Source organism: Cuculus canorus, chromosome 1 (genome assembly GCF_017976375.1).
Source record: "Cuculus canorus isolate bCucCan1 chromosome 1, bCucCan1.pri, whole genome shotgun sequence".
NCBI lineage: Eukaryota > Metazoa > Chordata > Aves > Cuculiformes > Cuculidae > Cuculus > Cuculus canorus.
The window spans coordinates 138,738,938-139,253,196 of record NC_071401.1 but is presented as its reverse complement, the minus strand read 5'-3'; the positions used below and the strand labels follow the sequence as shown (position 1 = coordinate 139,253,196).

At 37.9% G+C, this 514,259-nt stretch overlaps 2 protein-coding genes and 2 long non-coding RNA genes across 29 annotated transcripts; all 4 read left to right on the top strand.

Annotated features, from left to right (window-relative positions):
- Positions 1 to 82,701: 82,701 nt before the first annotated feature.
- On the top strand, positions 82,702 to 253,463 carry PLEKHA5 (pleckstrin homology domain containing A5). 25 transcript variants are annotated; one of them, XM_054057441.1, is made up of 30 exons: positions 82,704 to 82,860; positions 82,984 to 83,060; positions 86,473 to 86,530; positions 183,217 to 183,300; positions 184,258 to 184,378; positions 190,646 to 190,750; positions 195,153 to 195,225; positions 198,899 to 198,999; positions 199,893 to 200,008; positions 206,269 to 206,733; positions 211,414 to 211,882; positions 213,441 to 213,524; positions 216,185 to 216,304; positions 216,979 to 217,032; positions 222,983 to 223,063; positions 228,415 to 228,477; positions 229,611 to 229,691; positions 229,824 to 229,973; positions 231,351 to 231,452; positions 232,542 to 232,653; positions 232,893 to 232,939; positions 233,811 to 233,999; positions 234,555 to 234,672; positions 237,877 to 237,992; positions 239,668 to 239,877; positions 242,548 to 242,706; positions 243,838 to 243,965; positions 244,681 to 244,826; positions 245,980 to 246,064; positions 249,087 to 253,463. In XM_054057441.1, exons 1-30 carry the CDS (start codon positions 82,763 to 82,765, stop codon positions 249,103 to 249,105), a joined length of 3,831 nt encoding a protein of 1,276 aa, XP_053913416.1. In that variant the 5' UTR covers positions 82,704 to 82,762; the 3' UTR covers positions 249,106 to 253,463. The 25 variants fall into 25 exon arrangements, 24 of the variants coding, with proteins under 24 accessions (XP_053913544.1, XP_053913416.1, XP_053913426.1 ...); XM_054057451.1 differs by having other exon boundaries at positions 245,980 to 246,084; positions 249,087 to 253,462; XM_054057467.1 differs by lacking the exon at positions 222,983 to 223,063.
- A 15,536-nt stretch (positions 253,464 to 268,999) lies between these two features.
- On the top strand, positions 269,000 to 318,535 carry AEBP2 (AE binding protein 2). 2 transcript variants are annotated; one of them, XM_054073136.1, is made up of 8 exons: positions 269,000 to 269,676; positions 288,215 to 288,422; positions 290,880 to 290,987; positions 298,874 to 299,060; positions 305,421 to 305,545; positions 309,185 to 309,252; positions 313,131 to 313,244; positions 313,503 to 313,569. In XM_054073136.1, exons 1-8 carry the CDS (start codon positions 269,090 to 269,092, stop codon positions 313,555 to 313,557), a joined length of 1,452 nt encoding a protein of 483 aa, XP_053929111.1. In that variant the 5' UTR covers positions 269,000 to 269,089; the 3' UTR covers positions 313,558 to 313,569. The 2 variants fall into 2 exon arrangements, with proteins under 2 accessions (XP_053929111.1, XP_053929117.1); XM_054073142.1 differs by lacking the exon at positions 313,503 to 313,569 and adding an exon at positions 314,850 to 318,535 and having other exon boundaries at positions 269,001 to 269,676.
- Positions 318,536 to 373,410: 54,875 nt separating this feature from the next.
- On the top strand, positions 373,411 to 375,576 carry LOC128850995 (uncharacterized). Its single transcript, XR_008448275.1, has 3 exons — positions 373,411 to 373,830; positions 374,054 to 374,327; positions 375,294 to 375,576. It is a non-coding gene; the product is annotated as an uncharacterized LOC128850995 (long non-coding RNA).
- Positions 375,577 to 391,935: 16,359 nt separating this feature from the next.
- On the top strand, positions 391,936 to 398,975 carry LOC128850996 (uncharacterized). Its single transcript, XR_008448276.1, has 3 exons — positions 391,936 to 392,256; positions 392,484 to 392,572; positions 392,887 to 398,975. It is a non-coding gene; the product is annotated as an uncharacterized LOC128850996 (long non-coding RNA).
- Positions 398,976 to 514,259: the final 115,284 nt, after the last annotated feature.

Here is a 514,259-nt window from a genome sequence, read left to right as displayed (position 1 = left end):
AAAACAAAGAAATAAAATGCCTTACAAAATCCAAGATCACATTGTGGGAAATATAAACAACATAAGCAAAAGGAACAAAATCATAATTCTTACCCAGGAATAAATATGCAACCATCAGTAGCATCTTACAGTTTTCAGTATTTGTGATACTTACTGAATACCTTTCCCTCTGCCATTTCAAATTGTTTTCTTTACATCAGGTTTCAGAGTAGCCTCGTGCAATAATAGTATCCTCATTCAGGTGACAGAAATGCAAAGGTAACAGCAACTGATATCTAAAGTGTGGTGCCACACTCAGAATATGACTAACTCTACCTTCTTGCACCACCTCTTATACACATAGTTCTGGAAGCGTTGATTCAAACACTGGAGTTTTTTTGCTTTATTCTGAATTGTTTTAAATACATTCTGTTTCTGAACAAAACCCTTATGATCACCAAGTTTTCTCTGTCGATTCCAGTATGAAGCAGTGCATAAATTCTACACCTACCAAAGGACACACTTAAATATACAAGAAAATGGCTTTTTATTTAGCAAAGTATGCCAGATACCTGGATGTATTTTTCATTTATTTTGGCTGTTGTAACACTTGGAATGGTTTGCAATACAATAATTTGCAGTCTTTGTGATCTGTATAAAGATGTCACCACAAGCCCAATTTGAAAGTCATGGTATGATCATTTCCTTTCTCAGAAAATTCACAGCAAGGTGGAGATACTTAACATATTGAAAGCATAGCTTTATGTAGAACTCACTGAAGAATGAGCATGCTCCTACAATCCCCTGTGACATCTAAAACTTCCTTGGAAACCTCTCCCGATGTTGCTCTGAAGTATTTGCCTAACATGATCCTGTTCTGCTTGCAAGATCACAGCTCACAAATAAACAAGATACAGTAGCTTTAAGCATTGATCCTATTACTCCAGTACTTTATAAGAGGGCACTATATAATTACTCTTGAAATGCTGGGCTGAAGTGTATATTGCTACCAATATATCCTACAAAGCTGAAAAATATCAGAGAGAGTACAAAGCACAATTTCACTAGCAGATTGTGTTGATGCTTTCCATCACTACATCATCTAATTAGCAACTCATGACATCACCAGACTTTAAGTATTTTGGCTGACATTTACTACAGTACTTGCCACAGGCAGATGTTGCTGTATCTCACTTCCCCTTTGCAAACAGGAAGCCATAAGGCCATTTAGCTCACTAGTTAGGAACTAGTTTAATTAACATTGGTTAGGCACTTAGATATTGTAATGTAAGTCAAAAAGTCTATGCGGAAATTAAAAACTTTTTTTCAGAATATGGTTTGAATCTATGTGAAACCTCACATTGAACCAAAGGTTGAAAAATCCTTAGCAAGCAACATCCATTCCACTCCACAAATGAGTCTGTAGTCTAGAGAGAAAAATTAGTATGTAATAATGTAATTAGACTGGAGAATAATTAATATACACAAGGGAAGGATAACTTCAAATAAAGGTAACCTAAATTCCTTTTTCTTCCTGTAGTAAATTTTGCAGCCTTTATTTTCTTTCACTGTAGATTTTCTCTATGCTATGTATGGTATACAGGAAAACAGAAAAGCCGTACTATTAACTGATTTTATTCCCCTTCATGAAATGTTAATGTAAAATCTGCAAAAAAGAAAGCAGCTGCCCATTTGCTATTCTACAACAGTTCAGCAGACTTTCAATCAAAAAGAACTTCTTGGTCACTTAACAAAGAAAAGCAAAGTTAGACTCCTTCACCTTATCTGCCAGGTTTCTAACTCTCTTAAGAATATTCTTGAACTTTCAAATTCCTAACACTGAGTGCAGAAGTCATGAGTTATTTCTGGTTCACCAGGAAGGACACATCTCTATTGTAAATGTAGGTATGTTAGGTTATTACCTTACAATACTGTTACTCCTTAACCTGCTTTCAATAGAATTAAAATCTGTAGCAGGCTAGGAATTATGTGTGTTGTGACTGGACTAGAGGGTATTATTTTAACTCCATTATTAGTTATATTGATCTCCCATCTGAAAGTCGCATCCAGGCTCAGGACTTTATTTATGATATGAGGGTATCATTCAATTTTGAAGTGCCATTCATAGTTTGCTTTCCCTAGGATATACTGCAACAAATAGTTCATCCCACTGAGAAAGTAGAGTCATGAATATACCTTTGCTGATAAAAAAAGCAAGCACACACATACAGGTATATTCATAGGGAAGACTGCACCTATAGTGGTATCAAAAATTAGTACATTTTCCTTGTCTTCTACTAGGCTTTTGTTCAATGAAATTGCATTGTGAAATACCCCAGAGCTAAGTATTCAGTAAGGAACAAGCACTTGTTGCTTCTTGATCATTAACTCTCATTTTATGCATGGTTCTCAGGCAGTTTCATGCTTTCCTGTATTTCCTAGAGCTCTGATCCTGCTTTTCATGCCTATGTGCAAGCCTCGTTAACATTTCTTTTCAAAGACTTCTGAGACAAAGCATCTGTGCTTATACTACATAGTGTAAATTCAACAAACAGGCTTAACAGTAAAAGTAAATGTTCCAAAATACCCAAGGTACTATCATTAAGTCAACACAATATGTACGGCCGTCCTGGTGAAGTAGGGGCAGTGGATTCAAGTCTACAGAAGTGAAATGCAGAACAGGCAAAAAGATGTTTGTTCACACGATCATTATTACAGACAAAGCTCTAATTTTAAAGATATTTTTTTTTTTCTGATGGCTTTAAACATAGAGATCGGTGATTGTGGTTGCTCTCATTTTCCTGGTCACCTTTTTCTCTTCTTACAGGACTGGAAATAAGACTCCACTGAAGCTGTAATTTCAGCTTCCAGACCTGGCTAGCTCATTTCAGAAAGAGAACAATTTGGGGTTTACTTTTCATTAAAGACATCAGCACATCTCTCAGAAATCAACAGCAAATCTCTAGTTGAATTCAGTTATGTAAGATCTAGTTCTAAATTGGAAAATTTAGCAGATATACACCAGTAACCGAGAGAAGAATCAGACTGCTTAGGCAGTTAAGAGTAAGCACTGTGTTAATTTGTGCTTCTGTCTGAGAAAGCATTTGTTCAGTAGTCTCAAAAACTTTGGCAATGTCCTTCTATAAGAGGTGATAGACAAGATCTAGAATGTACTGTTACGAAAAGAGCAAGAAATAGTCCTAATGATTTAGAAGGGATTTGCTCTCTAATGAGTAAAACCTTTGATAAACACAGAGAACACTTTTTAAAATTCCAATCCTTTGTTCAATAAATTCAGACAAATATTTTTTACTCAGATTTAAACTTTAACTGTGTATAATCCAGACTCAACTACGAAGTTAAATAAGTCCATAAATAAGTCCATAATTTCACAGCAGTTTTTTTAAATATTTATTCAGAGTGGTTGTTAATAATTGAGCTATTTTGGTTGTTACTGTACACGAAGGTTACTTAAATGATCCTACTTCTGCTCCTTCTTCTCAATTTTGCATGAGCTTCCTGAACTACAAACTAAATAATTACTGTAACAATTCAAAAAGTGAAGCCATTCATTAAGGATTAAGGTCAGGAAAGTATATGTTCATGTGATATAACTGTTCACGTTCTTAGTGTCTTTTTGCCTCATGATCCTCACCATTTGTGTCATTTGCTTCAGAAGATCTTTATACTTTTGCAGCAGACTATAATGTCATCTTAAATAAGACCTATAGGATTCTCAAACATAGACATAATCATTGGGAAAATACAACCGAAGGGAACTCTCATAAAAAAATAAGATAAATATTGATAGAAAAAGTATTATTCTATCTGCCAAGCTATCGTGGCACTATAAAATCAGCATTCTGTAATCACCCAAATTTTTCTCTACATGTAATGCAAGCTCTATATTTCATGCAAACCTCCTTGAAAATTCCGGTCAAGCTTAAGAAAATTAATATGCTTTTAATTTGGGGACTGTAACAAAATCTGAACTCAAGTAAGTTTCTTATTAGTTAGGAATTTATAAAGAAAGAATGGAACAGAACTAAATAGGATTCAATTTTTATCTAGAGTAGAAAAGTAAAAAACTTGGACCATTTCACTTACAGTGGCTGAGATAATCTTTCTCATTGTGTATTGCTATGCAAGAATACCTGACCAAAGAAGAGACCAAGACAGTTTTCAGCCTCATTTAGAATTACAAATGTGTATTGTCATTATTTATTACCATGAAATTATTGAAAGGAACCTGCAATGACATGGCCACAATCTGTGTTAGGACCACAGCCTAAGTTAGCAGCTAGTCCCTATTGATGTTATCCCAGACACACACTAACACAACTCATTGGACACACTCGATTTTTCTGGTGAAACTTACAGCTCTAAAAGTGACAGCAACTGATCATCAGGCAAGTATTAAACAGTTAGAAAGAAAAACTTAATTCATGCAATAAAATTTCAGATTATTACTTTTTCATGTCAATGAGACTTTGTTTAACAAAGGTTTATTCCTGTTCTCAGCCACGTGACTGAATTTGCACATAGGGTTTTTGTTAATTTCTTTAAAACATCATTCTTGTTTATACATCTTCTGCAATTCCATTTTTTAAATGTAATTGCTTCTAAATCTCGAAGGATATTAATAGCTGCCTGAACTGATATGTTTTAATACTAAGAACTGTGATTTAAACTACTAAAGCAAAAAATGAACAAAGCAAACTAGATGCAATTCTAACAATGTTCTGCCAGCTGATTCTTCATATTCTCTATCTGTACACTTATTTTAGTGTTTGAGATTCAGTTGTAGGTTTACAGTTCATTAGGCCACACTGACTGAGTTTACCAGAACGATGTGAAAACTTAAGCCATTCCTGCATTAGAAACCACCTTTTCTTTGCTTTTGCTTGTGGTGACAACGCTTTCTGTTAACCCGTACTATTGGAAATTGGATTGCATATTCCTGGTCATCTTGCATACTTTTTTGGAGTACTTGTCTGACTGGGGAAGCTACCACTGAGCTTGTAGTTATATCTGCAAACAGCTCTGCACAACAGGAATTTAAGCAACAGATTTTTTCAGTGTCTGCTGTTAGAGTAAAGGACGCCTCTGTTGTGCAGATACTCTAAAATGGCAGTGGAAGGCTTTCCTCCTTCACTGAGAAGCCCAATTTTCTGTTTTCCTCTCAGGTACATGGTGGAAATTACAGTCCTTAACTTAGAGAATGCCTGTAATATATTTCAGAAACTGATGAGAAAAAATTCTTATTACAGAGAAATAGAGAAATTACACCCTCTCAAGATTTTTTTTTTCCCACTTCCTTTCTGGCTGAATGAATGGCAGGCAGGAATGAACTCCATTTGTATGTGCTTGTTGTTTCCAGCCACAACATTTCTTAGAGCACAGTTCCTGCTCTATTTAAAGACACCCACGACACCTACAATCTGTACCACTGTACTACCATAACCTCCAGAGAATGAACCTTGATACTGGCAAAGATATATCATCAATGCCACTTTAATAGCAGGATGACCCAATCAATCTTTTTCATACTCTAACTACTGAAAGTTATAGATTATGAGGAGTTTCAGCAGTGCACCTCATTGCATCCTCTCCTCAGTGCCTTGAAGTCACTAAGCAAAAAACTCTGGAGATTTTATTTCTTATAGAGAGTCCTGATATTTCTTGATTGACTTTTTCCTCCTTTTACTGTTCCATACAAAATACTGTTTGGTGTTCTCTTCTATATGTACATGTGTATGTACAACATATGATGAAATTATTTTAATAGGGATGTTGTTCAAAGTTCCTAATGAAGTATTCTGATACCACTAACATTTTCCGATAGAGTATGTAAGTTCAAAAGCATTTTGCAAATTGGTTTCACCTATTCTACAATGAAGACTTTGCTGCTGTCTGAATGATCAGATGAAAAGGCCTTTTCTGTGTTTTCTGCCTTTACCAAATTTCCCTGAAGAGTAGTTGCACTTGTCCAATTTCAGTGAGCATCTTATACTCATTGAGGAACACAACTACGCCAAACAAGAGTTGCATGTAGATTCATAGAATCATAGAATAGTTAGGGTTGGAAGGGACCTTAAAGATCATCTAGTTCCAACCCCCCCACACCGCCATGGGCAGGGACATCTCACTAGATTAGGCTGCCCAAGGCCCCATCCAGACTGGCCTTGAACACTTCCAGGGATGGGACATCCACAACTTCCCCTGGTAACCTGTTCCATTTTCTCACCACTCTCATGGTGAAGAAATCCTTTATAATGTGTAGTCTAAATCTGTCCCTCTCCAGTTTATACCCATTCCCCCTTGCCCTGTCACCACAAGCCTTTATGAATAGCTCCTCTCCACCTTTCCTGTAGCCCCTTCAAGTACTGGAAGGTCACTATAAGATCTCCTCTGAGCTTTCTCTTCTCCAGGCTGAACAACCCCAACTGTCTCAGCCTGTCCTAGTATGGAAGGTGCTACAGCCCTCCGATCACTTTGTAGCTTTCCTCTGGACCCGTTCCAACAGCTCTATCTCCTTCTTAAGTTCAGGATTCCAGAAGTGGACACAGTATTCCAGATGAGGTCTCAAAAGAGAGGAACAGATGGGCAGAATCACCTCCCTCACCCTGCTGGCCACGCTTCTTTTGATGAAGCCCAGGATATTGTTGGCCTTCTAGGCTTCAAGCGCATATTGCCGTCTCATATCGAGCTTCTCATCAAACAACACCCCCAAGTCCTTCTCTGCAGGGCTGCTCTAAACCACTTCATCTCCCATCATGTATTGAAAATGGGGATTGTCCCGACCCAGGTGCAGGACTGTACACTTAGCCTTGTTGAACCTCATGAGGTTCTCAGAGGCCCACTTCTCCAGTCTGTCCAGGTCCCCCTGGATGACATCTCGTCCTTCCGGTGAGGCAACTACACCACTCAGCTTGGTGTCATCTGCAAACTTGCTAAGGCTGCACTCAATCTCGCTGTCAATATCATTGATAAAGGTATTAAACAGCACCGGTCCCAGTACGGAACCCTGAGGGACACCACTTGTCACAGATCTCCATCTGGACTTTGAGCCATTGACCACTACTCTTTGAATGTGACCATCCAACCAGTTTCTTATCCACCATACCGTCCACCCATCAAATCCATATGTCTCCAATTTAGAGAGAAGGATGTTGTGGGAAACTGTGTCAAAGGCTTTGAAGAAGTCTAGATAGATCACATCCGTTGGTTTACCCGTGTCCACTGCAGCAGTTACCCCATCATAGAAAGCCACTAAGTTGGTCAGACAGGACTTGGCCCTGGTGAACCCATGCTGGCTGCCATTAATCACCTCCTGATCCTCCATGTGCTGTAGCAGATCTCCTAGGAAGATCTGTTCCATGATCTTCCCAGGTACAGAGGTGAGGCTGACAGGTCAGTAGTTCTCAGGGTCATCTTTTCTACCCTTTTTAAAGATGGGCACAACGTTACCCTTCTTCCAGTCACTTGGGACTTCTCCTGACCACCATGACTTTTCAAATATCATGGAGAGTGGCTTGGCAACCACACCTGTCAATTCCCTCAGGACTCTGGGACACATCTCTTCAGGTCCCATAGACATATATGTTTAGGTTCCTCAGAACAGCTCTAGGGAAAGTGGAGAGGTAGCAAACAGCTGAAGACTCTCTGATGACCAGATTAAAGCAGTTTCAGTTACCCTTGATTATATGGAACTGCCTGTGGCTTGAATGAGTCATCTCAGCAACTGGAGGTCAGCTCTGGAGTGCTTCACCTGCTGCCCTTTCCATGAGACAAATCCTCTTTTTCAGACTCCAAACCCCATAAAATGCTTTCATCATCTGTCCAGCACCTATGACTTTACACAAAGAGTTTGTGCAATAGCTGAGTCATAAGTTCTGCCCTTTCTTTCAATAGCTTTGCTTTTCTTTACCACTCCTTCTCTTTCAGTCTACAGATATTTTCAGTCTTGTATCTGTCCTGTCACTGACTCTTTACTTGTCATATAAGTTCTATTCCATGGCATTGCATTTTTATGCTTCCTGTTCCTTTACAAACATATTCCATACAGCCCTTGAGAGATCTGTCTCTTAAAGTTCCATCAAACAATGTGCTCACTTCCTTTATCCTTGAGTGATGCTTTTCTTCTGCTTGGTCATTTTCTGATGCCTTCCTGCATCCTGACTATGTTTTCAGAATATAAATATTTTCCTTGTAGTAGTCTTTCTGTTCTTTTTATATTTCAGGTTTTTCATAGCTTTCCGCACTTAAGGACCTGACTCACTGACTTACACCACACGCCTACTGTCCAGCAGTCCTTCCAATTATGCCACGCTTCGGACTGTGTTATGAAGCCTAGACTAATTAACAAAGTTTTGTAAGATGTATCTATGTAGTCTAAACGGAGCTGCTCCAGTGAATTACACCAGTGAAACTTTTCGGGGTGGAGACACCACTGCCTTCTCCACACGAGCTCAGGCATAAAACTGCGTGAGGAATGCTGTAGTTCTCAAGTCAATCAGATCCTTCATTAGCCACACAGGGATACATTTAAGACATTCCTGTTTTTCCTTTGATTATATCTGCCCTGGGAATTTTGTCCAGGCCAGCTCTTAACAAGTTAGCCTGGGAACAGAAGAAGTCCAACTGTGACAGAATGGAGTTACATTTAGACTGATTTTTCAATTTGCTGTTCACAACTACATGGGATGTTTGTAACCAACAGTGTGAACACATCACTTTCCTTTCCAGGACTGATAATCAAGTCATGCAAAAAGAGTTCTAAATCCTGAGTGCGTGTAAGCCCCCAGGTTATATACCCACCTCCGTTTTCCATAGATGCATTATTCCCTCCACAGGATTTCACTGAGATGTTGTAGCCAGTCTTGCTGTTAGAAACCTTTATTAACAACACTTGCATTAGCAGAGGCTTTAGAAAAGGGAAACAACTGAGATACAAACTAAGTTTTGCAAAACTGGTGACATATATTACGTATAATTAGCATGTAACAATGATAGCAGTTTTGAAGACCTACAGCAGCTTATGAAATTTTCAATCGAAATTTAGTATAATTAGTTTGCTAGTACTTGCAGAGTTGATTTGAGGATTATGGTTAGAAAAGTCTTATTTCCCAGTATGAATAACATTTTCGATGTAAAAGAAAAAGATCTTTTAAAAAAAAAAGTGTCTTCCAGTTATAACAACAGAAATAATAAGGTCGTAGTTTTTCTGTATGATTTATTTGCAAAAAAAAATACCTTTTATAGGATCCAGTTTAGCTTTACATTAAATACTTTAAATAGATCTCAGCATGACAATAAATGAAAATGAAATAAAGTGTGGGTAAAAAAGGGCAAATTGATAAGCAGTCCAGTGGTTTTCAGCACCATTCTGAGTAGAAAAAAAAACATAAACAACTGGAAATCTGTGTTTCTGGTGACATTCATCAATATCCTCTGTGATTCATGATCTGTTATAACTTGAACAGCCGGTGATCCTTTTGATTTAGACAAAATTCCTATTCGTTTATCAAGAAAGCTAAGATGCTCTCAGAAGTTTAAGTATTTCTTTGTCTTTTTCCTTTTCTGCCTTCACTCCCAACTCACTTTTCAGTGTATCTTTTTTCTTACAGACTAGTGTATGATTACTTGGAAAGCTTAGAAAGAAAACACTTACCCAGTTATCTTCTCTTCTTAGTAGTGTAGTGCTAAGAATGATGGCCAAAGCATCATTTACACAGAGGACAGCTGACAAAGTGTTGCAGGATGAGGGGAAGAAAACTAAATTTAAAAAAAAAAGAAATTGTGACAAATTGTGAAAGGAAAAATCAGAGAAATGGAAAATACTACAAAAACACCAGGTTACTTAAATAGCAAATATAGTTTTGATGTATCATTTTGCTTCAAAACAGTTGTATTCTATTATTTTCTTGCATTGTTTTCTTTTTCCGTTTGGAAACTCCTCTTACTGTAAATATGCATTGCTATTTTCTGAGTCCCTTTCAGCTAGAAAACATTGCTCCAACCTTCCATCCAGCGCACTGCTAATTTATTCTGTGGAATTCATCTTACTTCAAGTGTTCTAATTCAGCAAATATACTTTTATAGCAAGGGAAAAAAGTTTTTTTCATTTTCTCTAGCCTTCTAACTTCAGTTGAGGTTGTTCACAGAATTAATTTAGCAATTAATTTAAGTGCATTTGAGGTCTTCAGACAGAACTCACGTTTGTTAGAATCTCAAGAGCTAGAGACAGTAAAATCCTTTTCTTTTCCTATAAGCTCATAACTTCAATAGCAAATGTTGTTTCTTCCTCTACTATAAAAATCTGCCCTGTTTGAGCCAACTTTAGTCACTCTGTCCCACATCTACAGTCTCTCCCTAAAGCTATAATGCTGACACTTCTCTTTCAATGACATTTTTCCTCCTGAGATAGTTCCTTCTTCAGGAGAGTGGTCAGAGCACTAACATTAGCTTGATAGTTTTTTAAAAAATTGTCATAGTTTCCAGGATAATTATCCCAGAGTGCACTGTGCCTCATAAGTGGCAGCATAGAATACGCAATGTGGCCATGCAGTTCCTCTACTCTCAGGCTGAGTCATGTGCAAGTACCAGAGGGATTATTTCTGCTATCTAATTCAGACCACTTGCTGGACATACAAGAAGAGAGATACACAATGCACCCAGAGATAAAAATGAGTCAGAATTGGATGTTGCCATCAGAAAACTCATTTAGTCCCTGTGCATATGTTACACCTGCCAGGTCCCTTCTTTCCAGAAGCCATTTGTGCAGTCATGGAAAGCAGTATCATGCATATAGCCAGTTCATTATTTAAGGAAGCACCAGGACTGCTGCTGACATACAGCTGGAATATCCTCATGGGTAAGTAGCAGGAGGGACAGCATATACAGTATTCCCCCATCTCTGCAATAGCTTGTGCAGCTGAACCTGGAGGGTTGGGCATTGCTGGTGAAGCACGTGAAACAGTTACTACACGTCAGCTATAAATGTGCCACAGAGAAACACAGGCAAATACTCGACCAGACCAGGGTACATCAGCCTTTAAAAAGATATACGACATTTCAACAGCTGAAGAGCTGGAACACTAGCGACATGAAGGACACAATACTTGTTTCCATCAGCATCTCAATTATCTTGTAGAAATGAATATTTTTAATTTTGCTGTTCTTCTCTCCTCCTTTTCTGACCTATATATCCTCTAATTGTTTGTCAGGGGATCATCTTTTGGCCACATGGCTTCTTGTTTGTTTTCCTTTTCCAACCTCCAGAGGGATCTGTCAGATAGGGATTCTTAACTTCATCCCATAATCTCTTTAAAGTCTTTCCCAGCTTATGGCACTCTAGTGTACTCTATTCAAAAGAACCTAATAACTGTATCAGGTTATTGGCTTTATTATTTTTATATGGCTATTCATTAACTTCCTATGAGATTTTAAAAAACATCATAGGAAAAAACATCCTTATACGAAATTGCACACGTATTCTGTTCTATGCAAGTCAAATTCTGCTCTATACCATGTGTCTAGAATAATAAATTCTAAGTACATATAAAAGACAAAGACTTATCTCTGTATTTCAGAGTTTGATTGTACTTTTCAGTAATTACAAACTACTCTATCACTTTTTTCCTAGATAAAGGCCTTCAGAAAGGCCTGAACACAAATCTAGAGCCTGTTTAAGCTCAATTTTAGTAAAGATCATAAATAACGATGACTTTTAGCTTTACGATGACTTGGAAATCTGGCCAACATTTAAATACTGGAGAGGAGGTTGTCCCCTCTGAGTGGATTCTGCAGTTATGCGTTCTGTCTGTGAGATGTGGGTTGCACTTCCGTTTTGCAAGCTATTGTGCTTTCTCAGGAATATTTATGTCCAAATAAGTTACTCTAAAGCTAGAACAAAGTTTGCCAACTCACTCCCCTTGCAAAGGGGGAAAAATTCACTCCTGGAAAGAATGAAACATTTGAGTGCTTTATCATGCCTGGACATAACTATACAGAGCAGTGAATTGTTCAACTGTGTTAGGCTTGAAAGATAAGCCAAGAACAACAATACAAATCAAATGTAGATGTTAGTTGATGCTGCTATTGCGATTGCGCAGTTCAATAAGTCAGAAATATTCCATAGCTTACAAATAGAATTTCACACTACTTCCAACACTAATAAACAAATAGCTGTTAGTTTGATCAGCAAAGCCAGTGGTGGACAAAATACCATAATGCAGAGATGCTTGCCAGATGCTATTTGGACAATAACCATAGTTCATGCAATTCTTCTATCATTTTTTGTTCAATGAGAACTGACCCACTGTTATTACAAACAATCAAATATTTACCAAACAACAAACAGAATACACAGTGGCAGCATTCCTCTTGGCACTGGGGAAGAGTCAAAACCAGTCCTAAAGAACTTGTTGCCTCTCTCAGACTGCAGTGAAATTGTGTGTAGACTTTGTCATCTGCCCTTTTTTAGAACATTTTCAGAGGGCACGGGCTTCTGTCAATGGATGAGGATACTACGGAACGTGTGATTCCTACTGAGCATCCTGTGAAGACAGGTTTCCAAATGAAACTTCCCAGAACAGACATTCTTGTAAGGAAACAGAGCTAATGAATTAGCTTATTTTTTGCATTGTATTAACTATAAATGTAAAAAGATGACAAGAGCAACACACTGCAATGTCACGGAAATGATACTTGTATGTGTAGAAAGATACAGAAAGTTCAGCTTTATTGGTCTCATCACCTTTCACTCCTTTAAGAATGTGTGATGAAAACCAGAAAAAAAGAAGATTGGAGTAGCTTTTGCAGTAAAGCAATTCTCTACTGCATCAAACAATAGTCATGAAAGTTTAAAAACCCTTACATCTATTTAATAAATAAGCCTATGATGTATATAATGGTACAGTAATAAAAATGCTAATTACTAAATATTGGAAATAATAGATCTACTTGCAGTACCCCCATGTTAATTACCAGGGCTATTTTTTTTTCCTCCAATGCAGTTTTATTTTCATGAATATGCTGTTTCAACAGAGAACGGTTCCTTTTTAGGATTTCACAACTCTCCAGGGCACACTAGAGTGAATCAGTTATGCCCAACATGCAAACATTAAGCAAACAGGAGATTCATTGAAATTATTTTGATACCTTGCCTTTGATTTACATGGAGTAATTTCAGCAAAATATCCTATAAGATGAGCGCAGATTTTTTCTGCAAATTATGTGTTAAATTAGACTTTGGGAAAATATGTCTTGCTCAGTATTACTGTGGGGTATTAATTTGATCTGGGAAGCTATATAAAAGCTTTTATGACTAAAAACGTCTGAAGTAAAGAAAGGAAAATCATTACAGGATTTGGCATTTATTCTCAAAGGTTTTGATTACACATTACTAAAGCTTTATAATACATCTGTTATGCACATATTTTTGCCAACATCTATATACCTTGTAGGTAAAGTGAAGACAAAAAAATTTCATATTTAAATTATACTTCTAGTTTTGAAGCTATCTTTATATCTCTTCCAGTAATTTAACAATGGAGTACTTAATAGTGTAAACACAGTCTCTAAATTCCTGCACACTTCTGGGAAACTGTCTCCTAAATTGTAAGAAATATTGAAAATTATTACCTCTACATTAATATCCTGGAATACACAAAAACATTTTTCTGGTCAGTCCCCTAAAAATATAAAGCCAAAATCCACATATATTTTATTTCAGTAGTAAATGCAGCAGCCATTTTTTAATTTTACATTCTGTCTTCACCTTTTTCTCTGAGATGATGAATAGCAGATGCAAACTCTCCTCTACTAATCTCTGTTAGACCTGGAAAGGCAAGGGACAGAGAGAAGAGATGTTGGTCGAAACAGAACATTTAAGAATATAATGAAGATCTTTAAACAAAGCTATGGCATACAGCTCTAATAAGTCTCTCAACGGTAGACCAAATTTGCTTGTTCCTCTGTAATCTCACTGACCTTGAAAGACAAACTACATGATCTTTTCTATTGTGAAGGTTCTGTCCCATAATGTGATCTGAATAAAAACAGCCTTTAAAAATGTAATGTCACGGTGCTATTCTGAAATGATAAATTGTAGTGTCAGTTATAATTTACTCACAGAGAGAAAAGATAATACAATTTCAAAAGACTATTACAGGGAAATCTTCCATAACAGTCAAGGAAAAGATATATATTATGAGTGACTGCTGGTGGTATTATTGTTATTAAAGTTATTATGCTTAATATTAAGATTGCCAGACACCATCCGTTATAGTACAAGGGGTTTTAATCTGGCAAATTTTACTGAAAGGGCTAAAATTTGCCACACCAGATATCTGCCTTGATCCTTAACATTAAGTACAACCTGAGCCACATGGTTCAAGCACATCAGTAAATAAGGATAATGAAAAATACTGTTTTCAAGTTATGCTCATTGGGGAAGTGAAATATATTAGTGTAACTGTCAGTGAAGGGTAGTTCTGCCATATGGAAAGATTCGCTGAATGAGGGAACTGAAAAGTGACGCAGAGACAGGGAGCTGCATTGAGTTATTTCAACCTGAAGTACCACTGGATCCCACAGAATATTTACTGGAGACAAGAGAAACGTCATAGGGCAGAGAATGAGGAAGGAGACTCCTGAGCAAATCGTAAGAGAGAGCTTATGTGGCTGGCAACAGTGTAGTGTAGAGAACATAGGAATAAGGGAGAAACAAGCTGTACTAGAAGCTGGGGGCAATGGACTGGAGGTGGCCAGGCAAGGATCCCAGAAGAAGAGCTGGGAAAGAGCTGCAACTGGCTAGGAACTTTTATGAGTCTTCCTACTTTTCTGCTATTAGCAGGCAAAACCCAAAGACAAAGTGACCCATCCCTGTATAAAGTAGCTCTGTGGAAAGTGCTGAAATACATTACTGCTGTTGACTGCGATGAGAGTATTACATTAAGTGGAGTTCCCTTTTTTTTTCAGTTTATTTAAACAAAAAAAGGAAAAGAGGAAGGCAAATTTCATAGAGTTTCTTTCCTTTCTTTGGTATTCACTTAGCCACTGCGTCCTTTACTCACATATTATGGTCCTTTGTATTCTTATCCTTTAGTTCAGCATTCATGAATACTATGGCATCCACAGCCCTAAAACTATGCTTCTTGTCAGCAAAGCAAACTGATTTCCCCCTTGCCCCAAAGAACTCTGATAAGCTCCATGCATGAATAGAAGCAGAAATAAAGAGATTAAAAAATTAAGGTGACAGGAAGCAGGTTGCCTAATATGAGAGACAGAGAAGTTGGAGTCAGTGAGGGTTAGACAGGAAGTCAGTGGCTCAGAAGAGCAGAAAAATTGAAAAGAATTTGAAAGGCCAAAGCATCTAAGGAAAAGCAAGGCAAAAGAATGACCACAGTTATATGCATGAGTCATCAGAAATGGCATTTAACAGACCATGCTCAGCATTGCCAGAAGGTATATTAGTGTAAAAATTCTATCATTGTAGTACTTTCTAACATGAAAATATAAACACATCTTCATGTCCCGTTAAAATTGATGGCGCTAAAGAAGGATTAATTACACAGAAGGAAAAGATTTACAAAGGTGTTGTGGTGGGTTGACCTTGCCTGGATGCCACATGCCCACCAAAGCCACTGTATCCCTCTCCTCCTCAACTGGACAAGGGAGAGAAAATACAATGAAAGGCTCATGGGTCAAAATAAAGGCAAGGAGAGATCATTCAACAATTACCATCACAGGTAAAACAGGTCTGACTTGGGGAAAATTTAATTTCAGTTATTATGCTTCAAATCAGAGTAGGATGATGAGAAATAAAACCGAATTTTAAAGCACATTCCCTCCACGTCTCCCTTCTTCCCAGGATTAACTTTACTCATGATTTTCTCTACCTTCTCCCCTCGCGGTGGTACAGGGGGATGAGGAATGGGGGTTGGGATCAGTTCATCACACATTGCCTCTGCTGCTCCTTCCTCCTCAGAGAATTCCTCGCACTCTTCCTCTAGTCCAGCGTGGGGTCCCTCCCACAGGAGACAGTTCTGCTCAGTCTTCTCCGATATGAGTCCTTTGCATGGGCTGCAATTCTTCACAAAGTGTTCCAGTGTGGGTCCTTTCCACAGGGTGTAGTCCTTCAGGAAGAGATTGATCCAGCATGGGTCCTCCATAGGGTCACAAGTCCTGTCAGTAAACCGGCTCCAGCATGGGCTCCTCTTTCCATGGGTCCACAGCTCCTGCCATGTGCTTGCTCCAGCACAGGCTATTGACACGCACATAGCCTTCTTCAAGCATCCACTTGGTCTGGTGTGGGTTCCCTTACGGGCTGCAGGTGGGTATTTCTTCCCCTGTTAACCTCCACGGGCTGCAGGGGAACAGCCTGTTTCACACTATGGGCTACAGGGGAGTCTCTGCTCTGATGCTTGGAGCACCTCCTCCCCCTCCACTGAACTTGATGTCTGCAGAGTAGTTGCTCTCACATATTCTCATTCGTCTCTCTGACTAGAACTGCTGATGCACAGGTTTTTTTTCCCTCCTTCTTATATATGTGCTATTCCAGAGGCGCTACCACCAATGCTGCTGGGCTTCAACTTGGCCAACAGCAGATCTACCTCGGAGCCAGCTGGCATTTACACTATCAGACGCTAGGGAAGCTTCTAATGGTTTCTCACAGAAGCCACCACTGTAGCCTCCCAAAACCTTGCATCAAAAAAAAAGCCCAATATAAGTGTTGTGGTGCCTAGCTCAAACTAAATAGGTGCACTATCGTGTTAGACATCTTTGAGTATCTTATCCTACATGCTTTGTTTCCAAAGCAGGGAGAACCAAGGACAATCTGCAGCCTCTATAATGAAAATTGTAATTGTATTTTCGCATTTTCAAGCCCAAACACCAATCATACAAATATTTGTGGCATTTCAACTGACTAGATATTTTTAAATGAAATTATTTACACAATAGGGATCTAAATAGTTTACACAAAAGGATTTGAACAATTCTTTAGAAACATTATAGCCTATAGTAGAGAAGTGTACCTTTTCCAAAGTGAAATTTTAGCACAATGGCTTTCAGCAGCTGCTCTCAAGTCTCCGTGGTGCATTGTATGAACTCTGCCTGCAGTACTTCATGCCTCATTTCCTCTAAGTTGACGTTGAGTATATTTGTTGAATAATCAGTGAAAACATATCATCATTAGAAATGTTTACCACTCCATTGTAATGGGAATAGCAGTGAAAGTGTAAGGGCAAAAATATGCCATTTTAAATGAAAAGAAGCACAATTGCACCCTTCAAAGAGGCCTCACAAGGAACTATGAAAATCATGCTGTTGAGAAACTAGTTGGCTTCTCTCATATTTTCTTACTGCTTCTTTTTTTATTTCATGTGGTGGATGTTTGCATGAAAACAAGAGGTCAAGTTTTACTCTCAAATCAGCATAAATTTGAAATTCAACAGTTACCGTAAACAAATAACAGTGCAAGCAAGAGAAATCCCACACTGATATTCTGAGCATGTTTTATGGCCAATGACCTAGATGTTGGAATTATTTTTTTACCCAAGTTGCTCTGCAGTCAGACCTCTGGAATTATTCTGCTTCACCCTGATTTTTAAAGGAAAATCTCTCAGATTTTTTCTTTTCCTTTCTTTTTAGTTTTTTTTCTGCTTTGGGTCTAGAGGATACCTCATTGCTTAGCTGATGAACAGATGAGCAGTGAGTGTTTTCCCTGGAAGTATAGAAAATGTGTGCTGGTGCCTCTTTTTTGCCCATACGTTCTGTCTGAGAGCAGGCAAGTCAGCTAATACATTTATCCCTTACTTTCCTCTCTTCACTGGGAATGCAGACTGGCTTTAATAAAAAAAAAGACCACTTAGTGATATATGAAAAGCATTTTGGTTAGAAGGGGCTACCAAATTGCAGAGTATCATTTTTGGAGCAGCAGCAGAATAGTTTCCATCTTTTTTTACCAAAAGCATCAGAGTAAACAATACAAGTTGGAACAATGCACCGTTTCTAGAATGTGGTTTTAAAGAATGTGTTATGAGATGATGATGCTGTTGCTATGGTTACAGATCCATCCAAAGAAGTGAATGTACTAAATACTGTTATGAAAATTAAGTAAATATTAAGCAACAGTTTTAAAAACGGGTATGTAGGAGTCAGTGTTTTTCTTTTTGTCATTTTAATTACTCTTAATATTTGTGAAAGCAGCAGGCTGAAAGAGCTATCCATAAAAGGGTATGGTGACTGGTTATCTCTTGGGGGGCACATCTCTAGGGAGCACTTGAATGTTGATAGGGACTTTGTGGAGGTGCAGTACCCTTCTCCACTTTTTCTCCATTTTCTCCTGAACTTATTTTAAATGTAATGGAAAATGCTCTAGGAAGGAATGTGAACACAATGTGCTTCAATAAGAATCATATTAAACCCATGATCTTACATAGCAGGTGACAAAAACTTGTTCTTTGCAACTTACAGATGAGGATAAGAAGATCTACAAGCTTGTATAGTCAGGGAAATTGTGGCATGGTTGATATTTAACTATGTATTTGACTGTGGCAGCACTCAGAGCCCTTCATCAATATAGCGAGACCACATGATATCCTAACGGGCTTCTAAACTGTTAAGTAGGTGAGCTCCCCAACCCTGGTTGCCGTTTGTTCATGGTGCAGGTATCCCAGGGTCTTTCCAGGCTCCTTTCTGAACGAGTAAACTTGTTTCCTCCAGGAGGAGACCAACGCACAGTTGGCACAGTATTCTGTTTCAGTGTTCACTCCAGGCGGAAAACACAAAATAGATGGTGCCAAGACAGGCTCCTTCAGCCCAAGGCAGACTTCTGACATGATGCCAGCAGGCCCTATGCCCATGAAGACAAGCACATACCCTCAGGACAGGCTGCGGGGCAAGCAAGCCACACATGGTTTTGGCATTGTGCTCTGCAGACAGTGCTCTCGTAGACTGCAGTACAGATTTCACTTTATTGTCAGATTATGTCACTTTATTATCACTTTGAAAACACAAAATATTCTAGTTACGTCTCAGAGCTGCAGAGACAGGAAATGCTTCCTGAGGCAGATGAGTTTATTAATGTAGATATAGCCAGACATACATTGCGCTTGTCTTGAACACAGCCATGAATGTATTCCCTCTTATCTGAATACCAAAATTTCAGGAAAAGATGCAGCTATTAATTATTAATTAACCTTGAATGTTTATTATGAGTGTTCACTTTCTGTAATCACAAAATTTATAAAGCACACACTCAAATACATGACAGGTGGTTGTCTGTCAAAAATTTGCACATTTTCTAAGAGTTTGTACCTAAAAAAGTTGAGCTTTGAGAGAGACTTGGCATATGGTAGTTAAAGAAAAGATGTTTTTAAAATCGTGCTGCCAGTATATCTAAATATAATCCTAAAAAGAGAGGAAAAAACATCGTAAAACAGAACTGTAATTACGCTTACCGACCTACTTAATTTATCAAAGCACATTATAAAATGAGCAGAGAATTTAACTCGGGGAACCTGCACCACTTTCAATTATCAGCCCTATAAATTACACAACCAGTGAAACGCAATGAGATCAAAGACTCTGAACCATTTGATTTTCTTACACATGAGTGAGTGGCTAGTGGGCACAGTGCTGAGTAACTAGGACAATATTGAATTCTATACATGTGGCACCACTGACACTGGTGGAGAAATGAACCAGGGGATACTCTGGAGGTTTGTTCAGCAACAGAAGGCTGGTGTACAGATAAGCAAATGTCTTATGACTGCACTAATGAGTTTGCCTTCTAACCCCATCAACCAAAAACACTGGGGCTGATTTATTTTTCTTTGTCTCTTTAGAATATGTATCACCTCTATAAACTGAAATGCTGTCTCTTGAGTACATTAAGAACAATTTCTAATTTCTATTCTATTCAAGGCATCCTTAAAAATTTTTATTACACCTGTATTGGGTGCCCTATGTTATTTCAATACATATTTCTTTCAGACTGTTCAACTTCATGCTTTCTTCATCTCTCTGGACAGAGAGAGTAGATGATTTGCCAATATTTATGAAATTAATTTCATAAAATTTTTAGGAGAAATGGTAGAAAATAATGCCTTTAATTATGAGGTTGATCCAAGCCGATTAGTCTTTCTGTGTTCTTCCAACAGATTTTACTCCAGCTTTAGTTCTATAATTCTGCATTTGCTTTTTCATGTACAGTTCTGAATAACTTCTATGCATAGAGTGAGAAAGAAGGCAGAAAGAAAGGAAGCAGAAAAAATGCCATGCCTTTTCTCTCCTGTCCCTCTGAAGTGTTTTGGCACATATTTCATGTGCTAAGTAATCTGTAAATATTTCCAGCAGTGATGGTGGTGCTTCTTCCTATTCAGGAATGGAGATGAGCATTGTAGGGATATGGGCTCTGCACCAGCCAGTTTCACTGAGTCAACTGTCAGGGTTTCAACTGGTACCAGCTCAGCAGTCAAATCCTTCCTCCTCCTTCTCCTCCTTCTCCTTCTCCTCCTTCTCCTTCTCCTCCTCCTTCTCCTTCTCCTCCGTCTCCTTCTCCTCCTTCTCCTTCTCCTCCTCCTTCTCCTCCTCCTTCTCCTCCTCCTTCTCCTCCTTCTCCTTCTCCTTCTCCTTCTCCTTCTCCTTCTCCTTCTCCTTCTCCTTCTCCTTCTCCTTCTCCTTCTCCTCCTCCTTCTCCTCCTCCTTCTTCCTTCTCCTTCTCCTTCTTCCTTCTCCTTCTCCTTCTCCTTCTCCTTCTCCTTCTCCTTCTCCTTCTCCTTCTTCATTCAGTAATAAGGACAGTAAAAGAAAAATTGCAAGTCCATCCCTAGGCTTATCACAACAACTGTGCATAATTCCTAATTTATAGTGTACTATAAGCCTTGTGATTTTACGTCAGACTTTAACCTCGTTTCTTTCTATGTATCTGCTTTTACACATAAAGACAGAGATTTTGCTAGTAGCACAGCCAGTCTGTGTGAAATCTATGTGCCAAACTAAGTTTTTTACTAAGAAGAATTTTAAAGCAAATAGTAGACAAGGAGAAGCAGTTCAACTTAATTAACGTCAGTTTGTACAATCCACAGAATGTGTAAAGCACTACATAATTGCTAGGTATTACTGCTAGTCTTAAGTGAGTAATTCATGTTGAATTATCTGTTTGCCGAATGTCATCTCTCTGTTTGTGAACTGTCATCGAAAGATTATGATTTTTTTTCTCCCTGGGTTTGTTCAAAACTCCTCTCCAAATAGCTTCTGTCAGTAATTCTTATCCTGCTGCTTATTCATGAGCAATTCATTGCAAGTGTCTGATAGTTGCAATTTGAGATGTTTTAACTGACCAGTTAGATATTTGATATACTTTCTTTCAGACATTTGATGACTGTAACTTTGAACTGTGTGATGTAGATACTCACCCAAGCCAGTATTAAATTGGCTTCCCACGAGTACTGGCTAATATCTGCCTTGATATGAAACTTCGCCCTGTTTTAAGATTCATATTGTGGTAGTGACTAGAAGTCAATCAATTTGAGTACACATTATTTTGAGAATGATGCAGATATTGAGTAAATGACAGTCCCTGTTCCAAATTATTTACTGTGTAGGAGAAAGGACTGATCTGTCTAACATTCTTGTCTGTAGGAGAATAAATAGAGTCCCAGCAAGGTGATCTAAAATTGGAAATAAAAGTGAAACGTTTACACAAGAAAGCATCCAGACCTATTTATCAAATAGCTACAAATTGCTATATTTCAGCAAAAATTCTGCACATATAAAATACACCCTAGCACGTTATGCTAACTGTTCAAAAACACATGGAAATATATTTAACTTTCTGAATGGAGTGGAAATTAAGATATAAATCTGGAATGTCAAAGGGATGTGCACTAATTTATAGTGCATTTGCATAATTGCATCTCGATGCTGCCCCATGCTGAGAGTGCACCCAAGGCTGAATCAACCACTATTGTCTGCAAAGCAAAAGCAGTTGAAAACTGGGAACAAGTCTAATTATAAATATTATTTAATCTCTGAAGTCCCTAAAGATTCAAAAGTAATATGTCTATGAAGATCACATTTATTATTAAAGTATTTTCTTTAAGAAAATAAAATTGTATATGTTTGCTACTTGCTGATGTCTAAGCAGTTAACACAAGGATATTATGAGTGATGTGAAAGAATTGGATGCACTACGTGCCTTTCACCAGTTAAACTGCAGTTGGTGTAATATAATGAAAAATATCAGAAATTTTCTGTGGGAATGGGGATTCATTTTCAAAGACAAGAAACCACTTTAAAACACAAGTAAAAGTGACTTTGTCAATACTTTACAGCATACCTATGGAACAGAACAGTCCCATCAGTCTCAGTGTAGTTGTGGTTGTTTCCACCTAATGATTTTTTAAATAGTGCACATTCTTCACTGTTTTTATTTAATCACTCTTTCAATGTGAATAATTTAATTTTTCTGTTTCTTGAATTTGAGGTAACAGAGCATTTTGGAAAAACAGTGTGTTTACCTGTTACAATTCACACCTGATGTTATCATGTATCATTTCTGCAAAGCATACAAATACTCTGGGTATTGGTATGACTCACCTGGGTTGGGGTAATCCCTGTTTTCAGTACACAATAGGGGGTGATGTGCTTGACAGCAGCCCTGCAGAGAAGGACTTGGCAGTGCAGGTCAATGAGAAACTCGACATGAGCGGCAATGTGCGCTCGCAGCCCAGAAGGCCAACTGTATCCTGCACTGCATCAAAAGAAGCGTGGGCAGCAGGTAAGGGAAGTGATTCTGCCCCTCTATTCCTCTCTTGTGAGACCCCGTCTGCAGTATAGTGTCCAGTTCTGGAATCCTCAACATAAGAATGATACGGAGCTGTTGGAATGGGTTCAGATGAGGGCTACAAAGACGATCAGAGGGCTGGATCACCTTCCACACAAGGACAGGCTGAGAGAATTGGGGTTGTTGGGTCTGGAGAAGAGAAGGCTCTCAGGAGATCTTATAGTGACCTTCCAGTACCTGAGGGGGTTTACAGGAAAGCTGGGGAGGGGCTATTCGTAAAGGCTTGTGGGGATATGACTGGGGGGGTGGGTATAAACTGGAGAGGAGCAGATTTAGACTGGACATTTCTTCACAATGAAGGTGGTCAGGCACTGGCACAGGTTGCCCAGGGAGGTTGTGGCTGCCCCGTGCCTGGAGGTGTTCAAGGCCAGGTTGGATGTGGCCTTGACAGCTGAACCTAGTGGGAGGTGTTCCTGCCCATGGCAGAGGGTGGAACTGGATGATCTTTAAGGTCCCTTCCAACCCTAACTACACTATGATACTCTGTTCACTGCAGTTATTTGTACAAAAGAGGTACAGAAGGCTGAAAAACTCTTACTGTAATGACCATAAAAAAAAAACCCAAACAAATGCTAATATCATCGGGAACAAGGAAAAAGCTACTGCTTTAATTTTACTGCAATTATTTGCAAGAGCTGCCATTTGAATGGGAGAACTGGAAGGACTTTGTGTGTTGGCAGAACTTTCAGATTATGGAGGAACTCCACATTTCTGAGTACAGTTTATTTACAGGCAATGGGATTTAAAAATTCCTGGAGTGTTTGTGCACCTGAAAAAGAGATAGATAGGACTGATAGGAATTCTAGCTACACGGACCTGATCTTGCACTCTTGCAAAAGAGTGGCAAAACACCTACTGACTTCAGCAGAAATAAAACCAGGAGCTGTTGAATGAGCTGCTGGGTGGCTCATTTCACTCCCCTTGAATAAGAATGTAAAGAAGGCATTTATAAATATTATGCCATCTGCTTAGAAAAATGTACTGATTTTTCATCTTAAAAATCCATTTCTCTTAGGTACTTGAAGTTTCAAGAAAGTAAAAGAATACAAAATACCAAACTAAAGGAGTTCATGGCCTTACTCTATCATGATTTCTATCTAGTGCATATTACTTGAGTTTATTGAGGTTGCCCAGACATATGTTAGGATAATTACGGGGAAAGAACCTAATTGTAGTGTACAGTGCTGGTTTAAGCTGACAGATAACAGGTTGTTATGTATAAAACATGTGTGTACATAGACTAACAACATGTTAAATATCACATTACATCTTGATAGATAGATAGTGTTGGGAGAATATAAATTACAGTACCAATTATTCTGTTGTAGTGATAATGAAGCACTAGAGCCTTTATTCGCATGCATCTCTATTTGTGCAGCTAACAATGGCCCTCCTTAGGGAAGCAGATTGAACGACTTGATGTTGACCTTGAAGCTATTGCTCCTGCTTTTAAAATTCTGGGTGCTAAAGATGCATACATGTGGGAGGGAGGACACTAGTGACAGTATAAGAAAACAGAACTATATAAGCAGTATATTTTAGAGTGCTTTATTATATAAGAAAACTGGGGAAGAGGGGACTTGAGGTAAAGAAAAACAAGCTATGGGAAATGACAAACAGAACAATGTTTCAGACAGGAGAAATACCGTAGAGGGCCAGGAGATTGTCATTATATGTAACATCAGTCTCAAACACTGGTGCACTGCGTTCTTTAAAAAGGTTTCCTTATGCATCTGCATTCCACAGTTATTTGTCAATTTAACAAATACAAGAACAAAGATGAAATGTCAGCAAATATATCAAGCTCTTGCCTTCTTCTGTATGTTGTACTTTCACAAACTGCCAGTCCAATATACCAGTTTTCCAGCTTGAAAGACACAGCTTCTTTCAGGTCTTGAAGGAGCAGACGTCGACAGTAGAAATGAAAGGCTTGTATTATGGCAAAAGCATGTTCAAGTTAGATAGAAGACCAGAATCATTCTTCCTAAAATTTCCTTTGAAAGTCGGATGGCTATTTTCCACAGACTTTAAAACTTTTTCTTTTTTACCTCTTATCTGAATAACTATTAAATCACGAAAATTAATCCCCCTTTGTATTGCAATAAATAGCTCAGATTACATTTCGAAACAGTAGAAAATACCTCATGCCCTTTGGGACTTAGGAGACAGTCTCACAGGCAACAAAGCCTAGTGAAAGCTGGAAAGTATCTGAAGGAGTGCACTGCTTGTCTGTTGGATTTACACCACAAATGACAGAGGCCTAGAAAAGAGAAGAAGGACAGAAGAAGAAAGTTTAGTAAAGGAATTTCAAGGAGAAAAAAAGGAAATGTTTTCAGCAAAATTAACTGAAACTGATGGAAGAGCATATGCTGCCCACCTAGGTCAGAGACACAGACAAGATAAAGAGAGAGGCCACCCAGCGCCCAGCAACTTTCAGTAGGACCAGAGGCAGAGCTCTACTGTAGGGAGGATGAGCCCTGGCAGCCACACAGGCTGGGACCTGCCTGCTTGCCTGGGGAGCAGCCTGGCCAAATGGCCCCAGGACCTGCTGGACAGCAAGCTGGGAAAAGGGCGGCAGTGTCCTGGCAGTGGAGATGGCTAGCAGCCTCCCAGATTTTACAGATGGGGACAGAGCCAGTAGCTCGAGGGGAGCAAGGGATGAAGCATGACCTCCAATCTGCTCAGCACTTGTTAGGTCATATCTAGAAGACTCTGTTCAGTTTTTGTTTGCCACCAAAACAGTCAGGGGCTGGAGCACCCTACCTGCAAGGAGAGGCTGAAAGCCTGGGTAAGAGACGGCATCAGGGATTTTGAGAGCTGAGCCTGTGCACTCTCCATCCTTAGGGGTTTTCAAAATACAGCTGAACTCAAAACCTAACTCTGAGCAACCTGTTTAATCCAAAAGCTGTCCCTGTTTTGAGCAGGAGGTTGGACAAGACGATCTTCTTGTGCCCATTCCAACATGAACTGTCCTTTGCTCCTTTGACTTATGTATGTCCCATTTAGATAATAATTGAGAAGTTCTTATTTTTACTATATTTTAAAAACATCCCTGCATAATTTGCCCTGTACCTGACAAACTGTCACAGAGATGATTCAATTCTTCTAAATTAACTTACACTACTTATCTAACTTTTGGGTAGTATGTGCTAATTGTCAGCACTCTTTCCTCATGACGGAGACATATCGGGGAACACCATATGCCAGGGATTGTTCTGAACAGGATTTTGGATGTAATCACACTGTTTGGGGCAGAAGAAACCTTAGGAATGTCTATGCCAACTGGCCACATCACCTTATGTGGGGCCAGGCAGCAGACTCTGGTCTCTGTTACGAACAAGAACAGATTTAGACTATTAGAACCTTACAACAGGGTCCCTAAAGGATCTCTGCTAGTAAAATTTGCTTCTCTGATTTATATAGATATAGGTTTCATATCTGAATTATACTAAGTTGCACAAGTTCAAGAACCTGCAAGTGGCTTGCTGCAGCACCCTTGTTCTCTGAACAAGAGGACAGATTAGAGAGGGTGCTGAGGTGCCTGCTGCATCCATGGGGTTTTTGATGGAATTGATTTCTATTCCAGACAGACTTTGTACATCTTCTCTGAATTCAGTCCCCTCTCAGCTTACCCAGTACTTAGAGAACATGAAGTCTAGCTTCGTACTTGGCCATAATTCTGTGCAGGAAATAAAACATTTCAAGTCCAGATGTAATAAATGCTGAGGTCCTTTCTGAAGGATGAAGTCTGGTATGTTATTGTGGAACCCATCATCACATAGAATGAAGAGAGGTAGGAGATAATTCTCAGATATGTGGTGAATTTTGGCATTGATAAAGAAGCCAACACCTTGAAAGACTCTGTAGGATATGCTGAGAATTTCAACAAAACTAAGGCAATAACAGGCATTTCAAGGAAAGTAGGACATTCAAGTTCCTGCCATTCTTTCAGAAATCAGACCTAAAGAGTGTATCAATCAAGAATTAAAGAGATGAACACTGGGAAAGGAGACATGCATCTCAGATGTATTGGTTTCTTTCTTTCTTTAAATAACATTTTAAAAATAAAAATAGTCAGTGTTTAAAATATGTCTAGCAATGTGCAGGAGTTACACAATAAAATGATAATGATAAAATTTGACACTAATTGATGTCTCAGAGTCCTTGTATGACATTAAGAGAGGGTTATAAGAAAAGGCAAGGTGCAATGGAGTTTAATACTACAGACACATTGCACATTTGCTCCCTTTAATTTGGTTTTTTAATACTCCTTAGCATTATTTTATCTATAATTATCAAGTAGGAGACTTCAAAGGGATGAGTGTATTGCAGTGGATTTGTCTGGTCGTCCTTGGTTATTAAAAGAAATAAAATAAGGGAAATCATAGACAGATCATTAAATGCAATAACAAAGCAAAGGAAAAGATAAAGAGAAAGACATCTGTTTCATGCAGGATTTATATTTAGTGCTGAACAGCGGGGGGGTTTCCCCTGTAGTTCTGCAGATCGGGTCACTAGAGAAGGAAAGGATTATAGGAACATTTGCAGTGGGATATAGTATTATTCAGGTTTGAAACTGATGAATTGTGAAACTGATGAAAATGAAGAGTGCTACAAATTACTGCTGTTGAACCTTTTTTGATCATAGTGAGAAGCTGACAATTGAAAAGAAACAAACTACTTTCTAGAAATATATTGCTACAGTTTGGCTTGAAAGCTCTTTTTGTGAGTCACTCCAATTCTTCTGTAAATAGTCATTACTAGAATGGCTTGAACCAACACTGTTGGTTCTGACAACCCTGAACTTTGTAGAAGTCCATATTTTAAATCAAAACTTCTCTGCCACTTGAGATTGTTCCAAATAAAAAGTACATTAAGATTTCTTCGTGTGTTAATGTTTTACAGATTCAGTCTTAAATCTATTAAATGTTAGCATGACCTTATGAAATGCACATAAATTAATCTACTATGGAGTAAAACAAAACACTGTTATATGTTTTATTTCAGAATAGGTTACTCTAGAGTAGTTCCATCTCTGGTTAGTAACAAAGCAGAAAATCTTAAATATTTAATTGTTAATCAGTCAATTCCAGGAAAAGCCTTACCACAATCTACGTATGTAAGTATGGGCTACAAATGGAGAACATATTCATTTTAAATACCTGAGTGCCTAGATTAAGACAACATCATGCAAAAAAAAAAAAAAAAAAAAAAAAGGATTTCTGCTCACAATCCCAAATCAAAAAGATTGTAAAACAGATCAAGTAGGAGGGCCAGAGACACTATCCCAAGGATCTACTTGTTGCTTTCCAGCTCAAGCCTCTCCACCTCCCAGGAGCTGTGGCCATTTCTTTGAAAAATAAAATTATGGGCTGATTAGTGGATCTCCAGAATATTTACTGGCCATCTCTGCACAGCATGGAGGCTTGTGCAGGTCCTCCATGTGTCCACAGTATCTCCAAGTTCTCCAGGAGAAACCACAGCAGTCTTGGTGCAAACATCCTCAAAGCCTTTTCTGGCTTCTGGCTTCTTGTGCAGTCATCAGGAGGGTCCAACTGCTTCTGCATCTCCTTCAGTGTGTCTGTGAAGGTAAAGCAGCAAAGAAAAAAGATTGGCCCTGTATAACATCTGAAGATACATTTATATACCAAAACATTTACTGTAGCCATCCTTTGTACAGTCAAAGGCTACAGCAGTGTTTGCCTGTCACTGGGAACAATGGTCTTCGTTGCAGACTATCTTGCAGCAAGGCTGGCTGTAGGACATCTGGACAGGAGGGACTCTGCATGGGCCCACAGGACAAAGGAGGGTGTTCTGCAGTGGGTGCATGTGTAGCCTTGTGTCCATGGCTAGGGCCAGGCTTCTTGAAGGAGGTGTATCCTCTGGAGCGTGTGTTTGCTGTGATAAGTCTATATAATGAGAGAACAGTGTTACCTCTGGGACATTAGTGGGTTCCTCTGCAGGTAATACCCTCAACAATGCTGCTTTCCTGGCTTAAGTTGCCATGTGAGACTGGCAGACAAGATAACATGTTGCCCTTCCCCGAGCCGAAGAGGTTGGTACTAACAAGGAGTTAGGTAGTATGGTTATCACTTTGCATGGTGAAAATTAGATGCTGATCCAAATAGTGAAAACAAGATGAAAGCAAGAAATAATACTCTTTACCATATGATCAGCACATTGAAGCTAATACATATTTTTAAATAGTTTCTAAAACACCATTGTTCTTTAGTTATGTACATTAAAAGTTGGCATGTATTTTTAACTTTATTTTCATTGATGACTTAATGTATATTGGATAAAATTGTCTTTAATCCACTCATTGATTACCTAGATTTGACATGGAGCTTCTGGATCTATTCCATCTACTAATGTCTCCTTCAGTAACACAAACATCCAACTTCTTGCAGTCATATTGGTGAAAGAAATTATAATAGGGCTGATATTGGCAAAGATGTGAAAAAGAAAATGTATGTGGAGCTCAGAAGTGATTATATCTGTCTAAAATAAAGTATCTTTAATGGGATGCTTAGATAAATTGGAAACTCTGATTAATCCATTTACATTTCAGAAGTTTTCTAGTTTACAAGAGCTTTTGAAATACCCTACATAATTATTCTAATTATTTATTAATGTACAAGAAAAAGGCTTAGAAGATTAAGTAATACCTTTATATACAGTGATACAGCTGGTTATACCAGTTCTAAGTGGTTCACGTTGTCATTTAGAAGCCACTGACCTCAATCCAAGCATGGTTCAAGAACTGTTACTGTGAGTTAAAATGATTCTATTAGTCAGACTGAGTCTTGAGTCTAACTTGAGAGAAAAAGGTGTCTGGAATATAAGGAATAAGAGGAAATGCTAGAAGTGAACAGATGAAAAGGGTGATAGTTCCAGTAAATCAAAAGGATGGGCAGGTAATTCTTGCTGATGAGAGGATTTAGCAAGAGGTAAGGGCCATATGTGCCATCAGACTAATAATGCTATAGAATCCGTGATTTTTTTGGACCAGGGACCTCTTCCTTTCTTAGTAAATGAGATTTCCTAATATAATCTTTGATAAGTAACAATCATGAGCAGCACAAATACTTTATTTATTTCCTTGCTTTCTTAATATTTTTTGTAATACCATACAACTATAGATTAGAGATAGAGATTAATAGACAGATATAGATAGAAATAGACATATAATCTCTACCTATCTAGGCATAGTGTATTATCTGTAGTAACCATGCTACATGAAAAAAAGGTTTGCTAGTGTGACATTTCAAAAGCTTTGGTTTTCTTTCTGTAACTCAATTGCCTACAATTTGTTTGTACAAGCTTCTGCAGAAAAATACTCTGCTTTCTATCAGACTGAATTTTCACTTGGTATGAGATGCTGCAGATTTTTGAACTTTATAAAACAACAATGCACACTGGTCCATAAAAGCGAAGCGGGGAACGACCAAAAGAACGCAGTGACAGAATGAAAGGTGGCCATTCACAGGAGCAATAGGGTTTGCCTCAGAGCACTGAGATGTCTGCTGCTCATCGTTTGAAAGGGGCAATACATTAAGAATATTTTCAAAGACTGTGATATGATTCTGCCAACAGTCAGATATGAATTTGGATTCTACTTACTTTAATCAATAAGAAGCTCTTGTCACATATTGGCAGATACTGAAAGAATAGTCTGGAGGTATAAACTGCATATTTATCATATCTTTAAATCTTCTCTGGGCATCCACTGGGAGCTGTGGTTAGAGAGCATAGCCCCTTGCTGAGAGCTGTTGTGGCTCTCCTTACTCTTCCTAGCTACTTGTCTGATTGATTTTGCAGTTGAGTTGATAGAGGATGCAGATTTAGAGGGTGAGAGGTTAATAGATGCACATGGTAATGGATTTTTTAACTGAGAAAAGTACAGTGTTGATTTCCAAATATTCTGACTCTTTGTATAGCTGTTACAGAGCATCTTGATTTATACAAGCTTTCTGACAGATGAAACAGCCACAGCATTGTTAGTTCAGGGCTTGCTGTGCTATGTGAACTGCATCACAGAATCACTTGTTAAGGATGTGAAAGAGCTAGTGTTATGTTAACTCATTCTATCAAGCAATCTAATACTAATTAAAATTGTTTGTTATTGTTTCACAGTATTAAATTTTAATTAGAGTACATAGATCTCCCTCTTGACTACTGTAAAGTTAAATAATCAAATAATACTTTAATTCCAAATATTAACTTCCATGTCACTGTATTTTCATTAACTTCAGCAAGCTTTGAAATACACTGTAGAATGATACCAAAAATCTATAATGAAATGTAAACATAACAGTCTTCATGTTAGAGTTAATTCCTTTCATGTTCCTTGTACTTTAAGCTTGCTTTTGTAATCTATCCTGTTCAATTATTTATAAGTTCATAATCAGGGTTACCTATCTCCTGTGATGTATTAAATCACCTAGGAAATTGTCCATTGTTTAACAATTAACCCAGCTGTTTTCTACTTCTAGCAATAGACATTTAAAGACCTCTGAACTGATATTTGCCACTAAGCTTTTAAAAATGCAAATTTGTATAGCAAATATGTCAGCTACCAGAAAAATCAGATTTCATGCAGTTATTTAGACAAGAGTGAAGAAATCACTTTCTTTCACAGGTGTTTGGAAAAAAAAAAAAGCAAGGTATTTCTTCGCCTTAAGGGCTTATCACTCTAAATCGACTCTAAAAATTAAATAATGTTTTATTCAGAATGGAGGATTTATCAATACACACATGGAAATTTACTGAAAGCTTCCAAATGTGGCCATTTGGCAAAGCAACACCTTTTGGCATTTTATTCTCTCTATACATATGTTTCACTCACTTAAATGTCATTGACAATTAAGATGCACATTCATCAAGAGAGTCTACCACTTTAGGACTGGATTTGTCATCCTTTATCTAACAAGTGGTCTCATTGAAGATAGTGGGTGTAATCCTGATTCTGAAATAGTTAAGAGGAGTGAGAAATTGCGTATTTTCAGTATGGACTGTGGGTTTATATCACACACTTTCCTAGCAAAAGAAAGCATTTTAGTAATCTGATGCTGTAGCTCCATCTTGATTTCTTGAGTTTATTTACCTAAATTCCTTTGGAGTTTCACTTGGACAGTCCTGTATTTCTTTTTGCTGTTCCATTAGCCCAAGCAGTTTATACCATCACCTCTGAGAACTCACTGATTGCTTGGGCTTATTTTCAATTATAAGAGGGGGGGAAAAAAGAGAACAACGAGTTTCTTTCCCTGCTTCCCTGCCCCTGTGAGCATATAACATTTTAATTAACCCCAAACTAGAAATGCTGCAATTTGCAACTGCCATGCATGCTTTCTTCTACTAAAAAGCAAAATGAATTTGTCTTTAGCATGAAAATGTAAATAATAAAATACTCGAAGTATTTATCTCCTTAAAAAATTGTTTTGTCAACTTTTTTCATAAATAGCAACACTTCTGCTCCCCATATTTAAATAAGCAAACTTGTTCAAAGCCAGACAGTATAGTAATATATCTCAACCTGACAGCACAGATTATGCAGTAGCATACAGACTGTTAGCAGCTACTGAAGAGCGATCGGCTGCTTTGTTCTGCAGCAGCAGACTGGTCCTTTAAACTATATGAAATACTAATACATAGTGGGAACCTTGCATTTAGAAAGTGCTTAAATGAAAAATAGGATGTTTCTGACTTTCATTCCAACAGCACAACTTGAGGCCATTTCCTCTCGAATTGTACAGATATTGGGCCTAATTCATAGTTGTGAATGTGAGTCTAGCAAGCTGTTTTAAAATGTCTCAGGAAAACTTAATAATCTGGCCCAAATGCATCCATTTTTATTTGTCGGTCTCCCTTGAACATTTATAATGAAATTTCTTATTAATCTGTGTTAGTATTATACTTTTTATTACAGAAGATAACACAAAACTGAGTGTACAAGAGTTTTTACTGGCATTGATTTTTAATGCAATGAAATATTCTAATTTTTTCAATATCATCTATCCATCCATTTTAATGCACTAAGTTAAGAAATGCTTTATTTTTCCCTCTCTGTTGCAAACACGTAAATAGAAATGATAAGTCACTATTTGCTATTGGGTTATCAAGAAAAAAATACTGAAGAGTATTGTTGATTCTAGTCAGTGTACTTGTACAAACTATTTCCAATTTTCTCTCTAAATATTTTATCCATGGCCTAGTAAAAGTACATTTTCATGATACAATAATGTTATGATCACTGAATAGCTGATCACTCTTCAATGGAAACAGCTCACATCTAAACTAGTTAGACTATACTGCTCGTCAGGCTTATAGAATCATAGAATCACTAAATTGGAAGGGACCCACTGGATCATTGAGCCCAACCATTCCTAACAATCCCTAAACCATGCCCCTTAGCAACTCATCCACCCATCCCTTAAACAGCTCCAGGGAAGGTGACTCAACCCCCTTCCTGTGCAGCCTCTGCCAGTGCCCAATGACCCTTCCAGTGAAAAATTTTTTCTGATATCCAGCCTGAACCTACCCTGGTGGAGCTTGAGGCCATTCCCCCTTGTCCTGTCCTCTGTCACTTGGGAGAAGAGTCCAGCTCCCTCCTCTCCACAACCTCCTTTCAGGTAGCTGTAGATAGCAATAAGGTCTCCCCTCAGCATATCATTATTTATACAACGTAAGGTTTTCAGGTAAACAGTAAGTTTAATTTCTTCCACATTTTGGATTCTTCTCCTTACACAATGTAAAGCTGACTTAATTGCCAGAAAGCACTGATTGCCTTTCTTTATTTATTGTACTTCAAGGGTAAGTAGACATCAGAAACAGATGTTAAGGATCTAGTTGATTTTGATATTGCAGTGTATATGTCGTATGAAGGTAGCCTGGACACTGTGATGGCCAAACTGTGATGGCCACACTGTTCTTTGGCAACCCCAGAGTGAATAGTTCCTGTAGGAACCAAGAGGAGGGACTCCATATAGTAACACAATGTCCACGGGAGCACAGTGCTTCACAAAAACATGTATAAAAGTATTCCTATAAGGTGATAAATTGGTACTTCCTGATTTCTAGAATGATAATATTGGTGAAACTCTTCTGAACTGACAGAAACAACTCTGACTTTAAGCTCCTTCTCCTTTAGATGTTACTGTAGGTAGTATGTGACCTTTCAGGATATTTGTGATGTGAACTGAACTGCCTTTAAAATTATAATCTTTCGACTGTCAGCACATCCTTGCAAAGTTCAATAGATTCATAAATAATGGAAGTTAATATTCCACTACAATACTTATGTAAATTATAAAGGCAGATACATATGGGCTGGAAATGAAAACACAATACTTTTTTTCTATTAGTATTACTTCAGGTTCAGAAGTGAAAAAAATCCAAGAGTCATATTCAGAATAAAATTTGTACTCCTGGTGCTGGTAACTTATCTTTTTCTTTTAAGAGAGTTCATTCTTGCATTTTACGGTATGCTGATTTAGTCCTTTTGGCACTTACCCAGATTCAAAAGTAAAATAAAGCCTTGATGCTGCAGTAACATTTCCAGCCTCCTCTTTATCTCCATTGTATTGCAAATATTTATCCTTTGCTCTCATGCAGCCTCCCACTCAGAAAAGTCTGCCAATCTTTTTAAAAGCTTAGGTCAGGAGATTCTTCTTAGCACAGGAAAGCTTTCTTGGAAACATAGGAAAGGTCATACAACAATAAGAGTAGCATCAACATTTTGGCTACAGGCCTTCATACCTAAATGGTTATGACTATTACTAGCATAATCATTGTTTCAGTAATAGATGCTTACTGTGAAGGCTGTAATTTAACCTTCCAAACGCAATGGTGATTTTTCCTACGGGAGCTTTGTCTCAAGTAGGATTCAAAAAGGTATTATTTGCATATATTAGCCTGTATGTATTAACATGCTAGTTTTATCCTTTTTTTACAGAGCTGGGAATGTAAGTCCAGTGACATTAAGGGTCCCTATCAAAAGAAAGACCTGGTTATCCAGTGGGGTCTATAACTTCTAAGCACCTGTCCCTCCCTAAATTGTGTTAGGCACACCAGTTGCCAATATGTTGCACAGAGAACATGAGGCATTGCATAATAAGATTTAGAACAATTAGTATGCAAAAAAAATTAGCAGCATGTCTAAACCCAGCACATTTGACAAGCCACAAGCTAGTGTCAAGCAGTAGGAAAGCAATAGTCATGTCTTCACCCTTGGAGGTGCTGGAAAGTAGATTCTTTCCTTTCAAGGACTATCTTTTTTTCATTTTTTTTTCTCTTTTTCATTCTGAAACACTGCCCAAAGAGAAGGCAATTTTGATCCACTTTTCAGAGTCTACTGTGGATTTTCAAGGGAGGCTTCACTCCACAGCTGCTCATCTGCAGTCTTCCCATAGTTCCTGAAGAAAGAGAGAGGAGAGGGAAGCAGGTATGTCTGTGAGCAGATGCATCCTATTGTGCGATAGAAGACTAAGACAGACAGAAAACATTGTCACTGGAGTTGTCACCTGAGAAAAGGTTGCACACAGTCATTGCCCAGTCAGAAGTGGACAAGTTGTATTCATCTATACTCAGCCCTGCCCACATTACTCCTCTGTCCTTTTACTCAGGAGGGAGAAGTATATGGTATTTATCCACTCCAAACACAGGTACTTGGAAGTCAGCAAAGGTTTGATTAGGAAATATGTATATGTTTACCTGGTTTCAGAATTCACTTGTCACAACAGAATCTTCCTGCACTGCCAAAAGTTGTGAGCCCGCAAGTCACACTGGCAACATGACTTCTCCATAAACTCTCAAATAAGTTATGAGAAGCAGTCATTTACAATTGCCTCAGTATCTTAAATATTGGGCACTCATATTCTCCTCTGTTGTTTCTAAAAGAAGTTGTGAGCTCAAGTAAAAGAAAGAAAGGTCCGAAAGAAAAATAAATGAGCATAATTGGCTGTAGACAGAGGAAATTATTTAGCTTTCATGGCCTGTTTATCAGAGGGCAACTGTATTTACACCACTTCACCAATAGTTATAACTAGCCTTGGTTTGGGGATGGACTAGTAAGCTTTCAAGGTGTCTAAAATCTTGAGGAATCCTCTTTTAAGGACTAGCTAGACACATGCAATTTTTAGCTTTTCATTTTAAAACACCCACTAAAGATAGTTTTAACTAAGCTTAGAGTAGTCTTGAGCACCACTCAAAAATGCTTTTAGACAATGACTTCATTGCTCAGTTACATTCTCGGACAGTACTTATTTCAGACAAATCACATTTCAAAAAACCAGTCATTTCCTATGCTAGCCTCAATCAAGTGCAATTTAAAACTTCTTTGGGCTTTAAATATCCAATTTTATACACAGTGAAAATTTCTTCTCCTTTTGACCTTGCACACTATTCAGACAGGGACAAGATTTCCTGCTTGAAGGTTTTCCAGGAACTGCCATACCTTTTCACCCTCCAAAGTTTAACTAAAGTCTGTTTCGTGTACTTTAAAGAAATTTTCTGCTTTCTGAATTTAGTCATGAACCTGGAGCCTGCTCCATGAGGACAATTATTTAAAAATCAAATTTTAACATTTGTAAAATAACCCAAGACTGGCAAAAGGGAAAAAAAAGAGTACAACTGAATACACCTGTGTATTTGTTTTCCAAAGCAAACAATAACCCTGGTTAGCCCTGCACTATTTTAGCACACAACACTAAAACTATCAGGTGTTTGCTTCATGCAGGGGATATCCATCTCAGTCTCAAAGCTCACATTTGAGAACATTTACTAGTCAAAGAGGTATAAAAAAAAACCCCAACCCTGCAATAATAATTATATGTACATAAGGGACATAAGCAAAAAAAAAAAAGTGAGGAATACAAAATATTATGTCTCTATTCCAAATAGAATATAATTCTTTTCTTTCTTTTTACTAAACTTTTTACTTCATTTACACACTTTTCACTGCCTCAAGTTCACTAAGGGCAGAATACCAAAGGGTGCAACCAAAATTTTAAAAAGCTTTTGGATTTCTACTAATGCAGAACTTTTCGCTATATTTCACATCACTACATTTACTAAGAATTGTGCCAAAATAGATCTTTCTATTTTCTGTCTCTGATGTCTTCTAGCAGTTTGGGCAGGAGTATTTTCATCCCAATTTTTTGGGTGCTCTTGACATACTTCGTGCTTGCTTGCTTTGAATATCTAGCTTTATGGATACATCTGCATTGCTGCGCATAATGCCCCAGGAATGCTGCCAAAGCCAAAATTGGTACCTGGCCACAGTAGATGAGATCTAGAGTTCTCCCAGGGCCAGCTCCGGAGAGGATTTCCTATAATTATTGGGGGAAAACTTGACATATACAACACTTCAGCAATATCCAAAATACAAAGTAGTCACATGCAGTGTGAAAGGGCTCTGAACCTCAAGCTGTCCCGTCTACCCTCTGAACTCTGTTTTTCTTTGTGAAAGAGCCCTAATGGCACCTGCCACAAAGACAGATGGGATTCCTGAGTCCTGGGAAAGGCAAGTTTCAAGGCAAGCTTCCCAGAAGCACTTTGGGAGGACTGGTATAGACATATAAAGAGTGTCACAAGTTCAAACCATTCCACAATCCAGCGTGTAAGTGCTTGCCACAATTTTTTTATACACTTTGTATAATACTGCCTGCCTCCATTGAGTCATGTGAGAGTTAATGATTGTAAAGCTCTTTGGACCTTTAGAAACTTTAAAAGCTTTTAGGAAAAAAAAAAAAAAAAAGAACTTTCTCTTCACAGAAGGGAAAACTTAAAAACTTAACCCACTTTTTGAGGGGTGTCTGGATGGATGCATGTCTTCAAGCAGATGTACTGGAACTAATACATAATGACTGACTGACATTCAGCCCGTGACTCTTCAATGTTAGTTAGCCTAGATTGCCTAAGCCTTTGATTTCACTTAACTCCAGGGGTAATTGCATGAATTCTGTAAGCTTTTGCTTTTGCTTTTAACAATGGTTGGTGATTTTTTTTTATTTGTTCTTCTAATGTGGCCACAGACTGTTGTATTTGCAAGTTCATTGTACGATAAAGAGATCTGTCATTCTACCTCACACTTTCTTCCAGTGGCTTCTGGATACTCTTTTATTAGCTTTGCTGTTTTATTAGCATAATAAATTTTCTGATTTGGTTCACCAAACTCTTTGCAGCTAAAGCCCAAACTTTTTAGGAAGAAAGAAAAATAGTCATCAGAGCTTCATTTGCTGTGCTACCTCAAATACTGTGTTCAGTTTTGGACTCCTCACTCCAAGAAGGACATTGAGGGGCTGGAGAGTGTCCAGAGTAGGGAACAGAGATGGGGAAGGGGTTGGAGACCTGTAGATATTTAGCCTGGAGAAAAGGAGGCTGAGGGGAGACCTCATCCCTGTCTATAACTGCCTGAAAGGAGGTTGTGGTGAGGTGGGTGTTGGGTCTCCCAGGGAAGAGAGGAAATGGCCTCAAGTTGCACCAGGGCAGGTTCAGACTGGACACCAGGAAACATTTCTTCATGGAAAGGGTTCTCAGAGGCTGCCCGGGGGGTGGTGGGGTCCCCATCCCTGGAGGGGTTTGGAGGCTGGGCAGACGGGGTGCTCGGGTATCTGGTTTGGTGGTGGGCAGGTACAGTTGGACTCGGTGGTCTGGGAGGTCTTTTCCAACCAAGCAATTCTGTAATTCTGTAATTCTGTAATTCAAACTGAAGTAGAGACATTGTGAAAAGATAATCAGTATGAACAACTTAAAATGCACGAGCTTTCGTGGATTAAGTTAGTATCTTACAAACAATCTACTCATTTTTCAAATCCAAACAGCACGAGCAATTTGTTAGGATTTTCTTGTGGTTTTGAGTATCTTTAGGTATACAAGAAGGACAAAGAATAATGAAGAATACAAAAAAAATAAAAATAATTCAATAACTGGATATGGAAAGTTTTCTCAATTTCTCAAACAATTTTTTTCTCCTTTCTTCCTCTGAAGAAGGATCAATCAGGAGTTCATTTTTGCTGACAGTTAAAAAAAGGCAGTGTCCCCTACCACTTGCTGCTGTGCTTTAGTACAAGAAGGAGAGCCTATTTCTTTTGTTCTTCATTACATTCATTCTGTATCATTTTCAGATGCAGTTGAACTGTCATAAGATTCTGATGGAAACAGAAGAATTGCTGTCTCAAGATGGGCACTGCATATGTTTTATTTAGAGCCTGCCTTGTATGGCCCTAATCGTTCCACAATAACTGAGCTGTGGTTTATGTTCTTCTATGAGCTAATCTGAGGGTAGAAATTCAATATGGTCATTCTCCAAAATCCTACAGCTCCAGAATATGCATCTGTTCATAAGTAACAATTGTAGTGACTTAGATGCCCACATGTTCATTCTTTGCTATCTGTAATCCCACATGGTATATCAAAACCTCCTTTGCAAAGCGAAAAGTCAGGTTCAAAAGTTGCTTTGATGAAGAGAAAAGGTTCATTTTCTGGACTAGTTTAACGTAAGTCCGTTAAAGACTGCACTTGAATTGCACACAATAAGCTAGCTTAGTTTCACACAGATTTTATATCATTTACTTTTACTTAGTGTCACAATTTATATTACATTTGGGTAAATGGTACAAATCAAATAAACAGCTGCCACAGTACTTCCCTCAAGAAATTACTTCCTTCTAGAAACAACTTTCAAGTTTGCATTAATTTTATGCAATTATTTATTCTTAAACCCACATATTTAAATATAATTATCTGCTGAGAACCTCACAGCACAATCAACATTAGTCACTAAAAGCTGTTTCGTTTTTTTTTTTTTTGCAATGAATAAGTTACAGAAATTGTTATTTTGAGTGAAGGCAAAGATAACTTAATTCATTTAAATAATTTCAAATAAAGGAGAAATTCTTTATCCTGCAAAATCTTATGTTAAAAAATAAACTGTTTAGTTTCTCTGCAGATTGACAGATCATCTGATGATATGTAGAGAAACAGAGTTAGAGGTAGGGTCTATTCCTCCTGTACTATGATTGACACAAGACTAGAGCGCTGAAAGGGCAACATGGTTTCAAATCACTGCTATGATTATGACATGCTTATTACTCCCCGTTATTTACTAACCCCTGAAATGAACAGACAGTCTGCATTGCACACCACTCAGCCACCATTTCACAGCCACACTTCCCTGGTCAGGAGCCTACAATAACTTTGTCCGGCACACGGGCTGACCTAACACCTTTCCTTTAAAAAGTAAGACTTTTCTGTACTCTGTGTGGAACCCTTCCCCTTACACTACCTTTGCACTACGATTATATTTGCCTTAAGGAGCTGACCTACCAAGAATCTCTCCTATGTAGACAAATATATATTTTTGTAATCGCAAGGAAAAAAAAATTATAGCAAGGAGAGAAAAGTAGGTGAAAGATACAAGAGAAGATAATAGAAAAAGTTAAACTTTCATTAGAGTGTAATAATCACATATGCAAAGTGAATCGTTCAGCAAGTGTAGCAACAGGCATCATTTGTGGGTATGGACTTGCTAATAATTTGTGAAGAAAAAGAAGTAATTCTGCACAAAGATAGGAGAATAGTCTCAGGGAGGGGAAAGCTGTTGGTATGTAACCAATGCTTCTGGACTTTCCATAACACACTTGACTCAGAAAGGCAAAGACCATTTAGGATGCTTCTACAGAGTTTACATGCAAATCCCATAAAGCAGAGAACCTGCTCTATACATTTAGGGGATTTTCCAACTGTGCTTCTTGAAGCAAAATGAAGAGAACAAAAAAATGTACTTATTAGAAAAACAAGCTACAGGCATATGCAAAATCAAACAAGCTGCCACAAAGTTTGAATTCTGCCTTTCTTCTTCACTCACCAAAGATCACACACTTTCTGTGAAACACAGAGATTTTGAATGCCTGAAAACTACAGTCAAAGCAAGCCTACCCTTGCAAAATCAGATTACCTTCTTGTTTGGTGCTGGTTGGGAAATCCAAAATTTCCTCTCAGAATGCCTATACATTTATGTGAACAGAATTTTATTCTTGTCATCTCAGATTAAAATTTGGGGTTGGTTTTTTTTTCTCCCTTTCCAAAAAAAAAGGCTAGAAGTTTTTTTGGTTTTTTTTTCTTGGTAAAATCAACAGCAAGCCAGGAGAGACTGTGAAAAAATTCCATAGGGATTCTCCAGTTTTGGTAACTCAGTGTCATCTAGACTATGAAGTGAAACGACTCAACTGTTGAAACTGCTGTATAACACATCTTCAAACAAAGGAATGTTTTGGAGTAGTTGAAAATGCTTTTTAATTTAATCAAAACAAATCATAAGGAAGAATAAGATTTCTACCTGATGTCATAGGGTCTATTTCCCAACCTGTTAAGGAACAAAAGCAAATCCGAGCATAAAATCAGTGTTTTCTGCACAGCCATACACTCTTAAAATCAAAGAAAATACTGCAAATACAGGGGGAAAAGTCATGATAGCCACAAGCAGCTCAAGTTTAAACCTCAAGTTTAAACCTATGGAAGGCAGGTTCATTAGCAGACCACAGCATAATCTAATGAATTTCCTTTCTCAATATAATTATCAACATGATCCTCCAAAATGTCTACACATAGTAAAAGTTCTTGTATGAGTGCTATGTGGAAAGGGCATTGCAGACTGTTACATATGAGTAAATATTTTTATGAATACCAGTGACATTTCATCCTGAGTGTCCGGTACATGTTAAGCAGTACCCATCTTAGGGAATAACTGTTATAAAGGACGACAATATAGTTAAGGCTAAATTGAGATCAGATGACTGGTACTTTTTTCCTTTTTCTTTTTGCTGAAAAGCTTGTAAATATTCAATCTTGATAAAATACCTGAATGAAAGAGATGACTAAGAGTGTGCTACCTCTTAGATAACAAAAAAGACTTGTTATGACATGCCTGAACATTTTGTTTCACTGACAACCTTAGAGAATCTATTGCAAAATCCAAAAAGAACATGAGTGAATTTTATTAAAGCTTAGAATAAACTTAACTTATTTTTCTACGTGTCTTAGAAAAGTAGTTACTGCCACTTCAACCTGAGCAGGAGAGTGCATCTGTAGCCTGGTTCCAGTGGCTAAGTAGCAAAATGTGGTTTTCTTTCACAGAAGAGAAGACTTGATTATTGTAAAGTTCTGTATTTCTCAGAAGGTAAGTACCTGAATTACAGGCCAGCGGTGCTCTAAGAGTATAACAACTCAGTGTTTCACAAACAAGTTTAACTTTTATTGACTCGTAATAGAGTTACATCAACAAGCAGCTGAGGCTGCATAGATTGGTTAACTGCCTCGTGTTGACACAGCCTATCCTCTTCTGCTACAGAAAATTCACTTATGCCAAGGACAGCCAAAATGATCCTTTAGCATCTAGTGCCATTAGCCTGAAATGGCACTTGTTTTCAGGTCAGAATAAATGACGGTATCTTAAACTTGAAAGGAAAAATGGTTTTGAACTGCTTTTTTTTTTTTTTTTACCGCATTTGGATATGTGTTTAAAAATGTGTAAGAGACAGCAGTACCTCATGTGGATGCATCAGTTGACATTATTACCCCCGTCTTGCATTTGAAGTTTTGAGGGGAGGGGAAAGACTTGGTTGTGACTCACCAGCAAGAATAGTTACTGTGATTAAATATTTTTTTTTATAATGAATTGTCAGAATTCTGCCTACCCCTAACATTAACGTTATATTGGATGAAGTGCCTTGGTACTCCCATTAGTTGATTACTGTATGCAACTTGATTAGACAAGGCCCTGCACTGAAAGAATTATAATCTTGCGCTGTATCAAATAACTTCCATCAGCAAAATTAGAACACAGATTTCTGTATGACTAGTGAATTGATCAGTTGTATTGCTTGTGGATGCTAACTACAACAGATGACACTGAAAAACTCTAACCTCTACTGAAAATGCTCACCAGGCCATTTTTATTTTGCTTTCTGTAATGCCTCAGGTTCTTGTAATGTAGACGGTCAAGTTTGTAGCACTGTGAGCAGCAGTCACAAAGATGACAAGAAACATGAAGTTGGCATCTGGTTGACTGGAGAGAGTGGATGGAAAGAAGAGGAAAAATGTATTTAAACTTAATTAAAAATCATTTACACTACTAAGTCAAGAATTTGAAAGTCAATTTACCTGTCATTCATTTGCAAATCCTAGGGATTTTTTTCTTCTGAGCTAGTAGGTGGCATTTTAACTCCCAGAATAGCACCCATTGAAAGACAGAGACATTGAAGTGTAACCTGACAGAAATGAGTCAGTAGTTACACAAATACATTTGGCTACTAGTGGCAATGTGACAGAAGTAAAAAAAAAAAGATTGGAGAAGCAAAAGATAATTTTTCAAAACATCTGAAAATAGAAAAGGCTCTATATTATACAGGGCTTTGCGTCCCTAGAGCTTCAGTCTGTCACATGGATTCTTGATGTCACAGGTCTTCTCTTTGTAAAAAAATTTGCAGCATAGCCACATCTCAACCTTTGCAGTGAGTCTATGTAATGAGATCTGCTTACCATGAATGTATCAATAAACCAGTTAAAGGGCCCTGGAGGAGGAGGTGGAGATGGGAGGCAGTCATTGATTCAGCAAGCTAAAAACCATGGAGTTAAAACTTTTCAACTTTCACGCACTCAGACATGTTAGTAATGATTTGCACAACCCTATGTCAGAAAGGAAATCACTGATCAGTACTCCGGAGGGCTGGTAAGTCTGCCAGGAATACTCACATTTGCACCTGAAATTCAAACTCCAAAGATATTCCAGTAGAGCATGAAGGAAGTCTTTCAGATTGCACAGTCTCTGGGTAGTGTTAGACTCCAGTTTAAAAGGCTGGAGAGCCCCTTAGGTATTCTACCTAACAGACACAGGGCAATTAGAAAGGTATCCAATTATCAAGCAAACCTAGGATTGCACTTATTTTTGCTCTGCTTGTTTACCTACTTTTAGTAGTCTGGCTGATATCCTGGCAAGAAACCTTGCTCAAAAAATGCAAATGTGGTGGTTTTGTATGATTGTAAGTGGGGAGTTATTCTACCTATTACCCTTGCCTAGCCTTTTGAGTGCAAACTGCAGAGAGGTGCAATAGGTTACCCAGGTTACTCTGCCTCCATAAAGGTAGCAAGCTGAAATAAAGTCAAAACTGTGGAGCCTTTTGTAGGTTCTGTGTTTCCAGAAGTATCACAGACATAAGCTGGTAATATCTCTGCCAAGATGCCTAGGGCCAATGTGAGGGCTGGCACACACAAACATTGAGTGTTAGGGATATTTCCTCTCTGGCAAACAGAAGCTGGAACAACAAGCAGAGGAGTTATTTAGTCCTCCTGCTTCAAGCAAGTCCAAACAAAACTCCCAATTTGTTGAGCACAGAAAGTGAAACTAAAATGTAGTTCCACGCTTCTCAAGTGAAATACATATTATCTTCACTGTATTTCCTTACACAAACATCACTCCTTGAAATCAAGCCAGTATAGAACAGAGCAACGCTTGTGTCTAAGCCTCCAGTTCTCTAGCCAGCATAAGGCAGAAGGTTTTGGTAGTCTTCCAGAACATAAAACGCAATGCAGTGTTCAGTATTATGTGTGCTAATAGGCAAAAAAAATGAGTAGAAACTCACGTAACCTCATGCAGCAACAACAGCTTTCCAGAGCCGTTTGCTGAGGGTCAGTGTGCCGGATACAAGTATTGAACATGAACAACTCGGTGGAATGTTTAGTCTTCTTGGAGAGCAGGAGCACACTACGTTTGCACTAAGTCTAATTAAAGGCTTAGAGGTGCTACGTGCCAGTGACAAACCTGTTGACACAGTTAGTTCTATATAATCAGACTGATATGCTCTATTTTACACAAAAATAACTCTCTGTACAGTGGGCTACCTGGAAAAGGGACATGGGAAGACAAGATGGAAAAAAAAGGGAGGTACAGTTAAGGGGCACAATTTTCTCTGTTTTGTCACGGAGTGGTGCTCTACATTTCAGCATCAGGCACGGGTGACTGAGTTGCACAAAGAGCTCTCAGAACAATGCAACAAATCATCAACTCACCTGCAGCAGTGATAGCTGGTAATTATGCACTTGCTTGTGGTAAATATTAGTGGTGGATAATGGAAAAAAAAAAACATATTAGGAACAAATGGCAGTAGAAGGTTTTCAACATACTCGTGTGTGTGAAATCGAAGTTATAACAGCTTGAAGTGGACAGTTAGGGGATTGAAGGAAAGGCAAAAATCCCCAAATGTGTACACTTGGACTTTAAGTTTCAATGGGAATATTGTCTGGCTGCAAACTGCAGGAGAAAGAATTCTTTGTCTTATTTATTAGCATGAAGTTTTCCTTTTTTTTTTTTTTTTTGATGTTTGTTTTTCTATTCAGTGTGGAATAAGAGCCTTAAATTATGATATTAAACCTTTGAAATGGCCTTGAATGCACTGGGATTCAACAGTGCTCGCAGGGCAATATGCATCTGCCAAACTTTCTATTTTTGCCTCTTTCAAGCTATTTTAATATCACTTCACTTGGGAAAGAAAACAGAGTCCCTTTTATTGTTAATAATATATTATTCTGCTCTTTTGATCCTTATGTTTTGCTTTCTAATTACCTAAATGTCATGCAGGCCTAGTAAATTGGATAAATGGTATTGATTGCACCTCTGCTTTTTCTAATTAGACCATAGGTTTAATTAATCTGCATTGTATATATAGGACGATAATCGGTTATTAAAATTGAAAGGAGGCAGGCAAAATTAAACTGAAGAGTATTTCAGCAAATGAGTCCATATCTAGTATATAGTCACAAGATTCTCATATGGTTGTGTTTCAAAACGGTAAGTACTGGAAATTACTGGAGACCTGGAGGAAATGCTGGTTTCATGTTTTATCTGCCTTGCCAAGCAGGCAAAGAAATGGTTTATCAAGCTTCCCAGGGTTTTGCCACCTATTTAAAATAAAACAACAACAAAAAACCACAACACTTGAAGCTATCATTACAAATGTATATATACTTAATTTTCTCAAATGCAATCTGAAATCTGAAATGAAAGGGAAGGGGGAGATATAGGCAGGTGTAATGTTTGACCGCTGTCTTTGGTATCTAAATACCACATGATCGTGACAATGTGCAAATAGATGGTGTTAGTCTGGTTGAGCCATCAGCACTGCTGCTGGTATTACGGCTGCTCCAGCCCTGCCGTGGCCAGTGCCCAGGGCCAGAGACAGAGATCCTAGCAGAATTCCTCCTCCTCATACCTAGAGGAAAGGCGCTGATGGGGTTATCTGGAGTCAAAACATTTCACCATGTGGTGTCATACAGAGGTTTTCCCTCTAGCAGGTGGGCTTGGAGCTCCCGGACACCCTCAGCACCCTGTGGGGCTGTGACAAAGAGGGGAGGGAGGGCATCTGCCTAGAGTGTTCCTCCAAGGGTGGAGTACCCCAACCGAGCTAAGTATGTGAACGCTGTGTTAAATGAGGCTAATGCTTTCCTATCCCAGGGAGGGAGAGTGAAGATAAACATATTAAAGATGTTCACTTACTGCAGCGCTGGCAGCTATATAAGCCAAGGATGGCTGCATAGATTAAATGCCAAAAAGCCCTTCAGCAATGATTAGTCTGCGGCTGCACTGACTGCTGCTTCAGCTGTGATCATAATCACCTCCCTCCGACCGTGTACCACCTCTTGTCTGCTCTTCTGTTGTTTCTCATATTCGGCTCAGCTATTGCTTTAGAAGAGTTTTACAATGAGCTCTTCAATGTGTTTGTACAGCACATACACAATAGGGTCCAGTCCCTGACTGAGACCTCCAGGCACTAGAAGAGTACAAATGGGAGTAGTAATTGCATACACGTTGAGGACTCGAGCCTCTCACTGGAAAAAATGTGGATGATGGCAGGCCAAGAATGTAAAAGATTCCTGTCTGTTTTCTGTCTTTCTATTGAACTTCTCTTTAATGGCAGCATTTGCCTCTTTTCCGAGGAACATGAATATTAGTGTATAATTTTTGTTTTTCTTTTTACTCTCATGTTTTCTAATCCTCTAAAATAATCTGAAGGAACTGGGAACTCTTTAATCTCTAACAGAAAAATGTTATAATTTCAGGTATAATTTAAAAGGTATATTTTCAGAGCCAAATAGCATTCTTAACTTTCAGTCTGAGAAAGTTGGTAGGACATAAAACAAAATATTTGCATTATTCTCATCTTTAATATACGCAATAGTTCTGAGCAAAATCTTCCTTCTGGTCTTAAAGATTTCTAAAATAATATGCTAGAAAAGGAATTTTTCTTCAGACTAGTTTAAAAACTGTAATATTTTTTCTTCAGTTCAGGGACTATGTCTAGAATCCTTTTAAATATTAGCAAATTCTACATGCAGGAAGGATTGCATTTTCTAACTGAAAGTAAATGAAAAACAGCAGTAAAGGTCATTTTTTTTCTTCAGGTTTTATTTAAGCAAATAGGTAAAAGGGAAAGGTGATTAAGAAACTGTGAAGTTTTGTTTCAAACTTACTTTTCAGTTTCCTGACTCAAGTATAAACACACAGCCAATTGCAGACGCATTAGTAATATGAAATGCTGCCTAAGGGATTCCACTTCCCTTTGGAGGAACTGAATCCAGATTCAGAATACACGCAGTAGTCCCGGTTCCACAAAGTAAACCCACTGAACAACATACGTTGGAGAGGTGCTCTTGAGGTCCTATATTCCTACTTCCCACTCAAAGCAGGGTCAACTTCTTGAAAGTAAGTGAGGTTGCTGGAGCCCTTGGGTAAGGTGAATTTTGAAGGCCTCCAAGGATGGAGACTCCATAGTCTCACTGGGCACCTACTTTACTCCTGCACTGTCATCCTGGTATGGTCTTCATTCACTAGAAAATGTAAACCACTTTGTTACCCAGCATAAATTTCATCAGCCAGCTAGTATATAGGTATGCAAAATCAACATAATTAACAATTTAAGCAGGTAACGAAAGTTTTGTAGAAGGTATCTACTTTTTTTTTTTCATATTGCTAGTGGTTTTTTTCTTCTATAACATTGTCTTTTACATTTGGACTAAGTTAAACATTAAGAAAAAGAAAAAAAAAGACTCGGCCACAGTCATGCAATTCAAACTCCTTATGATTTATTTCTGTGATTAGTCTTTTTCTAACTCACCCAAAATAACTTGGTTTTAATCACTGTTGCAGTCTCATTTCCATTGTTAATATGAATGGAAGTGCTGAAAGGGTAAGAGCCAGTAAGGCCTGAAAGGTAGTGTCTTGGGTTTTAAGCATCAGAACAGCTGCATCATATTCCTGTCTCTCCTGCCTACTCCACTTGTGAAGTACTCTCAAGCTGTTTCATCTTCTTAAGCTTTTCATCATTTCCTCTTTTTTGGGCATGAGTCAGCAAAAAGCACAGAGACTGTGACTTCTTTGAAATCTCTCTTAGGGAGTTATTGTCTCTCTCCACAGTTCTCCACAACGCCTCTGCCACTACCAAGAACGTCACTGAATTTCTGAAGGCTCTCCCCTAAAACTAATAATTAAAGAAGAAATGGAGGGGTTCAAAACAGATACTTCCAAGAATCAGTTTAATTTCATTAATGCACACTGCACCCCTCCTACTTCAATTAGGATTTTTGCTACATATATTAAAATGCCTTAATTAGCATAATTTAGGATCCTGGCAGGCAGTTTGAAAATAATCATAAAGCCTTCAGAACTTTGGTTTCAGAGGATTAGTTCATTATTCTCTGAGACTGCTGTATAACTATCATACCTGTGATGTTTGACAACAACAACAAAATAAGAGAGAAGGAAGGCATTTAAACCAGATTTTTTTTCATTTTGTTGTTTAAGCATATTTTCATTGTCACTGTGCTGTGAAGCCAGGCAGCCAAACATCAAAACTTTGCCAATTACAAAATGCAGATGTTGTGAAAGCTTAACTAGCTATATTAATTTCTTCGCGATATACACCCATACTGTTAAAATCAAGATTCTGGAAGGCATTGCTCTGTTCTCTCCTAATTGATGTGTTAAAGGTATCTAGAAAATAAATAAATCATCCTTTCTATACATGCCAGAATACTGTAAAAAGTTGGAGGAAAAGGAGACATAGCACATACAGCACAAGATGAGCTTTCCTCTTGTGAGACTGAAGAATTACGGCAAATTCCAGGCTGCTTCTGAAAAACACAGATGACACTCTCCAAGTGGCATTATTTAGTGGTTTACATCTCTTATGGCCAGTCAGGCTCAATTCTGACACTATTAATTTCTATCTGTAGATTGCAGGTTATATGTTATAAAAAGAAAGTCTAAGAAAGGAGATCATGACAGCTGGGCTATGAAGACAAGGAGGGAATCATAGGTAAAACCAGTAGGTGAAACAAAAACTGAGATGAAAAACCACATTTTTTGATGTTGTTTTTTGTTTGGTTTGAAGTTATATGGTTAAAAATGGAATATAGACATTTTGTCTGAGTTCAGTACACAGAGATCCACATGAGAAGAGTTGTTGTTGTCTGGCAGAATATCAGATACCTTTGTGCAGCTCTTTTTACTTCTCCCCAACAGCCCCTGTGATCTATGATTCATCCTCCTAGGAAGAAAGAGTGGAAAGCATATAGCAAGGCTTGGTAACTAGTATGGACTACACCAGAAAAGAGATATGCTCAGGAAAAAGGCCCTTAACTAACTAACATCACTGTAAAGGAGGTGTATTAGGAGAAAGTGGGAAAACCCAGTAGGCGCTGTGCCTTCCAGCAGCTCTCCAGGATTCCTAGTAAGCAGAGATGGAAGCCTTAGCTTTCCAAAGCTAGGCACACAGCTCTGGCTTTAGCCTCTCTCTGCAAGGATTTAAAGGCATCTCTAAGAATATTACTTCCTATGGTTTTGTCAAGAAAGCCACAATCTGGCCATTAAATCAAAATTTAAATCGCATATTTCCTCCCATTACGACTGTCTTGGCTTCTAAGCTGCCTTTATTCCTTTCTAACCAAGCAACAGTGTGATCAATGAAGATACTGTGGCATGGGAATACAGAGAGGTTGCTATCTGTCTGATGTTAGGTATAAGAATCTGGTGATCTTTTGGAAGCAGCACCCTTATTTATCTTATAGTATTGACAGTCATCTGTGAGAGAAAGGGCTTGCCCTATTTAGTTGAGTGAGGTTTTGGAATGCAAAACTTCACAAACAAAACAATGCCATAGACCATGATGCACTCAACTATTATAAACTTTAGAAAAGCCAGTTTTGAAAGGCATGCCATAGGATATCACAGCATATTTAACACTCAAATCCTCATCTGGAACAGGTCTCAAGCCAACAGAAGCATTCTGAGCGTCTGGCTCATGATATCATAAATATTACATTTTTCCTTCCAAAGACTTACAAATTACTTTACAAATTATATACACAGCTTGCTTAGCCACTTAAAAGCAACTGCTGATGGGGACAAGTTCAACCAATGTCAAGAGCTGGGACAAGAAATATAGCTGGTGGAAAACTGAGATTGTATCTTCATTGACCAAGGTTCAGTTTGCTACTCAAAGTAACACTGATAGGTTGCCACGTAAAAAGCAGTTATCGTTGCATGTTGTGATCAAATAAACAGTGTGAAAGTGACCAGAGAAAATAAGGATCGGAATTTTTAAAGTTCTTTTTCTGTATAGCTGAAAAGGAGAAAACTTTACTCAAAAATTACTACAAGGTGCATTATTTGGTTTTCAAGATTTCATGTGAAAAGGAAGCATACCAACTAAATCATATGAAAATCTGTATGTGTATCTCAGAATACTTAATGGCTCAGTGGATCTTGCAAGACTGAAAGTGTCTGAGTACCTTAAATGTGATGCTTAGACGACTAAACTATCCCCTCTGGGAACTGAGTTAATGTTTCAATTCCAATTCAGTTAAAAAATGTCTTACCGGCATGACAAGCTAGAGGAGTGCTGCCAGAGTCTAAGGAAGGTATTCCAAGTGTTTGTCAGGGACAGATGATGCACTACATTGTTGTTGTTTCATGTTTCAACACAACGAGGAAGTGCTCTCTTCCAAACCTACTACTACAGCCGCTGGAGACCACAGAAACAGTCAGACAATCCCTCAGCTCTTGGTGTGTGACCAGGATGGCCATGGTGAGATGGCTGTAAGGTAACTCCACAGTGAGATACAGGACACCTGAAGCTGGGAAAAACAGAAGATAAACAGCATTCAGTAATCAGGATAGACTCTAAAGCTGTAAAAGACTATGAAGGAGAAACCACCTTGGATAAAATCGGCTACTACTTTTCTAAAGGGGAGGAAACGACAGAAGTACTGAAATATTGTTGTAATAGTAGAGACTTCTTTCAAATCCATCTGTTGTCGCTCAGGGGAAAAATCAGAATGCTGCACTGTATGAGAGAAAATTAAGTCGTTTTCTGAGAGAGGGAGGAAAAGGGAGGGCTGTGTTTCAAAGTTTTTGCCTACTGAACAAAATGTGCTCTGGTCCCTGTGTCTTTCCTACTTCTTCTGGCCAAAGGGGTTTGTTGCTCCGGGTGACCTGTGCAGAACTGGAATCTGTTTTTTGCTCTGGCAAAGTCTACAGCAACTACCACATTTTCTGAAAATACTAATTACAATTCCCTAGTTAAAATTAGACATATGCTAATTCGTCCTTTAAAAATTAGCAGCTTCATGCAAATTAAAAACAGACGTCTGTGTCTTCAGTCAATGCTAGTTAGTTTATGCACTTCACACAGCCTGTTTTACCATCTCCCCAGAGCCACAACCTCCTATCACACAGCTCCACCAGTGATCACAGAGCATGCAGCACAGCTCCCCTCATCACTAGAGCCTTACACACGCACCACTTCTGTGCAGGGAGTTCTGTAGCTCAGCAGTGACCATTTCTGTCATTTTGTTATTGTTTTCTTTAGTGGGATGTCAACCTCTGACAATTTGGAATTCTGGGCCTGCAGACAATCCTCTTGGCTCTTTGAAATTTACTTGTCACCAGTGTAAACCTCAGGACACTATCGTGGACAGGTGACAAATTCTCCCTATTTCAGGTTGTAACCAGCTCCTAGTGTATGTATTGTAAGTACAGAGTATGCATGTAATTCAAACTCCTAGCATTGAGCATAAACATGGACACTGCTTGAGGATATTTGTGGGTGTGGGGTCAATGATGCAGACAGAACAAACCTTTTCTGAGTTACTTTACCACTGAAAATCCACAACCCACACGTTTTTGTTTTAATTCCTTTTTAAAGTCCTACACTGATTTTAGATAATGAATTTTAAATGGTTTTACAAACATTCTTGCTTAGCAGTATCTGCAGTGCTGCTTCATTATCAGCCATAACACTCCAATGAATTACAGATACTGCAGAAAGATGACAACAATTCTGCCTGTGTAGGATATCTGGGGCGGGGGTGGGAAATAAGCTTAGTGGGAATATAAATACTAGATTCTAATAGTCAGAGCTGTTCATAAATAAGAAGATATACAGAGACCAACATGATTTAGTGAAACAGGTACATTTTTCTCTTAGACTGACTTGCTGGATGATTTTGAAGGAATCGCTTTGTCACTTTTTGGCTCAGCTTCCAAACATGAAATATAAAGTGATAGGATTCTTACCACTCAATGTAAATAAAATTCTTGAAGCATATGAATAACAATAAGTGTAGAAACACTAATATATTATTTTATTGCTACATCCACATTCTGCACATGCAACCAGAGAATAAAGCTTGATTTTTGCTTGTTACACATCTGTGCCGCTAGTGGAAGTTTTGCAAGCCAGATTAGGTCCTTGGGGACATAAGTGCATTCCTACTTCTCACCGTGTGTTTGTACAGTTGCATAGTGGCTTAAACTACTAAGCAATTCTGATCACGTGAGTACAAAAAAATAACAGCCGTCATCTTACCCTGTTAGCTGTACTGGTTCTTCAGTGCTAACCAAAGGAAAAGATGCAACCATAGTATGAGAAACTGGGAGATAAAAGATTGGTAAAACACAGAAGGTGTTTACAGTCTTATCAGGGTGGGAAGAGAACCATTCTGCCTGGAGAAGCTATTGGCTTGTGCTATCAGAATATTTCTCCTGATCCTGTTTGCTAAGAAACTGTTCTCAAAATAGCAAGAGGCTTCACTTAATTAAATGTTAGCGAGTTCGTGCATAATTTATATTTCGTTTTGGACAAAAGTCATCTGAGTACCCCAAAATACTTTGACAGAGCTGCGTACTAAATTCTGCCTTCATTTATATGGCTGCTGCTCCACTGAGGTCTACAGAATACTGTGCGATGATTAGATCGTGTTAAATTCATTTTACACAGAAGATGAAATATTGGAAAGCTGAATAACTTGCCCAAGGTCAGTGACACAATGGGGAGCTGAATTACCAGGAAACGATGAGTTCTATTTGCTTGCTGAACTCACTAGACTCATTGAAAATTTAATTTCTGCTCTGCTGACTCATGTGTAGCCACATAGGTGTGGCTTCTGTAGAGGTCATAAAAGTCTTCCTAAGGACGCTGCTGAATCACATCTTCTTGTTTGGGCCTATTCTGTGTGTATATGCAAAAAGGATTGCCAGGTCTGGTCGTGGTGATAGCAGCTGTTCAAACTGAAATATGATTCTGAAATATGATTCCTGCTGCCATCAAACACTACAGTTTTTTCTGTTAGTTAATAAATAGATATTCTCCTTCAAGGTTAACCACAAAAATGCCTTTAACCGAAGCAACAATACTTTTCAATGAAGACAGGAAAACAAAGTTAGAGGTGTATATTTACACACACTCTATTAAAACAAATAATTCAAAAGTTTTACAGAACTCTTTAATTTTGAAGTGTACAGCCTTTAAAATATTTTTAGAGTCTATATGACTCAGGAGAATAGTAGCAGCATCCATATACTTCTTTTTTTTTTATTCCTGCTAGTAGTCCAATCCAGACTGGGGTGATTATCCTGCCAAGAGTCAGACAGCAGAGGACTTGGCATCAGCTCTCACGAAGATTTTTACACATGCTTATACCAAATGACTGGTCCTAATCAAAGCTAACAGGAATACTCATATTGTAAAAACTTAAGCATATGTTAAATCTCTAACAGATCAGGGACTATATCAGCACTGATTACTGCCGACTACATACAGGAAAAACATGTAAGTATTAGAAGTAATCTGACAATTTAAAAATAACTGTGCAAATAAAATCAGACTATCTTTTCATAGTGTTGTAACCCCTTCCGTATAACTGATCTATTGATACATAAATGATTGAAACATGTTGTTCACAAACAAATTACCTATTTGCAACCACGCTAATAAGAGATCTGTGCTACATGGTTTTCTATCCACACCTTAACAGTTCTCTAGGCTTTTATCATGGCACTGAAATTAAATGTTTGAATTAGGAAGAACAGCTTTAAGATCTTATCTTGTTTTCATTAAAGAGAACAAAATTACTTCCATCTGTAAAGTCAAACTTTCAACTGTGAATCAAATGACAGCTAAACATCCTAAATGAGAGCCTCTTGCTTACTCCAGAGGACAGAAATGACTCACTTTACAATACTGTAATCTTTTAGGTGGTCTTTGAATACGGTTGTCATTCTGTGTTCTCTTTCCCACGTGCACTCTTGGACTGCAGACACTGAGTAGCAGCCAGGTTCTTTCCACCCATCATACTTTTCAGGAAGGGATCACATTTCAAAGGTTGTGTCATCAGATTAAAAGAAGTTGCTGCTGAAAGTACTTCAATATCTCTGAAGAAGCTGTGTCTATAACATGAATGAAAGTCCCCCATAGAGAATGTCTTGAGGAATAAAAGTAGCTTTAGGTAATCTTTCTTTATCCATATCTGGGATGGGCAATGCTGTAACGTAGCTCAGGTGAGGACCAAGGCGAAGGACCCCAGACAGATTTCTCAGGGCTCTTGTTTACCTAGCTCTTTGCCCAATAGTCTCACCCAAAGTCATGGCTGCACCATAACAGTGCTGGCTTTGAACATGGACAGCCAAAGCGCTCTGTGGGAGTGGAAGAGGTGATAGAACCTCTGCACTTCACTCAGAGACTAGATGGCAGACATACTAGACAGTTTAGGACAATTTCTTCCTTGAAACGACTATTCAATCTTATCAGCATTTTGGATAGATATTTTGGCCCAAAACTTTGGAATGTGGCATAGCCAGTGGCTTGATGAGATTGTACACCCATTTCGTTACAAGATGGTTTTGAACATGTTAGGATGAACCCATGCCCTCCGTGGAACTTGCAATTTTTACTTTTGGACTTACACCTTAGAGGCTTAGTGCACATAAATTGATTAAAGTCTATTAAGTATAAAATGATAAGGGTAGTATTGCAACCTGTGTAAGTACATGAGACCATCTTGTTTGATTCCACTACTTTAGTATGCAATATGTATTGACAAAAAGGGCTAACTGGTGTCCCAGCAGTAGTCCTGACTGGGAATGGGTAGCCACACTTTCTTCTAGGCAGGCCTGCGGAAACATCTCCTTATCCTGTCTAGAAAGAAGTGTGTAACTTCTTTCAGGATTGCAGAGCAGCAATCTTTCTGACATGAATCTCACCTCACTTGAGAGCAAAATGGCATTTTCTGCAAAACTGAAAACCAGCATTGGTAAAGGTCATTTGTTGCAAAAAAAATACATTTTTTGTAAAGATGACCTATACCTGAAAAAAACCCTAAACAGTTAATGAAGCAGTGATCATCACAGCAAAACCAAAATCTGAACGTGTACTTAAATACAGGGTTGGCAGTTGTAATTTTTTAAATTTCTGTGGCCGCTTAGCATTTTGGAGAAAAGGCTGTCATAAGAGTAGAACAGCTCTTCACAAAGTGTCAGAGTAAACGTTGCTTGTAACTCCCAAGGAAAAATCTTCACGTTACTAATATGCATTCAAAATTCAACACTACCAGAAAAAAAAAATTCTGTAAGAACTTTCTACTTTTATATTTCATGATTCAGAAAGGTCACAAGCCCAATTTAAAAAAAAACATGCTTTGCAGACATGAAGAGTAAAATGCTGAACATGAGATGTAGTTTATGAGAAAATATTGCACATCACTTGTCACAGGGATGTATTAAGATAATAAAGCAAGTTCAGGATAGAACTGCCACCTGATTTTACCCTTTCTTACTTGACCATTAGATGCTCGTTCTTCCATTTCTCACTGGACGATTTTAAAAGCACCTCCTTGTCACTGCCATGTGGTTCTCCTGGTCTTCTGTGGTGAGCTGATCTATCTACTGAACTTGAAGAAGCAGAACTGCCTCCTCTAAGTTACTGAATACATATACCAGTGTCAGTAAGAGACAGGCAGATAGAACAGTAGGGTTTTTAGGAGGGTGGGCAGGAGGTTTGCAGTTAGTAATGTACAGGAAGGAGAACATTTAACAAGCTTTTGACGTAAATTTAAAAGAAAGTTAATAACTAGACATCAAAAAGGAAAAAAAAAATTGTGGATAGAGAAGGTCATTGGGTAGACAGCTAAGGTTTGAACACGTTGGGGCCAAGTAGAAAAAGGAACTGGAAACAACGGGCATGAATGGAGATCTAAGAAGCATAAAGTGCAGTGCTTAGGCATTCACAGCTGTGCATTAAAGGTCAAATTCCACAGAGTGAATTTAGACTTTGATTCTTCTTTCATTTATAATTGCTTAACATTGATGTAACTCTACTGACTTAACTCATCATCTGACCTTGATTTTATTTTTTTCTTATAGAGTCGGTGATTCCTGTTTTAAACCATCAGATCTACTGATGTTCTACATTGGATTTTAGCCATAAGCTGGAAGTCAGGAAGTGTAAAAGAGCATTTCTTTTAACAACAACAAAAGATATTTTGGGCAAAAGATATTGGACATCTGTTAATCTTGAACACTCTGACTAAAGACAGAGAGGTTTCTCTGAAGAAATACATTCCTGTCCTGTTAGTTTCGTAGCATTTTCTCAGCTCTAGTATGATAGCGATAGCTGAGCATAACCATTCTTACTCATATGTGGACAGAGCCCGTAAACAGTAATTCCCCCTTACAGATAATGACTAAACCCTACTTTCAGTGAAACTGGAGTAAAATTTCAATAGTTCTACTGGATCAAAGAGGTAATCTGACCCCAATTATTACAAGGGCAGCAGATTGTAGCCTATTGAATATATAAAAGCAGAAAATTAGCAGCTTAATAAGTAACCAAGCAACAGAGGAAAGACATTATTGCTATGAAAACCTTAGCTTTAATATTCACTGATTTTCACCCTAAGATTACAGAGCTAATGTGACATTACCCTAATCTTTCGCCAAGAAAGGTCCTGTATCACTATCATCTTTTGTGATTTTCACGCCAGTCAGCAGCTTTCTCACCACGACTCCACCAGAGCCCCTTAGTCTTTCCTTTCTTAGCTGACTAACAGAGCTGAGCTCATTTAACATCTGTCACAGATACCATGCTTACACTTCTTACTTGCAGTGAAAAGACACCCAAGCTAGTTTCTTTACAGAGCAAATTATTCTGTGCAGAGAACACCAGCAGATGCTGCTTCCGGCACCCTACCTAATCTGTTAGAAGTATCTTGAGTATCTCAGCTTGGTACTGCACTCTGTGGTGCAGACATACTCCTGCTTCCTTACCAACTTATGCAAATGCACTGGGTTTTACTTCCCATATCTTTAAGTGGAGTTATTCTGCTTCCTTACATGAGTATTATAGGGATAAAGTCACGCATACTAATGAAGCACTCTGCGTGGTGAAAGAAGCCACACAAAACTCCACTGTCATCCTTAGAATCATAGAATCATAGAATAGTTTAGGTTGGAAGGGACCTTGAAGATCATCTAGTTCGAACCCCCCTGCCATGGGCAGGGATATCCCACTAAATCAGGCTGCCCAAGGCCCCATCCAACCTGTGGCTGATACAAGCTGAGCTGGCCCCTCAGTGAATGCGCACATTCCTCTGGCCTCCCAATGCCCTACATGACTTTCTCCCTTCCTTCGAAGCACGAGTCAAGCAGTGGATCAAACATGGAGAAACAAGAGAAAGAAAGATTTCTCCACATCCCCAGTCAGAGTAGAGGCCATTCAAGCATATAGTTTTAGAGGAATATGTAAAGTAAGAAAAGAGAGAAATTACTAGGTTGTGAAAGGGCAAAAAAGGAGCAGCTTAATTAAATTAACTGAGGGAATATTTACACTTCCCGTTCCTCAGATTTGCAATTCTGTAGAATAATCTCCCAGAGGAAGTCACGAAAACCTCATCACGGAGACATTTTAAATGAGCTGGAATAGCTCTACAGTGAGCAACAGTATGGGGGCCTGACTTATGGTTCCTCTCTCTTTTGTAATCAAGCACGCTCCCCTTGTATCTCCATGGCATGAACTGTGGGATAATCCATATCAACACATTAATGTATTTGACTTTTAAAACCTGTACAGATACTTATCCCAAATAAATTAATAGGATTAGCAGCAGGATTAACGTACTGTTGTTTGTCATTCTTCTGTTTCCTGTGATCATACAATATAAATGTTAATTTAAAACTTTTGGCTGACTCTTGAAAGCATTTCATGATGTGGATTCCCCATGCACACATATATCTGTTGAGAGCTTTCCCTATAACTTTGCATAGTACTAAATATTACGTCTCTTGTCTGACCCTAGGAAACCTTAGGTAAAACCAGACCTTTATGGGTCAAGATTCTTTATATTCTCTTGTTGTGCATATTAGCATAGACATTTCTAGCATGAAAAATTAATTTTTCAGAAGATTTGAGTTGACACCGCACAACCCTAGGGAAAAAGCCCGTCTTGGGAATACCCCAAAAGGATTCACCGCTGAAGTGGTGAGAACTTCTGCATCAGAGGTCACAATTTCTAGTGTGGCATTTCTGTGTTTTTGCCAATTATTTAGGCTTATATTTGACAAATATCTAAATTGTGCACTGTTGTTTTGCCCCTAATACCCAGTGCTGCAATTGTGGATTAGCTTTTTCAGGTGTTTTTCCTTCCATGTATGTACAAACTGAGATCAGTAACGAGGTCTAAATGTGTAGGCTTTGCATAGTACACAAGCTTACTCAACTCAGACTAGCCAATTCTGTTGCTGCTCTGCAGAATTAATTCCACTTCAGCTTACTATGACAGTTTGTTTACGTTGTTCATAAATATCTTGATTCTTTTGAAGAAAATTAATAAAAACTGAAACAAGAAAGAAGGCTATAAATTATATTACTACTAGAAAGACAGTAGTTACTGGACCCACTGAAGTTTTTCCTACTGTTTCAATTAGAGACAATATTATGCCTCACTTTCTATTGGAAAATTATGTTTAAAGTTTCCATGAAAAACATCTGCTATATTCCACCCCAGCATTGGCAGTTATTCAGCAATAGATTAAATCACTGCTTCCAAATATACTAGTAAATTTAGTCTCCCTTCTGCTAAAGTTGTTATTGACTATGGCTTATTAAAGGACTCATTTTGTAAAAGTTAGAAATCAACTTTTCCCCAATTTGGCTACTCTTTCAAGTAAATACCTTACTTTTATCTTTCCCTATCATTTGTACCTTGAACACAAATGTTGCTTCCAGACACACAGCGTTTTGGAAAATCAGGCCATCAGACTTTCCCAAACATAACTGAACATCTATTTTAATCTTGGCTTTTGATGATGTTGCAGATGCTATTGTTCAGAACTTTTTGTTTTATCACAAAGGTCTTATTATATCATGGGCAAAGGTAATCAGGATCCCAACTGATTAGATTTTACATTTTCTGTCTTGAACTACAAGAACAGCTCATTATAACAGGGTTGCAATACAACAAGCACCAGTTATCCCCTGAGCAATGGGGCACATTTGTGCATCTCACACAGCAGTAGTGTTTTACATATTTGAATGTTCTGGATAAAAGTCATTCAACTATGTTAAAATTAATTATTAATTTTGCAAGCAGGTTCCTTTTTGCAATAAGATAAACTGAGTTTTAAAGATCCTAAGCAAAGACAACATAGATAAATGCCACCAGAAACAAAACTAAAAAAAACCCTGAAATCTGTCTTTTCCTTCTTCTAGCCATCAGCAAAGGAATTTCAAAGGGAAATAGAGAAGCTAAGCACTTACGTTTTAATGACATTGTCTAGGTCACGAGGTAGTTATGCCTCATGGCATGTTTTATGCTCCTGTTCTGCCAGTTACCTTGAACTCTTCCAGAGCTCTGCAGCTATCTGCTATCTAGTTCCCATAGGTATACATCCAGGTCTCATCCTGAAGAGGAATATGGACATGACTAGATATGCAGCTGGATCTTAGATCTGGGGAACATTGATGGAGCCACATTACTGACATAGACTGTCTAAGTAAACAGAAGTTAAGGTAGTACCTTAAAAGTTGTGGTTTGTGATTTTTCACTTCTCCTTCCATACTTCCGTATTTTGAACTATGGCTTAGCCAGAGCTGGAAAGAAGAGTTTCTAAAATGCTGACAAAATTCTTCATGGTTTTCTTGTATTCTCCTCAACATTCGGCTTTAAACTTAGTCCAAGTAGAGTCCAATATTTAAAAACGCATTAAGTTTTTAAACGGAAAATGAATTGATCCTATTTTGTGTTTGACCGGGTCAAGATTCTGAACTTGCTACCATGTCGATTTTCATGGCAATGCACTTTGGAGCCTCAACACATACAGAAGTGTTTGAAAATGTTTACTTGTATACTTGAGCCTTGTAAAATACCTACCATTACTGTACCTCTCTTCACTTTAGTGTGCAAAGAATCAGTTTCAGAACACTACATGGATCGTAAGTGGTAAATTCTTAATATCTCTAGGCCAGTTTTTACACTACAGCAATTGACCCTTATATATAGTTTACAGTTCTCCTACTGATACTTAAAGATTATTACATTTCAGAAACTGAATGATTACTTCTTTCTTACAATGATTCATGTATTTTTACAGATTTTCGTACAGAATATTTTACAGATTTTATATACAGAATATACTAATACTTAGGGTCGCAATTCTTCTATTGTATCCAGTGCAAGTAGAGCACTGTAAAATAAAATGTCTATTTGTAATATTTATTACAGTAAAACCTTGTCTAAACTTCAAGAAGTAGGCTATCTATACCTATCACGATCAAAAGGCATAGACCACAAGTGAGGCCAGTATCTTTCTAAAGCTACTAAGGAAACTTCTTAAGAATCATCAATAAATATGTCGCATGAATGATACCTTGTATGAAGAGAAAGTAATGAGACTTGGATATGCTATGTATGTAAAAGAAGCCTGACTGGAAAGTACAATCCTTATGCCTCTCTTTTGTTTTTAAGGCAAACAGTAGCTTGAGTAAAGTTAAAAAAAAAAAAGTCTGCTTAGAACAAAACCTCTGCAGCATGCAGACTGAGGCTTTCAGTCACCAAAAATGAAAGTAATGAAAACCAGGACGTGAACACTCACTGTGTCACGCTTTGGGGAAATAATAGCTGTCTTTCAAATTAGAAGGTTTTGCAGAGCCTGTTAGAGAGTGCACAGCAGCAACCGATACAACTTTGACTTCATGCTAGGGAATCAAAAACACAATTTCACCAGCAGTGCTGCATATAGGCTTCACAAATATTTGCTTGTATCTCCTCTAAGAGCCTAACAAAATCTAAATGAATATTTGGGAAGGTGACTAATATCTCAACATGAATATTCCAAACCAGCCTTCCTAAGTATTTGTATAAAGCCACTCAAATTAACCTGCCTTTTTTTCATGCGTGTCTGTACATCTAGATCATTGCATTATCATTCCTTTTATTTGTTTCATAACATAGATATAGACCTGCATGCCAGACAAACATTAATTAAACAAAATTAATTGCTACATAAGAATAAGGAATTAATTTACAGTATATTGCATTAACATCCAGTAAAATATTACACCTTAAGAGTAATTTGTTCGCCTTCAGATTTTTTAATTAGCTGGTCCTTTTATCAAGCTTAACTCATCTCCCAGGTTACTCTACCATTTGCTTAACTTTAAGCTCACATTTCTCATTAAGCATATGGTAGACAGTTTGAGGCCCTACAGCATGCCAGTCTTGGAGATATCATTCTTTTCACCCCATGAGAGCAGAGGTAGCTGAAAGACTGCAAAAACAGCTCCAGTGGAAAAAGCTACTAAATTTTATTGACCGGAGCCCTGAACCAGGAATCATTGGTATAACAATGCAAAATGCAGGTAAAATATACCCTCATCAATGCGATAGTATCTTAAAACTCATTTATATTTATGCAAATGATTGCATACGTGAAAGGCAATAATGAATTAATGGACCAGCCACACAGAGGCACCAAAGGTAAAAATACAAATTTATTCAGGATTCATCGGAGTGATGGAGCAAAATTTTAAACTACAGAGAGACTGTTTTCCCTAGAAAAGTTCTCCTTCATATTCACATCACACTTAGGGCTATCATCAAATTCTCATGTGTCTTCAGATAGATGTGAAAAATGTTATAATACACAAAATTTGTAATTGCTACAGGATATGTTAGTTGCTGGGGAGATAGGACGGCAAAACTACAAGGAGTTGACAGTCTTTCAGATAAAAGGTTAAATTTCTGTTCATTAGACTGTAGGAAAGGTAGGGGTTTGATGACAATCTTTCCTGGATGACTGCTAATCCTTTTGTTAGGCACACAGATACACAGTTGCCTATTGTCATGGTAACAGGCAGCTCTACTACACTTTGCTTCTGCATTTTCTTAGGCTGTTGACACCCATGCACTTCTCCCCAGGTATAATCCTGGCATTCTTCCAGTCTTATCCTGAAAGTTTTGCATTGGCCCTTACCTTTCACACTTGATAATCCTCTGCCTCCCCAGGAAGGGACCTTTCTTTGTTCTCAAGGACAGGACACAGTGACACAGTGAGTTATTTTTTATTGTCCTTCCATAGAAGTTACAAGCACCAGCTCATGTTCATGCCCTACCTCACTGTTTGTACAGGTGCAATTGGATGACACTGCTTGGCTCCCAAAGCCAACATTAGAGGATGTATAACACGACACAGGCATACATATACTGACCAGTTACATCTTTTATAGATATAATGAATAATTTTTATTTTGTTGCTGGAATAATGCACTAGAAAGATTCAAAACTAGCAGCTACATTTCAAGCATGTTTAAGCTCATACAGTCTTTCACTTGCCTGCAAAGTCTGCCCACTTGGCTTTCCAAGAAAAGCTTAGGGGTGGACCCAAGCATACATCCCACTAACCAGCCTGCTTGCACCTCCATGCTGCACCTCCCTCCCCTGCATCTCTTTTACTATTTGCTCTGCCTCTGCACCTAAAGACCTTTCTTGTATTCAGATAAAAGGGCAATTTTCTTCTGCCTAGATGCGTAGTTCTGCTAATAGACAGACCTCTCAGAGTGAAATATTTATCCTGCTCATAATGCAAGCGCGGCACGCTAGTGACAGCCTTTTCAAAACTATTACAATTCACCCAGGATCACCCACACACTTGTCACACATACCTATTCTCAAAATGGAACCACACATTGGCAGATTTTGCAGTCAGTTCAGCGGAGGAAAAGTGAATGATAAGAAACCTGAGGGCTGGTCTAAGCTACACCAACAGGCAGTGCTTCCAGAGGGAACTTTATACTCGGTAGAGGCGTATGTGGTCCAGTGGCAAGTCTCATCTCTCTCTCTTTTGGGAACTAAGATGGGGGACAGTGCTGGACACAGAGAAACGAACTGTGACTGCTGAAACTAGTTATCTGCAAGGAGAATCATCAATTTGCCAGACCCAGTACTTTTTTGGCTCCTTTGGATAACTTAAACAGCACAAAGTCTGGAATAGACAAGGGTATCCAGCAAAAGGATTTCAATATAATATTGACTGAAAACCTTTGCCCTCAGTTGCACACCTTCTATTATCATTGTCATTTTTTTCACTGGTCTGGCAGCGTAAAAAGAATCTGAATTTCTGATGTAGAAAGTAGAGCAGACAAGCAAACAAAAAAAAAAAAAAAAAAAAAAGCTGTTTCAGACCCTCCTTTCTTTTCATTAAGGAATAAAGAGGGTGAGAGGGTACTACTTATTTTTGTTTTCTGGCCATCTTTGTAATAAACAGACCAGCACAGCCAAGAAGCATCTCTTGGTGTTCAGTTGGTATTATTAGTAACTTTTACTTACCTTGTTTTTTTACTTAGGGCTAGACTGAATAAAACTTTAGTTAAAACTTGGATGGAGACCTCAGACTTTGGCCCAGTATATTTCTGAGTGCAAAAGGAAGGAAGGAAGGAAGGAAGGAAGGAAGGAAGGAAGGAAGGAAGGAAGGAAGGAAGGAAGGAAGGAAGGAAGGAAAGCAGGCATATTTAGTGCTAAAGGCAATATTTGTTATATTTAAGAATGATGATGTGTCTTTACCTAACACTGTTCATTCGAGGCTCCAAAAGCAGTTAATATTTGCAGTATTCATATAGTATTTTTCTTAATAATTATTGTGTTTACAGATACAAGTTGAGATAATTTACAACTAAATGCCTTCCCAAAGCCATACAAGACAATCGAAATCTGTGGGTTCTCAAGAAAAAAAGATAAGCTTAGTGGTGACCTGCTTTTCACCTCTTCATGAGCTAGACAGTTGGCCTTTCACTTGTTCACTCATATAATTTGTTCATAATTATTAATAGCAGTAGGAAGTCAAAAAACTAGGGAGGTTCAAAGGACTTGCTGCCCATGTAGAAAACTGAAAACAATAGAGAAGGCCACTGGTGCAGTCACCAGAATGTCAAAGGGAAACAGTCTTTCTCAACCATGATAATCTTACAAAGCAATTGGAAGTGACAGCAGGCTTTAAATGCTGAATAAATAATACAGTACTATAAAAAACTAATTCTATGTGTCAATTTTACTTTATTTATATTTTCTACTATAATTTTTCCTTTCTCTGTATTTTTTCTGGCCTGCCTATCTATCTCCCTTATGCGCTTATACGCAGAGTCTTTCTCAATACACAAGAAATCTATTAAATCTTCTTTGGAGAAAATAAACACACATGAGAAAAGATGCTGGTATTATTCTGGTATTATATATCTTACTCAGCTCTCTGAATGCAAGTACAAAATGTGAGTAGCAATGAATGACAGCTAGGGGCAGGTTTCCATATAAGAGCCCACATTTACCCCAAAGCACTGGTATCTCCAGCACAGCACAGTTTTTATGTTAGTGCAGCAACTGGCTAATATATAAAAAGCCTGCTACATATACTGTGGATGGTAAACACAAAAAGGGGAAATTCCTGCCTCTTAAATGCAGCTGGAGAGGGCAGCGGTGTATGCCATACACCCCCTTTATTTTAACTTGTGCTTCACAGAGTCACAGACAAGCTGCCCTCTAATATAAAACCTTTAATAACCTCACTCACATAAACACGTGCACTAAAACAGAGGATTGATTGTAACTTGTTCCCAGATAGATCATAAAGCATTTAATCCCACAGTCTGCAGTGAATTTCCAGACTCTGCAAAGGTGAAGAGAGACCGGAATATTTTTTCTCATTCCTGAATTATTACTGGCTCAAATGTCCTGAATACAGATTAGAAGAATTACCTGATTATATTAACCTAGGTAAAGAGTTGAATAAAAATCCATGATCATATTTCAGGAAAACAGTCTCCATTAGAAAGTAAAATATCTCTCCCTCTCCCCATCTCTTGAGTACTTATATCCAGCCTGTAGTGCCTTTTATAACTCATTTTTGGTGTACTTGGATCTGATTGAATATTATCTACTCTACCTGAAAGACTATGAAGTCACCTAGGACTCATCTCCTAGGACAGCAATCAACCAACCCTCCTGCCAGTCATAAACACATAACATGCCTGCATTTAATGTTTGCTCTGTTCCCTTTGAAATGTTAATCAGCTCTATGTAAATTCTAGCATATTGAAACTCAGTTCATATTCAAGTTACCTGATTTAGATACATAGAGGACAACCATTTATCGGCCTGCTTTTTAAAGATCAAAGAATCTTGTCCCTAAAATACGTCCCATAACATGCAAATGAATCTTAATGTCTTTAATTAGATTATAACTTTAGGGTGCTTTCTGCTGTTGAAATAGAATGTTTCTGTGTCATAGGCTTAATATACTCCAAGGATATGATCTTCCCAGCAAGTCACAACCACACTTCCTACCCCAGTCTATAAGTTGCCTACCCTCACTGGTTTTGTCATAAAAAAATTAAATTCTTTTCCTGACACCTCCTCTTCAGCTCTAACACTGATGACATTGTAGAAAGGCTTCAGGAGACAAGATTCCCTCATGACAGGTGCATGAGTTACCGTGGCTTTGTTGTGCAACATGTTCAGCAACTGTACGTGACAAGGTCTAAAGGCTCTACGTGCTTGCTGGTGAGCAAGAAATTAATTCACACGTCAAGCTTATTCTCCACTGCTGTATCTCATACAGAGAGATAAGCATGTGACCGTGGTTATCTTGCTTTAAAATCCCAGGGGTGAGAAACCCTTATAATTCCACTGAAAGGTAGCAAAGTGAGGTCAAAACTACATCATCTGCCTGTAAGTGACTCCACCTGCTATGTTTCACAGTAAATTAAGAATTTGCTCTCCATGAAGCTTTAAAGCAGCAAACAAAAATACAGGGTAGTCATAATGCAGGAAAGCATTTTGTTTAACTTGGAAAGAAAAGCCTTAGTCACTTGGTGCAAACATTTTTATTTAAAAATTAAAAGGTGTGGCTGTCGACTGGACCAGCACTTGGATTTCCACAGTGAATACTGCAGACTCTCAAACAGAAGCTACTTGGTAAGCAGGAGGTGAGAACAGAAAACGTGCAGAGGTAGCAGAATATTTGTTGCAAATGCAGCCCTTCTTCATGCTCATGAATCATTTCTTAACTGATTCCTGATTTCTTCAAGTACACTTGTTGTTGACATGCTACAGGGTATATCTTTATAGCAACATCACCAAGAAGCAAATATCATTATGAGTTATGTGCACAGGAAATGGGAAATCTGATCCATCTCTCTCTGCTGTCTTATTACATAAAAATATTACACTATAAGATACTGGGGGTTTTATCTGTTTGTTTCTGTGGTTTGGGTGGTTTGTGTGTTGGGTTTTTTTAAATTGTGTCTCTTAAACTATTCCTCAGTAAGTCCTGCTATTTTCATTTGGGCTAATATTAAAATCAATATAAATATTTTTCAACTAATTAGTGCAAATTAACTTAAGCATTAGGATTTTCTGGAGACACTGAGCCTGAACATGCATAAGGTCACTCTTTTGTTTTTGCACAAACACTGGCACAAGAGCAGAGGAAAAATTTGTATCTAACGGAATCAGAATAAGAACCTTAGGATACGTGACTATTTCCAAGAACATTCAAGTCTTGCTCACAGATATCTGGACAACAAATACTGGAGCTGCAATAATAGCAAAATAAAATTAATTACTCCTATTTTTCAGGATGTTTTAAATTCAGTTGTTCCTTAAAATAAAACAAGTGGTGATTCCAAAATCAAGTTTTAGACGCCAGTGGGTTATTTCATTGTATATTTTTCCAAGTATGTTAGAATACTTCTTCGCGCATTCAGCAGTTTTCTAAGAAGAAAAAATGCACAGAACGGATTTGAGGACTTTCCCTGGCAGCCTGCAAGTTTCGTGCTGAAATCGGTGTTGAGCAAATGCTAACATTCTTAACTTGAGTGTTCAAATAAGCACCAAATTACTAGCAAAACATAGAACTTTGGTGTAGGATTTGACCACAGGTTTTTTTAGTAGCTGGACAAGTTGAGAATGGATAATAGGTGATTAGTCCAAAAAGTAGCAAGGCCAGGGTAAGAAAAAGGGTCTTCAGATGAGACTCAGATGAATCCACTCAGTCTATGGAGACACGGAAAAGGACTTGGGCTCTGATAAGCTTTAAGAACGCTGCCGGTGTTCTAAAGAAACTGATGAGAAAGGATGGTGGCATAGTCTTTAAACAAAATAATGGAAATTAGAGAGAGAAGCAGAAGGCAGTGGCTGAGGCTTCCTAGAGAAACAATGAGTTTAGTTTCCTTCATGAGAAGAAGTTGACAGAGAATTAGAGAGCTGAAGTTTTTGAACAAAGGTGTCCTAGTATTTGAGCTGGAATGGTCAGAAGAGGTTGGCTCATACAAGAACTAATGAAGTGGAGCTTCCAAGAAAGGAAACTTTTTTCCATATGAGTCATGTTTTTGCAACAACTAAGAACCTTACAAGTGTCACCACTGAGCAAGGAATGAGAGAGCAGACAGATGAGACTATGCCTGAGTCCTACATACACATATGGAAATTTAAAGAGAAACACCCCCAAAAAATCATAAGCTTATGGTAATAAAGAAGTAGATTTACATGTCAAAATTCTAGGTCAACAGAAAATTTCTCACTGAAGGAACCTTGCATGCTCCTTCATCACTAATTTAAAGCAAAAAATACAGTCGAGTCACGCCAGATATGGTAAGTATTACAAGATCTACAGGTCTAATCCACTTCCCTGTAATATGAGTTGGATAGCATTTAATCTGTATGCTGCAGGTTAGTGTAGGCCCATTTGAGCCTGAGCAGTTTCACTTTTTGTCTTTCTAAAATCAGTCATATTTGTGTCAAAATGAAAAATTATAGTGGGAGAGGAGACCTAAGCTTAATACATAATAAAATGGGATATAATAAGAAACTTTTTTGCCCTTCTACAGAAAGAGATTTACTACATAATTTGCTTATGAATGACCTTCCATGACTCAATCTGACTAACACACAGTTTGCTGTAAAATGCTACATATGTGAATCTAACACTACTTTAAAGCAATCTTGGATCAGATGTAGCTGAAAACAGCAACAATATATTTTTTTCTTTACTAATATGTCAGAATAGAACACTAGATTTATTATTCTGAGGCCTTTTGGTTCTAATGTGGTAAATATTACTGAGGTTATTTCTATTCTAGTAGCATCCGTAGCCTCTAATGAAACTGGGCCCTCACTGACCTCATTATGGTTACACTCTGGGTCCATTTATGTAACTAGTGATATGTGATATAGATGAAACATTTGGGTTTTGCTTTCTGGACGTTCAGTCAGTCATTTCCAACTGGATTTCTTTGAACCAAACTAAAAAACTTTTTCTGCAGCAAACAAGCTTGAATCTATTACCACTTTTTTCTCATTTATGTCTTGAAATATGAAATGTTTGTAGTCTACAGAAGTCTGATGCTTTACCTGTGAATAAATTATTTGTAATGTCCTGATTTATTGTGGTGTTTTGGGGTCATATTCTTCTGCCTGAGTGACACAAATTAGGGTCAATAGCATCTGCCCAAGGTAGACTGATTTAATTTCTGGCCACTTGGAGCTATAAGAAGTAACATGGAGCTCTGACAACATTAGACACTTTTTGAAGACAGACCTTTAATTTTATGCTTGCATCAAGCAGGAGACATTGCAGATAACACATGAATATCAAAACGCTATGCTGCCTTCCACAGAAAGCTGATTGAAATGAGTTTAAGGTCTCTTAAACTGTTCCATGTTAGGTTTCTGGAGATAGTGTTTTAAAATGAATTAAATTATCCTGAGAAGATACTTCAACACATAAGTGATCGTTAGAAACCTGCCCTAAACTCCCTTAACAGGTGTCCAGTTTGTTGACTTTGGTCACCAGCAGGTCATTCTGGAGTTAGTAGCATTCTCGGTGGGTCATGGACTGGACACCTGGAACTGAAAAGCAAAAAAAAGTTCCAAATGGCACTAAAGGCTTAGTTTTCTCTGTAATTTAGCAGAATATGGTCAGTCTGCCTTAGCTTTGATCTTCTATGCAATTGTTCCTTCTCTGTCAGACATGTGCTCCTGGGAGCTTCTGATTCTTGGCAAGCTTGAAAACCAGGCAATTTATTTTGGTAATTAAGTATGGACATACGTACCCAGCTTCGGATAGCTATCTTCCTTGCTGATATATCACTGCTGTGCAGCTTCCCATCAGCAGCACAAATACCATAAAGAGATACACTGGAAATTAAGAGCTTTTAGCCAAATCGGGGCTTCACAAGTATGATGCATTGCCATACTGATTTCTGCTTCTTTATGGATGAGACTCTCTAAGCATTATTGCCTGCTCTGTATATTTAGAGAAGGAAATAACTACAACACTTCCAGAAAAACAGCTTTTTGGCCTACTCACTGCTGAAATCCATTAAGTGACTTTGCAGACTGAGAAAAGAAGTTTTTTTCTCTTTAGGTTATATATTTTACAGCTTTGTGATAGAGTATGAGTCCATCTGTGTGGTCAAGGCTATCCACTTGACTGCTTGTATTTTTGTCCTACATTTGTTTAAATCAGCATCCCTTGTGAATATCATAAAGCACTTACTTTCAAAGCACTGACATTGTAAAAACAGGCTATTCTTTCAGAAGCATTTTGTCAGCAATGGGGAGGTCATTGCCAGGATGAGAGCAAACCTGGCAGAGGCTTGTTCCTTCAACTCCACCCTGTTTTGTGCAAGGTTTCAGCAGGCTTTTTAGCTGTGCATCTCTAACTGGCTCCAGTCAGCTGGCTGATGCTGAAATTGCTGTTGTTGTAAGGTCAGCAAAAGCCTCGGGTTTTGTTTGCTGTTTTTTTTTTCGCTTCATTCTAAGCTCCTTCCTGTTGTGTTATTGCGTAATTGGAGCTCTTGAAAAAACATGTGTCCCTAAGATTAAACTCTCTGGGAAGTACTTAGTTCAAATAGAAAGTTGCCAAGTTGCAGTAACAGCATTTGTATTCTGGGCAAAAATTCGTTTAATTATTTTGAATTCAATTGTGCCACCAAAGGCTTAAAGAGGCATTTTTACAACAGAAAGAAACCATACCAAATGCTCAGAAAGCTGTTCAAATGTCTGTGTCATTACTAAGACTTTCATTTCGAGTGGGACATAATGCCGGGTTGGGTTTGTATGTTTGCAATGTTTGAAATATGTGACACGCTTCTGGTTTTCCTCTTCATTTGTTCTTATTTCTTAAATGCAGTTGTTCAATGTTACAAAGATGCACTGTTTTCTACAGATGCCGAAGCACACAGTGACTGGACTTTTCTTGTGAGCAAATTAGATTCTACGCAGTAACTTAATTTGAGATTCCCTACAGATTTTGGCAAACACAGAATCTGTTAAAAATAAGTTTTTAAAAAATTAATTAAAAATTCTTATGATCCTGTGTAAGAGTTATGTATGTTAAGGCTAGAAACACTTCTCATCTCCTCTTCAGATTTTCTATAGTTTATGTTTTCTTCTAAGCAAGGCAAGGTTGTTTCGTTGGACCTACATGTGGTATGCATTTTGTTCAGCTTTGTGTTCTCTATCAACTTTACCAGTCAGATATTGTGCTAGTAATCTGGTCCCCATAAGCTGATTCTTTTAGACTAACAGAGCACTGCAGAAATGTTTAAGGGAGGTAACCATAAACACAGGGGCTGTAGCTAACATTGATTTTTTCACAGGAATGCATTTGCCAAAAGCTTCTTGTGTCACTTATTTCTAATAGTATTTTGGCTTTGGATAACGTAATAAATATCTGATGTACTGAATTAAGCAAGTATCATTCCGAAACTATACTTGTATTAAGTTCAGTGATGCTTATGGAAGTAATTGGGTTTTTACTTAAAAACTACTTATCCAATACTTCCTGCCTTGGAAATAACTACAGTGCCTTGATACTGAAAAGCAATAAAAAACTATGACACCAGAGGAAGCAGCAAATTATCTCAATCTTATTTTGTTCCTTTTTTATAATCCTGTGAAGACCTGTTATTTATAGATGCTTCACTATCACCAGCGTAACCAAGCTTTCCTTCTACAGGTAACTCTTTCATTCCTGGCAATCACAGTAAAAGTAGCTGATAATTTCTCGTATTTTTCTTGGAACATTTTCTTTCCTTTCTCTAGTTTCCTTAGGAACTGGCTATAAACATTTTGTATATATATCATGAGCATAGTAATACTGCCCGTGTCCCAAAGTGAATCAGGTCTCTACTGGGTCTGCAGCTGGACAGGCTTGGGGTTTGGGGTTTTTTTTTCTGAGTGTCAACTGTTCCCAAACCAATTTTATCTTTATTCCACCTACATTCATTTTTCTGTACTGTGGTTCTAGCAGTTCCCTAGAAATTGTCAATCAATATCTAACACAGCCTTACTAAGTGAACATAGACTCTATAGTCTTTTCAGATATATGGCTGAAAGAGTTGTACACTTTTGGCACAATTGCCCCTTTTTACTCTCAACTATTCCAGAATCAGTTCGAATTCTCATCAATTTAGAGTTAACTTTTGTGTAATACAGTGTTGTCTATCCCATTATGTTATCTACCATGGGAATGTGAAAGCATCTTCTGATCTCAGTCCTCTTTGGGTGGTTTCCAGTATTTTTAGCTATTTGCATGCCACTGCAATGTGGTTACATACTATTGCCTTTCTCCTTTCTTATCACCTGCGCCGAATGCACCCTATAACCATGGCCTCTTCTACAGTTTATTGCTATTCTTTTCTTTTATAAAGGTGTTCTGGTGTGAGCTTTTCTATGGCACTAACATTATTTTACCGAAAACCTGGCCTTCCTACTTCTCTCACATTTCTTTTGTTTGACTTCACAGAGTTACTGACAATGTCGTATAATCTGCTGGTAGCATAAACAGTGCTGCTAGTTTTCATGATCTAATGGTCAACAAAAGGAAATTGTTCTCTGGCATAGCTGAACTGGTAAAACATATTTTTTTTTTCATGATCACATAAACAGCACTGAACAACTCTTGTTAAAAAAAACAGATCTTTTCTCTGCTTGGTTTTTGTTGCAACAGGCAAGCTTTGTAAGTGGCGCTAGAAACAAAATCTGTCATCAGGATAGAATCAAGCATGCCCTTTCCTCTGCAAACTTTCCCCTTTCCTTTCGATATTAGTACAAGAACACACAGATGCATTTCCCATCTCCTACCACAACTATCAGGACCTTTATCTGATACTTTTGTGGCTTCTGTGAATGCCATTTAATACACCCACTAGAGTTTATGTAACTTCTCTAGCACAGTGTCCATGTGGCAGTGAGCTCCGCTGTTCCAGCTTGGAGTGAAACACCAGAAGTCTCCGAGGCCTCTGGCACACTGCTACTTACTCCTGTTTTCTATTGAACAGGGTTGCTTCATTTTTCTATGCTTTTGCAATTCTCTCTGCAGTTGTCTTTGTTACAGGATTTATTTAAATGCCTTTCCCTCTGACCTTACTCAGGAATTCTGATTTTCTTTTTCTGTCATTTCCCAAGATTCAGGATTACTTAATTTCTTCCAGTTTCACAAGAGTTCTCTTTCCTGTCTTTCAAGCCTCTCCCAGCAGCCTGATCTCACTGAGATTTTCTTGTGTTTTTCCTAATTTGAGAATAGTACCCATTTTTTTCCCACAATATTTTAGGAATAATAATACACGGTAGCAAAGCTTCAAGAAGCTAATCTCTTCAATTTGCAAGTCTTTCATATGCCTTCTTGCCCTCTATAAAACCCAAAGCATTAAAAGTTACAGTAGAGTTTAATGTTTTCACTAGTATCATTGATGGAAGGAACAAGAGCATACTGAAAAGGCACGAGGAAAGCAAAATAGAACGCTTATCTGGACAAACAAAGCAGCTGATCTAGACTTACAGAAGAGCACAGATTTCAGTGTAGAAAATGAAATCATCAGCTACAGAAAGAGCAAAATAGAAAGCCAGAAGCTAGTTTAGTACAGAAGTGAGAGAAGAATGCTGTCACATGGACATTAAACATAGAAAACAAATGGACAGGTACAGAAAAGAAGTGATAGCCATAACAGACTGGAGGGAGCGAAGCCTCTTTATTCACACCACCAATCTGACTCCACTGGGGACCAGCTGGAGGTGCAGAGTTTTGCAGACAGTATCACCAGAGAGGGCAGGTGCACAGACAGCACTGGAGAGAATACAAAGCCTTCAGGGACAACAAGGAGCAGAAGAGAGGTCGTTCTGTCACAGCTTTTGCCAGTTTCTGTGCTATACTTCTCCTCTCTAGAAAGAGCAGAAGGGTAAATGGAGGGACACAGAGGTCAAGTTAAAGTGGGATACCAGGAGAGGCAAAGATGATGATGAGGAAGTAGGGTTCGAGTCAGAACAGGCATCAGCCATTTCAAAGACAGAAAAAGGAAGCTGAGAAAGGAAGGAAAAATGAAAAAGTAAATCTAGTGGCAGCAGCGAAGCAGCAAGGCAGAAAGGAAACAGAGCGAAAGAAAATTGATGTGCTAGTGAAAAGCAGTATTTTAAATACTGAACAAACAGAATACAGTGCTATTTTTCTGTAAGAGTCTTCTGGTAGTAACGAAATTGACTGGTGAGGTAACTGAATTACAAGGTATAGAGAACTTGATGCAGGAAACAACAGCAATTCTTAATTAAAAAAGATCTACAGGGACTGCAGGGATGCTAACTCTAAATGAATAAATACTCCAAACAAGGTATTTTAAATATGCAAAAATCTGTAGGAAAAAAAGAGATTAATATTGCTCAATAAAGAAAAGTTAATTTCAGAAATCAAAAAGTATAAAAATACAAGGAAACTGCTATATATCAAGCTCGGTTAACCTCTGCTGCAAGCTGGGACAAATGGAAGTAACTAGGAAAGAAAAGAGGTATATTAACAGCTGTATTTAACCAGGGAGCTACAGGCTGTGTGTGATCCATGGGCTACTAAGTGTTTAATGAAAGATAACCCTTTTTTCATTGAATACAACCCTATCACACAGGGCTTCCGTTTCCCTTGGAAAAGAGAGCTCCACAAATCAAAATAAAGCTGAAAACCATTTGAACAACAATAATATACGAGAATATGTACAGTAGGACAGAACTATACAAGCATAAAACTTGATCCACAGAGAGCAACTGAGATTACACAAGAACTAGCGAGATAAATGACAGTGGGCTTCTGGTTGTAACCAAGTGACCAGTTGCCTTAGAGGAAGGAATGCTTTCCAATACAGCAACTGTTGTCACTCATGTTTGTGGCAGCAACTGGTTTAGTGGAGCATTTTTAGTTTCTCCTTCACAAATTCCTTCCTCTTGTATCTTTATTATGCTTACATACATGCAGGTTACCTTTCTTTTTACTATTAAAGATGCCTTTTTATCACTAATCTAGCATTTCTTTAATGCAACTTAAAAGCCTTACATGTGAGCATACCAGAGGTAAAAACAAAAGGTGGCACGGAGACTAGGAAAAGTGGCAAGTAGATAACACTTTGGAACAGAAACCATAAAAGTTCAAAGCAGCTTAAAATCTCCACAAATGGAGAATACGGTTAGAGGAGATTCAATCAAATTACAGTTTTTCTTTGAAAAGGAGACAGAACTGATGAAAAGAAAAAATAATTAACGTAACTCTCTTTCTGAGTACTGCAAACCAGAAGCACCAGACTTCAAATGAGAAAACTCTTGCTATAGAGATTTGAGAAAATATTGCCCTCTTGGAAAAATTGAGATATTTGAGACACAGCAGTTGTATAGCTGAGACCCAAAAGGAAATCTTTCAAGGTACTTATAATGTTTGAAAGTACTGTCAGTTGTGTAATTTGCAAAATCAGGTCTGAGATGAGAATACTATAGGGATCGAGACCCAAAACTCAGCAAAAGGCTTCTGGAAGATCACAGTTTTAGCTTAGTAAAGACTGTGAGAATTAACTTGGCTGCAGAACAGAGCTAGATCTGATTACGGGCTTTGAAAGGAAAGCCAGCTGATGCTACAGAACCACGCCACAAAATGAAGAAGCAGAACAGATCTGAAGATTTGGAGGTGACGTCTGAATGTTTTATAGAGTCAACCAGGGTGAACTTCCAAGAAATAATGGAAAAAAATGATTGGAAGAAAATGCACAGCTATATTCATAAGGAGAAAAAAAAACATTTTGCAAACGCTCCCTATGAGCAACTACAGGTGACTTTAAAAAAAGTATTCTGCATGGAGCGGCCTTTGTGAGAACTGTTCAAATGATAGCCAGGTTTCAGATGGCATTTGTCTCCTCTGACTGCAGCAGTTCACGATAACAGGTGTCTACTTCTGCCTCAGGAAGAATCCCATTGTTGTTGATGGAGTGCTAGTCAATGTAGTCAGAACAGTTCAAGCTGTGATTCAAGTGCACGGAGATAGGTACCTATACCAGAACAGGAAGGACTGCACCATAGACTATACTGACTACATTGAGTAACCCGCTGCTGCTATAAAAATGGCCTTGGGAGACACTTTTATTTCTTCAGAAAAATCCAACCCCAGTACCTGAAACGCAATGAGTTGAATACAGTTTTGCAACTACGGTTTCAATAACTTTTTTCAATTATAAACTTACCCAGCACAAGCAGGTAAAACTCATGTCATGCAGTGAACAAAACACTCTAATTGTGAGCAGAATGTAAATCAGATGTAAAGGAAACAAATGTAAATGAACAAAACTCTGGCTTACCTCCCTTTGGGAGAGCTGAAACTGTGGAAGAACAGGAGTTCATGAAAATAGAATGAAAAAGATGTGCATAGGAAACTTGAAGTAAACCAAAATACAGCAAAATAAGAACAGAATTCATTGTAAACAGGACAGGCTAGAAAGAAAGTCTTAAAAAGATGAAAGGTGAATGCTGCTAACAACAAAACTAGTGTTGGAAGAATTACTAGCTCATATATAAATATACTTAAGCAAAAATTTAGATCAACAAGTTAAGAGGCGGCCTGGATTTACCTAGGATACTAAGAAAATTATAGACTAAAAATAGATTACTTTTCCTGTTATTCTGCTATAACACTATTAAAGAATATCACTGCTACACAAGTAATCTTATGTCTAGTCCATAAAGACTGACATATGTATTACACCAGCTGTGGTAATTACAGAAAATGGACCATGATTTGATTATGATGTTAAATGTCTTGCAAAAAATAGTATTGCTGAAAGCACTTCAAGGCCAAGGTTTCCACAATAGAATAGTTTTATGGAAAATGTCATCAAGATTGCAACAAGGGTGCCTACAAAAATCTTTAGTGAAACACGCTATTACTTCTCCTTACTCTGAACAGAGTATCAGTTGCTGAAAGTTTAATGGGGATAGCTTAAAATTCATTACATAGTTGGTACTATTAAATAAAAAGATAATGACAGCTCTTACTAGCCCCATTAAGAAAAAAAAAAAAAAGGTGTGGCAGGGTAAAATGCATGTAAAAAAAGATCATATAAGTGAAAGCCCTTGCGAGCCATAGTGCTCTTGTATATCTTATATAACGTAAACCACTGGTCAAGCCCTTCTAGATATTCCAAATGAAGTTTCTCCTTATTTGTTCAAGCAATTACTGAAAAAAGACAATTCTTAGGAGAAACACGGGTCATCACCTGCTTCTCCCAGAATAGAAAGAGCTTTTGCATCTCCTGGAATTTGAAACAAAGCAGTTTTTTGAGGAGTTGGACAGAAGCAATGGAGAGAACTGTGTGAAGAAAAGCAGATGCTGAAGTCTACCAGATCCTGAAGAGATCTGTGAAATAGAGGAGCCAGCTGAGAGACAGAGAATTTACTTGTGTTGCACTGCATATGATTTTCTTCTGAATGATTCAAGTGAGAGGGCTATTTGAAAGATTAAATTTTCTGGCTTCAGCCAAACATGGCTAATGACTGCTACTGTGAGGACAAGTGGGATATTGAGGTCACTGTATTTCCCTCACAAATTCTTTCCTTCCTAATATTATTTTAAACTAATCCTAGTAATAAATGTGATTAAAAAATGTCATTTGACTGTTCAGTAAAAGTCATAGACAACCATTGTTAACGGTAGGCCTGTGGGATTCGTAAAGAAGATGACAGTTAAATGGTGTGAAAAGGAAGAAGGTTCCAGCAAAGCAGCTGTTGATCTTGAGGCCTCGATCTTTTTTGAGATATTGAGTATCATACAATTATTAAAGCAATCTGAAGGTCTTGATTATGGCATCCAGCATTTCAGGCTGAAAGTTGGGGTAAGAACCTCATCATGGTATGGACATGACATGGACAGTTAGGCAAGACAAGTGTCTAAAAAGAGATTTGTTAGAGTGTTCTCTGTTCAAAATTGCACTGAATGGTCATATGATTCTGACAAGATGATGCCAGTTCATAAAGTATAATAATAAGCCCTCTAGCTTTTCTGATGTTGCCTGCCAGGGATAAGAAAATCTCACACTCTAGCTTTGGAGTTTATTTTGTATTAGTCTGACAGGATCTTTAAAAGAAATTAGCCTCATGTAAAGATTCACTGTCCCAAAGGTAACAAAATTTTCACACAACTCAGCTATACCTGGAAATAATTAATTGCAGCTAAAAAAAAAATTTTTGAAATGAACAAACTGCCTTTTCTGTCAAGCACAGACCGCAGAACTTATTAAACTGTAAAATAAATGCTCTGTTTCTACTGCCTAAGTGCAGGCTTTTCACAGCCTGTGAAAACAGTCTGCTAGGATATCTCATGCTGATGACAGGGAGGCTAATGACCCAATGCTTGCTCAGTCAGACTGCTGCTTCACACTAACCCAGGAGAGGCTACTGTGCCACTTGTACCAATGACCCCTAGCAAAACCTGCAGCCTTCAGAGCTACCGGACAGGAGCCCTGACCTGTGATCTGGCTCTTTATTTAGAGCAAAGCAGAGGCTCCAACAGAGCTGTCTGCAGAGGCTGCTAGGCAGCTTTTTTCCTTATTTCCACTGACCTAGGCTAATCATTTCTTTCATCTGCACAGAGATACTCTGACTCCAGAGAACATCAGTCAACGCATTTGTTTGTCTTCTCTCTCTCTCTGTCATAGAGGAATGCAGGCTAAAACAAGGGGTTCTCTTCCCACCCCATGTATTGGGTGTAGTTATCAAGTGACCTCAGGATGAGTTGGACACTTATTGATCTGATGGGAAACGAATTATTGGAGAGAATTTGTGACTTATTTTCTACCAGGTCAGCAAACTATGTAATTCACCGTGAGCTGCAATATTGGTACAGAGGCAAGAAAAAGTCATGTTTAGGGATGAGGTAAAAAGGAAGCCAACATTCAGAAGCAGCTCCCGCATGAGAACATGTAACTGCATCACCAGCAATGGTCTTTTATTGTTACGTTAAACATTACATTGTCTTGCTAGTTAGACAGAACAACACATGTAAAGTCACAGACTCCATGAAACGACCTCATCCAATTTGATTCGTATTGACAGAATACACAAAATCAACCCTGACAAATACAATTCTGTGAAGAGGTTTTAGGTCGAGCATCTGGATTGCAGTCCATTCCCTGCTTCAGAGGCTACTGGCTTTGTCAGATGCTTAGACGTAGTCCTTTTTTTCTTCGCTCATCATATGTTCATTGTCACCTCATACCTGTTGGGAGAGGTGTGGGTAGATTTCTCTGAGTCTTATTCAATTAATGTTCTTCTGGCACTGGTTTTTAATTAATCCCATTTACAGGGATTCATTGTTTGGTGGGCAGGGTTCTTCTGCCTCAGGAATTTTAAATATTTTGATTATGAATACATTATTGAGCCAAAATGATTGTTTTTTTTCAAACATCAATAAACTTACTGCTCCCTTAGTACTACCAGGCCCTGAGGGAGTTGCTAGGAAAGCTACTGTCATGGGGAGATGAAAGAGGAAGAGAAAAAGGTGAGGGCAGAATGGAGAACCACAGGACAAAAATCAGTGGAGCCAGGTTTTTACTTTACCTCAAGCTCACAGTGATAGGTGGCCAATATACTGGTGGGAGGGCTCTGTCTCACAAACAGTGGTGGTCACCACTTCAACAGTTTGTCTTCATCTCCTCTGATGTTGGCCAGATGGGAGAATCCTGATGAATTTCCCTGAATCTTATAAATCAGATTGAACAATTTCACATTTGGAATCATTAGTTCCTTTTTATAGTTAAAAAAAAAAAGTGAAATGTTCAATATGTAGTACCTTAAATTATGCAGAGTTGTTACAGTGACATAAACTGCTTTTCAAAGATATTTTTACTCCCCTTGGTGGTGTGACTTTTTTAAAATCATTCTTGGATCCTCTTTTAAAAGCACTCATGCACTTATCTGGCTGTAGGAAAGATGTACTTTTACTGAACTTTGTGAAAACTTGATGTGTGATTTGTATTTATCAAAATTTTAGACTAACTTTGAAGCACAAGTTTTAACTATGGAAGCAACAGAAGCCTTCAGAAAGCAAAAACTGCTGGTACCAGCCTGCACAAATGATGCAGGTGTGGTTTCATTCATAGCATTTGGAGTTCATGAGCTCTGTTCTACAAAATGGTAAACCCCTGAGCTCCCAGAAATCACCGCGAGTTTGCAGTGCATGGCAGGATTAGTTCCTGTAAATACAGTCATGGCATCCTTCCTGTGCATTTCAGAACTAATATCAGATTTTACTTGATGACCGTTTAACATAAAATATGTAAAAGTCCCAGAACAATGAAGCAGAACCAAGATCTTCCATCACACCCTGGACGAGCTTCCTATTCATGAGACCAGCAACTACTGTCACCACCCTACAGCCCAGTAATTGTACATGCAAAGACTTCAAAGAGGGAGGAGGAGCACCTTCAATATGCTTATAGAACAGCCTCAGCTTCAAAATAGCTCAGAGCTTGGAGCATTTTCCTGGGAAGTTAGTGACGTGGTTTTAAATGCTCTTCATCCTTCAGGCTGGAGAGTTTTTCTGTACTGCTCATGGTGGTGACTTCAACACCAACCTGCTTGCTGCAAGTTATACAGAAACTAATCTTGCAACTCCTTCTTAGGTGTGGCCAGAATGTGGTGGATTTATCAGGTCTCTGCGACACTTGGAGGAATGCCTTGCCTGAGAATTCAGCCAGGCTCAGACATACTTCAGGTACCGCGCTCTTAGATTTACCAAGATGGCAGAAAACCTAAACATATGCAAAGCAGAAATAAGGCTGCAAGGCAAGGTACTGGTGAAATCTACATCCCTAAGTAAGGTGTTCGGCAATGCGCTGGGATTAGGTGGGATTATACACCTAAATCCTACCTAAATATCTAATTTATTGATCTGGGACAAGAGAAGTCTAGCTGTGCTGCATGTCCTCCTCTTCTGGAGAAGAAAATTGATTCTGCATGGTGGAAAGCATCCAGAGTTCTGGAGATCAAGTGCACTTGCTCTCTGCTTTAGTTACGCTGTGCAAGGAAGTATCAGGATATGACCACTACCACCTCAGGAGCACAAAATGCACTTGACTTCCTCCGTGCTGCTGCCAAGTAGCTTTGCATAGCCTTTCAAAGGAAGAGTCATTATTCATTCTTACTCATCATCCAAGGGTTCTTGCTCTTAGGAGAGAAGGGAACTGTGTGTGGAGAAACCTGTATTTTCTCCAGTTTGTCTTTTTTTCTGGTAGACTGAGGTTTTTTTTTTCTGGTAGACAATAAATCGGGAGATGCTGTCAGCGGGGAATGGAAATGAAGGCTACTGTTAGGCAGGGAGGAATTCTTATCTTTAAACCAGTTACTTAAAGATAACTTATGGTCTCCCCACATGTTCACCGTTTTTCAGGACTGGAATATCCCGTGTGGGGCAGCTGGGTTTTAAGGCTTTGACCACACAGCATGGTGAGGACCAAACCACACAGCAACTTCTAACAAGGTTTTCAGAATGGGAGAGGACAAAGCTGCTATGCAGAATACTGCCAGCTGTGGACATAGGAATACCTTTAGCCTTCCCAGCTTTATTCCTCATTCAGAAACTGCTTTTGTAAGGCAGAATTCTCTTGGAAACCTCCTGGCCACAACTCAGTTTTGGTAATTTATATTTGTCACATAGAACTAAAAGGTGTGTGGAGTTATGTTTATACACACATGCTCAGGCTATTCAAGTGAACAGAAGTATACACACACTCCACACTAAAACGTCTGCAGATGTCGTTTTTACCTGAACCACCACCTCCCTAAAACCTGAAAATGCACTATGCACGTCACATCCCAGATCTTCGTTGGAGGGCAGGCACGGAGCTCAGACAGGGCTGTTTACACGAGGAAAAAATACGGTATTGCTTTACTGTTGCTTCTAAAGACTACATCTTCATAAATTAGACAAAAAGGAAAAAAAAAAAAAAGCTGACAGTTAAGGGAATAGAGCAGGGCTTATGCATTCCTGCAACAAATCCAGGAAAAGTTTTGATTTCCCGTAGGAACGCGTCTCCGAAGCCCCGATGAGCGACGGCCCGAGGCGGTGTCTCCTCAGCTCGCAACAGAATCCTCTGGGATGCGCGGAGCCCTCGGCAGCTGCCTGGGAAGCGGGGCTGGGAGCTGGATAGGGAGAAACCGTGCCGGTGGCTGTCGGGGAAACCTCCCGGCCAGACCGAGCGCGTCGTATTTGACTCAGCTCCGTATCTGCCACACGGGGACCGCAACAGCATCGCCGACCCCACCACACACCCTCGTAGCACCCGGACCCCGTCTGCCCACCCCCATCGGGAGAGGCGTCGAACCGGACTGGGAGGGAGGGTCGGGGGGAATCTCGCTCCCCGTGGGCGGGCCCGGGTCACGTGGGTGGGGCCGGGGCGTGACCACGATCGCATGGGCGTGGCTCATCCGGGGCGTGGCCAAAACCACGTAGGCGTGGCCACTCGGGGCGGGGCAGGTCCGGGGCGGAACCACGTGGGCGGGCCCGATCGCTGCCCCCCCCGCCCCCGCGCTGTGCCCTCCCCCCTCCCCCCTCCCCAAGGTGCTGGCGGCGCTTGCAGCGGGAACGCGCTCGCTCGTGCCCGCGTCGCCTTCCCCCCCTTCTCCCCTCCCGCTTCCCCCCCCCCTCCCTCCTTCTCCCCTCCCGCTCTCCCCGGCTGCGCTGTTAGCGGCGTCTCGGCCATGGCGGCCCCGGCGGAGCTGAGCGTGGAGCGTTTGCGGGCGCTGCCTAACAGCTGGAGTTACGGGATCAGCCAGGGCGGCCGCGTCTTCTTCATCAAGTGAGAGAAGGGGACACACACAGAGCACCGGCGAGGAGGGGAGCGGGACGGGGGACGGGAGGGGCGGGCGGCAGGCGGTGGGGTCGCTCCTGCCTGACTCCGTGCGTGTGTCCGTCCCCGCAGCGAGGAGGCGAAGAGTACGACCTGGCTGCACCCGCTCACCGGAGAGGCCGTGGTCACCGGGCACCGCCGCAGCGCAGGTACGAGACCCCCAGCCCTTCCTTCCCCCGGCGCTGCCGCCCCTGCACGGCGAGCGCCGCCCCCGATCCGCGGGGTGTGCCCGGAGCCGCGGCTGCTCCCGGGCTCCCGCAGACCCTGCTTCTCCCCCAGGGCCCCCCGGCGGGCTCGCCTCCGCAGCCCCTTCTCCTCCCTTCTCCCCCGACCCCGCAGCTCCTTCTACTGCCCCAGCCTCCGGGCGGGCTCGGACCCTTCCCCCTTTCTCCCCGAAGCGGTCTCAGCCCCGCAGCCCCCTTTTCTTCCTTCTCCGTCTTCCTCTCCCGCAGCCCCCTTCTCCTCCTCCCTCTCTCCCAGCTCGTGCTCCCCTTCTTCTCCTTCTCCCCCAGCCTCGCTGCCCCCTTCTCCCCGTCTTCCTTCTCCAGCCTCGCAGCCCCCTTTTCCCTCTCCTCCCTCTCCCCCAGCCCCGCAGCCCCCTTCTCCTCCATCTCCCCCAGCTCCTTCTCCCCTTTTTCTCCTCCCCTCCAAGCCTCGCAGCCCCCTTCTCCCCCTTCTCCCCCTTCTCCCCCTTCTCCCCCTTCTCCCCCTTCTCCCCCTTCTCCCCCTTCTCCCCCTTCTCCCCCTTCTCCCCCTTCTCCCCCTTCTCCCCGGCAGAGCCTCTGGCGAAGCCCCCAAGGCGCCGGATGCGAGAAGCTCCGGTGCCGCCGCAGCCACCCGAGGCGACTCCTCATCCCGTGCCTGCCGCGCTCCCCTCACTTCTCGCAGTTGTTTGATTCCCGGGTTGAGCAAGGATGACATTACTGTGCAGCTCTGCGTGTTCAGCTCGCTCCTCATCTTTCTCTTAAAATGCTTTCGTTTGCACCCGTGTTTTCCATCCATGTCTGTGTAATTTCTATTTCTTTGCTTTCTTTCTGTTGCCTTGTGTCACCTTTATAATATTTTGTACGGTTACCATTAGGGACCGTCTTATTCCTTTCCTTCCATGCACAGGCTACCCCGGTTGTTCACTTGCATAGCATCCTTTCTCACTCTGGCATTAAACCACTCATTCTGTTTCCAGCAGTGCCTAGGTATAACCTCGATAGGTACACTAGAAACGTAGAGGATGATTCCGCTAAGTAGTTCCACCTAGAAACCCTTTTCCTCTTATTTCCACCCAGGCTGAGTGTGGGTGGTTTCTAAGTGACTGAGAGAGTTGGAATAGGTGGGAGGAAAAGGGACTGAAATACTAGGAATAACTTGGAGAGGGGAGGATGGAATCGGTCATCTTTGCTACTGCTGTTTGTTCCACTCTGGAGAAGTAGCAGCAGGAGGTGCTGGAGGAGGAGAATTTACAGCAGACACTCTGGAGACTCAGAGCCAAACTCCGACTGTTGGAATTGCACACAGGCTGCATATGCCACTGGGAGGTGGTGGAGTGTAGTAATCGGTGCAGTTGTTTTATATGTATGCGATCACTTGGGTAATCGCAGGGAGATCTGCAAGTGAATTGGACTATATCAGATTATTTGCTTTTTGTGTTTGGTTAATACTTATGCCTTAAGAAATCAGAAACAGCTTTTTAGAAAACTGTGCACAGCCCTTTTTTTTTTTCTTTTTTTTTTCCCCTTGAGCTGGGAATAGTATAAAAAGCAGAGGTTTCTGGCTGTTTTTTCTCTGCAGTTTGATCTGCAATGAAGGGCTGTTGTTTGTAAGAAGTCATTTAACGCTGGGAAATAGAACCCCTCATTGCTATCAGGGTCCTCTTTTCCCCCCAGCTTTCAGTGCTTGGATTACTTGAGAAACTGGCCTTCATCTACAGCAATATGCATGTGAAGTGCTTTGCTTGTCGGACACTTAACATTAGCTGAGTATTAATTCTTCTTTAAAGTGTTGCTGGTGTCTCTTTTGACTGATGGTGATTTCCCAGTAGTTCTTTAAATGACTCATTTGTTTCTGCCCTTAAGTGCCTTCTAAGGGAAATGCAGTTTGCTTTTGAGTATCGGGACTATTGTATTATAAGTAGTAGGAGAGTTATTATCAGATAAATTAAACTTACCTATTTCTGGACACAAGAATGAAACATGACCTTGGGTATTCTGACCACAATTTGTCGATCAGGTATTTAAGTGTCTGCAAAACAAACCTGTTTCTGTAGTTTTCCTCATTCATGTGCATTTTAATGAATCTCCTCATCCATAGATATAATCAAACGGATTAATTCTACACTTTATGTCTTGTTTTGCTCTGACTATTGTTTTGGAACTTCATCAAAATCTATCTTCTCTTAAGAAACAAGTTTTGTGTAAATAACCCTTCTTTTGGGAGTGTATATTATTGTAAAGCTCATTATTAAATAGTACTGTGAGATATTTACTAGACAATGAGGAAGGCTTTGTCCTCCATTATAATTTTTATTCCTTGAGATATTCAGCACTGGAAAGGTATTTTTTACAACGTTTTTATAGCCGGCATAAATACTTCTGCTAGAGAGACTTCCTGTTTGCTGTACTTTGACCTGTGCCGTTATCAAAAGCCACCTTGATTTTTGTTCTGGAGAAGACGGGAGTGAAGAAAAAAAGCTGGCCAGAGCAAATAAGTAAATTGGTGGGGAACCACGTGGCCCAGACTGAATATTTTTTCTTTTTTTTAGGAAATGCAGTTTTGCTTTATAATTCATTGAGTGAGTTCTACTTAATCGATTATTGGTTCTTATTAACTGGCGCAAACTTTTAAGGGTAGTGATGTGTCTAAAGTTACATAGAGGTACCCAGCATCTTCAAGCTTTCATTGTCTTAAGAAGCTGATTATTGAAAATTTGACCATTAGTGGTGGGTTATTTGTTTTTTTTTTTTTTTCAATATGTGGGCTCCTGACTCTTAAGAGTGATAATAGAGAAGGAAAGACATACCTGCTTCCTTCGCTATTTTCATGTAAAATTGAATAGAGTTGTTAACACTGCAGGAACACTTGTTAGTCGAAACAGTGGTGGAATTATGCTAATGTAACGCTAATGCTCTGTGGTGTAGTTGGTATCATGCCTCTTAAGATGCCTGTGACATGTAAGGCAGGCTCAGTAAATTGAATTTTGTTTAGATCTCCACCTGTCAGGTAATTTGATGCTACTGAAGTTCAAGGCAGAAAGAACTAGCAATGACCATTGAGTTCCAGCTAATGGTCAAGAGAAGGAACATTGTTAAATAAGGACACGCTTAAACCCTTACTGTTGTTATTTGAGAAATCCAAATCAGATGTTCATGCATGTAGCTTCTCTTGAATTACAGAATTTCAGCTGAGACAGTATTGTGAGTCAATTCTAAAATATTTGTTTACAGGACTAATGCTTTCAACATATGGAGTCAGACACAGTATTTTAACTACCTTAGTTTTAGGGAGTAGACCAGTATGGCTAGCATAATTTCAAAAGTTAATTGGAGTGTTTTGCTGCTTGTTTTCCAGACTTACCCACAGGTTGGGAGGAAGCTTATACTTTTGAAGGTGCAAGATATTATGTAAAGTAAGTTGAATGTTTATCTATCACAATACTGTAACTTTCAATTAGTTTGTCTAAATGTTGCTGCAATCTTGAATGTATACTAAACTAAATTTAAAAGTTATGCTATAAATCTAAAAGGAGTATTCAAACTTGTCATAGTGTACGTAGTCCTTTGTTTACTGAATTCTGCATGGCTAAAATTTTTTTAGTTTTTTTTTTAATACTTTAATTAAAGCTGCTTAAGGATGCAAATTTAAATTTCTGCTGTGAGTGTGACCATCAAGCAACAAATACCCTTGCAAACTGTGAACACCTTGAGTTTGTCCGTTTGACACTTGTGTGTATATGCTGTCATGCCATAAATGCTTTCATTAAGGCAAGATTTTGCTTTGTGACTGGGAAGAGAGTCTTGATTCAGCCCTGTTCTCTAGTAATTACGTTGTTTAAAGCCACCGTGAAAGCTTAATGTGGCTGTTTTCTTTGCAGATCTCCTGTTTCTGCTTCTAGCATTGATTTCTGTTATTTTCTTATTCAAATTTTGGTATATTTTGAGCAATGTGTCCGCTGTGGTAGACTTGCTGTATTGTGGTTTTGAATGAGAGCCGTGGGAATAGAGCTCTTATGTAGAAGTCCAGAGATTATGTTGATCAGATCTGTACAAGCTGCTTGCCTAAAAAGGCCATCATTATCTGGGAAATGTTAAAATGGCACCTATGCATACTTCTCTGATTAATATGCTTCCTTTTCTGTTGTTCAACAACTTGCAGGCTTGTCTCAATTTTAATTCAGGAGGTTTTACTCACTACACTGTTTGGTTTGCTATCTTTAAGTTAATTGTGTCTTTAGTATAATAAAGGATAACTTGTATCAGTGAAAGTTACCAGTAGCCATAGAGATTAGAGGCTACAGGTAGGTTTTTTTGTGTGTGTTAGTGTTGAGCAAAAGGTAGGCTCTCTGTGTACAAAGTTGCATTGTAGAAATTGCAATATGGATGTTACATATCTGTTGCATGGTTGATTTTATATACCAATAGGAACGTGTTTGATTTGAACCAAAACACAATTTAAAAAATTATGCTGAAGGTTAATGCTCCAAAAATCTGTTCAGAACTGGTGTCGGACTCTCTTGAAGGGGTGGCCTTGTTCATAGGCAATGTGTTTGTTTTACTATTCTGTTCTGCCTTCTTGTAATTTAAATTACATTCATGTTGTATAGCAACTGACAAGAACTACACCAGTTTGAGGATGGGAATGCATTAAGGCTTTCACCTCTGGTGTCCTGTTCAGATTATTAGATGAAGACAAGTGAAAATTAAAGCGAGCTGTGTTTGGTATATACACCATCAAAAGAAATTCTTCTATGCTTTCAGGTGGAACTTGTTCTCATAGTATAAACCTATAAACAATGTGTTAGCTATTGTAACTGGAAAATAGCACTTAAGTTTTCTCGGAGTGAAAAAAAGTTTGTAGATTGCTATTGTCAGAGTGACTGATGCGCTTATGCAGAAACTTACCAAGTAGTAGGTTGTTTGTGTACTATTGGCCTTCTAAGATCTTATGTTCAAGATGTTATCATAACAGTTAGGACGTACGTTAAACTGATTGTTTTGCTGATAGCCAGCACTAAATAATTCTGTTTATATTTAAAAGTTGTGCTTCTTCATCTTTGAAAACATGTTGCACAAACACTTCCCTGTGATTTGATAGATGTAGGAGGACAGCAGGGATAGTGTTGTCAAGCCTGCTGGAGGGTTCACATGGTATGACTGGTTTGGCATGCTTAGTTAGATACGTGCTTGTTGTGTAGCCTGCCAGAATTTAAGCTTCTGTCCAATGATAGCTTCTCCTTTTAAAGCTGTCTAGCATTCAACCCTACCAGTGCGAGAGAAGATGAGAGCTAACAGAGACAGGGTGACAGCATTATAATCACTGTCTTATAATCCTAGGCAATGTAACTCCGGATGATGTGTTGATTATAATAATTCTAGTTGTCTGAGTCTAAACTACTGCACTGCTCCTGCATGAGTGGGAAACTGCGCAGGTAGTTGTGACCTTGTATTGGACAGGCACCTCTATATGTGGATTTTTAGCTGTAACCTGCTCAGTTAGGTGTGCCGATTTTGCTAAATATTAATATTTACTATGTTGATTACAGCATAATAGAAGTACGTTAAAATTGTTGAAAACTTGTTCATGGTCAGGTCTGAAAGAAATCTGTTGTTTTATGTTTTTGTACGTGTTACAAAGTTGCAAGGGAATGAATGCTTATAGTATGACGTTATGCATTCGGCCACGTAAAATATGGCTGTTGGATTCCTATAATGTGTCCGATAAGGGAGTTAGACAAGGAGGATAGTCAGGTTTCCTAATGGCGTAAATAATTTCACCTGTCTTTTGAGGTACAGCTTCAAATATGCGAGTTGAATAAAAATATTTAATTATCTTGCTGTATGGCAAGATCTTACGCTAGACTGTGTTTGAAAATAAAAACCTTTTGAAAGTTATTCTTATGGTTCTTTAATAATAGGTCTTCGCTGTTCCAAGTGGGCGTGTCGCTGAATCTATTACTGTGCTTTTTCTGGCTTTGATGTAGTAAACACTGTATAATCAAATTGGGATAATGTTGAGGAGATAATCGTCAGCTAAATCTTAGCTTTCCTTGGACTGGCATTTCAAACAAATGACTCAGGATACAGACTGCACTGAAATGTGATTATTTCTAAAGGACACTGTATTTTTCTTGGAATATGTACATTATTTTTCAGAGTAAGTAAATACCAAAAGGTGACTATTTTAGACACTTTTTCTTCATGACATTGAATTTGTTATAGCTTTAAAAAGGAAAGATATTCTGAAACAGGTATAGATATGGAGTTGTTTCCATTGCGTAATGTGGTTTTGGTTTTGTATAGGGTTGTGTTAGTAAGTCGATGCTAGCTAGGACTTTGACCTTTTTTGCAGTTTGCTTTTTGTTGTTTGTTTGTTTTGAATAGTAGAAGAATTCTCATACTTTGTAACGACAGAATCCTTCCCCCACGACCTTGCCAACACTTGTAAATGTAAATGACAAAAGAGTTATTTGGACTAAAAAATATATATATTGTATGCATTCCCATGAGATGTGGTTACATTGCTCAAGTGTTTTGTCTCTTTGAGATTGAGAAAATCTGGTTTGTTTACTTAATATTAGAAGTGTGCACAGATAGCCTTTTCTCATTACTGGATTGGAACTCGTATTGGTAAACTTTTCTGAAATAATGCTTGGCTTTGGTGTAGTTTTTATACAATAACTAAACTTTTAGCTGGAATATATGGATGTATGACTGTAGAACCAACATATTCATCTATGACCTTGAAGTAGTTTACTGTCAGTTAACTATTGAATCTTCTGTACTATGAAGTAAAACAAGATATGACAGAACTCCTCATTTTGAAAATGATGGCACAGTATGCTTAAAAATTTGGGATTTTCTTTCGTTCTGCTTAGAATACTTCACTGGACTAGTTATTTATGCTTAATCAATTGAGCACTCATTGATCTCTGAAAAGTTAAGGGCTTTATCCCCAAAATAGGTTTAAGCTGGGTATGGGAAGCTTAAGTTACTTAAGTGAAGCCTTGTGACAATCACAGTATGATGTTTGTCAGTGGAGAAGACATACCTGGTCATGGACTTCAGGCTCCTCGACTATTTAGATCAAGGAGAATTTTCGACTTGATGTTTTTAGTACCTTGTGATAACTGCATAGTCATTAGGCACAAAGGTGCTGGTTTTCAGTGCTATAAAATTACGTAAATATGTCCTTCTGTGTATGTGGATTCATTCTTATGCATGTGTTTAAGAAACCCTTATTGCTGGTTAAAACCACCTGACTATCTAAACTCAGGCATTTGCTTACTTTTTTTTGCCTTTTTTCCTTTTACATTTCAGTGGATCTGAACATATGTTAGAATTTTTTTGTTGATTTTCTTCTTTTTTTTCTTTAAACCAGGTTTATATTATTTAAGTTATTAATTTACCGAATAAAGTTGTTTTAAAAATCAGTCCAAGGATAATATTTGAGGAATTTGATATCAGTCTAATTAGTTTGGCTTCTACAGAAGAACTCTTGGATAAGCTGTTTGAGTGTTAGAATTTGGTATTTCTTATCTCTGCTGTGGGACTGATACTTTTTGGACAGTTGACTGAAAAAGGTTTTAAACTTAGTTTCACTTTTAGGGTTTTGTGTTGAAGTTTTCCTTTTTCTGAATTTAACAGAAGAGCTTTTGCCTGTTGCTTGCTAAAGCAAGGCATTTGCAAACTTGGGAAAAAGCCAAGATGAGTTCACTACTGCATCAAATAGAAGGATTTTTTTTTTGCTTTTATGGAGACTTATCAATGCAGGTTTGCTTATTGTGTGCATGTAGCTTGAAAATTGGAAGGTAGGAAAAATTCATTAAGTTATTAAAAGGGAGATCATCTTTCAGCCTCGAGTTTCTGTTTACTAAAATAAACCTGTCCTCATTGAGAATTCGGCTTTTGTTTGAACCTTTGTCTTTTATGTGCATTCTAAAGATCCTCTCCCATTCAGCTGAGACTTTCTCTAGAAAAATCAAAGAACTAGTCACGTTTGCAGAGAAGCCTTTTCTTGAAAGGAAAAATGAAGTTTGAATAAAATAAGATCAGATGAGACTCTTCCTCCAACAGCAAGAATCACAGCATTCCTTCCAGAAATCTAGTTATTTTCTTGTTACCTCTAACCTTTGTTTTACTAAAATTAAGGAAAAATTATTAGTATTGCTGGTAGTAGTATTGCTGGTAGTAGTATTGCTGGTAGTAGTATTGCTGGTAGTAGTATTGCTGGTAGTAGTATTGCTATTACTGTTATGATAATATTATTAATATTATTATTGTTCTTGGCCTTCGTTTCATTCATTCTTATGTGGTAAGACCCCTGGGTCAAATAGTGGCATGTGGCTACATGGGTCAATCAGAAAATAATATTACAACAAACTAACCTATGTGCTTTACCTTTGGAGTGAGCAAATCTGTTCAGAAAGGGAGAACATTTTAGGGATACCTGCAAATATATTATCTGTTTTAACATTTACTACTTTATTCCATTGAAATATATCAAGAAAGAAAACTACTGCAGTGCTGCAGCTGGGTGTGGAGGTGGAAAGGATTCTAGACAGAGGAAGAAATGCATGTGGGTCAGAGGAGGAGAGGTGGGACTGAATCCAAAAAGCATCTTATGAGGGGGTGGCAGTGGGAAGAGGATAGATATAATGATGTATGGAAGGACAAGGCTAAAAAGATGGGAGTAGTTGCAGAAGGGGAGGAATGGAGACTAAACTACGCAGAAAGGAGCAGTGGCAGTGGGAAGTCAATAAAAGGGGTAAGGATAGGAGCTGTTTTCCTAGGAGCAAAGTGGATGGAATCTCTCCCAGAGGGAAGGGTGGCAAAAGTTCACCCTGTGAAAACATGTTGTCTGACTCGTGTGTAGGTCTGGCAGGACCTATTACCCCTGGCTTACAAACCTGTTTCAAAGTTAGTCCGACAAGTAGAATAGCAAATGTGAATGTTAGGAATTACTGTGCTTATTAAGACTCTTTTTTACTGTGAAGTCTGTGGTTGATATTTTGAGCCGACTCTTTCCTGAAGTGTGTTTCTAAATTGGGTAATACCTTGAATGCTTTAGGTTTACTAAAAGAGACTTGAAATCATGAGGGAATTTACTGGCTTTTTTTTTTTTTCAATCATTACAAAGTTTTTAAACACTTGTAAAAATTGATTAATAATTATTTAAAAATACAAAAAAATCTGTATTTAAGTTGTTAAATGAAATGTTGAAATTCATGAGAATGGCATTGAAGTCAAAATTTTTGATATTTGTTAAGAAATCAGTAAGTTAACTTCCTCAGTTTTGGATCCTTGGTTTTGGAAGTGGTAATATCTCTAACTATCCCTAACTTTGTCCTTCATTGATGAGAGGGTTAATAATAGGAGGTAAAAATAATAAGTATTCTAACATATTATTACTGTGAAATCTTCTGTGGTCTTTCAATTTCATTACCTAAAGTGTGTGTAGGGTGGTGAAAAACAAAGGAAAGGCTGGTCAATCGTAACTTTTTATGTAGGTGGCTGCTGCATTATTTTATAAATACAGTAATATATTTTTTTCCTAACTCCACCCCACTTTAGAAAAAAAAGAACTGAACTGATGTGGACTGCAAGAATTATTTTGGGACCTGTACCAGTGTTTTCTCTTCCTGTTGTGTCAGGGTGTTGCACAGGTTCCTTTTTTTCTTTCCCATCTTGGTACACGTGTCCTGCAGTACCTGAAACTGAGGAGCACTTCCAGAACCACTTGAACTAGCATGCAGATGTAACAGAGGAGTCTGCTTGGTGTAGGCACTATTGTGTGAAACTTTTATAAGGGTCCAAATTTTACCTGATGTGCATTGTTCTGCTTTTACGCAAAGGAATTGCACGCACTGTGGTCTGCAAGTGTTTTGTTGTACTGGATCAAAACTGGCATCTGTTGTGGTGCTGCACCAAGCCTGTTTTTCCTGCATCTGTTTATGTTACGCTGGCTCCTATTATAATGAATTACACTTTCATTAAACCTGAGATACACTTTGGTTGGTAGTTCAGAGTGATCTTCAGAACACTTCTGCATGCGTATGGGAGAGGGAGAAAACTCCTGTGAAGCTCCAGGCAAAGCTCCACAGCCCTGACTGCTGGGATTTCTGTCAATGTAGTGCCTGTATGCGTGTTTTTCTGTGTTTCAGTAAGTAAATACCTGAAGTTAAACATTTCTCCCTTCTCTCTCCATTCTTTCTCCATTCTCTCTCCTTCCCTTGCCTTCTTTCTTTTAGATGTGGAAGATAGCTGTTTCCATCTGTTCACTTCACTTGCTCTTGCAAATGCAAGAGGTTGAAGGGAAGGTATTCTTGCATAGCAATGCTGTTGGGGAAGAAGCTGCGTCAGTAGCCACCTTCAGAAGTAAACATTTGGGAATGGAACTTGATAATACAGGCACTCCAGTGAAATCCTTTGGGAAAGATTTCTACTCGCTAGCACTGGGTAGAACAGGGAGGTCTGCTTAAATAATTGGTTGTGAAGTTGCAGCTTTCTGCTCCAGACCTATAAAACTCCAGCTGAATGTTTGTTCAAAATTTGTGATATGGAAAAAAAGGCTTTTAAGCATCATTTGCAGTGCCTGTGTGGCCTGTGATGGTCGTAGAGATTTATATAAACACTTAAAAAACACTTGCATATTCAGAAGGCTTCAGGAACTTAGTTCCTCATGTCTTTCTCCACAGTGATTTAGTAAGAACAGTTATTTGTAAGGAAAGGTATATTACCAAGCAATTTATCCTTTAAAATTAGCTTCCTGATTTTTCTCTTTTGGAATCTAGATCAAATCATGTTTAGTAGAAACAAATACTTAAAAGAACTAATTTTCTGCTTTATTAACTGGAAACGTTTCTTTGTGTTAGACCAGGTAAGAGGCGTCCTAGTAAACAAAGGTGTTTGAAAGGAGAAGACCTGCTGAAAGTTTTGATTTAAAATACTATCTTTGCTGTCTTTCAGTTCCAAGATGTCATGGAAACCTGTATACTTTTTACTACTCACTGAGTAAGCAGGACTACTGAATTGTATAAATCCTGAAAAGATACAGCTTTTATCTAAGTTACACTACTCGCAAAATTCTGTCATTTTATATTGTTTTTATTCTTTGGGTTTGTGGTGTTATACAAACACACTGACCAGTGTCTAACACTTATTGGTTTTGAGAATATCTTTTGGGATGTTTAAAAGCATGTGATATATCTTTAAGGTTTTTCAATTAACCTTGTTTATCAGAAGGACAGAAAGCTGACTTCAAAATAAAATATTGAAAGCAACAGAATAAATAAGTGGTTTTCCCAAATACCTGTGGGAAAGAAAAAAAATCCTCCTAATCCAAGTGTTGAAAAGCGTGGAAAGACTAAAGCTGGCTAAGGCTGTTTGGTATTTTATTGGTTGGTTGGTTGGTTGTCTTGCATGTCGCCGCACCATTTTGTAAGGCAACTTTCTCTTGCATTTTTTTGTATACAAAGAAAATCATCTAGATTAAATTTAAACTTCGGGTTGAAATCTTAGATAAAATTTGGTGCAGAAGATTGAAAGATAAAAAAAGAAGTGTTTGAGCAGTCAGTGTCTTAACATCAAATGTTTATTTAATCAGAATAGTGATGCTAGTTAAACCAGATTAGAAATTCATGTAATCTGTTCTGATCTTAAATCTTCTTTATGGCACAATATGCTGTGCTTGATGTGGGTATCAGTTGTTTACGTGCTCCTAAATACTGAGATGTTTTCAGCGAATAAAGCACACAAATGTTACACAATTTATTTTCATTTAATAAAATTTTAGGTTTTACTAATTGATCCATCTTTATTGTATCTGGAGAGTTGAAAACATATTTGACTTCTGAACCAATATGTTTTTAGCTGGCTGAACCGAACACCTAGGAATAGTATCTCTCATATAGTGAATTTTTTGAGGGTAGGTCACTAAAATTATCTTTGATCAGGCAGGGGGTAGTTATTAAAACATTTCTACCATGAATTTGAGGACTTTAGGAGCCTAAATACTTACCCTTATGACTGGGAGTCATAAGCCATCTATCTTTAGTTGGTGGTCAGTAAAAAATACTGAGTTAGGGTTTGTTACCTCTTTGTACAAGCATACCTAGGAACAGTATCAGCCTGATGAACCTTGACACGCTAGTATGTCCTGATCTCTGCCTACAGTCTGTCTCCTGCTTCTGTCCCTTCTTTTGCTCAACTTTAGGGAAAAATTAACTAACTGGCAAGGCCGCTTAATAAAGCTTGCCTTGAAGTAGTGTGGAGATAAGACTAGAAGGAAGCAGAGTGTGGATTATGGTAACATTACTAGAAAAGGTGGTTTGACTTTTATATTGCTTTGTACTGAGCTGCGTTGTACTACAGTTGTTTTTCTGCAGTTCCTGTCTGTTTGATAATACAGTTACTAAATTAATGGGGGTTTTTTTTGGTGGATATTGAATTAGAAGCTCTCCCAGGTTAAAACTTCCATGCCAAAAGTAGTGTTCAAGAAAGATTTGGTTCTTAAAAGCAGATTGTTAAATCTGTGTGATTTTCTAGCTGAATGCGATGCATAGTATATAATAGACAGAATAAGAAATGAAGTCTTGGAATTATTTATGTGACTGATACCTGGTATTATGGGTGAAGTGACTTGTGTTTAAATATAAATGAAACGGCAACCTTCTAGCTCTCATGGCCAGTAGTGGGTCTTTATTTTTAAAAATATACATATGTGTGTCTGTATAATATATATGATGCATTGTTCTTTATGCCTTTTTCAAGGGCTCCCCACTCCAAATTCCTTCCATGAAACACTTGGATTTTGCTTAATTTTCAGAATATTAAAAGAATTTCTAGATATTGGGAAAATCTGAGCTTTTTCCCCAAGTGCTTTTTATTCTTGTATCCTAAGCTAAATGCAAAAGAGACTTTGCAATATGCTTCAGAAAAAAGTTCACTCTGTTGTGGGTTTGTTCAACTTCAGATGAGAGTACCAAACCTGTCTAACAAGAAATTCGGGATTTCTGTTGCCTCTGATTGCTGGCTTTGTGGTTTAAAAAAAACAAAAAGTGCTATCAAATTCAGCAGTTAATTCAGATGCAAGGGCTTTATCCTCTTCATTACAGTCTTTTGTTTGGGTGCTTGCTGCTTCAAAACATTTTTTGAGCTCAAATATGTAAGTTATGTGAAGATCTTGCAATTTTTTAAGAACTTGGTGAAGTGAGACATAAGCAGAAAAAAATCTGTTGATGGAAGCAGTGGTATCTGATTAGTGGAGTGGGTTGTGTTTCAAAGCCCTCCGTGATTTAAGCTTGGGCTACCTGCAAGACTGCTTCAAGCTGAGGATTCGGAATTATTAGCATCCTGGTTCTAAATAAGAGGGAGAGAAGGTCAGTTTTTTGCAGTCGTGATTCAATAATGGAGTTACAGGTTTGGGTTTTTTTGTTGTTCAGTGATACTGTTTGTAAGTTAAAGCAAACGGAAACTTTGCAAACTTTTAATGAGGGTTGAAGGTACTGTCATTTTAGACAGATTATTGAAGTTAATGTTAAATTGTACAATAATTGCGTTTCAGCTATTTTATTGCTTTGTTTGAAAATTGCCTTGTACTATTGGAAATGGAGTTTTCAAAGAAATTGATAACCTGCAGTTTTTATTTAATTTCTCAAAGAGATAAAGAAATTAATCGAATTGGTTTATAAACTTGTCCTGTACGGTTTCACCAGGCTTGGCGTGTAGGACATTATGTAGCTGGCAGAGTCTATCTGTAAAGAGCAAACACATTTGTTCACTTCTTTGAAGATGGGATCAGCACTTTTAGGAAAAAATGGGGGTAGGATTTGCTGACTGGCTCTTGTATTCCGGTCTAGTTTCTTTGCAGCAGTAGGGACCTAAATCAAATCCAAAACATATTCATCTCCATTCACTGCAATTTAACTGCTGGAGTTCACTGATATGTCTATTACCGCTATAGTGGGAATGGTCAAAAGCAGAGTTTATGGGGGAGTTTCAGACTTCTGGCTTTTTTTTATGTCCAAGTTTTTACTTGAGTATGCCTACCACTGCAAGAAATCAAATACAATGCAGACAAAGCTGTAGGTGGCAGCTGTTAGTTTGCTTTGAGCAGAGACAAATATTTAAAATCTTCTGATCAGTTTATTTTCCTTGAGTTGCAGTAATTTGTTCTTTATTAGTCAGAAAACCTGTCAGCAATTCTAGTTTGAAAACTTTGAGACTTCTTTGTGTCAGAAAAACAACAATCTCCACCTCTTGTCTCTTCAGTTCTTTTCTTCTGCTGTTTGACCTTCTCTTTCTCTTCTTCCTTTTTATTTTATTTGTATGTATGTGCCCTTATCATTCACCCTACTCTTTTCACTGTTATTCTGCTTGCTTCTGGCACTGGTAGCTCAAGTAGTGTTAGACATGATCTTCCTCAGTTGGACTGCATACCAAATTTTCCTAAGGGGAATGTAAATACTCTGAGGTCACTTCAGTATCAAATGCCTGCAGCCTGAAATGAACTCTCAGGATCTTTGCTATTCAGTCAAAACTGGGACCTCCTTAGGATATGGTGCCAAGTATTGAAAAAACAAGACTTTAAATTATATGGTATGCTTTACAGAATTCTTTTCTCCTTTTAACTTTAAGATTACTTTTTCCCCTTAAACTAAAAGCAAAAGAGTAAGAACCAGGGACTACTTACTATAATAGTGGTAATTAACAGATTAAGTTTAAAAACCTCTCAATGTACACTGATTTATTATTTCATACATCTACTGTACGGTTGTAATCCAGAAGAAGCAGTGAATGCATGTGATGCTCACCTGCAACAATTCTAAACTGGTGATATCTATGCATTGAACTTAGGTACTTTTGATAGCCCATCTAGTCTTCTATTTTTCCCTTCTCTTCCCCTCCAAGAATGGTGGGAAGAGAGAGCTGTGGTAAATTCATGTAGCAGAGAAAAACTTAATTATTTTTTTTATGACTTTGTCATGCAAACGTGCTAGTCATTCTTTTGAGGGAGAAACACTCAGTATTTCCTCTGTATCAGTGATGCTCTTTAACTGGCTGTATAGTAGTTTGGATTACTTTCATTCACCTGCTGCTAAGGGCTTGATGCAGTACCTCTAGTCTTGCACTGAGTGAAAGTGTCGATTAACAATTGACTTTGAATTTTTTTGCTCTTAGCGCTGTCAGTAGATTGGCCTAGTTTAGGTATATTTATCTTTTTAACTGTTGTCTGTGGAAGATTTGTTTTGGCAAAGGAATCCATCTAAGTGACAAAATTAGAAGAAAATAAACTCTGAATGTTAATGGACAAGTTGGGCACTGAATTGTTCTTTGCTGTATTCTGTTGGGCACGCCCTGACAAGACCAATTCATTCTCCGTTTTATCTCTAGGTCTCTTAAGATGTCGTGGCAATGTCACTGTGAAATGACAACAGAAAAATAGCCATTTTTGTGGTTGGGAAATTTTTGCTTTCTTTTTACTTTTGTGAGGAGATAGTGTTGCAGTTATTAGTTAAGGCCAACCTGCTTTGCAGTGCTTTTGTATTGTTTCTGGAAAAGTTTTACCAACACATCTGTGGTTTTGTGTAGGCTTTTGTGATGCTCAGATGAAGAAATGTTTGATTTGATTGCTATGCTTCAGTTTTCTTTGTGGATTGAAGTGGATACTGAAATTAACTGTTAAAGGTATTGATGAAAAAATACAGTGCTGAACTGAGAATAAAACATTTTAAAATGGAAAGTGTTTGTAGCTGTCTGAAGTAAAGTAATGTTAAGTTCAAATGAATGCATTATGAAATGGCTCATTCTGAAGTAAGGATAAATGCATTACAGACTCTAAACCATCTTTGAAGAATGGTATTCAAATACAATTCTTGAACGGATTTATTAATACTTAGTTTTGTGCCACTGAACATTTTTTACTGTACTTGAAATTATTTATTTGAAGATCAAATTACATAACATTTCTCTCTAAAAATGAAAAGCATAAACAGTTATGTGCTGGTAGAACAATGCTTAAAATAGTCAAGTAAAAACTTCAGGTTAATGTTCTGAAGTAGTAGGAACAGCTAATCTGTGCTTTCTTTTGAAATAAACTGAAGAGCTAATTTTGTTACTTAATCAAAAGAATGTATGTTGGTTGTTTATGAGTGATGTAGTAGTAATTTCTATTTGAAAACTAAATCTGGTATGTGACTATCTCTAGGATTTGTGAAGTTTGTTTTTATTGTTTTACAACACTTTGCAACAGCACTGAATTTCTAGGGCATTACTCTGGCAATAAGGATGTTGTAAATAGTAATACATGCATAAATTCACCATATGGATTGAGTCTGGTTTGACTTGTGGAGCTGCCTGAGTGAGTGATACTATGTCCGTTCAACTCATCATCGTGTCAGTGCTTTTCTTGCTTTGATTCTGTAACCCCTGGTTTTATTTTGGGAAATAGCTATAATTGTTGGCTGAGAGGTATACAAGGGAATGTAGATTTGTTTTTGTTGGGTTTTTTTTGCTATAGAATAGAACTGTGGTCTTTCTTAGAAGCTTCTTTTGAAGTATTTAATAAATCCTCTTCATGAGGTGTGATGTTTAAACATAGTTCCCCGTGCATCATTAAAACTTGAAAAGAAAGTGCTGATATTTATTTTTCATTTCAGTAGAAAAGGATGCAGGTCTATTTTCTCAAATTTGGTTTCATTTGCTATCTTTTGCACAGCTACATTCCCATTCAAACACTGCTTCTTGCTGTTTCTGAACAAAAAAAATAGCTATTCAAGGGCCCTAAGGACAGCTGTAGCTTCCTCTGCATCTGAATTGTGTGTCCATGAAGTGTACTTGGTGACTGACATCAGATGTTGGAGTGTAGCCTTTGTAGTTTTGTCTCTCTCAAAACCACTCTCAGCTCTTACATCTGTGTTTAAGTGATTTGGCTATGTCCCCTTTTCTTTAGAATAAATACTACTCTTCTTAGTAAGATGGACTCATGGAGTTCTGTGAATGAGTTCCATACAATACTGAGAAAAGGATGGCTTCAATGCCATCCAGGTGCACTATAAATTGCATCTGTTTGGTTTTGTCATTTTAAATAATTTAATCCAAAGACTTGACTGGCATCCTTAAAAATATGTAGAACTTGTTGGTAAATTCTTTCTTGGTATACAGGTTTCTTTATAACAAATGAGTAAAACTTTTTTTTTTTTAAATGAGGGGATTAAACTGAAACCATCTAATTGTTCCAAATCCTATTCACACTGTAGACAGCAAAATGTTGTATCTGAGCAACTAGTGGAGTATCATCGAGTAAAAATTAAAGTCACAGCAAATTATATTGCTGTGGAAAAAAATTAGTTTGCCTTATTCCCAGAGGCACTAATTAGCATTGTTCTAAATGGAAACATACTTTTCTGCAAAGGATCCTTGTAAGGAGAACATAATCAAGAGCCGCTAAACTCTCTGGTCTTTATTTTTAGAGATAAATTGTGCTATTTCATTGGTTGCATTCCAAGTTGTGTATTGAAATGGTAAAAACAAAAAAAGTTGGTTGACTTAATTTCATAAAATAGTACATATTTAGCACTCAGCACTCAAGAGATGGGAAGGGAGAAGACTCTAATTCATAATACATTTCTATAACTTAGCAATTTGGGTTTCCTCTATGTGTTTAAATGCTTCTCCAACCACTGTTCTTGTTTCTTCAGCAGCTCAGTGTTTCATGCTTTTAGACCATGTTTTGTATTGCACAGAATACCATGGGAATGCTTGTTCTAGTGTTCTCTGGTAATGCTGCTTTGAGCTATTTCTGCATAGTTCTTTAGGCCACCAGAAGGTACACGAAACCATTACTGGTCTGTAAGGTATAGTTAGGTACTTAATATATATTTACTTGGTCTAAGTGTAATGAAGACTATATAAATATTGTGCATATAACAATCTTTGAAGCTGTGACTTTATTCTCAGTAATTAGCTGTACTCATCTTCAGTGTTACTACTCTATGCTATTATGATTCACTTGGTAGCATAATAATGGCCGGGATAATAATTTGGGAGAAACTGACTCACAGAAAGCTGAGGGGATATGACTTCCAAAAAAGATATTGGTTTCAGAACATTAGCTGATGGGTATCAGTATCTGTAAGTAGCCTATTGAGTGGCAGAATTACACCAGTAAATGTACAGGGAGCTGAGTGAGGAGTAGCAGCGGGCTTCTGAATGGGATGCATTTCTTCAGAATAAAAACTTCTCATGGAAAAAAAAATCTAGAAGGAAGATTGCTTTGTGCATCTACAGACACTTTGGAACAGGGCTGGTGCGTAGTCCCAGAAGCTGAGGAGAGAGAAAATGGTTAATACCCTGCATGAAGTTAGAACAGGAGTTTTCATACAATTACTGTTCTTGTGAGCTTAAAAGAAATACATGTTTTCAAGATACAACCTGTCTGGGCAGTAGATGAACTGAGTAGTGTGAATTGATCAAAAGTTTATGTATCTTTATAACCTGTTTTGAGGCAGATGAAGTGGTTCACGTTAAATATTTTACATGGTTCAGCTCTGCCTTTCAAATAATTTTATTTTTTTATCTAACTAGAGTTAACTATCTGCTTGTAGGAGATCTTTTTGCTACAAAAACAGGTGAAAGGTTTTCATTGTCTTTTGAGATTAATAGGTGGAAGAAAATGAAGATAGAGGCCAATTAAAATATTTTCATGTTTACCCTGTGTAAGTAGTTCAGCATTTAAAAAAAAAATTAGATCTGTAATGTTCTATAGAGAACTTATTTTAGTGAATGTTTTATCCTCTTTATAGACTTGTTAATTATGACTACTTAACTTGACTTTCTCTTTTTTTTATTACTTTTTGTTTGTTTGCCTACAGAGAGGGACTTCCCCCCCAAAACCCCAAAAATCACGTCTGTGTAGTATTAATACTAATTTGAGGGAGTGGGGGGTGTTTAGCTGACTTTTAGTGGTCGTTCTTTAGGTAGTGATTTGAAAATGGAAATCCCTTTCATTGCAGATTCTACCACTACATCCTTTAAAAAGAAAGAAGTGTAATAATCTGCTGCTTGTTAAAAGTAACTAGGAAGAAAAATGCCCTCTCCCTCTAAATGTGCCATGTTGAATACTGAATTCACCAGTAACATGCAGTGCAGAGGAGAGTATAAGCTCCGTATTCTTTCACACTGTCGAAGAGTTCCATATAAATCCCAGTTGTTGCAAATATTACTATAGATTTTGTGAAGTAGGGTCAAAAGTTAAGCTACGAGTCTTGTTTCTCAGAAGAAGTTAAATAATAGCATTTTTTTGTTCCTTGATATGATTTTTGACATCTACACAGGCAATCTGCAGGTGATAGATGCTATTTTATCACTTCAGTCTATAGAGCCACCAGGTCCTACAGTCTCAGTGATGTATTTCTAAAGCTAAGTTGTTAGGGTTTTTTTCTCCTCTTTATATCTCCTTTTGAGCCAATATCTTAGTTGAATCTTTTATTTCCCTTTTGTTAAAATAAACTTAGAGCATGTGTCTGTGAATATCCTTGCAATTTTTGTAAGGAAGATTTTAAAAAAAGCTTTGCATACAACTGTAGCAATTTGCTGTCTTACTAGTATTCCTAGAAAGTGAGGGGAACTTAGCAACAAGTGATCAGCATTCCCATTGGATTGTCCAATGAGTGGAAATAGAGAATCTATACATAACTAGCAGTTTATCATGAGCTGTATAGCGAGTACTATCCAGACAACGCAATCATAGCTTGTTTATTGGAGACAAGCAGGGCTTGCTTCTACTTCTTACCTCTTGCAGGATCTCCTGGCAGTGCTGAGACAGTCCTAAGCCTTTCAGTAAAGCGTTTGTTTAAATCATTTGATTTGGAAAGTAAAAAGGAGATATTTCTTTTTGATTCTTAGGTGTGCTGCTTTTTGTCATGATGCCAATGCTTTTGACTGACCTGTTCATGCAAGGATTTCTAGCTCTTTTTAACAGGATTTCCAATTTGGAAGGCAGCAATACCTTCTGAAATTTAATTGACATCTTCATGATGTTAGGCTTATTAATTACATAGAATTGCATGCCCTCAGGATATCTGTTGATATTCAGATAGTATTATATTGCTTTCGTTGGGGGGAAAAAAGTGGAAGCTGTGGCCTTAATCCACAGTGTAGAGAAAACAGACTTCTTAAAATCAGGCTACAGCTGAAAAAGTCATGTGACTGTAAGGGCTTGACATCTGATGTAATATTGTATCTGATGTAATATCATTCCAGTTAAGGGTGTCTGGAAATATGAGCATAGTTTTATAGAACTAGAGAAAGATATAGAGAAGTTTGGCAAGGGTGATCAAAGTTGGAAGATCTTCATTGGAACAATGCCTATAAAACTTCACCAAGGGCTGATGCAGAGAGCGTAAGTATAAAATTATAAACAGTAGAAGGGAGAGTAGAGAACATATTTGCTGTATATTCCAATAAAAGGACTAGCAGGAGGAATTACGAATCAAGAAGAGTTGACCCTAATGCTTGAAAGTTCTGAAAGAAAAGCGTATGTAATTAAGAAAAGTGACTGAGAACATGTAGAAATTATATCTTAGGATGCTGTGGGCTGTAAGTCTGCAGTCATGGAAGAAGTATGTGGTCAGCTCTTTCATTTAGTATCCCACTTCTGAGGTTTATAATTGCTGAAGCAAGACGTGGCTGTGCACCTCTCCTGTTCTGATGGGCTCTCCAAGACACTTGCTACTAATCACAGCTGGGAACAGGGCGCTGTGTAATGTGGGCTTTTGATCTGACCTAGTTGAGCTGCTCTCAAGATCAACACCAATCACCAAGTCATAAATATTCATTTACTAGTAGTAAATGAGAGGAATGTTGTTTTGATTATGGTTGTGCACTCTTGCAAAGTATCTCTGGCTGGTATCTTATCATTAAAGCTTTGATGGATGCTCTGTGTGTGTGCACAGAACATTGCTGTATGGGAAGATGTAATACTTTCCCTATAGTAATGTATTGGTCTCAACTTGTTTTCAAAATAAAGTATGTAAACATGAAAATACTACTGATCTTCCTACTTAAGCTGTACTACACACAGAGATTTAATGAGAGGAATATAAAACTTGTAAAATCATTATAGATACTGCCTGCTGATTGAGTACTGAGTTAGACTGATGTAACTGGCTTAATTTTTTGCACAAAGAAGTTTGTGTGAGTCAGGTGATTTTAAAGCCTAGATGTTTTTTAGGCTGTAAATGGTTTTGGAGTGTTAAACTTGCACCTGTTTTCAGAAATCCTGTGAGATCATTTTAGAGATAGTTGGAGATTAATTTAGATGATACAAGCTTCGGGAGGGTAGCATGTGATATTTGCAACAGTCTAAATGAAGAACAGATTACTTATTTGCTAAAGAAAAAGCTGAAAAAAACCCATACCCTGCTCTTTTATCTCTTTCTTCCCAAAAGACATGGCTGTTCTATCTAAGCACATGGGCATTTGAAGAATGGTTTTTCTTCAATTCTAAGTCAGTATTTGGATTATTAGAAAATAACTATCCTTTCTGTATTATTCTGTCAAGAAATAAATTCAAAACGGATACAAATGTAGTGGAGCCTTAATCAGATTTCGTACAACTTTTTTTCCCTAAAGTTATAGATGTGAGAGCTTTTTTAATTAGTGGAAATGTAAGAATTTGAGTAATGAATCTTGGAGCTTTCTTACATACAGAACTCAATGTTAGTCAACTCTGAAAATTAAATTTTCTTTTCCTGTATGCGGCGCATAATTGATGTCAGAATTTAGAGTTGCAAGGTAACAGGCATACTCATAAAATCTAAAAGACAATGGATTACCTTACTGTTGCTAATACTAAATCACTGTAGGTTGTATGTACAAACTCTGAAAGGCTTTGTACAAGAAATCTGTACTAGAAGGCTCTGGAAATGTTTAGGATATTTTTCGAATCAGTATTATCTTATTAAATAAGAAAAAACTTCTATTATTGTTCATTTTGAGATATTTTGAAGGGTGGAAATACAGACTTCCTGGCTGATACAAATGATTTTTTTTCTGTCAAGCTCTGTTTTTGGGACTAGATATGCACACTGTCTCAATGGATAGGAATCAATTGCTAAATTTGCTGGTTGTGCCTCTGGAATATCTTTAAAATATAAAGAGAATGCTATAAAGAGAATTTAGCTTGTAAAAGCTGCTTACTCTACAACCACCTGTATTCCTATTGTAGGATTTATTTGCATTTAATTATTTCTCATTTGGGCTGGGAGGAGCAAGATTAGGAATAAGTATATAATACCTGAAACATGGGTTCTCTTTTGATTTAGTAAACAAGTAAGAGAACTGAGTAACAAGAAAATTGGAAACTGGTAATGGATAAATCAAGTGTTTTCATTTAAGTTACTTATCACTAGGAACTAGGTTGTGAAGCACTATACTGATTCTGCCTATATTTAATCCTACCAGGAATTCAGCCAAGCTTTTAAAGGCATTTGATGACCTTTTTTTTGCATGAGTTATCCATTTCTGAAGAGAGAATAAAAAAATAACAGAACTAAAGAATAACTGAGTGAGTTTCCAAATGTTGTTAAATATCTTGCCATGCTTTCCTAATTTTCAGACTCTTCAATTTGGACTGTTTTTTGACTACTACTTTAGATAAAAAGATGTCAGTTTAAAACAATGGAAGAATTCTTCGGCAGAGAAGTCAGCTACTAGCGTCTTGGCATTGTCTTTAGCTTCTAAAGCCAGGTTGCTGACAGAAAGAAATGAACTGAACTTTGAAAACAAATAAATAAATAAAAGCCTACAGTCTCCCAGAATTTAGTCCAAATGGGAAATGGACTCCACTTAGAGACTACATCTTCTGTAATTAATTTAAAATTCTTTTGTATAAAATAACAATTGAAAAATACTTCTACCTGAAAGTAGATTCTGGTTTTTTTTTTACAGGTTAATTAGCTCTTGTAATGACGTATGCCTCGTCTTTAATCTATGCAATGGCACTTCCACATAAGAAATGAAAAATTATTGGGATACAACTACATTTTTTTTCTAGTTTTCATTCCCTACAAATAAACTCTTGGGGCCTAATCCTTGCAAAGCTCTTTGTAATAGACGAAAGAATTGCAATACAGGAAGTAATGTGAAGAATTATCTTAGAAGTTAGGTCAAAGGCTGTCACAGTAGCATTTGCTCTCTGACGCTGTTCATATACTTTTGGAGTAGGCTTGAAGCAATGGTGAATTGAGGCTGCTTTAGGTGCTGACAATATAAAGCATGTAAACAAAAAAGAAAACCTAGACAAGTAAATTCTCTAACAAAAATCTCTGTGCTGGAATTGTCAGTGAAAGTTACCGTTGACAAACTGTAACCGTTTTAGGGAGTGGGTTGCACAAAACAATTATTTTATGCTTTGTACATTCTCTCTAAAGCACCTGTGAAATCAGTTACTCTTTCATAACTGTGGTTAAAGAATTGTATAGTATGGACGTAGATTTGCCAAGTCCAAAGGTAATGGTGGTCTCCCAGGAGAAAAGGATTTATTTATTTTTTAGTGTACACTTGGAACACTTTCCCAGGATAGGTTTGTCTCAGTTTAAATTCATTTGAAACTGTCTAGGAAAGATCAGTCCCAAGGATTCCTTTCCCTCTAGTCATGTAGCCCTTCCTGTCTTTCGATGGCTTTTGCAGTCATGCAATCGTAGGGCAAGTCAAAAACTAAAGGTTTTTCTGTTTTTTTCAGGAAAAGGTTTTCAGTCAGATCTGTGAGCTGAGTTGAAGCTATATCACTTTTAAGAAGTGTGTCTGCTAATACCAGTCCATTGGGCGTTATCGGCTATTCAGAGAAAAGACTTTTATGTTGGTGTGGCTCCATCTGTCTTAAGAGGGTTTGTTGGTGCTTAAATGTATCTCACTAAATAGCTTGCTGCATGGTATTGCTATACAGGGAAAAATCTGCTATGTAGATTTGCTTATACTTTTTTTATGTAGTGTTCTTAAATGCATGCTTAAGTAATGCCAGCTCAGTATCTCCCTGCAGTGCACTTCTGTTTCTATTTATACTTAGTTCTCTTTGATTAGCTAAAAAAAGTGAGTGCTATTTCTAGCATAGAAGGCATATTGAAATAGAGATGTAAAAATGTTCTTTGAAGTCTGCCTTTATGGTTAACTCCAAAACCAGCAGAAGCTATAGAATCCAGAATTTGAGAAAACTGTTTATTGAATTGAACAACTTGCCTGTATGTTCACAGAAATTTGAAAAAAGAATGCTGTAGTGTAGAGCAGAAATGGTAGATCAGATCAGTAACTGCACTAAGAGGAATTAATTAAACTAGAAGAATTAACTGTTCTATTTTATCAGTGTATATTGAGGTCTTTGGAACTGTTTGAGATGAGTTTGAAACTTTTGATTACACTTAAGTCTAAACTTCTCTGAACTTTAAAGTCACTTTGTGGATGGAGAAAGCCTACTTCCCCTCCGTGTTTTTTCTGACTATCATGTATATGTGAGCGTGCGCATGTGTCTGTATACACACATGAAACAAGATATGAGATTTGTATCATTTTCTGCTGGTCTCTGCATTAAGAATTCGGGTCCTCTCTCGGACTTATAGAAGACAGCTAGAGGACTATTGAAGTTGACGCAAGAAAATAAATGCCAAGCTGACCGAGCAGGTAAAGATTTCTTTCAATCTCCAGGTTCATAATTTTATTTTAATCACCAATCCCTAATGAATAACTATGAGAAAAAGTAAGGGTGTGGTTAGATAAAATGATTCTATGTTTGAGATCTCTAAAATTGCAGCAAAACCAGAAGAGAATTGATTTAACATTGCTGGTGTTTCTGTGGTAAAGGAGGCCATGGAGGTAGAAAAGAGTATGGAAAGGAAGTACAAATATAAAATAATGGCAAAGGAAATGTTTACCTTAACTACAAATTCCTGGAGGAATTTTAATTTTTAGGTCCATTTGCTCATTACTGTAATTAATTTAAAAAAACAAAACCAAACCCTCACGCAACGAAAGAAGTTGACTTCAGAAGTGCAAGTCGTTCATCACATTGATGAAATAAAGGAAAAGACCAGTCATTTATCTGACTTGTTTGTAAACACTGTTCTTTCTCCACAGGCTATTTGATGTGTCTGTTGTTTTTTTAAGGCAGTGGCATATTTATTTAACCTGTTATCACAGTACAACATTAAAAACATGAACCTATATTCCTGGAAATAAAGGAAGCATTTGTGACTGAATATCAGGAATTTTTAGATGGCTTAAGGAAATGGTTCTGCCTTGAAAAATACTGTTAGAAGCAAGTTTTCAGTGCAGAAATTCTGTTAAAGGGAATAGACAGCTGCTGCTGCTGCTAACTTTCATTGCTACCTGACGTAACCATATCATTTCGTCAGCAATGGTAGGGGCTTTTGCCAGCTCTTGATGATAAGAAAATTTAAGTATCCTTGTGGAATGCACAATCTGTGATTTACCTTGGCTCAATTCTTGTCCAGGGAGGCCATGAGGTCTCTCTCTTTGAAGACGTCAAAACTTGACTGCACAAGGCTCTAATTAACCTGGACTAGGTTGGAACCTGGCTCTGCTTGGAGCAGGGATCAGGCCAAATGAGCTCCAGAAATACTTTCCAGCCTAAATCATTGGATGATTTTTGTGAGTGAAAAAGTGGATCTTCCGTAAAAAGGTGATATTGTAGTAGCTCTTTCTCCATGGGCATCAGCTTTCAGCTGAAGTGTGGAAGAAGAAATGCTAGCAAAAATGTAACTGCTTACACAGATTTCTTTTCTGAGAACTGCTTGATAGCAGGTTCAGTGGAGATTGATCTTTCTGTGCTTCTGTTTACCAATATAGTTGTAGCTTACAGAGAGTTTTAAATGTCTCTGAAATCACATAGTTTGTTCTATAATGATGCAAACTATGCGCCTTCATGGATCCCAGTACCAAAAAGAGGAAAGTATTCAGTTTAGCCCTCCTGAGCTATAAAAATCAAGACAGACTTTGAATGTAGAAATTAAAAGTTTTGTCCGAGTATACCTGAGAGGGAACTGAACCATAACCTGAGGTGTTTGGCTCAGACCTTGTTCCCAACAGAATGATCTGTTGCAGTCTGGATTGAGGTGAATTCTGTAAGCAACCAGGTTTCTAGAAAAGGCTATAGTTTGAATTTGTTTGCAGTTTTGGAGTTTTGTATTGTGTTAGAATATTTAAAATGTGTTTTGTGGGAGAAGACCCCTTCATATCTCAGTGGATATGGTGAAAGGTCTGCAAATAGTAGTTGAAATATAGGTTAAAAGTTAATGAGATGAGCAAAGGCAGCAACTTGTCCTGAATGTAGTGAGTTGAGGAGGAGAGATCTATAGTGTTTTTATATATAGTTTTATGGGTTACTTTTGACTATTTAAATAGTGTTCTCTTATTAGAAATGTTATTTATTTAAAAAATTGCAGCAGTTTAGCAGAGGGCAAGGAAGTGCAAATACTATACATAAAGGCTAGTACATGGCTAGAGGTGTCTTAATGGGCCCAGGACTTTACTTCTGGGCACAAAGCCTGTAAAATGAGACTACGTGCACTCAGAGGAGTGCTGCTCCTGTTCTAAAGGAGTGTTTCAGTTTTGAATGTATTGTTTGGGGTTAGTTTGCGGAGAAGTTAATCTTAATTTTGTAGCTTGATTGCTTAAGAGGGAAATAATCGCCAGAATAGCAGTTCAGAAATATGGGAGAGAATAATTTGAGAATTTAAAACATAGATTGTTTTTTGACTAGTAGAAGCAGAAGATAAACAGAACTTAAGCTTCTTGTTGACATGACCAAAATATTAAACTGTAGCCCTCACCTTTTCTCTCATAAGGCAAAACATAATTAGCACAAAATGGAGTAAACATTTGTATTTTAGACTACTGATGTGCTTCAAAGCATAGAGTGAAACCTTATCATTTTTCATCTGTGGGAGTCAGAATCCTGTTATCTGTGGTGACAATGTACGCAAGTGTCTATTTTTTTGAGCCTCAGATAGCTATCTTGTAATATTTTCATCTCTTTAATACTATTTTTTTTTTTTTATGGCCTGAAAGGTATCTGGATGTTTAATCAGCTTTCCAAATAAAAAACAAATCCCAAGCCAGACTTTGGGAGCAAGAAAAATAGTCAGTTGCTTTTATGCAATTCATTTTACCTGAACTCAGTTGGACAACGGAGAATGTTCATCAGCAGAGTTAGATGTATTGCTTTAAGACCAACAGTATTGTGTAATAGCTGTTATAAATTATGCAATGAAGCTGTGGTGAATGTAAGAATTACTGAGAGTTGTTTGAAGAACTTTAGTATGTCGCACAACTCCATGTACATGTGATTGTAGCTTTCCTCAGCGCTGGTGATGAACTTAGTTTCCAGCAATTAACGAACTGTTAAGGACCTAATCTTTCAAGTCTGTAGCAATGTGTAGCTAAATAGGTAATAATACAATGCTAGGGCATTTTTGTGTTGCTTTGATTCAAACATAGTCTCTCTTAAGCTTTTCAGTGTTTTGTTCCACTTCTCACATAAAACACGTGAGTAATGGTGGAGTGAAGGAGTGTTGGCAATGAATTATCTTACCTCAATCTATAAATGGACAAGGACTGGCACAGAAAGAAAAACTAAACATCCTTTTTGTACACTGCTTAATTGGAGTTTGATCTTCCTTGCTAAACTATGAAACTTTATGGTTGGTGTAGACAGCAGGAAAAACTTGTTTCAGGCCTCAGGGCAAGTTCTGTGAAGGTCTTGTGGGGTTTTCTTTCTCTTCCCCCCCCCCCCACCCCCCTTATAAATAATTTGAGATGAAACAAACTTGAATGCTGGCGTTGACTTTTCTACTTTTTTGAGAAATAATGCATTACGCTGCTGGGAAAGAAGGTGTGAATGAAAATTGCATGAGTTCATAAACACGGCTTGGTATAACTGGGATTTATAACCTTTTCAGACCAAAATATTTAAATAAATTTGGTTTAGTGAGATTAAAATTTATTCTTTTTTGGAAGAAGATACAAGAGAGATCCCTTAAGGCAGGAAGTTTCATGTCTAAGTGTGTTTTCATTTTTAAGTTGAAAAATGGTATATCATATATGCCATCATATATATAAGAAAAATGAGGATAAATGGAACATACAACGTTACAACTGGTATGTTAAAATAAATAAAAACTGCCACAGAAAAAGGTAAAACCAGACAACAAAAAAAAGAGCAAGCGCAGGAGGAATGTTTGATTCAATGTTGTGCTTACAAAAGTTGTTCAGCTTTAAAGATTCTGAGATTTTTTGAATCTTTGTCTGGGTGATGGGAAAGGGTCAAGCATTTTCAAATGGGAGTATGACTCTTGGAAGATGTACATTTTGCATTGGCTTGCACTTTGTAGCTGGATGCTTATCTTAGTAATAATGTTGGTGATGCAATACTTTCTCTTCTGGCGCATACCACAAGGGATGATATGTTTGTATCAGTCTGCTTCAGCTCTCTAAAAGTCTAGATTAATCAAACCATTTGTAAGAAACAAACAGCCCCCAAAAAGCAAACAACAAAAAAAAATGCACACAAAAAACAAACAAACAAAATTAATAATTTTAAAAAACCAACCCCAGCCTAAAAAATGCCAGTCTTTGTCTTAGGAGGTTATTTGCTGGGGATGGAGGTGTAAAGGTAGAAATTTGGGCATTAAAAGTTCGGAAACTTATGTGCAGCATAGTATAACTATAAAACCGGTACAGTTTTCAACTTTTTTGTATTTGGGCTGGCGTCAGACCATCCTCTTTGTGTGCGTCCACTGTCTTCATTTAATTGTTTTTTAAAGTGTTCTACCTGAAGTAGTTAGAATTCACCAGTATCAGTGAAATTAACATTTAAACTTCTGAAGTAATTGTGTAGTTGAACAGCTGTTGAAAGTTTTAGGTAATTCTGAACTCTACTCTTAAGTTGGTCTACTAGGTGAGAAGGTGCTTAAAGAGATGGATGCCATCTAAAATACTTTTTCTGAAGGAAACCTCCAATCTGAATATGACAGAAAATGGACTACAATAATATGTTACATAAATAAGTGTAAAGAACCACTGCATTGGAAACTTGCAGGATAAAGGAAGCCGAGTTGATACTTTAATCAGTTTGAAGATTGCAGATCTTGCAGATCTGCAGTGATAGACTGCAGACATGGTGGTTTAATTTTAGAGGTTACCTCCCCGCTCTCTACCCAAGTTTGGGGTTTTTTTGTGTTATCCTGTTAGGGAAACCAACATAGCAAGAGACGGATCTGTAATTTAGCACAACATAAAGCAACTCAATGGCTTACAGTTCAAATGAACATGTATGTTGATGGAAAAGTTGATAGTAAGCATAGTCTTCTCAAAGGTACATAGCTGACAGGAGGAACACAAATACAAGCTGTAGTGAGGGAAAACTGAACTAAATATTATAGAAAGGAAAATACTTGAGGGTAGTGACATATTGGGACAGGTTGCCCAGGGAGGTTGTTGAAACTCTCTCTAGGATTCAACAGGACAAGATGCTGAGCAACTTGATCCACGTTGGTCCTGTTCTGAGTGAGGAACTGGTCTAAACAATTTCCAGAGGTTGCAATCAAAAGTATTCTGTGGTTTAGGGTTCTGACTCCCCTGCTGTGCAGGCTTGGAAACTGATAGGATGATGTGGGATAGGCAACTGTCTTTAAAAGTGTCTTAAGTCTTGAGTTGCCAGAATGCATCTCTGAGCTGTCAGATTGTAAATTCCTCGTTCAGTGAGGGGGTTGTGTCTATGGAAGTTTATTTGGAAGTCTTCTCATAACCTCAAGTAACCTAATGGAACTAATATTTCCATTATTTCCAAGTACTACTTTAAAAAAAAAAAAAAAAGGCAGACCTCAATTGGGAATATAACATGTGAGGAGATCTTGCTTATTTGCATTTTATCTTTAATAGATATCAACTGGCATCTTAACTAATTAGTTACAGATTCTTATCAACTCTTAATAGTAGTAGCTCTTACATATATAAGTACTGAAGTGTCTCACTTTTTCTTCTCGGAAATGTTGGTGATATAAATTTGCTTCTGCAGTAATTTCAAGTGCTAAAAATATATTTTAAATCCTGGTAATTTCAAGACTGTCTGGTAGCTGCAATATGCACATTGTATGTTATGGATATGACTAACAGCCACCTTCTTATCTTCCGATCTACGTTAAAGAGATGTCTTGAAGGTTTATGTCAGTCAAAAAGTAGTGTATAAATTAAGCCAAAATACTGAAGTTAGCATCTCAGTCTTACTGCAACTTGGGGGCAAGGGGAAGAGCAGTTTTTATTTCAGTCCACACCAAAGAGCTCTTTCACAAATTGTTTGGAGTCAGGATGGTCACTGCTTGACATTTGTACTTGGACCAATGAGTAATTATCAAGATTTCTCATAGAATTAAAGAAAAAGATATGATGTAGTAGTCATCCTCCTTTGGATTTTAGAGGCTTTTAGAACAAAAAACGTTTCACACTTCCTTCCCTTTTTTGCTTTGCATTTATGGTTACACCTTAAGAATGCCTTTTAATAAAGAGGCATGTGTTACTTTGCAGTGTTGCCTTCCCTGTCTGCTGGGTGATAAAACTGCCCCCATCTGATGGTCCCTTATTGACCTGGAAGCAGATCTGCTAATTGGAAAAGATTACAGAATTAGAACTGTAGGCCCTTTAAAACTTCCATTGACTTCCATACATTTGTTTGCTGGAACAAATCACAATCCTCTGCAAGGCTGTTTGAGACAAGCCTAGGGCATGCTTTGCTGGTTTGTGGGCTAAAATGGAACAAGAGAGGATGTAGATTAAAAAAAAAAGATCTCTTTTTGAAGTGTGATTAACATATTCTACTAAAATGTCCCAATAAAACTAAATATCCTGCTACTTACTTGCCTGGAAAGTTTTCTGTAAAATAGTCTGGCATTTTCCAGTTTTCAGATAGCCCGACTGCTGCTGTGTTTAAATTCAGCTTCCTAGAAAAGTGTGAATAAGTTATTCTGTCTGGTTGGTTTGCTGCTTGATTTTATTTTGAGAAACTACCATGAAAGTTTGGCCGGCTCCCTCTGTTGGAAACTCGTAGAATTTCTGTTCTGTGGGGCGCTGAGCATCTCCATAAACTGGAGCATTCTCTCCCTGGTGTGTTTCCTGTGCAGATTGTTACCCCCAGGAAATGTAGACCTTCAGCCCTTCAGCTGTCGACTTTCTCAGCCAGGATGAAGCACCAAAGGAAGTGCAGTTAGTGAATTAAAATTTCCTTCTCCTGTTACTGTGTATCAGATGCTTATTTATGGCACTAATCTACTGTGAATTAGCTGGAAACAAAAGCAAAACAAACTGAAATGTTTATTGTTTCCTCCACGTCCCACCAAAGGTTTTGCTTTGAATATCTGCTCCTGTTTGTTTCCTCTGCCTGCTTGTGTAGTCAGTCACTATTAAATGTGCATGTTATGCTACTTATATTTCATAGAATTATAGAATAGTTTGGGTTGGAAGGGACCTTACAGATCATCTAGTTCCAAATTCCCTGCGATGCGCACTAGAAACCACTAGATCACACAAGGTTTTAAAATATCCTTGTTTCTTACTTATCAGCAGGAAATCTACAGTGGTTGAAATGAAATAAAAAGTTACAGATGTATTTCCCTACTTATTTTCTTTGTATTGAAAAAGGGGTTTTTTGTATTGAGACTGTTCAGGATTCTAAACCTTCTGTGGAGTTACATGCATCTTTTTGTGACTGTCTTAATTAGCATACCTTCCAGCTAATTTGGACTAATTTCCTTTTGTAAAGGTCTGATAGTCTCACTCAGTTGTTCTGTGATTTTGAGAGCCTTCTATCATGCCTTTTTTTGTGATCTCTTGCTGCTGTTTTTTGTTCAGAAATTCCCTCATTTTGAAATGTCCATGCCAGTTAAGGCAGCAAAATAATAATTCTTAATTTGTTAAACATTGTAGGATGTTGACTGTTGAATTTATAATTTTGAATTTATTTTCTCTTCCCTAGTTTTGGTTGGTGGATGCCAGAGGCCTTTTTGGCAAAGATGGCTACAAAGGATGTATTACAGTTACACAAGTATTATATTAAGGACTTATTATCCAGAATCTATAAATTCTCCACAGAATCTGTAAATTCTCCACAGCCTGTAACTGAATGTACATATTTTATTTGAATACTTGATATAGAAATGAAAAAGTCATTACTTTAAATGTAGTTCAAGTACATAAAGACTGCCAACACTAGTTTTACTTCTACGAAAGCTATAGTTAAGTATTGTAGAACACAGCTAAAAAACACAGAACAAAAGTATGAAATATATAGTGTTTTCCTTGTGCCGTTATGGAAGAAACTGATTAAATAGGTCATGTTCTAAATATGAACTATTTTCACAAAACCAACTTCTTTCTAAAGAACTTAATTCGAATAAAGGAAAAGCATTTCAGCAGAGATGCAAACGCAAAGTCTGGCGACTTAGTTCCTTAAGAGATTATAATCTGAGCTCCAAAATACTCTGTACTAGCAGAAGAGGATAGCTGAATTATTGCAAAGAAAGAGGTCTCTTCAAGCATGAAATAAGTCCTTGGCTTAAGTTATAGCTGTCACACAGTTAGGTACCGCCATGAGTTTGCAGTGTCTGCTTTATGCTAAAGTAGAGCCACTGAACTGAAATATGGTTTTGATCCTGGACACAGACTCCTTGGGCAGTTATATGTTACTGGGAGATTGTTAAATGCAAGAGGAATACACAGTTGTATCTTGCAGCAAACATGTTTTACAGTAGAACAATTCATTCATTTACTTGCGCCAATTTTGTAAATGAGCAAGCAGTTCTAGTTTTCTCAACACATAAATTGGAGTGAAATAAATCCAGAGATAAGCTTTTACATTATTAGCCTCCTGAAGTGCCACCATGTGCTTACCCTTTATTTTGTGCTTAAATTTTCTTTTCAAACATTTTATGACTTCTGATATGGGAATAGTACAGTATTTCATGCTCATCAGAAGCCTGAAACATATATGAAAGCTTAAAAATAATCAGGTGTATTTAAGAAAATCTGTTTTGCTAAGAATTTGTTCAGGTGCACAGTCACAAGGGCTGAATCTAAGCCACATTGTTAACTGGAGATATGTCTGTAGTTTTTTCTGCACAGGAATTAGAACAGGTCTTAAATTGCTTAAATATGACGAATTTGTTAGGATGTGTACTCACTTCCACAGATCTCTTAAACAACTTTCTCACCTAAAACATACAAAATATTTTGAAAATCTTTTACTATGATTCTATAAATTTACCGTTTTCCTGAAAAATTGTTCATTTGAAAAAACGGGGGGAAAAAGGTTTTAGTTTATTTTTCAGATGTACTACACTTAACCTTGTGCAGCTTTTAACATTTTATAACTTGGAAGATATTGGAAAACGGAGATGTGAAGACATTCTGCAGCCACTTGAATACAGCTAGAATAATTTGAAGTTTGGATATTCCTGCTAGATATTGTCCTCTATTTGATATCCTCAGTTATCCTACTATGATGTCCCATTCATGTTAGAAGCTTTTCTGACACTCCCTTTCCTCTGTGAGTGCGCTAGCTCCTCTGTGGCCCCCTGCGTTTCCATATGAAAAGGCTGGCAAGAATGTTAATAGTTGTTATGGCAATAAGCAATTCATGAGGGGTGACATCTCCCACAACCCTCCCCCCCAGTATTTCAATATTCATTCTTGCTAATAAAATACTAACACGGGTCTCAACTTTTTGCTTACTCTTTTCTTGTTTTGATTGTTGGTTGATGGGGAATCACGCTTGAAAATGGTATTGTTTTAAAAGGCTGGGCGATCAATGCTTGGGTGTTAAAGAAACAACTCTGGTTTGTTATAAATGGAAATTCAGAAGCGATAAACTTAAAATGCATAGCAACTTCTAGTTGCCATGGTGCTTCAAATTGAAGTAATTTTCTTTGGTATTAAAATACTTCTTGAGTGTCGCCTTTGCTTTTAAGTAGTCACTATTAAGAAAGAAATGGCTCCAGGGGGGAGTAATGAGAAACTACTTTGGAATATCTAATATGACAACCAATGAAGAAATGCCAAGAAAAATCCTTAGTATTCAAGAATACGTTTAGGGGCTGTATATTTTGGCAATGTAGGTAACTGCTTTTATGACAAAACTTCAAAATGCTGAAAAATGGTGGGTTACTGCGGGCTGCCCCACAGCCCTGTGCAATGAGTCAGATCTTACAGGAACAAAGATGAAGTTGTTTGTCAAAACGTTGAGTTAGTAGCCTGGATTGGTCTCCACTGTATGCTTTATGTCAGTCAGCTACTCTCGTTCATGCACTCTTGCTCCTCTCCTCCCCAATTCTGAATTGGCAGTCCTTTTATCAGTTATGTTAATGTACCTGTAATTATTACTTCTGTAGAAATCAAAAAAGTTATTTGTCCGACTGGACATACCACTTTAGAAAGACTTTAGACTTCTTCCAGAGCTTTGATATCTGCTCTCAATAATTTTTGGTGTCTGAGCTGTTAAGTGTTGGGCTTGGGTCCCCCTTGTGGAATTGAGCTGCACTACAGCTCCCTGCTTCCCCATCCAAACTGCTATTTACTCTTTTTTTTTTTTTCTTTTGACTGATTCTATTTACTCTTCTTTTTTTTCAGATGAGCTCCTCCCATATGTTCTCCTTGAATAAGACCTCTGATTTTTACTGAAATAAAAATAATAATTCTACCTTTTAATAACCATTTTATCTTGTCCTTGGAAATAGCAAGGGCTTGCAAAAGCCTCTCAAGTGTTGCATGACTTTGATACAAGTAGTAGTAAACCTAAAATGGAAGACTGGAAGCCAGCTGTAAATTAATTTGTTTTGGATTTAATTTAAAGAGTTTTAATACTGAGCATTTCTCTCTGGCACTTTAGCTGTATGGCATATAAAAATTGACAAAATCATCTCAATTAATAACTTCAGAAAGTTTTTTGTTTCATTAAATACTTTCTATTTTAAAGCAATAACATTTAATTTGTAAAAATTTGAGTTTAAATCTACTCCTTTACTACAGTCCCACAAAGATTGCAGCTGGTGGAGTCGTTATGTACAGTGAACAGGCTAATTAACACAAGTTGCATAATATAAATTTCAGATTGCAGCATTGGCCTTTTTAAAGAGCTTGCATCATGTTTATTGAAATGATCCATGCAGAGTGAACCAAACATGGCAATTAAGTCAACCAGGTTTAGAGTTAGTTTGTACCTCCCTATTTTGACTATCATGTAGCTGCTGAAACTCAGGGTATCTTTGCAGAAAATATTGCAGCTTGAAGGTTAGAAGTCTTACCCCTGTGTTCAGTTAGGGTTAGTGTTCACTGATCATTAGTGAACCACCAGCAAAGAAGTGAAATTCTAATATTTCTAAGAGTAAAAATAAGTTGCCTTAGGTGTTTGGCTTTTTTTTTCAGTTTTAGAAGCAATAATCATCTTATCTTTGTCACTTAATCCTTGAAAACATAACAAGCTACTACTAAATATAGCATATAGATGTCTTGAGTGCCATTATTTCAGGCTTCAAGCTAAAGCATAACAGGACAGTGATCTGTGCTGAAAGATGGCATCTTCAAATCAATGTCCTGTAACTGCTTAAAGTTAGCTAATGTGCAAAGCTGAAGTTAAGTTGCGGCTTTATCCCTGCTTGCAAGTACAGTAGAGCAATGGGTGGTTATGGTGAATTACTGTTGCTCAGAAACTCTGTGCATTCTAGCAAGGTTTTTTACACAATTTTCTTTCAAAATTTCCAGGAGACCACTCGCCTAGATGGAATGCTATAGGCTGTTTACAACTGTCTCAGTGAATGTCTTTTATTAGGTGAAGACATGGCAATACATGTTTGCATATTTGACACTTTGATATTGGGTTATTTAGCTGGGAAATTATTTGGGAAACAATCAGAAAACCAGTAATGAAAACTGCCTTCTAAATGTTTTTTTGACCGTATCACGTTGCTGCAATCAGTTGTGATGAGAACCAGAATGTTCATGTTCTGGCTTGACATCTATTGCTCTACCAGCTCAGGAGGTCTGTCCTCATTTTAGAGCCCAGAATAAATCACGTCACTTCAGACAGCAGGTAGGCTTTTGAAATGTGCCTACAGATTAGTCTTTGTGTCTGTCAGCAGTCAGTACAACTTTAGTTGCGTTTTGCTCAGTTATGATGTAATTGAACAGTATGGTGGACGCAGCTGAGCAATATGTTAAGCTTGAGACAGCGAGCCTGCTATGAAATTCTGCTGGAAACTCCGCATCAACAACACTCAAGTTGTTATTGTAAATGAGGTAGTGTTTTGAGGTAGAATTCTTAAGCAATTTAATCTTGTAGTTTCAAGCACCTCAAAAATTATTTCAGAAGGGATGCCTGTCCTGACACTCAGACCATAGTGTAGAGATTTCTGGGCTGGCTTTTGAAGTGTCGGTTTACACACCTAAAGCAGTTAAACCATGGCAAAAGTTAAAGCTTGGCATGTTTTTGAAGCTTTCTTCACCATGCTTTGGCTCTGCTTGCTCCTTAAAACTCTCTCTGCAGTCCCTCACTGGTTATTCTTATGTTTTCATCATTTCACCTGCATGACTTCAAGTACGTTCTATCATACCAGCTTTCAGAAATGGCATATGTGGCTCTTTTGTGCTCCTGCTGTTATGGTGGAGTTCATCGTTTCAAGCACTTTTGGCAACTCCTTCACTCCTGTAACAGTCTGTAATTATGTATTACTTGCTGCTCAGTTTTAAATGCTTCTGTATCTTTTAACAAGATTACTTTGTGTTTTGTGAAGTAGAACTGTAAATTAGATGATCTCCTTCAGGTAGATTCTGTAGTTTAATACCAGATACTTCCGAAAGACACTGTTACTCAAGGAGCTTCTTGTGATGTGAATTTCTCAGTTTGTTGTTCCTCCTCACCAGCAAGTATCAGTGATGAGAAGCATGAACTACAACTGTAAGATTTCCAGTTGCTACTAGGGTTACACCACCTTATGCAGTGGATTTACTTAAAGAAATGTCAACTAGGATTTCATGTCCCTTGGATTCAACTGTAGCAGCTGTCTAGAAACTGTAGATCTCTGTTAGAAGCTGGGTATGTAATATCCTCATTAAATGGAGTAATACTTACTAAAGTGATTTGCGATGTTAAGTGCAGTGTGTGATTGTGTAGCTGTGTTAAAAATACACTGAACCTCTCAGCTCTGGAGGTAAGGGATCTCTTCGCATCAGAGTCATCATCAGCTTTAGGCTTCTGTTTGCCTCTGCTCTTTAGATCCCTGTGGCCCTCTTGTGTAACTTTGTATGAACAAACTCCTGCACGTTGCCTAAATGTGTTAAAGCTGGCTTTTGAAATAAAAATGATGCCCCGAGGAAGTTGCTACCAGTGCCTTTAGGCTGTCATCTTGGATTCTTTCCACATGAAATGACTTAAGGTTGGGTGTTACTTTTTTTTTGGTTTTGAGGTCCCACGAAAAAAAAGATGCCAAAGCTTCCTTAATGTCAGAAAAGGAGTGTAGGGCAGTTGTAAATTCAGTAGTAATCATGGTCTCTGAAGTAATGTATGAGGAGTAATAGTCTTAATCTGTGTGAAATGAGAGGCAGTTTTGGATGTTATCAAAGAAAGAGACTACCTTGAAAATGCAATATTTCATTCTAACCTTAATTTTTCTCACAAGAAACTTGTAGGGTTTGTCTGGTTTCTTACTTTTTAATATTAGGTTGGTATTAAGGACTGAACCTGATACAGAAGGAAGTAAAATAAGTCTGTCACAGAAAGGGATATCCTAACTCGGAGAAGTTAAGGTAGTTGTGGTTGTGTGAAATAAAGTAAAGCGAAAAGTCAACCTATGAGAAGAGAGAGTAGAGAGAAACAGGAGGGAAATAGGAATACATGTTCTTCTTTTGGAGTGGCTCTTACAGGTTGTCTATGATAAATATTTCATGCCTCATGTAATATTGGAAAAGGAAGCCTGGATAAGGGAGTCTGTAAGTGTGGGAATGGTCTGTGAAGAATAAAATAATTGGTTAGTTTGGCTAGAATAACCCCAAAGTGTTTCAATAGTCCACCACAGGCTGATCTAATCAGTAGCTTATGAGGTTGGTTTTTGTTCCAGAGTTTCTGTATAGCTTTGTAACTTTGAGCTAGGGGATCAGTTATGGTTATTTGAGAGGAAGGACTGGCCTTGACCACTTTCTTCTGCACCTGTATCACTTGGAGTTTCCCTAGATTATGTTCAGTCTATTTCTTTATAAGTACTAGATCATTTCTTACATAGCTTCATACCTGATAATTTTCTCTTTTGATCTCTGTGCATTCTTGTTAGGAGATTTGATCCCTGAACTTGGAGTTTATGGCAAAGCCAGACTTGCTACTGGTACAGTCTTGTACTCAACCCACTTTTCTCTTTTTCAATTAATTTTATTCGCTTCTTGCTCTCACTCCATCACATCTTAGGCAGGAGAAAAGCAATAAAGAGTGCAGATGCAATGGATTGCTTAAATTCCAGTAGAGTCATGTGGTTGTCCATTTGGGAGACTTTTGAGTCTGCTTCCTTGCTGCAGCTCTTCCTCACTCACTCTTAGGAACACCCTGGAGAATGACCTCTGGTCAACCTCGGTTACTGTAGAAGTTGATATCTACTCAACTGATGCTCAAGTCCCATTAAAAACAATCCCCTCTGAAGTGCTTTTGGCAGCAAAGGCTCTCTGAATGCTTCAGGGATTGGTACTGCCAGTAAGATTTCCATGTCTACTTTTGTCCTGGTTTCTGGAATGATGGGGCACTCACATTAAAATACAAATAAAGAAAAAACAGCTCTTCATTTAAGGTAATTGCAATCTTTTATTAATAGTAACGTGTATATTAGTGTATAAATTGATCCTGGATTAGCGCACTCTCCATGGGCAAACTGATTTTTTTGCACACATTGATGTATTGGTAAAATGTGCAAGTTAGATCAGTACCACTGTTGCTCCTTTGGAAAAATGTACATAAAAATTAAATCCTGAAAAAGCTTCATTCTTTTAGTACTTGTTAGAAATGCTTAGTCTAGGGATAACAGTAGTTACAGAGGGGAAGGTATTTGATATTTAAGTCAAACATTTAATCAACATAAGTTCTTAGTAAGAAAATGTACAAGATGACTAAAGTGATTTATATTGTTATATATTGTTAGATATTGTTAGATATTAGATCCAATTAATTTTTGTGATGCCTATTGTTATGAAGCAATATTTCTGTCTGCAAGTCAAAAGCACATTTGTCTATGGGCCATTCTCAACCCATTGTGCCCACTAGTATTACAGTGGTTCATTCGTGGTTCTCCTACTACTCCAGGTTTCTTCTTTCTCGGAAAACAGCAAAGAAAGAACCTTAAAAAGCATCCTGTTTGCCTCTTTCCAGGAAAAAATAGAGCAGTTACCTAAGTGGTGCAGATCAAGAAAATGTTTTGGATATTCATGCAATGAATGTTGCTTTGGAAAACAACTCTGAAGCAGATTTTGGGGGCTTGTAGGGCAGAAGAAGTATTTGTTCACAGAAGGGAAATTATTGACGAGTTGTTTATGTTTTAGTGATAGGTTTGCTTTGTTTGAAAGAAAGTGTTGGTATTCTTCCAAGATCAACAGGAGATTATCCTCCTGTATGCAGTCCAGTAAGCTATCCTTGTTACAAGATCACTTTCAAGTCAGTCTGTAATTAATTGAAATTCAAAGACATCTTGATTTCTTTGTCAGCAGTGCAAAAGTTTTATAGTAATTTTTTGCTAATTCTTATATCCTTACCAGAGGATAATCTTACTAGCATGCTTTCTTGCTAGGAATTTATCATCTTGGACAGAGCTTGTAGCTGACCCTCAGAATTTTCTGTACAGTTGATTTGCCTTATTGTGAGAGCGCTGCAGAAGAGCATCCTTGGCTGTAGAGCCTTTTGTTGGAGGTGCTCTAAAAATAGAGCAGAGTTCCTTTGCATTTAGTAATGTGCGGTGGAAGTTTCCACTGGAAGATTGTTGGTTGAAGTACATAGTAGGTCCAGCGTTATGTAGCTAAGCCTGAATGCTAGTCAGTGTCTCTTTCCACAGTTTATTAGATACCTGTGTTTATATGTGTATCTGTGATTGTATGTAAGTTGTGTAGTATCTGAGGGTCATAACTGTTTAAATCTTGCCTGGCTTAGAAAATTTTTTAACATTTATTTTCTAAGTATATTTGTAACTGGGGAGGGATGGGGGGAAAAAAAGAAAACCTAATATTGAAAACATGGACTGTGCTTATTGAGGATGAGATGTGCCAGTGATTCCATCAGTGCCGGGGAATCTCAGATTGTGAAAGCCAGTTGATTCAAGTGAGATCCTGCATGAAATGGTCAGAGTTAATTAGACCCTTGTTAAAGGCAGTAGTGGATTTCAGAATATGCAGATTTCTTTCTTAATCAATCATCTCAAAATGACTGTAGAAAATAGTGAAATGATTATAAGTTAGTGTGTGTGTACTGTATTTAAGGAGGAATTATCAGATGCATATGTGAAATCACATCCAGTGAGTGCAGACTTTCTGAGACACCAGGAACGGTAGATGCCAATGGGAGAGTCAGGGAAACTCGACCTGCAAGGAGAGATTACTTACCCTACAGAAGAAAGCTGAAAGGGAATATAACCCCAGAAATGCATTGGCAGCTACAGCGAAGTGGGAGTGATTGATTTTCTATGGCTCTGGTAGTTAAGAAATGGTGGTCTGAAGCTGGAGCTGGAAAAACTGCTCTAGATGGAAAAATATCCCTGATTGTTTCATAAGCCTTGATGGGACATCCTGTAATGCCAGTCTGTATTTGTATACATTCATGATACTAACATACCTGCAAATTGTTGTTTGTTTTATTAAACATGTGATGAAAGCATTAAAATATCTAGCTGTAGCCTAGATTTATTAACTAAAAATACAGCGCAAATGAACATCATTGCTCCCACTGTCAAATTAATATGTCACTTCAGGCATATGTTGAACTTTCTAAATAATTTTGTTGAACTCTTGTTTGTTTGTTTTGTGTTGCTCTCTGCATTTTGAATGACTTTATAAATGCGTGTTACTTCCAGTAGATTGATCAGCTGCATACTGTTGCATATTGTTTTCATTTTTGGTCTCTATCTTCTTTCTGTAGCTGAATGTAATCTCTTTGAAGTAAAGAGATTATTCTATGCTTATCTGTAAGGTAAGATACTAGTCCTTGACTAAGAACTTTATTTTATGTATCATGTGTAGTCTACAACTCAATGCTGCTTGGTTTCTGGGACAAGAAAGAGGTCTTCTGTGTAAAAACTGTCATGCTCTTGATAGCCTGCATATATTTGTAATGATATCAGAGTATCAAAGCGGCTGTGTTCTATGGTATCTATTCAGTGGTTATGAAACTCTGGAACCGGACTGTACTTAGTCTGGTATATTTAGAAATCTGGTTTGGTTTGCATGCTGGAGTGAGTGTTGTCAGCATTCTTTTGGGAACTTAATTTTTTATTTTCCCTTGTTCCTCTGGTTACACAGTTTTTATATTTAAATGATCCTTCTGTAGGGAAATTAATTTTTGTCTTTTGCGAATGAATGCTGTCTTTCTTATAAATATGTGGATAGCAACGGTTGAGTAGACTGCCTGTGAAACAAGTAAAGAGTCTTTTAGTGCTCTTTCCTACCCAAATGTTGCTTTCTATGGTTGCTGTTGGCTAAATTATTGATGGAAAGCACAGTCAGTTCACCTGAATTACAGTATTGACCTTGCTTTGATGTAGTGTGGGGATATAAGTCCATGCAGTTTTAAAGCATGTTCTGTAGTATGCATCACAACTTTGCTTTTTTGGAGATTTGGTTTGAAGTCTGAAGTGCTATTAGGAACTAAACTTTTCACTAGGGTGGGGAAATACTCCTGTTGGGAATAATAGATTTTTTTTGTTTATTTGTAAATTGGGAGTGCATGTTCTGTACTATGACATGAATATCTGTTAACATACGGGTTTTTAATAGGTGGAGGGAAGAAAGGCCCCATAAGTATCATTTTGCTTCTATAAAAGATTATAAAGTAGTTTCTAAATAATGCTAGCATGTTCCCTAAATGCATATTCAGGGGTAGGATTTTATTGTGATCTTAAATGTTCTGTTTTATTATTACACTGATACCCATGTTCCGATAGTGGAAAAATCATTAAGACTACCTTAGGGGCATTTAGTCCAAGTGGTGGTTTCTTTATAGCTCAATCTTAATTGTCTGGTAAATGAAGGGTTTGTTGTTTCGTGTTGTTTTTTTGGTTAATTAATGGTCACCCAAAGTCTAACTTCAAAGTGTCTGTACTAGGCAAACCAGAGAGACCTGTGTGTGATGACAGGTAATCATGAAAAGTGTGGGTGCAGCTAAAAACTGCACTGAAGTGTGTTGTGGTATTTGTTGGTACTTTATTCTGCATCCGTGTGTAGTGTTTTGCTCCCCAGAATGGTTCGTGATTGGGAGATCCAGAATTTTTAAATGTTCCATTTGTTTCTTTTACTGTTTACTTTTTAGTAAAATTACTGTTAACATTACTGCTTCTTATGTCTTTGAGAAATGATGAATGCCTCCTATGTAGAACTAATTTTTGGTATCAGTTTTGGGTATCACTTGTGAATTCAGCTTTCTGGTTTATCTGTACCACTTTTCAGATCTCCTCCCTACTCTCTAAGCTCGAGTCCTGCTCAGCTGAGCCTTGCCTCTTCTAGACAATTCCATGTTTCTGATTGTCTCTTAAAGTCCTTCAGTTACACATCCAAAGTCGGGGGCAAGACTGGGTCTGCATGCTCCACAGAGTTCAGTGGTGATGGTGGTGTTTACTGATATTGTGTCCCCGAAGATGTTTGCCTTTTTCGCTTCCACTGAACTGACACTTTTTTAAACGACCAGATAGACCTCCAGACCTTTTCTGAGAGGCGGAACCCAATTGAAGTCTAATCTTTGGCTATGTGCTTCTCTTTTGTGTTAGAATCACTTGGAAATTAATGTTTCGGTTGCTATCTTGTATCTCAGACACAGGCTACTAGAGGTTTTCTCTGCAACCCTCATCAATCTAATTTTGCCTGTCCTGAATAATTTTGTCTGTGTTGCAAATTATTCCTGTGCTATTCACTTGCTTTTTCAGACAGCTCATGAATATCTTGAGTATAATGGGTTCTTGTATTTTGCATCTTCCTACCCATATATACAGAGGGGTCGATTTTGTTTTGTTGCAGTTAGGCTCCTTTAAGACGTCTGAATGAAAGAATTTTTTTTCTGAAGAAAAATTATTATATTTTTTTTTGAGATATACATGTGGATCTGATTAGTGTGGTTCCATTGCAGCGAAGGTGCAAGGTGAGGCTTTCTCCTGCAGAGGTGACAGTGACTCTTTCACAGTATTCTGTATGTATGCAAATATCAGTTAATTCTGTTCTTCATTATAATACCTGATAACTCGCCCAGTACAGAAGCCAAACTTCAAAAAAGTGGAACATTTTATAGCTCACAGGATCAACTTTTGCATCTTCATTCTTCTAATACAAAAGACAGTTTATGTGCGAGGTATGCTGTTATGTCATACTACTCATTGTTTTCCTTATATCCTTAGAATTATTAAATAAATGTTAATTTGACCTGGTGGTTTTATTTCAGCTCACTTGTATCAGCTCTGTAAAATAAGTCTCTTGTACTGATATTGCTTTGAGACAGTTTATAAAACTCTTTTGCCTATAGAGAAACGTTTTAGCACTTTCAGGGAGAACTTGGTTTCTCCTATGAGAAAAATGCAGTTGGCTCTTTTGCTGCAGCTTTGTCTGCTCCTTTTGCATCTTCAGCTCAAATCGCTTCTTCAGATTCTGGAAGATTAATATCTGTTTGGAGAAAATCTCTGTTCAATTTTTGTGCCTTGTGCCAGAGGCCATTTTTCTTGGCGTGCTGAGTCACAGCTTTACATTTTTGCTTTCCCCACTTGGACATGAGTTCCTCTTTCTGAAAGGTCTTTTTTTCTTGTGGGTTTTATTTGGTGACTTTTATGTTTTAAAGATTACAGCTGGATAAGAGTGAGACTGCTGTGTTTACCCAGCAGCTTCTCCCATTCCTCCCCCCTTGCTTGCTGCTGGCTGAAATGGAAAATTCATGACTTTCGGGTAGATGGCAGCATTTACTTCTCGTTTTCCTGCCTGTCCTAGTGCTCTACTGGACGAGCTGGATGGCCAGCTCAGTTAATACCTGCTCATATAGGAGTAACTTAGTGAAGCAAGGGGGAAGATGGGGGCAATTTTTGTCAGCTTTCTATGAAACTCTGGGCAAATACTGCCAAGGGCACCATACAGACTGTAGCAACATGCCTTTCTCTTTTTGGACGCATTAGTGTCGGCTAATTTTCTCGGCTGATTTTCCTTTTTCATATCCTGGTTTATGTGGTAGCTCTTGGAGGAGACCAAGTAGCTCAGCCTCTGCGTCAGAGGTGATGCTGGTCTCTTTAATAAGTCTTAACTACTGACTGCAGTATACATATACTGTAAATACAGTATTTATAAATACTGTATGTTTAAGATTAATGAAACTCAGGCGAGGCTTTGAATTTGAATGTAAAGATTAGGATTCTTCTTGAAAGAAATCTGTCATTAGCATTGCCTTGCTTTAGTAACGGAGATTATCCAGACTGTTTAAAGCAAATGGTATTTTCTGTCTTCATTTGAAGCTCTTGGTACTTTTTCCTTTTCACAAACCTATTACAAGACACCATCAGTGCCCAGTCTATTTTAATTTGGCATAAGCTTACAAGTGACTACAAGGGCAAAGAAGTCACATCAGAGTAGGATGTGGCGTAAAATTTAATGGGATATAAATGTGGATGGCATGGGAAAGGTAGATTTGTCAGGAGTGAAGAGAATTGCAATATTCAGTGTTTTCATCCTTCCTGCAAAAATAAGCTTTCTTGGCTTCACTGGGTAGCTGTGCTTTAAACCAGTTAGTATATGTGAGGAGGAAGAAGTGTCAAAATATTTTTGACTGCTGCTTTTTATGTTCTTCAAGTGATTTAATGTTAGGGAATGAAAATAGTTCATTGCATTATGGAAGTTGCTGACTTCTGTCTTCAAATCAGTTCATGGAAGAGAATGAAAATGTAGTTAAAATATGTTCATTTTTTTTTCCTGTTAACCAAAACATTTGGATATTTTTTGCCAATCGTAACACAGACACTTTAAAATAATCAGAAAATATTTAGAAAATCAAACACCAAGTTGGCTCCTAGATTTACTACTTTAATTAATGGTGATCTGTCATTTTAGAAGCTGTGAACTCGTTTTATTGATGACCTGTCATTGAGTTTGACAGTTGATTATTATTAGTAAGTTGTCTCTGTATTCTGTTTTGTTATCACTGGATAAATCATTTTGGGTTGAAATTTGATTATAACCAAAGCAAAAAATGCTTATTACTCCCTCTTCATATTTTTGAAATTGTTCTAAACAAAATGGCATGAATAGGGTATATTCCCTCATTTCAAATCTGAATATTGCCGAAGAGAAGAAACAAATCAGAATACACTGGAGGGAAGGAAAAATGGGGTGAGTTTCTTTGTGTTTTTGTTAACTGCCACTTGACAGATCTGGGCAGTTTATTATAGCTCTAGACACAGAGTAAAACATTCAGAAATAGTTGTTAAAGTCTCTCTCTAAGAGGGCAAGATGGGACCAGCAGAGAGCACATGGTAATGTGCAAATTCATTGTAGTCTGGACAAATCATGGTAGGTTACTTGTATTTGAATCACTGTGTTCCCATTCCTGTTGCAAAACAGAATTTGTGAATAAGAAACTTGGAGTCTGTTTGATAATTTATGCCTAATGATGGAACAGGTTTCAAATTGGCAGTGGCAGCAGCAATGTTTCTTACATAAGCTGCTTAAATGACATATGGAAAGCATTCCTAGCTTTTAATTTCTTTTCAAAAGCAATGTTGAGGAATTAACTGAAATAGGTATTGATCTTTTATGGATGTGACATGCATGATTAGATACTACTGTTAATTAGTTAAATTAAACGAGTATCGTCTTGCCAAATGTGTTTCATTTCCTGACATGCACACACCCCTGATTTCCTGAGCTTTTAGAAAGCTGCTTTTATTTGTTAGAGCAGTGTTTGACTATTTATAGTAGTGAACCCATATGTTGAGTTTTGAGAAACCCAGAAATTAGGAATGACTAAATGCTTAGTGACTGACTTTTTTTTTTTGTGTGTGTGTGTGTGTGTGGCTGTATTTAATTCTCTATTTTGGAAAGTTGATCTCAATGGTTCGATGGTATGTTATTTTGCATCGTGTGTGCATTTGTATTAATAGATGTAGGTATGTTTATGAGCATATGAAAACACGGACTACAGTCTTACAACAAAAATTTTCATGTAATTATTTCACTTATCTAAAAGGAGAGGAACTGAAGTGATAGCAAATTAGAGGAAAGAATAGGGGAGGCAGCTAGAATGGGCCTTAAGCTCCGCAGCTTCTCCCTAAAATCTTCTGAAGAGTTTTTGATTTACTGACTGGTAAAAGCATTAGACTTTATGGGAGAGCCTTATGATACCTGTGCTGCACATGTTAAATCATGTGTTGCTTTCCTAATCAACATCTCTAACATGTTGTGTTTCCTTTGGTTTATAAATCTACTGGAACTGACCAAGTCCTTATGTGTCTTGAAGGCAAAGGTCACTGGTGGTTTAGGAGTATCTGGGAGGAAAGAAGTATTTTTTCCCAAGAGAGACTTATTCTGATTTTCCATACTCTGAAAGCAAGTTCGGTATGTAAAAAAAAAAAAAAAAAATTGTGTAAGTCCCTTTTCAGTGTCTTTGAAACTTTGGATGAAGTCATGGACAAACAAATGTGAGAATGTTTGGGTTTTTTTCTGAATACGTTTAGCTTGTGTCCATTCTACTACTTAAGGTGTATGTGGTGAGGTCTGTGGCAACCTTCTTGATCTTGCTATTCAAGCTAGGAAGAGCATATGAGTCTTATCTTAATAAATGCAGACTATCTTATGTTTTGAGTTTTGTCTTTTTGTAATAACCTATGTTTGGATGGGACTTAGGTTTTCTTTGGGGATGGGGTTTTTAAGTTAGATTAAAGCTTATATTTTAAGTTTACATATTAATTTACGTACACTGCAGATCAAGTTACCTCATTCAGCTAGTTCTGTGGATGAGTTATGTGTGTTCTGCATTAAAATATTAATGGGTAAGATATTTGATTCCTTGGCACAGGAATAAAAATTTCCAGGTGAAGTGATTTGACGTTGCAAAAGCCATGCCAAATACTGCAGTGCCAAAGAAAAAGACTAGCGTATGCTTAATTACTGAGATGTACTTCCTACAGTTAGTTATTGCATTGCGCTTACTATCATCAGTAACCGTGTGAACAGTTTTTCCAACTCTTTAGGTTGTGCTTATATGAATTACTTAAATATGGATTGTTCCATATGCTAAGAAAGGAAATGGAAGCCTAAGTTGAATCTCTTGATGTTTTCAAGGGCAAAGAAGAATTGGGAGATGATTTTTAGAACGTTTTTGGGACCTGTTGCCACCTTAACCTACGTTCATACATGATCTGTATGTGATTTGAAAGCAGAAAGTTGCCAGACAGGGACACCAGTGTAATAGTCAGTTCAGCTTTCTGAAGTCAATTCTAAACTTTAAATGAATAAAATATTTGAGTTAATGCTGCTTTTGTGTTAATAAAATTGAAAGCTTTACTGTAAAGACATGTTACAGGCAAACAGAAATCCTGACACTTTATTTTTTTCATTGCCAAGGCTTAAAAGAGCAGAAATGCTATATCTTGTCTTTAAAATAAATATCTGGGTTTTAAAATTCATGTCCAGAAGGAATAGATTTAATAATCATCAAAGGTAACTTTTGTCTTCATACTCAGCAGGAAATTCGAATGACTGTCAGTTCTCGAGCACACAGAAGTCTGAAACAGTTTGTCTAATGAGATTAAAAAGAAAAGGAAAAAATAATATGCCACAAAGTAACATTAAAGAATCAAAATGCTCCTGTATCTAAGAAAAACAAGTTTGGTTTGATGTTCTTTATCGTGTTTGAAATGTGAAGTGGTGATATTACTGTACCGTCATTCAAAATTACTGGCACTAAAATATCTGTTTGCATGTAGTTCAGGTATTTGTATTTATAAGAAGTTTTTGATAGCATTTATTCTTTCCATATGCACTCTCTGGATGATCCTTATTTACGGTGGTTGGCAGTGAAATACTAGGTTATTGGTTAGGGAGATAGATTTTTACCTGCTGTTATAAAACCTAAAGTAAACAGCCATTCTAAAATCTGGGGGAAGGTGGGTAACAGATTTATCTGAATATTAGCTTTATAGCAAGCTATTAAAAAAAAAAAAAAAAAAACAAAGAGAAAAGAACCCACAAACATGCCCTGCAGCTCCTGTGTGTTGCTAACAGCAAGTCTTTAGTAATAAAACAAATAGTAGTATGGTAAAGTAATACTTACAGTGACACAAACTTACTTTCAAGAAGCAGTAGTGTGTGTTTAAGTTCACTTATTGGGGAATACATTTTTTTAGCTCATGATAGAATTAACTGTTTTAATGCTGGTTGTATAATATTTTTGTTTGTCTGATAGGCATCTTTGGAGGTTCTTATCTAGGCTAATTTAGATTCTAAAAGCCCAGAAACCCCAAGTCTGACCCATCGTGCATGAGAGAGAAGGAGGGAGGAACGTAATTGCCAACAAAGATCAGGATTGTAGTGTTTTAGCACATTAATTGAAACTTACTTTTTGAAAAGCGTGTTTTCCTTTGTCTGTCTAACTTCTAGTTCTATACAAGTCACTGAGTTTCAGGCCCTGGTTTTGAATGAGCAGTGTTTGGGTGTGTGGGGTATGAATGCAGGTTGTGTTCTATTTGTTTGTTTTAACAGTGAATTAATTATTAAAAATGGGTGGAGAGATGATGCTGAACCTTTAAGCATTTCTGTGCCATCCTGTGTATCCCAGAACACCTTGTTGGGCTGTAATGTGACTTCCAGTAAGATAGAAGCTGTAAATTGTACGCCTTGGGAGCTGCCCTCCTGTAGGTGCGAAAATTAAAAGGCCATCAGTGCTTGATTAATAACCCCTAATTAATATTTGGGGTTTATTTTACACTGCTGTCTCGTTAATCTTTGCAGGTACAGGATATTACCATAAATAAATACCTATAATACACCTTTTTCTGAGGAAATATAACAGTCTTACATTTCACTATTGGCAAACGACTGCCAACCTATTGCAGAGTGGCTGGCATCACTCTTCGTAGTAATGCGTTCTTGTAATACAGTAATATCTATGCATTACAGGCTTAGCAGTCAAGGATTTACCAGTAAAGAATATTAAACAATAATTAGTTGTTTCATAATTATTGTTATAATGCTGAGGGTGTATACACAGTAAATTAGATTGTTGTGTCAAGGGTTTTCAAATGTATGTTTGAGATACAGAATGGGATATTGTATGGAAATCTTTATCTCTACGTAAATTGCTTTTAAAGCACTTCAGACAACTGAGATATTTTAGATGGAGGAATTAATGTGATTGAAGTTTTAAGCTTCTGTTTGTCTGCCGATGGTTTTCTGAGAATTTTGTAGCTGAATGTGACGTAAGGGTGGTCTGGTAGGGCTTGCTCTGTGGATGGTTGAGTTCATGTCAAATGAATGTTGTGAGTTTTGTCTAGAAAATAATTTACTGTAAAACTGCACATTGCAGTGAGAAACTTCTTAGTGTGTAATACATTGTAGTAGACAGAGCTGCTATTGGGAAGATAAGCTTCTAGATAAGTTGAAATAAACACTTTCTCAGGTTTTATCTATTTATGCTGTGTGCACACCAGTAGCGTGCCTGGATTCATACTACACTCTGCCAAGATTTTCAAGGTTCTCAAACACTGAATTACTATGAACAATTAGATCTGGGGTGGTTTTTTTTTGTATTTTCTTTCTTCATTTTAAGACCAACAACAGTTAACCTTTTTTTTTAAAAAATTTGAAGTTACGCAGTTGTTTAGCAGTCTGCTTTGAAATCTTAAGTCACAGGTGCTCAAACATGCAAAATCGGCAGCAGTCTTTAAACACAAGTAAATTTCTACTCGTTCCTTGCATCCTTTCAACAGCGGATTAAAGTGATAATGTTCTCATGTAATCAGTGGAGAATGAAAGACTTAACCTTTTTTTTTATTTTTCTGGTTTTTTTTAAGTTATATGTTAAAACAATTCTGTTTTCACATTCAGTACTGCTTTGTGACTTTGTATATCAGTCTGTGTCTGCATGTGTATATTTTTTTTCCAAGTAATACTTTAACCTTAAAAAAAAAAATAAAACCAACCAAAGTGTCAGAAGCTACTTGAAAGAGAAGTTTGAGTGAATTTGTGAAGGAATTTCCTGTGGCTTGCATTGAAACCATACATATTGGCTTTCTTTCTTCATTAAATTTTCTTTTTTCTTTTTGGGCTAATTAGATTTTTGGAGTTTGTCTTCAGCATATGATATAGGACACACATTGTTTTTTACTTTTTAAGTGCTTTGCATGTGAATGAGTCTTTGACTTATAGGAAGTCAGTTCTCCAGTGTTGACCTTCCTGTTGATATTGTAAATACACACCATTCTCATAACAGTGTGGGTATGTCTTGATTGTAAAGATAATTATTTTAGAAAAATATGAATCACTTGCAGGATGTTCTTGATATTTGCTATCTTAACTAAAATTTGACTGTAGGATTCAAAATTGAAGTTTTTTATAAGTCACGTAAATACAATTTAATTGTTGATTTTCTTGTGTTTGTTTTTAGCATATTGCCTGTGAATTGTGTTTGACTGGTATCCTGAGTAAAAATTGTATACTTTCTGAAAGACTTGAAATATTGGAGTAATAATGAAACTTTATCCCTGCGCTCTTGGCCTGAAAATAAAAGTCAATTAAAAAAGCATTTAAAGTGTTGCTTGTTCTGGTTTTTATTGATGCATGTAGGCATTTTCGTATTGAGGAATATAAAGCTCATTAGATCAGTTAAATTGACTTTAACAAACGGGAAAGACATAATATGATTTTCATCTGTTCTGGTTTTATTTTAACTGTCACTTTGATTAGATTTGCTTTCAGCAGATTTAAGTAGTTTTTATCTGACAGTAGGAGTTCTTGAGGAGGGTAGCTCTGTTGAATTGGTGGCAGCTTGTCTGAAAGGAAAGCCTGTGATATTAGTGGCTAATCCGGCACTGTGCTGGATCTGGTGATTCAGTTAAGAATAAAGTGAAACAGCTACACACTAGCTTGTAAATTTGTTGTCCAAGTATATTAAATACTATCCCTGCTTTAGGTACCTATCTGCTGGAACCCCCTAACAAGGACTCTTATATCAAGTATCTGATTGAAAATTACAGTTGCACACGTGTGTTGCGTAGTAAAGTTCAACTGTAAATTAGCTATGGATCATTCAGAGTTTAATTATCCTGTTCACTGGTTTAATAATCTTCCAGTGTCTGTGGCTTGAGAATTACTCTCCTCTCCCTTCCCCAATCCGTACTATATTTATATCAATTTCCAGGGAAAAGGGAACAGTTTCTATGCTCTGGCCTGCTGGAGGAAGATGTTTATATTTGGCAAGCTGGTGTAATTTGAAGTGAAAGTCAACTCCATGCCACAGATTGGATCATTCCTTATCTTCTTGAAATGGTTACTGGAGAAGCCAGGGGACAAGGAAAAAACTGAAGACATTTATAAATTTGAAAATAAAACCCACCTAGATTTATAATAAACCAATAATGCCTTTCCAACTGGGCTTTACAGTAGCTGAGAAAGGCAGCCAAGTATAGGAGAAATTATCTCTAGTAGCTTGATACATCCTGTCTTCAAGGTTTCTGAAAGAATGTGTTTGTGGTTTCTACAGCCAGAAACTGAGATAGCCAGAGATGAGGATATTTGGTTTGGTTTTTTTGAGAACCTACACAAGAATTCTCAGCCAGCAGCAGTCTGTGGTTTGGTGACTTCTAGAGGCAGGATCTTTGTATTTAGCTGCGCATGATTGATTTTTGTATTCATTTCTGAACCTACACAAACTCTTAACGAGTTGTTTTGGAGGGTAAGCAGCTATCACCTTTTTAGTTTTCAGTTGCTACCTTCTATTATAGTTTTATTTGCTCTCTTCTGCTTTTCATGTAGGTGCAGTGGTACATTGTTTACTGTTAGAAGTGTGAGTGATAAAAATATCTTTATCCCATCCCCAGCCTGAGGACCATCAATCTGGTTTTGTTCCTTACATGTGGGAAGTGTTCTACACCCTTTACTCATGCTTATTGCCATTTTTTGAGACTTCAGTGAGGTTTTTCGTTTTCTATGTGTGTAATGATTAATCTGCACGCAATTTCATGTGAATTCTGTGAGATAACGGGTCTATGAAAAAGTATCTGCTATATTCCTAAGATTTTGTTCCATAGTAGAAATGGTCAGCTCAGAGAATATTGCTGAATATGTAAAATACAGAGGTTTTTTTCATTTGCATGACGGTTAGATTACCACTATTATATCTGACTTGCTACTATTTTACTGCTTGTGTTCCTAATCTTACATAGTTCCTCTGTAATTCTTCAGTAGTTATCCTGAAGAGCAACCTTAGCAAGAGACACTAGCTGGTAATGTTTGGCTTCTGTATTTATCCGCTTTTTGATATCAGAATGAGGAGTATGTGTGAGTTCAAGGCCTTGCAGGTCTTATTAAATCGTGTCTTTTTATTCTTTTGAACCACCATCTATATGACACCCTTCCCTCTTGACAGCTTAGATTCTTTGAGCAGCGTTGGTGACTGACCTTTTTGGATGCTTTTAGGAAAAGCGGGTTCTCTGTGACATGAAAGGCCTATTTACTCATTTTTTTGGTTTCTTTTTTATGTTGTTGTTAGTTTGTTTATTTACTGCTAAGTCAAATAGATCTCTGGTGTATGGCTTTCCATTTCAAAAGCTGCGTTGACTCTCCCCCACAGCAACAGATTTCATACCTGTCAATTTAGTTATACAGAATAGTTCTTAGTGCTTTGCCTGGTACAAACACAGGGATTACCTGGTCTGTAGTCCTCTAGCTGACCCTAGCAGCTATATGAAACTTGATATAGTCGGGGACCTTCCAGTTTTGTGAAACTGAGGTAGTTGGGTTCGTTGGACAATAGATAAGCTCTGTGGTTACAGAACGTCATCCGACTGCTTCACCCTATTCTACCAAGACTTGAATTCATTGGACAGTCTGCCTTGAGTCAAGTAGGTGCCACACTTGGCTCAACTGTGTCTTCCCCAGCTGTGAAAACAAATACAAATATACTGCTTTCTGCAGTGACCTTACCTTCTATCAGACCTTTTAATTTTTTTTTTTTGCTTATTTTTTTTACTTTCTTTTCTGGTTGAAAGGCTTCTTGATTCTGTAGTTCGAATGAGGAGCTATCCTAGGCTTGAGATACAGGGTCTGGCTCTCCCCTTTTACCTGCTCCCTGTTTGCAAGTGGTTCCTCAGAGCCTGCTGTGTATTTCTTTTTTCACCTGCCTGTTTGTGAGTTTTCATTGAACCTAGTATTCTTTTTCCCATTTGAACACTTTCTGAGTTTTCTTTCTTCAGTAAACTTCTCTTACCTTGCTATTTAGTGATGCTGATCTGTCTTTCGCTCTAAATAATTTTGAAATAAATGATACATGTTTTCTTTGCAATATATTATGTTTTCTGTAATGCAGAAGAGTGTGTCGTCCTCTCTTTCACTGCACATGTTTTATCAACTTAATTTTTGCATATTGAGAGACTTGGGAGATGAGGCAGAGATCTTCATGTTCCTTTGGATTTGTTCAGACAGTGCTTTTGCCTGTAATTCTGTTTTGTGTACACAGTCGACAAGTTGTCAGAGTAGCATGTTTTTCTAAATAATTAATTTTAAATTAATTAAATTGTTTATAAATATTGAGAAATCTACAAAAGGATATTTTTACTTCAGAATTCCTTTCATTAGTATAAAGAAGAAGCTTAATGGGTGTACTTGTAGCAAAACTCATTAATTCATTCATAATGAGTTTAAGAACCTTGCAAAGAGCTTTGGCTAGTAAGTTAGAGAGAATTCAGATATTTTCCAGATGGGATCTCAGGAGTTTTAACTGTAGCTTTATCAGTTAATAAAAGGGATTCAAGCTGACAGTTATTGAATAAGGATTTGAAAATGAATGTAGGTCTTGCAGCACAAAAGGTCTGCTGAGCTTCAATGTTTATCGCACAAACTTGTATTTGATGGGTTGTTTTACTTGTGCTCCGTGTTGCATCCAAAACTGAAAAATGTTTTGTGCTGCTTTTGTTGATGCTAAATAGAATGGAAGGATGTGTTATCAGCCAACTAGGTCTGTAGTGATGTTGCCTTAAAAAAATTTCTTGGGCTCTTACGATTTTTGCAGTACAAGAAATTTGCAGAAAAATCAATCACATTGGATGTTAAGAAAAAGTATTCACATTGAATTCCTGAGATTGTTGGTTTTGAATGGAAGTAAACGTATTCATATATGGAATCACTTACTAGGCTTTTATTTTAATGTCAATTCTGGGAATAGACATAAAATATGAAGAGATGGCACTAATGGGCTGAATTAAGGAAACTGTAAAGAATTTGCCTTGCTGAGTACAGTTTCTTTGTCAGGCTGTTGTTCTCTTGCCCACCTTGAATATATTTCTATGAGTAATGACTATTTTTAAAATAACAGCAAGTTTAAGAGAATAATGGGGGGGAGGGTGGATGGATTCTGTCCATTCTGAGGATACATAGTGGCTCATCTGTCTCCATGTAGTGAGAGCTTGTCATCCAGATGGGCACATGTGTAGCTTGTATTTGTGATAGGTGGTTGGTTCAGATCTGGTCTTAGTCTCAGACATGCTGTAATATAAAGAAATAAGTATAAATTTGGAAAGCAACACTCACAATCTGGGCAGCAGTGGCAGTTTTACATGTTCTGGCACACTGTCTGATAAAAGTTTCCAGAAGAATAATCTAAGGTCATATATTAAAGTCCAGCACACAGTCTGCTTTTATAAGATGTGAATCATCATGCAGAAGGAATAACAGTGACAGGGGATAAGGACAAGGCTGAGGTACTTAATGCCTTCTTCGCCTCAGTCTTTAATAGCAAAGAAAGTTGTTCCTTCTGTTTACAAATCCAAGAGTTAGAGGGGCAGATTGAGGCTCCCGGGATCCAAGAGGAGGCGGTTAGAGACTTGCTTGCCCAGCTAGACGTCCACAAGTCTATGGGGCCGGATGGGATCCACCCAAGAGTATTGAAGGAACTGGCGGATGTCCTTTCCAAACTCCTATCCATCATCTTCCAGAGGTCCTGTCTGACTGGGGAAGTTCCACTAGACTGGAGGCTGGCTGATGTTGTGCCCATATACAAGAAGGGTTGCAGAGAGGATCCGGGGAACTACAGGCCTGTCAGTCTCACCTCAGTGCCAGGGAAAGTCATGGAACAGGTAATCTTGAGTGCTATCATGAAGCACACGCAAGAGAACCGGGTGATCAGGCCCAGTCTACATGGGTTTACAAAAGGCAGATCTTGCCAAACTAACCTGATCACCTTCTATGACAAAATCACTCGACTACTGGATGGGGGAAAGGCTGTGGATGTAGTCTTCTTGGACTTCAGTAAAGCCTTTGACACAGTTTCTCACAGCATTCTGCTTCAGAAACTGTCAGCCTCTGGCCTGGACAGGCGCACACTCTCCTGGGTTGAAAACTGGTTGGATGGCCGGGCCCAGAGAGTGGTGGTCAATGGAGTTAACTCCAGCTGGAGGCCAGTCACAAGTGGGGTTCCTCAGGGCTCAGTACTGGGTCCAGCTCTGTTCAATGTCTTTATCAATGACCTGGATGAAGGCATTGAGTGCACCCTCAGCAAGTTTGCAGATGACACTAAGCTGGGAGGAAGTGTCGACCTGCTGGAGGGTAGGGAGGCTCTGCAAAGGGATCTGAACAGGCTGGACTGCTGGGCCGAGACCAATGGGATGAGGTTTAACAAGACCAAATGCCGGGTCCTGCACTTGGGGCACAACAACCCTATGCAGCGCTACAGAAGAATGGGGGAAGAATGGCTGGAGAGCTGCACAGAAGAGAAGGACCTGGGGGTGCTGGTTGACAGCCGACTGAACATGAGCCAGCAGTGTGCCCATGTGGCCAAGAAGGCCAATGGCATCTTGGCTTGTATCAGAAATGGGGTCACCAGCAGGTCCAGGGAGGTTATTCTCCCTCTGTACTCGGCACTGGTGAGACCGCACCTCGAATACTGTGTTCAGTTCTGGGCCCCTCACCACAAGAAGGATGTTGAGGCTCTGGAGCGTGTCCAGAGAAGAGCAACAAAGCTGGTGAGGGGGCTGGAGAACAAGTCTTATGAGGAGCGGCTGAGAGAGCTGGGGTTGTTTAGCCTTGAGAAGAGGAGGCTGAGGGGAGACCTTATTACTCTCTACAACTACCTGAAAGGAGGTTGTGGAGAGGAGGGAGCTGGCCTCTTCTCCCAAGTGACAGGGGACAGGACTAGAGGGAATGGCCTGAAGCTCCGTCAGGGGAGGTTCAGGTTGGATATCAGAAAAAAATTCTTCACAGTAAGAGTCATTGGGTACTGGAACAGGCTGCCCAGGGAGGTGGTCGAGTCGCCTTCCCTGGAGGTGTTTAAGGAACGGGTGGATGAAGTACTTAAGGACATGGTTTAGGGAGTGTTAGGAACGGTTGGACTCGATGATCCAATGGGTCCTTTCCAACCTTGTGATTCTGTGATTCTGTGAATAGCAGATATAAAACTTTTTTTTCCATTAATTCAAGAGCACAAGCACTAACTATTGTACCCATAACATTTAGTATACCTATTTCTAGGAAGGAAATGACAATATAAGTAGTAATGTACAAACTCATAGTTGACTATTCAGTCTACATGGGCATATGAAGAGTGAAAGACTGTAAAAAGACAGATTTACCATGGGCTCGCAATAACTTAATAAGGAGTAGAATACAGATGTCTTCTCAGCTGAGGTAGTAAATGTATTTTGTGGATCCTTCAATGCCTCATTTGCCCTTACATGCCACATCATGTAATCATCAAGTCCTCCATCGCGAAGCCTTCAAACGAAGAGATAAAGTGAGGACATCCTTTGGAGAAGGTTCTTTGAGTCGGTAATGGTAATGCCCTTTTGTTGGATTGTGCAAATCTCACAAGGTACTTGAAGATTTTCTGTTCTTTTTAGGTTTGCTGCAGGTACACTGAGTGTGCTAAACCTCGGTTGGAGTAAGAGACTTGTTGCTTCTCTGAATGTCTGAAGTTAAGTACTTAGAGAAACTGTCAAAACAGTGATAGTTACAGAAGTAAAACAAACATTACGGATAATAAACACTGTCTTTCTGTGGTGGTTTTGTGTTCTGATTTTGGTGTTAAACAGTTCCTGGTGTCTTTAGGCATATGATACGTGCATTCAGAAGATTTGCATGTTCCTTTTTCTGAAATATTTTTATTCATGGTTGTTTGAAACTTCTATCTATGAGTAATATTTGACATTCATTTAACTTGCTTTTGGTATTGAAGGCATTGGATGAGGGGTTAACAACAGGGAAAAGTAAAAGAAGAAAATGGAAGCAGGCGAAAAGAATACAGGGAGGGAAAGGAAAGCTGCAATGAGACAATTTCAAATGAGATGCAAGAAGATCCCAAAATTAAAAACGAGAAATATTGTTAATTAGTATAGGAGAACTTAAATATTACACTGTAGGCACACTGGAAATATGTAGCACAAGCAAAGCTATATATAGAAACAAGAATGTACATATGCAAATAAGAAAAAATTACTTGTCTTTTGAAGTCTGTATATTTAGTTTCTCTCTTACCGTTGTCTAGACCAAGATACACACTTTTTCTTGGTTTTGTTTGAAAAATGTTCTTTTCGCTTGAATAGGTCATCCGATATTTAAGAAGTAAGAACACAATGGCAAACAGACTTCAAAAATGCTACACATTTATGGGGAATGTAACTTTCAAACTGAATAGAAAAGGAAGAAATTTTAGATAACTGTGATGTAACATTTGAGAGAGGCATTTTGAAGTATTATAATAGACCAGATCCAGGAAAGTTGCTTGTGTGATCACGCCAAAGCTGAGAAAAGAGCTGAAAGCTTGTGTATAGAAGACTTAATTGTGGAATTCTTTTTAGCATGTCAGAAAGTCTTACGAAACTCAGCTATACATAATTGACTGAAGAATTTATCATGTTTAGTTAAAAACATCAGTTGCATAAGTAAAAGCTTTTAATAAAATCTACATAAATCCTAGTTATATGCTTTAAAGTTATTCAGATTTCATTCTAAAATAGTGGTGAGTTCAATATTGAGACTTAAAATGAACCTAAACACAACAAAACACCAATCTTATTAAAATGAGCTGTTTTGCTATCAGCAAGTGATCAAAGGTGTTTGTGTGAGAGCTATTGCTGAGAAGCTGTTAGAAAGGCGTAAAGATTTATATATTCTTCACCTAGTTTCTTGATAAATATATTAAAAGGGAAAAAAAAACCCATGAACACTCTGTCATTGAATGTCTTTTATCATGTCCTCTAATTGTGTGCTGAGTTTACTGTAATGAATCTTATTCCTGTAATAATCTCCTAGGGGCTCTTCGAACTCAGTCTTTATAGCAGCATACAGAAGTCTGGCATAGTTTTAGTGTGCTGGCTTTTGGGTTTGGTTTGGATATAAGTGTAGATACTTTAGAAAAATATTTCAGCTTCCAGGTGTGAAGTTTGATATTAATCTAATACCAGCTTTGTCAGATTCAGAAGAATAATTATTTACTGTAAGTCCTATGTGCAGGTTATGTTTTCTTACTTACATATTAATTTCATTTTTTCCTTTCAAGAGGTGATTATTGGAGTTCAAGTTGGTAAATGTATATTTGTTATAAAACTTTCTTATCAAATGTACAGATCTTGAAACTCAAATTTATGTATTTGTAAAGAAAGCCTTTCGAGTTCAGTGAGACTTCTTTGCAAGTAGCATTTTGCATTAGTTTTGGAATCAGTATTTTGGGTTTACGTGCTATTCATAGCTTTTTGCTTTTCATTATTGTAGCTACAATTTGTAGGACACTGAGATAAAATTGAGACTCATCAAAAGAAGGAACAAAAGCTGTCCTGAAACTTCCTTACACTGTGAGAAGTTGAGCAGGTGTGCAAGAAATGCAGAGGGGAGTTTGTCATGAAAATTAGTCTTTTGGGAGAGAACACATCCACAAAAATTTAACTTAAGAGTAGACCATTTGAACTTGTAAACTGTTGTCTAGCATGAAGAAAACGCACAATTTGTGCTTGGCTTGAGAGGATTTTGGGAAGCTGAGGCGAGTAAACTTGAAACAAGAGAATAGTGTTTACTTCAATTATAATGGATTTATTACTGGCTTCTTTTTCCCCTTTATCTTCTATACATGGCAACTACAAACTAGTCATTAGATAGATATAATGTGTACAATTAACCTTTCTTCAATGGCATTTTTTTCTTTTTTAAGAATGAAGCTAGATCAAACCTGCTTGGATGAAAGCGTTCTTGCTCAGGAGGCAACTCTTACGTTAACAGCATCTTGCATTTTTAAAATAAGTTGTATTTCACCAGTCTGAATCTCTGCAGAGGTTTAGAGAGCAGTAACAAAGCAAATGATAAAAGTTAGGTGATGAAAGAAGATAAGCTTAGATAAAAATATGAAATATATTTTAAGAGTAGTTCCTTTTTTCTTTAAAGAGTTCACTAGCTCCCAGGGAAATCCTGAAATTCTTACCAAGAGGCAGGCTTTTCTTCACTTAGTGGTAGACGGATTTAGTGTAAGACAACTAACCACCAAGGTATTATGCGATTAAAAATAAAATGAATGCGGTTAGTGTTACGTGATTATAAAAAACCATCTTATAGTAGTGTAATATTATCTCTGGAATATGAAATGGGATGTTTCAGTTTCTTCATGCAAATCAGGTTTAACTATGCCTTAGCTCTATTGTACATCTTGACTTTGCAGTTTATGCCTGGAAGGAATTTCTGAGGTAAAAGTACTTCCTATCATTTTTTGTGAGTTCAAAGGCAAAAGGCAAGGAGTAATGTTAAAATAATTATCTTAGTAAATACATTGTTTTCCTGCCAAGAGGATTTTCAGGGTGTAGGAGGGCAGCATGTGAGTCTTGGACTTGAGCTCACTGTGGCTGAAGCTGCAGGTTCTCATACTAAATACAGGCATTTTTGCATAGATATGAAAACCTTGGTTTCAGAGTAGTTGTAGAAAGGCTTAAGAATAATTTCTTGCCTCTCTATCTAATGTCATATTAAACTTCATCTGCCGTACTAAAAGCAGAGGATTTGATACATGCCTTCCAAGTAGCAGAGTTTATTCCAAATTCAGTTAAGTATTTTGATGCCCAGCTGTGGCAGAGACCAGGAGGTGTGCTGTCTTGGGTTTTATGTAGCATCTTTTAAAATACAGCTTTTATAAAGTAGCCTGCCTGGCTTCGCTTTCAGCTTGAATGATAAGCAGGAAAGCATTTAAAAAAAAAAAATGAAAAGTGCCTGGGGCATAGCTTTTGTCTTCCCACAAGAGGGGAAAGACGAAGTGTATTCATTTGAAAAAAAATGAATATACAATAAGTATGGAAAGAGGCCTGAGATGGAGAAAACCAAAGCACAGAAGACCTTTATATAACTTGTGTCTGTGTGGTTGAATTAAAAGATGTTAATCTCTGAAAGGAAAGGATTTGACTATCTGTTTTCTTTGACATAGAATTTTTGCATGTGAATAACCTGGCTTTTTATATCCAAATAAATTGTTTCATTAAGAAGCTAAATGGTTTCTTTATGCATAAAGAGATTTTAAGTGGAAGTAAACTGCTTTGGAACATAAATCACTTGCTAGACAGTTCTCTACCCTTTCTTCTGGCCTCCCCCACCCTAAAGAAAAAAAAAATAAAAGCTGCTCAGAAATCACCAAGTAGAATAATTCTTAAATTGATTTGTGGAATATTTAAACAGATTTGTTGTCTTTATCTGATTTATGAATTGTGCTCCTTGGTGTTCAAATCATACACAATCCTGAAAAGATTTTCAATCTATTACAGTGGCATCCTGTAATTACACTGAAGTACATGATGATAGTCTTTCAGCCTTAGTATGCCTTGCAGGGAAGTAGTGCTAATAATTATCTGTGCATCGGTGCAGATTTAAAAAATAAAAAAAAAATCAGTACTGCTTGGTGGCTGAGTTTTGCGCATTCCAATTAATGATTTCAGATTTGACTTAAAGTTCTGAAATTGTTTGGAAGTAGGCCATCTCCTGCTGAGATGAAGCATCAGGCCATTTTAAATTAGATACCGAGCATGCTCATATCAAGTACCCACTCTTAGATTTTGCAGTGTGTGTCTCTGTTCCCTGTTAGTAGAGCTGTCATTCAACTGAAGTAGAGGAGAGCACAGCATGCCCTTTTGTCGTCTTTCTATCAGTGCACATATGATTCCTCTTGGAAATAGAAACTTGAGATGAGAGACAAACCTTGCTGTTAGATCGCCAGTGTTTTTGGTGAGTTGATATTCATCTCTCTCGTCTCTAATGCCTTTAGATATCTCAGATAAAACTCAGCTTCATACTTGTCTCTATTCGCTAATAATGCTGTATATTTGAAATATCTCTGCTCACTTCAATAAAATAATTCTAGTATATACATATTAATTTCTTTATCAAAAAAGAGCAGTTTTTTTTAACAGGAATGATAGGCTGTTTTGCTAAGAATTAAAAAAAGAATGGGTATGTGTCTTTTTTTTTCCCCTTCTGAATTCAAATTAGTTAACTATTCTAAATATAGCAACAGTTCTTCAAACGTCACTTCTCAGTCATTTTTCATTTTCTTTATGTTCTTAGTAGACTGCTTTAAAACCTGGATTGTTTTGTGTGTCTAGTATTTTAGAGGGAGTTTGAATAGCCTTGCAAAAGACAATTTTGTTTGTGTAAGACAATGCTGAAGGATATTTAAAGTATGTGTTTTCACCACTAATTGCTTAACAGTGTTGTATAAGTGTTGTCTTTTTTAGTTTTGTTAATAGATGTGTGCATTTCCGAGTTCTTTCTTATGATTTCAGTAACATGTAGTAGGAATTTCTGAAAAAAAATTGTAGTATTTATGATAGCTAAAGTGATTGCATGATACAGCTTAATATTTAATTAACTTTTAAATAGCAATGGGGAGGCAGGATTTAATGATCCAAAGTATTATCAAATCTTAGTTCTTGCTCTTGATCTGAAAAGCTTATTTTCCTTCAAGAGCATCTGCAAAAGGTAACTTTAAATTCTTTAAGACCATATGTTTCACTTGTGGCAAAAATCAGTTGACAGTAGATTTTGAAACTCAACAACTTGGGTTGTAAAAATCAGTGAGTGACCTGATAAACTCTAACAACTCAGCACAACCCCTCCACCGTCCGGTCCCCTGAATAAAAAAAAAAGTTGGTTCCTAATTGCACTTTTTGCCCAGTGAATAAGCATGAGTTAAGGTCATGATTGAACTTCATATGTGTGTTAAGGTTTCAGTTGTGACACACTAGAGTTACTTCCTAAAACACAGTTCACCACTGCATTGAGGTTGGGGGTCTTAACTGTAAAACATTCACATAAATTTTTGGTTTGGGGAGGGTTGTTTGTTTTTATGAGCAGATACTTTTTATCCTGTTGCGATTGTGCATATATGCTTCAGATAGTCATCTGGATAAAAGATTTGAAGTACAATGGCAAAACCAGCCAGTCAGTGGATTCACTGAGACTAACAAAAGAGATTCTTGCTGAACATAACCCTTGTTATGATTCCGATTGACTTGATTTATAGGAGTAAAACCAATAAACTCATAATCTTCATTGTTGCCTCGACAATCCTGTTTGGAAGGGAGAGAGGACAGAGAATGGTATGTATGAATCTTAAGTAATTGAACGTTAGTTTGCATGACCCTCTGATACAAGGTTTTTGGGGAAATGATCTAGATGAGTGTAATGGTTAAGATTTTTGTTAAAACCTGAGGATAATGCATTCAATTGAGCCCTTGCTGTGGCAAAGGGCTGTCATAACCCATCAGAAAACCTGTACTTTGGCTGCCAAAACAGGACTCTAGTGTGCAGCTCTGACAAAGGATGAAAGAGAGACAGTGAGGGGTAACTGCAAACCTGTGTTGTGCAAAATATATTGCTGTGCTGGCTTGTTATCTTCAAAGCACGTTATTTCTCATACTAAGTTTTTGCTCTTACAACTAGAATATGTTGTTTCATAATGGTGGTGCCTTCAGGTGCCATGAACTGTGTATCTCAAATCTGGAAAATGCTGTGAAACTGTACGGATTTGACATAAGACTGTTTCTTACGAACAGCAAACCTAGAAAACTTAAGACCTTGTAGGAAGGGGACAAAGAAATAAGACAGGTGCATTAATGGCTGGAGAGCAATCAATGGGAATGGCAGTAGAAGTGGAACAGAGTTACAAAAGGTAAATGCATACAAAGAAAGTAGCATTTACCTTTTTTGTCAGTGTGCTGTTATCACTATAAAGATGTAAAAATGTGGGATTTCTGGTTTGGATTGCTGAAGAAGTTTGAACTTAGTGTGATTCTACTCAGATATCCCTTTGAAATAATTAAGATTTAAAGTATAAAATGTCACATTTTATGGATTTTGTAAGGGAACAGGCGTTAGTTGCAAGGACAGCAGAAATTTGAAAGTATTAACCACCTCAAGTTGTTTTATAATTATGATCTTGTCTATTTTACACTTCAGAATAATATTTATCCTTTCCTATATTAGATATATTAGAGGACTAATATATCTAAGGGCTGCTGGTTGTACAAGCTTATTTAGCATGCGCTTAAATTGCACTGAATTGAGAACTAAAATGAAAAAAAAAAAGATAGTTTTACTCCATTTCAAAGAAAGTTATGGTTTAGTCTTTTTAGACATGCCAGTCATCAGGAAGATTTTATTTTATTGTGGATCAATATATTGTAACTTGCAGTAAAATAGCAGAGTGTAAGTTCTAAGTTATTATGACTCCACTATGTAAACTTGTCTTTCAGGCTTTCAGAAACTGTAGGTCTCAAGAAGGATCTTCAAGGTGCCCTTTCACGTGACTGGCAATGTAGGGCATGTAAATCACCTTGTCCAGTTATTTTTTGAAGAAGATGGAAAAAATTATTACGTTGTCCATGTGTGGCCTTTTCATTAAGGGAGCAGTATGTGCTTACTAAAATGGCAGTGACTTTAGTCATTTGAGGTGGCGCACTGCTGAAATAATGTTTAAATGAACTTTGTGCTGCTTGAATTTCTAAAACATAAATGTTTGTATGGAACTAAGAAAAAAATGGAAAAAGATCTGCAAGTTAGGGACATGGGGTGAAGGGGGACTTCTTGTATGTATATCACTTAAGCTGCCTGCCAGCTATTTTTTGAGTGATAAGAATCTTTTGGACAGTGAAAGCTCATTCTTTTTCCATTCAGGTTGTCTTCTAAATGAAAGATTTTACTACTGCTGACACTTGCACATACTCAGTTCATGTGCCAGATGGAGAGCCTGTGACAATTTTAGACTGAAGGTTGTGTCTAAAAAGCTTGTCAGCATTCTGCATCAAATCTTGACCCATTTTAGGCAGCATCCTACAGTCTGATACTTTCAAGAAAATAATGCCATTTTTTAGTTAGCTTCTTTTTTTACAGAGTGGGGGAAGGAGTGGAGTTACGTTTCACAAGCATGATCTAAATTGATTTTTCCAAATTAAAAAGAAACTTCATCTACTCATTTTAAAAGAATTGGCTGTGATGGCAGCATTGTGTCTGTGATTTTATGGAAAACTAAAGGCGGCATTATTAATTCTTTTTATATGTATGTAGTATAAGTTGGGAAACAGAGATGACAAAGTGAAAACCTAAAGTGTTTTACATTTTTATGATTGGGGCTTTTTTTCAGTCTTCCGCTTGTTTGTACCAAGGGAGTGGAAATGGTAAGGAGTTGGCTGTGTCCTTGCTGAACGAGCTGAGAAGTTCCTCTACATTTTCGAGTACATTGAGGTTTAAAATCAGTGTTAGATACAGTCCTGTCAATTTTGGCAGATTTTAGGCATGAATATACTATGTCATTGCAATTCAATAATTCATAGGTATTTAGTGGGAATGTGTATCAATAAAAACTTAGAAAATAGTTTTGTATAAAGGAGTATTGGGAACTGTACATTTCCTATAAGGCAACTAAGAGTAAAAAATTTCTTTCATAGGTCAGACTTTCCAGCCCCCCAAAAAGCATGGGGAGAGAGGGGGGGAAATAAAAGAAAAAAGCATAGGGATATGTCTCAAAACAGTGCATAAGTTTTAAATTTTTCCATGTTTTCGGCCCAGTATGACATCTTTTGCCTTATGGATGTGCAGAGACTTCAGTGCAGTTCGTGTCATGTGATACTTTCTTGTCCCAAACTCTTAAGAACCAAAAGTTTCCAAGTTCAATAGTTTCCTATTTATAGAAATTATTAATCAGTATTTCAGTATTTAAAGTTTATTTACAAATCTGTCCTTCTTTATTTATACTTCAGATCCTTCCTTTGCTTCTTTTGTCTTTACATATAATTATGTGGGCAGTTTTTTTCAAGGGAATGACATAGGCATCATAACTTAACCATGTTGGTAGTTAATGTTTCTTTTATGTGAAGATTAACATATGGTCAATTAAATAAAGACATTTTCAATCAGTGAAAACATCATGTTTGGTGACAAAACTATGTAACACCCTTAGTGGAATGACCTTCAGGGTTTTAATAGAACAATATTTGCCATGGAGTCTTTTTACAGGGGTCTTGTGGAGTTTTGGTTTTTGATTTTTGGGGGGGAATATTCCAAATTAAATGTTGACCCATGATTAGTGTAAAAACAAAAAAAACAAACAGCTGTATTGCACAATTTTAAGTTGTGCTAATTCTCTGTGGCAGGATGTGTTGAGCATATGATGAAGGCTTTTGAGGGAGGAATGTTCTGAGAACCAAGGAATGTGAAAAGTTTTGCAGAACTATCATTAAAAACCAGCAGCTCAGTACAATTTCGAACAATTTCACTAGATGTAAATTTGTCTGATATAAGGCATTGCATCTTACCTGTGAACCCTAAAATAGATTTTTTCTTTATTTCTCAGTACAGTAGAAACTAGTATGAAATTATTTTTTTTTCCTCCTGGAGGAAATAGTCTGAGACATCAAGGTTGTCATAGCCTAGCAGGGAGTGAAAAGGCATGACTTAAACAATGACATTTTCTGTAATGCCATCTGTTTCATCTCCCACTACCCAGTACATTTGTTTTCTCTGTGAGCAAAGAAAAGACAGTTATCTTTAGTAGCCCTCATGTTGAGGCTGTCAAAATAAGTGCTTTAGTACTGCCTTTGAAAGGATCTCAAAGTACAGCATGGTCCTAGCCATAATGTGCTTCCTGCAGGAGCAGCTTCAGGTACCTGCCTGGTAAAGTGGCTGCTGCTCAGTGAATCACAGCAATATTGGCCAGTGGGAGGCAGGATTTGCACAGAGAATGAGGGAGAGAAGAGGTGTCGTGAATCAAGGAAAATAATTCTAAAAGTGATGGAATTTCACCATATCCTTATAATTATATCTTAAAATGTATCTGTCAGAAACATCTGTAAGATGTAGCTGGTTACCGATGGTCACTGATCAAGAGGAAAACTGTCTACTGAATGGCTAACTTGAGCCCCTTGGAATACTCCTGATGCTAAGCAGTTGAGACTTTTCTTAACTTTTCTAGACCTCATGAGTTTGATTTCTAGAGACGTTACTTGTTAGATTTAGGCTGAATTTAATTTCTAACTGCTTCAATGATCAGAATAGATTGAGAACGTTCCCCAGAACCTGCTGTTGCATCATTAGCATCTCACAGTTTCAGTTGCATTTAGTTGCTTTAATGATGGGGAGTATTTTATACCATGATAGTACAAAGTGGAAATGGAAACAGAGATTTACTTAACTGAGGTCATACAGAAAGTCTAAGGAAGCAGAAAGTGAAGCCAAAGGGCATATCCCTTATGCAATTAACTTGATGCTGTGATCCCTGAATGACTGTCAGTGAAATACCTCAGGTACTCAAATGCATGTCAGTGCAAAGCTGCACCTGGCTTCATAGGAAGAAAACCCAGAAAGCCTTTTTGCTCATGAGGCTGAACTGCTTTTTTGAGATTATATCTACCAGCTTTGTGTTCTCATCTAGAAATACCAGATGACTCTCAGCCCATTCATAAGCAGTGTCTTAACACTGCCCTGTAACGTGGTAAATTTGAGGTCCTCACTTCATGAACATGGACCCCTGAACACCAGGATATTCTCCTCAAGTCCTTTAGTGATTCTCATTTGCAGGATATCTTGAGGGTCATAATTTATTCCATTGTATACAGGTTTTTTTGTTAACATGTCTGTGTTGAAGTCAAGTAAGAATGGTTTAGATTTTGTTTCAACAGAGCTTCTAACTGCAATAATCAGAGTTATTAGAGTTATTTGATTTCTTCATTTATTTATTTTTGTTATGGTGACACATGTATTGGAGCAGCAGTGTGTCACCTTTTGACAACTGTGTTGAACCACTGTTGAGAAATTCTGACTGCAATCCCCTCCTCTGTTTTTACATAAATTCTGAAAACTTCTATTGCACCTATATAAAGCTGGGAAAAAGTCTTAGGACTCTGTGAAAGTAATAACGCAGCAGTCAAAGGAATGTAAGCTAAGAAATGTTGGACTCACTGCCGTGTAGATGCATGGAAGTGTGTACGTGTAAGTCTAGACAGTACTTTACATTAACCACCACCACATTTTGGTTTCTCTAACACTTCAAGACTTTCTAGTCCAGAAGGCACTTCAGCTTCCCAGACTGAAGGTTTTCTTCTGTTACTTCTGTAGGTTTATTTAAAAGGTTAAATGAAAATGGTAGAGCCAGATCCTTGAAGGACATTAGATGAAAAATATTCTTATTAGTTTTAAAGTGTTTCCAGCTGGTTCTCTGCAAAGCTTTGATATCCCTGTGGCATTGAGGGAAAGTTTACAGTTGAGAAGATTGGACCCTTTTTTTCAGTGAAAAGCATTTCAGTCTGTCTGCAAGTAGTATACATTTTTTTTTCTCTATTTAACTTGTGGGACCTCTTGCACACACGAATAGCATTCTTACTGCTAAAAATTTAGACATTGTGACTGGCGGATATGCTTCCAGTTCTCTACAGCTTTCTCTAAACATAGAAGTATAATTAAAGATTAACAATAAAAAATAGCAATAATCAGTAAGATCCTGCTGCTCTTCATCTAGAAAGTAAAACAGTTGAAGACAGTAGATTATTTGCTGACACTGTTTACATTTGTTCTTACTCAGGAGGCAAAAATTATAATTTACAGATGTTATGGTTTAAAGTTACTGGCAAATAACTCTAGCATGTCATCTATGTTAGAAACAGAACCTGAATATGTAGAAGAAAGAAGCTTATAGCTTTTAACTAGATGTTGTTTCAGAGTGTGCCAAATCTTTTATGACACTGGAGATGGTTGCCAGTAATTCTGTTTCTGTCAAAGTATTAAATTCAGGTTTTCTGACAGGCAGTGTTCACTTGTATAACCAATAGATATGGATCATCAGATTTTATTCTGCAAAGAGCTTAAGTGTTTGGAATGTGAATCTTCCTATAATTATTGGGGAAAAAAATGCATCCTCTCAGTCTTTTAATACTCAAATATTTGATATCCTGATTATTTTTGAGATAACAATATTTTGTATTTTATTTGATGTTACCTTAGTGGAGCATGCTCACAGAAACCATGCCAGTGAAGCTAAATAACTGCTATGCATTGGTATGAACACTTCCAAAATTATTTAAAAAGTGGGAGAAAAATTCTTGCAAAGCTGCTTCTCACACCGTTGTCCTGATCCTAAAAGAAAGTCTGCAAAGCGCATTTGATAGGCAAGCGGAGGAAAGAAATTCAGAAATCTATCAGGTCTTAAAACTTATTGACTCAATGATTTTATACTACGTAATTTTCTTGTCCACTTCAGCGAATCTCCCACCACTTTAGTACTTTACACTTTAGGGGAAGAAAAAAGGAATTTAGAAAAAATAAAGATTACTAACAGATCTCACTTCCATCTACCAGACTCTTAATGCTTTTTCTGCTCAGCTAGTCTGATAAACACATGTAATTTCAACTTGGTATGATGGTTTCCAGCTTGCCAAAATCGGTGAGCCTTTATTTCAAGTTTGAACAATGGCTTTTGCTTCGTAAGCTTGACTTGTTTCCAGCATTGTTAGTAGAGGTAACAGAAGATGCTGATCCTCATGTAAACTTTGCCTTGCTGGCTTCAGTGGTGCTCACAGTAATGCCAGTATCCATATTTGACATGATTACTCTTTTGTGGATAGCACTTATGTTACTGACAGAACATATTCTTTCTAGGTGGGTTGGTCAGTTCATTGTTTTATTTCTCAGAAAAAAAAGACAGATGTGAAGGCTGGATAGAACCATTTTGTGACAGTCCAAGGGCTTTGACTTAATTGCATATAAGAACCTCAAAGTATGTGAACATAATGACAGATATTATTTATCTCTCTGTTAAAGAGTTTGTCCAGGAAGTCTTGGAAATCAGAGGGAAAACTCCAGTGTAGGAGTTCTTTATATTCAGTTTAAACCCTGTAACATCTTTTGAGGCTACTTTAACCTATTAGATAGCTTTGAGTTTGTGTACATTGTAAACATTAAAGTTTTAAGTATATTTAAAAGAAGTACAGCATATAGATGATTTTCAATATCAATGTAGAATTTTTGTGCATTGCTTAAAACCTCTGGTAAATGTAAGAATTCCATTTTAAGTTAACTTTCTTAACCTGTACTTCGCTATAATAGGTTCAGTTTGGATCAGTGAGATTTGATAATTAGTTTTATGTACAGTGTGTAAAGTCTTGTTTTGGACCTTTGCATGTGGGTTTAGTGCCTCACCTCATTCAGTGCATGAAATAAGAAAAGCCCTAGGGTTCTTTCTTCTCATTCCTCAAGGTTACTGAAGGTGACTGGTAAGCAATTACAGGATTCTTCAGTTCAAAAATGACACAGGATGTCTCTTGCCCAACCTCCTTCCCAAAGCAAGGTGAGCTCTCTGTTCAGTCCAAGCTCCTGTGTGATGTATTCTGTGTGGTTCTGATAACCCCCAAGGATGGAGACTACAGCCTCTCTGGGCAACCTGTTCCACCACCTGACTCTCCAGTAGGAAGTTTTCCTTCATGTCATCTGGTTTTTGTTAACATCTGTTGTCTCTGAATCTCTGGCCATGACACTTGTCATCAGGCTTTCAGTAATATGTCAGTATCCTTGCCTGCAATTTTGAAATTTTAGTGTTAATGTTTGTGGATACTCATGTTGCATTACTCCGTTACACAATTGCTTAGTTTAGTAGGTTTATTAAACAGTTACTGGACTTTACACCTCATGTCCCTAATGCTTTTCCATGGCTTTTGGCTTCCTTGCATTGAATTCAGATTTGTAAGACTCTTAGGTTAAAAGTCATTTTCCATTAGTGGTGTAGAAATTGTAATTAGAGGTCACTTAGTTTTTAGATGAGGCTAAGTGGCATACTAGATACCATGAATATAAGCTAGAAATATTTGAATTGAAGTCTGCTACTTTCATAAGTATTTACTGTATCTAAAGTAATTCATCAAAGTTAGACTGAATGTCAGAATTATTTTTTTAAATACTCATTTGGTTCACCTTTCAGAAAATACTGTTCTTAATATGCTGACATTTTTAATGTTTTTAAGTTTTCTAAAACTTCTTGAAGCTTATGAGAAAGGTTACATCAGGATGCTGATAAGAGTAGGCAAATGATATCTGTGTGACAGCAGCTTTCCATGATTTTTTTTGACAGAAGATTGCTACTAATACTTCTATCAAAGATATATTTAAAAATGGCATTTTTTCTTTATCATAACCTGAGAAAAAGGCTGTGAGCTTGTATTTTAGATAACTTCGAAATCTGTTTTCATTATCAAGGACCTTATCAGTTCTTAAAAACTTTTTTGTATAAATGTCTAAAACTTTGTTGTATAAATGTATGCTCCAGATGAATGTTGATTTAGACTGTCCACTTTTGTAGAACAAAAATGTCCATTAAGTAATAGAATTTTTCGATTTGAAGAACCTTTAAGAACAGTGTTTTATGAGCAAGTGATGCTTCTTTAATGGCCTCCTTCTGGATTAATTTTTTTTTGCCACTGGGGGGAGCAGAAGACTTGTCACAGGCTTCAGGGAATGGAATAAGGATGTTTGTCTTCTCTCTGAAGATTCGGGTCTTAGCGCTGAGCTGTGGGAGACTGTGGGTCTTTCATGTCTGGCACACGCTTGAAATCTGGTTTACATTGAATAAAATTCCTAGACAATCAGGTTTCATGATTGCTTTTTTCCAAAGTGTTACAGTCTGAATTTGGAGTGTGGAAAATGGAGGGGAAAAAATAGCAACTACATTATTAGTAGTAAGAGAAGTAGATTGTGACTGCTGTAGGCTTAGATAAAGTGCTAAAATTCTTCTCTGAAATTTTTGTTGCAGCTGTGCATAACAGCAAGCTGTCTCAGCATTAGTGCAGTGTAAGAGACTACATCACTTGGATTGACATGCAGTTTGCTTTATTTAACAGAAAATGCTGTAGCTGAGCAATGTATATATGTAATTTCCATTTATGTGTGTGTGGCTGTTGCTTTAACAGACTTCTGCTTTAATCCTAGTCTTCCAGAAGTAAATAAAATGCTGTTTCCTTTCTTTCAAAGTGTTGGAAGGGAGGAGACAATTTACTTTTCATTGTTTCTATTAATTTTAAATGCGTAGAATCAAAGGCTCTTTACCTGTAGAAATACTACGAATATGTTATTCTAGAAAGACTAGCAACTGTAAATGCTGTTTATTCCAAAACTTATTTAGGGTTTGCTCTCAAGTGTTTGTATGTCAATGTAATTGAGAAAGTGTCCCATAGGTTGTTAAGGCTTTGCCGTCGCTGCTGAGGTTGCTGGACTGGTAATGTTTGTGCTTCTTGTAGGTTCTATTACATATCTCTAATCCGCTTGAAGTTTGCGGCAGAACAAAACATTCAGTTGCAAAACAAGGTTGGGCTTTCCCTTTGGAAAAACTGGTACTGTCTTTTCTACCAACAGCAAGCAGTCAAAATTCTTCAGAATTCATTAATATTTTTGTTCATGATGTACAGAGCTTAAAGCAAGCAGAGCAAGCTTAAAGAAATGCTAGAGCAACGCGTCAGTGGTTTCAGACACAGATCTATGGCAGTTTTGTGGATATAGCAGAAATAGCAGAAGCCAGCTAGTAGACCCTAGAGCATACCAGCAACCTGGGTTTGGTTGCAGCCAGGACCACTCCCCCACACTTTTATTGTTTTGTTTTTGTTTCTGGTTTTATTTTTTTTTGTTTGGTTTTTGTGTTTTGGTGGGGGGTTGTGTTTGGGGGTTTTTTTTTTTTTTTGTTTTGTTTTGGTTTTTTGTTTTTTGTTTTTTTAAATAGGACGTTCAGTTACAAGTTATTTTCTAACTGGTATTTGAAATAGCTACACATTCTTATCCTAGAAACATAGTTTTATAAAAAAAAACCCAACTTCAGCCTTTTATTCTAGGAATCCTGTAATCTAGGCAATATTTTTCTACTTATTTTACACACATGTAATGAAAAAAAACAAGTGCTGCACTTCACGAAAGCCCAAGATTTAAATAAACCTTGCCCACGTTGCTATGAACAACCAGGCATTTGGAACCCCTTTTTTCAGCTGCGCTTAACTGTCATTTAAAAATAAGTAACTCATGCATGTTAACACTTGTCTATTACTATCCACACAATCCAATCCATGTCATCTGTTACTCAACAATTGCAACAGACTGCTTCTTTAAGAAATTCCTTCAGTAACTGGGAGAGGCTTTTCCTGTTCTGTGTTAAGTGAGCATCATTAAAATCTCTTCTCTTAAGAGTTTCATGGTCTAGTGCAGAGGAGCAGCTTGTAGTTTTCTTTTTCCTCTTGTTCTAGAGCAACACATCAGTGGTTTCAGACACAGATTTACGGCCATTTTGTGGATGTAGCAGAAATAGCAGAAGCCAGCCAGTAGATGGGGAGGACTGAAGGGTAGTTGGAAACAGCCATTGTGGGTGTATCGAGGAAAAGTCTTGCTTGACCAGCCTGCCTGCCTTCTACAATGACTGCCTCTTCAAGTGAGAGGAAAACCAGTAGGAGCCCCTTACTTTTAGCAAGGCTTTAGATGCAGTCTCGTGTAGTATCTTTGTATCCAAATGAGGGGCTACGGATTGGTGATGGACTACAAAACCGATTGCACAATTGGGCCTCATCAGCAGCAATCAATGGTTTCACATTTTAGACAGGTCACTGTTGACAAGAAGTATTTATTGAAGTTGATACTGGGGATGAAAGTATTTTGGCACTCGTCAGCAAGTTGGGCAGTGAGGCAGAATGCACCATCAGCAAGTTCCTGCATAACACCACCCATGTGAGGAGGAATCGGTATGCTGGAGGGCTGGGCGGCCATTCGTAGGGACATCTTCAAACTGGATGAATGAGCAGACTGGAACATGCTGAAGTTTAGCAAGGGTAAATGTGCCAGGTGAAAGAGCAGCATCCTGATAAATGGCCTGTGGATCCTGGTGGGCAGCAAGCTGAATGTTAGTGTTATGCTGTAATGGCTAACCATGTACTGAGCTGCCTTAGCAGGGGTGGTGATTATTCCCCCTCAATTTATCACTTTTGAGGCCATCTCTGGAATAAACGTGTCCAGTTTCAGTTGCATCACTATGAGTGAGCGAAAGAGATGAACATGATTACAGGGCCAGGGCATGTGATGTACAAGAAGAGGCTGAAAGGGATTAGTGTGTTTAGCCTGAAGAAAAAAGGCAAAAGCAGGTCCGTAACTGCAGTCTTACATTACCTATATGACCTTTATAGAGGAGACAGACTCTCTTCAGAAATGCACAAAGAAAGGGTAGGAAGAAACAGTCAAAAATTGCAATGAGAGGTTAATTGCATAATCGCATTTTAAGAGATTAAAATAAAAATAAATAGTAAAAAAAACAAACCACAAAGCTGTTGAGCACAGACAGGCTATGGAATCATAATTCTTGAAGATTTTTGAAAGTCAGCTGGACAAGTGCCTTTGCAACTTGATCTGATATCTGAACATGAAGTTGAATTTGATGACCACCAGAGGTCTTGTCCAACTTGTATTTTTGTAGGAGTCTTGCTTATAAAGAGAATCTTTTTGATTTAAAGTTTTTATATAGCGTAGCTTATAGGTGGGGTTGTCATGTGGCCATCTGTACATGTGTGCCCAGAGCAATTTTATTTTTGCTGCTCCTTTGACCCAGTTATGTTGTTTTCTCTTTATACTGGCTTGACTGAAAAACAAAATAATTCTTCTTCGTACTTGAAAATAGCAAATTAGATTTACTGGAACAGTCCATAACTCTCCAGGATAGTATGCTCCACAGTGACAAATTGTGACCAGTTGTCCTACTCTGATTTAGATTTTCAGGATTAATCTCAACTATCTTACATTTTTATGTTATTAAACTATTTTTATATTGCTTCAGCACTGGGTGCAATCTCAGTTTGCAGGCCATTTAGAAGCGGGGAGTTAAGCTTTTTGCTCTGTAGTGACTATTGTCATTTTTTACAGAAATAAAACTGGAAAATAGCAGGAAGTTGGTCTAATTTAATACTAGGGTTGTTTTCTCATTCGGAATTAGGCCTTACCTCTGAGACGTGATAAGCTACCATGTCTCAAAATTGATAGTTCTCTCTTTCAATGGTTGGTCATGCTTGTCTTTGGACATCATATGCTAATGCGTTATCAGTGAAGTCTGAAGTTACAGATGTAGGCTATTAATGAAACTTAGATTCTTCTGGAAATAGCGCAGCTTTTACAAAGAGAAGCATTAATGCCATGGAGCTAACAAGGGATTGATTACTTCTATAAAGCTTAGCATATGCTAACAAAACAGGAGGAAAAGTTTGCCAACTTAATTTCTAGCAGTGGATCAATTTTGTGTATGAAATGTGCAAACAAGTGAGGAAGGGAAGCATAATCTCTAGTCCTGGCCTCCTAACATGTGACTAATGGTAAAACTCTTCAATTTTCTAAATAATTTCTGGCTTGTTAATTTTTTACTTCAAGTCTTGTATGCCATACCCTTCTGTAAACACCTCTGCTCCAGACTTCTGTCATTCTAAGTGCAACAAGATTGTTTAAAAATAGATCACGTGTCTTAAGGTACATTTTGAAGCTAACCTCTTTCTGACACAGAAATTATATGGTCTCACACATTAACACATTAACATGACCAGCCTCATTTTAAAACTTTATATCAATTTACGTACCTCAGACAACTTTTATGTTTGTTGTAGCCTCGCGCATTATTTACACCCTAGTGTTTTATCTGTACAGCTTAAATCATCTTTATGTACTCTAGTCCTGTCCTGCTTCATAATGCTTGACCAGGTGAGGCTTGTTCCTTTAATCTTCTGTCTTAGAGTGAATGCTCATTCTGGTAAACTTTTATTTTGATTCCAGATTAAATAATTGGTATAATTAACTGACAGTTACATTACTTAATCATTTTCTGATTCTACTGTCTTTTAACCTTTCGTAGATCATGGATCTATTAGAAACAGGACCAAAAAAAATCATTAAGAAGTGCAGACTCTCCATGGTTTATCATAGAAGTAGCCACAAGACACAGAGTTGGAGATATCGGGTTAGAACCATCTGCATACAGGATGCCATTCCCATTCCTGTCCATTTTTTTAGCAGGTATTTTGTTAGTTAGGGGTGTCACATTTGTACTTCTGAGTTTTGTTCCCCCACAGTTACTTTTTCCTCTTAATTTCTTTCTGTATGAAACTCATCTGTTTCTCATATTTTATCAAATATAGCTCATACTTCTGATTCCCCTTGGCTTTGTTGCAAGCAGACTTAATTACGTATGCCTCTCTTTTTAGTTACTAATGAAAACACTCATTTTAAGTCATTCCTCTGAACAGGACTGAATTCTGGCTGTAGTCTTCTGTGCAGTTGGTTCCTGGTTTTGCGTTTGGCTGCTTTTCTTTAACCAGTTTCTTCCCTGCCCCAATGCCAACCTGTTCCCATGCATTTATTTCTGTAAGTTCATTCTGCCTCCCAGCTCCTATGGTTTCACATGGAAAACTGAGAGAGAGTATTACTCAGGTTTTGGTCCCTATCTCTGCTAACTCACTTTTAACCCTTTTCTGACTCCACTCCAGTTCTGTTTCTTTTTCAGTCCTTATTATTTCTATCAGAAGAGTGGTTTTAGTGTCTAGCTTGTGTTGCCATTTCTTTACTTTGAAGGCGTGTGTTTTCTTTGTAGTTTGTTCCTTTACCCTTCTCTTAAAATTTCTCACCTTTGTCATGCTGGATTGTTTGTAAAAAGTAGTGATTTATCTTGTGAATCTAAAACCTTTTGCTGCAAGATTCTTCTCTTTATAGGTCACAGATAATTTCGCAAATCAAAACATCAAAAAATTTCAGGCCTTTTTTGTGCTGTAAGGTTTGTGCTGCCCTCATTGTAGTTGACTGAAGGCAGTACTGTCCTGTACAGTGCCCCCATTGATTACTAACCAGCTCTAAATAAGCACATTGTTTCAGGACTGTTGAAAATGTGGGCTGCCATATTTAAAAATGTGTGACATTAGTGCAAAAACTTTCATTAGGATAATCTTTGAATATCTAATAGGAAACGTACCTGTTCATATTCTAGTTTAAATTTTGGCATTTGTAAAAGACCACAGCTGTCCCTGCAACTGAAAGTCTATTTTTTTACTTTTGCAAAAGTGATTTTTGCTTACCACATAACTTATTCATGCTGTTCATATCATTTTTGCTTTATAGAATTAAAGTAGAATCTTAGTCCATAGTTTTTCTTTCCTGTATAGGAATTTCCTTCACTACTTCTATTATGATCATTCCTTTCCTTTCTGTGGTGTTCTTCACAGTGTGTATAGCTTTGTGTCCTGCATTAGTAGTTTGGATGCATCCATTTTGGTATCAAATTTCCTGATCTTAGCACACAAGGATTACGTTTTTGCTGATTTTTTTTTTCATTTTTTTTTCTTCTTTCAGTTTCCTAGCCTTTTGTTTGCAGATGGAATTAGTCAAATGCTTTCTGAGGACCTTAAAGTACAGTCCAGTGTGCTTACTCCCTGTGACAGGAATAAAGTATGCAGGATGCTAGAAAGGATAGCGGGCAAATGTAGGGGCAGAAGGAGGCCAGAGAGTAAGAAAGGTGGCCTGGCTGAGGGCCGCAATGTGGAGTTGAGAACTTCTGAGCTGGATTAGCTGGAGCTTTGTAAAAAGAAGCCCAGTGCTGTGGTGATCTCTGCTAGACTTTGCTCTTCCCCTCCAGCTCCGGAAGTGTTTTATGAATATTGCTTCAACAAATAAAAGCTTTGCAGGTTGAGGATAATTAGAAGAGCATATTTAGATACCATAGCCAGCATCTGTTCTTTTCCCCTTTCTGACTGTAACATTTTGTCTAACCTCCTGATATGCTCTTAAAAATCTTTACTATTAGCTCCTGTTGAAACTTGAATCCTGTTAAATGTTTTGTCTTCCATCATCTAGAGGTAGAGATTTTATTGGTAGAAGAGGGTCGATAATTTGGAGCTGCAGTAATGATAATTTGGAGCTACAGTAGCATTACAGAAGTATCTGACATCACTCCAGTGTCAGCTTTCTCAGAGGCTGGCAACTCTGACAGCTAAGTTGCTTTTTCTCTTGATCGGGTTGTACAGTACTCATTGGGGAGCAGCTTCCAAGAGAATAGGGTTGTACCTCACATCCTTACTTGTTTTTTTGTTGCTTGTATGTCAAGCTTTTGGTAAAGAATGAATATCCCTGGAGACCGGTGAGTAATTCTCATACATTTTAACTACTGTTTTCCTTCAGACATCATTTTCTCCTTCTTTGGGAAAATGCTTTTAAGAAAAATATAAATCTGGTATTCAGTAATTCACAATAAATCCAAATCAACACACACTGTTTATAGCATTCGAGTTAAGATTTTTAAATACAAACCTAGTTTTAGGTAGGAATTGTTTACTGATTTACTACTTATTGTAACTGTGTGTAAGTTCCAAGATTTTTATTCAGGCATGCTTGTCTGCTAGATCACATGGCTAAGAGATTGAATGTAGCAGGAATTTGAGCTTTTTTAATTAGGTTGCAACAAGCTTGGGAATTACTCTCCAAACAGACATTTGTAAGTTATCTTGTTTTAACATACAGCTCATATGGCAGTGTTAATAGATGACCATCTTTCAAATGCTATTTTTGGGTTTGTATATGCACGTAGAGGGGGGCCAAATAGCAAAACAGATTATTTCCAGTCAATGTGTGTATCTGTATGTGTATCATCTGCCACACTGTATGTTTATTTCTATATGAATGTCATATATGGAGCTGCAAAATCTGTCAGCATAAAAATTATTTTGTGGAAACCAAAAAAACCCACCCACAAAACTGTATCTGGTTGTAGCTTAAGTTTTGAATGCTGAAATACACTTCAGTTTCCACTCTATGGTAACTGTTTTCTCTTTGCAGAAGAAATATAAAATACATGCCTTCTTTCTCCATCCCTAGCACTTAAAGGTCTAATTGTAAAAGTGCTACAATACTGTGACATTCAGAAATCTTGGCAGATTCCAACTTTAAAAGGGTTTTTAGTTTGATATGCTGATAATATTCCATATTAGCTAGAAAATTACAGTACACTTACCCACACAGAGATATTTTGCAAGCGAAGCCAGCGATTTTGCTGTGTCGCTTTGATTTTGGTTTCTTTTGGTGTTTTCTTTAAGGATGACAAGTCTTGATGGATGAATACTTGCGAAAATATTTTATTCATCTGTTTGAAGATTTTGGGGAGTAATGGAGCTCATCTTGGTAAAGGTTCGATACTATTTTCCAGAAGGAAATCATTTCCAGACTGAATTTACATGCTGTCTGAATCAGAGCTGTGGGTAGCTATGTGTATGTTATATCTTAGCTTTCAGAAGCCCGTGCTTAGGATAATTTCATTGATGCATCAAATGACAGTTTTTATGGAAAGGTAGTGTGGTGATCATATATTGCAGTTACAGAATTAATATCATATATTGCAGTTACAGAATTAATATCATATTTATGGTTTATGTGATTTGGCAGATTACTGTTAGCATAAGACTTCCTTTGTAGCTCTGACTTTTCACGTAGGTGGTTGGCTTCCAACCCAGAACTAAAAGCAGTGAGCGGCAGGAAATGTTTTTTAAATTATATTGTTGTGAATAGAACTCTTTTCTGTCATTATAGTTTCCAAATAAATTTTAATGTTGAATATAGATAAATTTTAATGTTTCATTTTAGTGAGATGTTTATCATACCTACTTGGCTTTTTTTTTAAAGCTTGATAAGTTAAATTTTATTACCAGTTCTAGCACTGTTTTTTTTAGTGTAATTTGGGTTTAGCCAAAATAGGGCTTTATAGGCAGTTATATCAGACTGTCTTCAAAGATGTTTAAAGTGGTGTTCTTTCTAATACATGTAAACCCTACTGAATGTACTGGTAAAGGGAAAAGAATAGAGAAATTATAGAAAAAAAATTAGGTGCTGGTAGCAGTTTAGGTTAGAAATCAAATAAGTTGAATGACACATAGCTATTTTCCCGTTCTGTTGACTAATTTAGAATTGTCTGTAAACTGTTCATTTGCCACTTTTCTTTACTGAAAGAAAACATGCAACTGCGCTTTTAAATTGATCAGGATAACTTGCTTAAATCCTTTCCAGGAGGAAAAAAAAAATAAAGGGAGTGGAATGAGAGGACTTTCTTAAATATAGGTCTAAAGATACTTATTACATTGGTTAGCTTTTTGATGTAATTGTTAATAAGAAGCCTTCTGGTTTTGTTGGTTTACTGAACAGTTGGTTTGACTTAGTGTGGATGTGACTGGAATTTTCCAGTTACATTTTCCTACCTATAGGAGTAACAAATCTTGCTCCTAAGTATCCCGTTCCCTTACAGAATTAGGTTTTGTTTAAAGGAGAAGAGGATATAGTTTAAATATGAGAAGTTTTTTTAAACCTTAAAGTATCTTGATTGAAATATGTGGCTACCTAATCTAAGCTAAACGAGGAATACGTTGATGTGTTTGAAGGCAAATACCACCAAATTAGGTGTTTGAGTGTAACTTATGGCTTTGCTTCTAAACTGAGCCGGTTGCATCAGTCTGCCAGTTTTATTTGGGAGGGAGGAGGTGTTAAAGAACTTTCTTCTAGCATTGAAACTCTTAATTGTGTCTAAATAGTACAACTCCCAAAGTAAGACAAACTGTGAACATTCGGTGTGATCTATGTTTTCCCTTATCTGACCCTAGAAACACTTTTTCTTCATGAAAAAAGTGAAAGCTATCATTGTGATAGGAACTTTCAAAAGCTTGCAGTGTGGTGGGTGGAGAGAGGAAGGGGGGAATTTCTGATTTTACTTGCGTGGTTAAATACCTTACAGCAATAATCATTGAACAAGTTCTTTACCTCAAAATACCTTCTGCCTAATGAAGAAAAGTATGAACAACATCCATGGCAAGGCATTACCTCTTGTTCACACTTGCTTTGGTGAAGCTGATGATTTTATTGCTTGGCTGTAACATTTTTTTCTATTTGCCTCATACATTGATCTGTTTTCATCTTCTAGAATGTTCTTTTTTGCAAAATACTGAAAACACTTATTTCTTTAAGACCATATTTGCTTCTATAAAATACATTGTATGGGAAACAACCTTTTAGCTTATGTAGGAGTGCCAATCATTTTAAGATTTGGAACTATCCAAGTAAAACAGAAAATAAATTTTATCTGAAGTTGACCTACCAAATTTCACTTGTGCATTTTCTGCTCATTTAAAGACCATAAGATAGGTTGAATTGTTTTATTTCGATGGTTTTGCCTCAGTTATCATCAGAGAAAGGGCATGAAGAGAGAGGGGACCATGGCACACTTTTTTACTGACTTGTCATTGTCAGAGTTATTTTCAGACTTCTTGCCCAAGGCAACTAGGGAACTGGAGCAATTTGAGTGTTAGCACACCCTGCAGTCAACAGACCTGTGGAAACTTCCCAGACTAAGGCTGATACAGCCAAACCCGCTGTGTTCATATTCCATGGAATTGTTATTCAAGTGGCATTTTGTTTTCCAAGTGTAAGACTGACTTTTGTGCCCATTTTTTCTGTGGAACGTGAACTTACTGGTGAGTTGCCTTTTTCCCTGCCCCAATATTTCAGTTAAAATTCCTGACTGTTGCTTTGTAAGTCAAATGGAAAAGAAAAAGGATAATAATATTCACATACAATACTTTATTCTACCCAGTGAGGACCTGGATTGTGGAATTGTTTTCTTTAAAGTTAGTGTTGCTTTGTGATCTCTTGATTTTTATTGGATTGGTGTTCCTAACCATGATACAGAAAGACTTTGAAAGACTGTGTCTTTAAATGTCTTTTTATTTTAATGTCCACCTTTAAAGAGTAACATTATTGTACACATGGAACTAGGCAGTAGCCTGGTTTATATATTTCATTACTATGTTGATCTGAGCAGGCGTGCACAATAAAAGGCTGATAAAGAGTCAGCTGATCTGCAATACTTGTTCTGAGGTCTGCACTGTGCCCAAGTCTCTGGTGAACACCAAGAATCTGAGTATAAAGAAAACAAAGAAGTGAACGGTGTTCTTTTCTGCCAGGGAGGACCAGGAGTCTCTTAAGTGAAGCATATAGATTTTTTTTTTCCTTTGTAGCAATGATAAGATAATGTACTATTATAAAACTGCTGAATAAATGTATTTCAAAAGCCTCACGCTTCAGAGCAAGAAGAGGAGGTACACCCATCTACAGGCTGGATACCCATAAAGAATGCTAGGAAATTGTGGACAGCAGGAGAAAAACATTCTGCAACAATTTAATGACAGAAGGCACATAATATGTAGAACTGTATTGAGTAGCTGAAAATCTGTAAAAAATTCTATGTAGCATAGTTACTTTATAGATCTGGAATATCTAATATTGCTGATTCTGGGAATGTTATATAAGGTGAGAGATACTGCAAAAACATATTTTTTTTACAAATACTCTGTTTTACAGTCTTGAAATGTAGCCTAAAATCTGCTTTTCTGGTGGAACGTGTAATCCAAAAGAAAAAAATGAGGAAGGAGTTTGCACTTCTGGGTTTCGTATGAAAATTCACTACCTCGCAAATCTCTTCCTTATGTTCATGTTTTCTAGTGATAGATCAAGAAATGAGTAATACTTCATGTGGTAAACTGCAGTTAACTTATCTTGGATATGGTTTTACTAGTCCTCGAATATTCTTTCTAAAGCCAGATTAAACATAACAAAAAATTAAAGAGGTTCCTAAAGAAGTTGATAGAAGATAGTGTCCCCACCCATAGAGCTTGGTATGGATTTTTTTTTGTCATTTCAAAATTACATTGAAATGGCTTTGAGTATGTTGCCTGCCATCCAAGTGTCTCTCTGTCCCTGCCCTCTTGCTCTGACACATGAAATAAACCGATTATCATTTTTACCTAAGGTGCTTCTTCATGAAATGAATCTTCATCAGGAGTTTTTGTTGTTATTTTACCATGTAGTTACACTCTTAAAAGTGTCCAGCGCACATAAACTACTCTGGCATCAAAAAAATCCCCTTTTGCCGGCTTGAGTCTGAGGATGGAGTTAGGCCAATGCAGTAGCCAGCTGTTGTCAAAAAGGCTGGTTCCATCTACCTTTACTGCACCCTATTCTGTGAGCCTGCAGGAAGGTTACTGCCTTGAAAACAGACTCATTTGTAGTTGCATGAACTGGATCACTGAGTGACTGCTTGAGCACTGGTGGGAGCATAAGAACAAAGGATAGATTGAGCTTGTTGTTCTGGAGCAGCTAGCCATTTTCTCAAAGTGGTTCTAAGAGTGTAGCCCCAAGACCTGGCTTTAATCAGAAGCCGTCAATGTGCACGCAGAACATATCTGCACAGGCGACAGCTGTTTCAGTTGTGCAGGCGAGCCAGGCATATGCACTTCCAATGCAACATCCATCTATGTATCTGCCTTACTGAAGCGGAGCTTGATAGTCTGCACTGCTTCTGTCCCAGTTGCAGGCTGTGGGCTGTGTTTTCTATGTAACATCAAAATACTTCAGTGTTACAGCTGCCCCTGCACTGTATGAATTTCAGTGGTCTGTGGCATGTGTGTGAGCGTGTATGCTTTGCATTAGAAAATTCTCGCTCTTGGGATTAAAACTCGAGCTGTCACTGAGACTGCTTAAACATTTTATTACTCGATACGTGAGAGAACAGCCTACCAGAGTTGGCCAAAGATGGCTTGCATGTAGACTTTGAGGAGCATGCCACAATTCTAACTACTTGGAGTCTCACAACAGCTTGAACAAAACACCCATGAGCGTGAAAGCTTCTGGCTTTCACTGAGGTATGAATTTGATGCAAGAAAATGCTGGCAAGGTCATCAGAGTAGTTGTGCTCATTAAAAGAGGAGGTATTCTCCCACGTTTTTTTCTGCTGCTGCAGTTAATGTATAATTGTTATTGGAACACGCAAACTGATGTGCTGGTTTTTTTAAGAGATATTATAGAATGGTTTGGGTTGGAAGGGACCTTAAAGATCATCAATTCCAACCTCCTGCCATGGGCAGTGACACCTTCCACTAGACCAGATCGCTTAAGGCCTCATCCAGCCTGTCCTTGAACACTTCCAGGGACGAGGCATCCACAACTTCTCTGGGCAACCTGTTCCAATGTCTCACCACCCTCACAGTGAAGAAATTTATTGTAATATCTAAACTAAATCTCTCCTCTTTCAGCTTAAAACAGTTACTCCTTGTCATATCACTACAGTCTCCGATAAAAAGTCCTTCCCCATATTCTCTATGGGCCCACTTTAAGTAATAGAAGGCTGCTGTAAGGTCACACTTCTCATGATGCAGCCCAGGATATGGCTCATATTCAGTTTTTGATCCACTAGTAACAGGTGGTACTTCTCCACAGGGCTGCTCCCCATCCACTCAGAGCCCAGCCTGTACCCATGTTTGGGATTGTCCTAACCCAGGTGTAGGACCTTATGTCTGGCCTTGTTGAACTTAATGAAGTATGTGTTGCTAGGTTATGAATAGTTCTTAATAGAAATTAGTCTAGTTGTATTGTGGGATAAGGATACAGTTGTGAGGGTCAGGAGGTAAAACTCAAATACTGAATTGTAGTATCTTTTTGCCTTTTATGTTTCCTGTCAAATCTTCTGACAGTCTATTTTGTAAATAAACTGTAGTTATCCCTTTGCATTTAGGAAAAAAATGGGTAATGCAGAAGAATGTGTTGGTGTTGAAACAGAAGATGTGAAAATGCGAAGGGAAGGAGCCAAGAAACGATTTTGTCAAATGGAAATTTCCAAAGTTCTAGAGCCAATGGTTTGATTATACGAGAACAACAGGCATCCAAGTGATTGACAGTCAGCATGTAGGCACTGGATGGTGAATGTAAACTCTTGATCAGATGGGGTGCTAAAATTTCATCAGGTACATTGAGTAATAATATATCCTACTACTTAAGTGACCTTTGTCTTCGGATAATTATTTTGGCCAGCTCACCTTTTAAAATGCCTGACTCTGTGCATTAAAACACATTCTAAGCAATAAATTTTTTTTTCAATGTAAGTGCAGCCATTTCCTAAAAGAAAATACCTTAAATACTTAATTTGATTTTATTCATCCTCTAGGATTTTCTTTCATTTATTTCAAAAGGCCAAGTTGTTTTAATATACAGACAAGATATATTGTAGTTAGTCTTCATGTATTCCACTTACTTAGTAATAAGTGGCAATGTTGCTGAAGTTGTCATCAGTTGTTGCTTCAGAAGTCTGTTTAAATTTTGATGTTGATTTGTTTTATGAGAAATTCTCATTGAGATGGGAAAAAGTAGCTAAAACACTGTGTAAAGGAAATATTGCTTAATCTTGTGTTCCGATTGATGTGGTTTTTTGCTGTTTGTAGCTAGGCTAGTCCTAAAATAAATGAATCATGTCATAATTTTTACTGTGAATGATCTTTATATGAAAGTATCTTTGTAGCTGGTTTTTCTTTCTTAATTTTTTTTTCAACTAAGCTGGCATTTTGACATCATTTGGGGGAAGATATTTGAAAGATGTAAAAGATTCTATAAAGCTAGAAGTCTTATGTCTCATATGGTGACGTTTGAGAACACTACCATAATGTTACTAATTTCTTCTGTGTGCCTTCTGAACTAATAGAAAGATAGTCAGGTATCTGGTGCACTTGCCAGTTGTGCTGATGCATGTAAAAAGAGATTAAGAGAAGGCAAACCAGAACTATATTTGAAAGCAGGTTCATAAATTTTTAACATTTCTTTCATGTGAATCTGACTAATCGCCTGTTACCATACCTTGAACATTTTCCTTTGACCACTGTCTCTAAATGCTCCCACTCTTCCATTTTGTGCCTGATAACAAAGGGAAGGCACCAGTCTCCATTTCCCAGCTGTAGTTTGGCTGTGCCTGTTTCCATGGCATTTTCCTTAGATCTTTTCGTGTTGCTTTTTGATCATATGCAAAAAGTAAGGAATAGGTGCTGTAGACTAATAGGATTAAACAGCATGGAAGACATTCAAGGCAATAAAAGGCTGGATTTGGTAGTTGCTGGTAGGTATTGTTAGTATCAACAATTAGATGTGGACCATCATTTAACTTCAACATCATTAAATTCAACATTTAACATGAAAGTCAAAGTAGCTGTAGGAGCATAAGAGCTCATAGATCAGACAGTGGATCCATCTGGCCTGGCGTGCTCTCCCTGGTAATGACTTGTCCCTACACTTAAGAGGATGGTGTGAGAGGAGTTAGCAGGTTGAAGTGTAATACTTCGCAACTCTTTGGTATATTTTTTTTGTGGTTAGTAATATCATGGCATTTTTTTCTGAAAAGCAGTATTTGCTGAAGTGTGGAGGCCTGCCTACTTCTTAGAAATACTTGAAGCTAACAAGATGAAGAGTAGTACTGAATGATGAATTTCAAACCAGAGAAAAGAGAGCAAATTTGGCCTCTCTGCAGTTCTCAAGGTTTCTCACAAGCCTAATCAACACCTGCACATCTGGATTAAAACGTTACATCTCCTTCAGGACCTTCAATCTGAAATATAATCATATGAGCAAATGAACATTAAATGTGGACATTGCAAGAAAACTGTGTAGTTTTTTAGAGGATGTGTGCAGAGAAAATCTTGAGATGATTTCTGATCCATTTGCAATTTCAAACAAATTCCAAATGAATTTTATTTGTTGCTAATGTTTCAGTCTTCTAAAACAACTCACTGCAATTCTTCTAAGGCAACAATATTTTTATTTTTCTGATATGGTCAACTCCTGAAGCTGAACTTGAATGGGCTGAAAGAAACAAGACAGCTGAGTGAGGCTGAGCTGCACCCTTAGACCTTGGAGATGATAGCTGACGCATTCAGCTTTCCAGTTCAGTGCCACGCTTTGTACCCTGTGTGTGTCTGTACTTGAACTCTACGTCATAAGCAATGAATATTTTTAATAATAATTTGTACTCTTTTATCTGAGATGAATGCAAGCCCACACACGATGTAAGCGTCAATTAATTATCCTCTGGGGTCTGGTGCACATATTTGCATATGCTCTATCAGTGGACCACCAACACTATTCAATTAAATCCTTACAATAGCTTTAAGAAAACTGGTGATTAAAGTGTTAGTGATGACTGTTCATTTATAAAATAATCATTTTTATAAATTTCAGTGTCTATCCTCATTCCTTGCAAAATAGGATCTGTTGTGAGGGATAGCCTGGAGTACAGGATGTGTGGTATCACAATAAAAATTGATTCACAAGTGAGCACACCTACATTTCAGCTGCTTTCATCTGTCAGATTGTTAAAAGAAGTATTTTTAAGCATTTTGCAGATGATAATGTATTTAATTTGCAGACCAGTTTCCTTTGTCAGCAGACTGAGGAAGTGTCTGGTTATAACCTAGTATATTCTGATATAACTGCTTGATAAGCATGACTTTGTTTTAAAAGTTCTACTGGGCAATTAATAGAAGTGTGTTGTTATTTAATAAAAATGGCTGTGGAAGTACACCAGCTCTTAAGACACTGGGAAAGTGATCAAGAAATCATGTCATCTGCAGGCAGCGTTATGTTGTTACACTTTTGCGTTGTCTTGGCTAACATAAAAAGGATTTGCTTCACAGACAGCTAATGCTGTGATTCACATAAACGTAAAAAAAAGACCAAAACAAAAACAACCTAGAAAACAAATCACCAAAGCACAATCCTCAAGCCTGAAATCATAAACAGTAGCAGATAGGATAAGGGAAAAACATCCCCAGAAATCTGGCCAAAGGTAGAAAAGTCTCAAGACAACTAAGGTAATTTAACTCTTTCTCTTATCAGGATCAAAATTTGATACACGCTGTGCTTAGCTAGATTTGCGAAGCAACAAAATGTGATTTCACCATATGTCTCTTGAAAGTCTGCTGTTGAATTTGAGCTAATAATTTACTGAAAATATAAAATTTATATTTATATATATTGAGTTTGTAACTTCATAAAATTAAACAGCTTCACTTATTTGCAGTTCCACGGCAGGAGTTTAATTGGACAGTTGACTTGTGCTGTAGCTCAGATGATTATTCTTTAAAGGCTGTTGCTTCTGTATGTAGTTTGAGATTAAACTAAACAAGATTCTGAATTTGATAATACAAGAATAAAAAAAATACTAAGTAGTCGTATCAAACAGCAAAAACAGCAAGCAGTTCTGAGTGAAGACAGCTGAGACTTAAGGAGACCAGCAATGGACAAAATTGGGGCTATTTCAGTAATAGGTAATTGCATGCCATTATTCGGGAGTAGAAAGTAGGGCGAGGAAGAAGACATTACAGTGGAAGCATTGGAATTGTTGCAGAAAAGTTGAGGAAGGAACTACACACACAGTTAATAATTCAGTGGTCCTATGGGTTAACTGGGAGAAAGGGAGAGGCACAGACAAGGCTTTTAAGTGCTCAATATTGAAAATGCAGTAGATGATGAATATGTAGTCATAGTGTGTAACACTCAAATCCCATACAACATGGTGTAAATTTTGTACATATTGGACGTGGAGCAAAAGAGGTCATTAGTAAGAGAGCTAAGTGTTCTGAAACACTTGCTGTATTTCAGAGAATGATCCAAACTAGTTGAAAAAACTGAAGTGAGTAAGCGCTTGTAGAATTATTGGTCTTGTAAGCAAATGCACAACTGTTTCTGAATGGAACCCAAAGTTTTCTTTTTTTTCCGTGTCCTCTGATTACTGAATCCATTGAGCTCCCTTTTTAACTTAAAGTGGAGAGACAGCTGGATTAAGTGAGAAGACAGTCATTCTTTCTGAAAACAGAGTTCTTGAAAAACATGTAAAAATCAGTATAGGGAACTGTTTATTCTAAGAGCAGGTTTCTCTTGCAAACTGTCTCCAGATTTCCTACAGTGAAATGGAAGCAAAAGTCAAAATTGCCTTTTGAGTTCGTAATTTTGGTTCTAACAATTGCTCAAGAGTGTGTTTCACTTACTCTTCTAAGATTATAATAAATCACAAAGGCCAAGTTTTGTAGAACTGAGCTTAGTGATAGGGTTTGGAGATAATTTTCTGTCTAGTGAGCTTTGAAGACATTTGAAGTTGTTATGCAGCTATCAAAGCAATTACTGAAAGTTTTTACTGAAAGGGATGCTTAGAGTTGTGAAGAATGACTAAGACAACTGAATTCTCTCTAATTTGGTGTGAAGAGTTGTTTGAGGTCGTGTGATAAAATCGTTATCGTACGGTTACACAGCCTAAGTGCATTTGTCCCTTGTAAGTTCAAGTCAGGTTTGTTTCTGGTTGTGTAAACCTTTAACATCTTATGTGTAAGAAAATATCAATAATTCCTAATGAACTAATTTTATGGAAACTCGGCAACTTATTAGCATGCCAGTCTTAATGGTTTAGCAGCAAAGAGCTTGTTCTTCACAATGGAACAGTTGTTGACCGTGGCTTTTTGTTGCCCTCTCCACAAGTTAGCTCTTACTTCTCCAATCCTCTCTACCTCTTCAGGAGAGATGGCAGTGTTCCTCCTGCATCAGGGAAGTGAGCTTTTGGGCAACATTAGCTGATCAGACATTGGCTGTCGGTCTTCAAGAGGCAGTAGCAGCCAGATTGGAGCATCTAGTGCTGGTTCTGGTCCACAAGCCACCGCTGAACTACACTACTCCAAATCCTATTTTTGTTTAGAAACCAGTTGTGGGCTTTCACTGCAAAAGTGTTATGTTAGTCTAGTTCTTGGAAGCTTTCCAGGCAGTTAACCATTTAAGAATACTTGAATTTCATCTATCAAATCTGAGGCTTACAAATAGTTCTGTCTTCTAACACCCACCTAACTATTTTCAAACTATCTCAAACAGCAAGTAATGCATTAGTCATTTTTACTACAGACTAATACTTACAGAACTGAAAATTTTCTTCATGTGCAGCACTGTTATTAAGGTACTATATTAGACACTGCCCAGGGCTTGAAATGTATGTAGTGAAATGTTACATAAATTAATGACAGGTAACAAGTACATCTCACAAAGTGCCACACTTACGTTTAAAGGTGTGTGGCTTTTGTGGCTTTTTGAGGGTAGCACTTCAAATGGTAGCACAGATATGAAAATTACTGATGGGTTCAAAAATTCAGTGAGTAGTCACTTGGGAACTGAGACTATTCCCCTTAGGAGCGTAGCGGGATCAACTGCCCAGCTAAAGTGTATCTACACCAATACACAGCATGGGCATTAAGCAAAAGCAACTAGAAGTTATTGTAAGGCAGACTACAATATAATCTTCATCATGGAAATGTGGTGGGATGACTCGCATAACTAGAGTGCTGCTATGGCTGTCTATAAACTCTTCAGGCGGGATAGAGAGCCGTTGACCACTACTCTTTGAATATGACCATCCAAGAAACTGGTTGGATGGTCGTATTCAAAAAGTAGTGGTCAATGGCTCAAAGTCCAGATGGAGATCTGTGACGAGTGGTGTCCCTCAGGGGTCAGTATGGGGACCAGTGCTGTTCAATATCTTCATCAATGGTATTGACAGCGAGGTTGAGTGCACCCTCAGCACGTTTGCGGATCACACCAAGCTGAGTGGTGTAGTTGCCACACCAGAAGGACGGGATGTCATCCAGAGAGACCTGGACAGACTGGAGAAGTGGGCCTCTGAGAACCTCATGAGGTTCAACAAGGCCAAGTGAAAGGTCTTGCACCTGGGTTGGGGCAATCCTCATTTTCAGTACACGATGGGGGATGATGTGATTGGGAGCAGCCCTGCAGAGAAGGACTTGGGGGTGCTGGTCGATGAGAAGCTTGATATGAGCCGGCAATGTGCGCTCAGAGCCCAGAAAGCCAACTGTATCCTGGGCTGCATCAAAAGCAGCATGGCCAGCAGGTCAAGGGAGGTGATTCTGCCTCTCTATTCCTGTCTTGTGATACCTCATCTGGAATACTGTGTCCACTTCTGAAATCCTCAGCATAAGAAGGATATGGAGCTGTTGGAACGGGTCCAGAGGAGGGCTACAAAAATGATCAGAGGGATGGAGCACCTTCCCTACGAGGACAGACTGAGAGACTTGGGCTTGTTCAGCCTGGAGAAGAGAAGGCTCAGAGGACATCTTATAGCAACTTTCCAGTACCTGAAGGGGGTTTACAGGAAAGCTGGAGGGGGGCTATTCATAAAGGCTTGTAGGGATAGGACCAAGGGGAACAGGTATAAACTGGAGAGGGGCAGATTTAGACTAGACATTAGGAAGAATTTCTTCACTATGAGGGTGGTGAGACACTGGCACAGGTTGCCCAGGGAAGTTGTGGCTGCCCCATCCCTGGAGGTGTTCAAGGCCAGGCTGGATGGGGCCTTGGGTATCCTGATGTAGTGGGATGTGTCCCTGCCCATGGCAGGGGGGTTGGAACTGGATGATCTTTAAGGTCCCCTCCAACCCTAACTACTCTATGACTCTATGATAGGCAAGGAAGGCGAAGCGGCGGGGTAGCCCTCTGTGTTAGAGAATGTTTTGATACCCTAGAGATTAATGATAATAATGAGAGACCACCTAGCCAGGAAGAAGAGACCCACAAATTATTCTATAAGCAACTGGGAGAAGCCTCAGATTCGCTAGCCCTGGTCCCTGTCGGGGGCTTACCAACTTGCCAAGTGTCTGCTGGAAGGACAATACAGCAGAGAGAAAACGATCTAGGAGGTTCCTAGAGTGTGTGAAAGACAACTTCCTGACACAACTAGTGAGTCAGCCTACTAGGGGAGGTGCCCAGCTGGACCTGCTGTTTATGAACAGAGGCGGCCTTGTGGGCAATGTGACAGTTGGAGGATGCCTGGGGCAAAGCAATCATGAGATGGTAGAATTCTCACTTCTAGGAGAAGTAAGGAGGGGGATCAGTAGAACAGCCACCCAGGACTTCCAGAGGGCAGACTTTGGACTGTTTAGAAGGCTGTTTGATTAAGTTCCAAGGGAGGCACTCCTTAAGGGCAAGGGAGCCCAAGAGGGCTTGATGCGTCTCAAGAAGGAAATCCTGGCCGCACAAGAGCAGGCTGTCCCCATGTGCTGGAAAATGAGCCATGAGGAAAAAAACACCCTGACTGAGCAGAGAGATCTTGGTGGATATCAGGAAAAAAGAGGAGTCTGTGAGCTTCAGAGGAAGAGGCAGACATCTGTGGAGGACAACAGCGAGATCATGCAGAGAGAAAATCAGAAGGGTTAAAGCCCAACTAGAACTCAGGCTAGCCAATTCTGTGAAAAATAATAAAAAAAACCTTTCTACAAATATATCAACAATAATAAAAAGACCAAGGAGAATCTCCATCCTTTTGCGGATGCAGGGAGGACATTAGTGACAAAGGATGAGGGTAAGCTGATGTACTTAATGCGTTCTTTGCCTCAGTCTTTAATGGTAAGATAAGGTGTTCCCTGGGTACTCAACGTCATGAATCAGAAGACAGGGAGGGAGAGCAGGACAAACCTCACTTAATCCATGAAGAAATAGTTAAAGATCTACTAGGCAAATTAGACATTCATAAGTTTATGAGGCCAGATGGGATCCACCTGAGGGTATTAAGGAGGCTAGTGTAGGTGCTTGCCAAACCCCTTTCCATCATTTACCAGCAGTCCTGGCTGACTGGGGAAGTTCCATTGGACTGGAGGCTGGCAGATGTTACACCTATTTACAAGAAGAGTCGGAGGGAGGATCCAGGAGACTACAGACCTGTCAGTCTGACCTCGGTGCCAGGGAAAATCGCAGAACAGGTCATCATGAGTTCTATCACACAGCACACAGAGGACAACGAGTTGATCAGGCCCACTCAGCATGGGTTTATGAAAGGCAGGTCCTGCCAAACTAACCTGATCACCTTCTATGACAAGGTGACCCACTTGATGGATGAGGGAAAGGCTGTGGATGTAGTATACCTGATCTTCAGTAAAGCCTTTCACACAGTTTCTCACAGCATTCTGCTTGAGAAACGGTCAGCCTCCGGCCTGGAGAGGCGCACCCTCTGCTGGGTTAAAAACTGGCTGGATGGCTTGGCCCAAAGAGTTGTGGTGAATGGAGTTAAATCCAGCTGAAGGCCGGTCACAAGTGGTGTCCCCAGGGCTCAGCGCTGGCTCCAGTCCTGTTCCATGTCTTTATCAATGATCTGGACAAAGGGATCGAATGTACCCTTAGTAAGTTTGTGGATGACACTAAGCTGGGAGGAAGTGTTGATCTGCTAGAGGGCAGGGAGGCTCTGCAGAGGGATCTGAACAGGCTGGACCGATGGGCTGAGGCCAATGGGATGAGGTTTAACAAGGCCAAATGCCGGGTCCTGCACTTGGGGCACAACAACCCTGTGCAGTGCTACTGGCTTGGGGAAGAGTGGCTGGAAAGCTGCCTGGCAGAGAAGGATTTAGGGGTGTTGGTTGACAGCCACCTGAGCATGAGACAGTAGGGTGCCCAGGTGGCCAAGAAAGCCAATAGTATCTTGGCTTGTAACAGAAACAGCGTGGCCAGCAGGACTAGAAAAGTGATTCTGCCCCTGTACTCAGCATTGGTAAGGACATACCTCAAATACTGTGTTCAGTTCTGGACCCCTCACTATAAGAAAGACATTGAGGTGCTGGAGCGTGTCCAGAGGAAAGTGAGAAAGCTGGTGAAGGGGCTAGAGAAGTCTTACAAGTAGCAGCTTAGGGAACTGAGGTTGTTTAGCCTGGGGAAGAGGAGGCTGAATTGAGACCTTATCACTGTCTACAACTATCTGAAAGGAGTTTATAGAAAGGTGGATGTTGGTCTTTTCTCCCAAGTGACAGATGGTAGGATGAGAGGGAGTGGCCTCAAGCTACACTGGGGGAGGTTCACATTGGACATGAGGAAAAAATTCTTCACTGCATTATCAAGCAATGGAACAGGCAGCCCAGGGAGGTGGTTAAGTCACCATTCTTGGAGGTATTTAATAGATGAGTAGATGAAATACTTAGGGATATGATTTAGTAGTGGACAGGTACGGTTGGACTTCATGGTCTCAAAGGTCTTTTCCAACCTAAGGATTCTATGATACTTAACCACGTCTGAGTATCTTATAAATTCCCAAATATGTTAGCTGCAGAGTGAAAGATGCTCTCCCACAAAGTTTTGGGAAAATTGAAAATAAAAATACTTCTTTTTCTAAAAATGCAGTACTTGATTAAAAACAGCAGTTACTTATTAATAGCTTCTCAATCTCTAATACAGTATATGCTGTTCTAGAAAGGGATACGTCTGATAAGTTTTGAGGAGGTTCTAATAACTGCGCTTGATTCCATCAGTTTACAGTTTTGCACTGGAAGTATGTAATGACAACATGTTAATTATATCTGCCTAAGTGAGAAAAGGCTTTACTTTTACATAAATATTTTAATTGGGCTATAAGTCTTGTTTTAGAATGGTCCCATTGAAAGAAAAGTTTGCCATTTCAGGACAGTGTGCTTTAATTTTTTAGAAAATAATTATCTGTAATAAATGGAAAGGTGGAGTATGGTCAGTGACATGGAGATGTCCAGATGTTTTTAAATAACAGCAGCAGGAAGGATACCAAAACTCCTGTAATTGTAACAGCATTACTTTGAATTAAAGAGGGCTTAAAAGGAAAGTCTACACAGTTGACGCTTTGCCTGAAAAAATAAACTCATCGTAGAGAACAGTAAGGGTGGCAGCAGCAATATGGTTTAGTTGTTGTGTTATCTGCCAAGAAAAGTATAGAATTTTGCATGCAACTTTGCAAGCATGTGCGCACGAAGGATTATAAACACTTCGCTTTTAGCAGCATACGTTATGTTATATGGTGTGTCAGCACTTTGTTTGCTTTGAAACTTGCTGTCTCTTTACACTCTCTTTTGTTCAGACTCTCAGATGTTAATTTGCCATACTCATGTGTTTTCTAGTGGAGCCGTGGAGTGTGGTTTCCGAAGTTGTTATTTAAAAAGCTTAATTGAAAAAAGGCTCGTAATTGTAGGGTATGATACTACTAACAAAAAAAGTGCTTACATTTGCATTTGCACTGCACAATGTGGCATTACAGATTTAGTGAAATAGAAGAGTTGGTACAGCCACATACCACATCCTTGCTAATGGTTATGTAGGAACTGCATTTACTTAAACTTTTTCCTAATTCAGACGACTTCTTGTTAGATAAATCAAAGTTACTGTGTTCATTTCAATTAGAAATGAGACGTTCCTGTGCTAGAAAGGAAACACATGAGGTAAAACCTGCTGATGTGATGATTTTTTCCCCTTGTTCAGAAATGAATTGCTTCACGCAGAAGAAAGCTGGCCTAGACTTGTCTTATGTTTGTCTCAATTTTAATCTTACCTTTAAATGTCAGTGCAAAGATTCAGAATTGATGTGGAGAGGATGATTTAATTACTCTTGTAATTTTTGCCTTTTTACCATATCTGTAATCTTTTAAAGTATATTGTCATGAAGCATTTATAAAGAATGCATAAAATTGCTTTTCATATGAAATACACGTGAGTAAGTGTGAGACACTTACTCAAAGTTTGTGATATATAAGGACCGCATTTTGCATAATAGAGATTGTCGGTCTCTGAATCTTAGATAAGAAGTACAATAAATGTTAGGAGGCAGATACTTGGTGAAGCATTCCTCTGAAATGTATTCTTCAGTGCTCACTTGTGAAAAGAAACAGCCTTTCTAAATTAAAGATGTGGGGGCCTGTTGAAAGTTGCGTCCTGGTTTATGGTTTTGTGTTCTCTCAGAGAAGCAGAACTCAGCATTTGCTTTGATGGTCACGTTGAGAATGAATGAATGAGAAGGCCTTAGCATTTTGGAACACATAAATAAAGCCTACAAAGGAAGGGCATGAAAGAAGCTTTGAAGTGGCATCTAGTTTTAGTTTTTGTGGGAGAAGTCTGCACGCTTCTTTGATAGTTCTGCCCTAGTTCTGTTTTTTTGAAAGGACAGGGAACTCGACCAAATCATACGATGGACAGACTCCAAGCCAACTTTCCCCACCCTAGTACGTGGATCTTTCTTGCCACTACTGAATGAACTGCTCTGTACCACAGGAAAGATGGTCTAATCCTTCATTGTTAATTGTGTGCATCCTCTGGTACAACTGGATTATGGGGTGTGCGAACAAAATATTGGTACATAGCATTTTTGAGGTTGACAGTCCTGTAAGACTCAAGGTAGAATGAAAAATCCTGCCTATGTAGGACTTCTGTTGGCAAGTGTTCCTCCTGGAATTATGCGTTCTGTTGCTACTTAGAATAATATATTTCATAATTATATATTTTAGGGCTTTTTTTTTAAGTAATCTTTGGATCATATTTATCTATCAGAATGATTACTGTTGACTGTACGTTGAGTGAGTAGATTAAAGCAGTACAACAAGGATTTTTGAATGTCTTGAATTGGTGAAAATAAATAAAATAATCCTGTGTTCTGAAGAGATTAAGGTTCTTGAGGGATGGAAAGGAGAAAGAGTAGATAAGAAGGAAAAAAGCCTGAGTCAAAGTCAAATATGTTGTCAACTTGTACCCTGAACAAGATAAAGCCTTTTGCTCTGAGGGCCTGTCCGTGTTCCAAAGCTAAGCTGTCTGCTAAATTATGCCAAAGCTTGCCTTGTTCAGAGGAAAGGATTGGGAAGAAAAGTTTAAAAATTGTAGGTAAAAGAGGTCAAGTTAAATTGGTATCAGTTGTCTTGCACCGAAACGGCTAAAAATGGGATTTGTCCATGCTTGAGCCATCTTGGCGTTGTTAGGGTTTTGTGTTGTGGCTTGTATTGTTTGTTTTTTTGTTTTTAATTATTCTTTTGGTTTGGTTTTGATCTTTTTATAGCAGGTCATTGTACTAGGCCACTGCTGGAATTAAGAGCAGAACATTATCAAGATAATGTTCTGCAAGAACTGATGCAAGAACTGTATTTCGTTTTGCACTGAGATGATTATCTCATGTCATCTTAGTCAGTTGTGTTTGTTTCTGGAGCCTCATAGCAGATATTAGTGAGGATTAGTTCATACCACATACTGAATTTTGCGAGTATGCTCATGAATACCAATAAAATACACAGAGTTTTTCTCTGGTGTTTAGCATGCCATTTAATTCAAACCAACTATGGATGTTAAAATAGTAAGGGTTAGTTATATTCTTCAAAAAATGTGTAACAGTGTGTGTGTACAGTAACCCTGTTTTATGAAACATGTTGATATGAAAAACAGAATGAAGAGAGAAGGAAGAGGGGTGTTTTTCTCATATACCTCTTGGAGGCTGTATCTCTGCATAAGTAAAAAGTTAACACAGGCTTCTAGCTGCCTGTATCACAATGAATCACTCTTTACCACGTAATAAAAATACAGGCACATAAATAGGCAGAGTTGAAATTCTGACTTACATACTGGAGTTGGTATAAATTGAAATCAGAGTTCTCAGTTAAAAAAAAACAGAACATTTTTTCTTCATTTCCCCTGATATTTATTGAGATATGTATTATTACAGTGTAATATATGAAATGCATAGCATGTATGTGGATTCCAAAATTCATGGATTACTGTACAAATAGAGTGTTGAATGTTGTGAATATGAAATGGTAGCTTGGTTTTAATGAAACACTGTAGTCTGCAGTACTGAGTTTAGAATGAATGCCTTAACCTACTGTTATGTGGGAGGATTATGCCAATAATTATCAAGCTACTCTATACTTTACGCAAGTATTTTGAAGAGTTTTGTCAAAATATCAGCTAAATTAATGCCAAATGTGCAATCATTCCGATGAGTAATGAAAGTTTTTGAATGGTAGTATTTAAAATCTGTTCAGCCAGTTAGACGCATTTACAGTCATCACACTCCTTAGTTGTACCAGCTGAATTTCTGCTGTTCACTGATGAGATTTCACTTGCGAGGAAGAAAAGATTTTCCATCCTTTGTCTTGCCTTTTCAGAAGGGGGTGACTATAAAGGTCTTAAATACTAGAAAGAAGTATTGCATATCCCACAGGAAAGTGTTTCATGTCTATGTTAATTTTTTTTTGCCTTTTTATTAATGTCAGCTACATCTCTCTATAGATCTCAAGATCATTGTCAGTAGTAAGGAAGATTGTCTTGTGTCCAAAAACATTTTGATATTTTTAGAATATTGACTTGACATATGTCTCAAGCCTGAAAAAAAATTCTCAAATAGTGCACGCGCTCTCTCTTTTTCTCTCTTTCTCTCTTTCTCTCTTTCTCTCTCTCTCTCTCTCTCTCTCTCTCTCTCACCTTTTCCTCCCCCCTCCTGATTTCCCTCCTGGTTTTGTATGCCCTCTCTTTCACAGCCTTTAATTGTTACCTCTTCCTGTATTGGTGTGAGCCAAGTGCATCCATACAAAACATGGGATTCGCCTCCTCTGTAGAGGTCTTGAGTAATGATGGTCCTTGAACAGGAGTCCTGATCCATTTATTTCTACATTTCCAAGTATCAGCTGATAGCCAGATGTCAAGGTTTAACATGAAAAAGACGGCAACATTTTGGCAAAGCTTGCAGAGTGCCAGCTCATCTCCGTAACTTATTTTTTTTTTTCCAGTTTGGAGTGAGAGTTTCTGAAATGTCAGATGAACAAAAAACATAAAGCTTTTGGAAGTGAACATAGAGGAGTCTTAAAAAAACCCTGGACATTTCTTCAGGAATGTTTTGAATTTTAATTCTCTTCAGTCTGGTCCATTTTAGGCATTGACAGGCATTGTAGGACGATGGCAATTAGGAATTGATCAGACATACTCAGGTCATCTCTTTTCTGTCTTCTCATTGTAATGGTTACCTTTCTGCAACAGAAGCGTCTCTAGAAGCTAAACTTAGAATTGCGCTGAATTTAGTGTGAAGACAGAGTACTATTAGTTAAGCTCCATGACACATCTATCTATTTAGGTATCGGTAGCCTTTTAAAATCCCACTAAAGAAAGTGCAAAGAATCAGACTTTCTAATCTTGCACTTTAGGTTCATCCAAGTATCCATTGACCAAGTAGTGTGAATATTTTAGAAGGCTTTTGTTCGGAGCTAACTTTTAATTAGTAATGTTCCATAACTACAAAACGTTATGATCCAAAGGAATTTTTGAGAAATCTGGGGAACACTGAGGTAGTCTTGTGAAGTCTAGGTTGTTTTAAGATGCAGGAAGGGTAGAGAGTGTAACATTTACAAGATGAGCTGTGCTTCATAGTAGAAGTAGATGTTAAGGATAAAGTACCATTCAGAGCTTTTGTTCTGCCCCTCTTCTGCTATCTTGCAACTAAAGTACTTTTATTTTGTCCAGGTTTGTTCTTTGTCCAAGAATATTTCTCAGGGCTGAACTTGTGATAAGGAAGGCATAGTATTATAAGATACTTCACGTGAGAAAGTTTATGATCGTATATCCTTTTCAAAAGTAAATACTATCAAATGGAATTACTTTCTTCATTATTTAAAGTCCCAATTTCAGATACTGGGGTTGTTGGGGTTTTTTTTGCATTGTATACTTTTTTTGGTTACAAATATTAAATTAAATTACAAATGTTAAAAACAGAAGAGCTGAGTTCATTTTAAAGCATATGACTTGCATCCAAGCAGTGCATCTGCATTATATGCTCGCTGTCCTTTCTTAGTCTGATTTCTGCATGTATGCTTTTGAATCACTGAACCAAGTTTCAATTTTGTCAGTGCACCTCTCCTGCTTTCTTCCTATATTTCAGGATCAGAGAGTTGAGAGGGAGTTATTCCAATTCTGCCACCCTTTCTTCCTGTAGTTGCCATGTCTTGCTGCTGCGCTGACTGGCAGCTCCACACTCTCAGATATCTTTGTAGCACGAGTGAGGCTGAGACGCTGCCCCTTGCATGGAAGCTGGGGGTTAACTTGCCCCTGTCTAGCTGAAATCCTATTTATGAATATATATAGGCTTATTTGAAGTAAATTATGGGTGATCATATGTGAACTAGGAGCACTCTTAATATTCTTGTGTTTAAATTCAAAGCCATTACCAACCTAGTACAAGTGTTTACTATCTGTTTCCAGAATGTTCAAGAAAACTCTTCAGTGGTCATTATCATTTTTGTTAGTCTGTATATGTGTGTGTATGCATTGTTATATGTTGTAGTGAAATATTGATAATTATTTTCACTGTGTTCCTACACTCGATATATTTATATACTTGAGTTAGAAAGCTAAAAAAACAAAACAGCGCCTAATAATTTTCCTTGTCTCTCTTCTGCAGTCACAATGAACGAAAAGTAACCTGCAAACATCCAGTAACAGGACAGCCATCACAAGACAACTGTATTTTTGTTGTGAATGAACAGTAAGTGGCATCTATTTCAGTCTATAAAATACATGTCATAAAACTTGTTAATATTGAATTAAGATTCAGTGCTTGTTAATTGTAATGCTTAATTTGTTTTTTCCAAGTCAGATTGGCATGCATAAAGTTTTACCTAAGTTATTTCAAAGAAGTATTCACTGTTTAATACTAATTTTTAAGACAAAAAACATAGTTGAAATTAGCTATACAACAGAAATGCATCGTGTTAATACACTGTGTGAATTTCCACTTCTCATTTTACTTACTCTAGTGTTAGCACATGACCTATGTATTGTATAATAATCCAATGAACTTCCAAAAAGGAGTATTTTTTTAAATTACTGAGGGATAATCAGGTGCCTTTAATGTATCATGTTTTCCCTGAAAGTTTCTCCTCAATCAGTTACTTTCTTAACCAGCTGAGACAGTTTTTGAATCATTGGCTAGTTGGTTTTGCTACCTTTGCATTGTATTGTTGTGTATTCCACAAAACTGAGAAGGTATGCATGGAGGTCATACCTGGCCTCAAAGTTTTATGTGTGTCTTGTTATTGAGTGTCCTACTTGCCACCGGTGCTGCAACACATTACGTGATGGCTGGAGTGAAAACAGGACTGCAATAAGTGAAATTTCACAAATGCGCATGTTCTCACTGAGGTAGGACAAAGCCATATGGAGTCTTTGGAGAGCATTTCTTCCCATTTCAATCGCATGTTCATACCTTTTCCCCTTCCACCAACGCTTTAAGCTAACAGAGAAAGTCTAATTTAAAATGTAAAATTAATCTATAATAGATTTAAGATTAAAACACAGTACAGGTAACTTTACAATGCAGTGTGAATTGCTTTCAAATTGGAAAAGTAGGACACAGACTGTATTAGGCTACATCTTGGGGTGCTTTTTAATAGCAGTCTGCACACACAGCGTGTTCTAGTGCTATTACATATTCTATTTTCAGGACTGCTGCAGCAATGACATCTGAAGAGAAGAAGGAGCGACCAGTAAGCATGTTATGTGAAGCAACTAACTATAATCTGACATCAGATTATGCTGCTCATCCAATGAGCCCTGTGGGCAGAGTAAGTCTTTATGTCCAAGTTAAATTAAAATTCAAATAATTCACTTATTCCACAAGGTACTAGACAGTGCTATATATTAGTATTCCATTGAAAAAGAAAAAGAAAGCATGTATCTTTTTCAGGGCATTTGGCCTCTTTCATGTTAGATTTGGAAACTGAGGTGTCTTAAATTATCAGTGTAGCTGTTATTCTTAACAAGTATCTTAGACCTTATGACTTGCACCTACTTAAATTGTTTACTGGAGTCTGACCTTTCTAATCAGTGTGAACTAGCAAAATCTTGATCAGACATCTGGGTAAGCATTGTTATGGAAATTGCTTTTTCCCAAAGAATTGACTAGATTGTCTCTATTGTACCTAGAGGAATTGTGACTCTGCGTAAGAAATAGTGGCAAGAGAGCTGGAAGGTGACTCTGTGGTAAAATTAAAAGGCAGACGACATGATTGCTGTCACTGGACCAGAAGAAGTCCTGGTTTCCTGGGAAAAGTCCGGGAGATTTCTAGATCATCTCATTTTTTGTCCCGCTGTCTCCATTCACCCAGCTCCTAACAAGGTTTAAGATAAATGCCCAGATGTTTCTTGAGATTATTGGTACAACTATATCAACTTTAAGCTTGTTGGACGAAGCTGACGAGGCTATTGTGTGCGTTTTTTCCCATTTTCTGGACAAGTTTCCTGAAAGGAAGGGGCACTTGCTACAAAATTTAAAATTTCCTTACATTTGCTAGGACACTAAGATAACAACTTTGATCAAGGGTGATAGACAAGACCCCTGCAAGTCTTTTTTACACAGCAATTAACTTTTAAACAAGGGGGGAAAAAAAAACTATACTTTTACTAGTCATTGAAAACTGGCCCTGTGAAGTGCTTTTTGGCAGATTAATCCAGCCTGTAAGAGAAAAATAAACTTTTGGGATGTGTTTTAACTTAGAAAATTCTTAAATTTCAGAAACTCGGATTGAAATAATTTATTTTCTGTGTGGTAGGAAACATTGTAAAGTTCCTTGTTGCTGCCCATGCCAGGGGGGTTGGAACTAGATGATCCTTAAGGTCCCTTCCAACCCAAACTATTCTATGATTCTTTAGGTGCATTTTGGAAAAAGTTTTTTTTGTGTTGAATGTATCTTTAGGCAAGCAGAATCTTGACCTACATTAGAAAATGATTCAATGAGAAAAGTGTCTTAACCTCCTGTTTTGATGGGGGGAAAAAAAAAGGGGTCAGATGAATTATAAACCGTAACTAAGCCTATACTTTCAATTTGCATGGGATCACATTTAAGTCCATGCAGGAAAGCCAGTTTAAAACAAAAAAAAAAAAGCACTGCTAACAACCAGAAAAACTAAAAACTAACCCCAAGCCCAGCCAAGCTAAAACAACCAAGCAAGCAAAGAAACCAAAAGAACTTATTTTTAGAGTTCTAGAAGTGATGTGTATTGCAATAGTTACACAGTGGTGAGTTACAACAGAACTGGCTTGGAAGCACTCCCGAGTTAAATGTAGGAAATAAATTGCAATTTAGGAGCACATGTTTTACAAACGTTTTTGGGCTCCTCTTTCAAAAAGAGAGGTTTAAAATGCCCCTTCGCATGTTTGTTTCATAATGTTCTAGAAGGAAATTGAGAATTTTGTGGCCCAGGTCTTGCAATTTCTTTCATTGATTAACAACACTTCAGCTTCCATTGGAAATTACTCTGTTTTGAAGAAATAGACTTGTACTTTTCTTTCCTCCTGTCTGTTCTAGTTATTTAAATGAACTTAAAATATTAATATGGTTAATGTCACTGTACGTGCAATTACTGTACATCAGTTTTCAGATGTCAGTTTGTCTGCAACACCATTTTAAAAGTTTTGTTTTCAGGAGGTAAATGCTTGCAAAGTAGAACCTCAGCTAGTATTAGTATTTTCTAGTGGTTATTTAAGGCTAATAAGTTGAATGATTTTAAGGATAACAATATAGAAATTGTCCACTGGTTATACCTGGATACAACAACTAATTTCCTTCTATATTTTTATTGCTTGTGTTTCCCAACAGTAGAACCTGAAATTCTTAGCTCTTTTATGAGCTTTTGAATGTAATATGTAGAGGCTCTGTGTAATGCAGCACAATAAAAGTGAGGTAAAATATTGGTAGGGAAACTAAATTACAAAGCAGAAGAATGCTTCATGTGGTTTCCACGCCTATATTTTGTATGTTTGTGGCACAACTGAAGTTTCAGACAGTTGAGGGGGTATAGAAATAAGTTCGCCCTTATGTTAATGATGATTAAACCTGAATAGGCATGGATTTTGGAGAAGTTTCTATTTTGTGGCAGAAAAACTTACTGGAGTCTGATGCTGCTACTGTTTCGAGGCTAATATGAGGTGAGGCAAAAATCCATCTCTTTCCTGTAGAAGTCGTCTTTCTAACCCACCCTTCCCACTATATACGTGGTGCTGGCAAAATAACACAGTGCAGCTCTTTTAAAGTGCTGCTTCTTCTCTATTTGCTTGAAGTGTATTTGTAAACTTGAAGCTAGTATTATACTTTTCTGACTATGAATGGGATCTTCATAGGCTTGAGATTGCTGCAGAGGTATATATTTCCACCCCCTTTTTAAAAAGAAGAAATTTTTGTAGTTGTCTTTGTTTTTATTTAATATTTTCCCTGATGTTGAAATCACTACCTAGAACAAATACTGATGATATATCCTAAAATGCTCTCAGGGAATCAGCTTTTTTAGCATGTAAAATCAGTCACATTACCAGTCACCCTCCACAGTTCGTCTCCCCTGCTCTTTATTGCTGGCCTGATTATCAGCAGACCTGTGCTAACAATCTTCTCACATTAAGTGGAATGGAGTGTTAGCCTAGGACAGCTACTATAGAGCTTCTGTATCTCCATTACAGTTAGGATGTATCAAATAATTTATAAATATTTATCAGTTTATTTATAGGTATATCATGCAGTGCTTAAGCCAGTCCAACATTAAATGGCTAGTTTAGATGGAGCCAGTGGTGTATTCTCCGGATTCAGGTTAGCCAGAAATTTTGGAGTAATGTTATGAGATACAATAGCAAACAGCATAGTAAACGGGAGAGATGTGAAGGGCAGTATTGGTGCTCATGACCAAACATCTGTACTGTGTTTTCATGGTTTATATTCAGATTAGTCCAGCAGTGCTGCTTGTACTTCTTACACTGTAGTCTTACCTAAAATAAATCCAGTTTGCTCTACTACGCGAACCAAAGCACGGCAGGAGTGAATGACTTGGGAGATTTGCTTCAAGAGCAACCTCCTGGCCCCAGCTAAAATGCTGAGGCAAAGATCCATTCAGCTCATGGAAAACTGCAGTATTGGAAGGCACTGAAAGTGCTTACAAAATCCAGAAGGAAGTATCCTGTTGGTTTGTGGTTTGTAAGATAATGTAAGCCTTGAAGACTGGAAAGATATTTTTAAATAGAAGTTGAAAGTAACAAAGATTTAGATTTCTGGTCTTTTTCATGTGCAGAAAATTTTCTTATCAGCAAGGTTCTCAACTCATGTTTTTCCGATACAGATGCATTAATTTCAGTGATAATTACTTTTGTGCTAGTTCTGAAACTGGGGAGGAAGCCTCACAAAAATTGTCCTCTGCCAGCTAAGCAGACAGAAAAGCGGCTTTCAGAGTGCTGAAGTGTGCATTCCCAGCCACTGACTGGTCTGTTGCTCAGAGTTCAAAATCCTACTGATGTTTTTCTTCAGGTTTGGGAAAGAGTGAATATCACTGGCTGGACTTCCTAGCTTCTTTCTTTCTTTCTCAGCACTGGAACTGTACAGGTTCCCTCCCGTACGTTCTGGTTTTGGAGGCATCACTGTTGCCAGGACCATTCCTCAGAATGAGTCAGTTGATATCAGCTATGACTATAAGTTTGCTAGCTCTGTTACTTTCTACACCTTCCAGCAAGTGATTAGTAGTTGGACCCTTCATTCACTATCCTCCTTTTCTCTTTGCCTTCTCCAGAAGCTGTCCTGTGTTTTTAGTGCTGTGTGTTAAAAAGTATTTAAGCCCTTCAGTTCTTTTTTTCCCATTCTTCCTCCTTCCCCAGTTTGTGATTTATTAGATATGTGTGTGAGGGAACACAGGATAGTCAAGGATCCCAGACATAACAAGAGGAAGAGGTGATTGAAAAAGGTTGAGAACTCATGATAGATTAATTTATACACCTAATATTTCAATATCCTAAAATACTCATTGTCCTGAGGCTCGGAATTTGTTGTGAGAGCTATTCTGTTTATGCAGTGTGTGGTGAAATAATCACGAGTCATCTGAGTGTTCTCTGTATAAACTAAAATGATAGAACACTTGTGACACTGTTTAATTAATGGAAATTTGTATTCACAGTTGGTAGAGGTGTATGATTAACCTATGAAAGCTTCGTGAAATTGGCGTCAATATGGTTTGTTATCAGACCTATGTAAAAGATATCTATCTGAAGTAGTTAGACTTGACATTAGTAGTAGTTGTGGTTGGTTGTGTTTTCAGAAGCATATATGGAATATTTTTGAGAGGTTATGGACCTTTAAAACTTTACATTACAGCAGATGAGTGTTATAAATAACTTCTGATCAAAATCTTGGCACCGCTGTGGTGTGATATGCCAATATAGTAGCCGTACACGTTAACTGCAATGAGTGTTGAATTAATTTTATGATGTGCTCTGGATTGTTATAGATTCTCAGTAAATTCCTCTTGTAATGCTGAATGCCATAATTCTCTTGGCTTCTTACAAATGTTCGTCTTTTTTTGCACTAGTAGATTTTTTCAGATGAAAATGTGGAAATTTTATTTTTAATTAGGTTTTCAATTGCTTGTTCTATCTTGCTTTCTGAAGTTGAGTCAAATTTCTGTATCTCCAAGGGAAATTAAGAGTACTCTAATTGTTTTTATGTTCCCTCCTGATTCTTTCAAAAAAGAAACACAAAACAATCTTGTTTTATTGTGTTGTAGGCTTAAGACAAACACACAGTTTTTTTAATGTTATTCTCTTTTGGCTAAGCTATGTTCTGATATTCAGTTAATGGCATCATTGACAAAAGCTGCACATCATTTTAAATTGCAGTTTCCAGTTTATGATTTTTACCCCGCTGTGGAATTCTCTCTGCACATGTATAAACCCAGCTCAGTTCTGTGATGCGTGTTGAGAGAATTTCAACAAAGAAACCCCATAGTCTAATTTGCAACAAGACCCAAGTGTTTGCTTAGCTTTCGTCCTTTAGGAACTTTGCTTAACTTATGATTCATCTCAGTCGTAGAGATGGGGAAGCTGAAGCAAGGGATTATATCGTCTCAGTTCAAATGGTGGATTTGGAAGAGAGCCATGAGGACAGCTTAAAAACTTATTTGAACTTTACTACTTTTGCAGAGTGGGATACTTTGCTGCATCACATCACCTGGTCTCTGAGGCACTAATTCTTCCAGAAATTAAACGACAAGTAAACAATCGGCTCATTTAGTTGCCAAACAAACTTTTTAAGTGTAGGCTGAAAGTAATGAAGAGCGAATTGGCAAACTGTTGCATGTTTCTTTTATGCCTTTTCCAATTTCTTTTAGTTATTTAAGTATCCAAGAAGGATAAGATCTGAAATGGGTTATTTATCCTACTTATTTTAATCTTCTGTGATCACTGCATAGCTGTAAGGTTGTAAAACATATAAGCAACAGTGTATACAAGCACTGCAGTTTCAAGACAAAAAATTCAAAGTAGGCCTTAGTGCAAATAGGTAAAATAATGAATATTCAAAGCTACCAAGAGATAATAAAGAAAAAGGTTCTTGAGTGGGGAAAAAAGAATAATTTAAAAAAATGTTAGAAAAGAATGGAATGGAATGGAATGGAATAGAATAGAATAGAATAGATTAGATTTTTCTTGCCCAGTCAATGTAATTTTACATTATTATTAATAATAGTTCTGTTAGTTTTACTTCTCTTTCTACAGCTTGGTAGGCTTTCTGCCTACCTTTATAGGAGGTCAGATATGTCTTTGATTGTGTTTCGTATTAAAACAAAGAAAATTAAGTGCTTATCTTGGGATTTGTCTATAAATATTCTGCAGAGGAAAAAGAAAGAAATGCTGAAGCTGGCAGAACATTCATAGTAATGATTTATCTAAGAAAGGACTACAACTGGTATTCTGCAGTCCCCCAGAGGAATATGTATAGGAAAAATATTTTAAAGAAAATAAAAAGCATTGTTTTTTCAACAGATATCAATGTCATGTTTTATTTACCCTGTTCAATTCAATTTAGACATCACGATCTTCAAAGAAGGTTCATAATTTTGGAAAGAGATCAAACTCAATAAAGAGAAATCCTAATGCACCGGTTGTCAGACGTGGCTGGCTCTACAAACAGGTACTCTTCATACTCTTGTCATACCATTCTTTTTTTTTTTTTCTGTTGGTAGGTTTTATAATGTACCAAAGACAATAATTTGCATGAAATACAATGATAGCAATACCACAGTGAAGCTATAAACTGTGAGGAACATGGCATTTTAATTAATTAGCTACTTATTGGATAACATCCTGATACAAATGAGTAAGGGTGTCAGACTAGTATGGAACATTGATATAATATATAGAAATATTTATATCCAAAATACACAAGAGGTTTGAAAAATCTAGACAGAAGTTGGTAGGAAATAACTGAATGAATTTCAGGCATGCTGAGATGATGGGATAAAGATGTATGACCTAGCATTTTGAGTTTTTTAAATTCTGAAGTTTCTTTGGTTAGGCTGTATCTCTGTTTTTTAAAAAAGTAAATATTTCCAGTAACAAATTGGATATCGAGCAACTTTCTCCACATATGAAAAAAGGGGAATGCTCATTTTCTTAACTCAAAGTTAGTATCTTAAAACCAGAGATCGTTTTTGGTTTTCCTATTGAGTGTAAGCTAATCTGAAGTACGTGCTCTTTAGGACTTAGTGACAGTGTGCGTAGCCTGCTGTAGATTTGTTATTCTGCCATACAAAACCACTTACACTTTCTTGCTTTGCAGGAAATCAGAGTAATTTGATCAAAAAATATTGAACAGCAAAACTGATGAGGGTCTGTTAGGAATATATTCGTAACTCCACCAAGAACTCTGTAAGAACTTGTCATTTAAACTCAGCTGAGGCAAATGCATATATGTAATTTTAAATCTATATTGTCATTTACTGACCCTACTGTGGTGGACGGATATGACCCACATGGCTTTCTGGATCCTGTTGATCAGTCAGTTTTTGAAAATTACTATCAGATAAAAAGATCTTGAAGTACCCGTTTAGTAGATTTTTACACGTTTAGATACTCTTTGGCCTCTATCCTCATTCAATGTTGAGAGTGAAAAAATTTCACAAAGGTGAGACTTTTTTTGCTTTGTTCCTGAGGTTATGTTTCCTTGATTTTTTTAAATAAGACAATCAATTATCTTGATTGAAATATAAACTCCAAACTATAGTACAGGTTGTTGTGTGAGTATCTGTGTTATGTTGTCTTGGCTGCCTACTTCTGAATAAGTTAGATTCATGATGACCTGGCATTTTGTGAGTTTCTTCTCTCACCAATTTCCCAGCCTGCTGAGGTCCCTTTGAATGACAGCACAGTCACGTAGTGCATCAGCCACTCCTCATAGTTTGTATTCTCTGCAAACTTGCTGAGAGCATGCTCTAACCCAGTACACAGGTCATTAATGAAGATCACAGAATGACCCGAGTTGGAAGGGACCCACAAGGATCATTAAGTCCAACTCCTAGCCCTGCATAGGACAATCCCAAAATTTACACCATATGTCTGAGTACTTAAAAAGTCACCAGCACCAATGGACCCGAGCATCTTCAAAACCTTTTTCCCCAGGGGCCTTTACTAAATAGTTCCCTGACCAACCTGAAGTCTGCTTTCCTGATATTCAGAGTTGAGGTCTTGCTGTTAGTTTTCCTTCTGTGGCCATAGATGTCCAACTTGACTGCTTCGTGATTGCTGCGACCAAGGCAGCCTCCAGTTGCCACTTCACCCATGAGAACCTCTCTGTGAACTAGCAGCAAATCAAAGAAGGCACCTTTCCTGGTTGGTTCCCTCAGCACCTGGACCATGAAATTATCATCCAGAGAGTTAGGAATCTTCTGTACCTGTTTGTACCAGCTGTGTGGTACTCCCAGTTGATATCTGGCAAATTGAAGTCTCCCATGAGGACAAGGGCGGTGACTTGGAGGCATCCTTTAGTTCCTTAAAGAATAACTCATCAGTGTCATTGTCCTGGTTGGGGCCTCTAGCAGGCTCTCACAATGACATCCATTTTAGTTGTCTGTCCCTTAATCCTTAGCCAGAGGCTCTCAGCTGTGCCAGCTGCAAGTTTCATGCATTCCAGCCCTTCTGCTACATACAATGCCGCTCCCCTGCCTTGCCTGCCCTGTCTATACCTCCTGAAGAGCCTGTAGCCATCCATCATGGCACACCAGTCACAGGACTCATCCCACCAAGTTTCAGTAATGCCAGTGATGCCATATCTTTGAGACTGGGCCAAGGCTTCCAGCTGTTCCAGCTTATTCCTCATGCTGCACGCATTCATATAAAAACATTTCAAGTGTGGTTCATTTGTGTCGATCTCACAGAGCAATTTGAATCTCACTAGGATGCAGCTCTTCAGACTCTGGCTTGCCTTCCCATTGCTCATCCATGACTCACCTGCTATTGCCCCTTTCTCTCTCCAAATGTGGTTTAAAGCCCTATCAGTCAGCCCTACTAGCTCTTGAGCAAAAATCCTTTTCCCCTTCTGTGAGAGATGCTTGCCATAAGATGCTAGTAGACCTGATGATGAATAGACCATCCCCGTGGTCAAAAAACCCAAAGTTTTACCAATGACACCAACCTGAGCCATGTGTTAAATGATGTTAAATAGTCTTGGCCCCAGTGTCAACCCCTAAGGTAGACCACTAGCACCTGGTGTCACTGATCACTACCCTCTGGGCCAGGTAGTTCAACCAGTTTTCAATCCACCTCATTGTGAAAATGCAGACCATTGAACAGAGTTTATGTGTAAAATTATTTAAATGCTCTGATGTTTGCTTGGTTTTTGTAAAAAAAAAAGGGTTACTGTATGTTTCTATTTTGTACTGGTAATTAAAAGCCAATTTAGTAAAGTTTTGCCAGCAGATACCTTCAGAAATTTACAATGAAAAGTTTTGCAGGTTTCTTTTTGATAGTAAGATAGCTGGCTTTATGTGTTTATATAATCACAGAAGAGCAAGTTGTGCTTCACTCATTGTGCTATTTCTTGCGTGTAGGGCCATTCTTCTTGATTTTTCTACTAATTAAGTCCAGATTCAACTCTCTTTTTGGAAGTTTACTGTGAACATAATGTAACCATGTTATGATGTAATCGTAATCAAGAGGAAACAGTAATTAGCAAATCCACTGAGACAGAAGGGATGTATTTTAAAGTATAAAAGAAATTAAATATGAGAACCATACAATCATTTTGTGTGCCTCTCTGCTATGTCTGAAGAAAGCGTGAAGACTATTCCTAGTGTATCTCATTGCTGGTAGAATTTTACAAGTGGCTGTGTAGAAACCTGTTGGTGGTTTTGAGTGTTGTGATGAATTGTGACATTGTCTTCAGAAAGTCTGTCTGAAGGTTTGTGATAACCCTTTATGCTGAAAAAGTTCGGGTATTTTCACACCATGTGTTTGATTTTTGTGCCCAGCGCCCTTTGGGCCATGGGTTTGGCGTCTTAATCCACAACTGAGTTAGTGACCTTGTCAGGGAGGTTAAGGCAGCAGTCTCCCCTCCTCATGTCTGCTTTTCCAGGTGTGAAATAGGAGCTGACTTGCTATGGGAAGTGCTTCCAGACATCATTAGTGTTTGTTAAACCACTTTGAGATCCTCAGAAGGAAGGTGCTATGAACTGTTTCGTTATTCTGTTTACGAAAATGACTGTGACAAAGGATTTTTTTGAATAATATTTCCTAGCTAATGGTTGCTTTACCCTTTCTTCTCTTTCCTTCAGCTCTTTTTCCCCACCCTAAAAGCAACAGAGCGTCAAAATTAGGCTAAAAATTATGCTGACTTCTCTCAAAAAAAAACCCAAACCAATCACAAAACAAACCCCCACACCACTCCAGAGTTTTTCATAACAGAATCCCTCTTCTTGGTTGTCACAAAACCTATTTACTACAAGAATGTTGATAATTCATACATACCTTTTTTTCTTGGAACATATTAACATATTTATTAAATCTGATTCTACTAGGATGCATGTTCTGAAAAGCTCTGGCTTATTTACACTGCATTAGTGGTGGCAGTCTTTCATTCTGAGTTGTGCAGTGTAAATTGGTTATAAGCATAAAAGAAAATTAAATTGCTTTAGGAATAAACTATTTGGGAAAGAAATTTGCTCTAGATACGAGTGATTGTAGAAGATGAAGTTCAGCAGGAAGTTTCTTCAGAAAACAAAGGAGAATGTACCACAAGTATTATCTTGCTCTTTTCCTTCTTAAAAGAAGTAAATATTTTTTCATTTAACTGTGGATTGTAATCTCTAGAGTGCTGAAATAATGGGCTTTTATTTGTTCTTGAGTCACATTAACTTTGGGCTTCGTGGCTTATGGTCTTTGTTAGGATCTGTAATGAGAAGTCAAAGATACTTAAAATATCTTAGCCAAGAAAATTAACTATTAGCACACCACCACAGTTACGTAGTACTGGGTTTACTTTATGTACTATTCCCGTTAAAAGTCTGAAAGTTCTTACTTGATTACTTTGATTAATACAGGATAGCACTGGAATGAAGTTGTGGAAGAAACGGTGGTTTGTTCTTTCAGATCTGTGCCTCTTCTATTACAGAGGTAAGTTCCGCTCAGGAGAGCTTCATTTGCTAATTTTACTGGAGGCAGATAAATTTTGACACACCACTCAGATGTAAGCTATAACAAGTTGCTACTTAACTTAATAGATTAAAATCATTGCAGAGCTGTCAATATCCAGGCCTGCTACTTTTATCTCTCCCCCCACCCCTTTCTTAATTACCAATTTCATGTAAGTGCTTCCTGCCTGTCAGATATGCTCAAAGGGCAAACTCATTCACAGCCACCTCTTCTATTAAATTCAGGATTGTAGTTTCCTCACTGCTTCTGTTGCTAGGAACTGAATCTACCAGGTTAAATCTGATTTTTCATGCAAATGAAATAACTGAAATGGGGAGAGGGAAGGGATAGTGCAGGGGAAGCTGAAACGCTGCCTTTGGAATGATAAAGAGGATATATATGCCTTTTGGGAATCCAATCAGTGTTCATGAATACTTATAAAGTGAAATGTTGTCCAATTCCAAATGAGTAGAAGTCTCTGCTGTATTTGAAACAAAGAAATCTGTTAGTACCCTTATGTAGCTACATCAGACATCTTTTACGTGGGCAGAGTTAGCTGCTTATAATTCTAGTCTGGAGATCCGTATGTTAGAAAACTTATTCCTTCACCATTACAGATTATGAACTGTAGTGTTCCTGAGAGGATAAACAAATGGGATTTGTGTATATGGAAACATATTCAATCCTGAAATAAGGAGTACAACCGTAATAGTTTAAAGGAGGCTTAGAGCAAAGGAGATTGTAAGGTATGGCAAAATAGAGGAAAATAAATAGTTAAGACAATCTGCAGCCTTAACTGCAGATGAAGGGTAAGAAAAGATTTCAGACTTTAGAACTGGTGGGAATGGTGTTAATACTGAAGATGCTGAAAGCAGTGACCGAGGAATTTAAAATGCTGTTCAGTTAAAGTGCAGCATGTTTCTAATGTAATCAAGACAATTCAGGTCATGAAACATAAAAATTCTGTCTTTGTAACTGCTTTTGTTAACAAATTCTGAATTATTGAAACATAATCATTAGGCTTCATTTCTTTATCCCAAGAAGTGTACATAGTTGGATAAACCATGTCTGAGTCAAAATTAGACTATAATTTCAGACATGTAGGCATTGATTGTGATACAATTACATTGCATTTAGTTTAGTTGTTTTCTTATATTTTCAGGCTCTGTCTTTCAAAAGTTCAAAAGAAAGTTCTGCTTTATAGCTGCCTTAAGAACAGATTGAATTGACGTAAAGCACTGTGCATGAAATATCTCAAAAAAATGATAAGCAAACCCAACAACAAAATAAAATCCAAACAGGTCTATAATCTTACTTTTTCACTTCTACATGTTAGTGTGCCAAATGAGCCAAAATACAAGCAGAATAATTATTTGCTTGATAAACTTAGCTTTTAGCTATATTTCTCTTACTAAAAAAAAACAGTTAAAGCTGATTAATTAAACACACATAGTGATAATCGTAAATATATTAGAAATGGCTACTAGAATATAAAAAACTCTAAAACCCCATGCTTTTATGGTTTTGTTAATTCTGTCTCAGGTATTGAACAAATTGAAAGGAGAGAGCCATGCACTTACTCCCAGATTGCAAACAGTGTTTCTGGATACGTGACTGTGATGTTGGGATTTACTTGGTTTTGTTAGTAAATCTAACCTCTACAATTGTGTTACAATGGTAGCAGCTAATGCTTAAATCTAATTTATAGATTAAAAGAAAAATTTCATTTTATTATTTCAGACCTTAGAGAATACTCTTTTTCTGCTTCACAGAGGGATAAAAGACTGATGAAAGTGCTTTCCTATTGGAAGGTTATTGTTGCAACGATTAATAGATATCAGAGCTGGACAGAAGATCTGCTCTTTTTCCCTTCTATTATTCATACACAGCGTACAAGTAAACATGGATATGGGGTAGTGTACTGTGCAGATAAAAGCTAGTCTGATGGGAACCAGTTTTTTGAAATCTGGAAATGGAATGTAGCAGACCAAAGTCCTCCAGACATGCAGCTGTTTGCTGAAATAAAACTGCTTAATGCCTTTATATGACACTAGTGGGTGTGACTCAGTCATAAGTCAAGAGTATAGTCTAGCAGAAGTAAGGACTTTTTCCCCAAAACAGCAGTCCAAATAAGGTAAACCACAACATCTGTTGTGTGTTCTGGGGCAGGGGGGAAACAAAGGTAGATTTTTGTGTGCATGTGTGTGGCTAGCAACGAGTAAATATTTGAGAGGGGGAGATGTGATGGTTTCAGACATGCTTATGAATACAGTTAATTACCTGAAAGGAAATCTATTCCCTTTGTTTCTTTTTAGCCTTCTAATGGGAATAATTTTATGCTCCCTTCTCCATTTAAATAAGTATCCAAGAAAGCATAATTTTTACATGTTATGTAATGCTAATATGGGCAGAATTTTCCCCATACGAATAACTTAAAGGAGAGTTGTGGCTTTTCAGAATTTACTGAGTGGATGAATTTACTGGGAAAATATTTTTAAATCTGGGTGTAAGAAGTAGTCCTTTCATACTATTTACACTTATTTTAATTGTAACACTATGTATGCGTATATGTGTTCTATGCTTGAGGCTTTGGAATACCTGTGATTTCATGTTAATTTCATAGATATATTGTATGTTGTTGTGGGCAGTATCTTCAACTAAGAGAATTGTTACAGGGAGGGGTCTCGTAAGATACTGGTTGTGAATAGAACTTCTGTATCTGAAATGCAGTTAAGATTGACTTTGAATTATATCCAATTGTTCCTTTAATTAAGTATAATTAGATTTGAAAGCTGGCTGCTGGTTCCAATTAAAGTATCGGCTTATTATTGTAATATATTGTTCTAAAATTTTACAAAAGAACAGTGTTCTCAAAAAAGGGTGTTTAGTTTGGGGAATTTTTGTTTGCTTTTTTACAAATTATCTGAAACGTGCATTCTTAGAAACAATGTAATTGAGTGTAAACTATCCATAGCTTAATATGCCTAATATCAGAAGACAAATGTGCAAATTTTCAGAAAGACCAACGATCATGAACAGTATATCAAAATACTTGTGCTCTTGTGGTTATGTGCAGTTTTTACTGAGAACCAATAGATGGCAAGTATTTATTCTTGTCATTGAATTAGAGGTTTGACTTCCATCTACTTCTCAGTTTTTTGAAGTCCTATGCAGGTGAGCACTAATCTCTAGAAAAAAAACCCAGGTGAAGCTATTTGTGGTGTTTTCCACACGGTAGTGGACTATGTAAACTTGTTCCCGTACTTTAACTTACAGAGCTGGCACTCCCTACAGGGTTTTTTATACTTGTCCATCTTGGGTGAAAAAGTGGAAGGTGGCTATAATCAAATTGTCTGGGTTTCACAATGCTTAGCACCATTTTTTGGGGGTAAACACTTGTGCGATGTGGGTTCTGTGGCGTGTGTTAGCAGAGAGGGACTGCACAATTGCTCTTGTGGACTGTGCAATTCTGAGGTGGTATGCAGGCACCTACGTAACAAATCAGTTTGGCTTTCTGATTCTCTAACACATTCTCTTCCGAGGTAAATTTCCTGTTATTGGTCTTGTGTTAAGTACAGTTTCGCTGGAGGATCTGAATGCAAGTATTGTGTGTCAGCACGTTTTGTTTCTCTAATCAAATACTATACGTTCACAGATGAGAAAGAAGAAGGAATACTAGGTAGCATACTTCTCCCTAGTTTTCAGATATCTGTGCTTTCTCCTGAGGACCATATTAACCGCAAATATGCCTTTAAGGTAAGGGAATCAACTTTTCAGTTTCATTTTATGTCTGAAAGCCCAACAGCCTAGTGATCATAACTCATCTTACTTAGTTGTTATGCAAAACAGGATTGAAACCAGCTTCTGAGACTGATATTTACATAATACAGTAGCAAAGATTCAAGTATTTAGCCTGATGTAAATATGGACATAATTATTAGAATAAGTAAATGAATGAAAATCACTTTTTTTAAGTCTTTTTATTTTTAGTTCATGGATCTTAAATATGTATGGTGATTTAGAATTATAAATTGCATCCACAGCTAGTTGTATCCCACTGATTAAAGTTCTTTAGTTCAAAACAAGGTTTTATTATCACTTACATTACAATACTACATGAATCGTTATTAGCAGTGTTTCACAGCTAATCTTTTTAATCATGATATAAATCATTCTAATGAATATTTTCTCTTGACTTTTTTGTTCGTTTCTTTTATGAGCTCCTTTTGGCTCCTCTTTTGGCCTTCTAAGCAACACATCATTTATTTTCAATGGTAAGTACAAATTAAAACATGCTGTATCAATCACATTACAACAATCTATGCCAGAATCTTATTTGTGGTAATTATATTAATTTACATTAATGGATAGTCAAGATAGTTTTAATAGAATAAAAAGATTTAAGGGCTTTTTATTGAGTATGTTAATGAAGAAGCATCTATGATTGAAAATTATAGGCAATTATTTTCAAAATGTGAATGCAGTAACAGAAACATTAGAATATTCTTTCCAGTATTTTTTCTTATAATATTATTTGCAGAAATCTTATTCTAGAAAACATTAGAGCAAATATACAGTAACTTTATTTGCCTCTTTTCTTTTACAGAATCTTACATTTTTATTGCAATGACCATGTCATTTCCAATCAGGCAGCTCATCCAAACATGAGGACCTATTATTTCTGCACAGATACAGGGAAGGAAATGGAGTTGTGGATGAAAGCCATGACAGATGCAGCACTTGTGCAGACAGAGCCTGTGAAAAGGTAGTGTGGATTAGCAAAATAGTGGCACAGGGTATTTCCTTCTCATAGTTAGATTTATTTAAATGAAAGACTATACCATAAAACAGAATTTAAATTGGCTGAAGTAATTTCTCCCTATATTGAAGACCCCTTACTGTAATAATTGAGCAATGTTGGATAAGAGTTTTAAAGTTGTAAAAACAGTCTTAAGTTCTGTTCTGAATATGGATGCCTTGAATATAAGGGGCTAGAAGTTACAAAACCTGATAACCTTTAGCTGGTGGCATCAGAAGAGGTGCAATGACAAATAGTTTGTACAGGCATGTTCAACTTCCCCTGCTCTCCTGACTCAACAGCAATAGCTGGCGGTAGTCCTTGGCTTGAACCTGTCATAAGTCTCAAATTCACAACTGTAGTTTCTGGCTAAATTAAACACTTGTACTGATGAGTAGCCATTCTTGTTCATTATTAAGCTGTCATCAAATTTATGCTTACCTGATCTGGAGCCTTATTCTTTTTGCATCCATGTGCTGACAATGAAAAGCAAATTGTCACAGGAAGCTTTGTGTTCTCAAAAGCTGAATATTGTCTGCTGCTGTCTGTCTAGTAAGAACTGTTTTGTCTCTGAACGTGGTCCCTTGGGTTGGTTCCGTGGCATCTGTAATGGAAACCTCATCAACTGAAAATTTAAAAGCTCCTCATTATTGATGGCACAGAAGTTATTGCTGATGGCTGCTGTCACTTGATCTGTTCTGCACCCTGGTCGTTCCTGCTACACTGGCGCTAATGAACAGCAGCAATGCTAAGAAATTTTTAAGTTAAAAAAAGTAATAAAAAAAGCCACGTAGACACAGGACTCAAAGATGGAAAAGATACAGTTTTTGCAGAAGAGTAAGAGCAATGAAACTTGTCAAAATACAAGCAATCTTTTTGAATTTTGCATTGCTAGTGCAAATCATTCCTGTTAACTTGTTCCTGACGTTTCTGTATCCCATAGTCTAGTATAGTGCTGGCAGAAGCATAAAACACAATGCAGAACAAGTTAGTCACTGGTAACATTAAAAGTTAAAATGTTTTGTGAGCCTCTTGGTCAAACATAGTAAGATTTTTACTTACACCAATCTACAGGGCATTCAGAAGGATAACAGTAAGCTAGGAATACTTTTAAGTTTGTACCTGTGCAACTTTTTAGGGGCTAGTCTTAAACAAAAGATTGAAATCATAGCTTTTGTATCTAAGATCCTTTAAATATATAGATAGTATATAAAGTATTTAATTTTCTGCATTGGACAGCATAGTGAAATAGCTTTACTAAAAAATATTGTTCTCTGTACTTCTAACACATGCTTCAAGCTCTTGGGTGTTTTGTTTTCCCCCAAATTACTGAAAATAAGATTTCAGCTTATAGAATGGAGGAATTATATGTCCAACTAGCACAATGAAATATGATCTGATTATGTATTATATTATATATGAAGAAGTTATGGTCTCTGTCTCATTTAACCCTCTTTTTGTTTGGGAATAGTAGATGTTATGGGGAAGGGATGAGCAGAGTGAGGCTGAGTATTAGCAAGTAGATAAAAGCTTTTTCACCCTCCTTTCCCCATTCAGAGCTTTTAAGAGATGGCACTTAAAGGATGAAGTTTACTCGACAACAAAAAATATCTCATTTAGCTTAGTGAATAATAAGCTTAATCTGAAAAGTCAGTTTTGATTCGCATTGTAAGTGTACTGCAGATAACTGGTAGCTTGCAGATAACTGGTAGCTTACAGATGGAGAAATGATCAAACTCACTTAACTTCAAACAAAAATCATGTATTTACTGTATAAGCACTTCACAGGTAGAATAACAGCAAAGTGCATCATTCTGAATCTTTTTTGAACCGGTGAAATGACCTTTGTTTGGTATTTGCAGTACTATGAAGATGGAATGTTTGAAGACATCTTTGTAGTAGAAAAAAAACACAGGTGTTAACATTATTACTTGTGACATTTATTTTAACATAAGAAACAATCTAAAATGTTAATATAAATATCCAGTCTTATTTGCAGTTCATTAATACAGTTGTACAATCATGTTTGCTGCCCAAGAGCCTAGCAAGATTTATAGTAAGGTCACACTGGCACCCAGCACAACTTTGCGGGCAAGTTGTCCTTCCTAGCCTGTGGTGCCATGGCTGCACTAACGAGACAGATGTACAGTCCAGTGCCATGAAAAGTGTTCCAGCCTCTCAGAATGCTTGGCCATGCACCCCTACCTCCTTCTTTCAGCTCCAATGCCTGTTCCAGCACTGTCATCTACCTATTTTAGGTGTTTGGCAGTGTATAGGTGAACAGTGGGCATTCCCAATACAGCTGAGCTTACCTAATGCTTTTCATCGAGCTATACGTGCTCCAGCAATATATCTTGCATTGCTTTGAGTGATTGTCTTAATCACTCCTTGGTGAATCAGTATAGCACTTTAAATGAGTAGAAGAAAACTCAGCAGCAAAATTGGTAGTTTTCTGCCTGGATATTATGAGCAGAATGAACATCCAAAATGAGTCTCAGAAAAGCAACAAGGAAAGTGACTTCTGTAACACTATCTAGTTGTTTTAATTCAGACAATAAACCCTAGAACAAAAAAGAAGTAGATGTGACCTCTTTGAAAAGTTTGTAGTCTTGAAATTACTTGAGAGAAAATACATTTCAGAAACAGTGGAGTCTCAAAGACTTTCATGTTTGTTAAACATTGTAAGGAAGAAAATCCTGCAGACATCTGTTTCCAAAGAATCCATCTCCTGGCTTTCGAACGAGTTTTTAAAGTGAACCATGTAGCACGATATGATCTTATCCAGAATAATACTGTTTTCTCTCCTGTAAAAATCTGTTAAGTATTAAGTATTGTATTACCTCATCTCTAAGTAACCTAAAGTTTGGCATGCACATAGCTCTAAGCATAAATGATTTTGGTTCAGTCACATTCAGCCAATGCCTTTGTTTCTTAATTCTGTTTGTTTGAGAAATTATATATTTTATATAAAGCAGCAGAAAATAATACTTTTCCAGTATTACGGTTCCATACATATTTTTCCTGTTTTGTTGTAAAAACTTATGTATTTCAGCATACGCTGAATGGAATTTACATGTTCAGTGCTCATTCTCTTTTGCCTTCTCCCTCTCCTCAAAATGCCTTACAAGTCTTGAACGTGTCTTTGAGAACAAGATATTAATTCAGAGCCAAATATAAATATGGATTTGTGTCTCTTACATTTACCTTTTAGTATGTGATAATTCTTTCCCATTTGGATCCTTTGCTGTGGTAAGAAGTCTCTTGATCACACAGAGTTAACTGATTTGATGCACAAAGTTAAATGAGAGCCCAGAGGTCTATTTGGATGTCAGTCATTCAGCCTTTACACCTTTGCAGAGAGTGTCATAAATAAATGCTTGTCTCTGCTGTGCATAACCATAGTAACAAATGATATAGCAGAGAGATTGCATGGAAAAAAACAGTTCTGTGAATTTAGGGTTTCTGTTTTCTAGATAAGATATACATTTAGAGTAAGATCTACTCTATGACAGTGTGACTCAAACACTGTGCAAAGCCTTGACTTTTCTGCCTTTCTGATGAATGTCCTTAGATGCCACTCCCTTTACATCGCAGAATTTCCATCTGTAAAATGGCAGCTGCTTCTCTGCTGTAAAGCACCTTGAGAAGGATTGATATAAAGTGCTATAGAAGGGGATAGATAGTACCATATGGCATGATGCATATATTAATGCCTATGTTTAGGATTATTTGCAAGGTAGTCCTTACAGGTATTTGCAAACTCTTGAAGCGCCAGCTGAAAACTTAAATTTTAACATCTCTTTTTTTACTTGATAAGAGTGAGAAATCAAGATTTTAATTCAATTTCCTGTTTTGAGAATTCTTCTAGTTTGTAGTAGAACACTGGGTAATACAGTTTGGAGGAGGGAAGAAGGGGGTAATCTAGGTTTTTCCATAACCTTCAGAAGGAACCTTAGCAGAAATGTTTGGTATTAGGAACAGTTAGAAGTCTTGGTGAGGAGAATGAAAACACCTTACTTTTAAATTGCAGGAAGAGATTGGCATAGCATTTCTTTCCTGATACTTGGAAATTATAGAAAATATGACGTAGTTATAGCAATTCCACCACATGTGTCCACCTCCACAAAAGTCTATATAAAAACTGGTTCTGCACCAAGATTTTTTTCTCTAAAAGTTGTTTGGCAGAAATTACCCTCTCCTTTCTGCTAGCGGAAAACATCAGCTGTATCTAACCTCTGCATATAATAGCGGTGTGAGAAAAAAGCACTGTGTTTAAAAATAATGTTGATGCATGCAGCCAAAAAGATGCTCGGGTTAGATTATTAGTATGAATGTTTTAATTTGCAATGCATTTGATGCGTGTGCGTTTTTTCCCATCAGAAGCTCAGAAAAAAAATCACTGAAAGAAAAGAACTGTTTGAGCCATTTCTATTAATATGAGTGAATTTTGGAGGACTTTTATAACATTAGGAAGTATCAAGCAGACATTCGGGTCATCCGAACTATGTCAGGAGCAGGCATGGGGGAAACAAAATCTCAGCTTTTGCTAACGTGAAAAGTGCATGAGCATTTCATTCTAGCACATGTACAATATGCAGAGGATGTGGATGTCTTGCTGTTTCTGATACATTTGAAGTGGTGTACTTGTCAGGTCTAGGATAAGTCTGTGGGGACAATTCTAAGCCTGACCCTAAGCCTAACCTTAACTCTCATGGCTCCCCATGGAGACTTGTCCCTTCCTGTACTTGTCAAGGCAGGAGTCTCTTGATTCCTTTCACATTATGGAGAATTCATAGCAAGATAAGTGTGGTAATGGGAGGTGCATTTCAAACTATCTGTCCGGTATTATTAGCAGTGAGTAGTATTTTATAAGCACCTTACAGTTTTAAGTCCTTTATATGTTTGCTGGAGTTCTGTACCAAACATTTGGGAGTTGGCCTGTTGGGAGCTCATGGCTTAAGTAGCCTGTTGGGGAAGTGCAGACTTGTTGGACATTTAAGCCTTATATTAAAGATGGGGTAAGCAAAAACATTTACAGATATATACATGGTTACTCTACTTGGAACTAGAGCATTTTTCGCAGGAGCAGTCTTACTGTTGTTCTCGGTCAGTTGTGCATGTGTTGGCCTTCTGACACATGGACTAGGGACTTGAACTGGACACAGTTATAAAGATGAATAATGCATTTGAAAAAATAAAAAAAGATGGTAAACAGCATGCAAGTTAGTTTGACGTGATCTTAAAATACCATTTTGTTCTTGGTTTGGTTTTATGCAGAGATGTAATCTTAAAGAATTATGTATCTCTTATTCTTCTTTCCTCCCATGCCAACAAATGTCGATCAAAACATGTTACGGTTTTTGGTTCTTTTTCTTGTAAACTGAAAAAAAAGAAGTTGCTATCTGAGCTGAATGTTCAGTTCATATCCCAATACGGAAAAAGATACAGCTTCTTGACATTTTGAAATTTTAAGAAGATAGCTAGTAGAACTGCATGCATTGAGAACTTGTATAAGAACTGTAAAGCAGTAATTGTTCTAAAAATATCCTTATTTTTGTGGTATAGTTCCCTAAGTCAGCAGCTATTTTGTCCCTTAAATTAGGGAAGCCACAGTTATTTTCCACAAAATGAGTGCCAGCCAAAGTGACAACATGCAAGCGCAACCAAATTGATGGCAGTGACTGTGAAAAGTTGCTTGCTTTCTTTAAACGAGCTCATTATGTGTTAAATTCAGCAGTATTTGAGTCACAACCTGGTCAGCAATGTAATCTGCTACCATTTTTGAGGATAGCTTTAAAAATCATCTGAATTTCAGGCTGTTGACATCTGGAAGCTGTAGCTCTTGGGAGAGCCACTGAGTATTTTTACTGTTTGAATATCCAGCCCTCCAGGAACCAGTCATCCACGTTTTCAGACTTTGGCTTTATTTCCTCTTGTGCACGTTTTTTTCTAGGGTGTTAATTTGCAGTTGGCTTCAAAAATTTACACCACGTTTTAAATGCTTTTAAAATAGCGAAGAAAATAGAGAAGTGGGAAGAAAACCCACTCATATTCTGAAAATATGCCCAGGGTTTTTCTCTCAAAGGCACGATATTGGTGTAAGATATCTGAACAGGGATTCACTGAAATAACCCTGATAAACACAAGTGTACTCACTTTTAATTTTTTATTACTATTTTTAATGAATGTTTTGTGGATATTACAGCTTCTCACATATTCCTTTCCAGGGTAGAGAAATTAGCCCCTGAAAATACACCACATCGAGAGGCAAATAATATTTCAAACCATCGGGTGCTAATTAAGCCGGAAGCACAAAATAACCAGAGAAACAAAGAAGTGAACAAACATGAGGAGAAGAAAGCTTTGGAAGCTGAAAAATATGGATTCCAGAAAGTTGGGCAAGATAAACCATTAACAAAAATTAACAGTGTAAAGTTAAATCCTTTGGGGTCTGACTATAGGACTTTACCCATAACTACAATTCAGGCTGGACACTTCAGATCTGTTCATTTAAATGGGTCCGAGAATAAAGCTGTTGGTGTTGTCCTAGCAGACACTGGAGATGGAGGTCACGATGCAATTCAGTCACATCTGGAATCTGAACGAGTTATGCAGAGAACTAATTCAATGCTGCAGTTGGAACAGTGGATTAAAGTACAAAGAGGAAAAGGACAGGAAGAGGAGACAAGAGGGTAAGTAGTATGCAGTAATATTTTTTTTTCACCTAGGTTTTCTAGCAAATAATACTTAGGCTTGTATCTTGATTAGATTCTTTACTTTTTTGGTCTACCTTAAAGAAATAAGTAGTTCATTACTGTCTGTAAGTAGTTACCTGGATGACTACTCAGAGCAGATTTATTAAAGTTTCTCTTTTATTAACATTTGAGTGTTTATTAATAAATTAAACTATATTAATAACTTAATAAATAGAAATGGCCAGAAATTCTTCTTGGATGTTTGAAATTTCTCTGTCCTAGCAGAGAAGAGGTGTCATCAATCAGAACAATTCCTTTTCCTCTTAAAATCTGTTCTTGACATTGCCCTGTCCTTCTGCATTTTTCTTCACAAATTCTTGCAATAGTATTTTATTTAAAATCCTTCAAAAATATTCCAGTGAGCTTTTAAACTTTAAACAAGCTTTAATTAAGGAGAGAGAGAAGATTTACCTAAGAGTAGGTCATAGAAATCTGACTAACTCAGTGCTTAAAGTTTCTCATCTCATGAAATTAAACATCTGCCAGCTCTAATATTGAGTTCCAGTGCTTATTCATGAAGCTTTACAATTATGTGCGAATGATTGACAATATTGAATCTTGTGCCGATAGCAATTCTTCCGTGTGACAGAAGTGTAGGATGTTGCTTCCAGTCTGGCTTACAGGCAAGCAGTTGTAGCAGTAAAATATAAAAGTTTTAATATTACATTAGATAGGAAGTAATGGAGCTTGCAATATGATGGATGGCAGAGCAGAGCTTAAGATAGAACCAAATTCAGAAAACATGTTTTTTGCAAATTTCCAAATATGAGGCTTGGGGAATTTTCAATTTTTGCGAAAACTTGAGAAATCTACACTTGACTTACACTTGCCAAAATCAGTTGAATGTTTCCTTATTGTCTTTAGTCCTTCATTAAATATAATTAGGAATTGTTAATGTGTCATGGCATACTCAACATAAGTAATTTGATCAAGTTTGAACTTGTCAGAGTGTGCAAATCACTCTTCTGCATTTATTTTATTATTGATGCTTGTGTAGTGAGAACTGGGAAGGCTTTTTAATGCAATTATATTTTTTTTAATTGGACTGTAAAACTTGCAACCAAACAGTAGAATTTTGAATAGTTGTTCTATTTTTCAGTTGTAGACAAGTGTAAAAACCTTAAATCTGATTTCATGGTGGGAATTGAATAGAGGAAAGTACTGTTAACAGTATGTTACTACTTAACAATATTTTATTCTTGAACTATAATGAACACTTGTTGCTTAAATAAGGGTGGCATTGATAGCACAAAAGCTATGCTTTCAAATGCAGTTCTACAGAAAAGCAGCTAACTGAAAAAGAATTGGCCTTAAGCTACCTTTTTTGCTCTGTGTGGAAGTGGCCTTGAATAATGAGCCAGATTTCTAATGTATAATGATGTCTTTAGAATGTAGTTTAATTTAAATTTTAAATTTTATTTTTGTTCAGATTGCCAGTTTCTGGCTGGAGAGAGAAATTTAATTAGAATTTAAGCTGGTGAATGAGAGTAGAATGAAGCCCCAATTTATGTTAAAGCTTAAGGATGGGGTAAGGAGCTAGTAAGGCTGTTCGTAGTAAGTCCTGTTCACCTCCTTGCTTAAATTTCTGTGAAAAGTAGTCTTCAAAATTTCCTGACTTTTAACAAGGCTGTTTTATATTGAGTCTGTCTCTAATGTGTTAGGGAAATCATGGAGGACCAAACTGAGTATCTGTGGTGTGTCAAACCGAAAAAAAGAATAGGACTTCAAGAATACTAAAATGCTAACAAACAGGTTAACGTAAATAAATATATGTGTATAAAATAGGATCTGTTAGCTGTCCTCAGTAAGGAATGAAAGGGATTCACTGTAAAACTACTACAGAAGAACATGCTGACCCCTTAGTAGTTTGCTTGAGAAATTAATTAGAATTATGGCAACACAGTTTTTAATTCTTGAAACTGTTATCTACCATTTCCATGTATCTCGACATCTAGTTTTGCAAGAGCCACATAAACAACAATAACTGATGCTCTGAGGAAGACAATTTTTTTTTTTTAACAAAACATAAATGTGTTTTAAATAAATGAATACTTTACAGCTTAGTATCATTTTATAGAAATAATTTTGCACGAGTCAGTTACGAGTAAATATTTTCAGCAAAAGTGGTTCAGTTGAGTGGTCTTTCTCAATTGTGAAATATTTCAGAAGGCCAGCGTGGCACTAGGTGGGGCTGTTTGTTGCTGCTAACCCCAGAGTGGGAGTCTTGCCTATGCAAGACACATCCTAAATAATAAATGCTTGCTGTACAGCACCAGGTTTTTGTCTTCACTCTGCCACCCTTTGCTTGATGCACACATGGAAGTTAGGTGTTTTGGACAGCTGGTATTTGCATTCTGTAGCGTGAAGGACTATTCTGTGATTTTGATCTGAGCGTATTCATAACATTATGGAACTGAGCTCCTAAGTGTTAAGCAGCAAAGTTGCTTTCCCACATGGTCCAACTTGGACACCAGAACCAGCGTTGTTACCCAACAGTAATCCTAGAGACAACCCCTAAACCTTCCTATAAAGAGTCTATAAACTTATGTGGAAGCCCTTTTTTCATACGAGAACTTTTGTAAGGAGCTGTTTATGATGACAGTTGCAGAAATGTTCTGTGACCTTGCAGTGCGCATGCCCGCTTGACTAGCTGCAGCAGCCTCCCCTTGTGTGCAAGGCAGCTCTACGCTGCAGTGCTGTCTAGAGTTGGGTTTTGGATTTGATTAGAAAGACATTTTTGCAAGTATCAACAGGATACGGATCAATTTGTTCTGATATTATCAAGTCATGTAAAACAAGGCTTAATATTGAGGTGGCTGGGCTTTTTACACCTTCTGGGGTTTGCGAATAGCAGATGGATATGATACCCTCCTTAGTGTTCTAAAATATAAGTAATTGCATGCAGTCTTCAAATTGCTATTTTTACATATTAAGAACCTTGGGCAGCTTTTCTTCAAGTTGCCCTGGATATTTAAAAGATACAACAGAATTTTGGTGGCCATTGAATTAGTAGAATGGGAGAGAAGCTTCAGTGAGAGAGATGTATCTAACCGCTGGATAGCTTCATAAAAATATCAGGCTTTGCCTTACCCATTTGTGAGTAGCCAAAATAGTACATTGAAATTGAACCCAGAAGTGTCTTGATTGCTTGGGCGTTTTGAAATATGGAGATGGAGAGAAGCCCTTATCATTAATGATACGTTATATAAAGAAATTTAGAGGTATTTAGGCAGATTTTTGTAGCAACAGGATAGGATTTAGAATCTATGTCTCTTTTTGTATTTTTTGGTGAAAATATAAAATTGTCCAATCTAAAAAGTAGGGATAATACTTCATTAATTCTTGCAAAGCTTCAGAAACCGTAACAGATTCTGTACGTAAAGCTCTTTATAGCAGTTTTCATCTCCAGAATGTTAAAGTTGATCATAATTACTCAGCTTAACTATTTTTGCTGACAAGTGTTTTTTACCATCATCGGTTTCCTTGATGATTATTCCATAAGCATCCACCACGCATAATGCTGGTTTACCTAGCCATTTGCCCGACATAATGTCTTCAATGTTTTTGTGGCACTGAAGTCTTTCAAAACTCTCTTCAGATTCTGGTGTCTCATGGTGGCAGGGATTTTAGTTGGAATTAGTCTGAGGTGTAGCTAGAAGCTGCTGCCCTCTGATGGCTGAATCATATCCAATTTGAGATCAATTTTGTTACCTCTAGGAAGCAATCTATCATAGATGCGATCAGTAGCAAAAGGCTTTAAGAGGCTCTCTCATCTGAATTTTAGATGAATGTTGAATGAATCAATGTTTATGACCTAGATTTTGTCCTCTGGAAAAAAAAAGAAACGCTTTGTCATACTTGGGCGTGCATTGATACTTGGTTTGGAAAATTTTGCATTTCAACTAACGCCAGAAGTTGCTACATTACTGCAGCACTCGAGAATTGTAGTATGGCAGCAAATTAAAGAATTAAGTCTTTGAATTCATATCTGACTTGAAAAACAATCCAATATTATTATCAAATTAAGAAATATTTTACTATTTGTTTCACTTGAATAGCTATTATGGAATGGCTTGTGCTTAACAATTGCAAAATATAACTTCATTAGATAATTACTGCTATTTTTCCTTGGTCTACTGTTAAAAAAATCATAGGGATTTTTATGTCCAAAGTAATTGCTTATGATTTTCTTAGGGAAACAACAGGATGTTTTTTCACTTTTGAAAAAGAGAACATTTAAAATGGTCTCATATGGAAACAATATAGAACTTCAAAGCTTTTAAAACTTCTACCTATCCAGCAACGAGACAAGTTTCAAGGTTTGATCTAAACTTGACACGTTCGTGCTGTTAAGCTGGTCAAAAGAGGAAATGTTGATTATGTAATCAGGCAGCTAATCAGAGAGAGGATCCAGTTTCAACTGCAATAGTGCATTCAATCTGTATAGTTGATGCTGTAGTTGTGATCTCGATTTTCTTGCATTATTTTAAAATTACACTTATAGTATTTAAAAAAAAAAAGTAAGAGTTAGCTAGATAAACCTAACCAATACTGAAAAACTTTATATTGCCTTAATATTAATGCTATCCACTAATAAAAAGATAATTTGTGTTTCAGTGTAATCGCGTATCAGACATTACCAAGAAATATGCCAAGCCATCGACCTCAAGTTTTACCCCGATACCCAGAAGGCTACAGAACGCTACCAAGAAACAGCAAAACACGGCCAGAGAGCCTCTGCAGCGTAACGCCGTCAGCTTACGACAGAGCCATAGGACCTGTAACAGCTGAAGAAAAAAGGAGGTCAATGCGCGATGACACGATGTGGCAGCTCTATGAATGGCAGCAACGTCAGTTTTACAACAAGCAAACAACTCTTACTAGACACAGTACTATAAGTAGCCCAAAAACTATGATTAATATTTCTGATCAGACAATGCATTCAATTCCCACCTCACCTTCACATGGTTCAATTGCTGGTTTCCAAGGATATTCTCCACAGCGGACATACAGATCAGAAGTGTCTTCACCAGTGCAACGGGGAGATGTAACTATTGATCGCAGACACAGGACGCATCATGCTAAGGTAAAATACTTAATTTAATAGTTAAAAATTCTGTTTACAGGGATTTTTAGTAGGCAGTGTACTGTAAAACTAATGTTGCACTGTAGTATATTTTATTATGGTCAAGAGTAAATTATATCAGTGTTTTCATGGAGAAAAGTTTTATTTTAAAAAGCATTTAAAATTCTAAAGGTTATAAAATGATATTTTTCTAATAGGTGATATTTTTCTAGTAGGTGAAAACTTGTTGTCCTGCTATTGCTGTGTATTATTCTAAGTTTCCCTAAAGTAAAAAAGGAGACAGAAGACAAATTATCCAGGGTAGTTTGCTGTATGTACAGACGTCTTTTGCCCATCTAGCTTTTTTACCTGGAACTCTTAAGAGGACTCATAATCCCAGATTTCTTTCCACATGCAGTTTTCTGTTCTTCAGCTGTAAGTCTGGCTACCTTGGATTCCAGCAGAAAGCTGAGTGTAGTCTTTTGGTATATTTGAGTTATTAGGGAAATCACTAAAAATATCAGAGCTTATTTGCACAAGCTTGGCACCTGAGTAGCGTAACTTTGCTAGTCTTCATCAGTGAAAGAGAGAGACAAAGAATGGTAAACCTGGGTGCAGTGTGTGTCTCTGGTATATCAATATGCTTGTGTTATGCGTATTTTTTGATAGATTAGACAGTAGATAAAAATTATTCTTAAGCTGTATTTAAAACTGGAGGTTTTTATAAAATGCTCTTCACACTTTCTGCCCAATCATTATCTTGGCTGGTTTTGTGTCTTTTGATGGAAGGAAAAATATTAACTGCATTTTAAAGCAGTTTAAGCATCTTACAGTTGTACTAAGTCTTGGATTTGGAAAGTTCTTAGGTCCTTATCAACAAAGGAGTCATTTTGTTTCGACATCCTTTGTCTCAACTGCACTGGAAATTGAGTAATCAATGATTCTCACAAAAATACCACTAGAGTCAGTGCTGCAGAGCATGTGCTTCCTTGTTCTTTCAGCCATGGTTTTCTTTCTCATATTTTTTCCACTGTGGAACATTTTGTGTTAGTATTTCATTTCCTGTTTAGCATCTTCTATACAAGATTCTTATTTACCTTTTTTTTTTCCATGCTATTTGGTTTGAGGTTTTTTTATTTACAGAACTAGCTTTTTCCATTGAATTGGAAACACCAACCTGGTTTTAAGAGGTGGGTAATTAGAAGGCTGCTTGAAATCATTAGGGTAAACGCAAGACTTAAACTCTATATAGAAGTCTTAGGGGTTTAAGGAGTTTTCGGTGATGGGTGAAAAACTAAAACTTGTTTACATGGGCTATGATTAGGGCAACAGCTATGAGGGAGGACTGTTAATTAAACGAACATGAAAGCTGCGTTATTTCTAGAAGTTAGAGAGAGGTAGCCTACTCAAGTGCCCTAGATGGTAAATCAGCAGGGAGCATGACTGACCAAAGCTGTCTCAAATGATGGCAAATTTGCCATAAGCATGAAGTTGGCCTGACTTTTTCTCTTAGCATTTAATAGTTATAGAGTTTTGTAGATAACTATGGATCATACTGTGCTACTTTGTTTTTGTACAGCATGTCTTTGTGCCTGACAGAAGGTCAATGCCAGCAGGTCTGAGTTTACAGCCTGTTACTCCTCAGAGCCTCCAAGGCAAAACAGTGAGTTGGATTTTTATTTGGTACATGAGTTTTTTCTTTAGAATATGGCAACATTGAACTCTTATTCTATTCAAAGCTATTAGATGTAGCCTTTGTTTCAATTACCAGGGAATATAAAGCAAATAAAGGAGTACTCTGTGGCTGCATCGAATTCTGATAATATTGTGTAGCTGATGACTCCAGATTTTCTTCTAGAAGTACAGATATATTTTGTTAATCATCTTAGTTACATTACAGAAATTCCGGGGAGAGGGTAGAATATATTACAGAACATTTATTTTTCCATTAAGTGTTTAGAAAATCCTAGAAATAAGGTTTACATCTTTTTTGGAAATGTTAAGGATACTAAAAATACATTTGGTACATTATGTCTTTTTTGACATCTTTGGTTTGCTGTGATGGAGCTGAAAGTCTTGTTGAATTTATTTCATCATAGTAATATCAGTAAATACTGCCCACCTTCCTGGTTGAAACATGACTCTTAGCCAAAAGCTAAGAAATTTTCCTAAATTTACTACATTTATTTATCAAGTTTTGTGTGCTTTCTGTAATCTTTCCCTGTCCATCTGAAATTACTGTTTCAGACAGTTATGAATTGAGAATACAGATTTTGAATCATACTATGGGCAGCAGTTCCCTAGTCAGTCCTTCCACTCCGTCAACCCCTGTTTCTTGCACTTCCCAGCATGAATTCCTAGCACCTTCAGCAACTTCCAGGTTGACCTTTCGCAGCTGGTGCTTTATCTCTGTGCCTTGTCTTCCACTGACATTTCTTTGGGTTCATGGCCCCATTGGCTCTCCTGGGCTTTGCTGCTGGAGATGGGCCGATGAGTGGGGTAGAGGGCAAGGAGGTCCAAGCTTCTGCCTGTAGAAACCAGAAGTCCTGCCCAGAGCACAAGCATTGCAGGCACCAGGGAAGGAAACCTGTAGGTAGTTCTTTAAATAAAATTCTGTGTTGTGGTTCTTCAAGACTCCAGAGAGCTGTGATAAGACACAGCATTTAAGCAGTGTCAAAAATGTTTGCAACATTATGCATGTCTAGGGAGAAGTAGGAATTACTGTTCGATGGGCTCCTGTATGTCAAAAAGTTTGCTTGCAAACATGGGACTTCAAAACCATTGAATAGTTTATTCCTAATGCACTGAAACTGAGCTTCTGCAGAACATACAGAGAATAGTTTTGATCTTGAAAAAGTGATTCACTATTCCTTTTGTTTGAAGATGCTGCTTTCAGTTCTCTTATCTAAAAACAAATTTTCCTGTGCCATGAAATGATGTTAATTTTCAGACTGAAAGCATTGTCACTAGTTTTTTGAGAGAACTTTCAAGTGTCTTGTATAGCTGTCTGGATTCTTACACTTTCTTTCTGAAATTAAGTACTGTAAGTCCTAGTATTGAAAGAGTACTAAAAGAGGAGGATTGGCCGTTAGACAATTTGGCTTTGGTGTCAGTTTTCTCCTCAAAGTAAATGATTTTGAAAACTGAAGCTATGTGGAAATCCCTTGCTCCCTCTTGTGGATTACTTGGGCACGAACTCAAAACCGTGCCAGTCCCACACTTCTCAGAGGTTTTCTTCTTTATATTCCAAGAAACTGGTATTCATTTTTTTAGTAATTTAACATTTGGTTCCCTAGAGCTTTTTTCTTTACTTCTTTGCTTTGGGAAGATCCTGTGACTGTGGAAGAGAGAAAACAGGGTTTATGCGGTGTGTTTGGGTTTGGTGGGGTTTTTTTAACTTGCAGAACTTCTGAGGAAATCGAAATGCTGGATGAACATTTAACCTCTTATAAGACTGGTTTCTGGAGAAGTGTAAGAAACAGAAGCAAAACAGGAATGCAACAAAAATACTTGCGATGTTAATTGTTTTGTTTGAAGTATTGCTAATAGAAGTGGTTCCCAGGAATGGTTCAGGTAGTTTCCCAAACTGACCTAAACTGATTTGAGTGGAATTACCTGACAAATACTGATCTGAGTGCGGCTGTATTTCCATTATGTATATATAATCGTAGGTTTTAAATACTAGTCTTCATACCTTCCTAAAGCTGTATTTAACATCTTAGTCCTGAAAGTAAAGAAATTAATTAACTGGTAGACTCAGACCTGTGGAAGATGGGACAGAAAATTATTTTTGTCATGCTTGTGCTGTTTTAATCTGTAAAAGATGTAGGTCAATTATTGTGACTTTTTAATTGTCTCTGAATTTTGATGCATACATTTGAAGAATTGTTTTAGAAACTAAATTTTCTTGAGGGAATTTTTTTATTCTTTTACCAAACTCTAATTGATGTCCAGGTACATATAATGATATCCTATAGGGCGGGAGTTCTCTCCCCCTTCATTTAAGTCAATATCATCAATTTGTTGTGATGTAAGAAAAAGTTTGTGGGCTGTAGACTTTATCCTGCGATACAATTGTTTTCTTGTCCTTTAAATGTTACCATAGAATGTTACCATACTATGGTGTTTTGAATAGTTAAAACTGAACCCTTCCTTATGTATTTCAAAGTGGTCGATTTGGGGAAAATGGTGTATCTTTTGTTGTATCGCTATAGAAAGTATTTGCATGAAAAATACTACGAACCCTTATTTTGATGAAGTGTTATTTAGGATAATAATTAACCTTTTTTCTACTCTTTGGCTTCTCACACTGCACTCCTTCAGCCAGAGGAGCTCACGCTGCTGCTAATAAAGCTGAGACGGCAGCAAGCTGAACTGAGTAGTATCCGGGAACACACACTAGCACAGCTCATGCAACTAAAACTTGAGGCCAGCAGCCCAAAGGTCAGCTATAAAGCAATGTGTGTCATGTACCATTCACTAACTTGTAGTTACTCATTAATCAAAGTTTACATTGTACCAGTAGTGCAAAATTCTCTTGACTACTAAGGGAGTAGAATAGAGTAACATGGGTTCTTTGTGTACGTGATGTTCTGCTATTAACCCTTTGAGGCTTTACTCATGGCTTTTTGATACTGACTCAAAATTACATAGGAATATTTTAAAATATATTGTAGTCAAGTTTGAAGGTTTTAAATTTATCGGTCTTATAAACAAAATTAATAGTGATAAATCATGAGTTAATTTATTGTTCATATTGCCTCAGATCAGATACAATCTTATTTGTAATCTCTGTACAAAAATTGGGATGTGTTTAAAACACAGATTTATCAAAGGGTTTATAGTCATCTGTGTGATAGTCATTTTCATTAGTTTTGTGTATATTTGTACGTAAACCCAAAGTGTAATGTAGTAGTTCACAGTATGATTTGTGACAAACTCTTTTCACTTCTGTTTTGGGATCAAAAGTTGTTAACAGTGCACCAAAAAAAAGGCACAAAAAGCAGCATTATATTTCTACATTAAAGATCACCATCTAGTTTACATCTTCTAATGCTCTTCTCATGCATTCTGCACTTTCTGTCCTTTTCCTTTCCTCCCTGACTGCTGCCTGCTAGAATGAGATTCTTTCACATCACCTTCAAAGGAATGCCATATATTTGGATCATCAGGTGGGATTTGCAATTTTCTTATGCGTTCACATTTCTTAATGCTTTTTGCCTGCTCCTTTTAAGCTGGAAATATTTGGGGAGAAGGATTTTCAGTGCTTTTTATGAAGCTGAATATTTAATATGTGCCCTTTTAAGTAGCACAGAGTATCTTAATTGATTACAAATTTGACATGTAGTGGGGAAAAAAAAAACCTACTCAGTTTAAAATTTATCAGAATGCAGTAGCCACTCATATTAATTTTTCTGTTCTTTATTTCCTTCTTATAATAACACTGACTGTAGCATTTTATCATCTTTAACCAATGTCATAACGTATTTCCAAGCTAATATGACACACATGCAATTTATGGAAAATTAGTATTTCTGATAATTTTAGTTTTCCAAATTAAGAAGAGTTAGGTGTTTCTACAAGACATTAAATGGAAGGGATGTGAAACAGGAAAAGATATTTTAAATCATAGAATGGCTTATTACTTATTCTCTTTTTACTCAGTTATTTCCTGAAGAATTATGTAAGATTTTATTTCTTTACAACTTCTGATAACTTATGGAGTGAGGGTACAGTTCTGTCTTCACTAACATAATTGATTGCCAAGTAAAGAACTGTGATATCACCTACCACTTTTTATGGCTTTAATGCATAATCCAGTGGGATGTCTGTACAAGTTGTGCGTGAGAAGTTTATAAACGGGAAACTTTTGCTAGAACTTATAGAAGACTGTCATAAGTGCTTAGAAGAAATATAAGCAACTAGGTGTCCATTACTTAAAAAAACAAAAAACACTAGAGCTTTTTTTTGGTTTTGTAATGAAATTTTTCATCCTTACACTTAAACCCACCTGTCTGTAGAACTTTTATGCCCTACATGATCCTGTGATGCAATTTCAATGAGTTACTAAAAATCACACGTGCATGGGGAGAAACGGGGACACACACACTATATATATGCATTACTAAACAACTCTTGTCTTGTCTTTAAGGGGGGCAGGAGACCCAAAACAGTAGGGGAAAAGTGCTTGCTAAATTAGGCCAAAATATTTCATCCAACTCAGATATATCCAACTCCAGTTCATAGTGTTTTGGAATAAGAGAATAATTCTGTCGTCAACAATGTAATTCATTGCCAAGAAAGGAAAACTGTCCATTTGAAGTATAAAACCAAACTGTTGCACCATGTGTTTAATTGATTAGCCAAGCTTGTCCTTATAATAGACAATTAAATGAAGAGAATTGCCTGTGTATAACGTGCTAAGTGGTAAAAATTATTTTCTTTTTACTTGCATCAAATAAAATTTAGCAATGTAATGTGATGTGATAAACCTTAATTTAGGGAAGTGTCTGAATCTTAGGAATATGCCATAATTACCCCTACCAGAGATGCAAGAAATCAGCGCGCTTCTTACAGTAAGAAGTCATTATCAAGTCTAAAATATATTACCTTAATCACAAAATCATGGAAGAGCAGGTTAGAATACTTGTCTCAGTTTCTGATCATTTTCTTTTTCTTTCTTTATTCTACTATAATGCTACCGAGAATCTCTATGAAATAAACATCCCAAGAGACTTTTTGCTTTAGGTACCACTGCTTCTAGGGGTAGTATCTTATTTATGTCTTCTTTTTTTTTTTCACTCTGTCCATTGTCACTTTCCTGTTTTGTTGAGAAGAAAAGCATCGAACTTCTTAGTCTAATTGAGGCATTTCCTCCTTGTTATCTGTGTGTAACCAGCTTGCATAATCACTTGCCCTCTTTGAATTTTAAATGTCCAGTACAATTAAATCAGATATTTCTACTCATACTTCATCTCTGAAAACTGTGTCAAAATTTGCTTTTCTTGGAGTATGTGGTGGAGCTCCAGTCCCGTTATCTCCAACTCTCTCCTTTTTGGTCACAAATAATTTAGTACTGTACTAACAATAATTAGTAAGTTTGTACTTAGCTTTTGCACAGTTCAAGTTTACACAGGTGAATTTTCAGGCAGACTGAATTTCATGTGTAGGGAGAGTAACTTTTACACTATTTCAGTAAGCTGTCTGCTGGTTAGGTGGCTTTCTTACTAAGGCTCGAGAATATCCCATAGTCTTTTTTAAGTCATGCTTCTTTTTGTAGTGCTGCTTCCTCTTGAAATGTTTAGAATTTCTTATGTTATGTTTTTTTGAAGTTTTTTTTATTGCATTTTCAGAATTCTTGTTGTTGTAGTTCAGAAATAGAGGAAAAAAAAGAGTGAAGAGACTGACTCACACGTATCCAGCCATATGGTTTCTTTGGTGCTTTCTGACCAAAAGAATGAGTGTCAGTCATCCTTTTCTTTTTTTTAAGTGAGATTGTGAACCACTCCACTGGCTTGTGGAGAGGTGGGAGGGACACTTGTTTATCTTTTAAGCAGTTGTATTTTGGACATAGTTAGCAACCCTAGGCAACAATAATAACGTTTACCAACATGGGACAAGTTACGAGGGCACAGATAATCTTAGTCTTCTGCATCATCAAATTTTAAGGGATCGCTTCTTGTGTATTGCTATATCCAAGCCAGCAGTCTCCTTAATGTATTTGTACCCAGTGATTAAAATAACAGTAATGAAAAGTTGGAACATAGTTTTTTCAAATAAAAACTAGACACTTTTTTTTCTCCTTTGTAAATAAAGCCATGGCAGGAGGGCCCACTTGAATCTTTCTCTTACTATGAAGAATTCCAGCAAAACAGTCTTGTAGTACACTACTTAATTTTATGTTGATGGTAAAACTTTTCTTTGACTGAACAGTGCTTTTCTACGAGGCTATCTGCGTAAAACTCTCCATGCGTGCTGTCATATTGTTTTTAGCATATCCCAAATTCTTTTGTCACAATGGAAGCTCTGTTTAATTCCATGTAGTCTTCTTTTCTGACCTCTGTTTTTTGAAATGGCTATTTATGTGAATAGTTTAAGTGTTAAGTTGCTCATATACTTCCACTGGTTCTTTCATGTTCAGTTTCCTTCAGTTTTCAAAGGGTGCATATAAATAAACGGAATTTGAACAAGAAGTTGTCAGATAAAGGAGTGAAGGTCCCAAGGTCCCACAGCCAGCATCCATACTGACTTGGTACTTTGCTTGTTTTCTCCTCTTCACCACCCTCTTTCTGAGATGTTGAAGGTGGTTCTGGGGAATAGTAGTACATTTCTGGAGGCTGGAATAGTACAAAGGGGGTTGGATAGAGCTGACATATCCTGTGTTGTATTGGAGAACTGTGTTTCCACCCAAAAATTCTATGTCCTATAGTAGCAAGACATAGGATACTACTCTTGTATTTTTCAGGTTATCTGGAAAATGTAGAGTGAGCTGACCCAGCCACCACTGTTGTTCTTTCTGCTGCTGCTTTTTTACCTTTTCCTTCCCCAGAGGAAGAAGGGAGACTCAAAAAAAATATATTAAAAAAAAAAAGACTGTGCTGGAGCCAGCATTTCTGTAAAAAGAAGGCAGAAAGGAAAGTACTCTTTCTTTCTTTCTTTAGACAGAAGATTAAAGAGCAGAGTGGAGAAAGCCTTGATCTGGTTCTATTGCCACTGCTTTTAGCATCAGGAAGCTTGAGAGGAAATGGATAAAATTGCTAATCTGAGCTCAGTCTTCTGTCATCCTTAACTTCTGGTCTTATCTCATCAGTGAGGTCAACTGTTCTGGTAGCTGAAGCCACTGTTCCAGCTGATTGCTGTCACTAGAACAGCGTATACTGAAATGTCATCTCTCCAGGGTGTTATCAAACATGGGAAGAAAATTTAGGAAAAGGAAGACAGACAAATTGTCAGTAACTTAGCTTTCCAGTTTAAAACACAAAATACCCATTCAGATGCTTGCTTATAAATAATTTAGCTCTTTGTATAGTTCAGATGTCGAGGAGGTGGATTTTACATTGTTTCCACCTAGAAAATGCTTTTATATAGTACGTCAGTAAAGATGAAAGCAAAGATGAAGTATCATTTCTGGGTAGAAAGACTTATTTACTGGAAGTAGAAGGTGATAAAGCCAAGGCTGCTGGATTTTATTTGGTTTTGCTGCTGTGTTGCTGTGTGCCATCAGGCACTTCACACTTCGGTTTGGTTATGAAAATCTTAATGCTAGTTTTTGTGACTTCCTTAATTAGAGAGACAAGAGCTTAAGGACGTGGAGGTTTTCTGGAAATACCTGGCCTTAGCAAGCACTGTTAGATAAGCACGGTTAAGCAGCAATAGTAATAAAAATATTGGAAAAAGTCCTACAAGTTGAATTTGGAGCTGGCTGGAGGACAAAACATTACTTCAGAACGTCTTTTGAGCAAACCCCCTTCTTTTCTAATCTTTGAACAGTTCCACAGAAATTCATTCCAGCATTGTTTGTTACTGGTCAGAAAGGAAAAAAAATTGAAATATTGTAAAAAATAATTACCCCAATAGCCTGAAGCTGTTGAAATTCTTCTAATAAAAATGCATCTAAACCAGTGTACTCCTAATAAAATACTTCAGCCTCAGAGCAATTTTTCCTTTACAAATACTTCAGTCAGCTGTAGTTTGATTTGCCTTGGACCTAATTGTTGGTCTTACTATTAAAATCTTTTGGTATCACACAGCGCACCCACTCTCTGGACAAAATCTTTCTGTAAAGGGAGAACAACTTCTTGTGGCAGTTCTATTTTTCTATCTATGTATGTTATAGATGATGGAGTAAATGGGAGGGGTTGCTTGGGTTTTTTTTTTCCTCTGTCTTGAACAAACAAAGCATCAGAAGCTTGCTCTCTTAAGATAAGGTATTTTTTATTGGGTGATTAACTTGTCAGGTGATCAGACTTTATTCTGTATAAGAAAACAACAAGAGCAACAAAAAATGTCCTCCGTCTATAACAAGAAAAATGTTTCCCATAAGGAGAAATAAAAATACTTCTCCAAATGTACAAGGTAGCATTTTCCTAAATAATTAGGGGCAAGAAATTCCAAAAGGCATCAAAAAGTCAGGCTTTCTGTTGCCTTTCAATCTGTGAAACAAAACCTTGCCATGCAAGTTTACGGGGAGTGCATATATATGCATAAAGACAGAGTGAAAGATCATAAATATACATACTCATACTTCCTTCCTGCGTAAGCATACTTGAAACACGTATTGATAAAGTTTCCTGAAGTTTCCAAAAGGTCCCAAATTTTCCAACAAAAATAGGAGGGGGATCATGCATTAAGTGGCTTCTCAGTTTCTTTTGGAGAGGAAAGCTATCTGTTTTCATAATTTTTCCCTTACTGTTAGGAAAGTCTCCTTTTTAAGACCAAAAATCCCATGCTATTTTCTGTGTTGTGTACTTCTCTGAAATCTTAAATGTATGCAATTTGTACTGTAATAATCAGCGTTTTTGGCACTTGCACACGTATCAATAAATACTAATCATATAAAGTTTCTGACCAGTTCTGAAAGCTTCACATCTGTATTTGGGGGTGTGGATAAATGAGTAATGATTCAAAGTTCTGAAGTACATAAATCAGTGCAGTATGTGAAGGAATTTTGTGATACGTGAACATAAGTCTAAACCTCGCTTCAATATTTAGTTTATATCTTTGTAATGTACATTTGGTTATTAAATCTATAATTTAAAAGATCTCCTGATGAAGGTTTGAGTGTTCTTATTGCATAATCCAGTCATACTTTTTATTTTTAATATTCTGCAAAGCTGGGTTTATTTTTAAGCATTTTTATTTTTTAGAAGGGTGAGTGTCCCTGAATAAATATTATATTGGGTTTGAGCATTTATGTGATTTTGATACATTTGTTTGATATTATTAAACTTTTCAGATGTTGATATTACTGAATAATGGAATATATAAAAAGCATGGGGTAAAATGTAATCTATTGCATTATTAGAAAAATTAAAGTAGAGGCTATATTTTACAGTGTCGTCTTTCAAATCTAGCCATGCTGTAAACTGATGTTTGCTGTATGCTCCTCCTGATTTGAAATAGATGAAAGAGAATGAACCTTTAATCACCATGGTTCACACTATGATTGAGAACTCGGCGCTAAGACCGCAACTGTACCAGCAAGTAAGGTCTTGGATAGTGAATGAAACTGCTTTATCATCTGCGAAATTTTCCTTAGTGACAGTTTTGGTTGTTCCTCAGATTTATTCATGACATTGGTGTTTCTCTTATTTGCTTTGGAAAACCACAAGTCATCCATGCTTTATAAAATGCTGCAATATCGTTAGCATGGCTTTTGCTGCGTTTTTGTTGTTAAGTATTAAATGTACCCTTTTGAATAACTTTTTCTGTCTAGATGATTTAATTAGTTGATGTTTTATGCAGGTGTCCAGTAAATTAGTGAAACTTCCAATAAGCTTCCAACATTTGTCTTAGCATGATTTTCTGCAATTAGTGTTCAAAGGTGCTTCTTTCTTTTGACCACTACCAAAGCATGTGAGTGGCGTTTACCTGGTCATTTCTGGCAATTTTGTTTTGTTCTAGGAAGTGGATTTACAAGTTTTTGTTCGCACCTACCAAGCCTTTAGCCACTGAAGAAAGGAAGGATCAAAATTACTTTGATCTGGGGACTGTAAATCCAAAAGGCAGTGTCTGTTCATAAAGTCACAGCAGACTTAACTGCACATTTACAGAGTCTCTAGTGATGGTTGTAAATGGTAAGATGGAAGACGAATCAGAAATGCGAATGGAAATATTGTCTGTTAGTTGAGACCTGCATTAACTTATGAGCATGGCCAATACCTGTCTGTTGGCACTGCAGTGTCTTAGGGATACTGGGGTTTAACTGAACAGCTTCTGTCACTTCAGGAATATTTAACAAATGTCTAGACTCAACTACAACAAAGGTATCATTTTTACTTAAATGACTATGACGTTTAGCAGCAGATGAGGTGTGCAATTCTGGCTGCCAGTCAGAAGGGAATATCTGACCAGTTGCCTTACACTTGCATTTGTGCCCTGTTGACCCAAAATGAGAGATAAGGTTGCACAGTTTGAAAAAAAGGAGACATTCTGCCATGTAGAACAGTCATTTATTAGTGATTAATGCCTTGCTATGTTTCTAAAAAAAACACAGCAGCTTAATTTCATGTTTCTTTCTTTTTGTAAGGTAACTCCACATTGTAGGTTTGCTTATGATCCAGAAAAATCGCAAGAAAAATCCCAGCTTTCCAAAGACATTTGGGTTGTGAATGACTTTGATTTCAGGATCATCCAATTTGTGCTCTTTTCTGCAAAACAAGACCTTTAACATAGGGAACCTAAAGGAACTGAGGAAGGGATGGGAGAAGTAAAGTGCCCTTAAGTCCTAGATGAAATTGGGTTTTATTTTTATTAAAGAGGCCTAGCTGTTATATTTTTTTCTTAAAGCAAATCAAATTTCTGTAACAGAGTATGTAAGACAAAGAAGTCAACACAAATGTAATGGATAGAGGTGCTTTCAATGTGTCAGCGTAAAGTAGCTCAGCTTCCAATGTTAATGTAAAGACATTTCAGGTATAACTGTGCCTGAGCTAGTCACCTTGCTTATTTAGGGGTACCAATACATTTCAGAGTTCTGTCTTGATGAAGCTACGCTGTCAGTTCCTGTATCTCTACACAGCACTGCCTTCACCTGTAGGCATAGCTACCACTTTATATTTCTCTAGTGTGGGTAGAGAAAAGGATCTTTCTTTTCTTCAGTTTATTCGTTTCAGTTTTGTGACTAAGTTCATTTAGACTTAAGCAAAGGAAAGCAAGAAAAGCTTGTATTTCATTAAAAATGAAGGTGTCTTGCTTCCTGTTTGCATGGAATGATTAGCAGTTCTTTAGTAAAATAGCTCTAATGTGTACTATTTCAAATATTTATAAGACATTATTGCTTGTGGTTTGCTACATCTTCAGTTACTTAAATCACTTTGACTTCTGTCAGTCTATTCTACAGACTGTACTGTAAATTTAAAACTGTAAGTCAGGGCAGTGACTCTGTGTGTACATACAAGAAAAAGAGACTTTTAACAGCCTAAACCCATTTCTACCTTGGCTTTATTTTTGTTTCTTTCTAATACTAGGTGAGGAGTATTAATCTTGTTTTCTAAAGCAATATATGCTGATTTTAAAAAGTAGAATTATCCTTAGTTCCTCTTATGTGTGAGAATTCCCTTTAGGGGCAAAAACTGAAATCTGAGTGCAACGAGCTAACATTCAGGTCTTTGCTTGGATAATTGTTCTTAATACATGAAAAAAACATCTCAAAATAGTCTTTGATTTTTTTGCTTATATAAGGATTAGGGAGATCTTGTTTATGGCCTACTTCATTTTTATTATTATAGCAGTTGCATACATTTAAAACATTATGCATGTTAGATTTTGAGGTTTGTAGGTAGAAATACTTTTCAGGTTGTGTTATGAGCACAAGATGATTGTATTTCAGCTAAAGATCTTGTATTTCCAATTTGTATTTGAAATGTTTTCTGTTGTATTATGCAAAATTAGAGAAGAATCTTTCTTGCTGTGGGTAAATGCCAATTTGCCCTGCTTCCTGATAGTAAGAAATACTTGAAAAAAGAAAAAGAAAACAAAAATCATCTTGTAGAAGTCTGTCTTTTAACTTTATGCTCCCCACAAAATATCCTAGATTGTCCTGTTTCAATTTCCTAAGTGTAGTATCTTGCAGAGATATACTTAGTGTGCTCTCAGGGTGTGAAATTTCCTGCTGTATATATATTGAACCAAAATGGTTAGTAATATCTAAAAATAGCTTATCAGGTAATGAAATAATACTGACACTTAAATGTTTTTAATATTGACTGCTTAAGTGAGTTTTACCCCTTATGTCTCAAGAGAGGTTTACCTATTCTGCTTTTATTTAGGAAGAAATTTCCCTCTAAGGACATTTTGTGTCCATTGTGGTGAATTTGTCCAGTTCTGTGATTCATCTGGTACTGGTGTTTGACGGAGATGGGGACTGTACAGTGGGACTATAAAGTAGATGACAAATTATTTCTAATGTAAGATGGAGATTCAATTAAGGTCACTTGACCTTTTCACATGTAAAATACATGTTTGGTCAAACTCTGTGTGTGCGGTTTGCCTTTCAAAAATGGTAAGTTCTATTTGTAGGTTTTCTGGGTGCTGCTCCGTAGTGTTTGGGAGCTGTGCAGTGTATTTCACTGCTGAGAAGGGTGGTTTTTTTGTATTTGAGTAGGCAAACTTCAAGGGAAAGTGTAAAGTCAGCAGCAAATCATGTCATTGGTTCAGTAGGTGGCACTCTTTCTCTGAAATTACTGTCCCAGTAAGGTATTTGTAGGAACAATTTGGCAAGAGAGGTTCTTGTTGAACATGACATAAAATACATTTTGATAACTTGATCATTGGAGATCTTATAATGCATTTTCCAGAGCTGTGGGGTTGTTAACCTTGCTTGTGATGTGTAATTGTGTCTACTGCAGTTCCTCTGATAATTCCAGTAGGATGTGATAGCATTCTCCACTTTTTGCCTTAAGCTGATTTGTAGAAGTGGTGTGGAAAGAGAAGCTACTGTTTTGTCAGAGACAGATTACGTGTTTCATACTATTTTTCGAGTTTTTGTGCTAACTCGATGTAAAATGTTGCAGTAGATATGTCAAAATGAAGCGGCTCTCCAGCAGTGTCTGTTGTGGGAAACTAGTACGGCTGACAAAAGCAAGAAGTTGGCAGCGATTTTTGAAGTGTAATGGGATTTTAATAAGAAGAATTAGCACGTGTATAGTGTACTTTGAAAATGTATTTTCACTTTCTGAATGCTTCAAATATATTCTTTCTAGGAGGTAGGCAGAGGTAAAGATGCTGAACTGGCAAGCTATTTTAAACTTGGCTATAATTAAGGTTGAAATGTCAAAAAATAAATATGTCTCTATCAAAAAAAATTCTTTTAAATGCAAAAAAATAAATTATGTTGCATTTTTCAAGGCAAGTTGTATAAAATGCTGAGCAGTGTCTTCGGAAGATATATTTATCTAATAGGGGGTGATCTTTCTCTTGTAAAATCTTGCTGTTGTGAAATATAACTAGGTTTTCTCCATAAGTTAAAGACATTTGGCCATGTTTATGAGTTTTTTAAATATTTCCATTCTTCATTTTTCTCTCATTTTGATAAAATCAACAGTTGAAAACCACAACTCTACGATAGTAGGAGTTTAAATGGATATCTTAATTTTTGTGACATTCATGAAGTGCAAAAGTGCTGTGGCTTTTTTCATATTCCAACACTCATTTTCATAAAACATTCGTTTTAAAGAAACTAACTCTGTGGTTTTAATACACTATACATACTTTTAAATTGTCACCAGGTGCATTTGCATGAGGTATGTGGACATAACGTCTTGAAATGAAACACTTAAGTGTGTTGAAGGTTTACTGTATGTTTGGAATGCTTGTCTGATTAACCCTCCCCTAGTCCTTTTATTTATAAGTGTCCTTTAACATGGACTTATGTTTTTATAGTCTTTCTTGCACTATTTAGTCACAATGGTTTAATATGACAGATACATGAAAGGAAAACATCTGTGTTGGAACTCAGTGCGCACATGTTCTTAATAAAATAGAATATGCAGGTTGATAGGGTTATGCCAATATTTGCTCTATAGGACACTAGTTACTGTTTGTGAGCACATTCTAAAATGAGGAGCTACCTTTTTCATGTAAAATATTTTTAATTCCTGTTACTAGTCAGTTCAGTGACTGAAAGAGTTAAGAACTTAATGTGAGGAGCTGTATGAAATTGGTGTGAAGATACTTTACATGCTGACTGACATGAAGAGGCAAGTTTGCCTAGGGCCAAAGATGGAATAGAAGGGCTTCTGTTGATGGTATTTCTGGTAATACGCTGTTGGATGGGAGAGGATCTATATGAAAAAGTAGACAGAAAGGTGTTTGGTGTCACTTATTGGGCATATGTCTGTAACGAGATATTTTACACACATTTTGTGTACTTAGGTCATTCTATTCTGATTTCAGATTCACATCAGAATATCCCCCTTGAGAAAACACTTGACCTTAGTGGGCCTAGAATGTTTAATACCAAGTAGAATGAGCCCCTGCATTTTAATGCACATAAGGAAAGGTACATAATGATGAATAACTGTGTTTAGGTGTACTCTGGCACTTTCATCTTCCTACATAATCCATGGTTGATCGAGTTAGTTGTACATCTTTAAAAATCCAGTTTGCATTAGAAACATAGCCGGTTGAGTTAATGCAGCTTTCTACCGGCAGTGTGCTTGGCATTCCATTTACTTATCTTCATTAATATATTTGCTAAAAATATATTGTTCGGTGTGGTATGTTTGAATTTCAAGCAAAAGCTGGTTTCTGTGTTAAAACTCTTAAGCTGAACAGTAGTTTCATTTTCATAGCCCAATTAAGTTGTTTTATGGCAATATTATTCTTCCTTATAGTTATCACAAGAAGAATGTAGGGGTACACTATACAAATATAGAACTGAAGAGCTGGATATTGATGTAAGTGATATTTATTTCTTCTTCCTTGGAAATGTTGGTATTTTTCTTTTTATTGGATAGCCCCCTTGACTTTTGGGTTTGAAACACACTTCATATAGGTGATTACCAACAGAAACGGCTATATGAGATTGAAGGGCATAAGATTCTTTGTAGTAAGAATCGCACGTTCAAACTTGCAGGTAGAATTAACTTTTAGGCTGAAATTTCAGGTATTATATCTGTTCAAAGGTGAATTGCTTCTAGAAAGGAATTAATTACTTTAGAAGGGGAAAACTCCATAGTCGTTATTCAGTTATAAGCAAGAGACATGTAATTTCTTAGGAAATATTACTCATACCTCAAAATTCAAAACTGGCATGAGTAGTTATCCTTCCGAGTATTGGGTTGCTAGTTACTAAAGAAAAAGGGCTTGCTGTAAAATTGGTTGCAAAAAATACACACATACAGTCATACTGCATATGCTGTATATGCATGTCTAGTCATTCTTGCACAGTGCGACTAAGAGTAGACGTAATGATTTAAGGGATGTTATTTTAAGAGTAAAACAGAAAGCAGGCTGCCAGTATTATCCTAGAACTTAAAAGTCAAACCAGCACAAAATGAACGAAAAACATTGTTCAAATGGAAAGGTAACCTGTTTCAAATCAGTTAGAGTTAGTTAGAGCAATTATTTGTTCATACTTGTACTGAGGTAGAACAGTTTCAGTCATAACTAAGCCTCATTCAGAGCTAAAATAGAGCAGAGCATGGACAGTACTAGTAGCAATTAAAAACTGCTGCCTGAAATAAACCATGGGAAAAGTTGTGAGTGTATACAATATTCTTTATAATACTGAGGAATTTGTAAATTAAAATGGAATTTGCTATCTGTTATTAAGCTGTAAAGATTTAGCTGTAGAATCAAAATTGTCTTTTGAGCTATGCTCTTTCAAGTTATAATAACACATATTTCATAGTATCTTAAGAGGGTTTCTTAATTTGAAATTGCAAGACTGATGCCTTCATAATTTTAGAATTCATATGTTATTGTAACATTTTATATAGATTCATGTAATGATTTGATCAAGTTATACTTCTATTGCTGAAGATGTTAAAAATTAAATCCTAATTGTGATCATTTTGTTACATACTAGGCTAAACTTAGCCGTTTGTGTGAACAAGATAAAGTTGTACAAGCACTGGAGGAGAAGCTTCAACAGCTACACAAGGAGAAAGTAGGACAATTGTATTTATTACCTAAAGTGGATGTTATTTTATGCTTATTATCAGAACGTTGATAACTGAAATAAAATGAAAATCAGCCCGATGATGCAACACATTAAAAATAATTCTTTTTATTATAATAGTACACGCTTGAGCAAGCTTTGCTATCGGCAAGTCAAGAGATAGAAATGAATGCCGATAATCCCGCAGCCATACAAAATGTAGTCTTACAGAGAGATGACTTGCAGAATGGACTGCTTAGCACTTGTCGAGAAGTATCACGAGCCACTGCAGTAAGTAATATGTTCTTGCTGGTAAAACTCAGTGAAGTGTTAAACCATTATCTTCATGTTCATATTCTTAATTGGGTTGTCTTTGGTTATTTTTCCTTATATTCCAACAAAGCTCAGTTGTCTTCTACTTGCTTGTATTTTTGTCAAAGGCAGCTGGAAAATGATTTTTCCATTATATTCATTGGTAGTCCTTCATTTTTAATTTTTTTTTTTTTTTTTGGCCAGGAATGAGTACTTAATTACTTTAATTGGGATGGTGATTTTCATCTTTATAATACGAAATATTAATTACAGAAGTAAATAATGCAAATAAGCGATTTTATGTGATGGCAAAATATAGCAACCATAAACGTTATCAGATATTTGACCAAATAGATGACTTTTTTTTAAGCAAAAGCTGCTGCAGGATGAAAAGAAGAAAGTTATAAACTTTGCAAAACCCTAAATAAAGGGGAGGGGGGGAGGAAGGGAATTGCTGTATTCTGTCCTTTCTTGCTTCATGATGGTTTCTACACTGAAATGACAAGTCAAAGAGTCAGTTTTGCACGCTCAAATATTTATGTATATAATATATATATATGCACACAAAAAAAGATATTTAATTGTCAAATTCTAGTGGTCTGCTGTAGTGAAATTGATACAAAGCAGGCCCTGAAATACTGATTTTAGTCTGAACGTTAGACTATGTTGTATAAGGAATTAGTTCAACAGGGAAAGGGGAATTGGAGGAAGGTAAATCCTCAAGATGTACTTTCCCTCATTAACTTCTTAATTTATGCTAAATTGAGTAAATTGCTTGATATAGGCTTAAAAAGCAAGATGGTAGAGCTGACCTCAAAGAAGATTTTCTTTTTACACCTTCTCCCTTCTGGTGTTTGTAGTTTCTCATATGTAAAATAATGGTATGTTAGGAAGCCTGGGGCATTCACTGGTAACCTTACAGGCAGGGTTGCATGACTTACATTTGTCTTGCATAATACATTGCATATACACACACATGCTGTGCACTCACACATGTATTCAGTGTGATAAAAGAGACAAATTTGCATCCATTTCTGTGGGGTTTCTGCCTCAGTGGAAGGACAGCTTAAGAGCCTCAAGCCTCCCGGCTATAAAGAAATATTCTGAAGATTTTCCTCTTGTCTGTTTTTTTTTTTTGTTTGTGAGAAAATGCTGTTTGTTTGAATTCCGTTCAGTATCATTAGAAAATCAATGCAATGTTTAAACATTACATTATCTAAAATACATATTTATTTATTGCTGATATCTATTTATGCATTACCTCCTAAAGTTTCATGCCACTGGATAAAGAAAAATAAATAGACTTCCTTTTTTTAACTTGAATGTGCATTTGTAATTGTTTCGTTACACAACTAGGAACTGGAAAGAGCTTGGAGAGACTATGAGAAATTGGAGTATGATGTAACTGTAACAAGAAACCATATGCAGGAGCAACTCGATCGACTTGGAGAAATTCAGGTGTGACATAGGCTTTAAAGGGCACTGAAGTCACTTTCATTTTCTATGATTTTGTTTAAAAACTACACAAGTAAAAAAAAAAAAAGGAGACACGTGTTGCATTAATTTCTTTTTATACCTTGTAAGTTAAAAGTTTAAGTTCTGAGGTCTTCAGCTTTTCCTATTTTTTTGAATCTGTTTTTCCTGTGCCTGGAAGCCTCCTCTTTCTGTTTCAGTGATGGATGGAGTCCAGAACAGGATAGTTTTCTCAGACCTTAGTTGCTATGGCAGCCATTAAGTCTTCACACAAATCCTTCTATTTAATGGAATATTTAAAAATGTAATTAAATAGTTCTATCAAAATGAATTATAACTCAAAATAACTTTAGGCACTGCTTCGGGTCTTAAATATGAACGGTTCTGATCTGTATCTTAGTACTTTGCTGCGCTGTGGTGTTGAGGATTGGACGGTTGGTGTAAGTTCTGAATTTCTGAGGAGATCTGACACACACACACACACACACACACACACACACGTGCATATTAGCTGGAATAGGCAGATGGGTGTGGTCCACGCTGAAAGGCATTAAATGCTTTTTGCTCCAGGGATTGTTTTTCTATGCAGCTATGAAAGGGAGATTACAAGAAAGCCCAAGAGCTGAGAAATCTGCAGTCCAAAGCATGCATGACCATGAATGCAAATAGTTTATATGCTCATCTGCAAACACCATATTTATCTCCACATGTTTTAGGGTTGGAACTGATGATTCCTTTTCTTTTATTGCATGTGGATCTCCTGTGCAATGATCGCTTGGATTTTCTTTGGAGACAGTGGATACATTTCTGTTCTTAAGTGGAGTTGGAACTGGCAAATTGCTGTCAAGTTAACGGACACATTACGACAATAATGAATCTTTATTTTTTGTTTCCTTCAATATTTCAGTGTTGCTTTTTATATGGGAAAACAGTGTCTGTCATTACTGCATTTTGGTTTTCTTCATTGGGAAAGGATATGCAGTGTAGTCTAAAGAAAGAAAAGAACTTTCTGTTTTCTTCCATCTGCAATGTATTCTAACTTATTCCCTATATATGCTGTCTATTTACTGGCAGACTGAGTCAGCAGGGATACAGCGTGCTCAGATTCAGAAAGAATTGTGGAGAATTCAAGATGTCATGGAAGGATTAAGTAAACATAAACAGCAAAGAAGTTCTTCAGATGCAGGTAGACTGATTGTTCTTATCTCCCAAGATATATACATTTTTAAAGGATAAGCTTTATAGTTGCTTTTGTATGTTTGAGAAAAACAGTGCAATTGCTGAGGGAAGAAGAAAGCTATAATATGCTTTAAGTTGATGCTTTGTGTATTTGGTTGGTAGCGACAGGTTATAGTTCATATTTTAAAAGGTGTTTATTGAAAATATTTTTTTCTCTTTCTTTCTGTGTCTTTCTCCCTCAAACAGGCATCATGGGATCACGGACATTTTCAGCTATTAAGTATAAGAATGAGGTATGGTTTTAACTTATGTACCGTTTTGGCATTGCTGAATTTATAATAATTGATTTAAGGATGTCTGAAGTTTGTATTCAGTATGTTCGTGTGCAAATTTTGCATTATTAATTAGTTTTAAAGACCAGTATCTCCACTAGTAATTCTAATACTGTCATTTGTTCTGTGTCTTTGTATTCTCACTAGTATGTTTCTCTTTTCGATTTCTCAGCTTTTCCTCTCCCTAGGCTCTTACCCTAGAAATATAAACCCTGATTCATGGGTTTGTTTTCTACCCACCACAGTTTTCATGGGAAGAGATACATTGCTTTGTATGTCTATTCACATATTGAGCCTGGTTCTCAGATGGCCAGAGCACCCACAAGAACAGCTGAAACTGTGGGAGCTCCCAAGTGTTCAATTCCTCTGAAAATCTGGCTAGAAGTTACAGCTTTAAAGGGACATTGTCATGGTTATCTGAAGTGTATGCAATACACATCTGGCTTACAGAACTTTCTAAAACTTAAAAATCTTTAAAAATATATTTAATTTAATTTTTAAAAGATTGGCTCAGAGAGTTCATACATGTCCAACAAAGTGCAGGTGTTAGAACCGAAAATCTTGATAAGCTGAATAATGAAACCATTGAAGTATTTCAGTCCAGGTGGCTGTAATAAAATAAAAAGCAAGCAAACAAATGAACAAAAAAAAAAAAAGTGGAAAAAAAGAAAATCTGACAAAGAAAATAAAACTGTCTTTGCCCTTTTTTTCGGTGTGACATTGTCCCTTTAGTTCCAAAATCTGTAGTTGGTGTAATATTTTTCTTTTTAAGTTATAAATAATTGTAACAGGTGTGGACATCTAAATAAGGTGACTATTCTACAATCTTTAGGAAGAGGAAGTAGTCCCACCTCGTCCTCCACTCCCTCGGTCCTATGACTTTACAGAGCATCTTCCCATAATCCCCCCTCTGCCCAGTGATAGCAGCTCCTTGCTCTGTTATAGCAGGGGCCCAGTACATCTGCCAGAAGAAAAGAAGATGCACCAAGTTCAAGGATATCAGAGAAATGGATCTTACTGTGTAAGTGGCTTAAACTGCCACGTTGTTCTTGAAGCATCCCCTTTCCTTTGCACAGTCACAATTTTTATTTTGTCATCTGGCTACTTTCGTGTCATGCTTTTTACTTTTGTTTATTTAGTTTTATTTATAGCTCCATTTGCTCTTCACATTTTCCTGTCATATATCCTGCACATATATAAAATGTCTTGAGACTTAAATGATTGTATCTGAGTAAATTGCAGAAAATTGGGTGATTCTCTTCATGGGTTCTTACGAAACTCTAGGCTCATAATCAGTTTTTGCTGAAGCCTTACACAAATTTGTTTCTTAAAGGTCATTTAAAAGAAAAACAACCCTCTGCATTTTTATGGCAATTTTTTTTCTGTAATTTCTAAGAGTCTGCAAATGTTATTATTCAAATTAACTGCAAAGAAACACTGCTGCAGTGTTTGAACAATGAAATATTGTCTTAAAGTGAGAGCAGAGTCATCACCAAATAACTGTTTTGGGTCTTAAGACATAAACGCTTGTACAAAAAAGCCTTGTTTATTTACCTCATAACTTGTTGTTCCTCAGGGTCCTGATTACAGGCTTTATAAGAGTGAGCCGGAATTAACTACAGTAGCAGAAGTGGATGAATCTAATGGTGAAGAAAAAATAGAACAAATTTCAGAATCGGAATCTACTGCTAAAGGTTTGTCTCCAGTCATGGTGTTTACAAGCTTTTAATCTTTTTCACAAGGAATTCAAAGCCGTAGCTGTGTTATAGCAGGTTTATCATGTGTTGTATTTTTGTAGCTTGTCCATTTCTTCATACGATGAAACAATTTCCACAATGAAATAATGATTTTATAATATGACGAGATTCAGTCAATTACACCACAGAAAAATCAAACATTGCACTCACCAACAACCCTGAAATCCTTATTGACACCATGTCTAATCACATCACTCACATTCCCCATACACCATTCCCTTGAACAATTACCCATTTTATGTTCTTGCCCTTGAACAATTATTCAGTTTTTGAATCAAGCTCCCAATGTTATGTCACTGGAACCTCCAAAAAGGCAGCACCACAGAATTTTCAGGCTCTCATAAGGCAGGGAAACAATGTCTTCTTCTTTTTTTAATCTTGTAATTGTTGAATTGCCTTCTGTCCTCTGATATAATAGGAATAATGATCATGACCTTGGAGTGTACAGACAATAAAGGTCTTTGCAATTGCTAAATGCTTTGGATTCTTCTCTTCATCTAGCTTCCATAAAAGCTACTAATTGCTTGGTAGAGTCTTTTACCAGGAAGAGCTTCTCAATTCTGTTTGTTAAAACACACAGAATAGTTTGTTAAAGGTGACTTCAGGAAAAGCAGTTTGAGCACCCCTCCAAAAGCCATATTAAGAGCTTTCAGAAAAAGTAAATAACTAAATTTGCCTTTTTTTTTTTTTTTTTTTTTTTTTACCGTAACAGTTGATGTTTCCAGTGCCAGCAAGATCTCTGCCTTCTGTTTTGATATTTTGATATTTTATCGTAGCTGTGTTTTTCATCTGGTCCACATTTTTAAGCATGCGAATTTTCTTAACAGATATTTCTTGTTCTGTGTATTTGCTTATAATAACAATCCACATGCAGTAAGCAAAGATAACCATTCCTGGGTTTTTTTTTTCTAGTGCACGTGCCATTACAACTATATGCTGTATCAATGAACATTTTTATGCCATTCTATCTTAACAGTTTGCAAACTGAAAAGGAAACAAAGGGAGCTCATCTCTGCAATTTTTCTTTCTTTCTGTTTTAAGAAGTCATGCTTAAATGATGTAGTTTCCTACTGGTGGTTCTAAAAATTAGTAAAATTAGTAAATTTCAGAGGAAATTAAAAAAATATTTTTCTAGTTCATTGTGCACATTACTGTACTAGAAGATTCTCAGTTTTCTTCTGTCAGCCATTTCTCTCTCTTATCAAATGTCAGTAATAAAAAAGAAACATTTTAATGGGACTATGTAAAGTAACCCTTACAGTTTCTGTGAGCAGAAGAATATTTATGAACCAAGTGGTGCATAAAGGTGACACAAATGGAAAATGGACTTCTTCTATGTTTTTTTACATCTAAAGGAGATCCAAACTATTGCTTTCTAGTTTTCGTTTTGAATTATGGATTTGGCATTCAAATATCTCCAGACTGTTTTGTCAGCCTATGAAACTATTTGGAGAAAGAGCTGAGCCTTTACCAATATATCCTCTGAAATCTGATCAGCTTTGGGAAAAACAAGGAGAAATAATTTGTCTGTCAAAGATGACAATATATCTGGTTTTAGGCAAAATCAGTGAGAAAACAATATTTTTGATAGTTTGATTTCTTGCATAGCAAAAATTAAATCTTATTTCATTTTATCTGTTTATTTTGGTAAGTTTTAATGTACTTCAGTTTTCTAGCAGCTTAATTTGTCAGGGCTTCGCTAAGTAAAAGAACTGGTGGTTGATATGGTTAAGAGAGACCAAATGTAGTCGACTTGAGGACATAAAATATCCTCAACTCCCTGCTAGACGGAGCCTGGCTGCTGCAGTTCCTTGTCCCCACGCACAGCAAGCGGCAAGGCTGAGGATATAATCCCCCTGTGCATAAGCACAGCCACAGCTAACAGCAGGTAATGCAAACAGATTTGAGATGAGCGCTGTTACAGGCACCACATAAACCAGACCAACACTCACATGAAGGTGAAATGACACAAATAGAATGATCCTTTTCTCACTCTCCAGCTACCAGGGCTCATAGCTTGCTAGCTGATCTTGTACACATATAGAGATGAGCACTTGTGTGTGCACACACACCAGTGAGTCCCTACAAGAGCTGGACAGACTTATGGTCGAGTCTCAGTACCTCTGTCCTTTCCAGTATCTGAATCCTATACCTAAAGTCTCTTAGAATCGTAGAATCATTAAGGTTGGAAAAGACCTCTGAGATTATCTAGTCTTGTTCATTAACATCTCATAGACAAAAGATACCCCATGGTAGCAGGTCCAGACTTAATGTCCCTCTGGAAGCCAACCCACAGACCTGCAGTCTTTCCTGTCTTTGTGCCCCACATCTATGTATGATCTCCCTACAGCTGTCTTCTACAGCCAAGGTAGTGTGGCTTGAAGATCACTACCATCTCTTACTTTCAAGCAGAAGGGAAAGCATACTCACATGGAAAATACTTAAGAATGAAGTTCAATAAGAAGATAGAACAGACTGCAATGCTAAGGCACAGGGCTTGGTCAAACAGTCTTACTGACAAAGAAGTTGTTTGTGTAAACCTGGACCCTTTTACCCCCGCTGCTCTCACAGCTGTTCTTTCCCATCTGCCTTGCCCCTTCCCCTTCACAACCCTTATTTCCTCCCAAATAAACAACCCACTCATAATTACTTCTTCTTCATTGGTTCCACTTTTGCTAGATTTTCTGTCTTCAACACCACTATGGAGGTAAGCTTGGCCGTAAGAGGTAGCACTGGTGTGGTTACCTAGGCAGTCTGCTGGCCTTGCAAACTGTGTTCCGCAAAAGGTTCCCAGTGGTGATGTCCGGTTGTCTGTGAAGACTAGCCATCTTTCACACAATTCCCCCTTAATCATCTCTGAAATCTAGCCATTCTACCCAGTGCTATCGAACTGGTGTCTGTTTTTCATAAACAAAATGTTTATGTCCAGATTTCTATGTCCAGCAATTTCTTGTGCCACGTGCATTAGTTTCCCATGGGGAAGTTATCTGCCTGCATAACCAAAGGAACGTAATAGTTCAGTATTAAGATCTGTGTTGTCTTTTGAAGAATAGTTTCCAAGGCTGGCATTTCCTAGAAAACAATAAACTGTTTTGGCAATGTTTTGCATAGCACTTAGTATATTGCTTTACTGTTTGGCAGGCTCACATTTTCCTGTGGGAGTTGTACCACCTAGAACCAAATCACCAACGCCAGAGTCTTCAACAATAGCATCTTATGTCACTTTGAGGAAGAATAAGAAGATGGATCTAAGAACGGTACTTTAAAACAACCTTTGAGCGTTGATGGATAGTGATGTGTTAATTTCTGTAGTGACTTCAAAAAGTTGTAGTTATCTTTTTAATTTTTACAACAAAAATTCACTGGTATAAAAATGTAGTATAATAAGTTAATAGAGACAGCTTTAGAAAGAATGACAAAGGTCATGTGTGTTAACCTGCATAGAGACACTCAAACTGGACAAGAACTAAATGGCAATGATAAATCTACTAAGCTATTGGAGTTCAGGATTGAATTGAAAGGACATGAAGTATCTTTCAGGAGACTGAGAGGGTTGGGCTTGTTTAGCCTAGAGAAAAGGCGGCTCCTGGGGGACCTTATAGCAGCCTTCCAGTACTTAAAGGGAGCCTACAGGAAGGATGGAGAGGGGCTCTTTATCAGGGATTGCAGTGAGAGGACAAGGGGTAATTGTTTTAAACTGAAAGAGATTTAGATTAGATATTAGGTAGAAGTTTTTTACTGTGAGGGTGGTGAGGTGTTGTAACAGGCTGCCCAGGGAAGTTGTGGCTGCCCCATCCCTGGAGGTGTTCAAGGCCAGGTTGGATGGGGCTTTGAGCAGCCTGATCTAGCAGGAGATGTCCCTGTCCATGGCAGGGGGGCTGCAACTGGATGATCTTTAAGGTCCCTTCCAACCCAAACCATTCTATGCTTCTATGACCTTAGATTACAACTTCAAAGTACTTCATATTTGGCTTCTGGGGCTATTAAACAGCCTTTGTATAACAAATAATGGCTTTCATTTATTTCATTACTAAAATGATTTGGGAAATACCTTAAGGAGCCAGAACAGGATACAGTAAGCAGTATGTGGGTAAGAAGCCTGGAATTTTAGAGGATTCTGCAGCCTCTGGGTTGGAGACCAACGTTTACATGTAGTTTGTGCAGAGGGAGGAAAACTTTTGCCATTGTTATACAGCATGAATAGGAGTTTTAGGAACAAAGGGAGAGGAGAGAGAAACTCAAAGGATGTTGGCTGAAGAAAGAATTCCACTTTTCAGAAGTGAAATCAGGTACGGAGAATGTAGTGAATGCAGCTAATTAGCCCAAAGTAAGTTTTTCTGTCATACAGAGTACGATGTGTGTGAAAATCAGTGAATTTCAAGAATAAAGTAGGCAAAGCAATGGTTGTTATTTTGGGTATAATTCTTAGCATTACCCATTTTTAAGTGATAACAAATAAGACTTTGTTTCAGCTTGCACTTGGATTAAATGATGTCCAGCTGTAGTTTTTCTTGAAGTAAAAATGCAGAAATCACTTTTAGGTCGACTGGTATTAATGTCCTGGGTCATTAAATTTCAATTATGTTTCTGTCTCAGTCAAGTAACTTGTGTTTTCTTGTCCTTTAACATCTGGTAAATTGTTTCAGCTTGACAGGATGGCTTTGACAGAGCATCTACCTGTTCTCTTAATGTTTATAATTGATGGTGGAAATGTTGCTGCTCTAAAAAGCAAATTATTCCTTTTATTTTGAATTTCAGTGTTTGTTTATTAACAACTGGCTCTTGTACTTTCTTTACGTACATAGGAGTTCTTTACTTGCCCACTGTTTTCCTGCTTTCTAGTAAATCATTAGGTGACCTTTTCTGACAAGCAAAACAGTTTAGAATCTTGCTTTTTAAAAATAAATATATATACATATTCTTCCATTTAAGGAAAGACCAAGAAGTGCAGTAGAGCAGCTGTGTCTTGCAGAAAGCACACGTCCTCGAATGACTGTGGAGGAACAGATGGAAAGAATAAAGAGACACCAACAAGCTTGCCTGAGAGAGAAGAGAAAAGGACTCAATATCATTGGCATTTCAGACCAGTCTCCTTCACAGAGTCTGTCGTTTGTCAGAGATAATCCATTCAAATTGGCACAGGTGCGTCCCACGTTAAAAAAACATGACAGAGTTGTTCTTTTTCCAAAATCATGTGATATTATTGGTATCTACTTGAGACTGCTTGTGTAGAGCAACAGTCAGAATTTTCTGCCATACACAAGAGAAAGGGAGAAGAGAATCTTCATGCTTATGCCTAATGATAGTAGAAGTCACTTTGTCTTTTTGGAAAAAAAATAGTTCAAATATACGTATGTTTGATTATGTATTGCGATGTTAATTAATAAGGATGTTTTTTGTCAAGTTTAGCAAACAACATGAAACTGCAAGCTTTGTGACTTAAAGCAGTATCAGGGAAAATCATGGTTCAGTTGATATATAAGTTATGAAGATTTTTATGCCATGTAATACATGCAAATATCTAACATTTTTAGGTAGCAACGCATATTTATGATGATAGCTCTTCACTGGTGCTCTTTTGCTGTGGTTTTCGAGCTCATAAATACATAAAATAGAACCCTTATTTTTGTTTTCATTCATTTTGAAACAGGTAGGGCAAAGAAGTGAGTTTATTAAATGGTTATGAGTGAGGAGAGCAGAGGAAGATATAACTACTTGTCATTAACCAGGAAATACTATGCTGAACGTATGTCTTTTAAAAGACAAACCCCAAACCCAGCTAACAAACAAAGAACCCCATACCACGTTAGGACAAAAATATCAAATAGATTCAGGGTAGCAGATGTTAGACAGCCTGCTACTTTCTAACTGCTAAGAATTAGGGTTTTTTTTCAATAGCTTAACGGAGTTATCTTTTTCTTTTATCTTCTGACATGCATTTTTCGTCAGACCACATTGTTTTTGCATTTTTTAACACTTTTTTTCACACTGACATGGAAATGCCTTCTTTTGTTTTGTACACATTTGAGAACATCTGATTTTCCAAAATCATATTAAATGCATTGCACTAAGTCGTGTGTTTCCAAATAAGTTTTAGGATTGTTGTGGTTCTTTTCTCCCCTCTGAATATACTAAACTGCCCTCACAGCTATACAAAAGTTACTTTTCTTTCAAAAACATTGGAACCTGAGAAAACACTGAATTCAAGGTTTGCCTTTGCATTTAGAGTATCTATATTTGGGATGACTTCGTGAATGCTGTGTATGAAAAGGGCTCCTGCAAATATATTTGTGATTAACACAGTCTTTCTCGAGAAGACAACATGCAAAGAAAAGCTTTGCTGATGTTTCTTTTTGTAGTTTTTACAGACAGAGGTGGTTGAGCCACCACTTTCCTATGGTGTGAAAACTGCTGTCATGTCTGTGTCATACCTGGTTCGCCAACACACTGGGTGCAGAGTGAGGGAAATGGCCAAATCCTCTGCTGCAGCACTACTTGCTGTACAGAACTCAAAAGAATTTTGTTCATGTCAGCACGTTTTCAGTTTTCTGTGTGAAATCAGTGCTATGTGGGTGTGATAAGAAACTTAATAGGATAAGGGAGAATGTGTCTGAATCGAATATTTAGCTAGTAGGCTGTGCTAAAACTCACTTTTTCTATCACAACATTAATTCTTCCAGAATGCTATTTGGGAAAAAGCCCCAAGATGAGGTATTACATTGTAGTAACAGCTCTTTGTTTTAAAAACATAGCTTCTATGCCTTTTGATTATTTTTTTAATACAGAAAAGTGGTGCAATGTCATTTACTGGTGGAAGCCTTTTCAACTGGGGTTTGGTTATGTTAGAATTGGAGTTGAAAAAAAGGATTTTATAAACAGCCTAATGTGTAATTTTTAAGTGATTATGGAAATACAAAAGGAAATTGTTTCACAATTGCAATTGTTTGGGATGAGTGCATGATATGAGTACATACTTTAGTTAGGTACATAAAGAGATTGATTTGTGAACTGATTTACATGGAATTTCCTCTGAACAGAGCTCATTTGCTAAATCACAGGAATTCAGCCACAAGATTTACTATTTTCATGACTTCTGTTTTTCTCAGCCGTAGTACTTAGCCTGATAAGACTTGCATGAACCTCACTTCAGTTCAGTTTGCTAATCTGCCAACATAATGTTCGCAGTTCACAATATTAAGTCACCTCTACCATCCTTCCTCAAAATTTGCATATCACATTATTCTCTGTGCAAAGCATATCTTTTTTAAGGAATAAGTAATGTCCTCTGACATTACAGATGCTATCTTGTCTTCTGTTAAATCATTTAACAGCATAGGCTTGGAAGATACCCAAGAAAATTGGAGGAAGTGCATGCAGGTGCATGAATTTTGTACTTAGAGCATCTTTTTATCCATTTTTTTTTACCAGGAAAAGCTACTTCTAAAGAAAAAAACCTCATTGCTTATGAATGCAAATAAGAATGCTACTAATCCTGTGTGTGACTGAGCTAAATATGAATGAAATTTCAGAAGATAAAGGTGACTTGTAGAAATGCTGGAGATTGGACAGAGGGGAAGGGATGCAGAAAGCACAAGAATCTTACAGAGAAAAAAATTGCTAGGCTGAACTGTTTTGAAAGGTACAAAAATGAGAAACAGAATTCTGAGTCCTTAGTAATCTCCATTTTCCTTATTGCAATGTCGTTGTACTTAAGGTTTTTTAAGTATTTTTCTAATTACAGTTGGAGGACAGCACAATTATCAGAACTGTGATAACTTTTGTAAGAATATGTCAATTTTTTTTTTTCCACAGAATCGAAAAAAGGATGATAATGTGTTTAGTAACATGAAGGAATTAGAGAGCATCAGTAAAGAAAATAATTTGAAACAAAATAATGAAATTCCTGGAGAAGAAATAGCACAACTAAAACATGATGGAGAACAAGAGTATAATTCAGGTTTTACTAAAGAGGTACTAAACTTATTGAACTCCTTATAAGTTCTTGCAGTAGAAAAATATTTTGAGCCACAGACAGCAGAGAATGGGAAACAGCCAGTTCCTTTTGCTTGGAAGATGAAGTTACTTTTTTGGATAATAACAGATATTCTATAGAGAAGCACAAAATTGTATCGGATCTGTCTATAGCTGAGAATTAATTTTCTTGTATATGGTCTTCCTAAATTTCATTTTACTCAACTTTATCTGTTATTTTGATTGACTGGAAAACTACAAAATTGTGGTCTTTACTTCTTTGGAAACAAATCTATTACTACTGAATCTTCAACTAATAATCACGGATCTGTTCATTCTTGAGGATATCCCAGTGTTGATTTTAACAGTAATTTAATACGCCTGACTTTTTTTTGTTTGGTTGGCTGCAGCGCATCAGTTTGTAGGAAGCAGAATAAAAGTTGTTTCTACGTAATCATATCCTGCTTGTAGTTTAGTATTTTTTAAATCTTGTGTAAAGTTTTTCTTTTTCTTCTTTCCTATGCATATTCTTTAATTTATCATCCTCTGCTTTTCCTTTTCCCCACTCATTTTTTTCCTTTTGCTTTCCGGTTTTATATTTCACTTCTTTAAACATAAGTCTGATGGTGAATGGTATGAAATCAAATAATTAGCTTTTGTTGTTATTCTTTAAAAACACTTTCTATTGAGGGGCTGTTGCTTTGTTAAGCGTGCAAATTTTTCAAAGAAAAAACAAGTAATACACTTGTATTGGTTTTATCTAATTATACCTTTAAGAACAGTGTTCAGGCTCATCAGCAATATATTCCAGTAGCTGGAATCTCTGGGGGCACTGTGAAGAGAGGAATAGCATGAAAAAAGTAGACCGTCTGTAGTCCAAAGAGTTCAGATAACTTCTGGAAGTTATTAAGCCGAGTCCTGCTCATTGGCTCTGGTATAAGCTTCAGGATAACTCTATTAACCTGAATGGTATTGATAAAAATTTCATAAGTTATGTAATTCTGAGTTACTAAGCATACATGATGGCAAAATTTGTCTGTTAATAAAACTGTTTCCTGATATGGTATTTCTTATCCGCCACTTAGTATGTGCTACAGCTTTTTGTTTCATCATTTCATTTTTGTTTTATAGCTGACAAAAACTGATGATCTTTTATCAGATGCATATGTTGTATCTGACTCAAAAGAAGTGAGTAATGAAGAGAAAGCAGAAAAGGAAAAGAAAAATAAATTGGAAGAAAAACGTGATAGTGATATAAGGTAAAAATAAAACAAGATGTTCAGAGGCTATTTTAAACTTGCACATTGTATTTATTAGCTGAACGGACCAAGCAGCTATTGAAATACTGTCATAAATACTTAAAAAGGTATTTCCAAATATTGCCCTAGTTATAAACAGAATACATTCGTAATCCTTGCTTTGGCATACAAAATGCATTTAGTAATTTCAGTTCAAGCGTTGTACCAGTTTATTATGAAAGCTTCAGCCCGGGCTTCCATCGCAAGCTCTTTACGGCTGATATTGAGAAGACTAAGCAGCGTGTTCTCTATCTCCTGCTTTAACTTTTACTTCACTATTTTGGAGCACTGCAAAATTAGAAGAATATTGTGTCTTGGATAGTCCTCTTCAAGGATTCAGAACTTTAGTGTGAGTTGCACTGCAGATCCTAAGTGATTTCTTGCATTTGCATTAGGTCACAACTTTTCTAAAGCACCTTTCAGCAAAATAGATACCACGCAATAGGAAACTGCATGAGTCTGTAAAGGAAAGGGATTAATTCTCTAATACTTTTTTTTTTAAGTCTGACTTTATAAGGTAGAAGGGTTTCAAAATACGTGCTTAATTTATGTTACACGAACTTGCAAGTTGAAACTTCTTTCTATTAACAGAAGAAAATTAAATTGTAACCCCTATATTTAGTGGTTAACACCTGTAATTATTAAGAGTTCTAAATGCTTTGCTTCTTTTAACCAGCTTGCAGAGTGTGACCACAGTTACAAACCACAAACCCAAAACCAGCTCAGAAGAAAGTGAAATAGTTAGTGTTCAAGAACAAGAAGGGATTATGTCTTCTTTTGAATTAGAAGCACAGTCTTCAAAAGGAAATCAGGCAACAACAGGTATGGGAAAGAGTTTGAAACACAATTTACACAGTACATGTGTAAAACTTTATTTCATTTTGATTATGTCTTTTGATGCTCTGAAACCTTTGTGAATTGCAAGTGCTGAGCTAATCTAGATGTCAAGGCTCAGGCTTTATAATGTAGAGAAAAATTCCATTTTTCTGAGGTTTTAATGTAGATTTTATGGTTGCATTTGATTCATGGTATTAAATAACTGTTACCATAAATTGAGTCATACTATAGTTGTTGGTTGAAGCAAATCTTTCCCTGTTCATCTTGTAAAACAGTATCTCGGTCCTGGATATGTATAGATTATTTACCCTTACCTCCTTGCTAATTGAGGGCTTCAGGTGTGCCCAGGATTGAGGAATCCATAAGTTTCCAATATACCTAGTAGATGTTGAACTAGCAACTAAAACACCTCAGTTTGATCATGTTTTCAGCAGTAAGTTGAAGAAACAGAAAACACTAGCTGACTGGTAAAATGACTGGTGGTGTACTACTCTGCAAGCACAGAAGCCTGGAATAAAGCAAAATTATTTGAAAGAGAAAAAAGGGCACTGTGTAGGAGAGGAGGAAGGAGGAAGACTGAATTTAAGACATTATTAGTGTATTTGGTGATGGGAATAGTTAATTAAGCAAAATAGTTCCATTTCTGAGTATAAAAGAGGATCTGGACGTTTGTAGTGCAGTCAGTGATCCTTTCCGGGACTTGATAATCAAAACCAGAACTTCTAAATACATTTTGTAGTGTTCAGCAGAATAAAAAATGCTTAGTTAATGTGAGCTGGGATATAAAGGTAGGTCTGTGAGTATCCCAGCTAGTTAAATATTACTTTTTGTTTCTCTCTTTTTGCAACATAATTAACACATCAGCATTCACCTGTCTGTTGTTTGTTCCTTTGGTGTTCTACTAGTCGTTTATAGGCCTGAGTAATGATCTTTCTTGAGATCAGCTCTGCTCTCCACTGAAGTTGTGATTATTGTGCTAATCAGATTTTAAGTCTTTCTTTACATATGTAACTTTCATTTAGTTCTGCTTATATTTATTATGGCTTGACATGGTGATTTTCAAGCTTATATTTATTATGGCTTGAAATCGTGCCTTCTGTAACTTGTGTTCTTATTTATCTTGCTGTATGACTTGCAGTGAAAAGTTTGCCTTCTTCACCAGAATCGTCATTGTCACCAGCTCCATCTACACAGACACAGCTCACAGAAGGATCACATTTCATGTGTGTATAGTTACAGAGAAGTACGTCTGTTTTTTCCACACCCCTCCTGCCATTTTCCTAATATTTTTCTAAATACATGTATTCTAGTTATTTTTCCAAGAAACATCTGTAGACCATACTTGACAAAGTTATCTGCAACTTTGAATATAAGCTAACCAGCAAATAAAACTAATACATGTATTGATTTGCTTGCAAGTGATGTGTTCTCTTGTCCAAGTTCAACGAGAAAGGACTTATGGCTTATCAAGCACATTCTCCACAACTGGCAAGATAATAGCCCTTTGAATTACATGACAGACCTAAGCTGTTACGAAGCAGATACCCAGTTAAGGCAGGTGCATCGGTGCTCAGGTGGAAAATGAACCTTGATGGCAGTATGCAACTAGAGCTACAACTCTTAGTGATGCATAGGCAAGAATGATCTAAAGGCCTGAAGAGTTCATGGCTTAAGATGTGGATGACAAACAGGAAGGGAAAAAATGAGACTGGAAGAAATGTAAACAATTACATAAATTTGGGGTTTTTTTTTTCCTATAGAGAGACATATCCCTACACAGTTTCTCTTCCGTTGTTTAAGTGGGTAATTTCTTCTAGGAACCAAGTCAGAAAGCATGAGTTAGGCAGGATTTACCTGTTCTTACCTGCAGTGTTACCCACTTAATGAATGGATGTATAAGTAAGCGTGTTTGTTTATACAAGTGTTTAAAGAGATGAATAGGATGCCAATGTGAATGCTTCAGCACTTTACCAGCATTTAAATCAATCTACATTTTTTTGTCAGGAAGAACCTGTTTAAAAAAGCTTTCTACTGAAAGAATGAGATGTTTCAATGGTAATGTTAAATGCCGTAGCTAAGGTAACTTTAGAAAACTTTACAGTTGAGAAAACATTAAAATGACATGTTTTCAGTCCTTCAGTATGAGATTCCACAATGCATTTTTTATTATTTACTGTCCCAATATCTATTGCAAATCTTCCATCTTAGCAAAAAGAAACCTTTCATTCAAGAAACCTTTCTTTTGTGAGCTATGGGGAGGAAAAAAATAAAGGAAATTATTTACATCTCTTTCTCCTTTTGAGGGAGTGGAAAATGCACGCTTCACTTTCAGTACTGAGACCTGATGGATGTGGTCTGTCATGATTAGATTTAGATTGGACTTCTGTACTTTAATATAAAAGTTTTATTACAGAACTATGTAAAAAAAAGATAAATGAGATTATTCAGTTTTTCTGGAAATACTGATTTGTGTTAATGCTTTCAGTTGCATTGTATAAACACACATGCATTTATAATGCATCTTCTTTTTAAATAGGATAAACATTACCCTATCAAATCGGTTTCAGTAGGTCAGTAGTGAAACCAAAACTGCGCTGCTGAATACTGTCCGTAGACACAGCTGCCGGTCTTTAAAGGGGAAGCAACCTCTAACTTCACCAGAAATTTATTACCAATTGCATTAAGTTGCTTTCAGCGATTGTCATCGGCTTCAATGATCAGATCCGCAAATTCATTTTTCTTAAGGACTTATGCTAAGTCTGAGACTAGCAAAAGTGAAACACTCGTATAGTTGTCTGCTTTATAACTTAATGCCCCAGCCTTGTCTTCCAGCGGCGTGGTGTATCCTTGCAGGTAGTATTGTAGCTGTAACATTTCTGTGTTAAGTACAATGCTACAAATGGGCCTTAATCGCTTATGACAAAACGGTGTATCTGGGATGGCATTTGTAAAATTAACGCTCTGCTTATACATGCCTTGCTATAGTGAAGAAAGTATTCCAGAACTCGAAACACATCTGTTTTGGCTGCTTAATATTTGAATTGAGTTGGGAAAAGCATTCCGCTATGTGCATATGTATTTCACATTTCTTTGCTGCACTTGATGCCTCTGTCGGTTGTTTCCTAGGAGCTCCAAAAGAAATTCATGCCATGAGCTCGGCTGAGTATTCATAGGAGTTGTATGAAGCATAATATGCTTGCCTGCAGTATTTACTGTCCCTTACCTTCAGGGGCTGTCGTTCTAGTATCCCAGTCCTTTGCTGGAAGATAGGCCTTGTAACGTGCGAGAACTCAGAGTCTCTCAGATGCAAGGAATCCTGTGTGGCAGAGGGAACTTCAGAGCTGTGAGATCAGCCCTGTTCACGTGCAAGCAAATTTTAGAGGCAGCATCTGGAAAATGTATGGTAGATTTCAGAGAATACTGAGGTAATACCTATATTTGGCTTTTACAGTCAATTAGTAAAATGATACCCTTGGCACGATGCCAGGGGAATTTGGCATAGGAAATTGGTGGCACAGGATATTGTCGGACTAAGGAAAAACCAATTAACACAAATCTGCTTTCTTTGTCACGGCTCTCGCTTTGCGGAGACAAACCTGGATGCGTACAGCTAACACTGTTACGTTTTAAACATTACATTTACACTGAGTAATGAAGGGATAATGAAATTTTATACAGCACCTGGATTCAAAGCTGAGAAATATTTTTACTAATACACTGTTAGAAGCTATTTATGGAAGTCCTTTCAGCAGTTACCAAAATACAGCAAGCTCTGGGTGGAGCACTTGAACTTCAGAAGGCCTTAGAGCAACACTGCCATCGCAGTGTAGCAACTGAATAATACTGCATCCCTCTTCAAACTGCCTCCTCATTTGTAAGAGCAATTAGAGTCTTTGCTGTTATTGCCAGTTTTAGGTGAAAAACGTAGAACGTGGATTTGGAGGTCGTCATCTACAACCAGATAAAACTGTCAGAATAAACACTTTCATACAGAGTTGTGTAAATTTGAAAAAAGCTTCCTTTTTTTTTCTTGCTGTCAAGGTATCTTGACAGCAGCATTATTCATCAGGAGAACCGATTTTGGAAACGGCTGATTTCTAAGATACTTTATTATGTTCTGCACCACTGATGACTGCTGCTAGGATGAGGTCAGAAATTCCTTGCTGCGTTTAATCCCAGGAGTTGCTTTATACAATGTTCTGTTGTTGCTAAAAGAGAGTAACTTAATCTTTGTCTGTCTTTCAGCACTAATGGCTTCTGTTGAAACAATTCATGCTGGAGATGTATGGACCTGACCTATGAAAATATGAGAAGATATTGTACAGTATATTTTAAATCTATGAAATTCATAGTTCTGATGCTTTTGGCCGCAGAGCATCATTTTATCACTTCCTGGAAAATGTTTATTCCAAGAAAGCTTTAAATGGCCCACATGTACACTCAACAACCTTCAGATTCTTCTCCTGATACCAGCTTGCTGCTATGATTTCTGTGCACATAAAATAAAGGCTCTTTTTAATGTGCAGCCTACAGTCAGAACTTTATTTGATATACTTCAGAATTTAATGTTCTTTTAATTATGGATCGTATAAGTTTACTTTTTCGCTTCTTTTAGATGCATAACCTGGCTAATTTTACATATCACCACTAAACCTGGTTTTACACTTTTTAAACATTACAATTTATTGTTTTAACATTTTGTTTGTAAAATTTTTATATATATATATATAGATATATTTAAAATGTGCCATTTTTATTATTGCTTAGTAAAAGATGTCCTGTTTCTGCTGTAATTATTTCTTGGTCAGGTCGTAATGTCAGCAGTTACTGCCACAATTCTGTCAACATATACATTAATGTTAGTGGTTCCTTTTTCCTAAATAAAATGGAGCGTAGGTATTTTGAGGTACTGGGGCTTTTCCTTCGTTGGGTTAGAGTGTGTACAGCAATAAGCAGGTTTTCAATCCAGTACTTAGTTTGTGTACAAATGTAATTATGTTCATTGTGTATATATTATACAATGAGCACATACGATGTAAGTATAAGAAGCCACTTATTATTGTTCAAATACAAATGTTCATATCCCATTTCTTTTATATCATATTAAATAAATGTTGATGTTCTTAAGGGCTTGTATGGTTAGTATTTCTTCCAGCAAACAGATGTCACACTGTGTTCCACCTTTTGATGTGGGGAATGCATCAATTCGTGTCTCATTGGCAACATCACCTGTCAACCAGAGTAGCAGTGACAGACTCTTAAGGAATTCCAGTCTTCCCCTACAGGAAAGAATAAGGCTGCAACACAGAACAAAAAGACAACCTGATTCTGAGACGCAAGAAATACAGGTTCAGCTCCTGACTCTCCCAGACTTGTAGAGTGATGTTGGTGTAATCACTTAGTCATTCTGTGCCTCCGTTCCCTGCATGTTTACATGAGAGGAAATATCCTGTCTTACTAGGGTGTGGTGAGCAGTAATTCAATATTTGCAAACGTTGAATGCTGCGTTCATTAGGGTTAAGGAGAGAAGTATGAGGATTCCTTGAAGCTTTGACATCTGCAAAGCATCTTCCAGAAACTGAAAGAAAACCTGAAATAATTTGTCAGGTGTCATCACAGTACAGATGTTATGAGCTTCACTTTTCCATCAAACACAGCTGTCTGAATTTGCCTGAGACAAAAGAGGTTTTGAAAAGAATGATGAAAAATGAAAAGATTTAAGGGAAAGCTTTTGAATCTAGGATGTAAAGCTAAGAAATCTTTTAAAGGTTCAGGCAAATGCCGCGTTCTTTGGTGCATGTGTATGCCATAAGTGGTAAGGCAAGTTTCATAAGAAGGTGACTGCCAGCCCATTGTCCTTTTCTATCATACAAATTGTATCCTGTTCAAGTGAATATTGCTGAACTACATAATTCATTGTCCTTTTCCATAGAGGAGTGCCCAAGACTGAGACGCAGTTTGAAATGAATGCTTTATCATTGCTCCCCTAAGTAGGAGTTTGTGTTCGTTGTATTCTTCTGACACTCCCAGCTCTGCTGCCCGTTCTTCCTGGGGCCTTTGCCAACGAGTTAGTTGTCTGCCTACCTGTCATTTTACCGTTTTCTTAGAAAAGGTGAAGAAATAGAAAGCAGGATTTAGCAGCAGAGCTCGGAGTAAAAGAAGATGGCTGTGGGAAAGATGATGAATCATGATGCAGTCAGAGAGCATCCAGCTGAAAGTTTGACTAAATAACCTTTGTTCTTTTTTTTTTGAACAGTAGCCCCGAATTAGTGCATCCTTCCATCCAAAACAAAGAGGAGGAATGTGATTGTTTTGGGTTTTTTTTTTCTTGCTCAACCAGTTGAGGTTTAAGTTCAGTGGCATCACTGGAACACCTGGGGTAAAGCAAACAGGACGCGCCCTGTTCTCTCCCTAACCTTTTCAGGAGAGCTGTTCAGCTGTCAGGCTTTGCAATCTCTTTCTGTCCTTGCTGCCAAGAAAAGAATTGCAACGAATAAAGGAAAGAATGACTAAGTGGTTTTTGGACATTTATAGATCTTGTCTGTGTTTAAAGCAGTTATCAGTTTGGTATCTCTGCAAAGTACGTGCAGTTCATACTGAAGCTGGGGGAAGGTGGGAGAATGAGCAAGTTTTTGCTGGTATTAACTGTTGGCAGAGACACCAAACATAGATGATACAGGAATGTAGTAATGCTCATAGACTATAATTTCACTTTCTGTGGGCGCTTGCAGCAGCGACTTGCAGTTTCATCGAGTGTTATATTTTTTTGTGTCTTATGGAAAAAAATATATGGCTTTGTATTACCACAAAGCATCTGCTGTCTCTTACTTCATCAGAATAACTCATCCCAGTGATCATACTCCTGAGATATGGAAATATCAGAATACTGATATTGTCAGCCTTCAAACATCTATTTGAAGTTTGTATCTAGGATATTTTTATATTTCCGACCGCTTTATTGGCTATTACACTGACACTTGTATATATGGAACGTGCTTTTTTTCAAAAGCAGGAGTCCTTAGGAATAACGCAACACATTCTCTACAGATGTTCATGCTTTTCAGAACCAATTACATCTATTCTTGTCTTTTGTTCACCATTTGCATTGTTCCAAGACTACTAGAGAATGTGATTATTTTAAGTCCCTTAATAAAGTGACATTACTCAAAAAGTTATAGTTGGTGTCTTGGCAGTTTTTGTATGTCGTGGACTGGCTCAAAGAGAGAAACCTCACCAGGCAGTTGAAACCCAGACCCTGTTTATATTATTACTGAGGGGGGGGAAAGTAGTCCTCAGTTAAGATTTCCTCATAAGTGTGTCTTGCCATAAAATGAATCCAATGAGGTTGTTTTCATGAAATCACAAAAATTTTAAACAATTAATTTGTAATCACTTTAATTGGACAGTCTGGGAAACAATTATTACCCACCCTATTGGTTCCACTAGGTGTAGTAACCAGTACATACAAAAAAACCCGTTAACAGATTATGCTGTTAGTAATAGATTACTATAGTCTGTAGTACTTGGACTGGAGGCTTAAGTTATATCCTGGCCGAGTGAAGCAGCAGAGTGGAAGATCTTTAATCTGTGGCGGTGCTGGATAACTCTTACCCCAAACTTTTCATTATATTGTAACAATAAGGTGTTTGTTTTTCTTTTCTAATAAAAACCATAAATAGTATTCAGATCTCAGAAGTGGGTCATCATGCCTTTAGTGCACAATTCTTTTTTGTCTCTGTGATCCTGGATTTTGCTATTTTTATTAAGTTATTCTAGGGTAATTTAATCTTTTTTTAGTTTGAATCCTCAGTTAAAATGTTATTTTCCGTCCTTTGCAAAGTTGACATTTAAATGGCCAACAAACAAATTGCCTGTGTCTGGCATTAATAATATATATGAAATAACTTAATTTAACTTTTTTAAGGATGCACGTGAAGATAACAAAGCCAACATCTGGCCTTCATTTTTCCTAAAGAACATTAAATAAACGTGCTGTTATATCCTTGGAGCTGTTTAGTTTGTCCATATGGGAACACTGAAGAAGCTGCTACAAAATAAAATTGAATATACTGGTGGCTGAAAGCAAATGTCTGGCCCAAAATGAAGGCTAAAAGCAGCTGCTTTCTGAACTTGACACGCACAGCTTGTTACCCAGCTGTTCCAGATGTGTCAGTATTCAATGTTACTTGTGGAATGACATTTTTGGTATTTTTTGTGATGTTTCTTCATTCCATCATATGCCAAATAAAATGTACTTAAAGTCTGTCTGAACGTTATCTGTCTGCTGTGAAACTGCAAGCAGCTCATAGTTGTAGCTACGGGTAAGTAACATCACTGCCGTGGTTGCTAAGAACACTTATTTAGGCTCGGTTAGGTTCTGTTTGGAATAAAAAAAGCTGTAAGCAAATGGTGCCGTTTCCAGAGCTGCAGAGTGTATCGGGACAAAACCAGATGTGATCTCATTAACTTCTTTATTGCTGAAACCAAACCTAAAATAAGGAATTAATTTTTTGTCAAATTCTATCCAGATCCCTGTTCTATAGAGCAAGAATACTTCAAAGAATTTCAGACTAAAAATGGAAACACCCTCTTCCTCTTTTGAAGGTAAAATGAGCACAGTTTAAAAAAAAAAAAAAAGGCAGACCCTGCAGGTTTAACTTTATTCATAGAAGAGGTGAGATTCACTTACGGCCTAGAGACTGGGTCGATGAAAACTTTCAAAAAAAAGTCATAGAATGGTTTGGGTTGGAAGGGACCTTAAAGATCATCCAGTTCCAACCCCCCTGCCATGGGCAGGGACATCCCACTAAATCAGGCTGCCCAAGGCCCTATACAGCCTGGCCTTGAACACCTCCAAGGATGGGGCAGCCACAACTTCCCTGGGCAAACTGTGCCAGTGCCTCACCACTCTGATGGTGAAGAAATTCCTCCTTATGTTCTTCCTTACCTGATCCTCTTCTGTTGTCATCTGGCAGTTTTTGTCATTCACAGTGAAGTGACTGGCACCGTCCAAGACTTTCTTCTGCAACTTTAAATCCACTCCAGTTCAATGTTTAAGGTATTCTTTGTTCCTCGTATGGAAAAAAAACGCCTTATCCATACAGCAGCTGTCTGTCCCTACGTTAGCAGCTGAATCCAGGCCATCAGTTTCTTGCTTTAGATCACTGAAAGCTGCAGGTGCTTAGCATCTTGAAAGATCAAGTTCAAAGCATATCATGTGAGGCACTGAACATTTCCAAGTTACTTGTGTATGAATCTCCTTTGTTCTCAGCAATAGATTCTATACAGAAGAAAATAGATGTTTTTTTCTGAAGTGTTCATCACATTGAACCTACTAATTATTTTATTTTTAATAATCAAACGTATAAGAGTTTATTTGAGAAAATTGGCATTAATTGACAATGGTACATTTCAAAGCAATTAAAAAAAAATGAAAAAGAAGCTGCAAAATTCAGCAACTCTCAACTCATAAAAGTCACCTCTCCGCGATATGAATTTCTGCTAAGTCTTGACGCTGATTACATGTGGAGTCGGCTGCCCTGTGTTGTGCAACTTTCTTCTTGGTAAAATCCCAAGTCAGCAACAACGTGGAGGCTGCTTCAGATGTTTTAGCCTTAAAGAGGAGTGATTTATTTATTTTTTTAATGCTTTCATGCTCATCCACCAGTCTTGGGAGCAGCTGTTAGTGACTGTGGCATTTATTCCTTTTATACACAGAAATGATCGCATCTAGACAAGGAAAACAGACAACTGAAATTGCTGATTAACCTCTTCTGATGTTTGTGACTGCTGCTATTTTCAGGTTTGATTTCTGGCTACCTGGAGACTGTCTGAGAGAGTTTACACGTGCAAGGGCTGGTACTGCATAGCAGCCAATTTGTGTATGAGTGAGGATAAGCTGAAAGTATTTTGTGAGCTAGGAGATTGCCTGGAAACCTGGGACTGTTTGATCTAAATCACCTTTTAATAACATTTCTGGCCCTTTCCTTAGCATATGCCAACATTCCTGTAACATTTTGTAACTATTGTTTCTGGTATATTGTGCCTAAAAATAATAAATATTTTCAATAAAGTGCCTGGAAAATGTGTGAGATCCTGACTGCTATTTACAAAGTAGCAGTTATTAATTAAAATGCTAGTATCTCAATCATATAGGACATGGTGTTAGTGAACAGGAATTGGTTAATACTCAAATGAATTGCAACATTGGAAAAGCCATACTTGCTTATATAGCCTGATTCTTGGGAATAGGGGAGGGAAAACTACTTTGAACCTAAAGCATTTTATTTTAGAACATTTATATCATGATCCTAAACCTATTCCATTTCATGTGATCAGTGAAATATAACCTAGCTAAGCCCCTCTTCATTTCCATTATCCAGAATTTAAGACAAGGTAGAAGAGAGGTCATGACATCTTGATCATTTTTGCCTCATTAAAATCGTGTGGACCCCAAGGAGCACAGTTAGGTCATGTTTGTAAAAGGTAGTAGACTAAAGCTTTGCTTTGAGCCATGCCTGTTTCGGAGAAGGGCTCTGCACAAATTACTATACATCTTTCCCCGTCTGCTTGGTTCCAGACTGGAGAACTTCAGTTATTTCACCTTTGAACAGAATCCCTAACTTTTACAACATTTTCGAGGTAATTAATCATAGGCAACCTGTGAAGTGTAAGATGTCTTTACAGCTTATGGCTCAAAACCATGAGAAGGATGACAACTGTACACAGGAGTGAATTCCAGTTAAAGCCTAAACAATCCACACTTTCTAGGCAATTCCCAAGCCCTCGGATGCTCTAACTGCATCTTTGGCTGAATGCAACAAACCAGATTTCTATTCAGTTGATAAGGTGGCCTCCTTCAACAACTGTTGAAGAGTTGTGGATTTTAAGGACAAGCAAGCTGGATCTGTGTTTTGGAAAGTGCTGCTAGCAATCAATATTACTGCAATAGGAGGGTTTCCCCCTCACAGCCCTCTCTTTTCCCTGCGGCTGTCAGTAGGCACAGACACACTGTATTGTGCTGTGAAAACAGTTGTTATTACCTGCTGGCCTTGATGCAAAAGCAGCCAGTCTAAGCTCCCTTCCAGTATCTGCACTGGGAAGATAAGTTGTGTTAACAGGGGAAGCAGAAGATGAAGGGCATGTACGTTATCAGTCTGAGTTCAAGTACTCACCCAAAGGACCCCAAAAGAATAAAGTTAGCATTGCTGCAGCTGCTGCTGCTGCTTTCCCACTTTAGCTTTCCTCCTTTTTCCTCTCTGCCTGTGCTTTTGTCCTCATAGCGTGGTTGCCATTGTATAGTAGTTTTAAGGGATGAAAGCAAATGATTGCTGATGGGTGACATGATAGTGCTTTAAATGTGAATGCAGATTGGTTTCAATACCAAGGAATAGAGTAACTTGGACAAAGCAAGTGGTGGCAGCACAATAGGCTTAGAATGATCACCATAACCATAAGTGACTGACAAAAGAAACTGATATACAAATACCAATATGTGTTTAAAAAAAAAAAAAAAAAAGACTGATGTTCCAATGTCCAGAACTGTCAAAGATCCTGTGGTCTGGGAAACTGTATAACTTGCAGGCTGTCCAGCTGTGGCACAGACTGCAGCTGACCTCTCATCTTAATAATATTTAGTATCCCATTCTCTTCTGACTTTCTGGGAATCTGGGTGCTGAGCACGTGCAGGAAATCGGGGATTAGAAACTTGTCTGAACTTTTCACTGCCAGACATTAACATGCGGATGCAGCAGCCTGTATGTAAATGATGTTATCCGAGCTGTTTTATGCATGTGTTTCCAGGATAAGAAAGGAGATTATTTCATTGTGTGAACTAATTACCTGTGAAGAAAAATTAGAGCCTTTTTAATGTTAATGCCAAGCTGTATTTTTATTAAACTTCATATTCAATGATCTGCTATTGTATGTTTATGGTGTATTTTCAAATATTAAGGACTTGATCCTTTAACCTAAATGAAAGAAGTTAGTGATATGACTTTGCAGAAACAGGTTTCTTTGCAAGGTTGTAGCTACATCTCACAGCCTTCCTTTGTTCATAAAATGGTGTTGCTTCACCAACCATGAAGACACAGTGACTTTTAAGTGTCATATTAATGACACTGCTGCATCATCATGTATTAAAGATAGAAAGTGGACAAATATATTGAACTAGAGCTCCAGAACAAATTAGTACAAAACAGAGAAAATATGTGTGTGGCCTAATCTGGAGTCGTATACAACCAGGGCAGCAGAGTTCGTGTTCATATAGCAGACCTGAGCCCAGATGGGAACAGCCTTTTTGGCTTCAGGTTGACAGCTTGTATTATTAAAAGTTAAACATGCTCATGACTGCAAACATTATGATACAAGAGAGAACTTATGTGAGAGTCTGATCTCTTGTGGTTACTATATCTCAGCTGAAATTCAGCATGTTGCTTATTAATACTATAATTAGATAAGGGAGGAGGGGAGTAAGTCTCAAATATTTCATGGTTTAATATTTGTGTAGCTTTTAAACCAGCATTTATTTTGTCATACTTTGTTAAGCATGATATAACCTGGGTTGTTGAGATTTGCATATATGCTTTACTATAGATCATAAGCTGATGATAACAGGTTGCATGTAATGGAAAGGAATATACATGCGATATGCCAAAGGAAGTTACCACAGTATTGTGCAGGTGATGGACAAAGAACACAAGGTCCAATAAAGGAAGTTCCCAAAATCTCTCTGTATTAGTATGAAAAAGACCTCCAAAATGTGTGCTAGTGTAACAAAACTATAAGACAACTGTTTCACAGCTATCAGTCCAGCACTTAACTTACGTGAAAATAATCAAGGGCAGGAGAAGGATGGGGATTTTTTCTGTAAAGTCCCACTTTAAACTGGCTGGTTTGCTACCTCTTTAGATGGAATATCTGGTTGTGAAACTGGGAAGTGAATGCGGTTGAGGAATATTTGTGTAAGATCAGGTCCTCAAGGGAGCAAAAGCCATGTCCTGAAGTGGTGTCAAAGGATTTCCTTTGGAAGAAACAAGGCAGAAGTAGGTCATCACTCTCTGCAGAGCTGATATCGTAACACTTCTCAGTGCCTGAGTTACATGCCTCTTTGTTGTACCTCTCATGCACTAGCACAACCTAAATCAAATAGTTTTCTCAGCTTTAAGTCCACAGTTTTATGTGAAGACACAGACGCATGAATTGTTGCAAGATTCACCACATTTAAAATTAGATCTTTCCATCTTCCTCTAAAGTGTTCTTATAAAAAATCTCATCTCTATTGAGAACACGCCCATGTGTACGTATAACAACAGCTTTCACTGAAAGCCTTCAAAGACAAACAACTATACCTGAGAGCAATCCTGGGAAAGAGACTCTATTATGCACATCCTAACCGTGGTTAAATTGCTGCATAACAACATGATAAAACAGTTTGCCTACTCCTGTACAGTGAGTTGCTTTGGAGAGTCTGTGAGAAGCTGAGCTGGGAATAGACTTAAGGAGAGGAATATCACTGCTTTGCCTATTAGAAGATATGTAATGCTTCTGTAGGGCGCGTCATTGGGGCTTTAAGCTAATTTAGGATTTAGGTCTCCCACTTCTACAAAGTATTCCAGGCTTCCTGAGAGAAGGACCCTCTGAACTATTTAAATTCTGAATTATAGAAGGGTCATAGTGCAACTTACACTCTCCTGTGAGATACGTGCCAAGTCCACACTTCCTAGCAGCCATCCTCCACAAGCTAACAGTAGCAGGATTTGTTATGAGTTCCTCAAAACTCTTTAGTTCCCCAGCTCTTGTGCTGAGTTTGACATTCTGGCCTTACTGAGGTCAATGGTAATTTTGCAATCCGTACCACAGAGGCCAAAGTTTCAGATAAGGCTTGAGGAGTTCATCTGAAAGCACACATCTCTGATCATTTCATTTGCAATAAAGGTGGCAGTTTCAAGATTGGATGTAAAGCGCTCAATCTCAGTTTCCATTCCATTAGTGATAATCAGTAGGAGCATAATGCAAGTTTCCAAATGTTCATATTTATATTTCTCAGTGCTTCAAATAAACAGTATTAGAACTCGATCAACATGTGCACTGTCAAGAAGACCTTATTTTCTTCTTACTTGTTTACATTATGAGGATCTCAGCCATGCAGCAATCATGTTCATTCACTGTGGTAAAATAAAGCCTTCACTGTGCATTGTATAGTCTCATAGGTCCCTCAAAACTGGTGCTTGTGTTGCTTACAGTGGAGCAGTTAGCACAGGCCCAACTGCAGCATGGAAGACAATGCATTTACTTGGAATGGAATGGCCAGAGTTGACCAGACAAGATCCTGTCATTGTTAAGAGTATGACCCCAAGTAGATGATACTGCCACAGAAATCCTCTCAGCCTCTGGCCTCAGAGCTGCCATGAAAACATCACAGCATACAGAAACACTGGCCCATAACATTGAGATAACAGGAGTGGCAGTTGTCACATTGGTGGAGTTGGATTGCAGGATGTGCTAGTATTTGTAATCCTACAGACTACTGCTGCCTTCTACATGGCATTTTAGTTGCCAGGGTGGGGCAAAAAGGGAGTATAGGAAAGCTAGGAGCTGCCCCTGCTAAACCAGAAAGATGAACAGAAGGTGTGGGGGGTATTGAAGGGGGAGAAAGGAAGCAGGACAGTGCCATTTTTGCCAGATTGCAACTATATTCGAGGTTGAAGGAGCAAGAGTGGGGGAGTCTGCAGAGTGAAACCAGGGAGGTTTGACAAGCAGGCATTCCCCTGGCTCAGTTGTCAGCATGCAGACAGGCAGCACAGTTTCTTTGGCACAGAATTGCAGCAGTGAGCTGATGAAGATCTTTTCAGTCCCTGGGCTTCCCAGTGCTGTCATGACAACAGCTACTTTCTCGGTCCTGCTGAAACCTCTTTTCACATTCAGTGAATGCCATGCACAGAAAAGTAGGTTGTTCTCATCAATCTCCCTCTCTCTCTCGCAGATTTGATTGATTGAAAATAGTGAGGGACCTTGTACTTCTATGGACTTTGCTTATTTGCCATGAATGTGACGGATCCTTGATCTTATAGGAAAGGTTTGAAGAGTTATGAATTGAAAACATCGTTTTAATAGCTCAGAAGACAAATACGCTAACTGTAATAAATATTTATCATCAGTGCCAAATGACAATCAAGTCATCCTGCTGGTTTTGTAATTGTTAAATTAGTTTTGATTACTTTGAGTATGACTTCTGCTGTTCAGTGAATACCACAGTAATGGAAAGGTTAGTTTTAGGATGCAACTCTAAACTTTTCTGAAATTCAGGTGTTTGCTCGTGCTCAAGACTACCAAACAATAGCTTCTATTTAAATATACTAATGTTGTATATCTCTAGCTCTTTGATAAACGTTCCGTGACCTGAATGTTTCTTGTAACATAAGTAGAGCAGTGGAGCGAGACGAGGACTGTTAAGGTTTTGGGAAATCTGGACACCTTCTCCATGACACTATCTTGCCCGAGGCTGACTAGATTGTGTGATAAATGCCCCTCTTAAAGATAACCTCTCTTCCTTAACTGTCTAGTATGCCAAGATCTGGCAACCATGGAAAATATGTAATCTTAGTTGCTCGTCACTTTTTATCACACATAATTCAGCAGGACCCTAAATTTGTCATACACGCTATCATAGGAATTCTGAACACAGTCATTTGTCTTCCAGGCTGTGTCTAGACCTGACTGCAGGGGCTCACTGCTTGGTCCTAGTCATGCAGCTCAGCTCAGCCTCTGTGGCTCCTGACTAGGCCTCCCTTCCCATCATGGCGCAAAGCATGATGGACGTGAACATGATTTTCATTCCTACATGCACTGGGGCAAAGCCACAGTATATAGTTATATTTGGGAACTCAGAAAAAATACAGTTTTTGCAGATTTGATGAATCTTGTGCCACGTGGCAATAATACCTCAATGTTACAGAATTACAGAATAGTTGAGGATGGAAGGCATCTCTGGTGATCATCGAGTCCAACACACCCCACCATACTCCCCGCTCAAAGCACCATCAGCCAGAACAGGCTGCTCAGGATCATGTCTAGGTGTGTTTTGAACATCTTCACGAATGACACTACCACAACCTCTCTGGGCAACCTCTTCCACTCCATGACAGCTCCCACTGTGAAAAAGTTTTTTCTTATGTTTAAATAGAATTTTCTGTATTTCAGTTTGTGATCTTTGTCTCTTGCCCTTCAACAGATACCACTGAGAAGAGCCTGGCTTAATCTTCTTTGTTTGCTCCCCCCTCAGATATTTATATGCCTTGATAAGATTCCCAACTTCTCTGGGATGAACAGTTCCAGCTTTCTCAGCCTTTCCTCATCTGACATGCTCCACTCCCCTAAGCATCTTCAGGGCCCCCTTGCTGGCCCACCACAGCATGTTCTGGGAAGCCGAGAACTGTTTCCAAACTGTGTTTGGAAAGACATGTGTTCACAAGACCTTGGTCTTGGAAACACAAGGGATTTTTTCAAGAAAAAAAGAAGAATAAAAAAGATTAAATTTCTGCACGGGAATTTTCATTTAAATTTTATAAAATATTATTTTTTTAAAACAAAATTAAGATATTCTATGAAAACCCCATACTCTAGTTATGGCCGCAAACTGAAGGAGGGGAATTTTAAAGTAACCCTGGAAGAACATGGAAAAGCTGCTGTAAACTTGTACTCCTTCCAAGCTGTGATTTGTATTTAATTAGCATTCCATTCATTATGCATGTCTGTTTGGTTGTAATGGTTACACACCGGTTTTGCAACATACAAGATCTCAATTACTTTTATGGTTTTGAAAAGAATCTCCATGTGTGTAATGAAAGATCCTGCTCCTGACTTCACAGATATGTTTTTAAAGTGCTGGGATTTACTGCTTAGCCTACTTGTGCAGAACTGGCCTCTCCATTTGGGATGACCTCCCCGAGGTTTTATTGTAATGCTCTGTAGTAGCTGACTTGTAGAGAAGAAATGGACATACCAGTGGCAACCCTGTATTTGTGGTCAGGTGCACACCTTCATTTTAAGCTGAGATCCAGCTCTAGTTTGCGTAAGAATGTAGAAAACATGCATTCCCCAAATTAACAGCACGTAAAAAGCCTTTAATCTGGAAGTAAATATGTTAATTATCTCTTGTTAAAACTAATCTAAATTGCACCCTTTAAGAATGTTGATTCTTTTGAGACTTAAGAATTTCAGCTCCCTTTTATTGAAAAAGAGCAAACTGTGCCAAGTGAAAAATGTACACAAGGTATAAGATACCTCTGGAGGAAAAGAAAATGTTTCTGATGATGTATATATGGGTTTGAATCTTAATATAAAAAATATTAACAATGTTCATGACAGAGAAAGATGTCCTATTTGCTTGTGCAGTATCACATATATTATTGTGTTACCCATCCATATGATGTATTGCATCAGCTATTTAAATTTTACAATGTCGCATTTGGAAAGCTTTCTGAATAGTTTCAAAAAAAAGCGCAACACAGTTTTAGTAAATACTTACGCAAATTGCTGGAGCTCACAAAAAATTTAGCGCCACGGGGTGACAGGATTAATATTCTGATAGTGCAGGAGTATTGCAAATAGCTTTTGCTTTTGAAGCAAATTCTGCGCTGGTTCTCAGTGGTATCTATAACTAATATCTTATCATTGGATTTGAAATTCTGTGCTTATGTTTCAGTTTTTGCAACAAGCTGTGAAGCACATAAATGAACCATGTTATGAGGCCTTCTAATGCCTTGAACTCAGAGCTCTATATCTTTCACTTCTAAGAAATCTTCACGCTTTCTTGGTTTGCTTTTTGTGTTTTCCTTCAATATCATTTGACAGCAAATTTAACATGAATTAGCCTGCATTTTAGAGAAGAGGTTTTATGCACTTGTAAAATATCTGATTCCTTTTAATTATATCAGAGCACCTAAGGAACCAGGGCTTCCTCTTACTGTTTGTGTTTATAAATGCCTTAATGCAAAGATGCCCTCCTGTCCACTGGGCTTGCAAGTTGTTACAATAATGCAAATGCAAATGCAAATATAATGAATGTTAGGATGTGCTTTTGGATGAGCTCCAGAATGACAGAATGGGGCTTTCCACTCATGAACTACCTCCTGGTCTTTTGCATCATCATAGATTTTCTGTTCCTTTTTTACCCATCCCCAGAGTGGGCACAGTTACATTCAGCTGAGCTGTCTGGAATTTTCTGAAGGTTCATGACCTAACAGCAACAGAACACTATTTTATTTTGTTTTCTCCTAGTTACCACTAAAAGCAGTTCCTTGGTCTAGCTCGTGGCACAAATTTCAGAGACAGCTGTGCTGGCACAACAGAAGAGGCAGTGTGTCATGACGAGAGCTGTAACAAAGCATGGACAGTGAAGAGGGAGAAGAAGGACCCGAGCGGTATATAGAAATTATATCACAGCGAAGCGTTTGCAAAGCCGAAGTATAGCCCCATCTCCCCCCAGTGGGGAGAGAAGGCAGACCCCAGCCCCGTATGCCTTTCAGCAGCCTTCCTTTGGTTGACCCAACCTAAGCAAGGCTTGAAGTTTCCAATAGTCATGTCTTCTAAGCAAAAACACCACAGAAGCCGAGTTTAAAGGGAGAATTAACTGGATGCTGCAGGAGGGGGTGGGGTCAGAATTGCAGAACGAGGCAGTTTCAGTCCGGTCTGAAGGCAAGGGTGAGAACCGAGTGCTGGATGCTTACTTGAAGCAATGGGAGATTACAGCCTCTTACTCCAGACCTTGAATTTGGATGGGTAAGGGTGGGGCAGAAAGAAGGGAAGGGTGCAGTCTCTAGAGGCTGCTGAGCAGGCAGAATACTGTAAGCAAGGTGAGTCATGAGGTTAAGGCAGCAGGAATTTCCTGCAGTGCTTAAGACATGCATGCAGTGGCAGGGGTAGGAGAAAGTGACCAAATGTTTTGTTTTACAGAATTTCTCCTAGCATCCTAACAAGTGCAAGACAGGATGTCACTTTTCCTGCATCTTAGGCCTATGGCATTTTTTCCCCTCTTTACAGGCCTTTCTTACTGTTTCCAAGTGTTTTGCTTGCACACGACACATTATAGAATTCTGATGCTGATCAACGTTAGGGAAAAAAAATAACTGAGAAAACCTGCCTCACATTTACAAAAGCTGCTGATGATCTCATGTAACTGTCCTTCAATCCCTTCAAAATCAGCAAAATAGTTGTGACTCAGGAAAAGAAGAAATGCTTTCTTTGGTTTGTGCTCATTAATGATTCTGCTGTCATTGTGAATGCCTTCACCCTGGTGTTCCTGAGGTAAAAGAATAAAATCTTAATTTCTTCTCCCTGCTCTGCTGTATCTGCAATGTAATTTGTTCTTGCACTAGCGGAGAATGGTTCTGCTTGCACTTTGCCTGTGAGCAAGCTTCTAGTTTATCTATTGATATTTTTTCTTTTTAATTTTGTACTTTGTTGAGTATGTCTTCCAAGTACATAGATTAGTTTGCCTCAACACAAACATATCTCACCTTTAAATCATTGTTGCTGTGCTAACATGATCATACCAAGCTATACTGAGCATACTACAAGCCCTTTGTTTGAACTACTAACATCTACCCTCAAAACTTAAGTGGATGTGCAAGTCCTTTTTTCCAAAGGATTTCCTAACAGTGAGTCTTCCGCTTTTGAGATTTTATCAGACCACTCAAATGGAAGCGATTTAGATGCCTTTCCAAGTTCTAGACTCACATGCTCTCAGACCGATCTCATCTTTCAAGAGGTTTGAAAAGTCAGAAACCTTGGAAGAGATTTACCTTTGGTAAGCTGTGTATTTTTGTTCAGAGAAAGAGACTCAGGTAATTGTTGCTGCTTGTATTTGATTAGGACCTTATTACAGCACTTAAGGACCAAGCCTGGATGCAGAATTTTGTGGTTTTTGAGAAACTCAGAGTAGGACACCAAGTGATTATCACAGAGTATTTCTTTGATGACTGCCTGTGGCTGTAGTGACTCCTTTGGTACTGATCTCTTGCTTAAATGCTAAGTGATTTCCATTAGGCAGGTTCACACTGTCCTTCCTATTCATTTGTGTCCTGAGGTTTCCTTCCCTGACTCTCTTTGAATACACAAATTACTTAATGAGCTGGCATCCCTACCACTCTGCTTAGGAAACTGGGAAGTGGGAGGTCTGAATCACCCTGCTTGCCTTCAGTACAGAAACACAAGGAGCCTTGCGTGCACACAAGACCTCAAGAAACTCTGAGAGATTTGGAACAAAAAAACGCCACAACAAAAACCAGTACATCGATGGACTTGTGAACACACAGTAGAGTGCATCTGGACAAGTTACATTAGGGTATGTGGAATTCTTTGAGATAACTTTCCTCTCACTTTTCTCATATTCTTAGGTTGCAAAAGGTAAGTTTTACCTAAGTCCTTTACATATTTTTGGTTTCTTATGGCTTGATACCTCTCTGACTCTCTCCCTTGCTACAGCAGAGAACTCCAGAAGGGAACCAATGGGTAGAAGAGACATAAGAATTATTCCAGCTACTGCTGTTTTCTGACTGAATCAAAGGGTTTTGTTTGTTTCTGAAAACTCAAGCTTCGTGTTTGGTAAGACTAGTGACAGCAACACCCAGCCGGGAGTGCCACACCTTCCTAAGAGAAGAGTGAAGTACAAGAGCACGTTGTTACTGGGAGGGAAGAGGAAAGGCAGAAGATGTAGAACCTCAGAGCCTGGTGACTATTTTGGTGGAGTTAGTAGATCAGCAATACATATTTTGTATTTTAGGGTGGGCGGGGTATTTGTTTGGGTTTTGTTTTTTTTTTAGGGGGCCTTGGGGCCCTTTTAATTTTTGTTAGTTTTTAGGCATTCTTACCATTTCCATTTTCTAGTTGAGGATAGTTTCCAGAAATCTGGGAAATGGTCATGTCTTTTTTTGCTATCATTGGTTTCCAAAGTTCGCTTCTGCTCCTCTGCAAGTTAGATGTCATTGGTTTGTTTTCAAAGATTAATCCAATGTCATGCCCCTTTGTTCCAATACTGTGTTGCTGTTTCAGCACTGTGGCATTCTATTTTGATGCTGCTACACCACAGGTTGCTGATGTTGCTGCTAACAGGCACATTTACTGATGGGCTGGGAGCCATCTCCAGCTATGCTAATGCAGGTCTTAGGAGCACCCTTTCTAGACTTAATCCTATGTGGATAACTTCTCCTGGAATCTAGGATCTCTATGGATATGCCAAGTGTGCCTGCTGTAACTTGAACTGGGGATGTTCTTCCTGTTGCACAGAAGGCACAATGTTTTTTCTGCACTGAGTTGTGGTTCTGTGTTTTGTAGCTTGTTTTTAAATTAAATTACCACCACTTCACAGTTTGGGGTTTGTTTTTATTTTCTTTAAACATGGCAAGCCTTGTAAGATTTGGTGAAGATAGACAGATGTACATATGACATTTAAAATTCACATGGAAGGGCAATTTCTGTTTTCAATTACCTTCTTCATCTCTCCAATAATGTGTGAAATTACCTGGTTTCACCTCTCGTGTTCAGATTCTACCCACCTTCCTGTTATACTGCAGATCCTCACAGTAGAAACTTTTGCTAATCACTTCCACATGACAACTTATCTTAGCTTTCTTAACATCCATGTAGACACAACTCTTGTCAAAAAGCCTGTCACATCAGTCTGGCATGATCTACCTTTAGTAAACTTTATCCCATTTCACTTTAATATTAAAATGACTTTAATTTCCATAATTTGTTCTGAAGTCTTGTATATGACTGACAATCATTCTGTTCAGCTATCTTTAACCTTTTCCCTTCTACTCATACCCACCTGATTTCTTTCAGATGGCACAATTCCCACCTCAACATATTTACTAACCCCAATGCCTCCAAAACCAAATTTAGTTTTACGACAAAAGAATTAACCAATTTCCCTAGTTTTAGTACATTAAACTCTTTGGGTTTACTTTCATTTAAATGCAGTAATCTATATTTTGCTTTCCCATTTAGTCATACTGCTTTTGCCGCTCTACTGCAAATGAAGGTTTAAGGCCACATCTAGTTTGTTCCCTTTGCTGTCTCTTCTCACTGCGTGGCACGACTGCTTTTTTCATTCCCTTTTGTCACTATCACTGAAAATCTTTTTCTGTCTCCTCCGTGCCTCAGCTGAGCTCGTCTTTTGACAGTTCTCACTGGGTAATGTCACATCGTGACCTGCACCCTGTAGCTCTCTTTGCTGAAGAGCCTCATCGCTCCCTTGTAAGCTCTACATTCTGTTTCCACTCTATTTTAATTACCACAAGTCCAGTCAGCTCCAGAGTCTCTACAGTCTCCTCACATCCCACCCCTGCTGTCCTCTCATGGGTACAAATGTCACTAAGTTCTCAGCCGTGACTCTTTGCACCCTACCTGCTTTTGCGGCTGGAGTTTCTCCCGTGAGAGGGAAGGAAGGCAGGGGGAATCAGGTGGCTACACTTTCTAACTGGGAGTGTCTTGTTGCCATGGGCTTGTCCCATGGGAGTCACACAACCCTAGAATGGGTTGGGTTGGAAGGGACCTTAAAGATCATCCAGTTCGACCCCCTCCTGCCACAGGCAGGGACATCTCCCACCAGAGACAAGGCTGCTCAAAACTTTTCCTATCTATAAAGAAAAGAATGGGTTTAAAAAAAAAATTAAAATAATAGACGTGCCTTTCCATAGGAGATGAAAGACATGTACAGACATTGCTTTGAAATTCATCACATTAGTAATTTTTTGCTAGGGTATCGATCCTGTAAAATACTGTGCTGTGCTGACAGTATTTTCACACTGCATAAATGAGATAAACCTACACAATACCTGTCAGTTTTCAGACAGGAAGACAATTTTATCTTCATGTTTTTCACCTTTCAAATTAATAATTACACATTTTTATTTCATCTGAACGTGGACCACACAAAGCGTATTACGCTACTTAGCCAGGCACCGTTCAACCCCAGTGTCCTAACCCTTATGTGTCATAGAAGCATAGAATGGTTTGGGTTGGAAGAGACATTAAAGATCATCCAGTTCCAACCCCCCTGCCACGGGCAGGGTCATCTTCCACCAGATCAGGCTGCCCAAGGCCCCATCCAACCTGGCCCTGAACACCTCCAGGGATGGGGCAGCCACAGCTTCCCTGGGCAACTTGTTACAGCGCCTCACCAGCTGGTGAAGGGGCTGGAGAACAAGTCTTACGAGGAGCAGCTCAGGGAACTGGAGTTGTTTAGCCTTCAGCAGAGGCTGAGGGGAGACCTTATTGCTCTCTACAGCTACCTGAAAGGAGGTTGTAGAGAGGCGGGCGCTGGCCTCTTCTCCCAAGTGTCAGGTAATAGGACCGGGGGAATGGCCTCAAGCTGTACCAGCAGAGGTTCAGACTGGATAGCAGGAAAACATTTTTCACAGAAAGGGTCATCAGTCACTGGCAGAGGCTGCCCAGGGAGGGGGTGGAGTCACCATCCCTGGAGGTATTTAAAAGATAGGTAAATTAGATGTTCACGGACATGGTATGGTTGGATTCAATGATCCAAGAGTTCTTTTCCAACCTGGTGATTCTATGATTCTAATGTCTAGTCTAAATCTTCACAGCTTCAATTTAAAGCAATTACCCCTGGTCCTATCACTCCATGCCCTTGTGAACAGCCCCTCCCCAGCCTTCCGGTAGCCCCTTTCACGTACTGGGAAGTCCCTCCAGACTGAACCACCCCACCTCTCCCAGCCTGCCCTCCTACAGGAGGTGCCGCAGCCGTCGCACCAACTTCGTGGCCTCCTCCATTCCAATACCTCCACACCCTCCTCCTGCCGGGGATTCCAGAACAGTACTGCAGCACCGCGCACGCACCAGTTCTGAACTCGCTGTTTCCCTTCTCTTTTCCCCTTCCCTCCCACGTGACGCGACTCCATCGGGGCGCTGCGAGCGAGCGAGCGGGGATCCCCGCGTATCCCCACTTTCCCCCCTTCACCCGCACCCCAACGCTTTTTGTCCCTGGGCGCGCTCCGTAGCGCGTGCGGCGGCCCCCGCGCCCGCGGCCCCTCCCTCTCCTTCTCTCTCCCTCTCTCTCACTTTGCGATTGAGCGGGACGAAGAAGGGGGGGGGGGGAACGGGGAGCACGCGCACGCGCGCGGCGGGGGGGGAGAACGGGACGGGGAGGCGCGGCCGCGCGCACGCCCGCCCCCGCCGTTTTTGCCGCTCCCGCCCGGCGCCGCGCGCAGGGGCTGTTGGCAGGCGCCATGGCGGCCGCGCGCAGCGACATGGCGGAGCCGCGGGGGCCGCTGCCCGGCGAACCCGCCGCCGCCGAGGAGGAAGAAGCAGCAGCAGCAGTGGCGCCGCCTGGGGCTGGATCCTCGCCGCCCCCTTCAGCGGAGACGGAGTCGCTGCTGCTGCTGAACGGCGAGGCGGAGAGCATGTCGGAGCCGAGCCCGGAGAGCGCCAGCCAGGCCGGGGACGGGGAGGATGAGGACGAGGAGGAGGAGGAGGAAGAGGAGGAGGAGGAGGAGGAGGAGGGCGGCGAGGAGGAGGAGAGCAGCCTGGTGGGCAGCAGCAGCACGAGCAGCGGCTGCTGCAGCGACGAGACGCGGTCGCTGAGCCCCGGCGGCAGCAGCGAGGCCGACGCCAAGGAGGAGCCGAAGGGCGGCCCCGGGGGCGGGCTGGGCCGCGGCGGCAGCAGCTCCAGCAGCGTGTCCAGCGGCGCCGACGAGGGCTACGGCACCGGCACGGGCGGCGGCAGCAGCTGCAGCGCCGCCTCGGGGGGGCGGCGGGGCAGCCTGGAGATGTCCTCGGACGGGGAGCCGCTCAGCCGCATGGACTCGGAGGACAGGTCAGTGCCCGGGCACCGGCGGGCGCGGGGGTCCCCTCCGAAAGCCGGCTTTCTGCCCAGGGAGGGGGTTGAGTCGCCAACCCTGGAGGTATTTAGAAGACGGGTAGACGAGGTGCTCGGGGACATCGTTTAATGGCAGATAGGAATGGTTGGACTAGATGATCTAAGAGGGCTTTTTCAACCTGGTGATTCTATGATTCCATTTGCCCCGCGGCCCGGGGCTGCTGCACCCGCAGTCCTCAGCCTTAGGCGTTACACGGAGAGCTCCGGAGCGGCCCCTTCTGCCATCTGAGCACGGGGCGCTGTTCGAGCGGCGATATTTCGTTGCCGTTCACTTCAGCCTCTGCAGATTTTTTTCAGGTGGTGATTTAGGGGTTTTTCAAGGTTGTATCTTGAGCTGGTGCGCAAGGAGGGGTGTAGCGAGGCTTCAGGATGGGGAATCCTCTGTGGATGTCCTTATACCTGCACCCAGGTCTCTGCACCATAGGCAGAAAACTGAATGGTAACCTCAATGGCATAATAGGGGCAACACACCCCCCCCACACCCGCTCAGTTTACTAAAATTAAAAATATTAGCCTTTCCGTATTAGGTGTACACAGGCAGTGAGGGTGCACGGTATTAAGCTAGGCTCACATTTATTTGAGGTTCTGAGCCATCTTTGAATGAATTCTGTAATAGTAAATGTGAAGATTATTTCGTAGATTTTTGGCTGTTAAAGGTATGCATCTCGTTCTACCAGACTTCAGCTTGATTTTTGTGGAAAGGCGCAAACGAATTCTCACACATGGTTGACTTCTAACTTTTAGGTCTGATTTAGCTTACTAAGTCACGCGTTTAAAAGAATAGGGTTTATGTAGCTGGTTTCTTGGATGTTGTGTGTAACGGTTTAATTGACAAACTGCAAATAGGATGAAATATGGACATAATAGCAGCCTTAAAATGCCGTAGGTTCCTTTACTAACTTGTCCTTTCAAGTAGTTTGAGAAACTTGTGCTCTTTTTTAATTCCAGTTTAGCATTAAAAATCAAAATTTTGTGTTACAATTGTGGTTAAGTAAGAATTACAATTTTAGTTTGACCTTTCTTAAGGTAGTTTAATTGTGAAGTGTGGAGAACTATGTGGTTCGGTCTCAAAATGTACTTTGAATATACGTTGGATCAAATTCTGTGTAGCTGTACAGACACCCGTATTTCAGAACTGGGGCATCACTAGATCTAACCTCAAATGTTAAAAAACAAACAAAACCCTTGTGAGTCAATTCCCCAAACTCATGTAATTGGCCTAAAAGTCTTAAGAGGGGGGAAAAAAAAGTCAGTTCTTTGATTTCCGTCTGAATTTTAAGACTCATAGGAGTCACATTTTCTTCTTTTCAAACTTGTGCAGGATGGAAAAGGGAGGTGGGTTGCAGCTTTGTTAATTTGATTTGTCTGTTTTTTTTCCCAAAAGCCTCGACTTGGTCTGAAATTGCTTACGTATGGGAGTAGACTTCTGAAAAAAACAGCAGGGACGTAATGGGTTTAAAACCTCATAACAATTTCTTATTTTTCCTGTAATTAAAATTAAATCTAATCCTGATCTTGAGTGCATGTCAGTTTGTGGGTTGAGGAAATAACAGTAATAACTTGCAGGGGCTTTCTGGAAGTAGAGAGTTGTTATGCCTTGCTGTGCACTCCAGGGCTAGTGTGCTACTTTCTTTCTCTGTCATTGTTCTCATGGTTCTCTTGCTATGATCACAGTTTAATCCATTTGTGTACTCATCGTTGCTTCTTCCCACAACCATAGGTACACACTCAGTTGCAGGAGTGGGACTCTTTGTGTTTAGTGGTTTAAATAAGGTCTGCGCCTTGTTTTTAAGCTTTCCAAAGTTTTATCTTGAACTGCCAAGCTGAAAGGTTGGCACGCTAAGAGGGCATTTTGTGCTGTAATTTCAGTGCCTGCCTGTTGAGTTGGGTAGGAAAAGAGCAGTGTTACCAAGAGTGCCATTTGATATTCCCTGTGATCAAATATTTCATTTTGTGTGTGCTTCTCACTGCAGCACAGTAGAATGCTTTATTATTTTTGCTCCATCTAGTCCAGCAAGTCACTTGCTTGACCTAGTGATCCAAATGATTGCTTCTGAGTGGAAGCCAGCCACGATATAATCTTATGCCTTTTAGATGATCAGACAGACAAGCAGAGTGTTACAAAAGATAGGGGATGTGCCAAAGAGCTCAGGAATATTTGAGGTGGGATGCTGAAATGCCAGGAGAGAGTTGGGAACAGTTTTGTCTTGTAGATGGAGGTGCAGGGTTATGATAGTGTCTTAAAATCCTTGAAGACTTAATCATTCATCGATTTAAGCTCTGTGTTAAAATGTAGATTCTGTAACTACTGGAGAGTTCTATCTATTAAGTGGTATTTTCTATGAAATAGTATGTTGTACAGTTCTTTGGCCCTTGCTGACTATCTGTGTCTCTGAAGTCCTAAGGAACTTGGTATCTTGTCTCACAGCGTGTTGTAGAGTGAGATTAGCTAAGGGAAGAGAAAAAGAGAGAGATTGAACTAACATGCTTGAATTTGCAGTTGCTGGGTTAAGTGAGAGGAAGCTGTTAGAAAGGTATACTTGGTAAAGATTCTCCTGCTGTAGGCTGGTTTGGTAACATACAGATAATGCCCCCAGGCTTGGAATTTTTTTTCTTGTTTCCTCTTTAGAAAATTTGAATAAATAAGAGGGTGTGGTGAGAGGACCTGAATTCCATGCACAAATTCCTGTTTCCCTGTCTACAGTCTTTATCATTCTGTACAATTATCAGTGTGCTATTTCTTTGATTTTTCGTTTAGAAATATCAAATATAAAGTAAACTGCAAATAAAACAGCTGAACAGGAGAATCTTGCATGTGATCGAAATATACCTACTGTTCAGCAACCCCTATTACTAACATTTTGAATGTATTTTGAGAGTATCTGCTAACAGAATAAATAATTTGGAGCATTACTGTAGGAAACTTGTAAGTATTTATAAAAACACAAGAAACAAATGTAATGTTGAATATCTGTGTCCTGAAACTTAGGGTGAATCTTAACCAGCTATTTCTGGGGATATAGGCAGACTTTGTATTTTGTTAAAACATATTTATCTTCCTTCCAAAAACCCCCATAGAAACCAAAAAGTAAACCCCAAGCTGATAGCTAGGATAACCAGTTGGCATTTTCAGCTCAGTAGTATTAGTAATGAGAGCTGACTGCAGTAGCTGTATGACAATCCCATTTTTTTTCCTGGGAATTGTGCAAAGTTCCCACTACTGTGCTAAAGTTTGTCTACAACTTTTGAGGAAGCTCGGATCAGCTGGCTCAGTAATAATAGGCTGCATTCAATGGTGCCTTTCTCTAACTTCAGCTGCACTGAAAGGATGGATGTGGTTCTCCAGAGTTCTCTGGAACAGTTAGTCTTACAACAGTGCTGAGAAATATTTGCAATAACTTTAAAAGAAAAAGTAATGTTTCAGTGAACTATAAACACAGTAACTGAGTTTAGCATTGGGCCATGGGTACTGAAGCTAGACCTTAGCAGGTGCATGAATTTGGGTATAAATCAGCTGATACAAATGCAGTGAAGGTGTGACTGCAGCTCGCTGGTAGGTATTGCTGCACTATGGCATTTACTTACAAACACTTAGCATTATGTTACTTAAATAATTTAAATTTTGTGTATGGGTAAGTTTTATTACAGAAATATATTTAAATCTGAAATAGTTTCATTATCAGTTATTGTTTGATTTAGAGAACAGTGGTAGATCTTGCAATTGTAGTAAGATGTTTAGCAGAAATATAAGTCTTAAAGCTATATGAAGGGCATTTTTTGTTCACCTTTGAATTTGTCGTGTGTATTTTTTCTCTCGCCTAGAAGTTACCCATGATGTCTGATTCTGACATCATTTTTACCTTTCTTCAGCGGTTTATCCTTTGTGTTCTCCGCTTACTGACTAGGCAAGAAACACTGAAAAATTTTAGCTGTAAGTATCAGCTGTTTTGCTGACTGATACGAAAGTGCTGATTGACTAGGTGTTAGGCCAAATGTAACAGGTTGTTGTTGGACCTATGTAGTAATCTTTCCCTCAGGCACAGCACTAATTAGTTCCCATCTTTTTCACAGAGCAGGCAATTTTCATGTGACTTGTAAGCCTTTCTTTCTCTTTTTTCTGAGCCTTTTCACATTTGCTGTTATTCACCAACAGAATTGGTTATTGGGAGGGACCGACTTAAGGAATACTCAAGGAAACTTATAGCTATCATAATGGTTTTAGACTTGTAGAATAGTTCTGGAGCTGTGGTTATTATGTTCTTGTGCAACAGGTGAACAGTCTTTAAAACATGTTTTCGAAAAGTTTTTTTCAATAGGAAACATTTTTGTGCTTTAGATTGTCAGATTTGTTCGTTTTATGGAGTGAAATGAGGCAGTGTGAAGCTAACCTTGAAAGATAAGAAATTTGAATCTGAAAAATTCAGGATCTAGGTTGAGGTGATTTAATATTAAGGCCTTCTCATCCTTTAATACATATGCTGATTTTAAAATACTACCTATTTAAAGGTTTAAATGTAGTCTTTATTTTTTCTAGCTTTAAACTCTTAAAAGTGAAGAATTTTCAGGACGGAATAGGCAGTGACATGTGGATTCTATGAGTGACGTTTATGAAGGCAGAACAGTAAATTTGAAATACAATCAGAAAGGCGTATGGTACGAATAGATATGCTTTGTGTGTCCACGTTACCAGATCTAGAAGGGCTTCAGGCCTCTTTCTGCTGCATAGTCTCACTTGTTCTTATTGAGGAAGTGAAGAATCAATCATTAGCACTTATGGCAAGATGGTTAAGTCATTACATTTTTAGAGTGCACGTAATATTGACGTGTCAGAGTGGGGTATACAGCAGATTTCCTGAGTTTCCAAAATACTGCTGAAAATTACATTTTCAGCATTTCTGACTGCATTTATTGTTGCTTCTGTTATTTGCTTTCAAATTACAAAATAAACCCCTTGTTTCTGTAATGCTTGTGTTCAGGCCTTTCTGGAACTGAAGAAAATAGCTTTTGATGGGAAGACAAAACAGCTCAGATATTTTGTATGGCAAGTATCTTTAGTAGTAAAGCTGCTGGTTGATATAATTAAGTGATTAACCTGAGGTCTTTTTGTGAACTAGATGAAAGAGCTTGATACAACGAGGTGTTATTGTAGTAAGATGTAAATATACTTAATAGAATTGGAGAAAAACATTTTCCTATTCAGTGTAAGAGATAAATGGTGTTGCTTTTATGTTGGATTTGTAGATCCACACAGGTCTATGTGCGTTTTGTTTAAATTTGACACCATTAAACCTGGTAATTTCTGAATGTGTTCGGTGGGTTGTTTTGGGGAATTTACTAGGCAGTAGTGGGAAGAACCGTCTATTGGTTCGTTCCCTGCCCCACCCCCCCAACCCACATTTAACTAGGTGTTATGTGCAGCCGGAACATCTATTTGACAGAGATTTGACATAATGCATTTCTGGTCTGGAGTCACAGATAAAAGTAACTTTTCTGGATGATGCAGTGAAAATGTTCTACTGTGGTCACTCTTATTCAAATCTGAAGAGCTTTCCAATCAATAGTTTTAATATATTTACATCTTTTTTTTAAAAACACTATCCAATTAGAGAATAATGGTAGGGGAACAAGCTGTTTGCAGGGCTAGCACAGAAACATCATGGAACTACACCTACAACCCATTGAGCTGGAGTTGTAGAGCAGCCTATTATTGGTAGGAAAGTGGGGACATTGTATAGAAGTTACTGATGAGGGACAGAGGGGGAAGGTGAGATAAACACAAACTTTTGGTGTGATAGGGAATGAGCCATCTCTAAGAGCCTGAGAAAGAAGCAAGAGCTTTAAGGCAGAGGAAGTGAAAAATTAGTCTCTGCTGTAAAGGAGCAGGGAGTCTTTGAAACAGGTGGGAATGTGGTCTCCAGTTAACTTGTGCCAGAGGAGGGAACAGAAGAGAGTAAGGAACTCCTTTGAGTGAACATTGGGTTTTATCCACTCTGCCAGTTGCCAAAAAAATATGGTGCCACTACTTGCAGAAAACAAGAAAAAAAAGTAGTAGTTTTGTAAGATTCTTTGAGGTAGAAGTTCCTTTGTTTTATTATCTATTTGTATAACTGTTTCCTTTTTAACTTTATATGCATTCTGGAATTGTTCATGTTTAGGATACAAATGTGTTCAAACAAACTTAAGAAAATGAAATATCAATATTACATGTTACGCATGCTGTTTATCATTTGGTTTGTGATATACTAAGACAGTGTTTACAATTCTCATAGTTATTTTGCAGAACTAAAGAACAACAAATAATTGGGGGAAAAAATTGAGGCATCTCAGTCGAGATCCTGGTGTACTTTTTTTCTAGTTCACAGTGGTAAAATAAATTATAAAAGAAAAAGACCTGGGATTTCTTTTCCCATATCTAATTTTCTTCTTTACACTAGAATTGAAGATCTTGGGTATCTTTTGTTAAACTTCAGTTGCTAATGTTTAATGGAAACTTTCTTTAATAGAAGTTGCTTAAGATATATGCAAAGATATTTTATAGTGAAAGAAGAGCAAAAGGTTTGGTATGATTTGAAAGTTGTCATCCTGATGCACCATAGAGAAGTGCTATAATTCAAATACCTTATGTAGTTTTAAAGGGAGTAAAATGCATCTAAATTGTTTGAGTAGAGAATTGTAAAAGATAAGATTATTGGCACATTCAGTTACTAAATATACTTTACCTAAATAAGAATGCAGCATAAAGAATCTCCACTTATTGTTAATTGTAACGTTTTTCCATGCAGCATTTTGTACAAATTACTAGTTCCCTTGTAATATTACCATAAAGTCCTTATTTTGATTGTTATAGTTTGTTGTGCTATAATCATGACTTAGATTCCAAATAAAAAAAATCTTAAAGATGCAAAGAAAATCTTTTCATTATGTATGCAGTAAACAGAGAAACCTAAACCTTTTTTCATTTGAAATAAAACTACTTTTGACATATCTTTAAGTCGACTTCCTTAGGCTAGCTTGCATGCCAAATTGTAGGTTAGATAAGTTTTACAAGTAGTAGTTAATTCAGTGTCCAGCAGAACTGGAGTCGGACCTTAATTTATGACCTTTCTATTATGAGTTGAGTTGATTAGTGGAGTTTTACTTTGCTGGCTTCTCTGCTTTTGATGCCTGGTAATACTTGAAGTAGCAACTCTTCAGTGAAGTACGAATAGACAAAGCTTCTACATTATGGAATGTTATCCTATCTATGTATTTTTTATTCGTTACTAAGTTGAACTTCATGTGATGGTAACTTAAACTGGAGGGGTTTTTTTAGGTCTTGTCTAGGAGTTTTGTGTCTTTCTTTGGTCATTTTGTTTTTTATGCTTATTTTCCAAGTGTTTGTGTTCTGAGAGTGAGGGAGGCTATCCTGAGAATGAGAAAGTAATAGTTGTAGCAGGTGAAGTTTCCTTGATACCATACCTGGAGGCTGTTAATTTCCAGTGCCCATTAGACTACTTCATATTGATTATGGTTCTTAGAATGTAAAGCACAGTTAAAAAAACCCAAAAAACTCAATTTTGGTGGTTCCTTAATGACTGGATATATTTCTTCTGTGGTTCTCTTAAGCTGTGCTAGTAAACATAGCTAGTAAACATACTGTTTTATCACTAAAGATTAAAAATTATGAACCACTTGTTGCTGTTCCATAACTTTCCAAGGAGATTATCAAGTCGAAGATAATGCGTTTCCCAGAAATGAAAGTAAATTTTTTTGTTTCTGTGAGGCAGAACATCTTACAGTTTCTTGTTTTGTATAATCCTTTTGCATATGCAGTCTTTGTGTTGTCACGTCACAAGGCGTGCATATTCAACCTGCTTTACCCTTTCGTTACTCTCCTGATATTTTGTCATTCCAGGTTTCTTTATTTTGTTACCGGTTGCTCTGTAGGCTACAAATATTGCAATAACCTGGATTTGTGTTATGTAAATGTTATGAGCCCAAATACTGTAGGGTTAACAATCTAAATAATCAAAGTAAGTGATTCAGGAGAGTGGAAACAGTTCTAGAGATGGTGATTCATATCGTACTTTCTCAGTCTTGTTTTGTTTCCTGTGTATGTTTATTTTAGTTCCTTCAATTTCTGTATCTTGAAGAGTTTTTCCCTCTTCTTCCTTACCCCCCCCCATGTATTTTCAGTCTGGAGTGTTTGCAGTGTCACTCCGTTCTCTAGATATTTATACCTGATCTAGGCATAGCTTTACTCCAAGATAAGCTGCTGCTTCAAAAAGGATTTCAAAACAAGTTTTTTTGTTATCGCTGCATAAAATTTGCTCCCTTAACTGTTCCATTTTCCTCTATGCCAATTTCTCATTAGTCATATTACTATACAGGTATCCAATAAAGAGTTTTGCACTCTTGTTTTTAAGATTGATTTTTGTAATAGTTTTTGAGTCTTGTTCATTTAGTGAAGTTTTTGTTAGAATAACTTAATCTGTGTAAAATCTGTAGGTTTGATTTTCTAAAACATACCTAAGCGATCTAAAAGCATGAGTGCTCTCAAGTGAGTGAGTACTCCCTTAAATCGTGCATTCCTGGAAATCATGGTCTTTTTTCCTTTGTCTAGAAGTTGCCTTGATGTTTATTTATTTAAAGGTATTGAGAACCTGAAGGTGCTTCTGGACAATGCTAGATTGCAAATCACTGTTATTTCCCTTTTCTGCCTCTCTTAACCTTTTAGTATTACATTTGCTGGGTTGATTCTCCCTCACTTACAAAGTAACTTTGCTGATTTATGCAATTTTTGTCTATGCCCTTTTTCCTCCCTTACCTCTGAAAAGCCACGGAGTCAGTTGCATTGTCTGATACCAGTAGTCTTTGTGGGTACAAGCTTCAGGAGCAGATGTGAACAGAAGGTACTGCTTTTAAAACACAGTGGTAGACTTTCACTTTATGTAGTTCTGGCTTATTGTTTTGATCCAGGTATTCTAATTCCTTGTTGCCATGTGAATTATCTTTATTTTTGGCAGCCGTTTAGGGTTCTGCGATCTGGTTTTTGTTCTGTTTTTGTAGTTCGTCAGCACACACTTTTTTTTCTTACTGTGGTAGATTTTCCTGAATTCAGAGGACTGTCATTATCAGTCATGAAATTATTTTGGATATTTAATTAAAGATAAATGATCTTCTCAGGAAAAGAAAAAAAAAACCTCTTTTCTGTCTACTTCTCTGGATTATTTGCTAGTTAGATAAAAAAAAGCTATAAGAGCTCTAAAATGTTATGACAGTTCCATACCACAATCCAACTACATCCATTGATGTTGCTTGTGGAACATAAATGTTTGACTTGGACAATTAAATTATGAAAATTTAGTAGTAGGAGTCTATCTGTTAGCAACGTAGGTGCAAAATAAAACATCAAATTTGCCAAAGATGTAACAAAATCGTAAGGCAAGTGTTAAAACCTTTCTGCTCTGTTACTGGCTCATAGTGGTTGCTCCTGTTTTGTGAACTCTTCATTTTTCTTAGTATCTGTTTTAATCTCACTTTTAAATTGGCACAATCATTTGGAGAGCATAAAGCAAAGATGAATTTTAATCTGCTTGGATACCTGCATATGGTTGCCTTGAGTCCTGCATTTTACTGCGTAGTGGTGCCTTGATGCCAGTATTCTGACAGTAACTTTCATAAAGAGATAGGCATTAAAGTTTGCTTAATATTCATTGAAGGCCTGCTCTCTCTCTCCCTTTCTCTCTCTCTCCCTTTCTCTCTCTCTCCCTTTCTCTCTCTCTCCCTTTCTCTCTCTCTCCCTTTCTCTCTCTCTCCCTTTCTCTCTCTCTCCCTTTCTCTCTCTCTCCCTTTCTCTCTCTCTCCCTTTCTCTCTCTCTCCCTTTCTCTCTCTCTCCCTTTCTCTCTCTCTCCCTTTCTCTCTCTCTCCCTTTCTCTCTCTCTCCCTTTCTCTCTCTCTCCCTTTCTCTCTCTCTCCCTTTCTCCCTCTCTCCCTTTCTCTCTCTCTCCCTTTCTCTCTCTCTCCCTTTCTCTCTCTCTCCCTTTCTCTCTCTCTCCCTTTCTCTCTCTCTCCCTTTCTCTCTCTCTCCCTTTCTCTCTCTCTCCCTTTCTCTCTCTCTCCCTTTCTCTCTCTCTCCCTTTCTCTCTCTCTCCCTTTCTCTCTCTCTCCCTTTCTCTCTCTCTCCCTTTCTCTCTCTCTCCCTTTCTCTCTCTCTCCCTTTCTCTCTCTCTCCCTTTCTCTCTCTCTCCCTTTCTCCCTCTCTCCCTTTCTCTCTCTCTCCCTTTCTCTCTCTCTCCCTTTCTCTCTCTCTCCCTTTCTCTCTCTCTCCCTTTCTCTCTCTCTCCCTTTCTCTCTCTCTCCCTTTCTCTCTCTCTCCCTTTCTCCCTCTCTCCCTTTCTCCCTCTCTCCCTTTCTCCCTCTCTCCCTTTCTCCCTCTCTCCCTTTCTCCCTCTCTCCCTTTCTCCCTCTCTCCCTTTCTCCCTCTCTCCCTTTCTCCCTCTCTCCCTTTCTCCCTCTCTCCCTTTCTCCCTCTCTCCCTTTCTCCCTCTCTCCCTCTCTCCCTCTCTCCCTCTCTCCCTTTCTCCCTCTCTCCCTTTCTCCCTCTCTCCCTTTCTCCCTCTCTCCCTTTCTCCCTCTCTCCCTCCCTCCCTCTCTCCCTCCCTCCCTCTCTCCCTCCCTCCCTCTCTCCCTCCCTCCCTCTCTCCCTCCCTCCCTCTCTCCCTCCCTCCCTCTCTCCCTCCCTCCCTCTCTCCCTCCCTCCCTCTCTCCCTCCCTCCCTCTCTCCCTCCCTCCCTCTCTCCCTCCCTCTCTCCCCCTTTCTCTTTTTCTCTCTCTTTCTCTTTCTCTCTTTCTTCCAGCGAGGTTTGTAGGATTTGGATTCTTGAATATTGATTATGCTTTTAATCTAGTCACAGGCAATCTTTTGTGGATTTGATGCTTTATCACTGTGTACTTTAGAAGAAGCTGTTTCTGAGGATTCTTCATTTAAATCAGTTTAGTGTTGGTTTTAGCAACCATGCCATGTATGTGCCCAAAAATCTCTGCTCATTTTTAATTTGTTGCTTGACAAGATGCAGTTATTTATTGTAGGATCTGTCACAGTTGTTTCCCTTGCTGTTAGTTGAAATCAGCTGAGTCCTTTGCTTACCTACTGAACATCTGGGGACTGGAAGCTAGGCATTCTCCTTAGAGGTACTGTAACTCTGAAATGAGCTCCTGTTGATCAAACCGAAATAGTGCTTGTTGACCCTCAAGGGCACGGTATAAGGCCCATCTGTTAGGTCTGAATTTTGCCTCGGGGAAGGTTGCTTCAGTTAAGGTCTAGAGGGAGTATGTTTAGCAGACATTAAAAGTATAATAGCAAATTGATTGGGTTTTGTGCATGTGTTCTGTGCCTGGCTCTACTCTTCCTTCAAGTAGACTGTCGCTAATGTGGGTTCATGGAAACTAAAACTGAAATTATGCTGTTATTCTTTTGTTTTTGTTGATAGTCCTTCTAGACTCCTGCTGCCTGTTGTTTTGAAAGAGTATAAGGAAAGGGAAACAACAAATTTTGGGCATTCCATTTATTAAATCAAATGGAAGGGGTTATTTGCAGTATTGAAGAAATTTATCTCCTTGGAAAGTGTCACGAATGATGTGTAATTCACAGTTTTCTTTAATATAGTAAGTCGCAGGCTCTTTATATTTTCATTGTCGTTTAGCTGTACATAGCAATTAGTGCCCAAGTATACATGTGATAAAATATATGGTTTGAAATTTATGCTTTTTAAATTGGGAATAGTTTGGATTTTCTTTTCCTTATACAAAATGTTCATATTTACTTGACTCCAACAGTGGCTTAATTTTGCACTGAACTTTAAAGGAAGAGAATAATCCAGGGCTTAAAATGCTTGAACTTTTTTTTTTGTTTCCTATAAAGTGAAAATGATTTGCAACTTCTTAGAAGACTTTAGCTATTATTTTTTGTCTCAGAATTATTTTAAAGTTCAATTTGGACTGAATTTAACCAGCTTAGATGCATTTGGTTCAGATGAATATATAGATTGTGCAGGTACCAACCTTTTAACATGAAAGTGATGCTAAAAAAATCTTAATCTTGATTTTGACGATGTATCATTTCTAGCTACTGATACAGTAGGTACAGGTAAAAATAAGACCTGAAACAGTGCCTCTGAGGCAATGATTCCTCTGTTTAAGCTTACATTAATGTTGTTGCTTAATGAAAATGCTGTAAATGTTAGTATAATTTCAGAGCTGCTGATCTCTTGTTAGAGGGAAAAATTGTAGGAGGAGGGGAAAAAGGTCTGACTCTTAGTAAGATTCTGTGTTTTCAGTTCTGCCTTTCTGCGTTTGGAAGCCACTGTTTGCCAGTGTTGCAGACTTGGTAAAGTGAGGTGTGGGTTTACTAAGGCATTTGGCTTTCACCTGTAGTGCTGTAATTTTTACTTAGTTGATTATGGCGCTTTGCTTAGGATGAAAATAGGGATAACATAAGCTCGAAGACTACATTGTGTTTGCTGTAACAGTTTTAAATTTTAGTAATTAGTGAGTCTTTTAAATGGTGGTTCTTAAAAACAGCTATTGTGTATGCAGGCTCTCTCCAGCAGTGACTGTTTTTGATGCTTTATTGTTTGGGATGACCCCTGAGTTGAACTCTCTGAAACTGAAATGTCTAATGTTCTTCATCAGGCTATGGTCTATAGATCCATTACAATGGAGCTGGAGCCTGCTTACAGCTTGGGAGCAAACCCAGATCTGTCTGTCAGTAGCAATAGGGGAATGCCACAAGCTTTTAAGTTCTACTCGTGTCATTCTGCTTTGATAGTGACAGTCAGGATTTAAACAGATATCTCCCAGCTGGGGAAAAAGGCAGAAAAAACTTGCTTTAACTTATTTAGCTAAAAAGTTGTTTCAGTGTTTGTTCCATTACCAGTAGTTTGCCATAATGCCTGTTTTCCTTATTTTGTTCAGTTTTCTGCTCTTTTATACACTTCAGTACTTTCCCACTTACAGGCTTTGTGAATTTCAGATGAGAAGGAAGTAATTTCCATTACTACCTTCCCTTTGTGAAGGAACTTTTCCCTCTCTTCTATCGACCCAAGCAGCTAGAAGATCAGATTGGCTTAAAAAAATCCCTGTTCATAGATTGATAGATATACAGACTCTATTTTAGTAGTCCAGGTTTCCTCAGGCTGAGTTGGTGTGCTTCCACGCTTTTCCTCAAGAAAAGATTCAAGTGAGCTATATAAGATGATGGAGGATGTGCATACGTCCTACCCACTTGCTTGTCCTGTCCTCATACCCTTTCTGAAATTGCAAGAAACAAAAAATGGTTAACAGAAACAGTGTTGCAGTTAAGTCTTCTCAAACTTAGCAGCAGCTGCATCTCTGACTGTAAAATTTGCCATTGTCTTTCTGCTTCATCTTGAAATGGCAGGTCAAGGGCAGGAGGCCTCCCAAGTCAGTGTGTTGTCTGATGTTATATATGCTGCAAAGTTTCATCTGAAAAGCTTCTTGATATTTTCTCAGTGTGTGGGAGACTAGAGAAAATGTACACATGTTTGAGCTGCACAGGGCAGTATGACGAAGAGGAAAGATGTTGCTGTTCTTTCACAGATTCTCTTTGCAGGTTTTACCTCTTTCCTGGGTGACCCAAAACTTGCTAGAGGAGAAAGATAGAAACTAATTCTAGGCTGTCAGCGCTGTGAGGTGCCGGTTCACCTGAAATATGTTGGTTCTGGAGCCACAGAAGAAAAAACAAATCAGAAAGTCATTTTACCTCTCTATTTAATGGATTATTTCTAGAGAAGGAATGTGTCAAGGCAGTGAGTTTCTTGAATTTTGGCAGAGCCCATCAAGAGAACCACCAGAAAACAGTGATCTCTTCTTGTGTGAATTGGCCATTTCATTCTATAAGTAATTTAACTATTTTTATAGTAGGTCCTGTTACAGCAATGTTTGCGTGTACTCTTTAATGTCTTGCATGAAGTTCTTCAAGCTAAAAAAAGGGCATTCCCTCTTAAATTAAATACTGATCTGTTCTCAATCAAGTGAATTTGAGTTAATTTTTTTAGGACTATAACTTGAATAGATTATAGAATTGTAATCCAATGTAGTACTTCATCCTCAATTTCCAAGAAATTCTATATGCTGTGACTTTAAGTGCTACGGACAATTTTTTTTTTTTATTCTAGTTCCTCTGAAGCCTAATTTTGATACTGTGTATGTAACGCTAATCTTTTAGCCCTTAGCCAAGGCTTAGGCTCTTGGAACCAAACCAAGCAAACATTTAAATTATTATAACTAAATCGAGTTTCAAAATGTTATTGGTTTCTCAAGTTATTAATAACCCTATTTATCAGAGTATCTTTTGCTGAATCAGTATTGCTAGTTAACTCCATGTGTTTTTCTTCAAACACAAGAGTAATTTTCTACAGGTAGAATAGTGTTAAAAAAACACCTAAGTATTTGCATTCTTTATCCTGAAAAAAGACAAGTGATTTTGTATTGTAAGGTGATCAAGGTATGTTGCATTGCATTTATAATATGAAATAAGCTCATGTTACAGGTTCATCAATTGGAGTTGTTCCCATCTGTGCTTGGAGAAATTAACCAGATTGCATGCCTGTGAACTGGAGAAACCATGCACATCTGCCTGAGTGCACACTTCTCCACCTGCTTCTCCACATGTTCTTTCTCAAAACTCATTCTGCGTTACGTTTTCTTGTTACTTTCTCACTTAAGACCAGGCTGTAAAACTAGAAAACCGTTGAGACAACTATGCAGAAGACTCCTTCATGGTCTCACTACAAGAAAGCTACTGGGGTGCTGCAGCGCTTCCAGAGGAGAGCAACAAAGCTGGTGAAGGGGGTGGAGAACAAGTCTTACGAGGAGCAGTTGAGGGAACTGGGGGTGTTTAGTCTGGAGGAGGCTGAGGGGGAAACCTTATAACTGTCTACAACTGCCTGAAAGGAAGTTCTAGCAAGGTTGGTGTTGGTCTCTGCTCCCAAGTGATAGGCAATAGGGTCAGAGGAATTAGCCTCAAATTGTGCCAGGGGAGGTTCAGATAGGACATTAAGAAAAATTTCTTCTCTGAAAGGTTTATTGGACACTGGTACAGGCTGCCCAGGGAGGTGGTTGTCACCATCCCTGGAGGTGTTTAGCAGGTGGGTAGACGGAATTGCTTAGGAATATGATTTAGTAGTGGACAGGAACAGTTGGATTCAATCATCTCAAAGGTTTTTTCCTTCCTAGTGGTTCTATGATTCTACAATGCTGTTAGTGAATATAGAAACTCGGACTGACTATAAATAGCTTGGAAGTTGCAACTCCTACTTAAAGTACTAAAATACAGTAATACTTTTCAACTGTGAGAAAGTTAGGGTTACTGATCCACATGAAATGATCTGAGACAGCAACTGCATGAGTGCTGTATCTGCAGTGCTTTGCCATCCTTCGTTAAGCAGCTTCCTGTTGCAGCCACTGATATGCACAACATTGCTGTAGGTGATAGAAGTGGTCAGGTTATATGCCATCTTGTATGCATTCAAACCTACTTCTAAGTACTGATTTTGAGAAAAATGTATTTGGATAACACAAACTCGGGCATATGTGGGGTCACATTTAATTATTTATTAATTTTTCCTATGATCCTATTGGTAAAACAGTGTTATGAAAGAAAAGTTTACAGCTTTTACTCTTGGGGCTAAACTTCGGCTTAGGCCTCAGCTGAGGAAGGAGAAGATATCGGTATCCTAGTTGTATCTATTGTGGGCCTGATGTGGAAAGAAAAAAATGGGATTGCTTGCATCATATTTTGCATTTAAAGATTCTGACCATTTCCTGGAGGGATCCTAAACTGCCATTACTGTATTAGCTGTAGTTAGTGGATGTTAATGCTGGTGGGACTGATAGCTTCAGCTCATTGCTAGAGTGCTAGTTGCATATTTTTTTGACATTTCTGGCAAATATAAAGTAAACATTTTGGGAAAAGCTGTGATATGGAACAGATTGAAAGCCATATCTGTAGCTTCCATTGTCCTCCTTTTTTTTAATTTGCTAGACAATGATTGTGAGCTTGTATGTATGTCATAAAAGGAAAGGAATCGAGGCTGCTTGGGGGAGGTGGGGGGGAAGCATGGAAAGCTGTGGGTATAGAAAAGGGATGAAAATAAAAGTAGTGGGCACATAGCAAAATGCTGTGTAGCAGCAAAGAGTGGTATGACTTCCGTGGGTAGGAGTCAGGCTGTGTAAATTGTTAGATCTTCTTGAAATTAGGAGGGAGTGTGGAAAAAGCATGTGATATTCATATAGTGCTTAGGAAGTATGTATTTAATATACTTTTACTAAAGCAAAAAAAGTTGAAAAGGTCTTCAAAACATTCTTTTAAACTTGGAAAACAAAGACATAAGAATAGTTGGTCAGTTTTGATAATATGAGGAGACTAAGGGGTTGGAAGATGATTTTTAAGGATCTGTGCTTGGGATATTGTAGTCAACATTTCCATAAGTGTTACCTCACTGTTATTGCTCAGATCAGAGTTTGTTCATGAAACCAGATTACTTATGGTAGTTAAAACAAAAGGTTAACTGGAAAGCATTGACTAAAGCAAGATATTTTTGATAAATGTAGTGGCATCCACATGGTGAGTGAGTGGAGGAAATGTAAACAAGGCAAATACCTATGATGATTTCAAAATCTGTTGCTGGAAAAGACTAGTAGTGATTAAAAGATACAGATGATATGAGAAATTGTTAGTAAAGGCTTTTAGAACAAAAAAGCAAACATGCTAATGATGTCTTCAGATTTTGAATAATAGTGTAGATTTTTTTTTAAATCTGTCTGAATGTGTAATAGAACAATAAAGGGTGTGTAAAGAGTGATGGTCAAAAATACAGAACAGTACCTAATACCTTTAAAAGTAGAAAGCTTAAGCATAGAAATTACATGCAAGAGGTGAGGGAGAAAAGGGATATAATTAGAGTTAGAAAATCACAAATATTATATAGAACTCAATAGGAAATTATTATTTTACTTCTTTAAAGTAATGTAATTATTCTTTTTGTCCTTGCACTTTGCCCAAGAATATGTAAAGACACTTGTGTGTAAATTATTGCTGCATAGTGGGCTGTGTTAGAAAAAGTTATCTATATGTTTAATAGAAGTGATTCTTCACTTCTACCTACCACTGTTAAGACTGTCCGGATTACTGTGTCCGGTTTGAGACGCATCCCAGATATGCACGTACTGGAGAGGATCTGGTGGAGGGTCTCCAAGATAGTTAGAAGCTCAAACAAATGCTATAGGATAAGAAGGGCAAGGGTTTTGCTGTTTTCAGTGACCTCGTAGGGATAATGAGCAAAGGAGGAGTCAAGAGTTCTCAACCCTGTAGCTGCCACAAATGAGAGGCAACAGACGTAAGCTGCAATACTGGAAATTCTGAGATGTTGGGAAATTTCCCCCTTCCCCACTACGAGGTTAGCGAGACATTGGAAAAGTTCTTATGAAAGGTAGCAGAAACTCCAGCCTTTGAAAACGTCCATAAGCAGCTCAGCTAGAGAAGACCACAAGCAAACTGATCTCACTTGCTCCTGTTTGAGCACGAGATTTGGTTACTTGATTTTCTGAGGTCCTCTCAAGTTGTGGCTTTGTGGAAGACAAACCCAAAGATTTTAAACGGCAGTGAACAGGGTGACAAGGTAAAAAAAAAAAAAAAATATCAATAGCTATTTAATTTTTAACTAGGAAGAATATCCATCAATTTGTGTATTTTTGATTATATATGGAAAAGCACACGCTGCTTTTTTTTTTTCTGGTCCAGTTTAATCCTTGCCTCTATCTGCCAAGATACAGAGCAGAACGGCTGACAAAACTGGCCGCGTAGTCCCACTGCTGTGTCTGGCTTCTCTGGAAAGTTTTAGAACAAAACCCACAGAACAAAAAGCATTAGTTTAGACCATGCATGTGATGGGCACCATGCTGGGGCAAGTGTGGGAGTACCTTAAAGCTTCTGCAGAACTCCAGTGCTGTATTCTTTCTAAGGATGTAGTGTTAGCAGTGAGTGCTGTAGTAGATAACATCTCCAGTCTGACACAGCATTCCTTTTTATTTTTTTTTTCTTCCCTTTATTAACCCACCCCTCCCCTCCTTCTTCTCTCCTGGGAAATAAAAGTAATGAATGGCTGTTTAATGTAGCTTAAAAATGGTTTTGTTAATCACATGAGAGTTAATTTTCTGACAAGTCAGTAAATGGGAGAATTTTCCATCTCCGTTTTGATGCCAGTATCCAGAAGAAGTCGACTAATAGTAGCTATATCCTGACTGTACATGTCTTATGAAGTGATGAACCACAATAAGTTTGTGTAAGATTTTCTTTGCATCTTGTCTGAACAAAACCCCAAAGAGCTATAATTCTTATTTGTTCTCTTAATGTGCAACAAATGCCAACTTCCTTTTTGTGTTTTGTTTTGTTTTTTTTTTTTTTTGTTACAGCATAAGCAGCACTATTATGGATGTAGACAGCACAATTTCCAGTGGACGTTCAACTCCGGTTATGATGAATGGACAAGGAGTTCCTGCCTCCTCCACAAAAAGCATTGCTTATAACTGTTGTTGGGACCACTGCCATGCTTGCTTCAGCTCCAGTCCAGATTTGGCAGATCACATTCGCTCGATACATGTGGATGGTCAACGAGGAGGGGTTAGTGTTACTTTTCTTTGCTCCCTATTTCTTAGTTTCCACTGTAATGGCATAGCAAATTTTGTGCTTTAAAGTATAATTTCTGTAGGTAGCGGCACTAAGGTTGGGCATTCAGCAGTCTGATATTAGGCATTCAACTGTTGTTTTTTAAATAGTTGACTTAATTTACTATTCTGTGTTTTTAATTGAATGCCTAGCTTTAGAAGTGTAGTCAGTTTTTTGTAATAAATGATTTGAGGCTGTTGGTTTCTTGAAAGTTATGCTAACTTCTCAGCATCCTGAGGCTATCTTAAAGTGCTTATATTTGGAATTCATTTTCTTAAAGTCGTTAGTGTACCTGTTACTGTGTGTGAATTAAGCCAATGTCATATCTTGATTATTTTTGAGTGGAGTCTCACTAAAGATAAAACATATACAGAATGTATCATAGGGAAGATGTAAGACTTATTTACTGGAGAGTACAGTCTTAATAAAACAGCTGTTGTCTGTAATACTGATGGCAATTATACCTTCAATGTAATGGCATTTAGTGTTTGGGTTTTTTTTTAATTGAAGGGCATATATGATCCTGCAAATTTCAGTGTAATCCCTGGTCAAATTGTGCAATTTTCATTGATCTCACAACTTTACTATTTCAAAACATCTTCTAATAGAGTAATTTCAACTCTGTACTTAAATACCAGCCCCTCCCCAACTTCTCAAATTACTTTTGCCTGGAACACGTTGTGTAAACTACCTTTACATCAAACAAAAGCAATCTGCCTGCTTTCAGCACTATACCTTGCAGCTCTTTAATTTCTTGAGGGCAAATATCAACTCTTAACCTAGAACATTCATTATCTTTTGAATTTTTAGCCTGCCACTTATCCAGAAGTAAAATGTTAGGCCATTACATTTTATCTTGAGTGAATAAGAGTTTTATATGAAATGGTAATATGCATTACTTTAAGTAATTTTTCTAATTGTGTCACTGAGACAGCCGTGACTCTGGTTGTGTTTAGCTGATGGTTTTTGGTATGATTGAACTTTCATCTTCATATTTGGTGACTTCTTTCAGTCCGGGCTCAAAGCTGAATCATCTGTCCAGTGACCTGGCATTTTAGCCACTCATGAGATCATTTCTGTAATTCTGTTCGTGGGTTTATAGAAGTGTTATATGCATCCTGGATGAAACAAATGGATGAAGGGTACTGGTATCCTGTGGGTTTTCACATAACTGCATCTCCAGGGGTGTCTGTTGTCCCGTACATAAGCTCTTTTCATTTCTTAAGAAGGAACTGAAAGATGTGTTATTGTATTATATTTCTGTTCCTGTATATTCTGTGTGATATGATTTGTGGGTCTTTTTATTTCAAAAATGTTAGACTGTATTTGTCTTTCTGAAAGAGGAGCTTGTTGGAAGCATCAAGTGTCTCTGAACTGTTGCCTTCAGTTCACACTTCTTATGCCCCCTACTGGAGTTGGTTTATTTTTCTAGAAGTTCTTCAATTTGATTATGTGGAAGGGGACTGCTCCTGGTTTTTTTTTTTTTGTTTCAAGGATTTGTCTGCCACCTGCTGGCGAGGTGTTTAAGTGGTGTTAGATAAATTGTGGATTTGTTTGGATTTCAGATGTTACTTAACTCTACAAGGACTGTGAATCTGAAGAGAAAGTGGGGCTAGTGACTGCTTATTAAGTACTTAAAAGCAATGGGATAAACACCCTTGTATGGCAAAATGTATATTTTCAAGATAATACTTGAAAATATGTCTCCAAACCAAACCAGTTAGATTGTAAGGAGCTCAGGAAACTTTTTGACTAAATAGTTTTACTTCCCAAAAGTTGTTTTTCAGAAGTATTTTGGATTCAGCCTTTTGACAAGGGTTCCCAAGATGCCTTGCTTGGACTTTTGCTGGGTTGTTGTAGAAACAAGTGCTTGTTCTTTTGGAGGGATTGCACTTGCATGATCTGTAACTTCAAATAATATACTCTTTTGCTGCATGCCCTGCAGTCTGCAGTTGCTGATGGAAATACTGGGACAGTTAGGGAGCAGTTACAGAGCCTGGCATCTTGGAAATTCCAAGGGATCTTGAACTGAGGAGCAGCAGACACCAAAAGTTTAGGGGGTTGGGTCTTGTGTATCAGTAGGTTTGGATCAGTCACATCAGTATCGGGTGGATATAGATGTTGAATGCAAACACAAACTCTTTACAATGTGTACTGTGGCTCTTGATTGTATTTATCTGCAGGAGCATCTGTTTTTTTTATATTTTATTCCAGATGCCTGCTTTTTTGAACACTTATGGTTGTAATTCTTTCCTTGATGATACAAGAATTGTGTTGGAAAATAAATTGTTATTGTTTAAAATTCTTTGAAGCACTTCATATTGTGGAAACAGGCTTCTTTGCTAGTCTGGGTTTTTTTTTTTTACTGTTTTATTTGACTTGTGTAAACTTACCACATTTTTACTCTATTAGGTGTTTGTTTGCTTATGGAAAGGTTGCAAAGTATATAATACACCTTCAACAAGTCAAAGTTGGTTGCAGAGGCATATGCTGACACACAGCGGGGACAAACCTTTCAAGGTAAGGTTCTCTAAAATATAGCATCCTTTATTTTAGGAGCGATCCTGTTTATTTTTCCGAGTACAGTGTATAAATTGAAAAATTTATTCTTAAGTATCCAGTGAGCTGAGCTGCCTTCCTTGCAGTGATAGTGCACAGAGTTCCTGTTCTTATGAGAAGTGGTGAAGATACAGTTATTGCTTCTCTGTCCCTGTTTCTATTAATCTGTTATTGGTAGAGTGTAAAAGTGAAGAGTGCAAAAGTTCAATTTTCTACATATTTTCCAGTTGAGCTGCTTACACTGTAACAAGTTAGAGATTTCGCCTCGTCCTTTACACTTGTACGTTAAACTTTGGATCATGCCTGATGGTGCACATTCTGTGCTTGAATAAGAGCTGGTTTTGTCAACAAAATTCAGTTGAAGCAGTCAATGACTATGGTTAACACCTCTGAGAATAATAAGGAAGTCAGGAATGCAGGACCGTTGAACTGACTGTATTTCCTGCATAGTATTTTCTAACTTTCTCTTTCTTTCTCCCCCTAATCTGTACCTGCAATTCTAGGTATTAGTAGTGTTTATCATTCCCATATCCACCAATCCGTTACTAATGAGTTGCTTCATCCTCTTATGGATACAGTTGGGGCAGTTCATAGCTGTCAGTCCTGGATCACTTGATGGTAAGTCCCACCCACACTACTTCAGAGTGAAGTTCTTCCATTTAGGATACAAAAATGAATTAGGGTTTGGGGTTTTTTTTAAGTTTAGGTAGCATTTTATGCCCTCCTCTCCACACTCTCCAACCCCACCAAGTTTTAGTGACTGTTTCTCTACTTCCCTCTCTTCTCTTTCTTTTCAGGTAATATTGTCTGCCTTTAATAATTTATTTATTTTAAGGCAGCTTTATTACTAAAAATATTTTCTGTTACAATGATATCTTCCAGAAGTTACTGCTACTGCATAGCTTATAACAGTAGTTATGACAGAAAACAAAACTAAGCCCAAAACCTAGAGAGTGAAAATAGTGTGTTGCGTGTGAAAGTGTTTTGGTTTTCTTCTTTTTTTTTTTTTTTTTAGTAAAGGTTAAACTTTTCCATACTGAAATTTGTAATTCAGTGTTAAAATTTCTGACTGAGAAAGTGAATGACAACAGGAAACTTGCTCTTGAGCTTGTTTGAAGGAATATGGTTAGCGTGCTTTTGGTAGCATAGCATAGGACTTATAGACCCATGAAATTTTGCAGATATGATTGTTCCAGCAACTGATCTAATCATAAGTGTTAATCCCTGAATAAAAGAAAATTAAAAAACACGTCTGTCAGGGAAAACGTGTACCATAGGTAGTCTTGTTTTGGGATTAAATATTTTATATACCTTCAAGTATAATGGCAAGCTTGAGTCTCAAAGGGAAGTCTCTTCCAGTAGGGTAGTTCTTATACTTACTTGGTCTAGATCAAGGAAACTCAGTTTTATAGACATTGGATTTAAAAAAGGTGGGTATAGCTCAGAAATAACAGTAGTACTTTTGTGAGTCAGTTACCTAGCAAAGTCTGTAAAAATTGGTATCCCAATTTTTTGGCTAGGCTGATTATGGCTAGAGCCCTAATATGGAAACCAGTTAGTTCTGATAGTAACAATCTTGTGCTAAATACGTGTTACTTCACAAGCTGATTTTCTGTACTATCTGGTTCTACTAAGGGAAAGAACAAAATACAGGCTAGGATTGCAGTAGTTAATAGTGATGGCTCAGTGTGTGTTACTTCAGCATTATTTCCTGCTGTTGTGTTGTTTTTAGTCCCCCTGTTTGTTTTTTTTAATCTCTGTATTTCTCAATCATTTCCTGGGGGCTTTGAATGGAGGATAATTGTGGTCTGAGTAGAATTTTGTAACATCTTTTGTTCCGCTGTCATTATGCTGAATATAGTCTTCAGGGCTCACGTGAGGTAGCCAAGTATGTAAGTGTCTGTGATAGCAACCTATTAATTAGCTAAGTCCCTTTCCTCGCTTGCTTCTTTTCTGTTACACACTTTTGTATCAGTCAGTATATGTCAAACACACTTACTTGAGTGTTCGATATTAGTCTTGATTGGTCCAAGAACAGCCATTACTAGTTGTTTTATGGCAGTCATTCAAAAACAGAGTGTTTCCATTTGGTGCGTTTAGGTGATGTAAGTCTTAATTGCTCACCTTCTAGGAAAAGCCAATTTTTTTCAAGTCAGAGTTCATTTAAGGACTGCTTGTTCTTGATGATTACTTCAGACAAAATATCTCCCAAAACCTAAATTTCAAGTGAAATTTCTATTGGCTTGTGAGAATATACTAGAGTTCTAGCGTAAAAGGAAGGAATCTATCATTTTAGAGAACTTACCTAGTCATTCTGCTTTATTTTAAAAATCAATTACTGTCAATTTTTGAGGAAAGCTGGAAAAGGTGTTAATGGAAGTAGTATAGCTGCATACTGTTTTCTGAAGAACTGCTCTTCAGGATATTAAGAAAAGCAAAGAATGTTAGCTAGGAAAGTGACAAAAGCATGGAAAATTTTCTTTTCTAATGGTAAAAGAACACTATAATTGTATGATGACTATAGGAGAGTAATATGGCAGTTGCTATACTTTTGTATTTCTAGTCAAAATAAGAGACAAAAATCTTTTCTTAAATTGAAAGGCAGTTGGGACTGTCTGAGGCATAAAGCTCTCCTTTACATTAGAACTCTGAAGGATATATCCCTGTCCTGGCATCCTTTTGGTTGCAAGTGGACTTATTTAATGTAGTTGCTTATTTGGGGTTTAATTAAATTTTTTTGTTACACACGTGTTGTCCTTCGATTAAAAGCTGTGTGTATCCAGCTGTAAATGAGCTCTTGTGCTTTCATATTAAAAGGTCTTTGAGTTTACCTGCTTATAGAATCATTAAGGTTGGAAAAGACATCTAAGATCAAGTCTAGCCATCAGCCTAATGCCATCATGCCTACTAAACCATGTCCCAAAGTGCCATGTCTACGTGTTTGGGTTTGTTTTTTTCTTTTTAATACCTCCAGATATGGTGATGCTACCACTTGCCTGGGCATCTTGTTCCACTGCCTGAGCACTCTTTCAGTAAAGCATGTTTTTCTAATATCTAGTCTAAACATCCCTTGGTACAACTTGAGGCCACTTCCTTTTGTCATGTAGTTCATTTGTCACAGAAATTAACCCCCTTCTAAATTTCAAAGGTAAAATACCTCATATTTTAATAAGTTCCTCATTTTTTTCCAATTGTGTGGTTTGGTGTGCGGGGGGGCAATAATGTTGTGATACCTGTGTCACAGAAAAGGTAAATTTATCTATGAACACCTGTTTTTTTTATATCTGACTCACCTGCTGAACTAAGTTAAAAAAAAAAAAAACCAAAATGCCTAGATTTGTGGGCAGAATTTAGGACCTCAGTTACCCTTTAGTTATCGTATTGCTCTCCTGTTTATTCCCTCCGTTTTTTAAGTTTTTAATACCGAAGACCTTGGGTTTCATGTCGAAAGCATAGATGGATTTTTTGCTTGTGTTTATGAGATGATCATCACTAAGTTTTTTACTGATAAAGTATCTTTTCCTAGGGCACCCACCAATCCCTTCACCAAAAGGAAAGGGTCCATTAAATGAGACAGCATTGCAGCTAGTTCTCAGTCTGTAGTCAAAAACTAATTCTGCAAAGCAGTATGCTTTTCCAATCTTGCTTTTGGTCAGCATTGTTTCCGAGATTGGGTTTACTTGTCAAGAGGAACAAAAAGCCAAACTGATCTTACAGGACATGTTTCTGGTTGAGAACTTACTGGCCGCCTTTGGGCCAAAGTTGTGCTGCTCCTCTTAATACCTGAAGTTCATTGCTCTTGTGCTGTTGGAATTTTTCTCTTTCCTTATTGTAGTCTGATTTTAGCTATCCTTTCATCTTTTTGTCATTGTAGACATTAATTTAACGTAGGTATTCTCAGCATGTGATTGATTCTCTGAAGGCTTTTAGTGTGTTCATGTTTGCGTATGATTTTACAATCAGACTAGAGAGAAAAACCTAAACGTTCTTTTTTAGTTCTGTTACTATGTGATTTTTGCAGCTTTTCACAAACTGGTAGAATGTTGTGGAGTATCATCAATGTATAGTGGTGGTCCTGTGGAGGATTCAGCAACCTAAAAACTTTCAGATTTTGAGAACGTGTAGACAGGTGGTTCTAGAGGAATAATCTGAGTTTACGTGATGCCAGTAACAATCTTTGGCAAGCTGAGACAAAGTAATGAAGAAATTCTATCTTCTTTGCCTTACACGTGACTGTTACAAATAATAAGCATTTGAATAGTTAACGTGCTGTGACAATTTGCATATTCCAGCATGGTTTCTTGTACTCAAAAGACCTCCCAAAACTTTATTTGAAGTACTGCTCAACTTGCTTTGTTTCTGTACAAGACATTTCAAAGTTACATAGTAGAAAGAAATACTTGTGAACTCTTCAAATATGGTCTAGGTGACCAAATAGGAGATGTTAGGCACAGTGAAAGGACAAATGGTGGAATGAGCACAGACCGGTGGGGAGACTATGCAAAATAATTACATATAGCCATCTTCTGTAAATATAAGACTGCGGGTGGGTATGCTACCAACTGCTTTCACATACTGATTGCAATGTATATGCCCTTAATGTTTAAGGTCGGTCATGCAAAATTTGCTTGTGTAGGGTGAATGCTTTCAATAATAGTGAATGACAGCACATTATTTGAGGCTTTCATCCTTTGTTTAAAAGGAGGAAAGTAATAATAAAAATGAAATTTTGTGTTCATTCTACTGTTTGTAACTTCCAGAAGTCATGAAGAGGTGACTATATTTGGTGTGCCTCCCAGTAGGGCAAGAAGTTGAAATCTAGAAAGGGTAGCCAAGGAGCTTCAGCTCTCACTCGGAACATTTGTTATGCTCTTTGCAGAATATTTTTTGTCCCTTAGAGCACCACAGATGCAGAGAGAAAATGTGTAGGCATTCTACCTGAACGCTTAGATGTTGAGACAATAAAAAGGTTTATTCAGATGTCTAAAAAATTGCAATTGAATATTCTAAAAAGGAGATATGATTATTTTGAAATAAGAAAAAAATCTGTATTGCTAGCTACTTTTATATCCTGTTTGTAAAAATCACTGCCCATTAATAATGGTGGGTATGGGTACGCTGGAGAAATTAAACTTCTTATGTGTTGACTTATTTTCTCTTGAAGTAACATATCCACCAATCCGGACCCAATCTATCGGGTTAAATTTGAAATTCAAAGCAAAATTTTGAGATTGAAGTTTTTTTGGGAAAATAAAGAGATTGGTTTAAAGTTGTGCATAGTAGTTGAGTTTGATTTATTAGAAGTCCTCTAGATCTGTATAATTATCTGGTGGGAAGCTGATTTGATGTGACTTACCGTCCAGAGATCCTGTGAAGTGACAGCCTGAACTGCTCCTTTATCTTTGGAGAGAAGAGACTTTACCCATTAGTAACGGATTGCTGGATATATTATTTTAGAGAAAAAAAAAAAAAGAAAAAAGGTAAGATTTTTCTTCTCTTCTACTGTTTTCTGTCTAATACAAAAGCATTCAGTTGTCATCTTTGATGTATCAGCTGTTGATTACTTGATGACGTAATGAGGTAGTTTGTCATGTGTATATATATATATACACTATCTGAATGTAATGACATCTGCAAATATTTCACACTCTAGCTGCAGACTATAAGTAGGCTTTCTGGAAAAAGATAATCTCTAGTTACAAATTGCCTGTATTGAAGAGCTAAGGATGCTGGTTTGCAACTTTGAAAAGTAAAATTTGGGCAGAGCAAGAAAAGTAAGTGGTAGCTTCTGTAGATAATCTATAGAATATCTGTGATTGATGTCTTTGCACAGAACCTTCCAACCCAAACCATTCTGCGATTCTATAGATGTAAGTTCCAATCTTCATTATTAATTTTAAGTAATAAATACTGCATTGAGGTTGTTGTGGTTTAAATGAGATCAGGATCTTGAGTGTTTTGAATTTTGTAGATGTGCTGGGATTTCTTGCATTCTAAGGGACTGTGAAATAAGTCTACAATATTGCTATTCTTTGAACATGGGAAATTATAGGGCAAGGTAAAAAAGCATAGGTAGGTTTTTGGTAAAAATCTTCACAGTTCTTAAGGTACTTATTAATAAGGAGACAGGAACAAATACATTGTCAAGGATCCTCGAGCTTTTTGTCAGAGAATTGTATATTTATAGTCAGGTCAGTACTTAGAAAATTTTCCCTAATTTTCTCCTAAGTCTTTTTTTTGCTTAAAAAAAAAAAAAAGGACAAATGTGAAAAATGTCCTCTTGTTTCTTTTCTGTTTTACTGTCTTGGAATATATATACATATTTTTTTGTCCAATCATAAGTATTAAGTCCTTGGGATAACACAGGTTTTTGTTTTCATGGACACAGTATTGTTTTATAACGATTGTGGAAAGCCATTTGCTAGGTCTGAGGTAGGAATAGGCTTTTCAGCTCTGTACCCACGAGTGGAAAAAACAGTTTTTTAGGGACAAAACATGTTGAGTGGTGTTACGCTGCTGTTTTCTTGTCTTTCAATCAAATGTGCAGTCTTGCAGATTACCCTAAGAGCTTGCAAAATTCAGCCTTAGTCTTCAGAGAATACTTGGCACTATGTATATAATTATAGCATTACTTATTCTTGAACTCCTATTGGAGCCGCTTTATCAGTTTTCTGTGAAGTGCTAGAGAAGAGAGGTACAGATGAAAGAGCTGAGAAAGAAGTGAAGGAGTGGGAGGAGCACAACAGATGTGGAAGGAGGAGAACTTTTGAATAGTTTGAGTGGTAGTAGGTTTTTTGCTACTGGCTGATCAACTCATTTGCCCTACTACTGTTCTCTGGATCAGAAGAAAAATCAATCATGTGGATGCACAATGTATTTCAGCCAAATGATAGAATGGTATATCTTAAAATCACTTTTCTATTACCCCTGTAAGCTCGGAGCACAAGAGAAAAGGTTTGTGCCTCCTTTCTGAACAGCATAATTTAAGTACTCATTTTGCAAATGGGATGATTATAACCCAAATACTTGAAGCCACCGAAAATTATTTTATCCCAACTAGCTAGTTTCATGTATCTTGCAGTTTGTGTTTCTGCTCAGTTATTGTTCAATTATTCCTTATTTTTCCATTTCAGAAAAGGAGGCTATTTTCTTCAAGTATTTTCTTATATACCTTTTAGAGGAATACTAACATTCCAAAATAAATGTTATATATCATTGTTAATACAGCTTTCAAGTTATTGAAGTCAAAATTTTAGACAGAACTTTAAGATAACTGTTTACTGACTTCGTATAGCATTTACAAAAAGTGTTAAGCTATTTCAGATTTTAAAAAATATGTCCTTGCCCACGTTTTTTAAGTTCTTCCCTGTTACAAGAAAGGAGGACATTGAGAATGTTACTGTTAACAAATGCAGAAGATCGGAGAACTGTTGAGAAATACAGAATAACAGTGTGGTATTTTGAAATGCAAGGGGTTGTTGCTCTGTGAAGAGGAAAGTTCTTCAGAAACATTTATTTTCTGTGGAAAGAGTTTGTCAGTGCATTGTTTGAAACCAATTAAGAATGATTTTATGTTATATGATATTACAGAATATAATGTAGCATAGCAAAAAATTGTTATACCATGGAACAATTATTGAGAGTTATGAAGTTCAGCTGGAAATGTATTTCAGATTGTTTCTGGTTTTCTTTTCAAGAATTGCGTGGTCATTGAGTATTTGTTTTCCTTTTAGTGTGTTGGAGGTTGAGCCAGAAAAGTCAACCTAAAAGATCTATCAAACTCCTGTGAAAGAGTGCAATTTAGCATGCTGATGCAGTTGTTCTGTTTTTTTTTTATTTCTCATTAGTGTGTAGTTGGTGGGTGCAATGCCAGCTTTGCATCTCAGGGAGGACTTGCCCGACATGTGCCCACACACTTCAGCCAGCAGAACTCTTCAAAAGTTGCCAGCCAGCCAAAGGCCAAAGAGGAATCTCCATCTAAAGCTGGAATGAATAAAAGAAGAAAGCTGAAGAACAAGAGACGACGATCATTACGTAAGTATTTCCTGAAGTATAAGTTCTTCAAAGTTTTGTCTTAGATAGGCAGTTCCTCTTCAGTGTGGTTGTTTCTCTGCCGATGTGGGTCTGGTAGAGTTGATCTTCATCTTTATAGTGCTGGCATCTCTTGTGATGGGAGGAAAACAATTCCAGATATTGCTTGTGTGGGGTTTTTTTTTTGTTTGTTTGTTTTTTTTGTTTTGTTTTGTTTAAGGTAAAGCATTTATGTGTTCAGTAGAAAAAATTGCTTTTCTGTGGCAGCAGTTTGAGTTCACAATTTAAGATTCTTTTCATTTCGGAATCTTTTTGTTTACAACTGTATTACTGTTGGAAAATTGTATGTTCAGTGATGATGAGATATGAAGTTCAGTACTGCAGATTCATATATACTGGAGATCAAAGCATGTTATGTAAGCTGTCTTTCAGGCGGTTCATTTCATTAGCTTAATGACAGTTTGATGAGTGTAACTTAGTAAGTGTGTGGGTGATATTAAGCTGGGAGGAAATGTTGATCTGCTTGTGGGTAGGGAGGCTCGAACGAGGGATCTGAACAGGCTGGACGGATGGGCTAAGATGAATGGGAGGAGATATAACAAGGCCAAGTGCCAAGTACTACACCTGGGACGACACAAGCCCATGCAGTGGTACAGACTTCAGGAAGAGTGGCTGGAAAGTGGCCTGGCAAAGAAGGACCTGGGGGTGTTGGTTGACAGCCAACTGAATATGAGCCAGCAGTGTGCCCAGGTAGCCAGGAAAGCCTTGGACTCTATCAGAAACAGCATGGCCAACAAGACCAGAGAAGTAATTCTGCCCCCATACTTGTCATTGGTGAGGCCACACCTTGAATACTGTGTTCAGGTTTGGGGCCTTCACCATAAGAAAAACATTAGTGTCCTGGAGCGTGTCCAGAGAAGAGCAAAAAAACTGGTGAAGGGGCTGGAGAATGAGCCTTGTGAGGAGCAGCTGAGGGAGCTGGCGTTGTTTAGCCTGGAGAAGAGGAGGCTGAGGGGAGACCTTATTACTGCGTACAACTACTTGAAAGGAGGTTGTAGTGAGGTGGGTGTTGATCTCTTATCTCAAGTGATAGGCAATAAGACGAGAGGGAATGTCCTCGAGTTGTGTCAGGGAAAGTTTAGAGTAGACGTTAGGAAATGTTTCTTCACCAAAAGGGATATCGGGCACTGGCACAGGCTGTCCAGGGAGGTGATTGAGTCTCCTTCCCTGGAGGTATTTAAAAGATGGGTAGATGAAGTACTTAGTGTTATGATTTGGTAATGGACAGGTACAGTTGGACTCAAGGGTCTTTTCCAACCTAGTGATTCTATGATTCTCAGTCATGATATAACTTCAGGCAGATTTGACCTGCTATGTTTTTTTAATCATCCTCCACACGGTTGATGTTCTTTAATTCTGTATGAACCAATGTGCTAAGTGTGGTTTATCTTTTAACTTGAGACTTGTTCCCTCTAGCAGGTAATAATCACTCGGTTCCTTTTCTACTCCATTTTGATCCAGTTGTTTGATTCCCGAGTTGTCTAGCATTAGACTAATAACCATGTCAAATGTATTTAGAGATTCTAATGTCCATAAATGATTAGGAAAGGTTAGGGCAATTGTGGGAATTTAACTTTGTTTTATAATTGCTTTGGATGCAACTCTTTAATACTGAACGGGTCATTTAGTAATTTTAAACTGTTATTGTGACAGTTCCATTTTAGAGTAGAGACATGTAAAAACCCATTTAGATTTTTTTTTTTCCCTGCTTGTGTGTCAGCGGCTGAACATAAAACTTCTGTTAATTTTTACCTGTGGTGTAAAGTCAGCCTTCCAGTATTGGAGAAGAATGCAAGATACCTTTGTTATGAACCACCGGACCTGTTCTGCCTCATATTCTCCAAAGAGAGCTCTGTTCATAAGCAGGCAATTACTTCAGTCCTGTCTTCTGTCTGGTGGTAGGATTTTAGTGATTGTGTCTTGGGAGATCTTATGCTACTTTGCTGGGTCAGCAAAGTATTATTTTTCCAGAACTTTTCTGTGGCAGAACACTTGACTATATTGATCTTTCTGTTCCTGCGAAGAAATACAATTATTCATTATTCAAATAGTAGTGCAACAGTGTATGCGCATGCTAGTTGTCTTGCATGATTACTCTATCATGATGGTGATTACTCTTATCTTGGTACCTCACCTGTGTTTTAAGCAACTGAAATTTATTGAGCAGTGGTCATATTTCTGTCTTCAAATTGTCAATGTCAAGAATTCCTCTAATTTTGACACTGATTCAACATTCAGAGAAGGCAGAAAGTTATTTGTTCTTTTCAAAATTTGATTTTCAAAGAGCTTTCTCTTTCACTTCTAACAATCTGTGTAAGTGAGAAGGTTCAAGAAGGGAAGGCTGCTTGATTAAGGGTTATGTGGTCACTTTGCGGTATCATTTGAATTCATCTTAACTGTAACGATGGAGAGACTTGAAGTAGTTGCAGGTTTCTAAAGGGTTATCTGGATTTGTTGACTCTGTTATTTAAACAAAATATAGGTGTTTTAATCTGATCACTTCAAAATTTTCACTTACAGAGATTCCCATGTTGCATATTAGCTTGCTTCTCCATATTGATTTTGTTAGGTGGTGAATTTAATGCACCTTGATTCAGTTCCCCCCCAATATATTCAGAAGTAATTTTTCAAGTTGGCGTTTCATTAGTAACTGGTGGACGTTATTGACTTACAAGTTTTAATCAGTGCTTCATATTTAAAACCTGAAATTATCTGCTGAAGATGTTCTAGTCATAATAAGAATTTACTGCAGATTTCTTGAATGAACCTATGGCAAAAAATGTAAGTAGTACATGTGGGAATGTTAAAGACCATCTGGTAGTACTTGAATGGTCTGTTGTCTTGATCAAGTGTTGTACAGGAAAAAAATGACAGCTGCTTGAACAAGTTTTTTATCTTCCTGCTTCCTGAGACAAATGCAGTGTTGGCTGTAGAATTTTGTCTTAAGGCAGAAATAGTCTCTTGAGTTGGTAACTGACTACTGTAGTGTATTTCTCTGGAGGGTGTGTGACCCAGAAACCAAGTTGATGGCATTTTCCAACAATGCTAAGTATTGGTACCTTTTCTTTAAAACATCGAGTGGATTGTTGTTATTTAGGTGAACCTCACAAAGGGCTGATAAAATTTTGCTTCTGTTTCTTAGCTTAGTTTACTTTTTACTTAGCTTCTTAGTTTAACTTTTAGTCAAGGAATGAAGTCTGTACTTTTGTATATTTTGTCTGTACGAGAAGAATGGGGGAGGGCAAGGACCCCAGTAACCAGATAACAGCATAAAGTATATTCAATATAGAATATATGAAGCCAGGAACATAGATCTATGTTTAGATATTTTAAAGGTGTCCAAAAGGAGACATGTTGGACTTATGTACCAGATTATCTGCAAGTGAGGTTAGAAGAAGTTATTGTGAATGGGTATAAAGTAGCATGCAGATAGTGTACAATCTGTTTAAAACTCACACAAATAATACTTTGATGAAAAATCAGTTTTGCATCACAAAAAAATTTTTCTCCTGAAAAAATATTGTCAACATGTTCTCTCTACCTCTTTGTGATTTGATTAGACCCTGGCTTTTTGCAAGATATGAATAAATATTAAATTGGCAATTGATTGCTAATACTTGCTGCTATTAAACCATCCTTATGTATAAATTCTTGATAGTTTAAATACAGCAAATCAGTAAATTTGATAGTTTAAATACAGGAAATTGGTGAATTTGCTTCTTCTGTCGTCTGTATCTGAAATTTAACACCTTTTTGAGAGACGTTAATGTATAAACAAAAAAACTTTGCTGTGGCTTTATATGTGATGAGAACATGGTCTTCTAGTTTAGACTATAAATAGAATTCTTACTGTTACTTCATTTTTTTTCTTCCTAACATCTTGCAGTTCTTGAACTGTTTCACTTTTTTTTTCATGTCTGTAAACAGTATGTGTTCTTTTAAGTTTGGAAATCAGTACTTTTATGGTGAAAGCATGTTTTACTATAGACACCCTTACAATTGATTATATTAGTGGTGCTATAGAGACCATCGTGATTTGTCATAGGAATTTTCGTGTTGCCGAATAATTCAGGATTACAGTCATTAGGTTGCTTTCTCTTCTGGATAATCTTATACACAACAGCTCCACATAGACCATCATTTAGAGATATAGAGCCAAACGTATTGAAATGCGTATCACAAAAATTCGTCATAGTATTGCTATTCTGAAGCTACCAAAAATTTTTGCAGAAATGTATATGATTACATTTACCATACTGTCACTTGTTTTTGCAGTAGCAAAGATGGCACTATGGTTATTAATGAGCATGATAATTGAGTTCACTGAAGAAATGTGAGATAAAGAAATCTACTGTTTGTGTGATTTATAGTAAGGCTGTGTTAGTTACTTTATACTTCAAATTTCATTTGAGGGTAGAAGATACAGCATTAACACACAGTAAGGAGTAAATAAAACTATTCATAGGCCTTTGACAAGTTGTGCCCTTTCTCTTCTGCATCTCTTGAATATTATTCAGTGGTAAATCCTGGAGAAATTTATTTCTCCTTTCCTTCCTCCTTCATATTTGTTTATAAAATATTGTTATGCTTGCATCACTGACCACCTGCAGCATGAACTGCTGTTCTACAATACCACTTGCAGCAAGAAAACATTTAAGTGACATGATAGTGCAATTGTCAGTATCCAACCAAGAGTAAGGACAGAATATAAAATACAGATGAATGCTTAAGTAAAGTTAGTCCAAGGGTGTAGCAAATACTAGCTTCAAGTGGAATTTGTAGTTTATTTTGAAATAATGGGTAGATAATCTTGGTGAAAATGAACGTGTAAGTTTTTTTTTAAATGAAGGCAACAGAAATTGGAGTAATTGTTTCTGCAGATTACAGCATAATACATAGTCAATAATGTAATATTAACTCCCATTCTTATTTTTCATTTGTTTTGTACAGAGAATTAATGCTGTTTGATAATGCTAAAAATTTAAATGCTTTCATACTTTATTTGCTCATGTAATTTTACTACTGTTCTATATAGTATGGGTTTTAAAACTTGTATTGCTTGCAGCATGCAAATTTATGCCCAGTAGCGGTTGTTTTTTACTTCCAGTATTTTTAGCGTAGAATTGATAGACTCTTTGTACTCCAAATCAGATTCACTCATTTTTTACAGTTCAGGAAACACTTAACTATAAAAATTCTTCTCTAAAAGTAAAATGACTTTATTATTGCCTGCTGGTTTTAGACTGCTTGTAAAATATCATAGAATCATAGACTCACTGGGTTGGAAAAGACCTCTGAGATCGAGTCCAACCATATCAGATGGATGTTTATTGCACTTTACTCATGGTAAGTTGAAGTGTAGTACATAATGCAGTTGGTGCTTCTTGGCTAGAAAATTATCCGTTTACTAATAAAGAACATGCAGTGGCAATTTGTACTTAGGAATGTGGCTAGCAGTGTGAAGTTTTTCACTTTGTCTATTCAGCATTATTACTCGTTGGCAATCAAATTTTTCTGAGTTAGTGTTTTCTTTGTGTTCATAATAATTCTTACTTAATGCTTTGCTTTGTGTTACACTGCAGTACCAAGCAGTTTTATTTTCAATGCCATTGTTAAGATAGTTGCAGTGTTGACTGGAAATAGCTGGCATTTGTAGCAATTATAAATTACATCAGAGTAATTTGTTTTTAATGAAGTTAAGAAATAAGATATAAGTAAAATTCAGTTTTTAAGATTTTATGTATTATGTGTTTTGAAATACTTTACGACTGTTTTTTTAAAAAAGCTACAGCAGTAAATATAGTGCTGTCAGGGTGTTGCCAGTTAGGTTCCCCTAAACGTCACAACCTAATTGGAGTGGTTTTGCATTAAATTAGAACTCACAGTTATTAATGAGTTCTGGGTTTAGTTTCTTTGTACAGGGAATTCTTTTTTTAAAAAAGGTGATTGCAATGGATGTTCCCAGAGGTGCTCTGCAGAATTAATGAGTTCTTAATTTCCAAGATTAAGAATGAATGCATTCACTTGAAACTTCAAAAGACTGAGCAAGTGTAATTTAGTTGGTCAAAATAGCTGCTTCCAGCTACAAGGAGTATGTTTTGACCAAACTTAGATGAATCCTGCCCGCTTTGGAGTCATTTCTTCCTCTCACTTAAATGAACATTTGCAGCTCTTTGACAAGGTGGTGCTGCTGCTGTAATGATAAATGATTTACTAATGACAATTCAGACTTGTTTACATGCTTGAATATGTTTGAATGCTTTCATTGTGTTGAATGCTAAGGATCTCTCTCTTTTCTTCTAGCAAGACCTCATGACTTCTTTGATGCGCAAACACTGGATGCTATTAGACATCGAGCCATTTGCTTTAACCTCTCAGCACATATAGAAAGTTTAGGAAAAGGCCACAGTGTTGTATTTCATAGTACTGTAAGTACATGTATGATGTTTTCTTTTTGTTTACCTATGTGTCTGAAAAGTCTAATACTTCAGAAAGATTTCTGGTTTTCTACTACTTCTTGAAGACATTTAGCCAGAAATTAGTAATAGTAGGTATTTTATATTGATTTGTCCAATTCTATTAATAAGTTAACTTTTTAAAAGTAATGTTAGTTGTTGTTCCAGCTCGCAAATTGAATAGCCTGCAACATGTCTTGTCTGAGATGCTTGGGGAAATATCTAACAGCCAGTAAGTGTTGCAGAAAAACTTGGTTATATCTTCTAAATAAGAATGCAGTTTAGGTGGCATTTCCATAGTAATGAGTGACTGCTAATTTATGACAAAGAATATTTTGTGGGTATCTGTATAGTTGAATATTTAAAGATACTGATCTGAAATGTGTTTACATTTTCTCGGTTTACAAGGTATAATCCTGAATAAATGTGTGGTTGTCCTACTTTTTTAGCTTTTCTTTTAATAAACTTACCACCCAAATGTCAGTGAATTGGTAGGAGGCTGCAAGTACCAATGAGGGAACTAGCATTTAGTCCTGGTTCCACATCCTGTTAATTTCACTTGTGTTTGGGTAGAATAGACAGTAGTAATTTAGACAAGTTCAAAATAGGGAGGGTAAAGTACTGAATTGATCTGTAGGGATCAGAAATTCAAAAAGCTATATAATCTCAGGTTTTTCTTAACCAGGTAGGGAGATACAGGCACATAAGAGGTAGAAACTCAGCTGAAGAAAATAATTAAGAGATGGGACAAAATGAAGGTGGATGTGCTTTGTAAATTGCCAGGCTGTTATAAGATGAACTGTGGTCCAAGGAAGGAATGCTGATTGCTGTATCTTCGGCTATGGCTGAACCTTAACTCGTGATTCAAACTATTGAACTGTCAGTTTCTTTCCATAAATAAAAGATGATTTTATATGCATGAAACGTATTTCGCCTATTCTACAAGACTGATGATTGTTATAAATATCTGTGGCCTGTATTAGAAATATTTCCCAAATGATTATTCTTGAACTTTATGTGCGTTGAGCACCAGCTGCAAGTGGAGATTTGCTGGTGGCTTAGCTGTTCCTGTATTTAAATCTCATTCTAGTTTTCCTAGCCAACATAGATTTTACAGTGCTGTGAGAAAAGCAAATTCTCTTCCAATTCACAACTTGCTTTAATCTGAAAGGTTATCCAGACAGACTACTTGGTTGTGGAAGCTCACCTCTGGCTATTGGAATGATTCATAAGGAGATGGAATTAGAGAGAGGAATGTGCTCTGAAACTGCTTTGTATTAAGCTGAAGGAAGTGTGGAAAATCCTTTTAGCTTATCCGTGCATGCGTCACTCGATGGTAGTGGGTTGATTAGATCTGAAATTGCTTAGACCTCAGTTGAGGGAGAGATTGTACCAGTGGGAGAACTTTTCTAAGAGATTCCAGCCCTGTGCTGCACACTGCAACCCTATTTTAGCAACTGTGCTGCTTCAATTGTGTGGGCTTGTGCTGGACGTCAGCTATATTGATGAGACAGCCTGAAATCTGCTTTAAAATGAGAAGGTAGAATAGAAGCATTCTTCTGAATGTACACTGTTACACTGAGGTAATGGTCGTGTGGCCAGCAGGTCAAGGTTGGTGATTATCTCCTTCTTCTTTGTTCTCTTGAGACTCCACCTGGAGTGTTGTGTCCAGTTCTGGTATGGAAAGGGTTCAGAGGAGGGCCATGAAAATGATCTAGGGCTGGAGTACTTCTGCTGTGAGGACGGGCTGATAGAGTTGGTGTGGTTCAGCCTGGAGAAGGCTTCAGGGAGACATTATAGCAGCCTTTGAGTACCTGAAGGACGCCTAAAATAAAGCTGGGGAAAGACTTTCACAAGGGCATGTAGTATGGGATGTGGGTGAATGGCTTTAAGTTGGAGGGAGAAATTTAAATTGGAAATTTAGATCAGACATCAGAAGAAATTCTACACAATGAGGGTGGTGAGGCACTGACACAGGTTCCCCAGGGAAGTTGTGGGTACCCCCTCCCTGGAAGAGTTCAAGGGCAGGTTGGATGGGGCCTTGAGCAGCCTGGTCTAGTGGGATGTGTCCCTGCTCACGGCAGGGGGGCTGGAACTGGATGATCTTTAAGGTCCCTTCCAACCCAAACCGTTCTACGCTTCTGTGACTTACAAGGTTAGGACATAGAGTTTGAATGGTGCCTGACTAAATAGCGTAATACGCTTTGTGTGGTCCTCATTCAGATGAACTAAAAATGTGTAATTATCAGGGACATGAATTAGAAAGATGAAAAACATGAAGATAAAATCATCTTCCTGTCTGACAACTGACACGAATTGTGTAGGTTTATCTCATTTATGCAGTGTAAAAGTACTGTCAACACAGCGCAGTATTCTACAGGATCGATATGCCAGTGAAAAATTACTAATGTGAAGAATTTTGAAGCAGTGTCTGTAGATACCTTTCATCTCCTATGAAAAGACATTCATATTATTTTTAGTTTTTTTTTTTAAAAAACATCGTTTTCTTTTTAGATAGAGAAAGCTGTAGAATGCAGTCACCAATAAAGCGTTGTTGAAGACATGTATTTGCCACCTTAGAGTCCACGTTTGACTTCATTATGAATTTTTTTCCTGCTTATTTTTTTTAATTGGAGTCACATTTGTGGTACTTAAGTGCTCTGAATTGTCAGATGGCAAAAGTCAGGCACTTCTATTTGACCTAAAAGACAGATATTACACTGATTTTAAAAAATGTATTGTTACCTTATCCTCTGCCCTCTCCCTACTCAGCTTTTTGAAATGGCTAGTATTAATTCTCTAGAATAATTGAATAATGAACTGTTCTTCACTGCTTTTTAGCTTTTTTTAGATATTTCTGTTCAGCCATCACATGTATTGATACTAGTTACAGGTGTTTTGACATCTTAAAAGTTTGAAATATATAGTAAGTGAATAAAATAAAGGTGTATGTTAAATTATAGGGTGACATTTTTTCTTTTTCCAGAAGAGGTCAGCAGAACTCAGTTTCTGATTTGAGCCGGCTTTGATGCACCTTTCCTTTGCAGAGATAAATTGAAATTAAATTTACCTTTTGTTTCTGGGATATTGCATGAAATGTATAGAATAAAGTAACATTTTTTTCCGAATAAAGCAGTATTAAGCATACATCTGCTTGCTGAATTACATTTTTAAATGAAAAGCTTTAAATGGACTTTGTTCTTTATAGAAAAACATTTAAGTCTTCATTATTATTGCAGACATGCTAGATGTCTTCCATTTCAGTTGTAATTTTTGCTGGCATGACTGTAAAGCTCTAATTACTAATGTCAAAGTAGCAAGTTTTTTCAGTTGCTTTATGGCAAAATTTTTGCAGTTTTATATTGTCTGCATCATAGCTGTATTTCTGACTGTAGCCTGCCTAGGATATGGTAAAACTTTCATTGCACCAATTGTGATAAAAGTGGATATTTTTTACTATACCTTTTCTAAAAATTTCTTCAGATTTGACGGTTTCAAAATATCATAGAATTGTAGAATAACAGAATGCTTTGGCTTGGAAGGGACTTTCTCTAATATTCTATAGATGTCTTGTGGAATAACATGTATTATGATTTATATAATTATTATCAGGTAATAGCTAAAAGAAAAGAAGATTCTGGAAAAATAAAACTCTTGCTTCACTGGACACCAGAGGACATGTGAGTATATTGCTAGTGATACGATACAGGACTTAAATGGGGAAGGATTTGCAATGGGATGTATGAACTGTCACTAAATTGTGTTATGTCTTTCAATATTTGAATGAAAGTTCATATTTTTAAAAGTACTTTTTAAAAACTAATTTGGAACTTTAAAAAACTAAAGCAATGCTTTAATTGATTTTTACCTTAGCTTTCAAGTCTTGAGACTGATTCCAGTGGGGGTAAATTCAGAGCTTTTATTTTTGATGCATTTTGTCACTATGGATATTAATAGAAAGGTCCTCTTACTTTATTGAATGGGCAGTTCAGCTTGGTTTTGCTAGCCATATGCATAAGGAAATTTATCACTGGGACAACATTGTGTATTTTTCAATACCCAGAAGTATATTGGGATCATGATGAATCAGTGGGTAAACTAATCATCAGTGTAACAGTAGTACTACAAGAATCTTTGCCTAGGTGCCACGATTTAACAGTATCGTAAGCACAGATTGCCCTTTAAGGTATCCACCTCATATTGCTGTTGCTTTGGATTCTCCCACTGAAGCTTGGAATACCCTTCCAGTATGTGTGACTTTTGGGGTTTTTTTTCTTAGATTTTCAAAGTTCTTCTTTGTTCCAAATGTGTAACCTTGTGTGTAATGCAGGCCAAAGGTGGTGTCCTCGGGTAGGCTTGGGACATATGAAGTAGTAAGCATACTTTAGAAATAATATATCTACTTTGAAATAGCAGAGATCTCATCTCTCGTATGACACAGAAAATAATTTTTATGTAAATATTTGGATCTTAATTTTATGGATAAGTAGAATAAAATTTTGATTTCCACCACACTTTAGGGACAGTGGTAGGCAAAGTAGTTTTAGGAGAAGCAGTAGCTGTATGCACAATGTTTTCCACAATTTTTAAGGTGATTATTTTTCCCTTTAAAGGTAAGACTAATCATAACGAAATTTATTTCTTGGATCCATATGCCTGCATACTGATTCCACAGACCTGCATGCAGTTGAGGTTACTGGGTCATTTAGTTCACATTAAGGTGGAGTTTACTGAGAAATTAGTTCACACAAAGATTAATAGTTGCATAATTAGGTAGGACATGCAGGTCTAGAGGCCTTTTCTTAAAAGGAACTCAGTCTTGCATGGGTATCTCTAAATTGGTAGAATTCCTTAGATAAAGATGTCTGTGCTTCAGATGAAATAGTCCACGCAATCAGTATCTAAAACAAGGGGAACTTCTAGATTTGGTGCTGGTTTTAAGTGATTGAGTGAGTCCTCTATATTTGCAGAGGACTAAGGCTCCTGATAAGATATCTGCGAGATGTTTGGTATTTTGGTGCAGTTTTAATGTGTCCGTAGCTTTTTTTCCTCATTGTAGTATTTTTAGCCTGCGAGTTTTAATTCAATTTGAGAGAGAACAAATCAAAAATTCTAGTAATAAGTGTACTTTTTTGCTTCCATTTAGAACAGCTAGTATTATTATATGTAACAGCATTCTGAAATTATTCTTACTGAAAATTTACGCATAAGGGTAGTTAATTGCATTTTAAGATGAAAAGAATTTAGCAATGGGAACATGGAAAGCAGAAAAGGGACTTATTTTTTGTTATTTAATATAGAATTGAATGAGTTCTTTGCTAATGCAGGTGAACACAATATTAGAATATTTGTATTGGAGAAGACTAAGTTATTCAGTAATGTTAAAACATCCCTGATAGAATGTAGACTTGATTGGTCAAGTCAAAGGAATGACATGTTGGTATTTCTTGTGTATTGGTTGGGTTAGGTAGAGGATCTTCTTCCTATGATGAACGATGTAGTTTTGAATTATTCCATAGATTCAACTTCATCTTGATTATTACAGTTGATAATAGCAAATCCAAGACGTCATGGCTCATGTCATCCATCTGTCTTAAACAGTGAATATTCTTATACTTTAGAAAAGTTGAATGTGGTCATGATGATTACTTTCCATTGTGCTAACCATTCAGATGGACTTTGTAATAATGTTTTTACTTTCTGTGCTCTGAGTCATCTTGAGACACTGTTAAACTGCTCCAGGTTATCTGTATGTTAAGTAGGAAAGGAAAGTATGTTTTCAGGAAAAAAGGAAAATACTAGTCTTTAACCCATTTCCTGTGCAAGAGGGAAATAATTTTTTGAACTTGTTTTTGGAAGAGGAATTTTTTCTTTGTGCCAGTACTTCTTAGCTTGCCAAGTTGTTGTCTTTTTTTTATATCTCAGTCTTTGCATGTGAGAAGATTTCTTACTTGCCGTTTGTATCATTTTGCATCTTCAGTACATAGCCTTGACTAAAGATGTCCTCCAAGTATTTGTCAAAAAAAAAATTTTGACTTTCTCTGAAAAAGTCTTATGACCTTTTTTTCACCTTTCGTGATCCATGTTAAATCTTTGTACATATAGGAATTGCCTCCATACATGGTACCTTCTTCCCTGCTCCAACTCCTCTTCGTTTTTTGATATCCTTCTATCTTCATCCTTTCATCTGAAAAGTGAAAAGTATCATTGGAGAAACTCCTTTTCCTAGTGGGATAGAAGTTTTCAGTTTCATTTTACTTTTTGTGTGGCTTACCTGAAAAATTGAATATGAGTTACAGCTAACTTTTGTTGCTAAAAAAAAGAGATTCAGTTTAATAATTTGCAAAAACCTGTAAAATTGTGTGGCTTTGGTCCTATAAAACTGTTTCATTTACATAGTCTTAAATGTTCCTTTTCTCAGTTGGCAACTTGTCTGGTCAGGTGCAATTTGAAGTAATACAATCAATTCAAAACTTGTTTCAAAATGTTAGGATTCTTATTTACAAACTTAAGCTTTTTTCCATGGTGTGTAATTAATCTTTGACTCCTAGGTCATGTTAAAAAAAAACCACCACAGGTGACTGTGAGCTGAAAATAATTTCAGAGGGTTGTTGGTCTTTTTTTTGCTTTTGGAGGGGTTATTCCCCTCTCACCATACCTCTGGTGTGGAAGCAAGATGAATCTCATTTATTCTGCAAAGACTTGGTCAGTTCTAACTTTTGGAAGGAGGCAGGAAAGCAGGTTTTTAGTAAAACATTGTTTTACCTGATAACCTCAGCAGGGCCTTAAAAACCCAGTGTGCATTTAGTAAAAGAAGCAATAATGCAATATCCCTGAAGTAAGTAAGCATGTTTAGTTTCCAAGAATTCAAGTAGAAAACATAGATTAGTTGTGTATGTTATCTCCAGCCCTCTTCCGCAAGTTTCACTGCAACTGGCACTGAAGCAACAATTCCCTTTAATCTGTAAAAACTAAGTTTTACTCCATCTCAGAATGAGAACTGTTGCATAGCCAAAATATTTTGTGTTGATTGCCTGGATTTCCTCAGAAGATAATCGAACTATTAACTTCAGCAAAGTTTGAACATTTTGACATTGAAAGCTTTGAACTTGGAGCAAGCAAATTTGCGTAACTTGATGCTCATTGCCTGCCGTGTATTCTGGCCTTTACTTACTTTTATGACAGCATCAAAGAATTTTATGCCCAGGAAAATAAAGTATTTTCAAAGATCCATTTTTTTTTTTCCTTCTACTCATTTTCACATTAAATTGTTAAAAAGGAGAAAGTGGTGCTGTTATTGTTATGTTTGGATTAGTATTCTTCTGGAATTATCTAAATTTTGTTTAGGATCATTTTCACACTGAGGACTTGAAAAGCTTTGAAGTTTAATGTGTAAAGATTGACTGTCTTCTCCTCACTCCAGTGAAGATACTCTTTAACAGTGAAATGTGAAGATTTCTTTAAAAAACTTCATGTGTACTAATTTACCGCATAATTTTATGGTAAGAAAAACAGTTGATCTTTTTTGAATATTTTTATTTTATTTATTTATTCATAGTCTGCCTGATGTGTGGGTAAATGAAAGTGAGCGACATCAGTTAAAAACTAAAGTAGTTCATTTATCAAAACTACCAAAAGATACCGCCTTGCTTCTGGACCCAAACATATACAGGTAACTTAATTTTGAAACTTCCTTTACTTTAAATAGTCTTAAGCCTCACTTAACGTTTTGACGTTTGAAAATCAGCATTGCTAATGCGTTATACACTAGACTAGGGAGTCTTGATCCTTTCAGCATCTAGGAGTTAAGTTCTGAGGTGTTAAATTGTTTCAGAATTACTTAACTTCTTGAACTGAACTCTAGTTACTGAGAAACGGGGAATATGTGTATTTACCAAGTGTATTTTACTTTTTTGTGCTTGGTGTACAGAAATTCTAGTAAAGGAGGTACATACAGTGGAATCCTGAAAGATCACTTCTGTTAAGATCACATACTGGTTTGTATACCAATTTTTTTAAAGTCCAAATTTATCTTTACATATTTTATATTCAGCTGTAATACATTCAGTATTACCTTGAAATCTGTACTTGAATACAAGTACTGTTACTTTTCAATACAAGATTCTTTAGAGGGGGATGGAAAGGGACAGTACATGTTACTTGTCTACAAGCTGCATTCACATTTGTGGTTTTAGGACTTCAGATTGGCTTCTAATCCATTTTGTTTCTAATAATTTCCTGATTTCCCCCCCTTATTATTGTGCTCACATAATTGTCAATATCCACAGTTCTGCGTGTGTACAGTTTTTAAAGGTAATCTGAAATGCTTACTTCACTGTTAAGTTTTTGAGCATCCAGAGATACGTATTTATGGGCTTATATTACAAATTCATAAGGATTGGGGCGGGGAGGGGAAGTTTTTTCTGCTGTAAGTGTTCCTATGTTTCTTCTTTAAAATCCAGCGACCTAGTGTCTAAAGGAGTAGCAGAAACGCTAACATGGGGTCCTGATACGTGATAAGCTTTTCAGTTCACCTTTAATATTCAGTGTACTTGACTAATCAAATTAATGATAACTTGGTTTACAATATGAAAATAAATCATCATACTATATCTGCTGTTTGTAAATGGAAGTAGTTAAAATACTTACTTCAATTGGATTACTTATGCTAACAGTAAATTATAAATATGTTATGAGAAAATTCGATTGTGTGTTTTAAATTTGCTTAACATGATGACTGTTTTATAATTAGTTTAGGGGTTAATCAACTTTATATTGATTGCCTTTGCAGAACTTGATAGATTAGTTTGATTTGGAAAAGAGAAAAGAACTTTTTAAAATAAAAATGTGGTGTTCTTTGGGATTAAGTCCTTACAGAAAAAACGACCGACCGTTTCTACCTCTCCCAAATAAAATTAAGATACCGTCACTTAACTAGATTTTCAGCAGTATAGATCAATTTGTGACTAAAACCAGTTTGGGGACCAGCTATGGGAAATCAAAGAAATGCAAAGTTTGGGCCTTCACCTTTAAGAGAAAAAAAGTGGTTAAGGGAATTTCAGTGACAGCTATTAGTGTCATGCTAAAACAATGACTCCAATAGATGGTTTGAAATAATTATCTGAAATTCTGAAATGTGTGCTAATAGAATGGCTTCAATTTTAGTCAAATTAAGTAAAAGTAGATTTTATATAGTCATGGTTTCATAGTATACTCTAACTGACCCAAATTTACATCTTTCGGTCTTTATGTAAAACTATACTGTCTTCTTTCACAGAACAATGCCCCAGAAGAGGTTGAAGAGGTAAAAACCAAGCAAGCGGGGACACCTGCAGTCTTAGTCACTGACAATGGATTTAGAAATAAAGTTGCACATTAGTCAAATCCCATCCTTTTTTTTTTTTCTTAGATAAATATTTATGCTTAGTGTAAACATTCTGTGAATGAAGTTGATGCTTCCGTGGAATATATTAATATATTACTGTATATCCACATTTTCATGGAATGGTACAGTGGGAGACTGAGCAAACACTCTTCTGGCAACTTAGTGGAACAACTAAAAAGGCTTTGCATGCTTGCTTCTTTAAGCTGCTTTTTTCTTTAGTGAATACAGTAGTTTATATTCGATGAAAAGAAAAAGTAACCATCACCATTTACTCACAATTCCTGGGAGAACTGTTAACAAGCTATTAGGCTTCTTGTCAAGGTTAACTAAATATAGCACATGCCAGACAATAAAACAGCTACCAAGGGATTATCCTGTTGCCCTTTGAGTATGGTGGATAGTAATCATTTGTCATTTGTAATCTCGTGTACTTTTGCAGATCCCTAAAATATGTTGGATTATAATGTTTAAACAAATGTTGATGGAATGCTTGTCTTTTCCAGTCAACTATGAATACATATAGTACGGTTTAAAGATGTTAAGAGTGTTGCAGTATGTCTGACCCCCTTTACAGGAGTAGTATAGTACATTAATGCGATCTGCTTTTATGTGATCTGTATCAATGGATGGTTTTTGAAAAACCTCTACTTAAGCAGTTAGTGTTATTGGTGTTTTATTTCACTGTTTTGACCCTTTAGGATCCCCATTTACTTGTAAAGTATACTTTTTTTATTTGGCCTCATGTTTTCTAGATGTAAAGAAAATGGTATTTTTTAAAAAAATAATCTAGAAATTCAATCCTTTATGCACCAAAGTTGGCTTTGAAAAGGAAAGTAAAATCATTTTCTTGCTTAATAAGCAAGAAGCCATGGATTTTTTTAACTGACAAATAGAGATGTGTCTAACCTGTTAGTCTTTGTATGGAGACAAAAATGCATATAGATAATAGGACATTGCTTGTAAATATTTCAGCAGATTTGTAATATATTTTTATATTATGAAATGTACTGTAGATGTTTTTCTAGAGGCATGAAAGTTAAAATGTATATATTACGGTAGAAATAATATTGAAGGATATTGTAATTCACTAGTGCTGCCAGAAGAATTGTTTAAAAAAGCACCTTCCTTAACAATAAAAAGAAGTCTTCTTTTGCATACCTAAGGGACTATATACTACTGTTAATATCTGTTGTAAGAACAAAAATACATTGAACATCCTTCCCAGAAATCTTAGAGGGATGAATAGTACCCATAATTAATTCATGGCGCTCCTTTCTAATAGTGAACATGAAATCAGTTTTTTCCTTACTATTGGAAGGAACTAATATGTAAAATTTGTATGGATATATGCAGTCAAACTGCAGAGTTAGTCCTCCTTATTGGGGAGGAATTTACTACAGTGAAACTAAAAACCAGCAGTTTTTACACTAAATTTTTATTGAATAGAATAAAACTTAAAGTAACCCTTTGGTTGCAGAAGTAAGCATATCCTAAAGAATGCATTCTGCATTGGTACTGACACGAGAGTCTTGCTTAGCTCCAGTGGGTTAAAAATGTTACATATATACACAGAAAAGAAAAATCTTATCAGACAAAATGAAGTGCAGATTAAAAGCACTGCTAATATAAGATGTTCTGGAATGGTTGTTTAATAAGGGTATTATTCATAAAATCTGTAGTGATGTGACTTTATTTTTGAAAAAATGCAGTGGTTTTTTTTTTTCTTTGCTTGAGCACTTCACCTACTGCTTTTTCTGTACCTATAAAGTAATCCATAATCTTTGTTTCTTTTTTGAATTTGTTATAAAATTGCCAAATAGAAGTGTTTCAGATATAGTTTGTATTTGTATTTTTTTAATTTTATTGCTTCATGAGTTTCTTGTAAGTCATTTATAATTGACAGATGATTGTAGACCTTGCCTGAGTATTTTTTCTAATAAAACAAAGCAAACAAACCTAATTAGCTTCGAAATTGTAAAATTTCAATGGTGTTTTCAAGGATAAATATAAAAATGTCACTATCTTTTTATTTCCTCTGTAAGTAGTAAAAGACATATACCCTTTCAAAATGGGGAATTCATGGATTCAATCATGTACTGCTCATGTAGTCTATAACTTTTCCTGGGTTTGATGAAAGTATTATCTGATGTTCTTGTGGTACAGTTTCTGCCTTGGAAGGAAAAATATCGGTTTAAGTTAAATAAAACCTGAACAAATGGATACATTGGAATTAAACTTTCCATAGTAGTCAGAAGGTAGGTGGACTTCTGGCTTGTTTTTACCTTGAAGTTTTATCGAAGTAAATTGCTAAAACTGTTTGAAAGGTATTTGTATTCCACAAATTATTTAATTTCTTGGTGGTGTCTTATGTTTCAAATCACAGTCATGTCTCTCTAAAGGTCTGCTTCAGTTTTTGCGTGTGTCAATGGATGAATTTCAGTTTTATTAGAGTATGAGATACATTGAACTGACACAAGTGTGCTGGGAGGCATGGATCACTTCGTTCTGAAACAAAATCTTACTGTTCTAATTGTTATTCTTAAAAAGAGTTAATGAAACAATTGGCCCTTCCCCTTTTGGGTAGATTCACATGCATTCTTTCATGATTTAATGCAGAAATTTCCCACTGTCTTTCTCAAGTACATTTTTTTTTTTTTTTTAACTAGATTTATCCAAATACGTAGAGAATGCATTCCCTCCCAGCTGGAGTCTTTATTGTATTTGTAGAGAAGTGCCACCAGGACAAACCTGTAGCTATTTTCCCCTAAGCTGCAGCCCGTTTCCAGGCTGTTATAATGAATAATTATATAAAATCATGAATTTGTACTCTTTTGCTTATAGATTTTGTATTATCTTTTACACATTACAGAAGGTGAGCAAAAGAAAGTTGCTAATTTTACAGTTAAATTATGGCAAAATACCACGGAGTGTGTATTCCACGAGGAGAGGTTGAAGGGGGCTGGACAGGTTCAGCCTGGAAAAGGAAAGGATTTGGGGGAACCTAACAGCATTCTTCCAGTACCTAATGAGTTACCAAGAAGGTGTAGCCAAGCTAATTTAAAACTGCACATAGCAGAAAGGATGAATGTCAGTGGTCATAAATTGAAATGTGAGGGGTATTTTTTTCACTATGAGGATAGTCAAGCTTTTGGAACAGATTACTTACAGAGATGCCAGAAATCATTTCTTAACAGTTTTTGAGATCTAAGTAAAGGCCTGAGCAACTCAGTCTGAATTCAGTGGTGTTAGTATTGCATTAAGCAGGAGGTTGAACCAGATGCTCTATTTTAGATTTTCAGTGTGGCTTGTGAATTGATTATCTTCAGAAACCAGTATTATTTAGTACTCCAGTCAGAAATTGATGATATTTCATCACATAATGCTTTCTCGCCTTGACGTTTTAAACTTGAATGTGAACATATCATAAGCGGTTGTCTTGCCGCATTAATGTATGGCATGTACATGTAATGTACAACAAAAATAAAAATGACCTCATCTGGAAAGATGGCTTTTAAAAAAACAGCTGAATCTATGGTTTCTTTCAGTCATTTTCTGTAAGCTGTTAAGTAGACATTCTGTGGCTGGCTCCTATGTGCGCATTGTTCTGAAAGCAAAATAAACATTTTGATTCCTAAAACAAGATACTGTAAAACAAAACATTCTAGCAGCTGAAGATGGGTTTAACATCACATGGGTTTTCTTAGTCAATTAAAGAAACTCTTGGATCTTTTAGTTACCTTGGTGTTTACTTATTCCAAGCAAAGAATACTCTATTTTTGATTTTTAATTAAATTATGTTGGTTCAGCTTTTAATAAAAATTTCTGAATTAATTACTTTTTGGGGAAAAGGCCCCATCTGCATTACTGGTTTGAGCAATGTGATGGAAAAAAATATTTTGAAACCAAGAATATCCATTTGGTCATGTCTTTTCAGTAAGGCCACTTTTTCTAAAATTCTCTGTGCTTGCAGTTATATAAACCCATTTGAGACTACAAGAACTAATACTCATATGGCTGTAGTCTCCTAGTGCCTATACTGAAAAGAATTGGGTATTAATACTGGAAGTGAATCTCTCAGAGTATGTTTATGACAAGAATTATTACAGTGCTGAAGGTCTTCACTATTGTAATGTCTGTCATAGTTAACACAGGATGAACTAATATCTGGCCAATAGTAAAACCTCATACTCCTGTAATATTTTTCTCAAACATCTATTCTGTTATTTTTCCCTGAATATAGCTGACCAACTAGAAAAAACAAATAGATATGTTGTTGCATCTTGGGTTATCTCTTGGAGAGGGGAGGGAAGAAGGGAGATTAGTGTTTTGTGTTTCAAGCAGAGCACGGGTTCCCAGGGTTGGGAGCTGTGAATTTACTTTTCTAGGTAAGAAACTCTAGGTAATAAACTCTGGTTATGAGCGTAAACCAGTGTTGCAACCTGTATTTTTGGATTTTAACTGAAAATAACAGTACTGAGAATTTTCTTTACTGCTCTATTACAGCAGCTGTCCTTATAGTTAAAAATGCTCCCCAGAATCTATGTCTATATGGCTTAGTTTTTATACTACAATATAGAGTAATCTACAGAGTATCTTTGTTTGGGTTTTGATGTAACTTCATCAAAATCCTATGTAATTACAGCTTTGTATTTTTCTTCATTTTAGTGAAATGTGTAGTTGGAATACTGTTGTCTGTCTCTTAATGCTTTAAAATTTAACCAATTAATTTGTCTATATTTTCTGTCTAATACTTCCCTTGCTAAACCATTAGCGCTATGTTTTAGTACACAGTAGTAAAAGTGTAGGGGTGGACCGAAGTGAAGTTCTACACGTACCCATAATTTTTGTGTGCCCCTAATTTTTGAAAACTTGTCTTGTGAACTCATTGTAAAGTATTTTTATCTGTAATTCCTTAAATGATTTGAAAATATATACTAGTTCCAGTATATTGCATCTTACCATCATTTTCAAGGGTGAAGGCAGACTTGAGTGTTACCTGTTATAATCCACAAGACTCATTGTGCTGAGCTGTCCTGTTGGAGCTAATAGAGTAACGCACACCAGTAGTGGCTGTAATGTTTCATGCAGACTTAGAACAAAAGGGGGAGAAGGAAATGCTACTTGTGAGTTTGGTAGCTGTTGAGGATTGAGAGTTAGTAAAACTGCTCAAGTCTAAGCTGGAAGGAACAGTGATCTAGATATCTCTTCTAAACTTCTATGCTTACTTATTTTCTTTTCTGTTTTCCAATGTTTTAAGGCAAAAAGAAAAACATTTTTCTTGTCTCCTTTTCTGGTCCTGTGGTATTTTGCTCTCTGCTGTACATGAAGTTTCTCTCACTTATTTCCTCTTCTTTCCTACATGCGTAATTGCATTTCCATCTGTAATACTTTTTTTCTCTAGAAAAGAGTTAAAGTCAAGATGTCTTTGATGTCACGATCTCACAATGTCACAGCAGAATAAAGAAATGAAAAATGTTGATTGCTTAAAGTGGGCTGTTGGTTGACAGGTAAATTCAACTCTTGCAATTGTTTTTGAAGATTAATACATGGGATTTATGCTACGTTATTTGTTTCTACTAATTCTAAAAATGACCCTTTTTACTTGTGTAAATCCTCTTTGGTGGTAGAGTAGTAACAAGTAATATGATAAATCCGTTTACTTCGTCCCAGATGAGAGGTAATTGCTGATCAGCATACCCTTGGGTTGACTGGCTTACAGAAGATTTGAATAGTCTATTGGATGTCGTTAAAAAGTTTTGTCAAATTGTAGAATCCTTTTGTCTTAGTATTTTGCCTGTGTTTGTAGCCTCAGTGGAGGATGTAAAATCCCCTCATATATTTATTGTGAACTACCTCTGATCTGACAGCCCTTCTGACTAAGGAAGCAAGAAAATGTAGTCAGTGCAGTCAGTTATGGTTCGTTTGGTGATTTTTGTTTTGTTGGTTTGTTTTACTTGGAAGTGTATAGTTCCACTGTCTTTAAAGAGAACGTTTGCTGTATTGGGGAGATAGTTGAGTCTAAATGGAAATGCTCCTTCTGTAATACTTGCTTGTGAGAACAGCTGCTTTCAACAGTATACAGCAAAAAAGGTGTGAAAGATGTTTTACCTTAACTTCCAAAGGGACCTTGAATACTGGTAACGCACAACTTTTTAGTCAAAAGCTAGTTCCCTAATTTTGAATGCCACTGACCAAACTTAAGAGATCTCCTTTGTTTGAATGTTATGCTCATGGTTTTTTTTGGCTTGCTCCATCCTTGTTATGTCTCAGCTCACGTAGCTCAGTGAGATTTGTAGAGCCATATGGAGTCCGGCAAATGCCTCACTGACTTTAGAAGGACTTCATTACAGCTATTTGACTTGTCTACCTCTGTTCAAATCTGTTGTCTGAAACAGATTGTGAAATCAGGGAGAATGGAACATGATGTTGCTTATGATTAGTTTAAGCCAAAGTACTCAACATGAGCCACTTAAATGTGTGTAGGCACTGAAATATGTTTGGTTTTATGTAGTTTCAAGGCCAAAAAGCTGGTAGCTGTGTTATTCGGGGAGCAGAACATTGGAATGTTGAGATTAAAGACTGCCCTTAAGTAATAAAGGCATTTTAAGCAGTTTTAGTTTTAAACACTTCACGGCTTTTACTTTCTGGTGAATATGAGGCCAGGGCTTGGACCCTGCTTGCTTTTTTTCTTTGTCATAAATAGTCTCTCCTAGAGCATGGGTAATATGTCAATTACACTTTAAAAAGTGTTTATTGCACAGGGGATGTGTGCATACAGAAACTGTAGCTGAAAGCCAAGTATTTAATTAGCAGTTGCCTGCAGCTGGATTCTTTCTTTTTAAACAAGTGAGGAGGTGGGGTAAACATAAAAGGATGTCAAGAGATGTTCTGCTGACAGTGAGCAAGTTCATGTGTAATTACTTATTAAATACTTTGCCTTCATACTCAAGAGAGCCATCGTATGGTATTGCTGACTTTTTATTCTGCTGTGCAGTCATCTCTGAATTTCATATCCTTACTGGCCAGATACATGTGCAACCTCATTCCAATAACATTTGAGTTGTGTAGCCTTAGGAAAGGAGGATAATGGATACAATGTTTTTTTTTTTAGTAGTCTTGTGCTCATCTCTTAGCTTCATTTTGGTTGTTACCTCTACAGTTGCTGAGACATTGCCATTGATTTTAACGCTGAAGATTTATGTCTTTATCAATGACCTGGATGAGGGTATTGAGTGCATCCTTAGCAAGTTTGCAGATGACACTAAGCTGGGTGGAAGCATGGATCTGATGGAGGGTAGGGAGGCTCTGCAAAGGGATCTGAACAGGCTGGACCACTGGGCTGAGACCAATGGCATGAGGTTTAACAAGGCCAAATGCTGGGTCCTGCACTTGGGGCCCAACAACCCTATGCAGTGCTACAGACTATGAGAAGAGTGGCTGGAGAGCTGCCTGGAGGAGAAGGACCTGGGGGTGTTGATTGACGGCTGACTGAACATGAGACATGAGCCAGCAGTGTGCCCAGGTGGCCAAGAAGGCCAATGGCATCTTGGCTTGTATCAGAAACGGTGTGGCCAGCAGGTCCAGGGAGGTTATTCTCCCTCTGTACTCGGCACTGGTGAGACCACACCTTGAGTTCTGTGTTCAGTTCTGGGCCCCTCACCACAAGAAGGATGTTGAGGCTCTGGAGCGTGTCCAGAGAAGAAGCTGGTGAGGGGGCTGGAGAACGAGTCTTATGAGGAGCGGCTGAGAGAGCTGGGGTTGTTCAGCCTGGAGAAGAGGAGGCTGAGGGGAGACCTTATTACTCTCTACAACTACCTGAAAGGAGGTTGTGGAGAGGAGGGAGCTGGCCTCTTCTCCCAAGTGACAGGGGACAGGACAAGAGGGAATGGCCTCAAGCTTTGCCAGGGGAGGTTCAGGCTGGACATCAGGAAAAAATTTTTCACGGAAGGGGTCATTGGGCACTGGAACAGGCTGCGGAGGGAGGTGGTTGAGTCACCTTCCCTGGGGGTGTTTAAAGGACGGGTGGATGAGGTGCTGAGGGGCATGGTTTAGGGATTGTTAGGAATGGTTGGACTCGATCCAGTAGGTCCTTTCTAGTAATTCTATGATTCTATGTTACAGTCAGATCTCAGTTTGGAAATACCTTCCTTGTGGGTAAAATTCTGGATTTGCTTGCTTACACACCATATACACAGTTTCTCAAGTTGTAGCATAAGCTGCATTGCTCAAATCTCTGTTAGCATTTATTTGTGTTCATGTTCTACTTTTCATTGACTAGTTTGTAATAGCTTTTAAAATGAACAGATGAGAGTAAAAGTTGAATGTACGCTGTAAAAATATCAAAGAACTGGTTTGGGGTGAAAGGTGGCCTCTGGCTTAAAATTAACTGCATTTATTGTTATTCGGAAGTGAATTATTTGGAGTAAACGTGTGAAACAAAAGCTTTTCTTTGCTAATGCCTCACCTGGGTAATCTGCTACAAGCTCTGTGAACTTCACATTGTAGTTTTTGCTGTATTTATGTCCTTGAAGTTGTCTTTCTTGCTTGGCTAATGTATTTGTTAATTTTAATCTTGCAAGGTAGGCCATAATATAGTGGGAGCTAATTTCAGCAATAGAACATATTAAGAAGATATTTTAAGCTGGAAAATGGTAAGTAGGTGTCAAGGTAGCCAAGCACACACGCTGTACAGTTTACGGGAAGGTAAGTCATGTTCCTGTCCCACCTGGCTCTTCTCAGAGGTGCTTGGATCTTGCGTGTCACAGTATGCATTTCCATTCTGTGTTCTTTAGGTAGAAATTTAATTTCATAGTGATCTGTAACCAAAAGGTGGCAGCAATCTACCACACTGTGAGTATGCATAAATGTCATCTGTTGCTTAGTAGTGATATTCCTTAAGATGCTTAGTTGCTTTCCTAAACCAGTCTCTTTATGTGCAATTTTTTTTGCCTTTGTTGATGTAGGATGGAATTATGTATTGTTTTAACAGCTCTTTTATCTGTCTTACTGGTTAGTCTTTGTCTCTTAGATATTGCAAAGGAGAATAGAAACTGCCTTCTCTTTTAATTGACTGACAAGTGAAAATTACATAAATGTTTTATTTTATTATGCAGGTATGGAAAAGATTTAATGTTATTGAAGTCTGTAAAATATGGCTGGGTAATTATGGTGCTTGATTGCTTTCTTCTCTAATGAGCTTTTCTTTACCAGTGATGCTCAAGTTACCACTTTTGATGACCAGTTCATTTTCCTAAATGGTAACAAGTACTATGTTTATTGAATTCTGTATTTATTTCTAAGTAAGTTACATATCAAACTTACTGTTGATGTAATCAGATCAGGTTTTTTCTTAAATTCCTCCCTCTCCTTAGTAAAAAAACCCCCAAAAAATGGCATGGATTTAAAATAAACAACAAACACACTCAAGCCCTTCAGCTCCTGCCAGCTGCAAAACCTTTCAGATTAGTATACACCTTAGGAGATGAGATAAAAGTGCTGTTAAGAGTCAGGATCACAGTTTCTTCTGTATCTGAGTAGTTCTTTCAGAGTCAAAATGAGTAGCTATGAACAAGGCAGGATTAAAGCAAACTCCTGAAACTCTGAGCTGCAGTTGCCTTCAGAACTGTTGAATAGCAAAGTTGAAATGATGGCAACAACATATACCAAACCTCCTTCTGTGCTGGTATTTATGTAACTTCTGTGACGGAAAACCCTTTTCCAAGAAGTAGCATTAGATGGTTTGCTGCTGCTGTATTTCTTCAGTGGTGTGAGGTTTTTAATAGCTTTTGATGCCCCAAAAGTTTGCCACACATGGGCTGTTTTGCATTAGTCACCTACATAACCTTTGCCCTTCAATAAGGGAATGATGATGCGACATAGTTATGTTCCTGGTAAGAAAGGAGATTGCATTGCATCTATCCCGAGGTGGTGCAAGGTGATGCAGTAAACACAGAGCTGTTGACACCCCTTTCTTGCTCATGCTTGAAACCTGACATTTTAAGCTGTCATCTCAGAAACTTACTTTTTGTGGCCAGATGTGGCAGAACACAGCAGTGGATAGGCTGCACTCCCACACCTACCCCAGGAATTGCAGAACCTGAGCTTTCTCTCATACCACATCACTCCCTCTGTACCTTTCTGGTGATTCCAATAATGCCACTGTCAAGTTTCTGGTGCGCTGTACTCATGATTGTAGTCTTAAACTCTTTACAGTTTAAGGTAGAGATTAGTACATTTGGTAGGCTTTGGTCATTCTTTATGGGTTCTAGTCCCAGTGATGAAGGCTCAAAATATGGATTAATAGGAGACAAGTCTGACATGAAGATGATCCCTTGAGCTAGACTTAAATCTCACTATTGCTAGGTCAAGGATTTGCAATGAGAAGGTGATAAGATGGCAGCTTCTTTCCTTTGTTTCTGCAGCTCCAGTTCTTTATTTGATGGTGAGTGAACATGAGTTTGTGTGGTTTTGGCAAATATCTCAGCTAAGTAAGAAATTGTTGAGTCTAAATCGGTGTTGCTGTTCATCTCAGTAGTCATCCAAAATGGGGGCAAAATACTTGCAAAACAGAAATACAGAATTTCTGTACTCCTTCTGCCATGATGTGAAAGGCAACAGATGAACTGAATGAAACTAGAAGTAGTAGTGGGATAGTGGTAAATGAGTCACAGTTGAAAATTGGATTTGGATGCTCTGGTTTTTTTTTTTTTTTCAGTGATTTGAAGCTAATTTTTTCTCTTCTCCATGTCTGTCTGTTCAATGTAAGTTGTTCTCTAATGATCTAGGTGGTTTTTGAGTTCTTGTCTTAGCTAGGTGCTCATCAGAAGTTACAGAAGAAATCAGATTGTCTTTTAGTTGGAATCCATGATGCAAGTTGTTTTTCATGTTTCTATGAGGTGTCTAGTCAGCAGCCCTGTCAGAACTGGCCTGTGGTTCTCTCTGTGTTCCCTTCCCTGCTCCCACAGCAGTGGCATCACCAAGTAGTCTTTAGGTTTTAGAACACTAGTTTTATAACTTGGGTAGCTATTTATTGCTTATCCCTGACATACCTCCTGATTTTAAATACACCAGTAAATGCTGAGTAATTAAGTCTCTATGTGCTTATGTATCACAAAACCTGATGTCATCTCATGTAAGTGGTTATTTGAGTTGTAATGATGTGTGTGTCCATGGTCCCTGACTGTGTTTTGTATGTTGTACTGTGGACTTAATAGCCAGACCTATTTTGTTGTAGTTTACACAGCTAAAAGGAGTACACTATTCCATTTTTTTTTTCTTTTAACAACCAAATCCATCGGTTGATGTGTGATGTAGACATGACAATAATCCGGCAAGTGGTGGTGAGTGTGCCAGTAGATACTGGCTGCCTATTTAGGTAAGGTTTAAGCTTTCATGGAGCTTAGGAAACTGTCTTGAAGCTACTAGTCAGTTATTGGTCTTCTTTTGTGCATTGTCACCATTTGTTTTCAATTATAGATGACTTTCCAAAACTGATTTAATTCCAAGCAGTGCCTAAGCATGAGGTCAGTGAGGAAAAATGATTGCTTGGGCAGGTTTTATCTTTCCAGTGGTTAATTTATCACTTCTGTAAATAAAAGATAATCTGGGTTATGCATTCTTTTATATGTCATTGTTCAACCTCTGCCATGCTGAAGAAGAGAGATGGGCAAGATATTTTGCAGTCCTATATAACAAAATTGCCAAGTGATAATTGCTTTTTTTTATTCCAGATGGATGATGTGATCAATTTTGCATCCACCATAATTACAGTTTATGAAGCAGCCAACTCAGTACACAAGCTGCCATCTGCACATCATCAGTTTGCTTTATAATAGGGGACAAAGTGTGGCTGACAGTTGTGCAGATGATGTGTGTTTTGAGTGATTGTATATTTTAAAAGTAAAAATCCAAAAGTCAACACGTCCTTCCGTTGCATGCACTTTCTTCCCCTTTCTGTCTTTGAGTATCGCTTGGCTTCAGTCTCGGGGCTTTTTTTTTTTTCGCTGCCTTAAGCTAAAAGAAGCTGGTTGTTTATTCACAGAAAAGGGGCATCCACAGGAAAGAAACAAGTGGTTCACAGATAAAAAACCATAAAAGATGGCCTGACATTGCTGGTTTACTTCCATGCTGAGCTTTGTTAGCTTTCCAGTGCTAAAGCATCTTCTCTATCTGGAGGCTTTTTAGAACAAATTTAGGGGGTTGAGGGAAGGAATAGAGTAAAAACAATTAATATGATGCTGTTTGGCACTTTCTTTAGAGGATGTTATAACTCAATATTGCTATTCCAGATTTTCCCATGTGTTTCACTTCACGTTTCCTCAGCCTCTGCTTTTGGCTCAGGTGTGCTGTGACTTCCCAAGACACCAGTGACTGTGATGTATTTGGAGGCAGAAGACCTGGGTTGTTTTTCTGCTTGGTCTGGTGACCTTGAGGGCCGTGGTTGCTTACGCTTTCCTGTTTTGGCCACCAGTAGGGGCACCTCACCGAAGCGTGGGATGTTTGGCAGAGTTGATGGGATTTCTGTCCAAATGATGACTGAGCAAAAGCATGAAGATTTGGTCGCGAGATCATCGCAAAGTAAAGAAAAATGAGGGAGGAGAGAGAATATGCTTCTCACAACCTTCTTTATATCCATTACTGCTTGAAGTATTAGTTCTCCTTATTAACAGTGATATAACACTATTTTCAAGCTTTCAAAATTATTTTGCTGATGTTCCGTTTCAGCACAAGTTTCACGTGGTAAAAATCGGAAAGGGTCCCTGCTCCTTTTTAAAAGTGTTGGCAAAAGGGACCCATGATTACAAGTGCTGAAGACAACAAAAGTGTGATACAGTGAATTTTTGTGCAATAAACTTCCTCATTGATACACAGTTGATTTCAGAAATCTTTGTAAAAAATGGAGACCCAATATTTTGGGTTTGTTCAAATGGTCTACCTCTGATTACTTATATCTATTGATTAGCATACATAGCTTTTTCACCCCTAATTTTTAAAAATGTTTTGATGAAGGAAAGCCCACTTAGCTTTAAGCCTTTCACAAAGAAGAGGGCAGGTTTTGTTTACTCCTTCAAACCAGTTTTATCAAGAAGTGACTAGAGAAACTTCTGTGTTATTCAAAGACAGATATAAAATGTCACTTCTGTGTTACGTGAGCTCAACCATCTTAACTGTTCAAGTTAACCTAATCCTTCCTGAAGAGAATTAGCGTGTAATCAGCTGAAGGCTTTGATACATTGCTCAAATGGAAGTTTCTAGAGATGAACTTTTGCTAGCACATCTGGATCTGGAAGAGTGATTCTTACGATGTGAATTCCTTGTCACTTTTCTGCAGTGACACCAGAGGTTTCTTGATTAAGATGTATGTGACAAAGAACATCAAGCCAGGCTGAGGAGTGACGGATAAATATGTCTTTGTGATTACATTGGTAGATAAATTTAACTTTTATTGGTGTGTTGTACTGGTAAAACACCTGTGTAGACAAGTTTTCTCAGTGTAAAGGCAACTTACAGTTAAAATCTATGAAACCATACAATATTTCATGTCTGTGAGTCCAGGTGGTGCACATTTTTGAAAAAAGAGCGGACATTTTTAAGGGGAGAAACAGAAAAGGACTAGAGCTTAAAGAAGTCCCTTCTATCACTGAGAAGTGTCCACAAACCATATTAAAATGGTAACCAGTTTTTCCAATAATGCCTTAATTCACCTCTCACTTGCCCTACCACTCAGGGGACTCTTTAATTACTTTTGTCTGACCTTAGTTTGGGGTTCTGGCATGACTGATCGTTTTGCTACGATCCTGGTCTGTTTCATACTGTTAAGATAAATGACCCCAAATGACTTCAGTCTTCTGGACCTGTTCACTATTATTAGCAAAGTTCCATGAGAAATGCAGGGTCTGATGCATTAAGTGAGTCTTTCAGTAAACACAAGTTATTGGAAAGTCCTATTTTAGCATCAGAGGGTACAGTACGTCTAGGACTGATGCTTGAGTTAGCTGTACTAGTATTTATAAGTTCACAAAGTATTCACTGTGTTAGTACTGTTTTATCAGGCAGCTGTCTTTGAGTTGATTACGTGAAAGGAAAAATTTGTAAGTTTTATCCAGTGCAGGCTTTGTTTTCCAGCCCTGAGAGAGTCATAGATTAACTAGGCTTAGTCTGGAGTGTGTGTGTCTGAATGAAAGCAGGATTTAATGCATGATTAAAGGTACATTTAGTAATGATCAGCGGACTGTAGCTGGTTATAACAATAGCGCTAAAATACAAGGCATAGGAAATAGCACCTGTATGTAGTATAAGTCCAAACCACAAGATCAGATAAGGTTTGAAATCATGTTGCAAAGGACCTAGTATAGATACTACACTTAAACTGTTAGTTCTGTGATAAACGTCTCTCCCTCTCTCTGAATGATATTTGTGTTCTTGATCGCACTGAAAGCAGATATACAAAGCAGAGCGCACAACTTTTTCCTTGTGCCTAGGTCCTTAAAAGGTGATACCATGTTTAATGCCCAGGCTGCAGATCAGAAGGCCCTAAGTTTCGTTTTGTGTCTTGGTGAATTATATTTAGTACCAAATATCAGCACACTGCCCGAACTGGCTACTGCCTTCTGATTCTTGTTCTGACAGGTCAGTGGTGTTTAACTGCTGCTGAGAGTTCAGCTGTTACCAGGGGTTTGGTGTCTTTGTTGGTGTTGGACTTCAGGTTCTGTTGGGTTAAGTCCCTGCTTTTTCAAGATTCGCACGTTTCCAAAATGCAGCTTTGGTCTTCACTGTAATGAGGAGTTTGATGCTTAGCTGGACCTAATTAATAACGTGATCTTCTGCTTACATTGTCTGCCAGGTGGTTTAGTATTGTATTCATGGCATATCTGCCTGATGAGAGGATTGGGTACAGAGTGTATGTTAGAATGCGTGTCCTTAATGGGAATTCCTTAGTGAATATCGTCAAACAACTTAAAGCTGCCTATGGGTCTCTTAAGCTTTCTTTTGCGATATAAGGTAATTGATAGGATAGAAGACAGGATATTCTACATATTCTGTATTTATTTACATTTAATACTAAACATATATGTATTATACAGAATGTATATACTGTGGTTGTCAGCATCTTCAGCATTTTGTTTGATGACAATATACTATTTCTGTCATAATATAATTTTTAGGAAAATCGATGATAAATTTAAAAGTTACATTTAAACTGCGTACTGCAGGAGAGTCAACTATGCTACAAAGGAAAAGCAAGACACATCTTTGACTTTGCTTTCATATTCCTCATTTATTAGAGGTTCGGGGTTTTTTAAGATTTTATTTTAGTGTAAACGTCTTATGTACTGCTGCTGTTGTTAGGACAGGTCTGTTCTCAACTATGATAAAATTAAAGGTAAAGGCATAACATTGTATTTTCAGAGATGATAATCAAGAACTGCCTAATTTATGAAACCTTTTTGTGAAAACCTATTTACTTAAGATTTAGTTAGTGTCAGAAGGGACCTTAAGGATCATCCAGTTCCAACCCCCCTGCCATGGGCAGGGACACCTCCCACTATATCAGGCTGCCCAAGGCCCCATCCAACCTGGCCTTGGACACCTTCAGGGATGGGGCATCCACAGCTTCCCTGGGCAGTGTGTTCCAGTGCCTCACCATTCTCATGGTGAAGAAATTCCTCCTTATGTCTAGTCTAAATCTGCCCCTCTCCAGTTTATACCCATTCCTCCTCATCCTATCACTACAAGCCTTTGTAAACAGTCCCTCTCCAGCTTTCTTGTAGCCCTTTTCGGGTACTGGAAGTTCACTATAAGATCTCGGAGCTTTCTCTTCTCCGGGCCTTCTCTTCTCCAGCTCTCTCAGCCTGTCCTCGTATGGGAGGTGCTCCAGCCCTGTCATCATCTTTGTAGCCCTCCTCTGGACCCATTCCAACAGTTCTTACGTTGGATTCTTACATTGAGGATTCCAGCAGGGTACAATTGTGTGTCAGACTGCTCAACCGCATCCCTGGTATAATGCTTACTGATTAGAGTTCATTTTCCCTGATCTCTCTATGTTTTCAATGTTCTCAAGTGTTCTATGAGGAGGAGGAAAACTAATGCTTTTAAATTATGGATATAACATGATGTGATATCTTGGCTAGAAAGTGTATATTTTTTGTGGTGGAGTACCAAAAGTTTATTATTTTCTTTTTTTGAGGGCAGATAAACCCCAGCCCAATGAGCATGAGGGAAAAGTCCTGAGCTTTCTAGTAAAATTTGTGAACAGAAATTTCAGCACCAAATTCTGTGCAGCTTCATTGGTAAGCTGTTAAATGATTTAAGTTTATTAATTGCAGCTGGCATGCTTTTAACAAGGTATTTTTGGATGTTTGTGTGGAAGAAAGACTCTCTCATAGGTACCTGAGACTTGATCTCAAATGAGGCTTTTGGATAGGCTACTATTGATTGAACACGAGGATCTTCAGAGGATTGTGTCACCATAGAAGGCAAGCAAGTGTACATTGGAAGGGGAGGTGGAAATGAGATCCATGGTAGATAGTAAGATTAGGACTGCTTTCCGCTGCTTAATCAATAGACAAGTTTGCCTTCAGACCAGTGGTACAAGTGAAAATGTGTAATTGGCAGCCTCTTGGTATGTAGTCTCACGTGAGTTCATGTAAGAGACAAATTGTATGTAACTGAAGGGCTGCTGTTACAAATCCCACTTAATTTGCCAAGTCAGCCTCTGAACATTAAATCTGTTTCTGTTATATCTGAATAAACTTAATCCCTCTTGTGCTATGTGCTGTGATTTGCTTTTGGTTTATGATGTTACTAACAGTTTTCAGCTGTAAACTCTGGTAGAAGGCCTACAGTGTTAAAAGTGCTCCAGTTAAGCTTTGTAATTAGAACTAAGAGGGATGTTACTGGTTTTACTCCTAAAATGATGCATGATTTTTTTTTTTTTTTTTTGTAATTTATTCCCAGCCTTAGGGGAGACATCAGTAGAGAACTGAGTGTTTAGGATTCTTCGGTTGTTCTAAGCTTTGGGAACAGGGCATGGTATAGTTTCCAACAAAAATTACATGCAACCATGGGCAAGCCCTTTAGGTGTGGATGTTTGCTCTGTGTGTGTTTTGTGGATGGTTTGACTTTGTGCTGGCGTGTTGCAGCTGTAGATTATTTCAGGGAGAATAACCTTCAAAGAATGGTGATGGAATGATGGGGAAGTGTTACCTGTGGCTTGAGGATAAGTAGAAGAGTGGGATCACTACAGCTTTTTTTTTCCCCACTCTCAGCAACAGCCACTTTTCTGGGAGGTATATGTCAGCAGGAGAAAGAAAGGGTCTCATGAAAATTTTGGGTTTTTTTTACAGAGACTGCCAGTTGTTTGACGCTTGGCAAATCTGGGGTCATTGAGGTTGGGGAGTTGGGGGGCCAGAGACTGTCCCAGCCAATATTGTTATGGGCTTGGATGTTTCAAAAAATTGGGTGTGGGGAAGTGCCAAAATGAATCAAAATGTGCTGGGATAGCGAGTGCCCAAAGCAAGTTTAATTTAAAATATTTCTTTCCTTCAGCTGTCTCCTTCTTGAGGACTTATCTGTCTTTTACTTTTGCTTAGGTTATGTTTCTTTTTCCTATTTTTTTGAGAACTGTATTCAGTTTTCATAAGTGTGATTTAGTGTTTTCCACTGTCATAGAAAAGAGGCTGCTTTACAAATTGGACCACCCAAGTGTGGACTATTATGTCAAATGGGATGGTGTGGGAGGTCTGGACTTGCTGCTTTTATTTATTTATTTATAGCTTTGGAGGTGAGTATAGTTCCCAGGAGATTGCCAAAGCTCTGTGGAATGGAGAGTTTATTTCAATTCACCTCCAGCTAACGGATGCAAGCCCAAGAGTTTTAGTTGCTTTTGATCCAGCTGTGACTCCAGTTATTTTTCTGTCAGTCTAGGAATTATTTTTTACAGCAGCTCTATGACAATGGTACTTCTGTTTCATTCTAGCAGGACATGCCTATAATTCCATCCTTCAGATGCACAAAAAAGGCTTTTCGAGAAAAATTATTTAAGTAGAAGTCAGTATGGATCTCCCAATTGGTGTGCAAAAGCCCCATCTGCACTGATATTGCAATTTTAATACTGATGTTCTTTGGAGTGTGTATGTCTCCACGTGCTTCTGTTCAGGATCTGTAACCTTTATTGAGTTTTATTCTCAACAACAAGATGGTAGATTAGTCTCTTATCTGCTGATGCCGGTTTAATCCTCAAAAGTCTTGTGATTTTTTATTCATTTGTTTTTTCCTAAAGTTTCAGGGGCTCCAAAAAAAACAGAAGGGTACAGAGAATGGGATACTGTATATACTACTGACTGTTAGGGTGGACATATATCCACCCAACTTAAACAGAGGTTGTCATAACCTTAGTCACAGGATATCCCTCCTGCATCAGAAAGGAAACATCATGACAAGCGGTCAATCTGTTTAGTTACTAAACTGTACCCAAAATTTGTACGGTAAGGCTCAAAATAACATGTCGGCTAGCAATCAAATTTCACCAAGACTCATGCAAGATCAGAAGAGAACCTCAACCAAATCATTACACTCTCTGATGTTCCCAGGCTACTCAGCAGTTTGTATGCTAGTTCTCTTCTGGAAGGAAAGGGTCTTATTCCTTGTTTGGGCTGCTACGATTTCTAGAGAAAAGGCAAATATTAGTAAAAAATGCTAGAATGTACAGTGACTCCAACTGTGGCTACAGCAGTCATCTGTAGTAATGAGTAATCTCATTATTGTAGGGGAGTAATCGCCTACCTGAATATAGGCATTTAGTATGTTTTCTAAACTATAAGGTATTTGCACAGAGCTGGCAGAGATGATGCAGATCCCATTGGAGATCTTGCTCCTTCTGTAGCAATAGTTGCAAACCAAGTGGGTCATACAATGTGTAGAATTTTGAGACACAAGTGTTTTCAACTAAAATACTCCCCTGAAGTAACATCTAGGGTTAAAAGGAAAAAAAAACCCAAAAAACAGTTGAAGGTAGAGGATCACTTTTCTAGGGACAGAGCTCTTATTAGTCTGATGCATGAGACTTTTCCCTTGTTGAATAACTGTAGGGGAGTATCAAAAGCGTTGCCTCTATGCTATCATGTGTTGGCCATCAGGAGGACATGTAACAGTGTATTTTACTTTACTTTGCAAGTGAGAAAAGTGAGGAATGGCCATTGATCCTTTCTCTTCTCTCTGCTCCCTGTATACTGGTCTTTTTCCAAAGGCGATAGGTTTAATGCGGGATGTTTGAGAAGCCCATCAAGGTCATGCCAGAGCTAATCTGGAGGTATTGCCTATTATTCTTCACCTGGGAAGAAGTTTTACTGAACTGCATGAGTACCTAGGTGTACTCAACTGTGTTAATACCTTTTTTGCTCCATGCTCTAGAGGCATCAGGTTCCTTTCCCTCTGCTCTTTAAAGATGTAAGCCTCAAAACTGGTTTCTTTGATTCATTTCGGAGAGAGATTCCATGGGGGTCTATTAAGTATATATGTGGTTTTATGTATATATGTGTGACTGAAGATACATGTGTAAAGGGTAACTTTGTGTTGCATATCTGCAGGACTCTTTTTTTTCACTCTGAGCTTGCAGAAAATGCATGTACTTTTACAGTGACTCAGCTAAGGCTTACCAGGGAGCAAAATTATTACGACATAGGTCTATCTGCAACCACATAGCAGGCAGTTAGCAGTATATTGTGGTATGAAACTAAATAAGCCTCATGCCTATGGAATTTGTGTTCTTAGCCTGCTCATGGCTCAGGTGATGTCTAAGTTGAGAAGACAATGCTTTTGAGCTGTAATAACTCCTTCTCTGCTCATTCACCAGATATCCTTCCAAAAGAAACAGTATGTGGGGAGGAGCAGGGGGAAGAAATAATGCATACTTGGACCTTGACTTTCCGCAAGTCAGACTCATGAATTTGCCCAGACTTGAGCAACAGGAACCACCCTGCTGAGCCCTTGGTTTAGAAAAATCCTCAGGAGTCTAAGATAAGCTAATACTTGTTCTGTTATGAGTGAATTGCGCAATTCTTTTTTCCTCAAAATGACAACAACAACAACAATAAAAAATTCAGTTGAAATTGATTTATTCCCATTACAGCCTTTATCTAAAGTAGCACCATCGGATGTGACTGTAACAATCTGTTTTTTCTAACCTTAGTAGTCCCTCTGCTTATTAGACTTCCAAGATTTGTAGTAAAGCTTGAGCTCAGTTTGGTTATTCTTTTCCTAAGTGTCTCATTAATAAAATAGTATAAGGACCACCTGATGGTTCTTGTGGCACTAATGGATGTCACTGAATGTGGCACCCCAACACTGCTGATGTCTAAAATGGAGTTGTCTTTTGTGACCATAATGTCATCCAGGATGTTATGGGGTACCGACTGGAAAGCTTGTTCACTGCTGAAGCTCTTTAATACTTATGTGAAAATACTTCAGTCTTTTGTTTAACTCAGCTGAAGGACACCTACTCAGCAAGTTCTGGTATGCAGCCACTGATACTGTCTGCTGTCACTGGACAATGTCCAAACATTTCACGAACTTAGTGTTCTTGGTGACTTGTGAAACTCACTCCATCACACTTGGATAGTGGTCTTGGTGCCCTTCTATGAAGAGCTGGTATCGGGTGCCTAGGCTGATATGTTGAACGCCTCTGTGGAATTCAGCAAGTTGTGCTGCTAGATCAGATAATACATCCAGAATATTGTGCCTCCCATCTGAATTTAACTGTGCAAGGTTACCCTCACACTGAGGGACCTATGACTTGCAGTGGGGTCTGTGCTGACTTCTCACTGAATAAGGGATAAATTACCTTGTACTAAATTATGACAATTTGAGATGTTCCTATTGTGGAACCTAGAACCTGCCTCTGCTCTTGGACTTCCAGATACTGTGAAGTTCAATAAAAGGACTTTTGGAAGAGTCATATCTCCTCTGATGCCCCTCTTAAGGGAGGAGGAGACAGAATGGGGTGTAAGTGCCACATGATGGACCAAACTTTTCAAGAGATTCTGAGCTTCCCCTGTGAGAGGGACAGTCATCAGTGGCAAGATCAGTGCAGACAGGTTGCTCAATGTTATTACTTGTAAGCTAAATGACCTTACTTTACTCTGCAAACACTTTGGACATCATGTGTATTTTGATTTCAGAGTACTGGAGTTCAGAGACAATAATATCATTTCTGGGAGCCATAGGATTTACTGACATTGTTGCAACTGGCTTGCGAAGCTGCTGTTATCCTAGTTCTCAGATATTTCTGGGATCACTGTCTTAGCATTAAGCACAAGGCACCAGCTGAGTTAGAAATGACTAACACCTGAATACACAGAAAGCAGGAAAGCGATGAAATGGAAGAAAATGTCAAGGGCCCAATCCTCCTTAACCTGGGATGCAAGCCAATTTCAATGGGGGTCTTGTTTGGTGAGTGAGGTGCTTGCAGGTTCAAGTCCTAAGCTGTCCAAGAGCATGTGCAAAGCTTTGAAGAGGCACAGTTTTAAGCTGTTCAGTTCCAGAGTAGCAACGTGTTGTGTGATTGTACTCCAGCCACCGATACAAGCGTATATTACAAGGGAAAACCTGCCAGCAGTACTTAGGGGCGAGTACCTAGCTCTACAGTGTGTGAGGCAGAACAAACACCCCCTTTTTCCAAGCAAAACATGTCAATCAATTTAAACTTTTTTTATATGAGCTATCCTTTTTCTTCAAATAATCTTCTACTCAGGAACTCAAAGCAGCAATATTGGCTGGAGGCATGCTAGCTATACAGGACATGAGCCATCACATACAGCCACGTGTTCATTGTAACTCAGGGAGCAATAGAGGTGTTAAGTAGAAAGCTCCGCTAAGTCTTTGGAAATGCTGTGTGTGGCTGGTGGTCCTGCCACAGCACTGGTATTACCTGGTAGACAGTCTGGACTGCAGCTCTCCTTTGCTGACCTGAAAGCGCTGAGTGAGGAGGTACCTGCTGGCCATGGCTCAGTCCTGATTGCACGCTCCTGCTTTCAACCTCCAGAGTTTGACCCAGATCGACATTGCTTGTTTCAACTCTCTCTGTCTCCAGGGTCTCAAATACATAAAGTCTTAAAGGAGTTGATTTGTTAAGGTCCTGAGAGCTCTTGCTTTAATTCTACTCTGATTTTATGGGAATTGTAGGGTAACTGGAAATACTGGAGAAAAGATGCTTTTCTCATGACAAACCAGTGTCCAGAAAGATTAGTTTTAGCAGTTCAATCTGTTTCCATGCATCTGAAAGGACAGCAGATGCATTCATTTTTCATGTTGGTGAGCTAGTCTAATCCTGTCAAGCTTACGTCTTATCAGGATCAAGCCCTTGCTTTCTGTCTGGTATTGAGGGAAAAACAAGAGTTTTGCTTTAGATCAGTGGGGATGATGTTTACTATCTTGTGCCTTTTTTTTGAGTGGCCTCTCCACTGGCTTGAGCTCTGGATCAGACCATCCTGGAGCCTGCATGAGACACACCTTCTGTTTATGTAAGTGCCAGTAAGACACTTTGGACAGAAGTAAATTTTGGTGTAACTTCATGATGCATGTATTCTCTGACAATAAAACCTGCAGTCAATCAGTCTTTTCTTCACCCGGTGGTTACAAAGGGTAGATGAATTGGCAGCAGGCTGTGTTTTACACGCCCCTGAAGTTCAGCCCTCACCCTGTAAATTAATGGGAGCCACAACACTTTGGGATCAAGTTGTTCTTGTGTAGCTGGACACACAATGATTCATTTTTCTTGGACTCTAAATCAACTGCAATGTTTGATGTGTAGATGAATTAAGTTTGCTTTAGAAAATGCATGTTTTGAATTACCTATTATCTTGCACAAAGTGAAACTATTTTCCCAACCCCACGGTTGCCTTAGAGACTTGTTGCAAACAACAGATATAAGCGTGAGCTTAATATGAGGAATGTCCAAAGGATGAGTATGTGAGTGTTGAAAAGAGAAAAATGCAACAACATCATTGTGACGTCTGTCAAAGAGCAAGAGATTATTTGTGATATTTGTTTTACTCTGTACTTGTTACAGGCCTCTGGAACCTTGGGCCAGCACCTGGCATTTGTGTTTCTTCCTGAAGACCATTAAGGGTTTCAGTTGACATTTAATTCATTTCTTCCCCTCTGAGCCCCCAGACCACCTTGTCTGAAGGCAGGAGAAATTTACTTCTTTCAAACAACACGGGGAAAAAGTTCATTCTTAGCATTTGAGAAACAGAAAGTTCTGTCTTGGAGTTCTGTCTTGGATTTTATTTCGGATCATGGGTTCTGTAGTGTTTACTTGATGTAAAGGCTTCTGCATTTGTCATAGTTTTAGTATTTAAAAATTAAGTCACAGTTGTTATGCTTTCATTTATAAAACAGTTAAGGGTGGTTATCTAGTATATTCTAGATGTTTATAAAAACAAAGTTGGTTATTTAGGGTTATAAGCCACTTATTAAAACATCTATGAATCATTTGATACTATGCGTTGCAAACAGAATATTAATAGCTACAGCAATAATGTGTGGTGAACTTAGGATCTCAGTCCTTTAATAATCCTTGCCCAGCTGGGGTTACATGTTCATGCATTTCACTACACATACATCTCAATTGCTTCTAGAGAGAAGTCCCAACAGAAGGTGGGATCTGCTGGCAGGTATCTATTTAGAGTGGAGCCTTGAGTATTTCACTCCTTTCTTTTGCATGAATCTAAATGCAGTGGAAAAGAACAGTTAGCCAACAAGGTCTATTTTTTCTCAAATATTTAAATAAGAAATAAATAATGGCCAGAGTTTGTATGGGGCAGGATTACCTGACACCAACAGAGATGATGGTAGTTACCTTGAATTTAAAACTTAGATTTTATTACTAATTTTTTTAATAAAAGGTACCAGAAAGGCAGTGGTGGTATTTTCAGAGCTGTAGTGTGGATACTACCTAATCTTTTCTCATTTCACACTGTGTACAAAGGCGTATCTTTGTGCTGGCTTCCATGTTTAAAATAGTTTTAGCAGCTGTTATTCTCCAGTTAATGAGATCCTTGAAGTTTTCAAACAAATTTAATTCTGTAGGTTTTGAAAAGGAGCAGGAACTTTATCTTTAGGTAGATCTGGAGGATATTTTTTTAAGCTCACCTAGAACCCTGTTGAGCCTAGTGAAAGAAATGGTGTAGGGAGATAGTAAGTACAGGAGTAGCAGGGTGTCCCTTATAAGTACAGCTAGGGATGACTCCGCTGAAATTGCTATTTTGCAGGAAAGTTGCACAGCTGAAGCTCTATAATTTCAGATCATGACCTGACTGAAGTAGGTCAGCTTCGTACATGCCACCACTCTCCTCTTCTGTTTCCACTGAATTCACACATGAGAAAAACTGTGTGGCTCCCATCTGGCGGGGGTGGGGGAGGATTGGGAAATCCTCCTTTTGGGCTTCTTACATATGGTAGGAGCTGGGAGCAGGGCACCCCACTGAGTGCTGACCTGTGCTAATGCTAAATGTTGCTCGGCCTCGGTTCACTAAGAAGTCCCTAGTTTTTCTGGGTGTTAAGATTAGGAGAGAGTGTCCTTCATCTTGTGGAAATGGGTTCAAGAACTTTGTAGCCTAATTTTATTTTGTGTGCCTTGTTTTCCTGTCTTTCATTCCATTATAAGTGTAGGGTATGTTTCATGAATGTTGTAACAAAAATTTTCTGGGCTTCACTGGGAGAGGAAATCACTAGTTTAACTTGTATCTCAATTCAAGTAATTGATACCTGCTGAATAATTTCAGATACTGATGGATTTTCTGGTTTATGAACTTGAAGGCTTACCAGAAGCGATTCACGTGATAAATAACCGGTGCCAAAACCCAGAATCATAAATAGGATTTTCCTTCTAAGCAATTTTTTCTGCTTTTTTTATGTGTGTATTAGAGAGAGTGATTTGGTTATTGTTATATGACATGCTAAAGCTTTGAAATGAAATAGAGGTTTGTTGTGTTGTCAAGGCATATGGTCAGTAGCTAGGAAATGAGAACAAGCAAAATCAAGTCCTGAAGAGAATCCATAAGTTTGTTGGTTTTTTTTTTTTCAACTGTGGAGGCCAATCTATGCTCTAGGATTTGTCCTATCCAAAGCAGAAGTTTGCTTTTTATTGCATTAATGTTACTGCAAAATTCCAAACTCCTGTTGGCACAAACTATTTGTGTTTTCAAACTAAATTTTGTCTCCCCTCTGCAAATAATGGCTTTGCCCTTGCAGATAAGAATAGAGGAACTTTGAAAGATCTGACTTTGCCTAGCTCTGGTCCACTTGATTTCAATAGAGATTTTACACAGGTTGGATGTCCTTCTAGTATAATCACCATCAGAGTTTGGCATTGCTGCAGTACAGGGAAAACACTTTAAAATGCTTCTTAGGGTAGAGTCTAAGACTGCTATGGAGTCTAAGATGAGTAGAAGTCTGAGGGGTTACTTCACTGCGAGTGAAGCTTCAGCACAAGTTTTGCTGTGTATGAAATGCTGGCCAGTCTGCCAACATTCTGATCTCGTATACGGTTTAAAATGCAGCTATGTTGAGAATTGCTCAGTGGGATCACCGACCATTGTTTTTAAGAGCTCTACAATAATGCTCCAGATCAGCGTTTTCTCTCTGAAGCATCTCTGAGGTAAGTTGCGCAGACACATCGCATCTAAACATCACATAGACTTACGGTGTCATGTTGCGTGCATAGATCTTGTGTATCTATATCCTGTCCTTTCACTAAAGCAATGGCAGATTGCTATTTCTTCTCAGTTTCATGCCTTCAATTAGTATCTCAACTTCCAGTACATGATGTGTGAGATCGGGGAATGACAGATAAGGTGCAATGTTGTGCTGCAGCAGTGGAGTAGGATGGGCATCCTTTGTGGTGTAGCTCCATGTTATAAGACTACATCCGATGTGGTACTTGCAGGCAAAGAAATGGGCTCCCATTTTGTGTGGGTCAGTGTGCGGAGGGTCTCTTCTTGCACCAAAAAGAACTCCCAAGTCCTCAACATGATGAGCCTGTGTGGTGTCTGGCGCACAGATAAGGTTCAAAATAATGAATCGCTGGTTTTATGAATATCATTAGATTCAACCCTTCCCTGATAAGTTAGAATTCAGTGAATTACTGTATAGAAGCAGAATCATCGTTTTTGAGAGTCAAAGTAATTTAACCGAATGCATAACTGCTGCATTGGAAAAAGCCAGACAGGTATAGGATCTTTTCTGTTTGCTGCTGTTTCCCGGATGCAATGTGTTCCTACAGGATATTCCTCTTAAAATCTTTTGACATGTGCACACTTTCAGGTTTGGGTTTTTTTTTTTGCTTAAGCAGTGAACAAGTTACTTAATTACTTATATTAAAAAAAACCCCAATTTTACTATAAATTATTTGAGACAACTTTTATGCATGTGTGCCTTGTTTCTTGAGAGAGAGAAAATAAGGCCACCTGGTAAGCAGGCTTTTAAAAACATAGTAAATTGAAGCATCTCTGTATGTGTGTGGTCATAGATAATATCCTTTAAATACTACAGAAGTCTCTTTATATGTTTAAATAAGAAACAAAGTGACATTCAAGCCAGGAAAACTTCATAAATCCTGCTGTGGTGTTAATCTTTATAGCACAGTGTGGTTTTATGAAACTATAGTAGTTTCGTGATTTGAAACCATAAGCAAGAATATGCTATGACAAGAAAATAAATTGAAAGGTGGTACCACACTGTTATGAATCCTTAAGTTTGTCCAGCCAATAATGATGAGGGTTTTTTTTAATCACTTACTGAATTTGAATCACACTTAACTTGAAACACTCACTGAATTACAGAACGTTCATAGGAAAAAAATCAAACTCATCGTAAATCTCCAACCGCTCTACTCCCTGAAGGATAGCTAACAGCCTGACACAGAATTCGGAAATGAGAGGTGGAGAGGGTACATGCAATACAGTACAGCCAAAGCGTGAGACAGGGTATCAGATAGGGAACATGAGTTTCGTTCTTAAAACCAAGGGCTGAGATTGGAGAATCAATTAGACTGGAGCAAAGATGATTATCTATGATGCATTCCTTGATAAACTATAGGGTGGCAGCCCCCAGGAAGCCCACTAATGACTGGGTTTTCTGAAAGACCACCTATGCATTCCTTGAAGAGACTTAAGGCTATCTCTGGCAAGCTGTTGGATCTGTGTTGTCTATAAATGTGTCTGTCTTTTCTGCATCCCTATGAATGCAGAGTGTCTGAATGAATTGCAATGAGCACTCATGGTACAAATTCATAAATGGGAGACCAGCTGAAAAAAAGAGAGGAGGTAGTGTGTATGGATCAAATAGTTAAATACTGCATTACAAAAAAAAATACAAAAGTTGATTCAACCACAGGGAAGAAGAGAGCAATGAACTATGCATTTTGCATGGTTGCTCAGTTTGTTATTCACAGAAAATTGCATGGTTACCTGAGCAAATGCCACATCAGATGAGTTATCTGTGATCTATATGACATCTTCTTCAGTGAAGCACGCGTGCATGTCCTGGTTGCATGGACTAGTTCTTGCACAGATGTACTTATTGTTGGACTAGATACAAGGATCATGGAACTGATGCTTACTACACTGAGTTTTAAAGCTGTATAACTCCTTCTTCCCCTCCCTCCAAACATTTTTTTTAAGTAAGGAGGATTACTCAGTCACTGTATACTATTTTCTGTCTCTTAATTCTCTCTGTTTCTCTGCCCCTGTTTTCTCTAGTATCCATTCTTCTAGAATCTGTTTGATTAACAGATTATAAAATCCTTAAGACTTCTCAGATGCATCTGTTCATACATAGTGACCCTTTCATTCCACCCTTTCATCCCTTGATCTCCCAGGTCACTCTAGCTTCTTGGTGCCTTGCTCCATAGTGTGTTGATTGCTCATCGGTTATGGGGGTGGTATTATTCCTGCTTTTACAAGGATAATAGTCCCTACCCCCAAATTTATTTAAGTCTCTTTCTGCATTCAGATGTTGTATAGGGCATATCTTTCCTATAAATGTTTCCTTCCGGGTTTTTTTAGACTTTTCAAAACCATCTAATTCATTTAGAGTGACTCGCGTTCCTCCAGGGTTGTGCTGGAGCTCTTGGGATCTCAGCTTGTTCCTGAATGAACAGTTACAGTGAAATTGCTATTGCTGGCTTCTCTCCCCACCCCTCTCCCTCTCCCACCCATGCTTAGAGGGGCAGTGGTGGCCAACTTTCTCCCCTAGCCTTGAGCAGGTATGAATCTAAGTCTTTCCATAGGTGCCTACTCTTTTCCTGTGTCACTAACCTCACTTTTCCAAGAACCCTGATACTGCCCCTGCACCCAGACCAGAGAATACTGAAAGTTCAGAACTCAGAGATCTGTGTATGCACAAGGGTGTCTTTCTGTCTTGCGGTCAGTTTGCACCCAGTGCTCAAAACTCTGGTACGAGTACATCTATGGTGCATAGTCCATTTGCTACTTGGGATTTCTCATTCGGTTGACAGTAAATGTCTGCAACACAAAAGATATTGTGGAACTGTTTCATACTTAATCCTCCAGGAGCGAGCTGCCAGCTTTGACGCATGTGAGCTCCATCTATGTGACTCGCTTCAGACCTGGATGATCCTAAATCAGTAGAGACATCTTACATCAGCAGTAGTTGCTAAGCACTGGTAAGGGGCTACTTAAACTGCCAACTCATAAATGAAGTTATTTTTGGTACAGGTCCCTGAATGGTGTAGTTCCTAATTAAGTGAATTCAAGCAAATCCTTTCTGTTTTTCAGCTGAGAGAGTGGTGGTCATGCATGGATTAAATGTAGCAAGTCCAGGTTAGCAGTGGGCAGACAATAAACTATGAATGAATGCAGAATGAGTGACAGATAGAAACCAATATCACAGCAACAAATGAAACTGTGCACTTCTGGGTGAAAAAAAATGATTTTCTACTCTTTCTCAATCAGTATAAATATTCACTGTAAGATTCTGAATGGAAGTATGAGGCAGGAGTAGTGACAATGCCAAACTGCCAGATGTCTATGTAAAAAGGTGTAAAGTAGACTGTCTTTGTGGTACCTTATGTTGATTGGCCTACTGGGATTAGACTGGACCAGCAATAGAGATGAAAAACCGGACTGCAAATTTACACCCCTGTGCAGCAGTATCTGGAAAATTTTGAGTCACCAGCAAGAAATAGTGTGATTGTGTAATCAGCAGGAGTAAAAAAAAATCCAGGCAGACCAAGATAAAAGACACGGCCACAAAATTAGAGCAGGAAAGAGAAACAGTTTAACCTAGACAGTCGAGACTAAGTCACAAAGACCCTGATAAACCCTGATTTTGATAAGTCGACTAGTTTCTTTGATACCTGTCTCCTGGGACACATAAGAGCAAAGAGGAATGCTGGTCTGTTTCAGTTAGACTTTGGGAGTTACTTTAATCTGTCCCTGTTTACAGAAGCTTTTTAGTCAGTCTACCAGTCTCCTGCAACCGAACCTATGCAATATCTTCCGCTCCCTTTCTCCAACAGTTTGGATAGTCATAGGATGAGTTGCGGGCAGAGGAACTTCTGGGTTCTGACCAAGTATCTGCTCCTTTTCCTGGGCTGTGGACTCCAGAGCCTGAGAACTACAGGTTCTGGAATAAGTGGAATGCCCTTTTTATCTTTTCACTGCAGAAAAATACCTTGACTATGGGAGATGGCCTGATAAATCTTTAGGAATCCTGTGGCTGGAGAACAAGGCAGTAGCATTAGCAAAATGAATTTTTTAACTGTAGCCTGGAAAGCTCTGTAGATCCCAACAGCCTTTTGGAAAGCAACAAATCGGCTTGAATGCTCTGCCTCTGCCTGACCTCATCTCTCCTGAGCAGAGACCCTTGATTCTGCATCCTTGTGCCTGGCAGCTGATCTGTCCAGTAGGCTCTGCTGGTGGTCTGGGCTGGTGCTCTGGAAATCAGTTATTTCTTGCAAATAAGCTTTGTCTCACCTCTGCCAATGTCTCGCCCCTCCTTCACCCAGCTTTATGCAATTTGTCAGTAGAAAGTTGTTCAAATCAACAACAATGCTTTAGTTGTTTGTAGACCAGGTGAAGGAAACTTGTTAAATATTGGTCTGAGTAATCATCGTGCAGTTCTCTCTCTTGCAAGCATGTGAAATGCACAACCACAGTGTCAGAATTGACAGGTGTTGTCAAACATCAGTCAGTTTTCAACTGGAACTGGGTATTGCAATCCACTCTGGAGGTTGAAATGCAGAGTGAAAGTAATAGTTATGATGGCACTCATGAAGCAACAGGCAATTACAACTTTACACAGATAAACCCCTTATTTGGCATAGGGTTTGCAGCATGTGAGCATTTTAAATGTTCCTAAGCTATTTGGATAAATAAAAGCTGCTCTTTTTTAGCAACCTCTGAATGCTCTAGACACTCTTGAAAACAGCTCTTTGTTTCCCATGTCACTTTTGTGCTCTGAAAATTTTGCATGCTTCTTAAAAGAGCTTTTGGAGAAGGCACGAAGCCATGTCTGGACTATACAAACTAACACGAAGATACAAAAGCTTGAAAAGTTCTCTATCATCTGAAGTCAGATATTCTGTCTGAGACAATGAGAAAAATGCCAGATGTGTTAATTTATCATGACAGTTACAAGGCAGAAACAGAATAAAGCTGTAAAGTTAAAAAATCGATAACTTCCTTATTTTAATAATTAAAAGTGCAGGCACATTGTTTGCATGTATCTTAAAATTTTATGGCTAGTTAATACCAATATATATATCATATATTATATCAATATACTGTTTAACTCTGCAAATGACTTGTGGAAGTCTGGGTAGTTCTGAGTCATTACGTGCTTTAATAACAATAGAATAGAATAATCACATGTAGATTATGTAGTTCTTTGATGCAACAGTTCAGTCAGGAACAAGTAAACAAAAGAAAACAATCTAAAAAAAAAAAAAGGAGTTGGTAATTCTTTGAGGGGGGAAGGGAGTGGGGAAAGAGGCCTACAAATAAACTTAATAAGAAATCAGAATTTGGATTGTCGTTTAGAAGAAAAGGACAGAATAAAGTGACTCAGTTTACATACCTTGGCAGTCACAGCCTCATGAAAATGTCAAAAGCTGGCTAAGGCAGGGCTGCATTTGGCAGCTTAAGATTTGGTTTGGGGAAATCTGTAGTTTAAAGTAAATCACTGAATCATTAGAGTTCAATTTCAATAAATGTTCGAAAACTGTAGTTCTACAGAAAGATGCAGGAGGAGGTGTAAAAGCTTTGAAATGCGGCAATAAATTTCTACAGAAATACAGGTGTGTCCAGCAACTGTCAACAACTCCTTAGGTTTGAAGAAGTTATTAAGAGAAAAGTTTGGAAAACTTTGGGTACTGTGTTGAGAAAGTGTCTACTGGAATGCTGAAGTAATTGCCAAATTATGTGAAAGAGACTGAGGAACCTAGGATCCCTGCAGGGGGTACTATTCAGAAAGGGGGGAAAATGACTGCCAGTCTCCAGGACACTAGAAGAAATGCTCAATATGGATAAGCATGGTGGATACTTTTTTATGGATAGTAATTTCTAATACACTAGATTTTAAAGTTGATGAACACAGTTATCTAAATTTACAGTGATTCTTGGCATATTTTTTTAAGAAATACACATGAAACTCTTATGGGAAGTAAATTCTATTCCATGTACCTCTGAGAACTTTAGATTAAATCTGTAATTAGAAGCTTTTTCTCTGTGGTTTAAAAACCCCACCTGTTTTATGTTTAGTACACATTGCTGCTTATCTGTGAACACTGATCACAAGGATAAAACCTTGCTAGAAAATCTGGCATGTTCGGAAGGGATATTTCTTCTTAATAACCTCAGTTTTTAGGTTAGTTTTTCTGTGAGCAAGGCCTCAACTCTCTTTAGTTATGACTGATAAGTACAGGCTCTTCTTACATCTGTGTCAATGCCAGTTTGGGGTATAAAAAAGGTCATATATTGTAGACATGCATTGTTTTTGCCATTGTATGGAAAGAGAAAGATGGTTCATTGCAAGTATAGACTTATTTCTTGCTTAAAGGAACAAGCTCTTATTTAGGTTCTCTGTGTTGATGTCCAGGACAGCCTGTATGGTGCCTTCCTTGATATGGTGCTTTCCTCTATAACAAATCAGTCTTAATACCAGTGCCAGGGCTTATAGTTGTTATTCAAATTGTCTGCTTCTATGTCTGTTTTTATAGAACTAGAATATTTTGAATTCAACTAGTTGCCTTAGTGCTGAAGCAATATATATTGATTCATGATTGGATTTGTTGTGGCATATCCAAATTAACGTTTCTGGAGCAACTTAAAAAAGCATAGATGACTGCTTTGTTTTTGCAGGCAATGGAGAGGACATGATCCTTTGCCAAGATTTGGCCTCTTTTAAGAAACAAATGTTTGTAGAAGCTGTAGATAGACTGGCAAAGGGGAAATGGTAATTTTATTGTAGAGTATGGTAGAGAAAAAACTCCCAAATAGTGCTAGATGTTTGGGAAACTGATCCAGCTGTGGAGGCTGGATTAGGTGTTACTTAGGAAACCAAACCTAGAACAACAACAATGATAGGAATGTTGAATCAATACCTTGTACTTCATTTACATGTCTGGAGATGCTAGAAAGAAACCAACAAGGTGATGAAGAATTGGGACATTAATTTTTTGTGAACAGTACTACATTGTTTTTAAGTGCCTGGAGAACTGATTTCAGGCTAATAGTTCCAACACTCCACAAAAAGCATTACTCCTCTCCTTGTTATGGGTACACCTTTCTGCATTGCTTTTGCCAGATTCCTCTCTCCCTGCAGCTTAAGTTCCTCAAGATTCCAGCAGGGACTCCATGGGAACTTGTCCCATCTGTTGCATATTCCCCATGCAGTTGGTTGTGTTAATGATCCTGGCACTCCTTGCACTCCGTCTCCTTGCACTCCTCCACTACAGTGCTTATTGTTAGCTCACAAAACCCTCTGTTTCCAAATAATGTACCCTTTGAAACTGAAGAGATGTTAACTTTTCTTGTACAGCTCTGTTTCTCCAACATTAGCTATCTGACAAAATGGAGAACCCCCTCGAACTCCAGCAGAACAACATTCAGTTGCAGCTGCATTGCTCTCATCTTCCTCTGGCTTCTATAGAGAAGCTTAAAACTTTCCAGGATTTAATGAGGTACATGGCAGAAGTCTTAGGCATTCTCTAGAAGACTGTCCAAGAAAAACAAGAAAACTTTTGGAAATACTGCAGTTGTCAACACAAGCAGTGTGTAACCATGCCCATCTGGCATACACCTGTATAGACCTTAGTTATGTCCAAAAGAAGCAGACGGAAGACATCAAGCTCCTGAAAAAGTTTTCTTAACATTTTTTTTCTCATGTGCTTGATTGCAGCGCTTGAGAAAATCAAGTAGAAGATCCACCCTTAATGTGTTCCATGGGGAAAATATATCCTCAAAACCTTTTTTCTGAAAGTGTTTATCCTGCAGTTTTTTAAAATAGTAGTTTGATCATATGATTTTTTTTTTAATTAGAAAATCTAGCTATGTAGTTCATGAAAGATTGCTGAACTAACTAGAGCTCCAAATAACTAATCTCTCTGTCTTATGTGTCTCTAGATTACACTAAATGCAGCTGGCCCTCCAACATATGTAATGAATTTTATGGATGCCATCATGATTTTAGCTTTCTGAAATCCTCTGAGTGATCCGCACAACAGTTGAGGACATCTGTCTGAGACAGTCTTCATCAACAGTGTATGTGATGCATTCTACATCATAACATGCTCTTAGGCCAGTTCTGCAGGGCTTCCGTGTCATAATTGCAGACCAAGACAACAGAAAATTTGTGACAAGAAGCATATTTTAGTGTGATGCTATTCTGTCACCAGCCACTAAGATTCACAGATTTAGCATGGTAGAACCAGAAAAAAGGCACCCCATGCTTTAGATAAGGCTTTCCACAGGTAGTAGGTTTGCTGACAACACTAGGAGAATTTTGCACTATTTTTCCATTCTACCCTCCTTGAGATCTGAGGAAGATTTCATCATGAAGTCCTGTCAGACATACACATCTTTCATAAATATATTAGATCAACTAAATCTACACAACTTAACATCTTTGCAATCCTTTTGGCTGTTTTCTTTCTCTCTCTCTTTTCCCCCTCCTTTGTTTTCTTTATAGGTTTTTTTCACAGGAGAAGACCAATCATCATCTGTCTTTGGACCTGCTGATAGAGGTGCTTTTTCTCTGGTGTCAGTACACATGCTGGTGCTGGTAGGCATAACTGCTTTATATGGAACACTCCTGTAAACGCAAAGTGTTTTTTTCACCTAAAAAAAAGTAAATCCTGTGTTGCACATATATCTGCTAATGAACATAGTTTCAATGTTCAGAAATAAGGAGGAGGTAATCACGCTTAATGTTCTGATGACTTCCTTCAAAAAACTGCGTCTGAAGATAGGTTGATCCAGAAAATGTGAATCAGGGTAAATTTTTAAAGCTCTTGTGCTGTATGTGCTTAGGTTCGAAAAGTGAAAAATCAAAACTGGACATCCAATAATTCTCTCTACGGACTCCTCTGTGTATGTTTCACTCTTCAGTTCATTAGAGCATTTTATCTCGGTATTTCTTCATAGCAGCCTTAGTAATAATCCTCTTGCCTATTGCTTCCCACAGCAGTTCTGGCTGCAAAGGACCAGGGCTGGGGCTCTGAGAAGCAGCAATGTCAGTGTTTGACTGTTGCATAGCAGAAAAGTGAGATGAAGGAGCTTTTGATAGGGATGATATTTTTCATTTCTACCATCACCCATTGTTTAAAACAGAAGTTGTTTCTTAGTTTCAGCGAACCTGACCGCACAGACTCTTTGGAGATACTCTGGTCACAGATTTTGGATGGGAGTACTGTTGTCTGTAGAGAGTCTGAGGAGTTTGCCCATAACTTGGAGATGAGAGACGATGCAGCAGCAACAGCACGGTGGGTTGTGATCAGAGTTTTCTTTCCTTTGGCTCCTGCTGTGCCTAGTTAAATTCTTAGTACTTTCTACAGAGGACTGAAACTCCTACAAGGTCCCCTCTATGTCCAGCTTTCAGGCCACAGCCCTGGCCATGAATTAGTGTTTTGCCATCATACTGCCTGCACGCTGGAGTAATTAGACCTGTGAGCAATTGCTCCACAACCCTGTGCAGCACTACAGGCTTGGGGAAGAGTGTCTGGAAAGCTGCCTGGCAGAGAAGGACCTGGGGGTGTTCGTTGACAGCCGACTGAACATGAGCCAGCAGTGTGCCCAGGTGGCCAAGAAGGCCAACGGCATCTTGACTCATATCAGAAACACTGGCCAGCAGGACCAGGGAAGTGATTCTGCCCCTGTACTCAGCCACACCTCAAATACTGTGTTCAGTTTTGGGCCCCTCCACTACAAGAAAGACTGAAGTGCTGTAGTGTGTCCAGAGAAGAGCGAGAAAGCTGGTGAAGGGGCTGGAGAATGTCTTACAAGGAGCGGCTGAGTGAACTGGTCATGTTTAGCCTAGAGAACAGGAGGCTGAGGGGAGGTCTTATCACTGTCTACAACTACCTGAAAGGAGGTTGTAACGAGGTGAGGTGGGTGTTGACCTCTTCTCCCAAGTGATAGGCAATAGGACAAGAGGGAATGGCCTCAAGTTGCACCAGAGGAGGTTCAGATTAATCATTAGGAAAAATTCCTTCACTGAAAGGATTATTGGACACGGGAACAGGCTGCCCAGGAAGGTGTTTGATTAAGTCTCCATCCCTGGAGGTATTTAAAAGATGGGTAGATGGACTGCTTAGGATATGATTTAGTAGTGGACAGGTACAGTTGGATTTGATCATCTCGAAGGTCTTTTCCAACCTAGTGATTCTGTGACTGGTCCTGATAGCTGGGGCAGTGCAAGTCTTCACTGCAGAAATGAACAGAGATCCTTTAAAAAGCTTGAGAGATCTTTGAGGTCAAGTCTGAGTAGTTGTTTTTCCTCACTGTGAAAGCAACTTGATTGTAAGAAAACATTTATGACACTTTCAACTCTATCAGTCAGTACGTGTTGTCAAGATTATTTTGAGAGATAGAGGATAGACCATGGGATAGAAACATGCTTATTTTTCAAACAAGCTGAGATTAGAGAAAGCATTTATGGTTTTGCAAATCAAAAAAGCCTAAGACTTGCGTCTTTGGAGACCCTAAAGGCCAGTTCTGTCAGCCAGAAATAAAACTTGCTAGATTAGATAATATAGCTGTATTCTGAATTCTTGTCCCATGGTGACACAATTCTGCTGTGCTGAGCTGTCTTATCTACGCCACCGATTGCTCCCCCTGGGGAACAGCATGGCCTTCTGTGACCTGTCCATGCAGAGCTCTCCTTGGACATGAGCCTCTGCTTGTGACTCTGGTGATGGAGCAGCTCACGCAGTCCCTGTTTACAATGGCATGTGGCAGTTCTGGCTGTGCTTCAGTGTTGTTTTGTTGGTTTTATTTTGAAATGACTGCTTCATTTTCTTCAACGCCCCTCACCCTTTCTTCTTGCCTTCAGTGAATTAATTTACAATGTATCAGAGAGTTTGGCTAGCATAGCCTTGACCAGTCCCTTTTTCTAGGGAAGGAAGGAAGAGCACAAAAAAACCTCAAACAAACAAACAAACAAGCCAACAACTGTTGATTCTGGCTTTAATAATGTAAATACCACTGTGTTGCAAAATAAAAAGCTAAGCATGCAGCTCAGAAACTTTGAATTGTGTGGTAGTAATGATTTGATTAAAGGTCCCTTTTGACCAAATTTGGAGAGATTTGGATAAAGGATTTTGAAGAATGCCTTTCTGCTCCAGTTTCTTGTGACATTCTTCCAAATATATGAAATGGAAAGGTTGTTGATACAGCTTCTTTGGAAGCTGCGTCATATTTTCTCCATGTTTCAGACTGTTTCTTTGAAACTTAATTTCTGCCTATTGCTTTTCTCACTAAAACTGAATCCAAAACAATAATTTTTTTTTTTTTTAAAAAAGGAAGTTTAGAGTTCATTTTAAGTTCTTTTCTGTGGATCCCAAAAAAGCACTCCAGCAACATTTCCAGTAAGTCTTGTATGCCCAGACAGCTGTAGTGGCAAGTTGAGGCAAGGGAGTACTATTACAGAGGGGTACAGGAGCCTTTTGTAGGTTCAGTAATTGTGGAAATTGATCTTGGTTTGACTGTGATGAACTCCATGTCCATCAACAAGCTTCAGAATTTCCTTCCAAGATTAATAAAAATTTGAACAACTGTTCCTCAGGCTCTCCCTAAAGTTTTGCCACTTTGGCTCAAATATTTGCCAGCTCCTTTTCATCTTATTGGCAGTAACGTCATCCTATTCTGTTTCGCTTCTCTCTGTCTTTTATTGAAAAATCCTTCAGCTGCAATAAACTGGGCCCTTTTCCTTTCTTGCTATTCTTGTAAGCCTCTTCAGAGACATCTCAAGCATTAGTGCTAAAAGTCTCTAATAAACTAGAACAATAGTGGCCTTCCTTCTGTGGTTCCCTCTTGCCAACCATCTTCCGAGTTGCCAAGATGAGTCTTGTAAAGCCAGTCATGAATCTTAGCGAGCTCTCTGTCTGACATTTTCTTCAGTATGCAGTATGTTCTTTGTGACTGTACGTTGTTGTAATTTGTATTCTTGATTTCATGACTAACCACATATCATTATAAACATTATTACTAAGTTTTGACAATCTTCCATAGGAATATTCCACTAGCTCTCCAGTATGCTCACCCATACTGTAAGAAATGACATACTAGAGATAACTGGTCTGGATACTCATTTCACGTGTGTCCTAATTTGCTTTCTGCTGCTCCTTCTCCTTTTTGATGATTCTACTTGTTTTGGAGGCTGATGATACTTAGACTCTGTAAAATTCCTGAGTGGTAAAGGATTCCCTATATCTTTATGGATCTGCTTTTGCTTTATCTTTAGTGTGGTATTTTCAGAGTGGTCTGCATTTCTGTTCCTAGGTTGTGTTTTTCAGTCTAGACTTGAAAGACTGAAGTCTAGACTGAAGTCTAGACTGAAATTTGGCTTTTTCACACTTACCTGTGTTTTTTTGAGTAGGGTTTTTTAATGTGTTTTGCTTTATTTTTGAGGAATTAAGTTCCCTGTGCAAAGAGTTTTTCATGTTTTCCGTGAACAAATCTGTTCCAGGGGAATAGCATTCTCTCGGGTATTTGCTGTAAGTGGCTATGGCATCGTGCCTGTGATTGACTGTCTGTTAATGTGCAAATAGTGCAGAGCAGATTCCTCGCTGCTCATTCAAGGTAAATTCATTAACATTTTCAACAGTTCCCAGTGTCTATTCTACTGCATCTCACGTTCTCTGTTGCTTTCTTGGGCTGTGAACTAATAGTGAATCTTGCATGAACTTAATTCTGCAAATATGTCGCCATTCCCTTCTTTCCTGTGCTTCCTGACTCTCGGCCATATTCTGCTCTATTAGATGTACTGTCAGTCTTCAAACATTTTGAAATGTTTTCGTTTTTGCAGTGAACTAATTTCTCTCCAGACATGGATCTACGTTCCCACGTGTGGCAGCATTGTTGTTACTGATGAGCTCTTTGGTAACCCTTGGCTTCATTTTTTTTGTTGTTTTAATTTTGCTTTCCTATTCCTTTCCACAAATTTACCGTTTTTAGGCATCCAAGTCATTATCATTCTGACCGTTTGTCATCTTCTTCAGAAGGAAGCTAGAAACAAGAAATAGAGAAACAGTCGCTGGCCAATTATCTGTTCCATCAAGGCCTAGCAAGTATGGCAAAGCTGCCTTTTGTGTCTGCTTGTGCTTTCAACAGTCAGGATGACTAAGGTTAATATGAGCCTTCACAGCCTTGTTTATGACTGAAGCCAGTTTCAGCTTAGTGTAACTGGTAAAGATATGTGTATTCTACGAGTCATAATTTCATGCTTAACAAAATAATAATTACAGTTATTTTCATTCACAGTGTTATGATGATTTGATGTTAACGCTGTTGTTTTAACATAGTTGCCAAATGCTGTTCCTCAGCATGGGTCACATGTGTTTCCTTTTAAAGATTTTAATAATTTGAAATAATGAATTTGAAATGCATCATAATGATCCACATATCATTCATGATAATAAGTCACTGTCTAACAGAAACAGTATCTTGATAGAAGACCTCTTTTAAGCATTCTTGGCTGTTGCAGCAGTCTCCAGGATAGGATTTAAGAACAGAAGATTAATTTGCCTCCAATATGTTCCAGAATGTATTAGAACAACAAAATATGGATTTTTTTTCCACCAACACTTTAAAATCTAAATCTATATGTTTTCCATTCTCTTATGCTGAATAGAAGTTGTGAACACCAAGCCACTAGAATTTGAAGACCTAGAGAGCTTTTGTCTGAGCACAAATAGATGTAATAAAAATATTCTTGGGAGAAGAAATGACTTTGTGCTTGTGTTACAAGCAGAAAAACTAGCCAGCATCCCTGGTTCAGTCACAGACACAATCTGGTTCGCTGAAAAAGTAATTTAATTTTGTTGAGAGGCACTTAGATCCATTTTTAGGTGAATAAAAGGTGGTGGATTTTCCAAAGTGGTAACTGATCTTTCCAGCGATTGTATTAGTGTCCAGATACAGATTATTGTGCCTAACCATTCATGTTTGAAGCTGCTGATCTTAATCAATGGTCACGTATGTCACTTTTCGTGCCTCTAAAATCACAGTTATGTGGGTTTTTTTCTCAAAACTTTCTCTCATTTAACTTCAGAGTCTAACTTGTGTAGGAAAAGTCTGTCTTGTCATTATAGGGCACGTAGGAGGATGGAGCCCTAACCTTTGTTGGTATCTCTAAACAGCTGTTATTTTATATATAATAGTAAAAATGTGTTGATTTCTTTTTTAACCAGAGCGTTTCAGAATGCTACATCACAGAAATCATAAGTGTCACTACAGCTTGTTTCAGACATTATTGTATGTCATAATACTATGCACTGTGTGTAGCCACTATCATAAGAGTGTTAATTTGGGCTAAGTACCATGAAATTAATTTAAGTCAAACTCAGTCCTGTCTGATTGTACCAAAACTCTTTAAAACTTGCTATCCTTCCATGCAAAAAAGTGTTGAAAAGCTGCTCTTCTGCTGCATTTACTACTAGTTGCTTCAATGGGAAGAGGGTAGAAAACCAAAGAATGGTGGTGCGATATCCACCTGCTGGGATAAGACTACTGTTGGTGTATATCAGTAGAATATTTGTTGCAAAGGAGATAGAAAAGCTTTAGAGGTGGGGCAGCATTTCTAACATATGTTGTTAAACAGGGTGTGGATTTTGTTTATCAAGGCTGTATTCTCTACAGCAATAATTTGTGGAAAGAGGAATTTATTTAGAGAAAAAAACCAAAACCCTTTGCTGAAAAACAATAGGACTGCTTTGGATGAGTAAGATTTACGGAGCTGTCAGCAAGCTTGTTACTGTTCCTGGCATGAATGCTTGCTATGATTCCTGACTGAAAACCACATTTTCTGGAATTCTAGGTGGCATCTGCAGAAAATGCCCAAAGGCATGATGGACAAGATGCCCAGAACTTATTTTCTGTGACATGGAGGGATGTTTATAGTGATTCTATTTTGAATGAGTAATTCCAGTTACTTGAGGACATTTTTAAAACGCTGGCATATTTGATAGAGGTAGAGGGGAAACCCAAACACAACTTGTCCATGGAATCTGTTGATGCTGGCATTTAGTGATGTAGATATTAACAGTGGGATAATACTTGCAATTAATTTAGCTTGAAAAACAAAAGCACGCAGTGGGAGGCCAAGATCTACAATAAATGCATCTCTAAAAGTAGACTGCTCACTCACTGTTTATTTACTTAAAAAGGAAGATTGCATCTTAAAAGTATCAATTACTCATCTACTGCTATTAAGAACAGCAGGATTGGGAGCAAAGGAAATAACTAAGAATGGTGTCATAATCTTTAAGTTTGTTTTGTACTAGGTAATCAGTACATGTGGTCATGGGCAATACCAGTCTGCAGATTCTGGTCCAAATAAGCCTACTCTCTGATGTAAAATAATACAAAAAAAAACCCCCAGAATGGTTTGTTACAGACAGGAAGGTAATGAGTAATAGGAGAAAAATCATATGGTCAGCTCAGGTAGGTGTGCCTTTCTCTTGTGGATTTGACATTGTATTTTGACTCTCCTCATTCTTACAGGCAGCAAGTGAAGTAAACACAGACTGAGAAGGTAGCTTGGCAGATGGACTTGGACAGCATGCGCTGTGCAGAAGGGGCAGCGTGGAGAATGGCACTGAGGCACCTGTATGCCTTTGAAGAATGAGGCTGGAGATAGGGACAGATTGGAACACACATGGCTAGTATGATGTGAGCTCAAATAGTAGGCTTGCTGTGAAGGGACTGAATTAATTTCAGGTGACATAATGCATAATTATGAATATATTTAGAATGTGTGGTAATATTATCTGAGACCTTCCATATGTTAATTCTGGAAATTTCAATATATATCTGAAGGAAGCTTAAGAAATCAAAGCAAGCTTATGTAGGGGAAATATTTTCTCTGTATGAACTTTAAGCATAGTTCTGCAAAAAGGTAACATACAGCAACCACAGTTATTTTTGTTTTTAATTATCTGACTCAGTTGTCTTTAATGTATGCAAGAATTGCATAGTTAAATATTCAGGCTTAGTTCATGTTTTGGGACATGAAGGTATTTGGTCTAGATTTATCGAACAGTGGCTTCCTTGAAAAGCAGAGAGTAAACATTTCTGATGTATTGCACTCTAACATAGGTCACAAGGCTCAAATAATTTTGTGGAATCTGTTAACCAATGTTGAAAATATTGCCTCTGAAATATGTTAATAACTTACTAGATATGGCGAACTATCATAAAAAGCCCCACAAACACCCCCCATTCAAACAACAATGAAAAAAAGTTAACAAAAACCTCAAAAACTCTTGTTGCCTTATTTTTTACGTGTGAGATCTCTTACTGTCCTTCTCTCCATCCTTACAGTGATCTCAGAAGCATAATACCAGGTACTTGAAATTATGAATGTTCATCCTGATAGCAACTTTGGGCCCTTAACCTCAGATACAGGGAGAATTAAATTAGTAAAAAACACATTATTAACCTAGGCTGAGCTGGGACTGAAGCAGACTACTAACAGAACATTCTTTCTACTTTTAAAAATTCTTATTTATTTTACTACCAGTACTGCATGAATTTCAGCTCAGCACCTGAGAGACAAACTAACCTGTAAATCCTTTTCAAATAGAAAGTTGTTGTCTTCTATAGAAAGTCCAATGAAAAAATGACTCTTCAGAAAAGACTGAAAAGTTTTCCTTGTGTACCAAATAATTGGATTTGAAAACACTGCTGAAAGAGTCTGTTAGAAATTTAAATCAGTTTTATATTCCTAGTCTGCAAAGTGACACTTTGTATGGATGGATCTCACAATAAAAGGAAAATTGATGAATAGTTAGATATAACATCTTTGAGGAGCCCAGCTCAGGCAAAGTGTACAACATTAAGTTCCTGAACTACAGCATTTTATCAAAAGATACTTCAGATTTGAGATGAAATAGATATTTTCTCTAGCAAGCTTGCATTTCTCTCTTTCCTACTCTTCCCCAATGTTTATTAGAAATCCCAGATTTCAGTTAAAGTGTTTTAACAGAAAACATTTGGCTGGCCTACTTACAACGTTCTGTTAGAGAGAAATGGTTTGCTCAGGACTGTTTAAAGCCTTATTTTTGTTATGCAGGAAAACTGATTTAGCCCAGGTCATGTGGTAACTGGATGGCAAGGCTGCAGGACTTGAGAGGTGTCTTTAGGAATAATTTAGCTTCTTCCTTGTCTTTTGGTTATGCATCTTTCCCCAGATAATTTCATATGCTCTATGTGTGACTGAACTACCACACCAGCTGTGCACAGGAGTACAAATGTGTCTCAATGTTATATTGACATTGTTTTTGTAGTAAATTCTGATGTGACAGTGTCTAACCATTAGTATTGGAAATGTGAACCTGCACCTTCACATTTCATCCAATGTTGCCTTCTTTTCATTGAAGAGTTCCAAACATGTAATGTTTATTTTACTGCCGTGACAATACGAAAGCACTTACTGTCATTGGAAGAATTGGGACAGTTTGATCTTCTCAGCTGGCTAATGAAGAAATAGAAGAAACCCATTTCCTCAGTCTCACGTTTTTGTGCTCTGGTAGCTTTGGAAAAGAGAACAATGTTTTTTTTCTTCTTGTGAGTAAGATGTAGTAATGAACTTTTCCATAACCATACTAAGCCAAATCATGTAAATGCTCTGGAATGATCTTTCCCTATCCTGGTTAATAGGAAGAAGGTATTTGCTGACTGGGCCTCACAATCCTCTTTGGTGTGGTTGTAGCTGTTGTGAAGCTGTGGAAATGATTGAATGTTAGCATCAGAAGGCTGAGTAACCAGCTGGTGAAATATATGCTAGCAGTAGGGGAAATGAAATGGACATCATAAGGACAATAAAAACAATGTATAGCACAGTCTTGCCTGGAATAGATGTGAAGGATATTTGATCTTCACTTAAGGTAGGTGGCTTAGCACCGGGTGTTAGTAATAAAATCTTCTGCAAAAGAAAAAATGAAAGATCACTTTGGAGAATGCTGATGTAACCTCTCTTGGGCAAGTCTGCTCTAGACCATTTGGACTGACTTTAAAAGGGAACAGAATTGTCTTTCTGCTATTAGAAAGAGAGTGACAAGTGGGAATTTTATTATGTGAAATTCAACTTCTTACCTTAGAGAAAAAATGTTGGAGAGTCTAACAAAAACCAACAAATCTGATGTTACTTTAAGTTTGTTTATGATAAGCAGCAAAAGCACAGAAAATTAATATAAGAAAATAGAAAAATAATATAAGAAAATAAGTTTGGGGAGTACAATTGAGCATGAATGGTTGTAAAACCCATTTACCTTCATTATATTACCTCATTATTGTGGTGACTGTATAGATTATTTTCTCTTCGGATATTGCCAGATGTTTCTTCACTGCCTATTTTTGCTGGAGTTCTTCAAGAGCTGTTCATTGGGAATTGTAAACTGCTTCCGAAGGAGTACAATACAATCTTTTGCTTTGGATTACAAGTACCCAAATAAATTAATCTGCAGCACCACTTTGTTCCGGCTTACTGCCTGCATGAAAATACTGTGCTTAGTGTTTTAGAGCTTTCTGTCTTTCTGATAGTCCTGCAGCTCTGGTGTAGGAGCTATGTGTTTCAAGATGCTGGTAGTTAATTCCTTGCCTTCTTGGGATGTCAGTCTCTTGTTTCCTAACAGGCAAACAAGATGATTTTCTTCTTTTAACCTTCTTTTTGGCTTCCTATGAAAAAGAAAGATGCTTATGGGAGTGGTATTTTATAGTTTTATCAGTATGAATAAACAGGAGCCAAGAGGTGGCACCTTGGCATAGACCTTGTATATAGTGGAGAAAACTGAAAGCTTTTACAAACTGAAGTCTATCTCCTATCACAGGCCCATCCATACATCAGAACTGGGATAAAAATGAGAAATGTTAGATAGAACAGCTGAGTGGCATACTTTCCTAGGGCTATGCTAATAGGATTACAGCCTGCCACTGCAACTGCCTTTAATCATTTGCTTGTCCAAATCTAGACACCTTGCCTCTTGATTACCTCATATAATGTAATACATATGTCATATTGGATAATGAGCTGAAATGGACTTTTAGAAGAAATCCCTTTTCTCATTACAGGAAGGAACAGAATTCTTGTGATGTCTACAGTGCTCCGTTGGCGCAGTTCAGTAGCAGACACAGTAAGTAGTGCAGCCATGTGGTAGATTGAGGTGAAGAGGAGGCTGCCAGAGTGAGGGAGTCCAGAAACGCTGGGTTGTTTCCATGGACAACACTAGTCCAATTGGCTGGTGAACCTCAGCTGCTTGATCTCCCTCAGGTGAGAGATGAACCATATATGAACCAGATGACTGGTGCAGTCACCACACAGGAAGGACGGGATGTCATCCAGAGGGTCCTGGACAGGCTGCAGAAATGGACCTGTGTGAACCTTGTGAGGTTCCACAAGGCCAAGTGCAAGGTTCTACACCTGTGTTGGGGCAATCCCGAGTTTCAGTACACGACAGGGGATGATGTGATTGAGAGCAGTCCTGCAGAGAAGGACTTCGGTGTGCTGGTTGATGATAAGCACGATATGAGCCAGCAATGTGTGCTCGCAGCCCAGACGGCCATCAGTATGCTGGGCTGCTTCCACAGAAGCATGGCCAGCGGATAGAGGAAGGCGATTCTGCCCCTCTGTTCCTCTCTTGTGAGACCTCATCTGGAGTATTGTGTCCAGTTCTGGAATCCTCAACATAAGAAGGGTACAGAAGTGTTGGAACGGGTCCAGAGAAGGGCTACAAAGATGATCAGAGGCCTGTAGCACCTCCTATACGAGGACGGGCTGAGAGAGTTTGGGTTGTTCAGCCTGGAGAAGAGAAGGCTCAAAGGACACCATTTTAGCGACCTTCCAGTACCTGAAGGGGCTACAAGAAAGGTGGAGAGGAACTGTTTACAAAGGCTTGTAGTGTTAGGACTAGGGGCAACAGGTATAAACTGGAGAGGGGCATGTTTAGACTAGACATAAGGAAGAACTTCTTCATGATGAGGGTGGTGAGGCACTGGAATAGGTTGCCCAGGGAAGTTGTGGATGCTCCATCCCTGGAGATGTTGAAGGCTGGATTGGATGCAGCCTCAGGCAGCCTCATCTAGTGGGATGTCCCTGCCCATGACAGGGGGCATAGAAACTAGATGTATTTAAGGTCGCTTCCTACCCGAACTATTCTATGATTCCATGAGTAACCAATTGGTTGTTCACTGTGTGGCCTTTAAAAATCAGTATAATGATACCAAACTTAGCAATGGATTATAACAACAACCTTTTCTTTCCCTCAGAAATATTTTAAATATTCATGGCCAGGATCTTACTGAGATGAAGCTCTGCAGAGGATGAGGATATTCTTTTGTTGCTGTCCTCTGGACAGTGGATTCCCCTGCGGGGAAGGAGCAGAATTTGGTGACGTTCACGGGAAGCCAAAAAACCTCACTGCACTTCTTGCCTAGGAACAGACTTGCCTAAGAGAAGAGAACCAAATGATGCAATCACCATCTGCAGTTATCTGCAATTGTTGATTGATATTGTAAGGAGGTGGTTCAGTGAGTGAGTTCAGTTCAATATTGTTCCTCCTTGTAGCACTCGTGGATAGATTGTCGAGTCCTTTCTGCCTAACAACATAACTACCTTGACTTATAAAATCAAATGATCTAGCTCACTCCTTAAACACTGAAAATTAGTAGCTTGATGTCTACTTAGCCTCTAAAATGTAAACAGTAGCATAGAAGTGTTCTGAGGTTTTGAAAAGAAGTAAGAAATATTTGGCTTGGATACAAGGGCAATGAAAGCAATAGAAGAAGCAGAGCATCATTTATAGCCCATCTGACAAAGGTGGAAAAACATCTGTGACAAAGCTAACAGGAAAAACCCTCAAAGCTGCCACAGTTGTTCTGTCTTCTGACTGAATGGGGAAATGTTTGCAAGTACTGAAAATTGTCCTTGTGGTACTGCACTCAAAGTTAGGGGCTCTTGGAAAAAGCTTCAGTGCAACTCCAGTCATGTAATAAAATCTCTCCTCAGACCTTCACCCTAAAAACTGATTTAGCTCAGACGCGTTAAGACATTGCCTTAGTTAACCAGTGCTGTCTTCCTATTACTTTCCCAGTGTAGAGGAGTTGAAGAAATGAATACTATTAGAACATGCTGTGAGTGCTCCTAAGACCTGTTGGGATGCTTCTGGCTGAAGGAGCTGTTATCCTGTCATTCTTGTGTGATGAGCAGTTTTCAGTAACTGTGTACCTCTATGCATGTAGTCTAATGTACATCAGCCAAACGGGACTGGCCCATAGAAGTCCATGGCACTAGAAGGGTTTTGAAACTCTATGTTTCTGGTTTTGGAGGATTTGAAGCTCCACTTTTCTTTGGTCTGGCTTTGTATTGCTTCATCTTCATGTTCAGTTTCAAAAAGAGGTTTGGCTATCTGAGGCACTACGTAACTGTGAGCATAGTCACAGATGTGCACAGCTGGGCACTATCTGAGGCTTTCCCAAATGTGCTTGCATTCCTTCCTTCAGTTCATGTGTCCAGATGCTTCCTGAAAGCAGTCTAGCTCCAAATGTTAAGTGAAAGTATTTTGCCCTTTCAGGTTTGAATCACTAAATATTACTGTTCCACTTCCTTGGGGTAAGTACAAGGTTTTTCCTGTTCTGAGCAGGGTAGAAACTTGCCAGCATCCCTTTTCTTCCATCTTCACAGGATTTATACATGTGCTGTCACTGCTGATTCAGTTCTCCCTTTTCAGTCTCCCAGCTGTGCTGCCTGAATGCTCACCCCAGCCTAATTGCCAGTGTTAAATGATTTACAGGGTCATGTTTTTATTCAAGCCAATGTGAATTGCACATCACATTAAATACTCTGCTTAAAAAAAAACCAAAACAAAACAACAACTCAACTAATCAACAAAGCAAAACCACCACACCTCCAAAAAAAAGCCACAGAATCCCCAAACCAACCCCTCCACTCCTACCCCCATCCCAAATCCCAACCTCACACAGCTTCATTTTCTGAGATCTCCCACTGTAGAATGACATGTCTTATGAGATGTCTGTCATGCCAGAAGATGCATCCAAGCAGGACTAAGGCTGGGTCCCTCTTAAGAAGTTCAGTGGTTGGGTTGCACTGTTCCTCCTTGAATATCTCACCTTTTCTGCCATGGCAGAACTCTTTCCTCAGTCATTACCTTCACAAACTTAAGATGCCCTAAGTCATGCAACAAATCTCTTCCAGCCACCTTCTGCCCAAAAGAAAAACATGTCTTATGTAATGAACAAAGTTCCATAATTATTCTCCCACATTGAGTACTCCATTACTTTGCACAGAAGCTTTTTTCTGTATATATATTTTAAAATTTGTTTGGAAAACTGAACTGCTTCTATGAGATGACCCATTATGAGCTTGGAATAATCAAAACAGATTTGGGGACCGGAGGGGAGACCTTATGAAGCCTAAAGGATCTATGGGCTTTTGTTTAGAAACCAGGAAAACTGCATCAGTTTGTCTTGATTGCTATTGCTCAGGTTGCTGTCAGAGACATCTCTCTCATATTATTGTCTTCAAAGTATTTCTCCCCTTTATATGCTTGAATAATAGTATGCTGTGTTTTGGGTAGACTGCTGAAGCTGCAAGATAACAAATGTATATTTACATAAGTAGTCATTACTATTTCTTTTATTTATGCTTTTACCAAAATCGATGTGACATTTGTGTCAAAACTGACGCTAAACACTTCTCCAACACTATTGGAATAAAAACCTTTGTTAAGAAGGCTTTAGGGTTCTGCAAAAACTAAAGGTGATTTTGAATAATATCATATGTAAGCTTTAATTAAAAAACCTAGTGGATATGGTAGAAAATTGACAGAAAGTTGTCATGGAAACTAATAACACCTAGATACAGGTGCAAAAAGAAGCTCTTATTCAGAGACTACTATTATTTGCCAAAGAATCTGTAGGTTTCTGAAACATTTCTTCTACTCAGTTCTGCTTGTAGAACAGAGTTTAGTTTTCATAAACCTGTGTGGATTCACACACGTACACAAATGAGGAACCTTGTGCTTTGTGCTGGATGAATAAAAAAATAGTTTTGGAAGATGAAATTGCTGAGAATCAAAGAGACAGACTAGGAGGAGGATTTTATTGGCTTCTTGTGTTTGCTTAAAGCTTTTTCATTTTTGATAAGATGTGTTTAATTCTTGTTGACTGAGCATGACAGAGAAAAATGTGCATATATAATAAATATAAGGGCATGATGTGGAATAGAGAGAGAATACCTGACAAGTCTGGCTGATCATGAAATAAAATAACAGCTGGAATAAAGAAGAAAGGAAGGCTGGATCTGCAGCCGGTAGTTAAGATACTCATCTTTTGAGCAAGATAAGTGGAACTAAGCACAATGTTCCAAGCCTGCTGGGATATAAGACCTTTCATAACTGTTTATATAAATTGTCCACAAATCCCAGTACTTTATCTTTAGGGAGTGGATATGCACAGACAGATGTCTGGGAAAGAGTAACAACAGGTCAAACATACGTGTTATTGCCACCCTGGTACTCTTTATGCTGACTGTACTCACCTCAGAGAATTTCCTGAGCGTGCTCATGCCCTGTCTGCTTTCTGATCTGCAAGGAGTTTCTCAGATCTACTCTACTCACTGCATTGAGAACCATCCTTCTTAAATCTTTTTTGTCCCTCTCTCAGGGCTTCTTCATAGGATGGATGCTTGAAAGAAACAGGGAGCAGTCTATCCCTGTCTCTGCTTTCTTTGTCATTAGGGATTTCATAGCCTGCAACCATATCCCCCCAAGTCATCTTTCCAAGGCTAAAAAGCCCTCTTCCTTACAAAGAAGACATTATGTACTTTGACAAGCCTTGCTGCTCTTATCTAAATCTTTTCGAGTTCTAACATTCTTTTGGAGGTGATGGGAGGACCAAAACAACACACATTATTCACTATATGAATAGACCATCAATAAATTCAAAGGTACAATTAGGGAGCAGAATGGCATTTGACAAGGATTAGGAGGATTATCTCAATTTCTGTAATAATCTCACCAAAAGCAGGCATGGCATTTCCTGGGTTTTTTAGGAAATGTGTGTGTAAGTAAGCTGTATTCCTATGTGCCTACTACGCAACATTTCTTTCCAAAATTCAGCATCATACAATAAAAGGTTTCGCAACAATTCTGTGGGAAACATTCCTCAGGTTGAAGCCTCTAAAAACCTGGATGAGTCTTGGGTCTTTTGATGCACTGGTTGATATGGGAGTTTTCTGTGGTTGTTTATCAGTATTTCTGGAAGGACTGAGCACCCAGTTCTATTTGTCCCTGCCATGCTGAAAAGGCTTAACATAAAAGAGGTAATAACTGAGACCTGAAGCCAGGTTTTGGCTGAAAGAGCAGAAACACTCTGTGAAAAATTAATCAAATAAAATTGTAATTCTCTTTTAGCTCAACAGCTGGGTAGCTATCTAAACAATAAATTTTCTTTCTGAAGGTATCTCAGGCATATCTTGCTATTAGAGATGGGAGTCATGAAGTCCACAGTATTCAGTGAATTGGTGGTTTGGTGTTCCAAGACAAGCCAGAGTTATACATTTCTAGTACAACATCAGACTGCTCTGTGCTGGCAAGCCCTTGCTAGAGTTTTTACACCTTATTCTTCCAGACTTGGAGACCTAACATCTTCCATGTGTAGTATTCATGGATTTACCCAGCCATTGGTATCTTCCTTCAGGCATAGTTAGTAATGACTTCTCACCCTGTTTTGTGGTTTGTTTTATTTTGTTTTGTTTTCACCCTAAGCTTGGCTTGCTATATGTAACACAATGCAAATGCATTTTTGAAGACTTGCATCACCTGCTGCTGTGATATTTGTAATATAAATGCAAATAAATTCACAGCTCCTCTTTCTGGGAATAAGTGCCTTGGGTGTTTCAGGGGTATTATTCCTGGTTTGGCTTGCTGCCCTCTGTCTAATACAGAGATTTTAAATTATAGTATGCTTCCTTTATCACTAATACTCAACTTTTCCAATGTGAGATCATGTACCGTTACGTGCTTGAGCTCAGCCAGGAATAACGAAGCAATAAACTTGTACCTGAATTAACCAGAATTCATAACACAGAGTTTATGTTGACCTTCTACTTTCGTGTCAATACTGGAAGGACAGGCAATACGTGACTCAGTAAAAAAATGAATTGTCACGGTTTATTCCCAACCTGGCTTATTTCAGCAGCTAACCATGCAGCTGGACTCTCAGTTCTCCCCTTACCCCTCCACTCCCTCCCCTGGAAAGGAAAATGAAAAGGAAAAAAAAAAGAAAGACTTGCAGATGGTAAACTAATGAAACAATGATGATGATGGTGAAAATAATTGGAAAGCAATAAAATATATACAAATATTGCACCACCACCCCACCCCTCAATGACTATATGTCACCACAAATGCTGTAGAACAGACAGGAGGGAATGGGTCCACGGCTAGGAGGGAGCTGGACTCAGGAACTGTATTCAGGAATGCATGGATCTGGAATTAAGAGCAACTGGACAGATGAGGTCCTCACTGAACGCTGGCCATCACAGAAGAGGGTGAGAATTTTGTGATCTCTCAGTTGTATACGTGGTATTATAGGACTAGGAGCAATGGCTATAAACCATTTAGACTAGATGTAAGGAAGAATTTCTTCACCATGAGAGTGGTGAGGCACTGGAACAGGTTGCCCAGGGAAGCTGTGGATGCCCTGTCCCTGGAGGTGTTCAAGGCCAGGTTGGATGAGGCTTTGAGCAACCTGATCCAGTGAGAGGTGTCCCTGCCATGGCAGAGGGGCTGGAACTAGATGATGTTTAAGGTCCCTTCCAACCCAAACTATTCTATGATTCTATGGGATGGAATATTCTGTTGGTCAATTTGGGATCACCTGTCCTGTCCACCCCTCCACGAAGATGCAGCCCATTTTTTGCCAGTTTGAGGATGGCCTTGGTTACTACAGGGATAAGTATAAGCAATGGCCTTTTGGCATCCCAATGTCTCATGTTATCGCTTCTAGAGAGAAACTGTTGGATAAACATGCAGTTAGCTTTCAGAAAATGAAGTTACTTAGGCGAGACTGAACTAGAGTGAGGAAATGTACTCTAGTTGAGCTCAAACCATAACACAAATACAAAAGTAACCAATCTGAATTGGCAAATTTACTATTTTTGATTTAGCAGTACAGGCACTGGAGGCACAGCTGCTGAATAAAGATGCAGACCTCTAGATAACTGGTGAAAGCTGCTGTTGGGCTTACCCACGTACGGTATGTATTCTGTAAAGATCAAGGTTTCTTTTACGTTATGAGTTGGCCAATGAAACTTCGTGCTGAATAAGAATGACACATCTGGGTCAGATTGTCTAGTCCTATGCCTTGTCTCTGTTACTGATGGTAGTAGCAATATAGGGTAGGATAGAAAGAATAAGGCAAAGGGATAGTTCCTGACTCAAAGGTAGTATCTTTGAGTTTAAAAGAGAACAGTGTGGATGGCAGGTTAAGTAATAAGCTCTTTATTCAGACTCCATCATCTGACATATGTGTGTGCATTGGGTTTTGCTTATCACTGTCTTCAAAGTGGTACACTGACAGTGCTGTGTACAAGACCAAGGACTGTAATGTCTCAGGCTGCAGCACTAATATCCCTCATCTGAACAGAAGGTATAACTCTGGCCCAAAGAAGTCAATTACAATTGCTTTTGTTTCCAAACCTTGAAATGTGAATTTATCTTGAAATGCTAATAGACTGTAATAAGCCTGTTGTAGAAATCATTCTTACAAAAGCTTAGTTGACCACTCTGTCTTGCTCTGTTGATACTAGGATAAAATAAGTAAAGGTTTAATAATGATTTCAAGAGGGTAGCCCACACTGTTCGTTTTACATAAATGGTTATATACTGATATCTGTTTAGCTATTCATTACCTTGCCCTTTGGTACAATTGCTAACTAAAGAGTAATTCATTCCTATTTTTATTAAAGCAAGTGTAATTTGTGCTGTAATAGTGAGCAACAGAGTAAATCCATGGTGGAAGAGAATTGCGTCTAGAACCAGAGGGGATTTAGGAGATCAACATAACATTTTTTGGTTGAAGAGAATGGTAGTTTAATAAAATATGAAACAAGATTAATGCTGTAGATGACCTTAAAATACTGAATAGCAAAGAGTAGCAATTATACATACATGTATAGCTGTAAGTGGCTGATGGTGAGTGCTCATCTTTAAAAAAGACAATCAAAATGGACAATCAAAAGTCCCTAAATACTGAGAGCTTCTGTTTACATAGGTTAATGTGAATGTTAGCTTACCAGTGAAGCAAACAAAAATAAACTTGACTATTTCTCCCGTTCTGTGAAAACTTAAACAAATTTGTTTTGGAAAGAGAAACTTATTACAGCAAATATCACCGTTTACCTGTGGTGTTATAAGTGCCTGAGTAGGTCTCATAGTCTCTCTGGTTGGCTTTCCATTCTCATGCAAATTGTATCTCTCTCTGTTCCTGGATCCCCAATGTGCACCAAGGGTGTCCATGTGGTGGGACGTGTTTTTCTGGGAGCAGTCCTTAACCTGCATGCTCTGTATGCAGCACTACGTTAAGGTCCTACAAACAACAGATGATTTTTTTGGTGCTGTGCTGTTGGCCATGGGCTGAAGCTGGGGAACGAGTCTGCTTCAGGCAGGTTCTTCCAGATCTTCGAGGGCAATAAACTGTATTTTTCCCAAGACCTCACTCGCTGTGTTTATAAATTCTCATTTTTAAAAATAAACTCCAGCAAGCATTTCTCATGCATCTCAGTTTGACTAAGGATCTGTAATAGGTCCTTGCCTTAGCCTCTTGTAGTAAACTTTTCATTTAATTCACACTAACACCTAACAAATCTTATGAGATAATACTGAGATTTTCTTATATCCAGTGTTAAAAATAGGGCCTTATAAGAACTATTTGTGACTGAATTACCATTTACCTTCTGTTATTACTGTGTTTTAGATTATGTACACTGAAATGGTCCTTCAATGACTTTTGCTAAAGTTTTAAAAACTATTTAATGCATTTTAATGATATTTTGACATATTTTCTAGAGAGTTTGGTTTAGTTTTATTAGAAATTCTTCCATTTTTATTATATGTTTTAGCATTAGTAGTTTAGACTTACCCTAACAGATATTTAATAATAGATACACTCTAATTTTGCAAGTGATTACATTTGTATTAGGTATATCAAGTAATCATTTTCTTGTAGGTATTAAGGCCTTGTTCAACTGTAACCACAAACTGTTCCGCAAGTACAGTTTATTTGTGCTGAATTTGCAGTGCGAGGATAAAAGTCTTTGGAACTTGCTGAAGGAACGTGCCAAAGAGGTGTAGTAAAATAAGTGATTTAACTTGACAACCATGCTGTTCCGTACCCCAGTCCGAACAGCACAACCAGTAACTAAGCTCCCTGTGAACAACTGCCTTGGCTCTGGGAGAAAGGTCTTTGCTCTCATACTTGCCCACAGGTACTCTGATCACCTGTATGCTGTAATCAGGTAAGGTTTAAGTATGAGTATTCTTAAGCATTTCTTTTGGAATGTATCTCTGATGTGAGGTAACTGCTGCGTGGAATGGAGTTCTGTATGCATAAAAGCGACACGGCTTCTTTTAATAATGCTCAGTTATCTTGAGTTCTGAGCAAGTGAGATGTCCTGATCTGGTGAGAGGTGTCCCTGCCCATGGCAGAGGGGTTAGAACTAGATGATCTTTAAGGTCCCTTCCAACTCAAACTAATCTATGATTCTGTGACTATGGACAATGCATGCTGGTTCTAAGTCAACAATCTTCATGCAAGCAAAGGGTGCTGTGTGCCTCCATAGGTTTTGCAACTGTCAGGCTTCTAAGTGTGTTGCAGGCAGTGAGAAGCGATGCAGCTAATATCTGTTACATGCTGTTCTCTCTCTCAGCTTCTACCCTGGAGGATAAATATGTGTGCTGTTTGTACCATTTTGTATGGATTCTGTTTCAAAACAACCCACAGCTGCGTTCTTGTGGTTGAAAGAGAAAAGGGCAAGGTTAAAGAAATATGATTTGCATACAGATTGTGATGTGGTAAGACTGGTTTTGGCTTCTGTGAGAATTTTTTGCCTGTCCTTAAGGAAAACCCAGTATCCCTGCCCAGCTGAGTTTCACCTTGACTTAAACAGAGTTGTATTGCGTTGAGTTGTCATCACTGCTGACAACATGATTTTTATCCTCCAGCTTTGGGAGGGATCTTAAACATGTACCTACACTACCCAAAGGTTATTCATGATGAGCAGATAAGGATGGTGACCTGGCATTAGGCTCTTTTTCTGTAGGGACCCATAATGGGAGAGCAGAGTAAGTCAGAGCTGCTTGTGAGAGTTTGAATTGCAGAAGAAAGATGTTGCAGTATCTTTGAATATCCAGAGTTTATTAGGAGCAGTTGTTTTTTTCTGTCTGGGCATGCTCTGCTGTTTTAGTAGGCATGTGTCAGTTACGACTGTGGCATCCTCCATGGAATTGAGGTAAATCTTTTAGCCGATTTGAGTACTGAAGGAGCTGGCAGATGTGATTTCCAAATCCCTTTCCATCATCTTCCAGCTGTCCTGGCTGACTGGGTAAGTTCCACTGGACCGGAGGCTAGCTGATGTGCCCATCTACAAGAAGGGTTGCAGAGAGAATCCAGGGAACTACAGGCCTGTCAGTCTGACTGCAGTGCCAGGGAAAGTCATGGAACATGGGGTCGAGGTCATTGGGCACTGGCAGAGGCTGCCCAGGTAGGTGGTTGAGTCATCTTCCCTGGAGGTTTTTAAAGGACGGGTGGATAAGCTGTGCTGAGGGGTATGGTTTAGGGATTATTAGGAATGGTTGGACTCAATGATCCAGTAGGTCCTTTCCAACCTAGTGATTCTATGATTCTATATGGTAAGTACCAACCAAAAAGGCATCACTTACAGTTTCTCTGCACAGCTGAAAGCAGGGCACTATCATTCAAAGAAAACCAAACTGGAAGCGTTTTCCCATTTCTAGAAATTCAGTAATACCTTTCTATTCCCATATTGTTGTGGTGAATCAGTTTCCTTCATTTTCTCACTTTTCTGTCTCAAATTGTTGAAATCAAACATGAGAAAAGATGCTTAAACTACTTCTGCAAAATCAACTTTTAAAATCACATTTTAGTTTTTTACATTCAGAACTGAATACAATTATTTAGAAAAGAAAAGCCTTGGGAAGGAAGATTTTTCTTTTGTGAACAATTTCCCCTTTATTCCTTCTGATCTAAGTGGCCTAAAGCAAAACTCATCTACATTTGTGGTTAAAAGGAAGAAAGGGGGCATTTTCCAGGAGAAAAATCCTGGTTTTGCAGCCTCTATTGTATTTAGTAGTTTTCCATTGGAGAATTGTTTTGTGTTTGCAGAATTAGCCCTAAAGATTTGACCAGTTCTGAATGAGGTGACTTGCGTAGGGATTTTTTTGCTGTGGTATTTTCTGTTTTTTTTTTTTTTTTTTTTTTTAAGAAAACAAAAAAACCCAGCCTCAAAACCCCAACCAAAAGTTGCGTGAGTAGTTCCCACTGCTACACGAGGAAAATGGTCATATTGTTACTGAAATGTGGGTCATGGCAGGATATGCTTCATATGTTTAATTGAATCTTTTTATGAATGGCACAATTTCATGCATTTATTAAAGGAAACATAGTGTTTTCATTTATTAGGAGGTAGGAGCGAGACTTGTATTAAAGAGATTATAGGGTGTGTTTTATTCATCACCGGCTGCCAGTGCTTCCGACCTATGAGATGATACCTTATGAGAGGGCTTCTTAAGGGCAGGAGAGCCAGGATTTCAGCTGATGCCCTGGGAGAATATCCTCTTCGAGGACATGCTCTCTTTCTCTGTAGAGATCTTGACTCAAAGACAAGCTGGAAAGTGGGAACGATACTTCAACACTATCTCTGGGAATGCAGCATTTGAAGGAAGGTTGTTTCTCCTTCCCCACGTGCATACTGAGCAAGAGAGTATAGTACAGAGACATTGAGTTAGCAATACCAGCTCAGGTGAGTATTACATACAGCATTACATTTCCAAGCAGCGATGTAAGCTGGGATTCAGCCCTGCTTCTGGTTCACACGTTAGCTCATACAGAGAGCCATCTTAGTTGTCTCTGCCTTGCATTGCATCATCTTCACATACTGGAATCAGTTTGTCAGGAAGCCAGACAGAAGTCTTTATCCCAAAGTATCCTAAAAATTGAAACTCTGATCCAGACAGAGCTTCTCAGTAGGTTAGTGGCAAAAATATTTCTTCTCTTCCTAGGCAAGAATGATCCAAGATTACACTTTCCTTGGACTTGGAGAGAAAGCAAGGCTCCAGTAAGACTGGGAAAGGTGCAGAAGCAACGCACTGATCCTCTTTCCTGCTGCAGCATACCAAAAGGTTGGAATAGGAGGATGATGCTGGATCTCGTCTGTATTGCTGCAGAACATTGTGGGGATGTTTTGATTTGATTTAGATGTAGATAGTAGGATAATTTGCTAAACAGAAGTAGCATCTTATTTGGACAGATGTCTGTCATTTTAATTATGAGCTTTCTGGTGGTTAGTGACAGCAAAAATAGTGAGAATAAAATTATTTAGGCTGTCTTCCAAGTCTGTTTTAAATCAGGCTGAGCCCTCGTGCAAAATCTTGAAATTAAATAAATAAGCGCATGCTCCTTGGGGCCTTTTGCACACACAGATAAGAAAAAGCTCTTAACAGGAGAAGGTAAAATGCATTTGGTAAATCCAGAAACTGAATCTATACAAAAATAAAAAATGAAATGTATGTATCCTTCCTCTGTAACATTAACATAAGTCCACTTCAGTATTTCCTTTCCAGTAACAGAATTGGGCCACAGTTTCAGTAGGTCACCCATGATTTGGAGCGGTAGCAATAACTGCAGAGGGGTTTTAGAAAGTCTTTTTGTTTGCTCTCCCTTAGGAGGACTTGAATCAACTCAGCCAGAGATTTAGACTTTTGATTTTAAGATCTCAGCTCTGCAGCTCTCTTGTTTCATCTCTTCCCACAAGATCCCCGGCTGGTACAATTTTTTATCATGGAATAACCTGTTCTGTGTGTAGCAGGGGAAGCATAATCTTCTTTGTCTCTGTTAACCAGGTCAACAGTAGCAAGAGAGAATAACATTTGAGGCTCTTGAGCAGATTTATCACTTGGATTTCCTGCTTGCTAGGAGTGTTATCGTCTCCCTGAACACCCATTCAAGGCAAGAATTTTTCCTTGGCTTAGCCCCTGTTATTACCCCGGACTTCCTTTCAAGACCAGATTCATATTAGTCAATGTTTATGCAGCTTTCCAAATGTTACAGGAGAAGCAAGAATTCTTTGCCAGCTATAATTTTGAGATGCGCGCATACATGATGGTAATAGCCCATCACATGAGTTAATTAGCAAATGATGAGTTTTAACAGGAAAAGAAAATATATTATAAAAACTTTCTTGTGTTCAGCTTGTCCTTACCAAGCGCTAACCCTGACCTCAGTGACTTCCATCTCTTTTTTGCTTTGTTTTTTGGTATTTTAAGAGGGCTTTTTTCCCTAGGGCTGTTAAATCTGCTTTACTGGTTTTTCATATCTTATTTCAAAACATGACCTTATGCAGGATTCAGTTAATCAGTTGACAATTAACGAACAGGCTTGTTTCCAGTCATAAATACTTAAGTTCTTTAAAAGATGTTTATTCTGTTCTCTTTTAAGGGAGAATCATTTATGCAAACCCTTCTAACCTTAAAAAATGGAATTCAGGTTGCCTGCAATTACCTGCAAATATTTTGAATTGACATGATAGAAGCCTTTCTCACTTCAGAAGCATTTATTTTGAGTTCAGGGTCACTCCTCAGCCTCGACTATGGAAGTGTGACTGGTTTTTGCGTCCTGCTTTCACTTCAAGTCCTTCTAAAATGATGAGCTACACTGGCACTCACACTGCTCAGCTGGAGGGGATTTGTGTAGACTAAAAGACAAGTCACTGCCAGAAATCAGCAACTGTCAAGACATGAGGGGGCAAAATGCTTGTGTGCTACACCCCATGCTCAGGCTTTTCAGTTCTCTTATTGCCATGGTCAAAATACAACCTTCAACAGGTAAGAAATTTCTGCAGTTGTGGGGTTTTCACAAGAAAGGGCGTTTTCCATGTCCTCATCTACTGAAATTTTAACTTCTCTATGTCTGTGACAGAGCAAAGGTCTTGGGGCTTTCCTCTGCTGGAGCTCAGTACTTATGGAATTTTCTTTTTTGATAAAAAGTCAGAGATTTTGAAACTGCACCTGTGTTATAGCTAAGATTACCTGTCTTTTCTTTGAACAGTTCAGCCTGCAGCTGGCCTCATATCTTTGGGGAAAAAAAGGCGAAGGACCTAGCCATGTGGAGAAGCTCCTGTCTCACGGATTCCCAGGCATATAGCCATCTGCCAAGAAGCTCATATTGCCTAGGTTGATCTACAGCAAAGCCTGAGATCCCAGACCATTCTGAGAGGTGACACTGGTGAGGCCAACCTGTGGAAGAACTGAAGGCAGACCTGCAAGTGCTTCAAGGCTTTCAGCTTTCAGTCGTGTGGCAAGGAAGACTTCTGAGATTAAGGGTAAGGAAGGAGTCAGCTTCCAAGCTGAACTCTCGCTGAACAAATTCATTCCAGTTGAACATTTTAGTGACAGCCAGTGGAAAAATGCAGTGCTGGAACATTGTCTGGCCAGCTCTGGTTCCTGTTTTACTAATTCTTCAGTTCCTTAAATTTCATCCAGGTGTTCACACCTGTTGGATTTGGATTTAATGGGCTTTGCTGTTCTGCTTTTATGCCTTTCTTTGTACTTTTCCAATATAAATAGTATTAGAACAGTAAAACCAACAGAATAAATGGCTAGGAGAGGTGGGATGTAATAGGAAATCGAGTGTCATTTTCAAAAAAAAGCAAGATATATTCAATCCACTGCCTGCCTGTTTTCTAGGTACTATTCACTGGATAAGAGAATAAAGCAGATTTCAAAATGCAGTAAAATCGGTCCCTCAAAGAGAGAGCAAGGATTATGCCTGCTGACAGATAATTTGGTTTGCAGATACCTATGTTTCTCCTACACTCTCAGTGCAGCTGAAGCATTTTTAGTAAGGACAGGGCTTCAAAGAAATTGTTTCAGTTAAGATGACCATGTGGATGGCTTCTAGTGTATGTTTTATGCACTCATGACAGCCTGCCTCACCTGAAAGACTGCAGTTTGCAGTAGCCAAGGCTTCTGGTGAAGTTCAAGGACTTCTTCAAACAGAAGTGGGTTATGTTAATTCAGCTTTGAAATAACAGATGTTTGAATAACCGGTGGCAAGGACTGCTCTGCTCACTGAAAAGATGCACTCTCCAGATCATCCTACAGTAGCAGAAATAATTCACTGCCACAGCTGGTACCCAGAAATGCAGCAGCAATAATAAGGTACGTCAAATCTCTGATCCAACAAACTGGAGAGAGCCAAGTGTTCTGCTCCATACGAAACACAGAGTTCTGCAAGAACAACTTGGTTTTTACCTTGGTTCATAGAGCTTATGTCTGTGTTTGTCTAGGCCTACTGGAATGCATAGCAATGCCCCATCCCCATCTACATGCCCAGAGGATGAAGTGCCCCTTGTCCCCCCTGTCCTGATCAAAGGAGAAATCCTACATCCTTCACTTCAGGTGTTGTCAGTTCCATGTCAGAAACGTGAAAATCAGAAAGGGTATCACATGGGCTGAAGAGAACTCTGTTTGTGAAGTGGTGTAAGTGCCTGCAGAATGAAAAGAGGACTCAAAGGAAAGGAAACAAGCAAAGAGCAATGGAAAATAGATGATTTCCATCCAAACTGAATCAACAGATAACCCTCCTGTAAGTAAGTCAGTATGTTCACAGAATCACAGAATCACAAGGTTGGAAAGGACCCATTGGATCATCGAGTCCAACCATTCCTAACACTCCCTAAACCATGTCCCTAAGCACTTCATCCACCCGTTCCTTAAACACCTCCAGGGAAGGCGACTCGACCACCTCCCTGGGCAGCCTGTTCCAGTACCCAATGACTCTTACTGTGAAGAATTTTTTTCTGATATCCAACCTGAACCTCCCCTGACGCAGCTTCAGGCCATTCCCTCTTGTCCTGTCCCCTGTCACTTGGGAAAAAAGGCCAGCTCCCTCCTCTCCACAACCTCCTTTCAGGTAGTTGTAGAGAGTAATAAGGTCTACCCTCAGCCTCCTGTTCTCCAGGCTAAACAACCCCAGCTCTCTCAGCCGCTCCTCATAAGACTTGTTCTCCAGCCCCCTCACCAGCTTTGTTGCTCTTCTCTGGACACGCTCCAGAGCCTCAACATCCTTCTTGTGGTGAGGGGCCCAGAACTGAACACGGTACTCGAGGTGCGGTCTCACCAGTGCTGAGTACAGAGGGAGAATAACCTCCCTGGACTTGCTGGTGACCCCATTTCTGATACAAGCCAAGATGCCGTTGGCCTTCTTGGCCACCTGGGCACACTGCTGGCTCATGTTCAGTCGGCTGTCAACCAGAACTGTCAACCAGTTCGTAGCGTTTGTAGGAAGATAATGCTGAGACGAAACTGTAACAAGGTAATCTATCTGCTAGATCACCGAGTTGAATTTGGAGGAATTGATGTACATGTGTGTTGCTTTAACAGGGAAAAATATAGATCTCTGGATCCGTGGTGTATGTTTGTGGTCTTGGCATGTATCCTAAGGGACAGACCTCTACAGAAGGGAGGGACTCTATATGAAACTGTATATACACACCACCTTCTGCTTGACACTAAAGCAAGCTAACTACCCAGTAGAAAATCTTAAGTTATCTGAACATGCCAGTTGGTCATAAGATGAATGGCCCTTTGAGGGGAGATGAGACCTGTTTATGCCTAATTAGACTACTGCCAGCTGTATTTGTATAGCGTAGGTTTAGTGAGATCCAAGAACATCTGGTCCTCACAAAGACTATGAGCACAAAGAGGGATTTTTGTTGATGGGAAGAATGCATTAGTCCTGTGACTGCAAGGCAGATGGCAAAATGTGGGGTTAGAAAAGTTCCTCTAGGAGTCCCTGGTTAAGGGAAGCATGTAAGAATCAGTTTCTAAACACTGTAGGACATGTGAGTTGCAAGAACCTTCTGCCCAATAAATTGTTTCTGAGGCAAAGAGTATCTGAACAAAATAATTTTTTTGTGTAGCTTCTTTTCTTCCTTCCTTGATGAGATAGCTGGCACATATATCCACAGAAAGACATAATGGCTATTGTGCTATTTTCTGCAAGGGATGATATTTACGGAAACACTGCTCCTGGAAGTGAGAGAACTTAGCTTTTTCTCCATCTTGTTTAAGAAGCTAGTTGTGATTAAAATAATGAATGAAGGAAAAGCACCTAGACTTCCACTGTTAAAACGTTCTATATTTCACCAAATTGTTTAATGCATTAAGCTTCAAACCTTGTTACGGCTAGGTTGGAAATAGCAGGACATTCACCACCTGTAGGTAGTCCTCGGTCCCTGGAGCTTTGATTAAGGAGTCTAAAAGTTCAGCATCTGAGAAAAGAAGTCCGAATTCTTTTGCTGGTAAATAACAACAAAGGAGCTGTGTTTTTCCTGTGTTTGCACTAGATGGTGGAATTCATGCAATATTCCCCTTGCACAGCATCATTTTACCTTCATGTCCTCTCAACCTGACTATTGCAGCTCTCTGGACCAAATCCCAGCTCTTCAGCAGGAGTAGTATGATGCAGTCTGCCCTCATATATATGTGTCAGGAAACGTAAATGTCAACCTAATTTTCCAGAAATTGTTGGCTTCCATCTGCTTTAGAATCCAGCTTAAAGCACCCTACATCTATTTAAAATTCTCTTTGACAGTCTGTATATCAGCACAAAGGCAAGGCTTAGCTTTTTGTTGAAAAGAAAATACAAAGGAAGGAAAGAATATTGTTGAAATATATTAGTAGATATTAAAATGTGGAGTTGGTTCAGCCACCTTGTTCTCTATGTATCTGGCAAAAACAGTGGTTTATCTATGACAGAAAACTCTTGTGATCAAAATATATTTCTGCTGCTGGAAAAAAATGTTATTTTCTTATTGTTCATTATTTACAATAGAATGAATCCTAATTAATTTTTGTTAGGTACTTACTGTGATTGCTTAGCTTTCTAAAGGCAAGATGAAAGTCAAGAATCAGAGTTCCTGGAAGGATTTGCTTTTCTGAGATGCTTTCCAAAGGTTTTTGTTGCACCTGGAATTTGTCAGCCATATCCTCTTGGGCTGTGCAGGGTGAGTATTATGCATGAGATTCTGGAGCTAGTGAAAGAGGATGCTCCAGGATTAGAGCCTTAAGCAGTCCCACAAGATTTCTTCCTGTTTCATTTCCCCGTTTTCTGTCCCAGCATTCCCATTCTTGACATGTATTTCTGCAGTATCTTTTTAATAATGGTGTATCTACTGCACAGTAATAGGAAATCAAACTTTGCAATAGTGTGTTATTTAATGAACAAATATGCAGTAACATTTCTAACATATTGAGCCAAGTTTAGAGAAACGGTTTTTGGGATATGATTTTTGTTTTGGTTTTGTTTATTTTTTTCCTTTCAATGACATTTGGGCATTTAAATCTTGAGCTGCTTGGAAATCAGAAGTCTTACTCCTTACTTGACATATGGGGAGAAAAACTGTCAGAGTTTGGAGCTGGATAAAAAATTCCCTACACTTTATAGAGAGTTTGATCTTGGAATTTTTATTTCATTCATTCTAAGGAAAGAAGCCAGGCAAGATGTTATATGTATTAAAATATTTTATATTTACTAAAATATTTGTACGAGTCTCATCACTGGGTTTTGAGTAAATAGATTTGAATCTGAATTTCAGCGGCAGTGAAGGTCTAGATCAAGGCTCACTTGTAGGGCCATCTTTCATTCTAAATGGCTTCTATGGGTTAATTATATACTTGGGTTTCTTGTTTGCTTTTTTATATTCGTTTGAAACTCAATACATTTCAGAAAGTTTAGACATCACTTTGATTTAAATTGGCAAAGTGTAGTAGAGCTGTCTGCAGAAAATGAACTTGTGGGTATCATGGGAAGCTGACACCTATGATTTTCAACCTTGACATCTAACCCTTTTTACTTCAATTAAAATCTTTGCGAAAAGGTTTGTCTAGTCAAAGATATCTGTGGAAAGGTACAAACATAAGAATTATTTGTAATGAATGCACCATAAAAGCTTAAAAAAAGAAATCAATTTCTAATGGTGCAAAAAAAAAAAAAAAAGGAAAAAAAGAAAACTATATATACACCAGCTCAAGCTTCAGGATAAATTGCCTAGGGATATGGGAAAAATCTTAAAAGGCATGAAGTTCTGTGTTGTTTCCTGACATTCGAGCAGACAGGTTTTCGCAGCTGTGGGTAATTACAAGAAGTTAGAGGACTGTTTATTTAACAATGATATATTTATACATTTACTAGGAAATACAGCATTAGTCAGAGAGGCATTAAAATATCTGTTAAGCTCTCTCTTATAGTATCTGCAAACTGAAGCCTTTAAGAAGTAGTATTCTTCCATACAATCATTTTTCAGCTTCCTGTAAACACAGCAAGAAAGACATAATCCAAGGGGGAAGTTCATGGAAGTTCACACAGAAATGGCAATGTGTACCTTTTTAAGTTTATTTCTCTCTCTGATATAAATTTAGCACCCATTTACATCCCAGGACTTCAAACTTTTTTTGTGTGTGTATGTTTGTGTCACTTTTGTTAGGTTAGGAAACTAATATTTCCATTCCTGATAGGGGAAACGGAGTTCTGGACTGATCAATGTAAAAGATTTCAGGGCAGAGTGGATATTTAGATGCCCAGATCCAAGACTAACTCCTTACTTGCACAGCTAGTCCTACAGACATCTTTAACAGTGAAGTTTTTGTTTACATAAAGTAAATCATGTCTTGAATGGCTTCTGTTACACAGTACTAGAGCAGTCTGCTGGACCTCTGTGGATCCAGGCACAATTTGAACACCAGTTGTATTCCCTCCATGGCCTGGCTCCTGCCAGGATATCAGCCAGAGTATATCCTTTAGACTAGGTTCCATGTGGAGTGCAGTGGCAGCTCTGGCATTCGTGAGAAAAATGCATGGAGAAGGACTAGAAGCTGACAGTACTCCAGTTTACACAGCAGTCTCATGGTTAGAGCATTTGTTGGTGATGAGGTGCAGTCCTCCCCCTATTTTAGCCCATGTGGTACACTTGAAAAAGCTTCCCAGCTATCAGAGGACAGTTGATGTATTGAAGATACTTGAATTTCAATTCCTCCTTTAAAACTTTTCTGTTAAGCTGAATAGCACGGGAAACTGAAGCCAGATTTTCAAAGTCAAGAGCTAGAATCCTACTCATTTGTATTAAAACTAGAAAATGGAATTTAGTTTTAGTATTTTTCTTGAATAATTTCTTTCCTTTCTTCATCCTCTTAAAATGATTTAGTGGTGTTGAAAAGTTCTGAAATTATTTCCTGGACTAGATTAATTACTTAGGACAATGTGACTTGTTTAGTTTTTACTTCATTTAAAATTAGAACAAGTAATTTATTAAAAGGCAAGATACAGCGTGAATGAGCAGTAAAGCCAACTCTTCCTTCTCTTGTTCCTCCTATGAAGACGCACAATCATTCTCACATATAAACTTCATCCTTGATCTCTTATTGTAAAAATAGGTTGTTCCCCAGGATTTTTTGTTTCTTAGTGATTTGAAGAGAAGTTACTGGTGAAGATGCAGACATCTTCCTACTGGAAACTGGCCAAGTATAATGAATTCTTCTCACAGATTTTATCCAATTGGTGCCAGAGCATGGCATGCAGTATTTATAGTAGATCTTTTTTTTCTGGTTTCTGCAGTTGTGTGTTGTGATGTCCAAAATGTTTAAATTACTCCTTTGCTGGCACATCTGCCCTGTCATTTTAATCTTACTCTGCCTCGGGATACGATTTTCACAAGCACTCATGATCGATCTAATCCTTCTTCCACTGAAGCTAACACTAAGGCTTCATTAAATTCAATGAGAGGCAGAACTAGGCCAATTTTAATCCTTCTCAAAACAGTACCTGGTTCATAGACTTGCTGCTTGAGCCCTCAAATAAGAAATTACAATTGAGGTTATAGTTTGATAATAAACCTTTGTCTATAGTAAAACTAGATGACAGGCTGGATCCCAATATCAACAGTAAGGGAAGTTTAGGTCCCTGCTTCTCCAATGCTTAAATCGACTGCAAAACAAAGTAAATAGTTTGTTGCTTTTAAGAGGCTGAAGACCAACTCGTAACTCTTTCTTCAGTTTATTACTCCCTTCTTCACATTCAGTGCAGACAAAAGTAAAGACTCCAAACTTCTTCTTTTCCTCATTATAGCCCTAACTGCACTCCTTATTAGTTCTTTGGATTTTCCTGTCTGTATGCAGGGATGGGAATGTAAAATACATGGTGGACTGCTGCTAGGTTACCCTGCTGATAGTAACGTTACTCTAAAGATCTATTTCTACAATATACGGTCTGACTCTGAAACCCTAATTCACAAAGAGGACATCATAAATTCTTATTCATCCTATAGGTTTCAATAATCCTCAAAATTATGGCCAATATGCGCTTTTCCATCCTCTTTAATACCCAGTGATCCTGTTTCTTTTACAGTCAATGTTCTTATTGCTTGATCTTGTTACTGCTTTCTGACTATTTTTAGTTCTGCAATTGGCTATGTGCTCTCCATAGAACTGTGTAGAAACAGAATCAACTTTTCTGTACAGACAGGCAATGAGATTTGCAATTGACATGTTGTGATGAGTCCTTTTAGGAACTTAACGAATATATTAAACAGGTTTGGAGAGATGCAGAGTGTTTTGGATTTATCTGAAAACAGTCTTTGCAGCAATTCAGCAAAACAAAATAAGGAAAAAGTATTTTCCATATTGCAATTGCAACATTGTTTGCTGCAAAACGAAATGCTTCAGTTTTACGTGACTTCGGGACCAGTTCCAAAGATAAACATCTTGGTTTATGGAAGAATGTTTCAGCAAATTTTTTTTTTTATTATTCTGAATAACTGCTCTTTCTTTGTGTCTTTCTGTTTTCTGTGTCTGAAACTGCCAAAGTTGTGGCACTGGAGATGTAGTCTCACCTTTATTGTTTGCCACTGCATTTTTTGCTTAGTTGCAGTTGCTTTGTCCTCGCATTGTTGTAGAGGGCAACACTGGAAGCAGAAGTTCCAGTTTTCTTGAGTGCCCTTACAGACCTTGAGTCACATTTGAAGCCGTCTCTCTGGGCTTTGCTTATGTCATCTGCAGAACAAGTGAAATAAAGGCTAACAGAAATAACATTCAACAAAAATGTCCTGGAAGAGATTTAAAAATTCCTGGCATAAGGGTGCAACCCTATTACTACTGCAACTACTGGAGATTAAATGGTTATAAGCATATTAATTTTCTGGTTTTTGGTTCTCTCTCTTGAGCAACTATGGTGGCCACTTTAAGGAGTAGGAACACTTAACTAGGTAGAATATTAGTTTAAGCTAGTATGCCTACTTGTACAATCTTTTCTCCACAACAAGATGGTTATAAATAACTGTCCTTTCTGGTGTTTATGGAGATACTCAAATAAAAAATACACAGCGTAGAAGAGCAAAGTGCTATCAGTAGGTAATGCTGATGAATGTTGTTACTGGTTCAACAGAGCACTCATGGGGGTTTGACCAGGATTAATCTTGAAGTCCCAGCACATTTGCAGGTGAAACATACTCTGAATTGAAATAAGAGGTTAATCATTAGAAGACAGCCGGCAGCTCCAGGCAACAGGCTTTTTTTCACCGATGCTTCAGATGCAAATAAAAAACCCCAAACAAATCTACAACTAAATATAGCATAAAAGTCCTCAAAAGCCAGTCAATAAACAGTAATTTTCTCTCACAGCTGGAAGCATGTTTTGCTTTGAGTGTAGCCAACAAAGTGTGCTTGACTGGGTGATGATTATTTCAATCAGGTTATAAAAGGGAATGTTATTTGGGAGCTGCTCTCTTGGAAGGTGTTCTTGTAAACGTCTGCATATTACTGAACTCTTGTCCTCTTTTCCATACTGCTATGGGCCTTGATGAAAGGTAAAGCCTGGCTGATTTGAATGCAAGGTCAGTTTGTTATTCAAATACTGCTGTTGGGTGGAGCTTCATCAGTTCTCTTTCCTGTGCTCCCACTTGCTGCTTCTGTGCAATCATGAGCCTCAAAATAGCGAAGTGGGCTTTCAGTATTTGATCCGATCCTGCCAGGTTCCATGGATGAATGCCACTTGAGAGGTAGTGAATCACAGTATTATGGGAGGGGGAAAAAGGAAGGAGAGCAAGAAGGCAGTTCTTGGAAGAGGAGTTAAAAAATAAGCTTGGCATATTTCATAGACCCTGACAGTCTGTTTTTCAGACACCTCAGTAGTGCTGGGGAGTAGCCTAAACTATGACAGCTTGAGAAATGTGATCCTCATGACTGCCTACCCTAATGCTGTCAAACTGCAGGACAAGTTTTAGTTGATTCTCAAAATTAACATGTCGACAACTGGATCAGGGAACTGAATTTTATAATGCTCCCATAATGCATCCTCTTTGTCCTGGAACGTGAAATGCTTGTCCTACTACCAAACTGCTCATAGAAACCCTGAGCTGGTAGAAATAACTCCATTTCAGTAAAAGACATGTTTTTTAGTATCATCTTGCAGTTTATGAGTTCTGTTTTAGGAACTGCATGACCTTTGTGGGTTTCTTTTTCCATGCTAGAATGATGGCTGGTTTTTGGAAAACAGCATCTATTCTGACGTTCAGTCTCCATTTCTGACAGTGTATCCGCATATCTGATTTTCTCCATGCATAAACAAAATATTGCAAGGCTCTTGTAGATGGATGTATACTCCATATTGATAACCCAAATTGTTCTACACCCTTCTGTTTGTTTTGTTCTGGGTTTTGAAGAAGTTTCTACCTGAGATACAGCTGCAACTTCAGATTCTTAACATATTCTCATCTTCCTTCTTCCTCATTAGATTGGCTGAAGATTTCCTGCTTTTTTTCTTATCTTTGGTGTATTTTGGAAAGAAAAGAGGCTGCCAATCATTTTGCTTAATAGTTAGGCTGACCTCCATTTTGCTGGAATGACATGAGCAAGGAAGAAATTTTGAACTCCCACAAGGGATATTTCATGTTGTTTCTTGTTCTTGCCACTTTTTGTTGGAAGACATTTACATTTTCATAACTAGCATTTTAGGATGCTGAATATAACTTCTACTCCATCATGCTGTTCAATTTGTATTTCATGACTTTAAAAGCATTTAAACTGTCATTAAAACTTAGTTGAAACTAAAAGCTGTTTCCTTTCTGGATCAGGTGCTGTTTTCTTCTCTTTTGATTTTGAATTATTCGTGGTGTAAGTTGCGTGTGAAATGATTTCAATTTACATGGGGAATATAAGGCTGAGAATTACTGTGGAACATCTCCAGATGCAGTATTGTTTTTTTTTCTCTCCTATTACAGCCAAAAGAGAAGTATCCCCACTGTAGTTAAAAATTGTGTTTGATTTTTCTCAGTATTATATTCTGCTTTGTGATGCCTGTTCCAGGGCTCTTTATAACTTGTAGAGAACAGCAATATCAATAAAGATTTCCAAGACAAAAATAAGCAGAATGGCAAAGCCAATTAGATGTTGATTACCTGGTAGAAATTCATGTTACTTGCTATAAAATACTATGTGCCATGTAACTTGGATGGCAGTGGAGTCTTGCTGGGAGTTTTTGCTAAACTAACTGCTCTTCTAGACAGTGTCAGGCAGGACATATTAGGTATGTCTGAGAGTTTTATAGTGGTGTTATTTCCAGTGTATGTTTGATTGATCTTTGAGAACAACAAAGCTTGCTCTAGTAAAGAGCTCTTTTCCCCCTTTCTTTGCTCCTGCCGTCTTCCTCCTGCCATCTTCCTTAATTTTTTCATTTATTTCTACTTATACCCCATTTTTTCATAAAGGTTTACATATGGAAAGAGTTTCCTTTGATTAAAGCTACTGAGAAATGCGACACATGGAGCTGAGTAATCATAGGTTTAGGTAGCCTTAAACTTTGCAAAACTGTGATAGAGTGTAGAAGTATGACACAGCACAGAAATTCATGACAATAAAATAAGATTCTCCTGAGATTCTGTAGAACAACATATCTTGGTGTCATTCAGATGTCAAGGCTACGTTCTTGGCAGCTATTCAGTTTGGCTGGTCTTTTTGTTTTGCCAACTGTATATGGACTGCCTTTGTTTCAAATTAGTCTGTTGATTGACTGCAGATGTACACTAAAACAAAGAACATTTTGGTGTACATTTTCAAGTGACTAATGATTAACATTGGTTGGAAATTTCTCCATTGAAATGATTTGACAGGCATTTGTGGTTATAGCAAAATTGACATTTTCTGTGGAAATGCGTAAGTTTTGCCACGGAAAACACAATAAACCTTTTCGTCAAGTCATCTTGAAACTCATGGTTTATTTTAAGTCAGCTTGTTAATGATTTGAAGTTGTTGCATTGTTTCAGGGCACTACTTAAGACTAGTCTTTTGTGACATCTTTTGTTGCTCTGGGTTCCACTGGTCAGTCTACTTCATACCTCAGTATCTCCTGTTGGAGATGGTGTGATAGTGATCTGGGAATTGTAGACTGTGATGTCTTCAGAGAGAGAACATGTCTCATAGAGTAGGGTGTGCACAAGAGCTCAACTCTTGTGGGGAAGGTGCAGCAGCACTAAGTTTGTAGTTGCAATCTGGTAGAGGTTTGCATGCTTCCTGTGCAAGATGTAGGTGTTGAAACTATAAATCTTCCTTTTGGAAACACTTCTATCTAGTCCTAATAGGATTAAAATCTTATTTATATGATGCCTCCTGTTAGCATCTGTAGTTTTAATACTTTATTTCTTTTTGCAAAAACGTCTTCATGCTTGGTTTTCGGGCTTAAATATCAAAACAGTTATAAAATATTTTACTACTACTTATTTGAATTTTGAGGGTATTTTAGAAAAGCTTTTAGAATTCCCTTAAGTCCCATTTTCAAGCTCTTCACAAACACAAGGGCCTGAAACTTGGCTTTCATTAAGAAAAGAAAAGATCATTAAGTAATTACTTGTTTTCAGGAACCGTGGCTCTAAGGGAAATTAAAAACCACATAAGACTCTCATTGATATCATGAGAGCTAGTAATTTGGGATATGGATAGCTTTCCAAATGTGTAAAAGCCACTACACAAGAGTAATTTTGATACTTGGTTTGGTGGCAATTGCAGCAGATTCCAGGCCTTTAGGGAAAACTGGAAGCAGCTTTTCCATTATCATCTCCATGGGTGTAGTAGTCTACACACAGGTCTTATGTGTCGTGTGTCAATGACCTTGTGATCCCAAGATGAAATCAGTCCAAGGAAAATCCTTCCTCCTTTCCTTCCCTAATTAAAAAAAAAAAAAGGTTGGAGTGAGAAAAGAAAGGGAATGAAGGAGGGAAGGAAAAGAGAGTATGTAAGGAATGAGGAAATCGCTTGGGAAGTGGGTTGAGAGAAGGTGCCAGACCCTCCCCTGATATAAACTGTTCCAGTAACTCCGGTGGAGATAGGCTAACTTGTTTTCCATAGGGGAGACAGTCTGTGAGAGTGCACTGTTTGTCAAATGTGGTATTAGCTGATAGGTGGGAGAACATAGGATGGAAGTCCTTCTGGCAGTGTTCTTGGCCTCACTCCCCCAGACCCAGTCATTTCAGAAAGCCTAATCCATATCTGTAATTTCCCTAGATTAAATCATCAAGATCACTTTTCATCATCCTTTTGCCTTCTCCTACTAACATACATATTTGCTCACAAACTATAGCTCAGACCTCTGCTGCAAGCTCAAGTTTGTTATGACAGTAGGAATATATTGAATGCAAACAGTTTTCTTTGAACTCAACGGTGGGCCAATGACATTGCTCTGAAGGTTGCAGTGATATGCGTGGGATGAATTGATGCAACCCGGTGTAACTTGGGCCAAAGTGAGGTGGGGGTGTAAGCAGATGAAGCCAAATTATTTGGAAAATATTTAGTCTCAAACTTGTCAGTGTCCTGAGGCAAAAGTTTTCTAGTATTTATCAGTTCAAGTTGGAGCTAGGTTCATTTCTTCTTTACTCCATCTTTGATATATCTTACGAGGAATTTTATAACGATTTGTTCAAGGAGAGGAAGTCTTTTTTTGCACTACAAGCTTACTTTATGATAAAATTGATAAGTTTTTTTATTAAAGGATGCATTTTACTTCTTTTGTATGTCTTCTCATGCTTTGGCTAAAATGACTGTCTTTAGCTCTGATTTTTGTGATGGCTCCCACATCTATCATCATAAATCATTAAATGTTCACAAAAGTCAAAAGCTGCTTAATGTCCTATACCCTGTGACTTTATCTAAAAAAATCCCCTGATAAACATCCTCCCAATTACTTAGACATCTGTGTTAGTACTATGCAATTGAAGCATAGAGGAAACAGAAGGGACACACTAATCAAATGTAATTCGTGTAAAACAGGGACATAAGGGGATCAGATTGATAGCTGAGCACATCAAGGATTTAATGTTATCCAAATACTTAAATTCCATGCTTATGCAGGTACTAATAACCTTAGACAATATCTACAATATCCTTCATTTTGATAGAATAGAAAAGCCTGCTCATTTGTACCCAGTAGTGTGCACGCATAGGGACTCTGACTTATTAAAATTAATTTTACAATTAGAGAACACACTGAATCTGTGAATTAGCACAATAATGACAGGAACAGATGTCACTTGCTGCTGAATGAGCAACAGAAAATATCAGGAACTGTGCAATGCTGTTTCATGCTTTCTGACAGCCAACTCCAACTCCCTGAAGTAAGCCTTTTTCTTAAAAGCCTTATCCTAATGTTTGTCTAGCCAGAGGCATACTGCAGTGGTGACAGAAGGCACACCCTCTCCAAGTCCTAACCCCCTCCATCCCCTTTCCTCATTCTGCCAGAAACCCTGGGCAGAGTCTATTCAATCTACTCATTCCCCTCAGGGATCTGTCAAACAGAAAATCAAAGTTCCTTCTCCAGAGACCTCTCTTGGACCAAACCACATACAGGCCTAATCCCAATTATATAAATTTCTATTGTCAAACACAATTTCACTGGGTAAAGATGTTACTCATATCTCATGAGAATGCAGTTTTTTTTAAAGCATTACAAGATTTTAAGGCAGAGGTGTAGACAGCTCTGTGATGCCAACACAATCATAGGAAGTTTTTTAACGGAGAAGTGGAAGGACTGAACAGAAAGTTTTCTGTGATTGCAAAGAGAATAGTGAAAATATGATGACTGGAGTATAAAGAGTAAACAGTCTGCAGGTTCCACTAGAGCGGACATCAGTGCTGCTTCAGAGTTGGGGACCATCCTGTGGCTTTTGTGCATTTGATTAAGAAGCAAGACAGAGCTGTAAGGGTTCAAAATTATGCATAACGTATTCATGCATAGCTGGCTGAACATTACAGAAATTGTGAAAAAGGGTAATCAATAGCTGGTGGTTATCTGTAGGATGTCTGAGAAGACTTAGTGGAAAAATCAACTATGTAGTAGTTCTTCAGCATCCTCAGCACCACAGTAGCTCTGTGGAAGGCTGTTTCTACTTTCACTTTCCCCCCTCAGGTCTTCACAGCAGAAATGGTACAGATAAATTACCACAAAACCCAATGTGACACTAAGAAGTTTTTGAGTGGTGTTATGGTGAAAGAGATTCTTAGAGAATGAGACCTCATTCCCAATCTGTTTACACAATTATACGGATCTATCATAGGCATGAATAGTCCAGATCTACTTTTTGTGAACAAGCCAGGGTCAAGTTACTTCCCTTCTCTGAAAATGGAAGTAATGGGGTTTTGCCAAAGAGTGCCTTTTGCAACAGTGTAACGTGTGCTGTTAGGCATTTGAGGTTTGTTGGCCATACAAACCCCATTCCCACTCTTGCTGTTTGGTTCAATGTAAGTGATTTTGTGAGAAAGCAATTAAATCAAATACAACACTATGTTCTCCAAAGAAACAGCAGAAAACTAGCATAGTATTTACAAAGCGTATAGTCCTGTTAAGTCTCTAGCTTGTTCAGAAGGGCTTTTCTGCTCTAATTATTTTGATTTAGTCTGGTGAGTCGAGAAATGGGTTGAAAACTGGTTGGATGGCCGGGCCCAGAGAGTGGTGGTCAATGGAGTTAACTCCAGCTGGAGGCCAGTCACAAGTGGAGTTCCTCAGGGCTCAGTACTGGGTCCAACTCTGTTCAATGTCTTTATCAATGACCTGGATGAAGGCATTGAGTGCACCCTCAGCAAGTTTGTGGATGACACTAAGCTGGGAGTAAGTGTGGATCTGATGGAGGGTAGGGAGGCTCTGCAAAGGGATCTGAATAGGCTGGACCGCTCGGCCGAGACCAATGGCATGAGGTTTAACAAGGCCAAATGCCGGGTCCTGCACTTGGGGCACAACAACCCTATGCAGCGCTACAGACTGGGGGAAGAGTGGCTGGAGAGCTGCACGGAAGAGAAGGACCTGGGGGTGTTGGTTGACAGCCGACTGAACATGAGCCAGCAGTGTGCCCATGTGGCCAAGAAGGCCAATGGCATCTTGGCTTGTATCAGAAATGGGGTCACCAGCAGGTCCAGAGAGGTTATTCTCCCTCTGTACTCGGCACTGGTGAGACCGCACCTCAAATACTGTGTTCAGTTCTGGGCCCCTCACCACAAGAAGGATGTTGAGGCTCTGGAGCGTGTCCAGAGAAGAGCAACGAAGCTGGTGAAGGGGCTGGAGAACAAGTCTTATGAGGAGCGGCTGAGAGAGCTGGGGTTGTTTAGCCTGGAGAAGAGGAGGCTGAGGGGAGACCTTATTACTCTCTACAACTACCTGAAAGGAGGTTGTGGAGAGGAGGGAGCTGGCCTCTTCTCCCAAGTGACAGGGGACAGGACAAGGGGGAATGGCCTGAAGCTCTGCCAGGGGAGGTTCAGGTTGGATATCAGAAAAAAATTCTTCACAGTAAGAGTCATTGGGCACTGGAACAGGCTGCGGAGGGAGGTGGTCGAGTCGCCTTCCCTGGAGGTGTTTAAGGAACGGGTGGATGAAGTGCTGTGGGACATGGTTTATGGATTGTTAGGAATGGTTGGACTCAATGATCCAGTGGGTCCTTTCCAACCTGGTGATTCTGTGATTCTGTGAAATTGTGTGACTTAAGAGGTGTACCCGTGGATGTGTACACACAAAAGCCTTGGGTCACATGTGAGTTAAGACATTGAGTTCTTGTGCAGCAATAGTATGGTTGTGGAAGATGGGAGTGAGTATATCCTGTCTCTTGATACACTGAGCTTAAAGCTCCATGTTTTCCAGTCATCACTAATAGCTGCCATGTCCTCATTTCTTCTTTTGGAAAGCTCAGTTTCCTCTCTACATCCTCAGTGCAGAATGGCTAGAAAGGTGTTTTTCAATTCCAAGAGAGAATCACAGGCATGATCTCCGGGATCTAGACTGTCCAGCTTTAGGTTTTCTGCTAAGGTGCATTTGTAACCATGAATATAAGCACATTACATCCTTGTAGCCCACCTGGTGATGTGTAGGAAGTCTCCTGGTGGCACAGGAGTGTACATGGTTAATGCATATATAAGAGCCTACTTTTCTTTAGTTTGATTCTGTTTATAGCACATATGCATCGTAATGCTGGGAAACCATATGAGGCTTCAACCTGTTGAGACTGCTGTCAAGCAGAGTTTTGCATTTGACTTCAGTGAAAACCACTCTGGTCTTTTAACATTGTTCACTGCAAGCTTTGACCAACAAGATAAGGAAAGCATTTTTCGAGATTTATTTTTTTAAAGCCCTGTAGGATACGCGGTTAAAAACGTCTTATATTTTGCTCACGTTTAAGCGCGTTTCTTCCCCACCCCTCCTGCATTCCAGCTTGGGCACCTCCCGCCTAGGGACCACGAGAGGGCAGCCTGGACACGCCGCTCCTCGCTCCAGAGCAGCGCTCGAGGGCTGTTTCCATGGAAAACATCGGTCCATGTGGCTGGAGAACCTCGGCTGCTCGATCTCCCGCAGGCGAGGGATGAACCATACTTGAACCAGATGACTGGTGCGGTTGCCACAGTGGAAGGACGGGATGTCATCCAGAGGGACCTGGACAGACTGAAGAAGTGGGACTGTGTAAATATCATGAGGTTCAATGAGGCCAAGTGCAAGGTCCTACAGCTGGGTCAGGGCAGTCCGCAGTTTCAATACAGGCTGGGGGATGATGTGATTGCAAGCAGCCCTGCAGGGAAGGACTTGGGGGTGCTGATTACCGGCTCATGTCAAGCTCAACATCTCATCAATGTGCCCTCGCAGCCCAGAAGGCCAACCATATCTGGGGTTGCATCAAAAGAGTGGCCCGCAGGGAGAGGGAGGGAATTCTGTCCCCCTATTTCTCTCTTGTGAGACTCCACCTGAAGTATTGTGTCCAGTTCTGGAATCCTCAACAAAAGAAGGATATGGAGCTTTTGGAATGGGTCCAGAGGAGGGCTACAAAGATGATCAGAGAGCTGGAGCACCTCCCATATGAGAACAGGCTGAGAGAGTTGGGATTGTTCAACCTGGAGAAGAGAAGGCTTCAAGAAGACCTTATAGAGACCTTCCAGTACCTGAGGGGGCTACAGGAAAGCTGGGGAGGGACTATTTACAAAGGCTTGTGGTGATAGGACAGGGGGCAATGGGTATAAACTGAAGAGGGGCAGGTTTAGACTAGACATTGGGAGGAAATTCTTTGCAACAAGGGTGGTGAGGCATTGGAACAGATTGCCCAGGGAAGTTGTGGATGCCCCATCCCTGGAGGTGTTCAAGGCTGGGTTGGATGGGGCCTCAGGCAGCCTCATCTAGTGGGAGGTGTCCCTGCCTATGGCAGGGGAGTTTGAAACTAGATGATCTTCAAGGTCCCTTCTGACCCAAAATTTCTATGATTCTATGATATACTTGTGCACTCTCCACTTGCTCAAATCAGTAACGCGTTCCATGAAAACATGTAGACACCTAAAATTGCATGTACAAACCTATGTCAATAGCCTATTCTTGTGCTTGTCAAGGCATAAGAGCAACAATTTTCTAGTAAAGTTATAAAGCTCAGAGAAATATTCAAGCTTGCTAAAGCTAAATATCGAATGATACTGAATTCCTCTGAATTTCCGAGTTTAAACGAACTTCATTCTTGTCTTACTTGGTAAACTTTAATGATTTGCCCAAGGTGCTGTCATATATGCCATTGGTTATGACAGTTATTCTCTAACTTCTAGTTTGGGTAATAATTTTTTTTTTTTTAAAAGAAAGATATAGAACCAAGCATCTCTCATGAGAAGATGTAAGAAAAATAGTTCCAGTCTGCGTGTTTTCCAACCCCATCTTCACTTGAAAGGGGCTCCCAATGGGAACAGAAAGAAGTTGTCAGAAAGGTTAGCAAAATTAAAATATGCTTCTGTCAGATTCCCCCTAATTTCTTGGGAAGTGATGAATGAAACCTCAGATTAGCTGCTTAAAAACTACAATCAAAATAAGTCATCAGTCTGCTATCAAACTGCCATAGAGATAAACAGATATCAGTTCTTTTCTGTTTTGAAGTAATCTTTTACAACAGGAAGGATTGCTCTTTGAATATTTTTACTATTTTTTTTTTCCCCAGGAATTCTAGAAGAAGCCTAGGAGCCTGATTTTTAGATGGCTTAGCTGGCCAAGATCAGAGTGAAACCAGAGGACCACTACTGGCTAGCAGTAAGTAAAAGAAGATAATCAAAGATCCTTGTTATCTTCCCAACATTACTGAATTTGCCATGCCATGGCCAGCAGGTAGCCTGTGAAAACTTCATAAAATTATATTTGTTTGATAACATTTTGTATTTCAGTTCTGGGACTCTCCTTATTTTAAACATGTATAGCGTGTGTGTGTATATATATATTTTTTTTTTCAGCTTGGTTTTTATTTAAGAGAATCATTCCTAACAAAGGAACAAAACACACATCATAAATAAGCTACCTGTTCTAATTTTTTTTTCCTTCTTTTTTTTTTTCTTTTTTTTTTTTGTTAGGAGCTTTTGAACAAAATGTGACAGTGGTTTTAAAGCTGTGGGAGATTTCATAATTTCAGAAATAAGAAGCAAAACTTTGAGGCTATGCTGAGGCAGCAGAAACACTGTACAGGAGTTGAGTACATAGTGAATATATTCTGTGGCCTGAAGGAAGGACTGTCGGTAAACTTTCTAAATTTTCTTTGACTGCATGTTCCTTGGGAAAAGCCTGCTTCTTTCTTTGCGTCGTATAAAGATTTGGACAACATGAGCATAAACCCAACAGGACTGGGACTTTTTGTGATCTTGTAATAACGGCAATCAATGGTAAACCACATAGATATCCAGTATGCTCTCCAGTACAACAGCATCATGGTAATCTTCTCCTAGGTTAGGCACAGAATAATTTTCACTAATGTAGGGAGCTTCATATACAAAAAAAAAAGATGATGAATATGCATAAAAAGTACATAGTTATAAAAATATGGCCAGACTGCACTTCTGTATTCTTTCTCAAAGTTGGATGTTTTCAGGCAAACATATCTAACCTTTAATCGTGTTTTCATAAAGTATCAAAACACAAGAGGCAAGAGATCTGTGATCACATTTTAATTCATCATATCCTTTCTGTAGCTTTAAAGAGATTTTATCTTTTCTTAACCTACTCCTTATTTTAGTTTTTCAGGAGCGATGCGAGGGTAAAATCCATTAATGGTTTTGAGATATTCATATTAAAGATGTGAGGGCCATGTAAGTACTGAGATGTCAAGAAATACTAAACAATCTGCTGCTAACCTTTCTGCTTTTTCTGTGTGGTTCATTAATGTGCACTCTGAGATGACCTTAGTATTGCTGGTGGCACCATTTCAGATCCTGTTTGAAACAGCTCTTGAATGACTCACTGTTTTAGGAATATGGAAAGTTTCCCAGAGTGCGTTTATGCTTTGCTGCCTTAGACTTCAGGAGATGGAGTTGATCAGGAAGGCTGTTAGAGATGACTAAATGTACTTATAATGAGTGGACTATTCTCCCCAGCTTTGGAACAACTGCTGGTGATTTCTAAAATAAATAATTCTAAAAAAATCTATTTGTGCCTGGTAGGAAGCAAATACAGATTGGTTTTGTGTTGCTCATGATGTATCTTCAGAGGATTGCAGATGTCAGTTTCTTTACTTCAAGGAAAATTTTCACAGTGGAGTAATGACACAGATGTAGTGTTGATCTAAAATAATTTTTCTTTTTTTCCAATACTTCTGTTCTCTTTTTTCTTCTTCCGGCATGGCACTGAGCCTTATGATTCAAATCCTAACTCCAAGATTCTAAAAATGTGAGTTAAGATGTAGGTTTTCCACATGGGTTGTTTTCAAAATTGGCATCTCCTCCTTCCACTGGCCAGGTTCTTCTGTTTGTTCCTTTGGCGAAATTTATAAGCTCATGTTTTTGCCATGGCATGCTGTTGCTGTGGAAATGAATATGATGTCATAGACCTGACATGACTTCAGATTCAGAGGAAATAGGCTGCCAAGAAGCAAACAGAAGCTTGTTCAGAATACAATTGTGTTGGAGACTGATGATCTAAATTCTAATGGGAATTTTCCCATAACTGGAGAGAGAGGAATTCAGGATGTGGTCTGCAGGTCTATTCCTGACACAGCCCTGAGTGTGATGGGTACAGCAGGCCACGTCACAGTCAGCTATTTTCTACAAGTTTGTTTAAAGGAAAAAATAGAAAGTTAAACAGAGTGGCATCTGAGATTTTAATTTGAAAATGAAAAGCATTTGAGATTAGTGGGATCCGATTTCTTACTTGAATTACTATTTTGTTTCTGGATTCTCTTTTTCTCCTTTCCACCTTTTTTTTTCCCTTCCTGACTGAAAGTTTTTAGTGATTTATTTGGGAGAAAATCTTTGAAAAACAAAAATGACAAAAGTGCTCACTTCTGCCTGCAAATGAAGTTGGCATGAATTGGTTGGTGTGGAAATGAACAATTCATATCTTCTGGTTAATGAGAAGCTTGACATGAGCCGGCAATGTGCGCTCACAGCCCAGAAGGCCAACCATATCCTGGGCTGCATCAAAAGAAGCGTGGCCAGCAGGTCGAGGGAAGTGATTCTGCCTCTCTATTCCTCTCTTGTGAGACCTCACCTGGAATACTGTTTCCAGTTCTGGAATCGTCAAACTAAGAAGGATAGGGAGCTGTTGGAACGGTCCAGAGGAGAGCTACAAGGATGCTCAGAGGGCTGGAGCACCTTCCCTACAAGGGCGGGCTGAGAGAGTTGGGCTCGTTCATCCTGGAGAAGAGAAAGCTCCGAGGAGATCTTATAGTGAACTTCCAGTACCTGAAGGGGCTACAGGAAAGCTGGAGAGAGGCTACTCATAAAGTGAAGATAGGACCGGGGGAATGGGTATAAACTGGAGAGGAGTGGATTTAGACTGAACATTAGGAAGAATTTCTTCACCATGAGAGTAATGAGGAACTGGCACAGGTTGCCCAGGGAGGTTGTGGATGTCCCATCCCTGGAGGTGTTCAAGGCCAGATTACGGGGCCTTGGGCAGCCTGATCTAGTGGGAGGTGTCCCTGCCCATGGCAGTGGGGTTAGAACTAGATGATCTTTAAGGTCCCTTCCAACCCTCACTATACTATGATACTATGATCTGGAATAAGAGTAAGTATCTGGTTTAAAAGTCAAAGTTAACTATTTTACTACTGGTCAGCAAATTAAAGAAGAGGAGATGATCATTAGTGGAAAACTCACATGAATTCATATCCACTTGCTGAGTGGATAATATAGCTTTTCTGACTTTAGTTTATTTTTCTTTACTGAGCATGGAGTAAGAAAAGGGAAAATATATATGGAGAATGGTGTATCCTTTGAACCGAGTAATTGGTAGATGATGATATAAATCTGAAAATACCATCCAAGCTCAACAGAGAAGCAAAACCCCTGATGCTCCTGAATTCTGCTAAGATTTAAGGATACTGAAGGCAAATCATGTACATTTATAGTTTGAAAAAATCTGCTGCTAACTAGCACTAACACCTTTCTTTCTGTTGAATTTGAATACTGGAACGCAGAATCACAAATTCATATAATTAGCTGTAGCAACACTCTGAGTGGGTATATTGAGTGAAAAGGTGGTCTTTGCAGATAAAAACTATCTTCAAAACTGGAAAGTTAAAGTACATTGTGATTTCTCTAAGATATTCCTATTATATATGAGGTACCAATGCCTAGACAAAACACTGGAGTAAAAAGAATCGAGGTGAGATCACAGTGATGATTCACACTTTGCTTTACAACACAAGAATTTAGGTAGCTGTAGCTTGTTAAAAGGAGATGGCTTATTCTTGGAATGAATGCTTGCATGGTGGGAAGATAATGACAGGTCCTTGCACTTAGCAAACAAAGTTATTGCAAAATTGTAAAGAAGTAAAACACCCCCTTAAATTGGATATATAGCGCATATGTTAAGAACTGTGGTGCAAAGGCTATTTAAACACCAAATGAATAGTGAAGCGTCTTTTATTGGAAGGCTGTAAATATCCATGGGATGTAGTTCTTAGTGATATGCATTAGTACTGTCAGCAGTATTGGACTTTATATGAGACTTTCATCCAAGAAGTCTGTGGCCTAAGGTACAAACTACAGTTTCCATATTTGCCAGCCTTGCAGTCAGTCTTGAATATGTTATTGGTTTTTGTAGATGAAAACCGTGTTTTTATTGCAGGAGGGATATTCCTATGGTTAGACATGCTGATAGAGACACATTTCATTTGTGAATATGATTACCAGTACATTCTTGTACTTGGGAAATGAAGAGGGGAAAAGAGAATTAGTCTTTAATATATCAGAGATACCTGAGAAAATAAATCAGTGATTTTGAATGCCCTTGTTAGGATTAGTTTTTATGTTGCATCTCTTTACAATGGTTTTCATTGCATTCAAGGGCATTGTTTCGTTAATGTTTATCAGTTTCTACTGTTATTATTATTGTGGTTGTAAAACTTCACAATATAACACTGTAAAGACTAATGAGCTGTTGCAAATAACATATCAGGGATACTTAGTTTAAATAATATTTGAAAGAATGAATTTGGTTCATGAGCTGTTATGACATGAATTTTCCCTAGAACAGGGTTCATTTTAAGGTAGCACAAGGCTGTAAGGCTTGTTTAAACTTTAGCAAGATACTAGTTTTAATTTGCAGGAAGAATTTCACTGCACTTTCAGAGATATCTTTCATCTTTAATCAGTCGGTTTTATTTTTAAACCTTACGTGTAATAACTACATGTGTTTATGTACATTTACAAGTTAAAATGTTATTTCTATTGTAAAAAGTCTATTTGTGAAAAATGTTCCAATAGTCCAAGAAGAAATAGTACCCTGCAAATAGCATCAAAGACACATCAAGGACATTTTCTTGGATGAACTTTTTCTGTGCTGCTTGTTGATCTGATGTTGTGAAATGTTCTGGCAATTTGTGAAGCAGTGAACGGATGAGTTTCCTGCAGTTCTAGGAGGTGTCATGGATATTGGACCACAGGATTTCTTCTAATTACAGCTGAACACACTGGTGCCTTGTGGTCAATGTGACTTGAAAAGGAGAAAGTAGATACGCCAAGTTTTTGTACATATTCATTAGACTGATGTATTAAGAGAGAATTATTTATGACAACATGCCATCTCTCTTGTTTTTGTTGTTTTTTTTCTAAAAAAACTTTGTTTTTTTTCTAAAATGTTGCCAGGAAAAGAGATGTTCTGGTACATGGTATTTCTTAAGTGCAAGTAGTTACAATAAAAATTGCCAAGAGTGGCAAATTATCCAGATCATTTGCTTTTTAAAATAGCACCCTTTCCCACACACCCATGTAGATGTAATTAAGAAAAATGCTGTGCTTCTACTGGTCTGTATTACGAAAATCCTGCCCTGAATTTTCTTTACTTCTGATCAGGTTTGAAGAGATTTATGCTATTGCACAGACTGCATTGTAACACATCTCCTCTACCACAACTTCATCACGGCAACCCTAAGTGTTACAGTTTAAAAAACTGTGATACCTATGGAGTAATAGATATTTTCATGGGTTTGGGTGTTCAGGCTGATGCATACCGTGAACCACAGTAATGATTTTGCCTATTTATCGCATTCCAACAGCAAGGCTTGTGTGAAATAGGGACTCTAGGTATTAATTGCAGATAGTCTGCTCTCTATTTTACCTTGGATTCAGAGTGAACTAGAGGTAGTCCCTTTGAAATCAGCAGGGGAGTTGATGGAGGGATATGCAACTCATCTGAATCTTGAAAGAAGGAATCAGGTCAATAGCTGGTATTTTTACCAGAGGCACCTAAGAGGCTTTTGAGGCTGAATTCCTCTTTTGGTTCTGCAGCTGGCTCGGCTTAGTCTCAGCTGGAAAATATAGGGGTGGATCTCATATTAGGGCTAGTCTTTAGAAGCAATAATTTTACAAATAAATTAAGGTATGGTCTCAGATCAGAATCATTATTCTGCTATGACTTTCACAGAGATGCTTGTCTTACGTTTTAGCTTGTGCTAATTTTGGACCTAGATTAAATTAAATAGTGTGAAGGCAGGTTTATTGTTAAATAAGAATGTCCATATGGTGTGCTAATGCCAAGTTATTAGAGCCATTTCCTATTATAGGACAAGCTCTTACAGGTGTTTATGGAACCCTTCTCCCATGAAAATGAATGTCAATCTAGTGCTGTCAATCAGGGCCCTTGCATTCTATTAATTTCTAGTGTTACTAAAAATGTTTTTTTTTATTATGGATTGAATGTAAAGAGCTAAAAACCACGATGAAACACACACAGTCTAAATTTTCAGGCTGCTCAAGCATCCATTTGAGAGGAAGGATTCCTCTTATTGGGACACAGGTGTGTAACATACTGCCGATGACACATTAGAATTTTGGGTAGATAAATAATTTCTTTATTCAGTAGATCTAACACTTATGAGAAACTGAAGCTTATGATATAATCAGAAATAACTGTAAGTGATTGGAAGAATATTTTGTCTTACATGACAGCCCAAAATATTTATTAAAGAAAAATACTGTGTTTTGTTTCCCATCAGAAATATTGAAACATATCAGAAAAACCTTTTCGTATTGCTTCTAAACAGTCTTTCAAAAATTATTTTGAAGAGTGTGTAAGAAATTGGAGAGGAAATCTAATTTTCTATTTCTTTTTTTCAAGGAAAAAATGCCTAAAGAATAAGAAAAGGAGATTTTTCTTCTCCTTCACTACTGATTTGTATTTATGGCTTTTTCTTTTTTTTCAACTTTGCTTTTCTAAGAAGAAAGATTAATGAGTGGAGAGAAAAGGAGAAAAATGTCATAAACACCATGCAAAAGATTATAAGTTTTTCATTTCTGCAAATATGTTCAAGCAGCATTTTCAGAGGAATTGCAATGTTATCATTCATTTTCTTTTGAACTGCAGTCTCAAATGAGGTCAAAGTGTTGATTTTTTTTGTTCATAAGTGGGAAGAATTAATCAAAATTATTTTGCCCAATACAGTATGTGCAAGTCTCATTTATTCCTGGCAGTTTTTCAGTACTACTTGCAACTTGCTATGTGAGGCCTTTTGTATATGGAAAATTTATTAGTTGGTAAGCGTTGGTCAAATTTGAGGGCTTTTGTATGCTGTCGTATGATGCTGGAAGTGCCAATTCTGATGTGGTATGTCAAATTGAGTTTCTTTTTGCTTGTAGCAATTAAAATTATAATGAGGTGATACAACACAGGGAATTATTTACCTTTCAGTCCTAGAAATTGCCAGTTGCATGATTACCTACTATTCCCTATGGCATTCACCCTGTTCTTTACTGGCATTTTTACTGGTAAACATCCTATAAACAGAGGCAGTAGACTTTGCAAAAGTGGATAGCTACCTATTTCATAAAGGTCTTTGATTTTTCTTTGCCATATCCTATTAGTTCAAGATTTGGTAAAAGCACACCTATTTTAATTTTCATAGAAGCAGTAGATATAGATACTGCTGGCTGTGGGCACTAAGATCTTTAGACCCCAAAATGGAATTTAGTTGCCCCAAAACCTTTGCAAAGTTTGGTCTTTAGAGAACTGGAGTTCATACAATTCTATGCATCCTTTTCTCTTTAAGCCTCTATGATGCCTTGAGACCCTAAAGGTTCCTTAAATTGACCTGCTTATGGTAGAAAGGCTGACAATAGAAGTAGAGGCATAAGAAATGTAAGCACCCTATATACTACGGTATGAGAGAGAAGAGGTGAAACCTCTGGCCAAGTGAGAAAGATGGATTTTGACATGGTAGCTGAAGAATGTTGTGGGGAGGCTGGCTTGCATTCTGAGAATAGCAAGTAAAGACCTATATTTAGGGACTTGACACATTCCTGAAATGTAGCTCAGTAATTATTTTGTGTGCTATTGTATGGATCAGATTATTAAAGATACATCTGATGCTGAATAAAAAAAATGCCAGCTGTCATGCTGCAATAATAACTTTAATTAATTGTTGGTAATAGTTCATTGTATGTATTACTGTTTATCTACTGATCTCACAGCATTTAATGATGATCATCAATATTACTGTCCCAACTAGAAAAGTGTCCTTTTTCCTTCTTCTAAGGCAGCGAGGACTTAAATACAAATTTCCTATCTCTTTGCTGTAGTTCCAAACTCATACTGTCAGGACAGTTTTATTTCCGCTTTATGCTCTAACCTCAAAACTTTTTCTTTCCATCCCTCCTTGCCCTCTTACGAGTGACTTCAGTTCTTTTTGTCCCTTGGTGTCATTTTCCTCTGCCACTCACCTCTGAGAGTAACCTACTTTTGCAGTATCCAGACTTAAGTAACACAAATTCTCATGCCTACAGTCAAACGAGTGATATTTAGGCCTGGGTAAAACCTCATTGTGTAGATGTGAGTGCTTGCTTAATTGATTTCTGAGAAGATGAAATTGGATGAAAATAGAAGATTCAGCAAAGTTAACCGTGGAGAGCCAGAAATCTAAAATGCTGAATCTACTGCAGTTGTTATCAGCTGGTGAATGAAAGGGAATTATTATCTATAGAGTCTGAACTATCAGACATGAAGCATACATTTGGATTTGTGTAAAAAAAAATCACACTATTGCCTCTGCCTTTTCTGTTATTTTCATATACTTTCCTTGTCACATTTTTATTGCTTTTATAATGAAGGTAGTACAGAAGGCTTTGTCTTTTGTACCATAAAACTCAGCACTGTCTATTTTCACAGCTGCTTTTTTGACCATTACATACAACACCAGTTAAGTGGACTTTTCCAGCTGTGATTTCTCAGCATATGTGGTCTAGCAAGAGCCTCTGGAAGCATTCAGGGCTATATCTGACAGATCAATTCAACTAATCTTTTTACTTATACTGATTGGCAATCAAAATCAGTCTCTCAGGAAAGGCTTTTCTTGGATTATGAAGTGAACTCTTCCACAGCCATGCCATACATTAAGAAGGATTTGTTTTCATCGTGCTGTCTGCTGCTTTGGGTGTCTAACAGTGTGCACTATTGCATCAGTGCCTACCTCTTTAGTCTCCAGAATAATCTGCTGTTCCGATTTACTACCCATATGTTGCAGAAGTCCCTCCTGTTAGAATTACTGGCCTGTCCAGAAACCAGACCTGAAAGCAAAATCCATCATCATATTTTGGTTCGAAACAGGTGCTGGTTGATGGCATGTGTTAACAGCTCCAGCTCAGCACACGCATCCCTGCAAACTGGTAGTTTATGTGTATATTAAGGACACTGCCTTTTCATTAATACACTTTTTCTTTTGCACCACCTATTTTTTTGGTGTATTTAGTATTTCTGAAAGGTATTAGATAAGCAGTATACAGTCTTCCAGACGCTCCTAAACCATCCTGCCAATGTGTTTCAAAGCTCTTATTGCAGTCTTATTAAATGGCTTGTTTATAAGTAAGAGTTTTACGAGCAAGACATATTCACATCTGGATATTCTCAGCTGAAACTCCTGTCAGACTAAAGTGAATTCTAACAGATACAGTTATGGATATAATCTCCAGCTCTTAAGAAGTGGTCTGAGAGAGTGATCTGTCTTAATGGAAACCATTGACTCTACCTGCCAGTAAATCCTGATCACTGTTAATAGTGTTTAACTATTTAAGAAGATCTCCATTTTGTACTGTGGACTGATAGATAGCTCAGTAAACCAGGAAATCTAATGATATTGTCTAACGTAATATATTGATCCAACCTCAGAGGAATGTGTACTCTACCAGAAGGCAACAGTCAATTCATTTGGAGAAAGAAGAAAAATTACCAAGATTAAGAGTATACACAAATGGCAAAAAAGCTGTACTTCTGGAGCAAGGTATTTGATGCCAAGTATTTATTTAGACATTTCTTTACAATTTCAGAGCAACTATCAAATTGCTTCCCAAATTCAAATTGGAAAGGATTTTTTTTTCTCCTGAAATATATTCACGGACCAGTTCAGTTTAGAAACCGTGATAGGGAGCGAGAGTGTATTTATGGTAAGATCCCAATTTTTTGCCCATTTCCTAGTATCAGTGTGGACACGTGATATGTTGTATAAAACAGATGAGATTTAATCATCCATCCACAGATGTAACTGTCACAATTTGACATTTTAAAATCTTTTTAATTCAGAGCGGTATGAAGCTGTCCCATACTACTTTCTTTCAGTCTGTTTTGTCGTAAAACATGTGACAGGGCCACTGGAGTAAATCCATGCCATGTAGACTTTACCTGCAATGTTTGTTTATGCTCAGGGAATATGGGGACCGTCTTTGTAACAATCTTTCTATTGTCAGGATATTGGTACTTTGTTTACTGCAATAAAAAGAAAAAAAATGTTGTTCGTAGGTCCAATTTATTAGATTTTGGATATTTCACAGTTAACTTCATGAAGGAACTGTTAAACTTCTGAAGTGCTGTTTTGAAGAAACATTATTTGTGAAATTTGGCTGTTTTGCACAAAAATAAGTTTTATGATTTGAAGAAGAAAACTGCATATGTTTAATGAGGAAGACAAATACAGTTTTAAGATGTATGTTGGATAAAAGCATTGTTTTATTTGAAGTTCAAACTTTAAAATTCTGTCCTTATATGCATTTCTCTATGCCACATTCAGAATTGGAGAACTCCCTTGTCTTGTGTTGTGGTAACTGTTGTTAAAGTTGACTTTTGAGCAACAACTGTTGTATGTTTGATTTTATGAAGTTCATGTTCTCATGGCTGGCGAAGGAAGTTATTAGACTGTACTTTCACAGTAGGAAATTATCTCCACCTCTTTTTGAAGTTCCTAGTGAGTGAATAAAGTCACACGTTCGTTAAATTTCCCTCAATCATATTGTAAGTAGAATCATAGGGATTGATTGCAATGGTCACTGAAAGGAACTAATAAGACTGTTTGTGGGAAGGAAATTTTAAGTTCATAATAATGAGTATTTGCTCTAGAAAATGGATTCAGTTCTGCTCATCTGAAAAAAAAGGAACTTTTGACCTGTATGTTAGTGTGATGATGGTGATTTTAAAAAACTAAATTTTACAACAAACTTAAAGCAGATATTTTGTTCTGAATGTGCCTGAAAGCGCCCAGCGTTTAGATGAAACATCTATCACTTGTTTGTGCATATGTGTTATTGCTTTTTGTTTGTTTGAATCAAAGCATAAGGCTGAAATAAGACATACTTATGAAGGGGCTGATTTGAAAACTGTGAGAGTAGTTATGCATTTGGCCCTTACTGAAGTCACTTGTACACTGTAGCCACTGCCTTTGATTCTTGGGAATTACTTTCCTAGGAGACTAGTCCCAGATCATCTGAATTTGTGTGTAGGAATATTGTAGTTATTCAGTAGATTATGAATTACTATATAAATTGTGTCAATACTTACATTTTGGGTTTAAACACTATCTAATGAAGGGTGCTATTACATTCTGTCCTGTTGTATTATATGTAGTGCTAATAGTTACAATCTTCCAGTTCGAAATGTTATTCTTCTGTAGGTGCTGTTGTAAAATATGAATGAAGATCCCTGCCAGAAGTGTTTTACAAACTTAAACTACAACTTGAAGTTCTGTGTTTTGTTCAAATGTAGTCTCTCTGCTACTGAAGTCTCTGTATCCTTCCAATAAGTTCTGCTTCAGAATTTAAAGAAGCTTAACGGATACCTAAGTTTCATGCTTGTCTCTCACTGGCTTGCAAAACCACACAGTTCTGGAAAATACATTGTAAATTCAATCACTGCTTGCAAGGCTCTGTTACAGCCCTCAATACTTCCTGTGACTTTCATGCAGCAATTGGATTTTGTTTTCCAGATGTAGATGTAAATTAATTTTAAGTACTTATGGGAAATTAAAATTTTCAAAACTTGTATTTGCAAAGTTATCTGGTCGTTTGAAATTATTGGTCTATTGAGAAAGATTCAGACCAACTGTTTAATTATAAAACAGTGGCGTTTGTTCTGTCTGAGAACATCTCAAGGATGCTTTGTAGAAGCTATTTACAGAATCTCATTTCTTCAGAGACTGTACCAACATAATAAAGGCTTTGTTTGCTGAAATGTTAATGAGAACATAACCTATGCAATCAAAGATGAGAGATTTTCCCAGGATTATAAGCCTGTGCTGTAACTGGCAAATCTCCTAGAGTTCTGAAGTTCTGTGTACATGAAGATAAAATGTGTGTGAACAACTACTGCAAACTGTATGAACAGCACTGTATTATCAAATATTGTAAACAGGTATGGTAAATTCACATTGTGATTACGAAAAAGCTAGGCTAATAGATGTTGTTTTCTTATGTCAAGAACGTGGCAGAAAATGACAATTACTAGGGAAGTTTTTACCATAGATCCAAAATTTAGAGGGATCCTTTAAAAAGAACGTAACTTCTGCTATATCTAAATGCTTTTAAAATAGGGGTTTTTTTCTTACTATATGGCAGAGAGGAGTGTAAATACATAATTGTGTGGTTTTGCTGTTCTAACAGTTAAAAGTTTGAAAAGATTGAAGGTACGGAGCCCTACTATGCTCTACAAGGGATATCCCAGTGATATGGTTTACACAAGAAATGTTCACATCCATCTGTCCCTTATATACGCAGACTTTATAAACTTGTCTGCAGCTATCTACTTATGCCTTAAAAACAGTGGAGATTTTTCTCTTGTGTATTTTCATGGTCACAGATGCTTAGACAAAGCCATTTTTATCAAATCAGGACTATGCTTCTTGAGGCAGGCAGACATGAGGAAAGTTTCTGCTTTTAAAGAGGATCAGTGTAATGCTCTTTAAGGGTATGCCAGCTACCATGACAGTTTGAGTCTGGGAGACACAGAGTCAAACAACATACTTGCCCCCAAACAGTTGTGAAGAGAAGTCTGGCACTTTTTAGTGCTCTAGATGTCTAATTAGATACAACGCCCACATTGTATCTATGCTATCTAGTTGATCATTTTCATGCATCAGAAGGAGTCTGATTGCACTCCCTCTGAAACTGCCAGGAGACTTGCCATTAATTTCTCTGGCAACTAAACGAGAAACTGCTTTTAACAGGTACTTTGATATATCAAATATCAATAAATCTGCTGAGTGTTTGGAGACTTGGCTTGATGGAAGAGAAAAAATTGATGGTAACAGAAGAATCTCTGCCACAAACAGTCTTGAAACAATTGATAAGCAGTAAACAGTAGTGGAAACTTCAAAAGGCTCTGATCATCAAAAATGGAGCTCAAGATATTTTACAATGCATCAGTAATGAAGAGCTGGTTTATAGACTACGAAGTTTTAAGACTTATAAAAAGTGGGAGTCTTGGCACAATGCAGCAGTAAAAATATGCTGTTACTTTCAATCTGCTCCCTGTGGGACTGATTCTTCAACAACATCAGTGGCACAGATATATTTATGACTCAATAATGTGTGATGAAGTGATTCTCAAAGTTAAATATACTTTGTAAAGACTCAGAGGTCTCAACAAATAGCTTCAATTTCAAGTCTAAGGCCTATGCTCATAAAACTGAAGTCTCACCAGATGAAGATTGGTTGGACTCGATGATCCAATGGGTCCTTTCCAACCTTGTGATTCTGTGAAGCTAGCATCAGTGTGATGACCCTGATAGAGCAAAACATATAATTGACCTCTAGGCATGCCAATGTTTTTTAAGACTGTTTACTAGCAGCCTCAAAGGTCAGTAGTACCTACCACTAATTTCCTATTCCCTTCTCTTTACAAATCTTTTAATTGGATGTTCCCAAATCAGCTCGTATACAGCATGGGTAGGATAACATTGTCTCTTGTAAAATTGGTTCTCTTGTGTAGTTCTGGTGATTGTAACATCATATATATATATATATATATATGTATGATTATTCTGTAATACATTAAACAACCTTACTAGAGAGGAAGGCGTTTCTGGTATTTCTCCCAGCTTACATATATTGCAACAACTCTAAAACCAATGCAGGAGACAATACTCAAACATTGTTTTAAACTACTTTTAAAAGCTTTTTTAGTTCATTCAAGAACATACATGTTATTTCTGCAACTTGCTGACAAAAAATGTGGAATGGAGAATGATTACACATACATTGTTCGAAACTGCTATCAGTTCAGCCAGTGGAGCTGACGTGTAGTGTCTGGTACTGCAGTGAAAGGACAGCAGTAATGCTTCCTTTTCAGTAAGGGGCACCTAGGGTGGAAAATTAATCTCATTTAATCTAGAAGTTCTTACTTCTACATACCCAGTTGCCAAGCCTTTATATCTAATAAGCTTGAACTGAACACTACCCAGTTACTGATATTTTATTTAAAGTGGTTTCCAGGCTCTCTTTCTCTGTTTCCAACATAGTTATTTTTCCTGTCAGATAAGGACATATTAATTGAGCATCTAATTATGAAACAATGTTGACACAGGTAAGTCAAAAGAGATGCAAGACTGATGATATAGAGTAATATTACTGATTACTTGCTGAAATATTGTATTTCTTTTACTCTGCTAACTTGTATGTTTTACAAAAGATTGAATAGGTGTGAAAAAACAAGCTTCTTTTTGTGAACTATGGTACTAATGAGCAATGTTTGTAAATGTTTACCTTCTGATTTGCTAACATTAGAATATATTTCAGTCCTCCAGTTCATACCTTTCCCTCATCCCTGGGGGCGTGCACCTCGGGAAATTAGTGAGATCCTTATTGTGACCCCGTGGATTACTATGTCTACAATGTCAGCATGGAACAAGTGAAGTCACCTGAACCTTTCATTCTGATGAAAGACTGGGAAAATGAGTACAAGGCCTCTGTACTTTCATAGAAGCAAAGAAGGTGGCGTGGCTGATTGCCAAGTGTACCATGCCAAGAGCTGCTGGAATCTCCAACACATTCCAGTGGGAATATTAACAGCTTTGCATATTGCTGGGTAAAGTCTTCCAAACTTTGAAGAGTGCTGTGAATTTCTGCTCCTTAATGTATGTACAGTTTGTGGTCCCTAGCTATCCGGAAACTCTCAAAACTCTGCAAATATGTTATGAAAATCTCACACCCAGACAGCTCTCCAAACATTCCTTCTCCCCTTTTGGAGCATATGTGGTCTTCGAATCCTAAAAACATCTGGAAGTATAAGCTATAGGCTTCCAATCATCACCTTGTAATAGGATTAGCACCCCATCAAACCCACAGATGCTGGACATCTGCTGGAATAGCTGTAACACTTTGAAATAGAAAATATCATTAAAGGGGTGTGTAGAGCCAGTGAATTCTGCTACTCTACATGCCTCAGTGGGTTTTGGGTTAAGCCACGGTCAATAATGGCTTTGGATCCTCTGTGTCTTTATCCTATCTGAATTTATTCTAGAGCAGCTCATACAGACCAGCTAAGAGGTGTTTTGTCCTTTTATGTTGTGTGAAAAGACTGAAATACTATAAACTGGCTACAAAATCCTACTCCTGGATGGGGCAAAGACACTCCATGAAGAATGTCTAGAAGGATTTTTTTTTATCTGTGACCTTAGGAAGGCAGTAGAGGAGCATGCCAGGTGTAGACAATGGTGTTTAGTATTTAACTGACTCTTAGAGGCACTGCAGCCTACAACAAGGCACAGTCCAGTGAAGTTCTAACTTAGGTTTTGGGTTGCCTGCATCATGCTGTAGACAGAAGTCAAATGGCCCAAAATTGGCATGTTTGAAAGCTGTTTTGCTCTCTGTCTTGCTGCAACTGTGCGTGTTATGCCCTTCCTCTGAGAAGGGCAGTAAGGATGCTTGGCTCCTAGCCTGCTTGGCACCTGTTAAGGCTAAATTTGCTCTGTAATTTTAGCAAAATGGCAGCACTCTTCAGTTCTGATGTTCAAAAAGAAGTTAACACTGAAGACATGCCCTTTACTGTTTTGGTAGTTTTACCCATATCCATCTTAAATGTCAAGTAGATTTTTAATGGTTACTAACAGCTTGCTTGTCCCAGTTGCATAGATTTATTAGTTTTCAGTGCCTGTTTGCCTTTACTTTGTATTCCTTCTTGAATATCTTATTAAAACATACGACCTATGTTGAACAATCAGTGCTTCCATCAAATTATAGGCAATTTGGAAAACATTTAAAATAGTGCCACGTTTGACCAGGAGATGACAATGGCTCTGTCTTCCAAGAGGCAAAAAAAGGTTATCAGGTACTATTACTTGTCCTCTGAAAGGCTAGTATGATTTCAAGTGCTTTACTGGATCTGGATTATACTGAAGAAATAGATACATCCATCACAGTAGGATGTCGTGGAGTTGTTTGATGGGAGCTGGTTGAGCCATATGGAGTTTGTGCTGGAAAAGTGAGATGTGAGTCAGGATCTAAACTTCTGCAAGAAACAGCAGGCATGTGTTTTCTTGCTCAAATTCATGTTTTCATTTCAGCATCAGGGGAAGGAATCTGATGATGCTTGTTTCCAGATATGAACATTATATGAGGACATTTGAATCTCTGTCTTTGGTGTAGACTCATCTAGTCTTTAAACTAAGGTCAAAAGAACAGTAAAGGACTGGAACAGAAAGTCAGATTAGAAATTCTTCAAAAGGGAAAGCATGCATTAGCTGACAGTAAGGGAATTTTAAGAGGCAAGCACCAGCTGTTTCACTAATAGAAGAAAGATGGAACGCGTTTGACCTGGCAATTGTTTGGGGACTTTATTATAGTAGAACAAAAGGAGAGCCTGAAAGCACATGAAAACTCTTATGACTGGGAGGGAGGGGGTGGAGGAAAAGGGAAAAGAAAAAAGGAAATTACACGTGCCTTCAACTCTCATTTACAAACTGGCCTGGTCCCAAATGAATATTAAGATTTAAATTGTTTTGTCTTTTCTCATAGGCTGCAATACTTGCAAAAGAAAATTGACTCAGTGTATTCATGTTGGGCTTAATTTCCTTACTGAATTGTGTTTTCCCAGAACAGATGAAGTGGGTAAATACTGCTTGAGCTGTCACTTCCCTTCTAGGTTTTATGTCAAGGTGGGTACCTTTAAGTTTTAGCTGCAGGTTGCCACAGGATGAATTGTATCATTGCTTCCCCCTACATGTCATCTGCCCACGATATTTTTTTGGCTGGCACTCTTTCTTTGGGGTCAAACTGGGTACCTGTGAGGACCCAGTAGGGGCAGATGATGAGTATGCCAGAGAAACACGTACCCACATTCCTAGAAAGGCTTTCTGCCTCCTGAGTTGTGGCAAATATCGCTAAGCTGAGGAGCATCAGAATTAATGGTTAGAGCTCTCCCTGAATGACAGAGAGATCTCTTGCAAAACTTGGATCAGTTTTCTGGCTCAAGTTTACAACTATTTGAATCTGAGATTTTGGTCTGCCTTTCTCTGTAGTAGGAATGAAGAAAAGTGATTTGAACAAAGTAAGAAAGAACTCAGTGTTCACTCAAACTGAAACAGAATATTTTCTTGCTGTTTGATTTTGTTTTAATTTTTTATGATTTGAAAAAATAAATATTGATACTTTCCATGACCTTTTTTTTTTCCCCCAGGCTTGCCAAGAAAAATTGGCTACACTTGCAGAACGTCTTGCTGCATTGATCTTGTCAACCAAGGAAATGCAGAGTCTTGTAATTAGTAAATAAATTGTTGCTATACTCATTTCATATTTGGACTGTTCATCTGTTATTACTAGTAATAAATTAAATAATTTGTCTACTTGAAAATGCACAAAGGTATACATTCAAAACAAAAAGAAATAAAACATCCCAAACAATTACTAGAACAAGAAAATTTTGTAATGAAAGGTAATTTTGAGATTTAAGTTGAAAAATGCTTAGAAACAGCAACATTTGAACAAACTAGTATTCATAGTTAGAAAATACTTCAGTGTAGTATCTCCCCTGAGTTCTGATAGCCATATTTTTTTGCAGTTATTCAGTTGTAGTAGTGTTAGAATATGGAATTGATGGATGACGAAGTCGGTCACTAAGTGTCAACAGATTTTGAACCAAGCCCTAAATGCACTTAGACATTTCCTAAAATTCTTTTGTACATTTTGAACCTTTCAAGTGTGGTTGGTACTGAGTTAAGAAAAATAGTTTTAGAAATGTGAGAAGTTGTGAAAGGGCTGCTGTCTTCTTCTGGAACTTAAACAAAATTGCAGCTCTTGTGCTGAGTGAAATGATTATTATTTCTGTATAATAAGAAATGTGGAAAAATAAATGTGAGATGAGTGAATATGTGAGATCAAAAAAGGATGCCATTAGCATTATTTAGGAATAACTATTTCAGAAAGAAGGGGTGTTTTTGTAAACTGTATTAGGAATAGAAAATTCACTCATTATTTGAATGGTGTATTTATGAGACAGAACAAATGTGTCTGGTAAACTTAAAAAATGTTTGACATGCAGTAATCACTGGAGTGATGTGAACTTTTGCTTTAGGTATTTCTGTGGTGCAGCTCTTCTGCAACTCTTGACATTTTTCTGACAGTAACACATTAGGAGGGGCTTACAGGCTGCTGATTATATTATACAGCTACACAAACAAACTAAAATTTCATAGATCTTCAAAGAAACTATAGTTTATATTTTTCATTTTCTATTTGGATTTGTAGTGACCATGTTGTTCCTTCTTTCATTCCAGGAAGGGCTGATTCAAAGTCCAAGGAAGCTGTTGAATGAAGTAGTGATGGTCTTTGGTGTCATTAAATTCGCAAGTATTGCAAATCAATAATTCGCAATCAGGTGTGATTGATTTAGTCAAGTCATCCTAGTTTTAAAGTCTCTAAGGTTATACTAGGTGATAAAGTTGGATCTCTTTGAACGCCAGCGATGACTTTGAAATTGTGAAATTATTCAGATACTTGTGTTGATGAAATTTTGCAAAAAGATGAAAAAAGTGGATCCTATTGAACAGGGAATAGGTTGAAGCTGGAAAGATGACCGTAGCTAGTGAAGTGCAAAGACTGTGCTGATGTTCCGAAGCCAGAGGAGAAATTCCCCCTAATGAGGCCTGAAGTAAGATGAACTAGCGCAGACAGAGAGAAGAAACATTCATCTGTGAGTGTTGAATCAAGCTCCCATCTAAAAGCCAAAATACATAATTTGTGCTTTCTCTGTCAGGTGGATGGAAAATACAGTATTGGCAAAGAACTGAAGTGGAGGAGGAGTATTCCATGGGCCTTCATTCAGTATTTAAAATTATACTTTTACTCAGTCATCACAGCATATGTAGCTGGGTAACAGTGACCAAGGAAGTAATGTAAAGCTGGTTTTGACCTTTATCCTCAAGCCAGTTGGGTGATAGCAGTTACCTCAGGATAAAATGCCAGGACCCAGCTGTCCCACTCTGCAGAAAGCAGCACATTTACTGCCGAGAAGGGTTCAAATCAAGTTAGTTCCCACCTCTCCACACATCATTTAGGGGTTCTCCATGGTTAGGGAGTCTCATCAACCTCTAAGACTCAATCGAGAAGCAGATGGCAAAAATGGCTGGGACAGTAGAAAGAAGTTCTTATTGGCAAACCTGCGTGCTTGTGATGAGTAGTGGGCAGCTTCGATTGCAAGAGCAATCCATCATATGAAAGGAAGTTAGTCTTGCTTCCTGCAACTATTTCAGTCTAGCACTCATCCCTTCAACGATAATTTTGAACAGGCCAGTTAGACTGTTACTGCTTTTGCTTATTTTCTCCCTCAATCTACCCTATTTGCAGACTTCTGTTTTTGCCTTTTCTGCAGTATGATCTATGTCTTGCACTTAAGTGGGTTTCTCATTTGTTTCTGTCCATGGGGGAGGGTGGGAGGAAATAATTTTTCACAGATACCTTTGGAACAATACAGTGTTCCTAGGCTAAAATAATCAAGGATTGACACATCGACCTTCTCCACAACTCTTCCAGAGAGTGAAGATTATCAGCTGCTTTGAAAGGAGTTCCAGTGAGACCAAGGAAATGGCAGCCCCACTGTAACCAGCTACATTACCGCAAGTAATTTATTGTCAGTCAGCAATAATCTGCCTTACTGTGACTCTCTTTTCTGTACTATAGCCAATTTTCAGTTGATGGAGACATAACTTCTTTCTCTTGTCTTCACTGTTCAAGACATTTGTTGGATCTGAAACATTAATCTCCAGTAAAGTTTGTTAAATATTTTCTGAGTATCTCAGGAAATGCTCTCTACGCTATCCCCCTGTATGTGTACCCTGGCCGACATCTCCTATGAGAACTCCAGACAGTTAGCAAGACATGAACTCCTTTTCCTGAAGCTTAGGTGGCCATCATTAATCAAGCTCAAATAGCTTGCTTTGTTTTTTAAATCAGCTTCAGCTAATGTGCGCGTAATTTCCTGCTGCATACCCAGGCTCTCTCAGAAACAGTGACATGATCTATGACCCTTTGTCGTTGCCCAGGCTGCTGAGGGATCTCAAATGTTAAAAAAGTCATCTCTAAGGGAGCAGCACCCTCTACGTTAGCCCTGTGTGAGTGGCAATACAGCAAGATGATAATGCTTTTCCAAGAAGAGAAATAAGGTCACTTGATTGCTGTGAGGATTCAGGGTACCCTGCTCATGCATGCACTGGGACTTCATGAGAAAAAACACTCTCTTGGTATGGTGCTGTGGGTCACTACCTCCTTCTGATGGCTATGTGGCAAATTAGCGTTAACTTTTGATGTGTCTAATAAACATATATTAATATCTTTGATGACAGAAACTGTTTTCTGTTCTGTTTTCACTATCAGAACTGTATTAATTAGTACCCCAGTAGATGGAAATGACAAGAAATAGTTAAGTCATAGGGAAAAAATAATCCACAGCTTTTATAAATCTTTGAAATTAATCCTGTCGGGAAATGGAGACCAGGGTGGCAACAGGTTCTCTCTCACTAACCTCAAGACAGAGGTAGACAGTGTAGGAAGGACTCACCTCAATTCCACCTTTTACCTGTGGGGTTTCTGACTTTGATGATGCATCCCAGAGTTTTATGTGGTGGGTCATCTTGCTAAAGATATTCCAATATCTTTATTTCTACTATGAAATATTAAATATTTACTGAATGAGTCAATGGCAGGACTGACTTACCTGCAGTCAGAAGCCATATATATTCAATTTATAATATATTCTATTTCACCAATGAACATTCAATTGTTTAAGTAAAACAAATCAACCTCCTTCAGGCAAAAATTGTCTGTGAAGTAGTACCATATGGTTAGACAAGAATGTAAGAAGGTTGCATTCACGCCTGATTAGGAAAACAGAAGTGCACCTCAGTCTTCAGTATCCCGGACATGTCCTATAGTTCTGTTCTCATGTGAAAGGGAAGCAATCATGAGAACTTCACATGTCACTCTTTATTTGCTTTATTTTTCTTGGTCCTAAAAGAAACAGTTTCTTATTCAACTGTAGGGAATGTTTCATTTAACACAAAACAGATCTCTCCCTCCTCCCTCTCTCTCTTGTCCTCAGCATCTCTCTCTTTTTCAGAGGGATATTTTAAGTGTTTTCTGCAATTTTATCATGAGATTTTTTTCAGAGAAACATTTTTGCTTCAAATGCTGAACAAAAAGAATTTGTACAGCTCTGCTTAATATATGCAAGATATTAGTTTAGGTGAAATTGGCAATTTTATTAGTGCATTTTGTTTAGTTCATTATTACTTCCCCTCCACTCAGGATTTTCATAGTCTCCATGCTGCAAGAGAGTACTAGTCCTAACATAATGTGCTACCATTGTGCCAATGTTGAGCAAATCAATTTGTCAAACAAGCCGTGGTACCATCTTTGTAAAAAAAAAAAATTAAAAATGGGTTTGTTTTTGTTTTACCGGAGTTCTTATTATTCAGTTTTCTTTTTCCCCTAATTTCCATTTTTGTTTTTTTTTTTTTGTGATAAAACAGTTAAATATGGCAAAGATACAGTACAGTTAGACAAGCAGCATAAGACCTCTTCAAAATCCTACAGTGGTTTTTGCTAAATGTAGTTTGGTATTTCACGTCAATTGAGATGTAGCATAAAAGGAGCTTCTTTTTCTCCAGGCAAAGAATTATCCATGATTAAGAGCAGAGGAAGCAAAACTTAAGGTGATATAAACTAATTTTTAAGGTGGCAAAATGCCTATCAATATTAAACATTTATCTTTAACATTTAAACAGGGTTTATGCTACATATGAATCTTTTGATTTTTAGAAAGGTCTTTGCAGAATATGAAGCTGTTCTCACACAGAGTTTTTCATATTCTTCAAAATTCCCACTTTCAGAAGGCTGTGAAATATGTGTCAGACTTCTGCATCTTGTCCTATTAATTGGCAGACAACTTTCAAAGAAAATATATTTTATTGATTTATAGCATCTTCCAAAGTAGTTATATGCATTTTGTGTCCCTGAATAAGTGTCAGAACTTTTACGGAGCAACACAAGGAACACTACTGCCATGAAAAATGCCTGCATAAGTGAGGTCTTTTGTGGTGAGAGAAGGCATGATCAACTTATGGATCTTGGGAGAATAGCTCAAGCCTTCTGTGAGGCAACAGGTTGTGTCACAAAAAGTGGAAAAAACACCAGAAGAACCTCTCTTTCTGGACTGAGGGTTCTGAGCTTGTCAGCATTGGCTGTACTGGAACTGGTTACACGACACCAGCAGAGATTGGAGCCTCTTTTTGTGGACTAAGTGGCCTCCACGGAGGTCTCCATTCTGTGATCAGACCTTCATGTGAAAAGGGAAAGGACAGGCCAAGAAGACATGTACCACGAGGAGTTGGGAGAGCAGCATGCAAAGCTGTAAATCCTCTCCACACATGTAGCAGTGTGGTGCTTCGGCTTCCTTGCTGAGCACAGTGCAGCTTCCCTGGCACTGCTGGGGTCAGTCCTCACAGCCATTCTGCTCTTTGGGAGCCTTTTCTTTGTTCTGGAGTACCTTTTTTTTTTGTGTGTGTTTGAATTCTTATCAACTCTGCAAATATACAGGCTGCTCTGTATGGACACTATACTACTGTTTGCATCCAGAGGCTTTGTTTACTAAACCAAATAATAGTTAAAAGTAATTTATCGTAATTATTCACCAACTGGTCATTTAAAAAGCAAAAATCTTGGTACTATGTGCTTGGTGCCTGAAGCTGTTCACTTTAAACCTTTACTAATAATGTTCTCATGGCTTTTCTGTACTATGCTACACATCAAAGGAATTCTGGTTTTAAAGCAATGGTGAGTGCTATGCACTGCTTTTGCTCCCCTTTGATCACCATCCGCAGCGCAAATAAATCTCATTAATCAATATTTTCTCTGTTTCCTCCTTGCCTTTCTGTCAGTGCCAGAGATCTGTTTTCTATTTGCTATGCTTTGTTTTAAATGAACGGAAGGTTTCTATGGCTATCTTCGGTCTAAAAGGTAAATTTCTCATTACTTTAGGAATGAAATTGTATCTGTTGCAACTAGAGCTTGATCTAAGCATCCTCAGCTTGAATGTCAAAGTGGGAATATTGAAGCAATTAGAACAGACATAAGTCTGCAAGCAATCCATTGGCCAGGATTCATTCACATAAAATATTTGGTGTACCCTTGCCAGCTGGAGTCAAATTAATAGAAGTCACAGTCTGTTCACAGACAATTCTTGAGAAAAAACGATAAATTTTCTGAACAAATTGTGACTTGCTCATCCACTTCCAGTTTTGACTAGAAATTATTATGGGTGACTGGTGTACTTTCCACACAAGCATCTGAGACACAGTCCTCTTTCCTCCTAAACTGCTTTGTAGTTCTGTTGTGTAACTCCACACACTCACTGCTACGGTGTGAATGAATAACCGGAGAAGCATTTTCAGTGTAGCTTGAAAGTAAGTGTGAGGAGGAACTGGAGACCTTTGGATGAAATCCTCCGTTGAAAACTCCAGTTATTAGCAGTCTCCACCTCCACATTACACTAATCCTAAATTTCTCCAAGCCAAGTATACAGGCCATATAGATCCCCAGCTTATGGTATCATTGGATGCCTCAAAGTGCTGTCTGCTCTTCTGAACTGAGCGTGGCAGAGGGAACCCAGTGCTGGTAAGGGGTCATGTATGCAGAAACAATTTTGGGGAGTACACAATAACTGAAATATAATACTTTTAAGGAAAGTTAAATTACTTCTAGTCTCAGAGGTGCCCTATTCCTGACTTTTACTGTTTTAGCTAAGCTTTACTGACCATACTTCACTGTTTCAAGTACGTTATCTGTTTTAAGACTTCAACGTAAAGCATGAATTGCAGTTTTACATCTTAGGAGTTTGTTTTGGTTTTATTTTTTTTCCTGTTTCTGCAGTGTATGTTTTCTATTTGTCTTCAGTTTCTTGGTGCCAGACATTTTGGTGCAACTGCTGCCACCAACAAATCTCTGTGCCTGGAAAATCCAACTCCTTAGGGGTAGAAAGGGAGAGAATGGTTGATTTTTTTCCCCATTCTATTGAACAAAGCTGGCTTCTGTTGCCATTTTTATCACCCCAGTATTACTGGAATTGATTTGATGCATCTGTTCCTGAATTACCTCCCATAGTTTTAGTTCTTACTAGACTTCCAAAGCAGTATTAATTTAGGCCTGCTTGTTCCAATCCATATCGCATTCCCATAAAGTCTTAGCTATTTTAGAGCAGTTTAATTGTTTTTTAAACCCTTCAATATTAAACTTACAGTAAATTTCAAACATCATTATCTTATTAAACATACATCTCTAGATTCTCTCTAGCACTGTGTAAAGCCTGGCACATCTCACCTTCTCCAAGCAAGCCGTGAATATTCAGGTTTCAGAATCTGGTAAAGGTGCATAGCACCCTTTCTGTAGGGATTCTCCAGATCCAAGCTTAACCTATTGTTGTTGACTTAAACAGCACAAATGTTGAGGAAATAAAGTGCTGTTGGTCATAGATAACATTTTCTCACAATTAACCCTTTCAGATAGCATGTCATTGACAGTTGCTTCAGTTTGAATTTAATGTTTTTTTTACTTAGTGGGGAGATGAAGATTCATTTAATCAGTATATTTTGAGCTGATCTTGTGGAACACTCATAATTTTGTTTGGCTGGAGTCACTTATTCATCTTCTTGCATCTCCTCTTGGTTCTGATGATTGAATTAGTTCAGAAACAGGAGGAGCAAGATGGGAGAGAAGTGTGTTGTAGAGAGGGATTTAAAAGACAATGTTGAAACTCACATCAAAAGTAAAGGTATCCTATTAAAACTCAGTCTTTAAACATGGTGCTGGGGAGACTCATGTTTTCTGCCTTCTTCAAGTGAAATCAATTTAACTGTCTAGTCAGTATTTCTCCTTTCCCTTTTCCCTGCCCCAGGAAACAGAACTGAAAACACAGTAGGAGACCTAAAAACTTCCCCTAATCTTGGTCCAGCCTGGGACATAAATTTAGAACAGCATTACATTACGCTTTCTATGGCCCTGAGAGGCTGATACAATGGCCAAGAATAGCTGAAATAGAGCAATGCTCTGGCTATGTTCCCTCAACATTTCTCTCACTGGGAACCAAAGGAGGAGAGGTATCGAGTTATTTTGAAGGTCCCACGCTGCCCGGGGAAGCCAGCTGCACTAGCGATGCCCTCCATCCCTCCTGTGTGTACTGACGCAGATGATTTATACCACCAGAAAGAGTCAGCATGTGTGCAACATACTAAGTAGCTGTTTTAGATAGGCTGCCCATATCAGGAGCAAGAACAGTGAGCAGTCCAGAGGCAAAATATTTATTCTAGGCTGGGAAGAGGTAAAAGAATGTAAGTTTGATAGGTACCTTTTCCTAGAATTTCCATTAAATCTAGCCAGGTTTTCACGATTCCCAGAGTCAGGCTAAAATCCATTGTAGATTCTATTTTTTCCTTTCCTTTTTTTTTTTCTCCCTGAAACTGGAGGTAGAAATAACCTCTTTACCCAGTCAAAAGCAGTTTGAATATCAAGTGAGATTTTATGAAAGAAAACATGTGATTTATTTAAATAGAACAAAATCGGTTTAGGATTTCAGTTGTGAAACCTGATATTTTGAAATGAAATAAAATACATACCCGTATTAAGGTATCTTATTTTGATTTTAGTTGATTTATACTGTTTTTCCTTTGTATACACGAAATAACCATAGTTTCAGATAGGCTACTTACAAACACTTGTAAGGAAAATACCCACTCCACAAATGCATGGAGTCATTCCATTAAGGGATAAACTTCTTAGCCTTAAAACGTTACCCGAGGGTCAGCCACTTGAATAAGGGTGGAAGAAGAGGTAGTAAGGTTCCAGATAAACTCTTCTGTTCTCTGTTTCACCCTTTAAAACCCTAAACTAGGCTGGACCTTTTTCAGCATTGCACTGATTTTGAGGAAAAAGGAGTTCCTATGAATAAATGGAATTACTTAATTCTGTTCTTGTGAAAGAGGAATGCTGGTGCTAATCCTTCTGGTTTAGTTGGGCAAAAGCAATAGCGAAGAAATGCTGATAGTGATCTACCTGGGATTTATTCTGTTTCTGACTAGTCCTATCACTGAATGAATGTTTCTTCAAGCACCATTTATACTCTGTATTTGCAGAAACAACGAGAGAGGAATTCTTCTTGGTCCTTTACTTCAGAGCATAATCCAAGGTATGTTTGCTTTGGAAATTTTACCTCTTAGGAAGAAAAAAGCATACTCAGGATGATGTTCACATATGCTTTTTGTGCAGATAAACTCAGGCAAAATTCACTAGTTTTTATTTCATGTGTAAATATTGCAGTGCACTTTACCTTTGAGGAGACAGTAACCTTCTAGCTCAAATCACAAGGTTTAACTTGAATCAGAAAGCTCAATCCCGTTCCTTATAAACTTCAGAAATTTCCAAGTGTTGCTGTGGTAATTTTTTTTTTTTTTTAATTTGCCTCTCTGACATGATATTTTCATGACTTCTCTCCTTCTCTCCAGCAGCAAACCAGTTTGGGTTGCCTTCATGTGTGAGGTGTTGCATTCGCTTCATGTAGCTGAAGTGACTCTGCATGGACTGTGACATCTCCTTTTAGGAGAGAGCTTCGGGTATGGTCTTTATAGGTCCATGCATTGTGATGGAATGGTATACAAGTGAGGCAAGTGTGCAAACTGAGGTCTACATAAGATATGCATGTGTCTGTCCTTACATGAGCCAAAAAGGCTGTAAATGCTTCTGTGGAAAGAAAGAAAAAGCAAGTTCTACTGCAAAATCTAGCTGTCATCTGTGTTCTTTCAAAGCACATTTAATCTACCTTTGTGCTTGTGAATACTAGAGATCAGGGTGGCACGGGGTAAAATAGTAAGATTTTAAACCTATTTTTCATGTAAGTGAGTGACTGTGCCAGGTGCAGGAGAAGAAGTAGTCAGGCGGATATTCAAAACTGAGTTACCTTTTTGTGTGTATTCTTTGTTTTTAGAAGCAGCTGATTCCTTTTGGCAACAAGCAGAAAACATGCATATTTTAAGATTTTGTTGTTGTATAGTGCTCTTGGGACTTAGGAAAATGAGTTCCATTAACTTTCAGTGAACTTGTTCAGCTCAGCCCTAGAAATGTTTTGGATACTTTTCCCACTAAGAGATGGTCCAAAAAGTACCGTATCATACTATATGGAAATACTGTTCATGTTTTCTTTACTGTTTCTACAATTTGTGGAAATGATCTAGCGTGAAATTAAATCTATTTCCTTCTATGTCTCTGTCCTTTCCCTTGCCAGTTCCTGCCATTTCTTCCCTGGCCAAAGCCTGTATTACACAAAAGCAAAGGCAGTTGTCTTGCAGCTGGAAGAAGCGAAATACAGATTAAATTCAGTCCTGCATTTTTTTGAAAACCTCTTCTTGGCCATATGGAGGAGATCATAAATAAGCTCTTGCTTCTGTTTCAGCCAATCGTTTTACCTGAGAAGATCAACTACATACCCCATTTTCCATTTTCTGTGGTTGTTACTATTAGAAGACAAAAACAAAACAGTAAACCCACTGGGACTTAAAAATGCTTGAGAGTACCAGGAAGCGCAGAGAAGGTATAGAGGAGAAGCGTCCTCCTGAATTGTGGTTTATAGCTACTTCTCTTCGTGCATAACTGCATTACTGAAGAGCACTTCTTATGGAGTAGCACCAGCTGGTCTCTGCATGGCTTAGTCCTGGGCGAGGGACATGGCACCATGCACTACCTCCCAGCTGCGATGTCTTTTTATTGTGCTGGTCCACAAAACCCTGCAGTCAGACTTGGTCTACTTGACTGTTGTTATTTCTGGTTTAGCTCTGTGTAAACTAAACCACAGGGACATTAAGTTAATCCAGGCCAAACAGTTCATTTGCTTTACATTAGCCCAACTCATATACAGAAAAACCCCAATTCCAGACTCACTTGGTAAATATCACACTACATTATCTCTTGCAGCTGCTGATTGATGAGACAGTATTCAGTGCTATGGCACCTACTCTGACTTTTGGATGATTAAGTAGGTTTGGATGTTCACAAAATTATATTAAAACAACTTAACTATCTAGAAGTTTAGCTTTGGAATCGGTCCTTTTCACTTTGTTTTCCATATACAGTCATAGGAGAGAAAGACAAGTTATTCATGCTGTGCATGACTGTTTGAAGAAAGAAGCCACCAAATCCTATCAAATCAGAGTAGGGTTTTGGCTTATCCATATTTAGAAACTTAACATAGAAGGTGTGAGCAACTGCGGAGAAATTTATCTGTGCTACAAAAATGTATGCCTATTTGGCTAAGTGCCTTTCACTAACCGTGTTCAAAACTGATGGAAGATATGTGTCCAAACAAAGGGATGATATGAGGATCACTTATAGTAGGAGCAAGTAGAGTTTTGGCTTTCCAAGCAGAAAGACTGTGTCAACCGCTTGCAAGCTGAATTGTTCATTTACTGTTTTTTCAAAGTCCTCTGAAATAAGATTGTTATCTTCAGAATTCCACCCACTGAAATTTGTGGATTTCTGCAGTTATCTGTTTCCATATCTTATGTTTTTTGTGAACTGGAAAAAGAGCAGAGTTGGTCTGGAAGGAAGCTTGTACTGAAGATTCAGTGTCTTCTCTGAGTTAGATTCATTATTGGGCTATGAAAATGATTCCCAACCTGTCAACAACTTTGTACCTGACAAACCTAAGCTTAGTTGGAAGAGTACAGATTTTTTTGTAGACATACTAGATTCTAAAGTGCTTTTTTATATAGTTCAGTTCAAGTGGATCCAGAGAGAAAGTATGAGAAATGTAAACGTTGTTGACATGAGCTGTTTTCTATTAATTAACTTAAGCATATCAAACAGAATGTTGTTGCCAGCACTTTACATGCTGTTCCCTTTCCCCAGAAGCTTGTTTGCCAAATACAACACAGGTTAAATGGTGGGAAAAATAATCAGACAAATGAAGTCTAGATCAAAGCATCTACTGCTATGTACATGACTGGCACACCTGTGAACATGTTTACAGGAGCAACTAGTTTTACTACGTAAACACAAAGAGCTAGGCTGCTGAATTACCTCACTGGATTTTTCTACTAGGTGTATTTGGAAGTTTTGAGTGATAATGCTAAACAGGATCTCTACACTGCTTTTTGCCTTCTTGGGTGACTGGTAATCAAAAACTATACTTTTGGTTGGGTACTAACAACTTTGCTCTTTGGCATCAAGCCCGGGTATTCTTTTGTCTCGATTCTGCTTAGTTGTTATCACACTGGCTGAGCACAGAGAAGGAGCAAAAATATTTTTAAAAAGTGCAAAGGAAGAAGTAGAATTAAGATAAACATTTACATAACTGGGGAAAATTACCCAGGAAGGACTGGAAATCTGATGACATTCTGTTTACCTAGTGCAGTATTAAAACAGTTTGAGAGAGATACAAAACAGAACACTTTGTATAAATCACTGTGAATGTAAGGACCTGTGAAGCGAGACAGTAAACACCAAAATTATCAAGCTGGCTCAGTGTAATAGAACTTACTCAAGATAATATTTTGCACAGTGCTCTTACTAAAGGGAAAAGAACAAAATGGTACAAAGTTTCATGTTAAGAAAAGGTATTATATACTTATACATAGCACCTACAAACTTTTCTCATTCTAACCAAATTTAGGCCTTGCTATTACATAAATGCAGGTCTTTCTGAGGCTATAAATGGTATGTTCTCACTTCATTTTTGTTAAGATGCTAAGATTAGATAATCATAAGATACGTTCGCACTTTTTCACCTATTTTAGCCAGTAGAGGTAAAGTTGTGCAGAAATTGAGGCTTTATATTGGCAGTTCACTTCTCTGTTTGATACAATCTGACTTGGGTGCCTCAGAAATGTATTCACCCACCTAAGAGTTCAAATCCCATCTGAGAGATACACCCTGTTTTTTTAGGGGCAGAAGTTTTGTTTAGAAAGCTGCCACAATACTTAACTTCTCTTTCTGAAGCTATTCTGAATTTTCCATGCCCTCAAATTAGATTATACACATGTTTTCTCTCAAGATTTCTTTGTAATCCTAAACAGGACTTTTCAAGATTTGGGGTTCAGTTGCAATATTGGAGGAGTTCCTAGCAAGTGTGGAAATAGATGTTTCCTTTTTTTGATGCTTCCTTTTTTTACTAGTCTAGCAACACTCTTGATAACAGTGTGTGGTGTGTGAAAGCAAGCATCAAACCAATCAGGCAAGGATGGAAAGAAAAGTAGCTAAAGTAGTCTGGGGAAAATCCACAATCGGGAAATTAGAGCAAAAAAGAAGTGGGAGAGTTATTAATGTGCAGATGGATCAGAATTCCTTCTCCATTCGGAAAGGACCACAGCAACCACAGATTTCACATTTTCAAAATAAAATACAAAGATGACTTCTTTAACCAAAGTTTCTCAATAACAGCATAAGACAAACATGTTCATTAAAATAATATAGCCACCCCTCTTACTGCCTGGAAAGGGAGAGAGAAATAGTTTTGTGCACAACATAAATTTTGCAATAAATACTGTATAAGAACATAAGCTAGATAACATATGTCATGATAAATAGAGTCTAGTCTACCAGAAGGCATTTATTAATAAAAACTACAGTGACAGCCAAAACAAACAGTCCTGCACAGAGCTCAGGTTTCTGCTTCATGTTCTTTATTTGCCAATGATGTCTAGAGCTCTGTACACAGCAATGAGACATATAGTAGCCAAACGATAAGTCAGAAGATGAATGCAAGCTACTCACTTACACCAGTAGATACGGAGACACAAGAAAGAGTTTGGCACTAAATGAGGAAAGAAAGTGGAGAAGAGAAGAAGAAAGTAAGGCTAATGAAACACAGTGAGCATGGAAATGTGACAACTGTGAAAGGAGTCTTGGGAGGAGGAAGGATGGGTTGCTTGAGTGCTGGAGCTGATTTATTCACGTTTTGTGGGAACCAAAACTAGCTGTAGATCCCAGACCACTGTCAGCTCTGAACATCTAGACAGATTCTGGACTTTTATCCAAACAGTGTTCCCCTCTCCTACTTGCAGTTTCTTGCCTTTCTCTTTGTCTTTCTTACGTGTCTCTACTTGTTCTAGTGGCAGAAGTATGCTCCTTGAGAATGTACTGTTTGAGGATTTCCCTGTGGGAAATGTTTCTGGACTTTCTCAAGTCAATGGGGAGCTGCCTTTTGGACCAGTACCTGTGAGGAACATGGCACAGTGCCCAGCTCTATTAGTTGTAAATGCACCTTTCTCCATCCTGTTTTTGTCAAAGCAGCAGCATTCAGAACACCAGGAGGATGTCACAGGATTTGGGGTTTTCTTCAAATGTCCACATTGTATCTTATTTTATTTAGTTTTATTCTTTTAACCTTTGGAAGCAGGTTTTACTTTCTTCCCTTTATAAGTAAACAATTGATTCCAAGAATAGTAAAAATGTAATCCCTGCATAAGGCCTAAGGCTGAGCCTTTCACGGTAGTGTTACAGAGGGTCATTGTTCTGTCATAAGATTATAAACATTTTGGTGTTATAATATTAATAAATAAATAGGAAAGTTGTGTGTGCCCCAGGGCACTCACTCAGCTATGGAAGTACAAAGTACAAGTACATTTTTCATCACAGAAAGGAGAATGGGGGCAAGTTTGGAACAATAGTAGTCAATTTCAGAAATGTTGAGATTTATTAAGAGTGGCGGCTTCAGATTTTTGAGGCATGCATAACATAATCCTTCTCTTTCCTCTCTTTTACCCAAACAGATAAAACTTTTGGTTTCATTAGGACAAAATCCACATGACTCTGCATGCTAGAGGAGAAGAGAAATGTTAATTCATAGCACTTAGCTCTGCTCTTCTCTGAAAGAGATTAATAATTAATTGTCTTTCCAAAAATTTGGTGTCCGCTTTAATAACATTTCTTTGTATATGATTCATCACTTCCCCAGAAGTTAAGCCACGCACATACTGTGAAGAACAAGATGAGAATTCTCTCTCAGGCCAGCTAATTTTCAAGTACATGATAGGAATATGAAACATTTTGAGCTTTTGTCTCTGTATGTCCTTTTTAAGACACAGTGTATCACAACTCTATTTTTTATTAGGGTGGTGTTAAATAGCTGTTATTGAAAACATAAATTAAGAGTTCTGTAATATAAGTCTTTCATACAGTGATATTTCTTCTTAGATGGAAAGGCTTCCTGATCCATAGATTTCAGGGGTTCATTTTTCACATAAGAAACTTCCCATCTCAATACACATTGCTGAGCTTGTTGTGGGACCCCTGACTCACTGGTGTGTAAACAATTTTTGGCACTTGGAAGTAGAACATATAAAACTAACTGGTGTTGAAGCTTAGGTTGGAGTAAAAAACAATTCATATCTGATCTCTTGCTCATCATTTGCATTTGGGAGGTCTCTGAGTTACTATAACAATAAGATGAAACTGGCTGCCAAAATCAAAAGTCATAACAACCTACCTAGCAAACTTGCCAAATTTGCTGGAAGATCTAACACTTGATCTTCGGACATCTGCCTTTGCTCTTTCTGTCACCCAGTAAAAGAATATTGCATTCCTAGTTAGGCTTGCTTCTCCTTGTACTAAGCAGGGCCATTTTCATTGTAGCCCTACTTTGGGTTTTGTGGCTAAGAATGATCATCCTGACTCTTGTTCATTATGAAGCTGTTTCCACCAAAAATGATAGCCTGGGCTTTCACCATTCTTTTTCACATGAACTCCTTAGTTGTCTCTAGCGCACATCAAATCCTGCTTTGCCCCACTACAACTGATTCCTGGAAGCTTGCTGTCAGACAAACAGTTCTTACATTTATCACCGTGTTGGAGATTAATTATCTTCAAGCTGAATACATAACCTTTTGGCCAAAGGTTGTAATCTGCCACATCCACTCCATTTTTTTTCACTTGCTTCAGTATTGGGCAGGGCCAGTGTCATACCAGCAGCCAGAAAGGTTGTTCTGGGACAATGGAAGCAGCAGATGTAGCCAGAAGCAGGCTATGACTCACTGCACAGAAGAGTCCACATGCTGTGCTGGATAGGGTCCTGGCATACTCTGCTCTGTGACTGGGAATGCCATGACTGGTTTTGGCGAGATGTGCACAGTAATTATCGAGTGGGTTAAGGAGGAAACATAAAATAGCTGGAGCTTCAGCCTTAACGAAAGCAGGGCTATTTTGTTTCAGCGTGACTGCTCTCCCTCAAACTAACTCATGCATGGCTTTTTGTAGTTACAACATGACAGTCACCCTGTTTCACCCCAGAAAGCTATATCTCCTTCTTACCATGCCATTTCATCATCTAATTGTTGGTTATATGCATTATGTGAGACAGTGCTTTGGCACAGCAGGCAGAACTGCTCCCTGTTACAAGTCCATTAACTCAGATGCAGCTACCTCCAGAGATGAATGTGTATAGAACTTCAGTGTTACTTTAATCAGAGCATTTCATATTCATGAACCTGTCTGTAAAGTGAGCTGTGTAATTAAGATCATTCATAATGCTGCAAGGTATTTAAGCTGAGATACGGAAGGTAACTTTTTTTCTAAGGGCACAAATCAATCTCCTGCTGTGGTTAGGAAAGCTTGATCCACTGTGTGTGTTCAGAGGAAGATTTAATGATTGTGCTGCAGCTCTCTGAGTGCATATATCAAGAAGAATAACTTTCTGATAAAAAATGTGTTAATTTTCCTTCCTGTTGATGGCTGGAACCAAGGCTAAAACTCTGTAAGATACAAAAATATTCCATTGAGTCAATGTATTGCTTGTCTACAGTCCCCTCCTGAATACTGGGAAAGGACAAGATTTTTGAAAATAAGTTGCCTTACTTTTCCTTTCTCTCAAATGCCTTAGAATTCCTCAGCATGTGAAAATGCACATACCTTTTTCTGAAGGGGAAAAAAACACAGCAGGTATAAGGTGTATGCACAGTCTCGTAGCACCTCACTTCTTGCCTGGCTTATTCATAGCCTAGGAAGCTCTCCACCTAAAATATGACCTACTTTGGAAAGGCCAAATTTTACCCCTGCAAGTCTGCAAATGGTACTTATGGAAGAGGTTTAAAAATGTTTCCTCAGTATTTTCAACACATTGTGAAAATTAATCATCAGCTCTGTATTCCCTTTCAGCTTAAAGTTAGGAAGGAAGGAGGCATTCAGCAAGGCTATCCTTGCTTTCCACAAATCTCACAGCAACTTGTCATGAAATTTTTCAAGGGAGACGCCCAAGATCAATCTGAGGGGACATGAGAAGCAATTTGTCTATTGTTACAGACTGAACCCTTTACTTTTCTGGAGAATTCAGCACTTTTCTTAAGAAAACACATTTGAGGGAGAGGCTGTTGGGATAGGAAAACACCACCTCCTCCATCTCTTGGTGAAGAGCAGACCCAAAATGCAACAATTTTTTCTTCTATTTCCTTGCATGCTGATTCTGAGACCCAAGAGACAAACCCTCTTTCTCCCATAGAAACATCTCTTAATATATTGCATCGTCAGTTCCTTCACCCTTAGTATGGGACTTTCTAGGGCGCTTGTTCTTCCCATGGCTTATACCATGTTCCTTAATTCCTGATTCAATCCCATATGGTCACCAACTTTAATAATTTTGTGAAAGTGGAAAAGCTATTGCCAGATCAATCACCTGGAAAACTCTGCAGGTGGATCTGAAGGATCTGTTTGGGTTTTAGGTTTACATGAATGTCATAGAATCATAGAATCACCAGGCTGGAAAAGAACTCTTGGATCATGGATCATTGAGTCCAACCATTCCTATGTACCACTAAACCATGTCCCTGAGCACCTCATCTGACCAGCTTTTTAAATACCTCCAGGGATGGTGACTCAACCCCCTCCCTGGGCAGCCTCTGCCAACGCCCAATGACCCTTTCTGTGAAAATTTTTTTCCTGATATCTGGTCTGAACCTCCTCTGGTGCAGCTTGAGGCCACCCCCCCTTGTCCTGTCCCCTGTCACTTGGGAGAAGAGGCTCTTCTCTTCTCTAGGCTAAACAACCCCAGCTCTCTCAGCCGCTCCTCGTAAGACTTGTTCTCCAGCCCCCTCACCAGCTTCGTTGCTCTTCTCTGGACACGCTCCAGAGCCTCAACATCCTTCTTGTAGTGAGGGGCCCAGAATTGAACACAGTATTCGAGGTGTGGTCTCACCAGTGCTGAATACAGGCGAATGTTTCTGCACTCATTTTTGTATCAATAAAAAGTGATAAAAAAGTGATTTTTGTATCAATTAAAAAAATACTTCTTGAATTTGATATTGGAGTACCATTCTTATTTCCAGTCTACTAGTTTTTTTGACCTCACAAATATTCATTTTCGGTTTTAGTGAAGGCTTGCTATCAGTTTCTCTGATACCATACTTTAGGAAATCTAACCTCATTTTTTGCCATATTCGTTTCTATACCTTACACAAAAATTGTTCAAAATGACATTGGGAGAACTGGAGCACTGATATGATTTGATGGAGTAATGTTTATATCTCTGCACAATAAAAAGGGCAGAAAACATCTGCTGTACAACTTTTAAATGGGTGAGATGATGGGTTTCTGTTTAAGACAGGTTTGGTTCCTCAATATAAGAGTATCAGCATGCAGGTTGGGAGCTTTGTTTTCATTTTAATCAATACAGGTCTAGTAACTTGTATTTCTAGTACAAGAGAGTGTAGAGAAGTAGTCAGTTCACAAGTCACTAGAGCCTTGTTTCATACACGGGCATCAGTGCAAACATACTCCAAGCAGTACCGTGCCTGGCCGCCTGCTACTCCTCCAAGAGAGCCTGTGTCTCACATTGCCCCCTGTGACTCATCTGCTATCTCTGCCTGGAAGTCTCAAGATGACAGTAGGCATCTGCTTTTGAACAACTTAACTGAGCCCTAGTTTTCTACTTCGGGATGACGTGAGATTAGTGAGACATTTTGGTGAAAACTCTCAGAGATCAGTTGAATTATTTGCCTGGCTTTTCACTAGGCTGTGGATAAAGTTGAGTCTTATTCTGTAGCAAACCCCCATGTTGAATGTCAGGAAAACTTCAAGGTGTTTCACAAGAATAATCATATTTTCCCTGATGTTTTTTGTTAACAAGATTATTCTTGACTTGTGAAATTTATCAGATGCTGTTAAATCACTGTCACCTCTCGTTGATGGTGAATTCACTGTTGGATGAACTGACCCACTGTTTAGCTCACAGGGCAGTAAGTCAGGTTTGTAAAGGAGTTTGAAGTTCTCTAAAGGAAAAGCCTTGAATATAAGATTATAATGTTGAACAAAGCAATATTCTGAACACGGTGCATGGTTCATTCAGACAATTTACAGCAGCTGAGGAATAACAAATGATGGTTGTGTGTTACAACACTTACAGAAATTTGAATTGTATTAGAAGTTAGCTTCTGAACATTTTTCTTGTCATGTAACTCCAATAATTTTTTTACCTTCAAATCTGTTCCCATACCTAGAGAAATACCTTTGCAATTAATTAGGGTTAGAAGTATAAACTGGAAAACAAGAACAATTACATGTCTGGCATTGTGCAATAATGAAGGCTTTGAGACAAAGCTAAAAGATTTTGCTGCAACATTTTCCATAAATTGTAGTGGAAGATGCATGCTTAAACCACCCATACTGCAAATTTTATTCTCATTAGAAGTTCTGCCACTAACTTCTTTCCCTGCACTGAGGTCTCTTGGTTTTTTCTTTTTCTTTTTTTTTTCCCCCCTCATTTTATGCTCCAGACAAATACCACAGCGGTGAATGCAGCACAATAATTTATAACATAGTGGATTTTCTATAGTTTTTCCCTGTTGTTTTTTTCACCTTCTGTACTTTACCCACTCTTATCTGATAGTATTTACAAATAGATAATCAATGGCTGAAATAAAAATTCTTTTTTCCTATAGTACTCCATGCAGAACATTCTGAAGATTCTAGGAAGTTTGAATAATTTATTTCACAGCAGCTCATGTATTTATATCCCTGGGCATCTCCCAGTTCTGGAAAGAGGGAGAAACACCAAAGTGTTGTGGCATAATCACTGTTTTTTCTACATTCCTGCTTTAACCTCAAATGGGAGAACTTGCCATTTAGACAAATATCCTAACCAACTGGATCTATTCCGGTATGAGGTGTTCTAAGTTTCTGTGAGAAGCTTCAAAATTAGCTGGGTTTCTTTTGTCTTTTTTTTGTCTTTTTTTTTTTTTTGTCTTTTTTTTTTTTTAAGGAATACTTTAAAGTTTTTAACTTTCTAAACTATTTCAGGACAAAGAAATGGCTTTTCAAACTCTCTGAGCCTTTTCTAATACTAGATTTTATAGGTAGGTGGATCAGTACCTTTTTGTTTCTGAGAGCAATAACTGCTAAAATGCATTTGTAAGTAGCTTTCTGAACAGTAAACTCATTTTGGCAAACTAGTTCAGCCATAAGCAAATAATAGCTAGATAGAATTTTATACAATTTTAGTGAATATGGGACAGTGAACTAATATTTTATCTAAAGAGCTGTGCTTTGGGAGGAGATCGAATAGAATTTCTCTTCTGATTGCAATTTTGTTTTGTTTCAATGTTTTTCTCAGGACCATTTGGATTATTATAGTTAAATAGAAAAGCATTTTTTCCCACTGATTTGAAAGTAAAATGTATATCAAAGTGGTGTTGTGATAAAATGTAGTCCGTAAACGCATAAAAGGAGTCAAATGAACAATTTTTTTTTTGGTGGTAACATTCAGTGGTTGATTAATGTTGCACCAGGCCACATTTTGTTTAGCCACATTATATATTTCTGTAAATTCTTTTTTCCTTTCTGTATGGTGACAAGATCTTGGATATTCCCAGTGATTGTTGTCTTGGGGCTCTTTTCAGTGAGTGATGCACTGATTGTCTGTTCTCATCAGGAAACAATAGAAGCAAGCACTTTCTATGAATGTTTCTTGTGCCAGAGTGTGTGGCTACTCCAATTCTTTGATTTCTCTCCTTCACTAAGATCCATTTGGAAGTGATCTGCAGAGTTGTCTCTCGAATATGAACTCTCTTTGCAAATTGGATGTAATTCATGACCTTCCAATGTTGCTCCCTTTATACCCATTTGGACAAGACATGCTTATTCACCAAAAAAGCATTTGCCTTCCTCCTATACTTCAAATACAGCATCAGGCTAGGTGGATTCTGCTAATGTTCCCATAATTTGTTTTTTTATATGACCTAACGTAAGTGACCTGGCCTTTCAGAATCTCAATTGCCTCATGTCTCAAATAAGAATAAAATACATTCCTGCCTGCACTCGTTACTGTTATTTCTCAATTAGATCACCCAAGTCTGTGAGTGGGGGAAATGTGTGTTTCTCAGGTTAGAGTCTCAGTGACAGGGAATGGGAATAAGGCTGCTGCCTGACTAAACCTGAAATATCTCTTCATATGACAAGTTCCAATTTGTTCATCAAATTCATGGCCCTTCAGTGGAATCAATACAGCAAGACATAGGGTTCTTCTCTGCCAAGTTCTTTGTAGTGGTTGATTTCAAGAATGTCCTAGTGCATGACATTTCCTTCTGTTGAACTTCAGGAGGTTCTTCTCTGTTCAGTTCTCTGGTATGTTTGGATCCCTCCAAATGGCAGCACAAGAACCTTATGTATCAGCCCCTCCTCCTTGTTTCTTATCTCTTCAAATTTTCTGATGGTGCACTCTGTCCATCATTCACATCATTACTGACAATGATTCACAGCATTGGGCCCCCAAAAACCTCTGGCATACAGCCCTAGTGATGAGCTTCCAGCTGGATTTTGTGCCACTGATCACAATCTTTTCATCCCAGTAAGACAGCGAGGTTTAAATCCATCTCGCTGTCCACTTACCTAGCCTGCACTACTTCAGTTTGTGTATGAGTAGGTGTTACGGAAGACTGTGTCAAAATTGTTGCTGAGGTCAAGATAAGCAACATCTGCTGGTCTCCGCTAATCCACAAAACCATTCCTCTGTAGGAGGCTATCAGGTTGGTTAATTATGATTTCCCCTTCATAAATCCATACTGACTACAAATCTCCTTTTCATCCACAGGTTTTGAAAGGGATTTCATAATTATTTGCTCTATCACCTTCCCATGGATCTAAGTAAGGCTGACTGGTCTGTAGTTATCTAGATCCTTCTTGAAGATAGGGTTGTTTATTACTCCTGAGTCACCTGGTCACCTGTCCCTGCTTCCACCTCTTGAACATTTCCTTTTCATGTTTGAGACTAGTTAGGAACATCTTATTCATACATGCAAGCCTTCTAACACCTCTGCTTGATTTCCTTCTTGGCAGCATAGACTAAACTTGTGTTTGGATGCATTATCTGTGACTATCAGCCAGCTGTCCCAGATACCTCCTCTCCAGGACTGCCTCCCATGGGATTCTTCCAAACAGATCTCTGAAGGAAATTGTATGCTCTTCTGAAACCTGGATGTTATGCTCCTGGCTTTTGCCTTGTTTCCTTCTTACAGGATTCTGAACACCATCTTGTGGCCACTGCAGCAAGGCTGCCCTGACCTTCACATCCCTGACTAGTTCTTCCTTGTTTGTAATTATGAGGTCTGGAACAACATCTTCCCTTGCTGATTCCTTGATTGCATGTGCCAGGAATTCATCACCAATACACCTAGAAACATCCTATCTTGCTTTTTCCCTGCCATGTTGTCCCTCCAGCAGATGTCAAGTTGATTTATGTTCCCCATGAGGACCAGGGACTGTGAATATGAGGCTTTTTCCATTTGTCTGGAAAAGGTCTTTTCTTCCTGATCAGGCAGTCTGTAGCAGATATTGTCCATGTTGGTCTGCCCTCTAATACTCACACGCACACTAACAACTGGCTCACCATTAACCCCAAGGAACTGCTGCCTGCATTCTCACTGCTTTTTTGTATAAAAGGAACTCCCTTTATCATCATCCTAGCTTGTGTTTCCCAAAAACCCTATATTCATCTATTGCAGCACTATGGTGATGTGTGTTACCCCACTACCACTCTGTGATCCTAATAAGTTTGCAGCTCTTCAACTGCACACAGACCTATACTGTTTGTTCCCCACACACAGTATACACTAGTATACTAGTATACAGGCGTTTCAGAGAGGCATCCATTGATGTTGATTTTCCAGAAAAAGTGTGATCTTCCCCCATAATATTGTCTCCTCTGCAATTCTTTATTTGTGTACAAACACTTGGCATGAGCCTCCTTCTCTCCTTCCAACACTCAAAAAAGAAATGTTGATTGCTGATAGGCTTAAGTGTGTATCATAAATTAATTTCCAACTATAATGCCACCACTGGATATACAGGAATGGTGACTGACTTAGAGTTGCCTATTGTGGCAATCATCTTTAGTTTTTCTGACATCTCCGCATTTATACTTCCAACCCTATAGCTAAGTTGATTCAGACTAGCTGTAGTAAGACCTATTCTGCTGGTTCACTGCCTGTAAATAATATTCCATTATTTCCTGGGGTGGAAATAAGTCTCATAGACCCATTGCCATTTGTCCTCACATCTATTTGCAGCTCCTTATTTCCCTTGAGAATCATCCAAGACCATTTGGAAGCTGTGCTTTCCAATGTCCTAACTGATCTCCACCCTTTCCCCTCCATTTCTTGAAGGCTTTTGAAGACAAATCTCCCACATTTTTAAATTATATTATTCACTACAATGTGTCTCTTTTATTTCAGCTCATCATACAGCATTCTTTAGCTTCTCCTTTTTCTGGCCTTTTTTGGAAATCAACCCCCTGTAATACTTAAAGATGCACAAACATAAAAAATGGACACCTTATCATGTCATGCATCTTTTACTATTTAACAGCAGATTCAGCTATCAGATTATCATTAGGTAATGTGCTGACACAGACATCCCTGAGGGAGATGATTGTGAACTGTTGGAGGAAAACCGATCAAGATTAGTCTGCCAAATATATGGTAGGTATTAATCATCATCAAATAAAAGCTGAAACAGCATTTTTCCTCAGAAAAGCAACAAACTACAGTTCAAAGCTTGTTCCCTTTTTCTGCAGAATTACTGTGGCATGCAGTGAACTGGGCTTTTATGACTGAATCAACATTGACAACATATTGATCTAATAGTTTCATAGTTGCTTTCTAGCATTTTGATGTTGTGTATTTTCGTAATTCCCTTCCAACACACAAACACATGGATTTTGATAAAATTGGACTGAATTCACATATAACTCGCATTAACTCCAGTAAGAGATTTCAAATAAACTTTTTTGCTCTCATTGTTAATTCATTGTTAATTCCCCCTATTGAAAATACCAAAACCTAGTAGACCTTTCCTATATGTGCGTACCTTCCTATCCTGGGAACAGAGCTTACTTAACATTGCATCTTTGCATTCTATATCTGCTACCGTATACACAGAATAAATATTGAGATATTGCTTCTTTTTTGGACCTCACTACAAGAAAGCCTTTCAGGTCCTGGAGTGCATCAAGAGAGGAGCAACAAAGCTGATGAAGGGGCTGGAGAACAAATCTTACAAGGAGCGGCTCAGGGAACTGTGGTTGTTTAGCCTGGAGAAGAGGAGGCTGAGGGGAGACCTTATCACTGTCTACAACTACCTGAAAGGAGGTTGTAGCAAGGTGGGGGTCGCTCTCTTTACCCAAGTGATAGGTGATAGGATGAGAGGGAATGGCCTCAACCCACACCAGGGGAGGTTCAAGTTGGACATTAGGAAATATTTCTTCACTGAAAGAGTTAGTGGGCACCAGGGAGGTGGTTGAATTACCATCCCTGAAGGTATTATACAGATGGGTAGATCAAGTGCTTAGGAATATGATTTAGTAATGGACAGGTATGGTTGATGATCTCAAAGGTCTTTTTCAACCTAGTGATTCTATGATTCTATGACACACTTGAACTTAAATGAGAACTTTCTCTCCTGAGCCTAGTGAGATTCAGATACTAATACAGTCAATGTTATTAAAGTAAGGCTCCACCAGCAAGGCATTAGGTTCTTTGTAAAGTCGTCTCTTTCCATCCCCCAAGAGACATAAGTATTCTAAAATTCAAGGAGGTATGTAGAGAAAAAAAGATGTAATGAAGAACTAAGACAGGTTTTACACAGTCATATTCAATTTTTTCCCCTGGGTAGAATGAACTAAATCTTGAATGCGGTAGATTACTTTATATTCCACTTCTCATTATAACCATTTCACACTCACTACAGATATCAATCTGCCTTTCCTTAAAGCAAATACATTGAGTGTTATATATGGTGTCGAGGAGGGGGCCTTAATCATGCAGATCATGGTCTAAATAACATCAGGCAGATCACAGTTATATGGTGGCATTAATAGAATACAAAAGCAATAAATGTTTTGTTGTTATCTACTTCCCTTAAATTTACAACATCTTTAAATAAATATTTGGATATCTAGTAGATTATTTAAAAGTGTGCTGTGGACACCTCTGAAGAATGGGAACTCAGAATTGTTAACAATTTACCTCTAAGATTTTGCCAGGAGTCACTAAATTGCACAATTAAATTAGTCATGTTCCTTCAAAGTCCATTTCCTTTCAGGTAAAGATCAGGTGTCAAATAGAACAAGAGCCCTTCTAGAGAAGCAGGATAATTACCTTGTTGCTAGTGGAGTACTGTTAGCCAAATGATCTTATCCATTAATGTGTTTTTCTTGTCACAGCTGAAGAATGCTGTTTTAACTGAACAGTTAATGTTGTTAAACTTCAGAGCCCAAATTGATTTCTACCTTCAGACTGTGGACTGAGCATTCTAGAAAGCATAAAGCTAACAATTTTGGGAATTTTGGCCAAGAAAGAAAGAAAATTTCACCAGTAAATGACTCTTTGAATATAATATCTTCTTCTATGTAAAAGCTGCTGAAATGTTACTGAAGTTCCATTGAAATTCTTTTAGTTTCTGCGTATCAGTTAGTATGAAGATCTTATGTTATTCTGCTGACAGCATTGCCATGAACAATACAACACACAAGTACAAGGTCCAACACACACAAAAAAAGAGACTAACCTTATAGCTCAAGTATGAGTGGACTCGTATTCAGATACCGACGTTAACTTATCTTTGGTTGGAAAATGTTGGTGTGTGCCAGCCCACAATTCTTTGTTTGTGAAGCAGTTTTTCACTAACAACAACATCACCGAGCTTAAGCATCCACTCCGTCTGATTTGGCTCCCTGTGATTTCTGACTCTTCCTAAAGCCCAAGTTGGGGCTCAAATGAATCAAGTTTTTGTTGGTAGAAGATGTGAAAGCAAAACCAACAGAGATCCTCAACAGCCTTTCAGAAAATGATCTGCAGAATTGCTTTGAACATTGACAGCATTGTTTTGAAGGAGATCATAGCTGATTTTCTTAATCTGTTAAATAAGAACAATTAGAGGTACAGTCTCATTTTTTTCTGTCAGACCTTGTATGTTGAATACATTACTGTTTCCATTTAGACTTACAAGTACTTGCAAGAGGAGGAGAGAGGATAGCTATTTAATATGTTTTTTCCTTCCTCACATCATATACAGTAAGTGAATTCAGTGCTGAAACGAATGAAAGTGTTACTGTATTCTGGTCATGAACACAAGGTACCAGTAAGAACTAATATATTTTTTTGCTTTTAAATCTTGTGTTGGAGACATCCTAGGAACGAATTAGGGAGTGTATGATCACATTAAAATAAAAGGGTTTGCACAGCAGTAGCTGGAAGCATAAGTTGGTTGTTCTCCTGCCAAGTGGATATATACTGACTTGCACTGGGCTTATTTAGTTCACAGGAACCAAATTGTGGTTTTATTGAAACAAGCAACAGAACTCCCAATGACCCGAACAGGATTTGGAATTAATGCTCTGTTTCTCAATAACTTATGTTTTTGCATCATGTACATGAGGAAACTTTTCCTTCTTGGTCTTCGTGGTAGGAACTTGTCAGAAGATCATGAGGGTCTATGAGGTAACTGCAGATTAAAGTGACGGGAAAGGAGAGGAGAGCGTGACCTGATGTCTGTTGGAGAGGAAGCTTGAAGTAATAAAACCAGAGTGCAAGGACACCACTGGAGCCTGAAGATGGACCGCTATTTGGAAGCAACATGGTAAGGTTGTAGTAGCCGTTGCACCTCCAGGATTGGTGTAGCTAATATGTGGTTTGGAAAGCGGTGCATCTCTTATCCCTCATACTTTCTTTTAACTGCTTAATACAGCTCCTGAGGGAGAAAGAGCTGGGAACATAAAATAGTCTGAAGGCAATTGAAGCTAGAAAGTGTTTAGCTGTAATACTTCTTTCTAAAATTAAGGCAGGAATTGTAAAAAATAGGTAAAAGTAATGGCTTTCCCCATCAAATGGAGTGAAACCTCAGCAGAGTTTTTCCTATTCTCTCAGTTCCCTGGAAAATTATATACGTCATAACATGTTCAGAGATGACATTGTTGCCAGGTCACATAGCTACTGTCTGAGAAGTGCTATGTGAAATCTGAGAATGGTTAATATTTCTTTTTCATTGCATACTCAAAATAAGACAGAGCTATACTGCAGACTCTTTCCCACTTCTACTCCAAGGATTCTGAAATATTTCTCTTTTCCTGGTGGCTATATGCAGCAAAACAAAACATTAGGCTGGAGTTTACATTCTTACTGCCTGCTTTATTTAGCACCAACCCTGAAGTGACTCTGGGCATTTATAAAAAGAGAACTCCCACAACATGAAGCCCATGTGAAAGATGGTGTTCACTTTCCTCTGTGGAGATTAAAAACAGAGGGTGTGCTGTACAGTGCCAAGCCTCACTTCATGGCTATGGTAAGCCAGAGAGCCTGTTCTCTGTCCCATCATTGACTGTGTAACACTTTGCAAGCAAAGTGCCTTGTGGGTTAATGGTAGAACTTTTCCTGACAATCTTTTTTTTCCATGTGAATTCACTGGTCTGAGAATGTGACTGATACTTAAAAATGAAACTTGAATCTATATCAAAGCAGGACAGTCTTTCCCAGGAGAAAGTTGAATTTCAAAATGGATCTGTATTAGTAAAAGTGGTATTAGATTAGTATATAATCATTTTATACCTGCAAAAGTTTGGGACTTCTCAGTTTTATCGTAATGAGTTATCATTTAATACAATGTATAGAATATGGCCTGGTTATTTTTCTGTATTCCAGTGTCTTCATGCTAATAAAAGAGAGTGTAATATTGTTAAGAAAGCGCTCAGGTTCCTTCTGGATGTATTGATTGTGGTTGAACAGCAAAAAGCAAAGACGAGAAACAGTCTAGTGGAAGTTTTCCTTATGTCACTATTCAGCAGAAACCACAGATCAGAGCTTCCCCAAAGAGCACCAACACCCCTATGAACAATGTGAAGCAGCCTGGTGGCATGGAGGAGAATTAGCTGATGGTAAGGACTCTTTGTCTGAAGAAAGCATGTTCTGACAGCCTATTTTGCTTGTAGATGTGGATGCTCAAAACAGGAACCTCTCTTTGAAAAATGGGACAGGGCAGAACACAAATAAATCAATAGACTAGAAATGCTTGTGGGACAAAAAAAATTCAGTCTTTCATGCAGCTGAAGTCCGGACATTCAGGGGAAGTAAGTTAAATAACTGGTTGTACATTTGAATGAGAACATTCATCTTCTTTGTCAAAGTCCAACAGATATTTTTCAAAATGACAGAAGTGTCTGACCACATTTCCCCCCTTCCCTACTCTGAATGAACTTGAGAACTACTTAGGCGCTCTCTGGGTTCCGGATATTTCAATAGTTTTGGCTGTATTCTAACATTCAATCTAGAGGAATTCCTGTTAATTTTGTTTGTGCTCTTTATTAAGTTTTTATTTTGTTTCTTCAGGCCTTTTCTGTGTGCTGAGTGCACTAATGGGAAAACTGTTTTATCCGATGAAATCTACATTTCCATAATTTTGAGCAATGGCTGCTTTCTCTGAGAACATCCTGCACAGAGATCCAGATTCCAAGCATTCTTGAACTTTGTGTTGTTTGGGTTGTTTGCAGGATACACATGGACCTACACTTCAGTTCTGCAAGTGACTTTTCTCTCTGTACAATGTGGAGGAAAAAAACCTTAACGCTCTGCACATGGGTTTCTTGTGGGTTGCTCTAAGTGCTACATATTTTTAGGGCTTGTGCCACTGAATGTATGAGTATGTTGCTGAATGAGTGACTGAGAGGAATGCTTGCTACTTCCTTAGCAGTGGACAATCAAGTAACTAAACATGTGGAGTGTAGTGGGCACCACGTGGGAGCCTTCAGTTAGCAAATCCAGAAACTTGTGTTTCAGGCATGTTCTCTTAGCAAGTGTGATAACATCAGGACAACTACATCAAGGACCCTAGAAGAGAACAAGGTCTCTTTTGCAAAGTACAGTGTGAAAATAGCCAGTCATCCTCATATGACAAGTACTGTGCAACTCACACTATTGATAGGAACATTTTTTCAGCTGTTTTCTGGCTAAGTATCCTAATGCAAATATCAAGATGAGACTGATGGATTTAATATCATTTCATAGACCTTGCATTAGTCTGGCAGGTGCATATATTATCTGAAGTCATCCTATTTGATGCTTGTCTAATGTGGTGAGGCAATCCCGCTAAGCCTTCTGACTTACTAAGTTTACACTTTTACTGACCAACCCACTGAAACTGGTCATCAAATGCTTTTACTATAACTCAAGACATGGCTACCGTTTTGCTTGATGAAGCTTTTAAATATTACTTTCCTATTTTTATTTTAATTTTTTTTTTTTGCAAAGAAAGGTTTGCAAAAATTTTTTTTCAAATGGTTAAACTTGGCACAGAGCCTATGACCAGTTGCTTTTTTCCCCCTGTACTTTCAAAGTCTGCAGATAGAGAGAAACTTAGAAAGTTGGATTTTGCTTAACCATTCTCCTTTTTCTTCCTTTTTTTTTTTATCTCCCAGAATCTAAGGCATAAACCAAGATAATCATCCCTGGACTATAAGGAAGATGATCTTAGAGGTAGTCAAAAAATCTGTTTTGATGCCCTTTAAATTAAAAATATATATAATTTTACATGATCCCTTTGTTCTTCCTGATTGATAATGCTGACTTATAAAGAGTTAATGAGGACTGTGTTAGGTTAAATGGAAGATATTTATTCTGTGTCTGCTTGATTTACCTGGCTAAGATGGATATTTCTGAAAGAGAGAAATGCAGAAGAGTCTGTGAGTCTTGGGTCCTCATGAGTGGCACATGTTTTTTAAATGATGTTTCAAAGGAGCTGAGCAGACACTGATTGAAAAGAGCCAGTCTAGTATTGGTCTATTGCTTGCAAGACTCATGTATGTAGAAACAAATTCATTATCTTGATTGATGCAAGTTAGCCTTATGGCTGTGTTGACTCATCTTAATCTCAACAAGTGGTGCCATGTGCATCACTCAGTCAGTATTCACTTGAGCTGTTGATGCAACACTAGTGTCACTCCCTTCTCTGCCTCCTCCCAGTACCCTGTGCAAGACAACAGGAAAAACACCTTGGCATCTGTGTTGATTTTCCAGGTACAGTGACTGATACTTGTCTGAAGCCTTGAGATCAAACTGCGAGAAACAAACCTACTGCAAGAACCAAAATGAAATGGGAATACACCTCAACTTATTCCCTGCACTTCACCTCAGATCAACATTATATGTTTGTTCTCATGAAATAAGAAGTTGTCCTTGGAAACTGTTTTCTAGGAAAGGTGAGGCTGCGTCATCGGCTGAGGTAGTACTCTGGTTGGATAGGAATTAACAGACTTGCTCAACATATTACAACCCAATTTTGTGAAGTTGCCTTTGACATCACTAGGACAATGAGCGTTGTCTAAGCAGCTATCACCATGACTGGCACTAGCTGTGAGACAGGACTTGTTCTTAATGTTTCTCTGGGGAAAGTTTTAGCATCAGGAAGATTCCATTTGCTTGGCTGCTTGTGTAATGGATGGTACATCTCTTTCTTCACTATTTCAGATTTTTCCTGGCTCACAGAGCAGCATCTTGTTATATCATAACATTCTTTATTTAGATTCATGAGAGGAGGAAATCAGGTTGGTTGTTTATTTATGCTTGGATCTGAGTTACTTTCATTCTGCCTGGCTTTCCTTCACCATAGGGGTGAGAAGGAACAGACTCATCTCAAAATAAGGCAAATTAAATGCTGGAAAAACTGAGTAACTCTGATTTCTCCATCAGACTACCTTAAATGATATCTTTATATAATGATTATTGGAAAAAAATATTTCAAGAAGAAACATACTTGACTTGGGTTTGCATATAAAACTTCAACTATGTGTCAGACTTCTATCATAAAAATCTTCTTTTAAATGTTTTCTTCTTCTATTGTTTCTCATGTGTCTCTGCATTTTTTGATTCTGACCTCACTGAAAGAAGCATGAATGCATCTACTCAGGAGGTCTGGATGTTGCAGCAGGTACCGGATAAGCATTCTCACCTGGTGATGATATAGGTAAGCTATCATAAATCAAACCTATTTCTAGACTTAAGCCCATGTATTATTTTGTATTAGCAGCGTTCATAGGTGTGTGTTAATGATACAAAATCACAGTGAGACTGAGAAGATCTTCTGGAAGTGCTTCCTCTATTATATGAGCTTCTCTGGATAGATGCTCAGAAAAAAAGTTTCTCTGATAAAAATGATAAAATATAAGTACTGCACAGAAAAATTACAGGATTGGTGAAAATACAGACTAGCCCTGCTAAATAATTTGAGTTTAACAGCTTTAACTCTAAACACCATTAGTGCATGACATGGTTTACATTTCTGTTTGTTACTTCAGCTCTTTGTTCTCACTGATCCACATGGATCTCACCGGTTTTGTGCTTATTCTTTGAACTTTCTAGAAGCCCGTCTGGGTAATATGAAGCTACCGCTCTAGAACTTGATGGTAAGGCCAAGCTCAGTTATCTTCCTCAGCTCTAGCTTTGGCTGCAATTTGTTTTCTCCCTCTCTATGGTGAGGTCAGCATTGGAATGGATCTGAAGTGACCAAGCTGATGCCATCTTCGATGGCTCTTTTCTGACAGTAGAGTAGTGCTCATGACATAGTGGTTGGAAGGATCTGCCTTGCAGCTCAAAGCTATTGCATTGTCAGGGAGACACGGAAGTTTCTGTAAGCTATTCATTCTTTGCCTTTTTTTTTTTTTTTTGTGGTAATTGCCAGAAAGCATCTTAAACCATCTCAATTAGGACTCACCCTGCTCCCAGTTAATCACAGGTTAGTCTCCAGTTGACTTAACTGGGACAGAATTCACTGCCAGATGCTGGATTAAATTAACAGCTTTTTCAAAGAGAAAACTGGTATGAACAGGCTTTTTCCTGAGGTTGTCTTATACATAGTTTGTTTTATTGTTTCTTTTTTAAATCTCTGCTTTTAAGATGAAACTACTGATTCCTTTTTTTTTTTTTCACTTTCTAAAAAGTACGTGTTTAAAAAAATTTGCAAACCTCTCTTCCCCAAAGATAAAATTCCCAGAAAAGAGTATGTAGTAGCTCTCCGAGGAAGAGTAACAACTTGCTTTTTTCCCCGAATGGCTTTGAAATATCCAGAGTGATATTTCCTCCTGGTGTGACACTGCAGAGGTACTACTCCTTACAGGGCTAATCATCAGATTGCGTGCCTGACCCATCTCAACTTGACAAAAGAAGGGAGCCTTTCCAGTGGCAGTGAGGGATCAAGCTCTACAAGCATGTTTTACCTCCAGCCATTAACAAAACTCTTTGAACTGAATTATGACTTGTCAACCCCTTTTACTTACTTGTCTTTGCAAAGTCAATATGGGTGGTCCCATGGAAGTTTACTAACACAAGTATTGTCAAGGTGGAGTGTTGGATACTGAGTTACAGTGTGATCTTCAGTGTCTTTGAGTACAGCTGTGCTGCTTGGTAACATAAAGTATGATTAAATTCAAGATATTACTAAACAGGTTTTGTCAAACCTATGTTATGATTTGATAAAATATACTTTCTGATCAGTTAAGAACATTTTTAGCTGACAGCAACTGTTCCTTCTAGCCTTAAAATCAACAAAGCACTATTTGTTTGAAATATTTAAATGCAGATTTCAAACAACAGCAAAGCTATTTTCATCCCGCCTAGTTAGTAAAGAATCACATACCACCAAATGAATTTACAGTTTTGCTGCTGCTAACAGACCTGAATATGATTATGAGTATGTCATTGACTTCTGCACCCTAAGGTGAATGCAGGGAGAATAGACATCATTACATAGTGTGTGTTCCACAGCAGGATACATTCCACTGAAGAAGTCCAGCCATCAAGAAAAATTTGAATACAGGAAACAACAAAAAAGGGATTTTGCAGTTATTTCACTTTTCATTATGCTTTTAAGAGAACTATATTTCCCTCTGGTTCAACTGGTGTCTCTTGGGGCCAAAATTTATACCTGAAAATATAAATGGAATGCTACTGTTTGGAAAAAAATAAAATATCTTCAGCAATATCTTTAGCTTGTATAAACTTCCATAGTGCTGCTGACCACTGGAGCTGTACTGCTTAAGACCTGAGTTTGTTAAGGTTAAAATACATAAACCCAACCCTTAAAACTAACATTTTATTAAGGAGTTTCTGTCTTCAATCAGTTGGATTTAATATGTACATATATGAATTATATCTATAATTTTATGCAATAGAGAGATTCCATATTATTTCATTAATGAGATAGGAAACCATTGAAAATTAAAAGCATAAATTGCTGTAACAGAGATTTAGAATCGAGGGTATGCTCAAGGGCTATCATTGCCACAGTAAATAGCCCCAGTTAAGAGTATAGCAGATTTTCTTCTCCTTCATAAGACTTAAAGCATAGCTATGGCCAAAACCAACCAGCATGAAAGATTGTAATGTGCAGTCTGTGTTGTTTTGTAGTTTCATGCTATGTTAATAACACAGTGCCTTCCAGCATGAATAAACCAAACAATTAACATCTGTTTTAGGTGGCTGTTCTATATCACCATGTCCACAAGAAGAAACATGTGATGCTGAAATTTTTATTTTTTAGATTTGTTCAGACAAATTCACATGGAGGAGAAACTTCATGTGCAGTAACATTTCACCTCCGTTTTACTCTCTATTAATAAGTACTGCTGTTATGCCCAATAATAGCCTATTTTTATCTTGGGATGTACTTAAAAGACTTGCAGACAGAAATCATCTTGGTAACAGAGCAAATTGTATTGTGACTTCTTTGACAGGTTATAAATATGGAATTATGTGAAATTATGTTTAGAATCATATTGGGATTATAGACACACTTTAAATCCAGATCAAATATACATCTTAACATATAAATATTAGGTAAAATACCAGGAGATAGACACATATCTCCTGGTAAAATTTGATACAGTACAAAATGGCCCTTGATACCAAAAAAAAGTCAAGAAATAGTTGAGACATAATTCATTTCAAAGAATTGCTTTCTATAAGAAATTCCAACCATGCCAGTTAAATTCAAGAAAGAAAAGGACCAGAGATCTTGGTGTGCATAGAAGTAGAACATGATTTTATAATTTATGGTTCTAAATGGAACCTATTTGGGATGTTACTAGTGAAAGCATATTGACATTTAAAAGGAATTTGTTTTTCATCTTGACATTTCTTGGGTAACATATTTAGCACAAAATTCGCAAAATTAATGACCAAATCCAAGATATTATGTATTTTTCTCTGAATTTTACAAACATCTATTCCTGCTCCAAATTAAGAACCTTTAGTACAGTAAATTAGTCCTAGAATATTAGTTACTGCATTGTATATGGAGACTGTGTTTTGTTTTTCATAATTACACCGTTTTGTAAACTAGGACAGAGGTCTATGATTATCAGTAATATGTGTCCATAGAACTCAATGACTGTCTCCAATCAAGGTAATTAAGCCCTTCTATTAGAGACTTAATCCTGTGGTGCAAAGTCTCCAGCATGTTGGTGCTTTGTTTTAGAAAAGTCTTTATTTGTAGGAAATAAGAACATTTTAAAATTTTCCACAGAAAGCAGGTCAGATTTCTAAGTGGGTAAGTTAGCCAGTGATGATCTTTCCTCTGCCAAAACAGTCTGTGTGTGATGCTCCTCTTGTGCAAAACCTTTGCAATGGACAAGCAAGAGCTGATAAGATTGAGGAGAGTTCTTTAGATGGTCTCGAAAAACTAGAGAAGATGAGGCAATGTCCAAATGCTCTTCAGAAGCTGTACTGAGCAAATGCTAATTCCTAACTAATCCAAAACTCGTTGCCCGAAGGGAAGGCATGTAAATAAACTAAGGCCACATATGATGAAAATAAGCAGGAATTACACCAAGAAAAAAGAACACCTTCATAATAAGTACTTAAAAAACAAAATTGGAATTTCTACTTAATTGTGGATGCAGAAGCTATTAGAAGCTGGCAACATCACTATCATCCTCTCTGTCCATGAGATTCAGAACACGCATCTCGGTACATATTGTTCTAACTCTTGTGGTAGCTGTGTCTGAGTAAGACTGTCAGTCTGCCTGTTGACACCGAAGAGCCATTAGGTCCAATGGAAGTAGAGAGCAAACCAAAGCAGATGGTGCTGTCACTGCACTATAGGCACTAACTGTGCTTTGAGGGAGGGATTGCTTTGGAGTGGATTTAGCGTGGTGCCCTGTAATGAAAATCCTCAGGATGCATGTGGTTTGAACCTGTCCACCATGCCGATCTCCTCTAGGACCTGTGTCCTTGGTAGGAGTACAGTTGGCGCACATTTGGAACAAGTCTCCAGATCAGTTTCCTCCTGAAAGAAATTAGTCCATGTGTAGTGAAATCGCTCTCTGAATTGAATTAATACCCAGCAAGTGGGGAGGACTGGGGAATTTAATTCAAAACCACACCACTGCTCTGAAAGAAAATATAAATATAGATGTCCTATTTTCTCCCTTTTTTTGAGCTGTGCATAGGTAACTTGGTAAAGAAAAAGGTCTGTTTCTCTCTGTCCAGATAAGAGTAGGAATAAAAAAGAAGGGTTTTTTTGCAGGCAATGTTGCAAAGATGATTTTGAAACCAACATTTAATTTTGTTGACTCAAATGTTAGACAGCTGAATTCTATCTAACTTTGAACACAAGTAAATCAGATTTTCCCAATGAAATCCTACAACTGAGAGTGTTAAGTTTTGTAATTAATCTGAACTGTGCATTCATATGTAAATACAGTCACAAGACCTGTCTAAATGTGAATCCTTTACATGTATTCCTGTTTGCTTTATTTTTCTCAAATGCAAATCATTATGTGCACAAATTATGTTAATTGGCATAACAGTTATAATTTCTTTTGTTTAACTTCATATAACTTCATTTCACTTTGCAATATGTAGAACTTTTTCTTCTGACATGGGTACAACTCAGCCTTTTGGAAATGACATATTGCTGATACAGTGAGTGTTGCAATTTACAGAAAGTTTTGCTGCTGCTCAATAGTCTTGGAGGGAAAGAAAATCTTTGGTGACTCACAGTCTGATTCTCACATATTTTTACACATGAAAATGGATTAATATATATCAGTACTGAGACCTAACCTGAAAAAAAAGACCTCAAAACAAATAGATCTTTTTCATTTATTACCTTTTTAATATTACTTTTCCAAACCTTAGCTAATCCTATAAAATTCCTCTCTCCTTACAAAATCTGGATCAAAGAGATCAAAAGATCTTTTGCAAACTCATAACAATCATGATGAACTGCTTTACTCGGTAAAATAGTTTGAAGTATTTCGGATTTAAGTTCTACAAAAGTATCTTTATAGTGTTAAAATGATCTGAACACAGATTCCAAAAACTGAATGCAATGCTGAGCATTTCAATACTTTAGAAAAGTAAACTCAAACAGTAGGTTATTTTATACCCTCTTTTGAAGGTTAAGCTAATTAAAGTGTATTATTTGCATATATCATAACGTGAGCTCTCTTGTTTGCTTCCAAAAGATAATTCTTACAGGATTTTCGTGTTGCTGTGTGTGTTACCATGTGTACGTGGGCATTATGTATGTAGTGTGAAGATGGCTAATCAGAGCTTGCAATTGATTCTTGGTAGAGTATGGAAAGTGAGATATCTGCAAAAAGTGTTAAGGGGAAGGTCCATGACAAATCAAATGGGGAAAGTGGGGTGGAAGAACATCTAAGCTCCTGTCTGCCCCAAGGAGTCTAATAGTGCAGATCCAAGTGCTCTTGTAGTGAGTCCAGGTTAAGAAAGGAGATGGCAGGGAGTGCGGACTTGCCCAATGGAAATCTCGACAAAATGTCTGGTCCACTCCTTTCCCTGAGACTGATGGAGGTCTGCTGGCGTCTAGTTTTCCCTGTGCAGAGGCATACTTTCCCTTGCCTTACTAGGGCCCTGAGAAATAGAAAAGAAGAAGATGTCATCTGAAGCTAAATCTATAAACACTGCTATCAGAGAAGACAATTTAAACTATTGTAAGAAGACCCATTATGCAAGTGGAGCCTTGGAACAAAAATGGATTATAGCTCAGCCATTGTTAAGGTTAATGTTCCTATCATTGCATTCCTTTTTCTAGTTCTCATAACGAGGCTGTAATGATAGATAAATATACGAGCTATTTCTTTTTGTTGGCAAAATCACAGTTCAGAAAGACATAGTTTCCTAAGTTATTTTTAAACTAATATGCTGGTTTATAGCTAGATGAACAAACCCATCTTTTTTAAGTAAAAAAAAGGAGGGTTTTTTTTTTATGTTATGCTGCTCTTGCAGAAAGCAAGCATTTTTGTCTATCAAAACAGAGTAAGAGCTTTCTGAAGTCAACTCATAAACTGAAAAGGAAATTAATTAAAACAATAACATTAATTTAATGCTGCCAAATGTTAACCAGCTGGTACTTTCCATAATTATTTTTACTGTTGTAAAATAATTCAAGTGTCTCTGTCATTGTTTTATATTGTTATGTTCCTGTAAGTGTTGAATGCTGATTCCAGTGCAGAAATTCTATTTACTGTTAGCTGACTGAGCAACAAAGTCTCCACATCACTCTTCCCAGCTCTTCCAATTTTCACACAAGGAGCAAAGTAATGTCTCCTATATTTTAGTGAGTTGGTGTGCTGCTTGCTTGGTGCATGAAGAGCACTTTATATCAGTGAGGTGTTCTGAAAAAAAAAAAAAAAGCTTCTAGGCAACTCTGCAGATTAAGGCCTAAAATTTTTATAATAATATGGCAGGGGAAGAACATTTTCTTAGCCCAGGCTTCCTTTAAAAGTCAGCAGAGAGAAGATTTAGTCTTCACAGTCTCACCAAATTTAGAGAAGCTTCTGGGTTTCTTCAAAATTCATGTTGCCCAGCACTACTAGTCAGCTCAAACACCTGCCATATCTTAGGTGTTTTTGAGCTGGTAGGTCCTATTGATGGGTCTTGTCCGTTCAACTTCACTCTGCATTTTGAAGGCAAGTTTCTGGTGAGTTCTTAACACAACATAGTTGTGCTGTGCTCAGTGCCTACTTGAAAAAGTTGCATGCTATACTACTGTTACTGGCTGTAGGTTTTCTGTTTCAGAGACCAAATGAAGGGAAGAAGCAGGACATCTACAGCTGCCTCCTATTTTTGGAGTCTGATCTACTGGAACTATATGTTCCTGAACTCAAAGTAACATCAAATTAATTTTTTTCTAGGGAAGGAAAGCATCCTATTAACTCTTTCCTGGCTTATGGTGGATTTGAAGGGAAGTAAATAATTCCTCCTTTAACAACCTCAAGGAATATTTCCATGAAAGGCAAGACAGGTGAGACTTTTTGGTAGCATGGCTTGTGGCAGTGGTCTATCCTAATAAACAGAGTCACTCAAACTTGGGCTCCAGATGGTGTCTCTGTAGATGGCTCTCGTTCCCTGCAGAGATTCAATATATCAGATTGTTCTTTGGAGTGTGTGTTACACTGTCCTTAAGCAGGAGATAGATGGTAATTGCTGTTAAGGAACTTCTTATTGAAAGATTCTTGCAAAAACTGGAACTTTCATTTTCTTACACAAGAAGAAATAACAAAGGACTTTCTATAATTGCTTTCCATATGTGAGCGGCCAATCTTCTTTTGAAAAATTTTATGGAAAATGTTGACTCTCCTTCAAAGAAAAAACACCCACAAAATATAACAACTCCCAAAACCAACCAAAGAGAAAGGCAAACATGTATTAACCATCCAGCAAAGAACAAATACTGCTAGTGCATCTCCATGAACTGCGAACTGCTTTTTAATAATCTTCTGAAGTTAACAATGAAGTCTAAAAACCACTCAAAAATGGTGGCAATTAGCCATTTGCTTCCTGTTACAGTGATACAGAATGCAGAGGAGCAGTAATGCACACTTTTCAACTTTTGTTATCATTACAGAATCTTCCTGCATCTGTTCATTGTGCAGATCTCCCACTAACAGTGCTGTGTGTTGGTTGTTTATGCAGAGGAGCAGATTTACAAGATCTGTGTGGGTACAAATGAAATTTTTCCCTTGTCAGTACTGAAGCAGTACCTTTAGTAAGTTTTTCAGGTTATACTTTTCCTCTATAGACTGCTTTTATAATTCTGTGCAACCCTTCTGTTGTGTCTATCAGAAACATCAGGGAAAAGAATCTGTGGTATTTGAGGAGGAGTGGGGGTGGATACTGCACTTCTTAAGCATTTCAGTTGTGCTTCTGTGGAAAAATCACATTATTTCTCCTTTTCTCATCAGACACCATACACTCAGCTCTTTCCAAGACCAAGAAATGCAACATCACACATTAATGTCTGATTTTTCTTCACTGTGATGTTAAAATTAATATGGTTTCAGATACCAGTTTGTATACAAACTCTTTAAAACCTAAGCAGCTATGCAAATTTTAGACATTTAAGTAGGCCTATAGATTTTTAGCCTATGGTGAAACAGACTTTTATTATTCAGTTAATTCCATGAGTGTTTACCCAAAACAGGCAAGTATTTGTAAGAACATAAAAGATCAATAAAAAAAAATCTAAGACGAATTTTATTCAAGAGTTCTCTTTGGAGTGAAAACCTGTAAAATAACATGCTCTTCTGTTTACAAAAAATTGATATTTATTTATATAGGATGATATACAGCATACACACTTTGGCTGGTGACATATAACATGGAGCTTTTGGGAGGTTATATAGTAAAGGCTCTCAAGGCTGTTCCCTGCAGTTTTACTGAAGATGTTTTGAAAGTCTGCGGAACTACCAGTTTTCAGAAGACTTCATGTAAAATTACAACCATGCTTACGCAACATAGTATGTGCCTTCAGTTTTACAATATATAATCCCAAATACTGAGGTTTTAAAAAAATTGGCATAATTCTAGTTTTTGTTCATTTCTATTCAGAATAAAAATTAACCGTAGAAGCATATTTTTTTTAGGAAAAGCAAAACTATGACGCATTTTTTTATAATGTGTTTAGTACATGATTTTCAGTTATCATTGTAACAGATGTAATGTTCTTAAATCTATTTTTCGTTTAAATTTGCCTTAGGTTTTTAAGTTCAGTCATGACATTTCCCCAGAGAAAGAGAAATGTATTTTGATCTGGCAGGTTTTACCTGGACTCGTAAAGAAATTTATAACTTCAGCATAGAGATACATATTTTAATTTTTAAAAGTTATGCAAAAAGAGAAATACTAGCATAGTGAATTGTAAGAAAGGAGAGTATTATTTTTTTTAACTGTAGGTATTCTAATTAGATTTCAGTAAACCCCAAAACTGTTTCTAAAAACACGTTTTACAAAACATATTCCTCCTGCTGAAAGTACAGTGTTTTAAATCAAAGCAGTTCTACTTATCTTTAAAAGTAAACACTTGAAATTCTGCAACAAAGGAAATATTGGCAGATATTTTTTATTTTACTGCATCTGATTAGTCTATCCTGCTGAAAACATGCAATTTAATTTGTAAGTGGTTATGAACAACTTCAGGTGGATCTTTTTAGTACACTTCTCATGTTTCCGTACTAAAAGGGAAATATATTGTGCAGTAATTTTTATTTCATATTATAAAAAATAAAGCCTTGATCCTCCATTAATGCTTAGATATTATTAAGTATTAAATGTTTTAGATATATGTGCAGTACCTCTTGATTTCAATGGAACTTCCCCTGCCTTGGAATTTTAAATATGAAATATCTAAATTCTCTGAACTCTTCGGGGATTAAGGAAAAAAAAAAAAGCCTAATATTTCCAGAAGATGACAATGTTTATTGTGTTGTTTTTAGCAGGAGAAATCATATTACATTAAATACAAAATAATATGTTTACTTATAAAGACTGAGTTTAGAGGTATGAAAAATTAAGCACAAAGAAAAACTGTTAACTCACATTTTCGATACACCTTAATTTCTTGGCAAGACTTCATGGCAGCTCCTGAAATTCTTGTTTTGACCTTCTTTTTAGAACATGCTTTGCATATTGCTTAATATAGATTAAACAGCTGAGTTTTTGTTCTCAGAAAATACAGCATTTCAAAACAGATTTTTGCTTGGCACAGGTAGTCTTTTACACATAAATTTCAGTTCAGAGGCACTGGGTAATTTCTGGTAAATACCCAGGACGACCACCATGATTTTATCCCTCTGGTACAGTCTTCCTCACTAGCCTTATGCACCACTGAAGCAAATGCCCTACATCATCCATTCCCTGACCCTGTGTCCTCTCTGACTTCTGTGCACTGGAAAATTTTGACAATTCAATCAAATTTGGGTCATTCTTACTTTTGGCTGCCATCTATGGGCAGTGTGAAAAAACCCCAACAGATTGCTGTGCACATGCAGCTGTATCTCGTGATGGAGTTTTTCAGATCTGCAAATGATTTGAATGAGCGCTCAGGACCCCATCTTTGTGTGTTCAGAAGGTTCTCAGAGATCTAATTGTCTTGCCAGGAACTTTATTTCAGCAGCAAAATCGGCTGGTTCTTCCCAGCCTAGGAAATAGAAGACAAGGCTAGAGTTGGTCCTCACTGGAAAGGGAGGCTGCTGCCCTACTGAAATGGTTAAGATTTTTCCCTAGGTCTTAACTGGGACTTTGAACTGTATGCTGCATCAAAGTTGTAAAGAATGTTGCTCTGCAGGCTGAAAGAGGAAGATTGCTTAGGTAATGTATACAAAACTTAAACCATCCTTCCTTTTCTCTCCCTACTCTCTTCTTTGTGCCCTTCCTTTCAATAACTTCCTATGAAAGATAAAAAATATCACTTAAAGATGTGTGACAAGCTCTGAGGAAGATTATTGGACTTAATTTCCATTCTGTTTTCCTTTACCTCCCTGTATAACTTCTAATGTCATAGAATCATAGAATCACTAGGTTGGAAAAGACCTCTTAGATCATCGAGTCCAACCATTCCTATCTGCCGCTAAACCATGTCCGTGAGCACCTCATCTACCTGTCTTTGTCATAGCTTAGAAGCCGTTTCTTTTGGCAAGAAATAAGGGTTGTGTCAAGAACAGAGATAGTCAGTGATATGCTTTAATTTACTACAACAGATATGCAAACACATACCATGGGTAGCAGGCAAAGAAACATCGAGGACTGCTGGGACGAAAGAAGAGGATTAACCTCGCCAATGAAAGGTACCTCAGTAGAATGCCATCAGGCTCTTGATGTTGCAGATCTTGGTTACATCATGAATATTTTTTCTTACTAATATTTTTGTTAGAAATGTGAAGTTACTTTTGTAGTAATAGACCACACAAAGACTACTGGTGATGAAGAAGTCTGTCTTGTCCCTGCAAAACTAATTGAAGTAACAAGAAATCACAGCCTCAGAAGTGTATTCAGTGCCACATGCAATCTTTGGGTGTTCATATTTACAATGCAATCCACTCAACATCACCTTCATCCCAGTATGATATCAGTGGACGTTAGCTCCCACCAAACATTGTAAATGCCAATGAATCATGCTGAGGCATATTTAATTAATTATTGTTGTATTTTTGATGCTGATACTGCTGTTGGCTCTTCATATAAAAGAAATGGGAAAGAAGGAAAAGGGACAACATTCTCCTTCTTGTAGCTATGTTATAAAGTATTTGTGGCTTTCAAAACAAATGACTCTTTTTTCCCATTTATTTGAAGTGTGTGTGTGGGGAAATCCTCTGGAGACGCAATCTTAAAAGTACAAGAAGTTCCCTAAGGATGCTAAATGCGAACAAAAACATTTCCAGCATTCTTATAATAATACTGTGTTTACTTTGTGAATTAATGATTCATTACCCAAAACAGCTTGTGTATTAAAGATGTCTCTGCAAACTGTGTTTATGGAGCTGCAAGCTGCAAAAGGCAAAGATGGCTTCACTTTGTTTGCAGTCAATTGTTTCTCCAAATACTGAAAGAGAGAGCTGTAGAGGTTGTATAGTCTATCATATGTTTGTTTACTTAGTCCTCTAGTGCCTTTGTTTCTTCATGAGCTCCTATCCTATGCAGTTTACCACTATAGGAACTACCAAATCTGGGTTATCATTATTTTTCTTTACAAAATGCTAGTAGGAATGTAAGCAGGGCTTGCAGTCAGGACTTAGTCACCTAAGTCTAGGAGTGTCAGGCAAAGGGTGAGATGTGGTTTTTAATCCCCTTCCTTTAGATCTAAAGAGAGAGCCTCAACAGAGGCACTACCACTTCCATGGGTGAACCAGGGCTATCTGTTGGCTCTGAGCAGAGACCAGGGCCATAAATAACATCTATTTCACTTTCAAGAAGACATGTTGCCCCATTACCTGCATGGGCAGAGGGACAATGTGACCCCATTATTGCGCTGTGCCTAGAGCTAAAGGGACAAAGGCAAGTGGTTTTTGAGAGCCATTATAAGTTCGTCATGCAATTACTGCAAGACAAGAAAGAGATCAGACCAAATGTTCAGTTGCTGTAAATCAGTCCAGCTTGTCACTGACTTTAATGGAGTTGTCTGATTTATATCAACCACTCTAGAATCTGACCTATCACATGCAGAGATGGAAAATGTAGTGCATTTGGCTTCAGTGGGACTTTTGCTATCCCATCCAAGGCACAGTGTAATCACGTGTATAATATAACTGAGTTCCTGCAGGTGTGGGAGATACTTCTTGGATTTTCCCACTTTAGTGATATTAAAATTATAGCAGAGCTTTTCAATCACAGAATATTTTATTTTATTTTATTTTGTTTTATTTTATTTTATTTTATTTTGTTTTATTTTGTTTTATTTTATTTTATTTTATTTTATTTTATTTTATTTTATTTTATTTTATTTTATTTATTTTATTTTATTTTATTTTACTTTATTTTATTTTATTTCCATTAGGCCATCTGAGTTTGGCTAAACATGTGGTTGTAACTTTATTAGACTTCTAGAATTAATTTTACCCCTTTTACCCTTGGTGGTTTCTACCTCAATGAATTACGTCATATGTGGACATGGGTGAAAGCTGGAATCTTAGTATAGCATTAGTCTAGCATTAGTCTAGCATTAGTCTAAAATAACAGGTCTAATGGTTTTACTTTTGCACATAATGGTTACAGAAATTGATCAAAAGCCCAATGTGGAGAAACTCTCTTGTCTTCAAAAGGCCATACTAAGCAGACGTTGCTATTGCTAGTGCCAAGAAGTTCAAGCTATTTATTTGCTGTCTTGTCTTCAGCATAGTTTGTTTGGCATTGAGACACAAGCCCACACAGCTATTTACTCGAAATCCTCAGACCTCCAGCTCTTTCAAGAGAGTTCAAGGTGCACAGACTGCATCTTTAACAGACAAAAGAAGACCCTGTACTTCTGGATTAATTGAAAAGTACACAGCATATTTCATACTAGCAGGCAGAGAAGATGCGGGGCAGCATGTATCTTAATATCTGAAAAGGAGAAGCACGCTTTGCTCAGCATCACTGGACTATACTGCTCTCCACCTGGGATGCACGTAATGGAGCTCACTTGAGGAGCTGTAAGAGAGAGAAGATCCCATTACAGAAGCTATCTTTGCTTTGTAAAAGTAAACCCAACATTTCCCGTGTGTGCATCATTTGCACATTTGTTGAACACAAGTGTATCCACAAAGACATATTAATCAATAGTATCAGGCAGTGTCTGCAAATCACGAGCTTCTTTCCTCCCCCTGAATTATTTTTTTGTTCCTATTGTTAGCAGTTTTTATGAGCATTATGTATCTTGTGAATGTTAGCTAGCTTGGGTAATATAAATCTTAGGGCTGTGAGAACTCAAAAGATATTTGCAAGCAATTATGCAATATCTATATGAAAATAAAACAAATTGGGGCTAAAGTCTAGACATTTGCCTTTCAGTTATGTGGATCTTATCTCTGTTAGTCAGTTTCTTCATGGAGGTTTTCAGTAACGTCTCCTCACAGAAGAAGTGGTAAAAGGTCAGCAGCAGTTGGCCAAACAGTACAGTTTATACCAGTATTGTATCATTTTCCTTATTGAGATCATTAGAAATCTAAAGCCAAATTACGCATTATTTTCTTTGATAAGCCTTCATATGTATTTCACTAGAAGCTCTTCTGAAGTCCAAGAGCCCAGGTCTGGATCCAATACATTTTAGAATGTAAAATGATGCTAATTTCCATCTGAGCAAAAGTTAAGACTCAGCTATGGAAACAGAATAAGGGCTCTGCTCTGCAGGCTGGGATTCAAGTAAAATTTCAAACTATCAAAAGCAAGTCCTTGCTCTCTAGTATGTGTCACACCATGCTTTGGCAAAGACTGCTTCCTTTGGGATTTCCAGAGACTTCCAGATGTTTCACCAATGTGTAGTTTCAGGATGCAGAAATACTATTGTCTTCCCAAAACAGGTGTATGAAGAGATGGATGGAGGAATGGCCATACAAAATTAATATTGTCTTTTGAAGGGCTTCTCCTGTGAGTATGCTGTGTGTCTTTGCAGAGTCTTGCTGGTAGCTTTTAATTCCCTCTGCAGAATTTGGCTCAGTGATCGAATCAAGTACTTTGCGTAAATTAATGTACAGTTTGAGTAAGCAGAAAGTAGTTACAGGTAAAGACTGCTCATATATAAATCTTTATATAGAGAGTTAAAAGTAAGCTGTGGCCTGAGAGCATGTTCTATTTGCTTACATTAGCGGTCCTACAGAAGCCACTGAGAGTTGTCACATAAGTGAGTTCAGGAGAACTTGGATTCTTAAGCAGTTTTTACAGCTTTAAAGCAATACATGGTGAAGTGCTCTGCATGCTATAGAGGAGATTCTGTCCTCAGAGCATACAGTGAGAGAGCAAAAATAATATTTTTTGAGAAAACAAAGTCAAGAAAAAGAAAACAGTTGGATGGGTTTGGTATTGGTCACAAGTCTGATGGGATCCAGTTGTCTATTTTTTCTGAATTATTCTCTGTGTTTCCACAGTATTTTCATTTATGAAGAACACTTGTGGAAGCTTCATTTTTTGGCAATGGAAACTAGACAGCCTCAGAATACAGCTGATCTACTGTTTCTTTCATGCCAGACAAGCAGTGGAGATGTCCTGTGCTCACATATTTTTTTCCAAAATTCACTGGCCTCAGGCTACCGGAGGTACTAAGGTACAGAGATACTCAGAAGAAAGATGAAAGCCTAGCGGCTATGCAGAAGGGTCTATGAAAATTTGCATGGTTAATTCAGCTGCTGTCATAGACCTGGACTAGTGCCCTCATCTGAAGGCTAGCTAGGTAAGTTTGTATTGCATTCCTTTATGTCAGGTAGTCCAGCCATACACTGTGATAACTTTTTTTTTCTTTTAGTTTTAAAGCATACTTACGAGGTATTTTATTTAGTGGTTCCTCCTTTCGAGAACTCTGTATAACCAGTAACATGCAGACACTACTGATTATTTTTTTTTACCATATATTTATGTTTTCAGTACTTGAGCTAGTTTGTTTAAAGCTACAGTGGTTTTATCCACTTGAACTGCAGACAATCATCTTGATCTCCTTTCTAAGGAGGAATTGGAAAACAATTCTTAAGAATAAATATTTTCAGATGCAATAAGACAGAGGATCATATGATAAGAGAATGGCAGGAGAAATGCTAACAACACCTAACAAAGTCAGCTCAGAAGGGATTAATCATTAGGTAAATTTACATGATATTTTGAGGTTAAAGGGAAATGCTTAAGATATAGTAGAAATATTTCCCGCTAATAGGTAACCAGAAAAGCTGTGGTTCTTATGAGTTCTTATGAATTAGTAAGTTCAATAAAAACTTGTTTCCACTATTTTCACAAATTTTACTGTTTTGAGAACAGAAGAGATTTGAACATGCTTAAGCAAAACCACTATGTACTCTTGCAATCAAGTTCATGGTTCCCAGCTCAGTTTGTCCCCTACTGTATAAATTCCCTGCCACTCTGAATTCTTGTTGCAAGCAGGTAGTCAAGACCATTGAATAAATCATTTGGTGTAACTTCAGACATATTGTTTCAATGCTTTTCTCTAGCTTACTTCCATGTTGAGGTTGCACAGTCATGTTTCTCTCTGCAGACTGTAGTATCATCACTGTTCTAAACATTGTTTCTTGAACTGCTTGAGACTGTTGACAGAAATCCACTTAATGAAGGGCTCTACCAACACACTCACAAGAATTCCAGAGTAAAAAAGAAGGAGGATCTATGTACTGTATTTATTGTTTGAAATATTTGAATTAGTAAAAATATTCATTGTTTTCCTCAACCACTTGATTTCATCCTAAATTCCTTGTTTGGCATTGAGTGAAATAGTGATAGAAGTTGTTTTTCTTTGGTGATTATTTTTTGTAGTTCATTTGGGTAAGGACTGGGGTTATTATCTTCTCTTGGAATGTTTCTCTCACTGTTACATCTCCTTCCTCCAAATTACACAGCTAGTGTGTTTATAGTCACAGTTAGTCTCTCACAAGGTTTTTCTTTTGAGTGTTCTTTTCAAAAAAGTGGTTTATAGGGTTGCCCTGATAAAGCCATGAAAATGTACTTTATTGCAAGGCAGACATCATTCAACCTCTCTCATAACCTAACTTGAAGTGTGAAGCCATTGACAATTTCTTCAGGGAAGAGTTTGCATCGGAGGTACATTCTGTCTAATTTTCACATGGGTGTGCGAATACAAGAAGAAAAAGCTAGAGCCAGCCCAAACATTCTAAATACCTTCTGGCACAAGCTCAAGAAAGACAAATAATATTTTAAGTTATGAACTATAGTAATTTAATAAACCATCACTGCTAAGACTGGCACTTGACACCTTGCATCCACTCTGATACTGGCAAGTGAGGGATTTGGCATGTGGAACTTTAAAAATCCTTCTCTGTGAAGTTCACAGTGTCAGTGTTATGCTTGGATAGAAAATTTGTTCTAGATTTCATACCTACCCTCTGGAATTTGGTCTGTTAGCATGTGAGGTTTTGCGTTCAGGCTTATTAATTGTGGATGTATTCACTCCCTTAATGAACCCCACAGAGTATTGCAATGAAACAACCTGAGCTATTCTGAGGCTCTAATACCTTCCTAATCTCAGTCTTGGACTGAAAAAGTGGAGAAGTAGCATATTTCAAACCCACTAGAAAATAACTTCTGACATGTAATAGCTAAAGCCCAAGATAGTCCCTATCTCATCCCACTGTGTATTTATAATAATTCTTGGATTCCAGCACATTTTGTTTTGATGTTTTTCTCAAGAGTTACCAAGACAAATATGAGTAGTTTCAATCCACTCCAAAACTCTGATACAAAATAAAAGACACCAAAGATTTAAATCATATAAACAGCAATGCAGTGAATACTTAACCAAGAGAGGTCAGGGACTCAGTTTCAAAATTAACTTTTCTTCTTCAATATTTGTTGCAACGCACGAAGTCAAGCCACAAGGCTCAACATGCTGAATATACAAGACATTCTTAAAGGCTTTATTTAAGAAATAAGAGACATATAAGAAATTATCTGGAGTTTTTTGATAGACTACCTTCCTGCAGGGGCTCTGCTAGCAGAGCAAGTGCCTTTGTGACAGAACCCCTTTCCTCTCTCCCTGTAGCAGCCTGTGTGGGGGGATCCCATCACATTCATTTTTGTTCAGGCTTAAAACTGAAATCAATCTCGCCATGTTTAAACTGGGGAAGACCAGCAACTACCTTGTTAGTGAAAAGCTGTCTGAAACAACCTGGTACTTTTGCAAGAACCAATACTTTTTTTCCTTCCCCCCTGCCCCACTGTCTTTTGTTGCCCTATCTTTCAAAACCTTTCCAGTGAAACTCGCTACATAGCCAACAAAAGCAGTCCTGTTTCCTGTTCATTACTTACCATATTCCCTGCTGTTTTGGGGGCTGGCACTCCATATATGGCAGAGGAAAACAGCTGCTGCCTTATAATGGCTGTGGAAAAACTCCTGCTTTTTGACTCCTTTGATCAGTGGGTGCCTGCTATACCTTCCACACTGAGACCTGTTTGTGCTTTTCAGTATTGCACATTAGTCTACGTGGTCCAGACCTCACCTGAAAAGTTCAATCGCACAAATAATTCTGGGATAAAATCCCTGAGTCGGCTCATCCCCTTGGATGTCTCCTCTTGTAAGAAAATGAGGGGTTGTGCCCAGTTGTCCTGATGGTCAGTTTTTGAAAGTATTTCAGAGAAAGGCTGAATTGACATCTGTGGAAAATCTCACTTAAATGCATTATAGCCTTGCACAAAATTAAACACTTATGTAAATATCTTCACATTTAAAGTCTTCTTAGGAAGACTGCTTGGACGTTATCTTGGGAAATGCTTACAGCCCTCTGCTTGGAATTTGTGCAGCCATAGCTGAGGCACTGTGTCCAGTTTAGAACCCTGCTATGTAAAAATGCATACTGAGAAACTGGAGCAAGTCTACCAGAAGACCACTTAGATGGTTATAAGGCTGGCACATAAAGAGCAGCTCAGGTAATGGAGTTCATTCAGCCTGGAGAAGAGAAGGTCAGAGAAATCCAGTTGTCTACTTCACCAACCTAAAAGTAGCAAGGTGATGGAGAAGATGGGGGCAGATGTTCCCAGAGGTGTACAGGTGAGGGACAAGTAGCAACTGTCACAAGCTGCAGCAAAGGAAATTCTAACTTAAAGGGAAGAAAAGAAGGAATTTGCAGTGAGAATGGTTGCGCTTTGAGCTAGGTTTCCCTGAGAATTTCTGAGCAAAGCCTTCAGGAACCTGACTTAACAGTGGTATCAACTCTGTTTTCAGCTGTTGCTGTTGGACCAAAAGATGTCCATAGGTCTCTTGGCTTTAAATGGCCCTATGATGTGTTGATCCTTTTGATTCTATGGTACTGATAATTTCAGTATTAGTGTCAAATTATTCCTAAATTATGATACTTTAATTGTATAGAGGAAACCAACAGCACACAGCCTGTTTCTGAATAAATCACAGCTTGAAATGTTATTCAGGCATATCATTGCAAATAGTCATACTTTTCACTGAGACAGGAATCAGCAACAGAATAATATTACCTGCATTTTTTAGTTTGTACTTCAGTAACAGGGGTTTGTATACATAAAAATTAAAGGGACGTTGCATGGTAGAATAATTCTTTCTTTCTTAAAAGTCTGTGGTTGATTGGTTATCCAAATAAAGAGCAGTCCGAATTTCCAAGGTTATGCATCTGTCTTGTTATAGTTCTTTATTGAATTGAGATGTTGTCAGTTTTCTATTGTCATCTTGCAATTTAACCTGGTTATCACATTTTTTTTCTATTTGCCTAAAGAAGTTTCAATCACAGACATGTTATTCTACATCTTAGTTTAATACATGGAAGCCATTCTTGTTCAGTTAACTTAAATTTTAAGGGACAGTAAAAATAGATAAAAGGAAAGAAAATATTTTGTCCACAGTTTTATTAGCAACTTCATCTTTACTACAGAAAGGCAAAACAAAGTGTTCCTTGAATCAAGATTGCTGACTGAAATTAAAATTCCAGTAAACTGAAGGAACAAAAGTCATAGTTATCTCAAAGGATGTAGCTGCAACATTAGAAATGAGATCGATAAGCATAAAATGTGCTGCCTAGGATTCTGCTCTGACCAAAATTACTTGGTGTAAAAAAAATGTTCTTCTATTATTCTCTATCATCAATTGTTGTTAATACCATTGCTAAGGGTTACAATGTTGCTTATGAGATCTTTCTAAAGATAAGAATGAACCCCTGGAATCTTAACTCAACTGTGTACTACCTAGATCACCATTCTTTCTTAATTAAAAACAAAAAGTCACTAGGGTAAGTTCTGAGCTTTTGCAAATTCATGTGCATTTCATGATGTTGTCGTTAGTACAGATACCGGACAGCAGTTAAAGACAAAGTAATCACACACAGAATCACAGAATCACAAGGTTGGAAAGGACCCATTGGATCATCGAGTCCAACCGTTCCTAACACTCCCTAAACCATGTCCCTAAGCACTTCATCCACCCGTTCCTTAAACACCTCCAGGGAAGGCGACTCGACCACCTCCCTGGGCAGCCTGTTCCAGTACCCAATGACTCTTACTGTGAAGAATTTTTTTCTGATATCCAAATCAGAATGTAAATCATCACTTAAAAAGTTAGGTGTATCTTTGTTGAGATCTTCCTTATCCTGTGAAATTACCATCTGGTTTTGGTCCATGTTTTTATGAAAATGACCGTACAAAAGGGCACTTGTACACCCAATGCAACTAAGAAAATCAATTAAGCTTCTATTCACTTTCCCTGTCTGATTGATCTTAACTGCAACTCCATGTATAGTATGTCTAGTTAATTGCTATCTCCAAAGCTAAATATTGATTCTGATGTTAGCTGGCTAGATAAAAGAGTCTATTTCATAGAATACCTGTGCTCAAAACTAACTTTCTCATGTAACAGAAACAAAACAAACTCATTAGTCATATTTAAATAGTATAATAAGTCTGTATAACTTATTCTATTTTTATTCCATCCCTATGATTCCAATGGAGTAGCCTTCTTTGCTATCGCTGACCCACTTCCAGTAGTGCATTAAACTATGTGATTAGCATCTGTCACATGTTGTTTGTTCTCTCATCTTCTCTCCAGGGATGTAACTGTGTGCAGTGAAGTGTTCTGTTAATTTGTTATTTTAAATATGCACGTTTCCATGTATTTATTAACGAAGGCAAGGCCATGGTCATGGGTTTTGCATGTGGAACAGAAAATGAGCAGAATTGTGATGCATTTTTTCCTTCAGTCTTGATGTAAAATAATAATATTGTGAGTAAAATTAATGTAGACATTTCATTTTATAGGTGTGATGTCACCTGTTCTTTCTAAAGGTTCTCTCAGTGTTCCGTTTTACTACATTTGTTCTAAGAGAAACATATGTCTACTCACCAGTGAACTATCCTGAGTTAAAAATGCTTTTTGGATTATATATTATCTTTTAGCTGCAGTAGTAACACCAGAAATATCATGAGCATATGTATGTATGGTGCTACCTAACAGTATATCAACTTCAGAAGGATTTGGGCTGCCAGGAAAAAAATCAGGTCTTCATCAAGAAGTGGTGGGCACAGTTTTACCGCAGTTTTTATCTTATTATCTTATTTTTCTCACCTGTGGTTTCTGAAGTGGTTCCTTTAGCAACTTGTCTTTCTTTCCTTACTCTTTTTTTTTTTTTTTTTTTTTGTCCAGTATATTTCTAGCCAGATTTGCCTACATAAAAGCTAGAGGCTGTGAGCCATTATCTTTTAAAAATGTGAAATGTTGATTTGGCTGTTTCAGACTGAAGTGCTGGAAACATCTGGGAGGTTAGTCAATGACTTTCTGAGAAATACTAATCAATAAAAAAATATGTTAGTCTGGATTCCTTTCAGAAAATGAAGCTTATTTCTTGTCAGGTTTCTACATCCACTTGATGTTTGTTTGTTATCCTAAGAGTGCTTTCTAAATGTAAAAATTAAAGTTTGAAAAAGAATGCACAATAATAGAAAATGAGAAGATTATAAACATGAGCTGTGGCACTCTCTGAAATTGAATGGCTAAACTTTAATTCACCTTATTTGGGCCAGGATTTCATTTTGAGGTTTTTTGATAATGTTTTTCAAGATGCAGAATGCAAGTGTGAGGAAATACTATTATCAATGATATAGAAAAATGGTGTATGGCAAGAACCACAATGTATTTTAAGACATTTAAAAATCTCTCTCTATTTCTTTACACTGTCACTAGACTTCCCACATGGGACTGCTGTTTTCCTGTCACACCCAAATTTTTGAAGCAACCACAGTTGTGAAATTTGGCATATCAAATTTCAGTATTGCCACTTATGGTCCTTTTTTACTCTTAGCTGCCTGGTCTAATGTAATTGTTCATCTTGTTCTGGTTTCGCCCAGGATATCTCACACACTACAAAAGTATCCATTAGCTTTGATTAGGGTTATCTAGATTTTCAAAGCTTAGCAAGTTGATTCAGTAGTTCCTATTTCATGTTACATTTTTCAACTAAAATGAGATCTCTGACCCACTTTCGATGTAGAAAGGCAAACTAAGACAGAACAAGGAGAAGACCTGGATATAGGAAAGTCTGTTTGCCTCACAAAATCAATTTCATCATTTACCAAGCTAGTCTGAGAAGCTGTCGTTCATCAACAACGTGCTATAACAAGCTCCCTTTGAGTGACCGTATCCTCAAGCAGAGAGGCAGGAGATTAAACTATTCTATGAGAAATAAAGCAAGATGGAAGACAGCCTTAATATTGGAGAATAATTTTCAAAATTGAAAACAAGCACCAGTTCATGATGTTAAGCTGAAAGGCTGTCAACACTTCAAGAGCATCCTTGAATTAAATGTTCTCTCCTTTATCAGGCATTTAGGAGACCAGAAAGAAAGGCATGCTTTGCGCCATAGGCCCTTCTCATTCTGTTCCTAGGATTTGGCCTCTTCTTCTGAATCCTCTCATGCTCTGTAGCAGCAGGAGATAATAGAAAAAGAGTCTTCACTAGCAAGAATTTAGTAGCAGGGACACCTGGACTACCTAAAAAATCCTTGGCCACTGTGGTCTGGGTGCTGGGCTTTTGATCTTTGCATCAGGTACTTAATCATTAAGCCAACAGGAGCTTTGTGACTGTCCGTAATACTGAGCATTAGTTACTGAAGATGCCATTACTTCCTGTTGAATATTATTCTAGGTGTAATTTCTCATGTAGTTAATTATGTCTGTCAAATTAGAATTTGCTAACGTTGATTATAATTGGCTGTGTTTTGCTGCACATGGAAATTCTTAATGCTGCTTTGTTTAAATCATAGTTCTGGAGTAGCAGCTAAGATGGATCCTTCACAGTGAAGAACTGATAACTGTAATTGTGCAATGGATTAATTGAAGCAGGTCAAGCACTTAAGGAATTCTTTTTATAGCCAGAACATATTTATCACTCTTCTTCCTACCCTTCTTATTTGTTAACTTATGTAAAAAAGAAAGAAACAGCATGGCTTGTATTCTCACAGTCTTAACCATAAATGATGAATGCTTTGCATAAATGTAGATTCAGGGGCCGTGTTGAGATCTGAATAAGACATAGGTCAGGTTTTGGGTTTCGTGGACAAGTCAAGGCCAGGGCTCAGCTTCTGATTTATATGAGTCAAAGAACTTGTCTTAATGGGGGTGCAATCTCCTGTGCTCCTCTTCTAGGATAGGTCTTATCTTGAGCATTGTGAGTCAGCTGCTCCTCTGTGAAGGTTTAATCACTCCTCTCAGTCTCAGGAAGGTGATAGACTGTTGCTTAAAGATCTTGGTAATAGCTGAACCTCACTGGAAGAAGGGCCTCCACATTGCTTGCGTAGAGGCCAGGGCCAAAACCATGAGCGTGGTTTATGATTCAGGGACTGGAGTCTGAACAATCTGCAGGAATTTGTATTTGAAATTCTGGTTTTGGCCTATTGTAACTCCTTGGTTTTATTTCTTATATATTGATGAGGTGTGTGAGCAGTGTCATTTAGAGTGAATCAAGAAATAAATAACCCAGCCTGGGGCAAAGAACATGTTTTTTTTTCCTGTCCTCCAGCTGCTACCTATCCCTCGGCCCCTGTTTCATGATCCTAGGTAGACAGGATCCATGTTTCATGGGAGGAGATGATTATCACTAATGCAGAGAAGGATAAGAGATTGTAATGAAAAGGCTGAGGTCATAGTCCATAGCAAACAGGTAAAATAAAATTTTAGCTGCTGTAAAGCTAGTGACTATTTAGCAGCTAGGAAATAGTTCTTGCGAGTTGTACATTAGTCTGCCATTGTAGTTTTGCATGAGAGTAGGAGGTAAATATTTCTTATTTTAATCATGGTACTAAATGATACCAAGGGCCTTCTCTTAGATTGCTCTTCATGTTAGAGGTAATATAATTTCTTTGCCTGATCATTTCTAGATCTTGGTGTTTTCACTTAAAGGTAAGAATTACCTAAGAATTACCCTTATTGCAGCACCATATTCCTGTACATTTTCATAGTGCAATAAAAGTTCTTTTCACTTGAAAGAGTTTTTAAGGACAGAGATGCTGGTAAGGCTTGAAGATTGTCCACTGTTAATGCAATTCTACTTCAGAAATAGACTAGCATTAGTTTTCAGGCGCTTATATAACTTTTTAAGTCCTTATGTTTTTAAATGAAACTGTAAGTACAGTATGAATTATGGTCAATTGCCAGCAATTCAGATAAGATCCAAATTTATCTTCTAGCTACTTCCAAAATGACATGAAAACAGTCCTTCCTACTCCTCTAAAACTCAAAAAAAAAAAAAAAGAATATTTCAGTATATTCTTCTAGACATAAACCCAAGTATATCTTTTTCTACACTAAAAACTTCTGCTGTTACTATTATGCTATCATTTAGAGACCAATCAAGGACAGAGCCCCAGACATGATTTCTGTCCCAGCAATCTTACTGTTAGAGACAACAGAAAGCAATCTGGCCAGTCATTTCCTCAGTGTAGTCTGCCGTTTTGACCAACCATCATGTGAAAGGCTGATTTCTGGTTTTAGACCTTTGTCTATGAAGTGGCTTTGGTTTGTATGCTGTGTGGCCCTTAGCGTGCCACCAACTCCTACGTCAGCTGGATTTCTGGCTTTGTTTGATGAGTTGCCACAAACCCTGGGTCATTAAGGTTTGGCCCAAAGTAGTACTTTGCTGTTCTAGAAATATTTTTTTTTCTGCATTGCAGAACAATTACTTATTTTTGTTGGTTTTAACTCCAGCAAGATAGGTATGAAACAGAAGTACTGCTGTTCCTATGAGGAGCCCAGATAACTTGTGGCCTCAATAAAGGGGAACCAAAAGCTTGGGGAGACTTCAGCATGCACAAGAGGTCACCCTGGCCTGTGTGCTGGGTGGGTTTGCTGAGGAAGCAGTCCCATGGCCCCAGAGTGCTGTACTTCACTCTGTGGAGAGACCTGATCAGACTCAGATCCTCTGTCTCTCTCTTTGCAAGGCAGCAGCAGACATGGAGTTAAAGACGGGTCTTGTCTCTATGCTCTTGGTCACATTGCTGGTGACAGGAAAGCTAGGTTCATTTGCTTCTAGCTGCTCATACTCGATGCTGGGTTTCCAGTTCATGGGAAGTACGTAGATGAGCTCTAGAAATAGGAGGCCATTGCTTTGGGTACTACTGGTAAAGTTTCTGGGAAATTTTGGTATCTGAATGACAGCTCATCTAGAACTTGGTATGGACATGTTGAGTAGTGTGGTTTAAGTCAGCCAGTTTTGTGGGAATCTTAATCATAAGGACACCCATGTTATCTTGGAGCAAATAAGACAGACAATCCCAGACAAAAACATACTGTCACTGTGGGCCTGCTGTGTTTAAGACTAAAGTCATAATCTTGCTGTAGTCTCCTTTATTGCCTACACCATATTTCATTGTTCAGAGATTTCAATTTAACAAAAGAAAATTAGGAAGCAAAATTGCCTTTCTTGCTGAGCTGTGCTTTGTTGCTAAGCATTTTAACATGCATTATATTTTCAGGATAAGATCAAGACAAAGTATTTCACTGTCATGTCTTTGCTAAATAAGTCTCTGATGTTTATGATTCCAGACAAAAGGCCTTAACCACTGAGTCCGCCTGAATATGTACCAAGATAACTTATCCTGAAGAAATATGAATGCTAGCTTTCAAAACAAGAAGCATAATCTTCATCTGCCAACATACCAGAACATTACAAGCTTATTAATGTCATAATGCAGGACAGACAGGACAAGATGACAATCATCATTCCTTCTATAGAATTAAAGAAGATCAACTCTGTATCTGACTACCTCCCACCCCCCAGAAAAAAAACAATAATATCCAAACTGTTAAGCCAAGTCTGTCATTCAGATTGCTGATAAACAGAAGCCAAAAGATCATGGTAAAATTTCTCGTCTGCAGGTATCAAATTAACAGCTGTTTCCCTTGACAATGAAGTCAAGAATCTTTAGAATGTTCAGAATACCCATGGTGAAGGCTTGAAGGCTCTGAAATGTTTGAGTGGGTGGGTGTTTTTACATGGGTGCAAACAGAAGATGATGCTCCGAGGAGACTGTTGTCAGTGAAGATGCATTCTATCACTACCCTTCTATGGCATCAAGTTGGTTACAGAGCCGCTACAGTAGTTAGTCTATTGACATTATAACCTGTAACAAAAGGAAAGTTTTGTCAGCACCTTCTATGAAAAGTTCCCATTCATTATTTCAGTCATTTAATGCAAAAGCCTGTGAGTAGGAATTTGTGCATGATCTTGGGAATCGAAACCCAAGGCACTCATCGGCAATCTTTCCTAGGTTTTCCATGTGATGAAATCCATGAAACATTTTCTGGACAACTGTGAGACTGTCAGGGATTGCCAGCATTATTCCACTTGTATGTGATCACTGTAAAAGCTAGCAATATTCTGTCTTTATATCTGAAGAATGAGGAAGACCTTGAAACTCCTGCTGAACAGGGAGTTCTTTAGCTGGTCACACACAGAGAACTCTCTACATTGGCAGTAATACTTAATAAGTTTAATAGCAGTGATTTTAGGGGATCACAAGGGTTGAGTGAGAAAATAATTTGAACCATTCCTGTATCCCCTGTTTGCTGAAGGAAAAATCTTTCCAGTACTGCTGCACCTTGCCTAGTGTACTAGTGAGGGATAATTGATGTCAGTGATGCCAGCTGATTACCATTTTTTTTAAGAGCTTCTCAAAATGCCTGACAAATTTGATAGAACACGTTGCCTAGAGAAGTAGTAGATACCACATGCCTGGAGGTGTTCAAGGCCAGGTTGGATGAGCCTTTGAGCAGCCTGACCTAGTGGAAGGTGTCCCTGCCCATGACAAGGTTGTTGGAACTACGTGATCTCTAAGTTCTTTCCAACCCAAATCATTCTATGAGTCTATGAAATTAAGTATCTCCAAAATGGAATTTGTACTGTACCAAGAGCTTCAGGGAGTGCATGCCAGAATTATGAGCATCATAGCATTCTTCAATAGTGTATAGATTGTAGATGCAGCTGAGCCTAAACTTGCTAAATGTCTCAAAATCTCTGGGTGAATTTGAGATATCAGGTGTTCCAAGTTAAGAAGGAAGATTATGTAACTAGATAAATTAATGTTGTTTTCTTGTGCTGTGGAAATAAATATATGGCAGTCATGTGTATGGCATCATAGATCTATGACAATGATAAATTCAGCAATAGAAAATATGTAAGTCTTTCATCTAAGTGGAAAAACTCCATGCAAACATACAGGTTGGAGGACAACAAACTGGACATGAATCGGCAATATGCTCTTACAAGAAATAAGGTTAAACACATACAGGGTTGCAATGATGAGAGTGGAAGAGGGTAGAGGGAAGTGAGCCTTCCTCTCTATTGCTCTAATCACTACTACATCGACTTTGTTTCCTAAAAGCCAGCAGCCATTGAGATGCCTTACTGCCTGTTTGCAAGGGAAATCCTTACAGAAGCATATGCCAGCAAATAGAGCCACTAAAACATACCAAGCAGCTGCTGTCCAGCTCCATATTCATCCACTACGATGAACAGGGGCTGGTGCTGATTACTAGCTGTGCATCTTTTTGCGGTTTTGGACCCATTCTCAGCCATTCATTAAGAGATGGAATTGAACCACCTTTTTATTTCTATTGAGGAATGCTGACACCAGCTGAGCAAAATACGAATTGATTAAGGGCTTGCCACTTCTGAGGATTTCCTTCTAAGACTAGCCAATGGCTTCAGTCGTGTTGCTCTGCGTGCAGTGATGGAGTTATTTGTATGCAGTAATTGCGTGTTACACTAAGTGCTTCAGATGACACAACTTTTTGGAAGCCAGAAAAATAGATTATAAATGCTGAAGTGTAGAGATGACTGCCATTGCAAATGCCAGATTGCGCTCTTCCACCTGCAGCTGAATTCTCAGTGCTGGAATTCCTCCCATGCCTTTTCAAGCCAACTATGTCATGAAAATATCTGCCAATGATCTATCCAGAATTTGGCATGAGTCCTTGGCTGGATGAGGAGGAAAGGGTTGGCCAACAGAGTAACTGAATGGAGTTGAAATAATTTTCAACCCAGCAATCTGATCTGCCTGTTTATGAAGAAACCCTCTTATTTTGCTGGTCCTGCAGGAAATCAACAGATTATTTTGGTTTTAGCTACTTTATCTGTAGTAAATTTAGATACAATGTACCTAAAAACACTGACCAGAAGTTGCATAAGATGCTCTGGAATCAGTGCTATGATGGTTATAGTTGAATGTGTCAGCCACCAATAACCACAGTGTTTCCTTGGGATAAGGTCAAGAATCAAATTTACTGATCTCTTCTTTTGAAAGGATTTCCTGACTGTAATAGTTTTTTTATACAAAACAGCTATAACTGATCTTTATTGTAACCATGAACATTCATTTCAACAGCCTCTGCTCTTTCTTGACTATTTGCACATTACAATTACTGAATATGCTGTATTTGACATCAGGGCTGCCTTCAATTCTGGTAAATTCAAGGACTTTCCCAAAAGCATCCTGATTTGAACTGTACTACTGCATCATGTCTTTTCCAGGGAAACAACCTGATCAACTGACTCAGTCAGTCAGGGAGGTTTAAAAAGGATTCTAGTAAGCACATTCCTCATTAGTCAGAATAGTTATTCTTGTCCATTTACTGGAGTTAGCTCAGATGAGATAAACCTGGGACAGGTCAAGCCAAACAACAGTGCTCTCAACCCTAATCTGTTTGAAAGTTGTGGTACAGGTGAAAATAAACTGTGAGGTCATCTGTTTAATTTTACTTAATTTGTATTTGCAGAGCAAACCATGTCAGAATAGGAAGAATCTGTGAAGCTGGACCAAATTAAGTTCCTTTAAAAATTATTGCTAACAGTGATTATTATTGATACAAGCTTGTTGAAGCTCATTGGCGTCTTAGATGGAAGGAATACTTACTAAGTGTCAAGAAATGTATAGAAAAATCATAGCAGAAGTGAGTGCACACTGACAGATGACTATATTATCTATAGGGGAAAGCTCTTTGGCATGTGCACAAAAGGAGATCATACGACAAGAGGCCATTTGTGAGGCCTCAGTATGCATAGGATTGTTTTGTCTTGATGAAGAAAAGTTACTGAACTAATGAAGACTTTGGTGGTTCTGAGAATCCCCCTTTGAGTGTCTTCAGTTCTTTACTGACTTCTGAGGGTTTTTAAGTGTTACCCTCCGTTCCTAGCACAACCTAACCTCCTTCTTTCTCTGAACTTATCTTGTTAAATTAGTTTTGACATAGAACATTTAAAGTACAAACGGTCTATAAAATGTTAATGAAAAATGGTCTCTTTTCCCTGACATAAGATTAATAAAGCCAGGCAAAACTACGAAATGCTGTGCAGCTGTATCTGAGCTGAATAACATGAGCTCTTACAACAAAGTTCAGTGCATAAATGAAATTAAATTTCTCAGAGTTTATTGATGTTTGCCGTTATGACACAATGCATATGACTCCATTCATTCAATAAAATTTGACATAAAAAGAAAGTTAAACTATAATTCTGCATTAACTGCCAACACTTAATATTACTTCTGTAGAAGGAAAGTCCCTTCAGTTTTATTCTCAAAAATTCAGCCCTAGAAATCAGTAATTTATCTTTATTGCATCAGTGCACTTTAATCAAAAACAGCGAATGCAACTACTTAAAATGATTTCTAATTTAATTATGTGCTTTTAAAAAAGAGTATTTCATATTAGTGAAATAATATTATGATGGGAGAAAAAAACCCAAATCACTCTGCAGCCTTTCAGGAAACACAGTACACATATAACAAATCTCTCAATCATATTTTTCTTTTTACAAATCTACATCTATGAAGTGTTCTGAGAACTAGTATGTAATCCATTCACTGAGTAATGCCATAGTGGACATCTGTTTCATGTAGCCTCAATGTAACATGCCTCAGAGTTGCTACGAGTCCTCAGAAAACATTAGAAGATCCCTATTGCTTAAACACAAGGCCAGATTATTAAAGTTTTTTATTCTAGTTATAAATTAGGGGGTTTTCTTCTTTAAAGAAGACAGAATTTGGACCATATGAAAGCAAGACAGGAATAATAAAGTCAGAAAGTTCACCAAGAAAGAACCCCCTTGAAATCTTTCTCTCTTTATAGGAAATAAAAGAGATTAGATTTACAACTACCTTTTTACCCTTTTTCATTTTGATGCATGTGATAGAAAATTTCCTGCAATGCAGGATATGCAGTGATCATTCAGAGCTTGCTTGCAATATGTTCAATGGGTTTTTTTAAGCACTTCTAGAACCAAATATTTATGGCTGATGAAGAGACAAAGATGAGCTTTTCACAAAGGCTTGTAGTGATACGACTAGGGGGAATGGCTAAAAGCTGGAGACGGGCAGATTTAGACCAGACATAAGGAGGAACTTCTTCACAATGAGGCACTGGAACAGGTTGCCCAGGGAAGTTGTGGATCCCTGGAAGTGTTCAAGACCAGGTTAGATGAGACCTTGAGCAGCCTGGTCTAGTGGGAGGTGTCCCTGCCCATGGCAGGGTGGTTGAGATTAGATGATCTTTAAGGTCCCTTCCAACTCAAAACATTCTGTGATTCTATGAGGATATTTAAAGATAAAATGGTGCTACTGAACGAACTCAGTTGATGAGGTATTGTAGAAATGTGAAGGTAAGTCATAAAATAAGGAAAGTATGAATCTCGTGCTTTTAGGCACAGAAAGACTTTTTTAATTGCTTTTGAAAGCGGTTCATGAAATGGCAATGAACAAAAGAGCTTCCTGGTAAAACAAACAACTCATGGATGCTACTGTGCAAAAATTTGTGTCCAATTAGTGGAACAATATGGTATGGCTCTACAGGCTGCAGCAAGTTTTGCAGAAGTATATTAGGTGACCTTTTTGTCTTTTCCCTTTGTGGGATTCTTCAGTCCCCTAAAACAAGGTTACTTTAGTGTAATTAAGTTTTAAGAAGTTTTTCTTTTTGTTTTGTTTGCATGAGTTCAATTCTGTCCTACCTTTTGTATGTCAGAAGACTTTCATAAGCTGTTTTTTTAAAAAAAATTGACTTTAATATCTTTTAAATCAATGACTTTCAGAGAAAATAGTAAAACAAAGGAGCAGTAATTTATGCATTGTCAGGGGAGTAAGAAGAAAGTGGGACATGAAAAAAAAAGGAGCAATAATGAGACTAGAATAAGTCTTAATACTCTGGATTCAGCATACAAACTAAATTGGACCAGCTATGTGGTTTGGATACTGAATTGAATGTTAAGCTGTTTATTGAACATTTGTGAACAAAAAGAGAGGTTTGGCTGTTGTTCTACAGAGGAAAATGCTACAATATTTAAAAATACCTGTATAATTTCCTAAATAAATTATTGTCTCTGAACTGTCATTACTCCATCTGATAACACCTTAATTTTTTTTGGTTTTTTACTTTTCTGGATAGTGGAAAATGATAAATGATTTTATGAAATTGGGAAATAGTGGAATATTTTTCATTCAATTTATATTTCACATAAATATAAATAATATTGTTCATTAGGTGTTATTTATAGAAGTATGCATTTTCTGGACATTGTAAAAACTTGAACATAAAAATATCCACTTATCTCGTATTGACATGTGCTGAACAAGATAATCTGAGCAATCTCATCACTACATATCATTCTTGCTTTTAAAATTATTTTTTCTTCTATGGAATACATACTAGCAGGTAGTGGATCCTGGCAGAGAAATCAGAATCTTAAATGGGCAGAAAAATAAAACACGTGAATATTTATGAAAATTATAATTAAAGAGAGCTTTTAAGTACAAAAATTACATCCTGATTAAAATTTACTCAAAATTTATGGGTGTTTCTCAAGGTATCCCTGAATTAACGCTTGAGTAGGCCAGTTCACTACTTTGAAGTTGAAAATCTTATAGCCACTTTTCCAGTAGGCTTTGGATTCAAGAGATATTAAGTGCACTCTGAATCATATGAAATGTCTCTGTCCATATGAACAGTAAGCTTTCAAAGATCAGGGTAGTCAAATATCCAAACAGTTCCCTCTCACTTGGAAAAATTGACCTTTGAGTAATGCGTAAGCCTTACAAGGCTTAGTACTGGGTATCTTGAAGATCGGATTTTTCTTATTTTTCACTCCCCTCCCTTACCTCTCTCCCACTCTCACCCAGAAATTTTGGAATTAAAATATACCCCATTTCCAGTCTGTTACACCCTATAAGACAGCCTTTGATTTCTGTGAAATGAATCTAGGGTATTTCACATGAACAAACTGGGAGTAGGAATGCAACACTGACACGTTAGGTTATAATAAATATTTGAAGCCTGTGATACTGTTTTTTGATGTTTCTTAAGTCTGCAAATCCAACATTCACTTTCTGTATTTATATTCCTGCTCTAATGTTTCCTCTGTTCAGAATTCCTAATCCCTTCAGTTCCTTTCCTTCTTTTCTTTGAGAAAAAATATCTGGCAATTGAGATAGTGAAAGCTTCAGACACTGTATGAACATCTGGGAAACTTGACAATAAAGTGTTGAGTCCAGCAGCCAAGAAGCTGGCTGTGTCCTTTGCACTTCAATTGCTGGGTTATCTCTGTCTTTAGAGACCAACATCAAGTGAATGTTTTTTAAAGAGACTTAGTAGAAGTATCATCATGGAAGCATTTGCTCATCTTTTCTGACACTTTATCGAGTTCAACGAAGGTTGGAAGACATTCAGAACAAACACTGTAACAGGAGACTTTCTGGTCTGTGTAACGCCAGGCTACCATTCTGTTCCCAGGCCTGACAAATCCAAATCTTCACGCTGAAGTTTGATAGTTCTAGTTTGTGCTTGTGACCTATTATATCTTTACCTGATTTTTCAATTTTTTTCCATCAGAATAGTTACTTACCATAAAAATTGCCATTGCTGTAATTTTTCTCAGAAATCAATGTAAGTTTACTTTCTTACAAAAAATTACACACTGGAGTCTTAAGGCTTTCCTGACCTGCTTTTCTTAGCAATGACTAAACCCAGGCAAAATGAAGAAAAAGCACAAACAAGAAAAACTCCTTGCTACTTTTCTTTTACCATGCGACACTGCTACCAGCATGACTAAGTGTATAAATGAGATAAGTATAAACTCATAAGAAGAGCAGCTGGTAATATCTAAACCAGAGGGAGATAGGAAAACACTTGCAGAAGTATGAGCTCATGAAAGTTGTTCCTTTTGGTTTGTTTATCTATTTTTGATTTTATTTTTTCAGGTCTTTTTGCATTACTTTCACATCAGGTAATATAATTGTTATCATGCAGTAAAATCAGAGATGACCGCAATGCTTGATTAAAGGTAGCAAATCTAACCATGATTATTTTGGATGATAAAGGAGAAAAATTGAAAAGTCTTCTGGAGAAAAAGGCAGGAGTGCTGTAATGATGCCAGCAGGGAAGAATGCAGATCAAACTGCAGAAATGACAGGTAAGAAGTCTGTCTAGATTTCACAGATTTTACTGTGCTGTTCTGCGATCCAACTCGGGTTAGGTATTTGTTAATGCTTGCACAGTGCTGTGAGGATACATGCTTTATTTAGCACGGATTGTATACTTTGGTAGAACGATGTCTCTGCGATATAAATGGTATCAAATCTCATTTCCGTAAAATCAAAGCTATGAAAGACAATGTAAGTATTTGTGTCAGTGTCCTGGGGGGAGGGATGGGTGAGGGTGACTCCTCCTGCCTTACCCACAGCCCAGGACCCCGCGTCAGCACTGTCAGCCAGTGCCTGTGGCTGCTCTGCTGTCCCAGGGATCCCCTACAGCCCCTGACCCCTAGGGAGCTGCCAGCTCACAATTCACTCTGCCATTCTGCTCTGCTGGGATTTCCACAAAAGACAGATTCCACCACTCCACCTACCCAGGAGATGCATCTCAGGGAAGGATTCAGTTTCGTGTCTCTGAAAATTCTGTCCTAGAGCGTCATACACTGAAATATAGTACCCAGAGAAACCCATTATCTTCCAATATGGTAATGTTTCTGTTCTTCATTCCTCCGGGCTAAAGACCCAGAACATTTAAATGTCCCCAGAATGCTCCTTTCAAGACTAACAATCCACAGTATGCAAAACCACTTTTAAAAGTGTGATTTTATGATACAGCTAGAAATAGATTCAAGCAAGGGTTGAAAACATTACCAAATTTAACTCTTAAATGGTGTTTTTTATTTGTGGTCTTTTTTATGGTTTCTAGAAAATAAGACAAAAGTAAAGGTACAGGGAATAGAACTTTACCTTTTTAATTTTGATAATTATAAATAAGTTTAATTATGCTAAACTGTGTACTTATTCTGAGATATACATCTGGAGTACAGCAAGTACTGCTAAGCAGAATGAAAATATCAAGAAAAAATTAAATAAGAACATAAAGAAATTCTGAATGTTCAGATTATGCTATTAGTGTGAATGGCTAACCGAGAAGATACTTTAATGGTCAAGAAAGTAACACAGATTTATTAACATATTTAATACAAATACTCGTAGTGTCATTTACATGAAGATGAGTATTTGCTGAGTGTAAATAGCAAGATGCCATGAATTATATTTCACATGATGCAACCACTTGCACTAGGCACAGACCTACACCTTATTTCACAAGTACTGGTAAAGACCCAGTATGTTTGTCTGTTTTTTTTCACCCGTGACAGCATGCAGATATGCTTATTGTCAGACGTCTGTCAACCACTTAATAGTTGGAATTTTTAAAAATACAAAATTGACATCAAAGCCTCCTAAAAACTGTCCTGGTTTAAAGTAGCTCCTGTGAAACCTAAACTGGACTCAGACTGCTGTTTCTCTGTCCTCTGCTAAGAAATGAGCCTTCTTGCATCCCTTTTTATAAATACCTAATGTGAATTTCCCAGGTTATTCAAAGGGCTGACAGATAAAGGTGCATAAGAGAAGTGATGCAGCTTTTAGTCTTCTAGGGAATGCTAGGGAAAAATCTGGCTACCTCATCCCTCTTTTATGTATCAGCAAAGCTCCAGCAAAAATGTGGTCACCCATAGATTTGGCTATGTAACCAGAGGTTATCACCACGGCTGAAAGAAAATGTCTTGCTGTGCATCTCTGCCAGCAGTCTATGAGTGCTCTTTGAATATTTTTAAATTATTTTATTGTGAGATTTTTAGTTTGTTTTTGCAAAAACTCCTTAGCTACGTTACACAGATTATTCTTAAAAACATACTTGACTCTTCTCTCTGTAGTGAACAACTGAAACATCTTGCTAAAATCCCTTCTCTTTACAGTTTCTTGTTTAAGTTCTGTCTTAACAATTCCAAAGCCTTTTTCTTTACTTTTTTTCCAGACTTCACACTAAAAAGTCCTCAGGCTGAGTTATGCCCCTTCGTCATGGAATTCACACCCCACCCCCTCCACTGACGCAAACTTTGGGGAGCAGCTCTATGGAGGATAACCTAAGTACTGCCTCCAAAGCCAAGTGTGCTGTCCTTGCTTGTTATTGTAACATTGATATACATATCTTCCTTTCCTCATTTGTTATACCCTAATGTCATTAGGACAAGCCTGCAACAATTTTAAAAGCTAACTGCACAACCTCTTTGACGTCATTACAGAAAGGTCTAGACTGCAGACCCTGCATATACTGCCTGTGATATAGTGTATAAAAATCTATGTCAGTGCTGGCTCTCAGAGAACACTGGAAATGATTCAGCTGTCTGGAATGGGCAGATGGATGCTATCAAAATTTTATTATCAGCATCATTATTATTACAGTGGTTTGTGACACATACTGAACTTTCAGACTGGTGTTAAAGCTGAAGAATTTGAGCAACACTTTTTGAAATCCAAATCCTTCAACTCCTTTCCAATCTGACTCCAAAAAGTAGGAGTAAGTTTAAAGTTAATTAGACAGATTGCTTGGTTCCACTTCCAACTTTCAGAATAAATATCTCAAAATTCTTGTTCTCACGTAAACGCAATGTTAACTATTTTTAATTGTCTTGATTTATTGCAGAACTTAAATTAAGTACTTGTTGAATGTTCAGAGGGGTGGAAAGAAGTTTTGAGTTAGCTAAGGGTGCATATGGATTGGATTGTCTACTGTGGCCTCTGTTCAGAAGAGTTTGTAGTTAACATAGGCTACTAGACAGTGCCTGCTGGAGGTATTATACTGTGAGATATAGGATTAATTGATATAGGTCTCTTTTAAACAAATGACCTTGCAACATGAATAGATTTGCTGGGAATACAGTAGGAGTGATGTCTTGCTTTTAACTTGTAGCTGCTACCTCCATTCGTTTAGGTATTTGGGCATTTCACCTCTCTCATGATTTTTCTGAGATACATCAGCAGATGTCTGAGGCTTTTTCTGTTTCATCCTGGTAGTGGCTCAGACTGGGTTATGTTGGCTGTCTGTCACTGCATTGTACTTGGTTTTGGTTTTGCCTCCATTGCTATCCTGTAGCTCAGCCGTGTGAGGCATATGTAAAACACTGCCGCTTGTGTCCTCTCCTTTTGTGATTATTTCTGTGTTTGTGTTTAGTCAGAGACTTCAATGCAGTGGGGTTGGCTCCTGGATTCTTTGTTCTGGTGAGGTTTTCTGCTTAACTTTTATGTGCTTTTCACTCTCTCTACAACTGGGCTGTCAGCAGTGGTCCTCTCAGCAGAGGTACGTTTCACTGGCATATTCATTTCTATTTCCAGGAGGAACAGAATTGCTAGGCAGACTTCTCCTCCTTGTTTTGCCTTCACCATCAGGCTCTTTTCCCTCACCTCTGATGTCTTGAGCAAGGTATCTAGTGGGCATGTTTTCATTTTTTATCCTCTAAGAGTCAATTTATATCACAGTAATCTCCTCCTCTTAACATCATCTTCTCCAGCACCCTGAGGATTCCTGGGGTCCCTTTCAGTGTCAGGTTCAATGTCTGAAACCCCGTTACACACCTGAAATTGCTCTCCTATCTTAGGTTGGATCTGACATATACTTTCACAGAGGCAAAGGGAAAACAAACCAGTTTTCATTCCGTCTCTTCCTAAGTCTGGGTCTATTCTGTCTTCTGTAACAGATGTTTGTATCCAGGTGAGTGTAGAAGTAATCACATGCATCCTTTAACTACCTTTCCTCTACTCTACAGTTGTGGAAAAGTCTTTTGCAGATAGAAGTCTGATTTTGAAGTAGAGGAGAAGGGAAAATGAAGGTAGCTGCATTACCACACTGAATAGAGCTGCTGCATTCTGCATTTAGCACATTACCTTATAAACTACACCAAACAAAGTTTTCCTCTAAACCAACTTTTCCTGAACATTGATTGCTGCCAGTGAAACAAGCTGCAGTCTGTAATAGATCTAGAGGTCAGCTTCCAATGATGGAGTTTTGAGGAACAGGAACAGGGCCAGTCTGGGCTCCAAAAAATCAATCACATGGAAATTACTTCCAGCTTGTAACCCTCAGAAGTGGTGGCAGCAGTGGTGCATTATGGTGCATTATCAGCTTGTGAGCTAGGTGACTCTTCCAAAAGAATAGGGTCAATCCCTCTGCAACTCTATCACCTGTAACCAGAGACAGCTGAACTACTAGAATGTTCACGTGAGGATGGACTAGTTATTGCCACAAATATTTCTTTTCTCTGTCATAACTGTCTGGAAAGTTACTTCTCTTCATACCTGGCTTTCGGCAAAATCAACTCTGTAACTCTCAGTGGTGCCAGAGATCATTTCCTTCTGTTGTTCAGGGAAACTCACAATGTCGCAGCTTGTTCCTTCCCTTTGCTGCCTCCAGAGCATGACTCGGTAGTGAAGGTCACAGGCACCACAAATCTCAAACCGGGAAGGAAAGAGAAATGTATGTTAGTTGCTATTCCAGATGCGATTGCTCTCAGAGTATTATTGAACATGTCTTATCACGCTACTTTTAAGTGGAATGGAATCTCCTGAGAGATTTAAAATAACATAATCTCCAAATGAAGGCAAGTTTAGTGAGCCTATGTCTGTGCTGTTTTCAGTTAATTTCCCTAGCAACCCTGAGCCATCTGTCCAGGGAACACCGCCTGTATTGCCTGAGGTTTTTCTCAGATGTTACTCCCACTAGATAGCAGGCGAAAAATAGGTTTTGCTGACATCTTTCATATACATTCTCTTGTCTTCCGCCAATAATTAACATGACAGATAGTGGCACAGAGAGATAGAACAGTCCATGTAGACTCATTTACACAGAGCTCAGGGTTCAATGGACAGCTTGCTAAGATATGTATCCTCTTTCATTCCCCCTCACCTAAAGCATTCTGCCAGACTTACTCAGATCCCTACCATGATAGCTTACTTCTATGGCTGTGCAAGCATAAGCTACTTGTCAGATGTGTGTCTGACCTTGTTTTCAGAAGAAAATGAGGCTGCAAGGAGATTTGCAATCAAAATCAGTTAATGATGAGATAAAACCACATAAGAATTTACTAAAAACAAATTCCCATTGAGCTGTATAATGCTGCAACAGGCCTACTGACCGCACCCAAGCTAGTTCACTAGCAGCTAGATCAGGAAACTCCTTGCCCGTTTCTGGGACAATAGGCTTTTAACACACCTTCATAGAATGTGAACAGGAGTGGCCAGCTTTCCACACCCTCTGAGCTGTTTGCCCAAATCTTCTTAAGATCAAGAGTGGAGAAATGTACTTCTTGAGCCATGAAGAGGGTGATCTGGAGGAGACTTTCATGTGGGGGTCCACAGCGGGCTGGGGACCCCTACTTAATGCACCCGGAAGGAGATCATGGGACGGGAAGTGGGCAGACAATATAGGACCGTGCATGAAAGTAGTACCGTCCATTCACAGATTGTTTATGTATAAGCTAATCCAATCATGCGGAGACGCGTGTGTTAATAAAGGGTATAAGAGGCACGTGTAAGATCAAGCGCGCGCCGGCCAGCCATGTAACTTCAATAAAGAAACTTGTTTCCACATCACCGTGTCGTGTCTCAACAGCGACACTTTCACAACAAAGAGATGATGTTAACTCCTGAGAGGTCACATCACTGCACCCTAGGGCAATTTATGGTGTCTGTCTAAGTCCCACAGCAGGATGGCAATGTTTGCCTTGGCAGCTCACTCTGTCCCACTTCCCTTTATAGCTGGAGATGTGGATTTTCAAAACTGCTCTGCTCTTGGTCATGGCAAATCCATGCTTAGGCTGCTCATAGACAGCATCTGGTTTGGCAGCAATAGCTGACCCTCCTAGAGAAAAAAGATGTCCCAGTGAATGGAGAAGTAAATGAAGAGGGAATTCTTTTCTGCAGAGGAAATATCTGTCCCAGGGATGTTAACCCGTAGCCTAACCATATCCAAACAATGTTACCAGCTGAACTCCATCTCTCAGTCAACAGCCTGTTTCTTGATTGCCAATTCATCTCCAAAGACTGCTATAGTGGGCTGGATCCTGGACAGACCGTTCAGATAAATCTTACTACGAGCCTGGACTCTACATGGTCTGAGTTAAGCGTGTTCTTGAAATAGGTTTGGCCCAGATCAAGGAGCAATAAAGCAGAGTTTGCATATTTTACTATAGGATTAGAACCAGAGAAATCTAAACAAAACCAGACTAGGATATTTTTTCATAATTTGGATTGTTTGAATAATAATTTTCATAATTTCATAGTTTGGATTTTTATTTTTTCAACGAAATCCTGACAGAGTGTGTCTTGCAATTACAATATGATGTCTGGGTTTGGCTGGTCACCATGCTCTAAAATCCACAACAGCCAGGACACAAGGTCAATGTGAAACACTTAATATTCTCAGGCCTGCTCATACAAAGAAAATTACTCCTTTATGAACAATGAGTGTGAGTGCATGCATGTGCACATCTGCATCCTGATGTGCAGTAGGGGAGGAAGCATTTTAGGGAAAGGAAAACAGGAGAAGGAAGGATAAAATGAGGTGTCCAGGAATGCAGAAAACACTAGTTTTTTGTAACAAATTACTAGATTTTTAAGTTGAGGGTCACTATTTCATAGGTATCTAATTTAATGGATATATGACAAACGGTATTTTTGTAGATGCTAGAAATATATCCTCGTGTTTAAAAAACCCTGTAAACCAAAAAATTATGTCATTTTAACTTACTCGATTCACTTCAGCTTTGCTATTAAAAGAAGCCCAAAGACCAAGAGATGACCTGGCATCTGATCGAAGTAGATGAGTAGCACATCTAGTGTATAGACATTAGTTTTTATTTGAGATCATTTGGCTGCAGAACTGAAAAAAATATGAACATTTTCATCTGTTACTGCTCAGTTGGAACTTAAGAGTATGGAAAAAAAAAGGCAAAAATGACTCTAAAATGCAGTGTCTACATGTAGCTAGATTTTTGGCCATCCTAATTTCCTAGTCCTCTGTATTCTACACACAATACTGTAGCCAGAACAAGCTACTGTAGATGTGAGAAGAAAATGCACATCATTCTGATCTAAAGCACATGTTTCAATCACTCCATCTTTCCTAGAATTTAGCCAGTGGTAACACGTTAAAATACTTATGAGTCCATACAGCACGGGGCTGTGTTACATATGTATGCTGGCCTATTCATTAAAATTCATGAGTAATAGTGCCTTAAACTTGCCTACTACAAGGATTTTTTTGTTTGGATAGTCCAGACAGGCTCATAAAAGCCACTGGTGTTTTATATTCTAGATCCAATTCTCCAACAATAAAGCTCCTTAAAATTATATATATACAGAATTAAACTAAATGCCACAATAGAAATAAAACCATCAAAGCCCCACATTGTACTCCCACTTTGTATTCTGAAATTTCCAGCTTAATCATTCTCTGTAAGGTTAGTGTCTGTGCACTGGCTGCATCACAGCAGATCTTATATTTCATGGCTAGAATTGCAGTAAAAGTAAATCATGATATGCATGATATTTTCCTCTCCATTGAAGACTTAATACATAACCTCAAAATTAAACACTTCTGGAAGGAGGGTTTTTTTTTGAAGAAAGGTAGCATGAAGAAGTGCTTAAACTAGACTACTAGGATATATAACAGAATGTCACTACTCATTTTAGCTAATCCATCTATTTTCATCATTCTTACCCAAAAAGAGCACTTTTTTCTTCACTTTTCTTGGAAAGTTTAGTGTTGGCTTTGCACACTCTACAGGAGACTTACCATGTGTATAACCTAACAAACACTTGTAATCCTGTTGATGTGATAACCACCATAAATATGATTTCGGACCTTATGTCAGAGAATTCCCTGTAACAGAGTGAGTCTGCAGGCATGTTTAGTTCTAAAAAGCCTTTGCTTTTACAACAGTTCATTTTTAAAAATGATGTAGAGAGTCCTTATAAGAACAAAGTGAAGTAACTAATGAACCTATCTAATTAAAAAGACAATAATAGAGGATACAAGTTTCCAAGCTAAAAAGACAATTGTAAAAAAAGTGGAAGAATCCTTAAGTCCTGGATAACTGAATAATTTCTGTATTTTTTTAATATCAAGTTTGACTTACACCAAGTTTACCTTATAAATATATACATAAACACATATGCACACATTTTAGCTGACATGCATCGGCTATAAATTATACCTTTTGAAGGTGAATTCTCCAACTACCTAGAGGCTTTGTAACTTTGTGAACTAGCAAATGCAGCAATGATGACTAATCATTCGTATTTCTGTATGTTTTTAATTTTTCTATTTCAATTGAACTTATGTTTTAAAATTTACTACATTTCCTACTTTTATTTTCTTTTTTTATTGATAACCCATAGTTTGAACAATCTTGGAAAGGTACACAGGTTAATAAGCATCACTGCAAGGTGAGATTTGCAGTGCTTTGCTCAACAGTAGCAGCTGATGCTCAGAGAATTGCTGGAAACTTGCGGAGTGCCTTTACTCTTTTTATCAACTGTGAAACAAGATGACAAGTGACTGAGTGTTTTATTGGTTACCTGAATTTCTGGTGCTTCCCATGCGACATAGTTAGTTTCTACCCTCCCTTTTTTTTATGAGTCCTACACTTTGTATGTTCTCTGTGATTTAAAGTTTTCTGTCTATCATGCCATAATGTTCCTGAGCTCAGTGCTGCTTTGAAGTAGTCAAACATCATAACAACGTAAGCAATACAGTGGTGATGGCACAGAGCTTGTTGTATGCCAGTTATTTGGACATTGCACCTCGGGCAGGCGTGAGGGCTGTGTCTGAGTTCTTCATTTCTTCAGCCACATGAAGAGCACTCTAACTAAGCTGCTGGTATTCAAGGTGGTAGCTTTGCAGGGATGGTTGCAGTGATTTGCATCTGTTCATGGAACATCTTCCAGATACTCCTTCAGGCAAGAAATATGAATGTGAGATGTAGCAACTCCTTAGTGTTTGAAATGTGTGTTATGCCCTATCTACATAATTTATGATTTTCAACTAACAAGCCCTTGGACTCCAGTCTTTAAATGCACATCCCATTCAGCCTCATCCTGGCTGGGAGGATTGTGGTAATCTCTGGCAGAAGAGGAAGTGGGAGACTGGAAGCAATGACTTCTGTCTCTGTTCCGAAGCAAAATATTATACAACACATTGAAGCTAGTTTGAGAACATCTGTGAGCTGTACTTGAGGAAATGACAACTCTGCAGGTATCTGCTTAGAAGCACACATAAAAGAATATTGTTCCACTGAGGGATTCCTAAACGAGATGTGATATTAGATTTATTGTCATATGACATTATTTAATTTAATAAGATAGGCTAAAGGAGAAAAGACCCCTCATTTTTATAGCTATGTGAAACAAAAGTTAAGACAGACTAACAAGGTCTCCCCTAGATGTGTGCTTGTCTTCTGAACTGCTTAAAAATAAAGCAATGTACTCTGTGTGGAGATGTAGCACAAAAACTCCTTTTCCCTTTCCCACTTCCTGATAAAGCTGCTGGACTTTACATGTAGTAGGGCATTCTACAGGTAAAGAAATTGTAGTATGAATGATTTAATGTAAACATAAAATATTAAAAAAGCTTGGTCTTTCTGCTACTTCCTTTCATGCTGTAGCCAAAGGAACTGGCAGAAGAAAAGTGTCTTTCTCTGAGTTTTTTTACCTCGAGAAAATCTGGAGCCTTTACTGTCTCACAGGTCTGATGTTAATTCTTCCCCATTCCCACTCTCTATGTTGCCCTGTGTACCATGCCCTGCTTTATCTCTGCTAACTTAGGCTTTCAGTGTGAATGAATCTTTGACCAGTCTTCCTCATACCTTTTGCTCTGGCGTATAGCTCCGTCAGGTCTGAAGTGGTTTATGGATTTTATTTGTTTACACAACTCCAGTGTGAAGATTACTCTGTGAAAGTTCTCAGTGTGCTCCTCCTTCAGGACTCTTTATAATTGACATATTTCAGAAGAAAAAAAGGTGGTTTTTTTCCTTGCAGGCTATCTGGGAAAATCTTACTTTCTCACAGTAAATATTAGAGTACCTTTCATTTTTAACCAGTCAGGCAGCTTATTGACAGAACTATGGTTTCTGGTGCATGTAGTAAACTCAGTCTGAAACTCATATACTGTCCATCACATTGTTATTACAGGCATAAATATAAATAATGTGTATCTGTTTCAAATACATTGCATAGTTATGTTCTTTCCTTGCTTTTCTGCACCATCTGGGATCCATCAAGTTATTATACTGCTGGGTAGATGTAAAATACATTTGTACTCAGTGCCTGTATTTTCTGTTTCTGTGAATTGTTGGTGGTTTACTGTCTCTTTGTTTCAAATAAGCAAAATTTTAATACTCTATATTTGGATTGTATGGATAGCTTGGTTTGGTAATTTATATCATCCTAACCAAATTTCTGTTATGGAGAGAATTAGGAGAAATTTTATAATGTGTATCTATCACTAATTTGAGAAGCAACAGAGAATATAACTCTTTGTAGGTATTAATAGATATGAAAACAGATATTAACATTATTCTGTTAATCTGTTATTGGAAATAAATTTTGTTTGTGCTTGGAAGTATAGCATCACTCATTTTAATGTAATGGTTCAATTATGACTTGTTTTGAGTGATTTTTCTAATTAGAGGAGTTTATTGGAGAGAATAATTCACCTCAGAAGCTGAACCAGATGGTGTTCAGGCCAAAAGGGACATGTACTCCTTCAGTCTGCCTGCCCTCCCTCATACTGAAAGCAATACATCAACACTAGTAGTGCCAACTTCCATGACCTCAGTATTCAATGATGTTTTTCTTACCGTCTTGCCATTTTTTCAATCCCATAATTTTTTGAAGCCGTCCTCATAATTTTGGGATAGCTGAGGTTAGCAAAATGGATTTTCACCAGGAGTAGTCACTATAGAAGGTGTCTGAAGTGCATACGGCTTTGAGACATAGGAAAAATTTTCTTGCTTTCTACTTTTTATAATGCTTTATACACTCACAGTCTTTCCTAAAGCAATTCAGGTATTTTGGTCAAGGGATTAAAAAAAGTCATCACTCACTGACTGCAGTACCAAATGTTTCAGGAATATAGGAACAAGTAGAACAATTATGGTTGTCTCACTGGTGGAAGAGTTAAGAGTCTTTCACTGATTTTGTGCTTCAGGAAACAATGCCCTGCCTTCTCTGTGTCACAAACCATCAGGTTAATAACATTGTTTCAGGGTACTGTGGTAAAGTAGCTTATGTAGCTGCAAGATAAGGGATGTGTTGGCCATCAAGCAGAGCATGTGATTTAAGAGAGTCTTAGATGGGGTTGGCATACAGAATTTCAACTCCTAGAGGCAGTTTGCTGTGAGATCACACAGCATTTGCACAGTGATGTGTTTGTTGACAAATGTGACATGAAGAAATTTAGGAGGAAAAAGAAACCACATTTTCTTAAAGCATTTTAGATCTCTTTGTGGTCTAACCACATGCTCAAAAACTTCCTGAGCTGGAAACAGTCTCCAGATGACCTACAGGCTTTAAAACTTACCAAACCAAAAAGCTCTCTACCACAAAATCATTCCAATGGTTGTGCTCTGGTAGAAAATAGTTTCTCATCATAGGCTTAAATACTGAAGAATGTACTGTTTCCTTGTCACCTTTTCTTCTTCAGCATTAAACGTAAAGTTGTTATAGCTTAACATAGATTTTTTCTTGTGGGATATCTTTGTCTACCCAGAAATATATTGGAGCATAGAGTAAAACTTTTTGGTAACTTGCTAAATTATCTCCAATGTCAGCCAGACACAACTATTTTTCTCGGCATCTATTTCAATAGCATTTAAACTGCATAATGCACATTTCTAACATATCTTTTGTAGAAATAGCAATTTCACTGTAAAACTTTAATCCACTGAGAATATGGGGAATAATTGACCACCATGTCCAACAGTAATTTCAATTTAACAATCTAATTTATTCATTATTTCAGCAGGGATTTGAGCTAAAGGCTTTATCATTAAGGCTAACCTAGGTAGAACTCTTTCCTGCATCCGTTTTTTTTACAAGCTCCTACACTATGAGGGCATCCACACTTCCACCATGAAAGGCCCCATTGTATAGTTCCTCGAGATTTGGGGTTTCTTTGAACATGCTGAAATGTACAGGTTTTGTTTCTTCTCTATATGGTTAAGGTGCCTGCACCATAGTCAGATGTTAAGGCATCTCGTTTAGACTTTAAACCAAATAACTTGGCACTGATAATCTAAAGCTCTGCACAGTTTACATAACATGATGAAGAAACTTTGCTTTGAGATCCCTGGGCTCCATTGTTACTGATACTGGAACTAACTGGTTTAAACATAGTTTGGGAATGTTCCCATGAACTATTCACACCTTTCATTACAGGGTAATATACTCTTAAATTAAATGTTTGTTGGAATCCAAACTAACATTTGGAGCCTGATTCTTCCTCCAGTCCTCTTGGTCCACCTATGTTGGTGGTTCGAAGGGATCTTAACTTGAATTTGTACTATGTTTGTATATACTATGTATGCAATATTGAAGCAGGAATAAATGGTCAAAGCTTAAGACTTCTTAACTTATATTGTAAAAATATTCCCTGTTTATACTTGTGCATCTTGTGCAACCATATATAAGCTTAAACAGGTACTTCCCTCCCTCTTCCCCAGTAAGCCATTGATCTTGTCTCTGTTCATCTGAGAAAATAAACATAGGGTGTCCCGCAGTCCAGGTCCCTCCAATCCCAAGTTCGGTTATATAATGATTGTTGTTTACACCAACTGACTAAGATTCAGTCTAAAAGTGTGTTCATCTCTCTTCCAGATGATAACCTTAGTCATTTTGAAGGATGTACCTTTATGTGCATCAACGGTCTTTAGCTACCTCATTTTTTTCTGTGGCTTTACACCTACTACTACAAACAAAACTTCTGCAAAGCCTGCAACTTAAACTGAAATAGTTCAACAGAGTGGCTTCAACTTTTCTGTGAAGATTAGTGTCAATGACCTAAACCAGAAAACATGGTAAGTTTCAAGGTCAGAAAGAAGCTGTTTTTTAATCTTTTTCAACCTGTCAAATTTTAACATTTATGTGGATGGTGGGGGTAGAAACCTACAGAATTTAGACCTAATGGCAAAGTGTTTTGTAGTTACTTGTTGCTATTTTGTATTTCTTAGAAATAGTCTGCCTACTGCCGGAACTGAATATATTTGTGTTAGACTGAGAGGTCTGATTCTTGGGGTCCATTTTGATCTCTGCAGGAGCTGACTCTTGCTTCTTCTACGTTTTATTACACTGTCTTTACTTTTTTAAACTTACAGATCTGTAGAACTGGGAAACTTAGATACCTCCTTTTAAGAGTCATTGTTATTACTAGAGAAATATTGGCAACTTTCAGAGTAAAAGGTTAAATACATAACCTTTTAAGTTGATGTACTTTTTAAGTACATAAAAAATAACTAAAAGTGATTACTTACGAAAATCAGTAATACACAACCCAGCATTTGAAAAAATTTAGTGGTGTGACAAACTTTATCTAACCCACGCAGTTCTAGCTCTTGCTATTCTGCGAGATGAAGTGGCACTGTAAGTAAAGGACTCTTACAGTGCTTTTCTAGATGCTTTCCAGCAAAATATCAAAATTTGCTTCCTGAAGTATCATCATAGTATCATTGTATAGTTAGGGTTGGAAGGGATCTTAAAGATCCAACCCCCTGCCATGGTCAGGGACATTCCACTAGGTCAGGCTGCCCAAGGCCCCATCCAACCTGGCCTTGAACACCTCCAGGGATGGGGCATCCACAGATTCCCTGGGCAACCTGTGCCAGTGCCTCACCACTCTCATGGTGAAGAAATTCTTCCTAGTGTCTAGTCTAAATCTGCCCCTCTCCAGTTTATACTCATACCCCCTGGTCCTATCTCCACAGGCCTTTACAAATAGCCTCTCTCCAGCTTTCCTGTAGCCTCTTCAGGTACTGGAAGGTCGCTATAAGATCTCCTCGGAGCCTTCTCTTCTCCAGGATTAACAGACCCAACTCTCTCAGCCTGTCCTCATATGGGAGGTGCTCCAGCCCTCCGATCATCTTTGTAGCCCTCCTCTGGACTCGTTCCAACAGCTCCATATCCTTCTTACATTGAGGATTCCAGAACTGGACACAGTATTCCAGATGAGGTCTCACAAGAGAGGAATAGAGGGGCAGAATCACCTCCCTCACACTGCTGCCCACGCTTCTTTGGATGCAGCCCAGGATACAGTTGGTCTTCTGGGCTGCGAGCGCACATTGCTGCTCATGTCTAGCTTCTCATCGGCCAACACCCCCAAATCCTTCTCTGCAGGGCTGCTCTCAGGCATGTCATCCCCCATCGTGTACTGAAAACAGGGATTGCCCCGACCCAGGTGCAGGACCTTACACTTGGCCTTGTTGAACCTCATGAGATATGAACATATTGAAGTATCATATTTCCTCTTTAAAGCAACATACATATTCAAAACATTGCTCTGCCTATAGGAAATATATTAATCACGTCTATGATAATAGTTCAAATTTTCTTGAGCTTTCTATCAGTTTTGACCAGCCATGCCCACTGAAATTGGACTACAAGAAGATTTCAAAAGAGCATGCCTTAGGTACTTCTTTATACTTGTGCATCCTGCTTTAGGCTCCCAGCCTCTCTGGTTTTCAGATCTATTGCACACAACACCTCTGCGGTTCTGCTGACGTCTTTGCCTGAACTTTGTAATGTGTTTTTTATATACTTTGCTATAGGTGAACACAATAGAGGTTTGTGTTTGTTTAGAATTAAGGGTACAATTAACTGTTCTCTCCAACAAGATAAACATTACTGATTAACTATTTCTTTTTGCATTAAGATAAATCGCTATAACCAATCCTGGGTTCTTTGTGCTGTGTAACAGATAAGCCTGAATACTCAGTTACACAAAATAGAGCAAGCAGTCATATCCACTTTCCCACTTTTCTTTTTTTTTTTAAAATGAAAGATGTGGTAGTGAACTAGAAGCTACATTTTAAAACTTAATCTTTTTAGGATATTATTCCACTAGGCAGATTCTGTTATTTGGGAATAAATGATACAAGTGTGTTGGCAACAACACAATTTGTCAGACTGGTCTTAGTAAGAATTTCTGTGCTAATTATTCTGACTCAGTTCTACAAGTTCATGTTTTTCTACCCAGAAATATATTGTTATAGTCTCTTGCTTTCACCTCACCATAGAAAATCTTCTATGAGTATATTCTATGTATTCTATTCTATGTTTGTCTTGCTGCATAGTCAGTGTTTGGAATGGCAGCATTGCTTCAAAAACTGTCATGTGGTCCAACACTTTGGACTTGCTGATATTACCTAAAAATTTACCTAATGTAAAGATATAAGATCTTTGAAAAACTACTAGTTCTGTTCCAAACATTTCACTCCGGGAAACCACTGTGCTCTCATGTCACTTTTTTCTGTCTTGGAGAAAGCAGTTATGTTCTTATTTCATTTGTGAACTCATGAGCAGTACATTTGGGATTATATTGCCCTGTGTAAATCAAATCAACATAAACCTAATGTGAAATCCCTGAATACTGTTCCCTTCTCTCATTGTGAAAAGTTTCCTGTGCTCTGCATTTTTATAATATGTGAAATGTGAAGTAGATATGCAACAGTCAGTGAGTTTCAGTATGACTTGAAGCACAGGCTAAGGAGTGACTGATCCAGAGCTTGCACTGTTCGAACTAAGTCTCAATAATTTGCCATGCACTGCTTCCTTTCATATACCTGTCTTTTTGTCATACCTTTCATATTCATACCAAGGAATTTCCAGTGGAAAAAAGCATCATTCATCTTCTCTCCAACTTTACTGCAATGTGAATGAGCACAATTTTTCTTGAAGTAATACATAGTGCTTTAAAAAATTCATCTCTCTTTGTGTTGCCATTGATTTCAAAAGAGATAAGGCCTTTTATTGAATCCACCACAGACTTGGAACTTCTGATATATAACACACACCCTTGAGTTCACAAAGGGTCAAATATGCTTCTGTGCAGTGTATTAGCACAAAACTTATCATGGTGTAAGTGCGTCATAAATCTTGAAAAAGGAATTTTCTCTTTATGGGGATACATTTTGTCTAACTCAAAATATACTCCGTAGTGAATGTAGATGTTTGGAAAAATTATTGAACTTCCATTGTAGTTAAGGAATTACGGTGATATCAATATTCTAGTCTGGAATTTATGAATTAGTGGTCACAATACAGATTTATTCATGAAGTTCAAAACATATACGAGTCTCTTACTAGACCCAACACTAAGTGTTCCTGAGTGCCTCCTGCAGATTTGCCGTTGTGCATAACCAGGATCAGTTGCTTAACTTTTGTAGGTATGGAAAATGTACAACAGTATGTGTAAGAATATTTTCTTTGTGCCTAGTATAGCAGCAGATATTAGTTAGTTAATGCATCTGTAGCTTTCCAAGGTGTAACACACAAAAGCAGCTCCTATGGAGTTCTTTCCTAGAGGCATAGAAAGCTATGTCTACTTTTGGTGATGAATTTTATTTTTGCCATGTCAGCACTTTTAATCTTAAAGGGCTGGAATTCAAGCTGTGTTTATGGATTATGACTGGTCACAATCTGTAAGACTTGTATATTCCTGACTAAGCAAACCTGGTTCTGATCCTATGTTTCTAGAGGAACTGCTTGCGGAAGTAAGATTTAAAATTTGTTTCCCATTAGTATTTGAGTTTGAGATTAAAATTTACACTAATGAAATTCAGGTGTGCAACTTTTTCTTAGAAGTGGTATACCAGAGGATAACCCAGCTGGCTGGAAAAATAAAATATAAATATATCAGGCAGGTATTCAGAGGAAATAATTAGACACTATTTACCTGGGTTTCACAAACAATTTAGAAGCAACAAGTATTGTCATGGATTTTACTACTCTCTCCTATAATCTGGGGGGTTTGTTGTTTGTTTTTTTGAGTCTGTGTTTATTTACATTCAAGCTAATTTGAGCTCATAGAACCACAGAATCATTAAGGTTGGAAAGGACATCTTCAGATCATCTTGCCTAACTCTCCTACTCAATGTCACCTAGAGATGGTTACCCAGGGTTATGCTCAGCCAAGTTTCCAATATATCCAAGAATGGAGATTCCAAAGCCACTCTGGCCAACATATTACAGTATTTGATCACTGTCAAAATAAAAAAGCATTTTTTCATATTAAAATGGAATGTCATGTGTTTGAGTTTGTACCCATTGCCTCTCATCCTGTCATTGGGGATTACTGAGAAGCAGTCTGGCTTATCCTTCTTAATTTCATTTACTGGTGCCTGATATCATTCCTCTTTAGATGCAGGACTTTGTACTTCCCTGTGTTGAGACTATTGTTGGCCTGTTTTTCCAGGATGTCCTGGTCTTTCTGAACAGCAACACAACCATCTCATGTATCATTCACTCCTCTACTTTTTGTATTATTGAGAAACTCACTTTGGATATACACTGTCTCATTGTCCAATCCATTAAAGAAGAGATTAAACAGGTAAGAACACAGTGTTGACTCCCAAAATACAACACTGATAATTGGATTCCATCTGGACTTTCTGTAGATGATTACACTCTTCTGGGCATAGCTGTTCAGGTGGTTTTCAGTTCACCTCTATGCCACTTATCTAACCCATGCTTCATCAGTTTGCCTATGAGAGAGAGCATCAGAAGCCTTACTAAAGTTGAAGTAAACACTATCCATTACTCTGCTGTCATCCACAGACTCAGTCACTGCATTCTATTAGTCTATCAGGTTGGTCAGGCATGAGTTCCTCTTTGCAAATCCATGCCAACTGCTCCTGATAACATTTATGTCCTTCATGTGTCTGGAAATTGCTTCCAGGATTATTTCCTCTATCACTTTCACAGGGATGGAGATGAAGCTGACCAGCTTGTAAGTCCTTGGATCCTCCTTCTTGTTAAAGATAGAGATGACATTTGAATTATTTCATTCCTCAGGAACCTCTTCCAGTTATCATAACGTATCAGAGACAATCAAGCAATGACATCAGCCACCTCCCTCAGCTCTCATGATTGCATCTAATCAGGTCCTGTGTACATCCAATTTGCTTACACGTTTCCTAACTTTGCCTTCCTCAACTGAGGCTCTTTCTTGCTCTGGAAATAAACCCATTAAAATCAAGACAGAACAGCATATAGACATTAGTATTAAGCACTTTGACTTAATCTAAGGGGGCATTTTGAATTTTATTTTTTCCATTAGAGAGATCCTAGAAGGTGCTGAACATGCAAAATTCCTCTGGCAGTTACTTGGCATTGGAACTCTCAACACCATTTTGTAGGACCTTCCTCTCCGGAATTGCTCACGAACTTCACATATAAAATTAAGAAATTAATCTTATATATATGGCATACATCTTGTTTGGTTTTTTTTAGGACACTTCATACTTGATCTGATCTTCAAGGTCAGTGTTCTTGCCTCTTTTTAGGATAAACACATCTGCAGCCTCCTTTGACCAGGACACCACATCCTGAAAGTATGTGTGAAAGAGCTGTAGTTTACATTACATATGTTTCAGAAGTTGGTTCTGATAGCCAATAGGAAGGGAGCATAATGTTCTTCCTTGCCTGGATTTATGACTGTGTCTTCATCATTTCTGTAATTCCTTATTGCATTAATATCCTGGGAAATTTTTATCTGACTAGGGTAGGTGATAACACAAAGGTAACATCGATGTGCAAAAATGGCAATGTTGATGTACAGTTAGCAGGGTTTACAATCTGTTGTTTTCCCTCTACACTATGTTTGTGCTCTTTACCAAGAACCTTCACACTGAAGGATATTCTTATACTACTCTAAAATTACAATGCTAAACCTTTAACAGAAAGAATTAGTGACAGTTACTTGGCAATTTGCATATGGTTCAATATGTTTATATTGCAGGGATATTTTGTGATCTTTTTGTGTATAATTTTGTTAATCTTCTCTCACTTTGCTGTCACTCAGTTATGACTTTCAGGAGTTTTGCCATTGTTTGGACCAAAAAATTGGGCTAATATCCTTGTCAGTAAATGGATTTTCTGGTGGAAGTGCAAAATTTTAGAAATGTCCAAAATGACATAAAGTCTGAAAATTTTCACATTTCATTGCAATTCCTTGTTTAAACATGGTATTGCATGTAATATAATATCATGTAAAATAGTAGTGGCATGAAAGGAATTAAAATTACACAGTTCAAAATACGTGCTTTCTTTGGAAAAGCAAAATAGAGACACCAAACTGCAAGAAACTGAAAAGTATTGGAACTTTTTTTAATGTTACATTAAATACATTAGTTTTAGTAATTTCTCTCTTGGAGTCTGATCTTTTTTTATTACCATTATTATTTTATAAGTAGCAGCATTTACCCAATTTTTTGCATTAGTTTTTGTGTTCTGACTGGTGAGCAAGAAAATTCTCTGTATTTGCAGTGAGTTTCACCCTATCTCTATAGTCTGTTCTTCCCCATTCCTCTCAACTGTTTAAAAGAAATTCCAGATATGTTAACAGAAGGTCATTTCTATGGGACACTCTGCTGGGAAGAGCTGGCAAACTAAACAAAAGAGAGAAAGAAGGGGAGAAATGTTAATGTCATCATTTTACTAATGGAGTTATGATAAACACACTGAAGTCACTGATTAACCCTCTGTCACAGCCAGAAACTAAACCCTGCAATCCAGTCTTTGGCTTTGGCAAAATAATACCATCTTTTAATAAGCAGCTTTGCTGCAGGTAGCTGAGAGTGAGAGGCAGTAAAAACTGAACATTGTGTTGTTTATTTCTGATGGCTTACATTTCACACCTGTAGATCAACACTGAAATGCACTTATGACCATTAGATCAAATAAAGCCTTTGTCTTGTCCATAATCCCTTTACTATCCAGGGTAATTTCATTTCATTACTAAGGTACCTACACAATATAGTCCTCCTCCCCGCCCCCTAAATATTCATGGTCCTGGTCTGACAGAAATAATTAATGAAACACTGGCCCCTACTTTACATTGTAAATTAATGTACTCTTCTACTTCAGAAAGCTACCATTGTAGTGAAGCAGTGAGAACTTCCGTCTATTATTCATAAACTGCAGGAGGCTAAATAATCTCTAGCATTATAAACAGCACTCAAACACACACAAATATTCACATACACTCCAAAAGTATTTGTGCTTTGTCTGGAGTAAAATGAAGTCCCAGAGGTAATTTCTGTTCTGTGTGGGAAATAATGTCTCCTGCAGGAAATTTATAGCCATGATTGTTTGAAAGAAATGAAAAATATAGTGTTAAATGTTTTTAACAAAAACATTCAATTGTTTCATATTTTTCAGCTGACTCCTACCACTGCCAGTTTATAGAAGTTATAAATCCTGGACAAAGTTTTAGGTCACTTTATAGGAACTAGCCTGACTAATGCCAATATATTGTTTTGGTCACATTATAAAATGATTTATTGAATATGCATTTAATTTGAATTCATTGCTGGCCTACACTGAAAATAATTGAGTTTATACCAAAGTTCAGGAAAAAAACCCATTTAGGAATAACGTTAGAGGATACTAGAAGAAATTGTTTATTTCAATTTATAAATTAAAATAAGAGTTGTCCAAGAAATAAGAGATTATTTATCTCGACAAGGGTATTTTCCACCCTTATTTAGAAGTAACTGAGTACTATAGATGTGATGACAGAATAGGCAAAAGCCTGTCTCTACAAATCCTGAGGCATCCACTCAGTTCTTGTCCTGCTCTGATACCATCAGCCTCCTTGTATGACCCAGCCGTGGCTGGGTGGGAGGCTTGAAGGTGAGCAGACATGATAATCTTCGTATGGTCCCTTTCATGCTGTTTCCTACAGAAACTGCCTTAATAAGTTAGCTTAATGAGTTATGGTGAATTTAGAATACAGCTAAGCATCATCTTCATCTGTATAGAAAAGGGTAAACTGAAATTAAATTCAACTTTCTACTAACTTTCTTTAATCGGAACTGAGTATTATCTTTTGGTTTCGGTTATTTTGGGTGGGAGGTGACACTTGGTGGGTGCTGTGTTTGTTTGTTTTCTGAAAAGAACAAAGGGTGGTTTATCAACCTGACTGCTCTCTCAAAAAAATTTGAAAAAACCCCCATTTCAACATATGTTTCCCCCTGCTCATCCCAGAGACAGCGCAATTTCAGGGAGGTGGATCAAGCTTGTCTTTAGCTTCCTTTCTCTTTCCAGCTGTCCTTCTCTTCTGAGATCTCTGGAAATATTTCTGGAGTTTTGGGGGATTATTAGCGGGTATAAAATCTCCCTTTTGCTTTAGCTTCTCTGTCAGCAAAAGCAGAATAAAAACATCTTGTCTGTTCCACAATGGCTGTGAGTCAAAACTCATGATTATAAGGCACATTAAACTCAATACATTCTAATGTCACATAAGGGTAGGTTAGTGATGGTAATTTCTTTGGGTTTATTGATAGCAGGAATAATTAAAGGTGAAGATAAAATTTTACCCTTTGGACTTACATAGATTTAAGAGGATATATTATTTTTGTTATTTTTGTCCACTGACTTTTTCTGCTGTGGTGAATTTTTACCCTGAGAAGAAAAAAAATCCAGCAGTAACACTGAAGAGATATCTGTAATATGCAGAGAAAAAGTCCTACGTGCCTTTTAAATCCTCTGTCCCTTTCCCGTAACATCTGAATTCAGTTTTCCTTTATATGAGACAGCTACTTAAGTATAAGCAGCTCAAGACACTTATTGTCTTACACTCATCATTTAATAGCGTTGGGAGTCAGAGAGAAGCAATTAGTGATGAGCCAAAGTTGTTATCTCCTGCTTGGGTTTTGGGCCAAGCAAGGGGTTTATTTTAACTCTGTACTTCCAGACATTCCTCACAGTATCTTTTTTACTACAGTTAAATCCCTTGCTATTACCCAAGTAGCTCACTGAGGCCCAAAGCAGCTTTTCTTGTTAAGCTTTGAGGGCAGATGGGAAGTGTAGATGGATGACGAAGCCATAACTAGGTATTTCCCTGCAAAATATCTATCCAACAGCTATTCAACCTCTCTTGTTTAGTTAAACTAATAATTTAAAGATAATCATCAGGCATTTTTCAGCAAACCCCTCACTGAAACAATTGCATGTTTCATAGTTTCCAAAAGCTTCCACAAAAGTCAGCAGATTTATGATTTAAAGAAAAACACCCTATCAGATTCAACAGCTTGCAAAAATAAACTTCCTCACAAATTTGACGTTCCCTGGTCATGGTGTAATCTTTTTTAAAGGACAAATGCTGCATAAGACCTTTCTAACTGTTTCGTTGAAAGTTGCTTGTTGCCTTAGTGAAGTGTTCAGACTGAATATCTACTTCTGTTTGCTCTTGTAGTGCACTTGAACTATGCTTGCTCACAGCACTAAATACAGCTCATTGCGAATAGGTATTGTAAAAACTGACCTTTAGCAAAGAGGAAACAATTTTCAGCCCTTGAAGACTTAGAAAATGCCATAGAAATTAATCATCACTTCTCTAGTAGCTCACCAGGCCTTTTGGGTTTAGACTATGCTTCTGGGACCTAACCTTAACCTCACAGTGTAACAGTTCTTCCCACACACCACTCTTGCTCTTGGGAAAAGCAACTGTGAGCAGTTCTGGAAGAGGGGGAGATTTTTTCTCTCCAAGTACCAAATCCAGTCTCCCATGTGGGATTATCTTTATGATACTCTCATTTTTTCACTTGATGACTGAAAGAGACATGAGGAAAATTCAGCACTAGACCCAACCCAGTATCCGGTTAAATCTAGTGTGTAAAGTTAACAAGGCCTTCAGTGTCTTCTGGCTCTTCCTTATTAAAGGATGTGCTCTCTTCTTTGCATAAAAAGTCTTCATATGCCCAATGCATGTGTTTGTCCCTTATGGTCCCAATGTTTCCCTGCCCCTTAGGAAGCTAAGTATACTTCAATCAAAAGATGGCAGCAATGTTTGAATTTGCTCATATGGACTTGGCTAAAAATAACAGCGTAAACAAAAATGCATTCAGTCCCTCAGCAAATCATAGCTCATAGAATGCTGCAGACTTCTTGGGAATATAACCACAGTAAAATCAGGAAGCTAGAAGATCTCTCAGAAAACATAACCGGACTCTGTTTCACTTATTCTCTGAGGTACTTTAAAAAATTTAGTTATGTAATAAATGTGGTCGGGAATTATTCGTTGAAATGGTTCAGATGTGTGTTGGAAAGTGGCACTTCATCAGAACCACAGTTTGGTTGTTTTTTTTTTCTAAAGTATTCCAGCTTCAATAAAACTTTCAACAACACAGATTCTTTGAGTCCAAGGCAGAATCTGGTGGGACTAGAATCGGGGCTGGTAGCTGGGGATGACTGCCCTAGAAAAGCTGCTAGCCCAGAGGCTAAAATTTTTCTATAAAATATGATAGCTTGTACTCATGTTCCTGTCCTGATCAAGCACGAATGTCCTAACTAACTTCGTGTTAGCTTGTACATTATAAGCATTCATTTCTTTCTTACTGATATAAATAGAAACAAAGCAATGTACATGGTCCATAATTGTAATTTAGCAGGAAGATAAAGGAAAATGTGCAGAAATGAGAAGATTAATATAATGGAACAGCTTTCCAGTAGGAATCACAAAAATACTAAGGCACAAATCCTAATTTAGTTAGCACAGGACTTGGTAAACTTCTGTTTGTGAAAGGCATTTTACATGTGTTTGCCTATAATTGCAGAGAGGGAATGAAATATGGCAGCAGGACCATTCCAATCTCATATTTTTAAAAAGCCTCCTAAATGCTTGTCTTGATCTTGCTGCTGTATGGAGACAGTTTTTGAGCTTAAGGTGAGATGGAATAATAGAACTGCTCCCTTCATAAACATAAAGAGCTGTAAACTTAGGCTTTATACAAGCACTGAATTAGTTGCTCAAATGGCAGTGAAGACATAACATCTAATTTTTGTGCTTTTTCATGCAGCTGTATTCATAGTTGCATTTCTCAAAGTACCAAAGCCCAGCTACAGGGAAGATGTGATGAAGTGTTAATGTGAGAGACAGAAATTATCAACATAAGAATCCTAAAATGTTTAGAATGATCTTTATTAGCATTAAAAAATCCTCAGTTTCTCTTTTCTGTCTATTTCTGGTCTGGAAAATATGCAGTAGTTTAAAAAACAATATGTCATATTTTCAGCAGGAAAATCTGTGAAAAATTTGAAAGGTATGATTACAAGTGCAGTAATTATACGTTATATTTTCTTTCTTTGAAAATAACAGACAGAATTAAGAATGTATTTATGTATTATGCAATTTTAGAACTTAATAAAAACAACTCAGTGTTGGTAAAAGCATAAAAATAATCTTTGAAAAAGTTAGGGCATAGTGGGTACCAGTGGTTGAAATTGGCATCATCAGGCCAAAACGGACTCAAAAATTATATTTCAGGTCTATCAATTTTAGACTCCTAAGAGAACACTAGTTTATTTGACTTTTAAAAGAGTAATAGAAAATAGCATATGGTTTGTTCTGTATTCTCCAAAAGCAGAATTCTCCTGAGAAAAGAGGAGTGTGAGAACTAGATAGCCTATTCTGATAGTGATGTATAAAATGGAGCGCTTGTTTTCAAACTAATGCAGGAAAACATGAAGATTTACAAGTAATTAATCTAAAATAGTTACAGGTACATCTTATCTGCTAAGTGGTTTGTCATCCACATTTTATAAAACTAACTGGTTTTAGCACCTAAAATGCTAACAGAATGAAATATTATCTGATAAGATGTACCAACAAACATTTATAGAAAAGAGTACTGAGTAGGGTGGATTGAGGTCATTAGCAAAATAAAGTTCATACTAATAATCCTATTTTTCCTTTCACCACTGAAGACATGATGATATTATTTTAACGGGATATAAAAGAGCCCATTCCTTCATACCTGATTTATGGGAGGTCAGTTCTAGTAATGTGTTCTAGTTGTATAATTTTTAGCTGACAGAAGAAAAATGTAAAATTAATTGAACTTAGTTATGCCCATAAAGCCTCTGGAGCCATAAACGTGGACATGTTATTCCTTCCTCCCTCCTTCATGGTGCTCTCAAACAGCCCAAATCCTGCACTAAACCCCTGACCTAATTACTGCTAAACTTCGGAAGTTTGAATTTGATGGTTATTTTTCTCAGTTTTCTAATCTCTCTTAGGTATTTCCAAAATACAAAGGCTATGAACTGACTTCATCATTCCTTACCTGGGCCATCTGAAAGTTAGAGCTCAGTCTAAGCTGGTTGTCCATGCTTCCAGCTTTACCAAGAGATCAGAGAGGAAAAAAATCCCCAAAACTCTCAGAGGGGAATTTGCCCATATTACTTTCGAGACATGGTTTAGAAATGGGCTTAATTTCTGCTTGTCTCTCTCTCAGTCACACAAGAAGCAAAGTATATTTGTAGGGCTTCATGTAGGAGAGGTATGCTCCTCTCAAAGCTGTACTACTGCTGGCTGAAACCCAAAACCTTCTGCCATTGCAAAGCTAGCTCTACAATTGCAGTCTTTATGTTTACCTGACAAGTCCAGCTATGAAAAATGTGCGATGAGACTGAGTTGCTCTGAATATTGTTTGTTTTCTCATCGTTGCTGTTTTTTCTTACCACAGTCTATGTTTCAGTTGTTCAGGCTGTCTTCTTACTCTGTGTGGAATTGCAGCTCTTCCAGAAGGCTATTTCTCTTCTATTCTTAACATCAAAATGGACATTTGCTTTAATGAAAGCAGAATTTGACTATCATGGCTGTTTCTTCATGTGTCCCGTTACATGACAGGTTTGAATTCCTTCTGCAGTTAGCTATTTATAAAGTCCAAGATTTAAACTGGATATTATGAAAATTCTCAAGGACAGGTGAAGGTATAGGTTCACTAGTAATTTTGTTTCCTTAAAACTCTTTTGCCTTCCTCTGTTACTTTTTGGGTTTAAGTGAATTGTGCCTACTTCAACAGCACTAGCAACAGATATTTCATTTTTTATTTTTTTTTACTCTTGAAGCAGGGGATGGGGTTAGAGGAATGGGTAGGCATCCCTAATTAGGAAAGGTGGTTCACAGTATGGTTTACCAGTTACAGAACCAATGGTGGTTACACTTGGCACTAAGAAGAAAGAAAAGGCACTGCAATTGTGCATTAGACACTAGTAGCATCAATCCTGCTGCAGAACTTACCAGTTAGGGCCATGACAGAATGATTTCCCCAGTTTGTTTTCAGTAGCTGTTAATTTTTACTTTACTTTTAGTCAAATGTTGCAGAATCCTTCATGTTGAGGTGAGGAAAGGAGTTTGTTTGAGAGAAACGGCCATCATGAGAGGATCATTGAAACACCACATCTGGGACTGGGAGATCTGTGCTCAATTTTTGCCTCTGAGAAGCTTTCTTGACTCAGTGTGAGGAATTTGCTTTTCCCTGGATTGTTTCTCCACTTAGAAAATAAGCAAACACCTGAACAGAGGTGCTGAAAGACCACAGTAATCTTTGTGGGGTGTTCAGACATGGCACACTAAGCACCTGGATAAATGGCTGACTGCCAGGACTAGGCAACTTATTCATTGTTTGTTTTCTGCTCAGATTTTTGCATTGCTTCGTGATATATTATGTAGGAAGACATCAAAATACATGTTTTAACCATCAAGTATGTGGCTGTAAAATATAGGTTTGTCTATAACAGAGCCATGATATAACAGAACGACAAAGAAAAGCTTTGTTTTTCTGCTCTATTACCTTTTTATACACAGCAAAATGAGTGTTGATTGTGTGAATATTTGAATAATATTAAGCAGAGGTGATGCAGGCAGGAAACTGAAGAATTCTGTCAGGAGTACCTCCCTGGGATTTAATTCCTCTCCAAAATGAAATTCATAGTGATACAGTAATGCATGAATTTCCACCTAAAGTAGCTGAGCTGGCTTTTGATTGCCTGCTTACAAAATTTGTATTGAACTAGAACTGATCCTAGTAACATTTTCCTTTCAAGGAAATCTATTGTACACATTTTTTTCACTGGGTGCCTGGGGTATTTTTGTATTTTTGTATTTTTGTCATATGCTATTATCTAATTCGTTTAATTAAATATTTTGTAGGTGTTATTGTTCTCCAGAGAAAAAGTCCCCAGATTTCAGACCAATACATAATCATGCTGCTGACAGAGTCATTTCACTTCTTAAAAAGTGAGGTGCAACAAAATTTAAGAAACCAAAAATACCAGGAGATGAATCCAATTCTGGAGATGAATCCTCACAGAGCTATTGCTACAAAGTAAGAAAACTGAAACTCCGTTTTTTTGCTAAACAGTAACAGCAGCAACATAGTTACCTTACTCTAAAATACTGGCAGTGCGAATCCATAGGTAAATGACATACATATTTCAACCGTTTGGGCTTTTGACATTTTCAGTATTTGTTTGCCGTTTCATTCTCCCACCTATAATCTGGAGATTTATGGCAGCGTAAACTGGTTAATCTTAACCATATTTTCATTTGGAAGCTGGACAGACTGTCAATAAACATCAAAAGAACTATTTGATCTTCAGGGAACACCTGTTAAAAGAGAGTGAACACACGTCACACACAATTGCCAGAGTAAAATATTTTTATTATGCTACCTGATGGCAGTTATCACTTGGGAACCTTACAGGTCTCCCTAGACACTGGGGAGCTGAAGGCTTAAAACCTCTTTGAGTTTTTTTGTGCATATGCATTTTGTTGACATGCATCTCAGTAAAGTCTTCACCTTTTACATTAATCAGAAGTGGATTTTAGATCTAGGCTTACAACTCCTTCCAAGACAAAGAGTCTTTACAAAGTTGGCTGGTGTTGGTGAATATGCCTCACACGCCATGGACCCAGTCCAGATCTGATTAAAGCATTAAAGTCAACTGCAATCTTTCCATTGACTTCTGTATATTTCCCTTCACATCATTGGGGCCAAATACTGTGACTGGGAATCACATGAATACCTTTTGCCTTTATCCTTTGACTTTTGTGTTATTTTATGATCACAAAGTACCAGTTTTATTTTGGGTGTATTCTGGCTACTCTTGTTTGTTCAGTGGGCATTTTCATAATATTTATGCACCAATGGAATTTGTGATATTTAGTTGGAAAAAAAAGGTATATATCTTCAAATTTTAAGCCATTTTAGTGCAGAAATTCTATGACATCGCAAAAATGTGTAAAATTTAAGGCACTAGAATTATAAACATAGCACTGAAGTAAGTGGTCTGAGCTACGAAAATATTCAGTCCTTTGGATACAAGGATAATCATTTAAATATTTGTGTTTGAATGAACCTTTTAAAAATGGTCTTTTTTTCATGAAGCTTAAGCATCTTGGCAAGAAATAGTTTTGGACTTGACAGACCATGGATTTTATGTTCCATTTATGTGCAGGACTTACATGCCAAACCCTGTGCTTATAGAAATGAAAATGGGTTCTTTTTGGTGCTAGCAATACAAGTACTCATCTACATCTAAACCTCTTTTTCAAAACTTTTATTGTTTAATTTTGATGACTATAAACAAACAGCTTAATGCAACACCAGCTGTGAAAAAAAAAAAAACCAAACAGTGGGAAATGCCACCCACACTCCCAACATTATCCTAAGTGAAGTGTGCCTTATGTCTTCACAGACCATTTCAGAATGGCTTCCTAGACAAACTCCATTATCCTGCTTCTCAAATGCTGTAATTCATTGTCACCAAGATGAATCTTGTGGCCTTCTTACCCTGTACGCGTGCTCTGCAGTCAAGCTGACTCCACCATACAACACTGTTCCCAAGCTTACTGGGATCTAGGTTCTCCACACAAGACCAGTACGATTGTACTCCAGCGGGGGCGGAACACATCTTTAGGAGTACTTGAATAGCTCTGTACTCTACTCATGTTTGCTAACATCTGCACTGCCCTGACACTATCTGGCCACTCTGTAGACTTGCCTGCCACAGAAAGAGTATGGACACAGCATGTAGTAATAATATTCTATGATGTACAGCAGCAGTTCCATTTCTTGTTATAAACAGTTTGCTGCAAAACCAAAAAGTACCTACTGTTCTCAGAACTTTTTTTTTTTTTCCAGCAAATTCATGCTTCTTTAATCTTCCTAGGATTTTCCTCAGTTTGTTTTTCAGGAGTTTATTTGATTTATGGTTTTATTAATTTTCCAAGAACTTTTGCTAGTAGCATGATTTGCCTGTGTTTTTCCAACAGGAAATGAGATCAAGAATGGTGTATGATGCCAATTTTCAAAATTTTATTCACAGCAGAGAAATGTTTATTGGAGAAATGTTGAGTTTTACCACCTGTGTTCTCAGTCCCGAAGATAGTGTATTGTAAGGACTGGGGCAAAAATCTTTGCAGCACTCCACCTCAGTTTTCTTCTGCGTAAAATGGGGATAATAATGCTTTATCTAGCCTAGAAAAACACAGTTGAAAGTACAAATAGGAAGTCTGATGATAGGAATTAAAACTGTTCTATCTGAGCCAAATCCTACAGCCTTGTTGAGGTTTATACAAACTAGTTTTTGATGTCCTGTTCATGATTCTCAAGAGTTTTTAAAACAATACTTAGAAGTATAAAGCCAAACTGAATTTGACAGAATCCTTCACTCACTTTTCACTTAAAGGACAGTGAAGTTGTCAGCCAGGGTTTGCTTACATGTACTCTGAGCAAAAAAATTTTAGGCCATTGTTCCTGGAGTCCCTAGAGGGGTAAACTATTTTTTATTGTAGGCTTTGAGAGTGTTCTCTCTGGCATCCACTGGGTTGGACGGGTTGGATTGAGTTGTACAAGGGGAGAAGAAAAAAGGAAACCAAAACCCAAACTCAAATACCACATTACTCAATGGAAATTTGCTTCCAAATGTTTTCACTGTTTTCAGGGTTACCCTTGTTACAGAGCAGCAGTTGCTTCTTCCAGCTGGATAGTACAACATGTCTCCTTGTACCAAGATAGTGCTAGCAAAAATCATATTTCTTTACTAAAATGTTCTAGTCCTACTGTGGTTTTTTTTTTACTGTTAGCTTACAGTTATTCTTTTTAGAATTAACATCAGTCTCCTGATACAGGCTAAAGGACAGAGTTGTGTGCTGGCTCCTGAAGTTTTTACCTTGAGCCATTCACAAATTCAGGGAAAATGCAAGGAAGGGCCTCACAGTGATGAGACAGGTTTGTTAGCAAATTCCTCAACAGCAGCATGCCGGCTTTATTCAGATAAACTAAAGTAGATATTAATTAGAATCATCTGTATCCTTGACAAAATAAAAGAAAGAAAAAATATTTTAAGGAGAGATAGAATCAAATTAGAAGATTGGGTGTAAAACATATATAATGTGATTCTCACAAGCCTGAGCAGATGCACTGGGACCTGAAATATGATCCAAACCAGTTTTAACTGAAGTTCTTAAATTAAAAGCTATAAAGCATATCTTGCAGTCTGACAGACAAACTGATAGCTGTTAGAGGGTTTGGCGCTAAGCCATCTAAGTATTGAGTTTAGAGCAGATGGTGAGGGTGTTGTGACTCTCAATCTGCTAGAAGTAATATTTAAGAAAATCGCAATGGACTACTTAATCTTAAAAATGATGTTAATGTGATACCTTTTCTTAACAGCACTAGCAACAAGAAAAATATGAATTCAAGTGCTGACTTTTCCTTCCTCCTCTAATCAGAGAGCTTTTCTTGTCTCTACTGGATTGACTCACAAAGTGTCTTTTTAGAACAGGTTATTTTGGTTGCATTTTCTGCATATAAAACTTTCTTCTGTAAAATACTTGTGTATTTGCATCTCTAGCTTACTATACTCCTATTGCTGTTCTTAGTGGGCTTGTGATGTTTACAGGGCAAAAAGAAGAGACAATTTGTTTTTAGTAGTATATTCTTTGTGTTATTTGACATAGAGTTATGGAATACTGATTTGGGTGTGAAAGTTGTGTATGACGGGCCTGGGATAACATGCTGTTATTGTATCCACAGGGAGGAAGCAGTGAGAAAATCTTTGGCACTCTATATAAAGAAAATCAGGATTTTGATGACATTATATAGAAATTCAAATTTGTTCTCCAGAAGTAATTTCTTTGTAAGATTTGGAAAAAAGCCACACAGGTAGTAATATTTTTTCCATATCAATGGATCCCAAACCACCTTATTAAAGAATACATATGTAGCAAAACAAATATGCCTCTGAATAGGTTGCAGCATTAGCCGTACAGATAACCAGTGCAGAACAAACTTGCAGATAGAAGAATTTTTCCTCTCTTCACCATTTTTTATGCTTATTAAAACAATCTACATTATCAATGTACCACAGATATTACCACAATTGTGAAGGTTCACCAATTAGTGATGTTAAAACAACCTAAGTTAAGCAGATTTCCCAATCTTCGTTTTGCACATTCTGGCTTAACTGGTGGAATAACAGACAAAGTAAATGAACCATTTTTTTAGAGAGCTGTTTTTTAAGCAAGTTTCACAATTGCAAAATTTATTAAGATGTTTGTGAACTATGAATTATGGAATTTAAAATTGTGGATCTACTTAGCTAGCACTTTAAGGGCCACCTGTATCATTAAGTTAGAAAGAATCTCCTTGAAAAAGTATTAATGTCTGACTAATGTTTCATAGGAAGCAGAGACTATGCCACAGGTCTTTTTATATGGAACTGAACCTATTAAGTACCTCATAATAAGTAGGTAATTCCAGATTAAGTGAACAGAGTTTTCTTGAGTTACTGGCAATGCTATTTTTTTCAGTGCTACAAACTAGTGGCCACTGGCATGTTTCAGAGCCAAAATAGTGTTTAGGTAGTCCCACCCTGGTAATTTTCTAGCCTGGTTTTGGATGCAGTCACTTAGAATTCCACACCAAGTAGAAAACCAGCAATAACTACTTGTCTATTCCTTCTTTATAGTTCAACAGTATTGTCTTTCTGGAAAACATACTATTGTAATTCAATACAATGTTAAAGGAAAATTGCCAACATAATCATCTTTTCTATCTGAATCATATCTCTTTTTAAGAATCCACTAAAAAACAGTACATGTTAATTCATTTTGGTCTCCATGACGCACATGAGATAGGTCAGAGTTGACCGGCTGCAGTTAACCTATTGCTAAGCTCAGCCAATAGATTGTTCCGTATTCAAAGCAGATGTTTCTCTCTGGAACTCTTGCAGACCATATACCTTCCCAAGAGAAAACACCAGCATAGTTGGAAGCTAAAAGGACTCATCTCAACAACAGAAGCAAAAAGCCAGCAGTTTTTTAATAAAAATCCATGAATGGAACAGAAATTGCATTTTGTTTTAGCTTGTTTTTTTGTTGTTTTTTTTTTTTCTTCAAAAATCTCCACCGAACCAACAGAATTGCATGGCTCTTTTAGATGTAGCATTTATTTTTCTTACAGCAACTGACTTCTGGATGAGAGAAGAGGAAATTAAAGTCTTGCTGTTAGCTGTACTGTTGCTGTGTGCCAGTCACAAAATGGGAGAGAGAACTGCATTTATATAAATATTCATTGTTAAAATTCACACATCACAGCTGATAATTGATTTACTGTAGCTGTGTCCTAGTCTGAAATAAGGAGAACTTTATTATGCTTCAGGAGCATAGACTGGATTTGATTTGAATCTTATACCAAAATTAGCTCTACGAATGTTAGTCAATTCATGCTTTCTTGTGTCACTGTAGGAAAAGAGTAATTCTCATTGTAAGTGTTCTAGAAGATGAATGACAATGAGCAGATCAAGGCTTCTATATCAGACTTCAAATAAGAACTCTTTCCAATTAACTGGATGCCTTGCCTTCTCTGTTCAGACTTGCACATCCATTTTTGTCCAGTCAATAGTACAGAGAGTTACCTATGAAACATTCATTATGGGTTTATGTCTTATGCGAAGGTGACCTGGACCTTGGAGAGCCAAGTTTTGTAGGAAAGATGTAAAAGACAGGGAAAACTGGGGAACAGTTTGTCTTGCTTTGTTGTCTGTTTTCCAGAAGAAGTAGCAAAGGGTTAAATCTCTTCTCTTGCTATGAATGTGGAGAAAATTATAGAATTCTCCAAAGTCTTTGAAACAATAATATCTCTCCCTCTTTCTTTTTCATTCATAGTATCTAACATAGTGGAATCCAAACTCTATCTGGCTCCTACAATGTATACATTTCTCCCTGGGGAGAAGTGATGGAGGGAAACATTAAGAATTCTCTCTAATGGCAAGAAGAAAAGAGTGAGGAGAAATAAGTTGTTTGTGTCAGAATACTGTTTTTCAATGTGCTTAAGAAAGGCAGAGCACTGAAGTAAACCTCATGACAAAATGGGAACAACTGCTCCTTCCAGCAGCCTGGAATGAAAGTACTGGACAACTTGCTTCAAGTTGCAATTTCATTTTTTCTTGCTGTACATGTGGGGCTGGCAGTGCTTGTTAGCACTCAAATGTGTGGGTCCAGCTAAGCAATGGGGACTACTCTGTGACTACCAACATAATTTGTAAACTACTTCGCCCTGGGGAAACCTTTGCCATTGGTGTTAGAGGAAGGATTGGGGAAATAAGTAGTTTCCATTATAGTTTAGTTGAAAGAGAATGGCAAACAACAGCCTATGTCACTTTTGATTGGCTGTGTAGAAGTGTTGGCTTTAAATAACATCTTCTTAAGATTATTTATATAGTCTATTTGCCATTATCCGTATCAGTTCATGCCCTTTGTGTGTTTTAGATAACATTGTTGTGTTTCCTTTGACTTAACATTTAGAGTGCTGTGAACTTGCCAATAGTCAGACTAGTTCTGGGCTGCCTCTGTCTGATCCCTTCCATAACCTGTTTATTAAGCAACCATTCAGCATTACAGATTGTAAATTCAGCTTTCACACTGGAGGTCTCTGTATCTACACCTGCGGGTTCTCTTTGCCTATGCTTCTTCTGGTTAAATTTGTATCTGGTGTTCAAATGTTGAGAAATCTTTCTAGAGCAAAAGGGAAGAACTCAAGCAAATCTCAGAATCCGTTGGATTCTGAGAAACACAGCAATGGCCAAATCTGAAATTCCCTAAAGCCTGATTTTATTCAGTCCCTGGATTTAGACTTAGCTTTCCTTAAAATATTGGCCACCCACAGGAGTTTTAATCAGATCCAAAGTTCTTATGCCTGCTATATGTCTCTCTAGCCAATTTTCGTGCAGGATCCATGAAGATCTATTGAATACACTCTTCTAAAGCCCTTGTGCATATTGCTGAAGAGCTGGGGTAGGTTATGGGGCACAATTATCTGAATAAAAAAACTGTTTATCTGAAAAAAACCCTCAAGATATCATCTAATCTAAACATAACACTTGGCAAAAAATGACTGTGAATATTGACTGGATTGCTAATGACTTACTGATGTTGATTGCTAATGATTAAAAATCTAAAGATAAGAAAGAACAGAGGCTTTCAGGCCCTGCAGAGTCTAAGTATTTGCTGTACCTGCAGAAAGAGGTTCCTAATTAGACAGGATGTAAACCATCACAGTTCTCTTTGCCTGACTAAAATAAATATAAAAAGCTTATGCAGCAAAGACAGAAAACAGTTCTTGTCAGAGTACAGGCATGCTTGAACAGTCATGATGATCTTTCTCCTCATTTCTGACTCAACAGTCATTTGAGAGTTCAGCCCTTGGTACTGGATTAGTACAGTACTCTAGGATTTGTTGGGATTAATAAAAGTTTGGGTTTTTTTCCTTCTGGATCTCATCATGTACATGAATCCGATGGCCAAATCATAACTCTGAGACTGTGGAACTTTTACTTCTGCTGACAGTGAGGCACATGACATTATGTTTGTTTGTTTGTTTTTAATTTCTAATGTTTTTAAAAAAAATATTCTGCAGCCCAGACTTTAATTTTTGTTACAAGACAGCCTGCCTCTACCAGAAGAAAAACAATCTTTGATACAGAAATTTCATCTGAGAAAGGCTTCCAAAAAAATAAAACAAAGAAGGAACAAATGATCAAATGATTCCCTTCACAACTCTTGCTGAGAAAGACTCAGAGTAAATTCCCTCAGAGAATATACTCGAGAAGCTATTTGCATCTTTTTTTTTGGGACCAGAGCAGCCACCTAGAGTAGTCCAGTGTAGTGAAAATAAACAACAGAGAAGATGCATCATTTGAGGCATTCTAGGTCACTGCCTCCTGATAAACGCCTGAACCCAAAAGGCAACCACAGGCAGGATGTGTTGCACTGGGTGCACTTTAGTCATGCAATAAACCTGTATATTGCTTCTTGGCGTGCTTAAAAATGCAACAGTCAACACACCTTTACACTGGCAATACCCATCATCCAGTAGAAACAATAGCTGGAGTAGGTGGCATTGCACTAGGACAGAACCAGTGAAGCACAAGAGTAGCAGACTGGTGAAACCACGTTTGAGAAATGACATCAAGAGTCAGTGCCATCTAGCAGCTCAAATCTGGATCAGAGAGCAATGTTGTGAAGAGATGCAGATGGGAATTCATGACCACATAAGGAATTCTGCTAACACCTGTCATCAAACCTTGAAAGAAGGGCAGGAGAGAAGGAAGGCAGTATCAAGGGCCATGGAAAGAATGACTGACTTTGGACAAGGCCACCCAGCTAGCTAGCAAGATTTCTGGGGCAACAGATGACAGCTGAAATGAGGGAAAGTTTTTCTTCATGTTTGCACAAACATACAGTTGATCCGTAGACATCCTTTCCCAAATCAATGCTGTGAACCTTGCCTGTAAATAAAATTGTAGGTACACATGCAGAACTTCTGAGCTCTGTTTGTTCACTCAAGGCAAAGTGTTTAGTGTTTCCTGTAGGTTAGACTGGGTTTTGAACCAACAGTGCTAGTAATTTAAAAAAGAAACACATATATGTAAATCTCAGTCTTTTCCTGCCAAGTACATTTGGCAGAAGACTTACATTTCACCAGTCTATTCCCATTGACACCTTTCCACAGCTCTCTTGCAGCCCTACACTGGTTACATCTATGTTCTTTCATTAAACAGGAATTCCTTGTCCCCATCCTGAAGATTCATCATGGTTATTTCTTTGCCTGCGTCTCTGTTATTCCTGCCTTCTACGCCCTGTCCTCTGTTCATTGCTTTTCCCATGCTGTTTTGCAGTTTCGTATTTTCTCCCACTTCTTGTGCAACAACACTAGCTCTCTCTTCAAAGTCTGCATCAGAAGTCTGGTCTGTTCTGCATTGCCAGTCTCCTAATTGATGGGGTCCTTCTGTAAGTGAAATATCGATCCTGTTTGCCCAGACTAGATTTGAAGTTCTTGATAGGGAAGACAAGCCTGTGGGGTTTTTTTACTGTAAAATAGCAACTCCATTTTCACCTCTTCAGTATTAATAAATGACACATAGCACAAAGGACTAAAACATGGTGAGGTGCTGCCTGCTTTTGATTTCATTCAACAGGTCTGAATGTGACTATTTTGAAAGATGAAAAGAATTAAACTGAGATATCCTCTAGGTTTTTACTCACTCACTAACTACTCCCGTTTCCTCCATCCATTCAGCAGATAAAGCTATCTAAATGAATAGCTGCTCCAGTTAAGCTATTTCCTATCATAGTTCTGGAACAAAGCCTATTTAATTTGTTTAAAATTGGAGTAATTTCCAGTTCTTAGTGGTAAAACAAATGTGTATATATATTACATATATATATACGTCTGTATATATGCACACTTACATGAAGATACACACAATATTTGCTCATGCAGTGGAGTAAGTCTAGATGTATAATGAGAAAAATGGAACTGGAATGATTAAACCGTGTTTATTAATGAATTTTATCAACAAAAAATATTACCATCTCTAGAGGATGCTGTTTGTTTACAGAACAATTAAAAAAATCCACCTTTATCTGAACAAAGGAATGCTTGACTTCTGAGATATTTGGAAGATTTATACTTTAATATATACTTATAGCACTTAATATATTTTCTCCCACTAAATTCAGTGCTAGAGTTAGAATTTTAAGAGCATTAGTAAGAACCATTTTCTATTGAGTATGTCAGGTACTACTGTTGCTGTTTCACTGCTTTTCAGACTTGTCCTGAGTCCGAGTTAGACTCTCTTGCCTTTCCCCTAGAAATCCACAGGTGTCGTATGCTTCTCTAGCATCACATGCAATTACTATCTTATTTTTCCTTCTACTTTAGCCTTCATGTTTTAATTCTGGAGGGAGACGCTCAGCTATGGCCATCATAATCCAGCACAGAAATCCAGACTTTCTCTTGTCAGAGTGCCTTCTTAAAAAGCCTTCCATTGCTGCATGCCACAGTCCTGTCTCCAGAGGCTATGATGGTCCACCTTGCTCTTCACTGATTCCTATCACCATTCTCTGGCTTCATAAAGTAAATAACCCTTTTCAAACTCTAATTAGCAGCACATAACTGACTCTCTGCCGTATCAGCTAGACAAAGTCACTAACCACTCCGTGTCTACTCGTTCCTCTTCTACTACTTTTGAGTATTATTCTTGTAGATTATGGTATGCCTCATATTTTTTTTTTCTCTCCAAGAAAATAGTACAACTTTCAGAACTACTTGCCAATCTCCAGTTATCAAATCTTCATGTTAAATATACATTGCTTTTTATCCTATCTCTTCCACTTGCAAGGCTATTCCAGGCTGTCTTCCTTCCAAGAATTAGTACTGGATGATTTATAGCTTACGTTTATTTGTAGCTGGGATATGCACTCACATTTCAATTTGTCCTGTAGCTTTAATAGCTCTTAATAGCCAAGTATTTACAGACATATCCCTTAAAATAACATTCTGGTGGTGTAAACAATTCAAAATTTTGTTGTTTTCTTTTTAACTAGACTTTGCAGTTCCTTACTCATTCTAAAGGATTTTATTTGTGCAGCCTGGTCTAGTGGGCTGTGCCCCTGCCCATGGCACAGGGATTGGAACTAGAGGATTTTTAAGGTCCCTTCCAACCCAAACTATTCTATCATTCTATGATCTGCACCTGTTACAGTTTGAATTAATAATTACAGAACATGAATAGCCATACATGGGAATTATTACTGTGTCATATTTTATTTACCTAGTAAACCCCTACTTTCCTTCATCCATCTTCAACTCATTTCATTTTTTCCCATAATAATTATTCCCACTCGTCTCTGTCTCAGTTTCTCTTTACAAAGCCATTACCCGGTCTGATTATTTTCTAAATTGACATCCTAATATCCAGGTGTTGTTGTTGTTTTTAGCCCAGATCACTGCCTTTGTCTCCATTTTAATACTCTCTATTTATATCAGGTTTAACTCAGCATTCAAATTAGGCTCTGAGGTGCAAAAAGTGATTGTCAAATATCCAGAGCTTTCAGGTGAGATGAATAAAGCTTAGTCCATCAGCTGCAGTGCATTTGTGTGCCTGTACCTGGAATATATCTTGTGCATAGAGAGCTTTTAAGAAGCTAATTTGGTTAAATGAAACAAATCTCTTTTGAGCTTGTATTAACTGTGAATTTTCCAATTACTATAACCTGGCCACATTTGGTGAGTTTTCAGAGGAAAAATAGAAGACCAATGTAAATAGCTCTTCTTTTGCAGTGTTACTTGCTGATCCCAAATGTAAGAATATTCTCTCTTCCTTGGAAGAAAGGTAAGTAAACTGTTCTTAAAAAGAACGAGTAATCTCATTTTCTTCTGCTCTAGTTTTTAGTGCTGATTGGACTGTTTTGGCTAAAACCTTACATCTTCCTTTTTGTTTAACTAAAAAATCCATCTGAGGCAAAAATTGAGGCTGGAAACTTTCAACAAGAACAGTTGGTTTAGTAATATTGTAACTAATGGGAAACAGTGTTCAGTGAACTATAATAGTATAGGTAGATACAAGAATTTTAGTGTGGAATGTGGTGTGGGTTCCATTAACTACGGTAAGCTGAAGTCTCTACTATTTTACAATGTAATGATTATTGTACATTTAAATGCAATATACTGAAACTTATGGGAAATCATAAGAGCATGCTACCTCTCAAGGTGTTTCAGTTTATAAACCACTTCTATTGGACAGTAAAAATTGGTGCGATTCATAAGACAATGTATGTTTTAAGAAGTGATATCTCATTAGAGCAAAAGCCTGAAGGAAAAAGAAGTTTAGCTTCCATTCTTGGGTCTGCCTTGGATTTCCTATGAATGAGAACAATAAGTTAGCCTTCTGTTTTCATTTGCCTTCTCTTAAAACACTTTTCCATACGTAATCCTTTTTCCTTCTCTGTCTCTTAAAAATTCTTCTAGAGCTACCATTGTTCTTTAAACAGGCCTGTAGTAACTTCTATGCTTGCTGGTCTTACTTTTTTCTCTTGACTGTTGGCAGAATTTTAAGTACTGCTGACAGATTTTTTTCATAATCTATTGCAATTCCATATGCAGTGTGCTTGGCTTGAATTTTAGATTAAAGTTGTAGTTTGTAAAAGTTGTAGTTTATAAATAAACATAATCCATTATTTGGGAATCACAGAAGTGATACTATATTGATTCAGGGCTCCTTCAGTAACCTGACTGTGTGTAATTTGTACCTGCACAGTGTTAGTGACTGGTATTAATTTATTCCTTTC

Excerpts from the sequence above, each read along its gene's own strand:
- AEBP2 (XM_054073136.1), top strand. The coding sequence starts at position 269,090 with ATGGCGGCCGCGCGCAGCGACATGGCGGAGCCGCGGGGGCCGCTGCCC. Across the intron at positions 288,423-290,879 it reads TGGATGGTCAACGAGGAGGG|GTGTTTGTTTGCTTATGGAA; the intron begins GTTAGTGTTACT and ends TTACTCTATTAG. Across the intron at positions 305,546-309,184 it reads GTGTTGTATTTCATAGTACT|GTAATAGCTAAAAGAAAAGA; the intron begins GTAAGTACATGT and ends AATTATTATCAG.
- PLEKHA5 (XM_054057441.1), top strand. The coding sequence starts at position 82,763 with ATGGCGGCCCCGGCGGAGCTGAGCGTGGAGCGTTTGCGGGCGCTGCCT. Across the intron at positions 229,692-229,823 it reads AACAGCTACACAAGGAGAAA|TACACGCTTGAGCAAGCTTT; the intron begins GTAGGACAATTG and ends TTATTATAATAG. Across the intron at positions 234,000-234,554 it reads AGAGAAATGGATCTTACTGT|GGTCCTGATTACAGGCTTTA; the intron begins GTAAGTGGCTTA and ends GTTGTTCCTCAG.